The 501,368-nt window shown below is 36.3% G+C and overlaps 5 protein-coding genes and 2 long non-coding RNA genes across 13 annotated transcripts; 3 read left to right on the top strand and 4 right to left on the bottom strand.

The window, feature by feature from the left end:
* Positions 1 to 1,828: 1,828 nt before the first annotated feature.
* On the top strand, positions 1,829 to 426,892 carry LOC129748938 (LIM/homeobox protein Lhx9-like). 4 transcript variants are annotated; one of them, XM_055743748.1, is made up of 7 exons: positions 1,829 to 2,663; positions 12,353 to 13,514; positions 22,098 to 22,730; positions 213,078 to 213,202; positions 357,448 to 357,919; positions 359,582 to 359,723; positions 422,829 to 426,892. In XM_055743748.1, the coding sequence occupies exons 4-7, from the start codon at positions 213,178 to 213,180 to the stop codon at positions 423,192 to 423,194; spliced, it is 1,005 nt and encodes a 334-aa protein (XP_055599723.1). In that variant the 5' UTR covers positions 1,829 to 2,663; positions 12,353 to 13,514; positions 22,098 to 22,730; positions 213,078 to 213,177; the 3' UTR covers positions 423,195 to 426,892. The 4 variants fall into 4 exon arrangements, with proteins under 4 accessions (XP_055599723.1, XP_055599726.1, XP_055599724.1 ...); XM_055743751.1 differs by having other exon boundaries at positions 359,582 to 359,708; XM_055743749.1 differs by having other exon boundaries at positions 22,106 to 22,730.
* On the bottom strand, positions 298,767 to 299,869 carry LOC129748940 (uncharacterized). The gene is made up of 3 exons (XR_008737876.1): positions 299,625 to 299,869; positions 299,473 to 299,546; positions 298,767 to 299,411 (listed from the first exon to the last, which is right to left on the bottom strand). It is a non-coding gene; the product is annotated as an uncharacterized LOC129748940 (long non-coding RNA).
* Positions 412,250 to 412,742, top strand: LOC129748939 (uncharacterized). Its single transcript, XR_008737875.1, has 3 exons — positions 412,250 to 412,406; positions 412,469 to 412,640; positions 412,711 to 412,742. It is a non-coding gene; the product is annotated as an uncharacterized LOC129748939 (long non-coding RNA).
* Positions 426,893 to 428,069: 1,177 nt separating the features above from the next.
* LOC129748942 (calumenin) lies at positions 428,070 to 457,814 on the bottom strand. Of its 4 annotated transcripts, none has more exons than XM_055743752.1 (4): positions 457,617 to 457,814; positions 432,470 to 432,708; positions 431,845 to 432,366; positions 428,070 to 428,563 (listed from the first exon to the last, which is right to left on the bottom strand). In XM_055743752.1, exons 1-4 carry the CDS (start codon positions 457,650 to 457,652, stop codon positions 428,338 to 428,340), a joined length of 1,023 nt encoding a protein of 340 aa, XP_055599727.1. In that variant the 5' UTR covers positions 457,653 to 457,814; the 3' UTR covers positions 428,070 to 428,337. The 4 variants fall into 4 exon arrangements, with proteins under 4 accessions (XP_055599727.1, XP_055599728.1, XP_055599729.1 ...); XM_055743753.1 differs by lacking the exon at positions 457,617 to 457,814 and adding an exon at positions 447,508 to 447,543; XM_055743754.1 differs by lacking the exon at positions 457,617 to 457,814 and adding an exon at positions 443,366 to 443,786.
* Positions 457,815 to 458,524: 710 nt separating this feature from the next.
* Positions 458,525 to 462,047, bottom strand: LOC129744674 (protein MMS22-like). The gene is made up of 2 exons (XM_055737314.1): positions 460,156 to 462,047; positions 458,525 to 460,080 (listed from the first exon to the last, which is right to left on the bottom strand). Exons 1-2 carry the CDS (start codon positions 461,942 to 461,944, stop codon positions 458,576 to 458,578), a joined length of 3,294 nt encoding a protein of 1,097 aa, XP_055593289.1. The 5' UTR covers positions 461,945 to 462,047; the 3' UTR covers positions 458,525 to 458,575.
* A 671-nt stretch (positions 462,048 to 462,718) lies between these two features.
* LOC129746415 (60S ribosomal protein L21) lies at positions 462,719 to 463,931 on the top strand. Its single transcript, XM_055740058.1, has 3 exons — positions 462,719 to 462,819; positions 463,097 to 463,253; positions 463,517 to 463,931. Exons 2-3 carry the CDS (start codon positions 463,125 to 463,127, stop codon positions 463,871 to 463,873), a joined length of 486 nt encoding a protein of 161 aa, XP_055596033.1. The 5' UTR covers positions 462,719 to 462,819; positions 463,097 to 463,124; the 3' UTR covers positions 463,874 to 463,931.
* Positions 463,932 to 466,612: 2,681 nt separating this feature from the next.
* LOC129745914 (ubiquitin carboxyl-terminal hydrolase 46) lies at positions 466,613 to 469,010 on the bottom strand. The gene is made up of 5 exons (XM_055739302.1): positions 468,785 to 469,010; positions 468,599 to 468,679; positions 467,481 to 468,254; positions 467,274 to 467,417; positions 466,613 to 467,199 (listed from the first exon to the last, which is right to left on the bottom strand). The coding sequence occupies exons 1-5, from the start codon at positions 468,785 to 468,787 to the stop codon at positions 467,092 to 467,094; spliced, it is 1,110 nt and encodes a 369-aa protein (XP_055595277.1). The 5' UTR covers positions 468,788 to 469,010; the 3' UTR covers positions 466,613 to 467,091.
* Between the last annotated feature and the right edge of the window lie 32,358 nt (positions 469,011 to 501,368).

A 501,368-nucleotide genomic window follows, 5' to 3' on the forward strand; every position in this document is an offset into this window, starting at 1 on the left:
AGCTTTAAACCTCAGATTTAATTGTCTAATAAATTTCTACTCCCCCGTTTAAATTTCCCGGCGGCTATCAAAGCATTGAAATTGCAGCCTTCAACGTATAACTCTGAATCTTATTAATTTTTCTTTCTTTATAAGGAATCCTAAAAATAGGAAAATGGTTGGTTCTTAAAAGCTGGAGTCAATGAAAACGCTGTTCATTAGTTTTTCAGCCTCCAGTGCAAATAGTTATTCACTGTTCACTTTTCAGTTCACTGTGGATCCTTGTAGACTCTCAAAGCCCCCGGGCGACGGTAGGGAGCACTTTGAAAACCACTGAAATTCTAGTCAATATATTCCTAACACGGTAATTGTATTTTTCAATCCTTAATTAAGGCTCATTATTGCAATCAAATACCTCGTACCAGTACCACGTGCTTTGAACAGTAGAAGGAAAAAAAACCCGCCAAAAACTTCGCTATGAATTTTTAAATCGCTAGCAGGCTTTGATTTGCTATCCAGTACACGTGAACTTTGGATGGTCGTTTCTAATGCCCAGCCCATGGTGATGGTGAAAACAACCCCGCCAAAGGAAAGTAAAAACGGTTGGCAAAATGGGTGCCATGACTTTTGATTCGTGTGAAAAAAACGAAAGTTGTATGGGAGGGTCCCTTTTCTTAGGTGGGAGGGGCTCAAAACTATTACTAAAACCTTACCATGGTCCAAACACATAACTGTACCAAATTTCAGGCTGATCGGTTAAGCGGTGTGGATTTGTATAAGGTGCATACAAACATATATAGTCCAACTCATCTTTATATATTAGATAACGGTTATTATGTGTTCTCTGGGACAGCTTATGAATAAACATTGATTCATAGCCCTATCCAACCCCCTCCCCCGTGAAAAATTGCCGGGCCCCTCGATGGCATAATCCGGACATGGCTCAGTCTAATATCCCATCATTCGAAAACCACAAAACTTAGAAAAAAAAAGAATGAAAAAATACTTGCATTTTTAAAATAAACAGTCCTGTAGTTAAATTGACGAAAAAAAATATATTAGACGTAATCATCATTTAAAGTTCAAAAACTGTCAAAATCAAACAGCAAATGTAAGCGTGCGTTCCAATCATACAGAACGAAACCACACCATCCGAACCGTGTGATCCGGTCGAGATTACCGCCACGCTTTTATAGCATCGTATGCATTTTTGTTTTGATCTCAGCCACTCGCATAACGCGATTTCATGTGCTGTGCCAACTGATAGGACTAAATGAGAACCAAAAACCACCTGCCTTGCAGTCAACATGTTGATGAGAATTTCCACGATGCGAAACGCAGACTCGCGCCCAACATCCATCCAGCTTGCGTCCTGAAAGAAAATGATTACTCCGATATGCAAGCAGACGGAACGGAGGGAATGCGTTTCGGAATCGCTCGGGTTCGGGAAAATAACCGAGCAGCCGCCGAACGGATGCCGAACGTAAATTGTGGTGCGGGACGGATCCGGAACGGTGCTTGCGTAGGGGGAGTGTGGCGGAAGGCATAAACACGGCAATATTCATCCAATTACAATTATGTCAATGGTTATGGTCGGATGGCAGGATTTCCACCCTAATCGCCAGGTGGTGGGTGGTTGGGTGGATGTCCGCCGGTGGGTGGCTCGAGTAAGGCAATCATCGTTTTTCGCTCTCTGTTTTGATTTTACCATTCGTAACTGAGAGAGTTGGTGAGAGTTGGAAGGAATTTTCCAGGGAAAAAGTGCTAGCTTTTCGGGAAAATTCGGCTCTCTCAGAAGCCGGAACCGAGACGGGGAGCTGGAATCTCATCATTTTAAGTACGAACTCGGAAGCGAAAGGATGTGTCTTTGGAGATCGTCCTAGTCGACATACCGCGGAATACAACGGATCCGGTCTTATTGCCCAAATCCTTGGGACCAGTTACTAGTTGGTTGGGAAATTTGAAGCGGTGCAGACGCACTCCAAGGAGAGGAGACTGATACCTACACCGATTGCAGTTCATCAGCCAGTTAGTTGTTCGGTCTGATAGCAATCCAATCCGATCCGATCCGAACCGAATCGGGGAACGGCAGTGCGGTAGTGAGTAGCAGCCAGCAGGTTATTTAGAAGTATATTATCCGCAGCATCATCGCCAAAGTGCAGACGACTCTGTGGAATCGCCAACGAGCTGAACTGACTCGTGTCTGGCTCTGGAGACTGGAAACTGGAGCGCATATTTGCCAGAAGTGTGGGAGCAGAGAGCATAATAAACTAAGTGATATTAGTGGCGGTGTGTGATAGATGGATGGTTGCTTTTGCTTTTGGTGAATTGAACCGCGCTTGATTGGTATTAAGTGGAAGAGTGGAAAATTGGCATGAAATTGGAGATTTTTTTTTGCGCGCATACAGTCAAAGCAGAAATAAGAAGAGGATCGGCTTCGACGTGTCGGTCGATTGGGTGGAAATGTTGTGGGAGCAAACGAGCTCCGGTAATCTAATGTGGAGCAAGCAGATCGTGGAAAAATAGTAGTGATCAGTGGGAAGCTGTAGAGTGAAATTTATTGCAGCATTACGTCCATCCATTAGAGTGCATCCAATAATAATTGGAATCACGTGAAAGATTGCATTGAAGGTTGAAAGTGAAGCTGTCGATATAATATCATTGACTGCTGTGAATATTTTGACGTAAGTAGAAAGTGTCAAAAGTTGAGTACAAAGTTAATTTTATCATATCTATAACATCATTTTTATCTACACAAAAACAACAATCAGTCAGGTTGAGATCAACATTGTCTTTCTAAGATTCAAAAGAACAGTTAAGTGGAAAGATTGTTATGTTGTGTTGTCTATTCATAACAAACTACAGTTTTAATTGAAAAATATTAAAAATCAGGACTTAATTTTATTTTTGATGGTACATAGCACTCAAATACCAGTTACATTTTAATTTTGTGTAACTCAGAATATATTTGAACAACTTCCGACAAATTTTCATTCGTATTGATACTGTAAGATGGGGTGGATCTAAACCGACTGTGGAACGTCGACGGAACGACTTTGGAACGAGAGATTTAAATCTCCGATTTGATAGGTGTACTTTGTGAATCTTAACAACAATAAAGAAAAGCATAGAGTTAAGCTAGCTGGACGTTGATAAATTATTTTGAAAATTAGCTAAATTTATTAATAGCATAATAACTAAGATACGTTCATCCAAAATATACTTTTTAAAACGTCAACCAATTTGTTATTTCTGATTTAACGGGTATATTCCTGTTAAATCTTATTTTTCAATATTTTCATACAAATTTTCTCATCCATGGTTACCAACATTTTTTCCGAACTATTTTATCCAAAAACCTCAAAAATCCGGTCATTCGACTTCTTAATTGTCGATCAAAAATCCGGGAATATCTAGGCAAATTTGGAATAACGCTACACAAATCAAAAAGAAAAACTTGATTTTTTATCATAATGATTCATCAGCAATTTTAAATTATATTTTAGGCTTTTTCAGTGAAATCCGGGCAAACCGAACCGGATTAGACTTTTGTCAAATTTTGTATTAAATAGCTTGAAAAACCCGGATAAACCGGGCAATCCGGTAATCTTATCCATGATTTAATTCAAGGAAATGATTGCAATGGTGCATGAATTCAGGAGCAAAAATAATCTGAAATATATCTCTTCAATTCAAGGAAATGATTGCAATGCTGAATGTATTCAGGAGCAAAAATAATCTAAAATTAATCTCGTTGCTATCAGTATTTGGCACCAAAAGCCTAATCGATTTTTAGTCCGCTAGTTTTATCCTGCCACTTTTTTCTCACCTTTTGTTCTTTGTGAACCAATTAAAAACAAACCACCTGGTGAAAAACACTAATTGCATGACTAGTGAAGTTTGTAAAACTGTTATTTAACCAAAAATATAGTGTGATAATGAATTGGCTGATAGAAAAAAACGATAAAATAAGCGATTTGTGTCAAACACTGGTTGCTGTCATATGCCATTCCGACTAAATTAAAAGCAACAATCTTCTATGGCACTTACTTTCAAGAGCTTTGTTTACTAATCTATCCTTGTTTTTTGTGAAGATTGGAACTTGAAAGCTTTAAAAAAATCCCGAAAATGTCCCCTAAGGAGTGAAATGTCGTCTTTTGAAGCAATTTGAAGTGATTTCCATTCGTTGAATTATATGTAGCAATCCTCAATATATGATGATTCTTTTGTAACTGTACCGGCCTTAAAAATAGGTAAAATTGATAATGACAAAAAATGTGGTCAAGGGAAAACGCGTGTAAATCGGTGAAATCGTTTATTTAAAAAATCAAATTAAATTTCTTTTTCAAGTTTAATTAGTATAAAATTCAGGAAAAATATTCAGTTAAGCTTCCGCTTTTTCAAATCCGAATTGCCGGGCCTTACGCTTAACCCCTGCCATCAGATTTTGTACAGCCACCTTGTCCACCTTCATCGCCGCAGAAAGCCAGTTTGCCTTGAACTGCTGCTCGTCCTTAGCAGTTTTTTTGGTCTTCTTTAGGTTCCGCTTGACAATAGCCCAGTATTTCTCAATTGGGCGGAGCTCTGACGTGTTGGGAGGGTTCTTGTCCTTCGGAACCACCTACACGTTGTTGGCGGCGTACCACTCCATGGCCTTTTTACCGTAATGGCAAGATGCCAAATCCGGCCAAAACAGTACGGAACAACCGTGTTTCTTCAGGAAAGGTAGCAGACGTTTATTCAAACACTCTTTCATGTAAATTTCTTGGTTGACAGTCCCGGAAGCTATGAAAATGCTGCTTTTCAAGCCACAGGTACAGATGGCTTGCCAAACCAGATATTTCTTCGCGAACTTTGACAGTTTCATGTGCTTGAAAATATCTGCTACCTTTCCCCTTCCTTTTGCCGTATAAAACTCCTGTCCCGGAAGCTACTTGTAGTCGGCTTTGACGTAGGTTTCGTCGTCCATTACCACGCAGTCAAACTTCGTCAGCATCGTCGTGTACAGCCTCCGGGATCGCGCTTTGGCCGTCGTATTTTGTTTATCATCGCGATTTGGAGTCACTACCTTCTTGTAAGTTGATAGTCCTTCTCGTTTTTTGGCTCGAACACACACATATAGGATCTCAGTGAAACTTCATGTTTCCTTGAAGAGATCTAATTTTACTTAACTCTAAGGCGTACATCTTTCAAGGATATTATGGCTAGCATCTTACAAATGCTAAAACCATCAGACCACAGAAAGAGTACTATATGTGCCGTGATCGAGATTCGATCTCATGGACTCTGGCTTAGAAGACTGGAACGCTATCCTCTAGGCCACGACCGGCGGCATTGATGGCGGCTCGATGTACGGTTGTAGACGATACACCTAGCTTATTTGCGGCATCTCGGAGAGAGAGGGTTTCGCTTAAAACTACCGGCCACTCTCTTTGTCGTCTCAGCGGCTTCCGGTTTTCGATTTCCCCCCGATCCAGACTTCCTGGCTGTCGACAAACGTTCTCCAAAACTTTAATTACATTTGTAACGGTTGATTTGGCAACTTTTAGCGATTTTGCCAGATTTGCGTGCGAGTAGCTCGGATTTTCACGATGCGCGATCAAAATTTTTATACCCTGCTCTGCTTCCTTGGACGGCATTTTGACAACTCAAGAGTGAATTCCAAAATCAAAATAGGAGCAACATTCTACACACACACACCTTCAAAATAAGGGGTGTTCAGGTTTCAGGTGACAATGATTGATTCCATGAAAGTAAATAATGTGAATGTGAAAAATCAAGCGCAATCCGTACATTCCGATTGCAGAAGTGGAGAAAATGTAGTTTCGTCTGTCTGGCTCGTCCAACATACTTTAAACAGGCCACACTTCATGTTGACAAATTTGAAAAGTTGTTTTTCGCAAGGCCGTGTGAACGTGGGGTTTAAAGGTTTAACATCCCCCCATGAAGATTTTTTCTAAGTAATTTTTTTCTGAATTTATCGTGGTAACGGGAAATAACTTGATCCTAAAAGGTATTTGAAAATAACTGTTAACAAACATGTCAGAAAATTGGCTCGCCTCCGGTGGAATTTAGTACTTTATCACATCTTTTATCACTCTTATACAAATATATTTCATTTAACGACAGTCGACACTATAAGCGTTCACAAATTGAAACTAATTTTTAATTGTTTATTGCGAGATGCAATTCCCCAAACCCCTTTGTATTGAAACATAAATCTTGACATTCAAAAACACAACCTCCTCTTTGGCATGGGATTTCTTCAAGAACTGTAATAACTTAACAATTTCAGAATTTGATACCACCCATTTCAACATCAAATTACATTCATCAAATACTAATATTCTTCAAAAAAATATATACATATGTCCTTCAAAATGTTCAATTCCACATTCGGAAAGGTTTTGATTATACAAGGCCACAAAATTAACATTTTTCCGAGGAGCACAGAACTCAAGAGCTTATTTCTGATGAATTTGGGTGCACTGAATCAAAATGACAATTATTAGTTTTTTCTAGCAGCTTTTGGTTTTTAAAATTAATTTTGAAGGACAGACAGACATCATTGAATAAATTTCTGCACTTTTGTGACAAACTGTATAACGTTACAAAAATTTCAAAATAATGATGTTAAACAATGATAAACTTTCAAGAAGCCCGCTAGAAATTTTGACTTCTGGGAAAAAAGAAAAGAAGTATATTTTAAATGTTATTGAAACAGAAGTCAAATCGATTTTCAGTCTTCAGCAAATATGCTAAATATAATAAAACTAAAGACATTCAGTAATGTCAGAAATACTTGTTGTGGTAGATAGATGCTAGAGTATAAAATCAATGAACAGACTTATCATTCCTTGTTGGCAAAAGATGTGTATGCTTTGAACAACGCATACTTGGACGGCGGATGAGAGTGTGAATGAACTGTGGCAATCAAAACTACTGCTATGATTGGCGGAATGTATATTGCTTGTAGTAGTGAGCTTGGAGAAACAGTATAAAGTATCACTACTACATTAGTAAATCGTGGATGGAAAAATTTGTGGGAGCTGGATGACGGTTGGTTGAGTCAGTCTTTGAACGAGTTTTAGACCGAAGTGATGCTGTCTACATCCGGGAGACGCAAATGTGAAACCTGAGATTGTAGCTACGACAGCATATAATGCTAAAAAGCTAATAATCATTATTGACAAAGTTGAAGAAACATGAAAGAACTCCGAATAAACCATTTTCGCCGACTTATTTGATAAAACTGACTAAATTGACAAAATTGACAAAATTAACAAAACTGACCAAATTGACAAATTTGACAAAATTGACAAATTTGACAAAATTGACAAATTTGACAAAATTGACAGAATTTTCAAATTTGAAAAAGTTGACAAAATCATGAAAATTGTTAAAATCGACAAATTAACAAAATCTAGAAAATTGGTTAAATTGACAAAATTTGCTGAACTAACAATGCTGACAAAATCATGAAAATTGATAAAATTGACATTATTGACAAAATTTAAAAAAAAAAGACATACACCGTCTTAGCCGATTTAGGCTTTACAGACTGAATAAATGACGCGGACAACTTAAGATTAACATTTAACACCCAGTACCGAGATGGGAATCGAACCCATGCCATCAGTGGACCAGCGATTACCGTCATACCACGCTAACAACTCGACCACCGAGACGTAAAATTGACCAAATTAACAAAATGAACGAAATAGACAAAATCAACGAAACAGAATAAAAATCTCAAAATAACAAAAAAAAACAAAGGTAGAGAAAATGGTTGAAAATCTTCGGAGCTAAAAATTTTCAAATTTGAATTTAGCATATGAAGTTTCAAATTATTTTTTTTGCTGATATATTAGATAACCTGAACTTGGAAAACTTCGTTGACAAGTTCTTCAGATTCCGATTGTAACAAAATTTGTTGTTATAGTAGGACGATTGTTATTAACATCTAGCAACCACTCTAGATTTACCAGTTTTTATAAAATACTAGAGTAGAGCAGTAGGCGAATGTGGTTGATAGATGCTAGAGTATAAAATCAATGAACAGACTTATCATTCCTTGTTGGCAAAAGATGTGTATGCTTTGAACAACGCATACTTGGACGGCGGATGAGAGTGTGAATGAACTGTGGCAATCAAAACTACTGCTATGATTGGCGGAATGTATATTGCTTGTAGTAGTGAGCTTGGAGAAACAGTATAAAGTATCACTACTACATTAGTAAATCGTGGATGGAAAAATTTGTGGGAGCTGGATGACGGTTGGTTGAGTGAGTCTTTGAACGAGTTTTAGACCGAAGTGATGCTGTCTACATCCGGGAGACGCAAATGTGAAACCTGAGATTGTAGCTACGACACTTGTAATGATAACTTTTCGAATTTCTTAAGATTGTAGAATTTAACTTTTTTTAAACCAATTTTCCCTATGAAGTTTGACAAAATATTATTGTTTGATTGAATAGAGGAAAACAAACAAATTCAAATCATTTTTTGTCTTTCCTGATGTTTTGTTGGTTTTTCAGTTATCAATGATTGATTTCAATCAGAACTGATTAATTTTTAAACTGATAACAAAATCTGACAAAACCTTCAAGTTCAGGAAGCAAAAATCTTTGAAATCACAATCATTTAAACATACGCACATAAAATGCTGTTAAATTTTATAATTAGGATTTAAAAATGGTAAAACATTTATATTGAATAAAATGCCTTCTAAAACTAACTATTTCCATCTACATTTTGTTTATGGATTTTCAAACAAATTTTCCGAATTGGACAGTCCCATTATTGAAACTATTGATTTTTTTAGATAAATTTGTCTATGTTGCTTAATTCTGAGTTTTCGTGTTCTGAAATAAAAATTTTCTTAAAAACCATTCAAACTAAATTTAAAAAAAAAGTTGTTTTCAGCATTTTAATCAAGTTCGTAGAATTCAGTATTTTTGTTTTTATCAGTTTCTTAATGATTTTTCAAGAAATCAATTACCAACTTACACTTTGTTAGTACATGTAAGCTTTCAATGATGATTTGAACATTTTTTGTTATAAAATTATAAAGTCAATATTGTGAACTGCAAAGACATTATCTTTTATTCTGATTATTGGAAAAACCAAATATGAAAAATGATCAAAGTCAAATATTCAAGCACTCGCGCTCTTCAAACATAATTTAATATATTCATCGTTTTTTCAAGTTAAATTAAATAAGCTACCCGGTATATGTTTTGAATTCTCCTAATTTTGAATGGATACTTTTTTTCTGATCGAGAATATTAATTTCAAATCGTAAATCAAATGATTTTTTTCAAATTCAAGTTTTATTTCTGACATGATCTGAAATATATTTTGGAATTTCAATTTAATTTCTTTAATCTGTATTCATTTTAATGTTATCTATTTCTGCACTGATTTTTATGTACAAAGAATAAAATCCTTGTTTTATTGAAATTTTAATTCGTATTAGTTTTCTAGTGTCTCGCAAATTTTAATTTTTCATCTGTAAACTAGACTGCTTAAAATTTATTTTCAAGCTAATCTATGTTAAAAAAATATTTATGACTTCCGAAGAAAAAGTATTGATTTGAATATTTGACTCTGATTCATTTTGAATCGTTACAGTAAAATTTATTATTTATTCAAGTCTGCTTCATGGTCAGAAAAAAAATTTTAGAATCCAATTTTCTTATTTATTGTGCATTTTTTGTATTGTTATTATTTCTAGGTAAATTTGGATTTTGAAAACCCTCCATAGACGGGTCCCTCGCACGGGCCTGGTTCTTCGTTAAAATAAACAAAATATAGCAGTAAACTCGTGTGCTAAAGTGAAAGAACTAGAAGGGTAAAATTTTATCAAAGCAATCGAAAGATTCCTTTTAATTCACCTACGGTAAATGAAAAGTTAATATACCGGTATTTCGTTAGCAACTTACTACCTTCTTCAGTGGGCGTTTTCGATCGAAATCGAAATCGAAAACGCTCACTGAAGAAAGTAGTAAGTTGCTATCGAAATACCGGTATATGAACTTTTCATTTACCGTGGTTGAATTAAAAGGAATCTTTCGATTGCTTTGATTCAGTTGAATCATTCATCCAAGTAGGCTCCCAACACAACAGAGTAAAACAGAAGAACAAGGAGAAATAATTGAAAAAATTGAAAGATTCTTAGTAAGGTTAACAATTCGTAGAAGCTGAAAATCTGTAAATGGTACATAATGATAGACACACAAATTGCTGAACTATGCTTGCCAGATTGCCCGGTTTTACCTAGACTCGCCCGGATACTTGATAAAAAATTTTGTGTATGTTCCGGTCCACCTCGTTTCTCCCGATTTCGTTGAAAAATGGATTTATTGACTTTACTCGCAAAGTCAAACAAAAAATTCAAAGAAAGTTATTATTTTTTTTACGTCCAAAAACGAAATTTTTATTGAATTATCGAATTGAGCAAGTTTTATCTAATCAATCATGACCTGGTTTTTGGAAGCCTTAGAAACTTTTTGAAGTCTTGTGATGTGTTTTGATGAAACAAAAAGTTTCTATTCAATTCTTCTTGTTTTTTTTGTCAAGTTATTCCTGGGTCTTGATCAAATTTGCCCGGATATTGCTCGGGTTATGGGTTGAAACCTTTGACATCAAGTGCTCGGATTTTGCAAGGTTTTTTTTTTTTTTAAAAAGTCTGGAACTTTCCAACCCAGATGCGTACACGTAAAATTCTGACAAACTTAGGCTTAATCTACAAGGAAGAATGTTTTTGAACGCGACCGTTTTTTCCATAGCACCTCCACAGGTCTCACAAAGTTGATATCCTGTTTTGGTTGGTTTAGAATAGTGCCATTATGAGAATATTGTTGAGTCATTATGTCATTATAAGTAAAGTTACCAAAATTAGTTGAAATTGGCATGGGACCAAGGAACAATTTGTGCCAATAATTTTATTAAAAAAATAGCCCTTTTTTGAACCACTCGAATGTAAATCTTCAATTTTTATTGAGTTTGGAAATTCGAACGATATAGATTTCAAAATATAAATTTAAAAAAATACATACAATTTGCATTTTTCAAATCCAACTCTCTGGAGCCACTTTTTAATGACTCATTTTTAAAGCAATAACAAAAAAATTGGATAAGTTTCTACCTAGAGTATGGTGGGGTAAAAGTACGACCTTAATGCTTTTCTATTTTTAAAAATTTTGCGGGTTGATTTTTAAAAAAACCAAGAACAGTATTTGATTCCTTAGACTTTTATCTCTCTTTTAAAAAAAATACGAAGGTAATCGATCGATGCATTTGCAAGCAGAAATGAAAATGTCTAACTGCTATTTAAACGTACTCTTACCCCACCTCTGGGGCAAAAGTTCGAATCATGTGGGGTAAAAGTACGACCATTCAAAATTCCACAATTCTGCATGAAGTCAAGAAATTTTTTTTTATATCGATCAGTGCTTACAGCAGCAGCTTCTGTGTTCGCTTCTGATACAAATCCTATAAATGGGTGAATAGCCTGCGCGAATTTGAAGTTCTCCACTAACTGTCTATTTTCAGCAGGTTTACAAAATCCAGTTCTCATCTTATTTAAGCAATTTTTCGCGCGAGCAAGTCTTGTAGAAACAATATTATGTGCTGATGTTTTCAGTGCACTTGAAAAAGAAGACAAAATTTTCCGTTCAGATTTACTTCAGTAGACCCTTCGTACTTTTGCCCCATTTGCAGTTCGTACTTTTGCCCCTTCAAGGTTTCTTGTGATTCACAGTGTATTGTGCAGAACAGAGACATATTAATCAAATTCTTTCTGCGGCATTTGCTAGTGGTTGAAAACAACTAAACTGACACATTAAAACTTTCATTGAAAGCCAAACTTTTGATTGCTTAAACATGTTTGCCGTTATTTTAAATATTACATCATTTAAGCAAAAAAGCTATTTTCCCTTATTTTTCGGAGCATTTTCAATTCCTACGGAAAAAAATTATGGCTGGATGTAGGCAGTCAAAATCACTATCAATCCACGCCAGAGTTTTGAATTTTACTGTTCTTGGTTTTTGATAAACCCAAAACGTACTTTTACCCGACTCGTACTTTTACCCCACCTTACTCTACATGTTTTACCTGAACTATAACTAAGATTGAATGCAAAAAAAAACAAAATTATCTGTAATTTTTTTAATGGATATAAAGGGATCCCGACGGGACTTTTTTCTACAGTTCGAAGAGTTTAACTGACAGTTGTTGTTCAAAATTCCGTTGGAAGGTCTTTAATCCTTTTCGGATTGGAAAAATTTACTCGTTTTTTTATCGTTCTTAACTTTTATTTTAATCTATAGTTTGAAACCTAGGTATTAATTCAGAGTTTTTGATTTCCAGGTGCTGAGTGTGCTTTTATCTCAAACACACTGTTGGTGCTGATATTCAAGCGTACGATTAGTGCTGTAAACTAAATTTTCTCAATGCAGATTGTTTTCATATCTGCAATACGTTAACAAACGAAGAACAGTGAAATCATTGAACTAATCAATCCACAAATCCAATCTAGTATTGTGGTTAGTCTTAGCCCAAAAACAGCTTGACTATTGTTTCATAAATATAACCCGCAGCAAAAGCTACCGAACTGAGATTACTAACAGTGAATCAAAAGAAGCCAGAACGCAACTGTGCAAACCAGCAGTAAATTAAGAAAATAACGTGCAACAACGCCTGAAAATATACTCCATTTTTCCGCCTTTATTAATAATATCTCGCGTTCCGGAAGCGCCAAAAAGCAGCAAGAAAAACATTTGGATATTGTGCTGCCCCGTGTGCCGTCGACGTCGTGCGCGCTAGTCGTTCTGCTTTGGGCATCAAGTTGAGGCGCTGCAAAAAAGTGGTTATCCTCAGAAGCAACAAAAAAGTGAACATTACATCCCTGCTCAGAATGTACTACTGTTGAATGGACCCTCCAGCAGGACCATTGATGATGGCTGGAGAGTGCTTTTCTATCCTTCGGTTCAGCGTTTCCTAGTGCCCGAATTGCGAAAGGATAAAAGTGGCGCACACAAAAAAAAAAATATCAAAACATTTCCCATACAATCAAATAAAATCACTTTGCACACCTCTCTTCATAAACGGAGTAATAACATTGGCATACCGTCGCTTGCCGCTATACTGAATGTATGAAGGTTCCTAGTTCAGGTCCAGGCAGCTCAAATTGCTAATATCAACAAAAACAGACGACGAGACTTTGTCGACGACACGAGCGTGTGAGCAAGTTGTGGGTCTCGTGTGATGCCAATTCAATCTGACGGGGGAGGCAAGTAGAAGAAGAAGTTCAGCAGCGATTCAGGCCACTTCCCAGCCCCGGAATTGCGTTGTTGGCTGGCACCGAAGCCATTATTAAAGTGTGTTTGGATTTCTGTGAGTGTGCCGGTTTTCTGACTGCCGCCGTGCCGACGAGGACGACGAGACGTTGAAGTTGGGAGCGCGCGCGAGTAAAATCCCTTTAACAAAGAGCAACAGCACAGCACAACAACAGCAGCGTGCCGCCAAAAAGGTGAGATTTTTACGATTCATGTTCAAAAGCCTATTTCCTGTCCATTCCTTTACTGTGTTCCGTTAATCTTTCTGTTCATGTTGTGAATTGTTTTGGTACGTACAGTCCTGAGGGAAAAAATTGTCCAAATCCTATATTTTTAATATCTAGGGGAAAATGAGGACACTTGATCATTGGGGAGATCCGTTTTTCAAATGGAGCAAAACAACAATTCTGTTACCTAAGTTTTTTTTAGATGTTTCAGATATTCAATTTTTGATGATAATATCTTTTAAGAAAAAGTTTTCTTAAATGTTACCTGTCTGTGGATTCCCTTGAGTTCAAAAATACATGTTTATCAACTAAATGAATCGCCCAACAGCTTTTGGATGGCTGGCAAGCTCCTTAAAAAAAATAAATAAAAATAAAAAATCATGGAATTTCTTGAGCAGGTCTGCAAAGGGCATGTTCGGCACCTATGATTGGAGATTGCCCTCAGCTGTTCTCGAGGTGAGGGAGGGAGCACCGAGATGTCGACACTGGTATCTATCCACTGATTCGATGTTTTCTGATCCCAAATATGCATTCTTTCAATTTTCATTGTCACTGGTTTTTAGCACTGATATTTTCTCCTATTTAAGCATTGAAAGTTTTTTGTATTTTGGGCTGAAGCCCAGTACTTTTTATATCACTTTTACTTATTTGGAGTCTGGGTCTTTGCCCAGATTTTTTTTTAAATTTTTACTGATTGTCTCGGAGGCGAGCGTACACGGGAAGTTTCCCTTCGAAAAAATGCACGGAACACTCAAATTTTTCCCTTTTTGTTTTTCGCAGTTTTGGGCGTGCACACCGTGTCGCTAGTGAAACCAACAAACCCACCGGCATGCCACACGTGATTGCGATGGGATTCTATCCCGGGGAAACCTGGAACGTGCTCGCGATCGGCCACGATTTTAATCATGATCAAGAACAAGCGAATTTCTCGTGAGCGCTTCGTCTAGGCGGCGAGCTAGAGCGTTAATTTTCTTCTCAGAGTTACCGAATCAGAATCGGGGCACTGAACTGCAGACTCTTCACTGTGTGGCGCTTTCATGATTTTGTCAGCTCTTGTCAGCCATGATAATGGAGCCCACAGTTGTAGGTAAGGCTCGTAGCCACAAGTTTGTTAAAACAGTCAGTGCACCCTTGGCCACCTAGACGGCATATTTCACTCAGAAGCACACTAGGTTTTTGATCACCAAGAACGATTCCAGATAAAAGGCTAGTCAAACGCTATGTTTCCGATGTCCGAAAGCGGGAAATGACGGCTTCTTTCAACCGATCGTACTTGTCATTAGTGACCATCATGTACAAACTTCGTATGAGAACCGAGGGCTACGATAACGGCATTGAAATCATTAAAATTTAATTTATCAAGCCGTATTTCATTCACACAAAATGCCGCTTCGTGGACCAGGACTCGATATCTTCTTGATCGAAAAGCGGATAACTTGTTTTCGCGATGACAGGAGATTCCATCGTTTCGACTTCCACATGGAGATCTTTTTTCTCGACAGAATGAGTGGCGTCTTTGTTCTCCATTTTGTTTTAGCAAGGATGGATGTCTCACTACAGCGTGGTTTATTAAATGGTTCACAGCAGTGCTTTCAATTTAACTTCGCGACTCGCTGTTTGACTTTGCAAAAACTTGTTCGGTCGGGGTTACCAATTTGGAGAATGAAACTAATTATTGTGGGATAAGATGTTCTCCAATGTTCGGATACGAAATAAACACTCGAACGGGCACACGACTTGTTCGTTCGAAAGTCAAATCTATATAAAAGCTATTTACATTGGTTAAGTTGTGAGACAATAGAATCACTTGCGATCGGATGGTCGCATGGTTCGTTGGCCGACAACCGGCATTATCGCACGTAGTGGTGTTGGTGGGCGATCGGCCAAACGATCATAGGTTGATGATTATCGAATTTTTGTTGGTGTAGTGATCGAAGACCTTAATTAATTACGCCCGCATAGTCGAAATCGGATACGAATTCCTTTCAACAGCAGGATCTGCCATCTACGACTTGAAACAAGAAAAATAATGTTTAACTGATATAAAAAATCTATATTTTCGAATGAGAAACCTGTTTTTTGGATTCAAATTCAGCCCAGAATCTTTCCATCATCTCCCGTCATTTCACAGTATGACATAACCTGTAAATTAACATCCTATGTAGCGTGGCACGGGCCGTTTGCAGCGAATTATTCGCACATCAAAACTTGATCCCGAAAATTTTCCCGTCATTGCACAGTGGTCCAAAAATGAAATTATGCGGGAAACAATAAAAGTTTAGTTCTTTGAGAAAATGGATACTTTCTTTTGCTGATAGATGGTGAAAGGACTTTCAAAATTTTGATAGCTTTTTTCTGCCTGTGAAATGTACTAAACGAGCTATTTTTTTTTTTCAAAATTTGAATATAACATGTTTATGAGATATTTACGATTCAAGAGAAAAAGAAAAAAAAGCACAGTTTGCTTCAAAGTCCATCATAATCCAATTGATAGCTGACAAAACTGTTGATTATTGAAACAACTGCTAAAATGTTCACAAAGCTCGAAACATGCGTTTAAATGAAGCACATGATCGACAACTACGGTTAAGTGTCATCAGAAAAATCAAGTTTCCAACCAGAATTTTTAATTTTTAATAAGCGAAAAACTAAGTGTAGATCGCTGATATGTTTAACAATTTTTTCACCGACAAGCTGAAAGTGTTGCCTAGTTGCGTGTTATTCAAATCTAACCTCAAACAACAAATATTTGCTAGTTCCAGAGCTCGTAAGCTGTATGGCAGGTACCGAGGCTATGAGACAGAAGATTTCTGATGGACGACAAAACTTATGAAAAACACTAATTCAAACATAAGCCAGCATGTCTGTTCGTGACAAGATCCTTAGCATATAAAAGTATGTATTTTCCAGTTATTTTGTAGAAAATATAATGATTTGCCAAGATTCTGGTCCTGTGGAAAAAAACAACCATTTTCAACAATAACATTCGCTGTTTTTAAAAGCCTAAAAAGAGTGATTTTGTATGTAGTCTTCGCATCCTACGATCTATACTTCCCGATTATACTTGAAGTTCAATCTGATGGTGGTTTTATTTTGTTGTTGTCAGATTTTGCCAGCAGACATTCCATTAAAAACGCTTTGAAGTGGCTCAAAAATAATCAAGTTTTGGTAATTTTGAAACAGCTGTATATTGCCCTCAGTTTCTTTTAAAAGAGAAGTACTCAACCGAAAAGTTACAGAAATCGAAGGAGGAGGATGCAGCCACCTAAAACACAAACTAGACGAAGCATAAGTCGGAAAAACTGATAAATATCATGACTGAAAAAGTGTGCGCCGGCCAACGGGAGATACCAAGAATAAAGTAGAAATATTTTTCACAAAAAAACGAAATTTTTTTTTCAAATTTTTTCATGAATTATCAGAAGATTGTCTTCATTTCCTTCATGAAAAGTATTTCGACCAAACGAATCGTTTTTGAGATACACGCATTCGTAACTGTCCCATTTCTAAATGGACTTAGACTTTACGTCTTGTTGTTTGATGTATTAAGTGTCTAAGACAAACTTTTACAACAACTGACTGCCTTTAGTTGTTGTGAAAGTTATAATGAAATAATTTTAAGGTAGTTCATAAAGTTTCTGAGATATGAACATTATTTTCCAACTGTGATTAAATAGAGGCCTACATTGTGATACAATATTGTAGAACCTAATAATTCATGAAACTTTGTCGAAGACATCAAACATCTATCCCTTGAAATAAAAGTTTTATAGCAATTTGATCTCATAATCCCCGTTTTAAGGAGTAAGAGCTCCCGTACATAATAATCGGAAAAACGATAAAATGCATTTTAATTCCATCAATCGACAAGTGGTTCTTATCAAGTTTTTTGAAAATGTAAACATTTGCAATTAAAGGTAATTCATTGTACACAGAAGTCCCTCTCTAACGAAAACATGAAACAAAATTGGTCAGAAAGCACCCAAGGTAATTTTCATCGAGTTATAAATCTAGAATATGTGATCATTGATTACATATAATGGACCCTTCCACTTTGATTTTGGAGGGTAGGGGGGTTTTACTCTATAGATTTTCCTTAAATGCAAATGTTAAATTTTCACAAAACTTGATGAGAACCACTCATCAATTGATTGAATTAAAAAGAATTTTATCGTTTTTTTTGTTCAATTATTATGTATGGGAGCCCTCCCTTACCTAGATGGGAAGTACTCAAAAATTCACTGGAACAATTTACTCATAAAACTACTTCATGCCAAATTTCACATCAATCAGTTCTGTAGTTTCTGTTTTTTGAAGAACAAAGATGGACATTTTTTCAATTTTATCGAGATTTTAGCGATTTTTACAAAATTTCAAAAAAACAACTAAACACTTTAAACAAAATACATAACTCCAGTTTTTTATATTTTAAAGAATGCGATATGAACTTTAAAATGCAATCAACGATGGATTTTTTTTTATTTCATTTCATTTTTTATTTATCCATAGTTTTGAAACTAATATGCATTAAAATAATTACTTTAAGAATATAAAAATAAAACACACAATATTTAGGCCATGATTATTTAGATACTGAACAGTTGAAAACGCGTGTATTTTTAAATCTTTTCGTTTGATCGAAAAACGTGAGCATTCTACTGAGTCTTCTTATACTTCTTATCTATTTGGGCCAACAAAAAAAATCCAGAAAAATCAACAGTTCATGAGTTTATTAGTCGACAATTAAAGATATCCAAGGTGATTGTGCAAAAATATTTTACTATGTCCTGTTTCATCGTTAATTTAAAAAAAACTAAGACACCTTAAAAAATAGGCAAGGTTTCATTACCAACCAAGTTTGCATATCCGAATCCTAGGAATGTACGTATTTATCACCAAAATGAAGTGCCCGGACTCTAAATGATTATAGCTTTAGAAGTCATCCTGAGTTTTTTTTTCGTATTCAGATCCGAAGTTCATAAACTTAAATCTTTCGCAGAATTCAAAACTTCAAATTGGCGATCCAGAATTGAAAACTCAAAATAAGTTAATGAAGAGATAAACCACCGTAATGTTTGTATTTTACTTTAATTTGTCGGCCTTAGTTGTGAAAAGGAGGAACAAAAATTTGATATGTGATGATATGCTTCTAAATAAATTCTACCCGCTCATTTTCAACATCTTTCATTTCATCTAACCTTCTATCCACCTATATAAAAAATTTCATAATCTTTAGATGTCCCTACTAAAAAGGACATCACTTTTCACCGCTAAGGCCGACAAATAAAAGTAACACTCAAAATAAGATTCGTCATTCGAAATTCGTATTTTAATTCAGATGAAAACCCAAGACATCAAACATAAAATCTAGATAATACTACTCTGTTACAAATTTCAAATTCTTGGCTCATATCGAAATATTGATCTGGAATCTAAACTCAGTAATCATTTTTTTTACATTTCAGAAATCGTATTGAAACTCGGAAAAAGATCCAAAATTAAAATTTTATAATACTGATACGGGCTTGTGATATAGCTCAGTTGGCAAGTCTGTTGTCTCCTGAGCCGATGTCCGCAAGTTCGAGCCCCAGAGTAAACATCGAACACAGTTGTACCGGATAGTTTTTCAATAGCGATAAAGAAACATTTAATATCCCATAAAAAAAAATATTATAATTACAATTTTATCAAGAGACAAATTTCAAAAAAAAGCTTGAATTTTGATCGAGATTGTAAATATCAGGTTAGAACCGCAAAACTTCAATAAATTAATTTTACTTCGTAAACTAAATTTATTTTCATTAATTTGCTCGAGAGTTTGATAGATTTGGCTTTTTTGATTTCAGTATAAAATAATAAAATAGGAAAACACAAATAATGGTTTCCCGCTTAATTTTATTTCTGGACCACTGTGAAATTACGGGAAATGATGAAACACAGATTTGGGCCTGTATCCAATTTTTAGTCAACATGCAGATGGTTTCGAATGTCAGCTTTGTACTGATTTTATATGTAAAAACAATTTCTTCGTTTCATAAATTTTTCTCCCATGGAATTTTTTTTGGTCCCATAGTGATTTATTCAGGTCTCGTCAGATCTATCGAACCGTATATTGAACAACCGTGTAGGGGAACTAGGTATAAAATGCGCCACCATCATTATTTCACTAATCAAACATTACAAATCAAAAAAGATTCTAGCATTATCTAAAAAAGACCTAAAAACATCTACAGGACTAATAACAGAACACTGTGAATGTCTTTATCATTTCAAACTAAAAAGCAAGAGTCATTCTGACGTATGCCGATTTTGCAGGGCTGAGAAGAAAACATCTGAGCCTCTTCTGTGTGACTGCCCTTGTCTAGTATCAAAAAGAACAAAAGTACTTGGAAAAGGTATATTGGATCCTTCCGAAATATATTCTATATGTTCCAAGAAGGTTGTCAACTTCATTCGTGTAGTTCTTCCAGATTGGAAAAATGCTAAACAACAAGAAAGTGACACTGTTGAAATCAATCAGAGTGATCTATCTGGATTGGCCACATTAAACAGGGGACAAACCACAAAAGATCCAACATCTGGTCGCAGTGGTAGGAACCCAACAAGGAAAAATAAAAATCCAACATTTTTAAACATTTCTGATAATGCCAGTTTGACCTATTTACATTTTAATGCGTTTATAAACATTTGTGGACCTTCTAAGTATTTTATACCCCGTAAATTTGACGAAAAATGAAAATAATTTTTTTAGGAGTTTTTCTTGCAATTTTTCAGCCTTTTCCTTAAAGAATTACGGCATCTAAAAGCAAAAAACCCACCTGTCATCTGTTCCAATGATGAACATGGGTCTTTACATTCATCAAAAAACGAAAAAGTCCTAATTCACTAACTATTTACATTATTTGAGCGATTTTAAATAAAAATGTCGAGGCTTGGCAAAGCGCGCCATGTCCGCTTATATTGAAGTTTGTTTCATATTTTTTTAAATTTATGTACAACTTTCATCACAATACGTTGAAAGAAATTTCTATGTTTAATTGGAAAACATAACTTAAATATAAACGAAAATATTTGAAATTCCTTAATTTCATAAAGATTAAATTAGCTTTTTTAAGAAAGTCAGTATAACTGGCAACACTGCGCGTAGCAATACATTTTTCAATCTGTGAAGTAAAATACAAGTGTTTTAACCTGTCGGGGGTAATTAAATCAATAAACACGTAATAAACGAAATCACACTTTAGAAAGCCTTTCATAATTTACCTATAAAGACTTATATTATTGGCTTAGGTGTTTCAGTTTATCTATTTATGGTGAAGAACAGTCTTCTTCTCAAAACATTTGTCGAATTTACTGGATTGCATTCTTCATTTTTGAATTATAAAAGATCCTTCTTAACGTGGGCGTCTTACCCCCAGTTCCCCTACATCAGAAAACCAAATTTTCTTACACCCAAAATAATTTTCACTTAAAAAATAAGTGATATCTGTAGTAAATTATCGCCATACGTAATTTCATTTGAATTTTAAGTGATGGGTCAAGTGAATTCACTTAAGTGACCGGTCAAGTGAATTACACTGTGACGTTCGAGTGAAATTTATCTGAATTTCTAAGTAAGTTTCTAATTGATTATCTCTTGCGTTTTTAAATAAAAGAACATTTATAGAACACCACTTCGATTTCAAATACTTACATTACGCTTTCGCCATACATTTATTGATTGGAAAATTCCATCGTTATTCCAAGGCAGATCGGTTACTGCGGACAATGCGACTTCTAAATCTTCCCTGCTGCAAACCAGAAAATCTGTCCGGTTCAACCCACTAACTGAAACATGATAACACCTTTAAAAAACTTTTTCTTACATCACGTTTAACACAAACTACCGCAAAATCGCCTAGTAAAGAATTGGGAAAATCCAAATCCAGCATAAGCTTTAAACGCTGCTCTTTAGAATTTGCCATTTTGAACTCTGAAAATAAACACAATTACAACCCGACATTCATTTGAAATTCAAGTGATGGGGAAGTGAATATTTTTTCTCACTTCAAATTCAAGTGACGCCTGAAGTGAATGTGGATGAATTCACTTGAAATTTAAGTGACTGCCAAGTGAAATGTATATGTCGCACTTGAATGGAAGAAAATCACTGGATCCTTGTTTTTAAGTGAAAAATCATGTGTATTTTAAGAGTGAATTTGGGTTCAGTGTAGTTTTCTTTGGCTGAAATTCTTGGAAACGTATAACGTATAACGTATAAGAGCCCGTATGAGTATATGACCTGCGAAAATAGTGCAATTAAAACAAGTCTACTGTGTATGTACGGAAATTTAATGTTAATAGACTACATGTTAGGCGAAAGCTTAAACATGAGAAAAAAAATTATGGTTGCTGACATTTGGTAGCTGTACCAAACCAGCTTATTCTTCCCATTGAGCACTTCCCCAAACACATTCAACACCCTGTACGCAGCAGTTATCGTCAGCACCTTGTTTCATTCATTTCTATTTCTTTTTTTTTCGGTGTGCTTCCACATCTCTATCCTTTCAGGGTTACAGGATTTTCCACTCACCACCCACTTAGAGTATCAATAGCAAGTGGAAACGAACCAGGCTGATTGGGTGGCTGACTGGCTCGTTGGTTGACAGGCTGCCGTAAGATCAAATTCGTAGTGTGTATTTGTGTGTGTGTACGTCTGTTTTGGTGGGAGAAAAAACTCCATTATAACGAACCGGTCGACTGATGCTGGCTGCTTGTCGTTTTTTTGCTGCTCCCCATTTTAAGTGAGGGTAAGCGAATTTTAAGGGTGCAGGAATAATAAAAAACAAACTCAGAAGAGTGTGGGAAAGAGAAACTTTGGCGATCCTGCCGTGTTGTGAAAAACGCTGTTGTTAGCAGAGAGAGCGTAAGTAAGTAAGTGAGTGAATGAGTGAGTGCGAGGACGAGAGAGAATTTTCCGAAGAGCACAAACCTCTGCACTCGTCGGGATTCATTTAGGTGAGGTTAACTGACTAACGAATTGTACACACAGCGGAGCAGAAGAAGAGGCAAAAAAATAGCCGAGAGTGGAAAAATAACAGGCTATCCTCCGCACACCCTCACACAAACACATACACACAGCGGGAGGAGAGACTTACTTCTGGAGGAACCCGACGGTTGCCGAGAGCTCGTATAATCAATTGGGTAAGTGCACGTTTCAATATCGTAATATAAAAGTAATTTAATTTAACGGATTTTAATGAATGCCCGTAAAAAAGGCTGGCACGTGGATGGTTGGAAGTGCCGCAAGGCAGGTGGAATGAGAGAGAGGAGGGTGGGTGGAAATAAAATGGAACTGAACGAAAACGAGAATGCGGAAGTGCGATTGGGATTCGGGATTCGGAGTTGGGTGGGTTCTGCCACAGCTGGAGAATGTGGAACTCCGAACGTGTCGAAATGATGGTGGATCAATGGCAAATGGCAGAATGAATAGGGAAATGTTCTGGCGATTTTATGATACCACACCGATATCGGTTGCACTGCACTGCTAGCTGATGATGATGGTGGGTAGGTATTGAGATATTTGATAGATACGAACGAGAAGGGCGAACGAACGGTGAGCGTTATTGCTCTTTGTTTTTCCTCATTAATCCTACTCAAGTGAACTTCTAATTAAGGCAACGGGCTAATTGATTGGTGAAATTTGTTTTTTTTTTCTAAGTTTCGTGATGCATTTGTTTGCCATTCAACTAAATAAATTCAATGTTTATAAGGGAGATACGAACACAAAAACAAACAGAATCGCAATCAATTATGATGTTTCCTCGAAGATATTCCTTTTAAATACTAAACATTAAAGCATACATCTTTCTAGGACATGATGGTTATCATTTTTCGAATGCTTAAACCACCAATCCACAGGAAGTGTACTTTGGATGCCGTTACTATCCTAGGCTATCCGCTAGACCACGACGCCGGTCTCATGTTAGATGTGGTAAAAGGTAGTTAGGGTTAAAATTAATTCAATCAATATTAAGGAAAAAATTACATCGTTCATAGAAAAAAAAAATAAACTGATTCGTATTTCAACATCAAGAGCATTAAATATATTAAGTTTCTTTCATTTCGTTGTGAAATTTAAGCAGCTCAATGTTTTTACCATTAAGGTTTTTATTGTTGAATTTTAAACGTTGTTTTTCGGCGAGTTTTACAAATTAAAAACGTTTTTTTCTACCAGTTGTCCAAACGTGTCGAGCTACTCTGGCTTTCGCTCCTCTTCAAAAGACACTAAAATATATTTTATATGACAAATTAATGCACTGGTGTAGCATAACACAGCTATGAAACTGGTCATATTTTCGATTTTGAAAACACTTAAATTTTAGAAAGAGTAGCAGGATACAACGCAATAATAACTACAGAAATTTTTCACATAAAACTAAGACGGGACAACAATGTAGTAAACAGACAACGAGATTCCTGTAATTTCAAAATAACATACGACCCCGTCATTCTCAAATTAACACAGACACTGACACACATATGTAAACTCAAAACAAAACCAACTTAGCCAGAACAAATTAGTATAGACGAAAGTCAGTAATTTGTAAGTTTAAAACAAAAACTGTAATTGTAGTATTAATTTGGAATTTAAAATATGTTTTAGTGTCTACTGCACAGTGGTGCAAAACATCAATCTAGCTGTACGAAATTAATAGCGCCCAGGAATGAAGAGATAGACATTTGATGTCCTCAGCAACATTGTTCAGTTTTAAATGGAGCATATTCTAGTAACAAGTTTTTTGCCGAGGGGTCCACCGATAGCGAGATAGAAATGCAGATTTTTTTGTTTTTTAAATTAGGGCTTTGATGTCTTCGACAAAGTTGTTTATCTGATCAAAATACATAAGTTAGTAGAATATGTCAAAGTCTTATCACATCACCTTCAGGAGTTACAGTCAAAGTAAAAAAAATCTCTTGTAAAAACAGTTTTTTGAACCTGACACGTTGTAGATTGGATACAATGGTTCACTGTCTTTGAAACAAAGTTGTTACAAGCCACGATCTACAATTGTCTCATACATTATGATGGGTTTAGAAGTTGCTGAAGCCCTATAGAAAGCATTTAGTGTACAGTAGTTTTTCGATTTTATCACGGTCAAAAAAAATTTCACCGTAAATATGACGAAACCGTGAATTTGACAAAACGAAAAATTCAAGAGGAAAAAAGTATTTTTAATGTGTTTAATTAATAATTTATAATGTTTTCAGTAGTAGAAATGTTTAGTAGCAATAATTTTTGATCATAAAATGTAATTATCAAAGATTTCTGAACACAAAGGATCGATTTTAGTTCAAATGATTCTTCTTTATAGCAGTTTGAGATTTTTAGTTGAAATGAAACCATGTAGAATATCAATTTGATAATCTACATCTAATTAAAGTGAACTATTTAGTTTTTATGTAAATTTAAAAGTCGTTTTCTTTTACGTCGATTTTAAAATAGAGTTTAAAGAAAAATGCATCAAAAATTTTTTTTTCTGCTAATTTTAAACTTCAATATTTTAATCTTCATTCACACCTTTGATTAACTAAAAAGTATACTTTTCGAAAAATATTTTGAAATTTGCTCAACTTAGACTTTGAAAATGTGTTTCTCGAAATTTTCTTTTTGGCCAGATAATCCTTTGTTTGTCATATGTAGAAAAATAGAAATCTTAGTCGTTTTTACATATTTTAAGGCAAAACTAGCAGGATATCATTTTTATCTTCCCAAATTATCCATTCAGACAGTACTAAAGGCTGTCCAACCAAGATTGCGCACGCCACCCTTTCAAATAAACAAACTAAACAAAGAAACCAGAGACACTTATCTCTTTTCAAAAACGCTTAAGTTCACCCATTTACATGATTCGCATAACTAAAAAATATTAACTTTTTTAGAGCGGCTAAGCAAGCACAAATAACAACACTAGCATTAGCGTGACGTTAAAATACTGTTGATTATTACAAGTTTTTTTGAATCCAAAGGACTATTTAATACACTATACAGCCAAAGTAAGAAGTTCAATGGCAGTTTCATATTAATGAAAACCTATATATCGTTACATAAATAAATAAAAAAAAATATCATGAACAAAGACGCTCTACGCTTTTGAACGAAAATAAAGGTCCTGGAAATGGTTTTGGAATGATTTCTGAAAAAGCGTGATAAAATCAAAACAATAACCGTGATAAAATCGAGCGTTAATTAGGCGAGTATTGATAAAATCGAACAGTGATAAATTCGTAAAACTACTGTATTTTATTGGCTATTTTCGAAGGCTCGTCCAACGAAAAGTGCACATTTTCGCAACACCCCCTTTTTTGTGATTATTTTTGATGATAAGAGGAACCATTTCCATTTGAAATAAGCCGGGAAATCGGTGGAACTAGTTCAAATTAACAAAATAGTTTGAGTTTTTTTTTTCGAAGAATGAAGGGTCATAACACATGATTTTTCGCACATTTTCATTTTTTCCGGATATTTGAGGTTAGATATTTTTATGAAAAAAAATTAAACAATATTCCAAATGCATGCATGCATCTTTCGACATGAAAAAACATAAACTTTGCAGCAAAACTGATTTTAAGTTACAACCAATAATTTGAGTAGCATCTGAAGTACAGTGCGTTTTGATGTGATATCATATGATTTTTGATGAAAAATTACATAATTAAGTGCATTAGAAATATGTGTTTTTTTTCATAAAAAATAACTTACCTTAAGTATTTCGGAAAATAGAAGATTTAAAACTTCATAGAAGTCGAAAAACCCCCAATTTAAATTTTTGGGGAAAATATTAAGACCCCGGCGCAAATTTTCGGATATTTCAAAAAATCTTAATGAGACAAATGAATGAACAGAAAACTGTTTAAACGTACACTTTTAATTTAAAATAATCTAAAATGAAAACAAGTTTTAAAAATTGCTAGAATTACGTACCAAATGTGGAAAATCATTATTGCTTAACGATCGCTCTTTGAATATTTATTTGTGCAAATTTTGTTATTTTAATTACTCCTTCATTAAAGTTTGTAATTCTATTGATATATGGAGTAATCCAAAAACTTTTAGAAGTAGTTCCTGAAACAACTTTGACGAAATTTAGGGACAAATGCCCCTTTTGGCGTAATTTTGACTATTATTGAAAGATGCATTGATAGCTATGGCAATAAACTTGATTATTATTAAGAATTTTTTAGGATAAGTTAAGACTTTTATAGGTTCATTTTTGGCATATCGGTGATATGTATATTCTTGGAGAAAGAATACCAGAATTAAAATTGATAAAGAAGGATAGATAGAAAACTTTATAGATGTTGAATTCTACAGAAATTGCTCTTTCGATCTTTTCAACATCTTTAAAATTTTTTCCTAACTTTTCTATCAATCTTTATCAATTTTCAATTCTGATATCCTTTCTCAAAGAATATATATTTTCACTGATATTCCGAAAATAAATTTACAAAAAATTTTCATTTGATTACATGTTTTCAATTTTTTCAATTTCTTCAAAAATTTGCTCTTTCAGTAACGTTTTTTAGAAACCTCAAGACTATCGAAAATTTTAAATTTTTTTTGGTTATTATGCTTATAAAATACAGAAAATATTCTGCATTGTTGCCAGAACCTTAGGTATGTTCTTTTTTCAAACATAATTTGGAAATTCACATTAAAACTGGATTTCGAATTGTTGCCTGTTCTAATAAAGTTTTCAATTTGACAGTTATGTGCTGTCTTTCTACGCAGCGTTGTCTCATGAAGGAAAACAAGAATAAAATTTTAATGCCAGTTAAGTGTTTCGCAGGACGTTTGATTACCCAAAACTATAACATCTATGAGTTCATTGTACAATGTACATGCCTTTTAAACCATATTTAAAGTTTTTATTTCTTGAAAGCTATTTTGAAGAATGTGTTTGTTGTTGTTACTAGGAGTTCAAAAAAAACATTTCGTCTGATTTTTGTTCATATGATTACTTGGAAGCCTATTCGGATAATTTTTTCATCCTTTTTTGTGTCGTCTAGAAATATAAACTTGTTGCGGATTAGCCTCACGACAGAGTTTCGAACGCAATATAAACACCCTTTTTAGCTTGATTTTGATCAGCTTAAATAAAAGCTACAAACAAATTTATTAATTTATTATACTTACTTACTTAATGATCCCGCGCCGATCCTCCGGTGCATAGGGCCGTGGTAAAAGACCTCCACTGTTGACGATCCGGAGCCAGCGTCTTCACCTGGTCCCAGTCAAGATTCTCGTCGACAGTTCGGATTTCAGCGGCTAGGCTTCGCCGCCACGAGTTTCTGGGTCTGCCTCTTCTTCGATGACCTTCTGGATTCCAATCTAGCGCCTCTCTGCAAATCTCGTTTTCATCTCTTCGCAGCGTGTGCCCAATCCATCTCCACTTACGTTCCCGAATCTCGATTTCTAGCGCCTTTTGATGACACCGGCGATGTAGTTCCTCATTCGAGATCCAGTTGCCAGGCCACCAAGCGCGGATGATATTCCGCAGGCAGCGGTTTACAAATACTTGCAGTTTTCGCGTCGTTACCGCATATGTGCACCAAGTTTCGCACCCGTACAGCAATACGGATTTGACGTTTGAGTTGAAGATTCGGATTTTTGTTCGTAGAGAGATCTGGCGTGACCGCCAGATGTTTCGGAGACTCGCAAACGCAAATCGGGCCTTTCTGATCCGTGTTTCGATGTCTTTTCTGGTACCACCATCAGGCGTAATCTGGCTACCAAGATACTGGAAGCACTCCACTTTCTCAACTTGTTGCCCAGCTACCATGAAACTGGAAGGATTTCCTGTGTTGATCTCCATCGACTTGGTCTTTCCGACATTGACTTTGAGACCTGCTGCCTTGGAACTTTCGGTGAGGTCGTCGAGTTTGCTCTGCATATCTGGTTGTGTTTGGGCGAGCAAAACAATATCGTCAGCCAGGTCAAGGTCGTTCAGTTGCTCCATTGTTGAAGGATTCCACGGCAATCCTCGGTTCGGTGCACAGTCAATCGATCCAATCAGAATCTCATCCATTACGATTAGAAAAAGTAGCGGTGATAGAATACATCCTTGTCTCACTCCAGCAGTTACCGGGATTGGTTCGGACAAGACACCGTCGTGCAAGACCTTGCATGAAAATGCCTCGTATTGTGCTTCGATGAGATGGACTAGTTTCTCTGGTACTCCTCTTCGCCTTAGAGCCGCCCAGATGTTTTCATGGTTAAGTCGGTCAAATGCTTTTTCGAAATCAACGAACACCAGCAGAAGAGAGTCCTGGAATTCGTTGATTTGTTCCAGTATGATTCGTAGCGTTGTGATGTGGTCCACACATGATCGTCGAGATCGGAATCCAGCTTGTTGCCGTCGGAGTGTAGCGTCTATTTTCTCCTGGATCCTGTTCAGAATCACTTTGCAGAGTACTTTGAGGGTTGTACAGATCAACGTTATGCCTCGCCAGTTACCGCACTCTGTCAGGTCTCCTTTCTTTGGGACCTTTACGAGGATACCCTGCATCCAGTCGGCCGGGAATGTTGCAGTATCCCAGATGTCAGCGAAAAGACGGTGCAACATTTGTGCTGATAGGGCAGGGTCGGCTTTCAGCATTTCAGCAGGGATGCAATCGATCCCAGGTGCTTTGTTGGATTTCATGTTTTTGATTGCCGTTTCTATTTCAGCCAGCGAAGGCGCTTCCGAGTTGACGCCATTTATGCGACTTACTGTTGGCGCTTCGAGCTGCAGATTCTGTTGGCCATCGCTATTCGTGACTCGAAAGAGTTGTTCAAAGTGCTCAGTCCATCGTTTGAGCTGATCTGTTCGATCGGTCAATAACTGACCTGCTCGGTCTTTTAGCGGCATTCTTGCATTAGTCCTTGCACCACTGAGGCGGCGAGAAATGTCATAAAGTAATCGGATATCTCCATTGGCGGCGGCTCTTTCTCCCTCTTCGGCTAGGGAGTTTGTCCAGGCTCTCTTGTCTCGTCTACAAGCTCGTTTAACTGCCTTTTCCAGCTCCGCATATCGTAAGCGGGCGGCTGCTTTGGCTGACCCGGTACATGCCTGCTCAATTCCGACTTTCGCCTTTCTCCGATCGTCGACCATCCTCCAAGTTTCATCCGACATCCATTCACTCCTTCTTCCACAAACTTTACCGAGAGTACCATGGCTCGTCGTGATAAAGGCATTCTTGATTCCACACCACTGTTCTTCGACTGTTCCGTCTGTCGGCAGCTCCGAGGCTCGGGATTCTAGCTGTTCAACGTATGCCCTTTTCACCTCTGGATTCTCCAACCGGCGGACGTCGTATCGACACCCGACTTTCTCCTCGCGCCGTTGGACACGCGCAACTCTCAGTCGTATCTCGCCAAGGGCGAGGTGATGGTCAGATGCAATGTCTGCGCTTCGTTTGTTGCGGACATCAAGAAGGCTCCTTCTCCATTTTCGACTGATGCAGATGTGGTCAATTTGATTTTCTGTTCGGCCATCTCGGGATACCCAAGTGACCTTATGTGCTGGTCGATGGGGGAAGAGCGATCCACCGATCACCATGTTGTTGTTGCCACAAAATTCTACAAACAGCTCTCCGTTTTCGCTCATCTGTCCTAGGCCATGGCGCCCCATGATGCGCTCAAGGTCCTGATTGTCGGAGCCAATCTTTGCGTTGAAGTCGCCCAAATGGATTTGGATGTCACCCTTCGGAATTCTCTCAACCACGCTGTTCAGTTGACTGTAAAACTGCTCTTTCTCCTGCAAGTCGGCAACGTCAGTTGGCGCATAACACTGGACCATTGTGAGGTTTCTAACCCGTGTTCTAAATCTGGCTACGATTATTCTTTCGTTTATCGGTTCCCATCTAATGAGGGCCGCGTAGGCCTGCGGGCTTAACAGGAAACCAACTCCTCGTTCCCGAGTAGCATGTTCTCCTCGTATGCCAGAGTAAAGCAGAACTTGCCCGGATTGTGTCTTGTGTTCTCCAGTATTAGGCCAACGGACTTCGCTCAGTCCCAGAATTTCAAGCTTGAGGCGGCTAGCCTCTCTAGCAAGTTGTTCCAGTTTGCCTTGTTGGGCAAGGGTTAAAACATTCCAAGTTCCAATTCGTGTCCGTGTTTTCATGCTAAAAGTCGTCGCCAAAGTTCCAGGTCGGTCATTTCTTTCGGATTCCGTAACAATTTCAAATCGGGAGCAGTAGGTTGTTAGCCTAAAGTCCCTATCCCGCGATGGGGCTGCCATCTTGGACTTAGCTGGCGGGAGCCGCATTTCATAAATTCAGCCGCTTGCTGCAAGACAGACGCTGCTTGAGCCGCCCCTGACCTGGAGAACAGACGCTCGGTTGTTGTTGCACGCCGCCCCTGACCTGGGGAACAGACGCGTGCGGCCACCTTCTCATTCTGCATGCGACCAAAGCATCCACCGGGGTTGGGTACCCGATCTCCGCTTAGGTTACTTAGGTTAATTTATTATGATTATTTATAATTATTTTTTCGGGAAAGTTTATATGAAATGGACTTAAATTTTAGTGTTTTAACTGATTTCTTCAATTGCATAGATATCGGGTTGTTATTCGACGGTTTTACTCTAATGATTTGACCACGTTTGGCTCTTCCCCACTTTGATTATTTCCGTTCGATGACAGCTCTTCGTTGTGCACCCTTACCAATTCTACTTGTTTTTGCAAGGTTGCCAGTTTCGTTTTTAGCTGAGCTGTTGCTCGAATCGGAGGGTCGACGGATGTACAGTTGGCCTCAACAAAACTCGAAAAAGAGCACAAGAATATCGTTAGAAAAAAGGCTTTGCTTTTGCGTTTGTAACGATTCAGAAATCACTTTGGAATGTAGATGGACATTTTTGTCGTTTAAATAGAATGTTAAATTTTTTTTATCATGATCTAGGGCTTGAGGTTGTTCAAAAATATTCTTAATTCATTGAAAATGTGTTAAAGTGTCTCTGAATTAGTTATTTATGATTCATTAAAAAGATTTTGTGAAAAATCGAATGTTCTAAAGCTGGTTTTTCAATGTAGGAACATTTTTTGTTTCATTCATAAAAATTCAAAATAATATTTCAGAATCTATGAACATTGCCTCCAAAATTCGCTAACCCTTCGTTTCATAAAGTAACAATTTTTTTATGTTGAATATCCACCATGGGTGCACGGATTCACCGCAGTTTCTGCCTAAGTATGTGCTCATATGCATTCTTTAGATTGTAAAGTTCGACAAATCTCCAATGCAACGCGTACACCATACACGGACCTCATGGTTTCGTATGAACTGTTATGGAGTGAATGTATTGTGTTTATGTAGGTTTATTTTGTGTTTATTGTAGTTTATTTTGGAAGAACGACTCAATCAGGTGGGCTAGTTTACTTACAGGTATTCCGGCATCCGTGTATATACCTGGACAGGTGGCAACTGATTGAACATTCTTATTATATAGTCAGATATATGAGAAAACACATCTTACCTGTCGGCCACTTATGGGATTCGAACCCAAAAGTTTTCTTGCCGATACCAGGAATCGAACCCATTACGCCGGGCATATCAAAACCAGACTCGCGCCAGCCTATCCACTAGATCACATCGGCGCTTCGTTTCATAAAGTAACAAATTTGCAACAATTAATGTACGGCAAAATGGAAAAAGCGTATTTTATTAACAAAAAATCATGAAACGAAGGGTTGAATAATGTCGTGTTTTAATTCGAACATAAAAGCATCCAGCATTTCATTTGAAACAAAGTTAAGGAATAAAATCCCAACAAATTTTAGTACCTTTTTTCCAAATTTGATTTATTTACCGTTTTTATTGCAATTTTCTATACCTAGTTGATAATTATTTATTTTTATCTGCTGTTCAATACTTTTTTGTATTGTTTGTGTTGATCATTTTTTTTCCCTTTTATAGGATCAGCATCAATTTAAGAAAATTAAGTTTCTATTAAGAATTTACAATTTATTATTTACTCAACTCATGTTTGAGAGAGTTAAGCAACAAACACTATGCTAATACATAAGCTCGGTAAATTACTTACTCATGAGCTTGAAATATTTGGAAAAAAGGAAAAGACTATGTTATAATAAGAATTAATTTATTGTTTGATGTACAGTACTCGCTTTTTAATCGGACACGCTCGGTTATCGGACGTTTTTGGGGCCTGGAACCAATTGATCATCTATTGGTTCAAAATATTGGTTCAAAAAGGTCGTTGGTTTTTCCATAAAAACAAAATCTAACCTTAAGTATTTCGGAAAATGGAAAACTTCAACTTCATAGAAGTCGAAAAACCCCCAATTTAAATTTTTGGGGAGATTATTAAGGCCCTGGAGCATATTTTCGGATATTTTAAGAAATTTTAATGAGACAAATGAATGAACAGAAAACTGTTTAAACGTACACTTGTACAGTAGACCGCTGCAAAAAATGACTTTTTGCTCCCATATGTTTTTTCGATGCCTTTTGAGTCACCAAGCATCAGTGTAAAATTTGAGATGATTTAGATGATTCCTGAGTTAGCGCAACGCGTTTCAATTTTGTATGGAATTTTGTATGGAAGAAGACATTTTTGGACATTAAATCATCCAGGAAGTTCAAATAAGCTTGAAATAAAGTCGGTCTTTAATTTTTGGTTTTGACTATGCTTAAGCTTCATTTTTTGCTTACATGACAAGCAGCTTTCATGCAGAATTTCATGAAAAAAGTTATTATCCCTTCAAAATAAAAAATCTGTATCCATTGAAAAACATTCAAAAATGGCAGACTTTGCTTGCTAGAGCTGCTAATAATTGCATGAAATATTTTCCAAAGGCTTTATAAACCAATAAATTCTCTGACAATGCACAGCAGTTTTTTTAGATTTTTTATTTCCATCCTACTGTTACACAGCTTTCAAACAAGCAGTCAAAAACGATATAATTAAAAATTGAATTTTGAAAACAAAAATTTTAAATTACATTGAATATCTTTTCTGGAGTTCAATTTAGGTTTGTGCTTTGTTCACATGAAATGTACTGCAAGAATCAAGGAACATTTTTCATCCAAAGTTATATTTTTTGGAACTTTCAGAACATCTCTGGCGATTTTTGGATGAAAAATTTTGTTTTCCCATACAAATTTCCATACAAAATTAAAAATCGATGCGCTAATTCAGGACTGGATGGATCACATCCAAAATTTTTATTGCTATTTCTGGCAGCAAAAATAACCAAAAAAAAGTTATGGGAGGTGTAAAAATTTAAGAATTTGGAATTTCCATACAAAGCTTGCAGCGGTCTATTGTACGTACAGGTTATCGGTTATTGGACAATTTTGGGGCCTGGAACTAATTGATAATCTTTTGGTTCAAAATATTGGTTCAAAAAGGTTGTCGAAATTTTTACACAAGTTTTGTGAGCTAGCTTGTACATCTGTTATCGGTGCCTAAGGCCAGGCTTAGAAGACATATTTCTTATTAGAGTTCATTCACAAAAGTTAGAGCCAAAATACTGTTATTTGCGACAGACCTTAAAACTTCAACACTAAAAATCACAAATCACTTGCAAATTGTTATTTGTATGTGGTGTCTTCGACAACATTGCCTCAAAAACTGTTGGCTACAACATGGTAGAAGACAGTTTGATTCTATCTGTTCACTGAAAAAAGTTTTTATATGTAAATTATTGAAGAAAATACCGAATAAGTTTTAAGATTGTTTTGCTTATGTAATATGACACCTTCAACAGCGAAACTTCAATAGCTATTTTCTTGAAACATATCATGTTGCTTATACGACCTGCTCAAAACTAAATGAAACTTTTTAGTTTTTCTCAGTTTTGTGAAGTGAGATTGCTCTCTGTTAAGAGAACTTAGTTAGTAAAGTTAACCCTTCGTTTCATGAAGTTACAAATTTGCAACAATTAATGTATGGAAAAAGTGAAAAATCGTATTTTATTTTTATTTTTTTTGTTGATGTACACATCATTTGCAACTGTTTGAAATGATTTTCAACGATAAATAAAAAATCATGAAATTAAGGGTTAAATGATTTAATTCTTCTGAACACCAAAGTCAATCTGTTGATTAGCTTTCTCATACATCTTCTGGTTGGAGCTAACCTTCAATCAATTTTCTTTTGCTTAGCCATTAAAAATTATAACGATTCATAAGGAAGAGAATATTTTTATAACCCCTTGAAACATCCCTTAAAATTGATTTTATTTTAATTTCGTTTATACGAAAAGATGACGATAAACGATTCAAAAAACTTAACCAAAAAACTCTAAAAAATTAAAAATGTTCAGTTATTTATTTCGAAAACCAATGTGATACCCATGTTACAGAAACTATCTGGGTTAAAAATAACTTCAGAGATCTGAGTTCTAGGGCCGGAAAACTGTGTTATGATAATATCGTTAGAAATTCTCAAATAAAATCTTATGATATTGAAAAATATATTGGAGCTGATATCCGAATCTTAATCCGTTGTTTTATATGTACTTATGTGTATTAAATCAACAAAAATATTTATATTTCCTTTCTAAACGAAGCCCATCAGATTACTAGTAACGTGTCGCATCCTTCAAAAGTTTATTTAATTTTGAATGGAAGTTTGCAGCACTACACCGGCACAGGAGACGTGCATACAAAAATCGAATATACATCACTTTCCATGCTCAAAAGTAATCGAGTGGAAAAGTGATATAAATTTCCTGCCAGTGTTTTTTTTCCTCGGCGGCGCGTCGCATCATCACATCTTTTTTCACTGCTTGCTCTTTCCACGTTTTCATGTTTTCGATCCTTCAGCCCAACCATGATGGCAAAAGCAGAGCATCGGAGGCATCGGAGCAGCATCGGGCCAATTTTCCACTTATTTTCCTTTTTCGATTTCACCCATCCACAAAAGCCAGCAAGGATTCCAATCAACGCAAACCACCCACTTTTCCGTCTGTTTTACTTACTTGGCATCCAATTTTCATTCGATTGTTTCTATCGTGGCTCCAGGTTTGGGAGCTGTGCTGTGATGAAAAACTCAAGGAAAACCCGACAGTGAGAGAGAATGAGAGCAGCCGAAGATAGGACTAGGTAGTAGAGTGAGCACGTGCTGGAAGCTGAATGAAACCGTCAATTTCTCCCTCTTCTTCCTCACTTACGGGCTGTTTTCAGTTGCTCATTTCCGATTGCATCCAGCCTGGCTGTGCTTTTATTTATTTTTCCCCATTTTCTGTATTCATCACACCACGCCGATGATGTTTTAATTTGCGAATTAAAAAAGCATCACACTTAATTTGTTTATCGAAATAAAATTTTAATTGAATTTCGTAACGAAAACCCACTGCGCTTCGCGCCGCCCGTCTGATCGGAACGGAGATTTTTCTCGTTTCGTCCGTTATGTGTAGTACGGCTGAGTGACATTAAATTAAGTTATCGTCATGCGTTTGACTGAAGTTGGGATGACAGTTTTTGCAAATTCCATCGATATGTTACAGGATTTGGGAGGCATTTCATCATGGAAGAATCAAATTATTATGATCATTATCCATATTTCTTATTGGTTGCCCTTTTGGAGCTGATGATGAGTGATTTTTGAAGTCTTTTGTCAGAAAATTAAACTAATAGGTTATTCTATTCGCAAATAGAATTGTATCAACAACGTACACACGACACACGACACAATTAAAACACAAAAAAATAGTATGGTATCAAAAAACAATTCCACAACTCCAGATCGAAAATAAAATTATTTAAATTCTTTGAAACTAAGAAACTTCGCCTTTAAATGGTTTTGAAGTTGATTTCAACAACCGTAATAAATAATCATAGGTAGTATTGAATATGAATTACTTTACTTTATTACTTTACTAAATAAATTTTTATACCCCCATGAGTGGTTTAAACCTCATGGGTTATCATTTTTAGGGAACTTATTTAAAGTAGAAGTTAAAGTTAAAGTTATTTCCTATTATTATAAAAATAAAAAAAAATCTAACAATCGACATTTCAATATTTAAAAACCAATATTCGCAACACAAACAACAAACAAAAAAAGCAACACTGTATAAATCTTTAATTTGGAATCAGATAAGCTTGCCAGATTGCCTGGTTTTATCCGCACTTGCCCGGATATTTGATAACAAAATTTGGGACCAGTCCAGCCCGACTCGGTTGCACGGATTTCATAGAAAAATGCCCAGATTTAGCAGGATTTTTATACTTTATTTGTAAAATCATACAAAAAACTCAGGTAAAGTCATTATATTTTGAATTTTTGTTGAAGAAGCGAAAATTTCTAATCTAATTTTCTCAAAACAATCATATTTGATTTTTTGGAAGCCTTAAACACGATTTAAAATATGATGATGTGTTGCTATGATAACATACAATATTTCGAGTTATTTTAGCCTTGATTTTTGTTGTTTATTTCCTGAGTTTTGACCAAATTTGCCCGGATTTTAGATTGAGAATTTGGGAATCAAGTGTCCGGGTTTCGTCAGATTTTTGGATAAAATTTTAGCTCAGATTCGCTCGGTCTGGACACGTTCGGGAAAAATTCTGACAAATTTGGTGTTCTGCCAGTTTCCCAAAAGTGAGTAACCCTAGAAGTTTACCTAGATTCGGAAACAGAGTTATCAGAGTGTAAAATAAAATGGGTATATGCGTCTGAGCGTGAATGATCGAATCGTCGCCGCATGGGCGCTGGCATGTTGGATTGATGAAAGCAGAAAATTGATATTGAAAAAGTAAGGAAGAATTAAGATAGTTTTGGAAGACAATTGCCCATATTAATGATGATAAAGTGGCAGAGATCAGTTTAGGAACAATTCTGCAATCTTCAAATAAAAAATTATATTGAGTTTGTTTATAAATACTTACTACACATTACCTACCGTAGAACAGGATTAAAAATTGTACTAGCTTACCGTGAGTTGTGGAAATAATCTGAAAAATAAATGATGTTAAATAGAAAGTTTGTAATGAAGGATTCAGGCGTAGCTAGGAAAAATCAATTTGGTGTTTTTTCGAACTGTAAAGAGATGAACGTTGAACTTTGTGATTATGATTATGATTATTTATTTTTTTTTTATTTTCATAGTATACCGTCTCACGACATAACTTGACGAACATAATTCCTAAAAATCACTCGGTCCATGGCAACCGTTCTCCAATTTCTCGGGCACCCCACGTTCGCCAGATCACGCTTCACTTGGTCTAACCACCTCGCTTGTTGCGCCCCCGCTCGTCTTGTTCCTACCGAATTCGTAGCGAACACCTGTTTTGCAGGACAGTCGTCCGGCATTCTCGCAACATGTCCCGCCCAGCGTATCCGGCCCAGTATTCAGAAGGTGGTTTCACCACCTTCTGAATACTGGGTTCGCCGTAGAGTCGCGCGAGCTCGTGGTTCATCCTTCGCCTCCACACTCCGTTCTCCTGTACGCCGCCAAAGATGGTTCTTAACACTCGTCGCTCGAATACTCCGAGTGTACGCAGGTCCTCCTCGAGCAATATCCATGTCTCGTGCCCGTAGAGAACAACCGGTCTAATGAGCGTCATATACAGATTACACTTCGTGCGAGGGCTAAGTCTTCTCGACCGCAGTTGCTTGTGGAGTCCATAGTAGGCACAACTTCCGTTGATAATTCGCTGCCGGATCTCACGGCTGGTGTCATTGTCTGCGGTCACCAGTGAGCCGAGATAGACAAAGTCTTCGACTATCTCCAGCTCGTCGCCGTCGATCGTGACCTTGTTATTGCTGGACAAGCGGGTTCGGTCGGTCTCGGATCCGCTGGCCAGCATAAACTTCGTCTTGGACGTATTAATCATCAACCCAATCCTTCCTGCTTCGCGTTTCAGTTTACGGTAGATCTCCTCCACCGCCGCAGATGATCTGCCGACTATATCAATGTCATCGCCAAAGCAGATAAGTTGACTGGATCTGTTGAAAATCGTGCCCCGCATTTCGCCCACCGCTCATCGAATAACACCTTCTAGCGCCACGTTGAACATCATGCAGGATAGACCATCACCTTGTCGAAGCCCCCTGCGCGATTCAAATGAACTCGACAATTCACCCGAAATTCGCACACAGCACTGCGTTCCATCCATCGTCGCCTTAATTAGTCTGATCAGCTTCCCGGAAAAGCCGTTCTCGTCCATAATTTTCCATAGCTCGTTACGGTCGATTGTGTCGTATGCGGCTTTGAAGTCGATGAATAGATGGTGCGTACGGACTTGGTGGTCCCGGAATTTTTGGAGGATTTGCCGCAATGTGAATATCTGGTCCGTCGTTGACCGTCCCTCCATGAAGCCGGCCTGATGACTTCCCACGAATCTGTTTGCTTGTGGTGTTAAGCGGCGGAGTAGGATTCGGGACAACACTTTGTAGGCGGCATTGAGGACAGTGATCGCTCGGTAGTTCTCCCAGTCCAATTTATCGCCCTTCTTGTAGATGGGGCATATTACCCCCTCTTTCCACTCCTCCGGTAGCTGTTCTATGTCCCAGATCCGGATTATCAACCGGTGTAGGCAATCGGCCAAATTGTCCGGGCCCATTTTGATGAGTTCAGCTGCGATGCCATCCTTCCCAGCCGACTTGTTCCTATTCAGCTGGCGAATGGCTTCCTTAACTTCACTCATCGTTGGGAGTGGCTCCTCTACGTCGTTGGCTACGCCGGCGATGTACCTTCCCCCACTGTCTTGATCTCCTGCATGTGCGCCGTTCAGGTGTTCATCGAAGTGCTGCTTCCACCTTTTGATCACCTCACGATTGTCCGTCAGGATGCCTCCGTCCTTATCCCGGCATATTCGTGAGTTGATCGGCCACCACCCGATCACGCGCTTTTGCATCTTTTCCATTACTATAAAAGCTGTTCCAAGCTCGTGTGTGTTGCCGCAGCTCTGGTAGATGGCACGACCATCTGGGTACGTTCGTACCGTGGAGCCCTTCCAGCATACCTCCTGCAGCGCTACGATGTCGAATTTGCGGCTCTTCAATTCGTTGGAGAGCACGTGGGTACTGCCCACAAAATTTAGAGATCGGCAGTTCCATGTTCCAAGTTTCCAATCGCTAGTCCCTTTTCGTCGCGTGGATCTTTGCCGATTTTCATCCGAAATTTGTTGTTCGTTGTTCGTTGCTTATGTTTTTTGTAGTCACGGGCTCGCAAGGCCCGCAGCTAACCCCACTATCTCGCAGGAGGACCGTCGTGATGTTGCTGTTTTGGGTCCCGAAAACCACCAGGACGTTGTTGCACTCCGCACACCGCCCCTGACATGGAGAACAGACGCGTACGAAGCCCCCTATCTCAGTCTGCATGCGACCAAAGCATCCACCGGGGTTGGGTACCCGATCTCCGCTAAGGTTGCTCGCACCCCAGCTAGCACCACGGGGAGGTAGAGAATCGGAGTTGCAGACAAGAGGTGATATGACCACTACCCGAAGGTTGGGTGTATGGGGTCTCGAGTTGCACATTGTCTACCGTTCGCTAGCCGATTATGATTATGAATGATTCGAGTTCTATAGTTTTTAGTGATTCGCCTGAATTACTGCAAAGTTGTTTTTCCTGAATCAAAACACCGCAACACTTTGGTTTAAATCATTTATTGAACACTGATAAATGTTAACGGTCAAAACAATATTTTTAATCTTAAATGAATGAGCCTTACTAATAATAATGTTTATGTAACTAGAAAAGTTCGACAAAAACAACCAAAAGAAAATAAACGTTAAAATGACACTACTCGAACTCCCCTAAATGATACATTGAATTTGAATTAACAATCGAGATCTCTTTTTTAAAATATACAAAGTTATAGGATCCATTCACTACTCATAACATGTAAAGAAAATCTGGAAAAATTAGGTTTTTGGAAAAATGGAATCCAAAAATGTTTTGCTTCACTCGCCTATTTTGTTCGAAAATCCCCAGTGTGCATTGTACTGGAATATTTTTTTTAGATAGAATTTCAAAACATATGCAGGAAAATAAAAAAAAATCAATTCAACTGATTAGCTCAAAAATATCTAAGAAAAACTTTAGATTTCTAGAAAAATAAGAGATTTCTTTTTGTTTAATATATCTTCAAACAAACCGTGATTCATTTCACAAATGACATAAGAAATCGTCGTAATGTATAAGCAATCGTACATTGTTCAACCCAACTCATAAATGTTCCAGTGAGAAATGTTTGACTCCAAAGTTTTAATTTTTGTGTAAAGTTTTCCTTCGCCATGTTTAAACTGAACTCGCTTTTCCAACCACGTTTTCGAAAGCATTTGTTTCTTTCAATATTTTGATTCATTCTGCTATTCCAAGATTCACACAACCAGGAATCAATTGCTTTTATCGCCCGAAATGCATCAGCTGAATGGCTCAATATCAATAAAGATCCATTACTCACTAACCGGTGATCCAATCCTTGCATATTGAAATTTTCAATTCCCCTTAAATGTTTGCCCGTCTGCTGATTGACATTGCCGTTCAGCTCCGTAATCTGCCAAATGGGAAAACCTTCCATCAAGCGACACAGAAAAATAAAAACAGTATCCGTCCGTTGTATATCCATATAAAGATAAAAAAAATCCCGCATCACAGAGAAGGAATGGTCATTCCGTTTTCGATAATGCTTTCTCCGGTCACTAAAGTTTTTCCGACGATACCTCGAAGAGTAAGAGAGAGAGTGAGCCTTACGGGACGTCTTCTCATTGATACGACTGAGATTGGTATTTTCCATTTCCTTTTTTTTGCGCATCATCGCAAATTCATTCAGGGAGCCGCTCTGTATTGACGGTGGGGTTTGTGTTGTTGTGCTTCGTCTTTCTTTTCTGATTTTTTTCTTCGTTTCTCTCGATCGGCCGGTTGTGATTTAATGGAGCAACCTTCCTCCCATCGAGACCGACCACTTCGCCAGTGATGTGGTGGAAACGACTGCTCGCTAGAAAGTGACGCTGGAAAACACATAATAATGGAAATTGATTGTATGGGCATTTATTTTGTATCGCAGAAAGGAAATACATCCCGAACTCAGATCGTCGAAACCAATAGGATAAAGCTTAGAGTTTTGCATCCTTTCCTCATAGAGAGAAATGTATTCTAAATTTTTTTTTTTTTGATTTGGTCCTTAGAAAATATTCAAATCTATTCTTCATCTCAATCGCTGAAATCGTTATTGACACATCATAAAATCATGAATCAAAAGAGATCCTCAAAATGTTCTTTGGTAACTTATATCTTTGAGTTTAGAATCTAAATATTTTTAAATAATTTTCGAATTTCAAGCCAACTTCTCAATCTGGGCTTCAAAGAAAAAAAAAAATGTAAAAAAAATAATGTAGAGGTAGGAAGGGTTACCCCCTTTAGGCACCCTGCTCCCATCGTTAGCAAATACAACTACAAGACTATTTTTATTTTTAAAATGCTAGTATTTTTGCATTTTTCTAAGTTTTATGGTTTTCGAATAACGCATGTGGTAGACCTATTCATACCGCGGGCGGTCAAATGACGGCAAACACCTTTTTTGCTAAAACTGTCTTGTTTCTCAACCGATTTCTACAAAATTTATAGTTTTGGATAGCTTATGTTATTCAGCATCACTAGAATCGGTATAAAATATCCTTTCTTGAGCATACCTATAGATTTATTGTCTAAATCTGATGTACTCAAAACTCAAAATCCAGTGCGAAGCTATATTCAGGCGTAGGAATTGTCTCAAAAAATCCATACTGATCAAAAGTTTGAAAAACAGCTAACTTTGAAAAGTCGTCATAAATTTTGTGTTTCATATTTCCAAAATACAGGGTTGCTAGCGAACCGGGAAAACCGGGAAACCCGGGAAAAACTTTGGAATTTCATCACGTCACCGGGAAACCGGGAAAGCCGGGAATTTTGGCATCTCACCGGTAAAATTGACAAAATTGAAATTTTTCACGGAATTTCAAAAATATGTTAATAATTATTTCAAAATTTAAGAGTATTTTTGAGAGTCTCGATGTATATTTATCTCATAAACGCTTATTTTCGTTCATTAGTAAGCAAACGAAGTTTGAATTGTTTTTTTTAACTAATTGTGGAGAAATATGATTTATCTCATTTTTTCACTCTCCGCAAGTGTGCTACACTTACAAGCATAACTCAAATGATATAAATTTAATAATGAAACTATTATCGACAAAACTAAACACAAAACTAACTATAGTCGAACCTGCTTGAGTAAGAGTCCAAAGTACTGCACTTTTTTGTCTCTCTTAAAGAGGTTTCTAAGTTAACCATTCATTTTTCTAGCCCAGTTCGTTAGATTTGTTTAAAAAAAATCATGAAAACCTGTCAATTTGTTACGAAACGACTACGTGTTAGAAGACGCCGAAGTGTTTGCCATGATTTCTAACCGGTTAACAAGTTTTGGTGTACAATTATTAGAAATTTCAAGCCTTTTATATTAATTTTTTTTTATTCACCATGATTTTATATCAAAAAATAGTATAATAAATATCGAGAAAATCATCATTTACAACCTGGAAAAAACCTGGGAAATACCGGGAAAAACTTTGGAATTTCAAAACGAAAAATCGCTAGCAACCCTGAAAATATAAAGACGCCAAAGTGAAATAAATTACGTCAACTTTCCATTTCACTTTTTTTCTAGTGTAACTGGCGGTTTATTTTTGAAAAGTACAGGTTTTCATCAACTTTACATTTTTTGTGGTCATGATCTTTAAAAAAAATTTAAAAAAAAAATTCCATATGTGCTTAAGCTTTCTCAGACACAAAGTGATTTTTTTTTCGAGCAATTAATAACTGATTTACAACCTTTTTCCTGAAGCATATTTTTTCAAACATTTTGGACTTCGTATAAGTTTAAAATAAATAATTGTAGCTGAAAGTTGTCTGAGAATCATATTTGAGTCACATAATAAGATTTCCTAAACTATAAATTTTGTGGTAATCGGAGAATTTCAGCGAAAAACTTGTTTGCTGTAATTTGACCGACCGCGGTATGCGACAGCGGGATAAAAGAACAGCTTGAAATTGGAAAGTGAGTTGAGAGGACAGCCTGAACATGGCGATAATTATTCAAGTGAGTTGAGAGGACTGCATGTAATTGCAAGACGAGTTGAGAAGACAGCTTGAACATATCGATAAAAATTTCAAGGGAGTTGAGAGCACAGCTTAAAATTGAAGGGCTTGTTGAGAGGACAGCCTGAACATATCGATAAAAATTCCAACCGAGTTGAGAGGACAGCTTGAAATTGAAAAGGCGAGATTAAAAGACAGCCTGAACATATCGATATCAAGCGAGTTGAGAAACAGCTTGAAATTGGAAGGCGAATAAAGAAGACAGCTTTACATTTTATCAAATTGATAATCATGCGGATTGAGAGGACAGCTTGAGATAAGATAGCAATTCAAAGCGAGTCGAGAAGACAGCTTGAAATTAAAAAAAGTGGGTCGAGCTTGAATATCATTTCAAATTGAAAACCAAGCGGATTGAGAGAACAGCTTTAGATAAGATTCAACTATGAAGCGAATCGAGAGGACAGCTAGCAAATCAAACGAGGACAGTTTGGGATGAGAGTAAACAGGGGTGAAAGTCGAGGGACTGCTAGGATAAACTGTTTTAATTCTGAATTGAGAGTGCAGGTTGGAAATGAGAAAAAGGCACACCGAGGGGATAGCCCAGCCTTTCACCTATTTGAACCATGCACGGAGAAAAATATACAAATTTATCAGCTAAGCTATGCGTTTTCAGGAACATAAATATGATAGTTTGCTTCTGACCAGAAAATAGGATCAAGCCTACCATCAGATTATACGATGCCACGAAAGGATAAATGGCTGTTTTAGCGATCCTATCAGCATCAAGAACCCAAAATGAGTTTTTAATCAATCATTCGTAAATATTAATGAAAATTAATTTAAGCAGTTAAATGCATTGTTTTTTTTCCCTTTTTATTTTTTCTCTTACATATGTTTTTTTTTTTAATTTAATCATATATTATTAAATCAGTGGCATATTTTTTTTTATTGAAAGCAATGCAATGTACTTTATCAATGTTGCAGCTCCGCCGTTTCCAGAAGGATAATTTTCGAGACTTGCTCGGAAAACGTTTTTTTTTCACCCGAGGGAACATTATTAATATTAGAAAAATATCAAATGACTAACGTGATCATGGTTCGTCCGCAGTTCTCAAATCCAACAGTGGGCTGTGTTAATCGCACCATTATCTTCTACGATTTGTAGAGCACCACACTTCATTCCGAAATGCTCTACACTCGTTTCCGAGTACAGCCGAAGCCAAGTGTCGAGCAAAACCGGTGCCCCAATAGCAACACTACTGTGTGAGCAGGCGAAATCCCGAAACACACAACTGAAGTGCATTTTTTCCTTCTCTTCCTACCACAGTAGGCAAACAAACAGCACGAAACGATATCGCTTCTTCTTCCTTTTCTTGTTGGGAAAGAACCAAGCCTACTGAGTTGCTTTAGCGCTGCTCCCCTACACTTGATGTGATGATTTTTTTCTCTTGCTCTCACCCTGGCGAAGCGTTCTCTGCTCTTTGATTGGGTGTACGCCCGGCGTCTTAACAGAGCAGGGCAAGTGTTTCAGAGCGAAAAGTTAACTGAGTTGCATTTTTCAAGCCGCTCGGGGAGAAATGGACAACCATGTACGTGATAAAATAGATTTGGAAACATTTGCGCGCTGCAACATATATGTCCAAACGGATAAATTTCTGATTTGTGATGTGTGTTCTCCAAAAAAATTACTTCCACCATCTTCTGTTTTTGTAACATTCTAAAATTAAGTTGACCTGAATAAAATAGCCAAATACGCCATATGTTAGTTAATATTAGAGATGAGCAGATGAGAAATCCTCGATAGCCAAAACAACTTCACAGCAACGCTCATTTGTACGTAGATATCGATGTTGATCAAGTAAAACGGTATGTAGAATTGAAAATCAGTGGCATGGAAGAGGTAACCATGCGAATTTTTCTATCAACTAGTAGACTATTTTATCCGTGAGCGGGTTATGTGAAAAGTTTGAAAATGAAAATGAATTTGAAGGTGAGTTGGGCATACAAATTTAAATTGTTCAGCGAGTTAGATGGAAATAGATATAAGAGAACAATAACATCTTTGATTATTCCAGTAACAATCAGGATAACCGACCAAATGTTGTTTTCTGTTCAAGAGTTCGAATTCAGACAAAACTGAAACAAACCAAAATGAAAAATCTCATAGAAAAAGGTCAGTACCAGAGGTGGCAGGTGTCCTGATATTTTTCAGGATTTGTCCTGATTTTTTTTAAATTTGTCCTGATTTTCAAGAGGCCGTTCTGATTTTTTATAAACGTTTGAATGAATTAAAAAAAAATGGTCTTTAAATGTCCTGATTTATTCTGATTTTCAATAAAATTTCTAAATTATAACTGAATTCAAGGTTAAATGATAAGAACATTCAAAAATCTGTAGATGCAACATTTGTATAGGGCTTGTACTCAGTGCATGTGTGTTAGAGAGCCGTTGGGCAAACAAAAGCTACAACTGCTTGTAAAATGAATGCGGATCGAAAGGAAAATGTTATTTTTTGCGATAATTTGACCAAATCGGGGGAAAATTTTCAAAATACGGCTCATTTTTAAGAAGCCTGTGTATCTGTTCAATTATGTGTAAATTTATTTGCAACTTTTAAGTTAGTTTTTCTGAAAAATTTAAAATTTTGGTTTAATTTCGACTCTTATCAAAGCAAACATCACAAAAATATTGAAATTTTGAGAATTTGTTTGCTAATTTTCGCAACATGTGTACTTAACTTCATCCTCCGAGTGAGAAAACTCGTGTCAGGTTGATCAGAAACCGCCTACAAATCATTTACACTCATTCTACAGGGTTCATGTCAGGTAACGTTGGATTTTTATTAACTTTGGTCTGCTCGGTTCTTCACTGATGATCTATGAAAAATTCAAATAATAGTTCTATTTGATAGAATAAGATTAGAAATATACTCACTGACTGTTTCTTAGCCACAAATCGCACAGATTTTAGAAAAATCTACATTTTAGTCGTACTTCAGCGAAATTTTTAACAAAAATCTCTAATGTGTGCCCAACAGACCTCTTGTAGGTATGTATGTGTGGCAAAAGCCCGCTATAGCTATGATCATTTAGTATTCGGGCAGTTACAAACGTGTGTATTTTAAAAACTATTCATTTGATCGAAAAACTTTCTATGTAGGAAATGAAGATGTTAATATGACATTTAAACTAAAATTATTAAAAAAAATATTTATCAATGATTTTTAAAAATACTCTAACTTTTTCATAAAATCTCTTTTTTATCTTTGCACACTTTTTTCAGTCATGTATTGATTTATTTTTTTTTACCACAGAACCAAAACCTTTGCAAAATCAAGATATTTTACACAAACTCACCTGGAAAAAGCAATTGGAATCTGGTTGGAACCTTTTCATGAGTTGGTATCTCGAAAAATTTGATCTCTTAAATCCGGTTTTAACATAATTTTTTTTGTCCATCAGAACACATCTGTCACATTGCGTAAAAACCGGTTGCACATGTTGCAATCTAAGGAACTGTTCACTATTAGTTATTTACTAGGTGTCTACTAGTCGGAAAACACTATTTGACTGACGGAAATGGATTAATTGCATTATTTAAGGGGTCTGCATTCTGCATTCAGTTATCTCTAATAACCATAGACTTTTTACCATATTTAAGATCAAGGGTTTCACTCCGATGCTTGATTTGAACTTCGTGTGGATTCTAGAGTGGCTCTTTATACTTCTTAACCATTCGGTCCAAAAAAAATCAGAAAAAAATCGACATTTTATGAGTTTTCAAATCGAAAATAAAGAGTTTCTGAGGCGCAAAAGGCGCAAACTTGTGCAAAATTATTTTTACCATGTCTTTTTGCATCGTAAATATCTAAAACATATATTAACTTGAAAATCTGGCAAAAATAGACAAGATAGTCCTTTTCATAACCAACACAACGCTGCTAAAGTTTTGCATATCCGAGCTCTAATAACGTAGCGATCACCGAAATAAAGTGCCCGGATACTAAATGATCATAGCCTTACCACAGTACTTTTATTTTGTTTTGTAATATAGTTATTACTTATCTAATGAATGCAAAACTTATGTGATTCATAATAACATGAATGCTATTTTGTCCATTTTCGAATTACCATTAATGTTTTTCGAATAAACATGAAACCACTTACGGGAGTACCCATCGGCTAATATGTTTAAGGGGGGGGGTAGGGTCTAACGGGTATAAAAAAAACACCATTTTCACGATTTTTTTCTAGAGCTATCGTTCATACAAATGTATTCAAATTTTTTGCATTATACAAAGCATTGTTAATAGAACATTTAGTATTTTTTTCGTAGAAAAATATTGAAAAATGAGCCGGTGACGGAGCATTTTCGAGGATGCCTTTTAGAAAACAGGATTTGTGGTGGACACTGTATCTCAGCACAGAATCATCTGAAGTCAAAAAATCAGAGCAAAATATTTTTAATAGATGTTTTTCTCGACCCCAACGTTTTTATTTAACTTTAAAATATTTTTATGAAATTTTTGTGGCTGTTTGAAGTAAAAACTACGATTTTTCACGAAAAAATCCGCCATTTTTCACCTCTAAAATCTCCCCAAAGTAAAAAAATCAAAAAAGAAAAACGTTGGGGTCTGGTATTTTATATGTAGAAAATATGTTCCAAATTTGAAAAGAATCGAATAAGTAGTTTTCAAATGACGATGTCCACGGACTTTAAAAATGTGCTTTCGAGAAAAACGCGTTTGAAGTTTCTGCTCTTGCTTTCTTGCAGTATTAGATAGGAGGAGATAAAGGCCTATAACTTCTACAGTTTTGCTTCAATTGACTTGAAAATTTGACACAACATTCTTGAAATGTTTTACAATAAGAAAATAAAAAAATAAAAAAATCGATTTTTTGAAAGTGTTAGACCCTACCCCCCCCTTAAAGGAACTCATTTCCGAAACACTCTTCTGTTGTTCCATCAAGATTGCACCACTAAGAAGCTTCCACCAGACCACTCTACTGGTAAAATCTTGCTCCTCAACTCCACTTTTCTCCCACTCAAACGGACCTTCTACACAGCCCCAAGACAACCAAAGCGCGAAAGAGTAATGGCATTTCAGAGCGTGTTTTGCAATCACTTGATTGCTATTTTCGTTCCTCGCAGCTTTCAGGACCCGTTTCCTTCGCGCCCCCATCCAAAGCGATGGAAAACTGACTGATTGGGGTGGACTTTGGACGGAGCCGCCTTCCCCCTTCATCGCCCCAAAGTGAAACACAGAAGCGTTATTTTCTACCAACGCCTTCATTTGGGGTAGCAGTCGCTTTATAAGGAAAAGCAAACGGAAAAGCCTCCTCGTCTTCCCCAAGACCTTCATCCACTTTCGCTCACAAAATATACACATTCATAGAAAGCCCGGCGTTGGGCTTTCGGAGTTTTGTTCCAGTCCATGTATGTAGGAAGGTAGCAGAAGCTTGGCTCCGGAATGAAACGAGTTGATTGATTAAATGTGAGTGATTTACGAAATGAAGTAATTTTCGGTCCGAACGCGCAGGTTTATTGTTTACCGGTGCTGCCGGCCCCACTTCGCGAATACCTTTTTACGGTTGTTTTTGGAATGCAGTGGTGCACTTAATGTAGTGTTTCTCATCTTGGACGAAAATCATTTAAAATCACATTAAGTATTGCCATTATAAGATATCTACGATATTTTTAATAGATTATGTCGATCAATGATTATGGAATAAGGATTTTTAATTATTGATTGTAGAAAGTCGATGATCGATTATATTATTGATTGTTGAATTGTTTGTCGGTTATTAAGCCTAGTCCACACTAGGAGAAGGTTCGTCTCGAGACGGTCTCAGCGTCTCCCATTTTCTTCGGGAGACACTGAGACCGTCTTAGGTTTCCAACAACAACAAAGTTCGTCTCATAACAAATATCGCAGTTCATGCTGCCTAGTGTGGCTAGGCTTTAGATTTGAAAAGTTAAATGTCTATTGTCAATTGACAACCGACTGCGTGCTGACTGCCGTTTATCGGTTTCCAACTGTCGATTGCTGATGGGCGACTGTCGATTCTTAATTGTGGATTTTCAGTAGGCGGTTGTCGATTGTTGATCGTCGATTGTCGATTTTATTTCATTAGTCGAATGTCGACAACTGTTGAATATCGGTTATTGGAAGTCGACTGTCGATTAGAGATTTCCGATTTTCGACTGCTGATTGCCGATGGGCGATTGCCGATTCTTGATTGTGTATTGGTAATTGTCAGTTGCCAATTGTCAAATTCCGATTATTGAATGTCGATTTTTTTTTCCTCGCTTGTCGTTTGTCCATTGTTTATAAGAGATCGTCGATCGTCTAGAGTTGATTGACAATTTTCACTCAGTATTGGTCGATTGTCGATTATCGATTGTTGATTGTCGAATGTTGGCTATTGATTTTTGACTGTTGTTTGACGACTGTCAATTGTTGTTTGTTGATTGCTGATAGTAGATAGGTAATTTGTAAGAGCCGCTTGTTGATTGTTGATAGTCGATACAAGTCTGGATCATTTTTTGTTTGTTTCTTGTTTACATCGAAGTTTTGACATTCGTTCTGATACTTTTTTCATTGAATGTCAACTGTCATACATTATGGATTTTCAATGTTTCATTGTCGTATGTTGTTTGCCAATTATTAAAGGGTGATACGGTCAAAATTTGGTCAAGGGAAAACACGTGTAAATCGGTGATATCGTTTATTCAAAAAATCAAATTAAATTTCTTTTTCAAGTTTAATTAGTATTAAATCTGAATTACCGGGCCTTACGCTTAACCCCTGCCATCAGATTTTGTACAGCCACCTTGTCCACCTTCTTCGCCGCAGAAAGCCAGTTTGCCTTGAACTGCTGCTCGTCCTTAGTAGTTTTTTTTTGGTTTTCTTTAGGTTTCGCTTGACAAAAGCCCAGTATTTCTCAATTAGGCGGAGCTCTGGTTATTGAGAGAGTTCTTGTCCTTGAAAACCACCTGCACGTTGTTGGCGGCGTAACACTCCATGGCCGTTTTACCGTAATGGCAAGATGCCAACTCCGGCCAAAACAGTACGGAACAACCGTGTTTCTTCAGGAAAGCAAACGTTTATTCAAACACTCTTTCACGTAAATTTCTTGGTTGACAGTCCCGGAAGCTATGAAAATGCTGATTTTCTAGCCACAGGTACAGATGGCTTGCCAAACCAGATATTTCTTCGCGAACTTTAACAGTTTCATGTGCTTGGAAATATCTGCTACCTTTCCCCTTCCTTTTGCCGTATAAAACTCCTGTCCCGGAAGCTGCTTGAAGTCGGCTTTGACGTAGGTTTCGTCGTCCATTACCACGCAGTCAAACTTCGTCAGCATCGTCGTGTACAGCCTCCGGGATCGCGCTTTGGCCGTCGTATTTTGTTTATCATCGCGATTTGGAGTCACTACCTTCTTGTAAGTCGATAGTCCGGCTCGTTTTTTGGCTCGATGCACGGTTGTAGATGATACACCCAGCTTATTTGCGGCATCTCGGAAAGAGAGGTTAGGGTTTCGCTTGAAACTACCGGCAACTCTCTTTGTCGTCTCAGCGGCTTCCGGTTTTCGATTTCCCCCCGATCCAGACTTCCTGGCTGTCGACAAACGTTCCCCAAACACTTTAATTACATTTGTAACGGTTGATTTGACAACTTTTAGCGATTTTTCCAGCTTTGCATGCGAGTAGCTCAGATTTTCGCGATGCGCGACTAAAATTTGATACGCTGCTCTTCTTCCTTGAACGGCATTTTGACAACTGAAGAGTGAATTCCAAAATCAAAATAGGAGCAACATTCAACACACACACATATCAAAATGAGGGGTGTTCAGGTTTTTCAAATGCAAAATTAAGTTAATATTGACCAAATTTTGACCGTATCACCCTTTAACTGTCGATGATGATTGTCTATTTTTGATTGTCGATCGACAATTATCGAATATTGAATGTGGAAGCCCGTTTGTTATTATGGATAGTAAATTTTTGTCGATCATCGATTATAGACAGACAAATTTCAAATCCTTATTTTGTCACTCGGAGTTGGATTATCGCAAGAGGGATAATAAAAAATAATGCAAAAAACTAATAAATTGGAGTAAATTGCATGAAAGCTTGAAGCATGAGCATGAAAGCTTATATGTCGGTTTTTTTTTGTCATTTGTTGGTTGTTAATTATCGAAGTTTGGATGATCTATTTTTATAATTGTTGTTTATAGATAATCGAATGTAAGTTGTCGATAGACGTTTTTAGATTTTCCATTGTCGATTTTCGATTGTTGATTGCTGATTGTCGAAGCGTGATAGTTGATGCTCAATGTTAGTCGATGAATAATAACCGAGAGGCGAGATCGTTATTTTGATTCTTGGTTGTAAGTCTCTTATCCGAAAGAGATTGCCAATGTTGATTTCTGAATATAGATTGATAGATGTCGACTTGTTTGGTCGATTATTTTACATATGACGACAGTTCTTAAGTTTTGGTATATTGACTGTAATCAATGTCATATTGAAAATCGCTGTCTTATTTCTTTTGTCAAATGTGGAACATAGAATGTTGAAGATCGAAAACGAATGTCAAATGAAAAGTATCCCATGATTAACCCTTCGTTTCATAAAGTAACAAATTTGCAACAATTAATGTATGGAAATAGTGAAAAATCGTATTTTATTTTAATTTTTTTTCTTTATCTACTCATCATTTCCAACTGTTTAAAATGATTTTTGAAGAAAAATAAAAAATCATGAAATGAAGGGTTAATGTTGAATGTCGAATATCGAATATCGAATATCGGATATCGAATATCGAACATCGAATATCGAATATAGAATATCGTATATCGAATATGAAATATCGAATATCGAATATCGAATATCGAATATCGAATATCGAATATCGAATATCGAATATCGAATATCGAATATCGAATATCGAATATCGAATATCGAATATCGAATATAGAATATCGTATATCGAATATGGAATATCGAATATCGAATATCGAATATCGAATATCGAATATCGAATATCGAATATCGAATATCGAATTTTGAATATCGAATATCGAATATCGAACATCGAATATGGAATTCCAAATATCGAATATCGAATATCCAATATCGAATGTCAAATGTCGAATATCGAATATCGAATATGGAAAAACGAATATCGGATATCGAATATAGAATATCAAATATCGAATATCGAATGAAAAATAGCGAATATCAATCATCGAATATCGAGTATCGAGTATCGAATATCAGATATCGACTATCGAGTATCGAGTATCGAATATCGAATATCGAATATCGAATATCGAATATCGAATATCGAATATCGAATATCGAATATCAAATATCGAATATCGAATATCGAATAACGAATATAGAATATCGTATATCGAATATGGAATATCGAATATCGAATCTCCAATATCGAATATCGAATATCGAATATCGAATATCGAATATCGAATATCGAATATCGAATATCGAATATCGAATATCGAATTTCGAATATCAAATATCGAATATCGAATATCGAACATCGAATATGGAATTCCAAATATCGAATATCGAATATCCAATATCGAATATCAAATGTCGAATATCGAATATCGAATATCAAATATCGAACATCAAATATGGAATATCGAAAATCGATTATCGAATGTCGAATGTCGAGTATCGAATGTCGAATATCGAATATCGAATATCGAATATCGAATATCGAATATCGAATATCGATTATCGATTATCGAATAACGAATATCGAATATCGAATATCGAATATCGAACATCGAATATCGAATATCGAATATCGAATATCGAATATCGAATATCGAATATCGTATATCGTATATCGAATATCGAATATCAATAATAGAATATCGATAATAGAATATCGAATATCGAATATGGAACATCGAATATTGAATATCGATAATAGAATATCGAATATCGAATAACGAATATAGAATATCGTATATCGAATATGGAATATCGAATATCGAATATCGAATATCGAATATCGAATATCGAATATCGAATAACGAATATAGAATATCGTATATCGAATATGGAATATCGAATGTCGAATATCGAATATCGAATATCGAATATCGAATATCGAATATCGAATATCGAATATCGAATATCGAATATCGAATATCGAATATCGAATATCGAATTTCGAATATCAAATATCGAATATCGAACATCGAATATGGAATTCCAAATATCGAATATCGAATATCCAATATCGAATATCAAATGTCGAATATCGAATATCGAACATCGAATATCGAATATCGAATATGGCATATCGAATATTGGAAATAATTTCATTGAAAAAAGATAACCAGATCCATATAAAAATAATCAAAAAGGAGAAGAAAACATTAAAAAAAAACGAATATCGAATATTGAATACATATTGAATTTCGAATATCGAATATCGAATATCGAATATCGAATATCGAATATCGAATATCGAATATCGAATATCGAATATCGAATATCGAATATCGAATATCGAATATCGAATATCGAATATCGAATATCGTATATCGTATATCGAATATCGAATATCGAATATCGAATATCGAATATCGAATATCGAATATCGAGTAAAGAATATCGTATATCGAATATCGAATATCGAACTTCGAATATGGAATTTCGAATATCGAATATCGAATATCGAATATCAAATACCGAATATCGAATATCGAATATCGAATATCGAATATCGAATATCGAATATCAAATATCGAACATCAAATATGGAATATCGAATATTGAATATCGAATATCGAATATCGAATATGGAATATCGAATATCGAATATCGAATATCGAATATCGAATATCGAATATCAAATATCGAATATCGAATATCGAATATCGATTATCGAATATCGAAAATATCGAATATCGAATATCGAATATCAAATATCGAATATCGAATATCGAATATCGAATATCGAACATCGAATATCGAATATAGAATATCGAATATCGAATATCGAATATCGAATATCGAATATCGAATATCGAATATCGAATATCGAGTATCGAATATCGAGTGCAACTTGCAACCACTTCACTGGTTTTGAAATTTTTTACTTTCGCCTCTGTTTTAGGTGACGTCTACCCAGTCTTCTGCCCTCCTACCGTAAGGGGCTCGCGTTATAATGGAATGGTGTTGGTGTTTGGTTCCCCCTGGTTCATGTCCTTTAGTTAGAACAGGTGCGTGGAGGAAGGTGCGGAAAAATTAATTAAATAAATGTGTGCGCCTGGAAAAGTGTTCATGGAATGTGCGGCCGACGTGCTTCTGCTGGTTCTGCCTCTGCTGTTGCTTTATCGCTCGGAAAGGCAATAAGCAGCCGACCTACCCTCCTAGTCCTCGGAATGACTACAGGAAAGCACCTTTAGGGGGATCGAAATCTTTCGGAGAGAAGGGAAGAGAACGCGTTTAATTGAATAACAATGGGTGGAAATTAATGTCCATTTGTAATTTCAATGGGATTTTCGATATGGTGGAACAGTTGAGTTCGTTGAGTGGTTTGAGAAGCTCAAATATTAGGAATTATTTACTCTGGAGCATTAATTTCATTGTGTGAATGTTCTAAAAAAAAATGGATTTCATATAGGAAAAAAATGTAAAAAATAAGATTATCAATAACCGAAAAAACAGTACATCAATTATCTATTGCAAACCAAGAAGTATTAGATTCAAGTCCGATAAAAAGAAATGAGTTTTGTGCATAACTCTAGAAAGCGCTTTAGGGTGATTCAGTAAATACAGTTTTAAGCCTACTTTTACGTCTTTTTTTGCTATACACATTAGTTTTATAGAAGAAAGCCGCTTTAGCACAGTGAGAACGACGCAATTATTTTTTCGAAAAAAAAACTATATGTAGAATGAACGTTTTCATCATTTAACTAATTTATTTAGAATACTTAACCTTTTTGGTCTGTTGCGACAGTATCAACATTGCTATCGTTATCAAAACAACAAAAACATGCTTTTTAACCCAGTGTCTTTAATCGACATAAAAAAGGATTTATGACCAAAATGCTGCGTGAAGGGTGCCGAAATAGAGCCCGAACGGAAATGCTCGATGGTTGTGTGAAGGTAGAATTGAAGTTTTTCACGATGACAGCAGCTGGTCTCAACCTAGCGACCGGTTTTGAAAGATGGGCCAAGAAATCGGTTGCCGAATCAGCCGGCCGACGAGAAAAAAATCTATTATTTATCGATATGTAGGAATTCCGACATCACTATATGTGAAATTCGTACCGACGACGACGTAAATAAAATTGAAAGCAGTCGTACGTCACACACCCCTGTCAGTTTCAGTATGCTTCGCAGAAGCTTTTATCATTTGCAGATATGCCATTCTCATGAATGCGATGGTATTTACATGGAATTGATTCGGAGAAGTCCTTTTCGGATCGTTTGTGGCGAATTATACGAATGAGATGAATGTGTTTTTTTCTACCCTACAGCATGCAGAAAATTGCTCTTACGATCGATGTGAAGTTAACAACTTTGACATCTTAGAATTTTGACAATTTTTTAATATTTTGCGGCTTCGGGAATATGAAATCTTTTCATAATTTTCACAATTTTGACAATTTTGAAAATTTTGAAAATTTTGACGATTTTGACGATTTTGACGATTTTGACAATTTTGACAATTTTGACAATTTTGACAATTTTGACAATTTTGACAATTTTGACAATTTTGACAATTTTGACAATTTTGACAATTTTGACAATTTTGACAATTTTGACAATTTTGACAATTTTGACAATTTTGACAATTTTGACAATTTTGACAATTTTGACAATTTTGACAATTTTGACAATTTTGACAATTTTGACAATTTTGACAATTTTGACAATTTTGACAATTTTGACAATTTTGACAATTTTGACAATTTTGACAATTTTGACAATTTTGACAATTTTGACAATTTTGACAATTTGACAATTTTGACAATTTTGACAATTTTGACAATTTTGACAATTTTGACAATTTTGACAATTTTGACAATTTTGACAATTTTGACAATTTTGACAATTTTGACAATTTTGACAATTTTGACAATTTTGACAATTTTGACAATTTTGACAATTTTGACAATTTTGACAATTTTGACAATTTTGACAATTTTGACAATTTTGACAATTTTGACAATTTTGACAATTTTGACAATTTTGACAATTTTGACAATTTTGACAATTTTGACAATTTTGACAATTTTGACAATTTTGACAATTTTGACAATTTTGACAATTTTGACAATTTTGACAATTTTGACAATTTTGACAATTTTGACAATTTTGACAATTTTGACAATTTTGACAATTTTGACAATTTTGACAATTTTGACAATTTTGACAATTTTGACAATTTTGACAATTTTGACAATTTTGACAATTTTGACAATTTTGACAATTTTGACAATTTCGACATTGTTGACCTTTTCCACAATCGAAATCTCATAAGAAAACTCCTGCTGAAGGAAATAAAAAGTTCCATTTGGTTTGGGATTTCACATTTCTCGTTCACCCGCTTACGGTTATATTCATCGCTAAGGGGACGAACTCGACAAGCAAAAGAATTTTGCGTGCGCAAACGAGCTGTTACAAGTAATTAGACAACTTTTAATTGATTTTCCTCTCGAGAGTGTCTTGAAATTGCTTTTATAAAGCTGTTGACTAACGACATAAAAGTGGTCTGTTGGGGGCTCTCAGCTCAGTCTTGTGTTTTTGTGTGTGTGCCTGAGGGAGAGCTCTCGGGGATCGACGATTTGCCGAGATGTCAACGGCGAACGGTTTTATGGACATATTTTTCCGAGTTTGAATCGCTTTATTTTATTTTTTTGTCGCTGCTGTTGGTCGGGTTTGAGAGTGTGGGTGGAGGAGCGAATATTTTGGCCTGGGACGAGTTTTGTTCGGATTTAAGTGGTTATGCGTTAAGGCTCGACCCAAATTGGGAAAATTGATCATTAGGGGCTTCAGTTTTGATGGGTACAAGTGAACGAGTGGTTTTGTTGGAGTTACAGAAAACCGAACATGGAAATGATTGATGATGATGCAATGAATATTTTAGCAATGGATTGGCGGTTTCTGTTTCAGATTAGATCAATTTATCCCTTCCCGTCACAATGCTTCAAAGTGACATTTAAAAATGAACGTTTTTTTCACAAGACATGCTCGATTATTCAAGTTATTTCAATCAAACACAAAACGGACCAAATTCCTCGCAAAGCTCCTGGGGAAACGGAAAGCTTCTAGCTATATGAGTGGAGTTCTAATATTAATTTTTGCTGTCCTCCCTCTGCAGGCTGAGAAACTCCACAAAGTGCCAGTTGCAGACAATTTAATCACACACAGCTAGCGAAAAACACAGTAATAAATTACCATTGAAACGGAAACCGATCCAGCATTGTGCTTTCCGGATATGACAATAAAAATTCCATTCACTGTAATTATCAGCATGAATGCACGAGAGATGGCAAACCGACTGAATTGAACGAAACCGGATGGAAAATAGCACACAGGAAACGTCGGAAAACAGCCAGCCCCATCATCGGGATGGACCGGCAACAACTGGGATGGATTGTGGGTTTCTGAGGGAGGCGTGGAGTGTTTCGGTGCACAATAAACACATATTCATCAATATGCGCGGACGGGTGTGGGTGGTGGCGTTCGGGAGAGACAAGAAGGGAGGAAACGATGGCGATGTGGCTGCCACTTCCTTATATTGAAAATTCCTATCGAATAGCGGACGTAACGCGACCATATGCAATATAACACCATCCACCACTATCAATATTCCGTTTGATGCGGTGTGTTGATTGTAAATCTTTTCCAATTTTACCGATGTACCGGGATCATTTCAACAAGTTGTATCGTTTCGGTATTGATTCCAGTCAAATTTCTGTATACACGGAAATTTTATTGGTACACTATTTTTGGATGATTTTAAGGTATTGAATAAGTTCATTTTCATAAGAAATATCCTGTGTGCCAAAGAAACTGTTGTTCAGCAAATTATGTGCGATTAGAGTCGATTTGGGGTCATTTTTTTCAAACCCTGGGGTCTAATAAGATTCGTATTGTTTCAAAACTCATCCATGATTTTTTGCAGAATTTTCAGAAATGTTTCAATGAGTAAATTAAACTAATGAAAATTGTAAATTGAATATTTTATACTCAAAAATCAACATCATTTTTGTTTCTTCTGAGGAACTGAGCTTGCTAATTCGTTTTGTACCAATTTATAAATTCTCTCAATGAAATTTTCCGTTCTACAACTTTGTTGAAGACGGTACTCAGCAAACATTTAACTAGGTATGCCGCAGAAACTACAGGGATATAAAAACGCTTATACCAGAAGGAATAATCATACTTAACTTACAAAAATAGCATATAGCTACAAAAGTAGAGGCGATATAGCGATAATGACTAGATTTCAAAAACGGATTTGCGATTTCATTACGCCTACAACTATCAAAATATACAATAATAAAAAACTTGCCCTGATTAAGAATCCTCCGAGTTGGTTCGAAGAAACTCTCTTGTCAACTGGTAGCGCAAATGGGACGAGGATGAGAAGAGTCGGTGGCTCCACTCGATTATCCCAAAGGTAAGCCTTAAACCAGTGTTCCGAAAATCACTCGGAAGAAACGCTCATGATAGGTTTCTAGTTCGAAACATTCAAAGCCGATTGCTGCTGCCTGTTGTTCCCTAGAGATTCGGCAGAGCGACAATGCGAAGTCAATGTAAACAAGATTCAAAAGCGAAAGCGGATTCGCATCTAAGTCGATCTCTCAAGCTCACTAGCTGGTGTATCAGAAGTGATTGAGACACTGACTGATACAAGATCCAATTCGAAAATCCACTCACTCACTCACTCAAACTCAATCAATGCGGCCTTGCATCGGTTCATACTGCCTGCGTACTTTCTGGCAAAGCGGCAGATACATATGTTCATACATACTGCCTGCGTGTTTGAATGGCTATTTTGGTCCTCCCCAACAACAGCAACAACAAAGCAAGATGTATCAGGCAGACAGCATTCGATCATCGATCAGTAAACGAGTGAGTGAGTGAGTGATTGAGCAAGAAAAGTTATTGACTGAAAGAAGAAAATGAAAATTAGTTAGCTCCTCACTCAGTTGAGAATTCCAACTGGAGAAGAAACGCCTCTCTTTCAAATTTTATTTCTCTGATTCTCGAAGCAGCGCTGTCGAACACACTCTTTGCCCCGCTGGGAGATGAACCAACCGACAATTTAGTTTTTGCTTTCGCTGTTGAAAACGTTTCAGTGTCTCTCATGAGAATTGAGTGATTTTCGGAACTCTGCCTTAAACCCTGGTTAAATAGATTGGACCTGAGTCGGGATTTTATTCGTATATTTTCCCGTCTCATGTCCAGTCATTATTCCTTAGACGCGGTACTCTATCGTTTTGACATTGCTGGCAGCAATTTGTGTGGTTGCGGCCAAGGTTACCATGACATCGAGCATATTGTTTGGTCGTGTGAGGTCCATCTTGTCGCCAGAACGAATTAGACTGAATTAGACTCTCTTCGGGCCCGAGGAAAACCACCTAATGTTCCAGTGAGAGATATACTAGCTGTGCTAGATTTGGACTACATGTTCGAAATCTATCTTTTTCTTAAAGCTATCGATCTTCGTCTATAATTCTTTTTCATTTTCATATTTCCCTTTCTATCTTCCTTTCTTCTCTCACAAAATGTTAATTTAAGCCAACAAAAAATCCTCCGAGTCAGTTCGCCAGCACCTTACCACAAGATCAATTCATTAGTTGTTTGAAAAACAAGCTTGAACTTCATAAGAGATGTTGAAGTCCTTTCACGCACATTTTTTTTTTTTCAATTGAGTGTCAATATAAGTCCCGCCCATTCGTCGTAAATCTGAAAAAACAAGGCTTTTTGCTCGATTCAAAATGTTTTGCGCAAGGAGTGCCGTAAATGAATCATAAAAAGCACTCAGAACAAACATTTATGCGATAGCCACGAACAATCTCAAATTAAACGACTTATGTTATCATTTCTATTACGATTTCATATTAGCTGGCTAACTTCTAATCAAATTAGGGAAAAAGTTATTAGGTTTTTAGCAGGGGTATGTCTTTTGGCATTGAAAAACGATAAATTTAATTCACATCACTGCTGGTGCCTCGCGAAGTATTGCATGAAAAGTAGCGAAAGGCACCAATAGTTATGTCAATTGAATTTATTGTTTTTTGTTGATAACAACTTAAAAATTTCTTCTAGAGACTAGAAGATCTATAATTTAAGACTTCCTTATATCTGGTCATCAATACTTGCATAAGTTATGCTTGATGTCTTGTTGAAAATTGACTCAAACTCATCTTTCATTGTCCTGTCCTGATGGCGTCTCAGTAATTGAGGTCTATTCTAGACTGCCACACAACTGAACTTCTTGATAGCTCTATACTGATAGAGTCGGTTTTGCTAGTGATTGCTATCATTGTCAATTTGAGCTTGTTTCTCTTTTCCTTTTTTCCCAGAATTTTCATTCTAGCGGAACACTTTAAACCATAGATCATGGGTGGCCAACATATTTAACAGGCGGGCCGAATTTCAAAAATGAGATTGGCTGGCGGGCCAAAAAATCAAATTGTTCTGGAGTTTTGAAAGAAAAAAATAACAATAGATTTTTGAAAGCCATAAAAAATCTGCCTATGTCGCATCGAGAATTGATTTATCTAAATAAGTCATTTTTGTTACTTGCATTTTTTTACAAATTAAATAGTATAAACATTACGCTATAGTTAAGGAATTATCATCTCAACTTATTTATGTACGTCAATCTTTTCAAGGGATTTAAACCCTCCTTGGTTTATTCATCCCAGACGTTTCAAATCGCGTGACTACAATGGTCATGTGGACAATTTTTTGGCCTTCAAATATGAAAAATGACCACCCATTTTCCAATGTTTTCATATTTACCGTTTTCAATAGGAATAATTGATAGAATTAAAAAAAAGCAGAATGGAATTGTTGAAAAAAAGTGATTTATGCAAGCTTTTGACATTTAAAAGAATTTTTTTTTCAACGAACTTTAGTTATATCATAAATAAAATTGATTTTTCAAAGTACCGACCACAACCTCAACTCAATCCAGCTCTTTTCAAATTTTCCAAAATCTCGGTTTAACAAGTGTATTGGGAAAGCCATCTATAAACCCTGTTTTGTAAGATTATATGAGGCCCTCGGAGCCGAAGGGGTATAAGTGTAAAAATGATCGATTTTGAGTGAATAATGCCAAACGATTGTCCTGGTTTATTTGATGTTTTTTTTTCAGATATTTCAAATTATATTCCCGTACTTTTAGGTTCGAAAGAAAATTACAAATGTTCTAAAAATGTATGGAAAATGGCCAAAAAACAATAGTTGAATAACGTGTTTTCTCGAAATAAGTTTTTATACACTTTTACCCCTTTGGCTTCTATCAATTCTAAGAGATTTTCAGATCTTTGTTGAATTTAGTTAGTGGAGATTCATATATATTTGTCCAAATGATATATGCAGACCAAGTAAGGGGTTCAATTCTAGAGCATGGTTTTTCCAAAAAGAGCTTCGCGGGCCACAAAAAGTTGATTTAGCCAACCATGCTATAGATGTTACCATGGCCGTAGGAACGGGGAGGGTTTTGGGGGTTAAACCCCCCCCATGAGGATCCAAAACGGTAAGCGAGGTATTCTACTCTACACTTAAAATTTTAAACTCAGAACCAAATTATGATAATAGAGTAAGGCCAATCAAGAGTAACAATCTAGACTAAAAACTTATGCCAAAACCTCAAAAACTCATCTCAAGTCCAAAATTTTCTCACTTGTTCATCGAAATTCAGGTCTGAATATAAAATTTGGAATTAAATTAAACCCATTTTGAAGGTTCTGATTCCATAACTCCCAAAACCAAAATTGTATTCATTTTCTCGTATTTTCGATTCTGTATCCAGTTCGGGATTCTTGATATTCAGTTCGAATAAAAATAAGAAATTAGAATTTAAAAGCTTCTTCGAAATCTTGATTCAGATTTGGTGAATTCCATATCAAATTTGAATCATGTTTTTCGAGATCATCGAGATCGAGTTCTCAGACCTAATTCTTATACGAAATTCTAAAATTTAAAGCTTCGAAATGGCAATCCAAAATTGAAAAGTCAGATTCAGATCTTTGTAAATTCATATTTTAATTCAAATTCACAATACAGATTAACAAAAAATAATTTGAACAGTGAATTAGGATTAAATCTGAACTACAGAATTTAATTAATAGATTCATGAATGAGGGCTCTAAGACTTGGCTCATAAAATTCTGATCCGGAATAAGATTCGGAAATCGTAATCTTTGTACATTTCAGAAATCGTTTGGAAATTTGGCTGCAGATTCAAAGCGTAATTTTTTAATTCAGATTCAGAATACAGATTCAAAATTGAGAAAAAGATCAGGCTTGTTGAGAAATTCAAGAAATCACCATTTTGACACATTGCGGACCAAATACAAGATATCTCGTTTTTTCGCTTGCCAACAGTGTGCTATACTTCGAAGTATTTATAACTCGAATGGACTGAATTTAAGTGTTAAACTTTATTCAAAAAAATTGAACACAACATTTGCGGTAACTTAAAAAAGCTAACTTTGTAAAATTTTGTCCAGAAGTTTCTGAGATATAGAATGCCGAATTTCGGTGTTTCTCGTCATATATTTTTTCGGTCCTTTATGTGTTAAGATTTCTTGTCATTTAAATTACCAGATTTTAATTTTTTAAACAAAATTAGTTTGTGAACACAATTCAGCTGAAAATCATAAATAAAAAGTAGAATTCGAGTCTTTTTCATCTAAAAAATCTGCACAAAATTCTATATTTTCTCAATGTATTGTTTGACAAGCGAACAAGCGAAAAACAAGAAATATTTCGATTTTGGTCCGCAATGTGTTAATATTGCAGTTTTTTCAAAGCCATATTTTATATTAAAACCATTCATTTGATTCAAGTTTGCATCAAGGTTGCCGAAAAAAAATCTGTGTTTTTGAGAAAAAAAAATTTGACTTTCTGTGATTTATCCAAAAACTCTGTGATGGTTTTCTGTGATGCTTTTTCCTTTAATTTCATTGGAAGTTCATGATATTTAAATGAGGTCTTTTCAACATTTTAGTTAGGAAAAATCAATTAAGATTATCAACTTTATCATACTTTTCAAATTTAAAGGAAGAAATCTAAATTTTATATCGGCCAAAAAATTAAAATTTTTGAAATCCATTAAAAATTAAAAAATTCTGAGAAATCTGTGAATATTTCAAAATTCTGTGTTCTGTGACACAGATTCTGTGACGAAAATTTGCTCAAAATTCTGTGAAATTACAGATTTTTCTGTGATTTCGGCAACATTGGTTTGCATCGAGAAATTTGCTCCGAAAATCGAATAATTTTTATTGTACTTGTTTTTCTTTAAAGGTTGAAATTTATTGAATTTGCAAAATAGTTTGAAAGATTGGGATTGTTTGATTCGAGTCAAGAATAAGTTTTTTTTTTAGAAATGGAAGACTCGCCTAGAAAAAGCTTATTTTATGCCCAAATCAACTAAGTTTGATCTACCAAACTCTTTAAAAAATCAAAGATTTTAACCATCGATGACAACGAATTTAGCTCACCTTTTGAGTTAAGGACCAATTTTCTAAAGTTACGATTTAATTACGAAAAATTTTAATGTTTAAGTACTTAAAAATTGATTTTCATATAGTTACAAACACAATTTGTTTTAAATTTTTTGTACTCATGCATTGTTGGCCAAAACATCATAGGTAAAAAATCAGCCACCAAAACCCCCCCCATGAGTCGGTTGTTCCTACGGCCCTGGATGTTACTGCTATCACGGTTACAGACTTTTCTTTGTCTTTTTTTTCTATTTATCCATTGTGTTTGATTGCTTTCTGCATGTTTCAGGAACTTCTAATCTTGTAATATATAAAAATTGTAGCTTTTTCTTTGTAACACTATCACGTATAAATGGACGGTCGGAATGAAGTGAATTTTGGTTTAGTTTCAAGAATCTCATATTTTATAGAAGGGGCCCCCATACAAAATAAAAAGTGGACATGAGTCGAACAATTTAAATATGATTTTCATTAATTGATTCACAAGCTGAAAGAAGTTAAGGTAGTGTAGATGAAGTTGAACATTTATAACGATTTATTAATTCTAAGGTAGAACGAAGTTTACCGGGTCAGCTAGTATTTATATGTAAAAGTGAATTTATGTCTGTCTACCTGTCTGTCTATTCCCTATAGACTCGAAAACTACTGAACCGATTTACGTGAAACCCGACAGGTGAAAGCTTCTGAGACCGAGAAAGGTTCCTTTAATATTTTGGGATCCTTCCCTCTCAGTGGAAGGGAGAAGGGGCTTTAAAAAAAAGTAAAAAGTCTTCATAACTAGAGAATTAATCATGCAAATGGAACCAAATTTGGCATGGGAGTGTATTTTAGGACGAGGAATGTTTCTGTGATGGTTTGGTACATTTCGTTTTTTTTTTTTCAGCGGGGTGATAGGAAGGGGAGAGTGGGGCTTTCTTAAAATTTTTGACATAACTTGAAAACTAATCAAGAACCAATTTTGGCACGTAATGGTGTTTGATTACGAGAAATGTTTCTATGGTTATTTGAGACACTTCTCTTATTTCAGGGGGAAGCTTCCATTCAATTTTTAAACGTACCGTCGAGAACTTTACTAGCAAATGGAACCAAATTTGGCATGGGATGGTATTTAAATAAAAGAAATGATTGAATGATAAATTGAGGCTGCTTCTTTCTTTCAGCTGGGAGATATAAATGGGGAAAGGGGGCTTCCATACAAATTCTGCATAACTTCTTCTTCTTCTTCTTCTTCTTCTTCTTACATCAACATGGCCAAAACATGTAGGCATCCTGGAAAATGGAAGACTTGCGTCTATCATTTTTCTTTTCAGCGTATTACCTGTTACATATTCCTATGCATTGCAGATATTACTACGGCCAGGCCAACCATGTGATGAAAACCGCGAAAGATACAGGATACAGGGGCGGAATGAAGCGTGGAGATCCCTACCAAACGCTTCATGTAATATTTTGAATATGTAAAGACTTAAATATGAATTTATGCCATTTGGGAAAGTATATATGGAATATTGATACATTAAATTACGGATGACACATTAAGGAAATTACGAACTTACCAACATTATACTCACTGCAATAATAATTAGTATATAGAATATTATATTTGGGTTTCTGTAGATCAGCTAGCCCACATTATAAAAAAAATAAGTTTCAAGCATGGATTATTATTAAAGTACTCCCTTTACAATAATTCTATTTTTGAACGAAAGATTCAAATTCACTGGTTTTTCAATAATCCTAAAAAATATCTTGAGCTTACAAATTCAACAATATTCTCAAAGTTTAATGATCACGTAAATTTTTAACGCTGATTGGCGTATAAAATTGAACAACTTTCTATCGGAAACTGCTCTTGAAAATATTGGGTTGGGTGGATGAGTAATATCACATCCTACAGAGTATACTTTCACAAAGTTTTAAATATCAACTCACGAAAAATCTAGAGAGAACGTGTACATGATTGAGTTTTTGTGCACAAAATTTTAAAATTCGGTAGAATTCGACTCTGCTCAAAGTTATTTTTTGTAATTACTTACTTTCATGACTTCTCAAATCCATTACTACTTAAATTTATGATGCTTGATCATCAACATTATAAAGAGAGATATGTTGTAGAATGAAATAACAAGAAAAAATGTGCTGTCTTAATATATAACATCATCCTTATACAAAATAGATAGGAACGGGCTCACCGAGGCAGCATAACAGGATAACAGGACTGTTTTGTTGGCCGATCTGGAAGCGCTTAATTTACCGGAAGCGAGTTTCAGTAACGCCATAACCAAATTTGAATAAAAACATATACACTTCTTGAGAACTTGTTTTCAAATCTTTCTTTCTTCTCCACATGGTCTAATTTCGTACTTTTCAATTATTCAAATAACGCTTCCATAGTCAAAATAATCTATCGAGATAATTTTCACGGAGCTGTCATAAACACAATCGATCACTTATTTTTTCTCATGGCCAACTCTCCCATACAAATTCTGCATAACTTGAGAATTAATTGAGCAAATGGAACCATATTTAGCATCAAAGGGTATTTGAGCTCAAGAAATATTTCTATGAATATTAAGTACTGACTGACCCCTCCATCCAATGGACATAGAAAGGGAAAATTAGACTCTCTTACATGTTTTAACATAGCTCGACTAACCAAGCGAATGAACTAACCAAGCTAATGGAACTAAATTTAACATGTGATGGAAATAAAACTTCGATTATTCGAAACCATTTCTTTCATGCAATAGGAACATACTTAGGATTTACGATATAGGAAGGGAGGAGGATGGCTTACATACAATTTTTTTCGCATAACCCGAGAATTTATCTAATAAATGGACAAAATTAGACATGAGAAATTATTTTTATATGGTTCTATGATTATTTGAGATACCAACCTTCTTCCATTGAGAAGGAACATCGGAAGAGGGAAGGATACAATTTTGTTGGCATATGTTCTCAATTTATGTTGAAGAAACCAGCAAATGGAATCAAGTATGGCATACACAGTAAACGAAAATTACCGAGTTCGGTAATTTTTTTACCGAAATCCTAACATGTGTAAATCGTTAAACTGTTCGGTAATTTTTTCGGTAAAAAATAAACGAACATCGGTAAATGAAGAATCGATTTACCGATGTTCGTTTATTTTTTACCGAAAAAATTACCGAACAGTTTAACGATTTACACATGTTAGGATTTCGGTAAAAAAATTACCGAACTCGGTAATTTTCGTTTACTGTGTAGAAAGGTTTTTGAATACGAGATATGTTTCAACGATTGTTATAGGGTAGAAGCACTAATTATTGAACAGGTACTAGATATTGAACACTAGTAAAACATTAACCGATTAAAACAATAATATACAGTAGGAAAATGAATCAAAGTTCGTTGTGCCACTGTTGAAGCATTTTTTATCTCTGTTCAAATTTTTATCAAGAATCTCGGACTCTTAAAGCCACAATCCCCGAAACTTGAATATGTGGTCAAATTTTGACATGTTTTTTCGACTGGATGAAGAAAACAGCCTATTTTTGATTGGGGGAAAAATTGGATAAAAGACAAATAAACGTCTAAGATAAAGATATGAGTGGTTTCAAATAAGTCTTTTTAAATGATTTCTAAAAGAGTGGCAGCCTTTATAATCCTAAATTTCTTAAAATTTAACAAATTAAAGTGTTCAATCATTGGATCACAGAAAACGCCAATGGTTCAATTATTGAACGTTCAATCTTGCAGTACTCGTTTTGTAAAGAAATGCATGTACCAGTTATTGAACAAACATCGGTTGGTGTTTGGAAATGTAAACAAACTGTTTCTCGGTTGCTAGCTCAACCAAAATCCGCAAAAAAAATATATCGATTCGAAGCAGAGAAATAAGCTTAAGCTACGCTATCAAAATTTTATCAGAAAAACCTTTCGTTATTATTTATTGGCCACAAATGTGTTGAATTCCAAAGATGGTGTTCAATATATAGTGTTCTTACCCTAGATCCTTTTTTATAAAAAAGATCGTTATTTGATTTTAAATCATGCTCACAAAACAATAAAAATTAGAATAATGTTTAGAAAATTTAATTTATTATTTAAATGTGTAGCAAAGCACACCGGGTCAACTGTATTTTGATAACCTTCTCGATGACAGGGAAATTGATGAAGGCCAGTATCTCAGACTAAATGACCGTTAATTCACTCTAATATGTGTTGTGAGCCTACTTGGTTGAATTACTTTTATTTATTTTTGAAGTATTCCGTCTCACGACATAACTTGACGAACATAATTGGTTGACCCAGCAAACATGAAATCGCATTAAAATGATAACTCAAGTCATTAAAAATGTTACTGTGAATCGTAATTCTATCTAACGCAACTAAAAGGTCGTAAAAATCGTTACTCGAAGTCGGTTTAAATGACATAAATCGGATATGATAAAAAGTCCGCCATGTTTGCAGATTTTGAAGACGATTTCGTTTCTTTGCTTTCTCCCACGTGATTCAAGTGAGAGAACAGTTTTGTTGTTCTCTCTGCGACCAGCAGTGCAACCAGATTGCTAAAAATCAGATGGTGTATTTGCAAGAATTGCCTAATGACAGAGGCAGCAAATATTGTTGCTGGCAACGGTTCGCATGCGTTGAGAGAAAAAAACTGGTGCTCTCTTGCATTCTTTCAGTATGTATGAATATGGTGTCCTATATCGTCCAAATCGTATAATCTTATCGCTTTAGCCAGAAGTTGAAAATATGTATGTATATTGCCTCCACTTTGGTAGGTAAATGCTGTTTTTTCGAGTTTCATACGATAATTTCATAATGTATATGAGACGTAGGTTGTAGAGAAACATACCTACAAAAATGTTTGCTGGGGAATAATTCTTCTGAATCGAAGCAATCGGAATTCGATTGCTTTGACTTCTTTGTTGTTGTCGTATAGACGAGTTATAAAGTCGGAAGAGGACAGAACAACCTTTCAGGAACTACGTTCCGGATGTTTGTAATGTTGTTTTGCGTGCTAACAACATGGAAATGCATAAAACAAGACTTCGAGAACTGCACTCGGATCTGTCGTTCTAGTCACTCTACTTCAAAGGTCATTCCTTGTTAGTGAAGACCAACTTTAATCTCCTCAGCTTCTTCTTCTTCGTTTTAGTTTATTTTGGCCAGAGAATGGAACTCTATAACACCACTTTTCAACTCCTCAGCTTGAATTAAAAAAAAAAAAAACGGTATTTCCACGTAATTGGCATAGCATTTGCACACATTTGCCATACGACCTGCAGAAAATGTAGACTTTTTGCTAAGCATTTTTTCAGTGTTTTCAACCCATTCGCCAACTGCAGATCAAATAAACGAAGCCATCCCATCGATGCACAGTGGGGATATTTTGATCAAAAAAAGGTACCTATTACTGTGACGCTCGCCTACACAGTACTAAATTCTGGTAAGCTATCATTTCTTATGCAAAAAAAAAACGTGAGGAATCGAATGGTCTACATCTACGTTTTCTGATTGAAAGACTCTGAACGCCTCATTTTCCCGATTTCCCCTATTTTTTTTAGTGTAAAGTTATAATTCCGATTGTAGCAATCTAACTTGCAACAAAAAAGTCATAAAAACCATACGTTTTTATGTAAAAATGTCGGCTGAATCGATTGGTATACTTCAATTTTTGTTTTACTACGACAAGTGACTTTTTAGGGGAAAAGAGGGAAAATTCTTTTCCCCTAAAACTAAAAAAATTTTCAAAGAAATGCAGTCAAACAAAGTGAATCCAACAATTTTTAATCATGAACGATATTTTTTGGTAGATTTATTCACCCTTCAGCTAACCGTGTCACTTTTTTGCACTAGAATGAATAGAAAGTGTTAAATATTCCCAACTTCCCCTAACTTTTTTCAAATTTTTGCATAAATTTCACTGAAACAATCGAGCAATTCACATACCAAATACAAAAACCATGTGGTTATGTATAAAACTTGTCGCTGAATCAAGTGGTGTACACCGTTTAGTGCTCAGCTTACAAGTATAGCTGCAATCACCCCGGTTTCCCCTAACAGAAAATACACAAAAATGATTGAGACAGGTGTGAAATTCATTGCTGAATCAAATTATGCACACCGTTTAGCGTTAAGTTTTTTTTGTCACCCCAACTTACCCTAAAGTAATGCGAAATATTAAAAAAGTCCTTGCAATAAAGGAGATTGGTTTGAATGTTACTGTTGCATCGACGAGAGGTGCCTTATCATGTTTAAACCAATATCAATTATCAATTCAACAAAATATCGTTAAAATTTAGGGGAAAAGAAGGCGATCCAGGTTTTTTTCGTCAACTAAACGTTTAGCTGTGTGCAGCATTCTGTTCAACAGTTAGTTTTTCACTTAGTTCATTAGTTTCTGTGCACTTTCTGATGCATTCTCGAATTCTACAATATTTTTTTTTTAATAAATTGCTAATTTTAGGGGAAATTGAGGCAATTAAGATTACATTCATCAACATAAATTAAGCGGTGTCCATTATTTTATTTAACAGTAAGGTGTACACGTGTTTTAATGTGTTTGTACCTTTTGTGATGCTTTCACATTTGTTACTACGATTTTTTGTTCATAATGTATGGTCGACTCAATGCTAAGCGGTGTTCCTCATTCGATGCAGCAATAAGTTTTCCACCTGATTCAACGTTTATTTTCATCTGTTCGGTAGCATTTTCGTTTGATACAATGTTTTTTCGAAGAAATTGCATGAATTTAGGGGAAATCGGGTTGATTCAGGGTGTTCTCGTCAACTTCACGCTTAGCCAGGGCCGGATTAAGCCATCGGGGGGCCCGGGGCAATTTTTCTCGGGGGGCCCCTATAATTCGATTTTTTTTTCAAATGCTCCCAGAAAATACAAAACCTTTTAAACGAGAAAAAAAACTGGAGATGAGTTCAGTACACTATATTCAAATACCAAGCCATGTTGTTTGCGTAGAAAATAGTTCTTCAAATAAAAATTGGTAATCAATCACGTGCGAACATTGCGGAAGAGTTTAGGAATTTCTTAGAAATGAAAACCCTGATTTAAGATGCCAAACGCAAAATTTAATTCTAATTTTTTTTTAAAACCCTAAACTAACTAAAATTCTCTAATTTTAAAAAATGACCGGATAGATATTTTATATGATTTTCATATCATCATTGATCGTTTGGTTTGTACTTATTCGAGAAATGTTTACCCAGTGACAATTAGGAAGTATCATGAAGATTTTAAACATAGAAAACAAAATAAAAAAAATTAATCAAAATAATTAAATCCACATTCCATAGAGATACAGATATAAGAGTTGAAGAATTCGAAACTTTATCTCACGTTATATTCAGAACCAAAATTCAGTGTCTCAAATCTAAATCATAATTTCAAATCAAGTTTTGAGAAACAAAATATGAATTAAATTAAAGAAAAAAGAGATACAAAGTTACAATCGGAGCAAAAGCAGAAATTGCATCAAATATGAATTTAAATTCTATGTCTTTGAAACACAAAAAAATCTTTTCATGAGATGTTTTTTGAATATGATTCTCATCAGTTAAATTTTTTTTTATCAAATTGTTATTCTAAATGTGACGAAAATTTCACTCGATGCCCTCAAAGCCAAAAGGGTATTAGTGCAAAAATGATCGGTTTAATGAAAAATTGAGAATAAAGATCAAATGTTTAAAACACAGAATCAGTTATCATTGACAAAAAATCAGATAAAGAGTCCAAATGAGTTTAGTACCTGAAACAAAGATCTTGAATTTTCAAAATTCAGAAAAATGATGAAACTGAACTTCAGTAACTGAAGAAACAGACTTGAGAGACTTGAAAATCCCATTGAATTGAATCTGGAAAAAAGATAAGATTAAGATCATAAAAATATTCATATCAAGAAAATCACTCAATGATAATAGCAACTCAACTATCAGATCGTTTTTATGATAATTTGAGAATGATCATTTAAAAAATGATATGCTGAATTCAGGATATTCACTTCAGTAGATGATAAAATTTTAGTTAAATCAGTTGAAAATGTTTCAATACAAATTTCAGGTCTAAGACAGACATTGGGATGAAAATTCAATAAAGAAACCTATCAATTGGTCCAATTTAAGCAACTAAAGTTTTTTTTAAAGATTTTACTTTCAAAAATAGGAAGGAAAAAGGGTTTAGAATTTATAAACCAATGAAAATTTCAATAATAATGATTGAAAGGTGAAAAGTTATTATAAAACGTAAAAAATGAAAATTTAAGGTGTTCTGCCTCATATTCTTTTTAATTTTTTTTCGAATTCGGTTTTGGCTAGAAGATTTTGATATTCTCAGCTCGCGAAATTTGGCAGAGCTCTTTCACTGCTTACTCTAGGAGGCCCCTTAACTTTCTTAAGATAAAAACTAATCTAAACATAATTTCACGGGAGCCATTAAGTTTTTATATTTCAAGTTTTCATTCAGATTTTCCAGTTTTGATTTCTTTTCATGGATTTCTAGTAGTATGATAAAAGTAATGTTTAAAAAAAATTCCCTCGGGGGCCCCCCCTGAGCCGGGGGGCCCGGGGCAATTGCCCCTTTTGCCCCCCCTTTAATCCGGCCTTGCGCTTAGCGGTGAACATCACTTGATTCAGCTATAAGTTTAACACCCGATTCAATGTATTTTGCATCTCTTGAATTAAATTCTCATTTGAAACAATGTATTTTTCAAAAAAAATGGATGAATTTAGGGGAAATATGGGTGATTGAGGCTCTTTTCGTCAACTTAATGCTAAGCGATGCACATCATTCGATTCAACAACGAATTTCACACCGGTTTCAATCATTTTTGTGCATTTTCTGATTTATTGTCATTTGTCATAATGATTTTTTTCAACATATCGCTCGATTTTAGGGGAAAACGGGGTGATTATGGCTATTCTCGTAAGCTGAGCACTAAGCAGTGTTCACCACTCGATTCAGCGAGAAATTTTACACATAACCACATGGTTTTTGTATTTGGTATGTGAATTGCTCGATTGTTACAGTGAAATTTATGCAAAAAGCTAGAGGATGAATAAATCTACCAAAAATGATAGTTCATGATTAAAAATTGTTGGATTACACTTTGTTTGACTGCATGTCTTTGAAAAATTTCTTATTTTTAAGGGAAAAGAGGCAAAATGAGCTACTTGTCGTAGTAAAAACAAAAATTGGAGTGTACCAATCAAATCAGCCGACATTTTTACATAAAAACGTATGGTGTTTATAACTTTTTTGTTGCAAGATAGATTGCTACAATCGAAATTATAACTTTACACCCAAAAAAAATACGGAAAATCGGGCAAAATGAGACGTTTAGCGTCATTTTATCAAAAAGCGGTGTAGACCATTCGATTCCTCGTGTTTTTTTTACATAAAGAATGGTTGTTTTTTCGAGCAAGACGTCCTTGCCTGAATTGGGTACCCTTTTTGGCTCGAAAATCCCCACTGTACGATGTACTGAATCTTCATTCATGTTGGGAAAAAGTGGTAGAAATTTTCATGTTTTGAAAATTTTACCATGCTTAAATGTTTTCAAAATCTTTGAGCTTGGAATCTAGATTTAGAATATAACGTCGATTAAAAGATCACCCCCAAGATTGATAAGAAAAAAGCAGCTCTTTCGCGGGAGTTCAGCAAACCATTGGCCAGAATTTATTTCAGTTATTTCAGATCGTAGGCTAGCTTGAAGTTAGTCAATGTTTTTGGTGTGCTGGTATTAATTTAAGTTTTGAATATGTTCACAGAAAAAGTGTGATGCCGATAATTTTGAGAACGAAAATGAAAGTTCAAATCACCATTTTTGAGACAATGATTATAACGGTAATCACGCACAGTTTTCACAATTGTTTTTAGCGCGTTATTTTGGTCTGTGTCGAATGGTATTTAATTATGCCTAGAAATTGCGATTATATATCGAAATCGTCTGAAAAAAGGGGAACTTTCAAATCGGATGACTTGAACAAATTTGAAGCTCATCAAAGTTGAATCATAATTTTCTAAATTTGTTTCTACTATAGAGAAGAAGAAATAAATATGTTTAAAAATATTTTTAAAAACAATTTGGTAAAAAAAATCTCAGAAAAATCTCATGTTGGCCACCCATGTTTTACACATTTGCATCTGGCCGGATCAAATGAACTGCGTATAGAATCTATACTATAGATACATATTTGAACAATCTAGTCGAACTTTTGATCACACACTCGTCAAGTGTTGCCTTAGCCTTTCTATCTAGCATCTCCCAGGATTTAAGTTCCCCAAATTTACCCCTCCAAAACCTTTCCACGTGTAGGGTGGATCGTAGAGATCTCTGCATCTACTTATCGGCTAAACGTGAGTCACTTTACGCTACTAACATACACTGCCGGCCAAAAGTTTGGGATCACCCGCCTAAAAACATGCAAATTTTGATCGTTCATATATCAGCCGTCTTAGGATATATTGCAAATCTTCTGATCTCATTTGAAAGATAATGAGCAATAGCTATTTCGGAGGTATTTTGCTCAGAAATAATGTTTTAGTTAGGTGCTAAAACTTAACCTAAAGTTAGAGCATTTTCAAAAAAACGCACTCAATATTTAAAGCCGATCATCTCGCGATAGGGTGGACCAAATTTCAAAATTTGAGTTGCATTAGAATCCTTATTCTATACTTCTCAAAATACAATCAAAAAATTTTGTGCAAAAATTTAAGAATGTACTTTTAATTAATAAAATAGACACTTAAGTTATCGTCCAAAAGTTTGGGATCACCCCTCAGTATGGTGTATTGGCCAAAAACATGCAAATTTATCTCATTCATATCTTTCTCATCTAACATCGTATTGCAGATCTGAAGGGTGCATTTGAAAGCTTAGGAATTGTTGTTTTTCCATAAATTCATACAAAAATTATATTTTAAAGTGATAACCATAAACAATTTACTTGAAATTAATTGTTTTTTGAAAATTCACACTTATGGTTGTGAATTTTTTATGGTTATGGATTTAAAGTATAATTTTTTAATGAATTTATGAAAAAACAAAAATTCCTAAGCTTTCAAATGCACCCTTCAGATCTGCAATACGATGTTAGATGAGAAAGATATGAATGAGATAAATTTGCATGTTTTTGAAAAAATGATCCCAAACTTTTGGTCGATACACCATACTGGGGGTGATCCCAAACTTTTGGACGATAACTTAAGTGTCTATTTTATTAATTAATAGTACATTCTTAAATTTTTGCACAAAATTTTTTGATTGTGTTTTGAGAAGTATAGAATAAGGATTCTAATGCAACTCAAATTTTGAAATTTGGTCCACCCTATCGCGAGATGATCGGCTTTGAATATTGAGTGCGTTTTTTCGAAAATGCTCTAACTTTAGGTTAAGTTTTAGGTGCAAAACTAAAACATTATTTCTGAGCAAAATACCTCCGAAATAGCTATTGCTCATTATCTTTCAAATGAGTTCAGAAGATTTGCAATATGTCCTAAGACGGCTGAGATATGAACGATCAAAATTTGCATGTTTTTTAGCGGGTGATCCCAAACTTTTGGCCGGCAGTGTACCTTTTCCTTTTCCCCACACAGTCCGCAGGGTTTGGGCAGGGCAGCTTCTTTTCTTATTTAAAAGATTCTATAATCTGAGGCAACGAATTGGAAAACCTAGCTTCTCTTGAAATTACTGGTTAGAAAGGGTACCATTTCAGGAAACTATAATTTCATAAAATGGAGAGTTGCTGATTAGCGCCAATCGAAGTTTTAGGCGACTGCGAATGCGAAGTTTGGTATCTGGCCGGATCTTCTCAAGAAAATTTTGGGAAAAGCCTGTAAGCTATTCAATAAGATTTTATACCGCTCCAGTGTTGTTCACCTTTTTGAAAAATACACAACACGGTACACGGTATAATTCCATTTTGCTAGATGAATGAGAAAAAGATAGAACTCACCATTTTGCTCGAGATCTCGAGTTTTTAAGCCACCATCAAAAGCAATCATGTCATCTTAGAGCAATGCACGATTTTCAACATTTTTTTTGGCATAGATTTAGATCCAATTTTGTAATCCCTTCTTTGGGTGTAGTAGGCACTTTCTATGGGTTGTGGTTCCAGCATTTAGTTCTAACTTATAAGATCTCTTCGAGGAAACAGTATTTTTATTGAGATTTGTTGTTTATGTGTTCGTTTTCAAGTTTAATAAAGAAGGTAAAAAATCGTTTCAATTAAAGAAATTACAAAAAAAATACACAAAAAAGCAATCAACTCGTCCTGATTCAACTTGATTTTAAACCATTGGCTATTGCATATTGAGCTCAGCCGTTCCCTTTTGGTATCGAAGTATTTTTTTTTTCTTCTATTATCCACCCAACGACCATATTCTAAGAGAGTTCGATGTTTATTCGTTGATCGATGCCTCGACATCTCAGGTAAGAAACTAATAAGTGACCGCAGATTTAATATTACAAATTCCTTCCTAAAGGAAGTATGCTGAGGAAAAGAGAAACCGGACATTGTTAATCCCGGCGAATGAAATTTAATGAATCTGATTCTGAGCTGAACAATTTTTAAAATTTTAAAAAGAAGATATGAGATTGGAAATCAATTAAATAGATTTGATAAACAAATTGAGTTCAAATGGTTCCCTGACTTGCAAATGGATTAGATTTTTAGATACATCCGTTCGATATCTAATCAAAACTTTTAAAAATTCTTCACTCGAAACAATGTTCCATTCAAGTAGAAGTGGGTACGCGAATGTGCCAGTTCTGTTTTTTGTTATCAACTGAATGAATTTTTCATCCCGACTAAATAAAAATCAAACAGACAACATCAGCCAGCCGCAAGCATCGGGGGAGAGCGTGGAAGCGAGCGAAAATAATAATAACAATAATTGATTGTTTTCCATTTCTCTTCCATATCAAACACTTCCGAGTTATTTCAATCTATTTTAAATTGTTGTTTTTTAATTAAAAATTTACGAACAATTGGTGTGGTGGTCTCACTTGTTTTTTTTTTTGTGAACCGGTAAGCTTTCAGTTTTAATTTAAGCCAATCAGGTATCTGAACGCAGTTAATCAGAGGGACGAATCTATTTTCTCTCGGGTTTACCAGTCTAATAATAATGGACACTTTTTTAATGTCTCTTCAAGCTCAGTAGTTAATTCTCAAAATAATTCAAAACAACTATTATAAATATGTAGTCTACGTATAAAGTTTATAGTTATATAGTTATCAAGAAAAAATATACTTGAAAACACTTATATCAATTTGTTTTGTACCAGAATCATAACTATCATTTTTGAATAACCTTCTCAGCACTTTTCATAACTGAAATATTGAAATTCAAATATCGGATCATTCAAACAATCATTAGTCGATTGCCATCTTTACCATGTCGTCGTCGTTGTCCTCGGCCATAGACGACCGAAAGCAAACTTTTGTCAAACTGCAATAAAATTTAATTTTTATCCCCGTGTTATTTCAATTTTCCTCTCTCAAATTACCGCTCCGATATAAATCGGAAAGAATAACATTTTATCGTGCGAAATTTAGCCAGTCTGCCTCGCTAGCTGAGGAAGGACGACGTTGTGCAGCATTGACGGGATATCGCTTTATCTTTCCTGCTGGTGGCATCCCTAGCAGCACTTCGTCGTAGTGGTCCCCAAAAAGTGGTTACCTTTTGCGGAAAACTCGGTTTCATCCAAGGCCGGAGTTTTTTGGACGACGCCAAGTCTAAAAAGAGCAAAAAATAAAAGCTTGACTCCCTATTTGACTCAACCGCTGCTCGCTTCTAAAATGACTATTTCAAAACTAAAGGCATTAGGGTGGTTCAGTTTTGATATTATTTTTAAAATCTCCTTTGGAATTTAGAATTTTCTGGATTTACCTGAACACAACATATGTAACCTGAATAAGGTGAATCTTTAAGTTATTCCATCGATTGTCTCGCGAATACTTTTTGCCGCAGCAAAACAGGATTCAATTTATTCTTATGAATGAATGAAGGTAGCAAAAATCTGAATCGAGAGCAAGCAAACTTTCGATGTGAAAGTGCTCAATAGATTTCGGTTCTGCTGTTGCCACCTCACCAAAAATACCACCCCAACTGGCAGCGAATAAGCCATTTCGTAGATATGTACTTAGAGAAATGGTTCTGCTGTGTTCGTACAGCAACAGTTTGCTTAATATTATTATTGTTATCGAAGCGATTCATTCGGTATCAAAATATTATTTCACAACTTTTTCGATCTTGTATTCGGATTTCCGATTATGACGTCTGCCATTGGCGACGAACGGCTAAGGCGGGAAATTAAATTTTCTGCTGAATGAATAAGCTGACTGGCGACGTTGGAAACGTGTTCTGGAGAGAAATGAATTGACACCGAGTAAGGTTTTTTGCATACGGAGCGTTGCAATAAACCATGCCGTATTATAGCTTAACGATTTTAAATTCCCTCTTGAACATTCATAAAACTCGAACATTTAATAAAAATTATTTTATGAAAATAAAGAAAAAGTCGCTGTTTAAATTTGACAATTTTCCTTTTGCGAGTCAGTAGCCATTTCTTCCTCGCCCCTTCGATTTTTTCGAAAACCCCGATGGAGGAGGGGGAAGAATTAAAGTTCAAGATATTTTATCGAAAATTTGATAAATTTTTCGAAAATTCAAACAGTTCATAGAGCGACAATCAAACTGTAGAAGATGGGAATTGTATCATCTTTAGAACCCGAGACTTTTTTAAGAGGCCATCAATCACAGGTCAAAGAATGTTGCCTGGGATTGGCAGTATATTCGCAATGCTCAAAACTGATGCTCTCTCTTTGATCACCAATAGGGCGATTATCTAAGACTAATAACTTTTTCCAAAATTTCCTGTGAAATTCTTATATTTACAGTTTGGGCATGGTTTTCTGCTTTAAATCTTTAATCATTTTTTCTAAGATTTAGTTGTCCCGTGAGGAAAAAAATGATATGTGATAGTAATGCTTCTAAATAAATTCTACCTGCTCATTTTAACCATCTTTCATTTCATCTAACCTTTTATCAACCTAAAAAAATTTCATAATCTTGAGATGTTCCTACTTAAAAGGACATCACTTTTCACCGATAAGGCCGATAAATTAAAGTAACGAACAAAAATTATGGCGATTAATCTATATCTATATATATAAAAAGCAATTTCTGTATGTTTGTTTGATTGTTTGTTTGTTTGTTTGTTTGTTTGTTTGTTTGTTTGTTTGTTTGTTTGTTTGTTTGTTTGTTTGTTTGTTTGTTTGTTTGTTTGTTTGTTTGTTTGTTTGTTTGTTTGTTTGTTTGTTTGTTTGTTTGTTTGTTTGTTTGTTTGTTTGTTTGTTTGTTTGTTTGTTTGTCCTCTATAGACTCAGCCGTCTTAAGAGCTAGAGGTCTGAAATTTGGCATGGATGCTCATTAGGACCAGGAAAGATGAAAAATATTTTTAGATTTGCGGATGACCCCTTTTGAAGGGGGTCGTCCATAGAAGACAAATACTGTTTTCGCGATATTGACGTTACTTTTCGTCGGATCGTGTTGAAAATTTGCACATGAGTGTTTTGGAAGACGAGCAATCGATTTTAGGTGTCAAATTTTGTTTTAGGAGTCGGCCAAAGGGGTCGTCCATATTAACTGTTCGCTGTTTTTGCGATATTGACGTTATTATACATCGTGTTCAGATGAAAATTGGTACACGATAGTTTTGAGTTACGTGCAATCGATTTGAGTTATCAAATTCAGTGTAAGGGGCCGGCAAAAAGGGTCGTCCATATTAAATTTTCAGTATCTTAGTGATATTGACGTTTTTATACATCCGATTGGGATGAGAATTTGCACATAGGAGTTATTAGGGACAAACAACTGATTTCATTTATCCAAACTAAAATTAGGGGTCGGCCAAAGGGGTCGTCCATAATAACTATCCACTCTTCATGCAATATTGTCGTTATTATATATCGGATTTAGACGAAAATTGGTACACGATAGTTTTGAGAGACGAGCAATGGACAATGGTATTAAATTCAGTGTAAGGGGCCGGCAAAGGGGGTCGTCCATATTAACCTTTCCATATTTTTGCAATATCGTCGTTATTATACATCGAATTGGGATGAAAATTTGCACACGGTAGTTTTCAGGGACGAGCCATCGATTTCAGATGTCAAATGTTTTGCCAGAGGTCGACGGAAGGGGTCGTCCATATACATTAATTTTTCACGGTTTTTAACAATATTGACATTATTTTACAATGGATTGCTTTGATAATTTGCATACGGGAGTTTTGAGGGAAGGCTATCGATTTCAGATATCAAAGATTGTATAAGAGGCCACCGAAAAGGGTTTAGCTTTTTGGCAATAATTGCGTTGTTATGCAACCATTGAGTCGAAATTTAGACACGGGGTTTTTTGGCGCGGTCAATTGATTCCTGATTTTAAATTTAGTAGCAGACGACAGACAAAGTGATCGTCCAATATTTTTGCAATTATTACTTAATAATCACTTCAGAAGTGCATCTGAAAAATGCTTGCAATTGACTTTCATACAAACTGTTCATGACATATTCCAAGTTTAATGCGAAACGGAGTTCGTGTGGGATCAGCTAGTCTATAAAAAGCAATTTCTGTATGTTTGTTTGTTTGTTTGTCCTCTATAGACTCAGCTGTCTTAAGAGCTAGAGGTGTGAAATTTGGCATGGATGTTCATTAGGACCAGGAATGATGAAAAATGTTTTCGGAATTTGGGATGACCCCTTCTGGAGAGGGTCGTCCATACAAGACAAATATTGTTTTTTGCGATATTGACGTTACTTTTTGTCGGATTGTGTTGAAAATTTGCACATGGGGGTTTTGAGAGATAGGAAATCGATTTCAGGTATTGAATTTTGGGTTAGGGGTCGGCAAAAGGGGTCGTCCATATTAACTTTTCAATATTTTTGTGATATTGACGTTAGTGTACATCGGATTAGGATGAAAATTTGCGCTCGGATGGTTTTAAGGACGGGCAATCGATTGCCGGTATCAATTTTTGTGTAAGGGGCCAGCCAAAGGGGTCGTCCATATTCACTGTTCGCTATTTTCGTGATACTGACGTTATTATTCATCGGATTCAGATGAAAATTGGTACATAAGAGTTTCGAATGACAAGCAATTTATTCCAGGTATCGAATTCAGTGTAAGAGGTCGGCAAAAGGGGTCGTCCATACCAGCTTTTCAATATTTATGTGATATTGACGTTATTATTCATCGGATTGAGAAGAAAATTTGCGATCGGATATTTTGAGGGACATGCAATCCATTGACGGTATCAAATTTTGTATAAGGGACAAGTTAGTAAGGGACGACCCCTCATTTTAACTGTTCGCTATTGTGCGATATTGACAAACATGCGATACATAGGATCAGATGAAAATTGGTAAACGAGAATTTTGATGGATGTGCAAACGATTCCAGGTAAAAAAAATTGTGTAAGGGACCGGCAAAAGGGGTCATCCACATGGCCGTAGGAACGGGGGGGGTTTTGGGGGTTAAACCCCCCCCATGAGGATCCAAAACGGTAAGCGAGGTATTCTACTCTACACTTAAAATTTTAAACTCAGAACCAAATTATGATAATAGAGTAAGGCCAATCAAGAGTAACAATCTAGACTAAAAACTTATGCCAAAACCTCAAAAACTCATCTCAAGTCCAAAATTTTCTCACTTGTTCATCGAAATTCAGGTCTGAATATAAAATTTGGAATTAAATTAAACCCATTTTGAAGGTTCTGATTCCATAACTCCCAAAACCAAAATTGTATTCCTTTTCTCGTATTTTCGATTCTGTATCCAGTTCGGGATTCTTGATATTCAGTTCGAATAAAAATAAGAAATTAGAATTTAAAAGCTTCTTCGAAATCTTGATTCAGATTTGGTGAATTCCATATCAAATTTGAATCATGTTTTTCGAGATCATCGAGATCGAGTTCTCAGACCTAATTCTTATACGAAATTCTAAAATTTAAAGCTTCGAAATGGCAATCCAAAATTGAAAAGTCAGATTCAGATCTTTGTAAATTCATATTTTAATTCAAATTCACAATACAGATTAACAAAAAATAATTTGAACAGTGAATTAGGATTAAATCTGAACTACAGAATTTAATTAATAGATTCATGAATGAGGGCTCTAAGACTTGGCTCATAAAATTCTGATCCGGAATAAGATTCGGAAATCGTAATCTTTGTACATTTCAGAAATCGTTTGGAAATTTGGCTGCAGATTCAAAGCGTAATTTTTTAATTCAGATTCAGAATACAGATTCAAAATTGAGAAAAAGATCAGGCTTGTTGAGAAATTCAAGAAATCACCATTTTGACACATTGCGGACCAAATACAAGATATCTCGTTTTTTCGCTTGCCAACAGTGTGCTATACTTCGAAGTATTTATAACTCGAATGGACTGAATTTAAGTGTTAAACTTTATTCAACAAAATTGAACACAACATTTGCGGTAACTTAAAAAAGCTAACTTTGTAAAATTTTGTCCAGAAGTTTCTGAGATATAGAATGCCGAATTTCGGTGTTTCTCGTCATATATTTTTTCGGTCCTTTATGTGTTAAGATTTCTTGTCATTTAAATTACCAGATTTTAATTTTTTAAACAAAATTAGTTTGTGAATACAATTCAGCTGAAAATCATAAATAAAAAGTAGAATTCGAGTCTTTTTCATCTAAAAAATCTGCACAAAATTCTATATTTTCTCAATGTATTGTTTGACAAGCGAACAAGCGAAAAACAAGAAATATTTCGATTTTGGTCCGCAATGTGTTAATATTGCAGTTTTTTCAAAGCCATATTTTATATTAAAACCATTCATTTGATTCAAGTTTGCATCAAGGTTGCCGAAAAAAAATCTGTGTTTTTGAGAAAAAAAAAATTTGACTTTCTGTGATTTATCCAAAAACTCTGTGATGGTTTTCTGTGATGCTTTTTCCTTTAATTTCATTGGAAGTTCATGATATTTAAATGAGGTCTTTTCAACATTTTAGTTAGGAAAAATCAATTAAGATTATCAACTTTATCATACTTTTCAAATTTAAAGGAAGAAATCTAAATTTTATATCGGCCAAAAAATTAAAATTTTTGAAATCCATTAAAAATTAAAAAATTCTGAGAAATCTGTGAATATTTCAAAATTCTGTGTTCTGTGACACAGATTCTGTGACGAAAATTTGCTCAAAATTCTGTGAAATTACAGATTTTTCTGTGATTTCGGCAACATTGGTTTGCATCGAGAAATTTGCTCCGAAAATCGAATAATTTTTATTGTACTTGTTTTTCTTTAAAGGTTGAAATTTATTGAATTTGCAAAATAGTTTGAAAGATTGGGATTGTTTGATTCGAGTCAAGAATAAGTTTTTTTTTAGAAATGGAAGACTCGCCTAGAAAAAGCTTATTTTATGCCCAAATCAACTAAGTTTGATCTACCAAACTCTTTAAAAAATCAAAGATTTTAACCATCGATGACAACGAATTTAGCTCACCTTTTGAGTTAAGGACCAATTTTCTAAAGTTACGATTTAATTACGAAAAATTTTAATGTTTAAGTACTTAAAAATTGATTTTCATATAGTTACAAACACAATTTGTTTTAAATTTTTTGTACTCATGCATTGTTGGCCAAAACATCATAGGTAAAAAATCAGCCACCAAAACCCCCCCCATGAGTCGGTTGTTCCTACGGCCCTGGTCATCCATATTACCTTTCCATTTTTTTTTTGTGATATTGACGTTATTATACACCGGATTGAGTTGAAAATTTGCACATAGAAATTATAAACGACGAATAATTATTTCAAATTATCCAATTTTGGGTCAGGGGTAGGCCAAGGAGGACGTCCATATTAAAATGCATTCGGAATTGCATCTGGAAAATGCCTGTAAATTGACATTCATTCAAACTGTTCCTGACATATTCTAAATTGAAAGCGAAACGGAGTTCGTATGGGATCAGCTAGTATGTATATATAAAGCAATTTCTGTGTGTTTGTTTGTTTGTTTGTTTGTCCACTATAGACTCAGCCATCTTAGAAGCTAGAGGTCTGAATTTTGGCATGGATGCTCATTAGGACCAGGAATGATGAAAAATGTTTTCAGATTTTCGGATGACCCCTTTTGAAGGGGGTCGTCCATACAAGACAAATATTGTTTTCGCGTTTTTTTACATTATTTGTCGTCGGATCGCCATGAAAATTTGCGTACGGGTGTTTTAAGAGATAGGAAATCGATTTCAGGTATTGGATTTTGGGTCAGGAGTCGCCAAAAGGGGTCGTCCATATGAACTTTTCAATATTTTTGTCATATTGTCGTTAGTGTACATCGGATTGATATCAAAATTTGCGCTCGGAAGGTTTGTGGGACGGGCAATCGATTGCCGGTATCAAATTTTGTGTGAGGGGCCAGCCAAAGGGGTCGTCCATATTCACTGATCGCTATTTTTGTGATACTGGCGTTATTATACATCGGATTCAGATGAAAATTGGTACACGAGTGTTTTGAATGACAAGCAATCGATTCCAGGTATCGAATTCTGTGGAAGGGGTCGACAAAAGGGGTCGTCAATATCAACTTTTCAATATTTATGTGATATTGACGTTATTATTCAACGGATTGAGAAGGAAATTTGCAAATAGAAATTATCAAGGACGAACAATTGGTTCTAGTTATCCAATTTTTGGTCAGGGGCGGCCAAAAAAGATGTCCATATTAACTATTCACTGTTTTTTGCGATATTGACGTTATTACCCAATGGATTGGTTTGAAAATTTGCACACGGGAGTTTTGAAGGAAGGGTAATCGATTTCAGAGATCTAAGTTCCGAAACGAAGCCACCGATCTGTAACGATCGAGTCGAAATTTATACACGGTTTATTGGGGTTGGGACGGTTAATTGATTTCTGATTTCAATATGTGTATCAAACGACAAAAAAGGGGGTCTTATTAACCGTTGAATTCGCTTTGCAATAGTTACGTGAAATTCATAAACGGGGGTGTTTTGGCACGATCAATTGATTCTTGAATTCAAATTAAATAGCAAACGACAGAAAAAGTGATCGTACATATAACGTGTTCAATATTTGTGCAATTATTCGTTAAAAATGCATTCGGAATTTGTCTCTGGAAAATGCCTGTAAATTGACATTCATTCAAACTGTTCATGACATATTCTAAATTGAAAGCGAAACGGAGTTCGTATGGGATCAGCTAGTCCTTCATAAAACTAAATAATAGTTTTAAAAATTTAAAAAAAAATCTAACTTACCTTTTTGCACTTCTTGAGTTTTGAAAAATGAAAAGTTTAAACACGACAATAGAGAGTACCGAATTGAAAAAATCAATTGAGAAAAAACATATTTGAATAAACGCGTAATGACATAACAATGGTTCCAATGAAATTTGAAAACAGATCCTTTTAAATGAGTTTAATAATGACTGAATGAAAACAAGTTATGTATATTTTATGAACCTCATGCTGTAAAAGATTTAAAAAAGATCCAGCTATTGCTTCAAATCAAAAGATACATTTAAAACTTTGTTTGAAAATGTAAAAAAACAGTACAATACCTTAAAAAAATAAAATAAGAAAGAATGGACATACCAATTTCTTAATAAAGGCTGAGAACTCTTAAGACAAAATTTCTTTTCGATCCTTGGATAGTGACACGAGCTGCATTCAAGATTCTACGGAAAGTTGAGGTGGTGTTAATCCTGGAGACCACTTCTTGTTTAAATGTTGTCCAATTTGATTTGTAAAAAATGAAACTTATGTGCGCAAAAATTAACACTCCCGTCACTTTCAATCACAGCTAACCGAGTAAATTTTTTTCTATCTGTTCAAATTTATTAAAAATTTGGATTTTTTTATCATACAATCCCTCCTTTCGTTACCTTTCAACTCCAAGTGACAAAAGACGGATTTTAAATTTGTTCCGGCCTCATGATGCTACTATAAAAAATTTAATTGATTTTTTAGTTGTTTAACTTAATCTTGCAAGATTGCCCGGATGTTCAAAACAAAATTTAGAAAGCACCCAGACCAGGTGCTTGGATTTTGTTTAAATTGATTCCGTTTTTTACCGAGATTTGTGCACTTTTGAGTGGTAATGAACAAATTCTCAAATCGTGTAGTAAGATTTTTTTTTAATCTTTTCGTCCTAAAACAAAAATTTTTGACTACGTTTCATCAAATTTAACTTGAATGATTTTTAAAATTCTGCTGATGTGTTTCGATAAAAATCTAATGTTTCGAATGTTAATGTTCTTGATTATTTACCAGCCTGAAAAGTAATAAAAATATTTATCCTAATATGAAGTCCATTAACCCTCATCCGCATAAGATTTCATTACCCTAATCAGCACTAGGAGTAGGAGTGTCAATTTGACACTCCAAGCTAAAATCGTCATAACTCTTTTTATATCTAACTGATTACAATAAAACTTACATCACTAGAAACCTTGTAATGTCAGTAAAATATGTTTAGAATATTATATTTAGCTAAAGCTTCTAGTTTTCTCGTTATTCAGCATGAAAGAAAAAAATCCGAAAAAATATGCCTTAGGAAAACTGCTGTAGTTCATATATTACACGTCCCAAAAAAAATATTTGCCTTATGCATATGAAAGCTGAAATTAATTCCTACATCATGAAACAAAGAAATATTTATTTTTAATTTTTTTTAAATGAAATGGTCACAAAAAGTTAAAAAAAGTGGTCTGAAAAACCTACTTTTCATTCGATTGCTAGTAAATACTGTTTGAGCGATGGTAGAGTTTAAAAAAAATGTGATTACAAAATTTATTGAAATTCTAACATTTTGCTGTCTTTAGATTTTCGATGCAACAAAAATTGAATTTACTTGAATTTTTCAAAGTTGACTACTTTGCGCAATTTTTTCACAAGTTGAAATTTCATCTGTTTTTGTGGATATTTTTTTGGACGTGAAATAAATGAACTACAGCAGTTTTCCTGAGGCATGTTTTTTCGGATTTTTTTTCTTTCATGCTGAATAACGAGAAAACTATAAGCTTTAGCTATATATAATGTTGCAAACATATTTTACTGACTTTACAAGGTATCTATTGATATAAGTTTTATATGAAATTCATAATAATTCAAATGACTTAAATAGATTCTACTTTTGGAGTGTCAAAATGACACTCTAAGTCCGAAAAGGGAGTTTTTTGTCCAGGCTTCCAGGGTTCGTCCATAAATAAAGTAAAGTTGCAATATTAACCCTTCGTTTCATAAAGTTACAAATATGCAACAATTAATTAAAACTGTTCTCAACTTCACATTTAGCTAAAAAGTAAATTTTTTTTCGATGGGAATAATATATATAATTTCAAGATCACGTTCAATTAAAAAAAAAATATTTTTAGTGTTTATAGGAACCAAAAAACCCCACTTGAATCTGAAAAATATGGAATGTGGAAAAAGCCTAATTTTTCAAATTTTTGGCCTAGTGTAATTCATATTGAGAATTTTTTTTCGACTCAAAAAAAATATTTTCTTATTCCCACTAAAGTAATTTACATAATAAACAAAATTTGAGATTTTTTTTTTGTTTTTTCTCTGATATAATGGGTTTTCAATAACTGTTGCAAATATGCAACACCATGCAACGGTAGTACCCTAGGTAGTTATATGGGTTCCATAGTGTGTTTTCGAAACTTGCATCGTTAAACAGTGTATTTGTTTCCCGATGACAATGTTTTCGTTATAAATGATTTATTATCATGTTCAGGCCGTATTAAGAGGGGGGGGATGAGAAAAATTGCCCCCCTGAATAAAGAGGGCCCCCGAGGTGAAAAAAATAAAAGTTTTGCTCTAAACCGTTATCAAAACTAGAAAAATATTATAAAAAGTTCAAAATTTATCAAACTTTAAACTAGGACGGGTCCGAATAATTAACTTATTTGGGATTTGTAATTCAGCGTATGTAAAACACATTATTTTGATTTTTTTTCCGCGGCCCATTGGTATAACAAATACATATTTTGAATAAAAAAAAATGTCGGATGCCTTCACAACTTGCAAAATAAGCATACACCAATTTTCAAAAGTTCTATATTATTCAACGTGATTCAAACTCAAGTACGGGGCTTTATCCAGAGAGTTTAAAAATCTAAAAACAAACAACGAATACGCTTTTTTATTTTTCCACTTGAAAATTCAGTACTATCTGCCAACATTCGATAACCGAGGTTTGAAGTATTGTTTTGCTTTTTTTTTTTCTTAGAGATGAAGGAATGATTTGATTGAAAATTACAATGCTCATTATTTTTTACTAAAGTATGAGCCGTTTCTTATTATCAATCGACGAAAAATGCTCTTTATTTATACTATTTAACCTTTTCCTGGAAGCTCTGGAAGTTGATTTTAAATTGAAACTTTTTGTTCTCGAATTTAGTTTTATTTTTATTTCTTTTTTATTCTTAAACTGATTTCAAGTTTGAATTCTAATTTTAGAATCATGTTTCAAATTCTAATGCTCATTCCGAAGAAATCTTTATTGTTCTTTTAATTTTGCCAACAAATGATATTTAATAGTTTAATGTAATTTGTAATTGGATCATTCCTTCAAAACTAAATTGAGACTTTGCTCTTCAATATCAAGTTTGTTTATTAAAACTGGCATATAGTTATGGTATGATTTAAGATTAAGAATCTTTATCAGAACCAATTTAAATACGTTTTCGGAATTGATATGTGTTGATTTGTTCAAGGTTATGTTCAGAAAAGTTGTATAGGTAAGAAGCTTTCCATTTTGCCGCCGGTCGTGGCCTAGAGGATAGCGTTCCAGCCATCTAAGCCAGAGTCCATGAGATCGAATCCCGATCACGACACATATAGTGCTCTTTCCGTGGTCTGGTGGTAAGATGCTAGCCATAAAATTCTTGAAAGATGTACGCCTTAGAGTTAAGTAAATTAGATCTCTTCAAAGAAACATGAAGTTTCACTGAGATCCTATATGTGTGTGTTCGTTTTTTTAGCACCTTCAAGCAAACGTAAGAAATAATTTCCTCAGTAGTCTAGTGGATAAGCTGGTGCGAGTCTGGTTCCGATGTGCCAGGCTGGGTTCGATTCCCGGTATCGGCGAGACAACTTTTGGGTTCGAATCCCATAAGAAGCCGACAGGTAAGATGTGTTTCCTCTTATAACTGATTATATGAATGTTTAACCAGCTGCCAGCTGGCCAGGTATATGCACGGATGCCGGAATACCTCTAAGTAACCTGATTGACTCGTTCTTCCAAAATATACCTACATAAGAAGCCATGGGGTCGGTTCCAGAATGCATGAGAGCACATACTAAAGCAGAAACTGCGGTGAATCCGTGCACCCATGGTGGAAAACCAACATACATAACTACTCCCAGATAAATTCTTAACTTTCCGGTGTCCAGAAATCTAGATTTGCGAAGTTCCTGTGCGAAAACTATGATTAGTGCAAAAGAAATTAGGAATAAGCATTTATTTCCAGTTGTCAAGTGTGAAGAAAAAAAGGTGTAACCGTTTCATGTTGTTGCAAATATGCAACAATTAATATTTTTGCTAAATAACCGAATTATGTGAAAATAATATTTTTTCCTTATTTTTCCCTTCATGTATTCATCATTACGCACTATTGAGAATTTTTTCGAGAAAAAATAAAAAATCATGAAATGAAGGGTTAAAGAACTTTTGAACTCATTTAGGGTACTCGAAGAAAATTTTTTTTTTTTTTGAAGCTTCTGAAAAAAGTTACAAGCCTGCAATAGTGTCAAAATGACACTCTAATGCGGATAAGGGGTAAATAAAGGATCACATCTGCTTTAACGGTTAACCTTATTTAAATCACGATTTTTATCGCTTCACGAAAATGCTTGTTATTTTTCACTTATAATAAAATCTTTCTAGGATGAGGCCAGACCAGAGATACTAAACCATATGTTTAACTTGGTTTTTAGAAGATTTCAAAGAGAAATGTTAGGAAGGCAGGGTTTTGCCTAAGGTTCCTACTTTTTTTTTTGCAAAGTAAAACATAACGCTCGTATTGATTATGATAAATTTTTATTTTTTCTTCCAAAAACGAAATTTTCAAGCATGCTAATCTATCGATCCTTGTTGTTGAAAATAGTTTGACTAGCAGTTGTCAAGTGCAACTGCTTAGAGAAGCTTAAAAACGTGAAAAAAATAAATGGACCTATTTTTCGAAAAATGATCAAGTAGCCTCAGAAATTACTGATTAATGTGTTTTTCGTTTTTCTTTTTAGGAAAAAATCCATCTTAGGGATGCAGAGATGAAACATAAACCCCGTCTAAAGGCTTTGTGGTTTATCTATAGGTGGGAACTGTGGTAACGTTGTGCTTTTTGAGCTGGATTTTATTTCACATGCAAATGGTGAATTAGAGGCGCAAAATAAAGAGAAATTGTGCTTCAAAAGAACGGTTACCACAGGAACAACTAAAATCTTTAGTATTAGTTCGTTGAATCCATACAGTTGTTTATGAACGATTGTGACGTAACGTGACGCCATCACGGAGTCAAATATTTGGCGTCCAAATATAGCCATAGAAACTTATTAGGTGAAATGTTTGGGATGCAAATAAAGTTTTTTATTATTTAGAACTCATAGCGTCGCCCCACTAGGTGTCAGGAAGAAAAGCCCAAATAAAAGGGTGCTTTGATTGTGATTTTTTTGATGACATACAACGTAGCATGTCGTCGATGAATGGCGACTTCAACGTCGAGGTGCTCATGAACGTTTGTGACGTAGCAATCAAAACATTGAAAAAACTGATTCTCACACTACTCGTGCAAGGTTAGCCTTGTCCCCACCTATAGATAAACCACATAGGTCTAAAGGCGGGGTTGGGAAAGTACGACAACAATTCGAAAAATATGCACAATAGGTATAATATACTTTTCATATGAATTGAAGCATCTCAGCTATTTGTTAGCCAATTTTACATAAACATATAGCTATAGATTAGTTTTAATATGTTTCAAAATTTAGGAAAAATGGGTTGAAGGGTGTAAAAACACGACCGAAATAGTTCCTTAGCCCCTGTGCTTATGCAATTTTTGAAAAAAAAATGTCAAAAAATTTCTTATCTATGAAGATTTTCGTAGAGCGAGAAAATTGTTGTAATCATAAATCTAAGCTTCTGTGAATTTTTCGGTGAAAAAATACGGAGTTACAATAAAATATAAAACTATAAGGTTCCTTCACTAAACACAAACTGCATTTTTGGTACCGTCAACTGGGGCAACATGCAACATTTTTCAACTTCAATGGCTTCTAAAATCTTAATGTTTACAGATAATCATACCTCTTGTACATCAAAAGTTTTAAGGTTGATGGGACACCAAACTGACGTTGTCAGAAAAATTATTGGTTTTACCAGTAATTTTTTAATTTATAAAAACATGCGATATACATCCTACAGAGAAAAAAGGGTAAGTTGCAACAAACTCTGTAATTAATGGAAAATCAAATGTAAACGTCTGAAAATTTATAGTTTCTGACACATTTGTGATGTCATAACGGATAATGCACCAATTGCAGTAATTTTTGGTTTTGTTCTAATTAAATTTTCAATTTTTTCAGCCAAAAATTTTTTTAAAGAAAAAGTGTTAATCTAATGCATACATTTAGGGGTAAAAAATACTAAAAAATGTTCTTTTGGATTAAATCATGAAAATAATTCTTGAGATGGATGAAATTTAAATGTTAACAAACGCATAATGCAAAACAATCACACCCCAGCATATGGAAACGCGGTTTATGATATTTAGTTCTGATTTGCATTTTGTTGCATTTTGCCCCAGGCAGCTTACTAAACTATAAAAATATTTGTTTAAAAAAAATTGATGATTGTCCGAAAAATATTTATACACCAACAGTGTTGGTATAGGATAATGAAAGCAATATAAAGTTTGTAGGTGATATCATTAAGTCAATCCGTCATACTAGGTTAAGTTTTTTACGGCATCGAAAAATGTAAAAAATTTTACATTTATTGCTCGATTTTTTAAATTTTTTATGACAATCAAAAACTATAAAAAAACTCTTTCACGATGTTAAAAACTATGTCATCATCAATTTGTTATCATTCAATGATATCTTTATTACAGTATATTGAAATAAAAGTTGAATGAGTGTTGTGGTATACAAATGTTGCATCTGACCCTGCTTTTGCATGTTGCCCCGTTTGACGGTATTAGATGGCCTTATCCCCGTGCAAAGAAAATGGTTTGGGGCACAAATTGGGCACAGTGAGTGGTCTTTCAATCAAAAAACTAGCTAAGGAAGAAGGTCTGATGATGTGGTAAAAGTGGTAGGAGAAAGCACTGTGCAGAAGCTGATGAATATATGGAATTTAGGAATTTTATAAATTGGCAGTTTTTGTGCCAGCAAGTTCGGTTCCATAGAAGAAACAAAAATTTTCAGTACAAAATATTCAATTTTCTCATACAAACTTAAATGTACTCATGTTACTTAAAAATTCTACAAAAAATCATGGATGAACTTCGGACCAAGACGAAACTTTTAAGACCCCAGGGTTTGAGAAATTCAAAAATGACCCCAAATCGACTTAGTCTAATACAACAGTCTAGTATGTTTCTCGAATCTATTAAACTGTCCGATATTAATAATTGTTCTCGTCCAGTTGTTGCCGGGGGGCTTACAATCTATTGCAAAATATGTTTACGAATAGTATCACTGACTGTTAAGTGTTGTGTAATAGGTTAACCAAAACAAACAACAAGAAGCAGCAAAAAACTTTAACATTCTTTTCAAAAAATTTCACTTCTATAACATTCTTAATCATCATTTGCAATAGATTGTAAGCCCTCCGGCAACAACTGGACGAGAACAATATCCAATATCGGACAGTTTAGTAATTAGGAGAAACATACTGGACAGTTAAAATGACAAATTATTGTTCCTTAAAAAAGTCGGATGTAGTATAAAACCTCGTTTTAACATGTTATGGAGATTGAAAACGCTTAAAATATTTACATCATTACCTTACTAGTGTGATATTGAACATATATGTGTACATGGCTGTATTTTGGGATAGCCGGAATTATTTGCTTTATTGAAACAAATAAAAATCAGTCTCTGTGGCCGAGCGCTCATGAAACAATTTGAATATTCACTCAGCATGTTAAACGTTACAGCTCTTGCCAACAATAAACGAACGCATGGAATAGATTTTTGGAGATTACAACAGTTTTAAATTGCAAGAATCCATGATGTGGAAAGCGATAGTTGTATAAGAATTTATGTTTTTTTAATGTTAAATAACAATACTAAAATAATGTTATGTAATGTTTATTGAAAATAATGCGTACACTTGAGCCATCTAAAACTTTTCATTCATATAATTGATTCAATGAACTTAACTAAAAACTAATGACTTTATGCGCACTTCATAAACCTATATTTATCGAAAAAAATCAAAAACTTATGATTGAGGAAAAAAAATAATCCTACATAAAATTTTATTACTCCACCAACCTTTCCTCTTCACGACTCTGAATTCTAAAAAAATCTATTAAGCGATGTCGTCAAAAGTTCAGAGCACATATCAAATAAATAATCCAACCAATATTAAAATCCTATGCATATACGTTCATTCAAACTTTTCCCTTCGAGATGATTGCCAATTCTCTCGGTGGTGCTTTCTTTTGCATGGATTTTCTTCCCGAACGATCTTCACATATGCAATCAACTCACTAATATATTTTACTTCCATCCGAAAACTAATAATAGAAAGAATGGAAGCAGCGGCATTCCTTCGATGCGATGCCCTCTCCGATACCCGTCCGGAAGTTCCAACTGGAGACTCCAGCAACTCTTAGCCATCCATCTCCTTCCGGTCGAAATGTACGACTGTTCTTTCGATTCACAACACATACGCACACACACACACACTCACATGCAAAGAACCTATATAGTTGGTACCTCTTTTGCCAATCGGACTGACAGACTGGCAAGAGCTTGCCGGTTAACACAGGAAGAGAGGGGCAAGGTCGCACTTATACCGTTTCAGCTGAACCCACCATACATGGTGGTGGATGGATAGAAAACTATTCTCCGTGCAAGCCATCCTGCTGAGCTGCCCCTCGTCTAGCCCTATTCAAGTCCTCCCCACGGCAGCCGGTGAACTTATGACCGAGGCGATAAAATGAAAATCCTTTTTCGCCACTTCCCCTTTCCAAAACGCTTTTATCTCAGTGTGATTTGCAAGAAGTTACTTTTTTCACTCTCGCATGGTGGAAAATTGTTAGGAATTGGTTATAAGTTTACGACAGTATACCTAAAGTTTGAGTCAAATGAGTAGAAAAGGTCGCAACACTGGTAAAAACCAAATCTTAATTACTCCCAAGTTCATCGAATTGAAGGGTGGATTGACCAAAAAGTGCTTAATAAAAAAAAACTTCGGAAGTCTATTTATTTGAAATTAATTTTTTTTTAAGTTTCACTTAACAATGGCTCTGTTCGATCGGGTGAAGTTCTGAACACTGCAAAAAAACCCTGTAATGTTAATAAAAAACATCACATCTGACGAAATTTTCAGTGTGAGTTGGAGATTACACACCTATTGACTGGAATTTTGTTATGTCAAATTTCAAGTCTTTTTTATCAGTTGAACACCCAGGCAGGGTTGCCAACTATTTTTCGAAAAAGTCTGGAAGATTTGGCAAAAATGTCTGGATATGTCTGAAAATGTCTGGATAAATTACTTTTGAAGGTGGTGACCTTTTTATTAGTCGCCGGATCTCGCATTATATAGGCACTGTGGGATGAAAAAAACGAAATAAGCCGTATATTGGTTCTTTAAGCAGTGCTCTAGGGCTTCCAAGCCCTGCAGAAGTCAAGTGACATAAAAGTCAATGCCTATTTGTGGCTTTGTACAACATGACATTTGGGACCTGAAGAAAAAATATGGTCGAAAAGAAGAACTGTAAACAAACGTTGAATAAAGTTTTCGCGATCGAAATGGGAATTGTCACCAATCCATTCGTGGATTTCCACAATCCACAATTAAAAAGAAGAAGAAGAAGAAGAAATGGGAATTATTATTTTGTTTAGGAATTCTTGGAGTCGTTCCTGATGGAAAATTCCATTGCAAAACAGGAATTTCATGGGTATAGGATAGAGTCAAGGACTCTATTCTATACCCATGGACAGAGTTTCCGATTTGGCCAGCAATGTTGCTCGTAAAACATGGCCAGCCCAAACAACGAACCCAACCGGAAACTAGAAGAGCTGGAAGAACTTTTGTTGCAGATTTCCGATGTTCACTAGGATTACTGTTTATCAGGTGGAGTTAGGATGCCAGGTTCTGCACCATTACTTCGGAGCCATGAAGTTAAGTGTTTCAAAATGCAGTGTGCATTTTTTTTCTTTTTTGCCGGAAAATATTTTCACATCTTCTCCTTGGCGTGTTTCGAAAGTGGGGTCAAGCCGTATATCTGCCGAAATACACACCAAAAGTGGCTTTTGAGCAGCCCTTAAGTCAAATATAGAGCTTGATAGGCTTTGAAAGCAGGTTCTACATTGGACTATAAGGCTAAATTAGGGCCAATTTTAACGGCTTAATGATTACTTGGGCAGTTACATGTTCTGTTGGACTACATCTTGAAGCATTTCCCATAATTGAAAGCTTTTAAGACCCGAATGAACACTCAGGGTTTAAAAGGTCATTAATAAAATTTAAAAAAAAAAATTGAAAGCTTTTTCAACCACTTCTGAATTCATAATTCATAAATTCTAATCATTTCCTGTCATTTTCTACCATGACCATTTTGAATTTTCATATTTTCTTAGAACAATTTACGTCCTAACACAAAAGTCTGGAATTGTCTGGCAGAAATGGCAAAAGTCTGGAAGTCTGGAAACCTGAAAAAATGTCTGACAGAAATCCAAAAAGTCTGGAAGGTTGACATCACTGCACCCAGGTGGTAAATCCTTTTTACGGATTGCATTCCAAGGCACGGTGAGTCACCGCGTCTCCCCAGTATGCTACTCTGGGTCCATGGGTACAATTGGTCGAGGGTCTCTAGCCGTAATTCCCATCTGGACCAGCAACAAAGGCTGTACCCGTAATGAAACCCCAAGTCCGCGCTTCTGCGCTCATTGGCTTACTCGGATTCAAGTCAAAACTCCCTTCCCCTATGTTGCAATTCAAGACTATGACGACTTGAGGTCCGGCCTTTACCCGTAACTCGAGTCTCGCTTGGTTACAACGACTATCGTGCGCTCCGCCTCTGTTCGAGTCCACTGCTCACATGACTTGAGGTCTCCTCTTTGCCCGTCCGTGTTATAACGCGAGACCGATCACGCTTCCTGTCTAAGTAGGTGGCCCACCCTTTCTTGTGTTGCCCAGCTTTATGAGACTCAGTCGTGAGTTCCTTTGATGGAAGAAGCGGAAGGGTCTCTTTAATAGGATCCGTACTTCGACTCTGTCGAGCCGCCCCGGAAACGAGATAGAGCCAAAGAGTTCTTGGAAAAGAGAGTCAGCAGTTGTTCGATTTCAAAGCGAGCAGCCAGGTTTTGTAAGCCTTCGGGCGAGCTCCTACTCCCTATACCCTGTGAAAAAGAAAGCCGTGATTGGATTCGCGGCCAATCTCCTCAGTAAATAATTCAAATGGAATGGTATCCTACAACGATAGCAAAATACGAAGAGCGTGAAACCTCCTTCCCAATGTCCCCAATCAATAGATCATTTCGGTTCAGACGGTCTAGGCTGTTATTCCTTTACAATTAGGACATGGTTTTATTACAGATTGAATTGTGTGGTGTGGTTTACATTTGTTTTATGTGTAAGGCCTTATTGTTTCAAATTTCTCTCTCTATGTTTCGACCGTTCAAGCATGCTGGTGGAGACGCTTGTGGTTTGGAATTCTCCGAGAAGGATCACCGGTACATGTTCCGGATTTTCCAGTTTTCCACCCCGTGGGTGGCTACTTTTCTCGGCTCGCCTGTCCGTTCCCAAATTCCGATTAGTCCGCCGGAAAAACGTGACGGATCTAATCCTTCGCAAACGCAACGTAAAGGCTGAGGTTGCGAGGCCTCGAAAATGATACTGTACAGTTTCAATCACTAAAGCGACATGTCGGATTTGTATGAGTACTCACATTTTGCGATTAATGCTTCAGCGGGGTTTGTTTCATGGCGAACCTCGCTGGCTTTGCTGCCGTGCTTCAACCGTCCAGTATAGGCGTTCGACGATCAGTTCGCTATGGATGAAGTGCTGGTGCTGGTGCAGCAAACCACCTTTTTTTTGCTCGGTGGTTACCGCGTGGCTCGGCGCTTCGTAGTTGTGACCGTCTTAGCCCCATCGCACGACAAATGGGTGGTAAAATCGGTCTGGTAATTGTGGTGGCGTGTTGCTGTAGAGTCGATGGTGGACACGTCGCCCGGATGACCTCATCTACGGGGGCACCTGGTCAGATAGGTCTTGTCCGTTCTCCTTTCACCGCCCCTCGACTGCGGCGAAGATTCCAGGTTGCCGCGTCGCCGGCCACAGGCAGGCGTCGCTAGTGCCCGTTACGGGTCGTTGTAGCCGGTGAGGGTTCTAGCACAAAACATAAATTCGTCTCACCTAGGGCCTTTCAAAAGTTTCACTTATACGTACCTCGAGTTTAATCACACCTTGCCTTTCTAATACTGGCCACAACCTTTCCTACTACTTTTTCTGTACGGGCTTAAGAGAGAAAATTGAATTTTAAGTGAGACACTAAGTTGGGGATCACAAGATAAACTTAAACAATTTACCAATTGAATTAACTATTATGCGAGGCAGTAATTAATGAACTAAGCGAACTTTCCTCTTCTGATTACGAGTGATAAGTGAGTAGATGAGCCTCTGTAGCCCTCTGACTGCCTGATCAAACCCGAATTTGAAACCGGAACTACCCGATACGACGTAGTCTGATCGGGAAGTTAAACAATTAACTCTTCTTTCCAAGAGCTCCCGAATAGACCTTGTCTCCCCCTTCTGAACCTGAATCCCAGAAACCAATCCCCTTGCTTTCGTAAATCTAGGTGCACAAAGTGCACACGAAAGAGGTCATTAACCTGACGCCAAAGCAAGAACGTGGTCGGTGGTCCTCTAGGAGGTGGAGACCCAAGTCATGCTTCCAACGAGAAGTGTGTCGGTCGATTGAAGGCGTTAGCTGGAGGTTTACTGATTTAATGATTGATGGGGTGGTGTCGATAAATAAACTTATGATTTTTGGTTCTTTATTTTTTTTAATTGATTTTCCATTTGTAATTGGTAACAATAATCTGATCTAAGTCATGGCATGCTGAGGTTGTCTGCCGTTATTCGGAACTGCATGTTCAACACTTCCTGCTTCTCGGAATTTTCCCAGCTTGAAGTAAGCCAACGGCTTGGTTAGTAGGTACATCCGCCACCATATCTTCAGATGAACAGTGGCTCATGGTAATTGTCCCATCTTCGTAAAGGGAGCGGACATAATGATATTTGGTATCCACGTGCTTCGAACGGTTGTTGATCCGGGTGGATTGTAGCTGCTTAATGCACGCCTGGCTGTCCTCAAATATTTGGGTTGGTTGGTGGATGTGAATGTTGAAATCTCGAAGAAGTCGTTTGATCCACACCAACTCTTGGCAGCACTCTGCGAGCGCCACGTATTTTGCCTCGGTGCTACTTAATGCCACGCAGGTTTGCCTTCTTGATGCCCAGCAAATCGGACCACCAGTGAGCAGAAACATGTAACCGGTATTGGATTTCCGGCTTGCTGCATCGCTGGCCCAGTCTGCGTTGGAATAAGCTTCCAGCTTATGTTGGCCGGATCCTAGCACCAACTCATGGTCCATCGTCGATTTCAGATAACGGAGCAGCCGTTTGGCCTCTGTCCAATCAGCTTGGGTAGGTGAGCTTACTGATCGCCACAGTATGCCCACACTGGCTGCGATGTCCGGTCGGGTGTTGGCTGCCACGTGCAACAGACCACCGATAAGGCAGCTATACAAGTGTTGTTGGGTAGCAGATTCTCCTCCTCCTTCTGTTGACGGTGGCCGGGGTTTATCGGTATCTTGGAAATTTTTGCGTTTTCCATACCGAATTGTGTCAGCAACTCTTGGATGCACTCTCGTTGGTTAAGCTTGAAGTTCTCATTCTCGCGCCGTACTTCAATTTCGAGGTAATAATGAATGTCACCCAACGAGGTAACGGAAAATTTTCGGTTGAGCGCTGCTATGATGTCGTCGTACTCCTGCTCGTCGTGACACGATATGACCATATTGTCCTCGTCGATCACCAGGTAGGCGGACCGCTTACCGTTTTGTCGGACGTATAAAAGGGGGGAATTTTTCGACTTCTGAAACTTGAGTTTTTCAGAATACCATCAGACTGCTCGTACCCTTCGGCCGCACGTACGCTTGTTTCACTAGCGTGTTGCGCTGACTCGCCACCGTCAGCATGGTTCGGAACGTCACCTGACGTACCAAATCATCGAGATTGATTGATGTCGTGCTGCTTCGGGATTCAGGCTCCTCCTTAACCAAAGTACCATCGGATTCCAGCACCATTGCCGGATTTGATGTTTCGGATTCCAGCACCTTTGCTGGAGCAGTGTCACCTCGACATGATTTGGATTCCACAACTGCTGGGGTCGTCGCTTTTGGATGTTTTTGGCCATCCCCACGTGTTGCCCTCGCTCTCTGTTAGTGACGAGCTGGAACAGCCCACCAGTTTTCCGGCTCCTTTGGCAACCAGTTTGCCAACGGAAATTAAATTCGACTGCAACTCAGGAACAAAGTAGACATTGGAAAGCGTAATTTCATTCTCGCTACCGTCGTCACCATGGCAACTGAAACGACCGTAATGCGCCATGCACCATCATCTCTATTCCATCGGCCAGTGTAATGGAAATGTCTTTGCTCGCTTTCAGTTTGCTGAAGAATGACCGATCTGAGCACATGTGGGATGTTGCTCCAGAATCGATAATCCACGTCTTCGACTTCACATTGCTCTTGGCCGTAAAAGCAAATGATGACTTTTCACCTGCCGACTGTTTAGGCGAACCTTCTTCTTCCTCGGACCTTCGGGAAGATTGGCACGTTCACCGTTCGCGGGCTCGCGGGGCGTCGTTTTGCGTTGAAAATGTCTAGGCTTGCTTCGATTTTCAAACGGCTTCTTTTCTGCGGCTCGCAGCAGAATGGATTCCCCGGATTTTTCTGCTCGTTTCTGGGCTTCGTCTATCAGCTTGCTCTTGACGAGTTCCATCGTGAGCTCGTCGTCGGATCGGCTTTCCAAAGCGGTTGTGAGAGTGTCAAAAGAGTCAGGCATACTTTTTAGCACCATGGCCACTTTGAGACTGTTGCCCAGCTCTTGCCCCGCGTTTGTCAAGCTAGAAAATAGCTCGTCCATGTGGAACAAATGGTTTTCCATGTCCTCATTGTCGGTGTACTCTGCCCTGCAGAGTTTTTTCAGCAACGATACTTTTGTGGACATGGTGATAATTCAGTTGACTACATCGAGTTGAATTCGCTGCTAGATTTTACGGCAGAAAATGCTCATTGTGCCCCGATCAATGGTGCTCTGTTCGCCCCGAGCCAACCAAGTAAAAACGTGATTAAAGTGAAAAATCGAAAATTTTATGAGGGTGAAAATTGAGAAACAGTGTGTACATCATGGTTTAGGTTGCCAGATTGCCCGGATGTTTAATATAAAATTTGGAAAAAGTCCGGTCCGGTCCGGCTACCCGGATTTCATTGCGAAAGCCCGGAATTTGCCCGGGTTTATTCTCATTTTCATTTTCAAATCACACTTTAAAAAACAAATTGTGCTGTAATTTTTTTTTCATTTATGCGTCCAAAACGAAATTTTCTGAGCAAGTTTCATAAAAACAATCATGCTAGGGTTTTTGAAAGCCAAAAATACGATTTAAAATCTGTCGATAAATTTTGATAAAACCATTGTTTTTTCATCTTCATCTCATTTTTAATGAGTAATTTCTAGGTTTTGACCAAATTTGCCTGGATATTGCCAGGATATTGGTCGACCATTTTGAAATCAAATGCCCGGATTTTGCCAGGTTTTTAGATAAAAAAATAGCCGGTTTTTCGGCCCGGATACAGGCTGAAAAAGCTGGCAACCTTAATCATGTTGTAGTGCTTACATTATAGATCAAGATGATTTAAATGTCATAAGAGCTTATTCTGTGGTATTCAAAAATTATAATATTATCGTCACTTGAGAACCTAGCTGGTTATTTTTAAATATCTCTGTAAAAATGATAAAATGATGATAAAATGATAAAATGATTCCTTTTTTGTGAAAAATTCAAACTAGAGGAAGTACGAAACAAATCCTCATGAAAATTTATTTTAGAAAATACATGATTTTGTAGAAAATAGGAGTGCTTATTATGCCCCGGGTGCTCGTTATGCCCTTATCTCTCCTACCTAGATTAAACTGTATTTTAAAACGAACTTTTTAATTATTTTAAAAATATTTTATGACAATGATTTGCCTAAATGTTCAAATAAAATAATAAAAAAGTGTTTAACAATGAATGGTGCTTTATTTTGTTTGTTTGTTTTATTTAACGACCGTTTAACAACTTAGGTCATTCTGGTCGATGCCTTATTTTGTCAGGAACAATATTTGTATGCGTGACTTGCTAATTTATACAATTTTAATAAAAATCGAACACTCAAAGTTGTTTTAATCGTAAAATTTATACTAATTTATTAATTGAGTTTAAGTGTTGAAACGAAATTTCAATTTTATCAATGGAAATGTTAAAACCTTTGAAATATCATAATCGGACCAAGCCCAAAATAACCAATTTATCTCCACTGTGTACGACCAACACTGGTCAAATGCAAAAATTCCAGTGTGTTTCAGATTCGCCTTCGCTCTTTCTCTGTCTGCTCCCGAGGAGGCGGAGAAAATTGAAAATGGGAAAATATTAAATTGATTTCCCCTCGTGGCTGGCTCGCTGGCAAGCTGGACGACGCGGGGCGGAAACACTTTCACATCTCACACAAATATAACCGGGCTTTTGCCGCTTATACACGGTTCCATGTAAAAGTGAGCAGTAGGATGGCGCTCAGCTGATACATTTGGAGAATCATCAGATGATTTTTTGTATTCTTCGGCCCTACTAAAGAAGAACGAAAAAACGTATTTCTTTAGTAGGACCGTGTAAAATAACAATACACTTTGCGATCTAATTTTATTTTTAAGAGTTTGGGAATAATAAGTGTTTCTACATTCTTAAGCCACCGTAATATGGAGCAATAGATGTGTATGACAGTGTTTAACCCGTTGAAAAAAGTCCACGTGTATATGGCGATATGGTTGTCATACACAATCGTTTGCTTTTAGCATGTGTTTTATGGTAAATCTTAGGGATGTTCAAATAGAAGTAACATATTTTCATATGTGATGAAAGAAATTAGAGAAACATGAACTATCAAAGAACGAAAGAACATAAGCCGTAAATATCATGAAAATTTCGAAAAAGATACAACGGCTCACCGACAGGACTTGAACCTGCAATCTCCGCTTCGGTACAACGGCGCGTTAGCCAATTCCACCACGGTGAACGTGATGGAACCGGCGAACACGAGCAATCGAGCTCTGCCGATCAACTGCTGGACCTTCTATCGAAACACCATGTATATCCCGCATGTGATCTTTCCCTCTATTGATCTCTCTTGTTTCTCTAACCCCACCCATCGACTCGGGATTTTAGCCGAGCGAGCACATGGTCGATTGTCCCTGTGTAACTGGTCTGCTCGGAACCTTGAGCGGCACTGATTGCTTCTTCATCTGACCGTAAGTTGCGGCAAACCCGAAGCAATCGACCATGTGCTCGCTCGGCTAAAATCCCGAGTCGATGGGTGGGGTTAGAGAAACAAGAGAGATCAATAGAGGGAAAGATCACATGCGGGATATACATGGTGTTTCGATAGAAGGTCCAGCAGTTGATCGGCAGAGCTCGATTGCTCGTGTTCGCCGGTTCCATCACGTTCACCGTGGTGGAATTGGCTAACGCGCCGTTGTACCGAAGCGGAGATTGCAGGTTCAAGTCCTGTCGGTGAGCCGTTGTATCTTTTTCGAAATTTTCATGATATTTACGGCTTATGTTCTTTCGTTCTTTGATAGTTCATGTTTCTCTAATTTCTTTCATCACATATGAAAATGTGATCATTTTCAGGTACAAAGATGTACCAAGCGATTTCATAACATCAGTATTGAGAAGTAACATACTTATATGAAAAAATTTAAATCCTGGGAGTTTGAAATCATTTAATCCTTATTTCACAAGTTCTACTTCAAACGAGTTATAGGTGACTAACAAAGAATTTTCAACATTGAATCTTTCAGTATAGTCTTTTTTTTAGTTTTTACATCCCTCGACAGCCGACAGCCAATTTGGATAGCAGTTTTTTTTTATTCTGTCGTCCTTTCTACCCCCTCTAAAGCCAGACAAAACGAGAAAGCCAAAAAGGTCCTCCTAGGTACAAGTTGAATCAGATATGGCCCCTCGATTGGATGGACAATAGAGCTATATTGAAACCGGGATCATCCGAGGGGGTCATCATTTCGATTACTGTTTGGAACGATTTAGCCGGGGATATTTTTTTTTTCAATCGTCTTGGAGAATTGCTTGCTTGCTGGCTTGCGATGAAATTACTATTTTTCACTATTGACCGATACAAATCGAACGGACGTGCAAATGTTGAAAGTTTTCGAAACAGACACGCAAAATAAGCACTATTGTTGCCAACAGCAACATTGCAATGCTTCAACTCCACCCGATTTCCCTCGGAGAATTTGAATTATTGAAGTTTGTGCTCGGAAAGATTGCAGCTATTTCTTAACCTCAACCGAAAGTTTCTTGTTTTGTCAAAGGTGTAGAAAAATCTTTGCGGGAGAATTTCTCGATGAGAACAAAGTGGACAATATCATTGGAATGGAGAAAAATGTTCGAAGGAATTTGCCGCTTGAATGTGGTTTAGCACGTTTAGTTTAAATGTCTTTGTGTTAAGAATTTTGAAAATTCTGTTGAATTCATTATCTTAACTTAATAAAATTTAGTTAAAATTACGTGTTATCGCAAATAAATAATAATGATTTTTTTTTATTAAGAAACCCTTTTCTTAATAATTTAATTTTTGAGATAATAAGGACAAAACAAATTTGAAATCGTTCTTTTGCCACTTGAGTTGAAACATCCTGAAGGGGGATTGAAAAAAAAAAAAAAAATTGAAATAATATGGACAAAAACTTGCATGCAACAAAACTAAAGCATTGTGAATTGAACAGAGATTTAAAATCTCGTTATTTTAGATAAAAAAAAAATCAAAAATGACGGCTTTCGCGTCAACTTGAAACTGTATATGCCATGACCCTCTCAGAATTGAATGAAACCTTGTGTGTGTGTATAGTTCTCACGCAGTTAAGGAACTTGGCATACTTAGTTTTCCCAAAATGATCTAGACTAACATTTGAAAAGGGCCAAACTTTTCAGGCCAATTTATTATGAAAATTTTTTGCTCTAAAATTACAATTCCAACACAAATTTAGTTAACGGAGGAATTTTTGAAGAATGAATGAATTTTCAAAACATTACCAAAAAATATTTTTAAATCGTACGCTGAGAAAAGTGCATTTTCAAAACTAAAATTCAATTTCCCAAAAACGCCTAACGCCTTTTTCTAAAAAATTAATCCTTTTTCCAAAACTGTCTCATGAACCACATTTGTGTAGGAATTGTAATTTTGGATTTACAAATTCTTATAAAGTTTTTAACTGAAAAAATGGGCCCTTTTCAAATGTTGGTCTAGGTAATTTTTGGGAAAATTAATTATGCCATGTTTGTTTACTAGGTAAGATCTTCATGCCCACAAAATTTTATTGAATTCTGAGAGGGTTATGCGAACTTCGTGTCGATTTGGCGTGAAATCCGTCAAAAATTAGACGAAAAACGAACAATTAATGTTTAATCCCCAGAAATGAATAAAAATCCAGTCAAAAAACCATATTTTTTTTTTACTTTCTTTCTAACTCACCTACTTACTTCAGGAAGGGGTATGCTAACTATTAAACTTACTAACTTACTTACTTACTTACTTACTTACTTACTTACTTACTTACTTACTTACTTACTTACTTACTTACTTACTTACTTACTTACTTACTTACTTACTTACTTACTTACTTACTTACTTACTTACTTACTTACTTACTTACTTACTTACTTACTTACTTACTTACTTACTTACTTACTTACTTACTTACTTACTTACTTACTTACTTACTTACTTACTTACTTACTTACTTACTTACTTACTTACTTACTTACTTACTTACTTACTTACTTACTTACTTACTTACTTACTTACTTACTTACTTACTTACTTACTTACTTACTTACTTACTTACTTACTTACTTACTTACTTACTTACTTACTTACTTACTTACTTACTTACTTACTTACTTACTTACTTACTTACTTACTTACTTACTTACTTATTTTTTTACTTACTTACTAACTTACTTACTCACTTACTTACTTACTTTCTTACTTATTTCATCAATTCACCATTTGAAAACGCACCAAATACCATTGGTAGCAAAATCGTATTTATGAGAGTTCTATCGGTAATCCGTTCGAGTATCTCACAGTTTTCATTAGAGCTTAAGATTGAAGAACATTGCTTTAATTTTTACATCAAATTCTCAGATATGCTTTTAATATTTAAAATATTCAAAACTTAAGTTATCTAAAACCTCTGACCTACTTTGAAATCTATCTTCTGAGCCCACGTTAAAGGAGTAAATTCTTACTAAAAATTTTGATTGATAGAAACACAAACTTACCACGCAATAATATTTTTGACTTACTTTGTGAAGGTTAAAAATTTTTGATGGTTTTGCTTTTTGAGAATGTTTTTTTTTTGTTTCGATTATAGTCGTTTTACCATCTTTATGGCATTCGCGACTTTATCGACGTTCCAGTTGGCGGACAAATATTGAAAAACTTATCCGGTACAACTGAGTTCGATATTTAATCTTGGGCTCGAACTCGCGGACATCGGCTCAGAAAGCAACAGACTTGCCAACTGAGCTATATCACAAGCCCGCTTTTTGAGAATGTACTATATTTGTTTTGTTCAAGAACTTTTAATTTTGTATCAGATCCTAATTTTTCAAACGGCAACCGATTTTTTCGATAATCGATCGAAGTAATCTTATAAGTATATTTACAATGATCATGATGATGTTTTTCCAGATAATTTAAATTTAGGGGTTTTTGGCTGATTCTGTTGACTGTACTAAATTGATAACATCTTTCACGTGTTTGTCATCTTGTCGATGATGTTAGGATAATTTTAGAATGGATTCATTTGTGAAGTTAAAATTAATACCGAGCTTTGAATATATTTGTAAGTTTTGATTTTATTTATTTATTTATTATTATAACCTCATATTCAGGCGAAGTAGTAACCAAACTAGAGTAAGGTTGTGAGATTGCCCGGTTTTATCCGAGTTTTTACGGATTTTTATACAAGTTTGGGAACAGTCCGGACCAACCCGGTTGCCCGGAGTTTATTTTTTTAAAAACCCTGGATTTTCCTTGATTTATTCACTCTTATTGGCAATCAATTAAAAAAAGTGTTGTAGAAATTTTTCATTTGTTTCGATTATAATCGTTTTAAAATTTTTATGTCATTCGCGACTTTTATCAACGATGCTGTTGGCGGACAGTCATTGAAAAACTTAAGCAGTAAAACTGTGATCGATGTTTACTCTTCGGCGCTCGAACTTACGGACATCGGCTCAGGAAGCAAATGACTTGCCAACTGAGCCAACAAGCCCAGTAAAAAAAAATCATTTAGCTTCCCGAACGATTTTTTCTCTAGCAAGTTTTATAAAAATATCATGCATGGTTTTTAGGAAGCCTAAAAACCGATTTTAAATCGTCGATGAGTTTGATGAAAAAAAATTTTTTTTTGACTTTTTTTTCTTGACATTTGACTTTTTTTTGTCTTTATTTGGGAAGATTTTATCTGAAGGCTGGTTCGCCTCTGATTCGTTAATTCATTTCTGGCTTTTAGCAAAATTTGCCCCAATATTTCCCGTATTTTTAGTTGTCAGTTTTGAAATCATATACCCGGATTTTCCCAGGTTTTTGTTCAAAATTGCCAGGATTTGTCCAGCCCGGATACGTGTTAAATCGGTTATTTTATTTTTACATCTTTTTACATTACTTGTTATCAAGATAAATACATCCCAAAAAAAATTTAAAAATTAATTTTCAATTGATTGATAAAGTATGAATAAAATTCAATATCATCAGAGAAAATTAAGAAAAAGAAATCAAGATCTCAAAGGTTATTTGGATTCCCAACTTACAAAACAGGGGAACGTCCATAGTTTTAAGAAATAAATAAAAATTATCCTATCCCCCAAATGCACTCCAAGTGGGTACACTGACTGGGATCACTATAGAATATCAGTTATCTTATGTGCCTGAATGGTTGTTTGCATAAAATGTACCAAATCGAGCTTAAATTTTGAATGGGATTTTCAAACATTTTATTAGAGAAAACCCGACTGACGTCAAAAACTTTAAGAGCCAGTTATATTCATGCCTTCTTATAGCCATCATTATGGAAGTTAAAGTTATTCTTAGATGCTTTTATTCTAAGCTCAATCCTCAGTTGAGTTTCTAATAAGAACAAAGTTTTTATAAAACAACACAGCAAAAAGGAATATTATACGTTCTCAAAATGTCTATCACATATTTTCGCCATCACAAATATTGTGTAGGGTAAATGTACCCGACTTTGGCACCTGAAGCTAGGTTGACACATTTTTTCAAAATTCAAATTCCTGTAACATGCACCATAGAACATCTTTTCAAAAAATATTTGCTAACTTGGTAAGAGTTCAACAAATATATGTTTCTCAATAGAACTGTCATGAATGTTCGTTTATGAAAATATGTTAGAAAATATGTTTAAATTATGTGTACGTACTTTTAAATGTATTTTCAGAGAAAACAACAGCCCAGAAATATCTCATTAATAAACATTTCCAACAATGATGTTGTATTTCGATCGAAGCTGCATGCAAGAATAAGATCACCATTGATTTGAAATTTTCAATCAAAACTATGTAAAAGTTATAGGGGAAAAGTTCATATAACGTGCCATGTGGCTAATACGCGCCACCCTTGTTTTGAAGAATCTGTAACATTTTAAGCCTGCAAAATATTAGGGGAAAAGTTCATATAACGCCCCATGTGGCTAATACGCGCCACCTTTGTTTTGAAGAATCTGAAACATTTGAAGCCTGCAAAATATTACCAATTTGTTCTAAATGCTGTGATTGGTCATGGCAAGTATGAATTTTTCCTTAAAATGCCCCTGTGTCGTGATATTTTCACAATTTAGGTTTTTCGTCATTTTGATCTAAATTTTAAAACACTTTCAATAAGGTGTCACCAAGCAGAGAAAAACGAATAAGGCAATATTTTCTGACACATCGATAGAGGAGAATCTAAACTATGATTTTATGCTTAAAAAATCATACTGAACTCGCAAAGGTATACTTTTTATGGGTATGTTCTATCACGGCCCATGCGCTCGTTATAACGCGCCAATCGTAGTAGGCTGAAAATAGCATTAATTTTTCAAAAAGGCCAATTTTCATTGAAAATGAACAAAAAGTCTAAAACCTTATTTTGAGCGTCAATTCAGCCCAAAAAATCTATTTTTCATTTTTTCAAAAATTTTATTAGTCCATTTTGATTTTCTTTTCAGTAAAAGTGTTTGTAAGTATTGGTGTGTTTTTGATCTTCGGCTGCTTTCGGGTGTGTTCGGCTGCTAGGCGCATATTGAATACACAGCGGCGCGTATTTGCAACACAGTTTTGTTCTGTGGCTTTGAATATGGATTTTAAAAATCAAGTTTTTGAAGCAACTATAGCAATTTGTGTAATAAAATATCATAGGCATTTGTAGAAAACACTTTTCTTCAACGATTGCACCCATTTTCAACACAATTTGTACGTTGAATACATAGCAAAACAGCCATTCGCTTAGGTGGCGCATAATAGGGCATGTTCCCCTACCAATTGGTTTTAAATGCTGTGATTGGTCATGGCAAGTATGAATTTTTCCTTAAGATGCCCCTGTGTCGTAGGTTCACAATTTAGGTTTTTCTTCATTTCGATCTAAATTTATAACACTTTCAATAAGGTGTCACCAGGCTGAGAAAAACGAATAAGACCATATTTTCTGACACATCGATAGAGGAGAATCTAAACTATGATTTTATGCTAAAAAATCATACTGAACTCGCTATGGTATGCTTTTTATGGGTATGTTCTATCACGACCCATGCACTCGTTATAACGCGCCAATCGAAGTAGGCTGAAAATAGCATTTATTTTTCAGAAAGGACAATTTTTATTGAAAATTAACAAAAAGTCTAAAATCATATTTGAGCGTGAATTCAGCCCAAAAATTGTACTTTTAATTTTTTTTTAAATTTTGATTAGTCCATTTTGATTTTCTTTTCATTCAAAGTGTCTGTAAGTATTGGTGTGTTTTCGGTCTTCGGCTGCTCTCGGGTGTGTTCGGCTGCTAGGCGCGTATTGAATACACAGCGGCACGTATTTGCAACACAGTTTTGTTCTGTGGCTTTGAATATGGTTTTAAAAAATCAAGTTTTTGAAGCAACTATAGCAATTTGAGTAATAAAAAATCATAGGCATTTGTAGAAAACACTTTTCTTCAACGATTTCACCCATTTTTAACACAATTTGTACGTGTAATGCATAGAAAATCAGCGATTCGCTTAGGTGGCGCATAATAGGGCATGTTCCCCTACTGTTTTACTGTAGTCATGAGCAAGGATGGAAAATATCATTCACCAGCATGAACGCTAATGATTCTCAATCGCCACTCCCTTTACGATTGTAGCATCGGCGATGCGAATGTGACCAGTCGAACGCTGATTGGTCGAATTGAAAATCCCGAACGAATGAACTTTGACAAGCTTCGTGTGAACGAACTGAACACGACACATTCACAACAGTAAATTGGATCGCTTTTTATTTTCACCACGACGTTCGTTGGGCGAATTGATTCGCAAACGATTGACAAACACAATCACCAAACGATTGCAATCGCGATTGTATTGGCGAATGTTTCGCAATGGAATTTTCCGGTAAAGAATCACTTCCCGGCAATGCTATATAAACCGTATGGAGCACATCTTTCAGATTTCCCCTTTTTTGACAGATTTAAGCTTTTTTCTTCAGGTTTGAGCTTTCATCTCCTATGCTCTCAAGGCAAAAAAGGCTTAAATCTGAGGAAAAAAAGCTTAAAACGAGATTCACCAACACTTAGTTAAAAGATGTTGGTCACACGATACATAGACAAATCCTGTATCGTTGCCGGGACCTGTAAAGAATTCGCCATCGGGTTTTTATTTTTCGGCAAAATTTGTGCGTTACGGCTCCCACGCTCGTCAACGTTGTTTTTTGTTATGATGTTATTATAACATGTGTAAAGCCTAGTCCACACCCGGCAACTCGAAAAGAGTACATGTACTCTTTGTCGATAGAGAAATGAGCGTAATCTTCTTTTTGTGAAATTTTACCAAATGTACTCCTTATTTGTTGAAAGACATTTGATCTGAAAAACCAAGGTATTTCTTCCATTTGAAGTTGTTTCACATCTTAAGCAAAAACTACGAAAGGAATACAGCTAACAACAAATTACTTTAAAATTTTGGTCTAAAAAACATGCATTTTAGTCCTTGTAAACAGTGAGCGCGATCAGCGCCTTTGAGTATGCAAATAGTAAAAAATATGAACAAAATTCAGGTATTGTACAAGAATATTTTTATTTATAATTGTCATGAAAGTCGCATAACCTCCAAGACATTAACCGTAAATATTTGATTACATTGAAATATCTCAGTGCTACCTCTGATAGCATGAAATATGTACAGTTGAATCCCGCTCATCAAAGTTCCGGTTATCCGATCCTCCGCTTTATTCGAGCCACCATTTGTGTCCAAAATCCATGTTAAAAATGTTTTTTATCATTGCGATATATCGTTAAGCTATTAAATAGACGTCTCGGACAAATATAAAATCTAAACTTGCCAGAAACGTCGATTAAATAGAAAAATAAAATCCATGTGAGTTCCGAGCTGTGCGCCTGGATGATATGCAATACCAGAGCAAATGGCTTGCGCGGTTGCCGTAACTCACAAATTTAGCCGCAAAATAAACACCCGATGGCTTAATCTTTTACCGGGAAATTCCTTTGCGAAACATTCGCCAATACAACCGCGATTGCAATCGTTTGGTGATTGTGTTTGCGAATCAGTTCGAATGTCCGTGGTGAAAATAAAAAGCGATCCGGTTTACTGCGGTGAATGCTTAGTGCTTCGGTTCGTTTACCCGAAGCTTGTCAAAGTTCATTCGTTCGGGATTGCAATCGTAAGCGTTCATTTCGGTGTGCGAACTTTTTCCATTCCCGATTGCTTCGATTGGCAGTTCGAACTGAACGAATGCACCACCGATGGCAAATTGAACGTTCTTCGATGCGATTCTTTCCATGCTTGGTCATGAGTATTTATTGCATTTTTTTTTCAAATGAAAGTACGTGTGTAAAATCGCTTTGGAACATGGCCGTTTCACTAGAAAAGTGAGTTCTTCTGATTATCATATGATAATTTTTAAGCTCAATTCCCAAGTAACAATTTTAGCTTTATTATGGTCAGCAAAATATCGTTTGGACTATCGCATTAATCTTCATAAAAAGCTAAAGCGCATTCTATAACATCACCTGGACTCTAATAAAGCCAAAATCAGGCTATTTGGCCCTACCCTAGAAACGTCATCAAGACATATAATTGTTGGTCATCAATGTTGGTCACCAAAGCTTTTAAAAAGCTATTATAAAACATGTTAGAAATTTTTGTTTTTTTTTTCGGTTCTGTCAGTTCTCGGAGTTTTTTTTTTATTTTTTCCAGCAACCATAATGGTTGATGAATGATGATTGCATTATTCAGATATGATCTGGTAAAATTAATAGCTAAAAAAACCAATGTTTTAACCATATATTGAGCTTCTTTTCTACTGCCAGTCTAGATTTTAGGTAAAATGTATATGAAATAGTATCTTGAAATAAATGCGCCTTGTCAAATCTGATGGTCAATCATGATGGAATTGATGGAAAAGGCCTGAAAATTTTTTTTCCAATGCTTGCATTGTGAATCCATCAACATGGCGTCATTTTGTGCCCTTCGATTTTGCAACCAACATGGCGTGAGTCAATTCATAGTTTTATTATGGTTTAATGATGACCCCAAAAAAAGCTACGATTTGACGTTTCTCTCGCAAGCCAACCAATTACACGCTAAGGTTGAGTTCCTCATTTCTGAGTTGTTAATCATTAGTACAGTAAATGAGGACAGACTTTTTGAATGAAAAGGGATTGGTTTTGAATGACCCGTGGAATGAATCATGAGTTTAAGTCAAATTTCGTTGTCTGACGCCATCTTTAAATCCAAGATGGCGGCTTCCGCTGAACTTTAAAATGGTGTAAATGACTTGAAATCGCATGAAACCCCAACAAAATGGGTATCGGGTGAAAGGGCTAAACGAGTAGAAGTTGAATTTCGCTATCAGACGCCATCTTGAAATCCAAGATGGCGACATCCGCTCAACTTTAAATGCTTAATGCTGACAAAAAATCGCATTAAACCACCACTATACGGGTATTGGGTGAAAGGGCTAAACTAGAAGTCGATTTTTTTTCTTTCCGACGCCATCTTGAAATCCAAGATGGCAGCTTCCACTGAATTTAAAATACTGTTAATCAATGAAAATCGCTTGAACACAACTTTTTCACGTAATACTACATTAAAACTACTATTTTAAGACAATTAAGATCATTTTAAATCACTTTTATTATTTTTTCATTATGTTTCTAATGCATTTAGCACTTTTCTTGTTTTGTTTATAGTTTTTTTTTTTTTTGCCATTTATGTAACTCTATTATTCCTATCATGCTATTATGTTTAAATTGTATTGGTCTTATTCTTGCGAAAACTATAAGGTTATGTTGTTTCTGTTAACAGTCTGATTTAGGCACATGTGCCAAATTCGATGTTGCCAAAATCGAATGTTGCCAAAAACGAACGGGGTCTGTATTGTGGTGGTTTTTGTGGGATTTTCAGTCACTTACAGATTTTCAGAGAAACGCGAAAACAGATATTTGACTTCTATCATTTAGCCTTAGCACCCAATACAATATATTTGGGAGTTTCATGCTATTTTCATTCATTTACAGTATTTTTAAGTTCATCTGAAGCCACCATCTTGGATTTCAAGATAGCGTCATCCCAATTGACAAACACCCATATTTTGGAGGTTTCATACAATATTCAATGATTTAGAGCATTTTTAAAGTTTATAGAAAGCTGCCATCTTGGATTTCAAGATGGCGTAAGATAGCAATATTCGACTTCTACTCGTTAAGCCCTTCCACCCATTACCACCTGGGTTTCATGTCATTTTAAGTCATTTAATACATTTTAAAGTTTAGCGGAAGCCGCCATCTTGGATTTCAAGATGGCGTCAGATAGCGAAATTCAACTTCTACCGGTTGATTTCTTTCAACTTATACCCCTATAATATAGGTTTTCTGCGATTTTCAGTCATTTACAGTATTTTCAAGTTGAGTGGTAGCCGCCATCTTGGATTTAAGATGGCGACGGGCAACGAAATTTTACTTCTACTCTTATTCTACTCTCTTATTACTTTCACCTAATAACCATATTGTGAAGGTTTCACGATATTTTCAGTAATTTACAGCTTTGAAAATAAAAGCGGAAGCCGCCATCTTGAATTAATGATGGCGTCAAGCAACAATTTTTTTTCCTACTATTTGGGCCCTTTCACTCAATACTCATATTGTAAAGATATTCATACCACTTTCGGTGATTTCAAGTTTGCAAAGATGTATTTTTTTTAAATTTTAACTCAAAACCAACTCGCATAACTTACCAAAAATGTGTAAAAATGGGAGTTCCAATTCAAATATGTGCTATCTAATCTGAGCGTGTCCTGTTTTGACATCTTGATCGAGAACTGTCACTAAGTTTTATGGCGGTTTAATAATCATGCACTGAGTGCTATTATAGAACATGCAAAAGAAAGCTTGGAGCAAACTTCTAGGTTTGTGTTTTATTATAGTTTAAAAAAAGCATTCACAACTCTTTCAAAATAACTAAAACAGCATGTTTAATAAAAGTTTTATTAGCGTTTTCAAAATCATCTGAAAATATATGGTCGAAAAAAAATCATAAGCATTCTGCATGACCATAATAAAACCGCCATAAAACGAGCTGCACAAAAAAATGCCATAATTAAACCATGATAAAACTTCCTAATGCTAGTTGGCATAATCTGTGTTACTTGGGTTTGGACCTCAAAAACATTTAAAGGAATTTTGGCATGCAAAGAAAGAGATCATGCGAAAATAGGACTCACTTACCGTATACCCTTTGGAATTTCACACAAGTTTTATTCCATAATACACAACTCGATATTTGGATAGGACAATGATTATATCAGTTTATTAACCAAAGTCCAAATCAGTTTCCTAGGCTTCGACTTAACAAAATGTCTCAAGCTGTATACAAATTTATAAATGTCATCAAGTTGCACGAAAATGTTGAAATTCATCATTCCTTCATGCTTTTTGAATTGATGCTGCTATTCTGTTTACAAGTGAAACAAATACAACATAGGGCGAGTGCTCCTACTTTCGACATAGAGCCTACTTTAGTCCTAAAATGCCGAAAATTGTAAATAATTCATTTTGCTTGCATAGGATAATGTGCACAATGAACTCTTATTCTTCCTTAATTCTTCCATACCGCTTTTTGCCATAAAAAATCTTTCTGATAAAATTTTCAACGTTTTTAAAAATGTGCCTCCTATTCAGTGGTAAATTAAACAGCTCAATTAGTGGGTCGCGTTTTGAGAAATGAGAGGGAATAAGGAAAAATCACGGTTTTTTAGTGTTCAAGCCAAAGTTTAAAGGGTAATTACTTTCACTGTGGGCATATGAATCAGACTACCTGCTTTTCCTTAAAATAAATTAAAATCAATAGAAAACTCGGAAAATTTGTAAAGTGTCCAAATATAGAAGACTTTGACTTTGATGTTCCATTTTTAGACCTAATATTACAAAAACTTTGTTTGAATACCAAACAAATCAACAAAGGTGCGAATTTTTAATTAGGGCATAGTTCAGGACCAATATTGAACATTTCTGATACTTTTTGTTAGTTTGATGCAAATAAACTACCAGTTAGTAAACATAAAAAAAAGTTTCAGCTATTGTTCTGCTGATAGAGCTGACGAGGAGTAAAAGTGTATAAAATATTCATAACAGAAATGTATTTTTTTTAGTCGTTAAAAAGCTGTAATACTTTTTTATGATAATATTTCATGAAAGATTACGCTTTTAATGATTTTGTAAATTTATTTTCGAAAAATCATACTTTTGATGAGGATTTTAGTTAAAGGTTCTATTAAAGATACCAGTACAGTACCAAAATAGGAACAGTAGGTCCAATGATGGAAATTTGGATCATCAATATCTTTGCAAATCTTCCAATAATGGCGAAACCTATACTGAAAAATTCTCATTGAAACTTGTAGATAAGAACATGAACTATAAATAAATTTCTTGGAAGATATTAACCTCCCGTTTGTTTATGGGAAAAACATGATTATTTAAAAACCATCGCTTAAAGGGTCCAAAGTAGGACAACTAACCCTATGTACTCAGCGAACAGCTATATTTTTTAACGAACTTATTGAGAGTTGATGTCTTCTACCGAACACTTTAGATTTTTTGGTAAAATTCAAAAAACATATTTTGAAAATATATATTTTTTTTTCCATGATTCTAAGAGTAACAATTTTACAATATGAATAAATATGCTAGGAAAAAATAATTTACAATGTATTCATGTGTTAAAGGAAATCATGACATGTTAGTTTTTACTTTACTCAAATCCAAAAGTGATGGGACATGACGAATTACTTACTCAAAGTTTACATTAGAAGCACGAAAACTCAGAAAGTTCACTCGAATCACATGCATAAGTCTGTTGGCACGGGTTTTTGAATACTGAACTTCTTTTGTAGTCTTTCTTATGGGTTTTTTTTTTCATAAATAAGAATGAAACATTAGTTTCGAACAAAAACTATTTGTTCTTCTACCTTGCACTGCAGTCCACCATTTTGACTTTAAAGCAGAAATAATTGTTTTGAATATGTACTTTAGGTGCCTTCTGAGATAAAAATTTCTAACTTATTTTTTTAAGCCAATCTTTAGTATTAATGCCTAGAGATTCGTAACAATTTGTCGAAGTGCTTTTTGATTTGCAACCAAACATTCAAAAGGTTTCAAACTTGCGAAACAATGTACTTATAGCGTTTCTGCAGAGCTCCAAATAAAATGGGACGTCCGCCTAGCATCTGAACAATAAAATCATAACTAGAATGTACCAATTTGCATTCAATGCATTAGTGGAATCGTCGAGACTTAACGAACTACCGCAACTAACTAGACTTCTTCCACGCCGCGGCAGTACACATGCCAGGATGTCGAACAAATAGAACAACACAATGTTATGGAATATAATTTGTATGTAAAAAAGTTTTTTTTCCGCTACTATTTCTCTAGTCCGGACATTTTTTTTTCTCTCTCTCTCTCTCTCGCCCGTGGTCCGCCTTTTGCCATTCTGAAATGCTATTCAAATGTTTACTCATCGAGTTAATGACTACGACGACACGCCATCCAATTAAAACTGCAGAAAACAGCAGCATCAACAGCAGCAGCAACAGTACAGACTAGCAACGCGCAACATAGCTAAATGTATACATTACCTACCCCCGTATTTTATTTTTCGGTTTCGGCCGGTTGCCCGTTTCCCTCCCTGAGCTCAGATGTATGAATCGGATTCAAAGGCACAGTGAGTTTTGTGTTGAAAACTATGAAATTATCTAGATTTGAAGCAGTGAATGAAAGACAATTCATAAAACCATGATTAAGCAGCTCTCTGGAGCCACCACTTTTAGTAAAAGAACATTATTATTTTTTCTAAAAAGTTAGGGTGAAGTGTACTCAATGTTTTATTTCGATTTTTTTGTGGCTTCTTATCTTTTTTTAGAGCCATGAAGTTATACCATTTAAAAGTACCATGATAGCTCTCTGGAGTCACTCTTTTATATATTTAGCTCTTTTTTCCCCTAACATTTTAAACATTAAGTTCTAACAGTTCGAAACTCTTCTAATAAAAAATTTTCCTGTTAGAATGTTAGATGCCTTTTAACAAAATTATTTCACTTTTAAAGGACTTTGATGGCAAGTTTCAATCAAAATCAGCACGTACCTCAGTACGCTTGAACGACTGTCGATTCTAGCTATTGGCAGTAGCTAATTGATTGTCAACAATTACCAGCCAAATCCCAATGTGCAGCACCATTCGGTACTTCCTTAACCGGGTAGCGACCATTTCTCAGGAAGGAAGGAAGGAGTTGAGAGAAATTATACGCTTGGAAGGTTTTCGCGGTCCAGGGATGAGTTTTTTGCTCGTCTTCAGCCCCATTTTTGCTGGCCGGGTTGCAACTCCCTTGTTCGGTTTAAATTGAAGGAGGGGGTTCTCATTTGTTTGGGTAAATTATGTTCCTTTTCTGGTACCGGCCGCCACGTGGCATCACCTGCTTGCTTGCCTGCCTGCCTGCTTGGGGTATGGGTTGTGATCAAGAGTCAGCGGGAGGGATGGATGGAGAAAGTTGGCTAAAATGGCGTAATAAAGAAAGTTAGTTTTTGCTACGGTTACAATTTTAAAATGTGTTTAAAAATTGCTCCCGGAAAAAGGGCCCCGATTCTCGTTGCTTGTTTCGGGCTCTCTTTGTGAGATTACTGCAGCTCATAAACGAGCTGCGGAAATTTGCACGTCATGAAATCAGAGAAAAAGAAAACGCATATCCTCGACCAGCAAGGGTTGGCCCAGAGGGACTAATTGAACCGATTCCATCTGTGGCGATGATGCAGGGCGTCACTTCAATATTTTTCATGCTAATTGAAGTGACCGTACAACTAGTTGGTTTGATGGTTTGCGTGATGGGGTTATTGCAGCGTGGTGCAAACATTTTTATGGGTACTTACGTTTTGCTCTTAACCGAGGAAAGTCCATAATTATTCGCACTTTCAACATTATTTTTTGATGAAGAGTTGTTATTTAAAAGAAAAATATTTTCCTTTGAGTCACTACACATATGCATAAATGTAAATCGACAATACGTGACATCACATGGTCCCGAATCGACCATTTTTTTAATTTTTTCCTTAATCTTTTTTTTACTAAATTTACTATTCAAAACTATGTTTGTTTCTATTGTGTTTAAAAATAAAAAAAACGGCTCACCTTTAATGAAGTTTCGAGAACTTCAAATATCTGAGAAAACTGGACACATTTTTTTGAAGGAGTAAAATCATTGATCAAATGACCTCAACGTTTTAAAACTATATAAACCAAAATTTTCTAATTAAGACAATATTTCTGCCCATTGAAGGACAATAATATAGTCCAGAGGTTTTCAAAACCAAAACAATATCTCAACCCAAAAAAAAACTCTTGTCTTAATTCGGTTAAGGTAGTTAAAGCTAGGAGGTTGATCAAAGACACTGAACCACTTAAATTAATATAATGTAAAAACACACATTCGTATGCACAAATTTGCTAGAGATTACATGCAGAGCTTCTTGAATTTGCCAAATGAGAAAATTAAAAAAAAGTTTCGTGTTCTTCTCAACAATACTTTGACTCCGTAACTCTCTGGAGCCACCCTTCTAGTTACTGCACTGTATTTTCTCCTAGTTACCAGAATAAAGAGTTCCGAACATATTGCCTCAATTCATTTTTAACAAATTTTGAGAAGCCTTGAAAAACATTTAAAACTATGAAAATTCAGGTCTCTGGAGCCACTATTTTAGTTATGGAATTTAATTGGCTGAGAGTCAAAAAACAAGAAATAAAATGTTTGTCAATCGCATTTTGATTTTCACCATTAATTTTAAAATCTAGTTTTGATTAATGATTCAGAAGTGGGGGGGGGGCATTTCATTATCATATTTTGAAAAAAATAAAGAGATTTGAAAAAAAAAACATGAAAAATGCTTTTAAGTGACTTTATGATGGAAACAATACGAAAAACCAATTCAAACATCATCAAACTAATTGCAAATATGAGTTTGAATATGAGTTTAAACCCTAATCTTATCTGTTTCAGACGAAAAAATGCTACGGAAAATCTCGATAATCTCGGCCTATATAGTTTTATTTTAGACAGAATGTCGAATTCCGAATTGTAAATAATCTAACAAAAATTAATATTTGATTGCAATAATTTTTAACACTTTAAAGACATACACCGTCTTAGCCGATTTAGGCTTTACAGACTGAATTAATGACGTGGACAACTTAAGATTAACATTTAACACCCAGTACCGAGATGGGAATCGAACCCATGCCATCAGTGGACCAGCGATTACCGTCTTACCACGCTAACTACTCGACCACCGAGACGTTCAAATATACATGAATATGGATACAGATATTTTTGAGTTGAAAATTTACAAAAAATAATCTAGGGCAGTGGTTTTCAAAGTGGTCCCTACCGCCCCCTTGGGGGCGTTGAGAGCTTCTAGGGGGGCGGTGAGCTCAATTTTGAAATTTGGGGGGCGTTGGAAGGGCTCAGGGGGGCGGTGAGGTCGTAATTACATTTTCAAAAATCACGAAACAACGTAGATTTGAAATAACAACGAGCAATTTCGATGCATAACAGTGAAATTACTTTACAGAGCTAAACATCAGATTTAAGACTAAAATATCCATAATTTCACAGAGCTACAAGAAAATTTTTGTTCCAGTATGTAAATATTTTTTTTTTAAATGTATCTTTAAGATTTTTTAAAATTGTCTCAAATTTTGTGTACGCTTCACATGTTGATCTTGTTCTGTAAGGCAATTTGGGTAATACTAAAAAGGATTAATTTTAGATGGCTTGATTTTAAATAGCTTTTAGAATGCTTGATAACCTTTAAAATTTATTGTCTCAAAAAAACTGCTTGGAAGAAAAAACCTTCGAAAAAATCTGTGTAAAATGGCGTTTTCTGTGATTTCGTGGAAGATTTATTTGGAAAAAAAGATTTTTTTTTTCAGGCAAGGGAGTTTTTATTTTAAGTTCTTATTTATTTCAATCTATTAAAAAAAATCACCTTTTGCCAAGGATAAACTTTTAATCTATTCGGTTGTTGGAATTCAGCTTTTTTTATATCAAAACAAACTAATCAATCATTTTAAGTAATTGTCTAGGAAACTTTACATAGAATTAAGTGTAAAGTGGAGGTTTGAAGCAATATTTTGCCCTTGGAGCCAAAAGGGTACAAATGCATGAATGCATATTCTTAGAAAACTCGCTTATGTTATGTTTGGTTATTTTCCATATATTTTTCGAAAACTTGCATTTAGCTTTCGAACGAAACAATATGTAAATAAAATCCTAAAAATCTGAAAAATCACGAAATATAGTTTGAAACACCGACCATTTTCACACATATAATACCCCCTACCCCTTTGACTTTTAAGGGCATCATATAAATTTGAATGAATTTTAAGTTAAGTCTTACAACAACATAAAGTCAAAAACTAATAGTTTTTAACGATCCAGATTTTCAATTTTCTTAAAGATATTTTTTAAAAAATTTCCCAGGGGGCGTTGAGCTCGAAAATTTTGAAAAAGGGGGCGGTGGGTGAAAAAAGTTTGAAAATCACTGATCTAGGGTATGAATACATGCATCAATGATATTTTTTTTTACGATATTGTTAAGTTCGTGTGAGACATCTAACAAAATATGTAAAAAATACAAAAGTCGAATTGAAAAAAGAAGATTTTGGAAAAACGCTATTACTTTTTCAGATTTGTAATGTTTTACAATTTTCTTTATCAAATAACTATATCTGCACCTAATAAAAGATGTCAGAGAAATAAGCAAAACGGTATTGAAAAAGGTATATTATTATTTGAAAAATTATTTTTTAATTTTGAGGGTCGATAACTTAAAATACTGGCTTCAAACCTGTTCAGTTGATTTATTCAAACTATAAAAAATATATTTCTCTAATTCAAAAATTGCAAAACTCATTTTAAAAAAAGTCATGCTATAAAGGATTAAAATCCAGGTTCAAGAAAAACTCTTCACGACAAATCCCAATTTCTTCAAAAAAAATTATTGTAAGCTCAAATCAAATAACCTAAATCAACGCATGAATAACCTAAATCAAGCAAATTCAAAGATTGTAACCATCGATGAAAGTAAATTGAAATTTCGAAAATAAAAGTAAGAAATAAATATTTTGTGGTTCTAATCTGGTTCCTGCAAACTCAATCCAAATTTAAGATTTTAGTTTGAAATATGGCTTTTGAAAAAACTGCGATATTAAATCATAGTAAAATTCCTTGCATTTTTTCAACGTGAAAATTTTATGTTTCTTAGTCAGCAAATTCTTTTCATCAAAATTTGATAGTTAAATTCGAGAAAATGGTTTTGTTTTTAAAATCAGTTTTTTTTCTCATTGATAAAACTTGCAAAATAAGCTCAAATTTCATTTTTGTGATTTTCCGCTGACTTGTGTTTATAAACTGATGTTTATTTAAAATTTAAAACTATTAAACTAAATTAAATCAATAAAAATTGTAAGTTTGGGATTCTTGAGATTTGAACGAAATATTCATCATGATTGTTAAACTCATTTACGAGCTTAATCTGTATCTGAATTTTGAATTTTTATTCTGAATGTGAAATCGGAACCGGAGTTGAAGATTTGAATTTTCAATATGTTTCGGAATTTTAAAACAAAAAAAATGATTTCTTAATCTAAATAATAGATGAGAATTTTAAATATGAGCAAAGAAGTAAGATGAATCATGAATCAATAATCTATGTTTTAGGCTTCAATCTTAATTTATTATTTCAGTTATATATTTTTAATTCGGCTTGTGTATCTGAATAAAAATATGAATTTCAAATGATGAATCGGCTTTTTCACCATTTTAAAGCTTTCTAGTGTTTGAATTTCGCATAAGAATTAAGTTTAAGATCTAAATATGAAACAAAAACCCAAGTCGGCTTCGAGTTTTTTTTTCTTGTTCGGAAAATTATTATCTTTATATCGAAATGCATATGAGTTTTGAAAATCATGAAAAAAATTGAATTAAATGGATTTTTTATTTCAAATTTGTATTGATGCTTCGAACTAAAATTCAGGAATCTCAAACAGGATACAGAATGTGACATATGAAAACAGAAATACAATATTAATTTTGATAATAAGAAACCAGAACCTCCTTAAGAAGTTAAATTTATTTCAAGCTTTATTTCTATCAACAAGTAAGAACATTTTGGAAATCTGTAGCAAAAAACTGAACCTACGAATAGTTTTTGAGGTTTTGGTATCAGTTATGACTTCTGAGCAAGTCCCCCGAAAAAAAATTCTCAATCTCTGTGATTTTACCCAAAAATGCTGCAATGGTTTTCTGTAATAATTGGGTTTTTGTTTTTTCATATTTATTGAGAAAAAAATCAAGAATCATGACCAATCTTATGATATTTCTCCGATACAAAGTTAAAATTCCAATATTTTCATTGCCACAGAAAATTAAAATTTTGAAAATACAGACTCCATTCGTTTTTGACAACATTCGATTCTGGCAACATTAGATTTTTTTAATATCCGATTTTTGCAAATGTGCCAAAATCGAACGGTTTTTAGAAACAATCTTTTAGTTTTCGTTATAACAGGACCAATTTAATACGTTTTTATGTTCTGAAATGGTGATAAAATGCAACAATAAAAACAAAAGTTTTTTTTTTTTTTTTTTTTTTTTTAATTTTATAATGTACTCAAATGACAAAAAAAAAAAAAAAATGACAAAAAGGTGAACAAGGTTGACGACATCTTTGGTATCGGAAACAAGTTATCTTAACGGTCTTTATTCGAATCTGTTATTTCGGGCGAAACTTAATTCCTAGATCGCTGGTTCATCGTCAAGACCAGTCAGCGGAAAACGGAGTCTTACAAAAAAGTGGAGGAATTCCGCAAAGTGCGCGCTAAAAACAGTTTTTAGACAATTCTTTTTCTCGGCTAGTGGCATCAGTTGTGCATTGTTTTTGTTATTCCGGCAGAATCCAAGCCAACTAGAGAGCAGCTGCATGCAATATTGCTTGCAAGTTAAGCTTGCCTGGCTGAAGCTTTAGCCATCTAGTTGCGAGCGGAAAAGCTACGCCTCCAGCACCATCTCCTTGCCGCCAGAGAGACATCTGCTGGAAAACGACGGAAGCTCTAACCACACGACAAATACGTAAGGAACCATACGCCTCCATCATCGCCTCCAACAGCTGAGTAGAGCGTGGTAAATCGCATCGATCAAATTATTCGTTGTTGGTTACCTCTATACCGAGCTTGTTTGTACCTTTCGGACGTCTTGGACAAGTCTCGAAGCAAAAGGTTAAAACGTCCCTACTTTAGGTTGTACCTTTAACGCTTGGCCAAAGTAGAATCTCTAGGGAAAAGCGTAGTCGTTACCCGTCTAGGCGGAAACGCATTTCCGGTCACCTGGACCTTTAACCCTTGGGTGAACCGAAGTTTACGAAGGTTAAAGGGTAGACGTTACTCACTACGGTGAGAACGCATCTCGTCATATTTGGGAAATTTTGAGAAGAAAAATACTTGAGCTGTAGTTCGAAAACAAAAGTCCGCATTTCAGGCAGCCGTCATGGCTGCATCAGCTACCTCTATGGAGGTAGCCACAGGCGACCCTCCCGATAAAAACGATAGGACTATGCCTGAATTTATGGACAGATCCGGAAATTTCGGAAAAATGATTATTCTATCCTTATGTCCAGCTGATGATAAAAATCCGCTGCCGAAAAACCCATTTATCATTAGCAAATCCTTAGACCAGTCCATCGGGAAAATCGAAGCTGCATACACCGAACAAAATGGAACGAAATACGTCATTAAAACACGTAGTTCTAAATTGGCAGCAAAGTTAATGCAGATGAAACAATTGATCGACGAAACTAAAATACAGATCATCCCTCACCCCGTGTTAAATGTGAGTCGGTGCGTAATCAGCTGCAAAGAAGCCTGTGACCTGAAAGACGAAGAACTACAAGAAGAGCTCTCTTCTCAAGGTGTGCTGAAAGTTCGTCGGATAACCCGCCTTGAAAATAAAACCAGAGTCAATACCCCAACCATTGTATTAACTATCGCCGGAACAGTGATTCCTCGTGAAATACGAGTCGGTATTATAAACTGCCGTACACGTCTTTTTTATCCATCCCCATTGGTTTGCTACCAATGCTGTTCCTACGGGCATACCAAGGATAAATGCAACAGCGAACCAACGTGCCGAACTTGCTCCAGAACACATGATCCTGTGGAAGATGATGATTGTCGTGAAAACCCTTTCTGCAAAAATTGTAAAGGGAGTCACTCACCGATTTCCAGAAGTTGTCCGATCTATCGAAAAGAGGAGGAAATCGTGAAAATTAAAGTTGATGGTGGAACTACGTTTGGCGAAGCGAGAAAGGAGTACGCTCGAAAAAATGCGGAAAGTTCCTACGCAAACGTATGTGGGGCGCAACAAAGGCTTCATACGATACGCAAAGACCATGAAAAAGATGTTCAGATAGCGAAGCTGCTGGAAGAAAATGCTGCTCTTAAAAATAAGTTACCACATCTTAACGAGAAAAATGAAGTCGAGGAGCTCAGAAAAGAAATTGAATCTCTTCGAAAAATCGCTAAAGAATTCTACATCCTGAAAGCAAGCCTCAGGACAGCTGAAAAAAACCACGAAATCTCCGAAAGCGAATCCGAAACTGAAATGGAAACGGAACAGGAGCAGATGACGCCCCCTACAGAAGCGAAGACAGCGGTCGAAGACACACCAATGCACAAAAAGCAAAAATTAAGCTCGAAAAACTCGCTGCCCTTACGACTCTCTACGGAATCCGAAGACGTTTTTGAAAGCCAAAGCGAAACAGTAGTTAAACGCCGAGGTCGGCCCCCTAAAAGCAAAAATGGTCAACAAGGCAAACAGTAACTACACGACGAACGACTCTGCACTCGAACTTGGACATGGCTACGGAACAGAAAATATCGAAACTGGAATTAACGGCATCAACCAACGCAACCCCACAGGAAACCCAAACGGAACGACTGTAAACACACAACGACAAAACATTCACAACTGGCTCGAAACCGGTGAAGAGGGAGAACCCCTTCCACCTCTGGATACAGGAGAAGATGATCGAGGAAGCGAGAGCGGGAGCGGGGAAGCCATCCCTCAACCTGTGTTCTGTCAGCCTACTCATCACCCTGCCAGCTCTGGAATTCGTACACCAAACTTACCACCAACTCTAGTCTCCTGGAATATTCAGGGACTAAGGCCCAAAAAAGCTGAACTGGATATTCTAATTCAGGAATTTCAACCACGAGTATTATGTCTGCAAGAAACAATGTCTCAACCTCAACATCACCCACGCATTTCGGGATATAAAGTTTACCATCGCCCACGCCTAACAGGAAACCGAGCATCGGGTGGAGTTGCAATTGCGGTTAAGGAGAACATTGACAGCACGGACATAGAGCTAGAAACCACCCTCGAAGCCGCAGCCATCAAGGTTGGGACTCCGTTTAACGTGAATATTTTGAATATTTACCTACCACCCCGAGAAAACATCGAAAAATCCCAGTTAACAGCCCTCATCAACCAAATCCCAAAGCCGACGCTGCTAGTTGGAGACTTCAACGCCCACCACCCGCTGTGGGGTTCAGACCACGTCAGTGTACGTGGAAGTTTGGTTGCTGAGTTTATCGAGGAAAACAGCTTGATGATGCTAAATAATGGAGAGCCCACATACATTGATCAACGACATGGAACTTTCTCCAGCTTAGATTTAGCCGTCTGCTCAAACGACCTTGCAGGACTACTTGAGTGGAACGTGTTACCGGATGTCTATAGTAGCGACCACTTACCAATTAGCATAATTTTCCCCGGAAACATTACTCCCCAAGCTCGCCGACCGAGTTGGAAAATTGAAGAGGCCAACTGGGAACAATACCAAGGTGCTCTTAGTTTCACTCGAGATGATAGTGTAGAACTACAAGTCGAAAAAATTACGAAAACTATTCTGAATGCAGCTGAACTGTCTATCCCTAAATCCAAGGGCCTCCTAGGGAAAAAGTGCGTCCCTTGGTGGAACCCAACAATTGCAGAACTTGTTAAAAAGAGAAGGAGTGCACTAAGACGGTTTAAAGCCAATAGAGCACACCATGAACAGCATGAAGAAAACTTTCGAAGCGCAAATGTTGCTGCAAAAGAAGCTATAATCGAAGCTAAGAGGAAAAGCTGGCACGAACTTGCGGGAAATTTCTCCTCACAGACCCCGCTGAAAGAAATGTGGAGTAATTACCGAAAAATTCAAGGCAAAAATCGAAGTAGTCAAATAAGTTCGATATGCTACGACGGCAAAACAGCAACAGACCCCGAAGAGATTTGTGAGCTGCTCGGAAATGCTTTTCAAAAAGTGTCCAGCGAAACTGCATACGGTCAACATTTTGTTATGCACAAACGACAAATCGAATCTAACCCGTTGTTTATACCTGAAGACACAGGACCTCACAACCGGAGTTTCAGCATGTACGAACTCGAAGAAGCGTTAGAAGGACTCAAAGGCTCCTCACCAGGGCAGGACAATATCCATTACGGGATGATTACAAATCTCCCCATGGATGGTAAAAATTTACTTCTGGACACATACAACCGGCTGTGGGAAGAATCTGTATATCCAACGGAATGGGCGAAATCCCTAGTCGTGCCGATATTTAAAGGCAAAGGGCAGCGCTCAGACCCCCTAAACTATCGCCCAATATATCTCAACAGCTGTTTGGGTAAGGTCTTGGAACGCATGATCAACAATCGACTAGTGCACCTGCTTGAAACCAGAGGGTTGCTTTACAAACATCAATACGCGTTTCGAAAGGGAAGAAGCACAACGGATCACCTTTGTACATTGGAAGAGATAATTCGTGAAGCGTTCAGTAAAAACCTAGTAGCACAGGTTGCCTTCCTGGACATAAGCAAGGCATATGACACAACTTGGCGCCGGCTGTGCTTGGAACAGTTGGCGAACAACAACATCGGTGGAAAAATGCTAAGTTTTCTGCAAGAAACTCTACGCGAAAGAGTTTTCCAAGTAACAGCGAACGGAAAAATATCAAGCAGCAAGACAATGGAGACCGGCCTGTGCCAAGGTTCGGTACTTAGTGTGACCATGTTTTTACTAGCAATAAACACACTCACCAACTACCTGCCGTCTAATATACAATGCCTGATATACGCTGATGATGTCGTTTTGATAGCAACCGGCCCAAATGCCGAAAGCACAGAAAGTAAGCTGCAAATTGCCCTAAACCAGTTAGAATCCTGGGAATCGAAAACAGGCTTCAAAATATCAGCAGAAAAAAGCGTAACCGTTGTATATCGTACACCTCGAAAGAAGAAACCACCGAACTCAAGCAACTTAAAACTGAATGGAACCATAGTGCCCCGTAAGAAAAGCCATAAATGCCTTGGAGTAATACTCGACCAGCACCTGAAGTTCCAAGCTCATGCCGAAGAGGTGAAAGCAGCATGTCAACAAAAAATAATTTTCATCCGAAGTATAGCTGCTAGAACTTGGGGGGGAGATCGGAGCACCTTGCTGAAGTTGTACCGTTCAACAATATTAGAAAAACTTCTCTACGCAGCTCCACTCTTGTCAGCAATGGACGGCAAAGCTCTTCAATCCCTGGAAAAAGTACATAATGCAGGTCTTCGAGCGATAGTAGGAGCATTTATCACAAGCCCGATTGTGAGCCTCCAGGCTGAAATTGGAATCCCTAGTTTAAAAACATTGATCAGCCAGCGAACTATGCTTTATACGGCTCGTCGCCTAGCCGTTGGCCAAGCAGAACATAATTCTGAAACCGAAGTCACCGGAGTGGCCGAACAAAATGTCAGCAGTAACAGCAGCAATAGTGACGAGGGTTCCAGTTCAGATGAAAGGTGGGGAGAAAGACCCAGGCCTCGAGCAAACACTTTCCAAAATAGAGGACAAAATGAGATGAACGAGCTAGATATTAACCTCCCAAGAATAGGTAGTTTTGGTAACCCAGAATGTCCACCATGGCTCAGGACGAAACCTCGGGTAGACAAAAGTCTGCACATAAAACTGGCTCAAGGAGCTACATCAAATGATCTAAGGAACACTTTTTGCGAGCTTCGGCGTACAAAATATCGCATTCATAGGACAATTTATACGGATGGTTCCAAGCAGAATTCTAAGTGTGGATACAGCGTAGTTAGCGAAGAATTTGTGCTCAAAAAACGACTGAATGATATATGCAGCATTTTTACAGCGGAAAGTGAAGCCGTAAAGCAAGCACTTTCTTGGATCATCGATCAACGAGTTTCCCCGGCCTATCTCCTTTGCACCGACTCAATGAGTGTGGTAACGAGCCTGGACAAATACAAGATAAAATCCAAGTGGAAAGACCAAACACAAAACCTCCTGAATCAAATAAAGGAAATAGGCGCAGAGATAGTTTTTTGCTGGGTTCCAAGTCATATTGGAATTCCCGGAAATGAGAGGGCAGATCATGAAGCAAAAATGGCGTTGGAATTAGCAGAAGACGAACAACAAATCGTTGATCTGAAAGAAGTTAGAAAAATAATCAAATCTCAAATAATGAATAGATGGCAGGCCGAGTGGCACTCAAGTTCTAGTAACAAACTGCGTGAGGTTAAAAACACCGTGTTACCCTTCAAAGCTGTGTTCCAAGATAATAGGCGAGAAGACGTCATCTTAGCACGATTGCGCATCGGGCACACTCAGCTCACACATGCATTTCTTCTGGACAGAGTTGATCGCCCACTGTGCCCCAGGTGTAATGAAGCATTAACAGTGAAGCATTTTATGGCAATGTGTCCACAACTGGAAGACGAACGGAGAAACCATGGAGTACCAGGAAATCTGAGAGAAGCTTTGGCGGACGACAGCAGCATGGCGAAAAAAGTTTTGGAATATCTAAAGTTTATTCAGTTGTATGATAGAATTTAAGCATTATTGTATTCTTGATACATAGTTTGGACCGAATGATAAAAAGGTCCTAAATAAAACAAAAAAAAAAAAAAAAAAAAAAAAAGGTGAAAAATTCAAAAAATTAAAAACAAGTTCAAATTAAAGACTGAAAATGACAAAAAACAACAAAAAAATGATGAAGAATGACAAAAACCACAAATATTACAAATGAAAACAAACATTATAAACAAAAAAGGAGAGTGCAAAATGTATCAAGAACATGATGAAAAAATAAAAAATTTCTACAAATGGTCTAAAATAGACTAAAAATAGCGTTTTTGATAATGATAATAGTTATTTTGAAAAAATCCCTGAAAAAAAAAAGTTGAGACAAAAATCTGTTCGATTATGTCAACATTCGATTTTATAAACACAAAATGTACGGGCGTGTTGCCAAAATCGAACGGGGTCTGTACATTTCAAATTTAAAAAAAAATCTGTGAAATTTGTTAATATTTCTAAAATTATGTGTTATGTGATACAGGTTCTGTGATAAAAATTTGCCCGAAAGTCTGTAAAATAAAAGGTGTGATTTTAGCAACCTTTGTTCAGAGTCAAGATTGTAACTTTTACTCAAACGTCAAAGTTGACCAAGAATTTAAAATTTCGAGATTTGGAGGGCGAGGGTTTGAACGCCAACTCCTTCAACAATTTGAGCAAGTGTAGTTCAAGCCGGGGATTCGAATATATTTCTTTTAATTCATAATTGATTACTTTATGATATGAGCCAGGTGGTCCAAAATAATCACCTGTTTCAAAATAATTCCGTTACCCTTATTCTTTAGTGTTGCCAGATTTTTTATTTAAATTTGCTAACGAATTAGGAATCTTTAAAGGTTGCCTAAGATTTAACCGAAAAATTGAAAAGTTGGCAAATATCATTTTATTATTTATAACATTGAGGCTATTGATTGAAAGGTAGGTTTCTAGAAAGTAGATAAATAGGAGCCATCCAAATTCGCATTTAGATACAAAGTAGGGTTAGTTGCCCTGCTTTGGACCCTTTAAGTGGTGGTTCATTAAAACCCATGTTTATCTCATACATGAACGGGTGTTTAGTGGTTTTTTAGAAAACGCATTCGTAGTTAATGATCTTATCTACAAGTTCAATGAGAAATTGCATCCTTGGTTTTGCCGTTTTTGTTAGATTTACAAACATATGGGTGATAAAAATATCCTACTTTGAACCTACTGATCCTGATTTGGTACAGGACTAGTTACATTTATTGAACCTTTTTTTTATGAAAAACGAACACAAACACATATACGATCTCAATGAAACTTGATGTTTACTCGAAGAGATTCCTTTTTCTTAACTCTAAGCGTACATCTTTCGAGGATATGATGGCAAGCATCTTACAAATGCTAAAACCACCAACCCACAGAAAGTGTACTATGTATGCCGTGACCGGGATTCGATCTCATGCTCGCTGGCTTAGAAGATTTGAAGGCTGTCCTCTACACCACGGGCTGCGGCTGATCTGAAATGCCAGTAAAGTTAAATTTCTCGATAAAACATAAAAAAATCTGAATAAAATTTAATTTTAAAAGAAAAAACACCATGAACTAATATTAGGAATTTTTAACGATTCAAATAAACCCCTTCATTTCTGTTATGAATATCTTTAATCTCATCCTCATGTATACATTTCTCAGCATCATTTTAGTAAGAATTTTTTTTGTGTTTACCTACTTGTAGCTGCTTTACCTAAAGCAGACAAAAAATTTTCGGAATGCTCAAAATAGGTTCTTAGTTATGCATTTATGACAATTTATACCTTAATTGATCGGTTAATATTGAAAAAAAATGATGACAAGTCTGAAAGTGGAACCAAGTTTTCTAATAGTTATCTATTATTTTTGGAAAAATAGAAAATATAGTTAATGTTTATCACAACTATTGTAGTTTTAAAAATGTTGAAAATTTTATTAGAATTACTTTATAAGGCAATCAGCGGTATGAGAGAAAAAAGGAAGAATAAGAGTTCATTTTTTGCAAAGGAGTGTCTTAAATCTACGCAAACAAAAAGAGTTATTTCCGATTTTCGACAATTTAGGACTAAAGTAGGCTGTAGGTCCAAAGAAGGAGCACTCACCCTATTTATTTCAAATTTTAAAAGTACGAAAGGTTGAAGGAAAAGATGACAAAAGAAAATTCTGTATGTATTCTTGAGCCCTAGAGTTCCCTTTAAGTTTTTTCATAACTAATTACTTGGACTTATTGTTCGGATCTTACGTTCATCAATTTGTAACGTGTCTTAAAAATAAAAAAAGGGTGTATGCTTGGAGTAGAAAGTTTCGAAAACAATCTTTCAACTATAATTTAAAAATGATATGTTCAAAAATTCTGTTTCTTTCTCGTCCATAAATATTATAAGAATTAATTTATCATTTAAATATCTATTGGAATGTTTCTGTGTGTCATAATTCAATATTTTTCGTTGAGTACATTATTATAAAACTTCACTACAAACACGTTGCCAACCGAGCTTTTTCTCCCTAGAAAACACTTCCACGTGTCTCGAGTAATATCCTGCCTTTCTTTCGCAGCTCCCACATTCTTGTGAACTTGACATTTTCAATTTAGAAATTTTTCAATATCGGAAATATTTCACCCCGATTCAACAATCAATATGCCGTCGTCTTCGTTTGCGTCTCTGTCGATTTTCCTTCTACCGTCGACACATATATATGTACATCGTTTGTTTGGGGGTGTTTCGCATATATGTTCCCAGCAGCCAGCGGTCAGTGACAATCAAATTGGGATGTGTCTGGCAAATTTTACGCTAGCTGCATTTAGGAAAATCGTTTCTTGACCGGATAGAAGTCCCAAATCAGAGTGGTTTAATCGAACCACAGTTACCTTCCGTGATGGCAAATAAAAATGTGTTTAAATACACTGTATCAAAAAATTGTCCGTACAGCACGTTCCTTGAAGTCCAAACAATCAAAAAGTGCACTTTTTCAGTCAATAAAAATACTACAATAACATCATTCGCTGCAGAAATTAGTCCTTTTTGTAGATCAGTATTAAAAACGTTTATAAATTAAACCTTAAAAATAATCCAATGCATTTTGTATAGAAAGTCCCAAAAACGACGTCAAAAAATTGTCCGTACACTGAGGCCTTTGTCAAATATTAGTCAAGTAAACAGTTTTGTGTCAGTCTGTCAAACGAAGAAACGTGAATTGAATCTCAGCAAAGACAATTTCCAGTGGTCTGAGTGATAAATACGGTAAAATGAACTTTATCTAGCATAAATCAGTAGATTTTCGTGTATCCGGATGTCAACGGGTATTTTTTTGTGAAAAGCAGACATTTTCCTGTTAATTAAATCCACAAAAATTAACATGAAAATGTCTGCTCCTCACAAAAAAATACTCGTTTACATCCGGAAACTGATTGCTGACCTGAAGGATGACGGTAAAAGCTTGTCCGAAATTGCAGGTATAGTAAAACGGCCACGATCGTCGGTTCAGTATGTCCTTCAGAACTTTAAAAAGACTAACTCCCTGGAGACCACTCCAGGAAGAGGCCGCAAACTGAAGCTTACGGATCGTCACCATCGCATCATTAGCAGGGAAATCAATCAGAATCCTAAAATCAGTGCCCCGAAACTAACAGACAGCCTGAAGAATTTTGAAAACATACAGGTTAATCCTCAAACGGTACGGAACATACTTCATGAAAAAAAAACCAAGGTCGTGTTGCTCTGAAGAAGCCGTTTATATCTGCTAAAAAAAGAAAAGGCGGCTGGAATACGCTCGAAAGTATGTCCTGGAACCGGAAGAGTTCTGGCAGAACGTCATATTCACTGACGAAAGCTAATTTAATATTTTTGGGTCTGACGGACATGTAAGAGTATGGCGTAATCCAAATACTGAATTGGATCCGAAAAATTTGTGACCGACAGTTAAGGGGGGGTAGGGTCTAACACTTTCAAAAAATCGATTTTTTTATTTTTTTATTTTCTTATTGTAAAACATTTCAAGAATGTTGTGTCAAATTTTCAAATCAATTGAAGCAAAACTGTAGAAGTTATAGGCCTTTATCTCCTCGTATCTAATACTGCAAGAAAGCAAGAGCAAAAACTTCAAACGAGTTTTTCTCGAAAGCACATTTTTAAAGTCCGTGGACATCGTCATTTGAAAACTACTTATCCGATTCTTTTCAAATTTGGAACATATTTTCTACATATAAAATACCAGACCCCAACGTTTTCGTTTTTTTGATTTTTTTACTTTGGGGAGATTTTAGAGTGGAAAAATGGCGAATTTTTAAGTGAAAAATCGTAGTTTTTACTTCAAACAGCCACAAAAATTTCATAAAAATATTTTTAAGTTAAATAAAAACGTTGGGGTCCAGAAAAACGTCTATTAAAAATATTTTGCTCTGATTTTTTGACTTCAGATGATTCTGTGCTGAGATACAGTGTCCACCGCAAATCCTGTTTTCTAAAAGGCATCCTCGAAAATGCTCCGTCACCGGCTCATTTTTCAATATTTTTCTACGAAAAAATTACTAAATGTTCTTTTAACAATGCTTTGTATAATGCAAAAAATTTGAATACATTTGTTTGAACGATAGCTGTAGAAAAAATCGTGAAAATGGTGTTTTTTTTATACCCGTTAGACCCTACCCCCCCCCTTAAGCACGGTGGTGGCCATGTGATGGTGTGGTATGCTTTCAGCGCAAATTGCACCGGAAACTTGACATTCACTTACGGAGAAAAATAAAAAGATTTATCAGTCATATTACGCGTCTACAGGAATATAAATATGATTGTTTGGTTCTGACCCGAAAATACGATCAAATCAACCATCAGCTTATACGATTAGTCCCCAGTGAGTTAGTCTTCTTAAAATTCTGAAGGACATACTGAACCGACGATCATGGCCGTTTTACTATTCTATGCGTAATTCGAAGACAAGTAAATAAATTAATTTCGGACAAGCTTTTACCGTCATTCTTCAGGTCAACAATCAGTTTCCGGATGTCAACGGGTATTTTTTTTTGTGAAGAGCAGACATTTTCCTGTTAATTTAATCCACAAATTGTTTAAATCTACTGATTTATGCTAGATAAAGTTCATTTTACCGTATTTATCGGTCAGACCACTGGAAATTGTCTTTGCTGAGATTCTATTCACGTTTCTTCGTTTGACAGACTGACACAAAACTGTTTACTTGACTAATATTTGACAAAGGCCTCAGTGTACGGACAATTTTTTGACGTCGTTTTTGGGACCTTCTATACAAAATGAATTAGAATATTTTTAAGGTTTAATTTATAAACATTTTTAATACTGATCTACAAAAAGGACTAATTTCTGCAGCAAATAATGTTGTTGTAGTATTTTTATTGACTGAAAAAGTGCACTTTTTGATTGTTTGGACTTCAAGGTACGTGCTGTACGGACAATTTTTTGATACAGTGTACATATTTTACATTCCAATTGAGAGTTTATAAAGTATTTCCAATTACAAGTTTTGCTGTTAAATCTTTAAACTGTTTAAAACGATTGACGTCCTATAACGAAAAATACGAACCATTTTTAACTAAAAAGTATTCAACCAACCGATTACTAAAGAATTCAATTTAAATAATGTGACCATTACCAATTATTATCGCCATCGCACAGCTTATCGAGTCCATTCATCACTGTCAATTCATTTTACTCACACTCACTGATGTGGACAATTACTGTTTTCTCTCTTTCCAGGTAAGTGATATAGTTACCACCAACTGCCGGTCACAGTTCCTTGCTCCAGGATAGAGCGCTCTAGTACCTAGTAATGGCAGGACGGAAAGGACACACGGAACGCCAAGCTGGCGTGTTTCGGTATATCAATATCCATCTGATGGTACATCCGATAGCAACCTGCATTCAAGATAGTCTTTCTCTGTACTACCATGTCCAAGGCAATGGTGTTTATTCTCGGTGGACAGCTCAATCCTTAAGGCGAATAACCCCTCGCCAATTCACCGCCATCAACCGATGGATTTCTAGGCACGGATAAAAAAAAATATGTTGATTGGGAGAGTCTTCAGCTGAAGAGAACATACATCCTTCCTGTTTAGTTTGGTGGTATTGAGGCTGTAATTAATTACACAGCGTTCGACTTTTACAATTTAAAATTAAACTCCAGGTATGGATTGAAGCGAAAAGGGGTGAAGAGTAAACAAGAGTCTTGCCAGGTAGGTATGAATGAATTTGCATTTCGATTATGTCCTGTAAATGTGGAAGGTTATCCCATTTGAAAGATTTGCTAAGACTGAAAATAGAAAAAAAATTGTTGTAATGTCTTTCTCTACCTTATTGAAATAAAATTTTTATAAAAATCTGTTTGATTGAATAAAAAAAAAGCTTTCTCTAAAGTCAATATTTCTTTATAATTTAAATTCTTGTTTAATTTTTGGCATTTCGGCGAGTTGTGAAAATTCAAGGTAGAATATTTTTAGAAAGAATATGAAAGTATTATAGGTGGAAAGATCAAAGCTAGAGCGCTTTGGGTAGAAGAAATTGAATAGTTGGTGAAAATGTGAGCAGGGCTTTTGTTGTGTGAACAGCTTTTGAACTACTTGCGTGATTCTTTGCAGCGCGCCGTTTCAATGTTGATAGGAAGCGATGAAGAAACCCATCGCATTCCTACCCACATTGAAACACGGACGGGTCGAACACATGAGATTGTGTCCGACCGGGCCTTCCGAATTCTACCTTGAATTTTCACAACTCGCCGAAATGCCAAAAATTAAACAAGAATATATCCCAGCGGCGATTAAAATAAGATAACATAATATAAATTGGAATTTCAGTCAGATGGAAGCAAATACTAAAATTTACTATTTGCCCGATGTTTGGGCCTTTGGTCTTGGCCTTCCTCAAGGGATATATTGCATTATATCCCTTGAGGAAGGCCAAGACCAAAGGCCGAAACGTCGGGCAAATTGTAAATTTTAGTAAGGGAAATGATCTTGAGCGGAACTAGTCGAAATCTGATCTTGAGCGGAACCATTTTCTTTTCCTAAGATCTAGGCAAAAATTATTTATGAATCTTATCGAAATGTTTAAATAACACTTTTTCAAGACCTTTTCATACAACCTTCGTCATTTTTGCTAAAATTTATTAAATGAAATAATGTTATTAGAAGCTTTTAAAACATACACATTTCTGCTGCAATTTTCACCAATCTAAGCTGACTTTGAACGTCAATTTATGTAACCCTTGGCTGCTATAAACTGATTCTTAATGTCTAAAATGGTAGCAGAACTCATAAAAAAGCATTATTTGTGTTTTTGTAACAAGTTTTCTATCAACATATCAATTAATCGCGTGATTTTAAAAGTAAAATATGATCTTGAGTGGAACCATCTTTGATCTTGAACGGAACTACTAGCTTCCGGAATAAACCGCTAGGTACGCTGCCTTATGCCTTATGTCTCACACGTGGTTTTTACCCCTGAATGTATGCAGCACCTTTTATATATCAACTTTAGGGACAGAAAATCATTTTCGAATAGCACCAAAAATTGCTTTAATTGGCTTCACAGCGTACCAAACCAGGCACACAAATATTTATTCTTTCTTTCAGAGGGACGACGGGGAGGAGGAGGAAGGCTTTCTACATATTTTTGTCATAGTTTGAGTTAGTTTATTTAGGTTTCTTATTTACAATTTGAAAAGTATGATAAGATTTTAATTTAAACTGATTTGTCCCAACTAAAATGTAAAAAAGACCCAATTTATAATGAATTTTCAATGAAATCAAAACAATTAGCATCACAGAAATCCATCACAGATAAAATATCAAAAAATCAGATTTTTTTTCTCAAAAACACCTTGATTAAGAGAATTGTACAGTTTTTTTTGCAAAATCTGTAATTTTAGGCATCTAATTTTGTAGTATTTACTGACTTCGTCGTTTGCTTCAACAGTTGGTCGAGGCAGTATGACCCTAATTGCGCACATTCAAATAATCATTCAAATATACTTACCAATTAAATTTTTGAGAAAAAAAAATTGAGTTTAGAGAATCGATTCTTTCGAAATAAGATACAGTGAATCAAAGGAATAAAAGTGAAAATTGTATATCTTTTTTGAAGTAAGAAATAAATTTGAAAGGATATTTTGAGAACAGCTTGAGAAGGCTAAGTTTTTGTTATTTAATGTTAAATTAATTTCTGAACTTTAAAATCTTTAAAGATGAAATTTAATTGTAGTTTTCACAGTTACACTAAGATTAGAAATGAGATCTATTGAAGATGTTTACAGTACAAAATGGTTCCGCTCAAGATCATATTTTAGTTCCGCTCGAGATCAGAATTCTTTCTTCAGTAAAACAGCTCTAGAGTTATTAGGATTTACTCTGAAATATTCTACAAATCATCATTGTTATCTTATTTTAATCGCCGCTGGGATATATTCTTATTTAATTTTTGGCATTTCGGCGAGTTGTGAAAATTCAAGGTAGAATATTTAGAAAGAACATGAAAGTATTATAGGTGGAAAGATCAAAGCTAGAGCGCTTTGGGTAGAAGAAATTGAATAGTTGGTGAAAATGTGAGCAGGGCTTTTGTTGTGTGAACAGCTTTTGAACTACTTGCGTGATTCTTTGCCGCGCGCCGTTTCAATGTTGATAGGAAGCGATGAAAAACCCATCGCATTCCTACCCACATTGAAACACGGACGGGTCGAACACATGTGAGATTGTGTCCGACCGGGCAAAAAATCACCCAAGCAGCGCTCACATGTGCTGTTCTATTGCTAAGCCAATTCTATCGATGCGTGCTACTTTTTGCTCATCATTAGAAAGCAGAAACCAAGATCTACCCGCTGAACTAAAAAAAAATTCGTTTGGATATAAGCCCTATCCACACCGCTTGATCAACTGTTCCGAGTTGCATCGAATTAGGCCATTTAGTTCCGCTCAAGATCATTTACCCTATTTGCTTCCTTCTGACTGAAATGTCAATTTAATTTATAAAGAACAATAATCATCAGTCGTTAAAATTTTTTTAAAAGTCAATATTTGGAATTGAATAACTCCGCCACTTTTCAGTCGATTTCCAAAAACAATCAAAATTCTTTCTGGGCATTTTAGACCATTTATTTCAAACCAGATTTAGAATACAACGTCAATTGAAAGAGCACCTCCATTAGATAGGCAATACAACACTTTCACAGGATTTCTGTATAGATAACATGTTTCAGCATTTCGGGCTTTGAAGCAGCTTTCTCAAGTCGTATATCAGCTTAAAATTTGACAATGTTCTTCGGTTTGCTGGTGTAAACTTTAGTTTTTTAAGAAACATACAGTTGCGTTCAAAAAAGAATGAAATCGCGTGAAGCTGCGCACCCACTTCCAAATTTGACAAGCTGCCATTACTCTCTCGATTGATATTTTTTCATGAAAATTTCACACAATCTAGTTCAACTATCCAACTAACATTCTACGAAATTTGAAGTCCTAAAAATGAAGGGAAACAAAGATACAGCTATTTCCGTAAACAAGGGAAATTTGTGATTGCTCCACTAAACTTGCTGTATCTTTGACCATTTTCATTGAAAAATCTTGAAATTTGGTCCAAAGACGTAAAAATGTTTGATCTTACACCAGGCCAAGTTTCGTCAAAATCGATGAACGTGATCGAAAATGGTGCCGAGTAGAAAATCTGCTTCATTATCGCCCAACATACGATTTCATTCGTTTTTGGACGGATGTTTGTATGGAAAACATCGTAATCAATGTATTCTTGGGTTTATCTTTAACAAAATCAAAATTTATCGCAAAGAATGTTGTAAATTGATAAAAACTTTATTCGTGCTTTGTTTCGGAACAGAAATTAACAGAAATTTAGAAAAGAAGAACGGAGTGGATAGTTGAACTAGATTGTGTGAAATTTTCATGAAAAAATATCAACCGAGAGAGAAATGGCAATTTGTCAAAGTTGAAATCACCAAGTTTTGAGTTTTCACACTTTATCGTTTTTCTAAATTTTCACAATTTTTGATGTAAAGCGCTTCAGTATCGCGTTTTTTTTAGTGTGTTTCAACTCATAAATCGATGTTAAAATTGGATACTATCATGACGCATCCCGTAAGCCGAAATATTTTTCTAAAATCTCATACATAGGGGTGTGTTTTATACATTTCATTTTAGAAAATTCTACTTTTTTATCAAACATTAAGGTTCTTATTTTACTCTGGTATGCAATATAGACCGCCAAATATTTTGTACATGATTTTTTTTCACTGTGTCTTGTGACTCTTCCCAAAAACCCAACTACTAAACGAGAGGTTTCTCTAGCTTTAAAAATCGAGATATATCATAGAGACTCAAAAATAAAATCAAGATTCCAAAAGCTTATATCGATTTAATGCATAGTGAAGTCATTTCAAAGTAGCCTTCTGCCAAAAAAATTAAAGTTTCATTTTGGAGACTTTATGGCTTTAGTTAAAACCCTTATCAAGCAAGACTTGTTCATTGAGAACATTTTAAATACACCTTTGGAAGTAAAAGTAAGGATTTGTTCTATTTAACTCAAAAAAGTGCAACAAAAATCCATACACATCCATTTATAATCAGGAAGAACACGTTCGATTTGATCTAGAAAAACTTTAGGACTTTATTACCACGCATGCTTCCGTTACGATCAAGTGTATCCGTCTTTTCTGTACACTAATTTCAATAATTCTGCACAGTAGAAAAGTGTCCATTTCCCGGCAATTTTAACGTTCCAGGGAATCGAGAAATCTAACGACACTTTTCCTGGGAATTCCCGGGATCCCTGGAAAATTTTAAAAAGGAAAATTTGAACACTGTACTGGATACGAAACCTTATCTATAAGGTAGTTTGAAATTTTTAGTAATTTGTGTCATTGCTTTGTTGATAATTTCAATTCTTCTCGTAGCACTTGTTTATTGTTTGGTTTTACAGATTCTTTGTCGTTTATCTACACTAAGTTTTTGAACGAAAAAAAACCCATTTTAGCATATTTTTGAAAAAAAAACTAGGGCTGTTAAAAATGTAAACGATGATGCAAAAATTTAGGGATAAAAGTTTTAAAATATTTTACTGGGAATTTCCAAATACAATGTCACTTTTCATTTTCCGGAAGCTACTCAAAAAAAAATCCAAAATTGTTTTGTATAGATATGTCCGAAGCATAGGAAGAAGTGTTCCTAAGTGCGCATATTGGGTAATATGCGCATACAGCCGATTGACGATATGGATGAAGATTCAATATAAATAATCAGTGCATTTTGAGGGTAAAACGCTTCTCACACATGACAAGAAAAAAAAATGGTTCTATAAAGTCAGAAAAATTTAAAAATTCAAACAAGATTTTTGTCAGTTTTGTTAAAGTAAATGGAACTTTAATTATCGTGCGTACAGACTTTGTAAACAAACATTTTAATGGGTTTTCTTTCTTATTGATCTGGAAATCGGAAACTCAACAAATTGAAGCATTTGGAAAAGTTGTAAATGATAAGATATTGGAATAAGAGACAGCTTTTTAATGCCCATATTAGGCAGGTTAAATACCTATATAAAGAAAACAAATAGATTAGTCTAATAATTTTTTTACTTTTTAACATTGAAATATTAAATCTACGCTCAAATCACAATCTTACCGTTAAAAAAGAAGAGCTTTATACTGATCCGATAAAAATACGATAGAAATGAAAAGTTACCATGAAATACGGCCATATGGCAGCTCTAATTATGTTTTATGCAAAAGAACTAGTGATAACTAAAATTTCGACAAAATGTCAGCATTGACGTATGCTTAACATCCATTTCTACCATTTTCAAGTAAATAAATTTTAAAAATATTGGAAGTTTCAATTAAATATAGCTAAAAACATAAATATGCGTATTAAGCCCGATGCGTCGGTTTCGGAAATCGGCTTTTTTGACTACTTTCATTATAAAATTATTTTCACAAAAAATGTACAAGATTTTAACAGAAAAATTGCTCTAACGTATATAAAACATATGTCGGCTCATATGCAAATAGTTTTCAGACTCCTATCTAAAGAAATATAGGAGAAAATGAGTAATTTCCTCAATATGCGCATTTAGCATGTCCCCGTTCAAAGCGAGTTTGTAATAATTAACTTCTTTTAAAAATGTTTTGATAAGTCGAAAATGTTTTGATATGTCGAAGTTCAACTAGATAAAACTGAATAAACTAACCAGCAGTTTATCGAGATACAGCACATGACAAAATAAATTACGCACTTGATATCAAAATGTTTAAGTCACTGTATCTTTTTCAAAATAGATATGGGAAAGAGGGGTAAGACGGATGTTTTAGATTTCTATATAAACAGTTTCGATGGCGGAAATTTACTTATTCCAATGATGAATATGATAGCAAAGAGCCTAAACTATAACTCTGTACAAAAACTGCGATGAAAAAAGCAATATCTGATTTTATATTGGGATTCTACTTTAGAGTGTCCGTCTTACCCGACTTTACCATACCTATATCAACTCAAAACATTCTTATGAAATGTAATGTATGCAATTCAGTTATGACTTTGTCATAAAATTAAAATCTTTCTTCATACTTAAGCGAAGTTGTAGTCAAAGTCAGTCAGTCATCGGAACTAAGGGTGTTATTATTTGTTCATCCTTTTCAAGGCGTGATTGAAGATGGTAAGATGGCGAATCAGCAAGTTTCCGTGAATATTCGTATACTTCAAGTTGATAACCGTCAGGAAGGTTTTACACGAATTACAAGCAATTCGTCAAAAACCGTAAAGGTTCAGCAAGGCACAGAAACCAAGAGGAAATCTATAATCAGCATTAACTCCCGAATTTCTCGAAAAATAGCTCAAAATCTATGATCTACCATCTCAATTATTTTTTAATATACTGAATATCTGATCGGCGTAAAAAATGAGATAAACAGCTGTTCCGTGCTGCTTGAGAATGCAGTTAGCCTGGAGTTTGTCGTAGTAAAAATTCACTTGGCTAGACACTCATTATATGTTGGGAATGTTTATATTCCACCCCGTTCGAACGTTAGTCTCTATGATCAGTATGTGGCGTGTTTGAACGAGTTAACGGAAACAATAAACGATCATGACGAAATTATTTTGGTGGGTGATTACAATCTCCCTAGCCTCCAATGAGTCTTGGATGATGATATCTGTTCGCTCATTCCATTGAACGTGTGCTCTGAACAAGAGTCACTTCTAATTGAATCCGTAGGATTCCTTGGCCTCTGTCAGATCAATTACTTACTTAACACAACAGGACGACTTCTTGACCTAGCATTCGTATGTGATTCAAGACGATCTGAGGTTTTCGAATGTTTGAAACCACTTTTGAAAATCGACGAGCACCATCGACCATTTAAGTAAAGATGACAATCGATTTACGCCGTTTCCCTCACACCGAAAATGAAGTAATCTAAGATTTCAAACAATGCGACTGTAATCTGTTAAATGAATTGATTTCTAAGACTAATTGGAGCAAACTTGATTCAGCCGACAATGTCAATGATGCAGTTGAACGCTTCTATTCGATGTTGTTTTCAATTATACATCAAAACGTGCCAGCCCGTAGGAGAAGGCATAAGAGTTATGCTAATCAACCTTGGTGGAATGTCGAACTCCGGAATTGTCGGAATCGCCTTCGCAAATCCAGGAAGCTCTATTTCCGTCACAAGAGCGACAGTTATAAATTACAAGTACTAGAGCTCGAAAGAAACTATGAAGCGCTCAACGCACACCATTTTCGGAAGTATACGGAAAACATCGAGAAAAGTTTGAAGAACGACCCGAAACTCTTTTGGTCATACATCAACGAACGCAAAAATAGCTCCGACATCCCTGCCAACTTGTTTTGTGAAGATAAAACCGCCACCACCCTGCTGGATGCCGCAAACCTGTTCTCGTCGTTTTTCCAAAGAGTGTTAAGTAACCATTTACCACCCTTGGATGAATCGTACTTGAACGGTTTGCCTGTGTACAACTAGCTCTTCCTCCCGTATTTTTCACCGATGACAATGTGCTGTCCGAACTCCATGCCGTAGATCCATCTAAAGGTCCCGGATCCGATCAGCTTCCTCCGCTGTTCATCAAAAATTGTGGCAGTAGCCTCGCTCACCCTGCAGGAAAAATTTTCAACCGATCTTTGATAGAAGGAGTTTTTCCCTCGGCTTGGAAAGTAGCTTCGATAACGCCAGTTTACAAATCTGGTAATGTTGGAAACGTTGAAAATTATAGAGGAATTTCCATTCTGAGTTGCATTCCTAAAGTTTTCGAACGGTTGATACACGATGCAGTTTACTCTTCAATCCACAATTTGATCTCTCCTTGTCAACACGGTTTCATACGCAACCCAGCCAACAATTTGGTAGGTATATCAAAAGATATACGCACGTCTATGTCGACACTAATCATCGTATATGACGTTAGAAAAAAGCATATACCTACCAAAAGTGGAGGCAATATACGTACTTCTTTTCGTTATTTTCTGGTTTACGACATCGACAACATCATATGTGATGTCATTTACGATGTTAGAAATACTTTGGTACTTTATGTCGCATTGGCGTCATTTTATACGTTACATTCAAGGATTCGATTCATGCGCATTTACGATGATGAGAGGATTGACAGTTCCAACCACACTTTATGCGATGTGTATTTTACCCTTTTACGACTTGAAGCGATATGATGATAAATTGGCGATTTAAGTCACCCTTAATGCGAGGTGTGTGGAAGTCTTGTACGACTTGAAGCAATCTGACGATGAATTGGCGATCTAAGTCACCCTTTATGCGAGGTGTGCCGAACTCTTGTACGACTTGAAGCAATCTATCGATGGATTGGCGATTTAAGTCACCCTTTATGCGAGATGATTTGCATTCTTGTATGACTCGAAGAAATCTGACGATGGAACGTCGATTTATGTCACCCTTTATGCGAGATGTGTTCCAGTATTATACGATGTTCAGAGATTTTTCATCGATTGACAACTTAAGTCACATTTTATAAGATGTGTGTTGTAAGCTTGTACGATATGATCCAATTTGACATTTGATGGGCTCTTTAAACGATACTTTATGTGAGTTGGGATGTACTCATGTACGATTTGTACCAATAAACGATTTCGCGGTCCACTTTATGTAGCATGTTATGTGTAATATTGTGATTCAAATACAGCTCTAGGAAGAAAAAAAATTCATTGATGACTTTTACTGATTTTTATTATAAAAAATATTGAAATGCACTATGCACAATAAGGCTCAGTAAAAAACTTGCACACACATAAATTATCTTGAAATTCTTAAAACAATACATTTTCGCAGGTACCACAACCGGGCGCGTGCGGAAAGTGCGCGTTTCATTCCTCCTGATCGTCAATTCACGACACCTTGTCAGCCGGGTAATCTCCAGGCGGGGTTTTTTTTATCTAAGCCTAGTAGGGGAGAGTAAACCTGTTATTTTTGAAAAAAAAATTTAGTGAGGTTTTTATCCAACGTTGTTTTTCCAAAACCTACCTGTTTTATTTTATTTTATCCGTTTGCTTTAGTCGTCAATTCACACAAAATTCAAATGCTGAAACAAAATTGCAAGCGCGATCGCAAAATTGCACATCCACTTTACACGATCCAACACGATGAAGTTTTAATATCATGATGAGATGTGGGCGAACGCTAAGTATCTGTTAATACGAATCTGATTCGATCACATTAAATATATTTACATCGTGGGTAAAGTGACCGATTATACGATTATAATTATACTTGTTATAATATTTGTAGCTATATCGGAAAGACACGGTGTTAATTTGCCTACTTTTGTGACATTCTAGTAAACATTCAAAGTGATACGAAAGACGATGCTTACGTAGAATTCTTTACGAATTTATTTGAAGTCATTTACGATTTCGATTCGAAAGTAATTTGTGTACCAATAAAATGCATCTTAAGAAATCTTATGCGATCGTTATAAGATTTCATTTGACATCGGTGGAACTCAATACGACTTCATCCAACATATCGTAACTAAGTCGTATTTCATTGGGATGTTGCATCTTCTACGATGAATATACGATATGGTCGAATGGTAAGTGTACATATTTACGATTCCGATTAAAGTTGCATCCATATACGAGTTTGACGATGATTTCTTTTACGATTTCATGTTGGCTGGGAAAAGATCAACTACATCCAATTTGATGTCGTTTATTGCATATCTGTTTGACAACATGCAACAACAAAATCAAACTGATGCTATTTACATCGACTTCAGTAAAGCTTTCGACAAAGTTCCACATATTCTGGCCGTTGAAAAACTTAAAAGAATGGGATTTCCACCTTGGCTGTATCAATGGGTTCTGTCATACCTAACAGACCGCACCGCTTTCGTGAAAATTGGAACTGCGCAATCGAACAGATTTAAGATTACTTCAGGTGTTCCTCAAGGTAGTATTCTTGGGCCAATGCTATTCATACTGTTTGTGAACGACCTTGACACCGTTATTCAATCCCCCAAATTGTTTTTCGCGGATGATCTCAAAATCTTCAGGACCGTTGAAGATCGAGCAGACTGCTTAGCGCTTCTCTACGACATTGATGTGGTTTCATCATGGTGTCGAAAAAACGGAATGGAGATAAACACGAATAAAAGTTATTCAATTTCCTTTACCCGAAAAAATCACCTGTATACTTCGAATACACATTTGGCGAGGAGTCAATTACAAGAGTTTTTACTGTGAAGGACTTGGGAATCACCTTAGACACCAGATTGACATTCGACGAACACATCTCTACCTCAATAAGCAAAGCCTACGTGACTCTCGGCTTTATACGACGTAATACGCAGAACTTCAAAGACATTTATTGCTTGAGAACCCTGTTCTGTACACATGTGAGGAGCATACTGGAGTACGGAATCCAAGTGTGGGCACCGTTCTACGCAGTTCACATCAACCGCATCGAAAAAGTCCAAAAGCGGTTTCTCAGATATGCCCTCCGATATTTGATTTTGAAATCACAATGGCGCACTTGATTGACGCTCTTAGTGATCCCCCAACGTGTTTCTATGTTTAAACGCTTCCTGACAATGTTTGTAACTTTCCAAATAATAAAATTCATCAGGAAAAGGTTGAAATAAAATTACGAAAATGGTTTCAAACAAATCATATCCATATAGATTTGTCATTTTCTATTGAAATCAAATCGCTCGCTCTCATAATTCGCCCTGAACGAATCCGATTTGCAAGAATTGGTTTTAGACTGGCTCATTTTTATAAATTTTAGCTGAACACAATTGGACTCATGGAGATTGAGCATCATTAATTTTCAAGACATTTGGTTTATTTTGACCTCATTGAAGATAAAAATTTGATGCGCTAGAAGATAACAGGAAAAAACCTATTTATTTAAATAAATGACATGAAGGTGTTAAGCATTGCTTATAATGCATGGTTTTACAATTCCTGGACAGAAAAGCTCGAATTCTTTAGAAATTTCACGATGCATGGGAAAACAATGCAATATATTTCCGTTGAAGGTCAAAAAGAATAGAAAGTTCGGATGATTGGATCATTGAAATTTTGAGATTAGAATTCACGAGTTTCCGGGTTGGATTTCAATACAAAAAATTGATTTTGGTAAAAATGATTTTTAAATGCAAAAATTCGTTATAAAAAATTTTATACCTACTTATATTTTGATCCCTTCTGTTAAAGTTTTAAAACTTGGTACATGGCTTTATTTTTTTAAATTCTTAGGGAATTTTAAACAAATGGTTTTTTGTCGTATTTGACATTTTGCAATTTGAATTAAGGAAGTCGAAAAGTCGAATTTTGGTTGAATTCCTCTACGTGAACTCCCAAAAATTTGACCTCAAAAACTTGTATTTGGCTGATTTTTTGCAACTTTGGACAACAACAAAATATTGGAACAGCGAAGCGTAAATTTCCAAAAAAAACATTTTTTTGGCTAAACTTTTACCGCTTGTAAAAAAAACCCTGATAGATAAACTGAACAAGTCTAATCCACATTTCACGCATCAACGTGGCGTTGCTTTGTTTTTTATATCCCTCGCCAGGGTTCCCACATGTTTAAGAATACAAATTCTGACAAAACGCATGTGTGACTCTGCCTCTTCTCAAATGTCTAACTATTCAGTCTCATTACGGAGGAAAACTTAAAGCACAATTAAAAATGTTGATGTTCTTTAAATATGTGCGATTTTTGTGAATTTGTACAGACTATGTCCTGAAAAATGGTTGAATGTAAGTAACAGTACGCAATCGGAATTCGGATGAGAAAATGTTTTTTAAACATGATTTAAAAAAAAAGACCAACGAAGACTGGACACCTAAACGTTGATGCAATAACAAAATTTGACAATAACAACCTTTAGACAAAACTTTTGAGGAAGACCACCAAAAGTGGTCGCAACGTTGGACATTTCAAAAGAAAATTGTTTGCTTGAAATTCAAGACCGAAAAACTTTTAAAGTGTGGATGAATGTTAAAAAAAATATTTTAGAGACAAATCCTGGCTCATAACAGTCCCTTCGTAAGTGTGTTGGTAAAAATACAGTTGCACTATGAATTCGATTTATTAATATTGTGCTGCCTGCAATTGCATTAGCCTGGATGGTCAGGATAGATAGATTCCTTAAGTATACTACTCCGTTGCTTGCATTTAAATCAGTTAGCAAGCAAAAAAATATTTGTAGAAATTGCACAGAAATTTGTGGAATATTTTAAAAATGTTGGTTGAAACTACTGATTTCAAAACCCTGCAAAAAAGATAACGGTATTGTCCAAAGTATTTTTATGTATTAGCCGCTTATACTGATGGAAAAATAAATTATTGTGAATAGTAGATTATAGGATTCTAGGAACTTTAAGATTATTTCTGAATGTAGACTTTCGCTTCCAGAGCCGCTACGAGTTTTTAGCCTTTTTCGTCTAATGTGTGTTCCTGGTTAATTAAAAACGCATTTTTTAGCTATTTGACTTTGAAAAATATCTTTCTTTTGACTTGAACTTTACCAATATCTATAAGAGTTTGGATTCTGTTAAGGTTAAGGTTTGATTGCTTGAATGCTTAAGTGCGTTTAAAAATAATTTTTTCATCAAAATTTGCTCAGGGAGGTGTTCAGCCCGAAAATTTGGTGTAAAAACGTATAGCTCCATTGATATGAAGCTATGTTTAAAATTACAACGATAAATTTTATTTCACTATCCAAAAGGGTTCAGATTTAGAATTACATATGTCAGTGCCATTACTTTTATTTACGTAACATAACTGCTAAAAGGATTTGTTTAAACTCAAAAGATTATTTTGAAACTAAATAATTTTCGATTCGAAACTCAAAAGATTATTTTGAAACTAAATAATTTTCGATTGCTCTTTCTGCTCGCTTCTGTTTCCATAAAAAATGGCAACATCAAATCAACAGTCGATATCCATATAATTAAATCCTCTGAGGTCACTCCCAGCGGTCACTGCTTGTCCAGCTTAAGTGCTTGTGTATGCGGATGATTGTGTTCCTTGCGGTGATGTTCATCTTAATTGCGTATCAACTCCAAACCGGAATAAATATTCTCGGGACATTCCGGACTTCTCCAGCTCAAGCGCGAGTAATTCGATATTTCCCGTGCCCAAATATTTGCAATGCCTTCCGCTTATCGTTGCGTTTTCGCGCTTAATTTATGATTTCAACAATCAGCCAGCCAATTCTGCCGTGTGTGTGGTCGTCCTTCTAAATACCTCGGCCGGCACCAACACTAACAAACGTACTTCTACACTTGGAGCGGAACAAATTGGGGAGCACTTCACTTCTCCCGCCACCGAAGTGGGCTCCCAAAAACCGTTTATTACGATTCTGGTATCCCGGTGAAGCCGAACCAAAGTTAATTACATTTTGTATGTACAGCTCAAATTACGTGCACACGCACAAAACCACACACACACATGATCAAGTGCTTACACAAACACAAATGTGGGCGTGTGTATCCTTACAGATGTTTGTCAGTGTTTGTTTGTGCATTTTGGAAAGCACTACTCGCTTGTTGTACCGTAAACAGCTTACACAAATGGGCGGTCTCCGGGGCACCTTAATCGATTTTAATTAATAGATTAATTAATTTAATAGATCTGCGCGCATGTGGCGGTAATGATTGAGTCATTAAATGGAAGGTTTTTCCTTCGCTGCTAGATATACATATATGCTTGCTTCTTCATTATTGGATGCGGTTTCGGGTTTCCTCGAATGTTGGGTGTCGGTCGAATTGGTCGGTCGGATTCGGTCACAGAAAACTGACCACACCATTCTGCTGATCGACCGGGCCAATTCACGGGTACGATGATAAGGTTGGTCATTCCATTTGGCTTATCCCGTGATTAGTCCCAATGGAATATTTGATTATGGTACAAATTCTCCTGGCGTATCGGGAGGTTAGATCGTGAGAACCATTCCTACAGTTGCATTGAATCGAATATTGAAAGACGGTGTGTTAAAAAATGATTGAATCTAGTTATAGGTAAATAAATCAATTTCATGAATCGAAGAAAAATGAAAAAAAAAGTGGAGGAGGTAGTAATTTGGCTACGACCGCTAAACGTAGAATTACGCAATTGTTTTTTGTCAATGTATAGAATAACAGAACTTATAGTGCATTTTTGAAATGACCAACATATGAGTGTCAAAATGGCAATATGACGTGACAAATTTCACTCATTTAACAGAATTTAACCATGTGACATAAACCTATCACCAGAAATAATCTGAGCATGCAGTACATGTGACATAATCGGATCATGCAACATAATCAGATAATGTAACATAATTCGACCAGGTGACCTAATTCAACCATGCAATAAAATCGACCATCTGACATAATCCGACCATGCAACATAATCGACCATGTGGCACAATCTGATTATGCAATATAATCAACCATGTGACAATATCCGATCATGCAGTTAAATCGAAGATGTGACATTATTTGATCATGCAACATTTTCGACCATGCAACATATTTTGACCATGTGACAAAATCCAACCATGCTACAAAACTCGATCATGCAACATAATCCGACCATGTGACAAAATCCAACCATTCAACATAATCGAATCATGCAACATAATCGGACCATGTGACATAATCCGATCCTGTGACATAATCGACCATGCAACAAATATGTGACATAATCCGACCATGTGACGTAATCGGACCATGTGACATAATCGGATCATGCAAGATAACCAGACCATGTGACATAATCCGATTATGTAACAAAATTGGACCATGTGACATAATCCTACCATGAAACATTATCGACCATGTGAAATAATCCGACCATGCAACATAATCGACCATGTGACATGATTCGATCATGCAACAAAATCGACCATGTGACATTATCGAATCATGCAACATAATCCGACCATGCAACATAATCGGACCATGCAACATAATCGGAGCATGTGACAGATTCTGATCATGCAACATAATCCGACCATGCGACATAATCGGACCATTTGATATAATCCGACCATTCAACAAATCGGACCATGTGACATAATTGCCCATGCAACAGAAATGGACCATAAGACATAATCTGACCAAGCAAAATAATCCGACCATGTGACGAAATCCAACCATGCAACATAATGGGACCATGTGACATAATCGACCATGCAACATAATCTGACCATGCAACATAATCGGACCATGTGACATAATCCGACCATGCAACATAATCCGACCATGTGATAAAATTAAACCATGCAACAGAATCGGACCATGTGACATAATCGCCCATGCAACATTATCGACAATGTGACATAAATCGATCATGCAACATAATAGGACCATGTGACATAATCCGATCATGCAACATAATCCGACCATGATACATAATCTGATCATGCAACATCATCGAACTATGTGACATAATCGCCCATGCAACATAAATGGAACCTGTGCCATAATCCGACCATGGAACATTATCGACCATGTGACATAAATTTGAATCATGCAACATAATCGGACCATGTGACATAATCCGATCATGCAACATAATCCGATCATGCAACATAATCGGACCATGTGACATAATTCGACCATGTAACAGAATCCGACCATGCAACATAATCCGACCATGCAACAATATCAACCATGTGACATAAATCAATCATGCAACATAATCGGACCATGTGACATAATCCGACCATGTAACAAAATCCAACTATGCAACATAATCGCCCATGCAACATAAATTGACCATGTGACATAATCCGACCATGCAACATAATCCGATCATGCAACATAATCGGACCATGTGACATAATTCGAACATGTAACATAATCCGACCATGCAACATAATCCGACCATGTGACGAATTCCAACCATGCAACATAATCGACCATGCAACATAATTCGACCATGTGACAAAATCCGACCATGCAACATTATCGGACCATGTGACATAATCCGACCATGTGACAAAATTAAACCATGCAACATAATCGGACCATGTGACATAATCGGATCATGCAACATTATCAACCATGTGACATAAATCGATCAATCAACATAATCTGACCATGTGACATAATCCGATCATGCAACATATTCGGAATATGTGACATAATCCGACCATGCAACATAAATCGACCATGTGACGAAATCTAACCACGCAACATAATCAGACTATGTGACATAATCGACCATGTGACATAATCCGACCATGCAACATAATCCGACCATGTGACGAAATCCAACCATCGACCATGTGACATAATCCGACTATGCAACATAATCGGACCATGTGACATAATCCGACCATGCAACATAATCCGACCACGTGACATAATCCGATCATGCAACATCATCGGACTATGTGACATAATCGCCCATGCAACATAAATGGACCGTGACATAATCTGACCATGCAACATCATCGACCATGTGACATAAATCGATCATTTAACATAATCGGACCATGTGACATAATCGCCCATGCAACATAAACGGACCATGTGACATAATCCGACCATGCAACATTATCGACCATGTGACATAAATCGATCACGCAACATAATCGGACCATGTGACATAATCCGACCATGCAACATAAATCGACCATGTGACGAAATCTAACCATGCAACATAATCGGACTATGTGACATAATCGACCATGTGACATAATCTGACCATGCAACATAATCCGACCATGTGACGAAATCCAACCATCGACCATTTGACATAATCCGACTATGCAACATAATCGGACCATGTGACATAATCCGACCATGCAACATAATCCGACCATGTGACATAATCCGACCATGCAACATAAATCGACCATGTGACGAACTTTAACCATGCAACATAATCGGACCATGTGACATAATCGCCCATGCAGCATAAACGGACCATGTAACACAATCCGACCATGCAACATTATCGACCATGTGACATAAATCGATCACGCAACATAATCGGACCATGTGACATAATCCGACCATGCAACATAAATCGACCATGTGACGAAATCTAAACATGCAACATAATCGGACTATGTGACATAATCGACCATGTGACATAATCCGACCATGCAACATAATTCGACCATGTGACGAAATCCAACAATCGACCATGTGACATAATCCGACTACGCAACATAATCGGACCATGTGACATAATCCAACCATGCAACATAATCCGACCATGTAACAAAATCCAACTATGCAACATAATCGCCCATGCAACATAAATTGACCATGTGACATAATCCGACCATGCAACATAATCGGACCATGTGACATAATTCGATTATACAACGCCACTTGCGATGACCTGTAGGATCCCTGCCACTGCCACTGGAGTCCTCCGCCACTGAACGCCTCCGCCGCTGGCTGTCTACGCTGGTGTGGTGGCCGTCATCGCTGCTCACCATCATCGTTGCTCACTGGTCCACGGTTGCCACTGAACTACTGCAAATCGATATCTGAGTCGGATTACCACTGGTGGGGTCCACACTCAGATCGAAGTGCAGCAACGATCTGTTCAGCTTGACGGCTAACAGAGAAAGAAACCGAGTCGGTCGACGGGCCCTTTGTTTTATACCTTTCGTAGGTAGGGAAAAACAAAACCCATCAAAGCAGGCGTTGGTGATGACGTCATAATCCTTTAGATAGGATGTCTGTCAAATGGAAAGCTTTCGTGACGCGAGATCTGTTCGCAAATTTCAATTTGCCCCCCTATAGTGTTGCCGTAAGACGTAATTCTACGTCAAAAAAACAAACAAACAAAGCCTTAATGTTTATTTTTTGTTTTTGTCATACTTGAATAATAAAACTTTCAATATGTACCCTTCAAATGCACTACTGAAATTCCAATGTATTTTAAAACTCATGTTTAAGCTAAAATTTAAACTAACAAAGATATAAACGAATTGAATGAAACTTCTGCTAATTTTTTAAATAAAAACATTTTTAATCAATCACTTTTAATTAGCTGCCTTTTATAAAATGCTCTGCCTGAGCTTGATAAAAAATATTATTTTTGTTTCGATTATAATCGTTTTAACTTCTTTAAGTCATTCGCAACTTTAAATCAACGACGCAGTTACGGACAGTTAAAGGTTTTTTTTAATTCATTCTTATAGGATCTTTTATTTAAACATTTCCTTAAAAATCGTCCTGATTATATTATAAACCGTTCAATTTTTACTTTAGATAATGGATATAAGTTTCCTCTACTCCCCTGAATACCCACTCAGAATTGAAAACATCAGATTGTTTCTCAGCTGAAGCTTTAAGTTCATTTTAATATGGGACACTTTCTTTGTAGCTCAGTTTCAAATCATCGGACATGCAAAAATTTTACAACATTGAATTTCCTGTAAAAATTACTTTTATGTTTTATTTTAAACTAACGCATTTCCAACATATTCATGATGCAAAACAAGAAGACAAGAAAAAATGACAGTTTCCTTAATAACCCATCATCATGAAATCGAGAGCTGACAAAACCGTTGCACAATGGGGAAAAAATGTATAAACCGAGAAGAAATTAAATTTTTTTATCCTACACAAACCTAATCTATGAAAAAAAATTCCCTAATCTCCGGAAAATCGATTGCACATAATTTCAGACACAAGGCAAGCTTACAAACGGAGACATACCCAAGCAACCAAAAGTCGCATACAACTTGAATGAAGACTTTGAAAGTTACATATTGGCTGACAAAGAGATTCAACTGTCCAATTAGCTTAAGTGAACTTTATGTGCTCAATGAACTTGAAAGTTGTCAATGTGATTAATAAGTACGTTGTATGCGACTTAATTTGCTCAATTTGTATGAGTGAACTATGTGTACTCATTTTTGAGCTCGAAACTCGCAAAAGTTATATATATGCATGGGTGGCAAAACTCCTCAGATCGACTTGTCCAGTGAAAGAGAGTGCAATTTTTTTCGTCTGCTCCTCCAATCTCTGCGGGGAGAAATAAATTGCACTGAAATCAAGAGTGAGATTGTCAAAACATAAGAGTGAGCGAGAGCATTCACATCCGCGGATGAAGAGGATTCCCTTCTCCGGAAAAATCTGTAGCGCATTGTGTTGAGGAGAAATCTCAGAGCTAACTCAGTTTATTCTTGGTACGTTCACGAGAAAAGATTCTGCTCTCCGAATCAAAGGTCCCAAAGGTGTCCTGATTTTCTAGAAGCCGTCCTGATCTTAATTGCAATTGAATCTTAATTGATTTTGTAATAAAAACAGTTTAACCTCTTAAACCAATGGTAATCTTCGGTTAAGATGATATTTTGAACGGTGTTTTTCGGTATAAACTACAAGCCACCTAACTTCTCATCTCTTCTGTTGCATAAATTAAGGCGTATATTGCACCGCCATTTCGCTTTAATTTATGCAATCTAAGAAGAGCTGCATTGTATTTCCACCAATCTACTGATGTCCTGAAAAATCCTGTTCTTCGCGGTATACTGATTTTTTGACTAAACCACCTGGCACCTCTTCTTCGAATGCTGCCTTTTGCAAGAAAAAAGAATCCAAACAGCTAACTGCAGTGGGCATGGTAGCGGGGCAGAAATTGTTGTTATTTTTTCTACGTTGTGTGGTGGGAGTCCAAATAATTTTTTTCTTCATTTACTCTAAGGTGTACGACTGAAACACAGGGCGCTCTTTGTTTAGAATTCTCTTTCTCCCACTCAGATGCAAATGCTCTCACACTTGCCGTCCGAGTCACTTACAGCTCGTGTAAACTCGGGTAACGAGTGGAGCACGATCAGCGAAAGAGGATTACACTCGGAAGCCGAACTGAAAACAGGGTTGTTTTCTCCCGGCTCTTTGTTGTTTGAGAAGAGCCGACCAACCCTTATGTATATTTTACGGGACTTAAGTCCCATAAAGGGCACAAAAGTGATCAGAACGGGATTAACCAAGTCACAAAAAAAGCATTGAGGTGCTTTCTTTCTGGCTAGATGGTTGTCTGATTGGGCGAATGCGCCTGCAGGTATGGTACAAAATCACCATCACCACTGCGAGTATAAGTTTCAGTTAGAACAACATCCAGGCATGGTCTTGTGGTAGCGTGTTCGATGCTCACCACGAGGGTCGGGGTTCGATCCCCAAGCCGGACCAGTTTTTTTTTTCAATAAGTAATTTGATACTTGAGGGACCATTCTGATATGATGTATGTAGGAAAGAAGCAATTGAGTAGCAAATTCAACAAATCTGGGAAAACTTTTGAATCTAGCGCGCGACATCTTGGCGGCACCATGTACTGAACATAGTAAATAATCGAGGGAAGGTGATGTGAACCGATGCTAAAGGTGCAATTGAGGTAGAGAGCGAATTTTTCGCTCATTTCACGATTTTTTGGAAGCTGAATTAAAAGGCTGCTGGAAGCTGAATAGTAGGTCATTAGGACTTGTTTTGAAACTTGAGAGTATCAATAAGAACTTAAATTTTGAGCTTCATAGAACGTACCTCATATCAATGATGGGACTGAGAAAGATTTTTTGTACCTGTTTTATGGAACTTTTGGTTGCTTGGGTAGTCTATTTTTAACCTTTAATTCCCCTTTATTTTGTAAGTAGTCCAGAAAAACACTCATTTTGACTTAAACATAAAAAAGACTTATCTTGTGTGATTTTTTTCGAGGAATTGAAAGAAGACTTTTAATGACGTTTTGGCTGATTTTAATAAGCCCGATATTGTGTGATTTTTTCCGAGGAATCACATGAAGGCTGTTTGAGTCACCGCATGAATCGTTAAATGAAGTTATGGCCGTTTTACCATTGATTCTCCTACGTTTAAAACATAGTTCTGGAAAATCATAATCGGACTTGCAAATTTGGAACCAAATAAGACTTATCTTGTGTGATTTTTTCCGATGAATCAAGGGACGCATTGAAAAATGTAGTTATGGCTGTTTTAACCCTAAATTCCCCTACATTTTTCAATAAATTCAGAAAAGAAAATATTCGGACTTGAAAATTTGGAACCAAATTAGACTTATTTTTGGGATTTTTTCTGAGGAATCGAATAGAGGCTATTTGAGCCACCACACGCATCTGAAACTGGAGAGTGGAGACTGGAAGATTTTGTTGGGTGTGTTTTTTTTCTGAGGAACTGAATGAACCTCAAATCTCCTACATTTTTGAAATAGTTCAGAAAAAATATGTTTGGATTTGAAAATTTCGAACCAAATGAGACTTATCTTATGGGTTTTTTTTTTCCGAGAAATGGTATGAAGGCTGTTTGAGGTTCCACACGCATCTGAAAATGGAGTTATGCCAGTTTTCAACCAAAAATCCCCTACATTTTTCAAATAGTTAAGCAATAACTCGATTTACCTATGCGTGCGGGGGATCAAACAGCCTTCCTTCGGAACAGCGTTTCCTCGAAAAAATCTGACAAGATAAGTCTTATTTTGTTTAAAATTTTCAAGTCTGAATTTTTTTTTCTACATTAATTAAAAAATGTAGAGAATTGAGGGTAAGAACAGTCATAGCTCCCTTTTTACGATGCGTGCGGTGGCTCAAATAGCCTTCTTTCAATTTTTCTGTCCGAACTTACTTTTTTCATAATTGATTGCAAAATGTACGGGTTGAAAAGTATAAAAATGCTGTCCAGAATGTCCATTAAAGTTCAAACGAAATCTTGGAGTGAAGCACATTATCGGAAACTACGGTTAAAGATCGTTAGGTAAAAAGAAGCTTGTACCAGGATTTTTAATTATGAATAAGAGAAAAACTAAGTGTAGATCGCTGGCTCAACAAACTATCCACAGGAGGAGACCAACATATTGGATTTCCTTCGTAAAGCAGATTTATATCACAAAATATGAAACCGAGAAGAATGACCCAAATAGGTGGAACACCGTAGAAATAGAGTAAGAATGACCCTCATTGGTTAAATTCCTATAAAAAAAAGGAAAGAAAAAAAGTGTAGATCGTTAAAATGTCCATCTAACGAGTTTGTCTCTGAGAAGCTAAAAGTGTAGCTCAGCAATTAGTCATGTAAACTGATCCTCAAACTACAAATTTGCTACTTCCAGAACTCTTAAATTGTACAGCCACTGCCAAGCCAACGGAACAGATGAATTTTGATGGACGATAAAATTTGTGAGAAGGACGTTTTTTTTTACAAATTCAGGCTTTGTATGGAAATTTCAAATTCTTAAATTTTCACATCTCCCATAAGTCTTTCTGGTTGTTTTTGCTGCCAAAAATGATAATAAAAATTTTGGAAGAGATCTATCTAGTCTTGAGAGAGCTTTAAACTTGAATGGAAATTTGTATGGGAAAACAGAATTTTCATTCCAAAAACGCCTGAGATGTACTGTAATTTTCAAAAAATATAACTTTGGATTAAAAATATTTCTTGATTCTTGCAGTACATTTCATTTTAACAAAGCACAAGCCTAACTTGTACTCCAGAAAAGACATTCGATTTTATACAGTTTTTTTTCAATTTTTTTTATATTGGCGTTTTTGTCTGCTTATTTGAAAGCTGTGTAACCGTAGGATGAGAATAAAAAAATCTCAAAAAACTGCTGCAAAGCCAGGAAAATTTATTGATTTATATTACATTTGCATAAACACTTCATGAAATTATTAAAAGCTCTAGCAAGCAAATCTGCCATTAATAAATACTTTGCAATGGATTTAGATTTTTTATTTCGAAATGGTTATAACTTTTTTCATGAATTTTGCTGCTTTTTATGTTAGCAAACGATGAATCTTAAGAATAGTCAAAACCTAAAATCAAAGAAAACTTCATTTCAAGCTTATTTGAATTTTTTGGATAATTTTATGTGCAAAAATTTCTTCTTCCATACAAATTTAAAAACAATTTTGGAACGCGTTGCGCTAACTCAGGAGTCAACCAAACCATCTAAAATTTTAAACTCATACTTGGTGACCAAAAAGGCATCGAATAAACATTTTTTGCAGCGGTCTACTGAACTCTCTACTCTGCTAGTCTCTGATGGTGCCAACATTTGTTGATAGTTTTTTGCGAAAAGTATATTTTTATTGTTGCAATACGAGCTTCTAATCTATCTGAATTCAAATCAATCAAAAGTGTTTCAATACGACTTCAGAAAAATGAGTTAAAAAAGGATAAAGATGAAATACACACCCCATACCAACTACAACACAAAGCTAAAATTATCGAAATCATTATTTCTTGTCACTTTCATTCAAGAAACTGTTGACGAAGCATTACGCGATCTTCCGTTAGCTAGAGAGAATATTTTGCCACGTGTTGCAGTGCCAAAAAAGTGCCACCGAAAGATGCACACATACCGGCCATGTGAATCACACATACACGCAGGGAGGCAAATGGTGTCACATGGTGGCGAAGGGCTGCAACTTTTGCACACACAATGGCAAGGAAAAATAGCAGAAAAATCCTACTCCTTCTCCCACCCACGACTTCCGGTCACCCAGCCACCCAACCTTATCTTGTTCGAATTGAGAGCTCAACTAAGTACCTAGGTACTACTACGCTCCCTCGTACATATCCTCATCACATACATAGGTACTCACATTCGGCGCTCTTCCATTCACACAGGCAGGACAAGCTGAACGACAACAATGCTTTTAACGGAGAATGGGTTTTGCTTGTAGCCGATATAAATGTTTTAAAGAGCATTTTAATGTTTTCAAATATAGTCGGTAGGAACGTAACGTAGACGTATACGCAACGCATCAGCTCCCGATGATTTTTGGCCCGCGTGCTTACTTACTTACTTGTTGGGTTTGATGATGGGTTGTGAGTGAAAATGGGGGGAAACTCCATCAGCAGCCGGTGCGGGAGCTACTTACTTATATTTTACGTTGCGGAAAATGTTCCAAGCGTCTGGAAAGGTAAGAAAAAGCGTGGCGCTTTGTTACTTTTGTTTTGTTTTTGGTTTACAAACACGAGCAGTTCTATGGGAGTGTGAAAATGGAGCAGCCATTTCTTCTCATAAACCTTTCGGAAATGGCGGGAAGCGGCACTGGCTGGCCGTAGGAGAAGATGAACACTCTTGCATGAAACCGTATTCACGTTAGAGAGGATTTAGGAACTTAATTTAGCCGTCTGAGAATAGCTAAATATTTTAATATTTGTTGTTGTGTTTTTGTATTCCTTGCTAAAAAATATTGAATCAAAATTTCGTCAACTATGCATTTTATTTTATTTATTACTTAATGACATACGATCATAAATTTACTGTAGAATTCGGCAACTTCTTTTTGCCAATATTTCTTATAACGATAGGGGAAAGTGGGGATACATGATCCCCTTTTCATATTTTCACCATATCTTTCTGGAAAAATTTAGCAACTCGCCGTCTTTGACATGTTCTGACAGCTTGTAACTTCAAGTTTCTATGCTCCAAAAATTAGATCGACACTTGAACCCGTTGATGAACTAGAAGCATTTTCGTGGGAGTAAAAAAAATGCGATTTTTCTGAAGTTAGGGGAGACTTGATCCCCTATTGGAGGAGACTTGATCTTTTATTCAGAAAGCCCTAATCCTTGAATAAAAATCAAACAAAACCCCAAGATAGAATGTTAATTGACTATTTTGGTCATGTTTGTTCTCATTTCACAATTTATAGCAGACATAAGAAGAAAATTCTATAACTTTGTCTCAACGCTATTGACATTGCATACTTAAAGGCGCTATTTTTTATAACTAAGAGAAAATTAATTATTTTTGCTCTTTTCTTCAGACAATTGTTTGATAAATATTAGTTTTTGAATAAAAATTAGTAATTTCGTAATCAGCAATCATAACGATCAATTCAGAAGAAGAATATGCCGTTTGGAAGGGGGATCAATTGTACCCAACTCTAGGGGATCAATTGTACCCATAATCAACATTTTAGAAAACTTTTTCTGAAAAAAGTTAAGAGTTTTCCATTGCTTTGAAAATATGGCATTATGAAGTTCATTTTACGCTCGAACGATTGATACATTGGAACAAATATTTTTTTCATAATTTTTCCATGTAAGGAACATTTTAAAGTGATGAAAAAAGATCTTCAAGTTACATTTTGTGAAATTTTTCAAACAAAGTTCAATTACTCAAACAATTATTTTGTTAAAAATTTTTAAACTACAAGCATTGTTATTTTGCTCATTTTGGCACATTTTTCTAGAACATTTGATCTTTGAAAGACATTCCAGTTTCGAGATATAGCTAAGGAATCACGTATCCCCAGGGATCAAGTATCCTCATTCTCCCCTAAAGTGAACTAGACTAGGGTCGAGCAATTTTTTCGGTTGCAGTTAACTTCAGTATCAATTCCACATTAAACTTGCAGTTTTATACACAACTTTTCAATTTCTTCACGTCAACTTACACAATCGTTATGAATATCTTAATCTAGAAACCTCATGTTGATTCCGTATCCAATCTTGATTCCGATTCCGTACCAGATCATTCCTGATCTGGAATCACATCTTAACCCCTTGTCAATTTGACACCACAAGCTCAAATCGTTATAACTTTTGGCGTGTTAAACCGATTTAAACAAAACTTACATCAAAAGAAACCTTAAAATGTCAGTAAAATATGTTTAGAACATTATATGCAGCAAAAGTTACAAGTTTTCTCGTTATTCAGCATGAAAGAAAAAAAAATCCGAAAAAACATGCCTCACGAAAACTGCTGTAGTTCATATGTACCACGTCCAAAACAATATTTGCCTTATGCATATGAAAGCTGAAGTTAATGCCTACATCATGAAGACAAGAAATATTTTTTAAAAATTTTTTTAATGAAATGGTCACAAAAAGTTCAAAAAAGTGGTCTAAAAAACCTACTTTTCATTCGATTGCTAGTAAATACTGTTTGAGCGATGGTAGAGTTTTAGAAAAAATATGACAACAAACTTTATTTAAATTCTAACATTTTGCTGTCTTTAGATTTTTGATGCAACAAAAATTGAAATTACTGGAATTTGTCAAAGTTCACTACTTTGCGCAATTTTTTTACAAATTGAAATTTCATCTGTTTTTGTGGTCCACCGTCAGGTTGTACCCGGATTTTCAGTGCTTTTACTTTGTTTGGACCAATCAAAAGTATATTCATTGGAAAGCTAATTTAATCTACATTCTAGTGAGGTGCAACAAATCACGCTGTGAGATTTTACAAAAATATGAAAATTATAAACGTAAAATCATTCCTGAATTTCTAGAACTACAAGCACCGCGTCCAGCAAAACGTGTTTGTTTGCTCTCCGAGTAGGTACGGTGGGTGGTGATTTGGGCAGAGAGCGAAGCCGACAGACGAAATAACGATGCGTGTCGTGCATTTCTTCGTCACCTCACTAGAATGTAGATTAAATTAGCTTTCCAATGAATATACTTTTGATTGGTCCAAACAAAGTAAAAGCACTGAAAATCCGGGTACAACCTGACGGTGGACCACAAAAACAGATGAAATTTCAATTTGTAAAAAAATTGCGCAAAGTAGTGAACTTTGACAAATTCCAGTAATTTCAATTTTTGTTGCATCAAAAATCTAAAGACAGCCAAATGTTAGAATTTAAATAAAGTTTGTTGTCATATTTTTTCTAAAACTCTACCATCGCTCAAACAGTATTTACTAGCAATCGAATGAAAAGTAGGTTTTTTAGACCACTTTTTTTTAACTTTTTGTGACCATTTCATTAAAAAAATTTTTAAAAAATATTTCTTGTCTTCATGATGTAGGCATTAACTTCAGCTTTCATATGCATAAGGCAAATATTTTTTTGGACGAGGAACATATGAACTACAGCAGTTTTCGTGAGGCATGTTTTTTCGGATTTTTTTTCTTTCATACTGAATAACGAGAAAACTTGTAACTTTAGCTGTATATAATGTTCTGAACATATTTTACTGACATAACAAGGTTTCTATTGATATAAGTTTTATATGAAGTTCATAATAATTCAAACGACTTAAATAGATTTTACTTTTGTGGTGTCAAAATGACACCAAAAGTCGGAAAAGGGAGTTTTTTGTCCAGGCTTCCAGGGTTCGTCCATAAAAAAAGTAAAGATGCAATATTGAAGAACTTTTGAATTCGTTTAGGGTCCCCGAAGAATTTTTTGTATTTTGAAGCTTCTGAAAAAAGTTACAAGCCTTCAAACTTGCAATGGTGTCAAAATGACACCCTAATGCGGATGAGGGTTAATTTGGAATAAGATATCTATCCCGATCCTTATCCGAAACTAGATCCTGGTCTAGGAATCCTGATCCAAACATTAACTTTCCATTACCAACACAACGCTGCCAAAATTTTGCATATACGAACCCTCGGAATGTAGTTACCATCAAAATGAATTGCCCGGTCTCTACATGATCATGGCTTTAGAAATCATCCTGAGTTTTCTTTCATATTCATGCCCGATGTTGACCCCTTTCCTTAACCCTTTCTTAACCCTTTCCTTCCCATGGTAGCACAGGTGATCCACAACTTCGCATAGCTCGCATTTGAACTGGGCGATTTGGATTAACACAATTTTCTCATCGAATGTACATTTGAAATACTAAATTTATGTTTGAGGGCTCTGAAACAAATTTAAATTTTTTACACATATTGAAAAATTTATCTGGATTGTTAAATCAGAAATTGTTGTTTTTACACTTCAGAAATCATATTGGAACTTGGAAAAAGATCCATAATTCAAATTTCACACCTAGTAATGTTAATAATTTTAACTCATTAACTTTAAATCTGGATTTTTATTTTAAATACTGCATCTGAATTGTGATTCTGAAAAAAAACCACCTATAGGATTTCTTTAAAGAAGATCATTTTTACGATAAGTATTTGGGTATAAAGAAACATTCAATATCCAGTAAAAAAATTAATAATATTATTATTTAGAGATGAATGAACTTTTAAGTTTAAAGTCTCTCTAATCAAACAATCAATCAATCAATAATATTATTATTGCAAATTTATCAAGAACAAAATTTCCAACTCAAACTTGAATATGGATCGAGATTGCAAGTATCAGGTTTGAACCACAGAACTTTAATCAATTTTTTTACTTTTGAAAAATTCAATTTATTTTCATTGATAGTTAAAATCTTTGAATTTGCTCGCGAGTTTAGTAGACTTAGCTTTCAATCTTATAAAAACTTATTCTTTGTTCAAATCAAATAAGCTTAATTTACCAGATTTTAGAGCAAATTTGAAGATTTCAACCATTAATGATTTCTCTTATTTGTAATTCAAGGATTCCTTATACAAATCTAGTTTGCCATTTTTCAGATTTTCGGATGGATTTTAAAATTTTCTATGTAAATAATACATAAAACTTTCAATGTAAAAGAACTTAAAAATGGTTACGTAAAAAGCAATAAAAAAAATTGTTAGATTTTTTAAATTCGTGCATTTATGAAGCAAATATATCATAGAAGAAAATTGTTACCGTAATCCGGGGTAATATGAACTCCTATGAACGTTAAACATGGTTGCAGAAATTTATTTGACAACTTTAAATTTGTTTTAAAAATCGATTTCGTTGCTGTTCAGGAATTGATCCTCTGGGGTTAGATTGATCAGTCTTTATTTTGACGGTTTTAACGAGTTTCCTTGATCATAAAGGATACAAAACACCATCATCATTGTTTAAAAACTCTTATTTATCAATTTTACCTTGCTATTTAACGTTTTCTTTTAAAAACATTTATGATAAAAAAAAACAATGATGCTGCATACATCTAGGGGCAAATACTATAATTATTGCTAAAAAGTTTTAGTTTCAAAATACAAATGAAATTTTACATTCACAAATTCCCCTTGGCCCTCCCACTATTTCCATTTTAATTTTATCTTAAAAGTTAAGCATTTGATAGAATTCCTATTTCCTATCCATTTGTCCAATAAGGGCTTACTCTTGGAAAATGTCCTTACTTTGTAAATATAAAAAAATAATCATCGAAATCGAAGTTGACTATAAAAAAAGCACAATAACTATACATATCCAAGAAAAAAAGTTGTTCTTTTACATTCAACAACCCGTTTGCTTCTGAATGCTTTTTGGAATCATCAGGAGAGCTGTTTCTTAGCGACCCTTGGAAAAAATATATATTTTAAGATTTAGAAATTGTATTTTTACAGACAGAAAACGATTTCAAATACAAACTAAATTTGGTCTATTTGCTACTCAATTCATAGGCTATCAAACGTAGAAAACAGTTTTCAAAAATTCAAACTATAAACTAAGCTATTGATGATAATGTGGCAAAATTTATTGATGATCAAAGTTACCTCGTTTTACGGTACTAAAAACTTCTCCCATGAGGCCGATCTTCCTACGACCCTGCTATTCGTTATTAAGATCTCTATCCTGATCAGGAGACCTTTTTCTGAATCGCATTCCTATCCATATTCTGATTCCAATCGAGATTCCGATTTATTCAATGTTTTAATTATTTTTTACAATTTTTGTTTTAGCTTTCTTAAAATTATTGTTTTTATTTGTATACTAGCTGACCCGGTGTGCTTTGCTACACCTTTCCAAAACATATGATATTCTCAGAAATTATTCAAACTTTTATTGTTTTGTTAGCATTATTTTAAAACCGCTTTAAAATAAGAGCTGAAGCTGGAGTTTCGAATTGCAACACAAAGATGACTTAAACTAATTTTCTGAATTTTGATCTATAAATTGGTGTTAAAGATCTGATAATTTTAATCTGCTTCTTTAAGCTCCGCCCTGAAAAAGGAGGGTCTCAAATTAATCGTACGCAAACAATCTAGTTTATAAAATATGGTTGTTTTTGCTTGATATTCTCTAGATTTATGATAAAAACTGATAAAAGAGCCTCCCCTATCCTTCCCTTCACCCCCTGCTGAATGGCAATCGTGGTCTTTAATAATCATACCCATTTTTTCGTGCCAAAAAATCCTCTTATATCAAATACTAGCTAATCCCATACGAACTTCGTTTCGCTTTCAACTTGGAATATGTCATGAACAGTTTGTATGAAAGCCAATTGCCAAGCATTTTCCAGATGCACTTCTGAATTCATTGTTAAGTAATAATTGCAAAAATATTGTTCGATCACTTTGTCTGTCGTCTGCTACTAAATTTGAAATCAGAAATCCTTTGACCGTGTTAAATTTCAACTCGATCATTGCTTAACAACGAAATTATTGCCAAAAAACTAAACTCCTTTCAGGGGCTCTTATACAATCTTTGTAACTAAAATCGATTGCCCTTCCTTCAAAACTCCCGTGTGCAAATTTTCAAAGCAATCCATTGTTTAATAACGTCAATAGTGCTAAAAACAGTGAAAAATTAATTTATATGGATGACCCCTTTCGTCGACCCCTGGCAAAGCATTTGACATCTGAAATCGGTTGCTCGTCCCTGAAAACTACCGTGTGCAAATTTTCATCCCAATCCGATGTAAAATAACGACGATATTGCAAAAATATTGAAAAGATTATATGGACGACCCCCTTTGCCGGCCCCTTACACTGAATTTAATACCTGAAATCCATTGCTCATCTCTCAAAACTCTTGTGTACTAATTTTCGTCTGAATCCGATGTATAATAACGACAATATCGCATCAACAGTGAATAGTTAGTATGGACGACACCTTTGGCCGACCCCTGATTTTAGTTTGGATAAGTGAAATCAGTTGTTTGTCCCTAATAACTCATATGTGCAAATTTTCACCCCAATCCGATGTATAAAAATGTCAATATCACTAAGATACTGAAAATTTAATATGGACGACCCCTTCTGCCGGCCCCTTGCACTGAATTTGATACCTCAAATCGATTGCACGTCACTCAAAACTATCGTGTACTAATTTTCATCTGAATACGATGTATAATAACGTCAATATCGCAAAAACAGCGAACAGTTAATATGGACGACCCCTTTGGCTGACCCCTTACACAACATTTGACACCTAAAATCGATTGCTCGTCTTTCAAAACACTCATGTGCAAATTTTCAACACGATCCGACGAAAAGTAACGTCAATATCGCGAAAACAATATTTGTCTTGTATGGACGACCCCCTTCAGAAGGGGTCATCCGAAAATCTAAAAACATTTTTCATCCTTCCTGGTCCTAATGAGCATCCATGCCAAATTTCAGCTCTCTAGCCCTTAATATGGCTGAGTCTATAGAGGACAAACAAACAAACAAACAAACAAACAAACATACAGAAATTGCTTTTTATATATATAGATTACTTCATTGGTTGATAAGTTTTTAAGCTTTACAACATAATCTATAAGGAGCCCCGTTCTTTCTTCCCCTCTCTACACTGTAAAGCGTAAGGGTCTATAACATTCGTAGAAACATATCTCGTAACCAAGTACCTTTCCATGCCATATTTATTTTCATTTGTTGGTTTCGTTTGCATAAACTGAGAGCTCCCCGAGCAGACTTTGATGCCCAAATTGATAGCAATCTGAGACTATAATAAGGTGTCAACAGCAAACTGATAGCATCTTTTACTGTTAAATTTCGCACGAGAGTATAATGAGGCATGATTAAGGTTTCATATTTATTTATTGGATAGCAAGCTGAGACCACATTTAGATATCATAGCAAATTGTAAGCTAAATTTAATTAGATAGCAAAACCAGGCATAATAGAGGTGTACATATTTTCTTTAAAAATTCCCGACACCAAAATTATAGCATTATTTGCTGTACCAATAGCATAATTAGGCATTATTTTGACAAAAAACAAATCTGAATTCAAGATGTCGGCATTGCCTCGAAGAAAAGTTTAATTTTTTCTGCATTCAAATAAAAAAACAGATGGCAACCGAGGCATCAATAAGCTATCAACATTTTATTGGAATACAAATTTTCTTCATATTGATGAATCAATACACGCAACTCAAAATCTAAATCTTAAAATTTTGGTGAGAACTGAAGATTTCTTTATTTTTTTTAATTCTAATGTCAATTTTAAGAAATTGAAACTCCTTTTACAAACTTATCATTTTTATCGAGTAAAACTCAAACCTGAATTAAAAAAAAAGGATAATTTGATATTGAATTTATACGATAGGTAGCATCACGGTTTATTTGATTTGTTTTGATTCAAATAAAACAAGTTTAGTGTTTTCAAACGATTTCTAACAATCCTGAGCTGATTTTTCACCAAAGTTTGAATTTTTGAATAAACTTGTAACCCCTTTCGACACACGTTTAAAAAATCTTTAAAATATCTAGACTAATTTTCTGTATGTTCCGAAATTATTTCAAAATAAAATCGTTTGAAATAATCCAGTATATTTCGAATTTCGAATATACTAAAAATTACTATATCTTCAAAATGAAAGCTTCAAAATTTTTTTTAATTATTTTTTGAAAATTAAAGAAATTTACATCTTTCAAATTTTAAACTCGGTTGTCAAATTTCTTGAGGAATTTCAAAAAGTGAATCCTAAACAGTACTAAAATTGAACAATTTCAATATTACATGATATGGTACACTATTTGCTAATAAACTGAAGAATCCTATTAGTATACACTGCAAAAAATCAAGAACATGCTAAAATTATTTACTTGAGATGGAATATTTTCATAACATTCAAAATTATAAAACTCTAGAAACTCAGCCCAGTTTGCGCATTATAGAGTTGTTTTTGACATTTCTTACGCACACTTACTGAGCGTGTACAGATGAGACGGGACAATTAACCTCCAAAACTCTCGGTACAAAAAACGGACAGCCGGTCGACAAACATGGTCGTTTTTAAGGTTGATTGTCCCAAAACTGAAAAATGTTGGTGAAACAACCAGCATAATATCACCAACACTATCAGCGGCAAATAGGACTATAGATTTACCCAGTTTGAGCATTATTGATTTTGAGTGTGAAAATGTAAACAAAAAACAATGCACGGACGTTCGGGCGGAACATTTGCGATCGGATTTCGAGTTTTTATTTACAGTGGATTTGGTGTTTAACAGATTGGGTATTTCACGACCTGGTTCCATAAAAAAAATACTCAAAGAGCTGTAACAACACGGAGGGATGGTCAATAATCGAACCTGGAACATATCGCTGTATATAAGCTGTCGGCAGATAGTCGAAATTCGTGTTTGGCCTGTTGTGCGTCTGCCCCCGTCGACTGTTCAATAACTAAACAACGCCAAATAAGATGAGTTGGGAGACAACAACCGTAAAAAGGCATTCAAAGTTGATCGAGATGTGCAGCTGGACCTTCATTTGTGTGATGACATCATCGCGGAACAAACAGTTTTTGGCAGGTAAGTATATTTTTTATCCTAAATTGATTAGTAGTGCAAAAGTACTGTAAAATAAAACCGGAATCTAAATTTCAGATTATGTTGCGTTGCTGGCTTGGTTCGCCGGAATGTTTTTGGAAAACAGATTAGAATGCTTCGAACGGACCGTGTGCGCTATATAAATCCGCGACACTTTATTATGAAATAAAGGAGCCATTTTTGTGCAAACCGCTGACAGAACAGCCGCAACTTACAGGCCAAGGACTTCATCACTTTATGCGGGCTAAATGTAACGCTTGGTTTGGTCCAGTTTGGACTCTGTCTTCGTCCTTGACCCGCAATTGGATCGATGCTTGTTGAGTGGTACGCTACATCACCAGTTTGGCAACTATTTCATGTAAGTGAATCAAGTAGTATAATACTGTAAAAATTACAGGTTAGTTAACTAGTTATGGGAATTTGCTTGGAATCTGAAGGGTGCAGACATACTTGCACCATTTTGACACCAAACAATTACGCGTTTTTGGTTAGCTCGTGTACATTTTTGTCACCTAAAGAGTGGAAGTTCTGAAAAAACCACCATCAAATTCTGGGAAATTTTCAAATTTAAACAAGATCTTTTTAATTTTTTATTTCCAAATTTCTTTTAATGCTAGCTGCACTGTTATGTACACACTGCCCTCTAAATTTGAACGAGCTTAACTAATCATGAACCTACGAATATCAGTATTATCACTGCATATTTGCAGGCGTTTTCTCTTGTAGCCTACGTTTTTGGAAACAGCTTAGATTCTTTCTATGTTCAATCTCTCACGCTTTTGTGTCCTTTTAGCTATAATTTTCTAAAAAAAATAATTTAAAAAATTATAAACACGATCGCTCTTGTGTTGTGGTGGTAAATTGAAAATCAAAGTTACTATGAGAATAGCTTGCATTCGCACGAAACTGTTAAAAATATTTTGATTGAAATTTCAGTGATTGTCGATTCTATCGTACCTAATCATGTCAAAGTTTTTGACATTAGTTATAAATTATACATATTTATGATAAGATGTACATTGCACATACTTATGATACAGTTTTCCTTCATTTTATTATATTGAATAATGATCCAACAGTTGAGAGGCCAAGCTACGGATTCATTTCAATTAGCTCATTTTGAGCAAGCGAAGTCAACCTTGAAGATTTCAGGTAGAATTTTTCTGTTCCTTCTCGTACATTGTATTGGCAGTTTTATACTGAAAGATTTTTAATTGTTATGTACATAACTTCATTTAACTCTGGGTAAAAATCAGTTCAGTTTGTTAAATAATACTAGAAAAGATTAAATCCAATTAGAAGTTTGTAAGCGTATAATTTGATTAAAATAATACAAGGAATATCCCCTAAATGAATACCGTAAGTTGCTGAAACGGCATAATCGAAACTAGAATATAAGTTTCTAAATGTTGAGTTTTTAATACGCCTGCAGGTATGCAGTAATAAGTCTGATATATGCCCGCTTAAGATCAGTACAGCTCTATCACGTCTAGATGACAGTGCAAACACAATAGTGCAGCTAGCATGAACCGGAATTCTCCAAAAAAATGGCACTGAAGAAGGTATGTGAAACATTGATAATTTGTGGCATAGAACTCAGTTTATTTATATTATCCAAGCACACATTTACGCCAAAATGAGAGCAAATTTCGCTATCACGCCTTGAGAGTCAGATTTGCTCACATTTTGCTTGACGTAAGGTGTATCGGTGTATCCTAAAAATGAGAGAAAAATTTTCATATACAAATAGCAACGTACTGCCAAATTTGGCTTGCACTGAGTCCAAAACGATATCTCGTTTTTCATAATTTGTGAGAGCATATTGATGCTAAATTTAGCTGTAAATGAAATTTATTTGATGCCTTATATTGGCATGATTGTGCTTTCTAAGCTTTCGAAAAACGAGGTGTAGTTAGGGTCTCAGTTTTAGCAAAATTAGGCATCACTTTGCTAACCAAGTATGAAAATTTGTGCTCTCATTTTTGCTGTGTACCACCTTATGTCAAGCAAAATGAGAGCAAATTTGGGTGTCATGGCGTGATAGCAAAATTTGCTATAATTTTGCCATAAAAGTCTGCTCGGGTCATGCTAACAAAATTGTATTGGGCTCACCTCCCTCCTCCTATGTACCTACTCACTGAAAGGAGGATGGTGTGTCAGATAATCATAGAATCATAGCAAAATAATTTTCCATGTTAAGTTTTGTCCATTTCTCGGATTAAAAAAAAAAGGTCAATGTAAGCCTTCTCTTCCCTTCCTATATTCCCATTTTTATCATCCTACTGCCAGAAAGGAATTGTTTCACATAAAAAAAGTATTTTTCGTTCTCAAATACTTTTTGATGACAAATTTAGTTTCATTTTCTCAACTAATTCTCGAGTTATTCAAAAATATTGTATGGAAGCCCCCCTTTTCCCCCTTTATATCTTTCCGCTGAAAAAAGTTGGGGCTTCAATTTATGATAGAAACATTTCTCGTATCCTAATACCCTCATATGCCAAATATGTTTCCATTTGCTCGATCAGCTCCCCAGTTGTGCTGAAAAGTGTAAGGGAGACCTCTCCTCCCCCATTTCATCCACCTCTTTGAAGGAGTGAGGGATACCAAATATTCATAGAAGCATTTCTCGTACCCAAATATCGTTCCATGCCAAATTTGGTTCCATTCGCTGTTGTAGTTCTTGAGTTATGCAGTAAAAATTGTATGAAACTCCCCTCCTTCTTTCCTTTCTCCCCGCTGGAAGAAGGAAGGGGTCTCAAACAATCATTAGAACATGTCACGTTGCAACGGGAGGCAGTTGGGGCGTGGGAGTAATCTGGGTGCTAAGCGGATGATTTATATGCGCCACTCCGAAGAGATCATCCTCCTGTTTGATGCTTGCCCGGCTAAGAGACCCATCCATAGGGTGGGTATATTATGTATGACCCTTGATCACCAATCACCCCACCGTTCCTCGACCTGTTGACCCTCAAACAAAATCCCCGAACAAATTCGCAGGAAAACAACCTGGATAACAGATAAGTTCTCCGGTTGGCTACTAAAACACGAACTTAATAAGAATAAGATTCTCAAATTAAATCTTCACAGGGCCCACTTTCCCCGACCAAAATTCCCCAGATTTGCTCAGGAGGTTAGAAAGGGGGCTGAAAACTAAGAGTCAAAAACGGAAGTCAACCCAGACTTCCAGTAAAAACGGAAACCGAAAAAAGAAAACGTGACCTTTAAACTCTCAAATAAAAGCTACATAAAATACTTCGAAATTCGTCTTCTACTAGCCAAAAATTATGTGGTGTTAGTGGGGTTTTACAATTTCATTTTTCCGATTTTTCCTAGCTGCCTTACATTTTCCTTTGGGGCATTTTTCCCCCTAACTTCTCAACGCTCGCAAGCGCTGCCTGGCTTACTTTTCCCTCAGAAATCTATCTTAGATGGAGTGCATTTGCTTCAAATTAAATGGCCATGTGTGGAATTTTTCCTAGGAAATTCCCATCTTCTTCAAGTGCGGTTTTAGGGTTTAATTTTGGGTGGTGGATGTAATTAATTACCCATCGGATATGCTCAAGCAATCATTCGGAAGTGCTGCCGTAGCGTGGCCCTTACAAAAATAAAATGTTTCTGCCAAGACTCGAACTCACAACCTCGAGGGTACACATCAATTTTCAACATGCACCGCCCGAACCAACTGAGCTGTCGAGGTAGGCTTGGTGAGTGCCGCTCAAATGGGGATCTGTTTTTACACCGGAAGCCTAAAGGTTTCCGGAAAATCGTCGCCGGTCGCCTGTGGGATGAAACGATGCCACTCTTGGATCCAAAACCACCGTTGCCGCCTCGCGTATGCCGTTTCGCCAATCTGCGGTGTCTACTGTCGGTCGAAACGTACCACGTGATGGAGATGAGTTGACCGTTGACGATCGCTGGGTGCGTAGGGTAACCTTTCCCTGGCTGGATGATAGCGGGTTGTAGGTGGATCGGCTCCTCCGAGAATCTGCTTAATATATGGGTTCTCATAGCCAAACGCACTTTTGTAAATAACAAAATTATCAATTACCCTTTTTTAAAAATCTTTATCGCACGATTCAACCAATTTGCACTCTAACTTGCACTCGGAGGGAAAACTGAGGGAAAAAATGCAACTTCTATAAAATTGTTTAAGACCACGTTTAATTTTATAATTAGTACCTTGGTGTACTATGTACGCGCGAAACACAAATTTTTACCGATCTGGCCTACTTCACAGTCCAGAGAAAAGTGGACGAGAAAAAGCATTAGCCCTCAGACCAAAAAAAGTTATTGGTTTCGTAACCGGAACTTCGTAATTATTAGCGAACTGATAATCACGAAGTTCTCCGAAGAAAATTTCTTCTTATCAAGATTTTTTCATCTCATCCGAGGTTTTGATCTCCGATCTCGGGTCTAAGTTCGGGTGGAGCGAAATCAACAACCCCGGTTACCACTACATTCATACTAGTCTAGTGATGGGGTTAATAACCGGACGCATATCAACCAGCTGGTGACGACAGGCTTCATATAAATCAAACGCAAAACAATTACTCCAGTTGCAATCATATCTCATTTAAATAAGGGGATTCCTTCGTGACGTCATATCTGGAGTGCTCTTGGGCGGTGGGTTTCGACGTCATTGAGTGCCTCGATTAAAGAGCACTCTCGTGAGTTCCAGCTACTGATGGGAGTCTGGGAGTACTATCCCTGAGTGGCTACGGGTTTGAAGCCAGAGAATGCTCTGGGAAGTAGCATTCTAAGAATAACTTTTAGGGGTGCACAAGCAAAAATAACAAAATATCGATACTGTTACAACGTTCCCAAATATCCGGCCTTGCCAAATTTAGTTCCATTTGCTTTATTAGTTTATGAGTTATGTAAAAAAATTTAAAAGAGGCCTCTCCCTCCTTTTTATCTCCCTACTGGAAAGAGGGAGGGGTCTCAAATAATCATAGAAATATTTTTCGTATCCAACTACCCTACCTTGCCAAATTTGGTTCCATTTGCTCTATTAGTTTTTGAGTTATGTAAAAAAATATGAAAGAGGCCCCTCCCCCTTTATACAGGAAAAAGGGAGGGGTCTCAAATAATCATTGAAATATTTTTCGTATCCAAATACCTTCCCGTGCCAAATTTGGTTCCAATATCTTGATTAGTTTTCGAGATATATGCAAAATTTCAAGGTAGCCCCCCTCCCCCCTTTCAATCACCCCACTGAGAGGAGGGAGGGGTACCTTATGTTCATAGAAATATTTCTCGTTCCCTAATACCACCCCATGCTAAATTTGATACCATTTCTTTGATGGGTTCTCGAGTTATGCAAAAAATTGTCTTAAGTTTGGGAGGCCCCTCCCTCCCTTCATGAGAGAGGGAGGGGTCTCAAACCATAATAGGAACCTTCCCCTACTCCAATACCCCCACCTGCCAAGTTTCACGCAAATCGGTTCAGTAGGTTCCGAGTCTATAGGGAACAGACAGACAGACAGACAGACAGACAGACAGACAGACAGAAATTCATTAATATATATATAGATGTAGCTTAAGAATATAGTTAATCAGATAAGTAACAAATTTTAAGTTCTCCCATTTTTCACACAGTGTCTGTACATAGTGCTGTAAACTTTGGCAAATAATTATTAATATGTTCAGCAGATTAGTTTTTGACAGTTTCATTATTTTCTCAAATTCATTTTTTGCATATTTTTCCTTTTTGTCATTTTTTTGTAATTTATGACACACATTTTGTAGGATTTGTATTTTTTTCGTTTTTGTCATGTTGTCTTTTTTTGGTAATTTATGCATTTTGTCCATTTTTTCATTATTTTTTCAGAAACTTTAATTTTTTTGACATCGCTTGGATTTTCATTCAATGAAGTTTCAAATCTTAGATGATGTATTTTTTCCCGGATGTGTTTCTGTTAAGTGTTTGTGAACCACTTATGCAGTTTATTGTGATATGGTGAAACAAAAAATATTACCCCAGCGTGGGCGAGCAATTGAAGTCGGAGAGATGTGCCATCATGGAAGTGAACTTTTCCCCAGATTTGTCGTCAATAGTTGGCCAAAAAGAAAAGTTGTTAGAAAAAAGGTGTTATAAACTGTATAAAACCGAGATATAATAAGATATAAACGAGATTTGACCGAATATGGGACTTAAAGGATTGGGAAATGTTTTCCGGTGGAATAAACCATTGCATTAGGAGCAGTATTGATGGTGCGAAAAATGTGTTTTTATTTTCAAGTTTTTTCAAACGTTCTCTGAGACACGGCTTACTAAGACCTGAAGTATTTTTATAGATGTTATTCGAAGATCCTGTATATCCTTTATTAATTCTGAGAACAAATTCACTCGTGTTGAGAAAAAGTGGCAAAACTTTTGACAGTTTTAGCACATTTCGAAAACTTTACCATGCAAAAACATTTTCAAGACCTGCGACCTGCAAGTTTTTTTACAACACGTATTCTATTTTTGCATGCTGTGATGCTAAAGTAGCAAAATTTCTATCACATTCGGCTGAAAAAGAAACAGTGTTGTAAAAAAAAATACAACACCCAAAGATCTTGAAAACATTTATGCATGTTAAAACTTTCAAATGTGCTACAAGTGTCAAAATTTCTATCACTTTTTCCCAACACGAGCGAACTTGCTCTTACATTGATGGTGTGGTAAGATGTAATAATGATGAACGTTATAAGTTATTAAATGTATAATAACTAGCATAACTCTATTACATAAGGTTGGAAAGGACATCAAACGAACCAAAAAACTAATATACAATGGATTGTGGGTTCCAGCCAGCCGGAGTATCTCGGCTAATTTTGAATCTACCCTGGTACCTTTTTAGAATTCTTTAGAGCAAGTACACTCGTGTTGGGAAAAATCCCCCAAACCGAGCTCATTCAAACTAGATAAATACAGGTGTTCGAAAACAGCTATTTTTTCTTAGTTTTTTTTCAATCTCTCTCGTTTTCGTCTGAATATTTTTATTAGGTGAATGCCATCTCAAATTTAAGTCCTTTTAAAATGAGGATGGAAGGAAGCATTGAGTAACGATTTTAGCCTTGTTGCACAAGACAAGGTTTGGGACAACCGTAAAGTTAAAAAAAAATTCAATTTAAACAGAAAATTTAATCTCTAATTAAATTGCTTCAGTAATATTTCAAACGTTTTATCACACATGATGATTGCTAATTATCATCGAACTTCGCTTCCGGGAAACTATTAAGTTCAACTCCGTCGTGGCTAATCGTGGCTGACTAAGCCCGGGTTATAACCAACAACCCTATCTGCGTCGAAACGGCCATTCAATCGCCCAACCCATTGCCAGTGTTTTCCACAGAAACAATTTTAATTTCCCGATTTTCACAAAAACAACGCGCCCCGCCTGGCTTTGTGTCATTTATCTAAAAGCCAATATCGAATCAATATTTTATTTCATTAAATTAATTGAAATCGCGCACCCGCTCCCCCAAGCCAATAAAAACCAAACCGTGGAAAATGGCATTCCAACTCTATGGGGGAATTATATGGTAAACTGAGTGTGGGAGTTTTTTTTCTTTTTGGAGGATGAATGGAGGGAAGTCTGCTTTTGTGCCGGTTTTGGCTGGTGGCAGGGTTGAAATGAATGTCCCTCCCAGCTTCCACCTGCTTACCCCTGAAGCTAGAATCCTTCCATTAGCTGGAATGATCTCTCGCTTGGTTCTACGGTTGCTTTCCTCCTCAAAGCTGGGAGCTGGGAGAAGAATAGAAGAAAAAACAACTCCAAATGCCACGCGGCACACGTTAGAGAGGAATCTGGTACCGATACCTAAGTGTGTTTCCGGACCTCAGTAGCATATTCTCTTCGTTACATTCTATTTGGAGCTGCTGAGGAAATATAAAATACGGAAAGCGGGGTTGGACCAACTCTCACCCACTTCGAGGAACCAGCCAGCCACCCGAATGGTGTCATTTTTAGAACGCGTTTGGTAACAATAAAAATCAAATTAAATTAAATTGAAAAATAATTAGCGGTATGAGCTGAACCACAGCCTTGCTGCTACTGCTTCTGGTAAAAGTGGCTGGAAGCGGGACGAAGAAGCTTAAGCGTAAAATCGTCACCGTTTCTGCTTTTCCTCATTATTTTTTCGGCTGCAACAGGAAAGGCAACCGGAGCTGCCGGGGAGCGATTCCACGGAAAACACTCAGGGAAACGTTTTCGATTATAAAGATGATTGCTAATTTGGGAAATGGCTTTCCGTGGAATGGTGCGGCGCTCCACTACCGCCACTGCACTGTTGAGAAAGCCAATATAAATAATTTGTATGTGATACCTATCACACTGTAACAAGTATTGAAAACATATGAATAATGTTAAATTTGAAATTGATAACTTCACTTTTCAAATTCAATTTAATAAACAAGACAACCCATAAGATTTTCGAATATTAATGAAAATATTAGTAACTGTCCGGAATGCTTTTCAATTGCCAATCATTTTTTTGAGGACGCCAGTAGTTGAGAGTATTTTTTGAGACAAAAAAAACATTTTTGTTTCTTACTTTTTAATCGAAAAGCGATTTTTTTATTCAGGTTTGTTGTGGAACATCATTAAAAATAGTTGCTATAAAGCAAGAGCCACCCCAGCGATAGAGCATAAAAGTGAGTTCTCTCCTGAGAACTCACTCTCCGCAACCAATCGTCCCGATCTTGTTCGTGGTACGATCTGTTTACTAGCATAAAAGGCAATATATCAGTTCGCAGCAACCTCCAAACAGACAATATCTCGGTTCAATTATTTTACCCCCGTCGGCTCGGTCAAAGTTGGGAAATAGAAGTTGATATTCCCTAAACGGTCGGTTTTTTTCAATCACGGAAGAAAGTACTCCTGCTGTGATCAAATATCACAGATAATCACCTCAAGTGAAATTGTGAAGTTTTTGGGTAGCCTTTATTGCACCCCGGTGGACTTTGTGCTAGTTTGAAGTGTTCCTCAGGTCGTTCCCAAATAGTGTGTACAGTCCACTTAAAAGAACTTTATTTATTTGGGACGATCCGGAACAAGGTTTGTATGAGAGATTTTTGTATGTTGGTCCAGACAGTTGAAAAAGTTACTTAGTAACTGTACATGAACTAGAATGAGTAGCAGGACCTTCTTGAAGATAAAACCTACATGTCCCTCTTTAAGAAGGTATCGTTGCGATCAGTTAAGCAGAAACCCATGCTTTTCTAGTGGACCGCTTTAATATATTCATCCCCATGGGACCCATATTCGGGTGACGGGTATAATACCTGGGTGGCCCCGTCACACCAAAAACGAGTGACGCTCTCTTACTCATGTTAGCCGCTCAGTTTAGCCACACGTTGTGTTTGGATTTTTTGTAGTCTGTCTCCGACTGAATTAATGCCGTTTAATGACAGGAAACTGTCCTCGACAGGACTCAACTGTGAAATGTTTATTTTGAATTTAGAATTTTGACAATACATATGAATATCGAGTCTTGCTACTTACAAATAGTTCACCTTAGCTATTGCCTGTATCTAGCAAGTGCTACGTCGGTTTACAAAGGCCAACACCTGAACAAATTTCCTTGAATTAGTTTGAGAGAACATCTTTACTAGGAAATAAACTTACTTGCGACAAATCGGATCGCCTAATTTATGTCCGGAAGCTCTTACGCAAATGCGTTGATGTTTAAATCTGATGAACCGCAGATTCCTAAGAAAATGACGCATGAATAAGATGCAGTTGAATGATTACAAGAGAAACTTACTCGTAGAGAAGAATAACCAGGCTAGTCTGGTGATTACGATTTAACTCAACATAAATGCGATTCAATTTAAAAGATTGAAAAACGCTCGATCACGTTACAACAAGGTTCCGAAATACAATAATTTTCCGTAATTTTTTCTTCTGACTTTTACCGCTTTTTTCCTACACGCTCAAATTAGAGACCCAATCTGTGGGCTGTAATCCCACTCAACACGTTGCAAATCTGGTAGTTCTTCCTCTTTACTTTCTTGCTCCGAGAATTTCAGTAATAGGATCGTCGTCGTAGGGTCGTAGGATCGACCCACCTAAAAAATTGAAGCTAGAGTTTGTTATAAAATTGAAAAAATAACACGAAGTTTCAAAGATGCATTAACCTTCTATCTTTGGAAGAAATAATTGCTTTTGAGCGCTTTAATTAAGGTCTTCAATACATTGAAAAATTCAATACAAAAAATTCAAATAAGCCAATCTGATTTAAAGTATTGAAATGGACTAGCAACAAACGGCACTCTTTGACATTGAATCGATAATTAAAATTTGGATCTAAACAACTTGGCTCAGCGATAAAAAGAGTTCATCAGATCGGATGATTGAATTGAAAACGAACCGATCTAATCGATTTTTTTTCATCACAAAAAATCGATCCTAAAAATCGAAAATCTGAGTTGAAAAGATCGATCTTCCATAGATCGACCAATCCTCAATTCAATACATTGTATATTATTCGTCAATGCTTGCTAAAGTTTAGATTATTGGGAAAAAATCTGCATTTCGACCAGTCTGTAATTTTAACTGGCAAAATAAGTCCAAGGATACTTTTTAAAGTTTCAAAAAAATATGTATACAATTTAATCAACGGTGATTATCACTTCATCGAAAATGAAAAAAATTGAAACTTCATTCCCAATTTGTATGCTAGGTTTTTTTCCATAAAAAAGCAAGAGAAAAGCTTAAAAATGAACACACGAAAAATGATTTTTATTCAAGCATATTAGGAGCGTTCAAAACTTATCTCACAATTTCAAAAAATGCAAGCGAATTTATTTCGCTGGAATTTCGTAAAAAGTGTGGAAAACCTGGGCCTTTTTCTTTGTTATCTGGGCAACCGGACCGGACCTGAAATTCCCAACTTTTCTTTGAAATCTGGGCAAGCCCGGTTAAATCTGTGCAAACTGTAATGATAAGGAAGTATCTTCATTCAAATACATTAAAATAATCGTTTTCAATAAAAATTAAGGATTGAGGTGGATTTTCGAATAATATTTTGTTGATAGGGGAGATAAGGGCATAATGGCCATCTTATGGAAACTCATATTTAACCATAGAGAACAGCTATAATATGTGAATTTCATCATTGTTTCGTGGTCAGACACTGAAATAGTCTATTGCCTAATTGGCTGAAACTTGCAAAAGTAGATAAAAACGTTTGAAAATGCATTTTAAAAATTTTTGCCAAAAGCTGAAAACCAGTCACTGTAGGGGCATAATGGGAACCCCTCTCGGGGACAGTATAAGCACCATTAATCGGGGCAAGATGAGCGTTTTCTACCGAGGAATCTAGCAGCGAATTCAACTCAATGAAGTCAACTGAATAATAGAGCTACAGCTTGATTTGTTTCATCTGACAATTTGACCTTTTGGTAAGGTGTCGGAGAGGTAATCAGTAGACTCGAGTTCGTTTCCTGGTTGGGGTTGTTTTTTTTTTAATTACTATTAATGATCGATGCATTTTGCACTAAACGGTGAGGCGTAGATCCAACAAACAAAGCAATAACAAAATAATCTAGGTCTGTTTGTAGAATTCAAACAATTCACACACATTCATACATAATGTTTCTGGATGTTTTGTTTGGCGGATGATGCTACTAAAGGGTGATACGGTCAAAATTTGGTCAATATCAACTTGACGTATTTCTTTCAATTTTGCATTTAATAAACCTGAACACCCCTCATTTTGAAGGTGTGTGTGTGTAGAATGTTGCTCCTATTTTGATTTTGGAATTCACTCTTCAGTTGTCAAAATGCCGTCCAAGAAAGGAGAGCAGCGTATCAAAATTTTGCTCGCGCATCCTCGAAAATCCGAGCTACTCGCACGCAAAGCTGGCAAAATCGCTAAAAGTTGCCAAATCAATCGTTACAAATGTAATTAAAGTGTTTGGGGAACGTTTGTCGAGCCAGGAAGTCTGGATCGGGGGGAAATCGAAAACCGGAAGCCGCTGAGACGACAAAGAGAGTTGCCGGTAGTTTCAAGCGAAACCCTAACCTCTCTCTCCGAGATGCCGCAAATAAACTGGGTGTATCGTCTACAATCGAACTTCGAGCCAAAAAACGAGCCGAACTATCGACTTACAAGAAGGTAGTGACTACAAATCGCGATAATAAACAAAATACGACGGCCAAAGCGCGATCCCGGAGGCTGTACACGACGATGCTGACGAAGTTTGACTGCGTGGTAATGGGCGACGAAACCTACGTCAAAGCCGACTACAAGCAGCTTCCGGGACAGGAGTTGTATACGGCAAAAGGAATGGGAAAGGTAGCAGATATTTTCAAGCACATGAAACTGTCAAAGTTCGCGAAGAAATATCTGGTTTGGCAAGCCATCTGTACCTGTGGCTTGAAAAGCAGCATTTGCATAGCTTCCGGGACTGTCAACCAAGAAATTTACGTGAAAGAGTGTTATTAAAAACGTCTGTTGCCTTTCCTGAAGAAACACGGTTGTTCCGTACTGTTTTGTCCAGATTTGGCATCTTGCCATTACGGTGATAAGGCCATGGAGTGTTACGTCGCCAACAACGTGCAGGTGGTTCACAAGGACAAGAACCCTCTCAACACGCTAGAGCTCCGCCCAATTGAGAAATACTGGGCTATTGTCAAGCGGAACCTCAAGAAGACCAAAAAAACTGCTAAGGACGCGCAGCAGTTCAAGGCAAACTGGTTTACTGCGGCGAAGAGATGGACAAGGTGGCTATACAAAATCTGATGGCAGGGGTTAAGCGTAAGGCTCGACAATTCGGATTTTGAAAAGCGGAAGCCTAACTGAATATTTTTCCTGAATTTTATACTTATTAAAATTGAAAAAGAAATTTAATTTCATTTTTTTAAATAAACGATTTCACCGATATACACGCGTTTTCCCTTGACCAAATTTTGACCGTATCACCCTTTATCACACAAAGTCATTCCAAATTCTTCACTCATTTGTTTTAAAGCTCAACATCCACCCTGTCATTAGCAAACGGGGTTGAGCTAAACCTCAATGTCGACCGGCAAAGCGGCAATCAGCGCCAGGGAACTGAGCATCAGTAATTGTCATACACAAGGATCATCCCATCGCATCGTATCGTATCGCATCTAGCCCGAAAATACTTTCTTCAGCTTTAGACTTTCGTTTCCCCCTTGGAGCCCAAGGACGACGACTGCTCAACCCAACCAGCCCACCCACAAAAGTAGTCCTTGCTCGGCAAAACGCCCCGGTTCGATGTCATTTTCCGTTGGATTTGCGGGAAACATCGTCTCTGTCGTCTTCGTCGTCATCATTAATGTCACACAGAAAATTATAATAATGCAGCCCTGATCTGCCACCATTAAATTATAATAACTTTTGAATTTAAACTTCTCTAACGAGGTCTGAATAAATTCTTTAATGATGTTTTCTTTCCATTTAAACTTTCCAGGATGGATGCCGGAGAGTGTGATTTTCAGCCAGTTTTTTTTTTTGCTCTGCCTTTTCCCGGTCACGAGACATGCCGACACTGGCACTGGCTCTGGCAGTTTGGTTTTGTTAGCTGTTGTAAAACTGTTGGGTTATATTTCGGGTTTTTGTGACGTGGCCACAAGTCACTATGCAGGAAACACTAGAAAGTTAAACCATCTTCGGGAAATGGGGTATAGATGATCTGAGTCTTAAATGATGTAATGAGTTGAGTAAATGTATGTTTTATATTGAACTGATATATAATGATTGTCACTGTCAATTCAAAATATTCTCGGGTGGTTTATCTGGTAATTAAAATAAAAAAGATCAAACCAAGAGCTCAGACGTAGAATATTTGCATCCTGAGCTGATGGCTGAGAGCTTGAGCCAGAGAACATTGAACAAAGTTATCCCATTTTATGCATCACCAGAACTCTAATAAAGCTATTTGGCCCTTCATTGAAACGTCAACATGACCAAATTTTTAAACTTCGATAAAATCATTATGATGATAAATTTTGGTCACCAAAGCTTCAAAAAAACTGAATCCATCAACGCGTCATTTAATGCCCTTCGGTTTTCCAATCAACATGGCGTTAGTCAATTCAATGATTATAAGCTTTATTATAATCATTAAAATGGCAGATTGAATAAAAAATGGTTTTATGAGAGCCATATAAATAGCAATAATTTGACGTTACTCGCGCAAGCCAACCAATTACATGCCTCCAAGTGAAGTATTTGTCTCAATTTAGGCTTTAAGAAAATTAACCATAAAAAACAATCGGCTAGTGATGAAACAAGTTATTGATGAAAAACCAGTATTTTTTGTTCCACCCGGGCAGAATACCTTAAAATTTTATTCACGTTTGAGACTCAAGAAACCCCTCCCTATGGTCAGATCTTCCTGAAATTTGGCATGTGACCTTCTGGTAAGTTAATAAATAATTTTGACTTTGAGCAAGTGAGATTTATCATGTTTCATTATTCCTATACTATGAACAGTGTACTGCGGTTCGTTAAATTATTAAAAACTACAAAAAATACTGTTATGGTAAAGTAGCCATTACTTCTTCAATTTTTAAACGATTTTGATAAATAGCCACTTGAAATCTTTGTTTTTAATTGACATTTTAGCGCAGAAGAAAATCAGGTTTTTTAAATATTACCATCGAGTCTAAAACTTTTGCTGAAACAAAATTTTCTTTAAAAAAAATGCTTTTTTTATCATTTTTTTTTCTATCATAAAGTCACTTATATCAACAATACTGTTAATCACACGCAAAAACAGTGTTCAGATGATCAATAGAAAATTTATTCACCTTCAATATGCAAAAGAGAGATTTCAAATTACTGTTTTTCCGTCCGGGATATTTTAATCTAAGTACAAGAACTTTTTTTATTCTTCCGAGATTTCATATTTGGAGCATAACTCAAAAACGGTTCTACTGAGATTTTTTTGAATTTCATTTTCGGATTCAGCGCCCAATTTCACATTAAAAATATTGGTCAGTCAATCAAGTTCACGATTTTTTTTAAATTTTGTAAACTAGTGATTAGTACAGTAAATGAGGACAGAGTTTTTAAACGTAATATATGAGGGATTGGTTGTGAAAGACCGGTGGAATGAAGCCACGACTTGAAGTCGAATTTCGTTGCTTGAAGCCATCTTGAAATCAAAGATGGTGGCTTCCGCTTAAGTTTAAGATGATGGCTTTAAATCGTATGTAACCCTCATTGGGTGAAAGAGCTAAACTAGATAAAAGTCGAATCTTGACGCTATTTTGAAATCCTAGATGGCGGTTTCCACGTAATTTTAAAATGCTGTTTATCACTGAAAACCACATGAAATCCCAAAAAATAAGGATTTTGGGTGAAAGGGCTAAACGAGTAGAGTTATAGGAGTCAAATTTCGCTGTGTGACACACCCCAAGATGGTGAATTATGCGGATCTTAATAATTCTGTAAATGGTCAAAAATCTCATTAAAATTAAATAAACTATTCAGAAAAACTTAAATTATAAAAAATTATTGAGAAAATAATTGAAAAAAAAAAACAAACTAAATAGTATTGGGAATAACGAGGAACACCCCATTTGAATAAAAAAAAACGACGAGGTTGAACTTAAAAAAAAAAAACAAATAAAAACAAGATTAGAAAAAACTAGTAGTATTAAGATGCTTTTGAAAGAAATAATATTAAACAAGATCCATCATGATAATGATAAATCAAAACAAAACAAGATAAACCTATTTCAAACAGTATGAAAAAATAAGGTAAAATAGAATCAAATATAATTGACACAAAATAAACAACACAAACTAACCAAGGCAAAAAGATTATGGAGGCTAAACAAGACAAAAGTAAATAAAATTTAATTTATAAAGAAAAAACAGAAAAGAACGATACATTATTCACCAGGTAAAAAAAAACCAGATAAACAAAATAAAAGATAATGAGAAACAATAGAAAAATATAAAACAACAGAAAACAACATGAAGCAGAAAAAACAGGTTTTTTAAATTAAACAAGATTAAACAGGAAAAACAACCGAAAACAAAAAAAACACGATGTTTAATAAAACAAGAAACAATAAAACAAAATAGAATATATGAAACAATATAAAACTAGTCAAAACAGGTTCAATTAATGTAACAAATACGTTAGAAGATAAAATAATGCAAAGCAAGATAAAACAAGACCAACAAAACTTATCTAGAAAAACCACAAATTTAATGAAAGAAAAGGTAAAATAAATTAAAACTAAATAAAATGGGAAAAAATAACAAGATAGAAGTGGGTGAAAATGACAAAAAAACCCGGTCAATCCAAAATGGACGCTTCCATGTCCTTCTATATGTTTATTTTTCAATAAACTTTTCACGGTCTTGCTAAGAGAGCGTCATAAAATTGATTTCGGAAACGAAATTGTGCTATCACTGCAAATAGAAGAATCGAGTAAATGTTTCCTGTTAAATCGAATCACGAGTGGATTGGTAGGATTTTTTTAGTGTTGTTTTTTGCTGATCTGAAAACACTGCAATCGGAAGTAGATCGAAGAAATATCCGTGAAATTGTCAATATGTTCTATATGCTGCAGAACTGGTTTCATAAAGTGAAACTGTTCTTTAACACACTCGTCGCCAAGCGTCACCCACTACAAACCATGTCTAAAATTGCAATGCCAAAACATCAACACGAAGATAATTTAAAATCTCAGATTTTTATGGATTCCCTGAATGTACATTAGGTACTCAGAATTTTATTCCGGAACGATATTTCCAGTTGATGTTTCAGCTGCTCAAAATCTATGTACCTATGAATATTCTCACGTTAACGCTACGTGAAAATATGCGTAGACTTACAAATAAAAAGTTATAAAAATAATCGGTGAAACAAATATCAATGCATAAAACAAGAAAGATTTTTTTATAATTTAGCTTAAATGGATTATATTTGATTCAATTCTAGATTCAATATTTTAAAGTCCGGAAAATCTCTGAATTCTGAGAAGACAGGAAAACTCTGTGTTTGAGCAATATCTTGAGGATTGGTCCATATTTTACAGACAAATCAGAGCACTTGGCATCCCAGCTAGCCAACGCCTGCTGATCAAATTTCGGCTTCGTTTCACCCCCTCCACCGCATCCAACTTGTGGAGGATTAATGAAATGGTGAATTTGTTAGTTAAATAGAATAAATAACTTTAATAAACAAAAATGATTGAAACTGTTAATTTTTAATTCAAGACTCATAATTGAGTTTCTTATTTTAGCGTGTAAATTCAGCCGACTTCAAGGCAGCGATGCCACACATACCGATTTTCCAAAGTCAGACAAAAAAATTATTTCCAAAATGTAACTTAAACAATCGTTTTTTTCTAAATTTCGGACCAATGTAATCCTAGTATCTAATTAGCTAGCAAGTCTCAGCGTAGCATCTTTATCTTCTATGTCAACTGTCTTTAGATCGAATCTTGATCATCGAATAACATGGAAGATCAGAGATTAAAGTTGTTTCAGATGTTAAAAGATCATATCATGAAATATTATGTATAAAACTTAGGAACCAAGATAAGTGCATGCTCGTGAAAAATAGGAAAAGTCAACAAAATTTTAATAAATCCGAATGGCAATGAATATTAGAGTTAATTTTGATTAATTTTGGGGCGCAGATTCCGATTATTCGTTTTGTTGTCTCCCGGTAGGACTTGAACCCACATTTTGCGCCTCTCCGGGGCCCTTGTATTAACATTCTACTACAGGAGACAACCAAATCTCTACAAAAAATGTAGAGAAATTGTAAACCAAATTGAATTTTTGATATTTTGAAAATCATAAGTCATATCGTTTCCCAGTTCTAATCTGACAAATGTTTTGAATTGAGGACGCCTAAATCTTTCAAAATCAGTTATGAAAACATAGACACCAGAAATGCTGTTTCGCTGGATAGTATTCAGTACAAAGGATATAAAATTAAATATTAAACGATAATAGTGTTTGGAGCATGGATGGCAAACATTTCCAGCCGACGAGCCAAATTTTAGAAATGAGATTTGTCTGCGGGTTAAAAAAATGTTTGGCATGTTTTCCTTTAATTTTTTATAAATATTTTTAAAAATATTTATTTCTTTAAAACTATGAAAAACACTTAAAAAGATTTAAAAATAGCATATATTTTCGAAGGACTTATGATATTTCTAGTCAATTATTTCAATGTATATTGATATATTAGAATTGATATGCAGAAAAATTAAAAAAAAAACAAAAAAAATCTTTTTTGATTATTTTTTTAAGAAAATCGCTACACAGTTTGTAATCTAACAATTAATAATTCAACAACATTTTCCAGCACTCAATGAACTATGTTTAGTTGAAATTTTTCAAATAGTAAAAAAAACAAATAAGCAATTTCGAAAATTATGTTTCAAATTTGATGAGCTTCAAATTTGTTCACCTCAATCCGATTTTAAAGTCGAATAACTTCGCGCTGAAACTCTAGTGATTTACATCGCAAAAAGATTGTTCATTTGCGAAAACTGTGCGTGCTTACTGTTAAAATCATTTTCTCAAAAAATTGTGATTTGAACTGTCTTCCTCGGTATCAATATTTATTTTTTGTTAAAATATTTCAAAATTCAAAATTACGCTAGCACACCATAAACACTGACGAACTTCAAGCTAATCTAAAAACTGAAGTAGGGTAACGGACTTATTTTGGACCGGGTACATATTTTGGACCACCTTTCCGCTTTTTTCCAATATAGCACTCAAAAATCATGTTAATCATGAAAATTTTGAACAAATATAGCTAAAGCTACTTATTCTGATTCTTATCATATCTAACATTTCATTTAAATAAGTTGATAAGGGAAAGAAAATTGAAAATAAAGTTTTGATTTTTCACAGTTGGACCGAATCAAGGCCATTTCAGAAGGACGTGCCATTATTGGAGTCAACTTTCAAGAGGTTTTCTGCATAACTGTAATAAATTTAACAACTACATACACGTTCAAAGCTCTGATAAAACACTTGAAAACTAGTTTTCCTGCCCGAAGAACCAAAAAAACTTGTTTTAATCTCAATTTGACCCATGTCAAAAATAAGTCCTACTTAATTCAATAGGGACTTATTTTGGACCACCCGACATAAACTAAGTATTAAACTTGCTGTTAAATGTTAAGAGACGTAATAAGACGTTGTACGACTTTATGAAAGATATATGCACACTGTTGAGCGTGTAAAAACTGCGCGACTCGGCAGCCCTTGTCAGAAAGTGTGCGCGAGATAGGCCATCACGAACGGGGGAAAAACATAAACAAAAACAAGCGGGAGATAGTTGGAAATCTGTAGCGTGTGTAGTACGGAGTAATAAAACTTAAAAGTATTTCCTAATCCTAATAGTACGGATATTTCTTAAAATTAGTAGTACGGGAGTGACTGATTATAATTATTCAAACCTCTAAAAGGTGAAACAGTGAGTACAAAACGAATCCGCTGAAGAAATTGTTTGCTAAATGTAATTAAACACACATAGGTCACGTACGAGGAAATTAACCTACAAACTAGGTTCAGGACGATTTCGATCAGCTTCAATTATAGAAAAACAACTGTATTGTAAATCGTAAGTAGTAAACCTATATTCTAAATTAGTCAGCCTAACAATTATGTTCTTAAAACTAAGGTTCCGGACGGAAATTAAAAAGCGATTGTCATTCGCCGATCCGAACAAGTGTGAGCAAGTGTGAGAGCCCGAGTAGAAGAAAACTAAATGTAAGTTTTCAGCTAACAATTGTTTAGGACTCTAAATTAATAAAATGTAAAATATTTTAGCTTCAAGCTGCTACAATCGAGAAAGGCTGCTTTGAGGATTCTTTTCTTATCCGAACACACACTATTTCAATCACATATTGTAATCCATGTTATTGATAACGGTTTTAGTTGTCAAAAGCTACAGCTTAAAGAAGCTTAAAACATGAAAAAACTAGACTTGCACCTAGTCCTTATTTTTTATGCTCCATGAAAAATTATTGACAGTTTGGTAGAAAAGCTACCATGCACTATTCAAGGTTAAGTTTTTAGAAGAAAAAAATTGGTTAGGTAGAAGAGACGAAATGTAAACCCGGAGGGGTTTGGAAATAACGACCGCAAATCGGCAAATATACAACAAGTTTAATTTTTGTAACAGTTGAATTACCTCAGTTTATGTTAAAACAACTTTAATAAAAATATATCCAACTATAGTTATAGATGTTTCAAAAATTGGAAGAAAATTGTAGAAATGTGTAAAAATTACAAGCGAAAATGTACTAAAATCCAGTTTTTCAGCCCCTGTGGTTATGCAATTTGAAAAAAACTGTTGAAAAATTTACTCCAACGATAGTTTTTTTTCATAGAACGAAAATTGTTTTAAAGATGATATTTTGTTGATTTTTCAGCGAAAAAAATCTGGCTTCTAGTTGGTTAAAAAGATAGAATAGTTCTCGCACAATTTTATCATTTTGAATCTATGTTTTCTACAGAACTGGAGCCAAACCAAATCAAATAACGTTTTGGAAGTTAAAATGCCTCAATTGATGTCGCGAAGTTAATGATGTCAGACTTTTTTAACTTATCATTGGATCGCCTGAAGGAGACTTGCGTTTTGAAAATTGATCCTTAAGATAAGCCATTGGCCAGTGTTTAACACTGCAGAAAAAATTTCGTCGAGATTGCAGTTTGCTGTCGGAATTTTTAAAACATTTGAAACACGCTATATAACGGAGGAGATTTTTTTGTTTTAACTCCATTCTTATCGAACAAATAAAACTTGACTACAAGAATAAGAAACAACAAGATTAACTTAATTATTCGCATAATTGCACAACAATCGCTGTCGTAATATAGCAAAATTAAAAAAAAAAACTTATTTAGTTTAAGGGTTGTCCAAAATAGGTCCAGAGGGTGGTCCAAAATAGAAATCTGGTGGTCCAAAATACCAACCAGAGTAATTATCGAAGAAACGCGTTTTTAGGCTTTAATCTTGTTACATTGCAACAAACGACGATATATTTCGAAAGAAAAAGCCTTGATCTTCGTAATGAAAGGATAAAGCAGTAAAAAATTGTAACATGCACTTTTTGGACCACTTCCCAAAGCGGTCCAAAATTGGTCCGTTACCCTTATCATTTTAAAGCCCAAAATTCAGGCCAATGGTATTCGGAATGCCCGCTAAATAGCTGTTTTTTGCTTGGGAGTGGCCATTTAATCGTCGTTATATTCTTAATCTGGTTTAAAATAAATGGCATAAAACATCCTGACAGAAACTTATTTATTTTTGAAAATCGGCTCAAAATTTGCGGAATTATTTGACGTTGAAATAGGATATAGCCTGATCTCGAACTCTGTATATTTTATAAAACTCTTCCAGAGAATCCTGATGACATTTCCATCAACCCTCAAAAACTAAACCCCGACTTTAGACGGAGTTTACTTGAATCGACAGTAAACCTAACCGAATCATATTTACAGCTTACATTTTGGGGCAAAATATTTCATCATATGTTGATCTACACTATTCATATTAATGAAAATTATTCAACAAGCATACCGTGGTTGAATTAAAAGGAACCTTTCGATTGCTTTGATTCAGTTGAATCATTCAACCAAGTAGGCTCACAACACAACAGAATGATAAAACTGGAACAGTGCACATAAAAACCTTGGCTTTCAGAGAGTTAACAGGGTATCACAATGATCCATTTCTAATGATGCTTCCAAAAACTTACGTTAACGGAAAATGGTATTGTTTATAAAAAGGCGGACGATGCTTTCCGATGACGATGATGAAATCCAATATCAAAATAACGTATTTATCATTGTGGTTCTGACTTTTATGTCAAACTGTTGAAAAAATATGAACGTTGGATAGTTCCCACGGATTTTCAAAACCCATGAAGCGACTTTTAACTGCCTCCAAAATAACGAATCATATTAGTTTTATTTTCTTAGTATTCCGTCTCGAGACATCACTTGACGAACATAGCGATTCATTATTGGATTAAAATTTCAAAGAGCGAAATTTTGAAAAAGATTCAAAGAATCTAAAGAGTTCACAAATATTATGACCTTGCTCTTTTTTGCTAGTATACTTTATTTTCATTCCATAATATTGAAGTTGATCAAAGCTTTGCGGGCCACGAATTAGCCATTAGGGCCAAGGTTTAGAGTAAATTACATAATTAAGCCGCAGTTAACTGACTCTGAAAATATGATGTTTTAAAATCGCTATACTAGTAAAATAGCAACTCTTTTAATATTCGTTCACAAATCTGGGTTTTTAAAGTTTCGAAAAAAAATCGGTATTCATACCGATTTTTGAAATTTACCTATTTTTTTGGGGCTTGAAAATACCGATTTTAATGTAGCATCACTGCTTCCAAGGTGCCCAGCAAACAAGAGAAAAATCAGATGATTAAAGGCCACTCTTGAAAAAGGTTGCGTTTCGACTTGAAATTTGTGGTTTGCGCTTTAGCAAAAGATTGAGGTAGAAAAAATGGACTCAATAGTCGCCTTCGACACAACCCTTGATTTTTCCTCAAAGTGAGACCACCTTATCTTTGACCATCTGTGACAAAGTTCAAGCCCCAAGCATGACCCTCTTAGTGGCATAATGTAAAATGTTTTTTTTAAGTCTAGTAAATTACATTTTATTTTTGCCAAAACTCTTTTGAAAAAAACCACTCTTTTTTCAGTTTGTTCGATTGGCTCCGGCAAAGGACAGTCGGATTGGTTCTCGTCTTTGTCTTAGCTATTGGATACTTTTTTGATTAAGGCATGAAATGAAAAAAAAAACAAAAATTTTGACGGCAATTTTGATCTTATTGAGTCAAAATCTTACAAATAGCTTCTGCCTTTGTGTTGAAATTATCCTAATGGCATCATTTAAATAAACTTGATTTATCAAATCTCCGGAGGAAAACATGTCCAGTTTTCAATTCAAATCCTAACACTTCGGTAATTTTAGTTGCCCCAGACTCCAACTCTTTCTCCACTACAGACCGGGTTTATTTAAACTCAATCAGTGTATTATTAATTAGGTTCACCTCGGCCACATGAAAATGAGCGCTGCTTTTTCATTCAATTTCCCGCTAGGATACGTTTGGTTGATTTTATAACAGAGGAAACTGAATGAATGATTGGTTCCCGTTCGTCTCACACCCACTAGAAGGCATCAATGTGTTTGTGCCGGTAGGTGCCCCAATAATAGGTACAGTTCAACGTGTTTTTGCAGCATTTCTGATTCATCCTGTGCTTCGTTTTTCTCCATCGATGACTAAGGGCAGAAGCGTACACAGACAGACCAGGCGTAATTCCACTTCTCGATCAACGTGTGGGTGTGTGTTATGTTTAATGCCTACATTTTCCAGATTGGATAGTATGATTTGCCAAAGGAAGACGGGACAGAGGACAACAGTGGGCGGGTTGGGATGGTGTTGGATTAGGACCACTGGCGGGCGGCATCATGATTGGGGTTAAATTTCGCCATCGACAGCATAAAACTCCACACTCTGTTGCATTTAAATTGGACTGGCAATCATCATCTCTATCACCACTTCAGCCTCACCTCAGAAGGTTGGCACAGTAAAAAATTCTTTGCCAGAGTTTCTGATCTCGAAACAGTAGTTTATTTTTCCCATAGCGTTCCTTTTTCTAAACGTCTACAACAATGTACCTGAATATTGTACATTAATTGAACAACTTCAAGATCTTCATACTAATGTCCAACAGTGTGTGGAATCGTTGAAACTCAAACAGCTGGCAGCTGGCTGCATCTCGGGGTTCGACCCAATGATGTTTGGGTTGTGCATCGCTCGCCACACCAACCATTTGCCACCACTTCCTGGCATTGGATCTCTCGTTGATGGCGACGTCGTCGTCGCCGACGATGATGTCGAATGCTAGGCGTCCCGTTCTGTAGTTCTCACCCCATCTACCTTCCTTGTAGGAAAATAACGAATGAACAAACCAACCAGCGAGCGGTTGTCGGTTCACATCATCCAACAGAAAAGGGAAACGAGTGAAAATTAGACATGGAAAACGTTTATAATTGGCAAAGTTTATTATGAAATCAGAAAATTAAATTAAACTTCATGCATCGTACGCCGGGCTGGGCTGCGTCGAAAAGTGGGAAGAGGTTTGCTTGTGGGGCTAGTGAGAAAACCTGCACATTCCGCAGCAATCATCGGTCAGGCGATTCGGAAACTGCTTGATTTGGGATCCCCGCCCGGGAGAAAGTCATCGTAAGTCGAGTAGCTAGCTGTTCCGGATACACTTGGAAAACCGTTTAGAACGTTTTATTGTATTTGGATTATCCTATTGTAAATTGTGTGCAGGTTGTTAACCGATTTTCTTAACCTACCTTAAGTAGACGATTCGAAATCCTACTCAAACAACACCACTACCACATTTGGAAGGCTTTTCTGATGATTTAAAAAAAAAGATAATACTGATGGTCGTGTTTTGAAAAGACCAGGGATAATCGAAGAAGATTTTATCAGTTTGCTTTTTGATTGAGGATAATAATATTATTTATAATATTCCGTTATAAATTTGGTTTGAAATCAATGATAGACCCAAGGTATAAAATTAGCCATGCTCGGCATTCTTTTACTGATAACCCGATAAGATTGCGATAATGTTTATCAAAATCTCAACATGATGCGTTAAAGTTGTATGTTTGTATGTATGTTGGTTATCCACCATGGGTGCACGGATTCACCGCAATTCTTAGATTATTAGGTTCGACAAATCTCCAATGCAACGCGTACACCAGACCCGGACCCCATGGCTTCGTATGAACTGTTATGGAGTGAATGTATTTGTGTTTATTTAGGTTTATTTTAAAAGAACGAGTCAATACCTGATTGGCTAGTTTACTTACAGCCAGATTCTGGGCAGTATCTACTGGATAAGTCGCCTTGTACGACATGAACCAGTATCCCAGTAACAGTATTCATTATGCCGCAGCCACACAGCTACGTAGAGCACAAAATCTCGTTCAAGGAGAATTGAACAAGGTTGTCTCAAGTTGTTAAAAAATTAAAGGGTTAGATGCTGCGGCGAGGGAAACTTTGTTTTGTTTTTTTTTCCTCTTACTGCTCAGTGCTGCCAGATAAGTTTTAGCCACACCAGCATTTAGAACTGATCCATGCCGTCAAGGGGGAAAAATGTACATGATAAGATAAGGTTGTTAGAATTTTTTAGCAATTGTCCGGGCCGGAAAAATTTGGTTATTTTTATATTAAAACCTGGCGAATTCCGGGCATTTGATTTTAAAATTGACGACCAAAACTCTGGGCGAATTCGGTCAAAACCCAGAAATAACAAAAATCAAAAAATTAAAAAAAAACATCGAAACTCAAACGGCTTCGAAAAACAATTTATAAAACTTGCTCAAAAAATTTCGTTTTAGAGGTATAAATAAAAAAAATTTACAACACAATTTGTTTTTTTGTTTGACTTGCCAAATAAAGTTTGATTTGCCAAATAAACCCGGCCTTTTTTACAATAAAATCCAAGCAAAAGGCCGGACTGTTCCCAAATTTGTATTAAATATCCGGGCAATCCCGGATAAAACCGGAAAATCTGGCAACCTTATTCTAAGACACACTTAAAAAACTACATACTAAAAATAGGATAACCTATTATAGAACTTTCGTCCAAGTAATGTTCAATTGTTTACTGGACCGTTCTCTCATGTGTTTCTAACAGTTGATTGCTTCTAACGGTCTACTACAATGCTATATTGAATTAGCTCTCATCGTTCTCAACACCGTCAAGTGTAAACAAACATCTTGATTTCCACTACGACGCCCAAGGCCAATTTTCATGATTTTTACGCTTATCAAGCTTCGTCATGTTTTTGACGTGAGTGTCCTAATTTTATTTCCGGTTCGTGGCCTCCAGCAAATAAGACTTCTTTAAACCATAATGAATACATAAATAGTTCAAAACAAAGTGTTATTATATAAAGGGTGCTACGGTCAAAATTTGGTCAAAGGAAAACGCGTGTAAATCGGTGAAATCGTTTATTTAAAAATCAAATTAAATTTCTTTTTCAAGTTTAATTAATATAAAATTCAGGAAAAATATTCAGTTAGGCTTCCGCTTTTCCAAATTTGAATTGCCGGGCCTTACGCTTAACGCCATCAGATTTTTTACAGCCCTTGTCCACCTTCTTCGCCCCAGAAAGCCAGTTTGCCTTGAACTGCTGCTCGTCCTTAGCAGTTTTTTTTGGTCTTCTTGAGGGTCCGCTTGACAATAGCCCAGTATTTCTCAATTGAGCGGAGCTCTGGCATGTTGGGAGGGTTCTTGTCCTTGGGAACCACCTGCACGTTGTTGGCGGCGTACCACTCCATGGCCTTTCCACCGTAATGGCAAGATGCCAAATCCGGCCAAAACAGTACGGAACAACCGTGTTTCTTAAGGAAAGGCAGCAGACGTTTATTCAAACACTCTTTCACGTAAATTTCTTGGTTGACAGTCCCGGAAGCTAAGAAAACGCTGCTTTTCAAGTCACAGGTACAGATGGCTTGCCAAACCAGATATTTCTTCGAGAACTTTGACAGTTTCATGTGCTTGAAAATATCTGCTACCTTTCCCCTTCCTTTTGCCGTATAAAACTCCTGTCCCGGAAGCTGCTTGTAGTCGGCTTTGACGTAGGTTTCGTCGTCCATTACAACGCAGTCAAACTTCGTCAGCATCGTTGTGATAGTCCGGCTCGTATTTTGGCTTGATGCACGGATATTCACGATACACCCAGCTTAATTGCGGCATGTCGGAGAGAGAGGTTAGGGTTTCACTTGAAACTACTGGCAACTCTCTTTGTCGTCTCAGCGGCTTTCGGTTTTCGATTTCCCCCCGATCCAGACTTCCTGGCTGTCGACAAACGTTCCCCAAACACTTTAATCACATTTGTAACGGTTGATTTGGCAATTTTGAACGATTTTGCCAGCTTTGCGTGCGAGTAGCTCGGATTTTCGCGATGCGCGAGTAAAATTTTGATACGCTGCTCTTCTTCCTTGGACGGCATTTTGACAACTGAAGAGTGAATTCCAAAATCAAAATAGGAGCAACATTCCACACACACACACACACACCTTCAAAATGAGGGGTGTCCAGGTTTTTTAAATGCAAAATTGAAAGAAATACGTCAAGTTGATATTGACCAAATTTTGACCGTATCACCCTTTAGGTACAGTGTACTTTTCATCGCATTTTCGGCATTTGGTGTAGGTATTGAGCGACAGTCTTCGTTTTAAATTAGTAAGCTTTAAATCTGTAAAACGAAACATCGATCAACAACATGTCCGAATGTCGAAAACTGAATCCAAATGTAGGTTTGCATAAAAATAAACTTAATATTAAAGTTTAGTTCACATATAGAAAGTAAACAATAAAAATGTAAAAGGATTGTTGCTACAAAATATGGATTTCCAAACAGGAATCATGAAGCCGCAGCCCCAGAAAACCACATCCAGTGTATAATCATCACCACACTCATTATTATTATCGTTTCAGCTTGTAAGGATTTGTTCACTGTATGTGTGTTTGCGGTGTAAGTGTGTGTTTGTGTGATCCCCAAAGCAGGAAGAGTGTATTCAAACAGCCGTGGAAAATGGAATGCATTCTGCAAGCGTTAATTAATTTATATTATAATTGCTTGTAAAATGTAATTAATATAATCACATGCATTTCACAGTTTGCAGATCCGATTGCCCCTTTCCCAGAGATAGGTGTACAGTAGGGTGTCCCAAAATTGCATAACTTCTTGGAATCTGGGGGCTCACCCTCCAAATGGTAGATTAGGATGTGCAGAACAAACTTTTGTATGGGGCCGACTAAAAAAAATCATGTTTAGAGGTTCCGCAAGCGCGATCTTTAAAAAAAGTCCACTTCCAAAAGATTTGATTTTAAATAAATTCTGGGTCCAGAAATTTTCATAAAATTTATATATTTTATATTTTTTTAATTTTGTTTGAGTTAAAAACTACACGTAAAAAATATAAAATGAACCAAATTTGTATCAAAATGTAAAACTAGCAAGCTATTTTCAAGAAAAAAAAATTTTTTTGGTCCAAAAATTTTGAATTCGACTGACCAAAATGTGTACCAAGCGTAGAATATTTTTGATACCAATGCCATCAAAAGATGCGGATTTTTGTGCACTTAAACTTTGCTGAACAAAACATGTGGTTTGTATCAACGTGTGAACAGCTATACACGATTTAATGCTTAACAAAAATCACAATTTAGGATATTTTTTATTTAATTTATCAAATTTGTCTTAAAAAATACCTACTTTAAAATCAAAATACTTGCAAAAAAAGACTTTGATGGTTTAAAGGAATCATCAGAAGGCCATATGCCGAATTTGAGCAGAATCGGACAACAGGAAGGGGTTACACTGAATCTCAAGTGTGAAAGGGATTCTGAGACATAGTTTTCTAAAGAAGCATAAAAAACTGGTTTTTCATCATACATTTTTGTCTTTACCAATCGATTGCTTGATTATGAAGGTATTATTAAAATTTTAATTAAGACTAACATTTCACTTGAAGACTGCAACTCGATTGGACTTAAAACAAAAAAGTTATGGCTGTTCCAAGATTGTATTTTTGTGGCAAATTGTCGTTTAACACACAATGAGTACTTTTTACTCATTGCGTTTTACAGGACAATTTGTAAACAAAATACAATCTTTGAACAGCCATAACTTTTTTGTTTCAAGTCCAATCGAGTTGCAGTCTTCAGATGAAATGTTAGTCTTAGTTAAAATTTTAATAAAACCTTCATAATCAAGCAATCGATTGGTAAAGACAAAAATGTATGATGAAAAACCAGTTTTTTATGCTTCTTTAGAACACTATGTCTCAGAATCCCTTTCACACTTGAGATTCAGTGTAATCCCTTCCTGTTGTCCGATTCTGCTCAAATTCGGCATATGGCCTTCTGATGACTCCTTTAAACCATCAATGTCTTTTTTTGCAAGTATTTTGATTTTAAAGTAGGTATTTATTAAAGCAAATTTGATAAATTAAATAAAAAATATCCTAAATTGTGATTTTTGTTAAACATTAAATCGTGTATAGCTGTTCACACGTTGATACAAACCACATGTTTTGTTCAGCAAAGTTTAAGTGCACAAAAATCCGCATCTTTTGATGGCATTGGTATCAAAAATATTCTACGCTTGGTACACATTTTGGTCAGTCGAATTCAAAATTTTTGGACCAAAAAATTTTTTTTCTTCAAAATAGCTTGCTAGTTTTACATTTTGATACAAATTTGGTTCATTTTATATTTTTTACGTGTAGTTTTTAACTCAAACAAAATTAAAAAAATATAAAATATATAAATTTTATGAAAATTTCTGGACTCAGAATTTATTTAAAATCAAATCTTTTGAAAGTGGACATTTTTTAAAGATCGCGCTTGTGGAACCTCTAAACATGATTTTTTTTAGTCGGCCCCATACAAAAGTTTGTTCTGCACATCCTAATCTACCATTTGGAGGGTGAGCCCCCAGATTCCAAGAAGTTATGCAATTTTGGGACACCCTAGTGTACAGGCGATTGAATTGTTGCATTTGGGTGGCGCGCCGTCGTCCTCGGTTCTGGTTTTAATCGCAATCGGATGCGTCATTTGCACTGATTGGGAATTAGATTGTTGCATTTGACTTTTGATTCACTGCTTTTGCTACTTTATTGTGTGCTGAGGGGCGAAAAATGAGAGACCAAATTAGGTCAACAATCGAAACTATTGGTAGGATGCAAAGGTTCATCCATGATTTACTATCAATTAGCTAGATTGTTGCAGCTGAAATATTACTGGATGAACTTTGTTCCTTTGACGTAATCGACACTTGAATACGAAAGATTGATAACCTATCATGAAAAATCTTGTTTTGGAGCAAATCAGTAGACTTTAATTTGTTATTTAGGTTTTAAGTTTGCTCTTTTAAAAGCCTAGAAGCATGACACGATAAATTATTCCATTCTGGTAGAACGAATGACATAGTTTTCTAAACGTCCCAGTAGGAAAACTCAATCTAGCGAAAAATTCATTCACGAGTCATCAACTGAGCGGAATGCCGCACTCAACGAATTGGATGCATAAATTCGCAAATCGCGCTCTGCATTCTGTGTTAATTTAAATTAATTTTGTTGAATCAAAATTATTACAGCAATCGTAATTACGACCGACCACTGGCACTGGGCAGGACTCATTACCTTCCACCTAGCCCATTAGAGCCATTCATCCATCACCTTTTCCACCCATGATCAGGTGCAGCGGATGTTGTTCCCCCCCACTTTTTTCCGGTTCAACTGATGAAATAATGTGTATATTCACGTATTTATGCCGAGTTTGGTTTTCCGGCAAATACCGCACAGTAATTGTCCATGTTTTCGCTCGCTGCCACTGTTATTGGTGTATTAGCAATCTCGTCCCGTGGGAAAACCGGTGCTTTCAAATGGAGCATCATTATTCTGCGTGGCGGATGCATTAACGACAAATGCAATATGAAACCACTCTCCATTCACGGTTCAATCACGATCCAAATGGGAATAGTTATGCATAACTGTTGCGTTTTTCGCAAGTGGGGGAATGAGTGCATCAGGATGCTTTGTCCGCATTAGCAGCGTTGATTTTATCATGTAGATGACCATTCAGGGATTGTGTTTAGGCCAGATTGTTTTGGAAATAGGTCCCTGTGTGCTGAAATGTTGTCATTCATGGAAATATCCGATGATTTTTTTTCTGCGTTAAATTGATTGGAAATTATACGAACAATGTACTCGATGCAGAAATAACTGTTTCAACTAGAGGTTCATGATTCGAGAATCTTTACTGAAATTGATGAATTTTCTTGTGAAGATGATGAATAAATTTTTTTGTTCTTAGATTAGTGGATTTTTTTAGTCACTGACGGGTTTGCACCAATCTTCCAATCTGGGTCTTCCAATCTTCCCCAAAATTTAAAATTTGGTTCAATTTTACCTTAAAACACATGCATTTATTCAGATTTTCAAATTTTTATTTTTCGAGACTCGGTTTGTTTTATCTATATATATAAAAATGAATTTCTGTCTGTCTGTCTGTCTGTCTGCTCCCTATAGACTCGGAAACTAGCCGATTTGCGTAAAACTTGGCAGGTGGGGGTATTGGAGGCCGGGGATGGTTTGAGACCCCTCCCTCTAATAGGAAGGGGGGAGGGGGTCTCTCAAATAAAAGTAATAAGTCTTCATAACTCTTGAACTGATTAACCAAATCATACCAAACTTGGCATGGGTAGGTTCTTGAGTACGAGGAATGTATCCAAGAATATTTGGTACCCTCCCTCTTTCCAGAGGGGAGATAGGAAGGGGGGAGGGGGCCTAACTTACAATTTTCACATAACTGGAGGACTAGTGGAATACGAGAAATGGTTTCATGATTATTTCAGAGCCCTCCCTCCTTTCATTGGAAATACAGGAAGGAGGGAGGGGCCTTTAATCCCTATTTTATTACATAGCTTGAAAACTTTTTCAAGCAAATGGAGCTAAATTTGACTAGGAAGAGTATTTGTGTACGATAAAAAGCTCTATGAATATTTGGTACCCCTCCCTCCTTCCGGTAAGCTGATAGATATTGGGGAGGGGTCTCATTTACAATTTTCAGCATAACTGGAAAACTAATCAAGCAAATGGAACCAAATATAGCGGGGGAAGGCATTTGATTACGAGAAATGTTTCTATGATATTTTCAGAACCTTCCGTTCTTCAAGTCGGAAAATCTTAAGGGAGGAGGCTGCTCGCATACAATTTTTTTCATCACTCGGGAACTTACCCAGCAAATGGAACGAAATTTGGCTTGGGAGAGTATTTTGGCACAAGGAATGTTTTGGTGAATATTCGGTACTACTGCCTCCTTCCAGTTGAGTGATAGGAAGGAGAGAGGGGGGCTCCTTCACAATTTTCCGCATAACTCGAGAACTAATCGAGTAAATGGAAACAACTTTGCCATGGGAAAGCATTTAGATACGTAAAATGGTTGTTTGCTTATTTGGAACTTCTTTCTCCTTCAATTGGGGATACAGTTAGAGAAGATGGGAGCTCACATATGTACGATTGTTTTGCATAAACCAAGAACTTATTTAACAAATAGAACCAAATATGACACGGGAACAATCATACAATCGAGCAAATGGAACAGAATTGGGCATGGGAATGTATTTGAATTCACGGAATGTTTGATCCTGACCTACCAGTTAAGGGATAGGTAGGAAGAAGGGGTTAAACACCCCTCCCTCCATTAAGTGGAACGATATAAAGTGGGAAAGGGGGCAATTTATTTCAATATTTCGATAACTAATCGAAAAAATGAAACCTTATTTGCATGGGAGCATATTTGTGCACAGGCAATGTTTCTTCGATGGTTTGAGACCCCCTTTCTCCTGCCAGAGGGGAGATACAAATTGGGAAGAGGATCACTCATTTTTTGAATAACTTGAGAACTTATCGAGAATGAAGCCATATATGACATGTAATCGTACTTGTATACAAGAAGTGTTTTTCTAATGTTATGAGACCCTCCTTCCTTCCATTAGGGATGAAGGAATGGAGGAGGGGGGTCACTATCACAATTTGTATAATAATGCGAGAACGAATAGGTAAAATAAGTGTCTCGTGACGTTGCAAAAAATGTTTCTAGGATAGTTTCATACCCTCTCCACATTAAAAAGTGATAGCGAATGTTCCATATATTATTTATTTTTTGAATTAGTTATACACTCATAAAGCAAAGAAATCCAGAGTCATAAAAAGGATTAAAACACTAAATAAAAAATAATAATTAAGATTTAAAAATGAATAAAGTTGTAATTTTATTTTGAAAAAACATTAACATGATTTTAAACATGAATTCAGAATGTTGAGTAAATCAATGAAAAGTCTAATAACCAGGTACCACAAATTTCAATAATTTTTGGAAGGTGTAGCAAAGCACACCGGGTCAGCTAGTTTATCTTAAAAAAACATTTTTCAGAACTACATAATGACAGGAATCTCGTTAGTAAAAAGTGTGGCTAGTAAAATTGTCGCTATTTGGTTTGGTGCTTTGTAGTACATAAAACCAACTTAGCATACGAGCTGGCTGTAAAAGCAACATTAACAGTTTTTGTAATACTGCATCAACCATTTGATACATTATTGATGGTTGAAACTTAAAGTCAGTTTTGCTGCAAACACTTTACAAAGCGCGAAAAAATAGTGTTTTAACCTGTTTTGATAAAAACTTTTGTTCCCACGTTGTTAAAAGTATGAGCTTCCTGCATACATATGTGAGTGCAGTTGTTCGACTATTTTTTATTTTCGGTGCAAAAACAGATTTCTTATCATTATTTCTTTCAAAATCCTTTAAGGATTGTTGGCCCACTTTGTTGTCTTAAGATATATTCAGAATATTCCGAGATGCAGAAGATACCTTTTAGGCACCATTTAGAGCTTTTTTTTTCCAATTGTTCATTTTACACGTCATAATTTAAAAATTTGAAATATTTTATTTAAATTTAATAAAGATTAAGTGTTTTGATGACAACAGAATAATGTAGCTTTGAAATACGGTTTTTTAAATTTTATTTTAATAGTATTCCGGCTCATGAAATAACTTGACGAACATAATTCCTAAAATTCACTCGGTTCACAAACACTTAACAAACTTTAACGTCGAACTTATGTGACGAAGATATCGAAACATTGAAAACACTTATTCTCACACTCGTGCAAGGGTAGTCTTGTCCCCACCTATAGATAAACCACATAGATGCGTAGAGATAGTAATATAGGTTATATCGAAACCGAAAATCGGTATACCAGGAATAAGGCATTTCCCCACTTGTCAGACGAACAGCTGATTTCTCATGTTTACATTTTCTCGGCATATCGTGGTAGGGTAAACAGAACAACAACATTACGCATGTTCAATGATCAGATAGTAACGAAAAAAAATTGGCTATGCAATTGTAGTGGTTTTGCAAGCGCACCTTGGTGGTGAGAACATAAATTCAATATTTAATGAATTGTAAACTCATAACAAGTTAAGACATGAAGAAATGGTGATGATTTTAATTAAAGAAGTTTTTAAAAGAAAGCATTGAACAGTGCTTATCATTAAAGATCAAATTAGCGACCAGTTGGTGTTTACGTTTTTCAAAACAAAAACAAAAAGCTACTCTACCACAATCTGTCTCAGGAAATACTCTATAGTTTTCTTATACCGAATACCGGTTTACGTCCTTCCAAAACCGGTATTTTTGGTTTTGGTAAATAACAAAATTACAAACTCGACATAAAGAATTTTAATTTTTTTTTAATAGTAAAATTTTAAAACTTTTATCGACTGGTTGGGTAATGAATAAATTGATTTTCGGCGATTTCAGTCACGAAAAAATCTTAAAACGATTTTTATCTCTTCATCCGACGTTTCGGCATTTTTTATGCCTTTTTCAAGGAGTCTATTAATATAACAAAATTAATGATGTGTTTAAAAAGGTGTGTCATATGTTTGAGAACCACTGATAATAAACAGAACCATAAAATAACGTAAAGGCCATCCGCCTCAAAAATGCTTCATAACCAAAAAGCAAAACAAAGAATTCAATTGCAAACATATGTAACAGTGCAATGGCACAAGAGTTATCGCCGATTCCTTCTATTCGTCACCTACCGCATAGGCTCCGTTCTCGGGTGCATTCAAACTAAAGGGTTTCGAATTACACCATCGAGCCGGGCCAATACCACCCAAATTTCTCTGACCTTGCAGTTTGGTAAATGGTTCTCCAGCCGTCTCTTTTTCTCTTACTATTAAGATAGATAAGCAAACATTGTACGAATCATATATAAGTAAGAATCTTTCACTAAATAAAACTCACTTCAAACTTACTTCTTGGCATGCATCTTACTGTGAGTCAATAGGTCCGTTCTGGTGGATACCTCTTTGGTCCACCATAGTCCGGATACCTATTCGTCTCCGAAAAAGACCTTCTCCAAGTGTAGTAATCAATAACCTGCAACATGGCTGACCGTAGACAGTTCATGGCGCGAAAAGTTTAAACCGCGATATTTTAAATCGATTAAACGCGTAGACAGTTTATGGCGCGATAAGTTAAAACCGCGATATCTTCAATCTAATAAACCATCATACGAAAAAGTGTTGTGCTCGGAAAAACAGTTACGTTAATGACCAAAATGTTTGAAAAACCTACCGAAAAGTGATCAATATAGTGAAATAGTGTCTTAAAAAAAAATTTTCACTAAATCTTCAACAAACATGGGGTGGTTTTCTAATGAAGAGATAATAAACACCAACAATCAAATGCCGGCCGAAAATCATCATCAAACGCAAGCAGTTGCGCTATGTGTGTTGACTGCATTGGCGGTATCGTACGTTCTAGTAAAAGTGTTTATCAAATTACAAAAGGGGCACACAGAACGAATCGCAGAAAGAGCGGCTCGCCAAACAGCAGCCATCCATACGCTATAAAAAAAAAGTGTCGCGTGTGAACTCCTAACGCAGTGCAACAGTGCAAATAGAACGCCTCCGGTGATCAACATGTGTTATTTGACACCTATGAGCTGGCGCTCGGGCCGATGTCTTACATAAAGAGTGCAACTACCTCATTATTGACTTTCGCGTTTATGTGCGGCCATGGGAGCAACACACTTAGTGGAAACTTTGAAAAGGCTACAAGTAGCCCACAATGTTAATGTACCAGTGTATGTGGACGTTACAATAAAGAGCATTCCTTATTTATTGAAAATGCTAGAAACTGAAAAGTGCGTGAAGATAACAAAGAAACATAAAACACACCGCCTAGTGGAAGTAACGAACGAAGTAACAAAAATAGAAGTATTTTCACAGTTCATCCACTCAAAAGCAAACAAGTTAGACAAGTACGTTAAAAAAATTCTAAACGGTAAAAACGGACAATTAATAGTTTCAACCAGTCAAGGTTTAATGTCGCATAAAAATGCGATGAAGAATAAAATTGGCGGACAAATCATAGCATACATCCGGAAAAACAACAATGACAACAATGATAGCAGAGTTTATGCAGTAACGCTGAATGGTGTTGAGGAGGGCACCTCCACCAAATAGCGAAATGAATCATCTTGTCGCCGATAAGGACATCCAGAAGGAAGAAGACCAGGCAGGTGTTGAGGAGAGCGCCTCCGCCTTACCGTAAGCTATTTTAAGGTTATTTTTTAATGCTAGAAATAATTGAAAACGAGGTCCAAATATACCCAAATAACCTTTTGAGTAATTTGAAAAAATCTAAATATAATAAAATAAGGACCCAGACATTACATGCAAAATCAATTTATGCTGAAAAATTAACTCAAGATATCAATGAAAAGCTTAATTTGCACGAGGCAGAAATAGTAAACTCCAGGTTCAAATTTTTATCAAAAGTTACTAAGGAAACAAATCACGAAATACAACAAATTATCAAATTTAAATTAATAGAAAACGGAATCATGCCAGACCCAGCAGCCCAAAACGTCGCAATGTTCGACATAAAAACAGCGACAGGGTTGATCCAAAAATATGACGGTTCAGCGACAGAGCTGGAAGCGTTTATCGACTCGGTAAATTTACTGAGCGAAATAACAGCCGAAGCGCATACTACTACGGCTATAAAATTTATTAAAACACGAATTAGTGGTAAGGCACGATCCGCTCTGCCGGCCAATCCACAAACATTTGGAGAAATCACAAATGCTATCAAACAAGCTTGTCAAAGTACTGAAACACCAGACTCAGTAATAGCCAAGTTGAAAGCTACCCAAAATAAAAGGGATAAGCAAAAGTTTTGTGACGAAGTGGAAACACTCTCACAAAAATTATCGACGTTATACATCAATAACAACATACCAGCTGACGTAGCTCAACAAATGGCAACGAAAGCAGGAGTAGACGCACTTATAAACGGTGTATCCAACTCCGAATTGAAAATTATTCTGAAAGCTAGTGAATTTAACACAGTTAAAAAAGCAATACAGAAAATCAACGAAACAAAAACTGAGCCAACAACCCAAATTTTTTCTATGCATTCTAACAATCAACGAGGACGAGGACGTCAGAACTACAATAATTTCCAGAATACAAATTCAAATCGATATCGTCAAAATAATGATTACAACCGAAGGGAAAATTTCTCCAATAACAACTACAGAAGAGGCAATAATAGAGGAAATTCAAATTTCCGAGGCAATCTTCGGGGTAACTATCACAATAATAGAAGAAATAATTTCAATTCTAGGACTGGACATTCCGTATTTTACACCCAATCGGAAAACCGTCCAGTCCCCCAGCACATAGTAGTTGGGGGAAATCAAGCAATTGCAGATCCTCAGCAACAACCGCAAGTGCAACCAAACGTGCATCAGAGCGCAGTAAACTTCTGGTCTACAAACATTAGAAATGTGTCACATCGCGAGGAATGGCAACACGGTCAATAAGAAGACTGATACTGAAGGGCTCAGTGTCATCTACGCCGGCATTTTCAACTTCATCAAAAACAAACCAAAACACACCAATACACATAATAATACACCAAACATACAAAATACAACAAACGCACAAAATACAACAAACACACAAAATACAACAAACATCAGTAGTGGCTAAGTGGAAAACAACATCCAAAATATTGCAAATCATTTTTATATCCGTTTTCGTTTTCAAAACTTGCAAAGTGTTATATCCATCTCAATCAGATCAATAACAACTGGACTTACATTTCCCGATTAGACAGTTTAGCAGATTCAAAAAACTTTTTGGACAATTAAAACGAGAAATTTTAGTAAGTACACCATTTATTGTAACACCTTTTTAAACACATCATTAATTTTGTTATATTAATAGACCCCTTGAAAAAGGCATAATAAATGCCGAAACGGCTAGGCTTCGCCACCACGAGTTTCTGGATCTGCCTCTTCTTCCATGTTCCTCTGAATTCCATTCGAGCGCCTCTCTGCAAATCCATCTCCACTTACGTTCCTGAATTTCGATTTCTAGCGCCCTTTGATGACACCGGCGACGTACACTGCCGGCCAAAAGTTTGGGATCACCCACTAAAAAACATGCAAATTTTGATCGTTCATATCTCAGCCGTCTTGGGACATATTGCAAATCTTCTGATTTCATTTGAAAGATAATGAGCAATAGCTATTTCGGAGGTATTTTGTCCATAAATAATGTTTTAGTTTTGCACCTAAAACTTAACCTAAAGTTAGACCATTTTCAAAAAAGCGCACTCAATAATCAAAGCCGATCATCTCGCGATAGGGTGAACCAAATTTCAAAATTTGAGTTTCATTAGAATCCTCATTCTATACTTCTCAAAACACAATCAAAAAATTGTGTACAAAAATTTAAGAATGTACTTTTAATTAATAAAATAGACACTTAAGTTATCGTCCAAAAGTTTGGGATCACCCCTCAGTATGGTGTATCGGTCAAAAACATGCAAATTTTTCTCATTCATATATTTCTCATCTAACATCGTATTGCAGATCTGAAGGGTGCATTTGAAAGCTTAGGAATTGTTGTTTTTCCATAAATTTATACAAAAATTATATTTTAAAGTGATAACCACAAACAATTTACTTGAAATTAATTTTTTTTTTGAAAATTCACACTTATGATTGTGAATTTTTTATGGTTATGGATTTAAAATATAATTTTTTAATGAATTTACGAAAAAACAACAATTCCTAAGCTTTCAAATGCACCCTTCAGATCTGCAATACGATGTTAGATGAGAAAGATATGAATGAGATAAATTTGCATGTTTTTGAAAAAATGATCCCAAACTTTTGGTCGATACATCATACTAGGGGTGATCCCAAACTTTTGGACGATAACTTAAGTGTCTATTTTAATAATTAGCAGTACATTCTTAAATTTTTGCACAAAATTTTTTGATTGTGTTTTGAGAAGTATAGAATGAGGATTCTAATGCAACTCAAATTTTGAAATTTGGTCCACCCTATCGCGAGATGATCGGCTTTGAATATTGAGTGCGCTTTTTTGAAAATGCTCTAACTTTAGGTTAAGTTTTAGGTGCAAAACTAAAACATTATTTCTGGGCAAAATGACTCCGAAATAGCTATTGCTCATTATCTTTCAAATGAGTTCAGAAGATTTGCAATATGTCCCAAGACGGCTGAGATATGAACGATCAAAATTTGCATGTTTTTTAGCGGGTGATCCCCAACTTTTGGCCGGCAGTGTAGATTCTCATTTAAGATCCAGTTTCCAGGCCACCAAGCGCGGATGATACTCCGCAGGCAGCGATTCACAAACACTTGCAGTTTTCGTGTCGTCACCGCATATGTGCACCAAATTTCACACCCGTACAACTATACGGATTTGACGTTTGAATTGAAGATTTGGATTTTTGTTCGTAGAGAGATCGCCAGATGTTCCAAAGACTCGCAAACGCAAAACGGGCTTTACTGATCTGGGTTTCGATATCTTTCTTGTTACTGCCATCAGGCGTTATCTGACTACCAAGACTGGAAGCACTCCACTTTCTCAACCTGTTGTCCAGCTTACACGAAGTCTGAAGGACTCACCGTGTTGATCTCCATCAGGACTTGACCAGTAATTGATGAATTCTTGATTGGATAGATCGACTGTGCACCGAACCGAGGGTTGCCGTGGAATCCTTCATCAATTTTTTTTTTATTTTTCTTTATTTTTTTAACAAGATGGAAATTTGACTTCAAACCATAACAGCCGAGTGTTTGCTGTCGTGAGTGGGTTCGTCCTACTAAAACCACCTTGGGCTTCGTGTGCCAGATGTGCCCCTTGGTTTCACCCTATGATACTACATCAAGGGGTAGGCTGTGCTCATGCACTTATACATCTCACCCTTTTCCTCTTTCTCAATTTCTCCTTGATCATCGTTCTGCTTTATCCTTTTTCTCCTTTTTCCTCCTTCTCCTTTTCCTCTATCGCCAACTTCAGACTGGTACGGAAGACCCCGAAACGTGTGCCGGTTAGGTAACGCTTTCAAAGTAACTCGCGCCTTGAGCATTGACGCTGCTCGTTGAATTTTACGCACTCGTCTAACAGCTCTTGCTTTGTAACATTCCATATCCTCCGCCAGAGTTATGTCGATGGGAATCATGCACGCGATGACAAAAGCTGCATCTGCTGATATGGTCCTGTAAGCACAGGAAACTCGCATGGCTATCAACCGATGTGTGCTCCGTAATTTGGATCTGTTGCGCTCTACCTCTATCGCGGAGCTCCAGGCCCCTCCTCCGTATCGTAGTTTCGACACTGCTACGCTCGCAAGGAGACGTCTCTTGCTACTCATTGGACCATGGCAGTTTTGCATAATCCAGGCCAATGAATCGATGACTTTCTATGCACTTTCACAACAGTATTTGACATGTGCACCACAACTTAAGCGATTGTCGACCATTACTCCAAGGTATTTCAGCTGCTGTTTTGAAGATGTCGTGTGCCCCCCAACAGTAATCTCCATGTGCGGCACAACTCTTTTATTGGTCACGAGCAGAACTTCGGTTTTTTGGTGACCTATTTGAAGCTTAACTCCCTCTATCCAGATGCCAACCCTTTCTACGGACACCGTTGCAAGGTCTTCTACCTCCTCAATTGTTTCGCCAGTGATCATGAGCACGATATCGTCAGCAAATCGGACTATCTGCACGCATGCTGGTAGTTTCAGCGTTAGCACCTCATTATACATGGCATTCCAGAGCACAGGTCCGAGTATGGAACCCTGTGGAACACCCACTGTTAGGGCAGTAGATCGTAACCCAGTTTCGGTTTCTTACGACAGGACTCGATTTTCGAAGAAGCTTCCTATTATCCTGCAGAGGGTATTGGGAACACGCATCCTGTGAAACGCTTTGGCAATCGCTTCCCAGCTGGCATTGTTGAGAAGCGATTGCCAAAGCGCTTCACAGGATCCTTCATCAATGAAGCAACTGAACGACCTTGACCTGGCTGACGATATGGTTTTGCTCACCCTAACACAAACGACCTCACCGAAAGTTCCAAGGCAGCAGGTCTCAAAGTCAATGTCGGGTAGACCAAGTCGATGGAGATCAACATAGGAAATCTCTCCAGTTTCATGGTAGCTGGGCAACAAGTTAAGAAAGTGGAGTGCTTCCAGTATCTTGGTAGCCAGATAACGCCTGATGGTGGTACCAGGAAAGACATCGAAACCCGGATCAGCGGCGGTCACGCCAGATCTCTCTACGAACGAAAATCCGAATCTTCAACTCAAACGTCAAATCCGTTTTGCTGTACGGGTGCGAAACTTGGTGCACATATGCGGTGACGACGCGAAAACTGCAAGTATTTGTAAACCGCTGCCTGCGGAATATCATCCGGGCTTGGTGGCCTGGCAGCTGGATCTAGAATGAGGAACTACATCACCGGTGTCATCTGGACGGTGTGGCTGGACGGATACGCTGTGCAGGTCATGTTGCGACAATTTCGGACGACCGTCCTTCAAAACAGGTGTTTGCTACGAATCCGTTAGGCATCAGATGAGCAGGCGCGAGGTGGTCAGGTCAAACGTAGGGGATGTGGCGAATGTGGGGTGACCGAAAAATATAAGAACAGTTGCAATGGACCGAGTTATTATCAAAAAAAATTATTTAAAAGGTTCCTATGGATTCTTAATGGTTCAACATTATTACATGCATTAATCTAATCGAAGTTCTATAATCTGGAACCAGGCTGACTTTCAATCAGATTGAGCGTCAGCAGAATGAAGAGTTGGCATTGAGCAGCAAATTGACCCCGGGGAGGGTCGAAAGAACGGGCAGCATCAAATTAATGAGAAATATTTTAATAACCGCCGGTTGATACACACATTTGTACCGAACATTCGTAGCGAAACAATGCAATTTATCGGGATTGGTTGGTCCCACACCCCGATATTGTTTCCGAGGGATTCCAATTTGCTGACGATGACGGGAAGAATCCTCCTGCTCGCGAGAATTGAGTGATATCGCATAAATTTCCGAACATCAAAGGGAGATGTTTAACATTCCAAGCCCGGGATGTAATTGGAAATAATTGGACAATTTGATATTTTCATTATAGAGGGTGTGTTCATATTTGACATGTACAGTTGTAGATATGTATGTAAATAAGTGTGTGCTTGTTACGTGTGGCCATAAATAAACGGATCTGTGCCATTTGATGAACCGGTTTTGATTGGAATTGATTGCTGTGTCAGATGAATTTACCATAAGCATAAATTCTTAAAAGTTTCGAGAACTTCGCCATTTTGTATTGATATTATCATTAAAATTATTCTGAGAGCTATAATTGATGTTCATAGTTATTTGATTTAGGTAGTGCTTTTAAAAGAAATTCAAATAAGAGGCCTGCTGAAAATTTCCTTCTTTGCTTGAAATAATAAAGTTACAATATTTTACAAAGAATGATTCACGTGATATTATTGAAAGAAAATTAACAAAAAATCGGATATTTTTAAATTTTACCCTGTAAAAAAATTGTTTTTGTTGGGTACATATATGTATTAGTTATCATATTATGCTTTATTTGAAAACTATTAGCACTTTTTCCAGACAAAAAAAGCTGGGAATTGTGATTAAGTTAGTTTAAAAGAAGAAAACAGCAGAAACAGGTGCAATAAAGAGCTAAAAGTCGCACCAACTATAATATTGGCTTTTCGTTCTACAGCAACTCGCTCGACCGATGCGACGAAATTTTTATCAGTGACCATTCAAATGCAATATTATCATTCGATTTCGGAAACACACAAACGTAATTACTCTCATTGTCAATTAACGCCCATGTGTGCCGATGCAAAAATAAGTCAAACATTACACCCCAATTAAAATTGGAGAATTTTTCGAAAGCGATCGCTGGAGGCTGAAAATTTAAAAAAAAAGTGAAAAGAAAAAAGATACCCTGGAATGGGGAGGAATAATGAAAGCCCCAAACACCCGCACTCGTTAAATGCCGAAAAATAGCCACAAGCGGTATAATTTGGCCAGGTTGAGCTCCCCAACACACGAGTCCGTCTCCCATGCAGTTGTGGCTTATTGGGAGCAATATTAATTCAATGGCAATAATTATTTTTAATTAATTTTGGAACCGCCATCGTTTTCAATGAACTTTCCACTCTCCACCGCGACTCTTGCGAAAAATTTTCCACGAAACATATTGTGTTAATTTGGTGCATTACCGAATCCTCTTTTCACAATTCTGATCCTCCATTAATTGGTCGTTGTTGTCAACGGAAAAAATAACATAAAACACACTTGTCGCGTTTTCATATACATATAGCCACTTGCTTTTTTTCGAGGATTTCCCCTCGAGGGGACACAAATAGGCACAGAATTAATTGTACAGGTTGTACACTTTTTGTTCTCGTTCCCGATACTTGCTGAAATGAGCAAATAATTATTTTCTCTTCTTGTATTATCTCTTTTCTGTCTTGCAGCAAACTGGGCACCTATGGGACAGCGAAACGCCGAGGGGCAGGACATGAGACTCCTGTGAAAAGCTTAACCTTCGGTGACGTCAAACGTCTAGTGGCAGGAATGCACAGCACTGAAAATGTTGCTGGTAAGTTTTAACATCTTGTTCTACTAGGGATTTAAGCATACCTTTTTATTGGAAACATTTCATCGGAAATCTTTGGAGACTGGGAAATGATGCAACCAAATGAAGAGTCTATAACATATAAACAGTCAAACATTAATAAGTGAGAATCCAAAACTGAACTATTTTTCTCGCTTGAAAAGTTTTTAAAGAGATTTTTAAATAACCAGTCTTAAAATCTTCTTAAAAGCCCAAGGTCGAAAAAATCGGTCTTCAAAACTAAAACAGCTGAAACTTTCAATTCCCTCAGTAGAATTTCACCAAACAACTTTTGTGAACTTACTAAAAGTGTGGAGACTAAATTTGTTGGCCATTTGTCGATTATAAAATTCAGAATTTTACCCTTGTATGTGTAGAGAAAACGTGAAGGACATACAGTAAGTAATTCAAACTAAATAAAAAAAATGTTTTATGTTGTTCAGACTTAGACTGGTTTTAGTTGATGTGGTATTGATTTTCTTTTTTGAGATCGGCACTGCAGTCTATTTTCGAAATGATGATTATTTTATTTCACCCAACGTTTCGAGACCAGGTTGGTCTCATCCTCAGGAAAAATATAGTCATCTTTATGTGGCTTTTGTGAAGACTAATGTCTGGTGCTGTTGTAGATTTTCCGGTTCGAACAAGAATTAAAAATAATGATAAATTTGAAAACTATCTCACAGAACTTTTCAACGGCGATTTTGAACGACGTTCGTTGGTTGAAATAAAATAATCATCATTTCGAAAATAGACTGCAGTGCCGATTTCAAAAAAGAAAATCAATACCACAAAGAAAAACAAAATTTAATAAAAGTTGTATTCGGCTACACTGAAGATAAATAAATGAAAAAAAAATTCTATGGCAACGTTTGTTATCTTTGCAACAGTAGGCAAAAAAATTAAACAAAGTCAGTCATTGATCTATTCTTGTGAGTGACAGACGTGTCTGAGTGAATCTCTGAATTGAGATTAATAAGAATCGTCAAATCACGACAATGGCGTGGTTGGTTGAATAAAGACAGAGAGCGCAGATTGTCAAAGCTGCTGCTACGAAAAATTTGTTTCTTATTCGGTCTCCGTTAGAAAGACGGATTGGCACAGGAAGCACAAGTTTTAAAAGCTGCTGCTACGAACAAAAATGTGTTTGATTCGGCCTCCGATGGAAAGACGAATTGGCACAAGGAGCGCAGTTTTTAAAGGCTGCTGCTTTGAACAAATATGTTTCTGATTCGGCCTCTGAAAAAAAGATGGAATGTCTTAGGAAGCATAATTTTTTAAGGCTTCTGCTGCTGATTGTTTGTTATAATTTGTCCTTCCGGTGGAAAAAGATGGAATTTGCTAAGGAAACGCGAATTTTTAGGACAACATCTGCTAATTGTTTGCTTTGATTTGGCCTTCTGGTAGAATAGAAACGAAATTGGCTTAGGAGTGCAGATTTTTAAAGCTGCTGCTGCTGATTGTTTGTGTTGATTTGGCCTTCCGGTAGAAAAAGACGCAATTGAATTTGGAAGCGCAGATTTTCAAGGCTGCTGCTGCTGATTGTTTGTTTTGATTTGACTTTTCGGTGGAAAAGGACGAAATTGGCTTAAGAAGCGCAGATTTTTAAGGACGTTGTTGCTTATTGTTTGGCATGATTTGGCCTTCCGGTGGATAAAGATGGAATGTCTTTAGAAGCGCAGATTTTAAGGACTGTTGCAGCTGATTATTTTCTTTGATTTGGCCATCCAGTGGAAAAGGCGGAATGACTTTGGAAGCGCTGATTTTTAAGACTATTGCTGCTGATTGTTTGCTTTAGTTTGGCTTTCCGGTGGGAAAAGACGGAATTTGCCTCTCAAGCGCAGATTTTTAAGGCTGCTGCTGCCGCTGATTGTTTATTATAATTTGGCCTTCCGGTGGAAAAGATTGAATTTGCTTAAGAAGCGCAGATTTTTAGGGCAGCTTCTGCTGATTGTTCGCTTTGGTTTGGCCTTCTGATAGAAAAGAGTTGGAATTGGCTTAGGCAGTGCACATTTTAAAGGCTGCTGCTGCTGATTGTGTGTGTTGGATTGACCATCCCGTTGAAACGACGGAATTGGATAGAGAAGCGTAGATTTTTAAGGCTGCTGCTAATTGTTTGTCATGATTTGGCCTTCCAATGAATGAATAATGGCTTTAGAAGCACAGATTTTAGGACTGTTGCGGATGATTTTCTGCTTTGATTTGGCCATCTGGTGGAAAAAGACGGAATTGGCTTAGGAAGTGCAGATTTTTAAGACTCTAGCTGCTGATTGTTTTTTTTTTAGTTTGGCTTTCTTGTGGAAAAGACGGAAAGGATTTCGAAGCGCAGATTTTCACACAGCTTCTGCTGATTGTTAGCTTTCATTTGGCCTTCTGGTGGAAAAAGATGGAATTTGCTTATCTTGTGAAGATTTTTTAAGCAGCTTCTGCTGTTTGTTGACATTGATTTGGCCATCCGGTGGAAAAAGACAGAATTGACTTAGCAAACGCAGACTTTTAGGGCTGCTTCTGCTTATTGTTTGCCTAGTTTTGGCTTTCCGGTAAAAAAAAAAGGGTTTGCTAAGGAAGTGTAGATTTTTTAGGCAGCTGCTGTTGATTGTCTGTTTTGGTTTGGTCTTTCGATGGAAAAAGACGGAATTGGCTAAAGTAGGTGCTCGAGAACGGTCGCGTTTTCTGTCGGTCTCGTTTTTTATCTCGTCGTTATGTGTTTTCTAAAAAATTATAATTTTGTTCCCTGATCGGGATTTTTTCGTGATGTGTTGAAGTGTTGTTTGTAGCTGTGGCAGAAGTATACCTCCCACTTCGATCAACAGCAAGTCATGCGCCGCTGGTTGGAGAAAAGGCAACATCTCTGACGAATACGGAAAAAATCCGGTGAGGATATTCCATGATGGCATTTTCACTCTCTCTTTCTTTGTTTTCATAAATTTTTCTGTACACTTTGTGTGCGAAATGAAATAAACATCTGAAAACAGTAGGTTTCATTATAGTTTTTGCAGGCAGGTTTTTTTTAAGAGTCGATGAACCAGTTCGATGTGTGTTCGCGGCATTTTATTAACGCATCTGCAAACAAACTTTGATAACAATCTTAATGTTCTCTATGTTATTTAAAATCTTTGAGTTTTATTTCCATAGTTGTTTTTTTTAATTAAGGAGTTTGGATTCGCCCGGCACTTGTCGAGCGAAGAGTGTTTGATTGTCGACTTCCACGCGGCGTATTTTTGTACGATGTTTTTTTACCCGATTTAATCCGTTCAGTGGGTTATGCAGACAAGGTGAACAAAATAAGATTTATCCTCCTTCAAAGTTAACTCCGGAACTGTGCCTAAAATAGTGTAGGTACTTTGTGTATTTTTGTTATTTCTCGTCTATCGAAGAAAAAATATTAGGCCAACATCGAAATACGCAATCCAACCGTGTGTTTCGCTTGTTTTTATCCTAGTCGATGTTTTAATTTGCGTGACCTATTTAGATTGTCAGTTATTTTTTTTTTTGTTTTGGAATTTTTTCCTCGGAATTTCAGTTTAAGCTCGTTTCATCGTTTGGAGTTAATTTCGATTAATGTTGTGTTACTTAGTATAAATCGGGAAACAGAAAACACAAGGAATTTAATGCTATCAATGAATATTTCTTTAACGTGGAACCTCTTATTATTTACTGACTTAGCTACATCCTTTTTTAAGCCTTTTTTTTATAAAATAATTCTTTTAATTAATTTTTATTAGCTTGTTTTGTTAAACTACTGTGATGTTTTTATTATTCCATGATTTGTAAGAGTTTATTTAGTTCATGGAAAATCAGGCTCAAGGCTCGCTTTAAAAAATATATTAATTAAAATAGGAAATATTTGTTCTATTCGTTTTTCTTAATCAGCTTCAACTCCGAGTCTAAATTGTGTTCCACTGTAAAGTTAATGAGGCAGCAGCAAAAAAAAACATTTTTTTTTGCTAAGAATAAAAATAAGGAAAATTTTTAAGATTATTTATATAATTTTTAAAATAATGTTTAGATATGTTTATGAATTGATATCATGTAATGTTATATTTCAATATTTTCTCAGTTTCTTGATATTGAAATTAAAGTTTCGTCGACTTCAATCAGGTTTCAATTAACTATTTTTTAACTTGAACACAGTAAAAAAATCTTATAAAATTTTGTTCTTTTGAAATGAATAAACAGTAAGTAATAAAAAAACTCTAACAAAGTTCTTTTAATTTGTTCAAATATATTAAACAACAGAAGCATATTAGATAAGGTTTACAACCAAAACCATGGCACTAGTCAAAAGTGTCTCCAGATCATATCCTTGTACCCACACTCCAAACCAAAATTATTTTGCTAGGATGCAGAGGTGACCTCGGTCCTAAAGCACGAAATCATTCTTTCATCCCTTTCTCTTTCTTCTAATCTATCAATTGACTGCTAGGACGTGGCCGGCGCCGTTATTGATGATCAAAGAGAGAGCATCAGTTTTGGGCAATGTGAATGTGCTGTCAGTCCCAGACACCATTCATTTGACCTTTGAACAAAATTGGTGGCCTCGGTCAATCACGGAGTAGCAACCATTGGCGATGTGGAACTTGTTCTACTGAGCCACGCCTGTGATCGTGGGATTTGAAATGCATAGCTTGTAATGATAATTGCATTAAAGGAATTTATTTTTAATCAAGAAAGGTTTTGGAAGAGGGAGAAAAATACATGCATTAAAAATTGAGTTTTGTCGATAAAGCATTTCAGGTTCAACTATTTAAGGTGGATGTGAGCAGTCAATCAAGCTAAGCTAAAAAGACGGAATTGGCTAAAGTAGCACAGATTTTTAAGGCTGCTGCTGCTGATAATTTTTTTTGGTTCGGCCTTCCGGTGGAAAAAGACGGGATTGGCTCAAGTAGGGATGGTTTTTTAAGGCTACTGCAGCTGATTGTTTGTTTTGATTTGGCCTTCTGGTTGGAGAGGCTGTTTCTAAGAATGCTATCGAATTTTTCCGGATCTTGTAAACAGAGACAGAGTGACATAAAATTACAGTTTGAGAAAGCTGTTGCATAGCAAGTTTTTGGATTGTTCCGAATCTGGAAAATAGAAACAAAACGACAGGAAAAGCATAGATTGGGAAGGCTTTTGTGAAGAATATTTTCGGATTGGATGAAAAATACTCTGAAAATAATTAAATTTTTAGATTTGATAATCTTTTGCTGAGAATGAAATGTAGAATTGAGATGAGGAATATTTGGAAAATAAAATTTTGTACTTGAGAAAAACAAAAGTCAGTAAATAAAAGATTAAGGATAAGCAGAAATTTAATGAAACTTGTAGGATGCAGAATAAAGAATAAAGATGTGAAATATGGAATAAAAATAAAGGATATTTCTATGGCAATGTTGTTATTTTGGCAACACTAGACAAAAAAAAACAAACCAAAGCTAGTCATTGATCTTTTCTTGTGAGTAAATCTCTGAATTGAGAATCATAAGAATCGTCTAACACGACAGTACGCTCAAGTTCATCACCAAACTAAAGTTATGAATTCAGTTTTTTTTTCATTTCCTGACCTAAGTTCTATATTTTCTTCAAATTTTACTAAACAAGTGAATAAGGCTTTAAGTCATCAAAGTATTTGAAATTTAAAGGAATTTCTGCGAGACGCGCACAAAAGCTGGACTTTAATCGACAAAGAGTGATTTTAATTTTGAAACCTTTACGAAATGACAAACGATTATTCTTCGTCAACTAGTCTTATCAAAAAATTTTTGGCAAAATATAGCTTTTGGTATAAAAAACAAGCAAAAAGTAAGACATCTTTTAATAAAAAGAAGAACAATAAGTAGGATCTGATTTGAATCCATTTGAAAAAAAAATTATAGACTTCACATAAGTCCCATATAAAAATATTGATAAATAATCAATTTTGTAGAGGAGATATGGAACCAAAATTACAAGTTATAATGTTTAACTTTAATTTTTTTTTTTTTTTATTTTGTATTAGTAATACATTTCTTACATTCTTTGTGTTTTGTTTCAAAAATATTCTAAGTTATTTTTCTTATGTAGGTTCAGTTTAACATTGGAACATTGGCATAATTTTTGCTTAAACTTCAAAACATGAAATAATAAGTTGAAAATAAGTTTCCTTGCACCTTTTGAAAACCATTTGCAAAAGAGTTCAAAGAAAATGAAAAAGATTTCAAACTCGGTAGGGTCAACAATATGACGACGGATTTCTATTTTAACCATTTGTTTTCAAAATTCAATGTTGAAAGAAATAATTTTAAAAGATTAAAAACTCCAAAGATTAAATGTATTTAAATGAATGTTTCAAAAACGCCAGTTATTTTGTGTTTTATATTGACTTCTGTCAATACTTGGAACCTACAAATAAAAGCGAGAGCTAAAACCAGTTCAACACAAACTGATTTCCATTAACGAGTTGCGTTCGATAAATGAATAAATATCCAAACCTGTTGGTTGCAGCCTCCTGCCCCCACCATAGTTTTTCGTAATTTTTGTCAAATGGAAAGCTTGAATGAAGGAAAAGGAAGGGAAAAGTCATCGCAAAATTGATTCTACGATGGCCAAATCCATTTTGATATTATTTGGCAAGCTTCTTTGGTACTGGCAGCGACGAATCGTTTTCGTTAAGTGCATTTCGGATCCAATTTCCATTTCCGTCTCTGAGAGCCCTCTGCCCCATACACATACAAATATGTGGGACCCGTGGATTGCATATCGATGCTAGAGTGATTCATTTTATGGCGACACTTTACGGAAAATCTTAAAAATGCTTCCTGCACGGCTTTAGTTGACTTTGCTTAAAATTACTCTATGCAGCCGTCAAAGTAAATTGAACCATCCTAACTACCATTCTCATTCACTCATTCATATCAACTCGTACGAGTCGTCCGTTTCCGTGCACTTTGTTTTCAATCATTCGAAGTTCCTCTTCTGTCGCCTTGGCCTGGGCAGGATCTTGGTTCTTGGTCCTTCGTTCTTTTTTTTTTATTATCAAGACATGAAAGACATCGGACCAGGAAGAGTGAAACAGCATCAAGGAATAGAAACAGGAAGCAGCGCACAGTATAGAAAAAATCGAAACGATAAAGGTTAAATCAGGAGATAGGGCCTGTTCAGTGGAACCAAGCCTGGTGCCCAATGATGTTTTTTTTCTGGAGAAACCTCCCTCCCAGAATAGAAACTCACATGCATTGGTAAAAACTACAAAATGCAATCTCTTACGACTGCTGTCTCCTATCGTTAGTAGGGAAGCCTTCCTTTGCCGTGTCCCAGCCTTCAGACTTTCAGAAGTTATGAACCGGAACCTTAGCGCTTTTCGCGTGATTCGATTCAGATGTTTGTTACTCCGAATGGAAAAGTTCACATATTTAAAATGGATTTATACGTTTCTTCCGTTGTTCACTTTACTCGTTAGGTGACCATTGCGAATGAGAATTTCTGTTGTCATCTTGTTTGGAGCCTCAAGCTCGGGTCGAACAGTTTCGATTAGGCTAACTTTTTGTCACAATCATGTTAAGATGAAGTTACTTTGAGCTAGTTTAAAATACAGTTCATAATCACAATTATCTACGGTAACACAGTTTGCCTCCTTATTTCAGTATGCACCTGATGATTTTGTTTATTGCAGTAATGTAAGGTGACAAATAATTGCCAATGTGTAATATTTATGCCCAAGTTCCTTATTAGAAAAAAAAATACAATTTTTATTGAGATTAGTAATGATTTTTTAGTGAAAGGCAAACCGTTCTTCAACTTCTCGGACAACCCACATTCGTCAGATCACGCTTCACTTGGTCTGTGCCCCTACTCGTCTCGTTCCAGCTGGATTCATAGCTAAAACCTGTTTTGCAGGACAGTCTGCCATTCTTGCAACATGTCCTGCCCAGCGTATCGGGCCAGCTTTCACCACCTTCTGGATACTGGGTTAGCAGTAGAGTCGCTCGAGCTCGTGGTTCATCCGCAAGCCAGCATGTAGTTCGTCTTGAACGTATTAATCATCAACCCAATCCTTCCTGTTTCGCGTTTCAGTTTGCGGTAGATCTTCTCCATCGCCACAGGTGATCATTGATCTCCCGACTATATCAATGTCGTCTTCAAAGCAGATAAGTTGACTGGATCTGTTGAAAATCGTGCCCAACATTTCGCCCACCACTCGCCGAATAACACCTTCTAGCGCCACGTTGAACATTATACAGGATAGACCATCGCCTTGTCGAAGCCCCCTGTGCGATTTGGATGAACTCGACATTTTACCCGAAATCCGCACTGCGTTTCCTCCATCGTCGCCTTGGTCAGTCTGGTCAGCTTCCCGAAGAAGCCGTTCTCGTTCATGATTTTCCATAGCTCGTGATGGTCGATTGTGTCATATGCGGCTTTGAAGTCGATGAATAGATGGTACGTAAAGACTTGGTGGCCACAGCATTTTTGGAAGATTTGCCGTAGTTTAAAGATCTGGTCCATCGTTGATCGTATCTCCTTGAAACCGGCCTTTTGAATTCTCACGAATCTATTTGCTTGTGTCGTTAGGCGGAAGAGTAGGATTCGGAACAACATTTTGTAGGCGGCATCGGGGACAGTTATTGCTCGACAGTTCTCATATTCTAATTTGTCGCTCTTCTTGTAGATGAGGCATATTAACCCCTCCCCAACCGATGTGTTACTGTTCAGCTGGCGAACGGCTCCCTCAACTTCACTCATCCTTGGGAGTGTCTCCTCTACTTCATTGGTTTCCTCGGCGATGACCCTTCTTCCACCGTCTTAGTCTCCTGTATGTAAGCCTTTCAGGTGTTCATCGAAGTGCTGCTTCCATCTTTTGATCACCTCACGATTGTGCTTCACGATGCCTTCGTCCTTATCCGTAAACATTTCGGCTTGCAGCACGAAGCTTTTGCGGGATACGTTGAGGTTCTGATAGAAATAACGTGTTTCCTGGAAACGATGCAGCTGCTTCAGCTCCTCGGGTTGGGTGTCATAATTGTATCCCAATAGTCCCACATACGTCTAGATCGCCCTCTGCCAGCAGCGCTGCTTCGAGCGATTGTGCGTAGTCTTCTGCGACCCCAGGTCGCTTTAGTCGTGCGTAGTTAACTTGTGTGGGAGTTGATGCTGACAAAAAATGTACTATTTACGGCCATTCATTTGGAGGCGGCGAAATCTATGAGTCATAGGCCGTTTTCGTTGGTCAGCTGGTGCGCTCTGAACCTTCCAGTTGTCGTCGGTTTAAATTCCTCTTCCCGGCCGACTTGAGCGTTAAAATCCCGGGTGACGATCTTGATATCAGTTTTGGGCAACGGTCGTATCCACGCTCCAGCAACGCGTAGAATTCGTCTTTGTCGTTACCGGTACTTCCGAGGTGAGGGCGGTGCACATGATTCCCATGATTCCCGCATGATCCGGCATGATTCCCGCGAGTTTGCTGCTGATTCCTACATCGCGCTGCTGATTCCAAGACGGCTACGGCAGGAACTTTTTTTTACAAGATGGAAATTTGACTCCAAACCATAACAGCCGGATATTTGCTGCCATGTGTGGGTTCATCCCACTTAAACCACCTTGGGCTTCGTGTGCCAGATGTGCCCCTTGGTTTCACCCTATGATACTACATCAAGGGGTTGGCTGTGCTCATGCACTTATACATCTCACCCTTTTCCTCTTTCTCAATCTTGGTCTTTTTCCTTTATGCTCTTTCTCCTTTTTCCTCCTTCTACTTTTCCCCTATCACCAACTTCAGACTGGTACGGAAGACCCCAAGACGTGTGCCGATAAGGTAACGCTTTCATAGTAACTCACGCTCGTCACAGCATCCACTCCCGCAGGATTTCTAACCACCAAGGCATGGCCGATTGAGAAACTACCAAGCTAGAATCCCGTCACGACCACCCTCTGCGTATCTCCGCTTCCTTTTGCTGCAGGAAAGATCGTAGCTGAGTACGTGAGACCTTTTAAGTCCCACCACACGTATGAGTCCAGATTAGGGTTATACCGCGCCCTAAGATCGCGTTGCTTTTGAATTGTAGTGTCATACGAGGCCCAAGACCTTCCATTAACTTGTCAAATTTGGTTGACTATCTCGCTCTCTCCATTCATCATCTTTCCTGATTGTTATCAGAACGCGCATGATATGCGAGATTTTGTCGACTATAACACGCCACGACTGTTCGTCACGACACATTTCACTCACAATGTTTTTGACGCCTTAAAATGAATCTGGGGCAGAAAAAGATAGCATGTTCTGCCGATTCCACCGTATCTACGCATTCCGGGCAATAAGGCAAACTGATAAGCTTAAAACGATCAAGGTATTGCTTAAAGCACCCATGACCCGAAAGGAACTGCGTCAGGTAGAAGTTGACCTCTCCATACTTCCGATTTACCCAGTCTGAAAGTCGCGGGATTAGCCTATGCGTCCATCTTGCGTTGTTCGAAGCGTCCCATTGCTCCTGCCACTTGAGCATGCATTGACGCTGCTTGTTGAATTTTACGCACTCCTCTAACAGCTCTTGCTTTGTAACACTCCATATCCTCCGCCAGAGTTATGTCGATGGAAATCATGCCCGCGATGACAAAAGCTGCATCTGCTGCTGATATGGTCCTGTATACACAAGAAACTCGTATGTCTATCAGCCGATGTGTGCTCCGTAATTTGGATCTGTTGCGCTCTACCTCTATCGCGGAGCTCCAGGCTGTTCCTCCGTATCGTAGTTTCGATAGTGCTACGCTCGCAAAGAGACGTCTCTTGCTACTCTTTGGACCATGGCAGTTCGGCATAATCCAGGCCAATGAATCTATGACTTTCGATGCACTTTCACAACAGTATTTGACATGCGCACCAAAACTTAAGCGATTGTCGACCATTACTCCAAGGTATTTCAGCTGCTGTTCGAAGATGTCATGTGCCCTCCAACAGTAATCTCCATGTGCGGCACAACTCTTTTATTGTTCACGAGCAGAACTTCGGTTTTAGGGTGAGCTATCTGAAGCTTAACTCCCTCCATCCAGATGCCTACGCTTTTACGGACACCGTTGCAAGGTCTTCTACCTCCTCGATTGTTTCGCCGGTGATCATGAGCACGATAGCGTCTGCAAATCCGACTATCTGCACGCCTGCTAGTAGTTTCAGCGTTAACACCTCATTATACATGGCATTCCAAAGCACAGGTCCGAGTATGGAACCCTGTGGAACACCCGCTGTTAGGGCAGTAGATCGTAACCCAGTTTCGGTTTCGTACGTCAGGACTCGATATTCGAGAAAGCTTCCTATTATCCTGCAGAGGGTATTGGGAACATGCATTCTGTGAAGCGCTTTGGCAATCGCTTCCCAGCTGGCATTGTTGAAGGCATTCTTAACGTCGATTGTCACAATGGCGCAGTGACGAATACCGTTCCGCTTCTTTTTATATGCGCGCTTCGCGTACTCTGTCTCCATTCGGATGGCGTCCACCGTAGATCTCTCTTTCCGAAAACCGATCTGTTTGTCCGACAGTCCACTTTAGCCTTCTGTGTTGATAATAAGTCTGTTAAATATAATCCTCTCCAGTAGCAGTAGCTCATCATAGCAGACAAATGAGTCTGTATGATGATGGATGCCATGGAAGTTTCCCAGGTTTCGGTAATAGCACCAACTTCGCCGTTTCCACGAATTGGGAAAAGATCCCTTGTCGAGACACTTTTGTAGCACCACTCTGAAAGTATCCGGAATGGTTTGTACCGCCACCTTCAGCACTGCATTTGGGATTCCGTCCGGACCAGGGGCCTTATTCACCGTTACGGCAGGAACGAAAAAGAATTCGTGTAACCTGTATCGTACAAGCCTTCCGTGCAGAACTCTGAAAGGCTGGGATCCGGAAGATTCTGAGATCGCCAACCAAACGGAACACGGCAAGGAAGGTCCGATCGATTCCTCGGAGAGCGGACATCGGAAGAAAAAACTTCCGATTACTACACATTCGCTGCAACGAACATTTCCCTGATCCCCAAATTTGGCTTTTATCGGGAGCTGAAAGCTGATGGTGCATGGAATCGCCGCTTGCTGGAGCTGAAGTAATCCTTTTTTCTGTAGCCGAAAAATGTTTCGTCCGAGAACTGATACCGTCCCCTCCCGGAAGATGAAGCTGGATGTAGCGCCTGGCGCCAGTGGTGCTCAACTATGTTTGGGCATCCGATGACGTTGTGGTCGCTGAAAGGAAAAGTGAGAACGAGGAAACCAAAGTAAGTGATAGCACTAATAATAAGGAAAGGAAATGAAAAAAATAAGACGAAGAATAAGAAGAGATGAGAGGTGGAAAAGTAGAAAACGATGGAATTAGAGTAAACGAAAAAAGAAGGAGATTCTAGCATGCGATAGAGAAGAGAGCATGCAATAAATCATGAGAATATACTCATAAACAACTTATTTCAATTTGGTTTTGTTTTGTGGCGTAATTTTATGAATGTGTAGTGATTTGTGTTTCTTTCCCTAATGCTAGCCGGGAGTGAAGCAAAAGAACTTCAACAGCATCCATCGAGATTGTGTACCCGATCTCCGCTAAGGTGATCGGGGAGGTTGAGAATCGGAGTTGCAAGACAAGAGGTGATATAACCACTACCCGAAGGTTAGGTGTATGGGGTCTCGAGTTGCACATTGTTTACCATTCACCCGCCAGACCGGATATCAGTTGCGAAAAATGTTTTTCAGTTAAATATACTTTCGATACCAACTGATTCTCAAGAATCTGAAATTTACAAAAACTGATTCTACCGTAATCTGATAAAATTTTAACCTCTAACACAGTTTTTCTCAATTCTTTCTCAAACGTTGTTAAAATAGAAGGATTTTAGTCAAGGTTGCACATTCGACGATCAAAAATTCAATATTAAATAGCGCGTTAGTTAAATCTTGATACAATAGTAGTGTTTTAATCTATCAAACATGAGCAGATTGCCCCAGGATACCCATCATGGAGAGCAAAGGAAACATTGTTTTACGCTTTTTCCTGCTTCCCATACATCGAGTGTTGTGACCAACGACGAGGGGACTTTTCAGCTAGCAGGACCAACAAAAAGCGCTTTTAATTGCAACCGTTCAGTAAAATTACTGCCCATCATTCTTGTCCCATTCAAACATCATTAAGGGTCCACTTTTCAGACCATTCAGCATCGTACTCTGCTGTCGGTTTCTACTTATTTCTCGGTCGCCTTCCGTTACTGGACGCTGAAAATTTCGGTTCCTCTTCAGGAATTGTTGTGTTCTTGTTTAGTTTTCGACCCGGCCGGCCGGTTGGTTAAATAGGGGATGCACATTGGGAGTAGGAACGATGCAAGCCAAGATTCACTTCAATAAATTTATACCTAAAAGTTATCCATATTTTTGCGCCTGAAGTAATTATACATCATCAATAATAATTTTTGACAGTTTTTGACTACTGGTACCTAGTTCAATCGAAATATTGAAAAATTGCTCGACGTTACTGATCATTTCATTTTTGAATATTGTCATATTTTCCAATTCGTTTCGTACCCAGTTTGTCTTATATCTACAACTTTTGATCGTTGTTATTTAAATAAGTGTTTATTCTCCCACTGTCCAGAATGGGGAGAAAGTATCAGACCCAGACAGGTTAGAATACCGGTCTTAGCGAAATCCGCTGATGGAAAATGATACAGATTGCGGTTTCTCAGCGGCGCGCCAAGAAATTCTCCCATCATGAGAGTAGGGGAAAAAATGAAGCTAGAATGAAGAATCCATCCCACTCGCCACAATATTGAAGTGAAGTGGATGCGGAAAACGGAGACCCTCTTATCCAGTGCTTTCGTAGTCTTCCGTAGTCTGTCTCTACTAGCACACACATAGAGAGGGTGACTGGCTGGCTGGCGCTAGAGGTTCGAATTCTATAGTCAAAGGCCATTACGGGTCTTTGGATAAAGTGAATGAGCAATGAAAAAAAAGGCAAAATAAAAAGAATGGAGCGTTCAAGATTGAAAGGAAAGGAAATTTATCCCATTAAAATGTTCTGTTCTTTTTTAGAAACAAATGCAATCTGACGGATTCGGTGAGCCGGAGCTGGAGCAAATCAACAAAAAGCTTTTCTATGTTTCGTCTGGTGTGTTTGGTGGTCTGTATCTGTGTATGAAAGTGCGGGTAAATGCCAAGAAAAGCGGGAAGTGAATGTCTGATTTTCCGATGGAATGAGCATCAAAAGATTATTGGGTGTATACCATTTTCTCTCTTTTCGGGCTTTCATTGAAGTTATTACCCATTAGGGGAGTCAAAAGCTATTATGCAATCAGATGAATTTACATTATCGTCAACAAATTACTCATGACGCTGGTAGCCCACCAGAAGCGCATCCATCTGCATGAAATACAACTTTGTTTTGATAGTTGTTGCCGAGATCTGAACGGTCAATTCAAATCTTATTTTCAAAATTTTTACTCTCCAAGCCTACCGTATATTCCTTCCTAACCAGTTACTACCATCTCAGTTAGAAAAATGCTTATTAAAAAAATTCTGATTAATTTCGGAAGCACTCTTGTATTACCAGCTAAAAATCACTTGAAAAGATCATTAACGCAACTGAATTCAAACGTGTTGTTGTTTAATGTGTAAGTAAGAGATGTATAAATTATACCCAATTATTGTAAAAAAGTAAAAACTAGAAGTTTGATGTAACATAAACCTTTAAAGTACTTTTAATTCAAAATAATTTGAGGTTAGTTGAAAAAAGTTTTTCTATAACAGATGATTAAAAGTTGTTGGCTTCAAGGAGCATTCCATAAATTCTGTATACCAAATTTTCAAATGATTTAGTATTTGTTCTCTCTGGAGCCACTATTCTAGGGGCCTTGATTTAATCATCGGTTCTTTTGCTTCTTCGCCACTTTTGCGAACATAAATCTTGATCTTATTGAAAAGAACAGTAATAGCACCATACCAGCTGTTTTTTGATAAGTTACTATACTGCAATCAGACGTTCATTTAAAAAAAATCAACTTATCGAACGGTTTCTGTAAAAAACATTCCTCCAATCGGACAGTTAATTCTTTTCATCACGTACCATCAATATTCTAACGAACGCCGGGGGTCTTTAGAACTTCCTCAAAATTGAAAATTTTATTCATTTTCACGACATAAAGACACATGTATTTTTTCACATTTCTATCATTTTTATTTTTAGAGTTAGATTCGGGTAGATTTTTTTCCAAATAAAATAAAACCATATTTCAAAGCTAAATAACCCTGTTATTTCTCAACGGAAATAATCAAATATCACATCCAATTGCATTGAAATATTATATTAGCTTTCCAAATAAAATATTATTAACAATTAATTAATGACCATTAACATGAAAAATTTCTTATAAGCTTTACATGATGTCTAAAAGTGCCGTTTGCATCACCGAATATTCTGCAAAAATACCATTGTATAGCCCAATTTATGATGCAACTTTCATCTGAAGACACTAAAGTGGGCCAACATCTTCTTAATGAGTTATGAAAGAAAACATGACTTTTTTTGCATCGAAATGCTATACCATGGTATTTTTTGTAGAATATTCGGCGATGCAGGTGATACTTGTAACACCATTTTAAGCTTATTTACTATTTTTCATGTTGAAGATCATTACTTAAACTGTTTTGAATATTTTATTTGGAAAGCTGACAAAACTTCAATGCGTTTTAATGTGCTATTTTAAGATTTCCGTTGAAAAATAACAGATTTATGTAGGTTTGGTTTGGTTTTATTTTGTTTACAGACAAATATAATCAAATCTTACCCGAAAAATAAAAATGTTAGGATTGTGAAAAATACATGTGTTTTTAAGTCGTGATAATGAACCAAATTTTCCTTTTTGAGGAAGATCTAAAGACCCCCTACGAAAATTGTCAGATAGTAGAAAAATCCCCATAACCATTAGCAAAAAACTACCGTCTTCATGAGAGGCTATTAATATAACACACATTTCCTTGGCAGCTGAAAAAAATAAGATTTCTACGGGTTTGTTACATGAATGTTGATAAAGCTTCAAGTTTTTAATCGAAGTCTTAAACGAACCCAAAACAAGTTATCATCATCAAAATTTTTCATAATGTTGTTGTAGCTAAGAGAATAGCGCTTCATAAAAATCGATTTTGCAGAGGAACAGCACTTCTGTTGTCTTTATTTTAATAACTGAGTTTGAAAGATGTTGTCGTCCTAAATAAAGATCATTTATTTTTATTTTTATTTTTTTTTTAATCTGCCTCACTCTATTTTTTAAATTATTATTATTATTAACATTCACCAAGACAGATACATACATATTAACATATTAGATTACATTTACCCAAGTTCCAAAGTTATTTCTAAATCTTATCTGATTGTTCCATCTGTTTTCTCGAATTTCATCCCTAAATTGTTCTACCGATCCTCTACTTACATTTTTTAAATTATATTTTATACCTTCGATTACTAACCATAACGAAACTTTACTTTGATCATTCGTTAGATTTTGTGTACCGTCAACTGAGGCAACATGCAACACTTTTCAACTTCAATGGCTTCTTAAATCTTAATGCTTACAGATAATCATATCTCTTGTACATCAAAAGTTTAAAGGTTGATAGGACATCAAACTGACGTTGTCACTAAAATTATTGGTTTTACCAGTTATTTTTAAACTTACAGAAACATGTGATTTTCACCCTACTAAGAAAAAGGGGTAAGTTGCAACAAACTCTGTAATTAATGAAAAATCAAATGAAAACGTTTGAAAATTTAAAGTTTTTGATACATTTGTGAAGTCATAACGCATAAAGCAACAATTGCAGTAATTTTTGGTTTTGTTCGAAATAAATTTTACACTACACAAAAATGTTTTTAAGAAAAAAGTGTAAATCTGCTGCATACATTTAGGGGTAAAAAATTCAACAAAATATTCTTTTATCAGAAATCATGTAAATAAATCTTAGGATGGATGAAATTTTAATGTTAACAAACGCATAATGCAAAACAATCATATCCCAGCATATGAAAACGCGATTTATGAGATTTAGTTCTGATTTGCATTTTGTTGCATTTTGTCCCAGTCAACTAACTGAATTATAAAAATATTTATTTAAAAAAAATTGGTGAATGTCCGAAAAATATTTATACACCAACAGTGTTAGTATTGGATAATGAAAGCAATATAAAGTTTGTAGGTGATATCATTGAGCCAATCCGTCATACGAGGTAAAGTTTTTACGGCATCGAAAAATGTACAAAATTGTACATCTATTGCTCGATTTTTTTCAATTTTTTAATGAGAATCAAAAACTTTCGAAAACTCTTTCACAATGTTTAAAACTATGTCATCCATTTGTTATCATTCAATGATAACTTTATTACAGTATATTGAAATAAAAATTGAATGAGTGTTGTGGTATGCAAATGTTGCATCCAACCCTGCTTTTGCATAATGCCCCGTTTGACGGTATCATAGTTTTGGTGACACAGGGTCTGGAAATTTTAAAATTGAATAATTTTGAGTAAAATTGATCTTTGAAAATAGATAAACTTATAAATATGCACGCAAACTTAAATCAGAATTTAAGTCTATTTATTATCCTTCATTCAATTGAGTACCTAAATCTTGTTTACATATTTAACTTTCAGAACGCTTTATAAAAATGAAATCCTACAATTTTTAGGAATAGATAAAATTACAACTATGAAGTGTATTCGAAAAAAAATGCAACACTTTGATTTGTGAATAACTCTTGACTGCACGAATGGAAATTGATCAAATTTTCAGTGGAACTACCTAGTAATGTAATGTGTATATGTATACATGCACAAAATTTGGTGACAATCTGTCAAACAGATTTTGAGAAAACGTTCAATACAGATGCTCATAGACAAATTCTTTTTTGGGCAGGATCTAGAGAAATTCCGAAAAGTTCCAGTAGGAGACCCCAAAACAGCTGGAAATCAATTTTTTTACCAAAGTTTATGTAAGATTTCGTTTAAGGAGTCCTAGAGGAACTAACATTTGAATAAATGTGGAGATGATTGATTCCATGAAGCTAAGGAATGTGAGAGGTTTTATCAAGCGCAATCTGAAAATATCAATAGGAGAAGCAAGGTTGCCGAAATAGATTATGTGTTTTTGCGAGAAAAAATTCTGATTTAGTGTAATTTTAGCCAGAAATTTTGTGACGGTTTTCTGGGATGAAAAAAAGCATTGATTTTTATTAAAAATTCATAAGAAATTGTTTTTCTTCTACATTTTACTTGAAAAAAAAATTAATTAACTATAACAATCTTTCCATGACTTTTCAATACAAAGTTAGATATCCTCAATTAGTGTTGACATAAAAGATTAGAATTTTATGTACGTAACACATTTAGAACTCTGTAAAATCTGTGAATATTTTCAAAATTATGTGTTCTGTGATGAAAATTTTCTCAAAACTTCATGAAAATTATAGATTTTTCAGTGTTTTCGGAAATTTGATAAAAACATAATTTCTTTAACCTGGTCCGTCTAACTGACTAATAAACAGGACTAACTTCATTTCTACAAGGTAAAAATGCTGCCCACTGGTAATAATTGCAAAATCCGACGGTCAAATTGTGTTTGAGAATAAAAATCGTAATGGGCAGCTAGACGAAATCTTAGCGAGTATCTGGCAAATTTTTTGCCTGAAATTTTTCGTGGACAAGTCTCGCCGGGATGTCCCGGAGATAAATAAGCAGAAAAAATGAACAATTTGATGTTTAGTACTTGAGAAACATGATGATCTGTGAAAGCTGCATATCAGTAAGTGTTTCAGAACGATTGACACGATGAATGGCTAAATAAACAAAGGGGACTGCCTCCAAATGTGAATATTGTCCATGCATATCACTTCAAAAGGTCGAACAAAGTTGATTCTCTGTTTTAGATCTTAAATCGTGCAATTACGCGAAAACTGTGGAGAAGTTAATTATATTGATTTTTTGCCGAAGGAGGACAATAGGCTAAATTTGTAATATCATCTGCTATTAAAAAATTTAAGTATTTTTGCGGGTCAAACTCCAGGAAACAGAAAAGGTTTTCAAAAATAGCCTTGAAAGGTTGGTTCGTGGTATACATTCTAGATGGCGAAAGTCTTGCACAAAAATTAAAGTCTAAAAACTTCTTCATTGCACTCAAAAATCATTTGACAGAACGTCGCAAAAATTTTCACATGTACACCGTATATTTCTAGGCAGCTTTACTGCAAATTTGTCATGTTTCGAAAAGTTTCAAAAAATTGCAGAAATATATGTAATAGATTTTTACCTATTCTAATAAGTTATTTCGAGAACTAGAACTGTTAGAATAACTTCCATATTTGGAATAGGCGCACTCAAATTTTTAAATAAGCTCTTAAGTTCTTAGCACCTAAGAGAAATATGTGTATTCAGTTACTTTGTGCTACCTGTGGGAACCCAATGTGCCTGATTTTTCAGGATTTGCCTGATTTTTCAGGATTTGCCTGATTTTTGGAAACCAAACCTGATGATCTGATAACTTCCGTTTTCCCCTGATTTTTGGAAATAAGCCTGATTTCCCCTGATTTTTTTGAACATGATGGGAAATGAGAAGTAGGGAACTGCATAAAAGGCATTGGTGGAGGTCAAAATGGGAATTGACGACCAAAAAAAGTCCTCACTTCGACCAAAATTTCCGTTCCTGATTTTTATTTCTTATGACCCTGAATTAAAAAAAAAGTGTTGGCAGCCTTGTGGGTGTAAGAAATAGAGGTTTTTGTTAACGATTTTGTATTGCAACATTTTTTGTGGTCCCTTTTGAACCAAATTACCCTGCTGCAACGTAAAGTAGCAGTCCGAGGGAAACCATGAAAAAAAAAATCATGACCTCAACCTCAACTGAAGGACTGCCATCGTCGAACCAAAGGCCAAGCCCAAATCTCGAGAGCCTACGGTACCGGAATAAGGCTACCCGGAGATAATCTGCCGAACAATTACTAGGGGGCCTGTACGGAACATTAGGTCCGACGAGTAGTGGTGTTTGGTAATTTATTGCCTCCTTTTTGCCTCCGATTGGAGCCTACATCATAGTGTGGAAAAGACATGCTGTCAACCTTAGGAATTTCCTTTCAAACCATCCGGGATCGAAGCATGGGAGCAATCGAGTTGGTCCTAGGGCTGAACGACTGATGATGGCGGAATTCAATTCGATATTGTAATTACACGGCTCATTTGCGGTGATAAAAGGAGGGCAACAAATCGTGATCCGATCCGTTTGTGACAATGAAAGAACAAATGTATCGGAAGGTTATGTTTATTTTCGCAATCGTAGGTTATGAATTACAAAATTATGTAGCTGGAATGAAGAGACATCGTTATTGAAACTTTTAGTTACACATAAATTTTGAAATACCTATGAAAACCTAGAAAAAAATCAATTAGATTGCGAAACAATCATGATTAAGGAAAAATGTTTATTGCCAAACCTGTACGATGCGCGAAAAATGATAAGAACAGATATCGGATCCATTCTGTTAGTGCTTGGCCAAATTGGAAATCTTCCAATATAATTCACTTTTCCGGTTCGGTGACAGTTTTGAATTGACTTTTCTCCTCCCCCGTTGCTCGACTTCTGGGGACGTTAGGGATTGTAAAACCGATGAAAATATTAACAAGAAAAGTTTGAGAAGACAATTCGGATGCTATTAGAACCAGTTTTCGTGACCAAGCATTTTATTTTTGGTATCAATGTTTGGCAGTTGGAATAATAAACCGAAATAACTACCATATTCCTCATTTAAGAAACCCTCCGGTTTGAGCATCCCTCACAAATATGTGTCTCTCGCATTGTCCTCTACCCCATCACACAAAAGTTCATCGTTGTGGCCGTTCGTTCTCAATTCTCGCCAATCGTCGTCGTTGCTTGCCAGTTTCCAGTTGTCCGAGGCCGAAAAGGCGAATCAGTTTATGTCACGCTTCCTTCCCCTGTTGTTCCGTCAAGCCTCCGTCATTCCTCACGGTTCGTATAGTCTCAGATCATTGTTTTTCTGCCCTTCCGCATACTCGAAGTTGAGGAACATTCTGGGAGTGAAAAAATCAACAAACTTTTCCACCCCGGCCAATGCTGCCGAAGGAAATTGACTCCATATTATAGCATCAGCCTGCGCCTGCAGCAGCAACAGCAGATCTCTCTCCTTCTCGAACAAGTCTGGTCCAATATCCGTCCGTTCGGGGGCAAAGGCACTTTGGCCATATAACTTTATCCGGGGTAGTTATAGTATTGTGACACTAATGGCACTGGAGGCCAAGTCAAGCCATGCCAACGAACGAGTTGAAAACAATATCCATTGGACTGGATTGGAAAACAAAAATACAGAATAAAAAACAACAGAAAAATCTAAAGAGATAGATTGCTAGACAAACAATGACGAAGTATCGAACACACAGAGGGAGAAGGATTCCGGTAAATCGAACAACAACTTTCAATATCCATTAGTTGATTCAGAGGTATATTTTTGGATAATATTCCATTTTGAAAATTGGTTGCATCTTAGTTTTTAAATCGTTGCTGCTGGCTGTTCCTAACATTCATCTTTCGAAATATGCAAATTGGTTAATCACCGCGATGTATTGTTGTTGAATTTTATCAAGGTTTTTCGACGAGTTTGACATATTAAAAACGTTTTTTTTACCAGTTGTCCATTTCGAGTTGTCCGTTCCGAGCTTGTCTGACATTCACTCCTCTTCAGTGGACACTATAGTATATTTTAAATTGCAAATAATTACTACAATTATAATTTTTATTTTCAAACATACAAATTACTGGCTTTCGTTTATACTAATTTGTTCTGGCTCAGTTTGTTTTGTTTTGCGTTTACATTTGTGTGTCAGTGTCTGTGTTTATTTGGAAATGACGTATGTTGTTTTAAAATATCATGAATCTCGTTGTCTGTTTACAACATTGTTGTCCCTTCTTAGTTTTATGTAAACAGTTTCTGTAGTTATTTCCGTAGTATCCTGCTACTCTTTCTAAAATTTTGGTGTTTTCAAAATCGAAAATATGACCAAGCCAACTGGGGAAAAAACGTTTTTAATTTGTAAAACTCGTCGAAAAACGTCGATAAAATTCAACAGCTTTCGGAATATCTAAATAACTTCATTATGATTGTCAGAAAATTCAACTGCATTTTCAGAAAACAGTTTATGTACGTCTTAACATGAAGCTATGGGTACATAGATTCCACAATCTGACGATTCCTTCGTATGTACGGATTCCGGAAAATTTTACGAGCTGATATCCTTGATCAATTAAGGGTTTTTTTAAGCACCGATGGTCCGGAAGAAAATGTCTCGGGTAGCAGTTGACATCTGCGTGTATAATTCCAATTTACACAGTCGGAAAGACGCAAGATTAGACTATGCGTCCATCTTTCGTCCCCCGACTTGCGCATTGACACTGCTGGTTGAGCTTTACGCACTCATCTAACAGTTCTTTTTTCATAACATTAGGATGATGAGACTTATGCCTCCGATGATCTTCTGAAATGGTTCAGTACGTAGGGGAAAGGGTTTTTTTAAGAATCTGAATCATTTTAAGCCTGCAAAATATTACCAATTTATTTTGAATGCTGTGATTGGCCATGGCAAGTATGATTTTTTCCTTAAAATACCCCTGTGTCGTTCGTCGCCATGGGACCCATATTCATCAAAACCGGATGACGCTCTCTTACTAAAGTTAACCGCTCAGTTTCGCCATGCGATTCATATCTTGGAGCTTTCTTTCTTTACTTTTACGCTCCGAGAATTTCTTAGGGCCCGGTAAGTAAAGCTACCAAAATGAGCATGGCTACGAACTTGTTAAAAACACTTTTTCCGAAGAAAAGTTTTAAGAATATCGAGAAATTGCTAATTAGATGTAAATTTTGTGTAACTTTAACTTTAAGTCGTCATTTGGACCTATACTTGATCTGTTGATTGGATAAGCAAATAAATAAATAAGGTGTCAACAAGCAGAGAAAAATAAATAAGACAATATTTTCTGACACATCGATATAGGGGAATCTAAACTTTGATTTTAGGCAAAGAACTGAATTCGATAAAATACCCTTTTAAAGGGTATGTTTTATCCATGCGCTCGTTATAACGCGTAAATCGTAATATGCTGAAAATAGCATTTTTAAAATCGGTAAATTTTCATTGAAAGTGAACAAAAAGTCTGAAACCATATTTTGGGCAAGACACGAACGCCACAAACGTGGTAAAGTGTTTGTAAAGCCGGAACAAATTTCCAATCCTTCTTTTGTCACTCGGAGTTGGAACATCGCGAGGGAGGGACAATACAAAATAATGCGATAAACAAATAAATTAGAATAGATTGCACGGAAGCTTGTATGCAACAAAATTGCATACTATATCGTAGCACAAAACCTATAAATCAAGTAATTTTTTATCGAATAACTCAATCAAATCAAGAAAACAAAAGGTGAAATAACTCCCATCTTCTTAAATTTGTGTTTTGGTAATCTTTCAGATGTTGGAATATTTTAACGAAATTTACATAAATTACTTAAAACTTTACTTATTTCCCCCTTCGGGAAATTTCGAAGGGGGGGGGGGGTGACAAAAGAAGAAATTGAAATTTGTTCTAGCCTAATTAGAGAAAAAAAACATATTTTGGGCGAAAATTTAAAAAAAAAATCTACTATACATTTTTTTTTAAATTTTGATAAGTCCATTTTGATTTTCTTATCAGTCAAAGTGTCTGTAAGTATCGGTGTGTTTTCGGTCTTCGGTCTCGAATATACAGCGGCGCATATTTGCAGCACAGTTTTGTTCTGTGACTTTGAATATGGTTTTTGAAAATCAAGTTTTTAAAGTAACTAAATAATTTTGAGTAATATAAAATCATAAGCATTTGTAGAAAACGATTTTCTTTAACGAGTACACGCGTTTTTTACACAAAATATACGTGGAATACATAGCAAATCAGCGATTGACTTAGGTGGGGCATAATAGAGCATGTTCCCCTACAAGAAACTCTCATGGCAATTATCTGATGATTTGGATCTTTTGTCACGCAGCTCCTCCATTTCTAAATATCAAGAGATCTCCACTTACGTGGAGACGTCTATTGCTCCTCTTTGGACCATTGCAGTTTTTGAAGCACTCTTTCAGCCGTAGGTCTTTCACGTTTTCACCTAAACTTAGCCTTTTGTTAACAGTAGGGAATAATGACTCGGCGCTCTGGAGCTAGTTTGAGTTCAGAAGATAATTTTTAAAAATAAGTCGAGCTTCCGTGATTCGTGTTAAATTTGTGTAAACTAACGAACTTGACTTTTTTTTTGAACGAATTTGTTCATCAGTCTATGGGTTGGTGGCGATGATGCGCCCTTTAGGCCAGCAGTAGGTGAAATTGGATTTGTTCTACGGATTATCTCCGGAAGGTATTCTGCTACAAAACGTTTCCAGAAGGAGTTTGCTATAATTCGAGAAGTCATCCAAACCTTACGAACAGCCATTCCGGTATCGTCGTTTAGTAAAAACGGTTTGCATCCAGAAGAAGAACTTTGAAGAAAACTGTTTGGAGTCAGGGCCGCGGACACTTCGTCATCAACTGGCACATAAGTGAGCGGCCTCAAATTGAAAATATTCTCAACTTATTTAAGTGCACTTCGCAATCACATCATCACTTGGACGACTTTGCTTTGGAAGGACTTTTGCCAACACCCTATTCACAGCCTGAATCAGCCGTTCTCAGGCTTTGCCCATGTGGGGAAAGGCCGAAAGATTGAATGACCATTTAGTGTCTGCAGAAGTGACACAATCAATCTTAAATTTTTGAGCAACTAGGTTTTTTCGATTTTTGCTTTTTGTTCCAGGAAGATCCGGAGAATTATAGTGATGCGTCTTGGTTCCGGAAGATCCTTAAACCAAAGTGAAGCGACCTGGTTCTTCAAAATCCGGAGAACCATAGTTGCGTCAATAATCTTGATTTTTTGAACAACTTGGTACTTAGAACAGATTAACCTTAGTTTAAACTAAATTTTTTTTTAGCGATTTGATTAACGGAAGATTCAAATTCACGATGATTCACGATGAATTTTAGCTACACCATTATTCTTTAATTCTTTTGATTTGGTTCTGAAAGATTAGAAAATCAGAAGAAACCAAACTTTTTTATAAACATATTACGGAACTTGGTTTCAGAAGATCCAAAGGAACTAAGCGACGCTAAAACCTTCGGTTGATTTAGCTTCGAAAGACCTGGATAACAAGAGTGAGATGAAGAATTTTTGATTCGTTTTTTACTTTATACCGAAAGATCCGAAGATGCTAAAGCTTAGTTCATTTAGGAATGGAACATTTTCTTTTAGTAATAACTAAGTTCGTAGTGATCGGACATGCAAAATTTAGACAGCGTTGGATTGCCTGTCACACTGACACACAAGACGAGCGGGGGCGCAACGAGCAAGGTGGTTAGACCAAGTGGAGCGTGATCAGGCGAACGTGGAGTGCCCGAGAAATTGGAGAACGGTTGCCATGGACCGAGTGAATTTTAGGAATTATGTTCGTCAAGTTATGTCATGAGACGGAATACTTTGCAAATAAAATAAATGGATTGCCTGTAAAAAAAACTATTTTTTCTATTTTTTTTTTATTTAAAATAAATGCATTTCCGAGATATTTAAGGTACAAGACAAGAAAAAAATAATTGGGCACAGTTTCTTTAAAAATCCATCATTAAGCAATCGAAAGCTGATAAAACCGTTGTTTATACCGATTAATCCTATTCGTGAGTGGTGAAAAAGCTTAAAAATACTATCAAGAAGTCCTCAAATTTCAAACCAAGTATTGAAGGGGTAGCACATAATCGATGGAAGGTCCAGCAGCCATCCGATGGAGCTCGACTTGTCCGCTCGTGTCGATCGATTCCATCACGTTCACCGTGGTGTAGTTGGCAAACGCGGTCGGTGAGCCGTTGTATCTTTTTCGAGAAGTTCGTGATTTGCGGCTTATGATTTTCGTTTTCATTAACCCTCATGATCTTCTAAAATTTTCCATCACCTTGAAACAACAATAACAAACTGTGAGTCGAGTGGATAAAGTTTTGCTCCGGAAGTCATTCGGAATACGGATTAGGCGCCGCCGCCCAGGTCAGATTGTAGTATTGGGCACTCAGAAACCGACGATTGATGAACGCTTTAGGAGCGCATCTGTTTCGGACTATAGCACGAACGTTCGATTCCTTGAAAAAGAATAAATAATAATTCGAAACGTTGGATAAAGAACACATAAAAAGTGTTGTAAATCTTGACCGAAAGACCGAAAGCCGAACATAACCTATTGTAAATTTGATAATTTTCAGATACGAAATATACCAAGACAGAATCATAAGATTTGATTTGAAATAGAGCAACACATCCCTGTGTAACCGGTCTGCTCGGAACCTTGAGCAGTACTGACCGTTTGTTCAATTTGACCGTAAGTAGCTGCAAGACCGAAGCAATTGACGATGTGCTCGCTCGGCTAAATTCCCGAGTCGATGGGTGGTGATAGAGAAACAAGAGATATCAACAGGGTACAAGAACACATGTCGATTCCATCACGTTCACCGTGGTATAGTTGGCTTACGCGTCGTTGTACTGAAGCAAAGATTTCGGGTCCAAGTCCTGTCGGTGAGCCGTTTTATGTTTTTCGGGAAATTCATGATATTTACGGATTATGTTCTCCCTTTTTTTACCCTTATGTTTTTTCTAAAATTTCCCATCACCTTGAAAATGTGAAATTCAATTTTATTACCCAGCATCCCGCCGGAGTCATGGAGCCGGAGCGCTTACTTCGACTGTATTAAAGAATCCTCCTGTTTTCATAAAAGCTGAGGTCCTGGAGTAAAAGTCAATACTGCATCGTCCTTAATGGGTTAAATTCCTATAAAAAAAGGAAAAAAATCAACAACGACATTTTGAAGAATCAGGTGCTTCCGTGAATTCCGGCAAACTTCGATGAACCCGAAAATGTTAAGCGAAGGTATGCTCCCGATTCAGATCTCGCCTGGAGAGAGTAGTGGAGAACGAAGTGGACACATCAAGTGATTGTTATATATGTTTATATACATATCTGAATGAATAAAAAAGTGTTTAAATCATGTTAATATCAATAAAAGGGTTTTTAAACCTTGATGACAGATTTTCTCATTTTTTCATGGGTCATGAAAATGGCCATGAATCAACGAATCTGGAACCGCGCTCTGTAGCAGTTGTCTTGCTTGTAGGCCTTAATAACTCTAGCCCGTTAACATCAGGTAGTTAGTACAAGGCTCTGCAATTTTTTGAAGTTCACCAGTAAGTCGATTGCCGCCACCGAATGGATACACTCCCCGAATGGAATGGTCATTTCGAACACCGCTTCTACCATTTCTGAGTACCAAATCCAGCTTCAACACAGACCTCATTGTCAAATATTTTGGTCTTCAATCTCTACCTTCAGACCAGTGTGGCTGCCTTGCTACTGAAGGATTTTTGCTTTACATTCTCATTGAAGTGAATGACTTCGTACAGGATTAATGCTGGTAAAACAATAATTTGCAAGAGTAAGGAGCGCAGCTAGAATGGTAGGTCGATCGGCATTGGATGCTACTCTAGTTTAGCTAATAAACATGCCGACAAAAATGTTGATACATCAGTTCTGAAGTTGACCATGGGCACCACAGAAACACCGAAGATCGATTACATCTCAAGTACTCTTTTTTTTCCTGTACAAAAGAAGCCAAAAGTCGTGTACCTAAAATTGAGATTTTCAAACGAACAGAGAATACTGCTAAAACCTTAAACTATCAGGTTTGACTAATTTGAATAACTCTTATGAAACATTTTTGAATGAATACTAAAATCATTCGAACCGTATCGCCTTATTCCTACTTGACTGAAAGTGCAACCGTATAAACGAAAGCATTCTTCAGCCTCAATGGCTCCGTCATTTTATCGTGACTGCTGCATCCACCCACACTCATACCGTTCAACCCGACTGTCCGATACTTTACTCTGCAATTTGGACCAAAGTCAAGCCAGAACAAACTAACCAGCAGCGAATGGAGGCCAACAGCTCGCGGATTTTCGCTGCCTCACCGCTGCTGCTGTTTTCTTCCGAAACATGAGTCCGCAGACGAGAAAGCTCGGCAAGAAAGCTTTTCCAACCGCCACTCTGCTGATGTCGCCACCCCGCGCTCTCAAAAATTATTTAATTAAGTTTTCATTTAATTATTCTCTTTTTCGGGCTCAGGCTAAACATTATTATGATGATGTTTACATTACAGATTTATTAAATTAATTTCATTCTCCGGAAAAATGACGAATTTCGGGTGACAATGGCTTGAGCCCGGGTGTGTGGTTTTGGCGGGGGAGGGATGCTTTCAGACTTCTTGCAGCAGCAGCGGTGGCGGCGCGCCCCGAAAGACGCCGACGATGATGATGACGACAACGAAGTCGAGGATGAGAAATGCTACCCAAGGACTGGAAAGTTTGCTGATGTATACAATGTGATGTTTGTGTTTTCATGGTGATTGAAGACGCAAACGTAGTTAATCTTGGAGAAAGAGGAACACATTAGAAGGAGCTAAATACACTGGGATGGAATGCATTTGTTGCCTAACAGCAGAGCTATTCTTCAAAATTTTAATGGAGAGATTCTTCTGGAAACAGAATAATTTCACTGGGGATTTGCAAATCGATTTACTGAAAATTAAGTAAATACTGTAAATGCTTTAAAATACTGTAGATGAACAGTGAACAGAAAACCCCTTGTAATAAATATTTTAACTGATGAAGTATAACCATAAGCAAAGATAAAAATAGGAGAAGCATGTTGATAACCGAACCAAAATTAATTTTTAACAAAAAAAACTACCAGAACGAAGCTTCTTGACAAAATACCGTTATTCCGGAAGGACCCAATGAAATACAGATCATCGAAGTGGACTGTTTATATTTTTTTCGGAACGACCTGGGGAACACTTCACTTAAATCGCTGAGTCCACCGTGGCACAGAGTGGTCCAATTCCTAAAAAAAACCTGGCAAAAAGTATGTTTTCAACGTTTTTGATTCGGAAATTTACTAAAATTGTTCAATCATAATAATTTATCTGAAATTAATTACTTTCATACAGGCTCCGGCAATTGAAGTGCTACATTGAAATAACCATATAAATTGATCAAAACATTTACTTTTTATTTCAAATTCATTCAATTTCTCTTGAAAACAAATTACTTTTTCAAAATTCACTGGTAAAGTTCAACTTGTTCGCCCTTGAGTTTAATCACTCGCCCGCAGACGGTCGAGGAACGTATCGTATGAGGCCCGCAGGTTTTCTGGTGGTATTTTATTCCAGGCTGTCACGAGATGTCGCTTTATTAGCCACCTTCATGTTTCATAGAGCAGACTTCGGCCTCCAACATACTCCAAACAGCAAAGTCCATAGGATTCAGGGCTGGCGAACTCGCCGGCCACTCGGAGTTCGAAATGAACCCTGGTAAATGTTGCACAATCCAAAGTTGGGGTTTCGTCGCTTTGTGGGCCGGCGCCGAGTCCTGTTAGAAAACCCAATCCCTGGAACCAAAATGTCGACGTGCCCACGATTCGACGACATTCTGTAGAACTAGTTCCCGATATGTATTTTTGTTGATCTTTACTCCTCCAGGGACAAAAACCAGAGGAGTCCGGCCATCACGGGTGATTCCGTCAGAAAGTCGGCATGGCTTCGTGATCTGTCTGGCAACTAAACTCTGTCATTCTGCTTATTCACGAACTGCTGTACGGTGAAGAGTTGCTCGTCTGTAAACACGATGTTCTTCAACCTTCCTTCCGCGGCCCTCTTCAGCAGCGCCTTCGCTCTTTTTACCCGTTCATGTTTCTGCTTCACCGCAAGGTCTTGAACCTTCTGGATCTTGTAGGGCTTGGTCTGAAGTTTATCTTTATGGATCCGACGGAGACTTTGATCGGATATGTTGAGATCTTTTGCCAATTTAGTGGCACTACCACGAGGATTTCTCTTAATGCGCTTCTTGACGATCTTCGCCATGGTAGGTGTCACCACAGTAGGTCGGCGTCCTCCACCATACCGTTTTTTTGGCATTTCCAAACTCCAGGTATCTTTTAACTGTACGGTATACAAAACTTCTGCACACATTCGGACAGCTCACGAGCTATGTCCTACTGCCGTTTGCCAGCTAGGAACAAGGCAACCACAGCACTACGTTTCTGTTCGAGATCCATTTTTCCGGATAACACCTGATTACAAAAGTAACACTAACATCCAATGATAGCTAAGACTTAATATAAACAAAGCGACGAGGGGTCGTTGAATACTGTTTCGTGTGCAACGAAATAATTACTGTTGAAGTAATGTAGCAGTTCAACTGCCAGACCCTGTATTTACTCTAAAAAAAAATTTTTTTTTTTAAACTTACCGAAAGAACTTGAAAAATTTTGATAGCTCATTAAGGTGTTCCCAGAGTCAAAATATTGCGTATCTTAGAATAGTTCATTGGAGATAAAATCAACTAAAATCTTACCCAGATAAAATCAACTAAAATCGGATTGATGTAAATTTCCGACCTGGTGCGGGTCTTTTTTACTAGTTAATATAGAAATTTTATGTTCAATTAGAGTTTTATAACAAATTATGTAAATAAATAAACAATTTTCGCAAATACACTACCGGACAGAAGTTTGGGATCACCCCTTCAAAAACATAAAAAAAAATTAATCGTTCATATCTCAGCCATCTCAGCCATCTTATGACATCAGTTCGCTCAGTGCTCTCGGTGAGAACGGTTCGCTTCTACATTTACCTCGCCATTCGCGTCCGGGAAACTAAATGAAGAAAAATGTTCGGTAGGTCACGGAATTGAAAACCTAATCGAAGAAGTGCAATGGAATAACCTGTGGATAATTCGATGATACTTAGATATGATGGTTTTATGTTGAAAATCATTGTAACCGAGCGAGTGACGAACACCTTATCAAAATGGCGTCATAGAAAATGCTTGCTTTAATGAAATTCCATTTGAATGCCGGGCGAAGGCAAATGTTGTGTTATTTGTGGAAGGCAATGGGAACAAAAAATATTGATAGAAAAAAAAGAAAATGACGTGAAAAAAGCTTCATATTGTAAATGGGGATGATTTAAAATGAGTTAAAAGGTTCAGTAAAAGCCGACAAAGCTACTAAAATCGAAGGAGTTTAATCGGGAGGAAGAAGAGGCAAAATTTTTATTTGAGGAAAATCAGTGGGTCAGAGAAGATGAAGTGGTAGAATCACAAAGGCAGTTTTTAAGGTGATAAGGTTAAAAAGCGATGATAACATAGAAAGCGCTGAGCCAAAAAAGTCATTAGGTATAAATTAAAATAAGTGCGGGAGGCCGACTTGAAGGGCCTAAAGCAGCTGGAAAAAAGAAGAAGAAGAATAAGCAATCCACGTTCCGAAGCGAGTTTTTTTTCCGTAGTGAAGAGGGACAGCTAAAGGGCTGGAAAGAAGTGGAAGCGAGAGTGCAATGGAAAACCCGGCTTGCGATCGAAAATATAAAGCAAGAATCGGCTGTGGGAAAAGTGGGGTGGGTTTTCTGAAAATAAGTGGGTGGGAAGAGAGTGAGGAGTGAAAATAAAAGAGCGGCTAGTTGGTTCTGAGAGAGAGCCTGCAGAAAGCGACCGGGTTAAAAGTGGTGAAAATAAGCTCTGTCCCCGTAGAGGAAGTGTGGTTAAAAATTCTAATAAGTTCAGATGAATAGTGGAGAGAGGAATAGTGCCAAACGAAGGAAATAGAGTAAAGGTGGATATTGGAAGCGAGAATCTATAAGTTTGATCATTCGCATGGGGGAAAACAATTTTGGCTGCTTTTGCTTTGATTAGAGGAAAAAAGTAGCTAAAGAAAAATTAATGAAGTTATAAGGTAAGGTAAGGTAAGTAGAGTGGCGGCAGCACGGTAAGATTTTTAGGGTTCTTTAAAGTTCAATTTTTCATATAACTATATTATGTAGAATGATCAATCATTGCCAACTATCCAGGTATATACACGGATGCCGGAATACTAGATGAAAATTTTAAAAATATGTCAATTTTTTTTAAATTTTTTGAATGGTTGCGGAGGTGATTGAACATTAATCCAAAATAAATACCAACATTGACACGAATACACACAGCTACAACAGATAACACGAAGCCATGGTGCCGGGTATGGAAAATTCTGCTTTAGATATACATATACATATATTTAGATGTTAATAAGAAAAATGCAGAGATGTTCATACTTTGGTAAAACTGCGGTGAATCCGTGCACCCATGGTGGATTACCAACATACAACATACATATATATCTCAGCCATCTTATGACATAATGCAATCCTTTAAATCTCATTCGAAAAATCTTAAGCAAAACCTTATTTTTATGTTTTTGACAAAATGTATATATTAAGTTCATATTACCTGAACTTAGCTTAAAGCTGGGACATTATCCGAAAACTGCACTCAAAATTCAAACCCGATTATCTTAGGGTGGGGTGGACCAACTTTGAAATTTCGAGCTGCATTCGAATCTTATTTTCATCCTTATCAAAATACATTTGTTTAATTTTGTGCAAGAAATTTGCAGTATTCTTAAAATATATGAAATTAGCTACTTAGTTTGGGATCACTCCGCAGTATGGTGTAACGGCCAAAAGTTTGGGATCAGTATTTTAAAAAAAAAACCGCTGTTATCAAACAATGTATCGTCAATCTAGTAGGCTGATTTGGAAGCTAATAAGTAGAACTTGCGTTATGGATATTCAATTTATAATATTTTTTAAAGACTCACTTCATTAGAACTCCGACCAAACCGTATAGTCCGACCGTTAAAAAAATGCAAATTGGTTTGGACCATAACATTGTTGTTCAACACGTTATTGCAGATCGGGTATTTGTAAGTTAATAAATTGTACCTAATTTGGTAGGCTTAGCTCTGAAAATATGTCATAGATTAAATATTATGTATCACCAGAAGACAACTAAGTTATGGTCAAAACTAATTTCATTAAAAAACCTAATTTTACGAAGTGACTACTTGTTCACTAAACACGAGTACAAAAGTGCTGATCATTAACACGTTCGTCGCCATGGGACCCATATTTGTGTGACGGGTGTCTTTCCTGGGAGGCCCCGTCACATCAATAACGTGTGACGCTCTCTTACTAAAGTTAGCCGCTCATTTTAACCACACGTTGCAAATATGGGAAATCTCCCTCTTATTTTCTCGCGTCGAGAATTTCTTTGGGCCCGGCTAGTAAAACTACCAAAATGAGCGTGGCGACGAACGTGTTAACTTGATTTTAGCCGGAATACATCGTACTTGCCATTAGATCTAGTGATATCCAATCCACGATGCCGTTTTCAAAAACTTTCCAAAAGCTCCCTTACTAATCTAAACTTTTCTATGGAGGACAAGGTGTCGCTAGTGTTTGCCTAAAAACTCCCATTCAAACGCTAAATCAAATAGGTATCTTCAAAAGTCTCGTCCAGTATTATAATCGGTTGGGACATTTTGGAGGAGTAGTGCCACTAACACGAGAATTTTATATAGCCTGCATGAGAGCAGCAATTGCTCACTAGAATCATATCGAAAACGCGGGATTGCAATAATAATAATAATAATAATTCTTTTTTTTTTCATGTAACATAAGATTTGTACATTCTTTTTGATTTGTTACAATAAATGGAGAGCGAATCCTTAGCATTTGGAATGGTAATGATCAAAATTCCACAACTGCCTCACAATTTGCAACAATTCACACATTTCCTTTCTCTCTGAGCACTGGTTTCTCTCATTTTAATTCAAATTTACTCATTTTCCCATGCAATTGGGCACAATTTACCACGGGGGACTGAAAGAAAGTGGAAAGATACGTCAATAATCTCACAAATTTTGCAACCAATGATTGAAATTGTGGTAATTGTGGTCAATTGTGTGGGAAAATGAGTACATTTGAGAATGCTTCTGAAAATCAATCATTTTCACTGAGCCATGCTTGACTACATTCAGAGCCAAAAAATCAAAGCAGTCAAATTTTCCTTCTTCAACCAAATCATACAAACAATCATGCATGACAACGACGCTTCTGTATTTGAAACACTTTTGCGATACATGATGAGGTAAAAAAGGACGCAGACTATCAGCAACGAACGTCTCGATGCTGATTTCCTTCCCCTAACGACTTTCAACCTTTAGGATCATAACTGATATGTATCAGTTCTGAGCGATCTATGTAGGCTATCAGATGATTTTTTATTTTTCGTTTTGCCTAGAAGGACAAAATCATGACTAGGTAACCGCAATGAACTGTCCAGCATGTGCTACAGCTTCTTGAACATGTGGTCCTGGTATTTATTCAGATTTATCCTTTTGAAACATTAATGATCGTCTATCAATAACGAGCATTATCAACAATGATGCGAAGATAGACGTTCGGGAATGATTGAGGGAGCGACGTTCAAAATGTATCACCAAGTATGTCGATCACCGTCGATTAGCCACGTGACGAATAGCAACGGTAGCCTCCGGTGGGGCATGGTATATCTTCTTGTATCAAGTTAGTGTTGATTTTCGACATATATTCAATGGGTACTTTTACCACGTGCGTATCACAGCACTCGGAGGTAGCATCATTCTAGCTAGAAACCATTCCTGATTGCTTTTCTTGAGCGATTTTCTGACCACTGCTGATTTGAGTTAAAGTGAGAGAAACCAGTTGTGGAATTTTGATCATTACCATTCCAAATGCAAAGAGTTCTCTCTCTATTGAAATCCTCCGATTTACCATAGTTTCAATTATTGGCTGCACAATTTGTGTGATCATTGACGTATCTTTTCTTTTTATCTCAGTCCCCTGGTTGAACACCTCGACCTGGTAGCGCCTTTTCTTCAAGAGTATTCCCCACCTCTCATTTCTTCCTCGAAATTTTTGTGATAAAATGGCAGAAAATTATTCGAATTAGTAATTTAAAAGTGAGGAATGATACGAAGATGGATGTAAAACAGTGAGTTGAACATAGAACGTAGTTAAGCCGAGACTATCACAATGGTCTTCAGGATAGTGTACAGAATATTGAATTGTTGTTCAAGTATTGAACAGCTTACAATATTCCGATCTGGCGACCAAAAAAGGTCGTCACCTATAAAGTTCGTCATCCAGACATTTTTCAAAATCTGTCAGATTTTTCAGAAAAAAAAACCGTTGGTGATGGAAATACCCCTGGGTTAGACGACGTGAGTGGTGTGAGTCCCAGTAGCTCCCTGGAATGACATCCAAGCATATATTCACAAACATTGGTCGCTGTCCATATGACTTGCAAGAATTTAGTTGAACCTTTGATAAAAGTAGTCAGTAGATATTCCCAGTTAAATAATTTCAAGCACTAGTGAATTCTTCAGTGAAGTTGAATTGAAAATGCAATTAGTATTATAGCCGATTCGGTAAAGATTACTAATTGAACGGTATGCAGAAAATAGAGCAGGAGAGTTAATCTAATCATGATTCCATAGGTCTGTGGTATCCAACGATCGAAGGAGTGGAGTGCTTATGTAGAGGAAGAATGTCAATTGAATTGTGAATGTACTATCTAAAAGAATAGATTGGTCAACCTCTCGGAGATACTTTTGGGTCCAGTATCCAATTATTCATGATACAATTTGGCGACGAGGAGTAAAACAACGATGTAAATAGGAAGAAAAAGCATCCTTCAAAAATTGTATGGTGTTTTTGTTTCCAATTCAATTGGAAAAGAAAATTTGCTGCGACGACTGGTCAGGTGAACTAAACAATCATAAGGTAGTGGTAGATGCATGAAATATTCACTAAACTGTATTTCGATGGTTCTGGCTAGAAGCGGGTTTGAATCACCACCAGTTACCGAAACTCAATGCCGGATTCACAGGAAAAATAAATAACCTGGAAATCCATGAAAGTTTTAAAAGACAATTCCACACAGGTTTGCCATCGGATGGAATTTTCCGGTGTGTTCGCTGTTTGTAGATGATCAGGCGGGTTCGCCAACTCGTAAGAAAAGTTAACGGGTGCGCCATATAAAAAAATATGATAAGCCGGGTTCGCCATGTGCAAAAAAAGATGAGGCGGGTTCACCAACTGTTAAAAATGATGAGGCGGGTTCGCCATGTTTAAAATAGAAGGCGGGTTCGCCAACTGTGAAAAACGATGAGGTGGGTTCGCCATTTGAAAAGAAAGATGAGGCGGGTTCGCCAACTGTCAAAAATGATGAGACGGGTTCGCCATGTGAAAAAAAGATGAGGCGGGTTCGCCATTTGAAAAGAAAGATGAGGCGGGTTCGCCAACGCCATGTGAAAAAATGATAAGGCTGTTTCGTCATGTAAAAAATATGATTAGGCGGGTTCGTCATGTGAAAAAATGATGAGGCTGGTAAATGGATGAAGCGAGTTCGCCATTTGTAAAATAAGGATTCGGCGGGTTCGCCATTTCATGGAAAGGCGAGTACGCCATTGTAAAAAAGCAATGTCATGTGGTAGAAAAATCTGCATTGAAGTGAAGGGAGAATGTGGTATCCAACGATCGAAGGAGTCGAGTGCTTATTTAGAGGAAGAATGTCAATTGAATTGTGGACGTTCAATCTAAAGGATTGCATCTAGATTGGTCAACCTCTCGGAGATACTTTTGGGTCCAGTATCCAGTTATTCAAGATACAATAAGGTCTAAATTTGACGCGTTGCAACGAACCTTTGGGTAGTTTGCGCTAAATCTGCAGAACCAGTAGTTCACAACATATCAAAATAGTGAGTACAAGCAAAATTTGTGAAACATATAGATATTAATTCGAACCTACTCAACAGAAGTAATCATAGCTTATGCTAACGATCTTGTATATGATTGGTTCAGAGAACGATAGGAAAAACCAAAATGTAGGTTGAAATATGTCCATTAAATTCCTCACATCGGTCACTAAAAAAATCCTGTATTTATAGCTTTGAAGCGTCCAAACAGTACTGCTGTCGAGATAGTTTTTTCATTCCGAACCAACAGTTGGCATCTCTGCTCCTGATCCGTATCAGGTCGCACACCATTTGCAAGAATTCGACGATTATAGCATACCACTGATGTTTGTTGCGATACATCTCATTAACAACATTCTAAGCGTTTAAAGTTACAAGTTGTCTACGCCTTGACATGAACCGGGGGCCAACAAAGCATGGCCTGCCTATTCCTCCGTATTTATGCATTCTGAGCAAGATGGCGAGTTGATAAGCTTGAACCGATAAATGCAATACCTAAAGCACCCGTGACCCTCAAGTAGAAGTTGACCTCTCTCCTTACTTCCGATCCACCCACCCCCCGCTCAGGAAGTTGCAGAATTAGTCTATGCTTTACACGCACCTCTATAGACTCTTGCTTTCTAACACTCGTGGTTTACTGCCAGAGTTATGCCGATGCGAGTTTTGTCCGCGATGACAAAAGCTGCAATCCTGTATGCACAGGTATCTCGCATGATTATCACATGTGTGCCCCCTAATTTGGATCTTTTACGCTATACCTCTATAGCAAAGCTACAGGGCGCTCCTTTGCATCGTAGTTTCTACAGCGGCGTCTCTTGTTACTCTTTGAACCATGGTGGTTCATCATAATCTAGGCCAAGGAGTCGATGGCTTTCGATGCACAACAGTAATTGGCATGGGCACCAAAACATAAGCGATTGTTGACCATAACTCCAAGGGGCTTCAACTGCTGTTTCGAAATTTTTTTGCGTCCTTACAACTTTCTTGTTTATCTTGAGTAGAACTTTTGTTTTATGTTGGGCTAGCTAAAGCTTAACTTATTCTATCCAGATGCCAAAACTTTCTACAAACTCCGTCGCAAGGTCTTCTACCTTCTCGAGTTTACCTCCAGTGATCACCGCGCATGTTGGCATTTTCAGCGTTAACACTCCATTATACATTGCATTCCAGAGCACAATTCCGAGTGTAGATCACTGTGAAACAGCCACTGTTAGGTCAGTCGATTGTAATCCGGTTGCGGTTTCGTAGGTCAAGACTCGATTTTCATTCCTATCATCCTCCAAAGGGTATTGGTAACATGCATCCTGTGGCATGTTGGTAAAAGCTTGCCAACTGGCGTTGTTGAAAGCATTCTCATTGTCTATGGCACAGTAACAAATATCTGTTTGCTTTTTACTTATATGCGCGTTTCGCGTATCATTCGGGCGGCGTACACTGTGGATATTCCTTTCCTAAAACCGAATTTCTGTTCGACAGTCCTCTTACACTCTCTGTGAAGATAGTTAGCATGATCAATATTATCTTCTCTCGTAGTCAGGACCCGGCAACGTTACACGATTTGTCTATGTATCGTGTGACCAACATCTTTTAAATAAGTGGTCGTGAATCTCATTTTTAAGCTTTTTTTCCTCGGATTTAAGCTTTTTTTGCCTTGAGAGCATAGGAGATGAAAGCTCAAATCTGAAGAAAAAAGCTTAAATCTGTCAAAAAAGAGGCGATCTGAGGGGAAATCTGAGAAATGTGCTCCATACGGTTTGAATAGCGTTGCAGCCGCCTGAGTTTACCAAGGGTAGCCAGCAGACAAATGGGTCTGTACGATGCTGGATGCTCCGGGAGTTTCTCCGGTTTCGGTAAAACACTAGCTTCGCAGTTTTACACAGTTTAGGGAAAGGTCCCTCGTCAAGACACTTTTGTAACACCAGTCTGTAAAAAAGATGTGCCAGAATCTCTAAATATTTTCCCGAACACCTTTCGATCGGCGACCTTGGACCACCGAATCTCGCCAATGCAGCTCAGTAGGCTAAATCCCATGGTTCACAGCGTTCGGTCATATCAAATCTGCAATTTTGGCAAAATTTTTCTGTACCCGATTGACAACAATTCAGCTAAGTGAGTATTATCCTAAAAGCTTTACAGTGCTCCTAGTGTGACTACCTTCGTTTCACAAGTATCTAACAGCTGATGTTCCTTAACTCGTATGAGTTTATTTTTCACTCTGCCATAAAACACATCATGTGAGTATACGGTACCTCAGTATTCAAAGTCTCAGTTGGGAGAGCATTTCGGCTGCCTTGCTGCTCTCTAACACAATTTGGATTCCGGATCCGGTTATCTCCGTTCGGGCAATACATCACGATATTTATCCGCTAAATTATATCATCGATTACAAATGCCCTGCATAGAAATGCTTTTAAGAATATTACTTATATATAGTCGGACGGAAAAGTCTCGTCCTCACCTGAGGGATCAAGTTGGCTGAACCGAGGACAGCATCGTCACTTTTGTTGGTACTGCAAACTGGCCGATTCCACTACCGTTCCCGGTTGTCTTCGTTGTGGCAGCGAATGAAAGACCGAAAAAAACGTGATTTGGGTGAGTGAGGTTAGATCCTGTGAACCGCACAACACAACTTTGGACTTCAATCTTGCCGTGGCATTTTTTTTTCTTCTCTCTCAGGTCTTCTCCAGCATCCTAACTCTTTCCTTTCGATTTCGGCACAAGTCAGCATCCATCCGGCGCGGGCTACACAACACATTCATCCGCACAACCAAGGCTAATGCAATTGTGGCCATTTTCATGAATATGTATTCTCTTGGCGGTACTCTTGGTCCTAATGCGACCGATTCATCATTTTGAGCTCGGACAGATTGAGATCGTTTTTATTTGTTCACTCTAATGGGTTTCCATTAATAACGATAGAGTGTTGTTGGTGGTGTTCTCGGTTTCGATGCCATTTTTCGTAGAATCAATAAACTAGCTGTGACTAGAGTTGTGACGCTTAGTCAGAAAGTGTTACGGATCAGTTGATTTGAAGTAAGTGATTTATTTGTATTAATATAATATCCTTTTCGATAAACTTTAATATTATAGAAAACATTCCAGTAAAGTATAGATCTCGTGAAAAAGAATAAATTTGAAAAAGTATTAAAAAGTTGGTATAAATAAAAGAAATTAAAAAAAGCCTTTCGTTACATAAAGTAACAAATTCTGCGACAGATTTTGTATGTATATTTTCCTTACACATTTTCAATTGGTGAAAATACTGAAAATGGCTTTTAAGAAGAAAAAAATCATGAAATGAAGAGTTAACAGGTTGAACTAGTACTAGACCTACTTTAACTTTTATGAATTCAAAACGACAAGAACCTATGCCAAATCTCATCCAATAAAAAAAAATGAAAAATCAAAAAAGTCCTTTCTTTAATTGAAAATTGCTTTGCTTCCACAACAAGAGATCGCCCCATCGATCGTTTATCGATTCGCCGTCAGCCATCCGCCCGGTCCGGAAGTTTTTCTCAATTTCAATTATTTCTCAGCCGGAAATGAACTTCCTTGGTGTTTGGAAGATCGTTGTTGTGCTGTGCTGAGTGTGATGGCTCGCCCCGCCGCCATCAAAGAGGAAGAAGCCTTGGCCGACCAGCAAACCGGGCACAATGAATGAATGGCAGGCAGGCAGACTGGCTGCTGTTGATGTGCGGATAATATACGGAAGTTCCACCGAAACCGGGATGAGGGGAGTCCTTATATGTGTACATAAATTAAGTAAGATTTTCAGCAACAGCAGCAAGCGAGCGAGTCAGCGTGGCTCTGAAGCGAACTCGGGTGGAAGTTTGCCAAAATTCATCACGAGCATTTGTCGAGCAGAGGCGAATTGAAGGGGCCATTTTGGAAGTTTTGAAACTAATTGATCGTGCATCTCTGTTTTTATTTCATTTATTCTATTAAAATTGTACCAAAGTAGAAAATTAAATAAAAAACTATTTATTTACTTGGAAAAACTGATAGTTTAAGAATATTATTTTATTAGTTATGATTTACCTGTTAATGACTAAAAGTACTTTCAGCCGTACAATTTTCCTAAAACTTCTTAAATGTTTGAAAACACTAGTTTTGATAAGGACAATAAGTTTTTGACCGAAAAACTGTTTTTATACTGAATTTACGCGGGTCATATTTTGGTCATCGAACTTATTCATAGACGCTATCTCAAGAACCACTTGACAGATCGCTCAAAATATTGCACAAGTAAACATTACTTTACCAAATATTATCACTGAAAATTTCATCCATATTCATCTATGGATTCAAAAGTTATTTACAAAGAAAATTAAGCACTTTTTCTGATTCCCAAACTTAAGACAAACTTGACTGACACATTTTAAAAAATGGCGTTTAAAAAAAACAGCTTGGAGGGAAGTGGAAGGGGTGAAGTGTATTGAAAAAATGAAAACGTGTGTACTCGTTCTTCACTTTCAATTTGCCACAAAGCGGAACATAATCATATGATTAGAACTGGCGACCCGCGAAAAAGCAATATTTTAGGGTTGTTATTACGACTCTTGGCCATCAACAGATTAAACTGTCTCAAGTTCCCCACAAGTTTTCAAATTATATTTTAATACTAGCTGACCGGGGGACTTTCAAAAATATATAAAATTTGTGAAATTAATAAAGTTTTTATTTTTTGAAGGCATCATATTAAATCAAATTGCAACAAAATTCAGAGTCGGTAGGTCGCGACTTGAGACCAAAAGTCACGCTGTTTACTGCTAGCGACAACAATCTTCCTGGCCTTGAGTTTGTCTGGGTGAAGGGGTTTTGCAGCCTGCGGTCTCAGGAAATTACGTTATTATCGACTGCTCTTCCCCACGTTTGTACGCACCTGTTCTCTATGTCAGGGGCGGCGTGCGGAGTGCAACAACGATTTGGTGGTGTTCGGGACCCAAAATAGCAACATCACGACGGAACTTCTGCGAGATAGTGGGGTTAACTACGGGCCTTGCGAGCCCGTGACTACAAAAAAAACACAAGCAACAAACCACGAACAACAAATTTCGGATTGAAATCGGCAAAGACCCACGCGACGAAAAGAGACTAGCGATTTTTATACTTGGAACATGGAACTGCCGATCTCAAAATTTCATGGGCAGTGCCTACGTGCTCTCCAAAAGCCGCAAATTTGATATCGTAGCGCTGCAGGAGGTATGCTGGAAGGGCTCCAGGGTACAAGCGTTCCTAGATGGTCATGCCTTCTACCAGAGCTGCGGCAACACACACGAGCTTGGAACCGCTCTTATAGTGATAGGGAAGATGAAAAAGCGCGAGATCGTATGATGGCCGATCGACCCACGAATGTGCCGGTTGAGAATCAAGGGCCGGTTCTTCAACACCTGCATAATCAACGTTCACAGCCCTCACCTCGGAAGTAACGGTGACAACAAAGACGAAATCTACGCGCAGCTGGAACGTGAATACGACCGCTGCCCAAAACATGATATCAAGATCGTCATTGGGGATTTTAACGCTCAGGTCGGCCAGGAGGAGGAATTCAAACCGACAATTGGAAGGTTCAGTGCGCACCAGCTGACCAACGAAAGCGGCCTTAGAATAATAGATTTCGCCGCCTTCAAGTGAATGGCCGTACGTAGTACCCTTTTCCAGCACCGCCTCCCCCATCCCCTTCAGTACACCTGGAGATCACCGTACTAAACCCAATCACATATCGTCCACGTTTTGATAGACTGCCGGCACTTCTTGGACATCTTGACGTCATATCCTGTCGAGGCGCCAACATCAAGTCAGGCCACTAACTGATAATAATAATAATAATTCATTTTTATTCGTGTAACATAAGATACAATCTTTTTCAGGTGTTACAGTTGGGTTGGTATTATATAATTTCAATCTCAATGTTTCTGATGCACTTTCATATCTAACTAAAATCATGAATTGTTACCGTATAACTGCTAATCTTGATAGTGAAGCTTTCTTGAATTCCGATTTCGATATAATGGATTTTATGTGGGTAGGAAGACTATTCCAGTTCGAGATGCCTCTTATGAAAAACGAATTATTGTAATAGACAGAGCTATGAGGTGGAATAACAAAATTAAAAGTTCTAGAATTTCTTACAGGAACAAAAAGTTGTTTGAGGTAATTCGGACTTCCTCTAGTTACTATTCTATGGACTATATTGCATGATCTATATTTATAAAAGTTATTGAATGGGCATCCAATCAGTTTTGTTTGGAACGGGGAACACTTGAAAATCTTGATAATCTATAAACATAGCGGACACATGAATTCAGTGCTACTCGGAGTCTGTCTAAAGAACTAGCTGAGCAATTAGAATAAACAAAATCTCCGTAAATAAACAATGGATAAATGTAGCTTTTGAACAGTTTTAGTTTAGTTTCGATATCGATATGTCTTGTGGTCAGGTTAAGCTTTTTTAGAGTTCCATAGATTTTGCTACATTGTTTATTAATTTGTTTTTTTCCACGACAGTTCATGGTCAAAGACAATGCCAAGATTTTCAGCATGATCTGTGAAAACAATTTCAGAGTTAGCCAAATAAAGTCTAGGATATTCCGAAGTTCTATGCCATTTATTAAAAAATAGAGCTTTGGTTTTCGTAGGGTTGATTGGTAGTAGATTAAAGTTGGACCATTCGTTTACTTTTTGTAAATCATAATTAATTCACAACAATAATAAATTTGAACATCATCAGCAAACATGTGGATACTACAAAATTTGAGAATTGAGGGAAGGTCATTAATGAAAAGGGAAAAAAGAATGGGACCAAGAATGGAACCTTGTGGAACTCCTGACTCAATAGGTGACATATCAGATGAGCAGCCATCAATGAAAACGCTTTGGACACGGACTTGGAGGTATGACTTGATCATTTTGGCTGCGTTCCCAGAAAATGAAAATTTATTAATTAATTTTTCAATTAGCTTCTTGTGGGATACTCTGTCAAAAGCTTTAGCAAAATCTATTAAAAGAAGAATAGCTAATCCTTTTTTGTCAAGAGAAACTGCAATATCATAATGAACTTTGATTAAGGTAGTTTCTGTGCTATGATTGGCTCTAAATCCAGATTGATTACTGCTTAAAAGATTTTTCTGGTTTATATAGTCCGAGATTTGATGCTTTATCAACTTTTCAAATATCTTAGAAATCGAACTTAAAAGACTAATTGGTCTTAAATTAGCCACGGTGCTTTTATGGAAGATGTTTAAAAGAAAAAATACAGTAACTCCAATTTTTTCAGAAATGGAAAATTTAGCCTTTTCTGAATCATTTTCAGGCAAAATTAAAATATTTGGTCGGTGAGTCTTCATACGTTTTGTTTTTTTGAAGATTTGTAGTCCATATTTAGAAATTATTACCTGTAAATTTATTCCAATGCAATGGAATTGTAACTTTTTCATGGAAAACTTATTTTTTTATTTTTATTGAAATATTTTGTCATTCTGAAACAATAAAAAATTTCAACGCCTGGAAAGATAAGTGATTTGGACTTCCTGAAAAACTTATTCTTATATGAACATTTTATTTTAAATATTATTATTTGGAATATCCTTGTTATTATTGGTGTTATCCAAATGTAACATGAATTTATATTTATATGTGTGTATCTTGGAGAACTAATTCTGGTTAAAAAATGTTATGATACATGAATAAGAACAGTCCAACACCATTTGATTGGTTTCCAACAAAATACTAAAAATATTTAATTTTTTTTTAATTGTTCTTTGCAATATTTCCACAATATTTGCAGGCTCTGATGCATATGGGTACGCACTTTTGAAAACAAAAATTTAATTTTTGATGATTTCACTCGTTTACGGCATTTTTAAAATAAATTTAAAGATAAATATTAGATTTAAACATAACTAAGAAGACCAGTTTTCAATAAAATTTTGTTAAAAGTTAAAGTACTTGCACTGAAATCTGCTTATCGTCCGCTACATAACATCTATTTTAAATTTATTTTTCTCATATTGATGGTGAATAAATTTTCTATTAATCATTTGAACTTCACTTTTGCTTAAGTATTGAAGTACTGCTGATGTTTTCATATTCATGATCAACAAAACGATGAAAAACGATTTTTTTTCTAGAGAAATTTTTATTTTATGGACGGTTTTGGATCTGATTTATGCGTTTTTTTTTGTTTTTATGAATTTCTATGGTTTATTCAAATCAATGATTTCTATACTTTCTGCCATAATTGGTATACAATTGTAGAAGTTATGATTGTTTTACTGTTACATAAATGCTTCATTATGGTTCTATTTTATAATAAAGAGACCTTCAGTGTATAGTAGAATAATTAAAATAAGTAAGGGATGAACAAAATATGATGAATTCGACGCGCTGCAGGCTAGTTTGCTATCAATAATCTGCAATTCACTTTTGCCAACAATACTGAAAATTTTTGTACATGTAAGATCGACAAAAACATTGAAATGCATTTTTTTTAGAAAAATTTCAAATTTATCACAGTTTTAGACTAGATTCATCCATTAAATAAATTTATTTCCAAAACACTGTAAAATTTTATTTAAAACAATGAATTTAAGAGATGATTTAAATGATATAGTGGGTTGGAAATCGTGGAAGCTAAGATTATTTAATCTTAACAGTAATGATAGCTATTCGAATAAAATGGAAGAATCACAGAGTGCAGCAGGGTTACAAAACTTGGGCTAGAAAATAATGGAAATAAAAAGGTTAAAGCAAACTCCAGGCTTATAATGATAATTGTATCAAAAGACAGAAAAAAGCAAAATTTAAGCTAGATTGAACTGCTGTAGCGATTTGCATTGAGTCTGAAGTGCGATTGGAATTTTGAGACATTTAACTCAGGAGAAGTATAAAAACGGATTTCTCATCAAAGATGTCATTTAACGTATCGTTAACTTTCCAAAATTCATTATCGTAATATTTTTTTCAAAGCTTAAATTAAGACAAACGTTTGTACTCCTGAGCGCATTACGATAAGAGTTATCATAAAAAAGTTATAGCGGTTCGTAGTGTTTACTAATTTTCTTAATCATTGAGCTTTTTTTTCAATAAAATTTTCTTCAGTGTTGCCACAATCAAAAAATCTAAAAAATATGGATTCAAATGGATTCATATTATTTCAGATCATTTTAATAATTTCAGATAATTTGACCCTCTCAGACTACTGACAGGATTTGCCAGCCAATTTTTAATTTTTTTTTAGGATACGAAGATACTTTTAAGCATTTTTTATGTTAAACAACTCTGTAGCTAGTTTAAAAAATATTGAAAATTTTTCAAAGTTTTTAATGACATTGTTGAGTTTAATTTAAAGGTATTAAAAGTTAAAACTAAGAAAATTAGCTCCTCTGAAATTATAAAACACTAAAAATATATTTATTTTCTTAAGATTTCAAATAGAAAATTTTCAAAAAAATATTTTGTATGGGGGGTCACCGACAAAATATTTTAATTTTCAGTGAAAATGAACCGGAAGAAGCTCTACTTTCTACCCATGCAAAAATTAGCGTTACTGTATTTTTTTTTCTTTAAGTCCTTCTACGAAACACACCGTGTAGCGACATCATGCTTATTGTTTTGTTTGCGAATCGGTATGACTTTAACTTTTTTCCATTGGAACGGAAATTTCGATGTTCTTATAATAGTATTAAAAAGGTGATTTAATACCGGAAGAATTTTTTGGAAGAATGATTTTAACCAGTTTAATAGGAAGGTTATCAAAACCTGTGGCATTAAATTCAATAGTGGCGACTGCGTTAACAATTTCATATTCGTTAAACTGTCGGAAATGAAAACCATTTTCGTTTTGTGGGACAATGATTTCTCCCTGACTATCGGATAAAAAATTAGAACAGAAATACTCGTTAACTTCTGAGGCGGTAAATGTAGGACCTAATGTGGAATTTGCTTTCCAGGTTTTGTAAGCTAGATCCCTGTTTATCATAGCTATTTCAATCTCTCTATTAAACCACTTGTTTTTGCTTCCTGAACATAACATAACATTCGATTAACTGATGATGGTGAAGATGCGCCCATATCTCTCCGTACCCGATCAGAAGAGAAAAACTAAACTATATCAAGATGAGATATTTTGATATTCAATTTTTTCCTATCTGGATGAGTTATAATCTAGCACTCGTAGGATGTTAAATAATTTCAAATTATATCAAAAAATCTATGCGATCATAGCTGAATTATATCAATTTAAGATATGCTCCTTTCAAGATTATTTGTCATTCAGATAGCATAGTTTGATATTGGACAGAACAAAACCTATCAAAATTATAACTTATCAAGATATGAGTGCTTCGAAAAAAATTTCAAGTGGAATATCAATAAACCACATTATTTGCTAAAAACATGCCCCATTTTTGGTTTCCCAAAACTTGGATTCAATTTTATGAATCTGTTGAGCGAAACTCATAAACGTACGGTTTGGGCCGTTGACTTCGATGTCCGTGTTCCAGAAAATGTTTTACGTATATCAAAATAAGATATAATCATTTTATTTTAGGACTATCCGAAAAAAATCTTGTTTATTGAAAATGAGCTCAACCCCATTCAAGTCTGTCAATCAGAATAAGATATAATTCAGATTGGAGAAACTTAAAATCGAAAATTTGTGGTACTTAATTGTGAGATGGAAATATCTTGAGCTTTTATTTTGATATGCTCTCCTGATCGGGTAGTGAACAACTTAAGCAACCAACGCCCGCTTCAATTAAATATCGCACGACTGAAGCAACCTGAGGTGACGCAAAGCCACTCTCGAGGACTGTTGGGATACCATCAAGACAGCCATCAACAGCGTTGCAGAGAACGTCATCGGCATGTGGAACGAACTCGACGGAACGGCTGGTTCGACGAGGAGTGTAGGTGGGTGATGGACGAAGAGAACGACGCACACACAAGCAGCAGAAGTGCAAAGAAGCACCCGTCGAAATGTGGAAAATCACCGACAGTGGAAGAGGCAGCGAGTCCGTATATTCCAGGAGAAAAGCGCCGCCTGGAGGAGGAGGAGGAGCTCGAGCAACTGGAGCAACTGCATCGTTCCCAAGAAACACGAAAGTTCTATCGGATACTCAACGCATCCCTATGTCATATCTACAAGAAGGGCGACAAATTGGACTGTGAGAATACCGAGCGATCAAATCCTAAATGCCGCCTACAAAGTGCAATCCCGAATCCTACTCCGCCGCCTAACGCCACAAGCAAAAAGATTCGTGGGAAATCACCAGATCTTCACAAATCCTTGAAAAATGCCGTAACACTAAGTCTCTAAGCACCATCTCTTCATCCACTTCAAAGCCGCATACGACGCGATAAGAACGACTTTTCCGGGAAGCTGACCAGACTGATCAAGGCGACGATGGATGGAACGCAGTGCTGTGTGCGAATTTCGGGTGAATTGTCGAGTTCAGTCAAAACACGCAGGGGCTTCGACGAGGCGGTGCCCTATCCCGAGGCGGTGGTAGTGGTATGATGTTCAACGTGGCACTAGAAGGTGTTATTCAACGAGCGGTAGGCAAAAGGCGGGGCACGATTTTCAACAGATCCAGTCAACTTATCTCCTTTGCCGATGACATTGATCATCTGAGGTGTTGGAGAAGATCTACTGAAAACTGAAACGTGAAGCAGGAAGGATTGGATTGATACGTCCAAAACGAAGTACAGTCGACGGCGACGAGTTCTCTACGGGCACGAGACATAGATATTGCTCGAGGAGGACCTGCGTACACTCGGAGTATTCGAGCGATGAGTGCTTAGAACCATATTTGGTGGCGTGCAGAAGAACGGAATGTAGAGTAGGATGAATCACGAGCTCGCGCGACTCTACGGCGAACCCAGTATCCAGAAGGTGGTGAAGGCTGGCCAGGTACGCTTGGCAGGACCACTGGAAAGAGCGATGGATACCAAAAATTCATAGAAACATTTATCGTACCCTAATACTATCTCATGCCATCCCATGCCAATTTGCTTGATTAGATCTTGAGTAATGATTAGTTAATTAGTTCTTGAAAAAATGTGAGAGAGCCCCCTTAGAGGGGTGTTAAATAATAATCAAAGAATCATTTCACGTATCCATAAATTCTTCCATGCCGAACTTGGTACCATTTTCTCGATTAAGCAAAAAAACGGTAAGAAAGCTCCTCTCTCATCTTCCTAATACCCCCCTGGAAGGAGGGAGGATACCAAATTTTCATAGTCACATCATTCACACAAACCGGTTCAGTAGTTTCCAAATCTAAAGGGAACAGTTAGACAGACCGACAGACAGACAGATTTTTTAGTTAAGTAGGGAAATCGATTTTACAATTCGAAAATTTAAAAACAATTTGATTCTATGAAATACGTTCTGAAACTTTTCATTTTTGGACAAATAGTCTATTTATTTGATGATTTTCAACAAGGCATGAAAATAAAAACAAACGTTTTCAAACAGAGGTTTTTCTATCATTTGACTGTAATGCGGACTTAATGTGTAGTAGCGGAAACTACGCTACGCATTTTATTGAATTTTAGCAGGGTGATTTCTGAAATATAAAGTTAGCATGTCTGAAGTTTTTGAAAAGTTCTATCGATGGGATCAAAAGTTACGCGTTGTACAATATTTCAGGCATGAGCCTAAAAATGTGATTTCAATAGAATTTCGGACGAATGTTTCCATACGAATATCATATTTCATGTTAAAAAAACAGTAAATTTATTTCAATCAAAAACTCAAAACAAATTTGTAAGAATCTGATTTCAAAACACAAATAGATCATTTATTTTTTTTTTCTTTCCTTCATTGCTTTTGTCAGCCATTTTTCAACTGATTTGTGGATGGAAAAGAAATTGTTCTTATGAATCGTCCAAAATTCTGTGAAAATCGAATTTTTAAATTCATGCCTGAAATATTGAACATCGCGTAACTTTTGATCCCAAACTTTTCGAAAACTTCAGACATACTAACTTTATATTTCGACAATCACTCTGCAAAATTTCAATAAAAAGCGTAGCGTAATTTCTGAGGTATTGCAGTTTGAATAGTAATATTCCAAACAGTCAAATTTACGTAGAATTACTGTATCTTTGACCACACAATCTTTAGGAAGCTCAAATTTAGTGATATGATAGTGTGATAGTTGATCTATCTTACGCAGAAAATTTGATCAAAAAATATCATCAAAGTAAACAGTTATGAAAGTTCGAAGTCGAAGTGACAGTGCGCGTGCTTCCAATTTCTATACAATTATGAACGGTACTGTATCTTATGTGATTTTTCCGAGTAATAAAATGTTGAGAAATACCATAACTCCACTTTACGTTGCATGCGGTGGCTCAAACTGCCTTCATTCGTTTCCTTGAAAAAAAAACACATAATATAAATCTCTTTTAATTAAAATTTATTAAGTACGAAAATGCTTTTTTTACTATTTGTAAAATGTAGGGGAATTGAGGGTAAAACAGTCATAACTCCATATTTCGATGCGTGCGGTTGCTCAAACAGCCTTTACTCGATTTCCTGGAGAAATTCAAAAAAGATAAGTCTCATTCAACTGAAAATTTTCAAGTTCGAGCTTACTTTTTTCATAATTAATTAAAAAAATATTAAGATATCGAAAGTAAAATCAGCCATAACTCCATTTTTCGAAGCGTGTGTTGGCTTAAACAGCCTTCATTAAATTTATCGGAAAAACTCACACAATATTGGTCTATTTTTGTTCCAAATTTTTTAGTCCTAATCAGTATTTTTTCTGAATTGTTAAAAAAATATAGCAGAGTTAGGGGTTAAAAAGGCACTATATCTCTGTTCGTAAGCTTGTGCGGCGTCTAAAACCATGTTCAATCGATGTTCCGGACATTTTTACTAAAGGAAAGTATATTTTTAAAGATTTGGTGAATATAGAAGGGAAGATATTGAATATCTTAGTGGTTTATACACTTTTTTCCCCATTGTGCAGTGCTTCTACCCTACAATTTCACGAAAAAAAATCTAAGGTCATTTAAAGTTAATTATCCAACCTTTACGTAATTTTTTTCTATGGTTTCCTGTTACTTTTTTTAGCAGCTACTTTTAGTTTTGAAAAACAAAAAGGAAATCATATTGAGAATTTAGTTGAAAATCTGATGTTTCTCGAGGCTCAAAAAAATTTACTCTACAATCAATGAATGAAATCTGACCAACTACGATAATGACTTAAGATTATTACAACACAATGATATGGAGAAGGCTTCCACCGAAAACCAACCCTGGGCACCGGAGAACTTTGCCCGATGTGTGTTGGTTGTTGTTTGTGTCCGCCTTTGACAGGGCTCGATGGGGCTGAGTTGGGTTGGTTGGCTGCCAGGCTGGGCCGGCTGGTGGCTCCAGAGAGAGAGATGGCTGTGTGCACGGACGGAAGAAATAAAAGCTGTAGTGTGTAAGAAATTAATTAAGAAAATTTTCTTGATTGCGGTACTCCTTCCCACATTGCACATTGGCCTGGCCGGAGCTCTCTTGGGTTGGTTGGAGCTGGATGACGTTTTGCTGGCAGTTTACTCGCTCGCTTCCTGGCCCTTCTTCCAACCAAATGGTAAAATAACTCGTACGAATCCTTCTAGTTGCGTTGGAATGAGACGGGGTTCTACCAGCCGAGTATTGGGTCCTGCAAACACATGTAGCAATAGAAAACTCGCTTCTTGAGGTTCCGAGAGTGGCAAAATGGTAACATAACAGCCAGGCACTTTCTCTGGTGGAGCATAATGTTGATTGTGTGTGAGAGCGAGGAATGGGAAGAAGTGAGGGCAGGGGTGATTCCGAGTTCGTAGCATGGCTGTTGCACGATTATTATTGAATAGTTCATTATAAAGCTTTCTGCTGCGGAGCTGCCGGTGTTGCGACCATTTGCGTGCGCGGAGAGGCGAGAAAATCTGTAATTGAGTTCCGACGCAGCCCTACTGTGACGAAAAGTTTTTAATTGGAATTTTTCGGGTGATATGTAGCTGCGTTTATTCCGAGGACAGCGTCAACGGACGGGGGGCTGAAAGACGATGGACGGCGACTGCGAACTGTCTGTCAGCAGTGGCTTAGATTGGGTGGGCACTGGGAAGGAATTTCGATGGCGGCGCGGGGCATCGCTCGTATTTACTTTGTTGACTCACACCCGGATTCGCGGGTGACGTTTCATTACAGCGAAATGTGTTTATTAATTTTCTGCTTGGGTTTCTGTTCGATTGGTTTATCGGCAATCGAATGCTGTCGTAGCAAAGTTTGATCCCGTATCAATCAGCAATCATTTTACCAAATGAAGTCATTTCAACATATGCAGAGAAATTTCAGAAAAAATTCATAATTTCAAAAATATATTTTTTCTCTTTTCAGGTGAGTTTGTACTTCACGGTAAATAAGTAAGAGTGAGTATTGCAGAATTTTTCCCGCATTTATATAGGCTGAGCTTATCAGGACAATTTTTTTAAAACTTGGTAAAATCGGAGCATATGATTGTGTGTAAAATCGGAATGATCTAGGCAGAATCCATATATTAATCGAAAAATAATCAAAAATGAAGTGAGGAATAATACTACAAATTTTATTATTTTATCGTATTCACGACAGTGTTAAAATCGTTTTCCAAACTTTCAAATAAAAACAAATTTAGATAGAGCTAGCTCAAAAATTTAACCCAACTTGAGTTTTCTTTTCTTTCCTATGTATAAGCTCAGCAAAATATGGACTTGTTTTTCCAATTTCATGACAACCAGCCAGACCGTAGTTTGCTTTATTTGTTCACTTTCCTTTGAAACCCCGTGTAGGCCCGAAAAAATCTGCAAAATGTTGAATGTCTACCCACAGTATTTATACTTTTTTATGGAATAAATAATATATTTTAGGAGTTCCCAGCGAATAAAGCGAATGTTTTAAATATGAAATACTTTCTCAACATTAAAAAAATGTTTAGGCTTTTACGGTGACTGGAATCACTTTTTTTATTAGCTTTGTTGAGATTGAAACAAATTACAGTAGCTAATGATCAGTTTTTTGATGAAGACTTGCAAAACAAAGAAAAATGTATCCCATTTTAGTTAAGTTCGAATGTCCTGCACAATTGCAAGGCACATTGATTTAAATTTAAACTTTACCGCTATTTGCGACGAATTCATTATTCATGATCACCTGAATTGATTTAAAGACTTGATGAAAACTATCAGTTTTTTTAAACTTCGAAAAATAAATGACGGATCTTGAAGGCTCCATTTGAACGAAAAATTTTTTCGGGGTTCAAATAAAATGTTAATAATGTTAATCAACAAACCAATAAAATATATTTCCAGCTGATTTTTCCTGAACCTGAAGATTAAGTTATTTTATCAACAATAAATTAAAATTATTAATTTATTTCATTTTTAAAATCCTGCAAAAAAAATTGAAATTTAGATTTTTCAAAGAAAGCAATTTTGAAAATGAATGCAGATCGTATTTTATAATAGTGGTTTTCACCTTTTTGTGTTTTGTTTTTGGGGTATTTTGAATTTCAATTCCGAATCTGAATTTTGCATTTTGAACCTGAATAACAAATTTGGATTTCTTGTTTGAATCGATTTCTGGATCTAAATTCCAAATAAATATTCCCAATAATCAAAAACAGAACAGACAGAATTCATAACTCGAAATTTTTTATTTGAATTTTGAATCTTTGATTCTCTATATGATTATTTCTTCTATTATTTATTTGTAATTCAACTCGTGAATCGGAATGAAAACACCGAATGATGAAACTGTGATATTTTAATTCTGGATGACCATTATAGAACTTTTAAAGTTTCAATTCTGCATAAAAATAAGGAGTTTAAATTTCAAATCTAAGTCCTAAAAATGGTTTGTTATTTAAAATATTTACTTTTAATATGCGGGAATGGTGAGTTTTGAGCATAGAAAATGAATCTTATTTTAGTTTTAAATGCAAAACCAAGACTCGTATTAGGATTTTTTTCCAATGATGAACTAAACTGAAAATCAAGTATACATGTATTCAACTGGATACAGATTCCACAAACCGCTCATTTAGATTTCAAAAAATTGGAATCAGAATATTGGGAATGATTCAAATCTAAGGAAACTAGACATTTTAGCGCACTTATCCGAGCAAGGCAAATCCGGGAAATTTCATTTAAAAACCTTTGCTAAATCCGGGCATTCAATTTAAAAAATTTCAACTCAAAACCTGGCCAATATCAAGGCAAATTGAGGAATTCTTCAATTGATATCAAAGAAAAAATACTCGAAAAGTTAATTGTTTTCCTCGAAAACACAGACAGTTAAACTTCTAAAACAAATTGTATTGGACACAAATTACTTAAACTTAATCAGGCAATTTAATTTTTCTTTGATTTTGCAAATAAAGTGAAAACATGCGGGTGAAATCCGGGCAATCAGGCAACCCAAGTGAGTCTAATCTTATTGAAAATTCGATATCCGATTCTAACACTGTACCCAAAATGCATGCACTTTTGTGAATAACTTTTGATAGCGTTATTCGAGTACAGTCTTCAAATATCTATCAACAAATGAGAAAATTTTGGAGAATCTGTAGTAGAATTGTGAATTTGTGATAAGATTTTGAGGTTTTGGCCGTAGTTCTGAGTTGAGATTGTTACTCTAGATTCACTTTAGTAGTTCATCAAAATTCGATTAGCAATTTAAAATTTTGAGTTAAGAGAAGAGCATTGTGCTTCACATGTTTTGGATCCTCATGGGGGGGGGGGGGTTTAACCCCAAACCCCACCACCTCCCCCCCCTCGTTTCTACGGCCATGGGTAAGTATGTGTATGAGTATGAATCATACAAAGTATTCTTAGCTTTTTGATCATCATTAAAATTTTCGAAAATCATTTTGAAAAATCTTATAGGCCATACTAAGATTTTTTTTTGAATTTTCATTCCAAATTCCATCTTAGTAAAAAAAATTCAAATTGAAACTTTTCCAACTTAAGTTTTCTTCAAATGATTCTGATGTACCTACTTTTATTTTAAAATTTTCTTACTGAAGTAATTATCCTGATTCTAATATATAGAGATGAGTTGGACTATATAGGTATGTTTGTTTGTTTGTATGCACCTTATACAAATCCACACCGCATAATCGATCAGCCTGAAATTTGGTACAGTGATGTGTTTGGACCATGGTAAGGTTTTAGTAATAGTTCTGAGCCCCACCCACATAAGAAATGGGACCCTCCCATACAACTTTCGGTTTTATTCACACGAGCCAAAAGTCATGGCATCCATTTTGTCAACCGACTTTTTTCCCCTTGGCGGGTTGTTTTCACCATCACCATGGTCCGAGCATTAGAAACGACCAACAAGAGTTCACGTGGACTAGACAGCAAATCAAAGCCTGCTAATGATTAATTATTTGATGGTGAAATTTTTGGCGGGCTTTTTTATTTCTTCTACTGTTCGTAGCACAGGGCAAAAGCACGTGGTTCATGGATGAAATAATAAGTCTACTTTTGGGATGTAGAAATACTTCTACTTGCCTGTTCGAAATATATTGATTGTAGAAGTGATTTTCAAAGTGGTCCCTAATATCGCTGGGGGACTTTGAGTGACTACTAGGAAATACAGTGAACTGAACAGTTTACAATAAATGAACTTCTTCAGCTGAATAATTTTTTGGACTGAGTGCTAAAAACTAATGTGCCGATTTTAATAAATTCCAGCTATTAAGAACCAACAATGTTCTTATTTTTGTAATTCCTCATAAAGGAAGATAAAATAAGAGAGTTATAAGTTGATTTAAACGCTTTGATAACCGTCAGGAAATTTAAAAGGGGATTGAAAAATTGATTAGATCATTATATCTGAGTTTTTAGTTTTATACAATTCAATTTCACCGGCCAATTTATAAGCTTTGAGTTATTTTTGGTCATAAATTCTACTATCCATATTTGAGAAAACTTATTGTAAAACCATTTAGAACTGCGAATCCAAACAAACAATAATTTCAGTTTAGAGATGATTTGTTTTCGATAACTTCAAAAATCTATTAGTAGAACTTTCAACGATTAAGAACAAGTTATCATAAAAAAGTGTGAAGTTCAGTCTTTTTAGAAATTTCTAAATGGTTAAATCCTGAATGTTCCATTGTACAGGGAGATCATCCATCTTGAATAGTAGAATGATCTCCAAAAGTGATTTTTATTAAATGGCGACAGAGAAAGATAAAAACAATTTTATCACTTGAAGATAAAAAATATAAGGTCAAATCTATTCAAGCATTCTGAAAAATGGGGTATGTGAAAATAATTTTCAATATAGGATGAATAAGGATTTAAGAAAAATTATTTTGTAATTCTATTAATTGAAACCTCATGACTATAAGTTTTTCAGCAATATGAAAACGAACATGGTTAATAATCTCAATAAAAACTTTATAAAGACTTACAAAACTTACATGGCAAAACATGGGCAAAATTTCTTCTAATGATGAATACAAAGCTTCCAAAATTTAAAAAAGTTGAGCGGCTCATTTTGATTAATATTTTATGTGAACCTGAGCGAGGCCGGGTAGAATCAGCTAGTTCTCAATATTTCTCAAACTGTTTTCAATACAAATAGAGAATCAATGTATGACATTTTCAAGTCTTGTGTTTTTTAAGGTGTCATGGTTTTCTAAATTTTGAGAACTCGAGATCTTTGTTGAAACTTCTAAACTCATCTGATTTTTCAATGATCTCTGATTATGTGTTCTGGACATCTACTCTACATTCTAATTTTATGTTTTCAAATGAATTTTTTTCATAATTAGTTAAATTAAAAATCTGCGTCACATTTTTAATATTTCAACACATTACATAAAAGCGATTTTTTTTTGTGTTTAAGAATATGAAATTGAAATTAAACTTTGATTTTGAATTTTTTGTTATTCCTTCTTTGTTTTGTAACTATGTTTCTCAAGTTGGTATATGAATGACTCATTTATGACGCATTTATATCTCGTTTCTCAAATATCGATTTGAAGATATGTATCATTTGAATTTGAAACACTGAATTGTGGTTCTGAATAAACTCTGATTTAAGGGTTTGAATTATACCTTCGAACTCCAGTTATCTCCATAGAATTTGAAATAACTACTTTTGGTTTTAATTTCAATTTAAGATTCTTAGTCTGAGATCTTAATGTACTTCCCAATTGTCATGAGGGAAATATTTATCCTGCTTGCGATGAACGGCAAACCAAAACGTATTTTTTTTAGAAGCTCATAAATCTGGAAAGTGGAATTTATAATTTTGAGGACAGTGGCGTACAAGTTACAGGCAAAAAAAAATAAGTTTTATGGATGAACTGAAGAATTCAGTACAATGCTCGATATTTTTCATAACAACTACATACGTCATCATTCTGAAAATCTGTTAACCAATATGGCGGATGAGGTAACCTGTTATTTCGAAGAACTTTGGGGAACTGACATTTTGGTTCGAGTAGGGGAAAAGTTCATATAACGCCCCATGTGGCTAATACGCGCCACCCTTGTTTTGAAGAATCTGATACATTTTAAGCCTGCAAAATATTACCAATTTGTTCTAAATGCTGTAATTGGTCATGGCAAGTATGAATTATTCCTTAAAATGCTCCTGTGTCGTGATAATTTCACAATTTAGGTTTTTCTTCATTTCGATCTAAATTTTAAAACATTTTCAATAAGGTGTCACCAAGCGGAGAAAAACGAATAAGACAATATTTTCTGACACATCGATAGAGGAGAATCTAAACTATGATTTAATGCTAAAAAATCATACCGAACTCGCTAAGGTATGCTTTTTATGGGTATGTTCTATCACGGCCCATGCGCTCGTTATAACGCGCCAATCGTAGTAGGCTGAAAAAGCATAAATTTTTCAAAAAGGCCAATATTCATTGAAAATGAACAAAAAGTCTAAAACCATATTTTGAGCGTTAATGCAGCACAAAAAATCTACTTTTATTTTTTTTTTTTTGAATTTTGATTAGTCCATTGTGATTTTCTTTTCAGTCAAAGTGTATGTAAGTATTGGTGTGTTTCCGGTCTTCGGCTGCTTTCGGGTGTGTTCGGCTGCTAGGCGCGTATTGAATACACAGCGACGCGTATTTGCAACACAGTTTTGTTCTGTGGCTTTGAATAAGGTTTTTAAAAATCAAGTTTTTGAAGCAACTGTAGCAATTTCAGTACTAAAAAATCATAGGCATTTGTAGAAAACAATTTTCTTCAACGATTGCACCCATTTTTAACACAATTTGTACGTGGAATACATAGAAAATCAGCGATTTGCTTAGGAGGCGCATAATAGGGCATGTTCCCCTACTTTGATAAACTTAGGGCTCTTGCTAAATAAATACACACAAATACAAGAGGTTTTTTTTTTGTTTCGATTATAGTAGTTTTACCATCATTATGACATTCGCGACTTTATCAACGTTACAGTTGGCGGATCGTTATTGAAAAACTTATCCGGTACAACTGTGTTTCGATGTTTACTCTTGGGCTCGAACTCGCGGACATCTGCTCAGAAGAAAACAGACTTGCCAATTGAGCTATATCACAAGCCCAAAATACAAGAGGTCTGTTAGGCACACATCAAAGGTTTTAAATGTGGCACAAACAAATTTCAGCTAAAATGTTGTTTTTAACTCAAACGATGCGCCTTTTCTCGGAAAAAGTGCCAGAAAGTATATTTAGAACCATTGGCTTACAAGCGGAAATGATTATGTGAATATTTGATTGAGTTACAGGTAACAGTGCGGAAACAAACAGGAAACAACATTTAGGATTTGAAATATCACTGTTTTGTAATTTCTTTAAATTTCATATCATGAAAATTTGTTAATTAAATAGTCTGGTTTCATGGTTTTTGTGCTAATTGATACTAACTTTTACATCTAATTTCTGAAAAGCTGAAGTTATGTATTTTGTTAAAAAAAATCATCTTTAACTCTCTTATGCATATGATCATCTAGTAGATGCGCTTGAGGCGATGAGTTTTTGATAAAAAATCCTCTTCAGGGTTGCCGCAGTACTCGAATTCGAACATTTTCTGAAAAGTTGTTATTCTAGATGGATCGAAAAAGTTTGAATTAAATTCGTAAAAAAATATGAGCCAAACATTTTTTTCGACATTTTTATTAGTAATTGAAAATCACCTAAAGCAAAAGTTCCAATTAAAAAAAATTACAATCACTCTCTGAAACTGCACTGGAAGCTTACAAATACCAAACCAACATTCGATGAAATCTGCTTCAAATTGAATAAACCTATCGCATAGTTATCTCATTAGGTAATCTAACGACTGCAAATGGGGTTTGTCTGCAAACCAAAGAAGAACCAATGAAAAAAAAAACTACGGATGCCATATAACAAAGTTCAAAATTCTTAGTCCACCCTTCCGGATAGGATAGACCTCACTTGCTTCCTGGAGCTAACAAGGGGTAGAGTTATAATCGAGCACTACCATCTCCGGCTGCAAGGGCGTTCAGTTCGGTCGGAAAATACAGCCACAGAATGAACGGGAGTGCAACAGAAATACAGTAGGTACTACCTTAGCAGCCAGTAGCCGTCCGGATCGGGTCAAGTTTCAGATTTCGTTTTAACAACTTTTGATCTCACTAAACTTGGCCTCTTGGACTTAAGAACTTCTGGATAAATAATAATATACAGCAAGCGCACGCTTTCTTCGGCTCTGGTCGAAGCGTTTGGGAGAAAATCGTACTTATTGGTTGGAAGGCGGCTGTGGCAGGGTTGCTGGAAATGGATTGAATTTGATTGTTTGAGGACCGATTTTTTTCCATGGTACCTAGAAGTTTAATTTTTTTTTTTTTTTGCATAATTTGTAGGCGTTGAATATGAAAACATTCGAAAACATCTCTGTTTCCTAATTCTTGTTATTTTGATTTCAATATTGATTTATGGAGCACTACACTGTCTGAGACGAAACAAAATTTCCTTTTCTTTTAATCAGACCACTTTTCTAACAAAAAAAATCACTAAAAATGCTAAAGCTCAGATTCTAGAATAAATGGGTTTAACAATTTTTAACGCCATCTATCAGCGTATTAGTTAACAGGAAGAAAGAACCTAGTTTGTCTTTGATATAAAATGTTGATCCTGTGCCAGCGGAGAAAACGAAAACGCATTATTTTAATTCAGCCTTTAAAATCTTCCACCTGCCTTCAATGCTTCTATTAGAGAAAAATCACAAATAAAACAAATTACTAGAGATGTACCTGCTCACCGAATAGTCGAGCTAAGTATTCGGCCGAATAGGCCGAATATTTATTTTTTAATTTAAACAATCACAAACTTGTCGAATTTTTTAAATCATTTTGGATAATTTATAAAATATCCAAAAGTAAAGTTGAACATCTTAGGTGTTCTCGAGTATCTTTCACTGTAGATCGTATAGGAAAATTCTGACAAATATCGCTTTATATTTTAACTATCGATTATTCCAGATTTTCTTGAAATATCCGGGTTTCTATTTTTCCTCTGTTTATCGTTTTTTTTTGCTCTAGAATTTTGATGGACATATCTTGGTTATGGCCGGAGTAGCCTGGAGTAGCCCGGTTATGAGTTGAATATGTCGAAATCCAATGCCCGGATTTCGACAAGTTTTTAAGGAATAAAATAATGTTTTAATATGACCTGAGAAAAAAAAGGGAAAAATGTTGTGACCTGAGTTATTAGAATTTTTTTTAAATAATGGACCTCAATTTTATTAAAATCAGTTAAAACTATTCGTACCGAGAAACAAATTTGGACGAGATATTAGATATCAAATTTAGATGACGAATTTTATATCGTATATTTTGTTCTTCAAATTGATACAAACAGATATAATTTCAGCTGTGCTAATGATGAAAAAACTATAACGTATTAATTTACCTCTGATATCGTTTTAGAATACTTTGTAAAATAGAATAGGTTGCATATTTGGAACTATTGGTGGCTCCAGAGATAGATTGCAATTTTTTTACACAGAGACAATTTTTATCGAGTCGTGGCTATAAAACTGAATCCGCACAAGAAAAAAAAAATCAAACGAAAGAAGAAGATTAAAATAGCAAAAGGTGAATAAAGCGCTTAAAGCATCAAGTAACATTTAAAATGGTTTACGATTGTTCTGCATCTCTCTGAAAACTATGATCCGCTTCTTTTGAAAGCTTTTATAGACGACGATCCAATACATATTGTTCTGTTGAACGATGTTCGATAGGTTGTGAGGATTGATACTTTTGAACGCTACTAAGATGCTGTTCGTGGCATATCTATCCATGACCTGTAATCCCGTTATAGCCCTCAAGGCCAAAGTTGCCGAAATCACAGAAAAATCTATAATTTCACAGAATTTTGAGCCAACTTTCATCACAGAATATGTGTCACAGATTACAGATCTAAAATTTAAAATTTAAAAAAAAATCACACACATATACCAGATACCCGATTCCTTTGAATATATATTTTTTCTTTATAACTTGAAGTTCTACTTAAAAATATGACGGCAATTACCTTGCAAATGCTAGATCAGCTAAATTACAGATTCAATATTATGAAATCCATGACCGAAATTCGTCTGTGGTTATTGGCTTAGGCTTAGAAGACTAAAGCTCCAGCCTATGTACCGCAGAAAAAATTAAAGTAGACAATCGGGATCATAAAAAGGTTAGTAGTGGCTCCAGAGACCTAAGGCTTATTTTGTGTAAAATGATTTCTTAGATTTTGTAGGTAAGCTTTTTTACACGCAGAACTAAATACATTACCACATATTAATACTTACACTACGAGGAATGCCGATCAATAATTTCATCTGACGATTATTCTCCTCTATACCCTTTTCGTCATTTGTACATGAATGAACAGGCGCATAATTTTTTAACTTTTTACTAGTTTGTTAACTTTCTGTAAATTCAAACTTGGAATATGAATAGTATTCTTGATTTTTTTTTTCAGATCACCTCAACTTGCATGGTCTTTTCAACATGCATTTTTTATATAAAAACATATTTTTTGATACTATAGTATGTGTTATAACATATCCGATTTAAGAAAAAAAAATTAAATTATCTAATTTAAAGTTATCTTAAACTCAATTAAATTCCAGATTAGAACAAAACCAAAGTTCGAAAAATTTTGAACTAAAAGAATCCATCTGTGAAAAAAATTATGTTTCGATTATAGTCGTTTCAACATCTTTATGTCTTTCGCAACTTATACCAACGATGCAGTTGGCGGACAGTTATTGAAAAGCTTATCCGATACAACTGTGGTCGGAGTTTATTCTTGGGATCTAATGAGAAAAGTAGGTCTAACTCAGGTGAGGTTTGGATAACGAATGAACAAAGAATGTTTTATTGAATCATGGCTAACTATGCTTTATATAATTCAATGATTACTATCTAATATTCCCCCTTTATCTTGAATTACTGGATTCCGAGAGTCTTCCTTTCTTCATCCATCTTCAAAGTTGGTATCGCCTTAGTAAGAACGTCAGCAACTTGCTTGTTTGTGGTCATCATGGTCACATGGTCTAGTTTGATGATGTTCTGCTCCACCTTTTCTCGCACAAAATGATGACGGATATCTATGTGCTTGCTCCAAGGTGAATATCCGATTTCCTTGTTCACCAGGTGTATAGCACTAAGGTTGTCACAAAGAATTTGAACTGGTTCAGATATTCCGTGCAACTCCTTCCGTAGTCCACGCCACCACAATGCTTCTTGGGTTGCCGCCATGTACTCAGCTTCCATTGTAGATAGAGCAACTGTAGCCTGCTTTCGACAGCTCCACGAAATTGCGCCACCTGCATGCTTGAAAACATAACCGGTGACTGATCGACGACTATCTGGGTCATTCCCCTAATCCGCGTCGCTGTATCCAATGAAATCTTCATCGGATTCCTCTGAGTAAGTTAGCTTCATCGACCTCGTACCTTTCAGGTACCGAAGAATTCGCTTCGCTGCTATCCAATGTGCCTTTCCTGGATTCTGACTGAACTGGCTGACCACGTAGACAGCAAAGCTGATATGAGATCTTGTAGACTGCGCCAAGTATTGCAGGCTTCCCACTAGTTCTCGGAACGGCACACTTTCCATCTACTTCCTTCCCTCTTCGGTGCTCGGACACATCGCCTTGGTCGGCTTTTGGTTCAGATCTGCAGGAGTAGCAACAGCATTGCAATCAGCTATGTTGAATTGCTGTAGCAAATTGTTGATGTAGCTCTCCTGGTCAATCATCACTCGGCCTCGCTCTCTGGTCACCCGCATTCCTAGAACTTTGCTGGCCAAACCGAGGTCCTTCATTTTGAACTTCGCCATAAGTTCTTTCTTAAGGTTGGCCGCCCACAGCTGATTATTTGAAAACACCAGCATGTCGTCTACGTACACAGCCACAATGAGAACCATGTTGCCTTCAATCTTGAAGTATACGCACGAATCATACGCAGATCGCTTCAAACCGATTCGCTCAAGCTCTGCATTCAGCTTCTGATTCCACACTCTACTGGCTTGTTTGAATCCATAGAGTGCTTTCCGCAACCGACAAACTTTCTTGGGTGACGCTGAATCGACAAATTCTTCCGGCTGATCCATATAGATTTCCTCTTCTCCCAGATCTCCCTGCAGGAATGCCGTCACTGCATCCAGTTGGTGAATCTTGAGGTTCAGTTTGACAGCCAACGACATCAAGTACCGGATGGTGGCGTATCGGACGACAGGTGAGAACGTTTCATTGTAGTCGACGCCTTTGACCTGAGAAAAGCCCTCGACGCTTTCCAGAAAACTTTTTCTCGGCAGTCACCAACAATGCCTTTGTCGGTGAACGATTGACAACGTACGACGCAACTGCAAAAGCTTCCGCCCAGAAACTAGTGCCCAGGCTTGCATCAAAAAGCAGAGTTTTCGCCCTCTCGACCAACGTTCGGCTCATCCGTTCAGCTAATCCGTTCTGCTCCGGACTGTAGGAAGCAGACGTCTCGTGTTGAATTCCTTCCTGCCGCAAGAAATTTGTAAAACTTCGGTTAACATATTCCTTGCCGTTGTCTGTTCGAATTCGCTTGATCCGTTTTCCTATTCGGTTCTCCGCAAAAGCCTTGTAGTTCTGGAACGCTTCAAGTACTTCCGTTTTGGCCTTCAGAAAGTACACCACGGTTTTCCGGCTTGCATCGTCAATGAAGGTCAGAAAATAGCGCCTGCCTCCCATCGACGTTTGCTCCATAGGACCACACAGGTCGCAATGGACAAGTTCCAGTACATTTTCTTCACGGTGCCCTATCGCCTTGAAACGTTGACGGCTATGCTTGGCCTCGATGCACGAAATGCACTTCTCAGGATACTTCAGGTCCAAGCCTGTGGCTATGCCTTTCAGTCGTTTCATGCATCCAGTAGACAGATGCGCCAATCGTCGATGCCACAACTCGTATCTATTTTCTTGGACCAAATTCACAACGGGCTTCTTCTTTTCAGATAACTTGTAGAGACCATCTACTTTACGACCAACAGCAATTACTTCATTTTCAGGATTGAACTCCTTCAAGAAAACAACCCGGAAACCTTTCTGGCACACCTTACTAACGGATATTAGATTTATCGCTAGTTCAGGCGCGCACATCACGTCGCTCATGGTTAAGTCGCAGGTCGCTCCACCGCAATCAGCTTCCAGTTTCGTTGATCCTTTCGCCACAACGGCCACCTTCGCATTGTTAGCCACGTTGATGTTCGATGTAACTTCTTGTGGATTCTCCAGCACAGCTTTGTTTCGACACAAGTGAGTGGTTACGCCAGAATCGAAGAACCAATCACTGTCACCTCGCTCAGAAGACCGCACAGCATTGACAGCGAAGAAAGCTGCATTTCCTTTCTGGTTGTTCCACTTCTCTTTCTTCCTTTCGCATGGCTCTTTCTTGCACTCCGACGCAAAATGTCCCAACTTTTTGCAACGGAAACATTTTACGTTTGACTTGTCTATCTGTTTCTTGGCGCATTCTGCTTGCTTAAAAATGCACTCTCGTTTGCCGATGATTTGGAACCGCTTATCATCTTGACCTCCTGCATGATCTTCGCCTTGACCTTGTCAGCCGTCAGAGCCACACCAGACGACTCAAGACCCAGGATCATTGGATCATACCTTTTTGGCAAACCTTTGAGCAGCAAACTACACAACCAGGTATCGTCAATTTGGAATCCAACTTCCGCCAACTGGTCACACGTGAGTAAAATCTCGTTGACTACTCCTGGGGGGACTGGCAAATCACATCTGCGTGTCTATCTGCTCCTACCAGTCGAATGCCCGTCAGTTTCCGTAACAGGCCGATCTTCCTTGTTGAGCCGCTGTCCACAAACGTGTTTCGCAACGTGTCCCACGCTTCTCTGGCAGATTTAGCATTCTGCACCAAGCCGTATATGCTCCGATCGATGTTTAAGCATATGGTCGCCAGAGCCTGTTCGGAGATTTCCTCGTTCACTTCCTGATCCTCTTCATTTCGTTCCTTCACGGCACACCAGGTCCGCTCCTTGATGAGCACCACCTTGGTGGAAAACGCCCACGAATTGTAATTTTCGGATCCTCGAAGAACCTCTCTCGCCTGAACCGAAACAACACCTCCTGGTAATCTAGGTGCATCGATTCTGCCAGCTTGCACTCCAACTCTTCTACCATCGCCACCATTTGGATTGGACATCTTCAAGAACTTCTTCAAAAATTTTCACGCTTGAAAAATTTTCTTTCACCAAACCAAACGACTTTGTCGTTACTAAGCGACCGTGCCTGGGCCCATAACCCAATGAGAAAAGTAGGTCTAACTCAGGTGAGGTTTGGGTAACGAATGAACAAAGAATGTTTTATTGAATCATGGCTAACTATGCTTCATATAATTGAATGATTACTATCTAACAGGATCGAATTCACGGACATCGACTCAGGAGGCAACTGACTTGCTAACTGAGCTATATCACAAACCCTACATAAAATAGTCGATTATTAATTAATGCAAAAAAAATAAAACAAGTTGTTAAAAAACTACCAAAATTGCATTAAAATATTCAAAAAACATACAAAATCTTACCAAACAATGTTGGCCACACTGTCCCTGAGCCGTACGATCATGACCATTTGGCACCTTTCTTCATCGCACAGATGTCTTGAAAGTTCTTTTTTTTCTCGTACAGCAGCACCTCGTCTGGTCACTCATTCAGCATGCTGTTGAGATTGAAGTTATTTGAACTTATATATACACACACATAAACTTTCACCTCAGCAATCTCATGTGTACTACTTTCCGCCCCCTTGATCCTGTCATCGTCCACAACGTCGTCGGCAAGAGAACGATCCCAACCGAAAACGGAAGTTGATCACGGTTAGACTACCCATCCACCTCCCTCGGCAACCACCTTCCGGAGTGAATCGGAAAGCAGCAGGGAGGTGATGTCAGGAAACACACTTCTTCCACTTGGGAATCCCACTTTTCTCGTTCTTTGCTAGTTCTCTCTGTTCCATTTGGCTCGCTCATTCCTCACGAGCTCGCTCGAAGCAAGAGGACGACGACGACGACGACGGCTGCCGGGAAAAGCCACACGAGCAAACACCTGTCCAAGTTGTGAAAACTGATATTTAATTAAATTCAGCATTGAGCCGGGGTAAACAGCAGCAGGCAAGCAGAAGCAGAAGACGGAATATGTATAAGATAAAAATGAACGATGAATGAGCTTAATGAAATTTCTTTCCCTCCACTTTGTCGATGCAAATAACTTTGTCGAATGTTTTTTGGTTTATTGGAAAATTTCGGTGGTCGGATATCGATAATGCTTCTTTCACTTGGCCGGGAAAGTAGTGTGTGGAGAACGCTGGTTGGTTATTTGGATGAAATCTGAGAGTTCTGTGCTTCGGGTGCAGGATGGCGATTTTCCATGTGGCGGCTGGTATTTAAGGAGATTGAAGACAAAGAAAAACAATTTATATTATAATCAATTCAGACGTCTTATATGGTGATCAACTAGAATCTTATTGATCTAAAACAGATTATTAAATAGTTTGTAATTATAAACAAAAACAACCAACACTTCGAATCATCAAAAATTTCAACATAAATAAGAAAATCGAATTCGAAAACATTTTTCAAACATCAGGATGCAAAAACACAGAATCGGTACACCTTCCGTGGGTGCATTCCTTCATTCCCACACAAACGACATTAGCCCGACATTCGCAAATGTAACCAACCAAATGCCAGAGTTATACTCGGCAGCAAAAAAAATCCAATTAAAAGTATTGTACCAGACTTGGTTAATTAGCTTTTATACCCCAAACCATAATTTAATTCATTAAAGGAAATTTTGTGATACTTATTTCCTCCCTTCCCTTCTTTCCCACTTCAAGCCAGCCTGGTGGAAGCAGCAAAAGCGAAATACAAACCCATCACAATGATTACCATCCATCGTCGACGTTGAGTTTTTTTTTTTCCTTTCCTCTGTTTTTGGGGTTCCGGAATGCGGGTAAGGGGGGATGAACGACGATGGCTGCTCGAGACTTTGTTTGACAAACTTGGTTTCCAGAAGAAAGGGAAAACCCTGAAATTATCTCCGTTTTCCCTCGACGGTATGATGGCAGAATCTGCTGAAGTGACTGAAGAAGTTGCTGAGGTGGGTCGAGGTGGGCTGCTGGCTAACTGCTCTCTTACTTGAATTGTGGCGAGCTTTCCGCTCAACACAGTGCAACAACTGTATTGGCTTTGGTTCTTAACGATGCTGCAAGTGAATTAGCTATGACAATGATTTAAATGCGTGAAAATCTTTACGAAATTACTTCTTCTTCATCGGGCGTATGCTTTGATAATATATTGATAATTATAAAAATTCTACCTTTTTTATCAGATTTCAAAATATAAAGCTATAAATCACGATTTTATAATTTTGAAATTTTGCAGCATTTAACAAGAAGTTTTTTGTAAACGTGGATTATGAAGAATGGAAATAATAAAAGCAGCAGCAAGGACCTACAATCTTTTGGAACTGCACCAACCTCTCTTCGAGATGATGTCCTGACTTATAGTTTCCAAAGAATCAAAGTCTTTCAATTCGTTGCGTTAGAACTTAGATTATGGATTCTCTTAATTTGAAAAACCAGCTCCCACAAAATGTTGAAAGTAGGGAAGCGTATGCTGATCGCCTAAAGTGACTCACGATTACTTAACTCTTAGATGCAGAGATCTCTACGATCCACCCATAAACGTGGGGATGTTTTAGAATAAGGTTACCAGATTATTTTCAGCACGTACCCGGGCCGAACAAATCCAGGCTATTTTATCTAAAAACCTGCAAAATTCGGGTATTTGAGCTAAAAATTATCGAACGGATCGGGCAAAAAATATCCGGCAAATTCAGTCAAAATCCAGGAAAAATCTTAAAACATTTTTTTCATCAAAATTTATCAGCAGCTTTTTTAGGCTTCCAAAAAAATCCATCCATGATTATTTTTATAAAACCTGTTCAAAAAATTTCGTTTTGGAAAAAAAATTACAATACATTTCTATTATGTGTTGTGAGCCTACTTGGTTCAATAATTCTACTGAATCAAAGCAATCGAAAGATTCCCTTTAATTCAACCACGGTATAAGAATAGTTCAGATCCCGGTATTTGGATAGCAACTTACTATCTTCTTCAGTGAGCGTTTTCGAAAACTGTGGAGAACAGAAAAGAAACACAAAAAACCTTGGACCATTCTCATGAAGAATTATTGGCCCGCAACCTAAAGACTAAATAGTTTTCAGTCTCCAGGTAATAAGGTTGCCAAGTCATCAGACCTTATAGTCACTATAACTTAATTTAGTTAGACCTTGAAATCGCCGGGCATCAAGCTCGTCAGGCCTTGAGGTTGTTAAGCCTAAGGTCATCAAGGCAGGAAATCGTTAGCACTTGACGTTCGTCAGGCCATGAGATCACTAGGCTATGAGTCCATCAATCCATGAGTACGTCAGGTCATGAGATCGTAAGGCCGTCACGCCTTGAGATCTTATGGTTTGTTCGTAAGGGTCCACAATGTACATATTTTTTCCGTTTTATTTTATTTACTACAGCGCCTCTTGTTGTCGCACAGAGAAATTAATGACAGGGTTTTGATCTGGAAGGTTTGTTTACCTTGTGGTGAAATTTTTTTCAGCATTAGTACACGCGTTTAATAGTTATCCAAGATGGAGATGATGAGATATTATTGTGCAACACTACGTTGAAAACCCAACATAATCACGAGGAATGATTATGGGAGGTATTCAACGAAAAGTTCGAGAATTCATCAAATAGCAGATAAATAATTTTGAGCTATAAAAGGTATCCAAAATGAAATTGCCGCACTGTGAAATTGCTCTAACTTTTTAACCGTTGTTTAGAACTTAATGAAAATTTTGGTGGATTTAGTTCATAGTGCATTGTTTACATCCTGGAAGTTGTACCCTGTGATCAAAATTTGCGGAGATGGAGACGAAAGAACAGCTCGTGCGTGATGAAATCTTGCGCATTCATCACGAGATCAAGGAACTCTCGCATCTTTCCATCGCTAAAACGTTGGGAATCGCGAGTCCCACGGTGTCTCGAGTGATTAAGCGGTTCGAGGAACGATTGACCACCGAGTGGAAGCCCAGAAGTGAAGGAAAAAGTATTCCGTACAACACAAAAAATCACAACCCCGTGTTTGGGGGCTTCAACCGAAAGGCCAAAACTAAGGCTGGGCTTCGAACGTTCAAAGTACAAAAGGCTACAAATCGAGACAAGAAGCAGAACAAGTCCGCCAAAACCCGTGCCAGGAAGTTGTACCTCAACATGCTGACGAAAATTGAATGCTGCATCATGAAACATATGTGAAGGCCGACTTCAAACAGATCCCCGGCAACCTGTTTTTCACGGCCAAGGATAAGTTCAGCGTTCCGGAGCATGTCCGTACTCGGAAAATGTCCAAATTTGCGAATAAATTCCTGGTTTCGCAAGCCATCTGCACGTGCAAGAAGCAGAGTGCACCTTTCGTGACCCAGGACACGATAAACGGCCAGGTGTTCATGAAAGAGTGCCTCTAGAAGGGGCTGCTTCCTCTCCTGAAGGCCCACAATGTCCCAACAATCTTCTGGCCAGATTTGGACTAAAGCCACTACTCCAAGGACGTACTGAAGTGGTATGCGGACAATAAGGTCAATTTCGTGCCGAAAATCTTGAACCCTCCCAACACTCCGGAGCTCCGCCCCATCGAGAAGTACTGGGCGATTATGAAGCAGCACCTTCTTAAACGACCTAAGGTAGTGAAGACAGTCGAGGAACTGAAGAAAGTCTGGGTTTACATGCAAAAAACGGTTGTTTCACAGGTTGTGCAGAATCTTCTGGCGGGCTTTTGCGTATGGACTGTAAATAAAATACGAGTAAAATGGTAAAATGAAGTTTAATAGCTATTTTTCAATCCCTGAAAATTTGATGGCAATCGGATGAAAACTCGAGTTTTGCGAATCAATTTTGTGTGTGACAATTTCTTCGTGGGCACCCTTTATTCCTCCAATTCACTCGGTTCATGGCAACCGGTCTCCAACTTCTCGGGAATCCCGCAAACGCCAGATCACACTCCACTTGGTCTAACCACCTTGCTCGTTGCGCCCCTGCTCGTCTCGTTCCTTCCGGATTCGTAGCTAACACCTGTTTTGCAGGACAGTCTGGCATTCTCGCAACATGTCCTGCCCAGCGTATCCGTTCAGCTTTCGCCACATTCTGGATACTGGGTTCGCCCTGGAGTCACGCGAAATCGTGGTGCAAACTTCGCCTCCACATTTCGTTCTCCTGCACGCCGCTAGAGATGGTTCTTAACACTCGTCGCTCGAAAAATCCGAGTATACGCTGGTTATCCTCGAGCAATATCCATGTTTCGTGACCGTAGATGACAACCGAACGGCATGTACAGGTTACACTTCGCGCGAGAGCTAAGTCTTCCCGACTGCAGATGTTTATGGAGTCCATAGTAGGCACGACTTCCGCTGATCATTCGCCGCCGGACCTCATGGCTGGTATCATCGTCTGCGGTCACCAGTGAGTCGAGATAGGCAAAGTCTTTGAATATCTCCAGCTCGTCACCGTCGATCGTGACCTTGTTATTACTGGACAAGCGGACTCGGTCAATCTCGGATCCGCAGGCCAGCATATACTTCGCCTTGAACGTATTAATCATCAACCCAATCCTCCCTGTTTCGCGTTTCAGTTTGCGGAAGATCTTCTCCACCGCCGCAGATAATGTGCCAACTATGTCATTGTTGTCGGCAAAGCTGATAAGTTGACTGGATCTATTGAAAATCGTGCCCAGCATTTCACATTTCCGTCGAATAAAACCTTCTAGCGCCACGTTGAACATCATGCAGGATAGACCATCGCCTTGTCGAAGCCCCCTGCGCAATTCGAATGAACTTGACACTTCACCCGAAATCCACACCCAGCACATATTTTTACCAATTTATTACGTTATTTCTTCAAGGAGAAATCGGAAGTAGTAAGCGGACAAATACGCTTCAGATTGTCAGGTTGGTCAGTTGGTTATGCTTGAGTTCTGTTAAGCCTTGATATCGTCAGACCTTGAAATCACCTTGTGTTGATGTCATCAAAGCTTAAAGTCACTAGGGTTTGAGGTCTTCAGGACATAACGTCGTCAGGCCTGAAGTTCGCTAGGCGTCGTGAGGTCGTAAGGTCGTTGTGCATCTATGGTGTCACACCTAGACGTCGTTAGGGAGGCCGAAAAGGCTGGAAGTCGGTAGGCAACGATGTCGTCAGTCCCTGGCTCTGAGGTTGTCAGGCCTAGATAACGTCAGGCCTTGATGTCGTAGGGCATTGAGGTCAGAAAGTCTTAAAGTCTTTCTGTAGTCAGGCCTCTAGGTCATCAGTCCTAGAGGTCGCAAAGTCTTAAAGTCGCTAAGCCTAAGGGTGCCAAGCCTCAATGAATGATCTTTTTGTGGAAGTTGGTCGTAGTTTCAGCGATCTGTGCAGAAATTTACGATGGAAGCTTATAATGAACCAACAAACAAGAAAATTTTCTATTACGAGTAAATCGGCTTGGAACAAGCTACCAGCCTTGTGATTCACAAGCTTCTAAATCGAGTCTTGTAAGAAGCGCTTCTACACGTACTCTGACCCTCACAATACCTCACTCAATCGTGCAAATCGCCCAAATTTATCGAGTTCACTAAATTAATTGCTTTGTCATGTGGGTGTGTTTCAATTTTAAATTTGATTCTACTGTAGCTATTTTTGGGTTGATCAAGACCATTCATGCTGATACAAAAATCCTTTACGAGACGTTGGAATCGGACACAGTTCTTTGATCGTGAGATGTTCTTGTAAATTCGAAACAAGCATATGGTCAGATGATTCTCGACGAAGACGGCTAAGATTCGGCTAAGCTAATTCGAAGTACTTTTACCGGCTATGAAATAAGTTCTACTCCGTGGGTATTCCCAATCCACGAGATCCTTTTTTTCCTCAACGATATCCGTTGAGAAGGAAAGGACGGCACTATTTGGACATGTTTATGGAGTTATCTTAAGCTACAGGTCCAGTTTCTTCTACGTAGTTTAACTCGTGGGATATCTCTCTACTTTAACGTTCCCCGACCACGGTGAAACCATTCTACTTTGGTTCGCAGTAATAATGTTTAGAGAACTTTTTTCCATCTTATTATCATCTTAATATCATCTTGCGACAATCTTACTAAGATCTTCAGGAAGGGCACTAACCTGCAAATTGAACGTTTGCACATTGATCCGAATTCCTATAGTTGCCTCTTCAGCTAATCTAAGTTCATGTGACCAATGGGTCGACTAGCATATACTCATCCTTATCCTTGTCTGGGGCTTCAGACATGTTCAATGTTAAGTTTATATGTATTTATTTTAAATATCATCTTAACAGGTCCTTGCTGAGATCTGGGATCTGGGTTATCACAATATAGGCAAGATCCAACTTATATTTTCTCAGTTCATATTTTTCAAATAAATCAAGGTCGTTCTAACAATATTTTTGTGTTCCTAATTATTCATACACTAATAGAAAAAATCAAATCTCATTTCACGCTTTATAGAGTTGAAGAACTCAAAACAGAGAAATACTGGTAAAAGCACCTGGCAAAAGATAATCATGGCCGCAAGATTTTAATCAACACATTAGCTTAGTTGCTCCTGATTGATAGCGTGATACCGGAAGGTCAACCGAAATATAGGTCAACTTCGCTCGTTTGGATAATCAAGAGATTGGCTTGCCTTCCACCCTCGGTCGTCGTCGTCGTCGTCATCGTTGTCGCCATCGTCTCCTCACTTAGTTGCGATATTCGCACGTAAATTTTCCAATCCATTCAAAGGAAACCACCTCCATCTACCTAGGACTTCTTCCCACATGTGAATTCGGTATCGAAAATAGCAAACCGAAAACCAACCGAAGCACCAGTTAGATTGAGAGAGACAAGAGAAGATGAGAGCATGGAGCCGCAGCAGGAGGAGAAGACAAGCGGATGGACAAGACAAGCGAATTGAATTGAAAATTAGAAGACGAAGTTAATTAAATTAATTAGCAATTTGCGTCATTTGTGTGGAAGATCATTATTGATATGTGTGTGCGGTCGGTTCGTTTACAAGCAAAGACAAGCGGCTGAGTCCTTTCGACAGCGACGCGCGCGACGTTGCAATGCGATGACAACAGCGAGCGACAAACGACGACAAGTTGTGGGTGGGTGACCGGGTGTGTGTGAGTGTGGATATTAGGTGGCGCTTTGCCGGTGTGATGAGACGCGGAAAATGGGAAAATGAGAACTGTTAGTCGGTTTGAGTTTGGGTTTGGGTTGGGACGACATCCGAACCTCCTAGCAGCGCGCCCTCGCGTGAATAGATAGGATGCGGTACGGAAGTATGGTATTGTGCCAATCGTAGCAGATGGGGGTGGGTGGGTCGTATTTTGGAGTGTCCCGATCAGGACGAACGACGACGACGACGACGACGAGGGTGTGTTGTTGGCCTCGAACAAAAAGGGTGGATTTTAATTAACGAGATGAATGTTGGAATTGTAGACGTGGAGCTGACTTCTCCAGAGGATCCCCTGGAGCGGACTCGACTCGCTGCCCTGGCCTGGCCTGGCCTAGAATGGAACGACGCCGACAAGGCAAGGCAGCGCGCTTATTCGCGAGCCCAGGTATACTTTCAGTAATTATAGCGCATCCGTTGGGGCATCCCAATTATTCCATGGTCGTTAGCGAAAGTTTTACGACGTCAAATGGATCTCCCGCCTGACCGGGACTTCCGTTCGCCCGCTGCCCACTAGCCGTGTCACAATAATCCAGATTGATATCGCACGATAGTGAGCTGCTAACTTTTTAATTAGCAACTTTTCAAATTAAATTTCATTACGAAGAAACATAAGCCTCAATTACCACTGCACAATGTAATAATTAATCCTAAACTTGCACACTAAATATTCCCCCCACTTTGCCATGGGGAGTCGGAGTCCACCTGACAGTTTTCCCCATAAAACATTTTCTCGACCTGGGAAAGGCTTTTCCCACAGCCATCAGCAGCACAAGCACACATCCGTACACTCGCAACTTACTCCAATTAGAAACACAAAGTTGTTTGCCAGTTTTTATTATTGCTGGTTGTGTTTGTCTGGTGAAATGTGTCCGCTTCGTAGATAAAGAAGGAACTGTTGCGAATATTTTCATACTAAATTACTGGATTCTAGAAATGAACTACAGTCAAACCTGGAAAAGCGAGAACTGGTTAGGCGAGAAAACTTTTTAAGTGATAGAAATCGCCCATGCTTTTTAAGGCCCAAAACCTCTATGAGTAAGAGTGTAAAACTTCTATAAGCGAGAATTTTCTCCTGGTTAGACTAAGGAAATTAAAAAAATAGCTTATCCGAACACATTTCTTTGTAAAACCATGACATGGTGGTACGAAGAGAAATTGAAAATCAGTCAAAAACGATAAGAAGGTTAATAAGTTTGAATAGATATGTTTAATCAGATGTTCAGTAAATATTGAATGTGTTTTTGTTAATTTTTATTTATAAAATTAGCATATATGTGTTTCAATCCCTCTATAGAGATCCTGGATGAGTGTAAAACCTTTTTAAGCGCAAAAAAGTTGGGTCTCCTGGACTCTCGCTTATCCAGATTCGACTGTATCATTGTCAACTTAAGCCTATTTTAAATCCTTCTTTTGTAACTCGGAGATTAATCATCACGAAGTAGATTCCTGGATTTATACGGGCTTACCCTCAGGTTGCCATATTGTATGGTTTTATCCGGGTTTTCCCGAATATTTAATAACAAATTTGGGAACAGTCAAATTTCATTGAAGAATGCCCGGATTTTACTCGGATTTATTCAAACAATTCAAATCACACAAAAAAAACAAATTGTTCTGTAATTTTTTTTATATTTATGCCTCCAAAACGATTTTTTTTGAGAAATTTTTATAAAAAATAATCATAAAAAGCTTTTTGGAAGCCTAAAATATATTTTAAAATCTGTCGATAAGTTATGATGAAAAATTTTTTTTTAACTAAAAAAAGCTCTGGCAACCTTATATTACCCGGATGATAAAATGTTTTGTTCACATCGCTTTAAAAAATTAAATTCTCCATTTCTATCTAACTATCGCTAAAGAACATTTCGTTACTAACATTAAATGTTGTAGAATAACTTTACTGACGACTGCAAAACGTTTTGACATGACCTTTAGTAAATATCTGAGACTCCTTTTGGTTCTGCATTATTCTAGAATTCTGTCAGAATTCCAGAATTTTACAAAACGGAGAAATATATACCAATAGAAAACTTGTGCTGCTTTTTCTCAGAAGTCGAAACTACTCGCGATTTGATTTTTTGAGAAAGTCAATTGTTGATCTGAAACCTGTATTCAAAATCTATTTTCTGTTCTAAAGTTTTGCTAAAAATGCGTGTATTTTCAAAACCCTGAATCTCAAAAAATTAGAGCTGATAGAAAACGCTTATAACATATTTGTCCTATATCAGAAATAATCGCCTCTTACATTATCTGCACCTCGTAAAAATGTCATTTTTTATTGTGTTATAAATAACAAAAAAAACTATCAACAATAACAAAATTTTTACATACTTTCTCAACGAAAACTTGAATAAATCTAAAATAAAAAAATGAGAAAACTTCCATTTGTTTCTTGTGCTTGTATTTCGAGAAAACTGACAAAGAGTGAGAGGATTGACAAAAGAAGATATCCATGTTTGTAACGAACTCAAATATGAAAAAAAATAACAAAGTAATAATGAAGCCCATTTCCTGTCCTTTTCTATGAAAACCTGCTCACAGCTTGTCATTTGATCAGCTACTTTGTAATAAACAACCATAAGCTATATTGATCATTATAAAAAGTAAAGTTCTAACATGATATTATCGTTTTGATTGCATTTATGCAAATAAACAGTTTATTGTGATGTTTGAAATTGTTTACAAATTAACAAAGGCTTCTAGAATCTACAGAGTTGAGAATTTATGCAATTCAGTGCTGAAAAGTAATCGTTTCGACACTCAAATTAGTATGCATGTATGTTGGTTATACACCCTGGGTGCACGGATTCACCGCACCCATGGTGTATAACCAACTTCGTAAGAACTGTAATGGAGTGAATGTATTTGTGTTGATGTAGATATATTTTTGTTTATTTATAGTCAGTTATAGAAGGAAACACATCTTACCTGTCGCAACTTAAGGGATTCGAACCCTTTTTGCCAATACCGGGAATTGAACCCAGTACACCTGACATATCAAAACCAGATTCGCGTCATCCTATCCACTTGATCACATCGGAGCTGCTCTTTTCGACACTCAAATTATGAAAAGGTGCTACTTTTCGACACGGTTAGTAATGCTCGCATATGTAAAGTCCATGACAAACCCTCTTCAAAAACATGAAATTTCACTGAGTGTGTTTGTCTTGTTAAAAAAAACTCTTTCAGCTATTTATTCTACAAATCCCACGAGCCACAATTATAAAAAAAAATATTTCAACAAATAACTGCATATAAATGACCATACCATACCAATGTCTTAAAACTTTTTGATCAAGTAAGTCGTGGGCTGTACTTTTGCAAGATAAAAGACGGTATAGAAAAGTAGCAATTTTCGATACTGTTTTCAGACTTTTGAGCATTGAATCGCTAATAGTTATAAATGCAACAAGTAGATTTTTTAGCACGAGTCGTACAGCTACGCAACGAAGCTAGCCGAATTGGATAATTACGCCAAGTAATAAAAATATCGATTTTTGCCACGAGTTGCATATAGAATAGGGTGTGTTGTTTTGCAACTTTTATCCGATTTCAAAAACGCTGTGGTCTGAAAAGTTTCCTTTTTGGCAAAAACGGACGACACAGTTTTTGCAGATTTTTTTAATGAGTTTTAGGTACATGGGTTTTGATTGGAAATTATGTATGGAAAAACGCAAAAATTTGTTCGGAGAATGTCACTTTTATTTTGTTTTTCTTGAATATTCGGCTTTCACGCAATGCAAATGAAATTCCAACGTATGGAGCTTACAACTTTGCCCAAGGCGACAAAGCGGTAGGCGTGATGAGAAAATAGTTGTAACGCCTTAAACAGAGCATTCATTGTTCCATGGAAAGAATCTAGCATAAGCTTGCCAGATTGCCCGGATATTTGATGCAAAATTTCGAGAAAGTCCGGTCCGGCCCGGTTGCCCGGATATCGTGAAAAAGTCCGGATATTGCCCGGATTTTTTTAAAATTTCACAGAGAAACCAAAAAAAAAATCAAAGTTTTTAAGTAAGTTTCAGCAAAATCCATTTCCATACCGTTAATTTTCAACGGTTGTTTCAAATAATTTCGCTGATTTACTTTTATAAACCTTTAAATATTTAAGTGATCCAAAAAGTTTTTGGAAGTCTGCAATTACATTAACAAAATATTAATTTCATTTTGTTTTTGCATTTTTTCTTTGCTTTTATGTATAGTAACACCTAAATTTTGCCCGGTTTTTGGATTTGAAAAATTGAAATCCATGCCCGGATTTTGCCAGGTTTTTTTTTGAAAAAAATGCCCGGAATTGCTAGGCCCGGATGGGAGTGGAAAAAATTCTGGCAACCTTAATCTAGCAACAGCGGACCGATGTTCGTCCAATTTTCAGAAATATTATTTTAACAAGAAAGCTATTGATTTTAGAGTCTTAAATTTTTCTGATGAAATGGTCTACATTAGACCTTCTATCATTGGCAAAAAAATCATTGGCAATTCAAAGGTTTTTGCAACTTACCCCTTTTTCTTAGTAGGGTGAAAATCGCATGTTTTGTAAATTAAAAAATAACTGGTGGAACCAATTATTTTTCTGACTACGTTAATTTGATGTCCCATTCACTTTAAAACTTTTGATGAACAAACGGTAGGATTATCTGTGGACATTAGGTTTTTAGAAGCCATTGAAGTTGAAAAGTGTTGCATGATGCCCCTGATGACGGTATGCAACGTATTTTATTCAGATATTTTTTTAATTTTTCCTTTCGATTCTGTTCTCGTTGAGAAGCTTCCTGTAACTTGATTTTTGGGTCACCAAGCATCAGTGTAAAGTTTGAGATGATTTTGTTGATACCTGAGTTGGCGCAACGCGTTTCAATTTTGTTTGGAAATTTATATGGTAGAAGAAATTTTTTCACATTAAATTATCCAGAAAATTTAAAGCTTGAAATGAAGTCGGTCTTTGTTTTTTTTTTGTTTTGACTATTCTTTAGCTTCATTTTTTGCTAACATTACAAGCGGCTAAGAACAGTTTGTCTTCTGCCTTCATTGCAATCGGACGTACTTTCACGCGCTCCAATACCAATCTTAAAGGCTATTGTTTTGATGAGTAAAAAGATTACAAGTGTTTTGTGCGCGGGATGAGTCCTTCTCCCGGGGTTCATCCGGATAGGACCATTCCGGAATGGATGGATCCTCAAGGGATACATGGAAGATTATACTACATGTTCCTTAAAGCGAGAAAAGGTTTTGTACTACCAAAAAATCCGTTCGTCATTGCAAGGTCGATCGAGCAGTACGCGGGACAAATAGATAGTGGGTACTTTGTGAAAAGTAAAGAATGGTACGTTTTGAAAATTCGCAGTAAGGATCAAGCCCGAAAAATCTTCACCATGACAACACTAATCGATGGCACGCAAATCGAATTAGGTCGCCATCCGGAATTAAACAGCCGAAAATTTGTGGTACGATGCCACGAGGTCGCAGGTATGTCTGAAGAAGAACTTCTAAAAGAGCTGTCGCCCCAAAAAATTATACATGTAAAAAGGATTATGAAAAAAACATCTTCTGAACTCGTTGAAACGCCAACACTAATACTAACAATAAATTCGACCGTGATTCCGGAATTTATTAATTTTGGATTCATACGTTTGAGGACACGTCTTTACTATCCCCAACCCCTAATATGTCGACATTGTTTAAAATATGGACATCCAAAAAATAAATGTTTGACAGAAAAGGCGTGCATAGTTTGCTCTGGTATCCACAGCAGCGAAACATGTACTGCCAAATCCAAGTTTTGCGCTAACTGCAAAGGAAACCATTCCCCGCTCGACAGAAATTGTCCCGTCTACACATAGGGGAAAAGTTCATATAACGCCCCATGTGGCTAATACGCGCCACCATTGTTTTGAAGAATCTGAAACATTTTAAGCCTGCAAAATATTACCAACTAGCTGATCCCGTACGAACTTCGTTTCGCTTTAAATCATTGGTACGTCAAAATGAGTTTAGAAAATGAATTCAAAACATTCTTTCGACAATTTTGGGGAAAAAATTCAACAGTGTTTAAAGTCGCTACTATTACTATTACTTGAAATTCAAATATAACTGTTGATTGGCTGTTTATTAAAATTCATGTGAGAGTGTTTTCTTCTCGATCGGTTGCAAAATCTAGACATTATGGCAGAAACATGTACTATTTGTTTGTGTGCACGACTCTTTTGCTTGACCTTCACACTTAAATTGGTATCAATTAACTGCCTCCAACAAAATTATTGCACAAAACACTGAACTTTTAATGAAACCCTCTTTTTCTGTCCCATGGCCCGAAATTCGATAATTGAAACCAATTTTACGTTCCTCAAAACTCCCTTGTGCCATTTTTTCTTTTCAAATTATATGTAAAATTACGTCAGGAACTTGAAAACAGTGATCAGTGAATATAGACGCCCCTTTCGCCGACCCTTGACACGGAACATGCTACCTGGAGTCAATTGCTCATAGTTTATAACCCTCTTCTGAACATTTTCATCTCAATCCGATGCATGATCACGACAATATCGCGAAAACAGTGAGCAACTAACATGGACGGCCTTTTTTTTGACCACGATTCAAAACTTGACACCTGAAATCGATTATCTTTTCTGTTAAACTCCCACATGCCAATTTTCATTACAATTCTATGCTCAATCAAGAGAATATAGTAAAAACATTGAACAGATAATAACCCCTTTTGCCGACCCCTGAGTCAAGATTTGAAACCTGAAAGCAAAAGAGCGTCCCTCAAAACCCCTATGCGGAAATTTTAATCTCAATCCAATGTAGAATAACGTTAAAATCGCAAAAACATTAAAGTTGGGTATGGACGACTCCTTCAGCCGACTTCTGATCTGCAATTCGAAACTTGAAATCGGTTGCTCGTCTTTCAAAACACTCATGTCCAATTTTCATCACAATCCAGTGTATAATAACACCAATATCGCAAAACATTAATCAGTGAATATGGACGACCCCTTTGACCGACGCCTGACCCGAAATTTGATAACTGTAATCGATTGCTCGTCTCTCAAAACACTCATGTGCAAATTTTCATCACAATCCAATGTAAAATAAAGCCAATATCGCAAAAACATTAATCAGTGGATATGGACGACCCCTTTTGCCGACCTCAAACCCTAAATTTGATAACTGTAATCGATTGCTCGTCTCTCAAAACACTCATGTGCAAATTTTCATCACAATCCGATGTATAATAACGCCAATATCGCAAAAACATTAATCAGTGAATATGGACGACCCCTTTGGCCGACCTCAAACCCTAAATTTGATAACTGTAATCGATTGCTCGTCTCTCAAAACACTCATGTGCAAATTTTCATCACAATCCAATGTAAAATAAAGCCAATATCGCAAAACCATTAATCAGTGAATATGGACGACCCCTTTTGCCGACCTCAAACCCTAAATTTGATAACTGTAATCGATTGCTCGTCTCTCAAAACACTCATGTGCAAATTTTCATCACAATCCAATGTAAAATAAAGCCAATATCGCAAAAACATTAATCAGTGAATATGGACGACCCCTTTTGCCGACCTCAAACCCTAAATTTGGTAACTGTAATCGATTGCTCGTCTCTCAAAACACTCATGTGCAAATTTTCATCACAATCCGATGTATAATAACGCCAATATCGCAAAAACATTAATCAGAGAATATGGACGACCCCTTTGGCCGACGCCTGACCCTAAATTTGATAAATCTAATCGATTGTTCGTCTCTCAAAACACTCATGTGCCAATTTTCATCACAATCCGATGTATAATAACGCCAATATCGCAAAAACATTAATCAGTGAATATGGACGACCCCTTTTGCCGACCCCTATCCCTAAATTTGACAACTGTAATCGATTGCTCGTCTCTCAAAACACTCATGTGCAAATTTTCATCACAATCCAATGTAAAATAAAGCCAATATCGCAAAAACATTAATCAGTTGATATGGACGACCCCTTTGGCCGACCCCTGACCCTAAATTTGATAACTGTAATCGATTGCTCGTCTCTCAAAACACTCATGTGCAAATTTTCATCACAATTCGACGGAAAATAACGTCAATAACGTGAAAACAATATTTGTCTTGTATGGACGACCCCCTTCAGAAGGGGTCGTCCAAAAATCTAAAAACATTTTTCATCATTCCTGGTCCTAATGAGCATCCATGCCAAATTTCAGATCTCTAGCTCTTAAGACGGCTGAGTCTATAGAGGACAAACAAACAAACAAACAAACAAACAAACATACAGATAATTGCTTTTTATATATATAGATTTGTTCTAAATGCTGTGATTGGTCGTGGCAAGTATGAATTTTTCCTTAAAATGCCCCTGTGTCGTGATAATTTCACAATTTTGGTTTTTCGTCATTTTGATCTTAATTTTAAAACACTTTCAATAAGGTGTCACCAAGCAGAGAAAAACGAATAAGACAATATTTTCTGACACATCGATAGAGGAGAATCTAAACTATGATTTTATGCTAAAAAATAATACTGAATTCGCAAAGGTATGTTTTTTATGGGTATGTTCTATCACGGCCTATGCGCTCGTTATAACGCGCCAACCGTAGTAGGCTGAAAATAGCATTAATTTTTTCAAAAAGGCCAATTTTCATTGAAAATGAACAAAAAGTCTAAAACCATATTTTGAGCGTTAATTCAGCCCAAAAAATCTACTTTTCATTTTTTCAAAATTTTGATTAGTCCATTTTGGTTTTTTTTTCAGTCAAAGTGTCTGTAAGTATTGGTGTGTTTTTGGCCTTCGGCTGCTTTCGGGTGTGTTCGGCTGCTAGGCGCATATTGAATACACAGCGGCGCGTATTTGCAACACAGTTTTGTTCTGTGGCTTTGAATATGGTTTTTGAAAATCAAGTTTTTGAAGCAACTATAGCAATTTGAGTAACAAAATATCATAGGCATTTGTAGAAAACACTTTTCTTCAACGATTGCACCCATTTTCAACACAATTTGTACGTGGAATACATAGAAAATCAGCGATTCGCTTAGGTGGCGCATAATAGGGCATGTTCCCCTACGAGACTGCGGTTCTGAAAGTGAAAACCGAACAGAATGTAACACTGGACGCCGCCCGTAAATTGGTAGAAACGCACCATCAGAGTATCACCAGCTATGCAGAAATTGTAAAGACCCACAACGAAGTATTCATGCAGCAGAAGAAGAAACAGCAACCGAAAAAGTACATCGCACCGACCGAACCAAAGCAACAGAAGGATCAACAACAGCAACAACAACAAATACAAAAACGAAATCATCACTCGACCGAAAGCATCACACCAGCTACAACAGTAAACTTGACCGTTTCACCGCCCCGCAAGAGACCAACCCCTCAAGCTTCGCCAATCGCCTCCGGTGACGAGGCTGAAGATGATCGACAACGAAACGATACACTTATCAATTCCGAGACTCGGAAATTGATCAAAGAAACAAATCGTGTTCTTTACCCAAACCCTTCCTCCTCATCCCAAAACCTACTCCAACCTCCCCTTAATTCTAAAATTAAATTTGACCCACGGCAAAATAATACTTGTAAAAAGTGAATTGCCTTAATAAATTTTAGTATTAATAAAAAAAAAAAAAAAACAAGCGGCTAAGAATTTTATAAAAAAGATTAGAAGGAAAATTTGTCAATGTTATTAGTTTTTTACATGAAAAAATAAATGCTCCGCTTGAGGCGATATAACTATTTTCTAGCTACTCCTAACGTTTTGCCGTCTTCGGCAAAGTTAAAGCCAGAAAATTTTCTAGTAAGTTCCATAAATTTGAATTTCATTAGCATTGCTCGAGAACAAAATATTAAAAAAAAAAAAACAAAAAAGTGTCATTCTCCGAAAAATGTTTTGCTTTTTCCATACAAAATTTCAAATCGAAACACTTGTACCTTAATCTCATTAAAAAAATCAGGCCTTTATGCAACAAAAGATAGTTTTGAAATTTTGATATTTTAGTGAGGTGTTTCAAAAAAATATTTAGAAGTGATTTGGAATAAATAGTTCACAAAAGAAACACGTCACGCAATCGGATAAATTTTCAATTAAGAATATCTGTTGGAAACAACACAAGACAAACTCTTCCTTTTGTATCGTTCTGAAATTTTTACTTTTTTTAAGAGCAAGTTCACTAGTGTTGGGAAAAAGTGGTAGAAATTTTGACATTTTGAAAATTTTACCATGCAAAAATGTTTTCAAGATCTTGGGGCGTTGTATTTTTTTACAACACTGCTTCTATTTCAGTCGTATGTGATAGAAATATTGCTATTTTTGCATCACAGCATGCGAAAATACAACACGTGTTGTAAAAAACTTGAAGGCCACGGATCTTGAAAATGTTTTTGCATGGCAAAATTTTCAAAATGTGCTGTAAGTGTCAAAATTTCTACCACTTTTTCCCAACACCAGTGAACTTGCTCTAAATGTATTAAGGTAGAAACATTAACTTTTCTTCCATTTAGAGCTTAAATCTGAAATGACTTTTGTCTTCTTTCAACAGCCAAGTTTACTGTTGTCAAATATACAATTTGGCTTGCCAAAGAATCAACTTGCTGTCAAATTTATCCCTGAAACAAATTTGAACCTATCTGGAGCATACCCCTTAAGATAAGCAAGGTAAAATTTCTGAGCCGGGATTTTCCGATCTCAAGATTTTCTCCTGACCATATCTGGTTTCCAACATGATTGTGCAAAATTTTTTCTCCTATCTCACGATCTATCTTGAATATTTTTTTCCAAAAAGTGTACCAATAGACTGAGTTTATTTTGGGGCATTCTCGAATTTCTCAAAGCTTCGTTTTGGTTCGAAACTCATCCATAATTTTTTGCATAATTTTTAAGTAACGTTTACACGAGTAAATTTGAACTTTTATGTTTGTATGGCAAAATTGAATATTTTGTACTGAATAATAAACATCATTTCTGTTTCATCTGTGGAACCGAGCCTACTTATGGTTTTTGTAACAATTTATAAATTCTCCAAGAGCAAGTTCACTGGTGTTGGGAAAAAGTGGTAGAAATGTTGACACTTACGGCACATTTTGAAAATTTTGTCATGTAAAAACATTTTCAAGATCTGTGGCTTTCAAGTTTTTTTACAACACGTGTTGTATTGTCGCATGCTGTGGTGCAAAAATAGCAATATTTCTATCACATACGGCTGAAATAGAAACAGTGTTGTAAAAAACTACAACGCCCCAAGATCTTGAAAACATTTTTGCATGGTAAAATTTTCAAAATGTCAAAATTTCTACCACTTTTTCCCAACACCAGTGAACTTGCTATAAAGGAAATTTTCCGCTGAACAATTTGTCCAAGACCGTAACTGGGTATCTAATTAGGCAAAAAAGTTTTTGGGTGTTGAATGGGGGCATTTCTTTTGACATTGAAAAACAATAAATTCAATTGACATCACTACTGGGTGCCTAGCGAGATACTTCATAAGTCATGACTTCTTTGCATACAATACGTTGCTAAGCTCCCAGCAGTGATGTCAATTGAATTTCAATGCCAATGCCGAAATCCATTGTTGAACAGCTAAGAACTTTTTTGCCAATTAGATAAGAATTTACAGTCTTCGACAAAGTTGTTCATCGGAAAATTTACTTTGGAAAATTTACAAATTGGCACACAAACCATAAGCAGACTTGTTTCCACAGAAAAAAAAAACAAAAATGATGTTGATTTTTCAGTACAAGATATTCAGTTTCCCTTACAGACCAAAAAGTTTACTCATGTAAACGTTACTTAAAAATTCTGCAAAAAATCATAGATGAGTTTTGAACTAAAACGAAGCTTTTTAGGCTCCAGGGATAGAGAAATCCGTCAAATCGACTCAGTCTAGTGTACCAATCCTAGCATAGCATAGCATAGCATACACAGCAAAAAAAGTGTTGCGAAATTACATCAAAAACGTGCACATAACTCGAGTCGCTAAATGTATTTAATATTACATTGTTTTGATGTACTAAGCAACTACACGTTTTAGATGTAAAAAAATACACGAAACATATGTAACGGAGTAGACAAGATCGAGCACAGAGATAAAATACATCTTGTGATGAAACTAACCGTTATCATTTTCAAAATTTGAATAAATTTCTGATATGTTAAAAAATCTAAAACTCAAATTAAGGACTCAAAATTTAAGCTCCTACTTATGTACATATGTATAAAAGGATCAGAATTTTTTTTCAGACTGAATTAAACCATTAAAAACTGAAGACATGAGTTTATTCCATGAATTATGACAAACTAAAAAACTAACTTATTCCATGAATTATGACAAACTGAAGAATGGAACCATCCAAATGGATTCAGTCACATCTGCTTCGCTGAACCTTTCAGTATCCTGTTGAAATGTTTGATCGTATCCTTCCTACTTTGAAAGAAACTGGGCATATCTGGGCATCCTACCTTCAGCCAGACATTCACACCCGAAATAAACACTGATTGGCACAGTTCCGTATTCGATTAATCTGTCCCTTTGATGGCCATTGGTCCTACAACTTCGCAACATCGTTGTCATCCATTTCTGTAAACAATGAATGAGAAAGTTAACAGGGAGAATACAAAATTGAACGCAGAACACTCACCATCGAATATAACTTTCTTTATTTTCTTTTCTCCGGAACTCTTTTGTATCTCTGATAAACGATGACCAAAATTCCTGAAAGAGCAAAATTATGTTAAGAAATTATCACCAATAGTTTTGCTTAGAGGTATTTTCAATATTGATATTACTTACCAACAGAACAAATCCTCCTGAACTCCACAATCCGTTTCAAACTTTCGGACACGAAAAAAAATTAAAATGTCAATTGGAATAAACATTGACTACTTGATGTAATAGTACATAGAAAGTTGGAATATTACACAACATGACGCGTTCGGATTGTGTACATCGTTTAGATGTAATATTTTAACCAAAATCAATAAAAATACATAGGTTGTCTCGCATCGTCATAAATTACATCGTCCAACGTTACAATTTTTTTTGCTGTGTAGGGTGACTACACACATCTTGCATTGGCTGATACACGAGGTACAACTGATAATCAAGAGCAACGCAAGATGCCAAAATGAGTATCTGGATTCAATATTCATTCCAAGTGCTGCTCTTGAAGATCAGTGTGGTACCATGATGCACACCGTGACAAGTCAATGTAATCATAGAAGGGATTATCTGAAACAGCAAAAATAACTCTTTAGGTGCAGAGAACTCATACGACCCATAAAGCTGTTTCAGAAAGGAATGGAAGGGATGTTTCAGTGGGGAATCCTATATGGCAAATAGGATTGACAAAATATGTTTAAATATAATCAAAATAAAATGAAACAATCTCACCAAAGTCCATTGATAGGCAATGAGGGAAGGAGGCAGCGTGGGTTGATTTCTATTTGATGGTCCTGTTGCACTAATGATGATAATCCCTGCACCTTCCAGTCACTGTTGTTTGATAATCCAGCAAGTGCTTATGAATGATTTTTCGGGGATTGAGTGCTTCTTTTCTTCTGCTGATTTTTTAAACACAATCGTCACTGCTATCCTTACACAGATTTCGAAAAAGAAGCTTTTAAACAGATAACAATCACAATATATTCACGAAAACAAACGAGAAAATTTCGAGGTCGGAAAAAACACACCGACTCAGTCTAGTGTACCAATCCTGACGAAATTTTCTCCACGAAAAAACCTTCCAGAACAAAACGCTGTCGTTAGTTTCATGGTATGACAACTAGAGGCGCTTTAGTAAATAAACATTTGCACAAACGGTCTTTCCTATGACGTTATGGACATGATGCCTGAGCAAATAATACCCATGATACCTATACTAGGATTGGATTCTTTGGTAGAATGCCAAACGGGGGGAGGGAGCTAGGTTCCAAGTATGTTGAGAAATATGGCCCACCCTACTGTCCGTTAAATTTAATTTTCGAACTTTAAAGTATCAGTAAGAAAATCAATGTTGGGCTGAACATGTGCCAACGGAATTTTGAATGATAAGTTCGTTAGTGCTAAAAAATGTTAAAAGCGTTAAAAGCTATCCAGTCTACTGTACATAAATAAAGATGAGCGAGAATAAAAATTTCACAATACGGGAGTCTAATTGGATCAAGCCTGCCAAACTGCGAGTGGTAGTCAAAATTGTTAAAAGCTAACTACATGGCGGAATCTAGAAAAAAACGCTAACAAATACATACTAGGAAAAGGTAAAACTAAAGATCAAACAGAAATAGGCTAATCATTATTTGCGGAACGATTGTTGTTGGATCACTCAAATTAGGAAGAAAAAACAAACTCATTGACGGCGTGATTAAACTATTCCGTAGACTGAAATAATTGACACTTGTTATTCATGAACGGTAAACATGAATAAATTATGGAGGCTTGCTGCTGTGTCACCAACCATCTTCTTCGTCGTCGTCGCCATCACCATCATCATCTTCATCATCATCGCGCCGGTTAGCAGGTTAGTGGATGGATGCACTTTGCCTCTCCAAACCTTTCCATGATGGAAAACAAGCCCCTCAGCGGAAGAGGGCAAACACCTATGTTGGTACCTTCTTTTGCTCAACCCCACACGCCCTACTAAATCAGTTCAACCGTTCTCGTAGAGTTGCAATTTCCCAAATTGGAGGGTGCATGTTTGCACTGCTGCTGCTGCCGGGCGGAAGAAGAACGAAAAAACAGCGAACATCTTCTGCCGAGTAATTCGCCTCGCACGCTGTGGAACTTGTCTCTACCTTCTCATGTGGGTGCAGGATATGATGACTGAAGCTGCTGGTTTGGCAAACATTTCCCCGCACATGCAGAAACTGCACTGCGGTGCTTTCCGTGTACTAAGTTGCATTTTTTTTTGCTGCTGCTGCCGGTGGCGGTGCAGTAGGTACCTCCATACATGTGACTCCGCTCCTACTCTTAATGTTCAGATGTGAGAAGTGTGTTTCCTTCTAGGACTCGCTCTCTGTGTGAATTCACTTACTAAACATATTTTCCTCCGGCAGCAGCGTTGGAGCCACGGATTAACCTTTGCTTTTTGCTGCTGCTGTGAATGGAGGGCAAAAAATATCATACACATATTCCCTGGAAAAAAGGGACGATTGTTCTCGGCAACTTTTTTTTTCTTCTCCCTGTCGTTGCTAACAAACTTGTGATGAAGCATAACAAGGTATGTATATTCAATTGGTTACGTTAACCTGCATATTTAAGATGTTGGTAGAGCAGTGATATCTTCATCTAGTCAATTTGGAGCGTATTAACTGATTCCGAGGTGCGATGTTTGGTCTGAGAAGCATAAGATTCGGGTATTTTTCTAAATTTGACGAAAGTAACTACAACCAAGATCCAACATCACTACACAGAACTGACAAACTTAACCCGCTTGAACGATGGCACTCCGATCGCAGTGGATAATAAGCCTGTTTGAATCAACAAACATCATTAGAACTAGCTATGAAATTCTTGTAACCGGGTTGTATCCCGTTTACCATTAAACTATAGCCCAGAATGTTTTTTTATCAGAATATTGGATATAATTCGGCAAAATTACCTACTTTTCAATAGGCAGAAGATTGGCAATGGAAAACCCGGAAAATTCGCAAAGGGTCCAAAGATAGCACACTTTCGATTACGATGTTCCATTTTAGACCTGACATCACCAAACTTTGTTTCAAAACCAACCAACCGAATAAGATGCGAATTTCCAATTGGGTAACAATTTAGAACCTACATTGAACATTTCCTAAAATTTTCGTCAGCTTTACGCTAATACTCTGCAGGTTATTATTCAAAAAAGGCCCATAAATAATATTGTCCCATCCTTTTCCATACATAATATTATCTCAATATCTTTTCAAGGTTGGTTTCATTTATCCATCCCAGCGCACTCCATTTAATGATCGGATGATTTTCTAAATTTTTGATTAATAGTTTTGTATAAGGGAAAATAGATATTTTGTTCGGAAAAACGAACATGATTTTTCTTTAAAATCTGGAACCAGGCTCGGATTTGTACCAATTTAAAAATTCTTTAAAGGATTTTTTGCTAAACACAGTAAGTAAGTATCTCCTCAGATATCCGAGTATTAATCTCGTTAAGCAACGTCTCGTTTGTTTCAGGAAGCGTTGTGGGTTTAATTGAAATGCCTGAAGGCATTCTAAAACACAAACTTTGCTTCAACAAGCTATAACTCGGTTATCTAAAAAGAATCCCAGTTACAATCTTGGACAATGTTGTTTAGCTGAGAATTTACTGTAAAGAATTTTTGAATTGGCATAACACCGATTAAGTAAAAATTTTCTGATGTAAACGTGGCTTTAAAATTCTTCAAAATTTTATGGAAAATTTTTGAACCAACTCAATAGACCTCAGAGATTGAGAAATTAAAAAATGACTCCAAATCGACTCAGTTTAAAGTACCACATCACTCGTCTTCATTCTCCCGATAAAAACTTTTAAAACTAACAAGAATCCATTAACTCCAACACTAAAGCATAAATCTAGTCGAATGAATAAATTTTTGTATTTAATGAAAAAATAAAAAAAAAACAAAATGACAAAAATGACAAAAATCACAAAAATGACAAAAATGACAAAAATGACAAAAATGACAAAAATGACAAAAATGACAAAAATGACAAAAATGACAAAAATGACAAAAATGACAAAAATGACAAAAATGACAAAAATGACAAAAATGACAAAAATGACAAAAATGACAAAAATGACAAAAATGACAAAAATGACAAAAATGACAAAAATGACAAAAATGACAAAAATGACAAAAATGACAAAAATGACAAAAATGACAAAAATGACAAAAATGACAAAAATGACAAAAATGACAAAAATGACAAAAATGACAAAAATGACAAAAATGACAAAAATGACAAAAATGACAAAAATGACAAAAATGACAAAAATGACAAAAATGACAAAAATGACAAAAATGACAAAAATGACAAAAATGACAAAAATGACAAAAATGACAAAAATGACAAAAATGACAAAAATGACAAAAATGACAAAAATGACAAAAATGACAAAAATGACAAAAATGACAAAAATGACAAAAATGACAAAAATGACAAAAATGACAAAAATGACAAAAATGACAAAAATGACAAAAATGACAAAAATGACAAAAATGACAAAAATGACAAAAATGACAAAAATGACAAAAATGACAAAAATGACAAAAATGACAAAAATGACAAAAATGACAAAAATGACAAAAATGACAAAAATGACAAAAATGACAAAAAATGACAAAAATGACAAAAATGACAAAAATGACGAAAACGACAAAATGACAAAATGACGAAAACGACAGAAATGACAGAAATGACAAAAATAACAAACATGACAAAAATGACAAAAATGACAAAAATGACCAAAATGACCAAAATGACCAAAATGACCATATTGACCAAAATGACAAAAATGACAAAAATGACAAGAATGACAAGAAAGACAAAAATACAAAAATGACAAAAATTAATTTTATGCCTAAAGAAAGTGTATCTTTTTCACGTTGCCACCCTGCATCCATGCTCTTAAAATAGTGTTTAAAGTTTCCTTAGCTTGTATCTTACAAATGATAACACCCCCGAATTAAGAATAATAAATTTGTTAAAGTGCAATATATGTAATAAACCTGAAAGTTCCTTTCATTCATTCAACATAATAATATACTTTGAAATAACAAAACTTGATGTGAAATACATTTGAATTAAACTGAGAATAAAAATATCATAAAACATGTTGTTTGAAATGACGGAACTTCTGGAAACATCATCCACAACATAAAATGAAGAAAGTGTTATAGAAAAAAAGAGAGAGAGAGAGATGAATTCAACTCGTCTAAACCATGATAAGCACAATACTCTGTCCTACAGAAATAATGTAGTCTACGGCTCACTTATTAAATTAGCGCACATGATTGCTGATCGAAAATGGTTTTCTGGAGAGACAAGAAAAGGATTATCTTTAATTAGTTAGATTATCATTTTCCATTATTTACTTCGATTGATCCAGAACAGTTAGCAGATTCATTGCCGGTGGGTCTTTCGACAAATTGTGTGCACGATATGGAAATACGTGTTTGTATGCTTATTGATATATAATCTTAGATTTACAAACCCTGCTGAACGGAAGTTGTGATTCTCCAGGGATTTCACAGCATTTTCCTCAAGTTGTGTAGCCCAATTTATCTTGTCAGTTCAGGTAACCCAGTTCAAATTTGCAAAAATCCTCAACTAATAATGTATAATAACCTCTTGTGTATGTTCCGGAGACTTCCTCAGTTTTTTTTTACTTCTAAAATCCCTTCCCATCTTCCTCATTTCACCACATTTTTCACCTCCCAATGGCCACAGGGTAAGAGTTTCGAAAGGTGGCGCTCCCAGCAGTTTTTCGTTTCATTTATTAAAACTCTCCACTTTTGCTCATTATGATTTGCATCGTCATTCCAAAAGCCCGACAATCGTCGCCAGGAGTTGGACCGGATTTCTTCTTCTCCACCATTGTTGATGTTGTTGTTTTCTTGTTACCGACCAGCAACACTGCGCAGAAAACCGAGCGGCAAGAATGTCGGGTAAAATGGTGAAAAAACTCGTAATTGTTATTGTTTCCCCAAGTCGTTATAATTATTTCACACTGTCCTTCCCCAACCCAGTCTGTTATCCCAGCCGAAACGATCACAATTCAGAGGAAATCCGAGGTAAAGAGGAAATTTGGGCTGCCCAGAGCCGAGACCGGGACCTTGTTAGCAGTTAGTTAGTTAGGGACGAGAATGCTGACCAGAGTAATGTAACTTAGAAAGTTTTCCTCCCCCTTTCACCTTCGGAAGGGGTTATTTGAAAGATGATCCGTGATTTGTTGGTTCGGTAATGCTTGATGCATTATCTCTCTGTTTTTTTTTTTTTTGTTATAATATGCTGATATTGATTTTCTAAAATATTTGTAAAAACTAACTGTAAGGTCTAAAACAATTTTGAAAATAAAAACAGTTTCACTGTTTTCCTTAATTTTGAAGTAAACAATTCAACATAATTACTACGAATAGCAAAAAAAAAGTAAACTAAAAAATTCTTCACATAAAAGCTCTCTGAAAAAGAACATTACCCACCACCAAAAAAGTCATCTTCAAATTCAAATGTACTTGTAAGTTAGTCTAGATTATTTGGAAGGTAGATATTTTTATTTTTAGATATTGAAATGTTTGTCACTTTGTCACAATATAAATTTTTATAACACTCACATTCTATACAAATCGCTCTCAATTGCAACCAGTTATTGATGATTTGCAGGTTGCATATTGTGGGTATTCTTGTTTAAAGTGCAAACACGAAATTATTGCGACACCGAAAATGTCAAGTCAACTTCCTTATAATGTTTAGAACCAAACCATAATTTGAAGATACTTTCATACATCTATTTATTTCAAAAATCAAAAGAAAACTTAATCGATGGAGCCTTGAGTGTAAATTGAACGCATTTTCGCTTAATGCCCTACATCAAAGTCTTTACAGTGTCATCCGGTACCAGTTTCTCAGTTTTTTTTTTTCATTTTCTTAACATGCCCTTTTCGTTTTTGACTGTCTTCTTGCTCTTCCGAAGTTCCCGCTTCATTATTGCCAAGGACTGCTCCACCGAGCGCAGCTCCGGACAGTTTGGCGGATTCATATCCTTTGGAACAAAATGGACAGAATTTGTCTCATACCACTCCAGGACACTTTGGTGGCATGATGCCAAATCTTGCGAAAATAGCGGAGCTTTGTCGTGCTGCTGCAAGAACGGCAATAGGCGCTTCTCGAGGCGAATTTTGAATTTGTAGATCTCGCCATTTACTGTGCCCTTTTTCACGAAAGGCTCACTCCTCAGTCCACAAGAGCATATGGCCTGCCAAACGAGATATTTGAAGGTGAACTTCGATATTTTCTTCTTCTTAAATTTGTCGTCCACATCGAACTTTCTCTTGCCGGTGAAAAACTTGAAACCCGGAATTTGCTTAGAATCGGCTTTCATATACGTTTCGTCGTCCATCACACGGCAGCCATATTTTGTCAGCATCTTCTCGTAGAGTTTCCGTGCCCGAGTTATAGCCGTCTATTGTTGCCGCTCATCGCGGTTTTGGAGGTTCTGTACCTAGTATGTATGTAGTCCAGCTCTCTTTTTTGCATTCTGGACGTAGCTCTGCAACATGCCGATCTTTTTAGCCAAATCACGGCTTGAGACGTTGGGAGACGTTTGCTTTATCTTTCCTTCAGTCTTTTTGTTATCCGGTCCCGGTTTTCATCCAGCTCCTTTGCCGTGGTCGAATGTCAACCGCTTCAACACTCTGGAGACGGTTGAATGTTCAACATTTTTCCCAACTGCCGGTGCGACAGGTCAGGAAATTCCAGGTGTTTGGAAAGAATTTCTTCTCTCGATTCACGTTGGTTCACCTCCATTTTCGTTGAATCGAAAAACACGACTTCGAGTTTGACAGCATGTAAACAATACACATCAATGAGAAAGTGTGCAAAATTTGGTTGGTTTCTAGCCAATGGTAAAAAAGTTATGCCCTGTTGAATGTGTTGCGATAATTTGTGTTCGCCCTTTTAAGAACGGAGTATATATTTTGTCTAAAAAATGAAGTCATTAGAAATCACTAAAAAAGGTCATTCACTGGAATTCACAGAATATTCAAATGAATTTTACGTGAACTCCATACGGCTGAACGATGTCGATCGAATGACAAGCTTTGTTTGCATTTGTGTGTTTCGGTTGTTGACAGTCAGGCCCATCCATGGGAGGGGGGGTTTTCGAAATTCAAATTTATCTAAAAATAATATCAATACCAAAAATAAACAATAAAAAGGGAAGGAATTTTTAACACCGTTTCTCACTCATGATAACCACACAAACTGTATTAAGAAAAAACGAAATTTTAAAATCATATCACAATGGAAGTTTAAAAATTTCGGTAAGCCATTGATGATTTTTTTCAAAATGATGTTCTTTATTCTGAACTAGAAATTTGTTTCAAAAGAATTTCTAAGTAAATTTAAATAATCGAAATAGGAAAATGAAAGTAATTGTAAATTTATTTTCATCTTTATTTAAATTCTTTTCTTCATTTTCAACTGAAGGGTTGATTGAAAAAATCCGCTGTAGTATTTTGAATTTGAACAAAGTCTGTTAAATCGCGATTTAAAATGTAAATTTTTGATAGATGAAAAAAATCAATTTTGCACTTTGGGGAATTTATTCAATGGTTGATGGTTTAATTTGATTTGATTAAAGAAAGAATATATTTATTATTATTTTAAAAGTGCCAGTGATAGAAGTCAGATGATAAAGAGTTTTAAAATGTATCAGTTTTGAGACAGATCAAACATTGATAACTCATTTACTAACAAACCTACATAAATAAAAAAATATGTTTCTAATTCTGTTTACCATACTTCATCAAATTAAGAAATAATTTGATGATGAAAATCATGCATGATCCAAAAAAGCAAAATTCAATAATTTTTAAAAAATGGAAAGGTATCATTACAAGTATTTTTGACATTACTGCAGAAAGTGTAAAAAAACTTGATTTAATTTATCATATTTGTTGAAACCTGCAAAAAGACTACATGTATGGTTAAAAAATATCTAAAATTCAGTTTGGTTTAAGACTTCATAGAAATAAATAAGAAAATGAGAAAAAGTAAAAAAAAAATAAAACTTCCATAACTTTTTTTCGCAGAACTCAAAATTACTTGAAGTCCAGAGGAAATTTGATAATATATTTAAAACTTTTATTTTTAAGTTATATGTTTTTTATTAGAGTTTTTTTAAGTGCAGAAATTTCTCCAATACTTTTTAACTATTTTCAAAAGTCATTTCAGTAACAAAAGCTAATAGAGATTGCATATTTAGATTTATGGTACCCAAATAAGTCGAAATAATCTTTTAAATTCATTGCACCTCAGAAAAATGTAAATTTTGTGGCGTTGTGTAAACTATGTGTTGTGTTGAGCATTCAGAGGAACAAAAAACACGAAATAAAATTTAGTCTGAAATTGGTTTCTTGAATAATATTTCATAATAGCAATGAAAAAACGATTTCCAATTAAAAAAATGGTTCGTCTCAAACTCTGTTCTTATTTCGTTACAACTCTCCATAAAAAACACATTCTGAAGAGGTAGGGGTTTTGTATGTCAAGTTTTGAGTTCCTGTACAAAAGATTAATTGAATTACATTTTAGAATCAAAGTTAGTTTCAATTCGTAACGTCAAATAGTGTCGTAGATCGAAATGTTTCAAGCCAATGCAAAAAACCGTTTTTTAGACACGCCCTACTTTTTAAATCTTGAAAAAATCATAGAACGATACCGTTCTATTTCACGACTTTGGTTTGTTCAGCAAAGTTTCTTCAAAAGATGCAATCTATAGCTTTCTAGAACATTTCTATACTCTATCTCTTCACCGAAAGAAATTATTATCTCGAATTTCCACGGTATTGACACGTCCTAATATTTCACATTTTAAAAAGAAAGCGCTTGTTATATGAAGTAACTTTGTAGAACAAATAATTTGACTAAAACGCACGGATTTTGTGTTATAAATTTTGTCTCGATAAATGTTTGATCTAGACCACTGTGCAATGGTTATATAAGACTTAATTCCGCCGGAGGCGAGAAATTTCTGACTTACTTGTTGACACTTATTTTCAAATACATTTAAGATCAAGTAATTTTCCGACACTACCGTGAAAATTCTACATGGAAAAAATCTTCATGGGGGGGTAAACCCGTTACCCCCCGTTCGCACGGCCTTGTTAACAGTGTATTTTCACACAGCAAAATAAAATCGTGTAATTTAAGATTGAAAACATTCAAGTCTTTCTGTCGTTTGAACTGTGAAATATTAATAAAATATTCAGATTTTCGATGCTACGATTCTAATGAATGAAAAAGGGATAATATTTTTATTTGATATATCCTATTTATCAAATTATACTTAACCCAAAGCGGTGAACCACTAACACGAGCAGGGCTAGGCTGGAGATGTTGTATCTGATGATTTCTTTATTATTTTTACGGGTCAATGTCTTCAGCATTCGCGAATTGTTCCGGACTTTTCCGGTGATTATTGCAGAAAACTCTCCTCCTGTTCGATACTCGATAATTTGCCGTTCCTATAATTGAAAAAGAATTTGCATAACTTGTTATATTCCACTTCGCATACCTACTACTGCTACACATATCCGACAAAATTTTGCCTGGTTGGATTACAACAGAGACTTTCACATTGCATCTGTTATGTTTCACATAGTTTTCGGTGTAATTTGACATCTAACTTATAATATCTAATTCAACAAATATAATTTTACATTATTTGTTATATGATCGATGAAATTTGATAGTTTGAACTTTGCATTACAGAATGTAAAATTACACCAAAACATTTTTTTTTCTATTCACTTTTTGAAATAAAAGACTGAATTACATCAAAAGGTATTAAAAATTACATCTTTTTTTCAACTAAGCTTGTAAAATAATAGATCATTCGTGTTTCAGATTCCATATACTCTTAAAAATGTTTTGCTGTGTAGAAGACATGTTTAGTGTTATGTAATATTAATTTAATTTCAATTCCATGTCCTTACTACTTTCCGTTTCTTTAAATGTTTAACCCTTTCCTTCCCACGAGGTTTTTCACGTTTTAAAAATAGAAATATTGATTTACAGCTAATGTTCTAGAACAAAAGATGCATAATTGAGGCCTACTTTAATGATCCATTTGATAAATTTTGTTTTTGAGGTGGATCATATGTGCTCCATTGGGAAGATAACAACACATAGGGTGCAAATGAAAAACAGGAAATAATTGCAAAAAAACGTGGAATTTCATCACTTCATTGATCACAAACTAAAACGATCCTATTAGATAAAAAACTTCTTTGGTATTCGCATCCCTCGAAAGTCTATTTATTGGAATATTTGAAATTTTCATTTTTGCCTTGAACAATGGCCGCCATGACACTTTGCGCAAGGAAAACAAAACAATGCCGTTTTTCGAGAAAATCACGAACTTTTACAAATATTTTGAGACATGTGGTCATTTAAGCAAATGAAACAACAATCCTGAAGCGATTTTTTTGTTGACGAAATGATTTTCATGAGTATTTATAAGAAGCTTCACAAGAACAAAAGTACGTTTTGTTCCCAGTGTATCACCAGTGATCCACTTTACTTACTCAAAAATTTATATGTTTTAGTTGAAATCTAAGTAAACCATCATTTGATTCTGCTTGCATAAACAACCTTCTGCACGTCATTATTTTTATTTGAAAGAAATTATAAAAACTTGTCAAGTTATTGAACAACAAATGACAACTTGATTTAAATTCGAAAAAAATTCGACTTTTTTGCAGCTTTTGATCTGTCAAGCAAAACCTAGCGAACCGATTTTCTTCAAATTTCGTGCCATGTTTCTTCACTCATATCTACACATTCGGTGAAAAAATGGTGTTGATCCAAAGCGCCCAGTTTAAATGCGAGCTGTGCAAAGTTGTGGATCACCTGTGCTACCATGGGAAGGAAAGGGTTAAGTCACCGTTGTTGTTATATTCGCGTTTTTGGATTGATTTTTTCGGTGATTCAATGAATTAACTGCCGTGTAGTTTACGTTTCGGTTTACTTATTTTATTTCAACCATCTTCATAAACTAATAGCTTTTTTACACCCGCTGGGGCGGTCACATTGATAGTCACTGTTGATGCTGCTGCTGCTACGGCTAGCCGACAGCGGGTGTAAAAAAGCTATTAGTTTCTGAAGATGGGTGAAATAAAATAAGTAAACCGAAACGTAAACTACACGGCAGTTAATTCATTGAATCACCGAAAAAAAATCAATCCAAAAACGAGAAGATACTTTCCGTTTCATGTAATTTTCAGAAATTTCGAATTTAAAGCTGTAAAGGATTCATATTTTTTGTGTAACGGAAAAACTGTGAAATTACATCACATATGATGTTAATAAAAAGAAGCATCAGAAATTACGAAATTTTACTTCAGTAAATCGTGTTCCGTGTCATGTAATTTTAATGTAATTCAAATTTAGTGCTGCTAAAGAGTCCATTTTCCTCGATTATGTAAATTTACAATAGAAATTAGCATTCCATGTCAAGTGATGTTAGTGGATTTCAATTTCAGTGCTTTTAAGGATTCAGATTTGATTTTTGTGCAGGTACGTATGGTGTATGGTGCCACACAGCCAAAAAAATCGGAATCCTTAATAACACTGTAATGGAAAATCTTTAATATTGTATGACGTCGAACGCGATTTTTATGTAAATTTTAAATAAATAAAAGTTGAATCCTTAACAGCACTGAATTCCGATGACTTAATAATTTGATATAAATTTACATTAAATACATGATGTAAATAGAAAGAAGCATAACATATGACGGAATTTTAAGTAAGAATAAAATATAACACGTCTTAAATATTTGACATGTTTTTGAAATTTTACACGTTCGTCGAAGTTAACAGACGTGTAATATACAATTTGCACTAAAAATTCCATCATATGTGATGCTTCTTTTTCGTTTCATCATATGTGATGTAATTTAACAAATTTTTTGGTCACACAAAGTTCCTTAAAACACTGAGTTATTAATATCTTAAAACTATACGACATGAAATGTTGTAAGGGCATTGAATTTAAATGTGTAAATGTGTGAATGTAAATGTGTAAAAGTATAGACTATCAAGAACAGGACCAGACGAATCAGCACCAACATGTGAAAAGGGTATAAAAGACAAAGTAAACAAAACCCGTTTTCAGTGGATTCAAATAGCCCAATATGTGTTCTACTTAACACAAAAACCGTTTTTAGTTTCACAGTTTTCGTGAGATTTATAATGCAGTTTGAGCAAAGGATCTAAAAATATTATAACCATAAAATCTGTACCAACACGTGAAAAGGATTTATCTCCATAAATGGCGAATCGAGAAAAACGCGTTTGAAGAAAATACAACCTATTTTAAATCGCTAATTAAAAATAACTTAAAATGTTCGTATTTTATGAAAGACAAACGATGTTTAGAAGCATCCCCTATATGTTAGAATAGAGGAATATCAATTTTAATGAAAAAACAACGCGCTATCGTAGATAGAACCTAGCTCACGTAATATTTTGTCTTACCTGTTTATACACCCTTTGCTATTTACTTATTTTTAGCTTTAGTTATAAGCTCGCATTCATTTGCAACTATGTTTTTATGTTGAATAAAGAGTCGAATTGATTATTTTGAGTTTGTTTGCGGAGTAGTAGCGAAAAATTGTTCCGGAGTAAAGGGTGTATATCCATGTGATGGCAGTTCTGGTTTTAGAATGTTTATAGATCCTTTACTCAAATTGAGTTTTCAATGTAACGGAATATTGTTTTCTCAAAAGGGCTTTACAGTTAAGTAGCGCAGCTGTTGGCCTATCATGAGGTACTGAAAATGGTTTTTGTTTACTTTTGGAGATAGATCCTTTTCACGTGTTGGTACAGAAATGGCATTATCCTCACACACATTGTTTTATACACCCTTTACTCCACAACAAAGCAAACGGTCTAGATGCAAAACATTAAAAAGGGAAAGCTCTCCATTCACTCCTTTAGAGAGAACCATAAGCGTTTGTAAAAAAAAATAGGGGAAATTTTATCTCCATCTCACTCACACATATGAGACATACAGTACAAAACAAAGGGTGTAAAAACATTTAGACGAAATTCATACTCCAGCTAGGTTCTATAAACAATTACGAGCTATTTTTCCTTGATAATACCTTCGTATCGATAAAAACATATTAAAAATGATCCTACGCACCGGTTTGGACCATATAGACTTGGAAGATTCCCCGTGAATTTTAATTAGCGATTTAAAAAAGGTTGCAAAATTTTCAAACGCGTTTTTCTCGAAACGTCATAAATGAACATAGACCCTTTTCGCGTGTTGGTGCTGAAATGTAATCAAAGTGTTCATATAAATGTGTAGACTCAAAAATGTGTGTTTATCTTATTAAAATAAATAGTATTATATTTGGTTTTATTTTTAGATGGGAAATCTTCATTGATTCAGATAACTTAAAAGGGAACAAATCCAATAACAACGTTCAGTGATTTTAAAACTTATATCACTTGTAATTTACACGCCTGAAAATTTTTACAGGGGTTTACAGAGGTTTAACCCCTCCCCCATGAATATTTTTTCTAAGTAAAATTTTCACCGAAGTAACAGAAAATTGCTTGATGTTAAAATGTATTTAAAAATAAGTGTTAACAAGCAAGTCAGAAATTTTTCTCGCCTCCAGCGGAATTTACTATTAAATTACCCTTGGCTTGAAACATTTCGATCTTCGATACTATTCGACGTTAACGACTTGAAACTAAGTTTGGTTCTAAATTGCAATTCAAATAATCTTTTGTATAGGAACTCAGATCTTGACATACAAAAACCCTATCTCGTCTTCAAAATTGGTTTTTATTAAGAAGTGTAACTAAATAAGAACAGAGTTTGAAACGAACCATTTTTTTTTTATTTAAAAAATCGTTATTTTAATACAAATGTTATGCTGCTATTAAACATTCTTCAAGAAACCAATTTCGACTAAATTTTATTAAATGTTTTTGTTTTTCTAAAAGCTCAACTCAACACATAATTTACACAAGGCCACAAAATTTACATTTTTCGGAGGTGCAATGAATTAAAAGGGTAATTTCGACTTATTTGGAAACCTAATTTGGAAATAAGTAAAAAGTATTTGAGAAATTTCTGCATTGTTTACACAAAAACGCAAATCAAAAACCTATCATTCAAAACTAAATGTTTTAAATGAATTATAAACTTTCCTCAAGAATTCAAATATTTTTGAGTTCTGCGAAAAAAGTTTTATGTTTTTTTTTACTTTTTTTCATTTATAAAATTTTTAAGAAGTTTTAAACTAAACTGAATTTTACATATTTCTAAGAAAACATGTAATATTTTTGCAGGTTTCAACAAATGTGTTAAATGAAATCAAATTTAGTTTACACTTTCTACAGTTATGTCAAAAGTACTTGTGATGAAATCTTTCCCATTTTTTTAATTGTTGAATTTTACATTTTTTAGATCATGCATCATTTTCATCATAATAATATCCCTTAATTGGATGAAGTATGATAAACAGGATCAGAATCAGATTTTTTCGTATATTTAGGTTTGTTAGTTAATCAGTTATCAATGTTTCATTTTACTTAAAACTGATACAATTTAAAACTCCTTATCACCAAGATTCGAGTTCATAACCCTAAAATCTACCAAATCAATCATTAAAAGCACCAAAATGCTGTTGCCTTGAGTCATCAATTAAATTATTTTAATTCTTATGGTGAAACGTGTTTATTTAAAAAAAAAACCTCCTGAAATGTTTTAAAAAACTTATCATTTCCATTTTCATATTTTGTTTAAATTTTCAAATAAATTAACGGAATTTTAAAGTGTAGTTTTTTCAAATTCTTTTATCAACTTGCCGAAGTTTTTAGTTGAAATATTTAAATTTTAGAAACAATTTTTTTTGTAGAAAAATGAATCCAACTGTGTTAGATGAAATTTCAGATACTAGAGAAGAGAAAATCGATGTTGAAAAACATGCGAAAGAAATTCATCTTGTCTCCCGGTAGGACTTGAACCCACATTTTGCGCCTCTCCGGGGCCCATGTATTAACATTCTATTACAGGAGACCAACCATTCTACTACAGGAGACCAGGTTGGTCTCCTGTAGTAGAATGTTAATACATGGGCCCCAGAGAGGCGCAAGATGTGGGTTCAAGTCCTACCGGGAGACAAGACGAATTTTTTTCGCATGTTTTTCAACATCGATTTTCTCTTCTCTAGTCCCTGAAATTTCATCTAACACAGTTGGATTCATTTCTCTACAAAAAAAGTTTCGCTGACTGAATGTTTGAGTCAAGACCAATCTCTGGGTCGCAGTTTAAAAATTAAAAAAAAAAGTTAGAAACAATTTTAACAAATTTGTTTTTTCATTAATACTGAATTTTTGTGTACTTGACGCATAAGCCCTTAAGTCTTAATTTTTAATAAGAAAAACAAAGTGTCAACCTTCTGTTCTTTCCAGGACCCAATATTACAAGCGAAAGTGACTCTTTTATGAATCAATCATTATTTTTAAATTAATCTTTAAAAGTTTGAAACGTGATTTGAAATAGGTAGCAGCTTTAATCTTAATTTTAATGAGAAATGTTAACTTACTTTGAATTTGCTTTGTTCTTACAATATTTGGTGCTCCAAAGTTCAAATTGGTTTTTTGAGTAATCAAAAATTCACATTTTTAAACGCGATTGGATATTTTTTGTTAAAATTCACAATACTACAGCTACAGCGGAATTTTTCAATCGCCTTTCAGTTGAAAATAAAGAACAGAAATTTAATAAAGATGAATATTTTTATTCATCATAATTATTATCATTTTCCTTTCATCGCGGTTAGTTTTTTACCTGTTTGGATATATTTTAGAATCCAGATTTCTTTTAAGCTCTGTGTTTTGGAAGCGTTTATTTTAAATTAGCTTAGAAATTCATTTAAAATAAATTTCTAGTTCAGAATAAAGAACATAATTTTGAAAAAAAAAATTATCAATGACTTACCAAAAATTTGAAACTTTCATTCTGGTATGATTTGAAATTTTTTGTTTTTTTTATAAGTCCAATTTATTTTTTGTTTGTGTGGTAGTCGTGGAAAAAAACTGTGTTATAAATTTCTTTCCTTTTTTTATTGTTTATTTTTGGTATTGTTATTATTTTTAGCTAAATTTGAAATTCGAAACCCCCCCCCCAACCCCCCCATGGACGGGTTCTTCGCACGGGCCTGTATGTAACTATACAGATTTTTTTCGTAGTATACAGATCTAAATTCAGTACGTCAAATTCTTTTAAATTAGATAATAAAAATACTGTTTTTGTGTAATATTTTTCATAAACATAAAAAAATGTGCCAATCTTTTGTACTTTAAATGGGATTGCTTTCAATGATGTTATATTCAATCATCCCTATAAATAGATTTCCAAATGCTTGACACTTTAATCAAATAACTCACAATTAATCATATATTTTAAAAAAATGATTAGGGATATACCTTATTGAATCACTTTTCAGTAAGAAATGAATATCATATGACGTAGCTATTTGTCTCAAATAGTGGTGTCCAATGCCGAAGTACAAAAATCAAACGTCACTGGGCAAAAGACGCTACGAAACCCTCTTCAGACATGCCTGTTGGCTGGATGCAATCTGGGCAACAGTAGCATGGAACCGGAAAATCTGGACTGATGGGATGCATTTCAGCTAAGTTTATTTTTGCCACATAAACAAAAGCTCATGTAATTACTACGGCCAGGAAGTGCAACAACCACTTGTTCCAACCAACCCTATCTCCAACATGCGTTGCTGCTGCCGATCTGTTGCTAGCAGATCCAAGCTGGAGATTAACATTTTAATGAAAAGTACACATCTCTGCTGCACCAGTCAAACAATTTGCTTGTTCTTATACATCTCTGGATTAACTCATTTAACACCGGAGGATCGTTGCTTTGGATTACTGAATAATGAGATTTTTTTGCGTATAACAAAATCGGTCTCGAAGGATTAATCTTGAATCACACATTCGAAAATCCACTCGGAAGTTGCTGAATTTTGAATTGATAATTTGTTTACAAAAATCGTAGGCTCAAAAGAAAATAGTATTTTTAAACAAATCCCATTAGTTGGGTGAAATACCAGAAGAAACTAAATAATGGAACTGTGCATATTGCTTGCAATATACATCAACGCCAAGAAAACCCTTCTGTATCCTTTCTTTCGATAGCCAACGAACGTCTACGGGCCCAGAAAAGAACGAAATAAAATCATTTTCATAAAAGCTACCGAAGAAAATTTGTCTAGTTTAATTATCCGCTGTTTTAATTAAAATTGTTTACTTCTGCTCCAAAGCTCCGACCAGAAGAAACGGCAGAAGCCTTCCAGTGTCGGAATATCGCATGTGGTGGATTGCGTTCTATTGCTCTCCTTCTAGGTATATGCTCAAGGGACTCCAGCCAGCTATCACAGAGCTCTGACTCTGGCCTTGTTATATTGGCGACCATTCGAAGCAACTCAGACTACAGCTAGCGGAGCACACCAGTTGCCCTTAACCATCAACAGTAGGAAGAAGCAGAGTAGCACAATATCCCAACAGAGCAAAGATCGTCTCACATACAACCCAAAGAAGAATAAGAAGGAGAGGGGCGCGAGAGTTTCTTCCTTCCTGAAACAGGAAAACCACCGGGAACACGTGCAGTGTGGACTTCATATAAGATGACGATGGAGCACAAGGATGTATGTCAGGAAAATTACAGAACAGCCAACTAGTCAAGCTGTAGTCCGAGGAGGGCTACAAACGGCGATGTTGGGGAACGGAAAGAACTCACTGCTGGCACTTGGACGAATTTGCTCGCTCACATCATCAGCAGCATCATCATCACCAGCACAGCTTCCTTCATTATTTTGTCTTTAATTTCGTGGACGACGAATTCGGTGGTGGTTTAGACCTAGAACAACATCATCCAACCCCATCGTCCCGATACAATCCTCCTCATTCCTTTCGTCCAAATTTCTTGCAAGAGAGGACCAAGCGAAGACTACACTATGCGAATTCACTGTAACCAAAAAATGCTTGCTTTCTTACTTGATTTTCTAAACCATGCATCGTGGCAGGTGTGGAGCTAGGATTGTTGAATACAGTTCGGTCAAATAGTCAGACATAATATCATGTCGTTATCATTTTCAAAGTTAGTAACAAACTGAAATGAACAAATTCCAAATACTTTTCTTAAATTTTCGATCGTTTACTATGTCTATACTTCTAAAATCGAATTTCGATGTAATTTTGACATACAGAAAGCATTTGATCGAAACCAATGTTCTTCTACCAATTCTTGTTTAAAGATGGAATTCCTAGCAACAATCTCATAGCTTAATAAAATAAATACATGAGGCATGGTAATCTGATATTTAAAGTATGAATCTATTCTTCGTTAACAGCGAAGTCTTGTGGAAACTCTTCTTCTCATCACTATTATGAACGAATTCCCTGATAATATTTCTTCCTTCCTTGATCATCCTACGAAATATTAGATCCTGCAGAATGCTTTTTTAAAACTCGAATGATCACTCTGTGATGACTAAGACATGCTGATAATTTGAAAATCTAGAATGAATTGTTCTAAAACTTTGGTTTTCTGAAAGTAAACGTGATCTCAAACGAGTCCTTCTCACACTCTAAGACAGGGGTGAGCAATCCGCGGCCCGCGGACCGCTTGTGGCCTTTTTCAAAGTGAATTAATTTTTCCAATTTTTCCTGTGATAGATCGTTAATTATCATAAAATACAAGTCAATTAACCAAAAGTAGTTGATATATCGATGACTTGTTTAAAAATGCACTTCACGTGTTTTTGTTTGGATTTATCCCACACTCATTAAGATTCGTGACTTTTTTCCGAAATTTAAGTATTCAATCTGTTTTTTTTCAAAGGGTCAAATGCAACATTATAGTCAGAAACGTTATATTGAGGTTTTTTATTATTTAAAATACAGTTCAGTACAGTAACTAATCATGGTTTTCCTATTCAAAATCAATAACCAATACCAAGTAGACGAAGAGTTGTTTTAAATTTCTGTCACAGGTACAGTTGTATGATAAATTAACTCAGCAGATTTTTGTTTTTGAAAATATGATTATTTTGTTAAATTTTACGAAAACGCTTATTTCATTGGTAATCAAATTCTAGCAAAAAATTAAATTATAAACAAATGGAATACTTTTGCGTATTTAAGCGTATATGACTTACCTCGTTTTGATAATAAACATAGTTGAGCAATTAAAGATTTCATATCGACATGACTAAGCATTAAAATTGCCGGAAAAATCTGTGTTCATCACAAAGAACAGATAGCGAGCCCCGAACAAAAATGCGTTGAAAACGTGTGTTTCAAACCAAATTCGTAAGTGGACTAACATCCATAAGATGTCGCTACCAGTACACCTATTTTTTTATTTTTTCGACACGCTTAGAAATTAATACTCATCGCTTATCTCAAAGAAGGCCAGTGCAGTATATGATAGTATTACAATTTTTTGTGTGATAAATTTTTAAAACATCATGATTTGAAAAAATTCAAATCATATTTCAATCACACTTTAATCGCTGTGATATGCCCCAGCATATGCCCCATATTGTTCAATCAATATTGGTGCTGATTTGAAAGTTGAATTCCAAGATTTAAAAAAGGCAAATCATATTTCAATCACACTCTAATCGCTATCATATGCCCAATATCAATATTGACGCTGAATTGAAAATTGAATTCCATTTTTAAAGTATGGGCTGGGATTTGACTATAAGTAAACAGCTATCTAGAACAGAAAATGTGAACATAACTGTTATAAATATAAATTATGGGTCGATATTTCGGTGTATGTTACCTGAGATCGATTGGTAAGGACTTGTAACTCATGATTAAATTTATTCATTTCTACTGATTACTAATCCTGAGTTACAAGTCCTCATGTATCGATCTCAGGTAACATCAACCGGAATACTGACCAATAATTTAAAATTATAACATTTATGTTCACATTTTCTGTTCTAGAAAACTGTTTACTGATAGTCAAATCCTAGCCCATACTTTAAACTTGGAATTCAACTTTCAATTCAGCGTCAATATTGATTGAACAATATGGGGCATATGATAGCGATGAGAGTGTGATTGAAATATGATTTCTGAGCGTGTCGAAAAAATCAAAAAATATATAGGTGTACTGGAAGCGACATATTATGGATGTTAGTGCACTTACGAATATGGTTTGAAACTTAGGTTGGTATTCTCACACACGTTTTGAGCTCCAGCACGAACTCTGTTCTCTGTGTGTTCATGATAAATCTAGGGTGGTCTAACCGGTTTTACCGAAACCGGTAAAACCGGTAAAACCGTCCATTTTCTCAATACCGGAATACCGACTTTTGGGACGGTAAAAAACCGGTATTTCCGGTAAATTTTCCATCATTGTCTGTTCAAAAATTGACACGGCTAAATGCTTTTTTAACTAAATTTTTAGGAGTACAAATACTCAATTTTGTTCAATCTGCTTCAAAATCCGAACTCAATCAACCTAACTGCAAGGTGTATGTGAGATTTGTACAATGTCTGAAAAAAAGGATACAGCTACACGAAATTTAAGATTGCTTCACAATAATCACTGAATTTTTCATTGATATGTTGGAATTTAAAAAAAACAATGCGAAAATGTTTTTATCTATAATCAGCCCAAGTTTATCACAATCGTTCTAAGCGATGCGGGCTTATACAAACTTGCAATTTAAAATGAAAAATATTGAAAACTGATTGAAAACTACCTAGTTTGTTTCAAATCATAAAATGTTTCAACAGAGTCAGCATTCAAACACATGTTAACATCAATTCTAACTTCAGTTCTAACGAAACTTTCAACAGAGTCAACATTTAAACACACGTTAGACTGTTTGTATGAATTTTTTTATCAATATTTTCAAGGTAATTGATGGTTTTTATTTTTAACGCTGTTGAAGCATTTTCTTTTTCCAGACAAAGTTTTTATAAATTTGCAAGAGTATTATAGCAACAAAGAGCGTATGGATGAGATCCAAACAACTATATTTTTTGCTGAATTTTGACTGATTTTTAATTTTGATAGAATTTTATTTCTATTTGTTCGCTATATTTTTGGGAGTGCAAACTTAATGCGATCACGATCTACATAGGTTGCGGGAAAAACATCCGTCTTTTAGATAACAATAATCTGTAATTCTGTGAGTCAACCAAAACTTTGTGATAATGTTTTGAGTTTTGTTTATTAATTATTTAAGTCATTGTTTCAACGAAAAATCTTTTTGTATACCAATTTCATGAAAGACTATATAAACTTTAACTAAATCTGTAAAATCTCTTCTTACATATGAATACTGTTTTACAGAGTAAAGGACAAAATTTCGTTGAAAATAATATGAAACTTCTACAATTTCCGCAACCTCACAGCGAAATTATAATAATAAAATGCAGATAAGAAATATTATGATTATCATTTGGATGATGATAGATTTACGACAAAGGGACAATTTAAAGGAACAATACCATTTTTTCCATAGGAAATGTTGCTTAATCTATTGCGTTATAAATTCTGAGCATTTTATGCCATTATTTATGCAATTAGCCGAAACCCTTTCATGAATTCCATGTACTTTGAAAAATACCGGTTTTACCGGTTTTATCGGTTTTATAAATTACAAATACCGAAATACCGGATTTGAAAAAAACCGGTAAATCCGACTACCCTAGATAAATCCCATAATTGTAATTTTTTATTCAAAAAATTTTTGAAAACTTTTTGTGATGTTATACCAAACGTTGAAAATTTATTGTTTTCACTTGGAAAATTACAATTACTATTAACAAGGTCAAGAAATATTATAAAACTACCGTTAGAAATCCTATCTTAGTAGCACAAAATTTAATTAATAATATTTAAAAAAAGTTTAAAATAAAAAAAACGATGAAGAATGTAAACTCATGGACAAAATTTACTTCGGAATCTGTGGAATTATTGTTATGCCCAGGATTTCAGCAAATTTTATCATCATTTAATGTTGAAAAAAAATCTCACCTATTCTCTTAAAAAAAAATCAGTGCTTCGGGGGCAAATTTTAACTGTGGAAAATACGCATACGCACAGAAAACTGAAATTTTGATTAGTGAATTTGAACAATGATTCAACGTCCAACACAGAAAAGACGGTTTCAAAAATGAAAAAAATAGTTCACTTTTTTTTAAGATATTGCTGTCATGTACTGGATATACATAGCTCCAGAAAAATTTCGAATTGAAGTAATAAGAAGGTACCACGAAGGATTTAAACAAGAAAGATTTTTATATGGAAACGGAAAAACTTTTTTTTACATCGTAGAAGGATCTTTAAAAATTTCCGTTTTTTAGGGAAAATGTGATTTAAATGTGGTCTATGATTGGAAGAACGAATAATTGCAGAGAAGTTCAAATTAATTGAAAAAAATTAATGTATTCTAAAACGACAACAATCCCTGATTTTGACTTAGTGACGGACATAATCAATTTCAGCTGATATTGTCCGGTTTGCATACAAAAATTATTTCGAATAATGTCAAATAAATAACCCATAAATTCGTTTGATTTTAAGCAAGGCCGGATTAAAGGGGGGGGGCAAAATGGGCAATTGCCCCGGGCCCCCCGGCTCAGGGGGCCCCCCGAGGGAAATTTATTTTAACATTACTTAAATCATCCTACAATCATACTACAAATCCATGAGAAGAACTCAAAACTAGAAAATCGGAATTAAATTATCAAAATCTTCTGGACAAAACCGAATTCGTAAAACAAAATTAAGAAGAATATGATGCAAAACACCTCAAATTTCCATTTTTTTTATTGAAACATATCAGTTACGATATTCTGTACAGAACAGTTAAAATATCCGGGTTAATATCGCATTTCATAAAAACTTTTCACCTTTCAATCATTATTATTGAAATTTTCATTGGTTTATAAATTCTTAACTCTCCTACCTATTTTGGAAAGTAAAATCTGAAAAAAAACTAAAGTTACTTAAATTGGATCAATCGTTACTTTATTGAATTTCCATCCCAATTGCTGTCTTAGACTTGAAATTCGTATTGGAAAATTTTCAACTGATTTAACCAAAATTTTATCATCTACTGAAGTGAATATCCTGAATTCAGCATATCATTTTCCAAATGATCATTCTCAAATTGCCATCAAAACGATCTGATAGTTGAGTTGCTAGTATCATTGAGTGATTTTCTTAATATGAATATTTTTATGATCTTAATCTTATCTTTTTCCAGATTCAATTCATTGGGATTTTCAAGTCTTGTGTTGTTTCTTCAGTTACTGAAGCTCAGTTTTATATTTTTCTGAATTTTGGAAATTCAGGATCTTTGTTTAAGGAATTTGGATTCATTTGGATTCCTTATCTGATTTTTTCAATGATTACTGATTCTGTATTTCAAAAATTTAATAAATGTTTTTATTTGATGAGAATCACATCATGTAATGTTTTTTTTTCTGTGTTTCAAAGACATAGAATTGAAATTCACATTTGGTGCAATTTCTGCTTTTGCTCTAATTGTAACTTTGTATCTCTTTTTTTTATTTAATTCATATTTTGTTTCTCAAAACTTGATTTGGAATAATGATTTAGATTTGAGACACTGAGTTTTGGTTCTGAATGAAACGTGATTTCAAGTTTTGAATTCATAAACTCTTATATATGCATCTCTATGGAATGTGGATTTAATTTTTTTTTAATTGTTTTTTTTGTTTCAAATCTTCATGAGACTTCCTAATTGTCACTAGGTAAATATTTTTCGAACAAGCACATATCAAACTAGCAATGATGATATGAAAATCATTCAAAATATCTATCAAGTAATTTTTTATTCAAATTGGAGAATTTTAGTTGGTGATAAAGGTTTTAAAAAAAAAAGAATTAAATTTTGCATTTTGCAGCTTATATCAGAGTTTTCATTTCTAAGAAATTTCTAAACTCTTCCGCAATGTTTGCACGTGATTTATTAACAATTTTTATTTGAAGATACCAGAAACTATTTTCTACGCAGGCAATTTGAAAATAGTATACTAAATTCATTTTCAGTTTTTTACACGTTTAAAAGGTTTTGTGTTTTCTGGGATAGCATTTGAAAAAAAAATCGAATTAGAGGGCCCCACGAGAAAAATTGCCCCGGACCCCCCGATAGCTTAATCCGGCCCTGATTTTAAGACAAAGCCAAATATTTGTATTTGTATTAAATTAACAGTTATTGTCTTTGTTTTTTTTTAGTGCGGCCCGCCGAGAATATTTTGAATTAAAATTGGCCCGTTGGTTAAAAAGGTTGCTTACCCCTGCTCTGAGATGATATGTGTCAAGACAAAAAAAGTTATCAAGGGTTGAAAAGCGATTTCTTCAGCCTCCGTAACGGGTAGAAAGGCTGGATGCCGAAATCCCAGAAAAATAGGTAAATCCTCAAAATTTCGAAGTAATTTTCGTCACAAATTTGGTGTCACAAATCACAGAATTTTGTGGGAAATCGCAGATTTTACAGATTTTTTAGACTTTTCATATTTTTAATGTCAGGTACTGAGATCAACGTCAGTTACATCAAACCTTAAATCAATCCAATTTTCAGCACGAATGGAGATAAACTTTAACAATTTGACAACAAGGATAACCAACATCGGTTATGAAAGGTTAGCCCTCATCCGTCCCAGAAATTTTTACCCGTTACAGTCCCTGGATTGTCTCTATTGTTTCTCAACCGTTTATTTTGACGGATTATTGATTGAAAAGGATGGTATTTACACCACTTTTTACATTTTTTGTGGTCATGATCTTAAAAAAATAAAAAAATATATATCTTTATGTGCAACGTACAGCTTTTAACTTCAGCTTACTTGGAAACTAAGTAAATTTTTCTATACATTCTTTTTTCCGAAGCATGTTTTTTCGTTTTTTTTTAATCCCAGACAAATAAACAAATAAACAAACAACATAGACTTTCAATAACGGAAAACTGCAATGTTATAGGTTTTCAAAACTGTAAATTTTGTAAAAAAAAAATTGGTTGGAAAACAAGAGAGATATTTTGGTTTTAGTCAGGAGTGTCCAACTGACACTCCAGGGGCTGTAACGGGTAAAAATTTCTGGGAAGGATGAGGATTAAAAATGAAAAATAGAGTCACTCTAAGAACAATGAAGCAAATTTAGTTTGCGCAAACTTCAGAAAATAAATACTTAAATCTTTCAAGAGGGCGTTGAAAAACAACTTCGAGTCATTCGGCAACTGTAAGTTTTGCGACTAAACGTTACTACGCAATTCTAAGAACCGACTTTGTCATAAAGGTTTGAAGTTCGAATGGTTGTTCTATAAGTAATTACGACCTTTAAGCGATTGAATACAGTCTTTACTTCGATCAGGAAACTATGATAAGATGTGAACTATGGCCAAAACTATTATACAATGTTTTTTTTATAATGTTTGATGATAACTCATTAAGTTAAAAATAAAATAATACATACATAAGTGAAATTTTAACAGCATTCAATTCGAATAGATAACTAGCATTTAAATGTCATTTTAGCATTATATACTATTCAAAGTGATTTGAAGCCTATCACTTTTATACCCAAGTACATGAATCCTCACAATGCATCGGAACTGGGACCCATCGAAAAATACTGTGCTATTTTGACACAGACACTGAGTGAAGGAGGTCCAGATCAAAAAGTGGTTAGACAAAATTGCGTGTAAATCGAATATTCGTTGATTTAAAAAAAAAATCAATGTTTCTTTCTTTTAAAAGTTCAATATGTATGATAGACGGGAAAAATACTCAGTTAAGATTCCGGTTGACCTAGTCCAAATTGACGTTTGACATCTGCCATCAGATTTTGTGCAGTGACTTTATCCACTTTCTTCGCCGCGGGCACTTATCCTTGGGCACAACCTTTTTTTTATTAGTTGATCACCCAGGTGGTAAATCCTTTTTGCGGATTGCATTCCAAGGCACAGCGAGCCACCGCGTCCTCCCCAGTATGCTACTCTGGGTCCATGGATGCAATCGGACGACTCATGATACTAAGAACCCCTACGCCATAAAGTCCACCTGGGGCCTTTGGTCATAATTCCCATCCGGACCTGCATCGAAGGCTGTACTTGAAATGGGAGACCAAGTTAGCGCTTAAGCGCTCATCTGCTCACTGAATTTCAAGTCAAAGCTCCAGCATATATACCCTATCTCTTGTTACGATTCAAGACTAAGGACCTCTCCTCTGGCGACTTGAGGTCCGGCCTTTACTTGTAACTCGGACTCGCTTGGTTTGCACGACTATCGTGCGCTTTGCCTCTGTTCGAGACCACTGCAAGAGATCAATGACCTCTCCTCTAACGACTCGAGATCTTGGCTCCGCTTGGTTTGGCTCGAAACCCTCTCCTCTTTGCCCTTATCCTGGACACGCGTCTGTCACAGCCCACGTCCGTAACTTTACGAAACTATTCGGATGATTCCCTGCGAAGACGTCATTCTACACCGACTCGAATAACTCACCCGCCGAAGACGTGAAGTCACCCGAGAGTATTTCGCGACATGAAAACTCTTCCCCCAACGAGTTCGACTGCGGAGAAGGTCATGTGTTATCCCCACAGCCTCCGTCGCAGAGGGCGCGTTCGACTCGGATACTCCGCGACGGTAACGTTGGAGATATCCTACACACAGACACGCGACGTACCAGGCAGCTCGGCAAACGCAGAAGGTATAGTCTTATCTTTGTGTGCTTTACTGCCAGGATCGGACGCATACTACTCAGATGCTCCCCGACGAAGGAGTCACCCTACAGGTTCGGCGAGGCCACGTGTAAAAACCGGTAGTGGTACTGCATGAAGCATCCGTGATCAGTCAAGAACTGTGTCATGCAGAAATCCACCTCTCCATGTGTCCGGTCCATCCAGGATCCGATGTTAGAGATCAAGCGATGGGTCCACCGGCCACGTCCCGAGCTGTCCCACTGGTGCTGCCAGTTGGACATCGAGGCCTCTTTGGCATGTTTTCGCACATCGAGCATTTGCCTGTGCTCGTAGCAGAAGATATCTTCCTCTAGCAAGACCGAGATGGGTATGACCCACGCCACAACATCAGCAGCTACCGAGGGCACCGTTTGGTATGCGCTGATTACTCGCAGGTTCATCAGCCGCTGCACACTGCAGAGCTTTTGCTGGTTACACTGCCTGCTCAAGGTTGCATTCCAGGCTGCCGCTCCGTACCGCAGAATGGACGAGGTCACACTCGCCAGGACCCTCCTTCTGCTGCAGCGGATCGCCGAGCTATTCGACATGACCCGTAAGAGGGCTGCTGTCGCCATTGCCGCTCTTTTACAGGCGTAGTCGACGTGGGCCGTATAGCTCAGCCGGTCGTCGATCATCGCCTCCAGGTACTTGATCGCACGTTGGATTCGATTGCGCACGGTTCAGCTGCAATCGTCCCTGATTGTGCTGAAATCAAGTTGGTGATCAGCACCATTTTGGTCTTGTGGTGAGCCAGACGCAAGCTCCTGGAGCGCATCCAACTTTCTACCTTCTCCATAGCTACTGTGGCGAGTAGCTGGACCTCTCCGATTGATGGGCCCGATACCAGGAGAACCACGTCGTCGACAAATCCCACAAGTCTCACTCCCGCGGGGAGACAATGTTCCACAATACCGGGCCAAGTATCGATCCTTGTGGAACCCCTGCCAAGACACTCAACCTTGGGCACAACCTGAATGTTGTTAGCGGCATACCACTTCACCGCGATTTTACCATAATGGCAGGATGCCAAATCCGGCAAAAACAGCACAGCCAAGTCATGGTACAGATAGCTTGCCAAACGAGATATTTCTTTGCAAACTTTAATAGTTTCTTAGTCTGCCTTGGCGTAGGTTTCGTTGTCTATTACCACACGATCAACCTTTGTCAACAATGTTGTTATAGCTTCCGAGATCTTGTTTTTGCCGTAAGAATTTTTTTATCGTTGCGATTTGGAGTCACTACCTTCTTATAAGTTGATAATCCAACGTTTTTTAGCTTCATGCACGGTTGTAGACGATATTCCCAACATATTTGCGACATCTCGAACGGACAACCGAACACCCTTTAAGCATCTTTTTTTTTTTTTTTTGTTTCGATTATAGTCGTTTTACTTTAAGCATCTTAATGATGTCAATTTTGAGAAAGAAATGACTTAAAAGTGGATTTCTGTATAGGAAAAGCTATTTTCAGATGTTGTACAAAATATTTGCGTAAAGTTAAGCCTTATTTATTTGTTTCGATTATAGTCGTTTTAACATCTTAGTGTCATTCGGGAATTTTCAACAAAGATGCAGTTGGTGGATAGTTGGAAAAACTCATCCGAAACAACTGAGTTTGGTGTTTGCTCTTGGGCTTGATATAAAGTCAAGAAGATGTTTAGACGACTATAATCGAAATAAAACACAAATTTAAAAGCTAATTGAAATTTAAAAAAAAATGCAAAGAATATGTAATAATGGGCATTTCAGAATCATCTTTCGCATGAAAATTTACGCAAAAAAATATATTTAGACACACATAATAGCGTAACGTAACATACTCCTCGATACGCCACTGTACTGCCCGGTGCGCATGTTATATGTGGTGCTCGACTGCTGGTTGATTCATGTTCGTGAAGATTCACTTTTCTGCAGCTCTCCCGGCTGCTTTGCGGCTATTCGTCTAACATACAACAGCCAGTCAGTAGTGCTGCGGCCAAAGCCCATCAAGGACTCTGCTGCCTTCGTATGGCTGCTGGCATCATTCTTGGAGACACCCGCCCGACAAAAGGAGCGAGCACACGAAAGTGCTTTCTAAGAACAAATATGCAAAATGAAGATGGATGTAGATTATGCACTCGCATATCCCTCTCCCCCATCGGAATCGGGTCTTTCCCGGATGTTCCGACGACTACGGCGGGTGGCAAGAGAATCTCCCAGTAGAATGGCCGCCCGCAACCCGGAGGCTGCCAGGGTGGAAACGACGACCGGGTAGATTTTCATTAGAAGACAAACCAATTTTCTTACGAATGTAAACCGAATGAAATTAAAATAAATCTTCTGTTTACTGGAAAACGAAATGGAACTCTCGGTACAGCTCCTGCCTGTTGTCGGTGGAATACTACATTCTCTCTCCTCTGACGGCGGCGTGGCGGAAATGGATGAAGTGTGTTCTGTGTTGTAGGGCCCGTTGCGGAGAGAAGCTCACAATACACAGTTCCAAAGATAATAATGATGATCAGCATAAGTCGGTCATAAGGAGAATGGCTCTTTTTTTACTTCGTTTACTTCCTACAGATAATGGAGTCTGGCTTAGATGAACATTTTCCAATTAAATATGTAAGAACCTCTTACATTTATCAGTTCTTAAAAGTTTTGTGATTGGAATTTTCAATTTAAATTCATGCTGCTTCGAGGGATCAGTAATCTATCTGATTGCACTGGAAGTGCCTCAAGCTTCACAGACAAGATGGGAAGGTGGGATCAATTTAAACAGAGTTTAATACACCATACATTACAGGTCAGTTGAATGACTAATCTGACTTGAAGGTAAGGGAAAATATTGTTTCTGTCCACCACTTGATTTCTGAACGTTGAAAGTGATAAATTCTTAAAACAGAATTCTGAATTCCAAATCTCAACTGTTGGGTTCCCGTTTTAAGCCAAACGAATGTCTCAACACTCTAATAGACCAGTTCTTAATTAAGTTAGGAAATACTTACTCTTCACCTATGCTGATCCCAAAAGTGAAGACATTCTATAAATGAACTTTGCTTGTTAATACACGGTTCCATGAATCATTTGATGAAGTATTCCGTACATCCCAGTTCCTAGAGTGCATAAACCAAACCGGTCCTCCTCTAAGTCTCAATCCCTGAACCTATACACAGATGGCTACAGCCCAGGAAGATCCTTTCCATACATAATATTGTAGCAACTACTATACACACACCTGTTTTTTTCCCAAGCATTGCCAAGCTCCGCAATTGAAACGTGACCAGATCCTCATGCTTTCGCCAAATGTTGGCACTCTGCCGTTCCTCTGCCGGTCTTGCTGGGCCATCATCGGCAACTTAACAACCTGGACAACCAACCAGCCGGGCCATGCATTCTCGAGACTTCCGGCAGCCAGCCAGCCCTGGGAAACACAATGCGAAAGGTTTCAACAAATATTTGCTTAATGAATTCTCCACTATGAAAATGACAAAGATATAAATTAATTAAAAATTTCATATTTTCCACCTACATGGGAAATGAATTCAAATTAAATCCAGGATGTATGTTCGTACTGGCTCTTTCCCTCCAGATCTGAAGATGCCAGGCTTATTGGGTCTCTATTCTAAGAATCGTTACGTTTTTCTCAAGGCAAAAGCAAAATTTTTCACGCTTTTACAAAAGGTCGTATCTGTGAATTATTCGTTGACCTGATTTTCTGAATTATGAATACCGATAGTTGATTCATAGTAAATTTGGGATACACTTGATACTTTACTTAGTAATAATACTATAACTATTTCAAACATTTTCACGTTCCTCTCGACCCTTGTACTAAGCGCCCGTCTCGAGATTTGTGGCGAAGAAGTCACAGGGAATCACGTCGGCTTACGAGACACATTCTCACTTACTTAAACCGGCACTTACGTTTCAGAACAAACACATGTTTCACACCGCCCTTCTGGCCTCCGGTATCGACCTCATACTTACCATTCGATTCTGTCTGTCCGTATGTCCACCTGTCTGGACCTGCAGAAGAAGGAACCATCTTTGGCTATGCTTCCCGGATTGGATGGTAAGATGTTTAAAAATGTCTTACCTTCGGTCAACTAAGCATAACCGAGTCAAAGACTGAGGGATTAAATGGGGAAAATATATATGTAGGGAATCCCTACTAGGGATACACTTGTGGTTGTCTTGCTTGATTCCATCATTAAAAACTTATGATGGCTTGATTTTTTGAAGACAATCAACAAAAAATATAAATTCAATTTGTGATACCAATGTGCATGATATGCAAATTTGAGTACATATTTGATAACATAACAAATATCTTCAGTGGATAAAAAATGTAAATAAATAAGCAATATTAAACGGCAGTTGAATTATTATTTTTTGTAAATCAATGAGCAAAAAAATCTAAACCACTGATATCCATTGCACATTGATTATAAAAAATCTCATTTGTTATTACAAATTTTATGCTGGTAAATATTTTCCATAAAAAACCTATTTCAGTTTCAATTTTATTCTTTTTTTTTGTTCTATTAAATACTCAACTCCACATTCAAAAGGGTTTAGATAAATTTTACAATGCAACAAATTAAACACTTTTCCGGAGCGCATAAAATTTAAGAGCTAATTTAGATTAACTTTGGTGTCCTGAATTGTAATATGCATTTATATTGGTTTTTTCTCTATCTACTTTTGTTTTTCAAATAACTTTTGAAAAAAAAGGTAAAATCATTTGCGAAATTTCTGCACTTTTGATAAAAAACTGGCATTTCACAAAACCTTGTTTAAACTTTTTTATTTTAGTTTTGTGAGATCATTTTTAGATCATTGTATCTCTGAAATCAGAATAATTCCACTAACTCGATAAAAGTCGCTGGCGATCGCTAATTGAAAACACTTAATGTTGCGTTAAAGTGATCACTCTTAAAAAGCGCTAATCGCTTATTGCTTACCAAAAACTGAAAAAGGATATATGAACCATAAATTTTAAAATCATTTTTAAACGTTATATTTATTAGCAAGATGATAGCAAAATGGAACGAATAGGGTAGATTTTGGATAAGCTTTGTAATGTTTCTGTCCAACTCTGACGAAGACAGTTCACGATTTCATTTAAAAAAAAAACAGAAGTAAAAACACTTGGATCAATATTCCATTTTTGGATATTATTTTCCCGATAAAAAAAAGAGCAGGGAAGAATCCTAAGCGTGGAAAAAAAACGAAATCTCACAAAAACGACCGTTAGACGATACCCTTGAGAAAGACCAACAAAAATGGTGGAAACGTCGAAACATTTCAAAAAGAAAGTTGTTTGCTTGAAATCCAAGAACTAAAAAATAGTCACAAGTAGGATAGTAAATATTTTGAATCAATTTTCAACAAAATGCACTTATTATTGAAATTTTACTCTCTCCATCAATCAATGCAATTTTTTTTAATTTTTTTTCTGACCAAAACTTATTTCTCTTCTTTTTCTGTTATCCATACTCAATAAAGGCATGAATACGGTACTTTGATCATGGGGTAAATACAAGTTCTTTGCTTTTTTCGATGATTCCAGTAAAAAAAAGCTCGACTATCTTCTGGAATCTATGTATTAAAAAAATTAAAACTTGGTCAAAATATAGGTTCTGAATTTGAAATATGATTATGGACTAAAAATAAGCGAAACTTTCTAATCCGATAGCTCAGAGAAGAATTCAGAAAAAAAAGCGAGAAAATGCATCCGCTAACCAAAAGTTAGCGGCAAATTAGCGGTTTTGTGCCACTGGAAGCAGTTTTTGTATCATGTAGATTTATTGTTTTATCAGTTGACAATAATTTACTTACTTATTGATCCCGCGTCGATCCTCCGGTGCATAGGGCCGTGGTAAAAGACCTCCACTGTTGACGATCCGGAGCCAGCGTCTTCACTTGGTCCCAGTCAAGATTCTCGTCGACAGTTCGGATTTCAGCGACTAGGCTTCTCCGCCACGAGTTTCTGGGTCTGCGTCTTCTTCGATGACCTTCTGGATTCCAATCTAGCGCCTCTCTGCAAATCTCGTTTTCATCTTTTCGCAGCGTGTGCCCAATCCATCTCCACTTACGTTCCCGAATCTCGATTTCTAGAGCCCTTTGATGACACCGGCGATGTAGTTCCTCATTCGAGATCCAGTTGCCAGGCCACCTAGCGCGGATGATATTCCGCAGGCAGCGGTTTACAAATACTTGCAGTTTTCGCGTCGTTACCGCATATGTGCACCAAGTTTCGCACCCGTACAGCAATACGGATTTGACGTTTGAGTTGAAGATTCGGATTTTCGTTCGTAGAGATATCTGGCTTGACCGCCAGATGTTTCGGAGACTCGCAAACGCAAATCGGGCCTTTCTGATCCGGGTTTCGATGTCTTTCCTGGTACCACCATCAGGCGTTATCTGGCTACCAAGACACTGGAAGCACTCAACTTTCTCAACTTGTTGTCCAGCTACCATGAAACTGGAGGGATTTCCTGTGTTGATCTCCATCGACTTGGTCTTTCCGACATTGACTTTGAAACCTGCTGCCTTGGAACTTTCGGTGAGGTCGTCGAGTATGCTCTGCATATCTGGTTGTGTTTGGGCGAGCAAAACAATATCGTCAGCCAGGTCAAGGTCGTTCAGTTGCTCCATTGTTGAAGGATTCCACGGCAATCCTCGGTTCGGTGCACAGTCAATCGATCAAATTAGAATCTCATCCATTACGATTAGGAAAAGTAGCGGTGATAGAATACATCCTTGTCTCACTCCAGCAGTTACCGGGATTGGTTCGGACAAGACACCGTCGTGCAAGACCTTGCACGAGAATGCCTCGTACTGTGCTTCGATGAGATGAACTAGTTTCTCTGGGACCCCTCGTCGCCTTAGAGCCGCCCAGATGTTTTCATGGTTAAGTCGGTCGAATGCTTTTTCGAAATCAACGAACACCAGCAGAAGAGAGTCCTGGAATTCGTTGATTTGTTCCAGTATGATTCGTAGCGTTGTGATGTGGTCCACACATGATCGTCCGGATCGGAATCCAGCTTGTTGCCGTCGGAGTGTAGCGTCGATTTTCTCCTGGATCCTGTTCAGGATCACTTTGCAGAGTACTTTGAGGGTTGTACAAATACACGTTATGCCTCGCCAGTTACCGCACTCTGTCAGGTCTCCTTTCTTCGGGACCTTTACGAGGATACCCTGCATCCAGTCGGCCGGGAATATTGCAGTATCCCAGATGTCAGCAAAAAGACGGTGCAACATTTGTGCTGATAGGGCAGGGTCGGCTTTCAGCATTTCAGCAGGGATGCAATCGATCCCAGGTGCTTTGATGGATTTCATGTTTTTGATTGCCGCTTCTATTTCAGCCAGCGAGGGCGCTTCCGAGTTGACGCCATTATTGCGACTTACTGTTGGAACTTCGAGCTGCGAGTTTTGTTGGCCATCGCTATTCGTGACTCGGAAGAGTTGTTCGAAATGCTCAGTCCATCGTTTGAGCTGATCTGTTCGATCGGTCAATAACTGACCTGCTCGGTCTTTCAGCGGCATTCTTGCATTAGTCCTTGCACCACTGAGGTGGCGGGAAATGTCATAAAGTAATCGGATATCTCCATTGGCGGCGGCTTTTTCTCCCTCTTCGGCTAGGGAGTTTGTCCAGGCTCTCTTGTCTCGTCTACAAGCTCGTTTAACTGCCTTTTCCAGCTCCGCATATCGTAAGCGGGCGGCTGCTTGATTTCACTCAAATCTGTTCCATTTTCAAACCTCAACAGAAGACGGAAAACTATGAAAAAAAAAATAATTTTAAACCTTCTTCTTAAGGTCATATCGCCAAAACTTTAGGCGATAGACCAAATCTGATAAATTATTCAAGTCCTAGTTATCAATTAAATTTCTAAAATATATATTTTTTTTTAAATGGTAACACGTTTTTTATTGTTAAAATATTCTTTAAAATAATGAAATCTAATCTTTTGTACCTTTTTATTTTGTACTAGCTGACCCGGTGTGCTTTGCTACACATTTCAAAAACAAATGTTGTTTTCAGAAACTTTTTAAATTTTCATTGTTTTGTTGGCATTATTTTAAATCAAATAACAATATAATTCATAAGCAACCGCTTTAAAATGAGAACTACAGCTAGAGTTTCGAATTGCAATACAAAGATGACTTAAACAAATTTTCTGAATCTTGATCTGTAAATTTGTGTTAAAAATATGATAATTTTAATCTGCTTCTTTAAGCTTCGCCCTGAAAAAGGAGGGTCTCAAATTAATCTTACGCAAACAATCAAACTTATAAAATCTGGTTGTTTTTGCTTGATATGTTCTTAAAACTGATAAGAGAGCCCCTCCTGTCCTCCCTTTCACCCCCTGCTGAATGGATGACGGGATCTTTAATAATCATACCCATATTTTTCGTTCCCCAAAATCCTCTTATATCATATATAGTTCCATTAGTTGATAAGTTTTTGAGCTTTACAACAAAATTTATATGGAGCCCCCTCCTTTCTTCCCCTCTCAACACTGTGAAGCGTAAGAGTCTATAACAATCGTAGAAACATATCTCGTAGCCAAGTACCTTTCCATGCCATATTTGTTTCCATTGGTTGGCTTCGTTAGCATAAATTGAGAACTTATGCTAACAAAATTGTATTGGGCTCACCTCCCTCCTCCTATGTACCTACTAACTGAAAAGAGGATGGCGTGTCAGATAATCATAGAATCATACCAAAATGAATTTTTATGTTAAGTTTTGTCCATTTCTCGGATTTTGTAAAAAAAAGTTAAATGCATTCCTCTTCTCTTCCTTTATTCCCAATTCTATCCTCCTCCTGCAAGAAAGGAATCGTTTCACATAGGAAAATTTCTAGTATTAAAATACCATCCCATGCCAAATTTGGTTTTATTTGCGTTGTAATTTATTGGGTTACTAGCTGACCCGGTGTGCTTTGCTACACCTTTCAAAAACTGATAAGAGAGCCCCCTCCCCTGTTCTTTCTTTCACCTCCTGCTGAATGGAGGTCGTGATCTTTAATAATCATACCCATTTTTTCGTTCCCGAAAATCCTCACCTCCCTCCTCCTTTGTACCTACTCACTGAAAGTATGTCATATAATCATAGAATCATACCAAAATAATTTTCATGTTAAGTTTTGTCCATTTCTCGGATTTTGTAAAAAAAAAGTTAAATGAAAGCCTCCTCTTCCCCTCCTATATTCCTAATTCTATCATCCTTTTGCAGGAAAGGAATTGTTTCACATAGAAAAAGTATTTTTCGTACTCAAATGCTTTTTGATGCCAAATTTGGTTTCATTCGATCGATTAATTCTCGAGTTATGCAAAAACATTGTATGGAAGCCCCCCTTTCCTCCTTTATATCTTTCCGCTAAAAAAGATGGGGCCTCAATTTATAATAGAAACATTTCTCGTATCCAAATATCCTCACATGCCAAATATGGTTCAATTTGATCCATCAACTCTCTAGTTATACTGAAAATTGTAAGGGAGACCTCTACTCCCCCTTTTCATCCACCTCTTTGAAGGAGTGAGGGATACCAAATATTCATAGAAGAATTTCTCGTACAGAAATATCGTTCCATGACAAATTTGGCTCCATTTGCTGTTGTAGTTCTTGAGAAATGCAGTAATAACTGTATGAAACTTCCCTCCCTCTTTCCTTTCTCCCGCTGGAAAAAGGAAGGGGTCTTAAATAATCATAAGAATATGTCACGTTCCCAAATACCCGCCCATGCCAAATTTCGTTCCATTTGCTTAATTAGTTATTGAGTTATGTAAAAATTATAAAAAAGGCCCCCTCCCCCCTTTATATCTCCCTACTGGAAAGAGGGAGGGGTCCCAGATAATCATAGTAATATTTGTCGTATTCAAATACCCTCCCATGCCAAATTTGGTTCCATTTGCTTTATTAGTTTTTGAGTTATGTATAAAAATATGAAAAAGGGCCCCTCCCCCTTTCTACTGGAAAGAGAGAGGGGTCTCAAATAATCATTGAAATATTTTTCGTATCAAAATACCTATCCATGCCAAATTTGGTTCCAATATCTTGATTAGTTTTCGAGTTATATGAAAAATTCTAAGGTAGCCCCCCTCTCCCCTTCCTATCACCCCACTGAGAGGAGGGAGGGGTACCTTATTTTCATAGAAATATTCGCCGTCCCCAAATACCACCCCATGCCAAATTTGATACCATTTGCTTGATTGGTTCTCGAGTTATGCAAAAAATTGACTGTTGTTTGGGAGGCCCCTCCCCCCCTTCCTGTTAGGGGGAGGGGTCTCAAACCATAATAGGAACCTTCCCCTGCCTCGAATACCCCCACCTGCCAACTTTCACGTAAATCGGTTTAGTAGTTTCTGAGTCTATAGGGAACAGACAGACAGACAGACAGACAGACAGAAAGACAGACAGACAGACAGACAGACAGAAATTCATTTTTATATATATAGATGCATAAACTTGAAAGGAAGTACCATCCCCCCTTCCGTTCTCCCCATTGAATTGAGGGGTGAAAACTTAATATTCCTAAAAATATTTTTCGTATTCAAATACTTTATGTTGCCAAATTTGGTATCATTTGCACGATTTATTCTCAAGTTATGCAAAAAATTTGTATGGAAGCCCCTTTTTCCCCTTTATATCTTTCCGCTAAGAAAAGGTGGGGCTTCAATTTATTATAAAAACATTTCTCGTTTACAAATACCCTCACATGCCAAATATGGTTCAATTTTCTCGATCAGCTCTCCAATTATACTGGAAATTGAAAGGAAGACTTCTCCCCTCCTTTTCATCCACTTCTTTGAAGGAGTGAGGAATACCAAATATTCATAGAAGCATTTCTCGTACCCAAATATCGTTCCACGCCAAATTTGGTTCCATTTGCGGTTGTAGTTCTCGAGTTATGCAGTAAAAATTGTATGAAACTCCCCTTCCTCTTTCCTTATTCCCCGCTGGAAGAAGGAAGGGGTCTCAAACAATCATTAGAACATGTCACGTTCCCAAATACCCGCCCGTGCCAAATTTGGTTCCATTAGCTCAATTAGTTTTTGAGTTATGTAAAAAAATTTAAAAGAGGCCCCTCCCCCCTAAATATCTCCCTATTGGAAAGAGGGAGGGGTAGAAATATTTTTCGTATCCAAATACCCTTCCATGCGAAATTTGGTTCCATTTGCATTATTAGTTTTTGAGTTATGTAAAAATTATTAAAGAGCCCCCCCCCCCTTTCTACTGGAAAGAGGGAGGGGTCTCGAATAACCATTGAATTATTTTTCGTATCCAAATACCTTCCCATGCCAAATTTGGTTCCAATATCTTGATTAGTTTTCGAGTTGTATGATAAATTGTAAAGTAGCCCCCCTCCCCCCTTCCTATCACCCCATTGAGAGGAGGGAGGGGTACCTAATATTCATAGAAATATTTCTTGTTCCCAAATACCACCCCATGCCAAATTTGATACCATTTACTTGATGCGTTCTCGATTTATGCGAAAAAATGACTTTTGCTTGGGAGGCCCCTCCCCCCCTTCATGAGAAATGGAGGGGTCTCAAACTATAATAGGAACCTTCCCCTGCCTCCAATACCCCCACCTACCAAGTTTCACGCAAATCGGTTAAGTAGTTTCCGAGTCTATAGGGAACAGACAGACAGACAGACAGACAGACAGACAGACAGACAGACAGACAGACAGACAGACAGACAGACAGACAGACAGACAGACAGACAGACAGACAGACAGACAGACAGACAGACAGACAGACAGACAGACAGACAGACAGACAGACAGACAGACAGACAGACAGACAGACAGACAGACAGACAGACAGACAGACAGACAGACAGACAGACAGACAGACAGACAGACAGACAGACAGACAGACAGACAGACAGACAGACAGACAGACAGACAGACAGACAGACAGACAGACAGACAGACAGACAGACAGACAGACAGACAGACAGACAGACAGACAGACAGACAGACAGACAGACAGACAGACAGACAGACAGACAGACAGACAGACAGACAGACAGACAGACAGACAGACAGACAGACAGACAGACAGACAGACAGACAGACAGACAGACAGACAGACAGACAGACAGACAGACAGACAGACAGACAGACAGACAGACAGACAGACAGACAGACAGACAGACAGACAGACAGACAGACAGACAGACAGACAGACAGACAGACAGACAGACAGACAGACAGACAGACAGACAGACAGACAGACAGACAGACAGACAGACAGACAGACAGACAGACAGACAGACAGACAGACAGACAGACAGACAGACAGACAGACAGACAGACAGACAGACAGACAGACAGACAGACAGACAGACAGACAGACAGACAGACAGACAGACAGACAGACAGACAGACAGACAGACAGACAGACAGACAGACAGACAGACAGACAGACAGACAGACAGACAGACAGACAGACAGACAGACAGACAGACAGACAGACAGACAGACAGACAGACAGACAGACAGACAGACAGACAGACAGACAGACAGACAGACAGACAGACAGACAGACAGACAGACAGACAGACAGACAGACAGACAGACAGACAGACAGACAGACAGACAGACAGACAGACAGACAGACAGACAGACAGACAGACAGACAGACAGACAGACAGACAGACAGACAGACAGACAGACAGACAGACAGACAGACAGACAGACAGACAGACAGACAGACAGACAGACAGACAGACAGACAGACAGACAGACAGACAGACAGACAGACAGACAGACAGACAGACAGACAGACAGACAGACAGACAGACAGACAGACAGACAGACAGACAGACAGACAGACAGACAGACAGACAGACAGACAGACAGACAGACAGACAGACAGACAGACAGACAGACAGACAGACAGACAGACAGACAGACAGACAGACAGACAGACAGACAGACAGACAGACAGACAGACAGACAGACAGACAGACAGACAGACAGACAGACAGACAGACAGACAGACAGACAGACAGACAGACAGACAGACAGACAGACAGACAGACAGACAGACAGACAGACAGACAGACAGACAGACAGACAGACAGACAGACAGACAGACAGACAGACAGACAGACAGACAGACAGACAGACAGACAGACAGACAGACAGACAGACAGACAGACAGACAGACAGACAGACAGACAGACAGACAGACAGACAGACAGACAGACAGACAGACAGACAGACAGACAGACAGACAGACAGACAGACAGACAGACAGACAGACAGACAGACAGACAGACAGACAGACAGACAGACAGACAGACAGACAGACAGACAGACAGACAGACAGACAGACAGACAGACAGACAGACAGACAGACAGACAGACAGACAGACAGACAGACAGACAGACAGACAGACAGACAGACAGACAGACAGACAGACAGACAGACAGACAGACAGACAGACAGACAGACAGACAGACAGACAGACAGACAGACAGACAGACAGACAGACAGACAGACAGACAGACAGACAGACAGACAGACAGACAGACAGACAGACAGACAGACAGACAGACAGACAGACAGACAGACAGACAGACAGACAGACAGACAGACAGACAGACAGACAGACAGACAGACAGACAGACAGACAGACAGACAGACAGACAGACAGACAGACAGACAGACAGACAGACAGACAGACAGACAGACAGACAGACAGACAGACAGACAGACAGACAGACAGACAGACAGACAGACAGACAGACAGACAGACAGACAGACAGACAGACAGACAGACAGACAGACAGACAGACAGACAGACAGACAGACAGACAGACAGACAGACAGACAGACAGACAGACAGACAGACAGACAGACAGACAGACAGACAGACAGACAGACAGACAGACAGACAGACAGACAGACAGACAGACAGACAGACAGACAGACAGACAGACAGACAGACAGACAGACAGACAGACAGACAGACAGACAGACAGACAGACAGACAGACAGACAGACAGACAGACAGACAGACAGACAGACAGACAGACAGACAGACAGACAGACAGACAGACAGACAGACAGACAGACAGACAGACAGACAGACAGACAGACAGACAGACAGACAGACAGACAGACAGACAGACAGACAGACAGACAGACAGACAGACAGACAGACAGACAGACAGACAGACAGACAGACAGACAGACAGACAGACAGACAGACAGACAGACAGACAGACAGACAGACAGACAGACAGACAGACAGACAGACAGACAGACAGACAGACAGACAGACAGACAGACAGACAGACAGACAGACAGACAGACAGACAGACAGACAGACAGACAGACAGACAGACAGACAGACAGACAGACAGACAGACAGACAGACAGACAGACAGACAGACAGACAGACAGACAGACAGACAGACAGACAGACAGACAGACAGACAGACAGACAGACAGACAGACAGACAGACAGAAATTCATTTTTATATATATAGATGAGTTTTCAAACAAATTTACCATACTTTATAGCGCTAATTAATTTAATAATTTTTATTTTTTTTTTAAATTAGTTTGTCTTTGGTTTTCATTTATGAATTTCTTTGTTTTTAATGCAGCATGTAAATCTAGATTTTTATTATGAGAAACATTGTTTGTTCCTTTTGTCCTTTCCAGGACCCAATATTTCAATTGAAGGTGCAAACATGTTTAGAGCTTAAAATTTTGAAAGATGATCCGAAGTAGCAACTTTAAATCTTTATTTTAATGTGCAATGTTAACTGAATTAGTATTTGCTTAGTGCTTTAAATATTTACAACAAAACTTGATTTTCGTCATTTTAATTTTTATCAGTTTTTAATCGATCACTTAAGAAATCAAATTTCCTAACCTATAAATATATTGTCATTAAAAACTTTCAATGATGAAAAGAACATGTTGAACTAAAAATAAACAAAGTTTTCATTGTAAACTTCAAAAATTACTTTTTAGCTTTTTATTTTGGTATAATAAAAAAAATTGAGTTTAAAAAATATAATCTTTGCCTTTGGTCACAATCATTTTATCAAATTAAACTCAATCATCAACCCATGTTAGAAACGGATAACCGAGAATTCACATACCCAATCGTGATGAATTTTTTTTTTTTTTGAATTTTAAATTTTACCGTGGAATTTTCCAATCATCACTTCATGTGAAAATTAAGAAAAGAAATGTGATTCATATAAAATCATTATAATTTTATAAATAATTTTTAATCAGGGTTAATGTTTGACATGATTTAAAATTTATTTTACAGTTAGTATTTATGTTTTTATTTCAAATCTGATGATATATTCTATGTATTCTATTTCTGTGCACTGAATCTTATACCCCAAGCTTTAAATTCTGGATTAGATTCGTATGCGAAATTTTCATTCTTATTATTTTCCTGGTGTTTCGGAAATATTGTTTTAAAATTTGAAAACTGGTCTGTTTAAGATTTATTTTTAAACAAATCTCAAACTCGAAAGAAGGACAAAGCAATGATTCGAAACTTTGATTCTGGTTAATTTGAATCGAATCAATAAAATTTATTATTTTTGCGAGATTCTGCTCATTAATTGAAAATGGTTTTAGGAGCTAAGGGCTGACCCGGGGCTAAAAAACAGAAAAACGCTCAAATGTAAAATTGGTTTGATCAAATCACCGATCAGTGAGCAAGTAATAATTTTTTTTTCTTTAGAATGATCATTATTAAAACTTTGGTTTAAGTCTTTCCGAAGTTAAGCATTGATTAGGTTTATAAATTTCATCAGACTGAGCATGCCATATTTTTAAAACAATAATTTCATTGATTTTGTTTGATTCCGGCAAGAGTTATCTTAAACGATTACAAATCTTTTCAAAAAGTGCTCAGTTTTTTTTCTAATAAGAAAAAAAAATCTGCAAAAATGCTGCAGTGAATTTCTTTTTGCCTGACCCAGGGGCTGACATGTGATTTAAACTGATCTTTTTTCGTCATAGAAAGAAAAACATGTTTTATGTTAATAACATGTCAATTTTTATTTGAGATATAGTTTTGATCTCTGTTCAAGAGAGATTCTGTAACAAAACAACTGATCGTTTTCTGTAAAAACAATCGTAATTCATGTAATTTTACGTGAAAAACTACTTTTATTAGCTTAGCTTAGCTGGATTGACTACTCACATCTGCCTTGAACTATGAAACCCGAAATGCTTCATCATGAATTTCTGTCTATAATAGTAAGGTTTATTTATTAATCATTGAGTGATTCCATTATTGCTTCCACATTACTTTTAAAGCATTTCGAAATCCATTGTCGCAGGCGTGGCTCAGTAGAACGAATTCCACATCGCCAATGGTTGCTACTCCGTGATTGACCGAGGCCATCAGTTTTGTTCAAAGGTCAAAAGAATGGTGCTTGGGATTAGCATATCATCCTCAATGCACAAAACATATGCTCTCTCTTTGTACATCAATAACGGCGCCGGCCACGTCCTAGTAGTCAATGGATAGATTGGAAAAGGTAGAAAGGGATGAAAGATCAATTTCGTGCTTTAGGACCGAGGTCACCTCTGCATCCTAGCAAAATAATTTAAGGTTGGAGGTTCGGGAGAAAAGGATATGAGTAGGATACACCTTTGACTAGTGTAATGAAGTGACAAACCAAATCCTATACATTGAACTATGCTTCTGTTCTTTTCTAATGACACTCAAGAATTATAAAAGGCACACTGTTTTTATACTATTAACTTCCAATATTGAAGAATCAAATTGGAAAAAAATAAATAAGGGTAAAAAAATGTGGAAGTAAAACAATGTAAACAGTTTTTTTTTTATTTAACGAATAACAAATTAAATTTGAACATCATGTATATTTGTATCAGATAACCCTTTTTAACTTTGTCAAAACTGACCCTACTTTATGAATATTTCAGCATTATATTACCAAAATAGTTATTTATTAGTTCTAGGTTAAGCAAAATTTCAAAGTTTTGGAATCCAGGATTTATGATCCCATCAAAATTGGAATTCTAATGAAACTGCAACTGTCTGTCGATATTTAACTTCCTGAAATACTCTCTAACGTCGATTAACTGTGGCCAATTTCGTGAATGAAAAAAAAGGTTTGTAGTTTTACAACAATGTATGTAACTACAATTAAGAAATATTACCTAAAGCCGTTAATCAGAAACTACATTATACGATGAACTCAAATCGATTAACCCAACGAAAATGAAAGTCAAATTTTTCATTTCCACTAAAACGCTAAAATTGTATCACTGTGAACTGTGAATTTTAAAATTCTAAGCTTATTTTTCACTAGCACGGGCTCACTTTTTCCTCATGAACAAACAAAATCTTAACCCTGAACGACGAGTGTAATCGTCCCGGGCGGCGATTTTGTTTGATTATGAAGTTAGCTACTAACTCCGTGCCAGTGGAAAATATACGAAAACGCTATAAAAGATTTGAAATAAAAAATAAAAGTACTTAGCTTTGTGCTATCAGCTTTTCTAATGATGAGCGTTCCGGGAGCGAAATTGTCCAATTCAGGGATCGGGAACCTAACAGGCAGGAATATCAAGGTTCGATAGTCCCAAATTCCTCCATCATTTCCTTGATGAAAATACAGTCCAGTTCCGTCAAGTTCCTTGTTGATGCAATGGCTTTTGCACGGTATCACGATTGTTCCTCAAAACTCTTGAAATTTGCGGAGCCTCTGTCAAAAACGTCCTTCTTGTAGCGTTGACTACTTAGATCCATTTACGTGAAAAACTACTTTTATTTCTGAAAAACATTAACACAAGGTGCGGCTTCAAATGTTATGAGACTATGGGTCGTATTATTTATTAAAATGTTAGTTTCACGAATCTCTTCAAATAATAAAACGAAATACAAAGCCATATGCGAATATTCAAAAAATAAAAATTAAATATTTTTATTGTTCATAGATGTCTACTAAAAGACCATAAAAAAATTTAAAAAAATTATATTCGAACCAGAGGCGTATCCCAAAATCACATAAAAATCAAACTGAGGATAGTTTTCAAAAAAATGGATTTGAGAAAAATTAGTAAACTTGACTAAAATTTTAAAGACATAAAATGGTGCTTATTTGGATTTTTAAAAATAAAAAAGGATTATCAAAACCAGAACTCAAGAGGCGCAAACCCACAAAAGGATTGACAAAATAAAAATTAAACATCTTTGATGTCCACACATGTCTTCTATATTCTTTTACGTGGTACCAAATATCATAGATCTGATTTCAATGAATTTGGAGCGTCGATACATTCGAAATAAACACTTTAATTATAATTTAACTTGTTGGAGACTTTCAGTTTTCTTGTGTTTTTATACCAAAACGGAATCATTATTATTTTTAAAGTGTGAGTATATCCTTAAAATATTCTTATTTTACCTACAAGAGCTAAACAGAAAAAGTAATAGCTCACTTAGCCATCTCCAAAAAAAATAATAAATTGGTTTTAAACCTTTGATTTCAATATATTAAACATTACTTTACAGTACAGACACTTACTTTAAGTTTTTCCTTTTTGAATAAACGATTGAATTTCAAAAACTAGAGCCCATTTGAATATTTGGCAATAAGTCAAAATCAGCTTCGAATTTCTTGGCATCACGAATTTAAGGTTATAAAAACTGTGAAGTTGACAAAATTCGACCAGAAATTCCAATTCCGGACGTTAAATTCTTCAAAATCAGGTTTTGATACCGATGAGACACAAAAATGCTGTTCTCCTGTGATATCATATATAAACAAAGAAAATTTTAACCATGCAACCATGGAACATGCATTAAATGAATATTCGGATATCGCATAACGAAGCAGCTCTAAAAATTTTGGAGAAATAAATTAAAGGATGTTCAATTAAAAAATATATTATGATCGAATCTCTAAATATATTTTTATAATAAAAATTATTTTCAGATTAAAGTTTGAATCATATGTAAGGTCAAAGAATTGCTAAACCGTCTACGAAGCTTAAAACATGCACTTTCGCGCCCGAACGAAACATCCATTCAACACTGTCAAATTTTCCAACAGCAGCAGCACGTCATTACCAATCCCAATCAGGGGGACATTCGAAAGCAATTGGTACCTACAACTTTTTTGCTGACTGCATTTCTTTACTCGTTCGCTTCAATCAGTTTAGTATTTTTTATGGCAGCAATCAGTGATTGGTTTTTCTTTTTCGCCATTCTTTCTCTGTCTCTGTATCTGTCTCCGGTCTCCGGGCTCGTTTCCGGTCCCGCGCATATATCGTTATTTTGCGGCACCTTCTTTTACTTTTTGAAGAAGGGAGAGGCAGTGGAGATGTTACCATTTATATATATCCGAGCGGGACCAACCCGATACCATATGAGGGAGGTAGGCCAGCTTTTATCGACGTTCGTCTTTTTTGCCCGACACCGAATTCAGATGGCTGAGGGTTTTTCCCCGCCAAAGTATTTTTTTTTTTTTCAAAGGGTAAAAGAAAGTTAGTGACCGAGAAGATTGGAGAAATCACCGAAACAGAAATTGCCAACATTTCATCTAAAACAATATTAAATCATAAATTTTACAGCTGTACGTTAGTCTTATTGCTTGCTGCAGATCATCGCCGATGCCGGTTTTTTCTTCTCGTCTCCCCTTCACTGCTGGTTAGGGTTCTTCTTCTGGGTATATACCGTTGTGTTGAAGCTTTAGTGTGTCTCAACATAGATTTACACAGCAAAATTTATTTCCTGTAAAATTACGCAAATGTCCTGTAACAAAAAGGAGCAGGACATTTACCGTAATATTACAGGTCGAAAAACAAATTACGTGACAATTAATTTTACGTGAACAACTTTTTTACAGGACATTTGCTGTGATAATAAATGAGAATTTTCGTTAACTTAAAAGGAAAACAATTTAAAATTACAGGTTTTGTTAGTTACAGGTTGATTGATAAAACCTATAATTTTAAATTGTTTTCCTTGAAAGTTAAAGAAGATTCATTTATTATTACAGCAAATGTCCTGTAAAAAAATTGTACACTGAAAATTAAATGTCACGTAATTTGTTTTTCGACCTGTAAAATTACGGTAAATGTCTTGCTCCTTTGTTATAGGACATTTGCGTAATTTTACAGGAAATAATTTTTGCTGTGCAGGAGAAGATTTGCTTTCAACGAAATTTGTTGTACATCATCTCTAAGGTGAACAAACTGTTTATTTTTTTGGTTGAAGCATTCCATTAGAGTGATCAACCCGGGAATTCCCGGGAATAAGAAAAATTCAGGAATTCCGAATCCCAGGAAACGTTAAAATTAGGATTACCGAAGCCATTAAAAAGTGCTAAGTTACTTAAAATTGACACGATTAAAATTGGAGAAAAGGATCAACTTGAGCAAGGAAAATGAAAGTTCTATCTTGATATACATATGGCAGAGAATTAATATTTTTTCCTTGAAACTTCGAAATTCATACATTGCATTTTTTTAGGGCTTGTGATATAGCTCAGTTGGCAAGTCTGTTGTCTCCTGAGCCGATGTCCGCGAGTTCGAGCCCAAGAGTAAACATCGAACACAGTTGTACCGGATAAGTTTTTCAATAACAATCCGCCAACTGCAACGTTGATAAAGTCGCGAATGCCATAAAGATGGTAAAACGACTATAATCGAAACAAAAAAAAAATACATTGCATTTGGTAAAAAAAACTTTTTTCGTTCACAAATTCAGTGTTAAAGTGAAAAATTACAAAGAATTTATAAAACCAAACAATTCCAATAAAGAAACGTTACGAAAAAAATCTGAATGTTCTATTTTGCAACACTCATCATCAAGAACTTCCATTTCGCAAGCTGTTGACAGTAACAAAATCATCGGCAAAGAAATGACATATTTTGAAACAACAGGATAGTTATCTGAAATTCTACGAGATTTGATAAATAGCCTGAAGTCTAGCTCACCAACTTCGATTGTGGAAAATCTTTCTCAATTATCTAAAAATTTTCCAGCAGGAATCAGACAAGTTTGTCAGTTTAAGTTCTTAGTTTTTTTGGGTCTTGGGTTTTATAATTGCTAATTGAGTTCTTAAGGCATTAAAAAGTTTGAAATGTTTTGCAATACTACTACCTAAACTTGAAAAGATACCATATTGATTGCGTTTCTTAAACAAAAGAGTGCTAAAATCTTCAATTTCCATTTTTAAGAATGGTCAGATTTCCCGATTCCCTGGAACGCTGAAATGGCTGGGAAATAGACACTCTAGATTCCATGAAATTGTTCAAAACCGTAGCAAGCAATACCTGAATAAGTTGGCAAAAATTTCATTTTCCATTCAAATTTCCATTCAAAATTATAACTCGATGCGCTAATTCAGGATTGATCAAAATAATCTCATTTTTAAAAAAATGATGTTATGTGACTCAAAAGGTATCGAAAAATGTAAGTATCGAAGCTCAACTTGAAGCAGTTAGTGATAGATTTTGTTAGTTTCAATAAAAGCCCCAAGTAACACAAGTTAAGCCAACTAGCATTTGAAAGTTTAATTATCGTTTTATTTCAGCATTTTATATGCAGCCAGTTTTGTAACTGTTTTATTTATAGTCATGGAAAATGCTCAGATTTTTGATTCAACCATTTGTTTTCAGGTAGTTCTGAAAACGCTAATAAAGTTGTACTAAATATACTATTGAAGTTGGTAATAAAAAGTTCTGAAAAAAGTTTGCTACAAGCCTTTTTTTTTCATGTTTAATAAAGGCACGCAGTGCTTGATTTTAAAATCGTAATAAAATAACGTGCCAGTTTTCGTTCAAGATGTCAAAACAGAACACTCTTAGGCTAGATTACATATATTTGAATTGGTACTCCCGTTTTTACACATCTTGATAAGTCATGTCTGATATTTTTGAGTTAAATAGAAAAGTACATAAAAATCTATGAAATACTTCAAATCACCGGAAGTGGTATGAATATTTCTACAATATAAGTGTTAAGTGAAAGAGCCCAACTAGTAGGAGAAAAAATTTGTTGCTTGCACCATCATTAATTCAAGATGTCGGCTTCCGCTTTTCTTTTCAAAGCTTCAAATAACTGACAATCTCATGAAACACCCACAATATGGTTATCAGTTGAAAGGGCTTAACGAGTAGAAGTCGAATTTCGCTATCTGACGCCACCCAAGATGGTGACTTCCGCTGATCTTTAAAATGCTGCTAATAGTCGGAAATCTCATTCAAGTTTCATGCGATTTTTAGTATTTAGCATATTGTGGGAGTTTCATGTGATTTTTAGTCATTTACAGCATTTTAGAGTTGTTCGGGTGCCGCCATGTATGATTTCATGATGGCGTCAGAAAGTAAAATTCATCTTCTTCTAGTTTAGCCCTTTCACGCAATGCCAATATTTAGAAGATTTTATACGATTTTTAGTGATTTACAATATTTTAAAGTGGATTCTTAGATTTCAGGATGGGGCGTCAGATAGCAAAACTCGACATTTTCTAGTTATCTACTATTTTCGCATTATCTACATTGTGCAAAATCTAAAAAATAAAATCATTTGAGATTTAGAAAAAATAAAATAAATTTGTATATTGAAAGAGATTAAATTAACATCTACCACAATTTGTTCCCTTTTTCTAGTGATTTTTTGAGAATTTTTATAAATTTATTCAATTTTTGACGAAATGCTTCAAACTTTATTTATCCTTTCTTCGGGTTTTTTGAAAAATTGAAGGAGTTATATATTTAAGAAGAATTTGATATTTGTTCCGGTATGTCAAATCGAACCCATGTCTCCTCGAAGGTCAAGTAACGTCTTGCGCCACCATTCTCAAGCTGGACCAAGGTGTAGTGTAAATATGAACTAGAAATATGGCTCCGTATTTCGGCTTCAACTTTTTCGCCCCTCGTTTTCCGGCTGATTTTGGGTTGTTTTTATATCGATTCAGCAGATGTGTTTGTAAGTACGGTTGCGGCGCGGCAAGTCGAGTCGAGTCGAGGGGCTAGCTTATCCTGGCTGTAGAAAACATGTTGGATTCGTTGCCGCTGTAGAGGAAGAAAGTCAGTGGCATGTTTTTTCAGCTGATTTGAACCAACAACACATGATATCACATCAGCACAAGCCGAGATGTCGGGCTGCCGGAATGCTGCTCTTTGCTGCTAAACCGAATCAGATGTACACCGAAGATAATAAAAACGGAGAAATAAATCAAACCAATATTTAATTTTATTTATTAAATTTCGGTACAACTTGCAGTGGGCCTTTTTTTCTGCTGCTCACTGCGGAGGACCTCATTCAAAATCTGAATTCATATCTCACATCACATTCGGACACACGGATCGCTGATTACAGAATGTTCCCTCCTCATCATTTGCTTGTGATGCCGCTCGGCTCGTTAGATTCGTTTGATTTTTATGACATTTTTTGCCAACCTCAATTTATATCTGCTCTTTCTCCCCACGTGGACGCTGCTGGGCTGGGACCAACAAACGCACATATTTTCCCTCCAATTGGCAGTTTGGGATGCTCGGTTGGGTCCCATGTGTTTGTGTGCGTTCATTTGCCGGAGCCCGAGGGACGTAAATAAAATTCAAATAATATATTAAAAATATTTTTATTAAAACCAAATAAAGTGATTGGTAGCAAACGGCGAAAAAAAAATCCAATAAATGAGGGCTCTGCTGGAACGCACGGAATGATGTTTGACCATGCTGGTTTTGGATTTCAATTGGATTGATATTGAAATTTATTATAATCATTTGCTTTTCCATGCAGGGACTGGTTGTGGTAATTGAGTTGCTGTGAAAATACATTTCAATGATTCGGAAAAGCTTTTATTTATGCTTGGTGGATACTCGAGGGTGCCTTTATTCTATTCTACATCTTTATAAGCTGCATTTACCTCAGCTAGATCAATCAAATACTTAATCCGTTTGTTGGAAGGATGGATGACAGGGAATATAATTGAACAAGGAGTCCCATTGATCAACAATCATCTAAAAGAATCAGCGTTAAAACCAACTTCTAAGAGAATGGCTTTAGAAATAATTTTGAAAAAAAAACCGTTCTAACGACTCCCAATTTCTAGACTTCATATTGTTTCGAAGAACACAAACAACCCCCATACATAATTCACAACTTGAACAAAGTTTTACACAGTGCTAGTTTCGTTCTCAATATGCAACTCCAATTTGCATCTCCGCTCGCGAAGTCGAGACAGAATTGGGATTTCAGACGGCGAGTTTCGTTTAATTACAAAATTTCGCCTTTTGCGTTGTTCGGTTGTCGCGTTGATTCGATGCGATACCAAGCAAAACCACCACAAGTATAAAACATACTTATGCGACCCATAGAGAGAGCAGCGTCTTCCAGGGCATCATAAACCAACTACCAGCGCTCGTCACAGGAGAGGGCACTGCAAGAGCAGCAGCTCCTCTAGGCGTGCCGAAATTATTTAATTAAAATCCCGTCAGGCAGATGTTGGTTTTTAACAAGTGCAGACTTGGCGCTGTAATGATTATTATTGAGCAAAGTAATTAGCATTAATTGCAACTTGGGCTATGAATAAGTAATAAGATACAGGAGCAAGAAAAAAAAAATCCGCACCCATTAATTAGCATCTAATGTGACGCTGAGGAAGTTCACGGCGACGTCTTTTCCTTGCAGGTGAGCGGAAAAGTGGCATAAGCGACATCGTTATTGATTTTTAATGGTAATGGTAGAAAGTATGTATATACAAAGATGTACATTATTATTTTGTTAGTTTTAAAAAACTGATACATCGTGAAACGTAGCACTTCATTTGAGGTCTGTTCTTTAAAAAAAATGACATAAAACTTTTTTTGTGAATAGCATCGGCGGAAATTGATTCAATTTTCAGTCAAACTACCTTGTGCTGTTATGTTTACATGGACAAAATCAGCTGATAATGTATCAAGTAGTTTTTGACATAGATAAAAAAACGATTTCCTTGGCCCATAGACCAAAATTTTTGAGCGCCATAAGGAACATAGTAAAATCGTTCGAGCAGATTTAGAGGATCAATTGGTAAACTATAAGAATTAGAATAAAAGAGCGGTTTTTTAGACAGTCGTCCGGCATTCTAGCAATATGCTCTGCCCAGCGTATCCGTCCAGCCTTCGCAGCCATCTGGATACATTGTAGAGTCGCACGAGCTCGTGATTCATCCTTTGCCTCTACACTCCGCTCTCCTACGCGCCGCCATGGGTTCTTAACCCTCGTCGCTCTTAAAACTCCGAGTGTATGCAGGTCCTCCTCGAGCAATATCCTCGTCTTGTACCCGTAGAGGACAACCGGTCTAATGAGCGTCATGAGCAGCTTACACTCTGTGCGAGGGCTAAGTCTTCTCGACCGCAGTTGCTTTTGGATTCCATAGTACTACGACGTCAGCTGATCATTCGTCGTCTTCGGTTCTCAAGACTGGTGTTATTTTCTGCGGTCACCAGTGAGCCGAGGTATAGCTCCAGCCCGTCGTTGTCGATCATGACCTTTTTATTACTGCACAAGTGGGCTCGGCTAGTCTTGGATCCGCAGGCCAGCATATACTTCGTCTTGAACGTATTAATCATTAACCCAATACTTCCTATTTCGCATTTCAGATTGCGATAGACCTCCTCCATCGCCGCAAATATCAATATCGTCGGCAAAGCAGATAAGTTGACTGGATCTGTTGAAAATCGTGCCCTGCATTCCACCCACAGCTCGTCGAATAACACCTTCTAACGCCACGTTGAACATTGTGCAGGATAGGGACTCGTTCCTAGGGACTCGTTCACGTGTACACGGCATTTTTGAAGATATGTCGTAGTGTGAAGATTTGGTCCGTCATAGACCGGCCTTCCATGAAGCCTGCCTGATGACTTCCCACTTTGTTGGTGGCATTAAGGGCAGTGATCGCTCGATAGTTTTCACAGTCAAATTTGTCGCCCTATAGATGGGACATACTACCCCCTCATTCCACTCCTCCGGTAGGTGTTCTGTGTCTCAGATCCGAACCCTCAACAGACCAATTTGTTCGGGCCCATTTCGATGAGTTCAGCTGCGATACCATCCTTCCCAGTCGACTTCTTGCTATTTAGCTGGTGAATCGCTTCCTTGAACTCGCTCATCGTTGGGAGTGACTTTACCTCGTCATTGGCTACGCCGGCGACGTATCTCTCCCATTGTCTTGGTCTCCTGCATGTGCGCCGTTCAGACATTCATCGAAGTGCTGCTTCCACCTTTTGATCCCCTCACGATTGTCCGTCAGGATGCCTCCGTCCTTATCCCGGAAAATTTCGGCTTGCAGGATGCGTTGAGCTTTTGATTGAACTTTCGTGTTTCCTGGGAACGATGCAGCTGCAGGCGACGCTTTTTCCCTTGGAAACTCACTCACAAACTCACTGACAACGGGGGGTTCCTTTGCACTTCTGTCGTCCACGCGGTATTCTCTTCGTCTATTACACTCCTACACTCTTCTTTGAACCAGACGTTCCGTTGATGTCGTTCCCCATACCCGCTGACGTTCTCCACAACGCTGTTGATCGCTGTTTTGATGGTATCCCAACAGTCCTCGAGAGGGACTTTGGTTTGATATTGATTGTGAAAATAAGAGATTCTTTACTGCTTGAGAGTAGAATGATTCGCTACCTTATATACTAAACTATTTCCATGGTAACATTAAACAAAAATTTACTGATGATGTGTGTTGTTATGCGTATCATCGATTGCTACGATCTCAATCCCCTCCTAACACACACACAATCAAAAGGAAAATACAGAGTCCGATAGCTTCTCTTCAAGTTGTGACAACGACACGCCCTGTATTACAGTCGTCGCCTTCATATCGAAGACCATCTTTCGGTTCCGCTATATAAGAACCTTTGCTCTTCGGCAACCTACCAGCAGCTCGAAGGTCTTCCAGTGTCTCCGGCCTGTCAACCATGATTCCTGGCTCGCAACCTACCATTTAGCTCCTGGACCGACGAGCTTCCATAGTTCATGGTCCGATGAACTCCACCTGGCTTCGATCCGAATCTGTCAGAAGTCGAAAAAACTGCACAGATATACATTTACGGCACTTAAAATCGAAAAAATGTTTTATTTGATCTTTGATATTTTTGGTAATGGCATTCTTAAATACTCAAACCATTTAACAACTTGGAGAATGTTTAAGTTATTTTATATGTCGCATGTAAAGTATTCTTCTCTCAAGGGGAAGTCGCACGATATCCTTTCTGTGGCTGGACGCCGTTCCCTGCACCTTAACGACTTTCATAAGGCTCGACACATCCTGTGCTTCTAACCCGATGACCTCCACTTAGCTCTCCGGTCCACAGACCCCAGCTAACATGAAATCGTAATAGAAATGATAATCCAAATCGAATATTTAGACATTTTCAATAACCATCGTAAACAAGTTGGTATTGAGTGATTTTCTATCATTCATTTACGACAAGCTTTGCCCAAAAAAAGTTGAATCGGATAGCAGTTTAGTCATTTCGTAAATATGTCTCCAAAGAGTTGAGAATACGCTAATTCGACATTTACGATTTAAGTGAACTGATTTACGAGAAATGACGATCCTTCCATCTTTCTTCCTTTGACCGGTTCGTGAACAGAAAATCTTACATATAGAGCTATAGCGCAAATCATTTCAACTGATGAGTTGGCATCGTGGTAAGATACCGGACAGACAACTCGGAGGCTGGGGTTCAAATCTCGGTCAAAGAAATTTTTTTTTTTCGTTTTATTCAAATTACTTCAAATCGTATATTTTGCTTTTTGTGGGGAAATCAAATCGTTAAAATCTTGTCATTGTAGATATATCGCCTCCACTTTTATAGCTAGAAGCTATTTTGGTAAGTTTAATACAATCTTTTCATCTGGTATATTCGTTTGATTAATTCTGTTGTTCCTGCGATATACCCTCTTAAATGTTTGCTGGGACCTTCTATGGCGTCAGATCAACAAGATCTAACTGGACGACCCCCCGTTGCTTCGGTCCGTCAACCTTGTCTGGCGCTGGCTCGACTTTCTTCCTCAGGATCAACGCCTTTCGAGTTACGACCACCTAATTGGCTTCGCCCAACGTCTTTTCTGTGACCATGGTTCCTGGCTCTTTGACCATTCTGATTAAGGCTCGTTGTCCTTCCATCGGCACCCAGCCACTGTTGATTCCTCTTCTTCTCCTTTCCACTATTTAGCGTTGGGCCCATAACTTATTGACAGGGAGCACTTTTGGTAGTTGAAAGGATAAAATTTCAATGCCGATTGAAGCTAAATCTACTCCTAAAATGTGCTGATAACATTAGGGGAGGAGCGGGCTATATGCGCCTATTAAGCAGAACACTGATTTAATCAAATATCACATCGAATATGTGTACAAAAACTATCTACATGTGTGCAGGCATATGTTTTCTATACAATGGAGTAATTTTTATGTTAAAATTTTCTTCTGTTTCCAAGAAAACGATTTTATTGTAAGTGTTGTCTAAAATACCGAACCTCAAACCGTGCGGGCTAAATGCGCCTATTTATGTTTTGAACAAAACTTATGTTTTTTGGCCAATATTTCCGTATAATTTCATTGAAACTGCTAGAAAGTAATAATTTCCGTACGACAAAGCTGAAGTTTTATAAAAATCTATGTATATTATAATTTTATGGAATAAAACAAAAGTTAGGGTTGCCATACTATGGAGGCAATTCATCCATTAGAAAAACTTTATCAAATCTGTTTTTAGATCTTCAATTCTCTCTTAAGATGTTATTCAGAGCTTAGATTTGAAGGTTCAATGATAAAAATCATTTATTTATTCAATTTAACCTGTTATTTTAGGATGGAGGCATTTTAAAAACATGATTGGGGCATACAAAAACACTCTTATTATTCCACTATATAATCATTATTAAACCTCCACAAAAGCTGAAATATGTTTAATTTCTTAAGTTCATTTGAGTAAGAAACAAAAACCATCCTAGTTTTTGTTTTAAACTTCTTTACGTATAATTTTTAAAAGTCGAAATATTACATCAAAATGTATCAAAACCTTGTATGATTTTTTTAATTTTTTTGAGTTTGTAAATTCAAAAAATTCTTTCTTGCCTTATGTTCTAAGCGTATCACCCTCAAAATGCATTGGTCAGATAAGCTGTCTAGTCAGCCATTTCATCAAACAGCCGTAGGGTCATTTAACCCGATAGGCCCATTTAGGAAACCTTTCCCCTACTGCTCCAAAAAATGATATGACTGCTTTACCGTCTACTTGCCTAAAGACTCAAACCCTCGAGCAAAATGATACACTTCATACAAATATTCAAGCGAAACAAGATTTTTTTCTAAAGTGTTTTGCATACAGTAGGATAATTTCATTCGTTTTGCTGGTCCGACCACTCCACCAGTTGGAGCCACTCACCCACAATCGCAGCATATCAATGTTTATGTTTATTTGGTCCGCAAATTGCAGTATGCAAAATGCATTTGTATCTGGCTAGCAGCTGGTTAACTGCTGTTGAAATTGAAAATTAAACACCATATTTGACCATCTCCAGAGAATTATTTTACAAATTAACCCTGGCTTTGTTTACGTTTTCCTGCTAAGGAAAAATTGCAGCTGAATATAATTATAACCCCCAGCGAATGGTTAAGAACTCAATTTTGCACAAGCATAGTCATACACAAAGGTGTAATATGTAAATCACGGAGGATGGTACTCATTCTGACTTTGGTATGCTTCCAAGAAGCAAAGATGAAGAAGCTGTGCATAATTTTGGTGACACCTTGAGGGAGTTTTTCCTCCTTGCATTTGATGCTTGTTATTTTTTTTTTCGAACGCAGTGGGATTCCTCGTATGAGATTAGGGATTTTGTCTCATTAATTATCTTTTTATTTATGCATGTCGAACAACGGCGATATGTGGTTGCATTAATTAGAAACAGTTGTGATCAGGATGGTTTTCAGTCATTTTCTAAGCTAAGTCAAGGCTTTCATGTGGAATATCCTTCGTCATTCTAAAGTTAATCTATTGCACACCTAGCATACTAAAGATTTTCGTTTTACTTTCCGTTTCATTGCAGTGGAGCCGATCAGTGATCACACAGTCAATGTACAGTCAGCTCAACGAAGTCTCAACGCCGCCGCCAGTAGTGTTGCAGCTATGGGACACACGACAGTTGCACCGAACGCACCGGCAATCCAATCATCGATCTCATCCGCGCCGAATCTCATCGGGAGTACGGCCCTGGCCAAGGATTGCGCCGGCTGTGGGAAACGCATCACCGAGCGATTCCTGCTGAAGGCCTTAGATCTGTTCTGGCACGAAGACTGCCTCAAGTGCGGATGCTGTGATTGCCGGCTCGGCGAAGTCGGCTCGACTCTGTATACTAAAGCAAACCTTATCCTGTGCAAGCGGGATTACCTGCGGCTGTTTGGCACAACCGGATACTGTGCCGCCTGCAACAAGGTGATACCGGCCTTCGAGATGGTAATGCGGGCCAAGAACAACGTCTACCATCTCGAGTGCTTCGCCTGTCAGCAATGCAATCATCGGTGAGTTTTTATGAAACATATCTCTCGCTTTCAGAAGCTATACTGCGTATATGACGGTTCTGGTTCTTCTATTTAAATCGGTTGAAAAGGCACGTCGAGCCACCGCGTCCCCCCAGTTTGCTAATCTGGATCAATGAGTACAATGCAATGTTCCCATGATGATCTCATGTTATACTGCGTGTATACCTCCTACTCCCTAAACTCCACTTGGGGCCGCAGACCTAGGTTCAACCTCGAAATGTTTCACACACTATGCTTCAATAGTGGGAAGTTTATACACGCTAGTGCGGTCCAAGACAATACTCATAGACGAGAGCACTTTCAGCAGAACCTCTCATCCTTATGAATTGAAGTCCGAACTCTCCTTTAACGACTAGAGAACCGACATCTCCTCGCAGTAACTCGAGATTCCCACATAAATCTCTCCTCTTCGCGACTCGAGGCGTAATCTATCCTCATACGACTCAAAATCCGACCCCTCCTCGCATCGACTCGAGGTTGACGTACACCTACCTCTCCTCTGCCCGACTCAAGGCCCGATCTTTCCTCTAGCGACTCGAGATCAGACCTCTACTCGTAATGACTCGAGGTAACCACTTATATCCCTTCTCTGGTTGATTATAGGCCTGATCTCTCATCTTGCGACTCGAAACCCGACTTCTTATCGTAAAGACTGGGAATGACCACGTAAACCTCTCCTGATGAAGAATCAAGGCCAGGTCTCTCCTCTAACGACTCGAAGCTCGACCTCTTATCTCCAGGATTCGAGGTTTATGACATGTTTGAAGTGCCGATCGAGAGCAGCTTATCGTAGACTCGAGCCTGGCACAGCACATGCATGGAACATAACGTTATTACTCGGATGATTCCCGAAAAAGCCGTCATTGTACTCCGACTCGAATAGCTCACCCGGCGTCAAGAGCCATTCTACTCGGGGTATCCCCTGATCGTGTAATATCCTTTCCACAACGATTTCCATTGCGAAGAAGGTCAAGTCTAATCCCCGCAGCTTCGATCGTTGGGAACCGCACTACTCGAGTACTCCCCGAAGGTGGAGCATCCTACGCACGAATGCACGAAGATGTTACCTTATTGTAGCTTCAAACCGTACGGTCGGACGCACTCTACTCAACAGCCCCCCGTCGATGGGGTCAGTCTACTCCAACCGTTGACCGGTCTTCTTGTATCTCTTGGCTGGCAACCCTAGGATTTTTGGCCAGCGGCTTTTTCTGCCCGTCGTGTCCCAGAACGAGAGCAGCTTACGCCTGTCACGGCACACATACGGCACGATACGACTCAGATGTTTCTCGAGAGGCTCGTTCGGTATCGAGAACCTATCTACCCGTGGGTATCCCCCGACAGTTGGGTTACCCCCTTTCTACGAGGTCCACTACGAGGAAGGTATTGTCTCATCCCCGTAGTTTCCTCCATAGGAAACGGCACTACTCGGATACTCCCCGGTGGTAGGGTATCCTACACATGTTTGCGGCACACCCATGACCTCCACTCCCCAGCTATGGAGTCATCATACAACGTTCGCCCACAACAAGTACAAAAACTATAATGATAAAATATACTTTTCCCGTCTATCTTCTGATAATTCACAACAACTAAAATTTCCTTTTAAAACTAACATATTCTCCCATTTCTCCTTCGTTTCAGGTTTTGTGTTGGTGATCGTTTCTATCTATGTGATAATAAGATTTTATGTGAATACGACTACGAGGAGCGTTTAGTGTTCGCCAGTATGGCATGTAATCCATCTAGTTTAGCGCATATACGGAGGCAAGTTAGTAATTTACAGGTAAAACCAATCCCCTCGACTAACATATGCTTTCATATGCACTACATATCCATAGCTTCCTATTTATCCCACAAACAAAAATCTGAACAACACCTTTTTTGGCTGCAAACGTGTTTAGCGAAAAAGGAAAAATATTTTTCTCGCGTCTACATCTTACTTTGAGCTTCACCGGCTCACATGATGAAGATAAGATACGTTACGAGCTTGGAGTCAAATGGATAATTTAAAGCTCTGGAGCTCGACATTGTATGCCAGTCTTTCTGCTGAGGAATTCCCTGAAAAGAAAAATCCGTAAAGAATCCTGATCAATAAATATTGAATCACACATTATACGCCATAATAATATTGATTTAATAGCCGCCATTGACTGGTGCCGCACTTTGATACACGCACAATGACGCACCCAAGTAGGTATCAACACTTTTACAACGCTCGAAACATTGATTCAACTCTTTTTTAAAGTTACATTTACTCACCCCCTGTGTGGAGCATTTTGTGCATGAGGAGGAGATGCTTGAATTTATATCGAAATCGGGTAGGTACATTTTTTCATGGCACGTATTTTCGTAACGCCTAAGATATATTACACTGCTCCACGTGTCGCGTGATTATGGCGGCTTTGATTGACACACATGGATGAGATTTGAAACATTTTCTGGTCCTATTTTTATAGCGGTACAGTATTTTGTGTTATATTTTTTCATATACCTAGGTATCCTCTTGATGATAGGTTCAAAATTTCAGTGTTTTACGGATACTAATAAACCCCAAAAATGTATAACTTTTCACATGGAATAATTACTATTCTTTGTATGATCAATACCAACGCATTAGTTGATTCAAAATATCTCTTGAGCCTCTACGGAGCAATAATGTGCTGAAAGCTAAAATGAACGTTAAAAATTTAATCCCATTATTCGACACGTTTCTGATTGAGTGCCAATAGCATTCTGCATTCATGGGTTGACAATTCTGATTGATGGCCACATTTTTACCCTTTTTCGAAAAAGCGTTTCTCTTTGGTTTATTACTCCCTCATTTGATGATGCACTCAATGTGCTGCCTAAATTCCGCTTAAATCATCGATCGTAAAATACATTCTTTGTGGAGGCCAAGTGCACAAGTCTAATATCACGCTCTTGTACCACCAAATGAATTGTGTGAAATGTATAAATGTATGAGTCAACATGAGTCATTCGAAATAATGTTTATCATAATCGTGCCTTCAAACATTTTTTTTATGTAATACCATTGATGATTCTTGTTACATTTTTTTCAACGAACTAAATACTTTAATATAAAACTCACATAGCTCAGATTCTTAGACTTTCAGATTCCTAAAATCTCGGTTTCTAAAAATCTCAGATGCACAGATTTTTGAATATTCAAATCCTCAGATTCTAAAATTCTCAAATATTCAGATTCTCAGACTCTCAGATTCTCAGATCCTCAGATTTTCGGATTCTCAGGTTCTCGGATTCTAAGATTCTCAGATTCTCAAATTCTCAGGATCTCCGATTTCCACATTTTCAGATTTTCAGATTTTCAGATTCTCAGATTCTCAGATTTTTAGATTCTCAGATTTCCAGATTCTCAGTAGAGTGTCCGTCCCGGCGGGAATTCCAGGGAATTTGACAAATTCGGGAATTCCCAATTCCCGGGAATCATAGTTTCATTCCCGGGAATTCCCGACATATATGGAATTATTTCTCTGGAAAAGCCTGATGGCCTCCGGAATCATTCTTATTATTATTTTTGAAAATTTAGTCATACAAAACTCATTGAGAAAATGCCGATTCCTGTGGCAGGACACATTTGGGAGCCATTCGGCGCAATTTTTTCTATTCAAATAGATAATTTTAAAAAGATTATATGTATTTCCACACCGTTATCATTGAACGAAAACCCACAACACTTCGAAATATATATATATGAAAAATCGCGCAGCAGGTAGGCAGATTGTGATTTCTCGAAAATCAAATTTATGCACTAGTTTCCCTCTGGCTTTGAAAGCCAGATGAATTTAAAAACTTAAAAATGAAGAATACATCGATTTTTATATGAAGAGCGAATATGTAAAGTGCTCAGAAAAACGAAAAAGAGATGAAATAATCATACAAATAAAAAGATAATTCTTTTTTTTAACGCCTAATTGCATGAATAAATTCTTCATTTGACTTATTCAGGTTATTTTATAGTTCGTTTGATTGTTTTAAATTTATCATTTATTTAAGTTTGATTAAAAAATAAGTTAAAAACATTATTAAGAAAGAGTACATTTTGAACAAATTATTGGCTTGTATGCACGAAACTTTCGATAAGCTATGCATATTTGAAGCAAAGTGCATATATTTTACATGTTTTTGAATGTTTCCCGGGATCCCGGAAATTCCCGAGAAACAGGTCACCAGATTTCCCGATTCCCGGGAACTGAAAAACGGCCAGGAAATGGACACTCTTATTCTCAGATTTCCAGATTCTCAGATTTCCAGATTCTCAGATTTCCAGATTCTCAGATTTCCAGATTCTCAGATTTTAAGATTCTCAGAATCGCATTTTCTCAGATTATTAGATTCTTCGATTCTCAAAATCTCAGATTCCCCGATTCCCAGAATCTCATTTTCTCAGATTCTCAGATTCAAAGATTCTAAGATTCTCAGATTCCCGATTTCCCAGATTCTCAGAGTCTCAGATCCTCAGATTCACTTCAATTTCTCAATTTCTCAGATTCTCAGATTCTCAGAATCTCAGATTCTCAGGTTTTCAGATTCTCAGATTCTCAGATTCTCAAATTCTCAGATTCTCAGATTCTCAGATTCTCAGATTCTCAGATTCTCAGATTCTCAGATTCTCAGATCCTCAGATTCTCAGATTCTCAGATCCTCAGATTCTCAGTATCTCCGATTCTCAGATTCTGAGATTTTCAAAATCCCGGATTCTTAGATTCTCAGATTATTAGATTCTCTGATTTTCAGATTCTCAGATTCTCAGATTTTCAGATAATCAGATTCTCAGATTCCCAGATCTTCAGATTCTCAGATTTTCAGACTCTCAGATTCTCAGAATTTCAGATTTCCAGATTCTCGAATTCTCTAAATCTCAGATTCGCAGATTCTCAAATTCTCAAATTCTCAGATTCTCAGATTCTCAGATTCTCAGATTCTCAGAACCTCAGATTCTCAGATTCCAAGATTCTCAAATTCTCAGATTCTCAGATTCTCAGATTCTCAGATTCTCAGATTCTCAGATTCTCAGATTCTCAGATTCTCAGATTCTCAGATTCTCAGATCCTCAGATTCTGAGATTCTTGGATTCTCAGTATCTTCGATTCTCAGATTCTGAGATTTTCAAAATCCCAGATTCTAAGATTCTCAGATTATTAGATTCTCTGATTTTCAGATTCTCAGATTCTCAAATTCTCAGATTTTTAGATTATCAGATTCTCAGATTCTCAGATTTTCAGATTCCCAGATTTTCAGATTCTCAGATTTTCAGACTCTCAGATTCTCAGAATTTCAGATTTTCAGATTCTCAGACTCTCAGATTTTCGAATTCTCAAATTCTAAGATTCTAAGATTCTCAGATTCTCAGATTCTTAGATTCTTAGATTCTCAGATTCACAGATTCTCAGATTCTCAGATTCTCGAATTCTTAAATTCTCTGACTATCTGATTCACTTATGATCATATACTCAGATTCTCAGATTCACGGGTTCTCGGATTCTAAGATTCTCAGATTCTCAGATTTTCATATTCTCAGATTCTCAGATTTTCATATTCTCAGATTCTCAGATTTTCAGATTTTCAGTCAGATTCTCGAATTCTCAAATTCTAAGATTCAAAGATTCTCCAATTCTAAGACTCTCAGATTCTAGTATTCTCAGATTCTAAGATTCCAAGATTATCAGGTTCTTGGATTTTCTGATTGTCTATTCTCAAATTCTCAGATTCTCAGATTTTCAGATTATCAGATTTTCTGATTCTCAGATTCTCAGATTCTTCGATTCTCAAAATCTAAGATTCTCAGTTTCTCAGAGTCTACGATTCTCAGATTCTCATTTCCTCAGATTCTCAGAGTCTTTGATTCTCAGACTTTCAGATTCCCATATTCTCAGATCCTCAGATTCACATTTTTTTCAGATTCTCAGATTCTATAATTCTCATATTATCAGATTCTATAATTCTCACATTCTCAAATTCTCCGATTCTCAGATTCTCAGATAGTCAGATTCTCAGATTCCCAGATTCTCAGACTCTCAGATTATCAGATTTTCAGATTCTCAGATTCTCAGGTTCTTAGATTCTTAGATTCTTAGATTCTATGATTCTCAGATAATCAGATCCCCAAATTCTCAGATTCTCTGATTCTCCGATTTAAGAATCTCAGATTATCAGATTCTCAGATTATTAGATTCTAAGATTCTCAGATTCACAGATTCTAAGATTCTTAGATTCTCGAATTCTTAGATTCTCAAATTTCAGATTCTCAGATTGTCAGATTCTCAAATTCTTAGATTCCCAGATTCTCACATTCTAAGATTCTCAGATTCTCAGATGGTCAGATAATCAGATTCTAAGATTCTCAAATTCTCATATTCTCGTTTTCTTAGATCTCCAGATTCTCAGATTCTCAATTTCTCAGATTCTCTAATTCTCAGATTCTCAGAATCTCAAATTCATAGATTTTCTTAATTTAATTTTCTCAATTGATTCTTAGATTCTCAGATTCTTGAATTCTCAGACTTTCAGATTGTTACATTCTCAGATTCTCAGATTCTAAGTTTCTAAGATGCTCAGATTCTCAGATATTCTGATTGTCAGATTCTCAGATTCTTGTGTTCTTGATTTCCCAGAATCTCAGATTTTTAGATTCTCAGATTCTCGGATTCTCATATTGTCAGATTCTCAGATTCTTAGATTCTCAGAATCTCAGATTCTTAGCTTTTCAGATTCTCAAATTCTCAGATTCTCAAATGCTTCGATTCTCAAATTCTCAGATTCTCAAATTCTCAGATTTCAAAATTCTTAGATTCTCAGATCCTCAAATTCTCAGATCCTCAGATTCTCAGATTCTCAGATTTTTAGATTATGAGATTCCCAGATTCTCAAATTCCTTAATTCTCAGATTCTCAGATTTCAGATTGTCAGATTCTGAAATTCTTAGATTCCCAGAATTCCAGATCCTTAGATTCTCAGATTTTCAGATAATCAGATTCTCAGATTCTCAAGTTCTTAGAATCTCAGATTGTAAGATTCTCAGATTCTCAGATTCTTATATTCTCAGATTCTCAAATGCTCAGATTCTCATTTTCTCAGATTCTCAAATTCTCAGATTCTCAGATTCTTAGATTCTCAAATCCTCAAATTCTCTGATTCTCAGGTTCTAAGATTATCAGATTCCCAGATTCTCAAATTCTCAGATTCTCAGATTCTCAGATTCTCAGATTCTCAGATTCTCAGATTCTCAGATTCTCAGATTCTTAGATTCTCAGATTCTCAGATTGTCAGATTCTGAAATTTTTAGATTTCTGGAATTTCAGTTTCTAAGATTCTCAGACTCTCAGATTCTCAGATTCTCAGATTCTCAAATTCTCAGATCATCAATTTCTCGGATTCTCAGATTCACCAATTTCCAAAACCTCAGTTCCTCAGATTCTCAGATTCTCAGATTTTCAGATTCTCAGATTCTCAGAATCCTAGATTGTCACATTCTCAGATTGCAGGATTTTCAGATTCTCAGATTCTTGAATTCTTAGATTTTCAGGTTCTCAGACTCTCAGATTCTCAGATTCTCTGATTCTAAGATTTTCATATTCTCAGATTCTCAGATTATCACATTTTCAGTTTCTAAATTTCTCAGATTATCAGATTCTCATTTTCTCAGATTCTCAGACTCACCGATTTTCAAATATGTACTCAGTTTCTCAGATTCCCAGATTGTCACATTCTCAGATTCTCGAATTCTCAGATTCTCAGGTTTCTTGGATTCTCAAATTCTCAATTCTTTGATTCTCATAAATACTCTCAAATTCTAAGATTCTCAGATTCTCATTTTCTAAGTTTCGCAAATTCTCAGATTCTCGGATTCTGAGATTCATATTTGCTCCTCGAAAAATTACTCTGAATCTCAAGCCACAATATAGAAACCAAATTTCATCCAACAGCTGTATAAGGTACACCAAAAGCTCATCAAATCAATTTGTTATCTAATATTTAATAACCGAAATTGAGACCACATGGCGTTTATTGATCAAACCAGACATGTTCTATCCGAAGCGCTCCATATAAAAGAACGCTTGGCTTCATCAAACTTTTTTTCTGCGCTCATTCAGAGTTGTGATGAAAAATACCCATCTTTCTCCTCCGGCATTTCTGCCTTTTCGAAGCATGGAATGAGAGCTGTTAGGCTGATGGAGGTATGGAAAGCTGTTAAATTAAATTTCGTTACTTCTTATCACTTCACGAACATCTTTTTCACACCTCGCGCCATTGTTGTTGTTATTTTGCTTTTTTTTCTGCCGGCAGTTCGCTCACTCTTGTTTCGTTTCGGCCACGGTGTATTGATGTCGGAGCTCAAAAAATTGAAGCTATTAAATTATGGCGATCAGACAGTGGAATTTGCTTCGACTGCCGCCTCCCCACACAACTTGGATGGCTGGCTGGCTGGCTGGCTTGTATCCTCGTTTGAAAACTCTCTCACTCGAGACGTGGCCAAAAGCGATCCGCGTTTTTGGTGGACGAGCAGAGGTACGGAAATCTATGCTTAGAACAGCAGACCGTTATGCTGCCAGCAATGGCCGGATGCGCACATGTGCTTTGTGCTTTTCCATCTAAATTAAAGTTTAGTTTTGACTAGGAGCATTTTTCCCTCCAACGTGTTCGGCCAGAACCAAACGGATCTCAATCATAGATAACGTTGCAGTTACACATTTTAAATAGTTTTTTTTTCTCCTAGTTGAGTAGTTTTTGTTTCACTTTACGCCGTAACAAACTTCACGTCAAGGTTGAATAGTGCTCAATTTCGTATGCACGTTGCACACTTGCAGCCGATGGTTGGTAAAATTATAAACTGGGCAAAAACCAGGATGATTGGAAAACTGACCGTTCACCGACCAATGGGTATGTTTCAAAATCCTAGCTGAGACTGTGTTACCAAACGACGAAACATTCAGCACCCTACACTTCGTTATTTGAGTTATTAAAATCTTTGTTCGATTATGTAAGTTTTAAAACACCTAAAATATATCAAAACAATTTTGATTTTGTACTGAAAATTTTAAATGAATTGTCATAAAAACGATTTTGCGCAATCTCATGACCGAAAATTCAAGATATGTATACCTATGTTTTTAGATTCTCATATTTTCAAGATTCTCAAATTCTCAGATTTACAAATTCTAAGATTTTCAGAGATTCTCAGATTCTCAGATTTCCAGATTCTTAGATCGGATTATGAGATTTTCAGATACTCAGATTCTCAGATTTTATGATTCTCATATTCTAAGATTCTCAGGTTTTCAAATTCTCAGATTCCCAGATTCTTAGATTCCCAGATTTTCATGTTCTAAGATACTAAGATCCTTAACCAAACCAAAGAAAACCAAAATAGTTAGATTTTTTGTTTTGGTTCAACTTAGATTTTATAGCTACAAGCGCGGTCCTATGGGGAGGGTGATCGGGGTGATCACCCCCCCCCCCCCCCCCCCCCAAGCGGAAAAAAACCGTTACGAAATACTCGCAAACGCTGAATTAGATATAAAAACTAAGCACTTTTCATAGTAGGTGTACTTTCGAATTCTCAAATTTTTCCACTCCGTGGGGGTGTTTGTTCATTAAATGAATTTATTAATCACTTAATAGCTTAAAATTGAAAAGAAAAGTCGGTCCGCCAAACTAAAACAGCTGTAACTTGCAATTCTCTGGAACGAATTACATCAAATAACTTTTGTTGAGGTACTTACAGCGTTGAATAAGAATTTGCTGACCATATACGCTACCGGCCATAAGTTTGGGATCACCCCCTCAAAAACAAGAAAATTTGTTTGGTCATATCTCAGTCATCTTATGACATATTGCATATCTTTTGATCTCATTCTAAAGTCGATGATCAAAACCTTTTTCGTATGTTTTGGCAAAATGTATATGTTTACTTAACATGACTTGAACTTGGCTTAACGTTGGAAGATTTCCAAAAAATCGCACTTTATATTTCAACCCGATCAGTTCAGGGTAGGGAAATGCACCCCTTAATAAGTTTGGGATCATGCAAAATATTCAATTTATTTTCGTGCGGGTCTCTGTCATCAAACAACGTATCGCTAATCTGATAAGTTATATTTAAAGCTCATGAGTTGTTTTCGCTTTTTGGATATTTAGTGAAAATGTTTTTTTCAGACTAACTTCGTTAAAATTTTAGCCATAATTTAATCATTTTTTGATTATGTTCACCAAATAGCCAGTTTATTCAATAAATGCCAGCAAACTTGTTTCGACCATAACTTTATTATCTTACGAGTTATTGCAGATCGGTTTGCTCCATGTTTGATGGATCAACATATCTCGATCCTTTTTAAAAGTAAAACAGACTTGAGCACTTAAAGGTTAAAATTAGTTTTGTGGCCGTCCAGATATCACGTGGACAGAAAAATGAGATTTTTACCCTCTTCTCTCTCTCCGTGCAAAAGTGTGGACATTTGACAATCCCTACCCCCTCCCAAAGATGTCCACCTGGACAGATTCGATTTTTATTGCCTACATCTAAATTTCCTAATACTACATTTCCATTTCTTGGTTTAATTTTCATTGCTATCTCCGATTTACAGAATGCATCTCAATTTGAGATTCTCAAAACCTCATATTGTTTTCCGGTTTGAAGATACCGAAACTGTCTAGACAATTTTAATTAAAAAGAAACATTTAATTTTCAAAAGATTATTTTAAAAAATAAATTCTTATTTTGGAACTTTTTTTGAAAAAAATGAGCTTGGATTGTATTCGCCTCGACGCAGCAAAAATGATCGATTTTTATTTATTGATATAAAACCATTCTTCATAACTTAAACTATTTTCTGATATTTAGAATTTCAATCTACATACTTTGAAGTTTGAAAAAGAAATTAAAATTTAAGATAAATATATGGAAAATGGGCAAACACATCAAATTTAAAGTTTATTTAACTCGTAATAAGTTTCTTTTTTTTAAAGTAAATCATTTATTTTTCTTTCCATTTTTTATTTAATGTGATATTTTACGTCTTCCATTAGCTTTTATGCTTTTATACCCCTTTGGCTCATTCAATTTGAGCCGTTATCACAATTAAACAATTTGAATAATGATCAATAGTTTAAAAAAAAAATGAATTATTTAATTTGAATCTTTCAAAATTAAGTTAATTAAGTAAGAAATGGTTTCGATAAAGTTGTTCTGAGACCAAATTATGATTAAAATTATAAAAATAAATTTCAATTACCTATGGGGATTTTATGGTTATTTAAAATTACATTGAAAATGTGAAACTTAGATTATTGGTTGAAACTTGATATCAGTTATGCTTCAGATTCTATACAAAGCACAAAAAAATAGTGTTTTTCACCTGCTTTGAATAGCACTTTTGCTTTGAAATTCTATCATCACTTTTAAAATATTACACACAATGGTATTTTTTTGCAGAATATTCGATGATGCAGACGGCACTTATGAACACATTTTAAGCTTATTGACGATTTTTCATTTTCAGAATATTCGTTTCACCGAATACTTGAAAAGGGCCAATAGTTGGTATTCGGCCGTTCGCACTATTCGGTACATCTCTAATGATATCTATTCAATTTTCGAAAAATACTGAAAATACTACTTCTGAAACTAAAGGTGATGAATGAAAGCTGAAATCGAGTTCAGAAATTTATTTCCAGAACCAATTTATAAAACATAGGCTCTAAAAACTTGCCTATGTTTTAATTTTTACCAGATGAGATAAAACTAATCCGTAATCCCCGACTATTTTCTCGGAAACAAGACAATCGCTCAAGTTGAATATTTGAAAGAAATTTTTTCCAATTTTTGACCAACAAGGCTGGATTTCAGGATTCACACTAATTATATCGAAGATAATGTTTTTAGTTCATCTACACAATAATATCTAAAATTTGAGGTAGAAATCCAGCTTAATTTTTAAGGTTATAAAATCCACTCTGAATCTGAAAGTTTGGTTATTTCAATTGCAATTGATTATGAATTTTCACTGAAATTTTGAAATAGTTTAAACTTTCAGAAATTGACTCTTTATTCAATATGTTTTTATTTAATTCAAACGTCATAAAAAAAGTTTAAAAATATTGAGAGCATGAAGAAAAATCTACTTATCACTTTTTTCATGAATAGTTCGTTGCAGATTAGTTACTTTTTCTTTGGATTCAGTTTCAACAAAACCCATAACATATCTACTACACTAGTATGAGAGCTTGAAACTCAAGAGAAAAACAAATGAAAATGAAGTTTCAAAAGCTTTATACCTAAGAATATGATTATGAAGATCTTAATTTAGAATTAAATTTATAATTAAAAATTGAAGAATTTGAACAAGAATTAATAATAATTTGATACTTTCGAACAACGATTCAGCAAAATACTTCAGAAAAATAATTAAATATTCAGTTTTTAATTCATACCAATTATTAACAAACACTTTTCTCAAATAATTGTGATTTTTTTTTAATTTTCTTCAAAGACAATTTGTGTTTAATTTTCATTTGTGAAATAACATTTATATCGGAAATTTTTTTTAATAATTCTTAAAGTTATAATTTTTCAACTTCCAAATGTAAAATTACGAAAATTATCTTTTTATCAACACTTTTGGCGTGAAAATCTATGATTCGCAGATTGTTTAATAAAAAGATTTCAAAATAAGTATAATGAGGCAATTTGTTAAAAGTTTTCACTATTTTTCTTAAATTTCAATTTTTTCAAATTACAAACCTACAAGTATATAAACCTGTAACGTCTCGATTTCCTTCGAAAGTCGAAGCTGAAACAAGACGACAAAACTCTTAAAAACCAACAGCCACTGATTCTAATCAGGACTGAATCCCACTTCGTGCTAAAGGAAAGTTAAAATTTTATTAGCAAAATTGCGTAGCTCAACTTAACAGCACTTAAGCGCCAACAACTAAGAAAGTTGATGTGCTGAAGTCTCTTAAAACCCGGACTTTCTTCCCAGGGGTGGGCTTCCAAAGAAAACTAACCAAAATGGTGTTGGCGAAATGAGGAAAGTTTGTGTAGGTTCACGAAATTAGTCGCCGCACAATATCCGTAGTTCTCCGCAGCATAAATTGACCAAACACAATGCTTAAAAAGAGGTTCACAAAGGTAACTAAAATGCAAACTTACCGATAAAATCGTCCTTGCACTTGCACACAAGCTACCGCCAGAGAACTTCCCGGGCTGGGTTTGGAGGCCAAAACGTATAGCTAGGCCGTTAACTCCCGAGATCGTCGTAGGCTCGAATCACAACTTGCGCGGCACGTACTATTAGGGCAGATTTATTGGGGAAAATACTTGAACGCAGTAGGGTAATAAACGCCTTTACTCAAAACGCAGCTTATTTAACAAACCGACCGAACAACTCCAGGATCAAAATGCTAAGACCCTCAGGTTTTCTTTTTGGTCCTCAAGAAGACTCCATTTTCAATTCTCCCATAGAAAAGCCACCATTGGTAGCTCGTGATGACTGTCAGAATAACGATAAGTTATTCCGTAGTCCTTATGGGTGGAATTTCCATTTTACCGAAATTTCACATTTCAGCACACGAAGATCCATTCCCAATAAGACTGACATGATACATGTTCAAATTATGCATTGGAGATACTACGGATATTCCCACATTGCCTACTAAATAAAAGACTTATTTGCAACTGCAAACAAGTCCCCCCCCCCTCCTTTATTCACCCCCCCCCCCCCAAGGGCCAACTCTAGGACCGCCCCTGTATAGCTATAATTTCATGAGAATCATTAAATATTGATTAAAAAAATGCTTTTCTCTTAAATAGCTTTGCTTTTTAATCGAATGTAATGAATTTATTGTGAAGAGACTGATAGGGTGACCAATTTGAGAAGAATTTCAACAGATTGAGGACCAAATGTTAGATATATCTATTTTTGCTTTACGCCTTTTGTTACACTGCGCAAAACTGCTCTGAAAGTTTAAATATATTTATCAATAATATTATTAGAAATGGAAAACGATCCTTTGAATAGCTTAAAAATAGGGAACCTGCATATTTATTCCATTTTATGTCAAAATAAGGCATGGCGTACTTCGAAAATCTCTCATTGTGTGTTTTCCGCAATTCTAATTGTGATAAAACATCACAAAAAATAAAAAATAGTAATTTTTCATAGATTTTAATGTTTTTACAATATAAATCACTATTATGAATATGAGCTTAAATATTATTCATTAAAAAACAATGGTTTTCAAGATGAAAGTAGCTGGATTTCCCCAAAAACTTAAATGACTTTTAATAAATTTTAAATTCTGCTCAAATTAAGATGACATAGTGATATTCCATTATCTGAAACGGGATTTTTTGACTAGCCGACTAAGCGAAACTGTTTCTTGTTGAATTCATTTTTGAGTTTCAATGCCATTTATGATCTACGAAAATAGATCAACACTCAAGTGTGATATAAAGCATTTGTTTTATAAAAATACATCCTTTCTTTTGACCTGCAAAAAAGGGCGAACCAACTTTTTTGAACTATTTTTATCAGTAAATGGTACGTTGGAATGGATTTTTAAATCTAAAACTTTTCAGTTGCTTTTGTGGATTTGCATTGCCTTAAATGTTTATGTTGAAATTGATAATATATTTATTTTAATTTTCATTTTTGGAGTTGGGGGTTCATTTTTTCGGCTGGCAAAACGATACCTGGGAAGGATAAATCTCATAATCTCACATTGTCGTGGAGCAAATTTGCGATCGCAGCCAACCATCCTCTAAATTCTGTTTGATAAATAAATATTGTCTTTGACTTTTATGGGCATTATGTATTATTCGGAACGTGAGATAAAATGTATTCGTGTCAAAAATGACATGACTATCGCCGGTTTGGCTGGATCTGCACTACAGCCAATCTTTACTATCCTCGCCAAAATTAAGCTGATCTACTAACGGCAAGACCAAATGCAGTTGTCGACGCCGAACGGTGAAGATTACGGGTCTGAGCAAAACAATATGTTAAATTAGTTTTTTGGTTGAACGATATTGTTTATAATGATAATAATTTCCACATTATACTGCATAAACCGAGCTGAAGCTTATCCAGTCAGTCTTTTCGTCGTCGTCATCGTGCCGGAAAGCACGTCAGTTTTCCTCTAGTCCTAGTCCTAGTCGTGGTTCACGTTCCCAGGCTACGCGTCCTCTCTTGCGTATTTAGAGCTATGTTAGCTACCGGTGCGATGCTGTGACGGCATTCATACTTGGTGGCTTAACGCTCGCTTCCTGTCAGAATCAAGGGGTGGAACATCGGTTTGCTTGATGATGATGATGACGATGTCGACGACGTTGACGACGACGATGTCGAAAAGTACCTCTCTAATGCCTCTCTGACACTCCTTCTTCCAACTCGACAGCCAAGTCGACGATGGATATCGAAACAAAGTGTCGCGTTGTTATTTTAATAAATTTACTAGACTCAATATGACGGCGGGGTGTATTAGCTGCATGCGTGAATAGGATCTGATTGAGACGGTACTGCTGCTGCTGATCCTGCCGAGCAGAAGAAGGGCGGAACATCAAGGGCTATCATTTTGGCCCGAGATTTCATCGCCGCACACATATAGGATTCTTCCACATTTTGCCAAGGGGCGCCACTAAACACACTAGAACTATGCGACATTCATAAGTCTTCTCATCGTGGAAAAGCTCGTGTGGAGCAGCAAAAACAGCATCTTTTTTCATATTCGATCCTTCTACTGTTGAATGCTTGAATACTGGCCATACTCAGAAGTTAAACTAGATATGTAGGGGAGAGTGGGGATACTTGATCCCCTTTTCTTATTTTCACCATATCTTTTTGGAAAAAATTAGCAACTTGCCGTCTTTGACATTTTCTGACAGCTTGTAACTTCAAGTTTCTATGCTCCAAAAATTAGAACGATACTTGGACCCGTTGATGAATTAAAAGCATTTTCGTGGGAGTAAAAAAACTGCGATTTTTCTGAAGTTAGGGGAGACTTGATCCCCTATTGAAGGAGACTTGATGTTTTATTCAGGAAGCCTTAATCCTTGTATAAAAATCAAACAAAACCCCAAGATAAAATGTTAATTGACTATTTTGGTCATGTTTGTTCTCATTTCACAATTTATAGCAGACATAAGAAGAAAATTCTATAACTTTGTCTCACACTAATAACATTGCATACTTAAAGGCGCTATTTTTTATAATTAAGAGAAAATTAATTATTTTTGCTCTCTTCTTCAGACAACTGTTTGATAAATATTAGTTTTTTGGATAAATATTAGTAATTTCGTAATCAGCAATCATAACGATCAATTCAGAAGAAGAATATGCCGTTTGGAGGGGGGATCAATTGTACCCAACTCTAGGGGATCAATTATACCCATAATCAACATTTTAAAAAACGTTTTCTGAAAAAAGTTGAGAGTTTTCCATTACTTTGAAAATATGGCATTATGAAGTTCATTTTACGCTCGAACGATTGATACATTGGAACAAATATTTTTTTCATAATTTTCCCATGTAAGAAACATTTTAAAGTGATGGAAAAAGATCTTCAAGTTACATTTTGTGAAATTTTTCAAACAAAGTTCAATTACTCAAACAATTATTTTGTTTAAATTTTTTAAACTACAAGCATTGTTATTTTGCTCATTTTGTCACATTTTTCTAGAACATTTGATCTTTGTAAGACATTCCAGTTTCGAGATATAGCTAAGGAATCAAGTATCCCCAGGGATCAAGTATCCTCATTCTCCCCTATATGTTAAGGGATTTTGTCCATAATCGAACGGAGGATCTCAGATTGGCTACAAAACACCACCAAAACTTAATTCTAGTATTTCATAAACGATCGAAGAAAAACCAAAACATTTCGAAAAACTTATGGGAAAACGCAAACATTAAGCCAATAAATCTTTGAAGCGTGTTTCTCGAAATAAGCGTTCCTATTTCGTCGGCTCTGAAGTTCACATTTGTTAGACAATCATAATCTCTTCCGCTTTTAGGTTTAGAATTTCTCTATGAGTTTTTAACTAAGGTTGCCTGGTTGCCCGGTTTTATCCGGGTTTGCCCGGTTTTATCCGGGTTTGCCCGGATCATTCAGGAACAGTCCGGTCCGGTTGCCCGGATTTTATTAAAAATGCCCGGATTTTGCACGGATTTATTCATTTATTTGGCAAATCTAACAAAAACCCAATTATGTTGTAAATTTTTTTTATTTATGCATCTAAAACGAAATTTTTGGAGCAAGTTTTGCAAAAATAACCATGAAAGGCTTTTTGGAAGCCTAATATAAGATTTAAAATCCTTCGATGAGTTTTGATGATTTCTGTTGAATAATTGCTGGGTTTTGACTTAATTTGCCCGGATTTTTTTGTCGTCAATTTTGGAATAATGCCCGAATTTTGTCAAGTTTTCTTTATAAAATTGCCCAGAACTATCCGTACCGGATACGTGCAGTAAAAAATCTGTCAACCTTATTTTTAACAAGTAACTGATCCATTTTGATGTTTACAAATTAAATTGCGAAATCAAATAAAAATATACAAAATGATAATTTTTCCATTATACTTCATTACAGTACTTTTGATAGTACTTTTCAGACAGTACTTTTGAACAGTTATGTTTCATTTTCCTTATTCCAACTTCTTGGGTTGGCATCTTCCGGCAGATCATTCGTCTTCCGGCTTTCCAGCCCCTAATTTGCTGATTGATTGTCGCTTAACACCCAAAATACCAACGTCTAGAAAAAATCGGTCCTAAAAATTCACACAGCTGTAACTTGCAACCACTAATCCTAATTTCGTAAACTATGCCTTGTTGAGGTACTTGAGATGTCTAATTTTAGCTTGTTGAACTTTGTATTCATCCCAAATTAAAGAATATTGAGATGTACCTATAGATATAAAAATTTAAAGTAACTTTTATCTATGAACCCCTTTCTAGGTTACCCTCAACTTCGCCCATGTATTTCAATGGTTGAACTTATCGTTAAAAATTGGGTACAATGCTGGATACGCCTTAATTATCCATTTTTTTGATCGTGCCATTACTATACATTTTCAATAGTACATCAATTGAAAACAGTTGTTAGAAAAGTAGTTTATCAATTTTTATCGCCATTGTGTACATACATACATGCTACATTAGATTGGCCCAGTTTTGTATGGGATGATTTATCCATCCTTTTTTATGCGGCATTCAGAGATGAGGTGAAAAAATGACTTTTCGAAAGTTTCAGCTCATTTGGCTGGTTCAATCGACTTAAAATCAAGATTCTACGCATAATGTATGAAAAATCAACATACCACAACATACTTTCACTCTGTACGCTCTAAAATATGCTTCCATTATGCTATTTATGTCGCTCAGAATTCATAGTTCAAAACACGAGGAACAATTTTGTAGAAGATTGTAACGTGAAACGAGTTTACTGTGGTGAGATATTCGTAATTAAATGTGAGATTTTTTCGCATTTCGTTGAAATTTCGTGTATAATATAGTCGGGCTTGTGATATAGCTCAGTTGGCAAGTCTGTTGTCTCCTGAGCCGATGTCTGCGAGTTCAAGCCCAAGAGCAAAACATCGAACACAGTTGTACCGGATAAGTTTTTCAATAACGATCCGCCAACTGCAACGTTGATAAAGTCGCGAGTGCCATTTAGATGGTAAAACGACTATAATCGAAACCAAAAAAAGGAGTATAATATAGTGGTGCATTACATTAGTTTATAAAAAAAAAGACTGAACCTTATTGACTGATCCCACCTTCCAGTTGAAAATCAGGTGATGAATTCAAAATTTAAATTATAAAAAAATCCTACGAGAATAGTTTTTGAGCTTTGCTCAAAATATAATAATTTGTTTAAAGACAAAAAGTAATAGTTTATAAATCCGAACACCATTTGCTTGAAATCTGTTTTCCTCATATATAAGGTGAGTAAACCGCTATCGAGCATTTGAATCACTTTTATGTACGATAAACAGTATTGTTGATTTTAGTGGATTTATTATCGAAAAGAACGTTGTAAAATGCTTTTTATTTTTGGGAAAACTTCAATTTTGGTGGCGGTTTTAGAGCCTTCACATTTAAAAAAAATTAGTTTCTATGGTCAAAAAAAAATCATTCTAATCCAAATAAACGTGAGGTTAAAATAGAAATCTGTTGATAGTTGGAATGTTTTTTCGACTTTAATATGATTTTTTTTTTTAATTCAGCCTAATTTTACATTGAAAGCATGTGTCAGTCAATATATGTAGTTCACTTTTATCTTTAATTTTGTTAACTGATTGAATGCACACCACACAAGAAAACTGACATTACGCATTTGTTTTGGCTCCGCTAAATTTATACTAATTTCATGAAAAATACCGAATTTTTAACAACCAAATTAAATTGAAGTCTAAAGAGTTCTCCCAATAAACCGTTTATGTGAAAGTTACGAGTTAGAATTGCATAAGAAACATTTGAAGAAGTTCGTGGTACAGTTCTCTGTGGTACAGTGAAAGTTATGAAAAATTAAAAATAAATAAAAAAAGGAAAAGGAGTTTTGTGAAGGAAATTGTTAATTTGATTCGCAGGACAAATTAAAATAATATCACCTTGGAAAGCTATAATCAACGAAATTCTGAACATTGCTGGAGTCCACAAGAAATGACATCTTCACTGGAAAAGGATTCCAGATGTCATAAATCAAACAATATTTGTATCTGCATGAAGCTTCGTTAGTTTTTGGTAATATCAATCCATTATTTTTGTTCTTTTTATATTTTTACCTTTTTAACAATCATAAATATAAAAATAAATAAATTTAAAAAATCCTATGAAGCGAACTCCAGGCTTCATTCTTTCCCTTGATGCTGTATCCTGTATCTTTTGCGGTTTTCATGGTTGGCCTGACCGTAGTTGGTTCTGCGATGCATTCAATATGTAACGGATACAACGTTGAAAAGAAAAATGAAGGACACAAGTTTTTCATTTTCCAGGATGGTTACAAGTTTTAGCCATGTTGATGTTAGAAAAAAGAAAGAATGTAATGCACACCATACACGAAATTTAGAATTTTAAAAAAATTCCACATTCAATTGCGAATATCTCACCTCTGTGAACTCGTATCACGTTACAGTCTGCAACTAATTTATTCCTCCGAACTATGAATTTTAAAATTCTGAGCTTCGAAAAAAAATGTTGGCCAAAAAAGGACAGTCATTGATTTTCCGACAAACGGTCCCAGAAAGTCGATTTTAAATGCAAATATTTTTTTCGGGACAACACCAGATCTCGACGTTTCACGTATTTTTAAGTCTTTTGGCATCAAAATCAAAATTTCGATTTTCAGATTTTCTTTGGTCCCCCTTTTGGTGACGGTAAAAAATCGAAACTTTGAGCGCCTTGAGGCACCTTAGGGGTCAAGTCCGATTGAGCTAAAATTTTGCACAAGTCAGTTTTTTGGGTTAATCTACAAAATGTATATGGTCGGTTTTCAAAATTCGGTCATGATTTTTTTCTCATACAACCTTTGCCACCATAATGCACACGCATAGAAGAGATTGCAAAAATCCAATGCCTATTAAGCAAATCTCTGTGCCGAAAATGCACTGAAAAGTGAACTTTGCTAAAGATTATATGATTGAAAAAGCACTACTGGCATAAAGACTCGAGCTCCCAAGCCAAATGATGCATGACCCCTACATTCAAGCGAAACAAAAAACATTTTATGGGATTTTTATCCTATTGGATAATCCATCAAAAAAAAAAATTAACGAGAATCGAACTCATTGCAACATCTCATCTCGGCTTGCCAGTCCGATATCTCACTCTTTTCTATTGTCGGCCGGTTTACGTACACACACAGCTCCATCCTGCTTTGTCTTGTGATAGGATATGGTATATGTTTTATATGGTTTTATTCTGACATATGCAATGTGATTGTGCCGGGAGGACAATGCCAGTTATTAGAAAGCTTGTTAATGCCGGTCCGGCATAGAATCTAATACCAATAATTCCACCTCCAAGCTAGTGCATTATTGGATAAGAGTCTGATTTGTAGGTGTACATGTACATTTATTTGCGACTGGATACTTGCAAGATGCCCGGGACAAAAAGTTTGAGAAACAGGAGAGAGGTGTCATGCGTTTCGGAGGGTCTTGATTTATTGATTAATGCAATTCTTGCGGGTTAAATTTTTTTTTTTTTTTTTAATTTCTTAGTATGTATAATAAAATCACATTTCTTGGTCAATCTTCTAGCTCTAAATGGAAACTCAAACTTTGCCTATCAATTCTATCATCACATTGATCTATGAAACTGACATAATTGCTAAGATATTTCAAAATATTTGTTTTCTTCTGTTTATTCATATTTGGCAACACTGGTTGTAGAAGCTCCTGGAATGTCCAAAGTGGAAGTTCTCCTATCTTTAATCTTCGGGTTTGCAGACACGTTTAAACTCTGTATCCGTTGCTGCTCACAAAGGCGTCCAAAAATGATGTTGAAACTTACGGTTTCCTCCGGAACAGCAGCAGCACAGCGGCACAGGCGCAAACTTCTGCTGCCAAGAGCGAAACCAAAACAGTTTGTTTTGGTTCCTATTGCTATGTTCAATTCGCAATCGAGCACAATAGATCAATGATTGCTGATGACAGGTGATGATGATAAACGCGGTAAAAATGTATACATCATCACACGGTCAAGCGAGACTACTCAAATTGGGCCAGATATTCTGGGTAAGAATATCAAAGTTCTCATTAAGAAATGAGTACTTTTCCGGTTAGGGAATATAAGAAGTGGAAAGTGACAATTAGCTATCGCTAATTAATATAGTATTATTCTACTAACAGACGAAACATGAATAAAGATAACCCTTTTCCACCACTAAAACCTGCGTTTTCGACAAATGACCTTTAGGAAACGCCTACTGTAACCTGTAAGTCAAGAAAAAATGTCCAGGGCCTTTCCCCAAAAAACACAATGGAACGAAAATATTCATAGTATTTTGTTTGGTAAAAAATGCATATATTCAAACCTAACTGCACGGAATAGTATAAACTCTCCGGCAACTTGCCCCTATACGGTTCATGACGCCCGGAACGGATGCAAAACCATTTGGTATATGATACAGAAAGCAAGTGACTGGATAATAGCGCCGGGGTCCTAAAAAAGAGGTCGATTTGTAACCGATGACGACGACGACGACGACGACGACGACGTCGACGACAACGACATGGCGATGAAAGGATATGACACACTGCTCTACGGTATACTGCACGGTACAGTGGGATGGATGCCACTTTTATAGTATACAGCCAGCTAGCAGTTTGTACGTACGTTATAGTTCCGGCATAAGCGTGTACAATGCATCTCTTGAATGGCAGTAATGCGAGGAGAAAGGCCCCGTACGTCGTATCGCAAGCCGGAAGATATACGATTACCCTTAGGATTTCGTAATATGTTTGCGCTGTTCCCCGAAAAAGGACGATTATTACGGACTTTGTTGAGGGAACGATAAATAAAATCCTCGCTAATATTGTTGCTGCACCAATGCATCGAACATCCGTGTCTGAACTTTTGCTGGAGGAACAAGCTTCCATACTGGAGGGCTTCATACGTATTGGCATGTGCGAGGAGGATATATTCGTCTATCGTCTATTTTGATTTATCTTGAAAATGCGCCAAACTGGGTTCGATTTCTTTAGAGCGCTTTGACAATAGCTGAATAATGGGCATTCATAGCTTTTGCTGCAACTATATCAGTCTACTCTGCAATTAAGTCTCACTTTACGGCGGCCCATTCCACATTACCCGGAACGACTGCTGTGGGCATTGAGGTTCTCGAATGGCGATAAGCTTTTAGGATATTTTAAAAGAAGTAAGTCAGTAATTATTTTGAAAAAAAACACTCTAAATATACTCTTAAAATTTTAATGAAGCAGTTTAAAGTACAGATAAAAAAATTGATAATTTATTTTGTGGAAAGCTCAGATAATTAATCTCATGAAAAACATCGATCTGTTTTCATCAAACATAACATTTTGTTTTCTATCATTGACTGTACAATACTCAATAACCAGTACGTATTACGAAATATGCCTATTACTTCGAAACAGAATATAGATCGTTGTTTAACATGTCATCATTTGAACAAGTTGGTTATACAAAAAGTTACAAAAAAAATGATAGCTTAAAGCAGGGCACCAGACGAAAACATTCCACCAAATTTGAAGGAAATGTGCCGCGCGATTGAGAGCTACGCGTTTCGGGTGCGAAGAATGGGGGGAAAAAGTTTAAATTGGGTACCAAGTTTTCGGAAAATAGCCGCAGATTAGCTGGCAAGTTTGAGGCAGAGCGAGCGGTCGTTAAACGGTCAAGACAGGGTTTTCTTTAATGTTCAAAGTGATCAGGGAAGAAATTTTCCAAACGATTTTGTTTTCCGAAAAAAAAATGTTCGCGTTCTACTAATGAATTGTATAAATTTTCATTTGAAAAACGAAATATGTCAAACCCCAGCATACATTAACTGCAAACATCAAATTAGGAGACTGATATTAGAAGTCAGGTCGAAAATGAGTAAAAGAAACAGTTTTGTCGTAGAATTTAAATTTGAAAAAAAATTGAATAGTGAACATGAGAAATAAAGTTCCAAATTGATGATTTGAGTCTCAATATTCTTAATCCGAATTTAGGGTAAGAGTACAACTAGAATAAAAATCCACACTATATCACAAAAATGAATTAAATTCGTCTCACTTCCGCAAAAGTTATTTAACGTTATTTATTGAAAAGTAGTAAGGTACTTGTTCTTATTGCTAACTTGAGCCAGAAAACCGAAGATTTGTTTTAATCGTTCGCGTAAACATTTTACCATCAAACGCGACCGTTAAAAATGGTTTAACAAGTTTCAATGCACATACCGTACGGAATGCATCATAATATACCACGAATACAACTACCGCAGAGAAAAACATGAATAATCTATTGCTAAGAGATTCAAAACTGACAATCATGATCAAGCAATTGCTATTAATGCAACCGTGAGAGCACTTAAGAGAACAGACAATGTGGGGTTTAAAATTGGATACTTCCCACCATTCTTAATTTTTAATGTTTCTCAATATTTCGTTAGGGACTCAAATTCTTCATTTTTCAAACCATTAACTATTGTAAAAATCCTTCTTGCTTCGATTTTGCATGACTCACTCTCTCACTCTGTGAAATAGTTTTTTGGTACACCCATCCCTCAAAAGTCAAACTATTTAAATTTTCAGTTTGGCCTTGAACAATGGCCGCCTTGAGCAAGGTTGCCGAAATCACAGAAAAATCTATAACTTAACAGAATTTTGAGAAATTTTTCATCACAGATTCTGTGTCACAGAACACAGAATTTTAAAAATATTCACGGATTTTTTGAATTTTTCCGAAAATTTCATTTTTATGTCAACATAAATTTTGAATTTTTTACTTTGTTTTGGAAAAACTTGGTAAGATTGATAATATTTATTGATTTTTGTCAAGTAAATTGTTAAAAAAAACTAAATTAACAGAGTTTTTTTTCGGGAGCCTAGGCCATGACCCTTTGCTACAGAGAAACAAAACATACCGTTTTTTCCAAAAAAATCACGAGCTTTAACAAATATTTCGAGACATGTGGTTGATTTAGCAGATGAAAAAACTATTCTGAAGCGAATTTTTTTTTCTACGAAATGATTTTCATGAGTATTGATCAAAAGAAGAAAGGTACGTTTTATTTACAGTGATCCACTTTAGTTATTCATAAATGTATATGTTTAGTTGAAATTTCACTAAACCATAATTCGATTCTATTTCCTTAGGCAAGCTTCAGCACGTCAGTATTTTTATTTGAGGATAATTATGAAAACTTGTCAAGTTATTAAACATCAAATGACAACTTAGTTTAAATTTGAAAAAATCCGACTTTTGATCTACCGACTAAAAACTAGTGATCGATTTCCTTAAATTTAAAAAATTAAAAATCACTGGTAAAATCTGGTTGGCCAGGTCTCGGGAAACTAGAGAAGCCGTAGAGAATCAACACATACAGATTAGGGGAAAGGAGAGAACAGCCAATCAACAAACGTAGATCGGGAAATTGGCAACCTAGAATGGTCTTATATCTAAACTGAGAGGAGAGACAGTTAAAAGTCGACCAGCAGCTGATTAGGAGGAAAATTGTGCTGCTTTCTATTTTTGTAAGTGAATGGTAAAAAAAGTATTGTAATTTTACAATTTAGTAATGTCGAAAACTTTTTATTGTAATCAATATTTTTTAGACGTCTGATGATGGGTGAAGCAAAATAACCTGAAACGTCACGTGAAAATTAATTTGCGTTTTTACTCACCGAGAAATATCAAAAAGTGTAAAAATTATTATTAGGTATATGATTTGTTTGTAAAACTTCTTTTGACCAAGCGTCCAGGCATTGCTCAGACACAGATTTTTCTCTGTTTTTGCTGAGAGTACACAGAATTTACAGACTTTTAAAATGGAATGATAAATCAACTGTAATGTATCAAATATGATCAATTATGGATTCAATTTGCTGCAAAAGCTGTCGGAACTAAAAGGTTTTATTATTTGTTCACCTTTTTAAGGGCGCGATTGAATCCGGTAAGAAGGTGAAAAGCAAGCCTCCGTAGATATTCTTAAACTTCAAGCTAAAATCCGTCAGAAAGATTTGTTCAAAGCAAAATTGCCTGAAAATACGTTTAAAATAAGCCAAATGCCAGTGTTCGGCACTAAAACGCTAATCTGCTAAACGCTAGTTAGTGCGTTAAATTTTTGTTAGCGGTTTAATTTTTAAAGACCTAGCGAATAAATCAGTTCCGCTATTTTTTGGTTCCGCTAATTGAAGATCGTTAACGCCCGTATATTTGTTTCAAACTCACATATTATTAATGATAGAAGTACATATACTTTAAGATATTATCGGGTATCTTCCTGGCTTCAATGCGCTCTAGAAGAAAATTGTAACTTCGATTGTTCTCAATGGGGAAGTGCGTACTGGAGTCAGTTTAAAAATAAGATAAAATCGCCATGGAACATATTGTAATTTTTGAGCTGGTCATTTAGCCTTCGTTTGAATTTTGTATTTTTATTATGCAAGCTTGAAAACTGGTTAAAGATTTAGCATTGAACTGCACACAAAAAATTGGACTATGTTTGTACAGTTTTTGAATCAAAGGATTTGACATATAACCTGCATGGGAACGTATGGTACTGTTGTCCACGTTTCTTCCTCCCCTGGCTCCAGTCGTCTCTGCGTCCAATACTGCACAGTGGGCCCGGCCTTGATAAGATGAATAGTGAATGTATTTTTACTATTCACCGGGATGCTGACAAGATCTGGCTGTGTACGTATCATAAGCATAAGCATAAGCAAGCAAGGATTTGACATATAACCTGCTCTCTGCTATAAATAAAGCCGGAACAAGTTTCTTCTTCTTCTTTATGGCCAGTTCATGGGCGAACTATGTTGCCAATCGGAACAAATTTGAAACCTTTCTTTTATTACTTGGTGGTGAGATATCAAAAGGGGGAGTGGGATTTTCTATAAATTTGAATAAATTGAACAAAAGCTTGTATGTAACAAAATTGCATACAATCTATTCTTCAAAAATCGAGAAATTGAGTTACTTCAAGATCGAAAACTTGAAAAAATCTCGAAGTAAAAAAATAATAGAATTTGTTTCTTCTGCAGTTTAATTTATATTCTTTCAACTGTTTTTCGAATATTTTATCCAATTTTTTAAATAAAATCTCAAATTTCATTTATTTCCTTCCTCAGGATTTAAAAAAAAATTAAAGGGGTGAAGGGGGAGGAAAGAAAAGAATAATTTTATATTTGTTCCGACCTAATTGATATTTTTGAGTTTTGTACATCTTGAAACCATGAAATTATAAAAATTGTTAACAAAAATTTTTCGGTTTCCGTTTTATTGATTGCATTTAGCAATTAGCGCTCTAAACATCAAGTAATAATTTTTTAAGCACATTTAGCGGTTTTAATAAGAGATCGCTTACTTTGATTGAGTTAGTGATTTAATTAGCGTCGCTAAGTTGTGAGTTAGCGGTGCCGAACACTGCCAAGAGCACGAATTAGAAGCAAAAGGCTAAAAACCGTAGCGGTTCAGCAAGATAGGGGAAACTAGCGGAAATTTACAACCAACAATGACTGCTCAATTTCATGAGAGTAAGCTAAAAATCTATGGTTCATTAATCTGGATTAATCTGGGTCTAACGGGTATAAAAAAAAACACCATTTTCACGACTTTTTTTCTAAAGCTATCGTTCAAACAAATGTATTCAAATTTTTGACGTAGAACTACGTCTTACGGCAACACTATAGGGGGGCAAATTGAAATTTGCGAACAGATCTCGCGTCACGAAAGCTTTCCATTTGACAGACATCCTATCTAAAGGATTATGACGTCATCACCAACGCCTGCTTTGATGGGTTTTGTTTTTCCCTACCTACGAAAGGTATAAAACAAAGGGCCCGTCGATCGACTCGGTTTCTTTCTCTGTTAGCCGTCAAGCTGAACAGACCGTTGCTGCACTTCGATCTGAGTGTGGACCCCACCAGGGGTAATCCGACTCAGATATCGATTTGCAGTAGTTCAGTGGCAACCGTGGACCAGTGAGCAACGATGACGGCCACCACACCAGCGTAGACAGCCAGCGGCGGAGGACTCCAGTGGCAGTGGCAGGGATCCTACAGGTCATCGCAAGTGGCGTTGTATAATCGAATTATGTCACATGGTCCGATTATGTTGCATGGTCGGATTATGTCACATGGTCAATTTATGTTGCATGGGCGATTATGTTGCATAGTTGGATTTTGTTACATAGTCGGATTATGTTGCTTGGTTGGATTATGTCACATGGTCCGATTATGTTGCACAGTCGGATTATGTCACATGGTCGATGGTTGGATTTCGTCACATGGTCGATTTATGTTGCATGGTCGGATTATGTCACATGGTCGATTATGTCACATAGTCCGATTATGTTGCATGTTTAGATTTCGTCACATGTTCGATTTATGTTGCATGGTCGGATTATGTCACATGGTCCGATTATGTTGCTTGATCGATTTATGTCACATGGTCGATAATGTTGCATGGTCGGATTGTGTTACATGGTCCGTTTATGTTGCATGGGCGATTATGTCACATGATCCGATTATGTTGCAAGGTTAGATTTCGTCACATGGTCGATTTATGTTGCATGGTCGGATTATGTCACAAATTCCGAATATGTTGCATGATCGGATTATGTCACATGGTCAGATTATGTTGAATGATCGATTTATGTCACATGGTCGATAATGTTGCATGATCCGATTATGTCACATGGTCCGATTATGTTGCATGGTTTAATTTTGTCACAAGGTCGGATTATGTCACATGGTCCGATAATGTTGCATGGTCGGATTTTGTCACATGGTCGAATTATGTTGCATGGTCGATTATGTTGCATGGTTGGAATTCGTCACATGGTCGGATTATGTTGCATGGTCGGATTATGTTACATGGTCGAATTATGTCACATGGTCAATTTATGTTGCATGATCGGATTATGTTGCATGGTCGAATTATGTCACATGGTCAATTTATGTTGCATGGGCGATTATGTTGCATAGTTGGATTTCGTTACATGGTCGGATTATGTCACATGGTCCGATTATGTTGCATGATTGATTTATGTCACATGGTTGATATTGTTGCATGGTCGAATTATGTCACAGGGTCCATTTATGTTGCATGGGCGATTATGTCACATTGTCCGATTATGTTGCATGATCGGATTATGTCACATGGTCCGATTATGTTGCATGATTCAAATTTATGTCACATGGTCGATAATGTTCCTTGGTCGGATTATGGCACAGGGTACATTTATGTTGCATGGGCGATTATGTCACATAGTTCGATGATGTTGCATGATCAGATTATGTCTCATGGTCGGATTATGTTGCATGATCGGATTATGTCACATGGTCCGATTATGTTGCATGATCGATTTATGTCACATTGTCGATAATGTTGCATGGGTGATTATGTCACATGGTCCGATTCTGTTGCATAGTTTAATTTTGTCACATGGTCGGATTATGTTGCATGGTCGGATTATGTCACATGGTCCGATTATGTTGCATTGTCGGATTATGTTGCATGGTCGATTATGTCACATGGTCCCATTATGTTCCATGGTTGGATTTCGTCACATGATCGGATTATTTTGCTTGGTCAGATTATGTCTTATGGTCCATTTCTGTTGCATGGGCAATTATGTCACATGGTCCGATTTTGTTGAATGGTCGGATTATATCAAATGGTCCGATTATGTCGCATGGTCGGATTATGTTGCATGATCAGAATCTGTCACATGCTCCGATTATGTTGCATGGTCCGATTATGTTGCATGGTCAGATTATGTTGCATGATTCGATAATGTCACATGGTCGATTTTGTTGCATGATCGAATCATGTCACATGGTCGATTATGTTGCATGGTCGGATTATTTCACATGGTCGATAATGTTGCATGGTAGGATTATGTCACATGGTCCAATTTTGTTACATAATCGGATTATGTCACATGGTCTGGTTATCTTGCATGATCCGATTATGTCACATGGTCCGATTACGTCACATGGTCGGATTATGTCACATATTTGTTACATGGTCGATTATGTCACAGGATCGGATTATGTCACAAGGTCCGATTATGTTGCATGATTCGATTATGTTGAATGGTTGGATTTTGTCACATGGTCGGATTATGTTGCATGATCGAGTTTTGTTGCATGGTCGGATTTTGTCACATGGTCAAAATATGTTGCATGGTCGAAAATGTTGCATGATCAAATAATGTCACATCTTCGATTTAACTGCATGATCGGATATTGTCACATGGTTGATTATATTGCATAATCAGATTGTGCCACATGGTCGATTATGTTGCATTGTCGGATTATGTCAGATGGTCGATTTTATTGCATGGTTGAATTAGGTCACCTGGTCGAATTATGTTACATGATCTGATTATGTTGCATGATCCGATTATGTCACATGTACTGCATGCTCAGATTATTTCTGGTGATAGGTTTATGTCACATGGTTAAATTCTGTTAAATGAGTGAAATTTGTCACGTCATATTGCCGTCATATTATTCTATACATTGACAAAAAACAATTGCGTAATTCTACGTTTAGCGGTCGTAGCCAAATTACTACCTCCTCCACTTTTTGCATTATACGAAGCATTGTTAAAAGAACATTTAGTAATTTTTTCGTAGAAAAATATTGAAAGATGAGCCGGTGACGGAGCACTTTCGAGGATGCCTTTTAGAAAACAGGATTTGCGGGGGACACTGTATCTCAGCACAGAATCATCTGAAGTCAAAAAATCAGAGCAAAATATTTTTAATAGATGTTTTTCTGGACCCCCACGTTTTTATTTAACTTAAAATTTTTTTATGAAACTTTTGTGGCTGTTTGAAGTAAAAACTACGATTTTTCACGAAAAAATCCGCAATTTTTCACCTGTAAAATCTCCCCAAAGTAAAAAAAAAACAAAAAGGAAAAACGTTGGGGTCTGGTATTTTATGTGTAGAAAGTATGTTCCAAATTTGAAAAGAATCGGATAAGTAGTTTTAAAATGACGATGTCCACGGACTTTAAAAATGTGCTTTCGAGAAAAACGCGTTTGAAGTTTCTGCTCTTGCTTTCTTGCAGTATAAGATAGGAGGAGATAAAGGCCTATAATTTCTACAGTTTTGCAATTGACTTGAAAATTTGACACAACATTCTTGAAATGTTTTACTATAAGAAAATAAAAAAATAAAAAAAAGATTTTTTTAAAGTGTTAGACCCTACCCCCCTCCCCCCTCCTAAAACATAGTGACTATAATGGTTTTGGACATTTCATGAAGTGAAATTGAAGTAATATAATGGATTTGGCCATTGGAGACCATTGATTCCATACGTTGACAGATTTGATTACTTTACGTTCATGCATGTATGCATGCATGCATGTATGTTAAACCCACCAGTGGCTGATAGGTCTTTCGACCCGAGTCGGTACGGGAAGTCTCGATCGCACATTCAAATATTGTTCATGCTTAACTCATCAACAATAATTGCATCACAACCAAGGGGTCCGTTACCACTGGCTTGGGACAGGTTTGACTCATCTCACTCCCTTCCAACTGTTCGAGACAAATTAAAATCCTGAATAGGTACCTGAGTAATCTACTCAAGATTCCAAATTTGCAGAGATACTCCGGCTGGCTTGAACCCACAATCCATTGTATATCAGTTTTCCGCTCGTTTGATGCCCTGTCCTACCCCCCACTAATCCCCAATAGAGTTAAGCTATTTTACTTTATAATCAATCATAAATACAAAATATCTACATATGTTTTACATATTGTTACCACCTGCAATTCACCACCTGTTATCAAAGAAATATTGAGAATCTTTCCATTGCCACCTTATTTTTAAGTCTAAACAAGTATGATTATCTCTATACGAGAAAACATTAAAACATAATGAAAAAAATTTAAACACAGAAATCAAGAATGTCTTACTACATGTATTAATCGCAACTCTTTTAAAATTAAATTGAATGTAAAAAATGAAGCATTGAGGATTGAACAACCACACTGCACAGAATTTAAAAATAAGTGAAGGTCGCAGCAAGCGTAGCACTACCAGACTGCAGTTAGACAAAAGCATAAAAAGAAACGAAAACTCCCAATACCGGCGATCGCAGTTATTTACCTGTTTCCAATTTATAATTTCTATCATATCTATACACAATTTTATATTATTCACTACATAATCTCCTCTTAACACAGATTCATTTGATAACAGAATTGCAGATGGTAACTAAAAATAATGCAAGGAATGAGCTCACCAAATCCTAAGCAGCAAAATCCGCATCAGCTAGCAAACACTTCCAGAAAGTATCTTCCTACGATTCGGCAGAGATCAGAAAAAGATCGTACAGAGGAACTTTCACCAAATATCCTGTGCTCATCTTCCTTGAATCTTCCCAATAAATGTTTTAAGCACTTAAGTTTTTCTTCATTCTTGAATTACCGCATCGCACTTTTCCATTCCGTTCATTATTAAATTGTTGAAATTAATGAATGATTCTTGAATAGCAGCACTTTAATCATATTCAACTTTGGAACAAACGATTTCACTACCTTATCAACATAAATTTAATCGAATTTGATAAAAAATCCATGAAATTTCTGTAAATTTTTGGAAAATATTTGAAGCCGAAAAAAAACGCGTGCTGCCGGTTCAGCAAACGCCTACTCAACCAGATTTGATTACTTTACGTTCAACGTACAATTTCGACTGATGCTCATTTCAGACGCACTAAAGAGACTATAGTAAACAAAAAAGCGCCATCTGATCCCTATCAAAATATTGAGCTAGCAACCCTGCTGTAGGGCTGCCTTTCCATTTTGGAAATATGAATTACTGAATTTACTTGAAAGTAGGAGAAAATATTTCAGAATTAGACCATATGAAAGCTGTTCCAGGTAACCGATAAGAAAGATCAGTTTCTAAGAGCAAGTTCACTGGTTGAGATGGAGTTGGAAATTTCGAAGGTTTACAACACATCACAACACATTTGCCGTACACCGGTGTTGGGAAAATCTGATATTCGAACAGTTTCGCGCTGCAAAATTTGTATCGTATAACACTTTTTGGATGAGGGTGATAGAAAAACACGATATTTTGCAACACCGAACCGAGTGATAGAGTCGGCGTTGCAATACAGTATTCGTGCATGAAACGCTTAGGTGCTGCCATCTATCTTATGCTCAAAACCTCAGTTGAGGGGAAAATAAAGGAAATTGAGCAATTTCAGGATTTAAACATAAAGTGATATTTTCTTTTTTTTAAATCTTTTATCACTTAGATTGATACGAATTGCAATGAAGTTAATCAACTCTTTAAAACTTACAGCCAATTTTTTTCATGCCCTTGCCAATCGAATACATTTTGAGGCGCAGAGATGCCAGATAGCTGGGTGAATAAATAAATTCTGTTTGTATGTTTTGTTTGAGCGGTTTTCGGGAGTAGGAAATTGTTTCGCTTTTTTATTTGAAAAAGATATTCCGTCGGAATGTCCGGTAACAAGTTCGGAACGCCGTCTTTAATGGATCCATCATCTTTAGAAACGGAACCCTCGCTGTTGATTCGACAAGTGTCAATCATATCAAACGTAAGGCGTCGTATCGGGAGTAAAATTCAGCTTGTGTCTGAAATATCTATACTTTTTATTTGTCACTTACTTAATTATCACATTGAAAATGAAAGTTTTAGAAAGAATTCAAAAACTTTATCAACTCGTGTAATCAAATGCCCTCCAATACAAAACTCCTAATTCTGCAGAATACAGTTTAATATTGGGATGCATTATAACTTAAGCAATACTTATTCATACATCTAAATTATAAAATTTTCATATTGGCACTACTATTTCAAGTTAATGATCAAGTAAAATGAATTTGATTTCTAATTTCAAACGGTGAATTCAAAATACAAAAAGTCAGTAAAATTACTGAAAAGCAAATTCTCTTGGCATCGCTGGTTGCTTTCAATTTTATACCTTCATATTCTATCACACCGGTGGACGGCCAACCTTTTTGGTCTATATTTCACGATAGAAAAATTCCCATCTGTGCTACAGACGTCAAAATTCCTACCACTTTTTCCCAACACCATTGGACTTGCTCTAACGTTATCAAACTATGTTGATCACTTATGGCGCTCTGTCTGTAAGATCAAGTTCACTCGTGTTGGGAAAAAGTGGTAGAAATTTTGACACATGTAGCAAATTTTGAAAATTTTACCATAAGAAAAATGTTTTCAAGATCTTTGGGTGTTGAATTCTCATTTTTCTGTCCACGTGGTATCTGAACGGCCCCTTAGTGTAAACTTTAAAAAAAAATCTTTTCTTGTTAGCACAACAAAAATTATTTTAAGTCTTCAGAAACTCACACTGGTCCCTAGATAAGTATTGTTTTTGTTTGAATATTTTGTCAAAGTTATTATTTTGTATCCTATTCATGACTTTCATACAAAAGTTGGTATGTCAATGAATGGATTTTGAAATTACAAAAATAAATGGTTCAGATAGTTTGGTTGAAAACTGCTGTCAAAAACATGCGAAGTGTAAAATGTTGCAAGTGTTTGTTTGCTTGTTGTTGAACTATAGAAATTTTAAAAGTGGGCCGGACACTTGGCCGACGAATGTTCGGCCGAATGGGACATTGGGCCCAAGGTTATTTGGCCGAATGGATGTTAGGCCGAATGCTCATTAGGCCGAATGGTCATTAGGCCAAATGGTCGTAAGGCCGAAAGATCGTTAGGCCGAATGGTTGTCGGGCCAAATGGTCGTAAGAGCGAATAAATGCTAGGCCGAAAATATGTTCGGCCGTAAGGTCTTTAGACCGAAAGGTCGCACACAGGGGTAAATGCACCTAATAAGCGATCAAAATTATTTGCGGACGAACGGTAAACGGTAGACATTTGATGTCTTCGCAACAGTTTAATATTTTAAGATGATCTATCAAATTCTTGAAAGAAAAAAGTGATTTTTCCACCTGGAAGGGACATCAAAAAAATATTTTCTTGAAACAATTAGTTTAGAGACTTGATGTCTTCATAAAAGTTGTAGATCTTATTATTTTAAGCAACTTTGTTGAAGACAGCATCAAGATCGCATGAAAAACATAAAAGTTACAAGCATTTTAAAAATAACGAGCATTTTAACAAGTAAATTTGAGTTTTTATTTAATATCTTTTTAGTGTACGATTTAAAAACTTGGTATATTTGAAAAAGTTGTTCAAATTGTTGAAACACACAATTTTGTGGGACATTTCAACTACATATTTCAACTAAGAAAGGAGATATACTACAAAATATCCAAAATAATGCCTTTTTTCAGTAAGTTATAACTTGAGAGTTCGGACGAGTTCGAATCATTTTTTGAGTGGGTTTTGTAGGTCAAGTTATTGGCTTTTCATGGACATATAAATTTAACATTAGTTTTGGATAGATTTTCTGCAAACTATAGATCAAAAATGAGTTTTTCCTCTAAAGCAGGAAAAATTGGGGTTTTTTTTCTTCGAATTTTAAGTGTTTCTAGAGGCAAAAGCGCATTATTGATTGCTAGTTTGCAGAAAATCTATCCAAAATTGGATGCTAGAATGTCGTTTGACCGAATGGCCACTAGGCCGAATGGTTATTAGGCTGAATGGTCGTTGGACCGAATTTATGCTAGGCCTATAAGACATATTATCGCTTTTTTGCATGTTAGGCCGATCAGTAGTTAGGCCGAATGGTCGTTAGGCCGCATAGTCATCAGGCCGAATGGTCATCAGGCAGAATGGTCATCAGGTCGGATGGATGCAAGGCCGGGTTTGACCATTCGGCTTTGCGACCATTCGACCCTATTAACATTCGGCCTAGTGGCCTATTCGGCAAGATAGCCCATTCGGCCTAACGTCCATCGGCTGAATGACATTCGGCCGAATGGCTTTCGGCTGAATGACCCAGCCTCATTTTAAAATAAACTTATATTCATCTAATCATCTCTTAACGTTGAAAGTAAATATTTGAAGCTTTTATAGATTTTCAGATTTGTTGGGTTCACGAAATTCACAAATCCAATTTTTTTTTAATAGAAAAAAGTAATCTTAAAATGATATAAATTATTAAAACATTATATCGCTATGAATTTCACCCGAAATCTTCTTTAAGCTAACAAATTTTTTGTAATGGAATCTTTCCCGAAAATTTCTCTTCTTGGAAACATAATTTTTTTTTTCTAGTATTTATTAAGTTTGTGGTAATTTATTTGGTATTATTTCAAAAATATGTCAAACCGCACTATTAAAAAAAATTCAAATAATCAAACACCTCCAAACAAATTTTTACCCCACATTTTGGCACCATGCTGGATCACCGCCAATGACCCAGAACAACCCGAAAAAGGCAACTTGTTACTCTCCGTCTTCTTTTTTTTCCACTCTTCATTCTCTGTACAACATGTAGTAGGTACTATTTGGGAGATAAACTGATTTAATTTTACGCTTCATATGTTGGCAATCCTTAAAAGTAATAATCAATAACAAATAATCTGATTCCGATGAATGTGAACAGTCGAGTCAATTTATTTTTTCTACCCTCTCGGCATAGCCCATGCTCTCACAATAATGGTTTCCCCACCCTCTTCGAGGTGGATTCCTTTGTATACGTAGGGGGGTACTGTAGGGACGATGTTGTTCTTTTTTCAGCTCTTTCGCCAGTTTGTCGGCAATTTTCTCTGGCATCTTTTTCCCGGCAAAAGATTGGCACTTTCGGGAGCAGGAAAATGTTTTTGTATTCCTCCATTCGTTGTTAGTGTAGGTGCCTACATTATTTGGAATTTTCCGAGAGACCGACTCTGCTCTCTGTTGCGTGTTGGTGTTTTGGTATGAGTGAGACTTCAACTCACCGACCACCGCCGATAGAACACGTGCTGCCACACTGAGAAACGATCCCTTGGTTCGTCGTATCGCCACAGCTTCTGTTACACATTTACTGTTCATTTCAGCGGGAGCAATTTCCCTTCCTTTTGGTGACTTTCTCGTCCGGATGATGGAAGATATTAATGAACCATTTTCCACCGGCACGTGGCACCTTTGGCTGGAAATTGAAGCGTCCCTTAACAATTTCGTAATGGTTTAAGAATACGTTGAGGTAGGTCGAGCGATCTATAATAGAATAGCTTGTATGTTTGTTTATCTAAAAGGCATCGTAATCAAATGAGAAGCTTAGTAGAACAGATTATTTTCGACGAATTTAGCATCAAAATAAAAAATTCAGACTCCCAATCTATAAAGGTATCTGGTTTGTTAAATTGAATATCAAGCCAGGTTAGATCTTATTGGTCTTAGGCATAATTTGTGTAATATATGCGCAATAAAAATTACAAAAAAAATGAATATCTGATTGCCTGTTCCCTAAGTATAAGATAAGGAAACTAGGCAGCCGATTGTCGTGGACCTTGGGAAGTGAAAGCTTTTGAGAGCCCTTTACTGGTAGGAGCGGGGGTTTCTTCCAAACAAAACTGGTTAAACAAATGAAACCAAATTTAGCGTTGGAGGATATTTGAGAATAAGAAATGATTTTATGATTTTTTTTTTATTTTCATAGTATCAAAGTATACCGTCTCACGACATAACTTGATTAACAAAATTGCCTGTTTACAAGACAATTGTGCGGCATTCTCGCAACATGTCCTGCCCAGCGTATCCGTCCAGCCATCGCCCCCGTCTGGATACTGGGTTCGCCGTAGAGTCCATCAAGATGGTGCAAGCACTCGGTTCATCCTTCGACTCCACACTCCGTTCTCTTGCACGCCGCCAAACACTCTTAACACTCGTCGCTCGAATACTCCGAGTGTGCGAAGGTCCTCCTTGAGCAATATCCACGTCTCGTGCCCGTAGAGGACAACCTCTCTATCTACGAGCACGAAATTGTTAGTTCATATGAGCTATGAATCCCTTATTGCTACAGCCATGTCTCCTACTGAAGTGTATTATTTCTAATGAAAAATTGTCAGTTTTAAGTTTTTAGAGCAGTTGGTGGTTGTTACAAGTTCTGAGTTCTGAGTTCTGAGTCTAAGCGCGATCATTTTCTCAGACAATCCTCAAAAAATGCCGGGGTCTGAAGAAACGGAAGAAAGTGGGAACAGTGCGAGATGGAAGCCGTCGTTCAATTTATTTCAATGTTTCTTATGTCAAACTTCTGCCACAAGGCCGTTTTCCACTGACTGTCCGGAAAATATGTGACTTTGGCTTTTCAAGAGACCCAGGAGGGAGGAGGCCTGAAAGAAGGACCACTCGAGAAGTCACTAGCTGGAAATGATTTACTATCCTATCACACTGAGAGGGTGAGACACACACCCAGCCTGGAAGAGAGTACGAAAGAAAAGACTGATGCTGATATACCCGGTGCCGAAAAGCATTCTCACCCAGAGTGACAATAAAAATTTAAACGGGAAATTGCTTGACCCAAAAATTTAATTACAAATTCTTTTGTTGATGCCTCTCTTTCTTCTGCTCCATCGACCAAGGAGAGACGAGGACGGTATTCAACGGTCACCGCCACGCCACACCATATCGGGTTGACCGGGACTTTCTTCCCGTTTCCCCAATACCCCGGCACCGGAACTGGTACACTTCATTATTAATCATACTGCCAGAGTTAATTTTCTTCCGAAAAGTGGAAAGATTCCATTCAAAAATTGTTGAATGCACAACTCCCGAAGGACCGAAGGGCGAGAAAAATTCCGAAACAGTCACGATTGCGTGGCAGGAAAAACAATTAAAAAAATAATCTTAAATAAATATCAACTCCATACCTCACAGACGCCTGGCCCGGAATCCGGATGAGTAAACCCCAAATTCTTAAAGAAAAAGAATCAAAAGCTTAGTATGGAAGAACATTCTTAACTAATGAAGTCTTTCAAAAAAAAAATTAATTACCTACTTTACTTTAATCATACTGTTTTAAGCTCTAGAAATCTAGCAAAAATAAAGAATTGAAACGATAAAATTGGAATTGAAAGATAGGTTAATTATAACAAGTTAGGATGCCCAGTGAAATTATATCTTTAATAGTTTTACTATAATATAGAATAAGGGGGTCCCCAAGAAAAAGAATTGCAGTTTTTATCCCACATTTTCATTGGCTGGGTAAATTAATACAACTATTTTCAAAACCTAGTAAAATCTGGGTATTTGGTTTTGTTTTGTTTTTACACAAAATTCGAACAAATCAAGCAGAATCCACTGACCACCAGTGACCAAACACCACAAATCTTAATTATTTCTGAAACTTGTCAACAACGTTCGAATTGTTTTTAAAACAACTATTTAGAGCACCTGCATTCGTGGTCTATTTTTGGGTCTAATTTATACAAGAATTGAAACAACGAAATTAGATCCATTCCGGTGAAAAAACTGGCAACCCCACTCTTGTTCCATTAATTGTCAAACGCGGTTTCAATAGCGTTCGGATCAGAAAGTGGTCAAACAAAATTGCGTGTAAATAATTCGATTATTTGTTTGTTAAAAAAATCAAAAAATCTTTCTTTTTTAAGTTCAATCTATATAAAAGACAGAAAAAATATTCAGTTAAGATTTCGGTCGACCTAGTCCAGATTGGCGAGACTTTCGTTTGACGCCTGCCATCAGATTTTGTACAGTCACCATATTCACTTCCTTAGGCGCAGAGCGCCAGTTTGCTCTAAACTGCTTCTCTTTGCTTACAGTTTTTGGGGTCTTCTCACGGTTTTGCTTAACTATCGTCCAATATTTTTAGATTGGAAGAAGTTCTGGTGTGTTGAGAGGGTTCTTATCCTTGGGCACGACCTGAATCACAGAGAACAGACGTACAAGCTAGCCCACGAAACTTGTGTAAAAATCCCAACACCCTTTTTGAACAAATTTTTGTTTTTTGGCTATGATTACGCCTTTTCGAAAACTGGGCACTTAAAAGTTGATTTGTAACTCTTGAACGGCGCAATAGATGACACTGTTTGCAGTCAGTTTCTAACGTATTTTTTTTGTGATAGCATTTGAAATTTTACACACTTTTTTGACGCTTTTTTGTTTGAGCTTGTACGTCTGTTTTCTGTGCCTGAATGTTGTTAGCGGCATACCAGTCCATGGCCTTTTTAATAATAGCAGGATGCCAAAACTGGCCAAAACTGGCCAAAACAGCACAAACGAGTCATGTTTCTTCAGGAAAGGCAGCAAACGCTCTTTTACGTAAATTTCCTGGTTGACGGTCCCGGCTGCAACGAAAATGTCGCTTTACAAGCCTCAGGTACAGATAGCTTCCCAAATCAGATATTTCTTGACAAACTTTGATAGTTTAATGTGATTGAAAATGTCTGCCACCTTTCCCCCATCCGGTTGATGTCTAAAACTCTTGTCCCGGAAGCTGTCTGACTTCTGCCTTGGCGTGGGTTTCGTCAAACTTTGTCAACAATATCGTATACAGATTCCAAAATCCTGTTTTACCTTAACTTTTTGCTTTTAATTGCGACTAGCATATCACTACTTTTTTTATAATTCGATAGTCCGGATCGTTTTTAAGCTTCATGCACGGTTGTAGACGATATTCCCAACATATTGGCGACATCTCGAACGTAAAGATTGGAGTTTCGCTCATCTGTTCATCACTGAGGCTTCCGTATTTCGATTTCCCCCAGATTCCGACTTCCTAGTTGTCGAAATACGTTCCCCGAACACTTTTATTACCTTAGTAACGGATGATTTCGCCAAATTCAACGTTTTTGCTATTTCTGCGTGTGTGTAGTTTAGATTTCTACGACGCATGTACAAAATTCTGATTCGTAGTTTTTCTTGCCTTTTTAAAACTTAATACCTAATGTCGAAAGTTAAAAAGAAACATCATTCAACACACTCACCTACAAATGAGGGGTGTTCAGGTTTTTTATATGAATGATTAGAAAAAAATACGGCGAATTTAAGTTGACTACTTTTTGATCCGAACATTCTTAGAACTGCGTCGAATTGGATCCAAATCTTATAAGTTTTGGATCAAACCTTATAAAAAAAGATGGGTTGAAACTGATATAATGGACCACCCACACAGGGGTAAAATATGAAAAAGGCGATCAAAACTATTTTCCACCGAAATTATGCGTTTTAGACCTAGAATGTCTTCGAGACAAATAACCAACATTTCAAGGGCTAAAGAATTAGTTTTTTGAAAAATTGATTAATCCACCTAGTAGTGAGTTAGAAAAACTAACTTTTTTAATATCCATTTTAGAGGTATATTGTCTGAGAAAAGTTTTTAGCTTGTACCAATTCTAGCAACTTTGCTAAAGAAGTCATAGCTGTAACATTAATCGTTTTAAAGTTATGACAATTTTTAGAAAAATAACATCAATTTTCAGTTTTTTCAACATAACTTTTTTGCGCGTGATTTTTCATATAAAATATGTTCTAGAGAGTTTTGAAGACAGAAAAGTTGTACACTTTTGCTGAATATACTGTATAAAAATTTTGAAGTTTAAACGAGATATCTTAGAAATACTTAACAAAAATAGTCATTTTGAACTGGTTATATCTCCTGAGTTCGGACGAGTTCGGTTACATATTTTACAGTTTTGCAATCATAAAAGTATCGCCTTTCAAACAATATGCAACTCAAAGTGGCCAATTTCGATCTACAAAGTGTAAATGTCAATAGAAGTGAGATAAAAATGAAGTTTTTGTACTAATTTTAGCCCATCTACCACCTCAAGTCCAAGTGGTTCAAGTAGGCCTACTGTTAGGAATCCTACATGTTGCAGTCTAATAGTAATAGTTATGCTCAAATTAGTATAAAAACTTCATTTTTATCTCACTTCTATTAACATTTACACTATGAAGATCAAAATTGGCCACTTTGAGTTGCATATTGTTTGAAAGGCGATACTTTTATGATTGCAAAACTGTAAAATATGTAACCGAACTCGTCCGAACTCAGGAGATATAACCAGTTCAAAATGACTTTGTTAAGTATTTCTAAGATATCTCGTTTAAACTTCAAAATTTTTATACAGTATATTCAGCAAAAGTGTACAACTTTTCTGTCTTCAAAACTCTCTAGAACATATTTTATATGAAAAATCACGCGCAAAAAAGTTATGTTGAAAAAACTGAAAATTGATGTTATTTTTCTAAAAATTGTCATAACTTTAAAACGATTAATGTTACAGCTATGACTTCTTTAGCAAAGTTGCTAGAATTGGTACAAGCTAAAAACTTTTCTCAGACAATATACCTCTAAAATGGATATTAAAAAAGTTAGTTTTTCTAACTCACTACTAGGTGGATTAATCAATTTTTCAAAAAACTAATTTTTTAGCCCTTGTAATGTTGGTCATTTGTCTCGAAGACATTCTAGGTCTAAAACGCATAGTTTCGGCGGAAAATAGTTTTGATCGCCTTATTCATATTTTACCCCTGTTTGCACCGGTTGCTTTGGTCGTGATTAAAGTCTAAACCGGCTGTTTGGACTAATGATACAGGTGCTGTTAGATAAAGATAGCTAAAGAAAATTTAGACCAATATTAGTTTTCTGTTTGAGCCAAATCATAGTTTGCTTTACTTGTCCAGTAGACTAAGTCAATTTGGGAAAAGTTTTGAATTTCTTAAACTCTGACGACTAAAAAGCTTCGTTTTGGTTCAACATTCATCCATAATTTTTTGCCGAACTTTTAAGAAACTTTTATATGAGTAAATTTGAACTTTTCAGTTTGTATAGGAAAATTTTATAAATATATTGTTCTGAAAAATCAACATCATTTTTGTTTCTTCTGTGGAACCGAACCTCCTTATGGTTTTTGTGCCAATTTATAAATTCTCTAAAGGAAATTTTCCACTTAACAATTTTGTCGAAGACCGTAACTTCGAATCTTATTAGACATAAAAGCTATCAGGTGATGAATGGGGGCATGACTTTTGCTACTGATAAACGAAAAATTCAATTGACATCACTGCTGGGGCCTAGCGAGCTATTGAATGATTACTTTTCACGCAATACTTCTCTGGGCACTCAGCAGGGATGTCAATTGAATTTATCGTTTTTCAATGCCAAAAGGCATGCTCTGTTAAACAGCAAATAACTCTTTTGCCTAATTACGAAGTTACGGTCCTCAACAAAATTATACAGCGGAAAATTTTCTTTTTAGAATTCATAAATTGGCACAAACCCATAAGCAGACTCGGTTTCACCGAAGAAACAAAAATGATGTTGATTTTTTAGTACAAAATATTCAATTTTTCCATACAAACATAAAAGTCCAAATTTACTCATGTAAACGTTACTTAAAAATTCTGCAAAGAATCATGGATGAGTTTTGAACATAAATGAAGCTTTTTTGACCCCATTGTTTGAGAAATCCAAAAATGACCTCAAGTCGACTCAGTCAATTATTGCATCTCCCATTTTCATGAATACTTAATAGTAACAGGAAGAATACGTTTTAGGCTGCCAGAAATAGCAAAATACTATAATTTAACTGTTTTTTTTTATGGCTAAAACATGTTGAGTATAAATGAGGAAAACAGAGAGAAGAAAAATATACAAAAAAATGTATAAATGTTGGCGAGACGAACGAAACGCATTTAGCTCCCTACTTCAGCTCTTACCACCCTACAGCCTTATCCATCATACACATAAAACAAACCCAACCAGAGAGCGTCGCTTTTCTAACTAATGGTGGAAATGCGGGACAAAAAACCCACGAGAAAAAAAAACTTCATTAAAATTTTAAATGAAATTACGCTAAAGCTGATATGGCTTTTCCTTTTATTTACCTACCCGCTGCTTCCATCGCCCTTGGGTGGTGAAGCTGCTGTCTTCAGAGTTTTCTTTTTTTTCTGTTTTGTCTTAGAGTTTGAAGGGAAAACTCATGAGTGGTTAACCTTGCCTTTACATTTTAAGAAGTTTGAAAACCAGAATATTCACGAAAACAAAAAGAATTTTCGGATGATCAACCGAAAAATACTTCTAATTTGAGAAAAATCTGAATCTGAATTACATTAACATTTCCACTTTTGAACCAATTTTCAATTAAGAAACTATTGTCAACACGTATGAAAGGCCCCAGTCAAGGGCAAACTTCGCTCGTCTCATTTTATTTGTATACAATTCATTAATTTCCCAATCGATTCCAATATTGTCCTAATGACACCCACTTAACAACCCTCTAAAATAAGCATTCCTTTTCATCGTCCGGCAAGATCGAGTGTATCGAATATAATTGAAATAATTGCCCGGTCTGGGGTGTGCTCCATCGAGGGTTTTGCGGACGCTTTCCTCGTTCGTTCCTTACGGGCGGCGATGGAATACGATGCAAAGCCATTTTGTGCACAGGATTCCTGGAGAAAATTAATTGCTTCATTGAAACTTAATGGGGAAAACCTTTCCCCCTTTCTCTCGGGTAACCCCGTTCCTTGACACTCTTTTTCTCCCTCCGTTCATTCGGATAGAACAAGAGCAGCACCGCCCGAAACGACCGGGATGACCGCTTTCCTCCTCTCCTTCGAGCACACTGACTGCCAAAATCAAATTAAAAGCCAAAATTTTCCACGAAACCCGTCAACACAACACTTTCAATTTTCCGGCTTTTCTTTTCGTGTCCCTTCTTGCTTATGGAGAGACAGAATCATCATGCCTCCCATTTGGGCCTCAACGGTTTTTTTTCCTTCAATTGTTCATACATTTCACAGTTGGGCAGATCGAAAATTATACCTATAAATATTCATCAGTACATGTATTTCAAATTCAAATTTCAAAAATGTTAAGATTCAACCTCTTAAAAATGGAAATTGCAATACTAAAAAGAGTTGATACTAATTTTCAAATTTTTTTTTCCAAACCCTTATTTAAAATGTGTTTTTTTAATCATCGTTTTCAATTTCAAATAAGTGCTCTGTTTTCAATTTTCTTCAAATTTCACTTCAGTTATCACTTCAGTTATGCCAAAATGTTTGTTTGACTTGTATGGAAGCGCAACTAAATAAATTCACATGGCTTTATTTGCTTCAATAGTTTTCAACTAGTACGAAATAATTTGTGGAAAAGCCTCCCTCTTTCTCTAGTCCCCCTCTGAAAGAAGGGATATATGTACAAGAGAAATTGTATGAGAGCCCTTTCTTCCCTTTCTATCTACCTTCTGAATGGATGGAGGGGTCTCAAATTACCTAAACACTCTCCGTTGCCAAATTTACTTTCATTTGATTGATTGGGTATAGTCATGCTGGAAAAAAGGATGGGAGCCTCAGTCCATTTTTCTCATCTTCTCATTTCAGAAAAAAGGGATCCCAAACAGTATTAAAAATATGTCTCGTATCCATTACCACTATCATGTAAAAATTTTTTCAAGTACGTAATCCAAATCATCATAAAAACATTTTTAGTACCCAGAAACCCTCCCATGCCAAATTTAGTTACAATTGCCAAATTTAGTTAAAGGGTGATACGGTCAAAATTTGGTCAAGGGAAAACGCGTGTAGATCGGTGAAATCGTTTATTTAAAAAATCAAATAAAATGTCTGTTTTAAGTTTAATTAGTATTAAATTCCGAAAAAATATTCAGTTAGGCTTCCGCTTTTCCAAATCCGAATTGCCGGGCCTTACGCTTAACCCCTGCTATCAGATTTTGTAGAGCCACCTTGTCCACCTTCTTCGCCGCAGAAAGACAGTTTGCCTTGAGCTGTTGCTCGTCCTTAGCAGTTTTTTTATCTTCTTTAGGTTCCGCTTGACAATAGCCCAGTATTTCTCAATTATCATCGCGATTTGGAGTCACTACCTTCTTGTAAGTCTATAGTCCGGCTCGTTTTTTGGCTCGATGCACGGTTGTAGACGATACACACAGCTTATTTGCGGCATCTCGGAGAGAGAGGTTAGGGTTTCGCTTGAAACTACCGACAACTCTCTTTGTCGTCTCAGCGGCTTCCAGTTTTCGATTTCCTCCCGATCCAGACTTCCTGGCTGTCGAAAAACGTTCCCTAAACACTTTAATTACATTTGTAACGGTTGATTTGGCAACTTTTAGCGATTTTGCCAGCTTTGCGTGCGAGTAGCCCGGATTTTCGCTATGCGCGAGCAAAATTTTGATATGCTGCTCTTCTTCCTTGAACGGCATTTTGACAACTGAAGAGTGAATTCCAAAATCAAAATAGGAGCAACATTCTACACACACACACTTTCAAAATGAGGGTTGTTCAGGTTTTTAAATGCAAAATTGAAAGAAATACGTCAAGTTGATATTGACCGAATTTTGACCGTATCACCCTTTATGCAAAAAAAATGTATGAGAGCCCCCATTTCTACTTTCAGTCATCCCTCTGGAAGGTGGGAGTGCATCATTAATCGTATCTAAATACCCTCCCATTCCATATTTGGTTCCATTTGCTCGATTAGTTCTCGACATATTTCTCGTATCCAAATATCCTCTTATGCCGAATTTGATGACTTTTGGTTGAGATAGGGATGTGAAACAATCATAAACACATTTCTCGTATCTAAATACCCTTTAATTTCAAATTTGACATTATTTGCTCGATTAGTTGTAAGGGAGCCCCCTTCCTCCCTCCTTGCTATCTCCCCTTTAGAAGGATGGAGGGATCTCTAATCATCATAGAAATATTTTCCGTACCCAAATGCCATCTCATGTCAAATTTGGTGTCATTTGCTTGATTAGATCTCGAGTTTTGCAAAAAATTGTATGGAAGTCCTCCTTTGCCCTTGCAATCATCCCTAAGGAAATATAGAGGGGTCTCAAATCAACAGAGAAACATTGCTTGTACCCGAATAATTAACCACGCCAAATTAGGTTTTATCTGCTCGTTTTCGAGTTGTGCGAACATGTTTCATTTATTTGGGAGCACCTCCCCTTCCCGAAAATGGGAAGGGTCTGTACCATTATAGGAACCTTCCCAAAAGTCGTGCCTGTTTCAGCACACACCGTGGGTTTTCTCTCGTACACTGCAAAAAAAATAAAATCACATACCACATATACCATAATCAGATGTTAATTAAGCTGGAACAAATATAAATTTCTTCTTTTGTCACACCACCCCCGCCACCCTCCCCTCCAGATTTCCCCAGTGACTTGCAGGGAGTTTTGACGTTATCCTGTAGGCTCGAGACTACTTCAATTTACATGGAAATTAGATTTCTAAAAAAGTTACAACTCATTTTTACAAATCAAAAGAAGTTTTCATTTGTTTATAATGATGACGTCGCTAATGGTCCTGGTGGCACGTTCAGGCATGCATATATTTTTCCTGAAAGCAAACAAAGAAAAAATGTCAATTCGCAGTCATTTTCGATTCATTTTGAAAAACTTACCAGCTCAACCACACATAGATTGCATGGTCCCGCTCGGGACCATGATTCTTCATGTCACAGGAAAATTGCTCAAGTTTAACGAAGTTCGAGTGGGAACTCACCCAAATCTCGGGATGCTTCTTCGCTCCTAAAATTCAAGCGAACTTGCACAGGAGCTCGAACGAATCTCCTGACATTAGGACAGTTTTTCCCCGAACCACGTTATATTGTCAAATATTTTCTTTCTCTTGCTGTGAACAACGTGATTTTTTCTCTCTTCCCGCATGATCAAATATCATACAACTTATCGTCAATATGATTCTGTTCTGATTACATGAATAGTGACTATTCAAGTGATCGTTCTAAAATCTTCCAATTTTTGAATAAATTTGCTATCTTTCCTGTGTCTTCGCTTGAAATGATACAAAAATATTTTTTAATGATACCAGTAATAATCCGTAAAACAAAACTCGGAATGCATCAGAGTGTGTCTCTACTGCATGACTTCAAAACAAATAAAAATGGCGTGTTTTGGTTTGGCAGCGGAAACGAAGAAATCTGTTTTGTTTGGCAAATCCTCAGCTAAAATGTAAGTTTAAAGCAATTATGTTTTCCATAAACTATTTTTTAATTGTTTCAATTTTTTTCAGTAATAAACAACCCAGCAATCCTGTGGTGCAGGTTTGATGGTCCGGAAGGGGAATTTGCCGGTCGAAACATTCGCGGCAACAGCAGCACATTATCCAGATCTCCGTCGGAAACATCCCGCATCTCCACGAAAGCGTTGGACCTGTTTCCCCAATCGGCTAAGGGATCCTAAAGGAACCGTATTTAATCAACTTACTAAACCAACTGACGGAACTTTGGTGTCACCGGATGAGCTGCTCAGTATTTTTAACATGAAAGTTATCCAGTTGTTCGAACACTACGGAGCCTACGATTGCATCAACGTGCTGGCCCAAATTGCCAACTTCGGTTCACAGCAAGCAACAGGCTATGTTTCAAAGTATCGATTTCAGTGCCCACATGGAGCTGGGACACTATGAGTAAGGTACCATTCGTTGGTGTACAACTGTAAGCAAACTCAGAAGAAGGACTACTTGAAGCAGTTTGTGTGGCGTTAGTTCCAGGCAAAAAAGTTCAACATACTAATCGAGCTACTCTACTATGGGCTGGAAACTGATTTCCAAAACATCATGGAATTGCACGCTCTATCCGTGAAAATATTCGAAAATAGTCACTAGGACTTTCTGTATTCGTTCTACATTCTCGAAGGTAATATGCGAAAGGGTGAGTTTCTCTAGTTTATAATTATTGTTATAGAATACTTAAAACAGTTAGATCATTTTACTGATGCATCTTTTCTTATCAATTCTTATCAATTCCAGCAGCAGCTCTCATTGCCTACGAAAAAGCCATGCGTTGTCAGCTGGAGTGCAACTCGCTCGCATTTTTGAAGATGCGTTGCGAAGCGCTGCTCAAGTGCATCAATGCGCTCAATCTAGCGGCATCGGATTACACCTGGATTGTGAAGCCATCGGTTTCCACATTAGAAGAATCGGACACCAAAATCGTGATTGTTGATCTGGTAGATATTCGGAAGGAGTTAATAATAACCCAGACGGTGTTGGAAATTTTCAAACAGCTGGACGACTATAGGCTGTGCTGAATGTCGATACCAACGAGCTGCTGGTGATTTTAGCTAACGCTAAACTGTATACCACGGCCTTCAAACTGGTCAACATGTTGGGCAAAAGCCTCACTATGATCTATGAAAGCCTGGCAGCATCCTGCGCTATGTGCGCTTGCAGAAAACTGCGAATAATTTTGATTGGCTGCTGTAGAGTCCATATCACACACTTTCTTCGTTCTTTTCACCAGTTAAAATATATTCACTCCGACTGCCCGTGACATTCTCTTGCACACACTTTCTGTGATGTGTGTCCTTCTCTTCCTTTTTCCATCCGTCTCCCGGTATGTGAAATACTAAGGTATGATATAATCATAAACAATGTAAACTTGATGAATGGTAGAACCCTACATCCCTACTTTTCATTAAATGAAAAATAAAAACGAAATGAATATAATAAAACGTCAATCGATTTGATCCAACCTATAGATTTGAACAAATCAGATTATTTGTTCGTTACATTAAGCGTGTTCAACAGGCAATCGAAATCGGTTTCAATCGATTTCGATTGGTAAATTGTTGTTCACTCAGCCAATGTTTTGGTCGAAACTAATCCAATTGACGTTCATTGAAGCCAATCGAAATCGATCGAAACCAATCGAAAACGATCAAGCTCGGAGGCAGGATTCGTTTCTATCGATTTCTATTACACTAACACAAATGCAGTTGTTTTCTGTCAAAAACAGCTGATTTGGTTTGTTGTGAAAAAATTATTAGAAGAAATGAAAGTGATGTCATTTGGTGCGGTGTTTTCTGTCGTGTGCTGAGTCGGTGGTGCAGTGCTAGTCGTGCGGAGTCAGTGTGCTGATCGGTGGTGCTATGTCAGCCATGCTGGATCGGTGGTGTTGTACCAGTAATTCTGAGTCGGTATTGCTGTGCCAGGTATTCTGAGTCGGTGGTGCTGTGCTAGACGCGCTGGTCTGGTGGTGTCAGACATGCTGGGTCTGTGGTGCTGTGCCAGTCATGATGAGTAGGTATTGCTGTGCCAGGTTTCTGAGTCGGTGGTGCTGTGCTAGTCGTGCTGGTCCGTGGTGCTGAAAGAGATGTCGGTCGATGTGGCGTCGCTGTGCTGTCCCATGCAGAGGTGCTTTGTTAGTGATGCATTAAGTAGGGCATCTTTCAGTGTACTTAAAACTACTTTAGAAAATAAGTTTTATGAAATTTATTAAAAATAAATATAAATAAAATAACAGATACATAAAATGAGGTACTCCTCAAGCAGATTGATTAATCGAATATTAAATAATTATGTAAATAGTGCTCTTAAATTTAAATAAAACAATTAAATTCAAATTCGAAATGGTTTTTTATCCTTTCTCATTCTTTCCTATCAGCACCAAAAATGTCACCAATGGCTACCAAAAAAATTAAAATGAAACGCCAGGTATATAATCAGAGCCGGTTCTTATTACCGTGTGTTTACGGGCATTGTTGTTAACATATAGGAGGGTTGTTGGTTTGTCAGCGACATTAGTATATGAGGAACTTTTTCTTGAAAAACTTTAACTCGAGCTGCCGGTTTATACAGATCTTGCAGCTGTGGGAATCAGTTTTGTCGCATAAGGTGTAGACCCGGCACATTATCGAAGCCGGTTCCTGCTTCCAACTTCAGGATGGCCGTTCTTTGTCTCTCGAACACATCCGGATTGTTTCCGTCCGTCGATATTGAAAAAATGTTGACACAAAAATAGAAGTATCTAAAGACGATTACGATTATGCTTTTTTTAAAGTACATAGCCGAATAATGATGACAATAAACACAGCGCGTTAGTATTAGTGTCTGGCTGTTCATTCAGTAGCCTGATAGAAATCGATCGAAGTCAATTGGAAAAACAGCTGATCAACTGTCAATCCATTTCAATTGATTTCGATTGAGTTTTGTTGAACACACCTATTAAACACAGACTTTGTTCACGTTACTATTTGAATACCGGTTTCTATTCAAGTACTTTAAACCTTAACAGTTACATTGATATGCCTTTTTGATGGGTTTGATTTCTTTCGAACCACCTGTCACCTTACAGTCAAATTATTCTATCCTTTACCGATCAACTACCTTGTGGTCTTTCTCTCCCCCTTTTTTATGAACATCCGTTACGCTATAATAATCTCCAATAATATTTTTTTTTTATAATTCGATACAACAAAACTTCAAAACAATTACGTGCAGTTTGCGTGTCTTTTTATCATCGCTGCATGGTATTTTGTTTTATATCTTTATTTATTTATTTTTTTTTTTTTTTGAATCTACGAGCCTCAAACTAGAACCTTTCCTTATGTCCAAAGATTAAGAAGTGGAATTAGTAGCACAACCAGACCGAATATTGAATATCACATGACTACATTATGGTTATTTTCTACATATCTATTAGCGTTTGAGAATAATGAGTATACAATTAGTCTCCTTGGTGTTTCGTTTTCATAACTTATCCTATGTTTCCACCTTACTGTTTGTTTATTTACTTTCGGAACTGAAAGTAGCTGTTTAAGTTCATGTATGCGATACTTGATCAGTTCTATATTAAGAATAATCATGTAAGACTCTTGATTGTACAGCCCATACCCTAACACCGATTTTATATTATTCAAATTGATTTAGAGATCTGCACAGAATTTCTTAACTCACTAGCCAATATTCGATAAGACTCATGAAAACATTCCATGGGGATTACTTTATTTCATTTTTTTTTGTTTTATAAACTAAAATCTTCCATCTACTGACAATCTGTCATGGGTTGTAATAAAAAAGTATTTATGTAAAATAGCAAATATTTCGAAGTTTAAATTTCATTTATTCCACCATAAAATATGCTCAAATATCTGATATTCAACTACATATAACTAAACATCGCCTGTTTTCAATTTGCGATCGGTTCATTTTGATTTTTTTTTTTGATATTCTTCGGGATTTTTATCCACTTACCAGCAACTTACTGAAATTTCCAACGGATCAGAATAATTCATATATCCGGATTTTTTTTTATTCAATTTTTTACGCTTGTTTTTGCAAAGTTACAATACATAAACTAACTTCCATCACAGCACTTTAGATTGCACCCTTCAATACTACAATTTAGCTTTCTCTTTTGGATTTCTAGTACATTTACTTTTCTTTCTTCTTGGATTTCAATGTTTCGAATAATGCCTTGTTGTGTTGAAATTTTGACACGTTTCCGTTCAATTCAGTTGAGAGTACTTTCTTTGAATACCCAGCTGTTCACGATCTAATTCACTGTTTTCAACCCGCTGTAAAAACTACAACTATTGAAAGTAATTGTATCATTATTATTGGCAACTTTGGGTGGATAAAAACATGCATTCCTTCAGTAGTTCTTGTGGTCGCTCAAATTCCGCTTCATATTACTTTCGCTAAGTACATATCCACAAACATCATTAATGACTTTTATTTTGTACTCATTTATCTGAAAATTATAATTTTTCGGAGTTTCACTGTCTGAGTGCCACTGATTATTTATCAACCTAATTTCGGAGAAGTTGTATCGTTCCACAATCCTTTCGAAGTTTCTTCCCAAACAATGACACCTCCTTTCGGAAATTTTCGAATCAAATTCTTTCGTGACGCTGACCATCAAACGCAAACGCGCAGTGGCACTGCTCGTCGCAGAGCTCAACTTTTTTCTTGATTTTATTTTTTCAATGCAGACAATCTTACATCAAAATCAATCAGATGTTGGCAAAGTTTAATTTCTGCTGCATTTCGCCAGTTTGAGTAAACAAATAGTTTAAAATCGAAACGGTGCACTTTTTCTGCCAATCTGCCTAGTTTTTCTTATTTAAAAAAAACCAATTCTACTTAGCTCGCTGCTAAGTACCATACTCATTTTCATGCTTTCTGTACTGAAGATGTCTGTAGCTTCGTGCTACTTTAAAAACTAGTTTTGAGCTCCCTGCTCAAGATCAATCCTTCTTAGCTCACTGCCAAGTTTATCCCTTCTCTAGAATTAACATATTCAGCTCCCTGCCGTGTTAAAACACTCCCCACTCTAAGCTTCTCGCACTAGAAATTAACATAGCTTCCTGCTAAGTTCTTACACTCTATTTCAGGTTCCTTGGGCAAGAGCTGAACATAGCTCATGCTTATGCTCCAACACTTCACTCTAGGCTCCATGCACTAGAGTTGAACATAGCTCCCTGCTAATGTTCCGACACTCCACTCTAGGCTCCCAGCACTAGAGTTGAACATAGCCTCCTGCTAATGTTCCAACACTCCTCTCTAGGCTCCCAGCACTAGAGTTGAACATAGACTCCTGCTAATGTTCCGACACTCCATTCTAGGCTCCCAGCACTAGAATTGAACATAGCCTCCTGCTAATATTCCGACACTCCACTCTAGGCTCCCAGCACTAGAATTGAACATAGCCTCCTGCTAATGTTCCGACACTTCACTCTAGGCTCCCAGCACTAGAGTTGAACATAGCCTCTTGCTAATGTTCCGACACTCCTCTCTAGGCTCCCAGCACTAGAGTTTGACTGAGCTCTGTTAAGTAAAAACAATGCTCTTTTGGTTCCCTTTTTTTTCGCTTCTTTTTCCGAAAATCGTTTCAACTATCAGTATCCTAATATCCTTTTTTAAAAGTCCTTCTTTCAAACAATCACTGTTACAATCTTTCTTTCCTTCAGAACTCTCACTTGACCTAAGTTTATTCATTATTGGACCCAATATAACAAACATTTACTTTTGTATAAACTGTTTAGCTAATATTCCAATTACAGCGATATCACGTTGATTCCGGGAACACATCACTTTCTTTACACACAATAGTCTCAAAAGTCATTTCGTAATCCTAGATCGAACGATTCAATTTGAGCCAAATTAAGAATAGATTTCCGCGTCTAAAAGTAATTCGCATTTCTCTATGCACTAATGAAAACTATAAAAAAAATAAAACCAACCGATTTAACTTTCGACCTTTTGAAAACTTTGGAAAATGGTAACAATTAGGAAAATATTATTTATCTACATTCCAGTGGGACTAATATTTATTCCATCTCTAATGAATCCATTAATCTATCTAGCTCCGCTGCCAAATTATGTACCTTACCCTTTCATATACCTTGAACCTTTTGTTTATTTTTATTTCATTAGAACCAAAGAGCCCCATACTACAATATATTCCCACATCAAATTCTCATGGCTTCTATTTCCCTTCTTCTCCCAGAACAACGGAACACTCTCACCTTTTCGACTGCCATTTTGCCTTCCATTTCGAAGAAAACCTCTACCAGGTGCCATCAACTCCAATGGACAATAAGTTCATTATTTGTTCAGCAAAATGATTAAATAACGTACCTTTTATGCTCCTGGTTCGTTCTCCCGCTCGTCGCCAATTGTAGAGTCCATATCACACACTTTCTTCGTTCTTTTCACCAGTTAAAATATATTTACTCCGACTGCCCGTGACATTCTCTTGCACACACTTTCTGTGATGTGTGTCCTTCTCTTCCTTTTTCCATCCGTCTCCCGGTATGTGAAATACTAAGGTATGATATAATCATAAACAATGTAAACTTGATGAATGGTAGAACCCTACAGCTGCATAAAAACGAAGGTGATTAAAAACATTGTTTTTTGTTCTAATAACTTATCTTAAAAACAGCCAAATTTCAGAATCTGTTCTAAGCTCAGACATACCCGAAACGACTTGGAACTTTTTGATGCTTAGTCTCGAGAATGAAACAAAGGACGTCGAAGCCTGTTATCTCGCCGTGATGAATCAAATCATTGCCAAAAACGGTATTTCACCTCAAAGGTTGACGGACTATTGTATGGTGAGTTATCTTCTAAAAAGTAATTCCCTTCAACCCAATTCATATATTTTTTTAATCTACAGAACAAGGCGCCCACCAAACTAGAGGAAGCCTTCGAAGTCTCCGTCAAACTTATCCAGGCGCAGCTGCAGCAGAAGCTCGGTCACGACGTTACACTTCAATCGATTCTCATTTCCGATTACGCTCATCGATCGGTTGTAGTTTGGGTTGAGCAAAGATGCTAAATTCAAGCAGGTAAGTTAGCTTTTCTTTACCGAGGAGATTATTTTCAATGGTTTTACGTTATTTCTTCGTCTATTTCTAGCAAACAAATTTACTGAACCGATAAGCTGGACTGCATTACTAAATTTCGTGTTCATTCCCCAATGAAAATGCTGATAATTTCGTTAGTTCCAACGCAAGTTTTATAAAAAGAAAACTTATAAACTAAATAAAACGATCGCATTTAATAATTGAATAAATAATATTATCTTTAAGAGATAATAAAATGAATCCTCTCCTTTTTTATTTTTGATGGAAAAAAGATAATTAGAAGATAAGCTGTAGCGTCAGCAATACTTAAAAAAAATGATAAGATAACGATAGCATATATCTTTTAGGTGCCTTCAGCTACATTTTGAATCTAGAAAAAAGCAAAAAAAAATGAATGGTTACTCTACTTAACGACCGGTTCGCTGTATCGTAGAGTGCGTCCAAACGATTCCATTCCATGAAAAAAAGACTAGTTTAATCGTACATGAATAATCCAAAACTATACAGCTAATCTTTCGTGTGTCTGGGGAAGAAGATAATGGAAATCGTTATTGTATGATACCGATTCATGCGGGTTTTCCATCATGTGCTTTGCGTTCAGTTCGATCAGAAATCATCAACCGTTATTTTCTACACTTGTTGTTGTTGATGTTTGTGCTCGGTAGCCAGGCAGCTGATGTCGATTTTTCAATCTTTTGGATGAAAAATACTCATTAAAACCATATATCAGCGTGTTTAGTATGGTTATTAACTTAAAATCATAGTTTAGATTCTTCTGTATCGATGTATCAGAAAATGTATTTTTCATTAATTTTCGTTGCTCGGTAACACTTTACTGAAAATGGCTTAAAATTTACAAAGAAATGAAAAAAACTGGTAGTATTTTACAGCCTTTTAATGTTGCAGTTTCTTGAATACACGAGTGGCGCGTATAAGCCGGGAAACCGAGTAGGCTGCGGCCGTGAACGACGGGTGTGATTTTTTTTCGCTGCCAATTTTAACTCCTGGAGAAAAATTCATTTTTTCTTGTCATTTGTACTGAAAATTTGTTCAAATGTTAGAGATTCTCAATCTGTTTTCAAAAACCCCCGGAACGATTACCACGACGTTAAGAGTAGACAGTAGTGTCCTCTGTAACCAATGAAATCAGTATCAGCAATGCTTCGGGAAGTAACATCAACGCTTCGCAACAGGCCAGTTTATTATTAGCTGACCAAAAGGGCTAGCTACAACAGCCCTCGAATTCCTGATCAAGCCACGGGGATTCTGGTGAGGATGTGCCTCATGCGGCCTTTTTTGGTTGGCTAGCAGAGCACAATTACGAAGAACCTCGGGTCGACTTTGACGAAGGGGTGACACTAATCAAGAAGTCCAAAATACCGTGTAGTGTGTACCCGAAGAGGTGGTCGGCCAACAGGAAATGCTACTGCGGGATGTCTAGGGGCTCGAAGATCGTACGTGGTGAACCGGGTGGCAATGGTGGTGCCGAACCTTCAATTTCGGAATTCGTTGAACTTTTACAGGTCCCAAAAGTTGCTGAGCAATTGCTGTTGCTCGCAAGGTGGGTGTTGTTGGTCACTAGCCGTTTCTCAAACCCTTTCACACGTTGGTCAACCCCCGATAAGTGCAAGAAGAGCGTTTGTTGGCAAATGGCGGATTTGGCTGCAGGCTTGCCCATCCCTGTCTTTTAAAAATTCCCGCAAATTATCCCTTTCAACATGTATCCTTTTCAAATGAAAAAGAGGTAAGATGTAAAAAGTGTTTTATTTTTTTTTTTTCATATGTTCAAAATAGCTTAACTCTATTATGGGGTTCAGCGGGGGGTTGGACAGGACATCAAACGATCGGAAGACTGATATACAATGGATTGTGGGTTCAAGCCAGCCGGAGTATCTCGACAAATTTAGAATCATGAGAAGGATACTTAAGAACCTTTTCAGAATTCTTCATTTGTTTCGAACAGTTGGAAGAGAGTGAAATGAGTCAAACCTGTCCCAAGCCAGTGGTAACGGACCTCTTGGTTGTGCTGCAATTATTGTTGATGAGTTAAGCATGAACAATATTTGAATATGCGATCGAGACTTCCCGTACCGCCTGGGTCGAAAGACCTATCAGCCACTGGTGAATTTTCAAACATACATACATACACGAGTGGCGCATATTAGCCATATGAGCCGTTATATCAACTTTCCCCCTTACAGAATTATAAGATATGGACAAATTTGGAGTAACCGTGAGGAGCAGTAAAAAATTTCTACAAATGCTTTAACATTTAAATTTGAAAAGTATTATCTCCTTCCAACATGAGAATGTGGTTTCAGGTTTTATTTGAAATTTGAATTAAAAAAAAATTAAATTAAGTTTTCAAATTTCAATACCATTGTGCCACTGTGAAAGGTGAATTGTCTGAGATGGACCTTGCTACCTCTCTCGGTAAAGGCGTTCATTTTTGTTTTTTGTTACCACTCGTTTCGTGCATTTGCCCTCAGCTAATAAGCAAAGCTTTCACTCCATGCGTTCTGATTTATTCGTTTTAATTAATTTAAGAAATCTTAGGATTGGGTCATGGGAATCGACTGAGACTTTTTACTTCGAAATACGCACCAACAGCTTTTGTATGAGTTTTTGGATGTCCATAGAAAGCTTGGAAGAAAGTCCTTTTAGTATTTTTGATAAAGAACATAAAAGCTTTTAAAAAATCCTTTTTTTAAATTAATGTTTATGTAATGTTAATAATTACTTTTTATGCTGATTCTTGAATGCATAATGAAAAAACTTGAATCGTTTGGATAAAAATAATATTCCTACGTAAAAATAGTGCTTTTTAGTTTCGAATATGCATAAAGAATTGTTCATGAGATTCCAAATAGTATAAAATCCCTCTTATAGCGCATTTTGTTCTCCATCCAATCAATTTAAAACTATTCATGTTTGACCGAATAACATGATGAATATAACCAAAAAGGTACTGCACAAATTTGGCTGAACTCCTCCAAACACGGTTAGTACGATTTGAAACCATGATTAATCCAAATCCGCCAGACAGAGCGCCTCCCCACCAACATCTGCCGACATGATAAATGATTCACTCCTCCTGGGGAACGCGCTGGATGGATGCGTGGGAGTTATTCGCAGCAAAGCGTTAAATTTAATTAGACCTTTTTTTTATTTTCACCAAACACGAATTCGTTGAACAAAAAATGGAAGAGAGAACACAACGCAGTCCATCAGTCGACATCCGCGAGGCACAGTCACTACAAGTCAAGAAAAATATCAAGTCGGAAACAAAAGAAAATTAATTATGAAAAGGATAATAACTTTGCCTCCGCATCTTTAATCTTTTCCAGATAATTAAAAAATTATAATTAGATAGAATGAGATGCACTAGTAAGAGCGAGAGTGAGCGCAAGGAGAGTTGAAAAATTAACAACAAAAAACTACTACCGAAAGAGTGAATTTCACGTATATGCTAGCTGCAATCCGTGACCTCCTCATCCCCCCTTTCAGTTGGTTTTTTGATGCAACGCGCCTTGCCCAAATGGTGGTCCCGGCAGGTTTAGTCAGTTGCGAGCGAGAGCTTTGATATAATTGGAAGGTCTAATTTTCATTTTTCATCCTTTCTGAGTGAGTTGATGAAATCTGCAACAAAACGTACAATGCAGCTTTTCATCATCGGATGTTGCCCGGCGGAAAAATGAGGAAAAAGACGGAAAACATCAGACCTGGAGCGAGCAGCCAAGACGAATGGAAACGCAGAATAGGAAGTGGGAAGCTGGACGTGGGCTCAGGGATGTGTTAAGGATTTAGGCTAGAGTACCCAACTGAAGCATTATTACCAAACTCCCAAAGGCTCCGAATTGCTTTGTTTTGATTTTTTTTTTCGAAAAATGTGTCAAGTTCCTCAGAACTTCTGCTTACAAAACAGCAAAAAGGTACTCATTTAAATGCTAAAAAAACTTTTTAATTCAAACTATAAAATCTTGCGTAATGCATCCCGATTAGGAGAGCATATCAAAATTACTACTCAAACCCATCTCAATGCGATATTATTATCTTATTCAGATATATGTACATAGCTTTGATATCAAAATCGTCGTTAAGGCTGTTTAAAGAAAAAAATATATCTCATTTGATACAAACAGTTATTTTCCTGCCTAAGTTTGCTTGTTTGGAAAGCTTTTAATGGGACTCCGAAGCTCTCAGCAAAGCAGGGGACAATGCCACCACCTTGGATACAAAAGTTCTTAGATCTAAAAACATTGCGTGAAAGCAAGATTAAAATTTTTGTCTTTTTTTGGTGGTCAATATCCTATCTGATTGAGTTATAATCTTGATATAATATGCTTTCCAGGCCCGTGCGAAGGATCCGTCCATGGGGGGGGGGGGGGGGGGGGGTTTCGAAAGTCAAATTTAGCTGGAAATTATAATAGTACCAGAAATACACAATAAAAAAGGAAATTTATTTCTTAAACCGTTTTCCTACGTATGAGCATCACACAAACTCAAAAAAAACTTATCTGCTACGATTCAAAATAAATCAGAATCGAAGTTATTAACCGGTAATTTATCAATAAATAATTAGAAATTAAATGAAATGAACAAATTTCTAATAAATTCAGAGTTTAAATCTTTGGACACAAGAGTCAGTTCTAACAAATACTTCATATATTAATCTATTCTTCATATTGATCGAAAAATTCCTCTATTTTATCTTGAATTTGAAATTACATTTAATCACGATTTAAAATATGAATTTTCCCAATAACCGTTTTGAACTTAAGAGAATTTATTAAAAACACATATGTAGATGATGTTTTAATTGAATTTTTACGAAAAAGAAAATATTCAAATTCATTGAAAGAGTGCCAGAGACGAAAATTAGAAATAAATTTTTTTTATATTCAAATTCTTTCAGTTATCAAAATAAAAAGCTTCAAATTTAAAATTTAAAATATATCTTATTTTGGTGAAAAAAAGACTATCAAAATATCTCATCTTAATATAGCTTTGTTTTTCTCTGCTGATCGGGTGTATATTATTATGGGCGGGTGTTTATATTATTAAAAAAGGCAGCTAGTTTTCAGCAAATCAGCCATTTTTTGGAAAACTCAGAGAGTTGAATGTTAGCCAAAATTCTCGACGTTTCATGCAATTCTAATTAATTTGGCACCAAAATTAAACCTTCGATTTTCCGAATTTCCTTTGGTGATTTTTTAAATTTTTAAGTCGGTTTTTGTCTAAAGAATTTATTCGAGATAACAAAAAACGAAATTTCGACGTTTTAAGTCATTTGGCATCAAAATCAATACTGCGATTTCCCGAATTTTCATTGGTCCCACCTTTTGAGGTACACGGAAAAAATATATGGATTTATCAGTTAAATTGCGCGTCTACAGGAACATAAATATGGTTGTTTGGTTCTGACTCGAAAATTCGATCAAGCCAACCGTCAGATTATACGATGCCACGACAGAATAAATGGTTGATTTAGCGATCACATCGATGCTTAAAATCCAACAAGAGTTTTCAGTTAATCATTTGTATGGCTGGCTGTTTGTACCGTAAACGCTGCTTCCTGTGAACGTGGGACATCGTAGATTCAGATTATATATGAAATTTATTTTAGCAGGTAAAGGGTGTGATACGGTCAAAATTTGGTCAAGGGAAAACACGTGTAAATCGGTGAAATCGTTTATTTAAAAAATCAAATTAAATTTCTTTTTCAAGTTTAATTAGTATAAAATTCAGGAACAATATTCAGTTGGGCTTCCGCTTTTCCAAATCCGAATTGCCGGGCCTTACGCTTAACTCCAGCCATCAGATTTTGTACAGCCACCTTGTCCACCTTCTTCGCCGCAGAAAACCAGTTTGCCTTGAACTGCTGCTCGTCCTTAGCAGTTTTTTTGGTCTTCTTTAGGTTCCGCTTGACAGTAGCCCAGTATTTCTCAGTTGGGCGGAGCTCTAGCGTGTTGGGAGGGTTCTTGTCCTTGGGAACCTCCTGTACGTTGTTGGCGGCGTACCACTCCATGGCCTTTTTACCATAATGACAAATCCGGCCAAAACAGTACGGAACAACCGTGTTTCTTCAGGAAAGACAGCAGACGTTTATTCAAACACTCTTTCACGTAAAATTCTTGGTTGACAGTCCCAGAAGCTATAAAAATGCTGCTTTTCAAGCCACAGGTACAGATGGCTTGCCAAACCAGATATTTTTTCGCAAACTTTGACAGTTTCATGTGCTTGAAAATATCTGCTACCCGATCAGGAGAGCATATCAAAATAATAACGCAAACGTATCTCACCAAGATGTTTACATCTGATTCAGTTATAATTAGGTACTCTAAATTTTGGATTTTAAGTTTCTCCAATCTGAATTATTTCTTATTCTGATTGACAGACTTGAATGGCGTTGAGCTTGAATCGAGAATTGAATGGTGTTGAGCTCATTTTCAATGATTAAGATTTTTTTCGGATTGTCCTAAAATAAAATGATTATATCATATTTTGATATACGTGCAACTTTTTATGAAACACGGACATCGAAGTCAACGGCCCAAACCGTGCATTAATGAGTTTCGCTCAACAGATCCATAAAATTTAATCCAGTTTTTCGGAAACCAAAAATGGAGCATTGTTTTAGCATATAATGTGGTGTATTGACATTCTACAAGAAATTTTTCTCGAAGCACTCATATCTTGATAAGTTATAATTTTGATGGGTTTTGTTCTGTACAATATCAAACTATGCTATCTGAATGAGATATAATCTTCAAAGGAGCATATCTAAAATTGATATAATTTAGCTATGATCGCATAGATTTTTTGATATAATTTGAGATATTTTAACATCCCACGAGTACTGAATAATAACTCATTTAGAAAGGAAAAAATTAGTATCAAAGTATCTCATCTTGATATAATTTAGTTTTTCCCATCTGGTCGGGTACCTTTCCCCTTTCTTTTGCCGTATAAAACTCCTGTCCCGGAAGCTGCTTGTAGTCGGCTTTGACGTAGGTTTCGTCGTCCATTACCACGCAGTCAAACTTCGTCAGCATCCTCGCCTCTAGGATCGCGCTTTGTCCGTCGTATTTTGTTTATCATCGCGGTAACATGTAACGGTTGATTTGGCAACTTTTAGCGATTTTGCCAGCTTTGCGTACGAGTAGCTCGGATTTTCGCGATGCGCGAGCAAAATTTTGATACGCTGCTCTTCTTCCTTGGACGGCATTTTGACAACTGAATAGTGAATTCCAAAATCAAAATAGGAGCAACATTCTACAAACACACACCTTCAAAATGAGGGGTGTTCAGGTTTTTAAATGCAAAATTGAAAGAAATGCGTCAAGTTGATATTGACCAAATTTTGACCGTATCACCCTTTATTAGAAAATAAAAAGGAACTCAATAAAAGAAATCAAATCATTTACCTTTCCGCTTTCTGCATACTTTCGACTATTTCCGAAAAAAAAAACCAAAAGTCTCCTTCTGCTACTTTTGTTCTTCTATTTTCTAATTTAAATAAACTTATGGTAGAGAAGAAGAATCAGAATGGGGGTAGGCTTAATAGCGGCACGTTATCCAAACATACGGGAAAATTGTGCCTAGTTTATGTAATATCAGTGACATTGTAGAACTAACTATCAGAATATTTTAAGTTGACTTTAAGAAATAGCCAAATCTGCTGTTGTTGCTGTTGGACTTGATAATATTCCCATTAAATTGGTAAACATTATTTTGCCATTTATTTTACCTGTTTTGTCACATCTTTTTAACACAATTATCGATACTTCAAACTATCCAGATAAGTAGAAAAAAGTGAAGGTTATTCCTATTCCAAAGAAAAGTAATTCCACTGATATTACGAATCTTAGGCCCATCAGCATTTAAAGCTCGATTTCTTAAATTTTTGAAGAGTTATTAAAACAGCACATTATGCAATATTTGGATGAAAACAATTTCCTGACACATTATCAATAAGGTTTTTTATCATTCCACAGTACCGAGACTGCACTAATGAATGTACACAATAACATCGCTAAATCGATTGACCCAAAAGGTATAACTATAATGTTACTAATTGGTTTTGCCAAAGCTTTTGGTAAAGTTTCTCACTCTGGACTGATTAACAAGTTCATAACACAGTTTTACTTCTCAAAGACTGCTGCTGTTCTTCTAAAATCTTATTTGCAAGGAAGGTTCCAAGCTGTATCAATGGATAATGTTTTTTCATCTTCATCACTTTTCAACAACTGTAAGATATCATTTTACGATCATGTTGAAAACCTAGGAATCATTTTCGAAAGTAATCTTTTTTGGAACCGTTTTATTTCAGCTCAGTGTGTAAAAATCTATGGCTTTTTGAAGAAACTAAATTTAACTACTAAATATTTAGATGTCCATACGAAACTGAAACTTTTCAAATGTTCCAATATATCTTTTATTCATTTATGGTTTATATTCTTATTCTAATGCAGCTTCTTATGCTTTAAACAGCCTTAAACGCCTGTTGTAGGTATGTTTTAATCTTTCAAGATATGATCGTGTGACACACTTCCAAAGTAAATTAATTGGTTGTCCTTCTGATCGATTTAATCATTACAGAACGTGTTTATCCATATACAGAATACTTAAAACTAGTAAACCATCTTATCTACGAGCTATTCTATTATCATTAAATGATTCTCGCACCAACTGCCTTGATGTTCCGGTACACAACTCATCGTACATGAATAAATCGTTCTTCGTTAGAGGTATAGTTGTCTGGAATTCTTTACCTATTTTAATAAAATTAGCACTTCCGGAATCAGGTTTCAAAAGGAGGCTACTGTCAAGCTTAGCAAGTTAGGGAAAAATCATCAATAAAGTTAGTTAGTTTCAGATTTTTGTAAGGTCGGTTTTCAAAATTCGATCATGCATTTTTTTCCATACATCCATTGCCACCCTAATGTATATCGATTATTATTATTATTATTATTAACATTTATCAAAGACCCTTTAACGATTGTCTTTCGGGTCAAATTATGTATATCGATGATTCCCACATTTTAGTTGGTGTTAATAATGTCATCTACAGCTTTTATTTTTATAGCAGGACTTCTTAAAGGGCATTCGTATTTTAGGTTATCTACAACGATACTTGGGCTTTTATTTTCAGGACTTACTGTGAACTATCATTGGAAAATAGTTATAACTAACTCTTAAAAACACTTAAATTGTCAAATTATCTCCAAAATACATTTTAGCACCATCTGACACATTTGAACAAAATATTTTTCGAAATTTCTCAAACAAGCTGCTTTACATTGTTTTTAAATTCTTAAAGCTCAATATTTATAACCATATGTCCATGCACAGATTTTATAACAGCCTTTTGGGTTTTTGGGTCCAATAATAACTGTGCAAATTTGGCGGCTCTGGGACATTAAAAGTTGTCAAATTCTTAAGTCCACTAAATTTTAGCAATTACTATAGCGCTCAAAAAAAAAATCCTAACCGATTGATACTTTTAAATCCAAAACTTCAAAAATTCAAAGAAAAAATTTTTTTTTAAAAGAATTTCACCAAAGCATGAAAAATAGTACAATAAGATGAATTTTATCAAATTGAAATTTTGAATAATGAATGTTTTTAAAATGTCATTGCCAAGTCACCATAAACATCTCAGCACATTCGTTCCTTAAGCGACTCTGGCAGCACGTGGAAAAATAAAACATGAAAAAACGTCCAAGAAAAGTGCTTTTTACCAAAAGAGGACCCACATCTTCTCATGCCACTGACAACACACTGAAGAACAGACTGCATCGAGAGCGAAAGGAGTTGGAAATTAAAAAACAAAAAGTTTTCAGCTCTACGATGTTTAATTAGCTAAAGTTAATTAATTTTTTGCGAAAAAAAAGATATTTGACTTTTTTTTTCTCTCGCTGCCAACACGTTTGCAGCAAGCCAGCTCATTCTCATTCCATATTTTTGCGATCCTTTTCCTGAAGGAAAGTCAACCGACCGCTTTTCCCCCTATCAGAACCATGCTAAGCTTTGGTCCGCCGTTTACGCCCTTGTCCACCATTGGAGACATTTTTCACAATTAATTAATCTAAATCTTGCTATTCTTTCTCTTCTGATCTCTTTTCTTCCACACCATGTCTCACTACCGATTCGGTTCTCAACAAACAGCCAGCCGGAGAAAATCTCATCGGTGGTGTCAGCGGTGGACGTATGCCGGCAGCCGTTAATCGACCTGCATACGTAGCAGACAAACTGGGCCTCTCCCAACAACAACAACAAGGACCCCAACAGTTACAACAGCCACCCACATCGGCAGCTTCCAATCAGCAAACACACCACCCCCAGCAATCGCCACAGCAACAATCGGTAGCACAACAACCGGGTAATCATCTGCAAAACTCAAACTCGCAGCAATTACAACAACCGCAGCAGCAGCATCATCATCCCAGCAATCTAGGGCCGCACCGGGACGACGGGTCCAGCGGCTATGGGAGTCCCGATTCGGAAACCTTCGAGACGCCCTCCTCCCAATGACGACCGGTGCCCTGATTCTGTGAGGCGAGCGCCTCGATTACCTAGCAGCATCAGCACCAGTTCCATCCCAACGCCCGATTGCTGACGCCGCTGCTGCTCAGAAGACGAGTGGTGCGATAGCTTTTCGTTAGGTCCTACCGTACGAAGGTGAAAGCCTTCCGCATTCCGATCCCAAAGGCAACGGAGCCAATCCAGAAGCAATGCATAGTTAGTTTTTTTTAGATGATTCGTTAACTTATGGAAAATATATAATGGAATGGCTGAATGGAACTATGATTTTCAAATTCATTGACTATCTTTTGGAATCAAAAAAGTTTATTTTTCTTTTAAGAATAACTGCATTCATTTTATCGGCTTTGGTTGGGTTTTCTATAGAGTAAGGACTCTTTTTTATATTTGTCTTTGATTAGGACGTATCTGAGATCAGTAATATTAGGGAATAAGTTCACAGCGTTTTTAGATTTTGTTGTGTTGACAAAGAATGGTTCACTTTTTTTAAAGCGAAAACATTCATTCGACAGATTTCAATCTGCTCTACAAAACTATGCTGGATTTTAAAAATATTCAGTTTTTATTAGTTAAGGGGCTTAGAAATTAAAAATTCAGGAAGCGTAATTCACCGTTTTTGACAGCTGCTGATTTTGGCATTTCATCAAGGTCAACAAGCAGAACGGGACGTTTTCGGCGGGAATAAAACCGAAAATGTGTAGTTTGGTTGGCGTTAGGTCTGGGAATACGGTGGATGCTTAAAAAGATCCCATTCGATATTATGAATTGCGTCCTTCGACGACAAATGCAAAATTGCGATTTGCGTTGTCATGAAAGAGTACGGCTCGACAATTTCAAGCGCTATTTGGGCTAGTCGTCAAAAGCCGCAATACAGGAGCTGGAATGGGAAGTCTTTAGGTTTCCACCGTATTCCTAAACCTAACACAAATCAAACAACCAATTTTCCGCGCTCCACCCGCTGAAAACGTCCCGGGTTGCTTCCTGACCTTGATGAAATGCCAAAATCTGCAGCTGTCGAATACGGTGAATTTGGTCTCCTGAATTTATAACTTCTTCTTGTGGAGCAGATTAAAATCTATCGAATAAATGTTTTCGTTTTGCCAAAAAGCGAGCCATTCGTTGTGGAGACAACAAAATCTAAAACCGCTACGAATTTCTTCCCCAACCTAATAGCACCTAATAGATACCAAATTTCAGGATCTCTAGATTGACTTGGAGTGAAAATCTCGTTATAGTTTAAATTGAATCATAAGTAGCGGGAATGAATTAATGCCATGTTTTTTTGTAAAATCGATATGACACAATTCATGATACTCAAATCAAGCCTGGGTACATTTCAAAGATTGTGTTCTCGAAGTCCCCACGAAAAAAGAAATGAATTGTGTTCTTCTTTTAGAAACTATAGCTCATATCATCTTTCGGTATTGGAAGTACTTGAGTAAAATCACATCTAGTTCGATGAACTTATAGAAAATCAAAGTATGTATGTATGTATGTATGTATGGTTCCCCCATGCATCGGTAGCAAGGTCTAGCCTATATCTGTGTGGCTTGGCCTTCGAATTACTTCTCAGGCTTCCACGGCTGATGGTTCGTCGAGAGAAGGCATCCAACCTTCAGAGACCTACAATGGTTGGCAATCCACTCCGCTTGCAATAGTCTCTTCAGATTAACCCCAGAACAATTCCCTTTGAAATATATAATTATTTATACAATGAAACACATCTTACCTGTCGGCTACTTATGGGATTCGAACCCAAAAGTTTTTTTCTTGCCGATACCGGGAATCGAACCCAGTACGCATGGGTTACCAGACTCGCACCAGCTTATCCACTAGACCACATCAGCGCTATGAAATTATAAAAAATCAAAGTATACACAAAATTGAGAAAAAAAGTTTTTTCTTTCACTTTTGCTAAAATAATCTGCATATAAGATTTCAGCTTGATAGGACCATATTTGGAAATATTGAAAACTAAAAGTCGAACACGAAATTATTGCGACACCGAAAATGTCATGCTAATTTTCTAAAAATGTTTAGAATCAAATCAAAATTTAAGGGTAGTTTTATACAAATATTTACTTCAAAAATGAAAAGAAAAGTTAATCGATGGAGCCTTCAGTTTAAAATTTAATACATTTTTGCTTGATGCCCTCCATCAAAATCTTTACAGTGTCATCCGATACCAGTTTCTCAGTTTTTCCATTTTCTTAACATGTCCTTCTTGCCTTGGCTGTCTTCTTGCTCTTCCGAAGTTCCCGCTTCATTATTGCCCAGTACTGCTCTATCGTACGCAGCTCCGGACAGTTTGTCGGGTTCATGTCCCTTGGAACAAAATGGACAGAATTGGCCTCATACCACTCCAGGACACTTTGAGAATAGTGGCATGATGCCAAATCTGGACAAAATAGCGAAGCTTCGTCGTGATGTTGCAAGAACGGCAAAAGGCGCTTCTCGAGGCACTCAGATTTGTAGATCTCGCCATTTACTGTGCCCTTCGTCACGAAAGCCTCACTCCTGAATCCGCCCATATTTTGTCAGCTTCTTCTCGTAGAACTTCCGTGCCCGAGTTTTAGCCGTCGAGCTCATCGCGGTTTGGGAAGTTCTGTACCTTTTATGTATGTAGTCCAGCTCTCTTCTTTGCATTCTGGACGTAGCTCTGCAACATGCAGATCATTTTAGCCAAATCTCGGCTTGAGACGTTGGGATTTGCTTTGATCATCCGCTTCACCTTTCCCTCCGTCTTTTTGTTCTCCGGTTCCGGTTTTTTTCCTGCTCCTTTACCGTTGTCCAACGTCAACCGCTCCTGGAACCACTCCAACACTCTGGAGACGGTTGAATGGTGAATGCTCAACATTTTTTCCCAACTGCCGGTGCGACAGGTCAGGAAATTCCAAGTGTTCGGAAAGAATTTGTTCTCTCGACTCGCGTTGGTTCACCTCCATTTTCGTTGAATCGAAAAACACGACTTCGAGTTTGACAGCATGTAAACAATACACATCAATAAGAAAGTGTGCAAATTTTGGTTGATTTTTACACAATGGTAAAAAAAAATTATGCCCTGTTGAATAAAGATATGAAATATGATGAAAATGAGCGAGAAGAATTTAATTTAGAAGCGTTTTCATAACAAACTGAATTTTTGTTCAACACGGGCCATCAACAAAGAAGTGGTAGATACAGATATACTTGGATCTACCTCCACACATTTGTAGGCCAAACGTGGTTGGCCCTACAAACAGTTTTTTTTTATTTATTAGCCAAATCAGTCTATAAAACAAGAACATGGCATCATAACATAGATGAAGGTTGAAATTTGGTATGCGATGAAAATGCTTTTCGCTCATTTTCATCAGCTTTCAATTCTTCTAACTTTCTATCCGTCTATTAAAAAAATCATAATCTTTAAATACTCCTACTTAAAACTAAAATAAACTTATTAACGATAAACTAATTTTCAGAATCCCAAATTCAAGAACAGTCAGAACTGAGGATGAAGTATATAATTTCGAATCATAAACCGCTACTCCAATAAGATTATTTTGAAATTCTGAAATCTTATAAAGTGAAGATTGTTCGTATCGGTTAAAAAAAACTCAAAATTTGTGCTGGTTATAAATTAGCGAGAATAATTTCCACATTTTTTTTGTATTAAATATTTTCACTATTCTCATCTCTTAATTATTACCCCCCCCCCCCCCCCCCCCCCCCCTTTTCTAATCCAAAGTTAGGAAAAAAACCCACGGAACATAAAAACTTTATGGTTAAATATCTTAATAAAACGGTTTGTAAATAAAAGAAAACCCTTAAATTTTTAGTTTTATCTGATTTATTTACAACCTTAAATCAATAACAAAAGTTTTTGTCGAAAGAAAACTGATTATGCCCTGCTGGGATTGGACTCCATTCTGACGTGTCTTCGGTTATAAATTTTTGTATTGAACAAAAATGAACAGAACATCTTGTATACATATTTTAAAAAAAAGAAAAACGCAAGCAGCAAAACAGGTTATTTGGAAACCGTTTAAAATCAAAGATATTAAAGTACTATACTGTTTATCTCATAGCATTAAGCCTAACAACTTGTTGATTTATTTTCACTTGAGCACTGTAAATATGGTAGCACTGAAATAAAATATGCATCGATAGGTGAAACCAACCGAGAGTGAACATTGAAATATGCAGTGAACCTGGAAAGGAAACGAATTAATGTAGCCAATCGGTAAATCCATGCAAATAAAATGTGAGATTTAATTAATTATTTAAGAAAAATAACACAAGACACAATTTCAATACATATCTCTCTACGTTTTACCATATTATTGACAGAAAAAAAAGAGCAGTAACTACTAAACCAGTACCAACTGGTCAAAACCCTCGCTCGTTTTTATGTTTTATCAAAATCGCATGGATCATATTAAAGTTTCTCCTCATCTTCATTTACTCAATTGAGCGCCATAAATGTTATCAATAAAAAAAACGACATCCAAATGTAGTAGGTAAAGCCCAATTTAAAAAGTATACAAAATCGCAAAAATCAAGATAAACTTTCTATGTTTCCACATGCACGCACATCTTTGGAAGTTCGATAATCTGTTATGTTCAAATATAAAACGAGCGAATAGAATGTTGACTACAGAGTAAACTGTGAATGTTGTTGACAAAATGGTAAACAAAATCATCAGCAAACAATCGAATATACGCATTATTTGTAAACCGAGACAGCAAGAATTAATGCACACACAAAAAAACTTTGTAAATAAGACTTTTTTCTTGAACATGCAGGTGCATAATAAAAAAAAAATATAACGACTTCTCTTTTTACTTCTGGTTTCCGAAATCGTCCCCGTATTAAATAGAAATGTATTTTCTGGTTTTAGCAATACTTTATTACACATGTAATACTGGCCCCGAAAGTTATACACAAAATTAATTTAAAGGTATTTGCATACACCCGAGACCGTATTGGAAAACTAAAATATCATTGGTTCGGCATCAAATCATTCGAGTTTCTGACAACCCGTCGTCGATCGCGAAGGATGGCTCAGAATTTTAAGTTGCTTCAAATCCATCGGTCTCAGTCTAGCGTAAACGAGCTTAAAACTATTGTGTTAGATGAATTGCTCACTGTTCCTCAGAACTCATCGTGCCGTGTAAGAGCCTCTCCGAAATCGGTTGCCTGGGATCCCACAAACAGATCGTATTTTTCTATAATCTCTTCTTTTGTTAGCTTTTCATCCGCATCGGAATCCGCCTCGTAGATAAGATGCCGCGCCTCTGCTTCGGCGTGATCGAAATCAGCCGGAATAATCCAATCCCTCACCTCTTGGCTGTCCATGAAACCGTCCTTGTTTTTGTCGCTGGAAAGAAAAAATCAGGATAAATTATCACTTGAAAAATCTTATGCCATGAAATAATGCTCCTTACATAAAATCGATTAAGATTCAGAATTCTGATCCGTATTCAGAGCGCAGAATCCATATTTTAAATTCATATACTGACTTTAGAATTCAGATTCTGACTTCCGATTAAGAGTTCAGATTCAGATTTCTGATCCGTATTCAGAGCGCAGAATTCAGATTCAGAATTCAGATACTGACTTTAGAATTCAACTTCAGACTTCAGATTCAGAATTCAGATTCAGAATTCAGATTCAGAATTCAGATTCAGAATTCAGATTCAGATTTCAGATTCAGAATTCAGATTCAGAATTCAGATTCAGAATTCAGATTCAGAATTCAGATTCAGAATTCAGATTCAGAATTCAGATTCAGAATTCAGATTCAGAATTCAGATTCAGAATTCAGATTCAGAATTCAGATTCAGAATTCAGATTCAGAATTCAGATTCAGAATTCAGATTCAGAATTCAGATTCAGAATTCAGATTCAGAATTCAGATTCAGAATTCAGATTCCGAATTCAGATTCCGAATCCAGATTCAGAATTCAGATTCAGAATTCAGATTCAGAATTCAGATTCAGAATTCAGATTCAGAATTCAGATTCAGAATTCAGATTCAGAATTCAGATTCAGAATTCAGATTCAGAATTCAGATTCAGAATTCAGATTCAGAATTCAGATTCAGAATTCAGATTCAGAATTCAGATTCAGAATTCAGATTCAGAATTCAGATTCAGAATTCAGATTCAGAATTCAGATTCAGAATTCAGATTCAGAATTCAGATTCAGAATTCAGATTCAGAATTCAGATTCAGAATTCAGATTCAGAAATCAGATTCAGAATTCAAAATTCAGATTCAGAATTCAGGGGCGGGATTATGGAACTCGAAACAATCGAGTTTTGTTCGATTCGATCAACTTTGGCATTACCGATCTCGATTCGAATGGAACGTTTCGAGATGATCTACTACCCGATTTACTCGAAATCTAATACGTTAAAATTTAGAACTCGAACGAGATTCGTAATACTGATTCTAATTCGATTCGAGTTCAACTCGAAACGGGTAACTCGAATCGAATAGGATTCATAATTTCACCCCAGATTCAGAATTCAGATTCAGAATTCAGATTCAAGATTCAGATTCAGAATTCAGATTCAGAATTCAGATTCAGAATTCAGATTCAGAATTCAGATTCAAAATTCAGATTCAGAATTCAGATTCAGAATTCAGATTCAGAATTCAGATTCAGAATTCAGATTCAGAATTCAGATTCAGAATTCAGATTCAGAATTCAGATTCAGAATTCAGATTCAGAATTCAGATTCAGAATTCAGATTCAGAATTCAGATTCAGAATTCAGATTCAGAATTCAGATTCAGAATTCAGATTCAGAATTCAGATTCAGAATTCAGATTCAGAATTCAGATTCAGAATTCAGATTCAGAATTCAGATTCAGAATTCAGATTCAGAATTCAGATTCAAGATTCAGATTCAGAATTCAGATTCAGAAATCAGATTCGGGATTCAGATTCAGAATTCAGATTCGGAATTCAGATTCAGAATTCCGATTCCGAATTCAGATTCAGATTCAGAATTCAGATTCAGAATTCAAAATTCAGATTCAAAATTCAGATTCAAAATTCATTTTCAGAATTCAGATTCAGATTTCCGAATTCAGATTTAGAGTTCAGATTCAGAATTCAGATTCAGATTCAGAATTCAGATTCAGAATTCAGATTCAGAATTCAGAATTCAGATTCAGAATTCAGATTCAGAATTCAGATTCAGAATTCAGATTCAGAATTCAGATTCAGAATTCAGATTCAGAATTCAGATTCAGAATTCAGATTCAGAATTCAGATTCAGAATTCAGATTCAGAATTCAGATTCAGAATTCAGATTCAGAATTCAGATTCAGAATTCAGATTCAGAATTCAGATTCAGAATTCAGATTCAGAATTCAGATTCAGAATTCAGATTCAGAATTCAGATTCAGAATTCAGATTCAGGATTCAGAATTCAGATTCAGAATGCAGATTCAGAATTCAGATTCAGAATTCAGATTCAGAATTCAGATTCAGAATTCAGATTCAGAATTCAGATTCAGAATTCAGATTCAGAATTCAGATTCAGAATTCAGATTCCCAGACAGGCTGGTTACCCTTGCCAAGACTAATGCGGTTTATTTTTTACTCCGATTTTTTGCCGGTTTCTGGATGACTAGATTCAGATTTAGAATCCAAATTCAGAGTTTACTTTGTATTTCGATTCAGAATTCACATTTATTTAGAAGTCAGATTGAAACTTCAAATTCAAAGTTCAGATGTAGAATTCAGAATGCTGATTCGGATAGGAAATTTTGAATCAGAATTCAGATTCAAGCTTTAGATTCAGATTTAGAATGTAAATTTTTAATTGATGCTAAAAATTATCATATTTAAGAAGCAGAACACAATAATGACATTCAGATTCAGAACACTGGATTTAAATTGTTTATCTTAAGAAGGAAACACCGCACACTGCAGAAATTGAATATTTTTAACCGAAAAATCATTTCTTCTGTGGAGCCCAGCGCACTAATGGTTTATGTGCCAATTTATAAATTCTCTAAAGGAATTTTTCTCTGAACAACCTCGTCGAAGACCGTAACTTCGTATCTTATTAAGCAAAAATAATTATTACCTGTTTAACAGGGTGTCTTTTGGAAGTGACAAACAATAAATTCAATTGACATCACTGCGGGTGCCTCGCGAGGTCTTGCATGAAATGTATTCATGCCATACCTCGCTAAGGCACCCAGCAGTGATGTCAATTGAATTTATTGTTTTTCAATGCCAAAAAAATGCTCTCATTAAACACCTTATAATTTATTTGTCTAATAAGATACGAAATTACGGTCTTCGACAAAGTTGTTCAGCGGAAAATTTTCTTTAGAGAATTTATAAATTGGCACAAAAACCTTTAGCAGCCTTGGTTCCACAGAATAAATCAAAACTATGTCTATTTTTCAGTACAAAATATTCTATTTTCCCTTACAAACCTAAAAGTTCAAATTTACTCATGTAAACGTCACTTCAAAATTCTGCATAGAATCACGGATGAGTTTTGAACCAAAACGAACCTTTTTGGACCCTTGGGTTTGAAAAATTCAAAAATGACCCCAAATCGACTTAGTCTAATGAAACATGGTTTGAAATAAAACACGACATATGCAACTGCAATTGAAAAGCCACTCACCGGAAGTTGCTGAAAGTTTCCCGTTCATGCTTAACCCATTCCGGCTCATCATCGCTATCCTCCCGGCCCCGGTACATATCGCCGATATATTCCTGTACCGATACTTTTCCGTCGTTATCCTTATCGATATCTTCGATAGTTTCCTGCACGACGATATCTCGCATGTAAGGACTCTCTTCGGGATGCAGGAACTCCGTGAACTCAGCCCTAGCCAATCGATCATCTCCATCGCGATCGGCCACACTCCATCGGCGTCGATCCCGGCTCAGCATGGCTTTGTACGAGTAATTTTCATCTCCCTGATCAAGATCCTTTGGATCCATTTCATCCATGAATCCGTAGACATTTTTCCTGTACGTGTCCCAGTGGATAGTGTCTGTATCATTATTAGGATTGTGTTGCTTCCACTGTCGGCTAACGTCATCTTCTATGTATCTCCGCTGAGTATACTGGATCCAGGCCTTAAGCTCCGATAAGTTAACAAAGCTATCTTTGTCTGTATCAATTTTTTCTACAATTAGTCTGGTGGAAGCAAAACGAGAACAAGCGCAAATTAAAAGTGTGGCCAATGATCATAAAACATGGATTGGTGTCACTAAAAATTACTGCGACTCAAATCTCTTACCCTAATCTACGTCTGCTTTCTTCTGGCTCGAGCTGGTCGAAAGTTTTAGCATCCTCCCCGAGAAATGCCTCGTGATCGTACTGCTTGTTGTGTTCTTCGTTCTGGAAGTGTGGCACATGGTTGATGACTTCATGGTCCAGAACGCGTTTCTCTTCCGGTTTCGGAATGCCTGAAACGGCGCAGTTGAAGAGCAGACACACCATGACCAACAGGAGTAACATCTTTAGTGTGTTTGTTTGCTGTCAAGAGGAATAGATATTTTGTAACCGAAAGTTGATAATGGATTATACAGGGTCTGACAAATGAATTGCTAAATAATTTCAACAGTGATTATTATGAAGCATAAAAAACTGAGATCGATGATCCCTGGTCACTTTTTTGCATTATGTCTTAGCTGTCAGTAGATGTACTTATTACTTTAATCAAGTGTTATCCGGAAAAATTGGTCTTAAACCGTGTTACCGTTGATGGTAACAATGCACTTTGTTATTAATAAAAATAGATTTGTTAATACCCATCCCAAGTATATTATAGTTTGTTTTTCTAGTTTAAATATTTAAAGTATTAATTTTGTTATTGTTTTGTAAAAGGCTCTTTGTATAGTAGAAAATATATTGTATATAGTTGTGTCGTTTGATAGGGAGAGTTTTGCAAAAAGGGTTACAAATTCGGTATAAGTATCACAACGGAAGATCATCTGTCCGGGGTATTTCAGAGCGCGATGCCCTGGGATACGCCCAACCCGGACCGGTGACGTGATGCGGGCCTGCTTCCGTGCCCGGGAGTGATACCCGAAGTTGTGGCTATGTCCTTGGTCACCCTATGATCCTATCCCCACCTCGTCGAATTTCAACGAAACGATAAGTTGCTGTACGTCACCAGAGTTTGCGTTCAGGTGACAGATCGACATCCGGTAGAGAGCAGGAGAACGAGAGAGAAATAGAGAGAGAATCATCGGGCTTGCGAGGAGGATCGGATGATCGCGAAAAACGGGGAGAGGTGGTTGAACAGCCAAGCTGGACGGACACGCTTCGTCAAAAGTGCGAGCCTTTTTCATTGGTGAAAATTATCACCTACCGCGTGTGCAGTGGTCAAAAAGAAAAACGCCTAAGGGCCGAAAAATACGCCGGGATCGGGCTGATATCCCCAGCATCCCGCATCAAACAGCCTTTGGGATTGCCTGGATTAGATCGCTCGGATAATCCGGACCATCAGCCACGTTGTCACCACTCGATCCCGGCCAAGCCGACGCCATTTTGACTGCCACATCATCGGTAAAACGTTCCGCCAGCAGCCGAGGTCGACTGTGGAATTCCGTTCCGGTAGCGCCAAGGGCCATCGTCCATGTGGGCCCCGCAAAACAGAGCGCGAAGCCGTGCATGCAAGGAAACCCAGACCGCTGGCTCCATTCGTAGGCTAGACCGCATGTTCCCACTTCAACCCATGAATGCCAGGTACGGGCCGCTTCGACACTACGCCATCAACCATCGTGTCAAGGTAATGCCCCGTCTTGTACCCAAAATGTCCAAGCCCCAAGACTCAAGATAAGGCTTCAAATAGAACCCAAATCTATCTTCGTCGTGTCAACCATCATATCCCATGTTGAACCCAAGTTGCCCATAACCTCAACTTTCGTCGTGCCAAGAAGGACCGGGTTGCAGAACGGCCGCACCGACCTCCCTTCCTAATGTTGTGTGTTGATTTGAGAAAAAAATATAAATATTAAAATGAAATTCCCTCTTATTAATTAACCAGAGCCGGTATACTTCGGAAGGGTTAATTGTCCTTGGTTCCTCTCTGCGTGCGTCCTCCTTCTCGTGCCCATGCATTGGTGTTTCACTCCTAAGTTTAGCCGACCCTGAGTTAATACGCCGGTTGAGCTAGCCGACCGTTTCAACCGTAAGTAACCGAAAGTAAAGTAAAAGTAGATCGGCCCTTTGGTAAGACCTAAGAGACTATAGGCTCGTTAGGTAAGACAAAATCAAAAACGGGTAATAAAACAAAGTCGCTGCTTACGAGGGCCGTGGAAGAAAAGTTGGAGAATATCGTATTTTCTAATCAAAAGTTCTTCACCACAAGGTGACACAAATTAAAAAAAAATACCGGAGTTCTGTAGCCACCAGGCGTCAGAAGCGTTAAAGGTCTCGTGATGTCCGAACTTCGATGGTAAAGTTCAACCGAATGCCCTGAAGAAGTGAAGATCAAGTAATTTTTATCACGACTTCGCACCGGCTCACAAACCCAACTTTTGATAGCGGAGAAATTTTCAGGGTGAAAAAGGCTCGCCTCACCTGAATCCTGTGAACTCTGTTGTATGAAGTATATTAAGTAAGGCTGAAGTCTGCTTTAAAAATATGATGGTTTGAAAGTTCAGAAGGCCATCTACCTAAAGCCTGGGATTAATCACCTAATAAGAGTCTGTGGGTCTCGCCTCGATCTTCTGCAGCGAGTGGTTCAACTCAAGGAGAAAAAATAATGAATTTTTTATTAAGAAAAATTCATTAAATTTTGAAGAAAAAGTTTTTGTTGTGAGCTGTTTACCTGTTAGTTTTAACAAGACCAATTCCAAGGGGCAGGGAACTTGGTAGGCTGTTCTCGAAAGTGACAGGAGTGTTGGTTTTTGCGAAAGAAAATTTCATTTTTCCGAAATCAAATTGGAACTTAAAAACTTTTTTTCAAAAACGGGTCCCGAAAATTGTTTACAAGGAGTAGCCTCGAGGAAAAACACCAAATCTACTTTCCGGAGAATCCTGAATGAAGCTCGTAGAACTATCCAATGATTTAAAAGGAATTTAGCCTTAAAGGAGTCCTCAATCTAATTTGAGAAATTAGTGAGACCTTTCTTTTCTATTTTATCCCGGGTGATGTTTTGAAAGTATAGTACAGATTTTTTCTAACTTTTACTAAACTATTAAAACCAGGTTCGAAACGTTACTTTTTGGTTGAAGGCAATAACTGGAACCGGTCTAAATCTCTTATTATATTAGGTTCTAAAAATATAACTTATTTTAAATCCGACAACATTGGATACATACATTGGATTCATGATTATTTCAAAACGCTTTCATTCAAATATGTTTTTTTTCTGTTTTTCCCAAAGGACTGAAGCAACTGTCAAATCACATACAAACGGACCGTACCGACTTTTTGGAACCACAACTTCAGTTCCCCTTTAATTTAATGGCATTTTAGTACCAAAACGTCAGTGCGGTACTGAAATGTCAGTTCGGAAATTTCCTTCTCTTTCATCCCCTTGGTTTTTCCTGAGTTGATTTTTTCGATTTTGGTACATTGTATTGTCGTGTTTACATTTTTAATTTTTTTAAAGCTCAAGAAGTGCAAAAAGGCAAGTTAGAAAATAACTTCAAATTTTCAAAACTATTGTTTTGTTTTATTCAAATTTTAACCCTACGTTTCATTAAGTAACGAGTAAGTTTGTAACAGTTTTTGTATGAAAAAGTGAAAAACATTTTTTAAAATGATCAAATTCAAAGCAGAAAACCTAGACTCAACTGTAAATATTAGAGTTTCACTTTGAATTTACAGGGAATTGTACAAAAAGTTTTTAGTCATGGATTATCGCACTAGTTAAAAGTGCCTCCTGATCATATCCTTTCATCCATACTTCCAACAAAATTTTTTTTTGCTAGGATGCAAAGGTGATCTTTTATCCCTTTTTTTCCAAACTATCTATTGACGCGTGGCCGGCGCCGTTATTGATGATAAAACAGAGAGCATCATCTTTGGGCGTTGTGAATGAACTGCCAATCCCAGGCAACATTTTTTTTAACCTTTGATCAAGATTGATGGCAACGGTAAATCAGGGCGTAGCAACCATTGGCGATGAGGCACTAGTTCTACCGAGCCACGCCAGCGGTCATGGAATTCGAAATGTATTTACCTTCATTAAAATTAAATTAATCAAAAAATTCTAAGCACACTGGATCATTCATTATTCAAAAATTGTATGAATCATTTCGGGTTCAATGACTTAAGGTAGATGTGAGTAGTCAACCAAGCTAATTGCTAAGCTAAGCTAAGCTGTACCAATACCATGCAGCCGTCCCGAATTTTTCGGGGCATTTTTTCAGTAAAATAGTAAGATAAGATACATAGCATACAAAACAAACACATTTTTGCCACTGAACTAATCCGTTCCGTCTAAATTTCAAGTGGTTGTTACTTAGCGAGCAAAAGTTTACCAAACGCAGCATTCAGATCTGTATGTCTTGTGTCAATGAAAACCATGCAATCTCTACATTCTGGAAGGGGTAAACCGAATAATCAGTCTTGGTCAAGACGTGGACGCGAACAGACGTACTCTGTGCAGCAGCCGATCAAGTTTCGTTTCATTTCCACGTGTGTGGGAACAATTTTTCTCTCGCTTTTTAACGGAAACTATCGTGTGTAGTTAATCATGGACAAGACGCGTAAAAATACGGTGAAAATGGTTTTTGCAGCAACCGCTAAAGCTCCAGCGCATTTGGACGTTTTGCGGTTCACCATGAACGTTCTAAAACTGCCGGCCACATGTGTTCACTCCGTTTATAAAGATGAAAATGAGCAGTGTTTTTTCATCAAATTTCTTGATGAGCTCGGTTTTAATCAGTTTTTAAGCAACGTGGCGGAAGAGTATTTGTTCCAGTATACTGGTGGACAGACTACAATGGTTAAAATTGTTATTGCAAACCGACTATTCAGATACGTACGCATCTTTAATCTTCCTCCCGAAACCGAGGATAGAGAGATCGCTGCGGCGCTGAGCAAATTTGGGACGATCAGACAACATGTGCGAGAACGATACCCGCTGGATTACGGTTATGCTGTCTTCAGTGGAATCCGTGGTGTCCACATCGAGATCACCAAGGAGATACCGGCAAATCTGTTCATCGGCCATTGTAAAGCTCGTCTCTATTACGACGGTCTTAAGAACAGATGTTTCCAATGTAACCAGGAGGGACATCTGAAAGCGGACTGCCCGAAAACCCCGAAGCTTCAAGGTCGACTTGAAGCCGGTAGCAAATCATCCCAACCAACAGCCGAAAAGGAAGAATCGTACCGAAGCATTGTAGCTGCTGCTATTGCCAACAATAATCGACCCGAATCACCGACTCCTCTGGCCTTCACATCTCTACAAGCAAAAAATAGTAGCATCGCTTCGAAACCGAGTGCTATCAACCAGACTCAAGATAAATCGCCGAACACTACGAAGCCACCATCATCTAACGATAAAAGCTTAGTCGTGGAAAAAGCTTTATCGTTAAGCGCAGACGAACGAGATGATCGTAACCGAGACGACTCCAACTTTGTACTTGTCACAAAGAAGCGTGATAGAGTACAGCAATCATCATCCGAAGGAAGCCCCGAATCGGATATATTGGTTCGTGGCCGAACGAATCTTCGCAGTTCCAAGGTATCCCGCACAAGACCACGCACGAGATCGCGCACGAGATCGCGCACGCGATCGAGCAATAGCGTGCATTAATCCCAGATGGTAAGCCGAAACTTTGAACTCCTGATATTGATTCCCGTTTCATACTTTGTTTGGATTCTTGCAATGCGTAGTACTAGATTTTCATCTCCTATTTTTTTGTTATCAAAGATTAGCATAGGAAAGATGTTCATAAGAATTTTTGTAGAGTATTTAAAATCGTTCATAGCTAAGAGGATGTCTCTTTTTCATCTATTATTTGTTTCTCGTACATTTAACTGTTAGATGTCATTCATTCGGAAAATAGCTACAGTTAATTTAAATGCAATCAATTCTGATATAAAAAAATCCCTTTTCCGCGACTTTGTTTGGAACTACGACTTGGATATTGTTTTTGTTCAGGAGCTATCATTTGACAATTTTTCTTTTTTGCCTTCACACGTGGCTCTCGTTAACATCAGCTCTGATAAGAAAGGAACTGTAGTTTTAATTCGTAATAGCATTATTTTTTCTAATTTATTATTCAGCTGTAGCGGACGGATAACATCTGTGCTTATCGATTCAATTAATTTCATTAACATCTATGCTCACTCAGGCAGTAACTTTAAAAAAGAAAGAGATAACCTATTTCAACATGAAATTCTCACCCATTTGACTACCGATTCCGAAAACTTTATAATTGGTGACTTCAATTGTGTTTTGATCCCTGATGACATGACAGGTACTGTGAAAAATTATAGTAGTGGTCTCTTAAATCTTATCAACGGGTTAAATTTTAAAGATGTAGAGAAAGAAATTCTTAAATCAAGAGTTAATTACACTTTTATTCGAGGTTCAACTAAGTCTCGTTTAGATCGCGCGTATACTTCTGATTTCGTTTTGAAAAATGTGAGCAATATACAAACTATACCATTAGCCTTTTCAGACCATTACAGTTTACATTTTAAACTCAAACTTATTAATCAGTCTGCTATAATTCAAACGGGGCGCGGATATTGGAAATTAAATTCTTACTTTTTGAAAAATGATGAAACTTCCAATGATTTTGAACAACTTTATCAAAACTTAAAACAAAGAAATTCATTTAGAAATCTTAGTTTTTGGTGGAGCTCTGATTTCAAAGCCAATGTCAGGAAGTTTTTTAAGAAAATAAGTTACCAAAGAAGTTCACAAATGAATCGTGAAAAATCGTTTTATTATAAGTGTTTATTTGAACTCATGGAAAAACAAAAATCAAACGAATTAGTAAATGATGAAACAGCTTTTGTAAAAAGCAAACTAATGGAAATAGAACAGCAAAATGTAGACTTTTATAAACATAATTTTAAACCCTCTTCTATTTTAGAAGAAGAAAAAATGAGTATATATCAAATATCTTCCAGAATAAAACAAGTCACATCTTCAAAGTTGATGTCTCTTCGCATTAATAATCAATTAGTAACGGATACACTTGTAATTAAAAAAACAATAGAAGAATTTTATAAAAAAGCTTTTCAAAAAAACGATTCTAACACAAATAATAATGATGACTGTATAAATTATTTGACTAGAAAATTAAACGATGAAGACAAGCAAAATCTTATAAAACCAATTGAAGTTGAAGAAGTAAATCATGTGCTAGATAACGCCTCAAAAAATTCATCTCCTGGACCCGATGGTCTAAGCTACAGTTTTTATAAAAAATATTTTAATATTCTCAAAAATGACATGGTAATGCTTTTTAATATATATCTCCGAGAAAACGTTTTCCCACCAGGAATATTCACCGCGGGAATTATTACTTTAATACCAAAAAAAGGAAACTCTCATGAGCTCGAAAATAGAAGGCCAATTAGCATGCTAAACACGGACTATAAAATATTTACAAAAGTTTTGTGGAATAGGCTTCAACCCCTCTTGAGTAAATTAATTGGTCCAGGCCAAACAGCTAGTCTTCCAGATAGCTCGTGTATTAGAAATCTTCAAAATATTCGAAACATTCTGATACAATCCCAACGATCAAGAAGTTTTAAATGTTTACTTTTGATCATAGATCTGGAAAAAGCCTTCGATCGCGTCGATCACAATTATCTCTGGCAAATCCTCGAAAAATATGAATTTCCACCTGAATTTGTTACATGTTTAAAGCGACTTTATTTGAATGCCACATCCAAAGTACTTTTTAATGGTTTTTTGACAGATGCTATCCAAATCAAATCATCAGTCCGACAGGGATGCCCTTTAAGTATGGCTTTGTTTTGCTTATATATTGAACCCTTAATTCGAATGTTATATGATTCAATCAGTGGATGTTTGATAGATAATGAATTTATAAAAATAATGGCTTATGCTGATGATATCACCTTGTTCATAAAAAATAATCACGAATTCGACAAAGCTTTAGAAGTTATCAATTATTTTAGTATTTATGCAAAAATCAAAATCAATATCAAAAAGTCACAATACATGCGATTTAACAACTGTTTATCAGGACCGCATTTCATAAAAGAAGTCGATCAAATGAAAATATTAGGAATTAATTTTAACAAAACGTTTCGCCATACCGTAGACAATAGTTATTCTGAATTGATAAAACAACTTTGCTTTACTATTTCTATTCATAATAGACGTCACCTTAACGTTATCCAAAAAGTTTTTATTTTAAATACTTATATACTGTCTAAAATTTGGTATATTGCTCAAGTTTTTCCACCAGAGAATAAGTACATAGCTAAAATCAGACAAATGTGTAGTAATTTTATATGGAAAGGATTCATATACAAAGTAGCGAAACAACAATTGTACCTTCCTACATTCAAAGGCGGTCTATCTTTGCAAGATATTGAAACTAAATCTAAAAGTCTTTATGTTAAAAATATATTATTTAAAAACAAGCATTCTGAGCCAGATGATGATAATTTCATGTTGAATCAATTAAATAATAACAACCTTACAAGAAACGCTCGAGAATGGATATCAATTGCATTAAACTTAAAACCTTTTACTCATCTTTGTTCTTCTAAATTAATATATGATTATCTCTTAAATGAAATGAACATAGTTCCAAAAGCTGTTAACGAATTTCCGTACATGAAGTGGGATACAATGTTTGATAATTTTTCAAAAATTTTTCTTTCAAGTGATAGCAAAACTGCACTTTTCACAGTGTTCAACGATGTGGTTCCAACCAATAGTAAACTTTTCAATCATAAAATAGGAGGGATATCTTCACCTAGATGTGTGTGCGGAGAGCTAGATTCAATTAAACACAGAATCAAACTATGCGAGAATTCCAAAGTTATTTGGAATTTTGTAAAAGACATTATCCGAGAAAGAATGAAAATTTATATTAATGATCCAGAAGAATTGATTTCGGTAGTAATTGGTGAGAATAGTTGCAAACTTAAAGCAGGGCTATGGTTAACAGTTGAAGCTATGGCTTACAACTTAAACCATCACGGAAAAACGAACATCAATCGGTTAAATGATTTTAAGAGACAAATACGCGAATTTCGTTGGAATAATAAATCTATATTTAAAAAGCATTTCAAGAATTTTTGAACATCTGTTAGTTTACAATATGTAATAGATCAGAGTAGGAAATTTATGAACATGTTTTCCTAGTCGTAAGAAATGGATAAATAAACAGGATTTGAAAACGGAAAAAAAAAAATAATAATAATAATAATAATAATGAACTTGTGGTTGTGAATAAAAACAGTTTTGGTCTCATAAAAAGTACATTGAAAACTTTTTTTTAAATGTGCAAAGTTTCTTGAGACATACACGGGAAATAATATAAAGGTAAAATTTACCAAAATAGCAAGGTGAACACTCGTAGAAGCCGAAAAGGTAGCTTCTACCTTTTTGAGGTGAAACTCACTTCACAGTAAGGTAAAGTATACCTGAATCGAGCTGAAAAAAGGTAAAATTCACCAAGAAAAAAGGTGAATCCAAATAAGTTAAAATTTACCTCTTAGCAAGGTGAAATTGACCTGGAACAAAACAAAACGGTACAATTAGTCTTTAAAAATAGTAACCATTTGCCGAACCCGTTTATTGAGGTTAAGCTGTTTGTCATTCAGGAACAAGTTTTGCTTCGTGTCCAATATGTGAAAATCGGAACAGAATGGTAAGTGTTTTCTTAGATATCATTTAGTCATCATCATCATCATGACACTTTGCTTTTGTTTCAGATCGACCCACAGAGCTTCGAGGTGTATTCCACGTCATCCTCCAGATATCATTCCGGAAAAGCCGGACCTGACCGGATTAGTCAAACGGAGAAGGGCATAGCAATGCAGGAGGATTCAGCGGCCATAGTGGCTCGGATGAACGCGAAACCGAATTGCCACGAGCCTGGCGAAGAAAGGATTTACCTTAACAATTATTTTTTAAACACGGTGATACATTTCAAGAATAAATATAAGGTAAAAGTCCCTATTTATCTCAAATAAATATAAATTTTAGAATGAGTTTTTTTTTTAATATTTTTCTTCAGAAACCCATCAAACCAACTAGCATTTACCTTTTAAATCAGTGAATGAAAAAACGGTATTATCTACTAATGTCTTTTCCTAAGGTAACCAAATTTTTCCTGTGCAAATTATATCTTGACGGAGGAATCGAATAAAACCTAAGATGTTTTAAACGACGAGATCCGTTGGAATTTCAATTTTTAAACCATTCCTCATCGATCCCACGAAGTTTAAAAATAAAGTTATGTTGCGTTGTTCAGTTATTGACGAAATAAGATATTTTACGTTCATTCGGTCTGTAAATCAACTATTGACGAACTGTAAATCGGCCTTTTAGCACTCTGTTAGTATACGCCACAAAAACGTGGCATTTATTGTGCTATATCACAAAAATCCTTGTTGAAATGTTTTTTTTTCTTCTTCGTTTTTGTTGAAAAAACTCTCTCATACAGTATTAACTTACTCAATTACCATCTCGGACACGTTCAACATCAAAAGAACCAATAGTCAACAGATTTTTTTCTTTAAAAAATCTTTACAACAGTAGGAAATAAAAGCTGTCCCAAAATACTTCCTTGTGGTACACCACTATTGAGGCTTTAAATCGCATAACAATAATTTGTGAACACCAACTCGTAAATCGACATCCGTATATGATTTTATTTCAATTTTTTTTTTATTTTCTTCTTTTAACTTCATGGCACAAATTTTCCATGCAAAATTGATTGAAACATTCACAGTGTTCATATTTTTCAATTCAAGCTCATATGATCATTCCTTGCTCACACAATCCGCTAATTCCTTGATCTTAGAAACACATCGTACATTGTTGAGCATAATGAATAGCATTATTAATTTTGTTGTAGTTGTATAGAAAGTCCCTGCCACAAACATAATTTTGGCATATAAACATCCAGCCACCATTTGTTCTAGTTTGAAGTTTCTAGAATAATCCAGAAACAGAGTGTTTTTATTTATACCGTATATCCAACAACAATGGAAGTTTACCGAAAATTGTGTGCACATTTTCAAATGTTGACTCTGAAAACTCACACAACTCTTCAGAAGGTTCAATCAAGTTTTCAAAGATGTTGCCAAAATCGCCAACAAATTCTGCGCCACGTTGTCAATTGCCACGTCAGCAATGTTCTGATCCCGAACGCATTCCAAGCTACACAACACTGAACCCGACACGATCTAACTGGATCAGTTTCCTTTCCGAACTAAACGAAGCGTTTTTACTCTACGCGCTAATAGCGAATACTGACTGTACCGTACGATCTGAGCGCATCAGGAAGAAAATGTAAACCATTAACTAACACATCTTTTCCACTTGCTTTCCCGGTTCTCTTTCTCTAAACAAAAATGCGTTTGGTTTATGTACTACATTCTGGACCGTGTATGAACCACGCCGCGCTAGTAAATAAAGACGCATGGCACTTGACTATACCCGCGTTTCAATTATTTTGTTACATTTGCAACAGACTAGCCGGCTGCCGGCGGACGATAAGGAAACCTAGAGAATCTAAGACTTAGAGACAAATCAGCATGGACTTTAAATAGTAGGTTCAGGATTGAGCGTTCAGCATCTGGACGAATCTGATGATGCTGTGTATACATGTGACGGCATCCTACATACGAGTACAGTATTGTTTTAAACGCTTCTCCCACCCACACACAGAGTTGCATGCTCCGGTTAAAGACGACAGTTCTGCAGTAGGAACATATGGAAAAATCATGTCCGCACAGCGGTTTTGTGCTAAATAAACTGAAAACTAGGGTGACTTAATGCTAGGCGAACGGTTGTCTGACCATGTAATCATCATTTGGAATTACAAGAACGAATAATATCAATCCTTAACATTGAACATTTTTGTTTTTTTACTTCTTACTTTTCTGTATAACAATTTAAAGCATCGACAAAATAGTCTTACTCATTCAATATCCTGAAATTATTTCTATTTTATTCAAAATTTAAGTTCTTACTGATCTTTCCAAGTTCATGTAGGTATGATAACTTTTTGCAGTTGAAATGGAACGCAGTAAGTTTATATTTTCAGTGGTGTTCGAAAAAATTAGCACCATCAAGTCCTACGTAAAATGCCATTAACCCCTGTTTATTTGGTACTTTTTCTGGGGTGTGTGTATTTTTTTTTACAATTCGTTTATTTGAAACGGCTCGTACCGTAGGTTTCAAAAAGCCAATGTCTGGTTTGTGTAATTACATTTCAAAGTTTTCGATAAAGCATGGATCACTACAAATCTGGACGCACTATTTATTTTACCATAGTGCTCCTAGTTGTCGGATCTGGAATGTTTTGGCAGCACTTTGTAGAGGAATGTTTCTTCTACCAGTGCTGAAAATTTCATTACGCTTCGTTTTGTTTCAAAAAAGTTACACGTGATGGAAGCCGCGAGATGAAAATAAATTTTGAACACCCACGTCAAAAACCCGACATGGTCGGGTTCAAAAATCGCGAAATCGTTAAAAATGGTCAAATCAACCGTGTGTATTTAGCGTTCTCAAACGTTTCCGTGAGATGCGTACTATAGATCGGAAGGTTCATACCAAGCGTCATAGTGGAATTAAGGATCGGAAACTGCATTTGAAGGTGTTGAGAACGATCAAGGAAAACACAGGGTAGTCGGACTATGACATTGCCAAGAAATTCAACGCCGACCGGTGCACCGTCAGCAGAATTCGTCTACGCGAAGGAATACGATCCTATCGGACCAGTAAGCAACCAAACCGGACATTGAAGCAAAATTTAGTAGCCAAAGGACGTGCCCGGAAGTTATACAAGAAGATTCCAACGAAGTTCGACGGATGCATCCTTATGGATGACGAACCGTACGTGAAGATGGATTTTGGGCAGCTTTCTGGCCAAAAATTATGTAAAGCCACTGCAGTGGTGCACTGCACTGGTCATGGTGATGTCCCCGGCAACTTCAAATTCGTTTTTGCTGATAAGTTTGCAAGAAAGTGTTTGATCTGGCAAGGTATTTGCAGCTGCGGACGAAAAATTCCGGTTTTTGTGAAAAACAAGACCATGGACTCCGAAATTTACAAGGAGGAATGCCTGAAAAACTTTTTTTTTCGTACATTAGATCTCACAAAGGACTAGTAAAGTTTTCGCCAGATTTGGCAAGCTGCCACTACAGCTAGGAGGTTCTACAGTGGTATTGGGCCAACGGGTGGATTTTGTCGAAAAGGACATCAACGCACCCAACTGCCCTCAATTCCGCTCTATCGAAAAATTTTGGGCAATTGTCAAGCAGAAGATGAAGAAGAATGGTAGGACGACTCGGGAAGCAACAGAGATGAAGAGATTGTGGAACAAAATGGCCGCTGAGGTCAGCGAATAGGCTGTTCAAACTATAATGAGTGATACTCAACCAAAAGTTCGAAAATTCATCAAAACAACATCGGAATAATTTTTTTATTATTTTTCCTTTAAAGTGCAATAAAAACCCTACATTTCAAGTACAAAACATTTTTATTTCGTTTACATAGCTCCGAGATAGACCCGTTTTAATGCGTCCAGATTTGTAGTGATCCATGCTTTAGATTTAGATATAGTGAAAAAGAAAGTAGTAGTTATAAACGGAGATCAATAACTTTGAGAAAGAGGTAGATTTCGAGCATGTAATCAATGTCTATCGCAGCTAATACATCTCTCACTGGGGTGTTGGGTGGGTTTCCTCGGGCCCAAAGGGAGTCTATTAAATTCGCCTTGGCGACAAGGTGGTCCTCACACGACCAAACAATATGCTCGATGTCATGATACCCTTGACCACAACCACATATGTAAATTGCTGCCAGCAAGATTAAAACGATAGAGTAACGCGTTTGAGGAACAATGATTGGACATGAGACGGGAAAATATTCGAATGAAATCCCGACTCAAGTTCAACCTATTGAACCATGGTTTAAGGCTTACCTTTGGGATAATCGAGTTGGGTATGTGTATTTAAAAAAGAAGATATTAGGGAATAGTTTTTTAATTAGTGTGCGATTGTTAACGAATTTGAAGAAAACAAAATTTTTCCAGCTGTTCCAAATAATAGCAGCGCTGAAAAAACTTTTTTATTATTTTTTTTTTTATTTTCCAAAAAGTGTGAATATTTACGTATTTTTTAAAATTAGTGCACATTTCCTACTTTGAGATCGAAGCAAGCTGTTGTGAAGTAACGTGTTTTTGTCAAGCTGTTGCAAATGCCTCGAAAATTTGGAAATGATCAAGCAAAATTTGTTTACTGAATCTGGGATTGAAACAGGATCAGACGGACTTGTATGTTTTTACCAGAGGATATGGAAGCACTGACCACACTGACTGGACACTCGATTTAAAAAAAAAAAACGAACATACGCATATAGGATCTCAGTGAAACTTCATGTTTCTTTGAAGAGATCTAAATTCTACTCAAGACTAAAGCGTACATCTTTCAAGGATATAATAATGGCTGGCATCTTACTAATACTAACACCACCAGCCCACAGAAGAAGTACTATGTATGCCGTGACCGAGACACGATTTCACGACCTCTGGCTTAGAAGACTTGAACGCTATTCTCTAGGCCACGGTCGGCGGCTTTCGTTTGTTGGATGATTTTTTCAGCAGTACGCAATATCGATTCTAGAGTGCGCATCGATCGATTTGAAGAAATGCTATCCTAGTTAGAAAGTGCCACCAAACTTTCAAAAAAAAATAGGCAACTCCTCCGGTAAAATCGGGCTAAACAGGTCCATTTTTCCTATAGGGCATTTGTATCGAAAAAAATGTAGGTCCACCACCTACAGTCGGTACCAGCCTATGCACAGTAACCAGGACAAGAGCAGATGGTGATCGATGAAATTACAGCATCTTTTAAACGGCCGGAAGTCACCCTTTAAAGCTTGGGACGTTATCGTGAACATTTGGTGAGCTCGTTCAATTTATCTATTTTATAATTTATTAATTTAAATAAATAATTTTATAAATTGATTCTGGTTCTCGGACGGAAGTGTAGCAGAAAAAACCGATTGTATTGTGTATTGTGAAGTGCGACAGTAGTGCGATCATTCAGGATTCTTTTGTTAATAATGATTAATGAAATATTGAGGCTAGTTAGCTTATGCTTATGCTTATGCTTATGCTTATGATACGTACACAGCCAGATCTTGTCAGCATCCCGGTGAATAGTAAAAATACATTTACTATTCATCTTATCAAGGCCGGGCCCACTGTGCAGTATTGGACGCAGAGACGACTGGAACCAGGGGAGGAAGAAACGTGGACAACAGTACCATACGTTCCCATGTTTTTTTTTTATATAAATTCGTTGGGAGCATAGATGCTAAGATATTTCTATGCTCCTTGGTGTTAGGCCTTGCGATCTTCCTTCAGGGGATGGAAATGAGGTTTTTCTACATAAAGTCCAAAATTTAACAATACAATAATTAAAGAAATTCTTCTTTAACCATCATACACTGTTTAATTCTGGATCCCTGTACCTTCATTTCAGGTCATCGACCATGGTTATAGCGCCATTGCTCGCTTTTGAAAAGATTTGAAAGAGCAGAGAAATTATTAATACAGCACCGAAATCCTTAGAATTTTTCCATTCTAAAAGATTTCAGCGCCAAGAGGAATACATACACATATGAACACACATTTTTTTTTTTTTTTTTTGTTTATGGGTTTATGAGCGCCTGGCTGACCCGGAAAGGAAAAACAGAACGGGGGACAGAAGAGGAAAATTTTAAATGAGAGTAGTATAGCTTAGAAAAGGATAGCGGCAACAGAGCCCGAGGGTTCTGAAGCACCAGTTTAGGGGAAGCGTTAAGATAGTGCTCGACGGACTAGGACGGTTGGTGGGCCCCATATGAACTTCGAGTTAACCCAACCTTCAATTCAACCGAGCAAAAGCAGTATGATATCAAATAATATGATATCATATGCTAACGCCTCGATATCATTGTCAGAAGGGTTCACTATCTTACCGTAGTTGTAATTTCCCTACCTGTCATCTACCTTACTCGTTTCCATAAATTTGGATTCTTCCTAGTTTGATTGAAAAATAATTATAGATTTGCTAAGTGAAAAATATATTCAAGTTATTGATTCTACGCGACTACACGGTTATTCGATAACTCAATTAGGATATCATAAAAACAGAATCTAGAAAAGGTGTCTCTTAAACGCATCAACCATGAACCATAAGCTTAAATAGCAATAGCTTTATTAATATCATCAACTTATCAACGGAACAGGAAAATAACAGTGCTGTTTTTTTAAATCTTATCACTAATTGTGGTCAACTTCTCAAACAAACTTTAATACTTAATCTACACGATAGGGGTTCAATTCAAATAAACCGTGTGCCTGTTTTTAAATGCCCGAAATAAATTATCTGAACTATCTACTCATTCTTGCTTATCGAAATCATATTTTCTATTTTAAACTTTGATTTATGAATTTCAATCCTAACCGAAAAATGTATGGATCTACCAAAAGTAAATAAATAAATACAAACAAATGTCGAAAGTGTATTACAAACTGAAATATCATATTTGTCAAAACAGCATTCCCATCCAATGAGCCCCTAGTTCTTGTAAAATGCTTGATTTAAGAATAAGCCAACGAAATTCATAAACCGCAAATGCACACTTTCTAGAGCATTGGGGAGGCGAATACCATTACCGATACCTAACCTAGCAATACTTGAAACATCCTAATTCTATGAAACTAAACTAGCTAACTACCTTACCAAACAGATCATGCCCTATTGAAAAGTATCACTTTATGTCGGCAAAATGTGATATTTTCACTACAAAATTTTCCCATTGTTCAACGGAAGGGAGGGCAAGTGTTTCAACTCCCATTCATCTTATCAGCATGGATCATGAAAAATTGGAACACCATTGAACCTACCGCTAATTTAATTTAAATAAAGGTGTCCATCACGCCTTCTAATTTGAGTCATATTATGATCCATGCTTGACAAGATGTGTGCAACGACCCTCTCAGGACAATGATAGTAAACCATCATTATCACAAGCATGCACACCGCCGCCGTGACCCTAATGAAATATTGAGGCTAGTTAGAATATTAAACTTTGAATATTCTAGTAGTTAGCCAACAGCTAAAAATAAATGATTGGTTTGCTTTTCTATCAATTCGGGCATCATCTAACTAGCGACTTGACACGGCGTGCATTACGGTACCATACTAATCCTCAATAGCAACACTTGAAATGAGTATTGAATCCGGGTATTATTCATTCTGGCCAATTCAAGATGTGTGTAGTCACCCAATGCTATGCTATTCTATGCTATTGGTGCAAATTTCCTACTTTTATCGCAAACTTGGTACTGTGCAACTTTTGTTCTTGAAAAATGATTGTTGTTTTAATTTCGACTTAAAGATTTTCTATCAAACTCCATATTTTTGTGGGGGGATAAGAGCTTAATGGCCACCTTAAGGAAAACGCTTGTTTAACCATAGATAACAGCTAAAATATGTGAATTACGTCATTGTTCCGTGTTCAGACACTCATATTGCCTAATTCGATGAAACTTGAAAAAGCAGATAAAAACGTTCAAAAATGCATTTTAAATTTTTTTGCCGAAAGCTGAAAACCAGTCACTGTAGGGGCATAATGAGAACCCTCCCCCCTCTGGGGCAGTATAAGCACCATTAATCGGGGCACGATGAGCGTTTTCTGCCGGGGAATCTAGCAGCGAATACAACTCGATGAAATCAGCTGAATAATAGAGCTACAGCTTGACTTGTTTCATCTGACGATTTGGCCTATTGGTAAGGTGTCGGAGAAGTAATCAGTAGACTCGAGTTCGATTCCTGGTCATGGTGATTTTTTTTTCATTTATCATTCATGATCGATGCATTTTGCTCTAAACGGTGAGGCATAGATGCATCAAACAAAGCAATAACAAAATAATCTAGGTCTGATTGTAGAATTCAAAGAATTTACACATGCTCATACATTATGTTTCTGGTGTTATGTTTGACGGATGATGCTACTAGCCGTATAATCTAACAATAAAAAAAATCAATCATGAATGGTATGTGAAAAAAAACCCCTCGAACAGGAATCGAACTCGAGTCTACTGATTACCTCTCCGACACCTTACCAATAGACCAAATCGACAGATGAAACAAGTCAAGCTGTAGCTCTATTATTTAGTTGACTTCATCGAGTTGAATTCGCTGCTAGATTATAGGGCAGAAAACGCTCATCGTGCCCTGATTAATTGTGCTCTGTTCGCCTCAGGTCAACAAATTTAAGTAAAAACGCGTTTTAAAATTGATTAAAGTGAAAAATCAAAAATTTTATGATGGTGAAAATTGAGAAACAATGTGTCAATCATGATGCAGTTTTCGTCACTTGAGAACCTATAGCTGGTTATAATTTAATATTTCTGTAAAAATGAAAAGAATATTTCTTTTCGGTGAAAAATTAATACTATAGGTAGTACGATCCTATATCCTCATGAAAATTTGTTTAAAAAATACGTACTTTTGTAGAAAAAAGGAGTGCATACTATGCCCTGGGTGCTCATTATGCCCTTATCTCTCCTATGTATGTTTGGTTTGGATGGCTTTAGTAAACCAAAACCAATTTTCGATTCAATACTGATAGATGCTTGCTTTAAAAAATCTTAAAAATAGAATTCAAAATTATTTAAACACTATGTCAGAAAGAATTTAAGCAAAAACTATTATTCATCTAGTATTTGTTTAATAGAATGATGTTTTCGAACTTTTTATCAATCTGCATTTCCTAAGACTATTCTAGCAACAAAATTCGACTTTGCACTGAATTTTGAGTATGTTAAAGCAAAGTTATTGCAATAAAAATATACGCAAAAGAAAGTCAATTTCATACTATACCGGTTTTATTGATGTTGGCGATCCGGTTCTTAATAAAAATATGATAAATAAAACAGCAAAGTAGTTCCTGAATTTTGAAAAGTCTGCACAAATTCGTTCTTGGCAGACGGGCGCAGTGGGTTTTAATTTCTGGAAGCCATTTCGCTCTCGAAGACGGGTGAAGTGAAAGGAAACGAAAAAACACACCAGCTTAAGCGCAAAAATTCTAGATTTACTTTCAGAAAAATATTTATCACATGTAATGTAATTACATCACTAGAACCGGTATGAAATTTTCTTTCATGTGCATATAGTTTTGTTGCCTAAATCTTATGTTACCATACTGAAAATCTAATGCAAAGCCGAATTTAGGTGTTCTGCCGCTATTCGCGAGACTGCTTCTTCATCATTTTTAAGATTATCTCTAAAATCGTTCTAATACAGTTAGTTCTTCAATGTGGACTAAAAACTTTCATCACTTTGTTATCAACATATATGAGAAAAAATACTATGTTATGTCTGTTCCATATGAAATATACCGGCAAAGCTGTCCCATATATCTATTTTCACTAAATGCGTTAAAATTGCTCCTCTAATTTACCGTAATTTTATAAATATTCACACAATGTGTGCGACAAAATAAGCATTTATTGAAATTACGTAAGTTAGACTAGATAAAACAGTACATTAAAATGAAAAAAGATCAATTTCCATAATTTTTACAAGCTATGTTTAGCCTAACAGTTAATTTACACCAACCTGTTTTTTTTTTCAATAGTGTGAGGCTATTGAATTGTTGGTTGTAAAACAGCTACAAAGCCATTTTTTTAAGTTTTCTTCATACTGTTACTTGCTGCTTGGGCTTTCATAAAATCTATGAACCAAAATATGCGTACCTGGTAGAGCACACGCGTAAGTCATATTGAATTGATTTTTCTCATTATATATTTGCAGCCCATATGCTTTGCTGTTTATGATTCAGCATCAATTTAATTTATTTATTTTCTTATTGTAAAACATTTCAAGAATGTTGTGTCAAATTTTCAAGTCAATTGAAGCAAAACTGTAGAAATTATAGGCCTTTATCTCCTCCTATCTAATAGAAAGCAAGAAAGCAAGAGCAGAAACTTCAAACGCGTTTTTCTCGAAAGCACATTTTTAAAGTCTGTGGACATCGTCATTTGAAAACTACTTCACCGATTCTTTTCAAATTTGGAACATATTTTCTACATAGAAAATACCAGACCCCAAGGTTTTTTATTTTGTTTTTTTTTTTTTACTTTAGGGAGATTTTACAGATAAAAAATGGCGGATTTTTTCGTAAAAAATTGTAGTTTTTACTTCAAACAGCCACAAAAATGTCATTAAAAATTTTTTTTAAGTTGAATAAAATCGGTGGGGTCCAGAAAAACATCTATTAAAAATATTTTGCTCAGATTTTTTGACTTCAGATGATTCTGTGCTGAGATACAGTGTCCACCGCAAATCTTGTTTTCTAAAAGGCATCCTCGAAAGTGCTCCGTCACCGGCTCATTTTTCAATATTTTTCTACGAAAAAATTACTAAATGTTCTTTTAACAATGCTTTGTATAATGCAAAAAATTTGAATACATTTACGATAGCTTTTTTTTTACCCGTTCGACCCTACCATTCCCCCCCCTCCCCCTCTTAAAAGATCATCGACCGAAAAATTTTCGAAAAGATGAAGGTGCTGGTTGTTAAATTCATGAAATGTTGTTATTTATTTTGTTTTAGACCTACTCTAAAAAACTCTCTACTTTTCATCAGTAAACAGCCAGTAAAGTGAATAATATAGCGCAGATAGAGAGAATCAAATGAATAACTTACAAAAGAATAGTCAAATGTGGGACAGATTTGCGGGTACATAATACGCATGGCTGTCCCATCATTATTTTCTCCTCTGCATCAGCAAATTTCTAAGCAAAAAATAACATTGGACAAAATTTTAAAAACAATTATCTTAATAACTGTGAAGAAAGGAATAGAAAAGGTAAAGTTTCAACCGAGAAATCCACGAAAGGAATAAAAATCTTTAAAGCCGTTTTTCTTGATTCGTTGTTTTTACATATGGGACAGACAGCGGCAGAATAGTCTCAGAAAATGCAGATTGATAAAAATTTCTAAAACCTGCTACCTTTGAATAGCCACCAAAAATTCTGTGTTTCGTGTTTTATGAATCTAAAGATGCCAAAATATCACAAATTACGTTAACTATCGAATTCGCTTTTCAAAACATTTCTACTGTGACTGGAACAACTTTGGCGGTTGATTCATTTAAAAGTATGGTTTTTACACCACTTTTTGATATTTTTGTGGCCATTATCTGAAGAAATTTAGAAAAAAAATATTTATAGGCTTTCAATTACTTCAAATACTAATAATTGTAGCTGGATATTGTCTAAGAACCATGTTTTAGTCACGTTACAACCTCTCCGAAACTATATTTTTTGTGAAAATCGGTTGAGAAACAAGAGAGTTTTAGTGGTAAAAGTGTTAGGAGCCGTTTGACCCCCGGCGGTATAACTAGGTATATCACCAATATCACAGTGTGTTCCATAGAAGGACTTAAAAAAAATACAGTAACGCTCATTTTTCCATGGGCAGAAGATAGAGCTTTTTCCAGTTCATTTCTACCAAAAAAAATTTGGTCAACCATACATTTTTTTTTAAATTTTCTATTTGTAATCTTAAAAAATATATATGTTTTAGTTGTTTTATAGTTTCAGAGGAGATAATTTTCTTAATTTTCACTTTAAATATTTTAAAATTGAACTGGTAACTCAACAATCTCATCAACAACTTAAATTTGTTTTCAAAATTATTTTAATCTCGTTACAGAGCTATCAATACAAAGAGTATTGCCTAAAAAATATCGCCTAATCCTGAAGTTTAAATATTGCTGATCCATTCTTTTTTTCTATTTCTGCGATAGCTGATTTGGGCTCCCGTAGGGTACCACTGCAAAAAAAATTACAGTATTCAAGGAAAAAATGAGCATTGTTCTACATAAGGATTATTTATCGACTGAAATTAAATAGGATGAACAAGCGGAAAACATTGAAAGATGATTTAATAAAAAGTTGTCAAACAAACATGTATACCAAATATTATTATCGGATTATCTATTGTTTATAAAACAAAAAAATGTGTTTGCCTTGAGCTTGGTCAATCAGCGGTCAAAATCACGGAAAAATGAATAATAAAAAAAAACCTGTTTGCGATGGGGTCAATCAGCTGACAAAATCGCGAAAAAAATGAAAACCTGTAGTTGTTTAAATAAGTTTAGAGTTCGACGACGTTTTGCAGTCGGAGTTATCCGTATAAAGTTTAACTGAAAAGCGGTTAGCGTGTAGAAAACCGTCAGATTTTATACTGATTTGACTAATCGCACAAATTTCGCAGTTATGAGTGCACAGTTCATTTTTTTGCGATGCGAATGATATTATTTCCTGTAATAGATTATTCACCGTACACAACTCCTTTTTTTAACTTTTCATATACGATTTGTTACATTTTAACGACAACATAATTGAAATCGACCAGCATATAAAGTATCAAAGACGCATTTATCGCATCAAAAATCTTCGTCACGCCAAATTCGTTAATTCTCAGGCTATGGAAAAATGTGTTTTCAATAATGTAGATTGTTTTTTGTTTTGTCTGGGATTTTAACGCTCGTAATTAATTCAATCTCAATGAATACTAAGAATAATAATATTTCATTCCGATGACTTCATGTTTTGTCCTCTCTTGCAAAATAATGAATTGAAGATTGATTCAAGAATTTATTTCTTAACTTTTCAATGAAATTAATGAATAAAAGTGAATTTTTTAACTGTGTTTACTGCTCCGGCTAGCCTACCGCACGGAAGGCTACCGTCGCGCGATTAGAAATTTTCCCAGTAACCGCAATATCGGCTTGCAAATCCTTTTAGCAGTCTGAGAGGTTCAAATTATCTGAAATTATTAGAATAATCTGAAATAATATGAATTCCCTTGAATCTATTTCCAAGCAACCAAAAGTCCTATAAAAAAAGGTACAAAAAAGCTTATTCAGCCCTATCATTGATATAAAGTACGTTCTAAGCAGCTCAAAATTTAAGTTCTTATTGATACTTTCAAGTTCCAAAATAAGCCTTACTCCAACAGCCTTTCAATTCAGCTTCCAAAAAATCGTAAAATGAACAAAAAATTCTCTTTCTATTTAAATTGCACCCTTGGCATCGGTTCATATCACCTTCTCTGGATTATTTACAATGTTCAGTACATGGTGCCGCCGTGATGCCACGCGCCCGATTCCAAACTCGTCAAATTGCTCAATTGCTTCTTTCCTACATACATATTAGAGTGCCCCAAATGACCCGACTTTTGAAAAAGTTATGCGCTGCAGGCTAAAATTGATCCTAGGCCTAGTACAAGATCTCATGCCAAATTTGGGCCAGATCGGATCACGGGAAGGGGTCGCTCAACGAGCCTGAAGTTTGTATGGGATTTTGAGACATTTTGTTCGGGAGAAACATGAAAAACCAGTTTTTCAGCAATAACTTTGGTTCCCGTCGGCCGATTTCTTTCAAAAACGGGTTTTCTTAAAGCCTAAATTATGAAAAACCTTTCATCCGAAGACTGCATATCGATAAGAGTTAAGACAAAAAAGTTATTGGACTTCCAAAATGGGCTAACTTTTTTTACGGTGGTATTCATCACTGCTAATGAGGCGTCAATAAGTTCGACCGCCCCGACTCATTTACAGTGATGAATACCATCCTTAAAAAAGTTAGCCCATTTTGGAAGCCTAATAACTTTTTTGTCTTCACTCTTATCGATATGCAGTCTTCGGATGAAATGTTTTTCATAATTTAGGCTTTAAGAAAACCTGTTTTTGAAAGAAATCGGCCGACGGGAACCAAAGTTATTGCTGAAAAACTGGTTTTTCATGTTTCTCCCGAACAAAATGTCTCAAAATCCCATACAAACTTCAGGCTCGTTGAGCGACCCCTTCCCGTGATCCGATCTGGCCCAAATTTGGCATGAGATCTAGTACTAGGCCTAGGATCAATTTTAGCCTGCAGCGTATAACATTTCACAGGTTTTGAATTTCCCATACAAATTTGGGGCAGTCTAATACATATCCTACATATATCGCATCAGAACGGTCACTCTAGTACCAAACTACTCATTGAAAAAGCTTGCCCGGTTTGGGGACCGAAACCCGACCTTCGTGGTGAGAATCGAACACGCTGCCACAAGACCAGGCCTAGATGTTATTCTAACTGAAACTAAAAGTGGTGATGCGATTTTGAAAGCACCTCAATGCACTTTTTGTGACTTAGTAAATCACGTTTTGAGCACTCCTGCGCCCTTTATGTGACTTAAGTCCCTTACAACGTACATATAAATCACTTTTACAACTTTCAAGTTCATTAATGGGTACATATAGTTCACTCATGGGAATTGGGCACAATAAGTCACATACAACGTACATATTAATCACTTTTGCAACTTTCAAGTTCATTAATGAGTAGGGGAGAGTGGGGTATCGTGGGCCATGGGGAAACGTGGGTCACTTTTAATATCTCAGATGTGTGTTGAGATAAAAATCTCAAACCAACTGTCATCGTCGTCGCTTTGCGTGAGCATGTATTCCTATATGTTGTTGACTTAAATACGCAGCATATGCTTCTTTTATTTATCAAGCTAAAAAAAGTTAGAAAAATTTACTTACATAATTAAAAAAAACACCCGCTATTTTCATCAATGAAGAACCTAAAGTGCATAACAAAAATATGCTCATACGCTTATGATCTTAGTTTTCAGAGAAAGTTTTAAGGTGTTGAAAAGAGCAAAGTACTTACATTGAAACAGAAGCTATTGTGAAAAGCACAAAAACATAGCTGTACGTTTATTTGGCATTATAGAATTGGAGTTTGACATGTTTATTCTGTAAGTGAGTAAATCATTCACTAATCACATAAATTATATAGGTAAGTACATGGAAAAAGAAATTCTAGGAAAACTTTTGAAAACCCAAATCGATATTCAAATCGACAACCCTCTACAACTATCTGACTGGAAAAACAGGTTTGAAAGTTGGTATGTTCCTAAATAAACTCCCACTCCCACGCATTTTATTCATGTCTAGGAAAGCAAAATACTTTATTTTTTAAGTAGGTAATAGTTATTTGATGTTATTGAATCAATATTTCATTCAGATAGTAGTTATCATATAAGATTGAGTATAGGAAAATAAATAAATATAACCAGTGTACATCTCAGATTCCGATATACCTAACTACTGTGTGTGTATATACCAACATATGTCATTTGAGCCGATTGCAACTTGATTTCTATTAACTTCAAGACTTACCCCGCATAATGCTCCCAGCTGTGCAATTCCAAACATGTTTGGGAAGTGGAAGCTCCTTTGTAACACAACTTTAATTTCTGAGTCACAAATAGGTACTTATTTCAAACTGAAAAAACTTCTTCCACACAAAATTTGATGTTGGACACGAAAGAGATTCCTTATTTTTGTTCAGTTCACGCCACCCACTGTCATTCGCATCAACATCAACATCGCATGCAAGCGCGAGCGGGCTTGCGTTATGCGTTTGCGTATGACAAACCTTGAACATAGAGGTACGTCTGAAACTATTGTTGTGTATGTATCGTCATCAAACTGGTGACGTCGAAAATGATCGAAGTTTAATTCGGCCGTTGTTGCATACACAGCAAAACTCCTTGGCTTGAACGGTAAACAGAGAGATTTTCATTTAATAAATAACAGATTGGTCACTATTTGCGGTTAATGGACAGTAGATACAAATGTTAAAAAGTATGCCGTTTCTCCCGATGGATAGAAAAAAAAAGAAAAAGATTCTTGTTTGCAAGAAGAACCAGATTGCCACCCCCCTGGTTAAAAAGTATCCCTTATATGTAGTAGGTAAATATAACAAATGTTTAGCAAAAGCGAACGAATGGTTTTTATTCAAATTACCTAAAAAGCCATGTTATGCATGATGCTTGATAAATAATGTTTGAGGCTGGAGGCAATTTATAAGGTATATACAAGTTGCAGGTATACAATTATATCTTAACTAAAACATAAAATTCAAAAAGCAATATTCACTTACCTCACTATATTGTCTTTCAATAGAATCTCCAGAACTTGATTAAATCTAGTTTCTAGTTCAGTTTCAGTTGAATTGAGTTCCTTGAATGATGTGCACGATTTTAATGGAATTTCTTTCTTACGAATTTGTATTAAACATCAAATTATAATTTTAAAACTTATTCCAGAACAAATATCAATATTTTATTCTCAAACTATTCACTATTTTTGGTTCTTCCGAAACTGGCATCGACAGCACCTTCCAATTGATTTAACAAATTTCGTAAATGCTTATCTTCCTTCACACCTCGTAAACGTTCGGTTTCAGTCAATTCAGTCCGAATTGTCGACACCATCGATTTTATGAATTCTGGATCTTTGTCAGCTAATTTGTACATGAATCGGAAAAAGTTTGCGGCATCGATAGGTAAATTCTTTTTAGTGAAAGCTGTCAAACAGGCTTTAAACTCCATTTTTATGAGGTTTGAATTGTTTCCGGTAGACTGAAGCATTTTTAATGCCAATTCATTTGCTATTGGTTTGCTGGGACAGCCATCCAAAACCAGCAATGCGTGATCCAAGATAGACAACGCCATGATGCGAATGAATAATGCTATTTTGTTATTGTCTTGGATGCGCTGTAGGGATTCCAAAGTAAGAAGCAATATTTTCAATGCACTATCCGAGTTCGGTTTAGGTGTAAATCTTTGCAATTCAATGTAGGCAACCACAAATTTTTGAAACGCAAATATTACGAGTGCTTCATTTTGCGATGAAAAGAATGTAACAAAAGGTCTAGCAATGTCATTGCGGTCTTTGAACTTTACGAACTGTGGTGTCCATTTAACAATCATATTCGTGACATGATCACTAATAACAGGGTCACTTGTGTAATTTAGCGTTCCCATCGCATCCATTATTCGATGCCAGACCTTTCCCATAGCCAAAATTGCATCGCTGGGGACGCTTCGATCGGTTAGTACTGCCATCGGGAGGAAGTAATGGCTAAAAGCAATGTGGTACAAACAGGTCGAATTGCTTTTAATATAGATTATCGATCCACATTCCTTTAAGGCTAATGCAAGCACAGACATGATTCTTCGCAGAACCGGAACGCTTGGATTTACAGCCCACTTGTCGAGATGTTGAAACAGAGAATGCATTTTCATTGTCATCTCATATTGCGCTCGGCTATCTTTTCCCTCATAATCTTTGTATTTCCGGCCAACGTATTTGAAGAAAAGCCCTATTGGTTCGTCATCTCCTTCACACAGATCATACTCTGGTATATCGCACAAACTTTTGAATTCAGTCATTTGACAAACGACTCGAGACAAATCTTGCAGCTGGTCCCGACCATTAAGAAGTGCAAACTTGAGCCAGCAACGAACAACTATTTTTTCTTGAATTTCGCCAACACGCCCACTAGTAACCATTAGCTTCAGATAGTGTAATCGTAGTTCTAAGCTAGCCGTCTGGTTGTCCGAAAAAAATCCAAACAGCGAGAGAAACTGCCCAGCATATGGTTGACCATTTGCAAATACAGTGAAGTGTGAAGCTAGCTCGGCCACCACCAGTGGCGATTGCAGTTGGTCGCCGCAGTTGAAACATTCCTTCACATAAGGTAACACGATTTCATACAGCGGTTGAAGTATTTCACTATGTTCCTCTGCCCTAAAATAAGGTTTTCGTCTGTAACATCCGAAGATAGCACAAACAGCTATGGGGGAAACGAGAAAGTTAATTATTGTTGTTCTTTAAATTTATTTAAAGATTTTTTATCACCAGTACTTACTTCCCAGCAAAGCATCTCTTTCGCTTTCCGAACACGCCTTCAAATATTTACCCAACCACTCGCCCAGGAAGGCTTCGTCACCTTTCTCAAACTGACCTCGAGTTATAGCACGATCATAAACGGTACACATTCCGGCAGCCAAAACTCCCAGGGCCGGTTGCATCCGGTCTCCATATTTTCGATACGTTGCTTCGAAGCTTTTGAGGAATGTATTCAGATGATTAGATTTATCAAAACTTCGTTCACCGATTTTCCCAATCATTGTCATGTTGGCCAGCGTTATTGTAGTGATACGTCGCACGGCTGAATCTATCGTGCCTTGAGTTGGGTTTGAAGCTTCCAGGCGTATTTGTAGCAACTGTTTCGATAGTCTGCTATAATCGTCCTGATAAGGTGTGGCTTCCATCATAGTCAACATCAGTAGCGAAAAATTGTAAACGGCTTGTTCTGGCATCGATTCCAACTTAGACGGCGGAATTTTTAGTATTGTTCGGTTAAATAAAATTTGGACTTTGGTCTTTTGATTGGCATCAGAATAGTGACGTAAAAGAAATGCTAAAATTGTCACGTAGCATTTGAAACTGGAATCTTGAAGGCTTATACCATTAAATGCTTCCTGGCTGGCACGAAACTTGGCCTGCTCGATAAACTTTTCGGGGGAACTAGCAAGGCATGCAAGCTTACTCAAAGCTTCGGTTGGCAACTGAAATGGAGAGCTCAGATTTTTGCTAAAATACTCCCACAGAGTCAAAATGAAATCGTGCTTCACTGGCCACCATTGAGTATAAATAGGCTTCACAAGCAGCAGAAACATTCTTAGCTGCTCTTCTGATTTTTCATAGTGCAAAATTTCTTTTAGAAGCTTGTCTAAGATAGTATAATCCGGTAAAATATCAATGACAGGAGTTTCCTTGAAAGTGATTTGATCCAACATTTGATACTGATAGAGCGATGCCAGCCCACTTATGAACCATGTTTGAAACAAAAATTCTCCAGTTCCGTTTGACTTACACGTTTTACGTATTCCGTCGCGTTTTTCTATGACGATCGATTGCAGAATGGTTTGTAGACTACTCCAAAACCCTAAGTTGAGAATTGTACTGAGTTTTATGATTCCAATCCATAGCTTTCTAATGCATGGACATAAAAATTGCGATTCTAGAATCAACTCGTTTTTCTGTATGTTGTTGTATTTGTGGGCTGTTATGTTCAGTAGATTTTCCATTATGTCAAAGTATAATTTGCGACATTGCGTTTTTTCAGAAGCTGTTTTTTCAGCTTCGTAAGCCAATACAAGTTCCAACCAATGCCAATCCAGTATTGCGTGGAAATATTCATAGCTATGCAAAGGAAGCTCTCTGGGAGACACCATTCCTACATTTTCCGCTACGTCTGCAACTGACGGTAAACTGTTATGAATGGTACTAATTGCTTCCAAGACCGTCTCGCATTCCAATGTGTCAACTTGTCCCAATATCACTCGAAATAGTTCGTTGATTTCGGACCGTATCAAGCCACATTCTGTATCACCCAAATCCTGCCTTATGGATTTGATACTCAATTTTGCAATTCTTCCTCGGGCTGCGTTTGCCAAATTTTGTACTAGCTCTTCATCAAGATAGAAAAAATCTATTCCAAACAATCGACAAGGTATTTCATCTTCTTCCGACGATGGAGTTGATATCTGTTGACTGAACCTTTCCACAAACTTTTGGACTTGCACCATGTCCTTAACATCATCGCCAACAAATCGGGACACATCAGACGACGTCTTACGACATTCAAACATGACATAAATATTTATAATTTAGTCAAACTTTAAAACTTATTTATAAAAATTTCAAACAGATCCGGTTCTGCTCCCAGAATTCAAAATATAGCGCGCCACAAAAAGTAAACAAATTATACCACCGTAAAAAAAATCGAAATTTAACTAATTTCGAGCAAACGGGCGGGCATGCATGAACATCATGAACATCGGGTTGACTGGGATGCCAGGTAGAACGGTAGAACGTGTATAGAAGGTAGATAGAACGTTGATGCAATTTTTCATTTTCTACCTTCTACATGAAAAACTAATTTCGGAAGAAATATTGGAATTGAGACTTTTGCGTTTCGAATCCTTTTTAAATTGGGACCGATGCTGGAACTTAAAATTTTTTTTAAATTTCTTGCGCCTTTCTGTCCTTAATATTTTCGATTTATGTTACACATTCTATAGAATTTTCAGATTCAGTTCTTATATGTCCTCGAGTAAGGCTATAATACCTCATGAAATCAATTTTCTTTTGAATTTGTTTTACGACTTCAATCGACCCACTGAAGTTGAAAAAAAAGTGTCCCAAAACTTGATGGTCTAGATTGGCGTTTCATATTTAAAAAAAAACAATAGTATCTATATGTATATAGCTGGTAGCTGATTTATTGAAGTTTTCAGATTTCAACGGAATTTTATGATAATTCGAAAAACTTGTAGATAAAAATTTGCCATTATTTTTATTTTTAAATCATACATTTCGCCAAAGCGTGTAGCTAATAGAAACATTTCAAAAGGCTTTTTTCTAGTAAATGACATTTCGACGGAAGTCAGTGCTACCAACTTAACTTTGTTGACATCTAAAATCGCTCCCACTAACCTTTTCCTCCGCATACTCGAAGTTGACAGTACGTGATTTTAAATTTTCTTCAAATTATTCATTAATTTCATAGTAAATCGTAGTATTATTTGTTTAACATTGATGCATTTTGATTCACTTATTTTCCCTCTATTTATCGATCATCAATTTTGTGTTGTAACGGTTATCTAGTTGTTATATATAAAGAATGTTTTCAAACAAATCGGTTGCCGCAGTTCGGCAAATCGTGCAGATAGCGTTGAGATATTCGCTAAATTTTATCGTGTAAAACTAACAAATTACTATTCCTTTACGTTTCTCTCAAGGTTCGGTCACTCGCAATAAATCAGCAAAATGACGAACTCGAAGGGTTATCGTCGCGGTACCAGGGACATGTTCTCCCGTCCCTTCCGCGGACATGGAACCATCCCTCTGTCAACCTACATGAAGGTTTACAAGGCTGGAGACTACGTGGACATCAAAGTAAGTTTACAGATCAATTTTTAATCTGATATTTCGGAGATGTTCAGGAGAGGTCAACAGATTATTTGCATCCTGTTAACTTCTTAGTGATTCTCCGACAGCAATCTGATCAAATAATCGGAATGCCATCTTCCATTGTTTCGCCACCAGTTTCAGTTAAACGAGGATACTGATAGGGAGAATAGAAGTTGCATACAATCAATAATTGTTTACAAACTTATTATCTCAAAAATGAAAACGATTTTTATTTTCTATTTTTCCAGGGACATGGTGCTGTCCACAAAGGTATGCCCTATAAGGCGTACCACGGAAAGACTGGCCGCGTGTACAATGTCACCAAACAAGCCCTCGGTGTCATCGTGAACAAGCGCGTCCGTGGCAAGATTCTACCGAAGCGTATCAACGTTCGCATCGAACACGTCAAGCCATCGCGCTGTCGCGAGGATTTCCTGCGACGAGTGAAGGAAAACGACAAGGCCCGCCACGAGCTGAAGGTCACGAAACCGAAGGCCAAGATTTGCTTGAAGCGCAAACCGAAAGCCCCCCGAGGCGACCAGGTGATTGTGAATCCTCCGAACCCGATTCTGCTGGCTCCAATCCCGTACGAATTCATTGCTTAAGGTAAAACCGTGACTGGGAGGTGCGAATGTATATGATTAATACAAAACCTTTAATTTAGCCGGACTGATCAGTTATATTGTCCGAAAGTCCTTATTCGTCTGTCTCGAATAGCATGTTGGGTTTCCTCCTTGAGTTCTCCAATAGTACAGGAGCCTATTCGGTGCGTGTCGTTAGATGATTGAAAATACCCGCACCGCCTAAAAATCCAGACGAAAAACGTGTAATTCCACAGTTAAAACCTAGCCAATGTGTTTTTTTCCATCTGGAGCGCCTTGAGTCGAGTATTTTGTCATATCACGCATAATAAGTAGAATCTAAGTTCCTTAGACTATTAGCAACTATCAGGGAATCAGGAACGAAGTTTACAATCAGCTACGATAGTTCGTTTATGAAGTTGAGATGAGGTTAACAGGTCCTTAGTGCAGGGCTGGTAGCGAGTCACTTTTTAGTGACTTGGTCACTTTTTTTGGGTCAGTCACTAAAAAGTCACTTTTTTCATCATTTGGTCACTAAAGTCACTATTTTCCGAAAAATGGTCACTTTTATCACCAAAAGTCACTTTTTTCACCGAAAATAAACCAATGAAAGAGTAATTTGAATTGCGCGTTTTAATATTGACGGTAGTAACTGTTAATTACTTGATCAGTCAGTTCGAAAATTTTTTCGCCTCCGGCGGAATTTCGGCATGAATCACCCTTGGCTTGAGACATTTCGATCTACGACATTATTTGACGTTCATGAATTGAAACTAACTTTGCAATGCAATTTGGTTCTCCGAATCTAAATATGTATGCAATATTTCTATTAGCTTTTGTTATTGAAATGACTTTTGAAAATAATTGAAAATCTTTAGAGAAGTTTCTGCACTTTTTTTACAAAAACTCAAATCAAAATCATTGAATCAATTGATGAGCTTTAAATAGAATCAGGTTTTTTTACACTTTCTGCTGTGATGTCAAAAATACTTGTAATGACATTTTTCCATAATCAGTTATCTATAAATGATTGATTTTACTAGTTATAAACTCTTTATCACCAAAACTAAATGTTTTCGGCCGAATTTGACAAAATTTCTGGTTTAGGACACTATTTACCAAATCAATAATTTAAAAAAAATAAGCACCAAAATTGTTATAGTGAAACATGTTTATTGAAAAAACTCTTCCTGAAATGTTTTTAAAAACTAATCTTTTTTGTTTCCATATTGTTTTTTCAATCTTCAAATAAATTTACCGAATTTTATTGTACATTTATTTTTTCAATTTTCTAATCAACTTGCCGAATTTTTTTTTAACAAACTTTTTAAATTTTTAAGACATATTTTTAACAATTGTTTCCTTGTTTTTAAATTCTGAATTTTCGTGTTCTTCAGCCATAAGCCTTTAACTCCCATTTTTTAATAATACAACATAATTTCAACCTTCTGTTCTTTCAGGACCCAATATTTTAATCAAAAAGACAAAATACTCAGAGCTTGTAATTTAAAGCCTTAAAACCTGCGATTGAATATTTAAAAACTTTTTATTAATATTTTTTATATGAAATCATGTTTTTTGGATCTATCATGATTTTTAAATTAATCTAAAAAGTTTGAAAAATTGTTCTAAGTAGAAACTTTAAAAATAAATTTTAATACGCAATGTTAACTAAATTTGTACTTGATTTGTGCTTTCATCATTAATAACAAAAGTTTTGTACTCATTATTTTTAATTTTTCATCAGTTTTTATCATTCACGTAATTACTCATTTTCTAACATTTCTGTGTCAGTGTAGTGGAACATGAAGTTATTATTTAAGCTTCAAAAAAGAAATTTTGATAACTGGAAAATTTTACTTTATTAAAGGTTTTTTTGTTTGGCTTATATAACTGGCACTTTTAAAATAATCATAAATATATTCTTCTTTTTATCAAATTAAATTAAACCATCAAACATTGAATAAATTCTGTTCAAAATTTATTTCTTATTCAGTAATCGGTAATTCACATTTTAAATCGTGATTAAATATTTTTTGTTCAAATTAAAAAATTACAGCGGAATTTCTCACTAAACTTCCAGTTGAAAATGAGGAAAAGAATTCCAAATTTAGATGAATAAAAATTAACAATTATTATCATTTTCCTAATCATTCTATTCATGGTAAGTTTTGTACAAAATTGGACATTTATTTTAGAATTCAGATTTTTTAATTTTAAATTTGCTAAGAAATTCTTTAGAAACTAATTTATTTCTTACTTTCTTGACTTATCGAAAATTTGAAACATTCATTGTAATATGTTTCCAAAATGTTTTTATCAGTCTTTTGTTTAGTTTGTGTGTTGAACATGAGTGACAAACGGTGTAAGAAAACCTTTTCCTTTTCAATTTTTTATTTGTTGTATTGTTATTATTTTTATCTAAATTTTAATTTCGAAACCCAGCCCCCCTCCCCCCCCCCCCCTGGACGGGTCCTTCGCACGGGCCTGATTTGGTCACATTATTTGTAGTTCAAATTTACTTTTTTCGTTCTACATAGTCACTATTTGGTCACTTTTTTCGGTCCTCAAAGTCACTATTTGGTCACTTTTTTTCAAATTTTGGTCACTAAAGTCCCTACTTTTTCATTGTCAAACCGCTACCAGCCCTGTTAGTGTACATCGGCCATTCAAACTGAAGAGTCACAGACGATCGCCTATCGGTTTTACATGTCCCCTCACCTTCGTAGAAGGATTTTCGGATCCAATTTCTGTTATACTACGTTTCAATCAGTTCCAGTTTATTTGCGCTAGCTAGCATTTAAAGGATTATTTGACCAGAACTGTCTAATTCTACCAGCTATGGTAATTACCATAGCTTCTTTGTAATAGCAGTTGCCGAAATATTGGTAAATTCTAACTCTACGATTGCAAGCTATTATGCATTTTATTTTACTTAAATCTTTTTTTATTGTTTTAGGAATAGTTTGTGAATCGATTTGATCAATTATTGAAAAATCTAAATTACACTGTGTCTCGTTTACGGTACCTTCATGTTGGGTCAAAAACTGGTTTATTCTTGCTGTCATAGAATGCATTGCTATAGATAAATTTTTTTTCTTGATTTCTATAATACACATTACTAATTACAGATTCGCAACAAAATAGTTCAATAAAAAATAAATAAATTTTACCATCTCTTAATAACCAACACATATCAATGGTATTTTTCTGTTTGATTGGTTTGAATGAACTTAGGCGCGCTACGTGGCGTCGCGGGACTGATAGAACAGGATGTAGCCCGTTTCGGAAGATTTCTGAATATCTGACGTTAAACCGTAGAAATCTTCTATAGTAGAAGCTTCAATTTTCTGCAAAAAATAGAATGTTTTTTTATGTAAACACATTTCTATAGATAAAACAATATGTTACAATCAATACTCACGTCAACCATGTCATCGTCAAATAGCAACCAAAATCCATGACTTTTAACAATGCTGATGTAATGTCCGCGATTGGGACCGGAACCACAGTGAATGACGACGGCCATCAGATCATACAAACGGTCCGGATTTACAGCATCATCCGACTGGAAAATGTTTTAGAGATTTTTATAATAAGCTTGTGCGGCTAAAATAATACAAAATCTTACCGTATTGAACAGCCTTAATTCTAGCGGAAACACCACCCGATGGGAAACTTTAATGTGCCGATTGTACTGTTCCATGTACTTGAACCGCTTCAAATGCAGAGCCAATATCATCGGTAACTTTTTGACTCGCATGCGTTTCTGCGCTTCTTGGTAGCTGCAACAGTTGTCGCATTTGAACTTGTTATCACTGCAAAGAGTTTCGGTGTTGCTAAAGCATCGCAAACAGTGCGTTATGCTCGTATTCTGGTCAACGTCCACCTGTAGGTCAAAAAAGTTCTCATCCTTGCTGCTAACGGTTTCGCAGTTCAGGCAACGTGTTTCACTCGTTAGAATTCCCTGGAATATTTCATGCACCCAAGTAGGTTCCTGCGGCTGTTGTGAGTTGTCTCCATTCATTAGGCTTGGTCCTGGACCGGCAATGCCAACACCGTTCTTGCTGGTCGCTCCTGGAGCAACCTTGGCTTGATTACGCTCAGCGAGAATGATTTCATTGATGTGATTTATGAGAAAATTGAGAAACTCATGCGCATCCTGCTGCATGTAGTTGTCGAATTCTTCTTTCTCCTTGCGTAATCTGGCTATAAATTTCTTGGGCGCTATCGAGCCCACTTTCTTCTTCTGTGTGGCAATGCTGTAGAAAAGGTCCGCCAGGCATGACAGTAAAGTTTCTTTTGTTCGCTTGTTTTTCGCCTTGTACTCCAGAACTTTCTCTCGGAACGGTCGACAGAAGTAGAGTGCCTGGAGAACCGAATTGCTGTAGCAGGTATTGCCAAACTGTGATGACAAAGGAAATAAATTTAGTAGTATAAAAATTTATGACTAGAATTGATTCTACTGAAAAAGTTATTTTCTGGAGACGTAGTATTTTCAAGCGGCATTTCATTTCTCCACTTGTCAGCCTTATATTGCAGAACTTGAGTTTCAAGTTATGTTCAACAAGATTAATACCTAAACTTTAATTAATGTTTCGTATTTCATTGTTTTCTCTTCAAGTGTTTTCTTTTGCAAAAATTTTAAATCTTCTATTGAACTGGTGTTGCACCTTAATTAGTGTAAATCCAAATGCCAAATGCTAACATATACTACAAAAAACCGGACGTGGGTTATCGATAACTTACATTAACCAATCCGAAGTAGTGCTCATTGGGAGGGAATTGATCAGATCCAATATCACGTTCCAGTTGAGAGATATTTGCGCCCTAGATACAAGAAGGTTCAATAAAAACGATCGGATGTCAAAAGGTTATTTTAATTGGCAGCTCGCCGTCGTTCGATAATGCGTCAAAACATGGAGATTTTCTTACCATTTCTTCTAGATAGAACGGAGTAACAGCTTTTTCGCAAAATATTAACAACAAAACTGGTATGTTAACATCGCATCCATCGGCTAATGTTCGATATTTTTCAATAAAACCAACAAATGGTAAGCTTGAAGTATCATTTTTTTGAGAATTTTCAACACAGCTGATAAAACCACTGCAGCTCCAGTCAGAATTTTCCTGATGAGGATGTTTTGGAAAATTTGTGATGATTTTTGACAGCAAAATTTTGAAACATTGAGGCCGTTGCACACTAGGCTTATGCGTAATTCGTGTGGTCGGCCATGAATGCTAAAAGTGAAATATTTCATTTAATTGAAAAGGCTTTTAAAGGCTGATACCAGAAAATCAATTTTATTTAAACTAGAGAAGCTTTCTTAAATGCGTGTTCTGAGCGTTTTTGAGAAGCTAGGTTCCCGCATACTAAAAAACCATATCTCAAGCAGTCAATATGAAACATCTACGGCTTCACAAATAGTGATAGTATCTGTAAACGTAACTTTTCTTTTAAACTTTACTTTGTCAACGATAAGAACGAAATATGAACGTTCATGTGAAAACGTGATGGTATTTGGAAAGGTGACAGAATGGTATGGACGATTTTCTTCAATTTTTTTATAATCGTAAAACCGAATTCGAACCGTCACACATACCGTTCATCCCTTCGGCCATGCTCACGTCAAAATGAGCGAAACGCACGGTCAGAGATGCCAGATGGTTTTGTACGAAAATTAAAGCACATTTACGAAAACAGTTTTAATTTTTTAAAACTTTCATCATACTAAACGAAGCGTCATAATTAAGCTCTTTGATTTACAAGATGCTCTTAACAATTTTTATCGCTTTATGCAAGATTATGTAATAAAAATATAAAAGTTTCTTTACGAATCCATGGCTGAACTCAATACGAATTGAGGCTACATGCAAACAGGCGAAATAGAAACATAAAAGTTATAAATTTTTTGTCACATTTTAATTTCATATTGGTACAATTTTGGAAAATCTATCTAGTCGGCACCACTGCCGACAACTGGAAGAGAAGAACACAAAAACAACAACTTGTTGTTTTTCGCGTTCCCCTAGTTCAACTCCCAGCAGCAAAGAAAGCCTTCTCCGATTGGGGTCCAACGGATGAACAAACAAACCGGATATTCGCGATATTTTTTTGGTTCTCGACGGAAATCAATAACGAGAATGTCGTCAAAATCGGAGATTTTGGAACGTCGGTTTCAATCTTTCGATAGATTACAGCTACCTTTCCACATTCAAGTAGCCGGTTATGGCGGCGCGATGCCAATGAAAGTTTCAACACCGCGGCAAGGGGTATCGGACTGTTTTGTTGTAACAGGTAAGTGAAAAAGTTTATTGTTATTGCATCATTTCAACAAAAATTGATAGCAAAAACAAAATCAGCGAAAGTATTAGAATATTGAGAACAATTTTATTTTTTGTTTCAGACTATGGCTGCTGGCTGCTACACAATTTCCGCTTAAGCCAATGATCTGTGGAAGCTATCGGAACAAGACAAATGATGCTTCATGGAGGAATAAATATTAGTTATCTTATTTGTGGGAAATCCATTTCTAAAGTAAGGTAATAATTATGTAAATAAAATGATAACTCGAAATCTTTTAGTTTTTTCCAATCCGAAAACTCCCAAAATTATTCATATGTGTGCGTGTTATTCACGTACGGTTCCAAATAACGTACGCATTACATTGGAAGATCATTATGAGAAATTTTGTCACGACATTATTTGTTAGTGTCTGTTTATAATGTTACTTCAAGAATTACTTTAACATTTACAGTTTGAATATCAAATTATGGTTTCCATGATCGATTTTCGGACGATATCCGTACTTTTTGAAGAACAGTTCTTCCATATAAGTGCCTTAACAGTTTTTAACAGTTACATAACCTAACGACATATTAAAAATAACATCAAATCGGAATTCACGATTTAAGCAATGTATTTTACAATAACAATAACCGTTTGCTAAACGTTTTTTTACGCTTTATCAAATCGTCGTTTGACTTCTTCAGGAAACGTTTGGCAACAATCATTATTTATGCGGGTTACCACCTTATCACGTTTGCGCGCTCATTTGAGCAGTGCCAAACGCGATGCAAATCGTGTTCACAGCGACTGAATTTCATCGCATTTGTGCAAATGTTCACGCAGAGAAAACTTGGATTTTGATACAAGACAAAACTGACTTTGATTCAAAACATTCAGTTTTTTTAATCAAACTCCTGTTTTCTTTGAATCAATGAATTATCGTTCTGATTCAAATGAATAACTTTTGAAAGAAAGAATTAATGTTTTGAACTGAAAAATTTTGGACTTTGATTTTAAACAAATTCTTTGATTCAAAAGAAATTTGTTCAATTGCACATTTCGTTTAAAACAAAGTAAATTTTCTTTCAACCAAAGAAAATTGTTTTCAACAGAAAGGAATAACTCATTCGTTGCGCAGTACTCGCAACAGACGGACGTTTTTTTCCTTTCGCTGTGTGCTGTGTGCAAAAGTGCTTGCCTCTCAAATTCGGTTGTGAATACCGTCACGGGCGTAGTTTACCGTTGATTACGGAACTGTTTGCTGTGAAAATATCATTTAGTGCCGCGAAATCGCAGTGATCCAATGAAAAAAAAAACAGCAGAAGGCATACACAATATAGTCAGGTCGCCATAGAGTTGTTTTTGACATTTCTTACGCACACTTGCTGAGCGTGTGCAGATGAGACGGGACAATTAACCTCAAAAACTCTCGGTACAAAAAACGGGCAGCCGGTCGACACACATGGTCGTTTTTGAGGTTAATTGTCCCAAAACTGAAAAGTGTTGGTGAAAAAACCAGCAAAAAATCACGAACACTACCAGCGGCAATTAGGACTATTGTTGTGTGAAACCAGCAAGGTCAACACAAAAGACCGATCGTTTGGTCGGCAGCGGTTTGTAATAGGGTGTATCCCATAAATATTTTTTTTCTATCCTAAGTTATTTTTTTTTCCTGTTTGTTTTTTTTTATTCTTTATCTCAAAAAGTTAAATTTTGAGTTTTATATTGATCTTTAACTATTATTACTATTTTGGTTATACATAATTTTCTTCTCTATCATCTATCATCTATCTTCATCTATCATTTCGCCTTTTTGTTATTGTTTTGCTCTCCTCTGTGACCCATTATGTCGGAAACCAATCGACAAGTGGATGACGACGGCGAGGACGATGAGCATCCTCCATTTCGGGAAGAAACTCAACCCGAGAGGTTAAATTTTGGAAACTATTCCCCCAGTACCGCCAACCCTCCTATGTACATTTCTGATACGGAGGATTCGCCTACCCCCGTTTCTCACCCAACATCAACACCCTTTATTTTCGGCAAAGAGCCTATTTCCCAATCACCAGAAACAACCCAAGTCGATTCCCCTGGTAATGTTTCAAAGTCGACAAATACTTCACCTCGCCGTCGGGTTTACCAATCTCAATCGAAAGGTCCCTGGGTGGTCTACATCCGGCCCAAACCGAATGGGAAACCACTTAACGTGATTTCAATCTCCCGAACCCTCGACCGATCATACCCTTCCATAGTCAACTACCAGTCGATGAGTCGGAACAAGATGCGCGTTGTCGCTGGTAGTCTGAAGGAAGCAAACGCCATTGCTTGTGACGAGAGGTTTACGATCGAGTACCGCGTTTACGTTCCCGCTCGTGACGTGGAAATCGACGGAGTGGTAACCGAAGAGGGTTTGACCGTCGATGACCTAATGGAATCAGGGGTTGGCCGATTCAAGGATCCTGCTCTTCCAACGGTCAAGGTGTTGGATGCGCGTCAACTAAAGTCAGCATCTGGCGAGGGGGAAAAACGGAAGTTTTCCCTGTCGAACTCTTTTCGGGTTACCTTTTCCGGCACTGCACTTCCTGATTACGTTGCGATCGGGAAGGTTCGTCTACCTGTGAGACTTTATGTGCCTTCGGTCATGTTCTGCCAGAAGTGCAAGCAGTTGGATCATACGGCCGCCTACTGCTGCAATCAGGCACGCTGCTCTAAGTGCGGGGAGAAGCATGAGGAAGCTTCGTGTGCAATACAAGCAGCAAGCAGGTGCTTGTATTGCACTGGTGAAGCCTCTCATGCTCTCTCGGCGTGTCCGAAGTACATATCGCGCCGGGAAAAAATCAAGACTTCTTTGAAAAATCGTGTAAAAATGTCCTACAGAGACATGGTTCTGAAGTCTTTGCCAATCGTCTCAGAGAACCAGTTTGACCTTCTAAGTGGCTTTGAATCCGAAGGGGAGGATCCATGTGAAGGAACATCAACTGGGCCATTTTTAAAAAATAATGTTTCACAGGCTCCAAAAAGGAAACGCATTACTAAAACACAAACCGGATTAGCTGCCAGCAAAATTAAAATTAAAAGAAATCCTCAAAGTGGAAATAGTAATTCTTCCCCTCCTATTCAGAGTCCTCCGGGTTTTAATCCGTCCCCGAAGGACTCCCTCCACTTTCTGGGAAGTCAAAACCCCAGGCTTTCCTTCAGAATTCAGGCCCATCAGTAGCTAACAGGAATGCAACAATTCCCAGAGAAACTGCATCTGATCCATCGTCGAATGGTTTTCCCAGCTTTTCGGCTGATGGTAAGATGAAATTCTCGGAAATTGTTGCGTTCATCCTGGACTTTTTCAGTGTACCAGCAGGATGGAGGACTATGATCAATATTTTTGTACCCCTTTTGAGAGAATTCTTGAAAAAGAAAGCTCTCACTATGACCCTCATCGCAGAAGCAATTTCTTTCGATGGCTAATTCATCCAATGAGGGGAGAGAAATTGTTTCTGTATTGCAATGGAACTGCAGAAGTATTTTACCAAAATTAGACCCACTTAAAATATTGGTACACAATTTGAATTGTGATGTGTTCGCCTTATGCGAAACTTGGCTCTCTCCAAACGTAGATTTCACCTTCCATAGCCACAACATAATTCGCCTGGATCGTGATGGTCAAAGAGGGGGTGGCGTTCTTTTGGGGATCAAGAAATGCCACTCTTTCTATCGTATTCCACTACAACCATCTCTACACGCAGCGAAAAGTAGTATCATTGAAATTAAAAATACACATCTTTGATTCAAAAACCTTGTGTACATAGAAACAAAATCCAATTTCCTTGATTTGGGTAAATTTTATATTGAACCGAACTATTTTTCGTTTAAAGCAAAGTTCCAAGTTTTAAAATCAAAATATTAAATTTGAATTCAAAGAATTTATTTTTTGACGCAGAATCAATGTAAAAATTCATTGATTTAGATGTTTTTTTTTTTGAATCAAAGTATTTTTTCGTCAAATAGTCGACATAGCTTCTGTTTGGCGGAAAAGTTTTTCCAACAACCAGTCAGACCTATTTATTTCAGCGGAATCTTCCTGCCGGGCAACCCCAGACAGTACGGTGAGATCCGGCGTAGGAAAGTTTCGACAGCTATGAAAGGGCAAACGATAGTGGGCTCCAAGGTAGGTCTTTCAAAATCAATTTGATTTTAAATAACAACATAACAAATTTTTTTAGGGCAATCTTTCATCCAACCAATTTGAAGAGGTAACTGTACTGACTATTCCAGTCCTCCGGCTAAGCGGTTGCAATCGGTTCCGATCCGGTCTAAGGAGACACGACGGCTGGCGCCTGAACCCTTTGGTCGAAAGCAACTGTCCACCAACAAATATCGTTCAGTAAGTACTATTTCCATGTTATGTATGGAAATTTTTTTTTAATTGTTAGAATTATTTAGCTTAATGTCGTTTTTTGTGAGCTTTTTAACATTTTTGTCATAATTTGTATTATGTTCTACTCTTTATTTACAGATGAACCGGTTTAAAAATTCAAACAAGGGAAGATCGATTATGTGAAGTGGAGAAAGGTAGAACATCTACTTATAGAGAAAAAAAACTTACAGAGAAATAAAATATTTTAAAGCATAATTTGATTTCTTTTTATTTCCAATAGGACGAAAATTAATAAGTAGTACTAGAATTTTTGGGAACAAAAAATAGAATTGAAGAACGATTTTTTAAAAATTGAAATCCAAATGCCGTTGAATTAAAGGAAAATTACATTAATTCAAATGAAAAGGTTTTTGAATCGAAAGCATTTTGTTTTTTGGAACAAAGAAAAAGTTTTGATTCAAAGGAAAGCATTTCTTCGAAACAAAAGAAAATGCATTTGAATCAAAGGCATTTTTATTTGTCCCAAAATCAAAGGAAAAAATCCTTTGTTTTTGCGGCACTTTCCTTTGAAACTAATTTTTATTTTTCTGCGTGTAGTTATTGAAGTCGTTAGTTGCCAAGCTAGAATTAAAGGTCAAGACCTTTGTCTAGCATCGGTTTATATTCCGCCATCTTCAAGCGTGAGCCGGAACCAATTGGCGAATATTATTTCACTTCTCCCAGAACCCCGGCTAGTTCTGGGAGATTTTAACTCCCATGGCGTGGGCTGGGGTAGCTCACGTGATGATGAACGTGCTGACATTATTTATGAGCTGTGCGACGACTTCAGCATGACTGTCTTAAACAATGGGGAAGTGACTCGAATTAATGGATCCCAATCACAGCATAGTATTTTAGACCTTTCTTTAGCTTCTTCCTCTCTGAGCTTGGATTGTACGTGGAAGGTAATTCAAGACCCTCAGGGAAGCGATCATTTGCCTATCCATATTTCTATTAACAGTTGTCGTAGTCCACCCGAAGAAATCAATATTCCTTATGACCTCACAAAGAATATAGATTGGAAAAAGTATACATCGAGTGTTAGCGACGCCATCAACTCAACGGACGAACTGCCTCCGGAGGCAGAGTATTGTTTCATGTCCGGGACGATTGTGGACTGTGCAATCGGGGCACAGGTCAGACGAAACGAAAACTCGACGATCCAGAAAAGACCTCCTACTCCGTGGTGGGACGGTGAGTGTTCTCGCGCGGGAAATGAAAAGCGCAAGGCGTTTGTCGAGTTTCGCAGAACCGGACTGCCAGAGAAGTTCCAACGTTACTTGGCTTCCCGCATAAATAATGATTGTTGCCAAACGTTTCCTGAAGAAGTCAAACGACGATTTGATAAAGCGTAAAAAAACGTTTAGCAAACGGTTATTGTTATTGTAAAATACATTGCTTAAATCGTGAATTCCGATTTGATGTTATTTTTAATATGTCGTTAGGTTATGTAACTGTTAAAAACTGTTAAGGCACTTATATGGAAGAACTGTTCTTCAAAAAGTACGGATATCGTCCGAAAATCGATCATGGAAACCATAATTTGATATTCAAACTGTAAATGTTAAAGTAATTCTTGAAGTAACATTATAAACAGACACTAACAAATAATGTCGTGACAAAATTTCTCATAATGATCTTCCAATGTAATGCGTACGTTATTTGGAACCGTACGTGAATAACACGCACACATATGAATAATTTTGGGAGTTTTCGGATTGGAAAAAACTAAAAGATTTCGAGTTATCATTTTATTTACATAATTATTACCTTACTTTAGAAATGGATTTCCCACAAATAAGATAACTAATATTTATTCCTCCATGAAGCATCATTTGTCTTGTTCCGATAGCTTCCACAGATCATTGGCTTAAGCGGAAATTGTGTAGCAGCCAGCAGCCATAGTCTGAAACAAAAAATAAAATTGTTCTCAATATTCTAATACTTTCGCTGATTTTGTTTTTGCTATCAATTTTTGTTGAAATGATGCAATAACAATAAACTTTTTCACTTACCTGTTACAACAAAACAGTCCGATACCCCTTGCCGCGGTGTTGAAACTTTCATTGGCATCGCGCCGCCATAACCGGCTACTTGAATGTGGAAAGGTAGCTGTAATCTATCGAAAGATTGAAACCGACGTTCCAAAATCTCCGATTTTGACGACATTCTCGTTATTGATTTCCGTCGAGAACCAAAAAAATATCGCGAATATCCGGTTTGTTTGTTCATCCGTTGGACCCCAATCGGAGAAGGCTTTCTTTGCTGCTGGGAGTTGAACTAGGGGAACGCGAAAAACAACAAGTTGTTGTTTTTGTGTTCTTCTCTTCCAGTTGTCGGCAGTGGTGCCGACTAGATAGATTTTCCAAAATTGTACCAATATGAAATTAAAATGTGACAAAAAAATTTATAACTTTTATGTTTCTATTTCGCCTGTTTGCATGTAGCCTCAATTCGTATTGAGTTCAGCCATGGATTCGTAAAGAAACTTTTATATTTTTATTACATAATCTTGCATAAAGCGATAAAAATTGTTAAGAGCATCTTGTAAATCAAAGAGCTTAATTATGACGCTTCGTTTAGTATGATGAAAGTTTTAAAAAATTAAAACTGTTTTCGTAAATGTGCTTTAATTTTCGTACAAAACCATCTGGCATCTCTGACCGTGCGTTTCGCTCATTTTGACGTGAGCATGGCCGAAGGGATGAACGGTATGTGTGACGGTTCGAATTCGGTTTTACGATTATAAAAAAATTGAAGAAAATCGTCCATACCATTCTGTCACCTTTCCAAATACCATCACGTTTTCACATGAACGTTCATATTTCGTTCTTATCGTTGACAAAGTAAAGTTTAAAAGAAAAGTTACGTTTACAGATACTATCACTATTTGTGAAGCCGTAGATGTTTCATATTGACTGCTTGAGATATGGTTTTTTAGTATGCGGGTTTGGAACGCAAGTTCAAGAACTTGATCAGGGCCAAGAAACGTGGGTATTGGAGGCGATTCGTTGATGGGTTATCTCGAGAAACGTCTCTGCGCACACTTTGGCAAACAGCACGGAACATGCGTAATCACACTCCCACGAACGAAAGTGAGGAAAGTTCGAGCCGATGGCTATTAAAGTTCGCGAAAAAGGTCTGCCCGGACGCAGCACCAGCTCTGAAGATATACCGGGATACAGAGAATAGTTCCGAAACCGAGGATAAATTCTCGATGGTCGAACTTTCACTTGCGCTCTGGTCCTGCAACAATTCAGCTCCCGGACTGGACAGAATCAAATTCAACTTGTTGAAGAATCTGCCAGATTCCGCTAAAAAACGTTTATTGAATTTATTCAATAAGTGTTTGGAACTGAACTTTGTTCCGCATGACTGGAGACAAGTGAAAGTTATCGCCATCCAAAAACCGGGAAAACCAGCTTCTGAATACAATTCGTATAGGCCGATTGCAATGCTCTCGTGTCTCCGGAAATTGCTCGAAAAAATGATTCTCTTTCGGCTGGATAAATGGGTTGAATCAAACAATCTGTTGTCAAGTACACAATTTGGTTTCCGTAGAGGCAAGGGTACGAACGACTGTCTAGCATTACTTTCATCAGACATTCAATTGGCGTTTGCCCAAAAAGAGCAGATGGGGGCAGTATTTCTGGACATCAAAGGGGCATTCGATTCGGTGTCCATAGAAGTGCTATCTAGTAATCTTAACTCTTGCGGACTTTCACCAATATTGAACAATTTTCTATATAACCTGTTGTCTGAAAAAATCATGAATTTTAGTCATGGAGAAACCAATGTGAAACGAATTAGTTACATGGGTCTACCCCAAGGCTCATGTTTAAGCCCCCTGCTATACAACTTTTATGTCCGAGAAATCGATGCTTGTATGGCACAAAATTGCACGCTAAGACAGCTTGCGGATGACTGTGTTGTTCATATCACAGGTAAAACAGGCACTCAAATTAAACCTCCGTTACAAGAAACTCTTAATAACTTATCACATTGGGCCAGGAATCTAGGTATCGAGTTTTCGCCTAGTAAAACCGAGTTAGTAGTTTTTTCAAGGAAACATTCCCCTCCTCAAATAGAGCTCCTTATGATGGGTAGAACTCTAACTCAATCTCTTAGTTTTAAATATTTGGGTGTCTGGTTCGACTCTAAATGCCTCTGGGGAAAACATATTAGGTACTTGACACAAAAATGCCAAAAGAGGATCAATTTTCTTCGAACGATTACTGGAACCTGGTGGGGTGTTCATCCACAGGACCTCATCAGGTTATACCAAACAACGATACTGTCGGTCATAGAATACGGAAGCTTTTGCTTTGGGTCCGCCGCGCAAACCCACTTGATTAAACTAGAACGAATACAGTATCGTTGTTTGCGTATTGCCATGGGTTGTATGCAATCGACACATACGATGTGTCTCGAAGTACTGGCGGGTGTGATGCCGTTGAAAAATCGGTTCCTCGATTTATCGCTACGTTTCCTAATTCGAAGTGAAACTATGAATCCTTTGGTGATAGAAAATTTGGAAAGGCTTATGAATATTAATCCGCAAGTAAAATATGTAGATAATTATAAAACTTTTAGTCAATTAGAAATAAATCCTTCTTTATTAAATTCGGACACGAGTCACTTTTACCCAATTAGCAGTTCCTTGATAAGATTCGATCTGTCCATGACCGCTGACATCCGTGGAATACCAGATCACGTCCGACCCAACATCATTCCTCCAATCTTTGCTTCAAAAGTCCGTGAAATTGATCCTATAAAAATGTTCTTTACTGATGGTTCTAGAATCGACAACGCGACTGGCTTCGCAGTGTATAATGAGGGCTTTGAAGCTTCGTTCAAGCTCCGAGAGCCATGCTCCGTTTACACTGCTGAGCTAGCCGCTATTTACTGCACCTTGGAACACATTCGCACACTGCCCGTAGACCACTATTTCATCTATTCGGATAGTCTCAGCTCCGTTGAGGCAATTCGATCGATGAAACTGATGAAGCGCTCTTCCCATTTCTTGCTGGAAATTTCAGGGGTATTGGGCGCTTTGATCGAAAATTCGTATAGGATTACCTTAGCTTGGATCCCGTCTCATTGTCTTATACAAGGCAATGAGAAGGCGGACTCATTGGCTAAGGTGGGCGCGTTACAAGGTGAAATCTTTGAGAGGATAATAACTTACAATGAATATTTTTCAATACCTCGCACTTTAGCGATTAACGCTTGGCAGTCTAGCTGGGACAATGGCACAAAGGGACGTTGGCTCCATACGATTATCCCTAAGGTTCCGACGAAGGCATGGTTCAAGCATTTTAACTTAAGTCGAGACTTCATTCGCGTGATTTCTCGGCTTATGTCAAATCACTGCTGGCTTGATGCGCACTTGTTTCGTATTAATCTCGCTGCAACCAATGTTTGCGTTTGTGGGGAAGGCTACCACGACATCGATCATGTTGTATGGACGTGTGAAAGGTATGGTCAAACGAGGGCTTGGCTACTGGATACCCTTAGGGCCCGAGGTAGACTACCTGGTGTTCCTATTCGAGACATTTTGGCATACTTAGATTTTGGATATTTGTTCCCAATTTACAAATATCTTAAGCTCTCTGATGTGGTCGTTTAGTCTTCCTGTCCACGTTTCTTTTGTGTGTTTACCTTATTTAACGTTTCTTTTGTCTATTTGTTAGAGATACCCCTATCATCCAACGGGTTCGACAATACCGGAAGTAAGGCTGGCCAGCAAAATGGATATCTCTGCCAAACCTCGTTGCAATCGTAACAACAGCAACAGAAGGCCACCACCGGACCCCAATGGAAACTGTTTTCGAATACGACCCTTTTGTTACCCTTTTCCCCTTCCTTAGTAAATTTTTCTAACCGTTGAGACGCCGCGACTATTACGGCCCCCTCCCCTACTAACCTATATAGTTAAGTGTTAAATTTATAGACACACTCGGCACATTTAAACTTTGTCAAAGTAAAAGGCCTAATAAACATAGTTGTAAATAAAAAAAAAAAAAAGAAAGGAATAATTTCTTTAAATTAAAATTTTAAACTTAGAAGATATTTTGGATTGAGCAAGAACCGAATTTCGAATAAAGTTTGTCCGGTTGTGTTGAAAATCAAAACTAGTGAATCAGAGATAGCTTTAGGAGGATTCAGGATGAGGAATGGTAAGTGTGTTGATCCATTAATCAAAAAGTGAATGTTTAAGATTTTATATAAACACTTGCATTACAGGACCACGGCAAATTCCGCTCCAAATCCAGCGGTCTGATTATCTTCGGCCCGATCTTCAGCGGTAATCACCAGTTGGATGACCTAAAGCTAGCAACCGGAGCTGCTTCCGGAAGTCTATTGAGCGGCCGAAGGAGAATGCCCTCAGGCCAAAATTAGGACCGGATGATTTAATAATAGTGAACCAGTGTTAGTGTTAATTTTGTGAATAAAAATGAATTTAAAATGTAAATTCTTTCCTTTTATTATTCAAAATTCCTAATAGGAACTTCGGGACAACAGAAAATATTTCTTCCAATTGGAATAAAATGAATATGGTTCAATGAACCAATCCTTTTAAATCTAAATCTAAATTACATTGTAGCAAACGAGAACAACTTTGCATCAAATGGAACTGTTTTTTGTTTCAAAGCATTAATATTTTCATTCAAAGATTTTTCAAAAGAAAAATTCTTTGAAACAAAGGCAAATCCCGCATACTAAAAAACCATATCTCAAGCAGTCAATATGAAACATCTACGGCTTCACAAATAGTGATAGTATCTGTAAACGTAACTTTTCTTTTAAACTTTACTTTGTCAACGATAAGAACGAAATATGAACGTTCATGTGAAAACGTGATGGTATTTGGAAAGGTGACAGAATGGTATGGACGATTTTCTTCAATTTTTTTATAATCGTAAAACCGAATTCGAACCGTCACACATACCGTTCATCCCTTCGGCCATGCTCACGTCAAAATGAGCGAAACGCACGGTCAGAGATGCCAGATGGTTTTGTACGAAAATTAAAGCACATTTACGAAAACAGTTTTAATTTTTTAAAACTTTCATCATACTAAACGAAGCGTCATAATTAAGCTCTTTGATTTACAAGATGCTCTTAACAATTTTTATCGCTTTATGCAAGATTATGTAATAAAAATATAAAAGTTTCTTTACGAATCCATGGCTGAACTCAATACGAATTGAGGCTACATGCAAACAGGCGAAATAGAAACATAAAAGTTATAAATTTTTTTGTCACATTTTAATTTCATATTGGTACAATTTTGGAAAATCTATCTAGTCGGCACCACTGCCGACAACTGGAAGAGAAGAACACAAAAACAACAACTTGTTGTTTTTCGCGTTCCCCTAGTTCAACTCCCAGCAGCAAAGAAAGCCTTCTCCGATTGGGGTCCAACGGATGAACAAACAAACCGGATATTCGCGATATTTTTTTGGTTCTCGACGGAAATCAATAACGAGAATGTCGTCAAAATCGGAGATTTTGGAACGTCGGTTTCAATCTTTCGATAGATTACAGCTACCTTTCCACATTCAAGTAGCCGGTTATGGCGGCGCGATGCCAATGAAAGTTTCAACACCGCGGCAAGGGGTATCGGACTGTTTTGTTGTAACAGGTAAGTGAAAAAGTTTATTGTTATTGCATCATTTCAACAAAAATTGATAGCAAAAACAAAATCAGCGAAAGTATTAGAATATTGAGAACAATTTTATTTTTTGTTTCAGACTATGGCTGCTGGCTGCTACACAATTTCCGCTTAAGCCAATGATCTGTGGAAGCTATCGGAACAAGACAAATGATGCTTCATGGAGGAATAAATATTAGTTATCTTATTTGTGGGAAATCCATTTCTAAAGTAAGGTAATAATTATGTAAATAAAATGATAACTCGAAATCTTTTAGTTTTTTCCAATCCGAAAACTCCCAAAATTATTCATATGTGTGCGTGTTATTCACGTACGGTTCCAAATAACGTACGCATTACATTGGAAGATCATTATGAGAAATTTTGTCACGACATTATTTGTTAGTGTCTGTTTATAATGTTACTTCAAGAATTACTTTAACATTTACAGTTTGAATATCAAATTATGGTTTCCATGATCGATTTTCGGACGATATCCGTACTTTTTGAAGAACAGTTCTTCCATATAAGTGCCTTAACAGTTTTTAACAGTTACATAACCTAACGACATATTAAAAATAACATCAAATCGGAATTCACGATTTAAGCAATGTATTTTACAATAACAATAACCGTTTGCTAAACGTTTTTTTACGCTTTATCAAATCGTCGTTTGACTTCTTCAGGAAACGTTTGGCAACAATCATTATTTATGCGGGATGCCTTTGAGTCAAAGGAATTTTTATTTATCCCAAAATCAAAGGAAAAAATCCTTTGTTTTTGCGGCACTTTCCTTTGAAATAAAAAATCTTTTCGCTGCGTGTTGTGCCTGCTTTAAGCGGGCCATAGACTACACAAATTGGCCTGTACAAATTCGAAGATTCCGCGTCGATTGTTTGATCTACACAGCAAGAAAAAATCGTGTAAATTTAGATCGAAAACGATGCACGAAAACGGAACATCAATTTTGATATAAAATTCTACCACGGTGTATTTTTCTCAACAATGTAATTTTTGAGGCGTGTAAATTTAGATCGAAAACAATGCACGAAAACGGATGACATAAACCGTCGTGTAAAAATACACAATGATGTAAATTTCAAAACATATTAGCGTTTATTATACAAATCTTTTTAAAATAATCAGACTTTGGGAATTGTTTATGAATAAATACGCCACATGTGTCATTTTATTTAACATGTATTGCCGATACACTGCAAACTCAAAAAACGCACACCATCACTGGCAGCTGGAATTGTGGTTGTGTCCGATGATCCCCTACAGGGCGATGTTTTGCCGATCAGCGTCAGGCAGCATTCTTGAATCCTTCCGGAACAGCATAGTAATCGGAATCCCCTAAACATTAGAAACATTCAACATTGATTCGGCTTTTGATCCATTTATAAAACAGCAATTCCTGCAATCGAAAGAGAATTTGAAGTTCCATTTTTTTCATTTCGTCTATAACTATAACCTACCATTTTTTAATTCAATTCTAGAAGGAATTTGGTTCGGTTTTTATACTAAATTAACTGCGGAAGCGATTTTTTTCTTGTCGCACAATAAACCACCATCTCGGATAAAAACATAACAATTTATGCCGCGAAAAAAAGGAAAACAATGGATCTGTCGTGTTTTATATTGTTTTCGATGTAATTTTATATTGAGATATATTTTTTAGATCAGGGCGTGTAAACATAGATCATACAAATTTAAGTTTATACCAATGATTCAAAAATAGATCAAAAAGAGTGTAAAATTACATAAGTTTTGAATTACACTGGTCAAAAAGTAGATCACTCGTATTTTAGATTGCGTATACTTTTAGAAATTTTTTGCTGTGTACCCGCATAATTAAAAACAGTTGGGGATATAGTACTAACTATTAACTTAATATATTGGTAGCAGTACCAGTATGAAATATCTTCCAAGTATCATTTCATTATACATGTTCAAAATTTTATTACCTCAATAAATTATGACAGGATCGTATCAGTGACAGTGACAATATGATATATGATTTAGTAAGTATAGTATAATAAGAGAATAAAAATTTGCAACCTTTGAATATTGTCTCTGGACCTTATCCAGGACTCTAACAGTGTACGACAAAGTTTCCTTATATTTTCTTAGCATTAGACATTAAATTAAAAAAAAAAACAACATTGACAACATTGTATGAGTTAGACAAGTCGTTATCATTTCACCTCTTGCGGATAATAACTAATATTGTTATTTTAAGATGTAGTTGTGAGCTTATGCATTTTTTCGCTCTTGGGTTCAGCATCTGCTAATTTTCACTTCACTTCGTTAAAATTTGTGTCGGCAACCCCACGCCAGGTTCGGAACTGAAAACTGTGTTCAAAATGGCTCCGAAAAAAAAGAATCACGCTGAGAAAAACACACAGAACGCGAAAAGTAAGTAAAACTATATTATATTATCGATAAAAACTAGTGAGATTAAATAAAACTAATGAAATTACAGAAACAAAGATCTCTGCTGAGCGGAGAGCGGAAAAAAAATCTACTGAAAGGCTGAACAATGCAGATCTGCACAAATAGGTAAGAGCACCTGCAACGGTTCAGGTGTAAATATTGGTTTTAAGTATACCAGTTTTAGCACAATTTAAAATTTTAGAATCGGCTAAAACACCCACTCCCCACCGGTGTAGGAGCAAATTTGAAACGGAAACACTTCCATTGCAGACACTCAATAATTGAGAAGAAAAAACCCATTTTATTGGAAAAATTGCATAAGTTTTGAGTTTCACGGTTGATTGTCTTAAAATTAATTCTACACTCAACGAAATCGACACATTGAGGCTATGTGTGAGCCTATATAGATTTTTGCAATTTGTTCCTCACATGCAAAGTATGTTCCACACATATAGTAAAAACATAGAATGGCTAAGTGCAGCGACACATAAAATACATAATGTTGGTCAAATAAAATCAATACAAAATTTCACATGGTGGACATATGTAAGGCATGTCAGCTAAAATTTTCTGTTGCTGTTATTTTCATATAAAAAAAAGCCACGAAACACTTTTAAGCATGTTCAACGCCAATTTTATTTTATTTCTTTATCTTTCACAAATTTTTTGGGGTAACACAAATTATTCCGAGCTTTCAGCTCCCGTTCTGGTTCCCTCCGGATGCTAGAACTTTGCACACCGCAACAACTCTTTGTTTTTGAAGGCGGGGCGGTTGCTGATCATCACCTCGTCAGGTCGACGAGGGCAGCTCTTAGAGAGTCTTGACGCGTTGGATTCCGGCATCCTGTTAGGGAGGAGATAATTTATAAATTATTTCTAATTTCATGTTTCGATTGAGAATGGGGACTTACCTTCGGTGAGATCTGAACCAGATGTTCGCCGTAGCTATCCGTCTTGCGTTTGGCAGTGCCTCCTCTGAAACTAGCGATTGTGTTTGTTTACTTTGCCTGCCGCGGCATTTGCTTGGAGATTCTTTCAAATTTATCGATACTGTCTGTTCGTTTCGACTCCTCAGGTAGAAGAAAGAACCGTCGTTCTTGGCGTTTCATGCCAAATTTTTCTTCCCGGCTCCGTTTCGGCAGGCTGTTCAAAGCTAACTCAATTCGCGCCATCAAACTTATGTGTAAAATAGATAAATTTTATTCGGATCAAATGAAATTTATATGTTGAACAATTTCTTGATCATATGTGTGGAAAAACATACGATTTAAGTGTCGATTTTTTGCAGTGTACGAATATTCTTTTCGACAGAATAATTATTTCAACTATTCTATCAGGATTTCACTAATTTAAAATGACTACACAACGAGGAAAAAAGGTCAATTGAAACAATTCTTCAATTAATTCAATCAAATTGCTTTGAATCAATGGAATAAAGTTTTGTTAAAATGAAATGAAAAAGCAATTTTTTTTTCAAGTTATTGCTGACATTGATAAAGGAAACGAGAAATGTTTATCCCAAAGTCAAAGGAAATTTCCCTTTGATTTGTCGACATTTTTGTTTGACAAAAACTTGCTTCACTATTTGTAAATTTATGTATGGACACAGAAAAATAAATAAATAAAAATATTGACGAAAACTCCGAGCAATCCATATGAAACTAAAAATCTCTCAATATCTCAAATAAAACAAAAATTATAGAACAAACAATAAACATTTATTTTACCTCATCGAAAAAGTATTAAAATTTTCTTTTCGTTTATTTTTTTCAAATTTTAGAACGCTGACTGGATTCACTAATTCGTTGAGCCCAAATGAAAAGCTTTTTATTTAATGATATTAAATCGAGAATAATGTGCCATCTATTATTTCTACTTGATATGGTTTTTATTAACATCTATTCTCAATTTATGTTACGTATAGGGTGGTTGAAGCGAAAAAAAATTCAAATAATATCTCAAAAAGAAATTATTATCACACCCAATGTTACCCAAACATGTGTGAAAGAAATCATTGTTGGCCAAAATTTTCTCACCGTGAACTAAATCGGTCTGTCGTATATTTTGAAATCCTGTTCCAAATTTGCATGAATTTGGAACAAAGGCGTATAACTGTTGGGAATTTTGAAATCGATAACTGTGCTAAAACAGCAATTTACAACACCGGTGCCAGCCGAAATGTTTTAGCGTGGTCGAAAACCGTGTTTTGCATCTACCGTTGGGACAGCCCTAAGATTGTATAATCCATGTATAATATCAGAAATAAAAAATAAAAATCTCAACATTTAAATTTTTTAATTTTATTTTATTTTTTGTGGGAAAGAATTGGAACTATATTGGTTATGGTACAGGGAAGCTCTTTTTAAAAATATTTTACAATATGCGGAACGTATGATTGAGCGTTATTTTTACTACAAACTACTATAAGCAAACTATATCCATTGAAGTTGATGAAATCTATGATTTTGTATTCCAACGTAGCTAGAACATTCAGGTAGATTGTTTTGCTCGCCAAAAGTGGATGATATTTTAACCGTATCCAATAATGTAGCATGAAATATTTGTTCGAAAAAATCGCTCTTTTTGAATGGTAAACATGCTTAACAGCCCTTTCCCCATATGGTACTTTAACAGATAATCATAATACAGATTGTTAATATGGTCTGTGTTATTGTACATATACTGTTCACTTTACAATAAACGATAACGTTTAGAGACAATATAGAATATTCTCTATATATTGTAATTGATTATGCGGGTATGCTCGCCCACACACTACACAGTAAACGAAAATTACCGAGTTCGGTAATTTTTTTACCGAAATCCTAACATGTGTAAATCGTTAAACTGTTCGGTAATTTTTTCGGTAAAAAATAAACGAACATCGGTAAATGAAGAGTCGATTTACCGATGTTCGTTTATTTTTTACCGGAAAAATTACCGAACAGTTTAACGATTTACACATGTTAGGATTTCGGTAAAAAAATTACCGAACTCGGTAATTTTCATTTACTGTGTATACAAACATCCCGCTTAATAATTATTCTACTAGGGCTACTAGAATTCAGTAGCAGTTCTAGTAGAATTCTAGTAGAATTTCTGCAGGCAGCCAAGTAGCATATGGCCCAGCCGATTCTACTTGGAATGAATTTACCGATCCAGAATGACAATTTGAATGAACGACGACCATGTGTGCATGTATGAGTGAAGGACGACCACGTGTACATGTGTGAGTGAGAGCGAAACCTGTACAACGTCAATGCAATTTTCAGGCAAAAAATTGAGATGAATATTTTCAAATGTTAAAGTTTGTTCGTTTATTTTCGTTTTAATTACAAAACAATAATTAATTTTTCACTCATAGCACAATATAATTCGACGGCTGCACTCGCGCACGCGATAATTTCAACGAAATGTTTTGCTTCCACGGCCTCCGTTTCGATTTTCTCTACCAGTGGATGGGGGGCTTAGTCGATCCTCCGCTATCCTAGAGGCCAACCCGGCAGACATCCTGAGTTCCCTGGGAAGTCGAGGATGCAGAATCCGGCACATTGCAAGCAATTCAGGCGTCCATCAGTGATGATGATTCCGATCGGATTCGACGGGCTTGTGAAGAAATCCTATGTGCATGATAAATGTACAAATTGGTTAAAATCTATAAAGCAAATGCTGCACTGTTTTCTATTGGTTGATTTTCTTACCTGATTCTAAAAAACCGAAAAGTGTTTAACATACAATCATGATTCCGGTTTATACTGTTGAATTGGCCGAAATCGTTACTAAGCGTTTTGCCGAACCCTCGAAACTGGCATTTTAACATGCTGGAAACGTCCATTTGTAATCGGTAAGCCCCGCAATTGTGGTCGTCCGGATCGTTAGTTTTCCGACAGTCAAGCTCCGCAGCTCTGAAAACTATAAATAGAAGTCAGTTCTGCTGAATAAACACCGTGATTTTACTACATAAATCATTCAAATAATACAATTACCTGATTTTTTTTTCCTTTAGTAAGAACGTCTGATTCTTTCGCCATGCTTTTTCGATTTGCTGCTTGTTGTTGTTGCTGGGTCGGATTGCTGATGCCAGGGTTGCTAGATTGAAATATTTTGAATAAAACATATTAATATAGAAATTTCATAACTTTTACTGCTGCATTACAAGTTGGATTTTTAGCATACATTCAATGCTGATTTGACAGGCCGTCCGTGATGTCATATCCAGGAGTGGAAATTAAAGTGAGCACTGCGACATGGGTGTAAATTTAGCAAGTTTCGTTCAAAAGCTTAAATCTAAAACCAATTTAATGAGCGCACGGTCTTTTACCAAAAACTGTGTTAACTTAGAATTCGCAGGTTATATCTAGGCGCGATTAGATTTTTCAACTCTAACCACTTTAATTTGTCAATTTTTATACGTTTATCGCATTTTGTTATCCAACAAATGTGCATTCTTGATAGTTTACTGCAATACTAGAATCCGGTATATAATTGTTTAGAATCGTAATGCTCTAAATTCTATCGTTGAATGGTATTTTTAAATTGATTTTTTTTTTAATATAAATCTGTAAATTTATACAAATTTGCCAAAACTATTTCACTGGAATCACTTCCGCAGCCATGATTGTTTCTAAATTTTGCATTATGGCCGCCGGGCAGCCATGATTGCCATCACTCACATTTGCAGAAAAAAACATGAACAAGATGAACAATCAGAAGGTTGGTTCACCTTGTTTGTGTAGCATACGCATGAACAATATTATGTGTAGATGTATGAGTGACAGAATTCGATTGCAGGGTTAAAAACTCACAAATACTAAGAATTTCGACGGTTGAACTGTCTGTTAACTGCCATAAATACACGTTTAAAAAAAGTCAGGTAGAATAATAATTGACTGGGATATTTCACGCGAACACAAACGATTGCTGGCGAAAACAGCAACAGCAACAAAAAAAAAACCATCTCCACCCCGGCTGGGAGAATGTTTTGTACAAAATATTTCGATCCCGACCGATTTTACTCCAACCGTTTGGGCGCTCATTCAAGCAGTGCCATACACTATGCAAATCGTGCTCACAGCGACAAAATTTCATCGAATTTCATCGCATTTGTACAAATGTTGTGTAGTCTGTGGCCCGCTTTAAGCGGGCCATAGACTACACAAATGGCCTGTATACAAATTCGATGATTCCACGACGATTGTTTGATCTATGCTCGACCACACACTACACAAACATTTTTCACGCGAACATAAACGATTGTTGGTGAAAACAGCAACAGCAACCAAAAAAAGCCATCTCCACCCCGGCTGGGAGGATGGTTTGTACACAATATTTCGATCCCAACCGATTTAACTCCAACCGTTTGGGCGCTCATTCAAGCAGTGCAATGCACACTATGCAACACGATTAATCGTGTTTACAGCGACAAAATTTCATCGCATTTGTACAAATGTTGTGTAGTCTGTGGCCCGCTTTACATTACTCAAGGCCCATATGGCCCATATGGCGTGGAAAACAGAAGAAAAACCAAAAAAGCGCTGAAATATCAAATTGATCTGATTAAATCACCGATTAATGAGCAGGTACGGTGTACGGTGAATAATCTATTATACACGCAGAAAAATAGAAATTAGTTTCAAAGGAAAGTGCCGCAAAAACAAAGGATTTTTTCCTTTGATTTTGGGACAAATAAAAATTCCTTTGTTTCAAATGCATTTTCTTTTGTTTCGAAGAAATGCTTTCCTTTGAAACAAAACATTTTCTTTGTTTCAAAAAACAAAATGCTTTGGATTCAAAAGCCTTTTCGTTTAATTTTATGAACTTTTCGTTCATTCCAACGGTATTTGGGTTTCAATTTAAAAGCATTTGTTCTTCAATTCTACTTTTTGTTTCTAAAAATTCTAGTACTACATATTAATTTTCGTCCTATTGGAAATACAAAGAAATCAATTATAGTTTAATACATTTTATTTATTTAAAAAGTTCATATTTACAATATTGATTTTCCTATAATTAGAGTTTTGAACCGGTACATCTGTAAATAAAGAGGAGAACAAAATTAACATATGAAATTTTTACATACACGCAGCGAAAAGATTTTTTATTTCAAAGGAAAGTGCCGCAAAAACAAAGGATTTTTTCCTTTGATTTTGGGATAAATAAAAATTTCTTTGTGTCAAATGAATTTTCGTTTGTTTCAAAGAATTTATCTTTTGAAAAATCTTTGATTCAAAATACTAGTACTTTGATACAAAAAACAGTTTCTTTTGATTTAAAGTTGCTTTGTTTTGCCACAAGGTAATTTAATTTAGATTTAAAAGCATTAATTCATTGGACCATTTTCTATTATTCCAATTGGAAGAAATATTTTATGTTGTTTTGAAATTCCTATTAGGAATTTCAAATAATAAAAAGAAACGATTTTAAAAATAAAATTTATTTTCATTCACAAATAAATTAAACACTAGGTCACAAACTGGTTTACTTTAATCGAATCATCTGGTTTCAATTTTCGTGGACCTGATCGTTGGATTGGAGCGGTGTCACCTCGGATGAGGCATCCATGGACTTGGAAAACCATTCATCGGCCGTGGTCCTGTAAAATTGCAAGCACTTATTGAAATTCTTCAATATTTATTCTTTAATTAACATTCAATTACCATCCCGCATAATCAATTACAATATATAGAGAATATTCTATATTGTCTCTAAACGTTATCGTTTATTGTAAAGTGAACAGTATATGTACAATAACACAGACCATATTAACAATCTGTATTATGATTATCTGTTAAAGTACCATATGGGGAAAGGGCTGTTAAGCATGTTTACCATTCAAAAAGAGCGATTTTTTCGAACAAATATTTCATGCTACATTATTGGATACGGTTAAAATATCATCCACTTTTGGCGAGCAAAACAATCTACCTGAATGTTCTAGCTACGTTGGAATACAAAATCATAGATTTCATCAACTTCAATGGATATAGTTTGCTTATAGTAGTTTGTAGTAAAAATAACGCTCAATCATACGTTCCGCATATTGTAAAATATTTTTAAAAAGAGCTTCCCTGTACCATAACCAATATAGTTCCAATTCTTTCCCACAAAAAATAAAATAAAATTAAAAAATTTAAATGTTGAGATTTTTATTTTTTATTTCTGATATTATACATGGATTATACAATCTTACCTATTTGTGCAGATCTGCATTGTTCAGCCTTTCAGTAGATTTTTTTTCCGCTCTCCGCTCAGCAGAGATCTTTGTTTCTGTAATTTCATTAGTTTTATTTAATCTCACTAGTTTTTATCGATAATATAATATAGTTTTACTTACTTTTCGCGTTCTGTGTGTTTTTCTCAGCGTGATTCTTTTTTTTCGGAGCCATTTTGAACACAGTTTTCAGTTCCGAACCTGGCGTGGGGTTGCCGACACAAATTTTAACGAAGTGAAGTGAAAATTAGCAGATGCTGAACCCAAGAGCGAAAAAATGCATAAGCTCACAACTACATCTTAAAATAACAATATTAGTTATTATCCGCAAGAGGTGAAATGATAACGACTTGTCTAACTCATACAATGTTGTCAATGTTGTTTTTTTTTTAATTTAATGTCTAATGCTAAGAAAATATAAGGAAACTTTGTCGTACACTGTTAGAGTCCTGGATAAGGTCCAGAGACAATATTCAAAGGTTGCAAATTTTTATTCTCTTATTATACTATACTTACTAAATCATATATCATATTGTCACTGTCACTGATACGATCCTGTCATAATTTATTGAGGTAATAAAATTTTGAACATGTATAATGAAATGATACTTGGAAGATATTTCATACTGGTACTGCTACCAATATATTAAGTTAATAGTTAGTACTATATCCCCAACTGTTTTTAATTATGCGGGATACTTTATCCGGAATCCTGCTAACCAAGCTAATTCTGATCCACATTTTAACACGACCAGCCAAACTTGAACCGATTTTCGTTTTAAATTCTTCTTGCTCAATGCAAAAAACCTTCTAAGTTTGAAGTTTTTATTTTAAGAAATTATTCCGTTGCATTGAATACATTTTTCTTTGGTTGAAAGAAAATTTACTTCGTTTCCAAATAAATTTGCAATTGAAAAAATGTCTTTTGAATCAAAGAATTTGTTTAAAACCAAAGTCAAAAATTTTTCGATTCAAAAAACTAATTCTTTCTTTCAAAAATTATTCATTTGAAACAAAACCATAATTCATCGATTCAAAGTAAACAGGAGATTGAATCCAAAAAATGAATTTTTTGAATTAAAGTCAGTTTTGTTTTGTTTCAAAATCCAAGTTTTCTCTGCGTGTAGCGTACATATTTAATACAAATTTATGACAAAAATTCTTCTCTTGTTATGAAGCTCACAAAAAAAAGATATTAAGCTAAATAATGCTAACAATAAAAATTTAAAATGTCATGGAAAAGTACTTACCGAACAACTCATGATTCTCCTTGGACCGGATCGAAAGGGATTAGTTGGACGAATGGTTGCCTGAAAAAGTTTGTTAGGTTGGTTTATTTGAAATTAAATTGATTTTGAAAGACCTACCTAGGAGTCCACTACCGTTTGCCCTCTTAAAGCTGTCAAGACTTTCCTACGCCGGATCTTGTGATTCCTGTGCTGTCTGGCTGTTGCGCGGAAAAGCTTCTCGCCGTCCCGTTCCCCAAACAGAAGTTAATGAAGATGTGTCGACTGTTTGATGTAAAAATACTTTGATTCAAAAGAAAATTCATCTAAATCAATGAATTTCCACCCGAATAGCAAAGACCGTGGTATTTAATATAACCGAACAATGATTTTCAATATAACAATAAACTTCTTCGTTATTTCTCAATATTTATCAACTGCTTTTAATTTTGAAATCACCATTATTTTTGAAGTCACCGTGAAGTTGATCGTTGATTTATAATCTTTCATAGTTGTCGAAAACACCAGAAGCACAATATCACAATAATTTTCTTGTGATTTTTATCGTTACTATGTACTTTATGGTAAAATCAAAATCCAAACCAAAACGAACATTGGTAAACTTTTGCCTTTTCTACCTATTCTCAATTTATCGTGTAGAGATTTTGTTTTCGCAATGCGCGCCATTTCTGCAAAACAATTTTTGGTGAATTCTTTATGCAGTCGAGAGGACCCTTAAATATCTGGGATGGTGAGTATCATTCAAAGTGATTATGTTTTTTCGGAACATTATTTTGCACATATGTAAATTAAATTTATTTTTCTAGGTGCTCTTCCACAGTTCCGGCAATTATCCTGAGATTACCCCCCGATCGGCGGTAGCGGCAGTGGGAAACAAGCTGCCGTCGGAAAGGTGCTTCAATATTCGAGGAGGGCTGGACTGGAAGATTTGTCCCAACTAGCGGTTGATATCGGGGACTCCGACAAGACCAGGAGCATCTGCTGTAAGTATTATTTTTCAAGTTTTTCTCATTGGAGCAAGCAAAAATGCTGCATAATTACTTAGATCCGTGCGAATTTTGCGTTATTTCGCTCGAATTCCATTTTTCTAACAGTTTCTATTTCCCCGTTTTATCATATTCGTTTCCTATTTTCTTAGGTCTGGCGGATTTGGTATATGACGAGCGGTTTCCGATCCACCATGTTGTCAACGAATTTGGTCATCACGCACCAATGAGGTACACCACATTGATCACGCACCACTCGCAGCAGGTCGGTAGGAGCTGCTCTCGAGAAACCATCAGCTTCATCGAGGGCGTCGTCATGAGCGAGCTTAAGCCTCGGGAATTGGCAAATCTGAAAATCCGGGTTACAGCAGGTAGCCCGGATTCCAATAGTGGTTTTTTAAAATTGTGAAAAATAGTGTAGAAGTGAAAATTTGTGGAAAGAAAAACTTATGTGACAATAATAGTGTTTTAAAACATTAATAAAATGTGTTCTTTTGAATAGTTTTCTTCCTTTTTTGTTCAAGTGACTCGCAATAAAAATTAATCAGTTTGTTAAAGTTGTTCCTTGTTTTAGGGAATATTATTCTTCATTAATCGTACTTTGTGATAAACGCATGACAAGTTTATTAAAAGCACGACTAAAGATGAATAAAATTCCTTAAAACAAGAAGTAACTTTAACAAACTGATTAATTTTGATTAAATTTATTTGACAAATGAAATTAATATCATGCAAATATCGTGATTTTCATCTTTGTAGATACGATGAAAATACCATCAAAAACAGTAAATTTCAAGGTTCCCATTAGAAAAACTGGAAGCTGTAATAACCATGAACTAAATAGTTTTGTGTTTTCTAATGTATGGAAAAAAGTTGATTTTTTCATGGTTAAGTTGCTTAACAACCCCCTTTTTTCATGGTAATTTTTGCCAAAACAATGAATTTTATTGTCAAAAACGTTGAAGTTCACAGTGCATTCAAGGTTTCACAACCATGATATATTTAGTGTCGACCATATAATACATGGTAGAGTGAAAATGAAATTCATGGTTTTTTCACCTTACTTTTCTATTCGGGCACATTGATTCTGAGTCCAAAAACAAATTCTTTGAATTCAAATTAAATACTTTGATTCAAAAATTTGGAATATTGGTTTAATGAAAAAAAAAATCGGTTCAATATAAAATTTACTTGAATCAAGGAAAATGGATTTTGTTTCAATGAACACGAGGTTTTTGAATCAAAGATGTATTTTTTTTATCTCAATTAGTGGTATGAATAAGGTTTAGCAATTGCTTCGATAGCTTTTACTTAGCTCGAAATCAATCAAAGCAAAAGTCCAAAGCATTTGCTTAGTTTGGTATGAATAAACATTTTCTAAGCGGATGTGTACTAAAGTCTTAGAACATAGCTTTTGCTTCGAAAAATAGAGCTATCCAACCAGCAGAATCTGAACTTTTCTAAAGTAAAATGAAAGAAGACGATCAGAAAATTAAAAAAAACGGCTAAAGTAGCCTTGAACTCGACGAAGCGGTTGGTGGGTGTAAGAACGAGCGGATTTTTTTTTGGTAAATGCGTGCTCGTATGTTGATGTTTAAAGAAAAATGAAAACATATTCGAATATTGTCAAACAAAAAATTGCCTATTTATCATAAGCTCTTCCACATGTATTCGGTTCGGGATAATTCGATGTATAAAAAATAGCAATAGGCGCGCATTTTAATTTAGATATTTTTTAAATCTTAGGATTATAACAAAATTAATTAAAAATGATAGATCTGTATAATATTTTAAATTATTACAATTCATTTCTTACTTTGAGCCAATTGGGACTTCTTCCACTATAGCCAGATTTTTTTTAATTTGAAATATTTACTGATTTGTTTAATTTTATCTAAGACGAATGATTTTATACAACGACAGGAATATGAAAAAAGTTGGGTTATCACTTCGAATTTTCTTTATCCATGTTGAAAATGCCTTTTTGAATTGTTTTGATGTGAAATATTGCTAATTTGATAAATTCATGACGTTATTAAAGAATTTTTTATTGGAAAAGTCTGCTACCGAGCATGCTTAGAAAATAAAGCAATAGCTAGGAGATTTGTCGAGCAATTGCTTCAGATTTGAGCTTTATTCATACCAAACTAGCTTGTTCTAAAAGTAAAAGCTCCTGACTGAGAAAACAGCTGTCAAAAAAAACTTTATTCATAACAACCGAAGCAATTGCTTTAAGCGACTGCTCGACTGCTCGATTTAGTTTAGCAAAAGCAATTACTAGGTTTTTTTCATACCACCCAATGGTACTACTTTTCGCTGCGTGTAAGGAAATAATATCAAACGCATCGCAAAAAATTGGACTGCGCTCTCATAACTGCGAAATTTGTGTGATCTGTCAATTAAATCAGTATAAAATCTGTCGGATTTCTACACGCAGAAAAAGAATGGGGAGTGGTTCCAACAAAACGTTTTGTTATTTTATTTTTTATTTTAAAAGCAGATTTTTGGATAACTTTTACAAAAATTTGGAATATAGATAAACGAAAAATATTGTTATTTTTGTACGCTCATTTGTTTATTGCATTAAAATGCAATTTGGTTTATTTTAAATCCAATATGAGGTTTCTTCGATAAACGTGTAACTAAAAAACGATAACTTGAAAAAAAGAAAAAAAAAAAGATGAAAAACTTTCAGGATCCGAAACACAACAGCGAGAAAAGTCATCAAAAAAGTTAAGGCGAAGAAACTTATGCTGAAAGCAGCTTTAAAGGTAGGTTTCATAGTTCCTAACTAGCCCGAAAACTTCTCAAAAACGGCTGGAAAAACATCTTTTTTTAGAGCATCCATTTTTTCTTCAACTTTTTTTAAATTTCTGTTCCAGATGCTTCGACCCAAAACGTGCCGTCTACCCTTTCCATCCACTGCTGCTCAACTGGATACAATCGAGCTGCTGGATTCGATCGAGTGTTATAAATCAGGTTCCCGGTTGGCATTCTTGGCGTATGTGTTGGCCGTCGGGGAACGCTTCGGCTTGTCCAGGACGAAGATACCTTCGTCCTTTTCCTGCGCATCTGGTTCACGATGAACATCACCACCAGGAAGTCGAAGAGCAGGCCTTCCCGATGACAGCCGTTAGGATGTTCTCCTGCCCAAAGAAGCTCGCGGTTCAGTCGCTGTGGTGCTAGTCCATCAGCGTAATGTGTTTGGTCTAGCTCAGATCCAGGCCGTCCCTGAAGCAACTGGCTCGAGCGATCGTGAAAATTTTAATAATTGTAAGTTTTTGATAAATTCCAATAAAAACTTTTGAACATGCTATAAATCTTTTTAAAATACAATATAGAAATCCGAAATGCAAGTATACAGTATAAACAGACAAATTAATTTCAAGTCAAATTAAAAAAATAAATTGATTTCAAACATCCCGCATAATTAAAAACAGTTGGGGATATAGTACTAACTATTAACTTAATATATTGGTAGCAGTACCAGTATGAAATATCTTCCAAGTATCATTTCATTATACATGTTCAAAATTTTATTACCTCAATAAATTATGACAGGATCGTATCAGTGACAGTGACAATATGATATATGATTTAGTAAGTATAGTATAATAAGAGAATAAAAATTTGCAACCTTTGAATATTGTCTCTGGACCTTATCCAGGACTCTAACAGTGTACGACAAAGTTTCCTTATATTTTCTTAGCATTAGACATTAAATTAAAAAAAAAAACAACATTGACAACATTGTATGAGTTAGACAAGTCGTTATCATTTCACCTCTTGCGGATAATAACTAATATTGTTATTTTAAGATGTAGTTGTGAGCTTATGCATTTTTTCGCTCTTGGGTTCAGCATCTGCTAATTTTCACTTCACTTCGTTAAAATTTGTGTCGGCAACCCCACGCCAGGTTCGGAACTGAAAACTGTGTTCAAAATGGCTCCGAAAAAAAAGAATCACGCTGAGAAAAACACACAGAACGCGAAAAGTAAGTAAAACTATATTATATTATCGATAAAAACTAGTGAGATTAAATAAAACTAATGAAATTACAGAAACAAAGATCTCTGCTGAGCGGAGAGCGGAAAAAAAATCTACTGAAAGGCTGAACAATGCAGATCTGCACAAATAGGTAAGATTGTATAATCCATGTATAATATCAGAAATAAAAAATAAAAATCTCAACATTTAAATTTTTTAATTTTATTTTATTTTTTGTGGGAAAGAATTGGAACTATATTGGTTATGGTACAGGGAAGCTCTTTTTAAAAATATTTTACAATATGCGGAACGTATGATTGAGCGTTATTTTTACTACAAACTACTATAAGCAAACTATATCCATTGAAGTTGATGAAATCTATGATTTTGTATTCCAACGTAGCTAGAACATTCAGGTAGATTGTTTTGCTCGCCAAAAGTGGATGATATTTTAACCGTATCCAATAATGTAGCATGAAATATTTGTTCGAAAAAATCGCTCTTTTTGAATGGTAAACATGCTTAACAGCCCTTTCCCCATATGGTACTTTAACAGATAATCATAATACAGATTGTTAATATGGTCTGTGTTATTGTACATATACTGTTCACTTTACAATAAACGATAACGTTTAGAGACAATATAGAATATTCTCTATATATTGTAATTGATTATGCGGGATCACAATCTTGTTATTTTTTAACCAGATTTGTGTTGTAATCTTTACGCTAAATTTTATTATTTTGACAAGTATGATGGATCATTTTCAAAAAGGGGGTATTTCGTTTTAAATCAAACGATAAGTTTAAATCAAATCGATACTTTTATTCAATGTGGCCAAAAATATATTTGTGCTTTTTCCCAACCAAAAATTTTATTATTTTCGTTCGAAATCTTATTGTTTCTAAAATAAATTTTTCTGCGTGTACACACTTACCGCTTTTCAGTTAAACTTTATTGTCGCTGAATCCCCAAACCGGAGTTATCGTCAATGAGCGCTGGCGACATTTACTGGCGACACTCACTGGCGACAAGTTATTATCAGGACGTGTACAACTTCGGGTGTGTTCTTATACCAAAGATTTTTTATTTCAAAGGAAAGTGCTGCAAAAACAAACGATTTTTTCCTTTGGTTTTGGTATAAATAAAAAATCCTTTGGTTCAAATGCATTTTCCTCTGTTTCAGAGATTTTTTCTTTTGAAAAATCTTAGATTGAAAATATTAATGCTTTGATACAAAAACCAGTTTCATTTGATTTAAAGTTATTATATTTGCTCAAAGGTAATTTAGATATAGATTTAAAAGCATTTATTCATTGAACCATTTTCCATTTATTCCAATTGGAAGATTTTTACCTTGTTGTTTCGAAGTTCCTATTAGGAGTTTGAATAATAAAAAGATACAATTTTAGTTCTTAAATTCTTTTTTATTCACAAACACATAAAACACTGGTTCACTATAACCGAGTAGGGTCCTTGATATCGTTGACAAAGTTTCGCATTCTCCGTGGGCCGGTCAATAAACTTCCGAAAGCCACTCCAGCTACTGGCTGGTCCGACTGGTGATTGCCGTTGAAGATTGGGCCGAAAAAATACGACCGCGGGATTTGGGGAGGTGTTACTTTGCGCAGCTTTCTCCATGTTCGAGAGACTTGGAAATCTATCCGTCGGCCGTGGTCCTGTAACTATACAAGCGTTTTAGAAAATCTTGAATTCACTTAAATATTCAGTATTTATTAACTTACACTAACCATTTTGCATCCTGAATCCTCTTTGTTTATAGCTTACTCCGATTCACTGGTTTGATTTTAAAAACGAGCGGCCGAACTTTATTCGATTTTTGGGTTTTCTGTTCTTCTTGCAAGTCAATGCAAAATATCTTCTAAGTTTGAAGTTTTTGTTTCAAAAAATTATTCTTTTCAGTTTAAAACATTTTTCTTCGATTAAAAGAAAATTTACTTTGTTTCTAAGAAAATATGCAATTGAACAAATTTCTTTTGAATCAAAGAATTTGTTTGAAATCAAAGTCCAAAGTAATTCAATTCAAAAAATGTATTCTTTCTTTCAAAAATTATTCTTTTCAATCAAAACTATAATTCATTGATTCAAAGAAAACAAGAGCTGGATTAAAAAAAATGAATGTTTTGAATCAAAGTCAGATTTAATTCGTTCCAAAATTCAAGTTTACTCTGCATGAATACACGGAATCGTCCATCTTGTGACAGGCAATCGTAATCATAGGCATGGTAGGCGAACAATTCGCTGTCAAAAAGCGCTCCGTCTCCACCCCCCACCAATGAAAAACTTTTGGTACTCCTTGCCTACTGTTGCTCAATATGCAACCACCCGTAGCTGTATAGGCACGCTGGTTATTACTTTACAAAAGCGTTGCCAGTAATGATATTTCACAACGTCGCTAGTTGGCAAGGTTGCCGATCACCAGCGCGAAAACTTCGGATTTCAACTTCAATGACAATATACGGATAAGCGACTACAAAACGTTGTACGAAATCCAACCCAACTTTCAATGAAAGGGACCAATCTCTATGCAAACACATTTTTTTCACATTTTCGTAGATGATGGAAAGAATTAAAGAAACATGAGCTATCAAAGAACGAACGAACATAAGCCGTAAATATCATGAATTTTTCGAAAAAGATACAACGGCTCACCGGCAGGATTTGAACCTGCAATCTCCGGTTCAATTCCTGCCGGTGAGCCGTTGTATCTTTTTCGAAAAATTCATGATATTTACCTTATGTTCTTTCGTTCTTTGATAGCTCATGTTTATTTCTTTAATTCTTTCCATCATCTACGAAGATGAGAATATTTTCAGGTACAAAGATGTACCCAAACGATTTCATAACATCATCAGTATTGATCAAATTTATTTTATAAGCAGTAGATAATCCGATAATAATATTTGGTATATATGTTTGTTTAGACTACTTTATACTAAATCATGTCTCAATGTTTTTCGCTTGTTCAGCCAATTTAATAATTATTATTATTTATTTAATTAAGGACATTTTACCAACTTTTGGCACTCGTGTCCAAAGAGCCAATTTAATGTCAGTCGATAAATGATCCTTATGTAGAATACCAACAAACATTTTTGCTGATTAAAAACGCCAATTCTCTGATCGTATGCTGTTTTGAGGTGCTGATTGCTGTTTCAGCTTTCTGGCTGAAGAAAGAAATATTTCAGCGCTGTTTCAGCATATAAGGAAGTTTTATTTCAGCCAATAGAAAGTAGGGGAAAATTGACTGAAGAATAACTCGTTCAGCCTTTGT

This window comes from Uranotaenia lowii, chromosome 2, assembly GCF_029784155.1.
Source record: "Uranotaenia lowii strain MFRU-FL chromosome 2, ASM2978415v1, whole genome shotgun sequence".
NCBI classification, from domain to species: Eukaryota; Metazoa; Arthropoda; class Insecta; order Diptera; family Culicidae; genus Uranotaenia; species Uranotaenia lowii.

Bases quoted from the DNA above. Each gene is read 5' to 3' on its own strand.
- LOC129748938 (XM_055743748.1), top strand. From the start codon at position 213,178: ATGCACAGCACTGAAAATGTTGCTG. The intron at 357,920-359,581 runs GTGAGTTTTTAT...CCTTCGTTTCAG, and splicing joins TGTCAGCAATGCAATCATCG to GTTTTGTGTTGGTGATCGTT. The intron at 359,724-422,828 runs GTAAAACCAATC...CTCAACAAACAG, and splicing joins GGCAAGTTAGTAATTTACAG to CCAGCCGGAGAAAATCTCAT.
- LOC129748942 (XM_055743752.1), bottom strand. From the start codon at position 457,652: ATGTTTGGAATTGCACAGCTGGGAGCATTATGCGGG. The intron at 432,709-457,616 runs GTAAGTCTTGAA...TCCTCTTGACAG, and splicing joins AGCTGGGAGCATTATGCGGG to CAAACAAACACACTAAAGAT. The intron at 432,367-432,469 runs GTAAGAGATTTG...TGCTTCCACCAG, and splicing joins GAAAGCAGACGTAGATTAGG to ACTAATTGTAGAAAAAATTG.
- LOC129744674 (XM_055737314.1), bottom strand. From the start codon at position 461,944: ATGTTTGAATGTCGTAAGACGTCGTCTGATGTGTCCCGATTTGTTGGC. The intron at 460,081-460,155 runs GTAAGTACTGGT...TTTCCCCCATAG, and splicing joins AAGAGATGCTTTGCTGGGAA to CTGTTTGTGCTATCTTCGGA.
- LOC129746415 (XM_055740058.1), top strand. From the start codon at position 463,125: ATGACGAACTCGAAGGGTTATCGTCGCGGTACCAGGGACATGTTCTCC. The intron at 463,254-463,516 runs GTAAGTTTACAG...CTATTTTTCCAG, and splicing joins GAGACTACGTGGACATCAAA to GGACATGGTGCTGTCCACAA.
- LOC129745914 (XM_055739302.1), bottom strand. The intron at 468,255-468,598 runs GTAAGTTATCGA...TTGTCATCACAG, and splicing joins ACTACTTCGGATTGGTTAAT to TTTGGCAATACCTGCTACAG. The intron at 467,200-467,273 runs GTGAGTATTGAT...TATTTTTTGCAG, and splicing joins TTGACGATGACATGGTTGAC to AAAATTGAAGCTTCTACTAT.